Source organism: Lonchura striata, chromosome 1, assembly GCF_050655825.1.
Source record: "Lonchura striata isolate lonStrDom1 chromosome 1, ASM5065582v1, whole genome shotgun sequence".
NCBI classification, from domain to species: domain Eukaryota; kingdom Metazoa; phylum Chordata; class Aves; order Passeriformes; family Estrildidae; genus Lonchura; species Lonchura striata.
Genome location: NC_140703.1, coordinates 83456794 through 84022055, shown reverse-complemented (window position 1 = coordinate 84022055; position 565262 = coordinate 83456794). Strand labels below are relative to the sequence as shown.

Below are 565262 nucleotides of genomic sequence, written 5' to 3'. Positions count from 1 at the left end.
CAGGAGAGGAGTTTAAACAACAGTAATGCTTTCACAAATTGAGCGGTATACCTGTAAATAGAATGCTAGATCTATAGTAATTTTTTTTTTTCCTCCTGGCTTTAAAAAAGAAGGAAATGAAAAGGTCAGAAAGGTCAATACAGAAAGAGCTACAATAAGCCCCCAACAGGAGAGGGTCATTCAAAGGATCTAAACCAAAAACTATAAAGGACTGGAAGTATGACAAAATGAAGTTAAGCCTCTGTAAAATAAAGGAAAGAGAAGCAAAGGCAGAGAATGACAGGAAGATTGCACCAGAGGTTAAGATAAATTATAAGAAATGTTTCAAGTAAATAGAGAACAAAAGGTCAGCAAAGGAGACGACAGGAACTCCAACAGATAAGAATAATTTATTGACATAAGGGTTGACAATGCTGGGAAGAAATAGATGAATCCTCTTTGCAGTGTTCACTGAGAAGGCCAGGGAGCAGAAGCTGGCAGAGATAATAGATGTGCTTCCACCTGTCTCCTGCTGGGAAAGAAGAAGTATGGACAGAAATCAGGATCCCTTCGGAACAAGTCACTGAATTACAGTTGCCAACTCCCTAGTCACTATCTCTTCAGCATTTGTGCAAGGCTTTTCTTTGTATCTCCTGCCATGCAATAGACTCCCCCAAAGCTTTTCTTATCTCTTTGTTGGCACAAGTCAACTCTGGCACACACTACAAATTTGCAAGAGAAGATCAAATCCCTTAAATTTGTAGCTGCAGTAACTGTCTCCATTCGCCTGCATCTTACTTGTGATTTACAAAATAGTGACTACTTTCACAAATTACAATCCTTCTTCATAGTAGCCATACTCTGCTTTCAATGAATTTGGCAGAGTGACTTGAAGGACATTGTTTGAAGAAAGATGCCAAACAGAAAAAAATGTTAAAAACTGGCCAGGATTACAGATAAGATAAGGGCTGTTATTTAGAGCTATTATTTAGAGGGAAGAATGAAGAATAACCCCTGAAGTCAGTGGTGATGATATGTGATGTATTTCAATACGTGTGTAAGGAGTTGTTTGTAATGGATTTTAACTTAGAAAGATGTAAAGAAAATCTCTACATTTCTTTGTTTCTTCTGGCATCAGAAGAATATCAGAATTTTAAATATTTGCAAAACTCTCATGGCAACCTTGCCCAAGTCATAGAGATGCCAGTGAAATAGGTGCAATGTAGTTTCATTAAATGATGTCTTATTTTACTAAGGATTCCTGGGCATATTGTATTCTATTGTTTCAAAAAAAAAATTATAAACTAATGGTTAAAACATCAGGCAAATTTATTACCAGGTCAAGAAAACTTAGAGCAAAATTTTGACATTTTGATATAAGTAAGTATGGTAGGCCAATTTCAAGACTGAAAATCAGATGAATCTAAATACAGTGCATTCAGAATGACAAGAAGTCACTTGTAATTTTTTCTAGTAAATGTGAGATAAAATTTTTTCTGAGTTTTAGGATTTTTTCACTATAATCTTTGAGCTAAATAATTTTTTAAAAAGTCAGCATATATAATTTTCATTTTAAAAATGTTTATTTTTTGCTTACTTTAATGGTTCTGATAAGTCAAATAATTTTCAAACTGAAGAGCTATAAATTATTACACAAGTTAATATTAGGAATTTAATTTTCAATAAATAACAAAATATAGCTCTAGTGAAAAGAGGATACATAAGCTATTCAAGGATTTCAGCACTTGGTACTCTCAGTTTTATAGTTAATATGAAAAAATTTATTTTTCTTATTTTCTGTTAATTTCTAAACTTACTTCTCTCAACTATTATTTATTATCTTACTTATTTATTATGACACCTGTGTTTAAGTATACCATATATATTGCCTATTATATTGCAGAAGTATTTGACTCCCAAGCAAATTTTAACTTTACTGTAAAGTAATTCTCAGACTTTTTGTTGAAAGTTCTGTCTTCTGAACTTTTCTGTTGTCAATTGTGCAGAATTACTGAAAATCCAATATAATTACACAAAATCTGAAATGTAATTCTGATATAGCTGACAAATCTAAAGTATGTTAAAAAAAAAGCAGTCTCTCTAAACTTAAATTATAAAAATATTTTAAAAAATCAGATGCAGGCATATCAACACAATTTTTTTTTTTCTTATTTAGATACCTCCATCAAAAGTGAACCTTGCAGTTGTCTTCAGCATAATCAAGAATTCTAGAAGCTCTGCCTATAGCTTGAGATTTGCATGGTGCCTTATAAATGGAAAATGATGCATGTCTAAGTATCAGTGATCCTAGATTTAGCCTTCCATAGATAGTCCTTGGTGTCTTCAAAGTGATTATGCTTGTAGATTTAGGGCATTCCAAAATTATGTTTACATCTTAAGTTGAGTCAGTGTTTCAGAGGGTAGAAACACTTGGAGAGATTGCTTTCAAAAATTAAAATAAAAACCTACAATGGCTGCTGGGTGTGACTTTATACTAAAAGCCAGTGACTCACAGCGTTGGTGGTTGTCCTCTGTGCTGTGCTTAATCATGCTGCCCTGATGCTTTAGGGAATGACAGAAGAGATTGAAGCCCACCAGAAGGAGGGGTTTAGTAGATTTTGTACTGAATTCCAGGCAAAGGCAGTCAAGCTGTCTCAAAAATGCCTACTTTAACTTGGGATGTACCACCATCTCTTTTAGACTGAACTACCTGCTGTGGTTTTAGGATCCCCATTGCAGGAAGATTGTGGACAAACATAAAAGCTCAGCATAGAGAAGTAGGATTAATCTGATTCTTTGTTTCAAGAAAGGAAACATATGGATTGGAGCTTTTAAGTCTTGAGATGATAAAACTATGGCAAGATCACAGCCACAGTGAGGGGAAATTGTTTCAAATGCTACTTAAGCCACAAAAAGGCTGTGACACTTTTAAGTGACCATAAAGGAAGCCAGGACTCAGCTCCCTGCACGCTTGGAAACTGGTGAAGTTACATGCAGATATAGATACGGATATTGCTGAGGACCATGGGAGCCGGAGCAAGAACTTCACTGGGAGAACCAGTGAGCCACAAGCAAAATCTCTCATATTCTAAAATCCTGCAAAATTTGTAGAAACCCATTAAATATTGCAAGAAAATAAGCTGTTCTCCAAATCCACTATGGATAAGATATAGAAATGAGGTAAGATTGTCAAAGAAGTGTGTTCTGACTGAACATAAACAGGTAGCATTATTTATGTGTAGACTAGCAGATGTCCAGGTAGACAGTAACAAATGTTTTCTAAGCAATAGAATGTACTACTTAGTAGGTGTCATGGAGTATTTTCCAAGAAAGTTTTTTAAAGGATAATTCAGAGAAAACTGTGTTTTGAATAGTGTAGAATTAATAATTGATGTTGCTCTGGGACAGGGAGATAGACTTAATGGTTTATTTTGATTAGAGTAGATATTCTATTGTATATACCCCGGGAATCATTCTATTGCTGCAAGGAAAATGGCAAGAATTGATCTACCATTCTTTCAAAGTATTCTTAATTAAACATATCACTGTATGTTCAAGAAATGACAACCTTTTTATGAAATACTTATATATACTTTTTGTGTTTAGTTACTTTCATGATGCTCAATTTTTTAAATCGGGATAGATAATGCTATATAAAGTGAACCACCTATGGTAAGAGTTTTTAAAAACATCCATCCCAATGGTAAATACCATGAACAATTGGTATTGTGGGGGAACAGTGATGATATCATATCAATCCATAAAAATATTGTTGGGTTACTCATCCTATTGCATTTTATAAGCAATTTATAGATATATGTCAGCACAAAAATTATCACCCCTATATTTTACTAATGCTTTATTTGTGTACTCATATGTAAACAAACCTTTTGAAGCAAATAGTAACACGTTTGCATGTGGTTTCATAGCCCATTCTTTCATTAGCATACTTAGTTTGAAAGCACAACCAACAGAGTTATGCACTCACATGAACTGTATGACCAGATATTGTTTTAGTTGTTCAATAGACATGCACAGTCCATGTCTTTCTGAGGTAAATTTGAGGTACTGTTGCACAAATTGCACACCTGCCTCTATTAATAGTCTACCCAAATTTTAACCACAGAAAATCCATATTTGCTCAAGCAAAAGAAACACAGACCTGGATGTTAGAGAGCTGTTACAGCAAAACTATCTCTCAGGAGACCAGAAGTCTGCTGTGGTTAAAAGATTTGCTGCTATCCTTTTTCTCCCATCCACTTACTCTATGTAGGCACTCTGTCTCTACCAGGATGGAGACAGTGACCTCAGTGCACTTGGGTGCCTGAATCTCCTTTGCACCAGCCTAATTTAGGGGGAAGTTCCAGGAAAGGAAGCTCCGGGAAGTTCTGGGAAGGGAAGGGGAAAGAAAAAAGAAAAAAAAGAAAAAAACAAAAAAGAAAAAAGAAAAAGGAAAATAGAAAAAAAATAAAAAGAAAAAATAAAAGAAAGAAAAAAGGAAAATTAGTTGCACGTTTAAGTGGTTGGATAAGAATAGGAGACAATATAGTAAATGAGTTTTCTGACATGGATGTGCCAGCTCAGGCATGAGTTTTCTACCTAGAAGAAGACCCTGAAGTACCAGGTTTCATACATCAGTTAGCAATTTTCCTGCTCTTTCTCAGTAATTATATTACAACTATCACTGTTCTTCCCATCCAATATTTGCAAGCACTGCCCATATATGAGCAAACAAAAGTTCATCTATGCTGAAAAAAATATGAAAAAATTCCATATTTCACAGATGGAGAAATGGGAAAAAATAAAATACCTCTTAGGATTTTCCATGAAGTTTGCAGCAGAATTGCAAGGGGAATCTGATTTTTCCAGTCTTTAGCCTTGCACAATATTTCCTGGCAAAATTTTTGGTACACTGAGTGAGAAATATTGTCATCATACAAATGGATGGAAATTTCCAAGGAACAAGTTGTTTCTGCCACTATTACATAGGGATAAATAATTACAGAAAATATACAGCCTATACACAATTACTGTCTCATTTTTCTTTATTTTTTTTCTTTACCCCATCATTACTACTCAAATATATTACTAGACCTAAAAGACCAATTCTAATATACAGCGTAAAAAAGGGTGAATAAACATGATGAAAAGTCTTGCTGCTGTGCTGCTGTGCTCTGACAGATATTTAACCTGAGGGGGAAAATTTAAATGGAAAACTAAAAAAAAAATTTCCCAGTTTAAGTAAATCATATAGAGAGGAAATAATTCTTCTTGAAAACATAATCTTGGATGCCAATATTCATAAAGGGAGAAATCCCACAGCAGAATTTTTTCTCAATATTTCCAGGGATGGAGGTCTGACTTCTGTATGTTCCTCCCCAGAAAATCAAAACCTTCATCTATTTGTGGGCCTTTTGCATTACACAAGCAAACTCCATGAGTTTCAATGGAGATTTCATTGCTGTTGTCATTATCTTGAAACACTGAAGCAGTTGAAAGTTTCTCTCTAGAAGCTGAAGATAAATTGAGCTGATAGGATGACTCTGTTTGTACCTGGCAAATGGATCATCCATTTCCTTACTGCAGAATGCTTGATCCCGCAGGCAAAGTTGTCTGTATAAATCAATGTACTCATTTTTACTCCTATTAACTGTATATATTTTGAAGAAATTAACTATTGTAGTAGTTATTTATTACTACCAGTAAAATCTTAAGTTGGAGGTTGTCTTCTAGCATTCCAAAAAACAGCAAGCATTGCAGAAAAAAAACCCAACCAACCAATTATTGCTTGTACAGCCATCTTTTGTTATTTAAGTGCAGTCCATACTGCCCCAAAATTGTGAGTGTACTCATCCCACATGAATGTTAAAAACCAGCAAATAAACATTACCAAATATATCTGAGCCTGCAATGGCAGTATGTATAAAGCACTACTGCAACATTGCTGCACAAGATACCTAGCAGAGTTCCTACCCTAGTATCAAAATAAGTAGAAAGCAAACAGCAATTTCATTTTTTGGAGGAGTACGGTAGGAGTAATGCTTGATAGAAGGTTTATTTTTGAAGTAGAACCACTATGCTTAATTACACTTTTGATTTCAAAATTAAATTCAGATATGAAGTTTGTATTGGAGTATGTTTGAAATGTTTTAGCCTTTCCTTTAGGAAAAGCATTAATAAACTCTTCTACCTTCTTTCCTGTTTCCAAAAACACATAGCATCTTGCCTTTGAGATAATTGATTTAGTATCAATTAGCATGGAAATCAGCCTATAGGTGCAAAAGTTACTGGGTAGAAAGGATGGTTTGAAGATGGGCATCTGCAAGCAGAATGATCATTAGCGTCCTATTTCCATAGCTAAGTGGTCTGAAAGTTGCTTATATTTCAAAGACAGTCTATTTGTTGTAGAGACATACCTGGGAGAAGTGTTGATTTTTTTCTTTACTACGCACTCCTGCCAAGATGTAACTGCTATTGACAGCAATGTAGAAGCAGATCTAAGGATACACTGAGTAAGATGTTAGATCAATATTGGATAGAGCAATGCAGAACTTAGGTATTTGCTGCAACACAGATCCTCAAATTACATAGGGTTTTAAATCCCTAGAAAAATGATGGGAACATTTAATGATGGGAAACCTTAAAATGATGGGAAATTTTAAAGGCTGTATGTATTGCTTGAATTAGGACCTGAAATCTTGTGATTTTCTTCCCATTTATACATCCATGCCATGGTAAATTCAGAATAGTTTACTAGTAGCAAAACACTTGAGTTTTTACACAACGATATTATTTAATTTTTTTTTTTTTCTGAAGACACAATTAATGCTTTCTTTTGTAATGACCTTTTGTCAGATTTCATGAGTCACCATCATTCAAATCTCCACGACAGAGTGATGGATGCAGCTGGTTGATCTCCATTACCTGGAAATTCATGGGCTGAATCTAATAAAAACATAGCTTTCTCAAGCATTTCTGAAAGATTTTGGTCTCCTCAGTATCACACTTTCTGAAATAGTTGATTTTTATTTTAAGATTGCTTACAGGCTAAGGGCATAGGAACAATCTATTTTACCAGCTGATCTTTTCATGTTACTTTAGCACATAAATTGCTCACTATTTAAATTAGCAAGCTACGTTTTCTTTTTGGAGTCATAGTCAATATGCTTACACAGAGCAGCATCAATTATGTCTGTGTTGTGTTGGGAGCACAGTCCGTCTTTAGACACATATATCTATCAGATCTACAATGTGTGATAAAACAAAATGAGTCTCTAAATCATACATCGTTGAGAATCATAAAGGATCCAAAAGCTAGGATTGGGAGCCTATGATCCCTGCAGAATGCCTGAAGAGAGTTGCATGCCTGAGAGGACATTTGTGAGCTGCTGAGGGAGGACACTTCTAGCAACAAGGCAAAGGGGAAACATTAAGCCTGGGGTATTTCTGAAACTCCATCTTTCCTGGAAATGAGATAATAGAAGCAAGGCTGCAGATAGATTTCTGCCTTCCCTCAGGCTTGAAACCTGAATGTACATAGAGCTATTAATTCAGACAACAAACTGGAGTTGACTCTTTAAAATGCAGTTATTGATGTTTACAGCTTTGAAGAGCAAATGGGAGTCCTAGATTTAATATATCCTCAGCCTTATAAGTTGTATCTTCCAGCACTCTATGCTCCACATGGCCTGGGCTGTTGCCAGTTCTTAACAAAGTATTTTAACCAGGCAGCACAGAATAAGAAATTTAGGAGGCTAAGAAAAAGTAACAGGAGAAGTGAACAGAAACTTAATATAACCTTATTTTGGGATCCTGCTATTTGTTGTAATTTTCAACATTCAAAACTAATATTGGCTAAAATAATTGAAACTTTGAGCAAAACTATCAAAACGGATGTAATTAATGTCTGCTCTGTATTTCTGTCCTGCATTTGGCTAGGACAGAGTTCATTTTCTTGCAGTTGCTGTGGGGGGAGGGCAGAGCCTGGAAATGTGTGGGTCTGTCTAGGCTGTTATTATATATCACTCATATCCTCACTGCAGGGGGAGAGTGTGGTGTGACTTCAGTTAGAAATAAAAGGGAACTTCCACCATTTTTGTTCCTTTTTTTCCTGGGGAATCAAGTGGTGAGCTGTGGTAGGGTGGCAGAATGAAGATGGTTCAGCTTGGAGGATTTGTCTGTCATTGGTTTTTGTTGTCTCAGACTCAGGAAAAAGCCACCCAGGGAAAAGCTGTGGTACTTGTCTGTCACTGCTTCCTTTGTCTCTGGAAGTCACATGGCTCTGGCCACAGTAACATCAGGGAGGTCCATAAACATTTTTTGCATGTAATCACCCTTTTTTATACCGTGTTCTCACTAGTATTGTTCCTGTTACTGTTTGTTTTCCTTATCTCATTACTTTTTTACAGTAAATTGTTATTTCCACTGATAATCTTCCTGTTTGTCCCTTTCTCACGGAAAGGAGTTGGGGGAAAGGGAAGAGTCTGCTTGGCCCTTAATTTCCAGATGGTTTTAAGCCACAACAATTTCATATTCATATCTACATGTAGGTGTCTTCATTTATGAACGAAAATATTCTACCATTGTGCTAAAATTGCTCCATGATACTATAGGAGATGGAGTCACTTGTCAATTGATGTTTATACAATTCTCTTTGGTATCCTGAAGTGGTGAATTCTTTTTCTTTATTCCTTCAGCACAGAAAAACTAAGCACTGTAGTGAAGACTTCCAAATAGTTTGACAATTATTACTCTTGATTTTTTCTCTTAACTCTGTATTTTTTCCAGTATATTATCAGTAAATTTATAAAACTGACTTGTGGAATTTGTATTTTCTTGACTACTTATTCCTGTCTAGAATGATTTGGGAAGTGAACACTTAAATGAGACTGTATACTTTCTTTTGAAAAGCATAGGGAGATCCTGAAGTAACTTGGACTCCTTAATTAGAGCAGAAAGAATTTGAAACTTAGAAGAATTTATTTTCAAATTTGTATAGGTATCAAGAGACATAGAGAAGTAAGTAAGATCTCAATGTGACTTTGACAAATTGCTTAGGTAATTTGATTTTATTCACAGGTACATAAATAGCCTGCTGCTTTTCTGATTATATGAACATGTGAGGATTCTATGGTGAAGTAAGACTGGGTTTGGGCAGCATCACCTGTTTTACAGGTCCTGTCTGCATGTGTGTGGCTGTGTGCAGCAATGTGAAGTGTCTAAAGACATTTTTTTAACTGAATATTGTGAGGAAATCTTTAACCCTGATTAGTTTTGATGGTAGCCTTTGTCACCTGAGAGCTTACCTAAGTGGTGCAGTACAGGAAACTGGTTGCTAAGAGGTCTGAGACTTAGAGAGATGAAACAGTCCATTAGTGACATTTGAGACACAGTTTGATGGTCTCTCATCATCCTCATTTCTCTTCAGGATATGCTACCACATAGTGCATTGAAAGAGAGGCTTTACATAAGATCAGATCAGCCTGGAGTATTGAAATGTAACATGCTGAGAGGGAGTGATGAAATCTGTGTACCTCATGCAGCATCAAACAATACAGATGGATATATCTAATGTGATGTGACAGGAAATTTGGAGAAAGAGTATAGGAAAGTCATTAATAACACCTAAAATATACTTGCCTTTGGAAATACATTAAGTATCTCAAGTAGTGATTTCTGGGAAAAAATGAGATAAAAAAGAGGAGGCAGATCAACATTCCTGGAGCAACAATGTATAACCTTGAAGCACAGTAGCATTTAATAGACTTTATTATCCAAACTAGCCACAGAATAATAAACATAGATGGAAGTTAGAGAAGACTGGCAAAACACTATGTCTAGTGTTAGGTCATACAGATGAATGAGTCAGTATTTGTGGCACTTTTTCTTTTCACAGAAATGTATTATTCTTCAATGCAAGCCAAAATAGGTATCATCTGAAACAAAGCTATAGTATAATTAAATTAGAATAACAGGGTTATTTTATCAACATGATGCTTTGCCATGAGAGAAAGTGGTGTTGAATCACAGGTGGCATGCTCCCAAATGTATCGAACCCAGAGATCTTGACAGCAGAACAATGTTGTTTATGAAAACACAAAATCAAGGGAGGTGTGATTAATTATGCCTGTTCTTGGAAGATGTCAGAATTGATTAGCAGATAAATGGCTGAATGATTCATCTCCTGCAGGTCAAAGTGATTGCACAAAGCTGAAATTAACATACTTAATACAGGGGTTGCCTCAGCAGTTATCCCACTGCAGGGGAAAGCATGGGAAAGTGAGATCAACTACCAGCAGCTCCTCTAGCTTGTCTTGTGCCAGCTCTTCATTTCACGGGAGATCAGATTTCAAGGAATATTATACCAATCATCCTTCATGGAAAACAATACAGTTCTTAGGTGACTTCTTTTACATCTTTGCTATTCTTTCTAAACCGAATAAGTCAAAAAGGAAACATTACTTCAGTTAATATGAAAATGTGGAATAAACCCTATTTAAGTGTAAGAAAATGGGATATTTGGGAATTTAAACAGCATTTAGACTAGAAAATCTAATATACGGTATATAGTATATAGTAAATGTATAGGAAATAATACATAAATGTATTGAATACAGTAAGAATTTTGGAAAGACCTTGGAGGTATGAGATGGTCTGTAAGCTTATAGAAAGATCAAGAATTGTACCAATCTTTAAAAAAATTTTCTTTCAGTCTTTAAAATTATTATCAATATACATTAGAACTTCTAGCTTATATATCAGTCATGACATAAAAACATAATTGGAAAAACACTACAGCTATTTCTATTTATTTTGCTAACTTTCTTTTTTGTAGAAATAAATATGAAAATGAGTCAATTTTCCTGATATAATGACACTTTAACACTCCAACCTGTACATGACTCCTAGATTCCTTAGGAAGCGATAAGAAAATGTATTAGAGTAAAAAGGTGAAATAATTTGGTGTTAAACACATTAAGAAAAAACAGAATGGCATATAACAATTCTAGATCGAGTTCAGTGTTTTATGTATAAAATATAAGACCATGCATTTTACTGTGAAGGTTTAGAAACACAACAAGAAGGCTCTCACTGAGATTAGGTTACCCTGCTGTTCTTGATGGAAACCCTCTTAGAGCTTCAGGGCTCCTTTGGGCACCAACTGGAACTATAGTTGAATGAAGAACAACAGAAAAAAATAGGAAATATTTTAATAATCAGAAAAAACAGAACTCCGATATTTCCAGATTTTGAATTATTTGCATTAGCAGCTCAGCAGTGCTCTTCTACTGCAAGAAAGCATCTCTACACACACACACACACACACACACACACACACACACTTCAAAACCTTCACTGAAAACAAGAAAAGAAGAAAAGTATGGCACTGCCATTAACCTGTGCATGGCATTTAGGAGCTTCAACTTCAGAACAATTTAATACTGTGATTTCTAAATAGGGTAGAAATGAAATGGAATTAAAAATAAAACATTTTACAAAAATTCAAATGAGGCAAAATCTGTTTAAAAATTGGTTCTGATTGTAGTCTGCATGAAATCCTCTTTATAGACTGACTAGTGGTAGCTTTGTTGTGAACTGCATTGGTGTAAGTTGTTTTTCTCACAGACAAACATTCCTGTGTCCTGACATTCTCTATGGGACAGTTTTATATTTTGTCATTGATCACAGAAACAGTAACAAGACTATCTAACTGCTTTAATTGGCTCTGGTGAAGAAGATTTAAAGCTATGAAAAAAATATATTACAGGATTTTGTCTCTTTTCTGCGCTTTCATATTCCTGTACATTTTAGTGCTATGGTTTTCTGAGAAGGGTGTAAGAATATGAGCAGGGACATACTTGGTAAGCCTATAACTTTCTGCATTAAAAGCCATGCTGTGAGATCTTTTGCCTGATTTTCCTTCGTCATCAGGATAGTGAGCTAGATGTTTGCACAGCAGAAGTCCAACACATTCATAGCTGTCAGGCACAGAGGCAATAGAAATGTCAGCTGATAGCTAAACATCAAGCCTATACTTTTCAATTCTCTTAAGAGAAAATACTGGCAGAGATTTCAGTGGAACAGACAACATTTAGGGACATCACCGTAAAGACACAGGAGTTCAAACAGCTCATTAAGCAGCTCAGTAGCAATATTTCAAGGGTCTTTAAATTTGGGTTTTTTCTTTTACACTTGGCAGAATTGCTTATTTTGTTGTTTGGTTTTTCTACTCATTTGGCATGTGTAGTTTTTTCTCCAGTTGTCACAGCTTTGCACAGATCCCTTTACATTTAACTTTTTATTTTCAATGAACATTTATCAGAGAAACACTGAAAGCCAAAATATTTGCTGAAGGGACAAATCCTAGAGGTGCTTTCATCAGATTGACAGCCCAGCAGAAATCTGTACTGTAAATTAGTGAATTTCTTCTCAGGACCCACTTAAGCACTGATCCCAAAGACTTAAAATTAAATGAAAAAATAAACCCCAGTCTTGAAGAAATGAAAACAAAATACAGTAGATATCTTCCACCTTATTTTGTCTTGATGCATATGTTATTACTTCCAGTCAGGTCTGCTAGGTACTTGCCACTACATTAAGTGCTTCTGATTCATGGGCACCAGCGTAGGAAACACTCAGAGCTTATTCTACCAGCATAAACCCATTCACAAAAGGGTCTGATGACTCCATTTTTTATGACATCTTGCTACAGGTACAGACTTTTTCTGTAACTTTCCCATCTCACTCTAAGTAATCTGGAGCCATCATTTAGAAATCAAGGTTTCATCTTAGTGTTAATAGCTAAAGTGCATTTCCGCTTCAGTAGCGCTGACATCCTTAGTGGCTCTTAGCTATCATTTAACATCAAGGTGGAAGTCAGGCTTTCCCACAAGTTCTACACGAAGACAAATTCTTTTCCATGGGAAAAATCTGGAAGAAACTTTTTCAGATTGACATTAGAGTTTTGGGAGGTTTTTTTGCTTGTTTGTTTGGGTGTTTTTTAGTGTTTTTGCTTGGTTTTGGTTAGTTGGATTCTTTTGGTGTGATTGTATCCTTTTGCTTCTGAGAACTGCAGCAATTGAATATAATTGAGTATTCACCCTCTCTTTTGCCTCTTAAACCTGGCAGAATACCTACATGATTAATTTTAGGCCTCTTTTGAACCCCAGTTTGAAAATAAACAAGCTATGAAAGCCAGAAGTCTTCTATAGTGAGTTTGCAATATAGCTAAAAGTATAAATATAATTTAATATAATTTATATTAAATATATTTAATTCATATATAATTATTTATAATATGTTTATGTTATTTAAAATATGTGTTATATTAATATTATAATTATTATAATATATAATATAATTAGTATGTAATGTATTAATTATAATGTATTCATTTAACGACATTATTTATAATTTAGTATAATTTATATTTATCCGACTCATTAAATTCAACTTTTAATGAAATATATATGTAGAATATATATTTAAATTGTACTAAGCAATATGAATTAATCTTGCCACATTTTCTTTCCAGGTATGACACCTGCAATGAGATACTATAGAGTTCTACTCAGCACTGAATTACTTATTTTCAAAATTCTTGCTTTTAGAGAAGGTGTTCCCAGAATAAGCAGCTAAAAGCAGTAAAGGACATGGGAGCCTAAATTCCAAATAATATATTTTCTTTACCAGTGAGATAACAGCTAGGCAGAAACTCAAGCACAAAGATGGCCAGGGCAATGATTGTTTGAGAAGTGGGGTTTTATTCATGGTGGTAATTTTTTTTTGTTTGCCTGATATTGTTGGAGTTTTTTCCCTTGAAGTTTTATTGATGGTGCTTCCTGTAAATTGCTTTTTAGCGTGAAAATTTTGTTCTTTTTTGGTCAGATAATTGCAAAGGCTATAGCTATACAGCTCTGTGGAGCCTGTTGGCTGCAATTATACCTTGCCTTGGTTTTACATAACATTTGAGAAAGGGAAGAGACTGCTTGAGAAATTACCTTAAACCTTTGGTCTTCATTTTGTCAGTCTCCAGCAGTGAAGACTGCAGAACAGCAGCAGGTTGCAGAATACAGATAATGCAGAAACCAAATGCACTTTGTCCTATTTTGCTGTAATCCTATTAAGAGCAAACAGCAGGGCAAAAGAACAAGGTAGGTGGCATTATACCAGATGCTTTTGTCCCCTGCTGGAAGACTGTAATTTTATAATGTATCTCTTACAAATTTAGTAAAAGAAATTTGTTTTTTCTCCCCAGATATAAAACAGTTTTAGTGCTCTAAACCAGTATTTAAATATACTTAATATTATCACAATTTTATGGATAGAAGGAAAATCTAAGCCAGCCTTTCAGAACTGTTAATGAAATTCTGTCATTCTATCAAGTGAAAAGGAATCCTCTAAGTCCAGGTGTTAGGTCAGTGCTGGGACTAGCCAGAATGGTACACAAACCCCTTTCTCCTGTGAGCTGACATGTTGTTAATGATTGTTTTTTTCTGTGAATCCAGAAGATGGTGGGTAACTGGGAGTTTAAATTTGCTTTAAGCTCTATGTTTCTGCTGATAAATCACACCATAATGCTACTTGCAATCTGACGTCAAAAGAGGTAAATTTAAAGTTTAACATGGGCAAACTAATTAGTGCGCTGCACTGCTTTTTCACACTGCATCTTTGAAATGCCTGCATCAGATACTAACCGGTGGAGGATGGGAGCCAGCAACACTGAGAGGACAAAGATTTGGAAGCCAATCCGGGTCATGGAACTGGCTGGAAATTCCAGATTCAAAAGAAAACCCTGCCTTTAGATCCATACATATCTGAGGCTTGTTTCACTATTAAATTGAAACTGAGAAGCATTTACAACTACTGGAATAGGGACTTTTGTCCTTTCTGAGCTCCAGAGGAAGAAACCTGCAGCTAATAGGGTGACAGGCTGTTTGCTCTGGGGATCCAGCTGGAAAGGGAAAGGAGGCACTGCTCTTGCACCTGCTGTCTAATGGCCTCCTGTGCAGACAGTGAAGAGAGCAAAGCAGTTTAGTGTGCTGCTAAGAAATGGCTAAAAACCATTGAAACCATTTTGATCTGTCAAAAGCTCAACAGATCTGTGTTGCATCTTGTGTCTGAATTTTAGCTGATAGAAGTGTGCTCTGAAGTCTTTCCATGGCTGGAGCTGGTCTGTCATTTGGAAATTCACTTGTAATTTAGGACTTACAGGGCAGGGAGGCCTCACAAAAGATTTCATGTGAACAGAAGCAGTGAGCACAATGTACCCACTGGTATAATGCAATTATCAGAATTTCAGTGATATTTGAAACAGTGGTTTTAGGCACCGTCTTGTCATACTTAAGGTCTTCTGTCACAGGTATGATCTACTCAAAGAAGCAAGAAAAGTAATTGGAAAAGTCTCATTAACTAAAATTAAAAAAAAAAAAACAAACAAAAAGAAAAAGAAAAAGAAAAAAAAAAGAAAAAAAAAAGAAAGAAAGTTGAAACCACTTTTAGCAGGGTTCTATTATATCATCACAATAATTAGGAGCAGCAGAAAACTGACAGATTAATGTGACAGCACACTGGAAAGGAAGGAGGTAATTCATCTGGATCATTGAATCAGTGCTTAGTGCCTCAAATCCCTTATCATTTAAACTAGTGTGTAGACTATTGGCATTAGAAGGAAATTTCACGGCTACTTCTTTATGACCAACTAAAAGCTGAACCATCACTGGCTCTTAGCAGTAACTCACACAAGAAACCACAAAACAAGTTTGTTCAATGATAATGCTAAGAACACTATGCTAGCACAATAGGAGAATAATTCAAGATCTATTTAGATTTGTTTCAAAAATCTGCTTCACCTTCAAAAATTCTGTTTAAGCTTGATTACCACATTACAGAGCTCTCTTATTAATATAACTATTATTTGTGCTTGTTTTTCTAAAGGATTTTACTAAACTGACAGCTATGGCAAATATTAAGGTTGAATATGAAATTTGGAAATGCATCTTTCATTGCATACATATCATTTACAGAGAAGAATATCAGTCATTCCATTTTACTTCCAATTTTTTCCAGAGCAGAGGGCCATGCCACTGCAGTTCTCAGATAAAAAGTTTTTCCAGGAATAACTTAGCAGGCAGCAAATCCTATCTGGAAGCCTTCAGTTCACTCTTCTTAGAAAAGTTTATTAGAGTGGACAAGGAGTCACAGTTAGATGCCTATTGCTGCCATTGGGAAGATTGAGGCAGGGTTGGAGGAAAAGACCTTGTTTCCTACAGGAAGGAAATGATGTTTTTACCTGCATCTTTTCACATTAGAGAAGCCAAGAAATGAAAACACAAAAAATTTCATAATCTCTCTGTTGCCCATAACATGTGGTATTATCATGCAACCTGTGGTAAGCATTGCCATGCCATTTTCTAAAAATGTGACATGTGAGATAATGCTGTACTCAGACATATTGATCAAGAATTATATAACTGGCATGCCTTTACCAAATCACTTATCAAAAATCGTGAAAACAGTATTGAAAAATTGCCAGTCTCCAGATTCTATTGTATCAGAATGATGTTTTTCTTAAATATCTTGTAATATGAGACCTTTGAGCACCAGAGTAACTTCTTTCCCCTTTAAATTAAATCATGGCAAAATATTTGATTTATTTGCAATCAGTTCTATCAGCTAGTTGAAGGAAATGGATCGTTATCAAAGTGTGCACCATGGAAAAGAAAGAAGGAAAGAAAAGCACTTTCAAAACATTTTTCTGTTTCAAAGAATCCTTCAAGGCAGACATTGATTTGACTGTTGAAAGTTTTCAGTGGCTGTAATGCATTACTTTATTTCCCATTTATGCACACACACCTTGAGGCTCCTCTGGAGGTTCCTATATTGTATGATAGGGCTTTGTTCAGACCTCTGAGTTAAATAAAACTATCTGGTTTTAAGCTCAAATGTGCCAGCTGGGGTCCAGAGACTCTTTGGACCAAATTAAGAAACAACAAAACTTGCTGAGAATGTTAAGAATGGACTTTAACTCAAGCAATCTCACAGAAATTGTCATTCTTGCTTTCTGAGCCCAAAAGTGGAACTGGCTTAGACATGCTGCACTATATACTCCAGAGCTTCCTATGCTGATATCAAAGGTTCTGCAGCCACAGCAAAGGATAAAGTTGGGTTTGCAATGGGCCCCAGGTAAAGACAGAGCCTTAACCTAGATAGAATGGAAGAATCCTTCAATGGACAGTCATATTTGGCACATCTGAACAAGGCTTTAGTCCCCTGTTTTACCTACTAGTTTTCACACCTTGGTTTGGTTTTGAAGGCATTTGTATATGTATTCCTATATCTAAAGCTCCTGTTGAACAAGTAAAATCAACCTAAGGCAAATACTTAATGGAACTTGAAAAAAACCCAAACTTGAGTATTGTTCAGCTTTTGATTCATTGTGACAGCAAGAAGCAAACTGCCATCTACCAAAACATCTAATTTGCATGCACAAAATAATTCAGCAATGTCAATGAGCATGTTCCATGCTGCTTCTCCTCTATATATAAAAAGATTCATGGTATTTGCTAGTTTTCTTCTGCATGCTTTACTGGTTTATGTACAGAACATTAGTTTACACTAATTAAAACAGTATTACTAAAAAGAGTATTGAAGGGTTTATTTTTATTTTAAATCACCTCAGTTAAATTTGATTTCTAGGCAGCTTCTGCTAAACTGAAAGAAGTAAAATTTAAAATTATGAGTTTTCAATTGTTCTAAATCATATGTCAAATTGATAACTACTATTTTTTTTTTACAAAAATAAACACTCAAGCTAAATTTTCCTGTGCCCTGCATCTAGCTTGGATAATTTAGCTTGATACTTGAAGCACTGGCATTGATTCCTGACAGTAATTTACAAGAGGATGTTCACTTTGTGTGGTTGTAAATGCCCACTTAAAGTAGAGCTCTATTCCTTTCACCACCTGTGATCAGATTCACAAATCAGTCTACCCTAGCTTACACCATAGAGATTTCTTCTAAAACAGATAGACAGAGGTCCTAAAGCACAATAAAAATGGTTACAAAAAGCTATAGTCAGATCTACTTTGCTGGTTAGAGTGAAAGAGAGCTGTATATGAGCTAGTATAAGAAATGGTGTTGTTTTGGCAGCACAAGCATTGGAACGGGCTGTCCAGGGAAATGGAGTCACTGTCTCTGGAATTGTTCAGGAAATGACTGTGTGAGGCATTTAGTGTTATGGTTTAGTTGGCTTGGTGATGATCAGTCAAGAGTTAGGCTCAATGATCTTGGCGCTCTTTTCCTGTTTTAAGGATTCTGTGGTTCTAAAACCACTTTATTGTGTCTATTTGAAGCCACTGCTGGAACAAACCTTGTATAAATTAATTGAATGGTTTGTGTGCATTATAAAGGTTTTCTCCATTCTGGTTGTAATACAAAGAAAATAGCAATATTATCACATAGTTATAAATTTATAGTCACATAGATACAGATACAAATTTTTAAGTTGTATGGTACCTCTAGAGATCATGTAGTTCAGCTTTCCTGGTCAAGCAGGATCAGAGAGATCCAGCAGTTCTGGAGCTTGTCCCGCCAGGTTCTGAATATCTTCACAAATTATCTCAATAACCTATTCCAGTGTTTGACTGTCTTCACAGGAAAAATTAAATTTATTGTGTTCAGATGGATTTTTTTATTTTCTCCCTAGTTCTGTCAGTGGGTAACACCAGGAAGAGTCTGGCTCCCTCATCATTCCCTCACATCTGGCATTTGCATGTTTTGAGATCTCTCCTGAGACTTCTCTTTTCCAGACTGAAAAATCCCACCTCTCCAGTTTGTTTAAATGTTTTCTATCCTGTTCCTCCTCCATCAAGGGTAAGTCTTGGTTCAAAAATTCTCTCTGGCCTCAGGGGCACAGCTAGGATCCCTAAAGGCCAGTTTTAATAATAAAGACCTTTTTTAACAAGGAGGGAATTTTTCTCTCTTAGTCTGATTGAGACAGAAATATGTCTGGGGTCTTCCTTCTAGCACTGCCCAGAATTGCTTACATGGGCCAGGAACTAGGATTAGTCTGCTGCTGTTTAACAGGACCTTGCTATAGTCTTAGTGCATCAAGAAAGTGGAAGATTCCTGATGGAGCTTCCACTGTCTGCTATGGACTAGACTGGAACCAGTTTATAATTCTCTTCAGATTTCAGGCAAAGGGCTGATAAAGGCACCCAAAACAGTCTGGGGACCTGATGTTCAGCTGGTGATAGCTACACATATAAATAATTAAGGAAGGAATGATGATCAATGCAGTGTGAATTATTAGTGGGCAGCTTCCAAATGAAGAAAGTTAATAAAAATAGGGTCTAATTAAGTCATGCTCTGCATGTCTTATCTCTACCTGCATGCCTGATGCAATGGCTGTTATTCAGGTAACATGTCTAGAAAGCACAAAAGAAAAGCAAGTAGTTTGTTGCCCCTCTTGGAAGAAATTAGGTAGGAAAATTATTAGACAAATCTTTGTGTAGAATGTGATTTTTTAATGTTTTCTGTGGAAAAAAAATTGAATTTATGTTAAAACTTTCTGAGTATAGAACTGCTGAAGGTATGTAGAACTTTGTATTTGGGTGCCAAAGTATATGAGGCTACAATTTCTACATGTTCCAACTAGTTAAAAATAAAATCACCATCTCAAGAAATGGTTTCAGTAACTTTGTTAGTGCAAACTATTTCCTGAGGGAGTTCACTTGAAGCAGCATTCTCCTGAAGATGACAAGGGAAGTCTCTGGGGATCTTTCCACCACCACTGTCATTCAAATGCAAAAAAAAAATCAAACAGTGGGTACTGCTTATAGATGGAAGTTGGAAATGCTGAAATAAATAAGACTTTTGGTAGGTAGATTCTGGTCTCCTAGTAATTACTGTGAATTTTATATATTACCCACTAGTGAGAATAATTTAATTTATTTATGGCTGTGGGATAAGTTTTCTGATTTTTGACAGTAGTAATATATCTTTAGTTTTTAAATATTTCTGCTAGGAAAAAAAAAATACATGTGCCAAATTTTTCAGAACTTTTTGTTCCTTGGCCATTCAGAAGAAAATAAAATCTGCTGTTTCAACCCTTCTCTTGAATGTAGTCTCTTTACCAGAGTCTCTACTGTAAAAGTTTTTAAGTGGGTTGCAGACATAGGTTTACCAAGCAGGAAGAGGGAACCGAGAAAAATGGGAGCTTGTGGGGAATACTAAAATATTTTATATGTGTTAATAATAAGATCTACATACCTCTCTTTTAATTATTTGGAAGGTATTTGTCTTGCTCTGAGATGAGACAATGAATGATACACAAGAATTTCAGCATTAAGTACCAATGGATTGGCCACATAACTAAAGAAATCATTTGACTATGGAATGTGAAGTTTCTCCCAGATCTTTGCTTTTTGCAAAGAATGCTTAGGAACAGCTGTTACAGAAAATTTTAAGCATCAGATTAGTTTAGAAGAAAAAGGTAGAGAGCTAGTGAGTCTAACAATGTCTTGGAGAGAGTTGAAATCTAGAAGAATCGCTTTGTAGATGGAAAGCAAGATGGCTTATTACTCTGTTATGTGGCTGAGAAAAACTTTCTGTGAATGCCATGATCAAATAAATATCCCATAACAAAATTTAGATTTAATTTATAGTTTCAGGGCTTCCTATGACTATGTATAATTCTAGGGTTTTCTATGAAATAGCTAAATCCATTTCTTTTTTTTTTAAACTGTTCCACTATAAGCTTCTGCCACTGCTCCCACCAGGCTGTAGGAAAATATCTATGAAAATTCCACAAAAAATTTGTGTTTGAAAGATCTTATCTGATGAGAATTTTGGCTTCTGACAATCTTTAGCATGTGACTGTGGGAAACTCTAACACACATTTATCCTAAATGTTTGAGAATTTTTCTGAGTTTGTGTCTCAGTACAAAAAGTGTACTGAACAGACTTTCTGTACTATACCAACATCGAATAGCAGGTTTGGAGACTCTGCTGTTTCATCTTTTATGCCATAATTAAAAAATCCACTTAATAGTGGCTTCTCTCTCTACTTTTCTGTTATGAGTGAACTGTGTCACTCCATCCACAACATCTACCCAGTTTGAGTTCATTTAACTCGAACATAGTCAAGTGGCTTCTGTACAATTATATTAGTACCCCACTGATGCATATAAAAGGATTGAGAATTATACTTTTCAGTTGATTTCTTCCTTGACAAGCATATCTAATTTACCACTTGTCCTGTTTTTAATCAGATTTGAGTTTCTGTCAGGCTGAGATGCATTCTGTGTTTAATGAAGCAAATTGTTGATTAAGGCATTTGATATCTTAAAAATTATGTGGCCCTTATTTTCTATTCTTTTTACCTCTGTTATTAAAGAATTATGCTGAATTTGGAATGATGAGGCTGACAGTGATATTAGTAACAGTCTAACTCTATTGTGTTGATTGTAGAGCCCTTATTACACTAAAAAAATACAGCCTTTCTCACACTAGTGCAATCCTTTCTTCTAAGGCATAACCAGAAGTGATCCATATACTTCCTTTAATGTTCTAACTGTCAAACCTTTCAAACTCAAAATAAATTTAAAAAAAATAAAAAGAAATAAAGAAAAAATGTAGTTTCATTGCAATCAGTGTCCATAAAAATGTATATCTTCCTTTTCCATAGTAATGCAAAAGATAAAATTGTTAATTTGATAAATTTCATCTCAATTAAATGCAGTCTATCTGATTATTTATGAGTGCCATGCTTTTGGTAGAAGTTATTTCCATCCATCCTACCTTTGCTCATCATCTCGATTGTGGGACCTTAAATATAATTGAATGCTATCCTAAATTTAACTAGAAGTGACTTTCTGGTATTCCTACTGCAGTACCATCAATTTTCTAAAATTATCAGAAAAAACTATTGACATTAAAAATTTAAAAATAGAAAAAGCAACTCCCTAAGCCCCCAGTCTACTGCTAGTTTTGCTATTCTACTTGCAGTTGATGTTTTCTAACTTTTTCTTTCAGTGACTTTAAATATTCACTACATATATGGTAAAGTTAGACTTCTTCACTTTTTATTTCATCTTTTTCTGTAGTCAAACAGTTCTTTTTTTGCAGCAGTGATTATTACCTCCTGCTGTATGCACAGAGAGCAACATTGTCCTACTCTTCCCTAGACTATTATAAGGAGATGTTATTTGCACTTGTTGTGATAGTATATCAGTTCCTTTGCTCTGCTTTTTCTGTTTCCTTTAGCATGATCTCCTGTGTTCTGAGACAGGTGATAGGATTTTATTCACCCTCCCACATGAACTTTTTACAATGATATTAATAGTTCTCCAGCTTCACAATGCCAGATCAATTGATACATTCTTGACTTAGTTTTTAGCATTACACTGTTCTGGTGAATCACAGTTATCCGATGATTACCTAATGCCACAGAATACCATTCTTCTTTATCACTTCCAGTGGATCAATTCCACTTCAGAGCAGACATTCTCATTTTAAGTGGGTGACCTTGCATTTAATTCTCTTAAGTATCATTTTTAGTCTATATAGCGTTAAAGACAGAGAGTTTTTTCCTTATTCTGAATCTTCTGATTCTCTGCAATATGAAGGCTATCACTCAGCTTGCCATCTTCACCAGATGTCATCAGGAGATTTCTACTCTTTGTCCTAGATTTCTACATTTAGAAGAATTTTTAAGTGACCTCAGGCTCTACTCAGGAGCTCTTCTGAAAAACTACATACCCAGATGGTATATTTAAACATACCCATTTTTCTCTCTCCCCCCTCCCCACAATGAGTCAATCTCTTCTCCATCTGACAGGATTTTATTAATCCCTACCTTCTTCTGCTGCATTAATAAAATATCTTGTATGACATCCCACCAGATGATTTGTAGTAATCCAGAGAGATTGTATCAATTGCATCTCACCTGTCTGAAAATTCATATAGCTCTTCATGTGAACAATAAATAAAAGTAAGATTTGTTTTAACAAATGTCCAAATGATAACAAAGAATTGCATATTAATACAACTCCTCCAAACCAGAACACACAACTGTTCATGTTTTTTTAAGTCTTCAATGAAAAAAAAAGGCTTTGCTGTGACATGTCTTCATGCGTAGAAAACTGTTCTCAGTCTAGCTTAGATCAAAACCCAGAAATCTGAGTTTTGCTTGGAAATAGTATGGGGTTTTGGCGCTAGGAACATCCACCTGTCTGCCTGTCCTGCTGCTCCTGGAAGACCCAGAGCTAGCTGTTATGGCACCCTGCAGGTGCTTTATTGAGGAACCACAGAGATGAGCTGGCAGGACACCAAGAAAAGTTTCAAAGCTTGTCTGGTGGCAGATTTCCAATGGGATTTCATCACAATTAAACTATTTTAGCACAAAATTTGCATTCTGAGGAAATAAAAAAAATGCAAAAATAAAACATTTTCTCTGGATTTTCTGACCAGCTTTTGTGTTAGTTATTCTTGCTATGGGAAAAAGCAGATAATCTCTGTGTGTGACACAGATTGCAAACTATTTACTGCACTGGGACTTGCTCTGAACACACTCCTGGTGTCTCCTGTTGGGGTTTTGAGGGCACTAAGGACCTTCCTGTCCCTGCCCTGCTTCCCTGTGTCTTCACTCCCACCCTGCCCACAGCCTAGGACCCCATGCCAGCCCCCCAGGACCATCAGTCCCTGTTTCACTGGTGCTGAAGAAGGGCTGGTCTCTTGCTCCCCACAGCCTTGACCAGCCCAGACATGGGGACACATGACAAAAGACCTCCACTGCTTCCAGGTTAAGTTGATGCTACATGGCCTGATTGACGCTTTGATGAGACAGGGTTTTTAACCATCCTGGTTTTCTGGCTGGGTCATAGCCCTTTGTGCTGTCGTGGGTATCCTGAGATCTCAGAGCTGGCAGCAAGCCTGAGATGGTTAGTAAGGTCCATATTCATCAGAACTCTGTAGGTGAGAAGGAAATGGGTTTGGTGAAGCAAAAGTGCCTTGCCCAGGTCACAAACAGCCTCTAGGTGCCCACAGAATTCAAACTTTTCTTACAAATTGCAATCTTAAAACACATTTTGGATTGTATCATGCTCTGGATTTATGTGGTTTGACGTAAATGAATTAATTTGGTTTGGAATTCTGGTCATAAGGCAAAATTGAGGGCATAAAGTACTTACACTGTAGCTCTATGAATATTTTATATTTTGATAAACCTAAAGATTTGGCCCAGAATTTAACCATATAAAAATTATTTCTTATTATTAGCTGGTGTAAAGCAATAGTTGTCACTGAACTAGGATTATTAACTCTATGTAAGTGTCTGGAATTAAGTCTGCATTCAAATTTGAGAAGAACTATAAATATAGTATTCAGTGTTTAGAAAAACTTTATGCTATGGAGTTGACCCATCAAAAGATAGTAACCTTGGCAGCTTTTTAATTTTTTTTTTCCTTCAGTTCACATCACTTTCCCATTTCAATTTAGTATGAACAAATTTATGAGCTGGAACACTAGGAGGAGGAGGAAGACAAAAATTTCAGAGTGTTGAAAACCAGGCCAGAATATAAGACAGAAATATGAATATTTAAGCTGACATTGCCTGCAGAAAGGACATAAACTGATGAATGACTAATTAGGTTAATTATAGCTTTCTTCTTTTTTCTCTCATATTTGCAATGCTTTCTAAATGTTTTACCTATTTCTGTTTGCCTTTAAATTAAGCTGATGGTGACTCAGAAGTATATTTCTAACACAGAAGAAAATCTACTGCCTTTTTGTGGTAGTTCCTTTAGTTGAAACTAAAACATTCATACCCAGCTTGGATCTCCAATGTATTTCTTTGTAGTAACATAAAAATTGCTTTTTCAAGGCTGCAGGAATCAGTTTGAGAATCTAAGTAACCAAGATGAAGAGGGCAATTTCTCAGATGTTTCATGAAATATTACAGTTATTTAGGAAACATGCATTAACGATAATTATAGCCTGGAATGTAAAGTTTCTATACTGAAATTTGCAAGCAAAACAATATTCAGGGCTTAGCCCCAGATTCAAATCCAATTCACATTTTAGAATATTGAAGTTTAATTGTGTCAAAAATTTCAAATGCACACTTGCAAAAATATTTTTTTATCCTACCTAATATATATGTGGTATTTAATGCTTATTCTCCAAGACAAAATCAAGTCATTGGGACAGATGTATGAAGAAATGCCCTATCATCAATTTATCCTGTATTTGTCTATGAACTTCTTTGTCCTTTTAAAATCATCTGATGCTAACCACTGTCAGACAGGATGCTGAGTAAAACAGGCTAATGGTCTGATCCAACCTGGCAGTTTTTGTGAAGCTCAGTCACAAACGGAGGTGGCTTTATCTTATAGATAACAATGGCAATTACATGCTTGTTAGTACATCTTGGCCTAGTTTCCCCTTGATTTATGCAGAAGGTGACAACTAAAGCTAATCTATGACAACTATTGTTAAAGCACAACTATTGTGAAGTTCTAGAGTCATTTAAAAACAAACACTTCTGTTTCTGCTGCCACAAATATCTTTGTAAGCATCTATACATGTGTAAATTTTCTTTTGTCTTTGTATCTCCCAAAGTGTGGCAACTCTAATAGTATTTGGGGTCTGTATTTAACACAGAATATATAGTGACTGTTTATTACCCTGTCTGCCTCTCTAATGTATTTATAAGCTCAAATAACTGCTGTATTGGGAGTTATACCACATCTTGGAATTTGTGACTTCAAATGAACATGGTATTCTTTTTTTCTGCTATTCTTTTTCCTAATACCTGCTCTTCCTGACCTCTGTTTTCCCCCCGCTTCACTCTAGAATATATCCCTTTTACTTCCATTTGGATTTCTTAGCTGAGAAAAAAGTGAATGAAGAATTTAGGAGTTGGCTTCCTGGTATTACTTGCTAACAGGACTGTGAGGTCTGACATATTTCTTGAACCAGTCTTTATGTGCTCTTATTCAGTCTTTTTGATCAGCTAGTGTGACGTGAAGAGATGCTATGTTACTCCAGTGATTTGCTGTCTTTCCACTCCTGAATCATAAAGAAGTCAATAATATTAAATAAACTTCTAGTATTCACCTCCTGTAGATTTCAAGTGCTTCCTGTCTTAATCAATTATGTTTTTCTTAAAATATAAGCTCCCCTAGCTATAAACTGTGATGCTTTATGCCTTAAAATGTCCTGGATACATTTATTTGTCTTTAAGAAAAAACAGCTTGGCAATATGTTAGGTGGCTAACCCTACAGTGCATGGAGAGAGGTGGGCAATGCCAACTGGGATGCAGCAGTGCAGGGCACTGGGTGCAGAGCTGCCTGAGGAGATGCAGAGGTGGAGATGCAGAGGAGGTAACTTGCATTTTGCTCCTCTGTTGAGGTCAGTACCCGACTGGGATTGAATGGAGAGGCTTAGGTTATTCTGCAGTCCTTAGCCTGGTCACTGGAGTTCTCTCTAAGACAAGGAGGGCTAGGGCATGTACTTAGTTCAAAAAGCTACCAGTGAAGGTGATATTTGCATGGGATGAGTTTGCCAGCTTTTGAAGGTGGGAGGCCTGGGTTCAAAGCTTTCTTTTGTTTAAGGAGGTGCATTTCACACTTAACTGAAGTTTCTCTAACCACCAGCTGCTCTGGGTTGACTTTTTTTTGGAATTTCTTTCATTTTGTTATAAACAATACAAGATTCATTGCCTCAGAGACATGGATAAAGGAGGAATGCCTGGATCACAGAGCAGTACCCAGCTAACTCAGGGAAAAGAAAGCACAGTGGAAATGCCAATCAAAGTAATAAAAATCAGAATATTAATGCTCTGTCTACATTAGTATTTTGATTTTGGGCTGCATTGCAATACTGAGAAAAATCCTTTGATTGCTCCTAACAGTCATTTGGTTAAAAAAAAGTTTAGGTACAAAAAAGTGAGACTTCTTTTAGGGATAATGACATCAGAAACTTTGCTTCAGGTGTTCACCAAATGCAGGCTAACCTCTAAGGGGAAAATACTGTTCCCAGGCAAAGACTGTTTCTTCTAACAGATTGAAATCATAACTGGTGGGATGCCAGGTCCAGGAAACGCACTAGCTTGAATTAACCCCCCAAATTGCATTTTTAGAGATGTAGAATTCTCAGCAACTGCTTTGATCTTCTTCTTCTGCTCTTCTTGTGCTGAAGCTTGGATCAGCAGAGAAATAAATTTAAATTATATTGAGCCATAAATAAAAAGTTATATTTTTGAAATGGATGGAAGAAAGAATTCAGCCTTGAAAATGGATGCTGCCTAGACACCCCTAATATTAGACTAATTTTAGAGCAATATGCAGAAAAAAATTGTTGAGATAGAAGCTATTGAACTAAGAGGCAATGGGGAACAAGGAAAGTTTTAAGTATCATTAACTCATTTTAATGTAATTTTCTTTATTTTATTTGGTTATTGAACTAACAGCCCTGAAAGAAGATAACACATAGCTTTTCACTGAAAATATAGAGACTACACATACTCTCTTATGTTCCAGCTATTGAAAGTATTGCTAATAGAATTTCTGAATGCCTTCAGATCGTTCCTTTTGATATGTACAGTGCCATCTGGGGAAACCACACTAATGTATTTTTTAAAATGTCTGAATGGCCACTTGTAAATTGTTTCTGTTGTTAAATTTAGTTCTCTATTCACATGCAAATGAATTATTTAATACGAAATATTTCAGTAAAATTGCTATTTTTCTTTAACAATTCCTGTTTTACCATTTTAGATACTCTCTTAAGAAAAAAAAATCCAGCAAAGTAGATCTTGACCAGTTGTTAAATGAAACTTTTTCAGTTCCATCAGAATGAAAGTCCATGTACTGATAAAAACAGTAGTATTAAAAGTATTGTCCTGTATTTTAGAACACTCTAAATCAGATAGTTTAATCTCAAATTGCATCTGTAATCATCTGCTTTATCTCCTACTTTTAGCATGGTTTCAGCAGTTAATAAGAGAAAAAACATATAAAGTAGAAACAATGCATAGAAATTCATAGTTTCTTGGAAATCTGGATTAATTATAATGACATTCAAACAACTCAAATATCTGATCATCTCAGAGAATAGTTGACATATATAGTTGATAGAGGCTTTGGAAGAGATTTGTTCAGCCACACACTGCAGCAAAAATTCCAGAATGATGAGACTTGACAGAGGCTTGGTTTAACAATTTCAGCCAAAAGCAACCAGTTTAATGCAGTAAGGAGAATTGCATCTCTCTCTCTGAAAATAGTTATTGACTTACTCCCAAAATGACAACCAAAATCTAAAGTTAGATGCATAGGAGGAAGCAACATTTTAAGAAATCCAAAATGCAGTACTGAGCAGGGCAAACCCTGAACCTGCCTGATAAAAAAATTCTGGGAAGTTCCTGAAATTCTGTCATAGGTTGGGAATTAGCTCTTGTCTCAGGTCAACATGCTGACATCCTTGTCTAAGCACAAGGAACATAAAATTCTATTTTCTAATGCATGTGTAACTTGAACTTTTATATTCATGCAGTAGAGTGGGAAGGCATCTTTCAGGCTAGGGCAATAGAGCAGTTCCTCAGGCAGCACTAAATCTGCCTGTGCTGACATGATACAGTTTTGAGGGTGAGCACAATGGGCATGGAAAGGCACAGGATCCTTCTGGCTGTACTAAGGAGCTGAGTGAGCTATGTGCAGCAGGTTGCAAGATCCATACATTGAAACATTACAGTCACAATATATATGGAGAAATCATAAGTGAAACATGCACGAAAATGTGCATGTCTACATTTACAAGCAGGCTTTTACAATTAGTACATTTAATATATCTTGTGATCAACAATGACATTTGGACTAATTACTTTTAGTGAGGAACAACAAATACAGCCTTAGCTCTTTGAGCAACGTAAATTAAATCCTAGGAGAGGAATTGCTACCAGCTAGCCATGTCACTAAATAGGAAATAGAATGAATACTTAGATGTTATTTTAGAAATCTTTCATGTGTGGTTGAATTTGGTCTCAGCTGCTAGCAAGCCACACAGCATTCAGACATGAAGTTTCAGATACTTCAGATCAGAGAATAATATGCCAAAGAGTTCAGATACACATCATATCACCCTATTTCAATCCAAACTTCCATGAGCTTAAAGACTGAAATAGATAGGAAAATTTTCCTTCTGTCACAGCAGGTGAACAGTAAAATAATGGGTTTTTTTTCTGAGTTAATAACAAATTACCTTTTGCATCATGGTGATATATGAAAGCCAAATCTCTCTGTGTTAGATAATAGTCCTACCATTCAGAAAATAATTTCTGTTCTGAAAATCTTACAATGTAAGCATACAAGCAGAGCTGATAGATAAAACAAAAGGTGGGGAAGGACAAGAAAAGAAGAGGCATGGGGAAGTAATATAATACCATTCAGCATCACCCTCTTATAAAGAAATAGAGTGATATTTCTTATCTCTGGCCAAGATAGGACGTAACTGATAAAGAAAGACATTTCCATGTGGCAAGGCTACTGTTGAGATTGCAAGATACTGGCCTGGTTTCAGAATTCAAGATCATCATATTGTCTGTGGGGGTTTTCTTCCTATAGGACTTTCCTTTAAGAAACCTACATTTGACATAGAAATAAAACCTTAGTACATTGTAAAAAGTGACTAGTTAGCTGATTTAGGTTAGTGCTTAGCAGCTTTTCTTTTAGAAAGAACATGTGGTTTCAATAAGTCACAGATAACTTAGCAGAGGAATATGGGGTATTGTTAGTTAGAAATTTGCATTACAAGTGGGCTATTGATAAATGACAGGAGGCAGGAGGTGTTTTCTGTTAAAGATAATGTAATGATTAGTATGCATTGTGAAAATCTGCAAGTTCAATTTTAGGAGCAAAGAGGTCTGGACAATTTTTCTTTATGATTAGATGAATTTAATCTTGGTATAAGAAACTTTAGTAGGTCATCCCTACTTACAAGATTCAATGCATTTTACTTTGTGCTTAGATACTGACACTGTATAATCCAAGCCATTTATACATACATACATACACATACATATAAAGATATTTATAAATTTAAAAGAAATTAATATATATTCCTTCAGATAAAATATTTATTGAAAATTTCTCACAGTTGTTTATACTTTGTAATCTGAAATAAGTCAGGCTGGTTTGATTGCCTGATTCTGTTTGATTCTCCTATGTTAGTTACCCTGACAGCATACTATGCACTGGTTTTCCTGCTTCTGAAGCCCTGCAGCCAGCCACTGGAAAAGAGTAAGCCCAAAATCTGCACTACAATGTGGCATGATTGAATGTTAAATAATAAGCCTATGAATTAAATTGGATATAGTAACATCACATCTATTGTAGCTGCAATAAAAAAACTACCCCAAAAAAAATTATATATATATATATATATATATATATATATATATATATATAACTATATACAAAAACAGAAACTACCAAGATCCCTTTTATCGCTTTTGTCCTGGTCATCAAGAAACTAAGGACTCCTCAGTGGTGAACCCTGATTTTTTTGGGCTTTTAGACTGTTTTGTGCTGGCATCCACATGGGTACATCTTTACAAAGAACCTAACCTGTATTTTCTTAGTGTCACTCTAATAAGAGTGTTTGATCACACCCACATCACCACCTCTCCCTTTATAAATGTCATACTGTCATCTTGCTTTTCTTGGAGTCTAGGCAAAATTAGACTTTTTAGGAGATTAGACCCATGTACAGTTACCATTAATGGCCTAATCTTATTTAAAAGTAAAAAAAAAAAAAAAAGTAATTAAATTCTGTTTTTACACTGCCTTATGTAATTTTTTCTCATGTCTTAGAGATGTACATCTTGAACACCAGGTACAAAGAGGAACATAAATCTTCAGCATATCATAACTATTTCTTAATTTTGGGAATGGATCCTTTTGAATTTAGTTTTCAAAATATTTCAGTGAGGAAAAAGTCCAAATGAACAAGTTCAATACTTGCTTTCTTCCACTTCTTTCTTTCAAAACCTTTTGTTAAGTGTTATATGAGTGCATAAATATTTTTATTCACTCAGAATTTTTTTTTCAGAAGTAACTAGTTTAAAAAGTTGCAGTTCCTTATCCTAGGGAATAAGTGCAAAAATATAAATTAGTGGATTCACACAAGTAGTAGTTATGCTGGTATTTTCTAACTTTTTTTTTTCCTGATATCTTGCCCTAATAGTGTTCTTCTAACACAGATTTTTTTTTTAAGTGTAATATATTTTATTATTTCTTCTTCTTTTCCCTAATATTTATTCAGCTGCAGTCTGAAAACTGGCTTTGTGTGCTTTTGTGTCTTTAAATATTTGCTCTTATAGGAAGACTCCTACATGTACATTTCTGGTGATGATTCTAATGAGGTACCCCAGCCTTCAGGGCACAGGTCTGTCAGCAGGTTCTCCATACAAAGCAATGATCAAGCTTGCAGGTTATTTTCACAATAGTGTAATTTTCTGGAATGATTCCGGTTGCAGTGGGAGAAATACTGGCAAAGGGCCCAGAGAACTTAAGCATCTCTTTTTTTTCAGAACTAATATTTACAAGTTAAATACCACTTGCTTTATAATATAAATAAAATGTTAACATGCCAATACTGTTGGCATTGTACTGACAATATTTTTATAGTGGTCAATTTTCATCATTAAAAAACCCAAAATATCCCAACAACAAAAGCCCAGTCCTCACGCCCAAAAGATCAAGTTATTATTAGACTTGTGATTGCAAAAGCAGAGATGTTTAACATCAATTTTAAGCTTGATAGATTTGCTCGCAGGTCTCTCTTTTCATTTTATTTTTTTTGTTAGAAATCAAAAAATAAACCTTGATTAAATTATTCACTCTTTTGACTTATGTGATGGCTGTGCAGAGTGGCCACCCATTAAACAAAGGTCCCTTTATGCATACTATATAATAACACTGTGTATTGCATACATGCAATAAATTTTTTTTACTGATGATGATAGATTTTTAAAATATTGTAAGAAAAAACCCTTTAGTAATTCATTCAGTATTAAAAATCTTTCATAATTATAATATTGTTTGCAAAATAGAATATTAATTTAAAGCCTATAATTAGAGACTTTGAATTTTAAGCAGAAATTTGAAGAGAATGTTATATATTCTCTTTCCAAACTTCCCTATTACAAATTCATATTTATACTCTGATAGAGTGAAAAATTTTAGTTACAAAAAAAATCAAAGCAATAGCTTGGTTTAAAAAGTCATTACACCAAATACAATTTTAGTTAAAATTAAGCAACCTTTCTTTAATCAATACTTCTTTGGATTTTTGGAATTTTTCTCAAAGAAGAGATATGACCATCTAAGAGATCACAAGCATAAATCATAAATTTTTGTCATCTCTGTATGCTGGTCCTTAGAATAATTGCAGCCCTGAGTCCAAAAATGAATTCCATAAATGATCTTTGTTGGAAAGTGTTTTTAAATGATCTTGCAGCAGTTAAGTGTATCAATCATCAGTCTACTTTTTGACAGTGTTCTTCCTGGTAAAATCAATATTAAGTCACACAGGTAGTACACTGTGAGAGATTTCCATTTTGTATCCACTGCCAGGAGTTACTGCTACCGCAGTTACTGCCAGGGAGCAGCTGCAGCGCTGCCCGCGGGGACAGGGGAGCCAGGACACAGGAGCTGGAGGCAATGCTGGGGAGGCAGACAGGGCCACTGAGGTCATCAGTCAGAGAACACTTCGTCTTGGAAGGGACCTTCAAAGGTCATCTAGTCCAACCCCTGTCCAAAAAGCAGGAACATCTTCAATTAGATAGTTTGCTCAGAGCCCTGTCTAACTTGACCTTGAATATTTTCAAGGATGGGGCATCTATAAACTCTCTGGGCAAACTGTTCCTGTGTTCTACTGTCCTCATTGCAAAAAGGTTTGTCCTTAAATCTACTGTAAGTCAACCTTCTTTTAATTTAACCAATAATCCTTTTCCTATCACAAAAGACCTTACTGTAACATTGTAGGAAAAAGTAGAGTGTGGCCGTACAGCCTATCTTTGCTTTTGGCATCAGCCACGTGGCATTCACCACAGTGACAAGCTGAATTCGAGCTGGCACACCCATAGTGGTGTCAAAGGGAAAATGGTGTCCTGCCAGCAAGTCAGGGGTGTGCAGCTTCAATCTCCACAAACAGCACATGCTCCAGGCAAGGAAGGCCAGAGCTGAGAGTGTCAGTCAAATTGAGGTGTGGGGGCATTCACCCTGTCAAGGGGTTTCTGACCCCTGTCATATAGCTTTGTGAAGCTTATGGTTGAACAAATAATTAAACATACTTCTCTTATAGCTTCAAAATTCCCTTGCACCTAAAAGAGCCAACAGAAGATATGATAATAAAAAAGGAGTGCACGATGAATAAAAAACTAGCAGATGTTCAACTAGATTAAAAATTTGGACCAACAAGGCTAAACATTTGAAAGTATGTGATAAACATCTCCATTGATGAAGTAGAAGTCAATTGGTTACAGTAATTTACTATAAATAGGGTACATTGATGATGTTATCAAAATGGAATGTTTCAGATAAATCTGAATAGGTTACTCTCCATTTAGTAGACAAGATCTTTCACTAGTTCATTTGAAGCGGGTCATTTAAAGTCAGTAAATGTATGTTTTGAAAGACTAGATGAGAACATGATCCATTGTCTTTTTTTTCCATTGTATATATTCAGGAAACTGATTCAGATAAAGATATCTAGACAAAATAGTACATACAATATAGTATATACAATTGCTATTTACTAGTATTATTGTTAGTAAATAGCAGTTGTATCTGTTACAACATTGGAGAGCGTGTGAACTGCAGATTCTTGAATTAATCATGTTTTTTCACATCTTTCATGAGATTTTTAAAATGTTTTTAAAAAATTTTATGTGTTTGCAAAGACCATATAAATATCTACTATTTAGGAAATGCCTTTATAACAACTTATTTAAAAAGCTTTTTCAAGTTCAAAATTTTCTCTGAAACCATATTTTGCATGAAGATCAACCGTGATTAAGAATTCTCTTGGAAGTTGAACATTTGTGGAGAAACAAATGAAACATTTTATGCACTTTTCTCTGTGCTTTCAGCTAGCCAAAAGTAAAGAATTTGCAGATGGTTTTGAAGAAGGTGGGAGGGAAGGAATCATTTATCTCATTTAGAAATAAAAATGTGCCATAACGGTGAGATTTTAATGATGGATTTTGTTTTGAAATACAACAGAAATAAATGAGAACCCCTAGGTTTCAGGAAATTTGATGTAAGGCAGTTTGAAATTAACAGCCAAGATAAAGTGCTGCTGCCTGGGGATGAAATAGGTATTTATTGCAATGCTTGTCCTGGGGGAGATTAAGGTGCTGTAAGCACAGAACATAAGCATACCACTCAGTGGTACTACGTATAATTTGTTGACACAGAATATGGGATAATGACTTCTGTGCTCACATCCCAGGTCTGAGATGTCTACTCCTTGGCACTAGCACAGTAAACAGTCATGCTAACACAAGTCCCCAATTTCTCTTTGGCTTTGGTGCAGCTCAGACACCATAGTGGACCTGAGGAAAGAGGATTCACGCCAACCAAATTCTGTCTGGCAGCCCCAGCCTCTGACTGTAGCTGCACTTAAGCCCAGACTGATACAAGTGTCAGACAGAAAGGTACCAGTGACTCCTGAGAGGTGGCTGTTTCATTCTTTATTGATGTTTAGAAACAGGTAGGCAGAACAAGCTGCAAAAGGCTGTGGTACTTATGTAGCCACGAGTTGATGACTTCAATTTTCCCCATCCCCATCACCAATCACAAATCACTACCTGTGTCACCACCATCTTCTAATCTCCCACCCCAAACCAGTTTGAGATACCAAGCTGCTAATAGCTTGTCTGTGCCCTTATTTCTTTCCTGCATATCCCTAAGCCACTAGAGCAGGACAGATTGGCCCAGCCCATGTCTCATTTAGTAGTGCTCTTGGTTGGACATCCTTATGACCTTTATCTGTGCATCTCTGTTTCTGTGTGCAGACACCAGGACCTCCTAACCAGTGAAGGCTGGCAGCTGTGCTCAAGGTACCACTTCCCTGAGCTGTGTTTTCAGATAGGCTTTATCTTCCAAAGTTAAATATGCCTGTCATCAACACACTGCTTTCTCCTGAAGAAAGAATTCTTTATCAGTTATATGCATAATTTAAAAAGTTATTTAAAGAAAAGAAAAACCCTGGTCCCTTATAAAAAGTGTTACAGTCTAGCAGGCGGTCTAAATCTGCCTAGCAATTCTCCTGGTTCTATTTTTGCATTTCCTTTGAAATTGCTTCAGACAAATAAGATCACATTTAGGTACTTTGTGAATTTTTGTTTTGGGTGATGTATTATGAGAAGAGGATAAATGGCTTTCAAGTTTCAGACATAGGAAGAAACATTCCAATTTGTAGCATAGTAGTCATTATATCTGCTAGATTTCATGAAGGATTTTTGTGAAAATAGTTCCAACTGCAGCCAACCTGATACTTCATAATAAAACAAGAAGATTGATTTTAGTGATCAGAAAACAGAGGGGTAATTATATTCTCATTTTCGTGTTCATGATGTGCACAATTCTCCTATCAGACTATGATGGTTGTTGCAAAAGCAAAAACATATGCAAGAACAGAGAGAAAACACCACAAAGCTGTTAGCTTTGAAACTCATTGTCAGATAGCAAATATTATGGCTATAAATCTTAACTTTCATAGTCAGCTAGAGCTGCAGGCTGTAGGAGAAAAAGACAGGCGTGGAACTGTAGCTGTGCATTAAAAGCAACACACTCTACATTGATGAAATATGTATTGTGATTAAATTAATATTGAACAGTGAATTTTATAGCCTTTTCTGATTTTCTTTTCCCTAGGCAAACTCAACCCTTTTCTAACTGCAGTATCCTTCACAATTCATTTTCTGTAGCGTCAAAAGAGGTGTATTAAACACTCTGGGAAAAAACACACTCTGATATGGTGGCAGCAGGGTGCATATGGTTTCATAACAACATTAAAAGCTCATCTTTCCTGCTCTCTCTTTCCAGGAGTTGTTGTGGGAAGGGTGACACAGAAGTGAGAGTGCAATCCCTGTGGTCTGTTTTCAGAGAGTTGTGAAGAAAGACCATGTGAGGGAGTGCAGGTTATACTAAGTAACATCTGTTCCTAAATGGTTGCAATAACATCCAACCTGCTTAGCACAAACAGAAACATGTCAAGTTAAATAGGGTATCAGCAGGACTCTAGGTACAGCATGTGGAAGTCATGAAAATAAGCAAGCAGATCACTAACATTTGTGACACCAGTCAGTTGCATAAACAGGTTGGTGCATTCCCGTTGACATGCCCATTTATTAAAAACATGGGGAAATGTGGAATAACAGTCATTTGAAAAATTGCAGAAAAGAAGCATGTGAAATTGTGATTTACAGTATGTGTTTGTAAGAAGGCTAAAGGGCAGGTAAAATGTTGTCTCTTAGGTTTTGACCCAATCAAAATTTTAAGGGTAAAGCTGGACAGATAAAAACCACGAAAATAAGAGTGCAAAGTTTACAACCAGAAAGCTAGTCTGGAATTTGAAGGGGTAATCAGAGAGAAACCCTTTGGGCATGCCATTGCCCATATTAGTGCTCCATGTGAAGTCCTCCCTGCAGGAAACCTCTCAAATACATCTTCTGCTTCAGCCTTTAATTGCAAATTTTCATTTCCCCAAACCAAGTCATTCTAGAAGAAAAAAAAATACTTTTGTGTCTTCCTGGAGACACTACAGAGACATGTAACATGTTGGATAATTAAATCCTTTTTACAGTAGAAAAACAGACAGCAAGGACACGAGAAATAAAATTTACCAGTTCTTTTAAGAAAGGATAACACTGCCTTCCATTAGAAATTAGATGAGGGTTTGGAAGCTAGTTTTATACTTCCCTGCAGGGGGAAATAGTTTTATACTGCTTTTCCACCAAGTACATTAAACATAAGTCTGGCAGCTTCATCTAGTTTTTCAGTCATTCTTCACTCAGTGCTACACACTGAGCAAAATTTGATTCAGTCTTACTCTGGTAGTGCTTTTAGTGGGTTGCCATGAAAAACAGCATGGCATTTTGACCGAACAGCATGAAAGCAAATAGGGTCATGCATCTCCAGTGGAAATAATATAAAATAGGAAGTAGATAATATTACCAATGCTATATGCATGGTACTGCCAGCACCCTGGGCCATTAACCAAGTGCATGTAAACATTACAAAATAGAGAATACTGACCCACAGGTTTTGCATTTTTAAGGGTTGATTTTGTGGAGCCCCTGTGCCTGGAAGAAAACTCTACAATGTCCAAATTATTAGATGCCAGCTTCTTTTCATTTGATCTTAGGTTTACAGCTGGGTATTGCTAAGTGGGTGCAGACTATCAGGTTTGTTACTTTGGCTCCTTATTTATTTACTTTGTTTGCTTGCATGCAAAGGAAATAAACAATTCTGTGTTTGGCTGTCAGTACATCTTTGGAATAGAGTGTAAAGTGTGGCAGTCCTTAGTCTGAATTAATTAAGAGACAGGATCTGATCAGAGAGTGACTGTAGAAGAAGGGGAATCAGTTTGCTGTTAAGAAACTGCCTATGAGAGTAAGCTTGTTAATGAGAGATGATTTTCTGTGTATAAGAGGGGTGGAAAGCAGGAAGGAAAAAGCAAACTAGCCAAAGAATGTTTTTGAAAGTTTTTTGTAAAACAAACTCCATGCTTTATTGTGGGGAGGGAAACTGGGAGAAGTATCTTTAAGCATTGAAGTTAGTGCAAAGTGCCTGATCTCATTTTGAAATAATATCTTAATACTTTTAAATTTCTGAAGAACAGTTTTGACATGAAAGTCATCTTGAAACTATTTTTGTTCTGAAAAATACAGGAATTCTTCTGGCTAAATGCAGAGAGTAGCTTTCTTTGGGTTTGAGGATAAAAATAGGAGAGAGAGAAAAAGGAGAAAAAAACATATGGAAGTGGCATATCTTTAAATAAATCCAGAAGGGTCACGGTAAAAATTAACCTATATTTGCAAAGTTCTTCTAAGAGGTAACACACTATCTCACTAATGTAAATTTCCATCTGCCTGGAAGGACTAGATTTATTCTGGGTTGATGGTTGATTAGACAGGAGCACAGGTGGTGCTCTGTTCAATTCCTTCAGTAGCAGGGATGAATGCTGGAAGGAACAGGAAAACACATGTAATAAATAAATGGATTAAGGACTGGTGCTATCAGCACAATATAGCTTTTTTTGTTCATGGGACAATTTTTATGGCAACACACCTGCTAGATTCAGATGGGCTTCATCTGTCTAGCAAGGGCAAAAGGATTCTAGCCTATGAATTGGCAGGGTTGACTTACAGGACTTTAAAGAAGGTTTGAAGGGGATGAAACCAGGCTTTCCAGAGAGGACCCTGAGGGTGGTAGGCCAGAGTTAGGGCTGAAATCAGCAGCCCAGCTGAAGTGCATGTACATGAGTAACAAAACAAGAGGAGCTGGAAGACACTGTCCAGAAGGAAAGCTGTGTCATTTTTGCCAACATGGAAATGAGGTGGGATGACTTGCATGACTGGAGTGCTGAAATGGATGGCTACAAGCTCATCAGAAGAGAGAGGTGGAGGGACACACTCCTCTATGTGTCAGGGAGTCTCATGACACTACAGAACTAGAAGTCAATGATGTAAGGTTGAATGCCTATGGGTAAATGCCAGGAGGAAGGCCATGAAACATCCTGGTGGAAGTCTGTTATAGACCACCCAAGCAGAATGAAGAGGTGAATGAATTATTCTATAAGAAGCTGAAGGATGTTTCAAGATTATCAGTCCTTGGTCTTGTGGGAAACTTTAACCTGCCAGCTATCTGCTGGGAACTGAACACATTGGAGAAGAGGCAGTCTAAGAAGTTCCTTGCTGTATGGAGGACAGCTTCTTGTCAGGGCTGATGAGTGAGATGACCAGGGTTGGGGCTCTGCTAGACCTGCTTTTTACGAATAGAGAAGGACTGGTGGGAGATGTGGTAGTTGGAGGCTGTCTAGAGCACAGTGACCAGGAAGTAATAGAGTTCTCAATATTTGATGAGAAAAGGAGGAACAACAAAAATTTCCACAGTAGGCCTCTGGAGGGAAGACTTTGGCCTCTTCTGGATGATGACTTGCAGAGTACCTATGGAAGCAGCACTTAGAAACAAAGGGATCTGGAAAGGATGGACATACTTCAAAAAAGAATTCTTGAAGGCACAGAAGCAGACTGTCCCTATGAGCCAAAACATGAGCTGGCAGGGAAAATGATTGGCCTGGACTGGCAGGGAGCTTTTGATGGAACTCAGGGGAAAAGAAGGGTGTATCAACTTTGGAAAGAAGGAAAGGCAACACAGGAAAGGTTTAAGGATGTTGTTCGGTCATGCAGAAGGAAAATTAGAGAGACAAAAGCTAAATTAAAACCTAACCTGGCTACTTCTGTGAAGGATAATAAAAAATGTTTTTATAAATGCATTAATAGCAAAAGAAGGGGCAAGGGAAATCTCCAGCCTCCATTTTTTGTTGGACCTGGTGGAGAATATAGTTAACAAAGATGAGGAAAAAGCAAAAATACTCAACACCTTCTTCACCTATGTTTTCAACAATAAGACTGGTTGTCCTAAAGACAGCTGTCCTCCTGGACTGGTAGATCGGGACAGGGAGCAGAATAGCCTCCCTGTAATCCAGATGGAAGCAGTTAAAGACTTTCTGAGCCACTTAGATGCTCACAAACCTATCGGACCAGATGGGATCCACCCTAGGGTGATGAGGGAGCTGACAGATGATCAGTCCTGGCTACCTGTGTAGGTCCCAGACAACTGGAAGCTGGTCAATATAATGCTCATCCATAAGAAGGGCAGAAGGAGGATCTGGGAAACTCCAGGCCTGTCAGCCTGACCTTGGTGCCCAGCAAAATTATGGAACAAATCATCTTGAGTGCCATCACACAGCACCTGCAGGATGGCCAGGGGTTCAGACACAGCCAACATGGATTTAGCAGGGGCCAGCCCTGCCTGACCAACTTGGTCTTTTATGGCCAAATGAACCCACCTGGCTGATGAGGGAAAGGCTCTGGATGTTGTCTATTTGGACTTCAGCAAGGCCTTTGACACTGTCTCCCACAGCACACTCCTGGAAAAGCTGGCAGCCCACTGCTTGGAAAGGAGCCCTCTTTACTGGGTTAAGAATTGGCTGGATGGCTGGGCCCAGAGAGTGGTACCACATCCAGTTGGTGGGGAGCCACTAACAATGTTCATCAGGGTAAGTGTTGGGCCCAGTCTTGTTTAATATCTTTATTGATGATCTGGATGAGGTGATTGAGTCCACCATCAGCAAATTTGCAGATGACACCAAGCTGGGAAAAATGTCAATCTGCCAGAGGGCTCTGCAGAGGAACCTGGACAAGCTAAAATGATGGGCTAGATGCAATGATATGAGGTTTAACAAGATCAAGTTCCAGGTCCTGCATTTAGGCCACAATAACCCCCCGCAGCTCTACAGGTTGGGGACAGTGTGGTTGAACAGTGTCCAGATAGCAAGGGACCTGTGAGTACTGATTGACCACAGCTGAACATGAGCCATCAGTGTGCACAGGTGACCAAGAAGGCCAGTGACATCCCAGCCTGTATCAGGAATACTATGGCCAGCAGGACCAGAGAAGTGATTCTTCTTCTGTGCTTGGCACTGGTGAGGCCACACTTTGGGTGCTGTGACCCTCAATTTAGGAAGGATGCTGAAGTGTGTCCAGAGAAGGGCAACAAAGCTGGTGAAGGGTCTGGAACACAAGTCCTATGAGAAGTATCTGATGGAGCTGGGGTTGTTCAGCCTGGAGAAAAGGAGGCTCAGGGGAGGCCGTATTGATCTCTACAAGCCACTGAAAGGAGGTTGTAGCAGGGGAAGGGTCAGGCTCTTTTCCCATGCAGCCAGAGACAGGACAAGAGGACACAATTTTAAGATGTGGCAGGGAAAGTTTAGTCTGGACATTAAGAAGAATTTCTTCACAGAAAGGGGAATTGGGCATTGGAATGGTCTGCCTAAGGAAGCGGTGGAATCCCTGGAAATGTTTAAGAAAAGACTACATGTGCACTTAGTGCCATGATCTAGGTGATTTGTGGTGTTAGGTCATAAGCTGGACTTGTTGATCTCAAAGGTCTTCTCCAATCTAGTTCATTCTGTGATTCTGTAAATCTTTTAAATTTAATCTGTAAACAATTACTCTTCCACTGCTCATGATATACACAGCAACCTTAGACCTTATTCTGAAAAGAGAACAGAAAGTGGTTTACAGTCAGTGCCAGGCCTTCTCAAATATAGAAGATTAAAATCTGAAGTCTGTTGGCAAGGTTTACTCAAAAAAAAGTGGAGTAGGCTCCATCTTGCATAGTTTTCAACTTCCACAGCATAGATAGATAGCTAGATCTGAATGAGCCAGGTTTCCCTCACCTTACAGATAGTTCAGGGAGAGAATGACAACTCATCTCATCCTGCAATAAGACCATTAGATGATGAGGTGAACTGTTAAAAATAAAAATAATTTCTGCCTTCCCACTACCTTACAGAATTAATGGTCAGGTGTAGACATTTGCATTAGACATATGCATTCTGTTTAATGAATCCTCCTGAGACATTTCTGAATTTTCTCAAAGCACTGTCAGTCTTGTCTGTGTTCTAGCCAGTGTCACGAGTAGCCACAGTCCTTCACTCCTGCGGTGAGGGGCTGCTGAGCCTTTCTGGACAGCAGAGGTGGAAGCACGTTACTGGATTTGGCTGAACACACTGGTATAAATATTACCCAGTTGACCCTGGTAGACCCAGAATATAGTAAATTTTTTTAGGACAGAGTGATACCTCTTTAAATATTTTGTAAATTTGCTACTGATTGTTACCAGAAGTCATGTTTAAGGAGACTCCAAGCTCCAACTGGTTTAGAGGTGATTAGACCTTGCCTTTTGCATATTTTCAATAAGCATTGTCATTCTGATCCCAGCGTGAGTCTCATATTAAGTTTGCTTAAGGAGTAAAAAAAAAATTAACACCTCCAATGTTTGCACTAACCCCCCTTCATCTTCAAGTGATGTGACAGCAGTACATTTCTCAAGTTTAGTCACCAGCCTGGCAACAACACTGTGATATGGATGGCAAATTTTCTTATCTGTATAACAAGAATATTTTTTAATCTATAAATCCTTTGGGTTCAATAGAAGGATAAATTAATTTTTTGATGCTCTTTATAGCTGTATATGATTTGGAAGTGGAAGCTGGTCTCTAGAATTCCTTTGGATTTACCTCCAAAGAGTTTTTACTATTATACTTCTTAACTTTCTTTCCAGCTCTTTTTTTTTTTCCCCTCTGTGTAGAACTATATTAAAGAATGCTGTAAGGAAACCCCACAGGTTAGAAAAAATAACAGAATTCTTTGGAAGGTACAAGGATGGCAAAGATTCTTTAAACTTGCCTGAAGAATGGAGAGTTGGGACACGCTCATCAGAAAACTCTTGGCAGCATGGTCATATGTAGTAGCTGATGGGAAGAGAGCAAAGAAATCTGCTTCTGTAGAAAAGAATGGGCTGAACACAGCAGCAGCACAAAAAATTTGCTTGCTGATAATAATGTAGATTATGTGTTACAATAAAGAGGAATGAAGGACACAAGAGAACAAAAGGCTGACTGACAAATAGCATACAGTCTCTTTATCAGGGACCAGTAAGGTGAAAGCAGAGATCTTTGACTGCAGATTTCAAGAGCATTTTAAAAAAGCTTTTCAAGGCATTATTATTGTGAGAAAGGCAAATGACAGCTTCATTTGTTGTCCTAAATACTAAGATGCCTCTAAATACAAAATGTCTTTTTTTTTTCTACTGGGAAATGAAGCATCTGATTTGTGAGATACATGTCTTCATTTTAAAAATTACTTTGGGAAATTAATCAATTAAAAAAGTCTTAGGAATTCTACATAAATTAATACTGTAAAGAATTTATTTTAATTTACTAGTTAAGCTTTAATTTTTATGATAATACAAACTATATTAAATGCAAGTATGGTTAAATTATGGTGGTGATAATGATGATGATATTAAATATTCCTGTACTGTAACAGCTACTGAGGAGAAATTACCAGTACTCTAACTGAAACTAGGGCACCTATTTTGACAGATGTGATCATTGATCAGGTTTCATAGTTGCATTAACTGTTCCTCTACTGTACTATCTTTATAAGTAGATATTTCATACAATTTTCTAAACTAAATCTCCCTTGCTGCAAATCAGGCACATTACATAATTGAAATACATAATTGAAATACAATAATTATCCACCTCTTTTCACAGTAATACAATATAACTTGAAACTGTAGTAAACTTGTTTTACATTTCAGAATTAGGAAGTTAGAATGAATAGATGTTGATATTGAGAAGTCATTGAAAAATAAAGTCAGAGCACAGCATGTAAGAGTTTTTTCTTTTCTAATTCTGTTTAAAGTGAAAGTGACTATATTTGTAGGATTGTCACAAACAGGAGAGCAGGATGTTATGTGAAAAAGAGGCATGTTATTTTTTCAGTAAAAGGCAAGTTTAACTAGTTGAAGCCAGAAGGTCAGCTTCTGAATAATATTACCAATTCAGCTGCAAAATGATTGTAAACATTTCAGTAACAAATCACAGAATTATCCCACTAAAACTGGGCTTGACAAAGCCCATCCAAGATAATTCACAATCCAATGTGGAAGAAAAAGAATCTTCCAATACTACATACAGATAATAAAAAAAGAATCAGGAAAAAGAATTGACTTGTAACAAACACAATGGTGTGGTAAAATACAGGTGAGTAGGGAGAAAGAGCAATTTTTTAATCCATGCTGATGAACCAGGTATGGTTAGAACACTGATGAGCAATGTTGATCCTTTTTTTGAACATTTCATGGACAGATTTGATCATTGATCAGGTTTCATAGTGGCTTACTGTCCTTACAAACAGATACTGGGTGCAATTTTCTAAATTTTATCTTGATTGTTGAAACTTAGATGGAATACTGAGATATATTAATGGTCCATCTATTTTTACAATAATTTAATAAGTACCTGGGGATGCCTATTACATTTTCTTACATTATTCTCTAAGCAAATTCAATTCACTTTTAAATATTTTTTACTGGGTAATGATTTCAAAAACTTGTTTTTCTATTTCAAGTTGTTGGCATATTTCTTATGGTAAAATGTGGTATCTAAAGTGGAGACTTATTTTCCAGCTTAGGCCTACCTTGCATGCAGCAATGCAAAATAATTGCCTTCCTTAAGAGAACAATGACACATAATTATGGGGTTTTATACTTAGCAAAGTGGCCATTGACCTTTTTTGAGTCATCTATGGTTTGCCTGCTGCCTGTTACAATATACTCTGCCTTCCTTGCCTTTCTGTCTTATTTATAAAAGCTTCCCTAAGTTTGTGTCCATTACTCTTATTTCTTTCTGTCATTTGTGTTTCTGTGTTATATCTCTATATGGGTACAAATTTTCTATGGGTTTGGTCTTAGAGACAGGGACAGGTTGCGTACCAATTTCAGATTCTATAATACTAATGACATTTAATTTTCCCTCTTTTCTCAGTATTGGAATAGTTTGTTCATTTGACTTAATAATAACATTTCTCAAAACAAAACAATTGTGAAAAACTAAAGCTGTTTCTGAACTTTTTCTTTCCCTGCCTGGGGTCTATTCTAGCAATTCTCTGTGCTGAAATTTACATTTGTTTGAACATTTTTATTGTTCCACTGCTCACACTTGTTCCCCACCTTAAAATCACAAACTATTGTTTTGTGATCAGTTTTATCCCTTGTGGTTTTCTACATTGTGAGTTAATGTCTTCTTATTCAAAATGTACTGTAAAACAGCTGCTCTTAATCTTTGCTTCCAACTTTTTCAAACCTATTTTTTTGAAATATCTACTTCTGTGTATTTATTTCAAAAACATGGTGGTCACCTGGCAATTAACAAAAAAGTTCATTTCATCCACAATTTCCGTTATTTTTTTATTAAATTTCTCTATCAAGATTGGTTTATTTTGTTTTATTTTCCACCACATGTTTTCAGCAGATATTTCTCTCAGATCTTTAAAAACATCAAAAAAGCCTAAGATAATAAAGGTTGTTCAAATGCTGAAACAAGGAAAAGGCACATGGTGAAGTCATCTGTGCAGCCCTCTTCATTCTTCTTTGAAGTAAAACTTTATCCCAGGCATTCCCATACAATCCTGGACCTTGTCCCCAGAAGATCCAGAAGTTACAAAAGCAGAAACCCTTCTTTCTCTTAGCTACATTTATCAGTGAAGGGTATGTACCATGTGTATAAAATACTCCAAAGCAAGAAATGTTCTTTCATATTGAAAAGAGTGTAGAACAGATCCAAACCAGTCCAAGTATTCAAAGGTTGTCTCTTTTCAGTAATCATTGCCTGTTGCAGGTCAGGAAAAATGGTCTTTGGAGACAGCAAGAGAGAGTTCAGAAGCTTCAGCTCCTCACCATCTTTCTTTGTTAGCAGAACATCTCAGGAAATGTAATAACATAATTCCCAGATCAGGTCTTTGTGAATGGTGAAGGACTTAAGTTGTTTTGGACTTTTTTGTTGTTGTTTGTTTGGGACTGGTGGTTTTGGTTTTGGGTTTGGTTTTTTTTTTTGAGAAATCTTATGCTCATTTCCAATCCTCTTGCAACACTTTTGGTGAAGGAGCGCATCCCCATTCTCACTGTAGTACTACGTCACCATGAGTGAAGTTTGATGTTTGTGGCAATCATGACACCTACTTCCTGCTTTAATATTATTAATATGAAAATTGACAATCTTTTCATAGGAACATAGGAATCTACTAAATATTCTTCCTTTAAATGCCTTACTGACTTTGGGCAATCACCAGTTTAGGGGTTCCTGTTGACTATTCCTAATTGCATTAGACAGTATAAGTGTATGTGTGCATATATATATATATATATATATATATATATATATATATACAGACATATATCTTTCCTGCCAGACTGTGAATTCCAGTGCAATCATGTGAAATAGTGTGAAAATAGGAGGATCATGCACTGAGGTGCTTTACTGCACATAGTGTGATATCACTTAGTAATAAAGTGTAACCATGTAAATGGCTCTTTTCTTGGTTCCTGTATAATACAAGGCAACTACATAGGCAAGAAAACCTCAGCTACTTCATAACTAGAAAATATTAATCAATGGGTGTGGTGAATAAATAAAAAGAGTATTAAAGATAAAAAAATCACCTTTTTTATGTTTTGTCTGTGTATGTATATATATATAAAAATATAAATTGCTTTATAGTTGACATATACTTTTAGAGTTTCAGCTGAAAAAAATTATTGTAAAAAAGCTAAGAAGTTATTTATAGGATGCATGTAACTATATTTCAGAATCTTCAGAGAGAGATTCCTTGAGGTTCTGAGTGCAGCCTGTGAAGTAAATATTTAAAAAATCATGAAGCACCCTAATACTATAGAGATGTGAGAAGGCAATCACTTTGTTCTTGGTGCACCTTCTCCTGCCAAACTGATTTGGCTTTGCTGATTTAAATTGCAAGCTACAGGTCCTCTGGAAAAAGTTACAAAAAAAAAAAACAAAAACAAAAAAACCCTAAGCAAATGATAAAAAAGAACAACAAATGCAACTGGAATGAATGGAATCTGAGAATTAAAACAGTTACGCCAGATTCTTCAAGAGCTTGTGTATTTTTTAGCTGTTGCTAAGGATTCTTGACTCCCATTACAGTCATGCAGTTCCTAATGAGCTTACTCCCTATTTTAAATACTTTGCTATAGAAGTGTTCATCACTAGATAATCTCATTCTTGTAATGACTGCCAATACAGCCATTATGCTAATGAGACAGCTAGAAATGAAAGGAGATAAAAGGAAAAAGTGATAGCTAAAATACAAAGCAGTTTTAATGCTTCTAGTTTTAGTTTAATTATGTTCTTCCAAAGAATTATGACTGAATTAAGACTAAAGAAGAGTAAATATTGCAGATTAAAGAAGAAAACTCTTTAGTACTCATGTGAATTCTCATTTACATTTTCATACTGAACTTAAGTAGGGCTCCATCCTGAAGTACCTCCCTGAGAGACATATTTTGACTTCAGAGTGCTTTGGTAAACTAGATGCCACTATGATGGTTAGTAGAGAAAATAAAATGCTAAAGCTAAGAGAAATCTTAGGAGTTGAACTGTCAGAATAGCACAAGAAACAGAAAATAATAGAGTAAAATAGAGTTCAAATTATTTGCTTAAAAGATTAAATGATGAAACAGATTAAAATAGTGAAGCATGATTCAACATAGACAAAAGTGAAAAGATTAGGTTGGTTCTAAGATGTGTACCTGTTTTTATAGTTAAATACTTTAGAAAAGATCTTCATTAATCCTTTGGACACTAGTAGAGCACAAAGTCCATTCAACCTTGAAACTAGGTTGGGAGAACCCATAGTGTTTTTTTTTCTTTGACATAAAGAAAAGATTATAGTGACTTTAGAGAATCTCACATTAATTAGAGTTTCTTTGTTATCAGGAATGCACTTATTCAACATAATTAGGATTATCAGATGTTGCTTCACATCCTTCAATAGCTTGCATCATCTCAAGAAGAGTGAGGCAGAGGGAGTTTGAAGCACACTTTGACCTTGTTCTGACAGCTGGTTCTAGATGTCAAATCTGACTTGGGAAGGTCTCCTCCTTTAGGAAAGATTTTGCCCTGAAGAGAGTTCACTCCAGAACCAGATTCTTGCTTGTTAAGTTCCCTTCCAGCCACTTTTCAAGACTCAAAACTGTATGTTGACTTCTAATATTTTTTTAATGACAGCTTTCCAGGTGGTGATGCCTAGTCCTGAGTCATATTCCCATGATGTTTTTCATTCCATGACTTCAACCATTTCCAACATCCTAGCCTGTCACATTCAGAAAAATTGGAGAACTTTAGAATATCTCTCAAGAGTAATTTGTTGTCATGATGACTGCACAGAGCCATAAAAGTAAAATGCTAGTAATATATAAAACTTGCAAACAGCATGAAAATTGATAAAATAAACACAGACAAGTAGGAAGACCTTAAATAATGCAACATTAAATTATACTAGGTGAGCTTAAATGGAAAGTGAGAGGCAGTTGCCATATTACAGAGCTCCCCAGTGAATCCGTTTTGATTTCTCTCTCATGTTACTATCCTGAATGAGGTAAAGGTGGCATCAGGACAGTGATAAATGTGGGGGAAAATAAAAAAAAATAGAAAAAGAAAAAAGGAAAAGAAAATTATCTTGAAAAAGCTTGGCAAAACACCAGAAAACTGTATGTAAAAGATATTCAAACAAGGTAAAATTGAAATGTTTGAAACGAAATGTTAGAAGATGCAATCTTTATTATCATTGTGCATTTCATCAAAATCTGGTTGTTTTTCATAACCAGGTTTAGGTTAATGATATATAGAATATATGTCAATACTATTAAGTAAGTTTTACAGGGGAAAATCCATAATTCTTGTGAGTCTCCCCGGTATGAGAATTAGGGAAGCTAATAAGAGAAAAGGGACAGTATTCTGAAGCATAAAAGCTATTAGCAAGGAAATAATCTGATTTTCTCATCTGTATGTGATAACACAGGAAACAAAACCCTTAAATTGCAACAAGAAACTGTTGTAGACTAGGAGGAGATAAGAAAAATAAAAACAAATTCAAAAACAACTCAGAACTTTTTTAGCAATAAATACATTGAACTGCTGTTCTCAGTGGTAATGCAGACACTCTCCTATTGGAGGTCTTCAAAAATTGGTTAGATAAACATCATCTAAATGTTATGTCATCATTGAGCTTAACTGTGGAAAAATTGCAATTCATAGTTAATGCTGCAGCCCTTTTGGTCCTTAGATTATTTTTAGATATACTTTTAACTAGTGATCTCAGTTGGAAAAAATACATAAAAATATGTATTGTTAATTGAAGCATGTGTTTCAGGTAATAGAATACAGTTTCTGTAGTAAGAAATGTAAAACTAATACCTGAAACAAGGAATAAAATCTTACCCGACAACAGCTGTTGAAACTCAGGAAAGTTCTATCTTCTTGTATTTACACTTTTTTATTCTGACCAGTAGATACAAATCTGAACTAAATATGACCTGAGCAGGATCTGGACAACATTTAATCCAAATTTGAATTCCTACATTTACAGTGGAAAAGATGAAGAGGAATAGTGGGGCAAAAAGATGTGGATTAGAATGTGTAACAGGGGAAATAAATTAGATTTAATGACAGATTATTTCTGTGCAAGCAAGAGAATGCTGGCAAACTAAAGCGGTGAACAGATATGAAATAAGATTGCTCTGATTTGGGCACCAAGCAGAGAGAAGTAAAAGTCTATATTTTCATGCCAAAGAATTTAATTTAATCCAAGCCACAGAACAGTTTTTAACCTTTTTTGCAGAAACAAATTCTTCAGCATGGAAATGCCAGTGAAGACTGAACAAATGTGTCTCCTGATGTTACACAGTCTTCAGCCCCCTCTTAGTCCACCCCCACAATCCTTCATTTGGGAGAAATTTGAGGCAACCCCTCCTACTGTCCTTTCTCTTCCAATCATCAAGAAACAGATTCCCAGAGAGATATTAAGCAGTCTCAAGATACTGAGTTAATTTAGTTTGTTTATTGTTGTGGGTTGGTTTTTTTTCCTACACTGAGAATGCACTTGTTTTCAGTAAAGAAATTCCCTTCCCGCACCACCTCCAGTTTTTTTAAATGAGGCCATTTGTTTTCAGTAATGCTGAATTTCCTTCCCTCCTGTAAACATGTTCAGTTTTTGCAGCTAGAGTACAAACAGCAAATGTTCACCCGAATCGCTCACCTCTACTTTTTCTCTCCTTCCCCCATAGCCTCAGCTCAGCTCCTTCAACAAGCCCAACAACAGCATGCATATGTTATACATTAAAAACAGCCAGAGAAGGTAATATTCATCTGTAGGCTGCCTGCACTGACAGGAATTACAGATTCAGAAAAATATGTTTATTTTCCTCAGCTTGAAATTTTCTGAATTTCTCAACAGATGATAACACTTTGAAAAGTTGCTTGGCTGAACTTATTTGCAGCAGCAGCTCTCTGCCCACAGAGAGCAGGTACAGACTTTCCCAGGCATTTTCCTGGGGAAGGCTGTGAGAAGATCAGAGAAAGAATGAGAAACAATTCTTATCTCCATTTGTTGCACCTGCTGTTGTGCACATGTGGAATGTGTCATGGAGATTTGTTTACCAAAGGGTGATTTCTTAATTGGACACTGGATGGTGTTTGGATTGATTGACCAATTAGGTCAAAGCTGTATCAGACTGGCTGTAAGGGTTACTGAGTTTCTTGATAAATATAGTACAATATAGTATAAGAGGATATAATAAAGCAATTGATCAGCCTTCTGCAATCATAAAGTCAATGCTAATTATTACCCTGCGGTGACACTTTCCAACAATTATTGCAGTGTGCAACTAGGAGAATGCATCTAACTTTTCCTCCAAAAGGAAATAATATTTTCTATGTCTATATGTTCATGTATACTTTATGTTTCCTATTTAACCAAAATTGACATAGTTAACCAATTCTGAACAAGAAACACTCTTCTTCTAGCAACAGATAATGAACAGTGCACCTATTGTCTAATCAAGGTGTCAGAAACCACCACCTCCAGACAGAAATATGTAACCTTTATTTTGTGTTTGAGTGCTATATTTTTGTGGTGCTCAAAAACCTTTGTCTTACAAAAAGACGGCATCTGTGCTCTTTATGCAAAAGCTTTTCTTTGTATTTTTAAAATTGGCAGCAGTGGGAGTTTTGCTTTTGCAGGATCTGCTTTAAGGAATACAATAACTATGCTCTCAGAATGGAGCAAGATAGGAGAAACAAATATGAATATATACAGAGATTCAAAAGTCATCTGCATTGTCCAGATTCTTCCTCTCTAGAAGTGCAATGAGAGTTTTATTGCTCCCTTTAGTGGAACTAATGTCATTCATTTTGCAGTGCTGCTTCTGACTATTTGATGTCTGAAAACATCCATCCACAGCTGAGGGAATATTGAGCAGAAAAAAACAATGAAGATGAGATGTTGGATGTCTTAGCAGCATGGACTATAACTGAACAGCTCTTTGTGCTCAGACTATTCAATATTGCCTTTCTTAAACTACAATGGAAAATTGTTTCTTCTTTGCAAAACTTTCCTGTTTGGTTTTGAATGAGCCAGGAGACAGCCAGTTAAGCAAACATCAGTATCTCCAAGCATCACTTGTCTCCAAGATCAGCTCTGTAATCTGATTTCTCACTGTCTTCTGTGACTGGTACAACAAGCCTTTAGTAAATAATTGCAGGAGCAGAAGTCCAGAGGTCAATTTTCAGAAGCCCAGAGCTCAATTTATTCTGAAAAATATATCTATATTTGATTGAAAATTATATATTTGTCTACATAAGTGATAAAAATTTGCTGTAAATTCACTAAATCCAAGTTAGTGGATTAGTTGTGTTAAATTTAAATCTTTTTTCCCTGAAATATGTTGGTTTTACTTCCAGGATGTTTCCTGTTTTTTTTCTCAAGATACCGAGCCAGGTGAGATCCTGATTATCTGATTTGGTTTTGTCTTCATGTAATAGCTTATGTTCATCTTTGAAACTGTGATCCATCTTCTTGAAAGCCTTCTGGCTGTATGATCACTATACTACAGTTTTTCATATGATTTTGCAGGATGTTACTCTGGTACTCCCCACCTCCACACCCTAAATCTCATCATTCAACCAGTTTCTTTTTACCAGTCTATCATCTGCTGAACTGAACATTCCAGGCTGGGAATGGCAAGTGGGGTGATGTACTCACTGATGCTGGGGAAAGCCTACTTTAAACATCTTAAAACTGGAAAACTATGTCAGCATTTATCACATGCACTTTTAAAGTCCTTTTGAAAGTTAAATCATAGCAGGCAAATTCTTCACCAAGTAGGTTATATTAGAAGTTCAGGACAGAACAGATGATTTGGGGGTGGGGACACTACAGTCCAGACACTGGTTCCCACCATTTCTTTAAAAATAGTTCTTCCTAAGACTTTGAAACTATTCTGTTTCCCTCTTACTGTAACCTAAACTGTTCTGTTATGAAAGAAATTTAACTTAAAATAGAGGGAGTTTATTGTTTCAGCATTCTGTCTCCTCTATCCTCTCAAGTAAATCCTTCAGATGCTCAAATCTCCTAATGACCTCCCTGGCTTATATTACCCTACAGAAATAGCCCCTTGTGAAAACACCAGGTAAATTACTTTTCAGACCACACAAACTTTAGAAGTGTGTTAAAGATGAGAGGATAACATGGGCTGACTGTGAAGAAATTAATTTATTTCACTAAGTATTGTCAATGTTTAGTTACCATATGCTATGACTTATATGCTGATTGAAGAGTCGAGGTTGAGCATGAGGTTGTGTCAAGATGTCAAAAGTTTATCTGAACTAAAAAATCTATGTTGGAGAAAACCTGAAAATTTCTACTGTGTTTCTCAAGTATTTCATGATCCCAAGTTCAGTAATCTTTTAAAATCCTTTAGAAGGGGCAATTTCTCCACTGTTATCATGACATGAGTTATTAAAATTTAATTTCCCAATTAACCTTCTTAAAAAATACAATTCAATCCTGAACTGTATCAAATGAGTGCAAGATATGCAACATATTTTAGCATTCATTCTCCTTTTTTTCTGTATCAGATGTATTTTTCATGAATCAGGAAAACCATTCACTATAAACGACAAATGGATCCTCCCTGATTTTTGTGTGCATGTTTATATTCCACCATTGATATAATATTCCATGTAGTGAAAAAAATAATAGGATGATACCTTTAAAGATCTTCAAGAAATTCCAGAGTAGTGGTCCATTGGGAAGTACAGACAAGCAGCTTCTGAGACGTATGTGATGTCGAGGACTAAAAGTAAGGTTTTTCAGGAGGGAAATATTTCTGAGACCACTTATTAGATCTCTTTGTAGTGGCTCTCCTTTTCTTGAAGGTACTGGGAGCCTGGAGCATTTGAGTGAGGCTGTTGTTATTCTCCAAATCTGCTTATATTTATCCTGAGTTTTTAAATAACCAGTCCTGGAGCTCCTATATTCTAGGCAAAACAGCAGCTTACTTCCCATAGCACTTTAATTTCTGTATGCAGTTGAGTTATACTGCACCTCCCAGAAAATATGATTTTTTTTTTTTTTTAAGATTATTGTGCCCCCATCAACCCCTTGCACATATTTTTTCACTCACTACTAGAGTGCTGGCAGATCCTAAAGAAATAGAGAATTCAAACTTTATTCTGCAAGTTTCAGATACTTAGCTCTTTGCAAAAACAGTCTGTAGGCAACTGTCATCAGTGTTGTTGTCTCCAGATGTTGATCAGACATAGACAGGTCTGTTGCAGATCTTAATGAGCTGCTCAAAACTCAAATATGAGTGGGATTATAGACACTGTCTGCAGCATTTGATTTTGGATTGGCACCTCCCCACTCTCCCTGCAGCAACTTTAAATGCCTTCCTGGGGTACTTAACTGTCTCTGTGTATTATGTGGAGATTACAGATATCTAAATTTGGTCTTTGAGAACACGGTCTTGAATGGTAGTTTTCACAGCAACTGTTTTCTTATATAGCTCAGATTCTCTGTCATTTGCCCTCTCATCAACCCTGTTTGGAGGAGCTGGAAGAGACAGTACGATATGTTTGCATATAAAAATGAAGCATAAAACTCAATGATTTGACATTGTCTTATTCCAAATAAAGGTCTCAATTTTTTTAGTGGCTGAAGTTCTTGTACTCTACTTTTGCAGCATCTATCAAGAGATTGTTTCATTGCTGAACGTAGGGCAGAGGGGACTGTACTTGTAAATTTATTTTGTAAATCAGCTATTTATTTCCTGTCTTTATTATCTGATTTCATGCTATGCAGACTGCTTCTCTTGCTGACACAGTTTTTAATAAAAGTTGGTAACTGATGCCTAGAATTACGTTAATACTGATAAAGCAGCAGCATTTCCTGCTCCTTCAAGAGGATCTTCAAAAAAAGAAGGGGAACAGTGGAGGCTGCCATGATCTTTCATTGTTTTACTTCCTGTAGTAGCTACTTTCAAATAACTAAATATTGCACAGATACTCCAAAACCAAGGAAAACATTCTCTCAGATTAAATATCCTTGTGAAAGTCAGCTGGTGTAGTAGTGCAGCAATTCAGGATAATATTTCCTATGAATAGGGTCCACAGTGATAGACTCCTTGGAAATATGCACAATGGAAAAAAGAATATTTGGCAACTGCGAAAGCACATTTCTGGAATTTGGCATGATCTAGTTAGACTATAGTTATCTCTTTTTTGAATAAAGGCTGGTGCTATTCATCCAATGTTGAGACGAGTCAGAAACCCTGCTGAGAACTTTAATAAGATACCTAACAAGGGAAATTCTCCACATTAGGCAGTCTGGCTAGCTGACAGTCACTGCTGTGCTATTTCAAGGTGCTTTAATATGGCTCAAGTTAATATAATAGACCTCTAGGCTCCAGTTTTGTGTAATCTTTATGGAGATACTGTATGCATATACATATGTGCACATAAACACACATGTACATGCCTGTACTCCACAAGATGAAGTAGTACAGCTGGATGAAGTTATATCACAGGGTGAATTTTTTGAACATAGCAATAATCTTCCATTTCAACCTATAAAAATTAAGATTGTGTTTCAGGCACAGAAATACACCATTTAAATGCTGCTGTTGTATGCTAAGGATTTAATTGAAAATATAACTCGAAGTGAATTTCTGTAGGCCCAAACTCAATCAACTTGAAAATTAACAAAGAAAAAGGGAATGAGTTTGCAATGGTTTTTAAATTTGAATTTCTTATACTGTTTCTACTGTTTCTCACTTTTTAAATATGAATTAACACTTTTAAAATTAGCAGTAGCTTTAGAAAAATAGGGACTCCTGCAGTATAAAAATGTAATGCCTTTTTTTTCAGGCTATTTTCAATTAAATTTGGTTGAATCTAAAGTAGGAACAAGTAGCTTCTATTGAATGACTAAAATTGTTACCTTTTTTTTTTTTTTAAGTTAACTGAAGCATTTCCAACAATTGAAAAGGTAGCTTTTGTTTTGTAAACATACATTTGTTACAAAGTTATATGGAAAGGGTTGGAGTAATTCCTTCCATTCAGCTTGGGATAGAAGTATGAGAGACGTCAGAAGGATTATTATATATGAAGAATTTCTGCTTTAGAGGACTTTGGTAGGAAGGACTGTTCAGTGTAAAAAGTAAAGGAGAACAAATAGAAATAGTTTTTCTCAATATCGAGTTTAAACATGCATGAAACCTTGGAATACATTGCTCAATGAGGGGGAGGTGCTGAAGCAGCTTGGTGACAAGTGTTCAAATAAAAATCTCACCTGATTTTTCTATACTACTCACTTTCTCAGAAGAGATTCATCTGATCTTTGTCTGGCTGGGTGTTTCATATTTCTTTCTACCCATCAAGACTTAACCCTCAGACCTTTGTTGCAGGCTCCATACTTGCCAAGTCCTCCCATAGGATTTGTTTCTGTTAGTTTGCTAGCAAACCTTTGCAGAAAGTTGTTTACCAGATTTTTAAAATAATCATGGGCACAATTGCTTTGGCTGTCACAAAGTACCTTCTGGACTTTCCTTCCTATAATGTCATTGCTTACTTGAAACAGCCCTGAAAATTTTCCTTGTATAAGAGGACTGTTGTTTAAAAACTAATTTCTTTATTCTCTAAGTTTGATTCTTGTAATTTTACCTATTAAATCAGCTCTTGTTATTTAAAACAAAATGCTGCTGGACATGATTATGCTTTTTCTATCTTTAATATAAATAAGGGAAGCAGTTATAAATAGTTGATGAGAATCTGTGCATGCACAGTGATTTTTAATTGCTGAGAAGTTTCTACTACATTCAGCTTGCAGCTGGCTGTATTGTTATTGTGTTGGTCACATTATAGTTGGCTAACTTATTTTTTGCCTTCCCAGCTATATTTTCAGCTTTGGATTATGCTTTAATAAGCCCAGATGGATTTCAGCCTAAGTAATACATTTAAATATAAAATACAGATTAAGCTCATTAAAAATATTGCTTTAGCCCCAGTGTTGGTAGTTACATTTATTGAGTGATTCTGTAAATAGGTAAAATGATCTATGCTGGGTTTGGAAAAATTGTGTTTACATGTAAAATACAACTTTATATAATTACACTGTCAAATTTCATAATAATGGTTTTGTTAATCTCAAAAGAGGTTCTAAGTTTATGCTCACATACCTATACTCAGAAAAATACTTAACTGTGTGCTGACTCTGAAGAACTGCTTAACTTAAAATGTTATTATACAGCAGGCAATGTTCAAAGCAGATTTGTATAATTTGGTGTTTTATTACGGAGCCTTTATTCCAGTTTGAGCATACATCTGAGAATTAATCAGACGGCCTGTATCCAAGCTCTGAAAATTTTGGTAACATAGCAGAGCCTATCCCTACTGAAATCAGCAGGAAGTCAGTTCATGGACTCCCTTTCTGCTTAAAGGAAGAGACAGTACAATATGTTTACGTATAAAAATGAAGCATACAACTCAATTATTTGACATTGTCTTATTGCAAGTTAATAACTGCCTGCCACACCCCGTGCTCACACATCCCACTTGGTGCAGTGCTTGTGTGGCTTCATGAGACTCCAGCCAGGCTGTGATTTCATTCTCTGCTTTGATCAACACGAGACCTACTCTGGCACTCACAGTGAGGATGCTGCTGCCTGCCTGTGGTAATGGGAGCTTGTGTGAAAATTTTGCAGTTAAAAGAGAATTGCAGTGATTAGTCAAAGTCCCTGAGACAGTCAATTTTTTTATTGAATAGGAAAACAAAATTTTACACAATCTTTGTCTCCAAAACACAGAGAAAGGTCAAGTGCTTTAGTCCTAGTAACCGTGGGTGTTTCTCAACAGAAACTGTCAATTTATTGTTATTGTTAGCAGATGGTCCAATACTAACAATTTTTAATAATTATTTTTTTTATTAAATAGTACTATACAGCTGAAAAATAGTACATGTGGTAGATAGTTTAAAGAGGCACAGAACACTAGTAGTCTTACCTCCAGGATGTAACTGTTTCAAAGTTTTCCTTTAAAATGTAAAAATAATCACCTGTGGTAGTAGGGAAGAAACTGAAAAAAGCATATAATTAAACTGAGAGCAGTACATGATACATATGCCAAATCCATCTTGCTGTACCTATATGATATTTTCTTTCATAAGGTATATTAGTTTTTTAATAAAGGTCTTACATTGCTAGTTAAACTAAAGAAGATAATGGAAGAGTCTAAAAAATGTAAGGTGTACAAAAAGATAGTATAATGATTATGATTAACACTGTTTTGGAAGGAATTTAATAATGATAAAATTTAGAAGTTACAGAAACAAATGCTGTTTAATGTTTTAGTTTCTGACCTTTACAGAGAGACTATTTTTTTTGTTGCCATCAAAAAGGTAGAATATATTATCAATATGTGGGTTATGTAAATTTCTCAAAATGACTAAATGAGATTAAATAACCTTGTTAGCAACCACAGTAATATTCAGTTAGGGATCATGTTAATACTACTGGCATAAGTAAGATTTTGGGCTGAATAATGGAGGGGGAGGAAAATCAAAGGGTAGTATTGAGGCATGAAGGACAGTCAGACATCAGCGTAATGTGGCTGCAAAAATCACAATCCTAAGATTTACCAGGTGCAATATTTCTCTAGAAAGAGGAAGATGTAGTGTTATTGCAATCTTCACGTGAAAACACAGGAGTTCAACCAGCCCAGCTCTAAAAATCCCACCAAAGTTTATCTGCAAAAACCTTGGAAAATATTACTCAGATGACCTCAGGCTCAGGAAAAGGAGAGCCTATATTCTATGAATCTAAAGTACCTGGCTTCTTTGGTCAAGCAAAACAAAGGTTGATATCTGAGTTTAAATCCAAGAACCAAGCATCAGGAGGGGAAAATATTTTTTTAGAGGTGACATTGATAGGAGAAAAGTGACTATGAATTGTTAAGGAACTGATTCAGACCTGAAGTGTCAAGTTTCCAACCATGTTTAAAAAAAAAAAAATTGAAGAAAACTTCCTATAAGAATGGCAAGGCAAAGAATTAAACTGGTTTTGAATGGTCCTTCATTAATTCAGGAAATGGTTCATATATGTATCAGATACTGATGGTATCTTTATGACTGACCAATGAAATCAGAGTTGTGAAACATTTTTCTTGTTTTGCTATGAAGAGTTTTAAGTAGTGCAGCCAGGTTATAAATCACAGATGGTTCATATTAGTAAAGCACAAAATTTTTTTAACATTAATAAACCCATAATGATTCTAATGAGGTTTTAATTAGTATTTCCTACAGATTTCAGTGAATCCACATCAAAATTCAGGAGCTCAAGGCTGTATATGACATACATTTTTTTAGGAGTCACTTCCAAGAACTAAAATTTCTCCAAGGTTTCTCTATCAAAACGTTAGACAGATATAGTAAAACAATTATCTTAAAGTGACATAAATTGATTATTCACATTTTGAGCTTATATTTTCAATATTACTGATCAGATTTGAGAATCATTAGTTTCATTAAAATTCAAATTATTAAATATAATTATTTGTCTTTACCTGAGACAAGTAATTTTGCCATCAGTGTCTGCTTGATTCTTTCTTTTTCTGTACAGATTTTCATTCCTCCTTATAGAGAGCAGAGGTTTTTTATCTCCTTTTCCTTTACCCATTTCTCAGCCTCAACAGTTTAAAGAAGTGTTCTTTATATTCTTGCGGCTATGTCTGCTCCATATTGAAACACTCTTCACTTTTTCTTGTGTTTAGAAAAGGATGAATAGCCCAATAATAAAATTATTCCTTCCCAAGTATTTTCTCCTGACAAGGACAATGAATTTTCAAATATGGAAAACAGGAGAAATCTACCTATCACTATATCAATACACATTCATCATCCTTATATTGGAATGAAAATTTCCTCTCAAGATCAATGATTCCTCAAATAAAAATAATTTTATCTTTGGAAAGATGAAAGTTGTCTCTCCTTTTTAAAGAAATATTAAGAAGCTTATTGTTAATCATGATGTACTTTGGTCAGATTCTGAAAACATAAAGATAGAAAATCAAATATAATGAAACATGAGAACAAATACAACAATGAACTACATTAATACAAAGATTTTCATTGTGAACAAGAGGTGCTAACAATCATGCAGGCTTGTCTACTTTGATCCAAATTATGTAAGCACTTAGCCATAGATTGATTTTTAACCACGAGAAAGTGAGATGAATTACAAAGCACCCAAAAATGCCATCCTGAGCATTAGAAAAGGTAAGGATGTTCTGCAGCTCAGTGCCCAAAAGGCATAACATAGCAAATGAACCAGGTGTGACAATTGATATTCCCTCCCTAAGACCTAACCAACACATCTGCAACACTTGAAACCTACACTTGAAAATAAACAAAATGTGAAGTTGATGGGAATTTAATGAAAACAATACCTAACTTCAATTATTTACGGTGGAAGTTCACTAATTTTCACTTGGCTAACTCCCAAACTCCAAAATTTTAAAGGAAATGCTATCTCTCCCTTCATCTCAATCAAGATTTCAAAAACAGAGCCACAGGAGTATTGTTTCAGAAAGAAATTGTTACCTTTCTATAAAATAAAGTATTATACTAAAGAGTGTGTACACAGATCTTGCTGCATCTTCACAAAAGATAGCTGCTAATACATTGGTCATACTCTTTGAGGCACCTTTGACAGTGCTGAAAATTGAACCTATCCCTTTAGTACTTTATTGTGCTCGTAGGAATGAGATGTCTAGTTTGTGTTTCCTAGGTCTTCATTTCTAGCCTGGACAGCAAACTCCTTCAGATAACTGGACTGAAAGTAGCTCATATTTGATTTTTAGTTTTGGTGCATTAGAACTGGATTAATCTTTTAAATTGTTTGTATCAGCTTTCCTAATGTGTCTGACTGTGCTCACTTATAATCATAAACACTTTATACAAATCAGAAGCAATGTCCAGGCCTAAATTAACTCTCAGCTCTTTATTCTCTTCATAAAAATTAATGAAAAAAAAGTGTGAGATCTAAATGAAACTGTTGTCTAGTTCATACAGCAGGACTAAGCAGGTACTAAACAGGTAGTTTGCTCAGATGAAAAGCTGGATCAAGTGGCTTTTTACTGAGAGTAGTCCCTAAGCATAATCTAGAGGTGATTTTAAACACACATATATTAACAAAGAAACAAAGAAAACAAAATCCTTAAGTATAATCTAGATGTAATTTTAAACATGCATAAATTAATAAAGAAAGAAAGAAACAGACAAACAAAACAAAACCGGACAATGGTGGCCTCTTTATATACCTTATGGACCATACTTCTACCTTAACAAGTGTGCTTTTATTACTTACTAGTCCTTTAAAAAATAAACCCAGAAATATCTTTTATTGTAACAAAATATATTTTAAAAATAAAAAGTTCCACTAACAATGACAGAGAAAATCCATGGCAGAAGATTTGCCTAATCATTGATCTTTTTTGAAAATGAAATCAACAGCTCCGCATGAATCACTCAGATTAATTGTCACAAAGGATTTCACTTTTTCGCTATTTTTATGGAAGGTACTGTCTTCAGTTTTATGAAATTAGTTGTTCACTTAGGATAACATGCTGGAATAATCTATGGCTTTTTTATCTTTTTATAGGAATTAGTCTTTAATGTGCAGGAGGTTGATAGCTCATGTAATTTATGCAGCACTTAAATTTTCTTTCTGTTTTCTTTTTTTCCTCCTTCAAATAGATTTAAGACTACTTGCTTTGCACTATCTACATAGTTGAAGACATTCACATTTACTCAGAGGTTGTAAACTATATTCAGTGCTTAATCATATTCTTATGGGCATTGCACAATGGACTTTTTTTAAAATTGGAAAAATCAGACACATCCATATTAGAAAATAACACTTTCTAATTAAAAGTAAAGTCTTTATATTTATTTAGTAGTGGCCAATCCTGAAAATCCTTCTTAATGTAGGAGGTCTTTACTGAAGCTTCCCATTAACTTCACATACATGGAATGGTGATATTTGTTATAGAGAATAATAAGGATATCTGCCTATCAGGATATCTCTATGTCCCTGTTTTTAATATTTACTATTTACCCTAAGCTTTGTGATGTGTGGTTACTTCTTCTGACAGTTTTACAGAGTTGCAAGGGTTAGCAGTCTAAAAACTTGCTGCTCTGAGCAGATTTTTTATGGCATTCCATAGAGAAAGAGACAACAGTCCCCTACACTTGTTCCTTATGAGTCTTTACTTCTATCTGAATCCTCATCTTGTGGTTGCTTTCTCTTTCCTTGCTAGCACATAATACAGGATAGATAATGATTGCCAATTTATGTTATTTTTTCTTATTTGAATTGTGGCAAAGTAAGCCAATGGTGAAGCAAAAATCTTTTCTGTTTTGTTTTGAAGACAAATATAACACCTCACTTAGTGAAATCTCAGCTGACTAACAGATTCTTTGGCAAACATTTTTAGAAGGTTGTAGCTATAGTTACAATTGCCCTGGAATTGGCCTGATGTTCACAATACTTAAAATCTGCATTCTTCCTATTTACTGTAGGCAATCAGAGATCTCAGCTAAGGACACTCCAATACTTTTAGTATTGAAAAATAAATTTCTGAGAGGAAAAATGCCTTTAATTTAGCACAAAATGCTGTAAAAGAGTAAAATGTTTCTGTTTCTGCCTCCTAGGGCAGATCAAGTTTTGCTGATGAATAAATGTATATGAAATAGTTCTCCTGGTGTAGCAGTTACTTTAAACAAAGGGTAGAATCCAGTGCTCACAGATGAAGAATAAGTATACTCCAAGGTACTCAGTAGTTGTTTCAGTTTGCATGGCTTCTTAATTAGAAGTATTTGAATGCCTTAAGACATCCCAGTGCATTCAACATTGGGACATAACTTACAGGAAGTTCAGCAGGAGGCTTTATATGCAGATGAAATACAATCAAAGACATTTTTCTATTTTTAGTCGATCAAAGATAAAGAAAAGGCTCTCTGGTTTGTTGTCTCAATTTCTTTATTATAAAGAACCTGATTATGTTTTCAAGAGACATATAAATCAGTTTTTTTGTAAGTAGTTGTCTCAATTTACACCAAGTGAAAATTTGTTTTTCTTTTTTCCTTAAATAATTTACATTTAATATCTTTTGTATACCTTAAGGCTTTCTGGTTTATCTCAGGCTTACCTGAAATAATTAACAATGATTTAATAAAGAGGCATTATTAATGTTTGTTACTTTTCTTATGTTTACTTATTCCGTGTTGTGTCCGCACTTGTTAGGGTTTGCTTCTCCTTTCTAGTTTGGCATCACTGTTTATATTTTTATCCTCTCTTCCTTTCAATCTTCCCTGACATCAAATCTCTTCTTCTGTCAACCTGAAAATAAATGCTATGGTATATTCAGAGGGTGAGATCAAACCAGGTTCCTGTTTACTCTAAACATAAACTTTACCATGTGCATTTATTTTTTAAAGATGAGTTTAAATAGAAAATTCAACTTTCTGCACTTGAGAAATTTTCTTATAAATTGAGATCTGATTCTAGGCACAAACATTGTTAATCTAGCATTGCTTGAGGTTAGCATTACAGTTTCTCACATGTTGACTTCCTGACAGATTTTTTTCTTATAAACAATGTAATTTTCTTTCAAGCTGGAATTTCATTTGCACTATTTAGAATTTTCTCAATAGATTATAACAAAGTGCTCATTAAAAAGTTCTCTTTTCAGAACTGTTAATTAAAAGGGCTTGCTGGGATAAATAAACCCATATGCTGTTGATTAACCACCTTTTAGGGGTCAACAGTTGGAATCTCCTGCTGTGCTTGTGTTAATTGTTGTCCAAAATTTTACCAGAAATTGCTTTGTCCATATGGCTCTTGCTGAAAATGTAAGACCTATAGAGAAACTCAAAGAAAGAGGTACCTCGGGCTGTGCTGTACGTATGGAAGCTTCACTGTGGCACTTAACATGTTCTCTATCTTACCTTATGTAAAACACAGAAAAATTTTAAAAGCAATAGTGAGTTTATGTGGGTGTATGTGTGCACTCATCATTATCATGTCTATGAATATCTGCCACTATTTATAGAGAGAATATCTTACCTGCATGTAAGGAAATAGAAATGTAGATTTTCCAAATAATGAAAAATATAAGAAGACTGCAATATGTTTTAAAACCCAAAAGGACATAGCAAAGAGCTCATTGTTGATTTTGGACATGTTTTTCAGCTAAAGAGAATGCACTTTTCCTTGTAATACCCAATATATACTGACATTTTTTTTTTAGTTAATTCCCCCCTGAAGATCTTTGTCTTCATGCAAGGCGTATCCCAGAAGTGTCTATAAGACTGGAAGATTTGTGCTTTGATTCTCCTTTTTAAAGTTTAAAAACACATTCACTGAAAATTTTTCAATTTTTAAAAAGTTCTTTTTAAATTCTAGGTATACAAATTTTTCACTCCCATCTTTCAAAATATAAAGAATTTATGAAATTATTTGCAAATGAATTTAAAAAAGCCAAACAAGACCCAGACAATTAATGAAAGGACAACAGGCAGAGATTTAAATAAGACTAGAAGTTTTGCCTAAGGCTGTTAAAATTCAGTACCTATTGTACCAAATCTCTGCTGAAATTATGAAACATTGCTGTCCAAGTTTGAGCTTCAAACAGTGATATCAGCTGGGTCAACTCCAGAAAAAACCATTTTATTGATAATTTCTTTTACTTACTGTGCCTTTTAAAGAGAGAAAATCAATCATTATTGAGAGAGCCTCAAATTTTAAAAACCCCCAAATTTTGCTCCAAGAAAACCAGAGAATAATTGAGGTTTTGATTAATTTAGTTTAGTTAGTCAGTTCAGAAGGAGACTGTGAGTGATATACCTAAATACCTGGATCACAGTACTTACAAATACAGGCGAGGAAAACTGCTATTTTCAGCATGTTATTTGCTCCCAAAAAGTTTCTACAAGGTGACAGCTGACAGCTGGATCTGCATACAATCCTGTCCATCAAGGAATGAGAAAATCCTGTGATAAATCTCCTTTAGTAAAAGAGGATGAATTAGCATCCTTTTGTTTCACAGACCACCAAATTGTGCTAAATATATGGTTGCCTCCACTCACACTGAAATGACTGTGTCTACAGCTCAAGAAAAGCTGGAGAAGGTGATGGACTTGATGATGACCACACAAAGTGCTTGACCAGGTTTAGTGCTCTGTGACACCACAATCTCACAGAAGAAAGCCATTTCTGGTCCAGTCCATGTTCATATTTCACATTGTCTGGCAAACAGCTCTGACTGGAGAGAAAAAGTAATGAGATTTTTGGGATTAGGAAAAAATAGTTATGAACTGTTTAAACAAAATATTGCATTGATGCAGCTATGCTTTATACAGAGGCAGAATTATGCCTCATTCTACTCAGATTTTGCTGTACATAGAAGCAATTGTGTATAAATATTTTTTGTCACACAGCCTTTTCTGGTTCTTCATTGGTCAAAAAAATTAAAACAGATACTCCAAACCTCAGTCTGCTTCTGCAGATTTCTCTTCCACAAGGTTAGTTCTCATCTTTGTTTTATAGGCCTGTGATCTTAAGGAGTATTTTTAGCTTGTAAAATAGTTATTTGATTTAACTGTCCTCTAGGAAGAGCAATTACAAACCACAAACAAGTCTTTCTGGATGAAATGCCTCTGAAGCTATTCAAGCTTGAATCAGTATCAGCAGCAGTACACTAAAAAACTATGGAAACAAAGATGAAAATGGATTTGTTTCTCACTTGTTTACTCTCTTTCTCCTTTCATGCTCCTACTTTATGCCTTGCTTGCAGAATCCCAGCTGTACAGCTAATTTCTTGATATTTCATGGGACCCCTCAGTATACAATTCCTGGTTCTTGTCAGGGAGGATTCAGTGAGAGGCTTGCTTTCTTCTCCCACACAGGTCCAAGGTTGGGGTAATAAGATGTTTCTTGGCCAGAAAAGGTGGAAAGGTCAGTCAAGTCCAAGGTCAGCCTGAGGAGTTCAGTGGGCAAGTCAGGGCTGGCAGGGACAGAGCTGGAGATGGGCACCCCGAGAAAATCCCCAGCGGGGCAGGGAATGTTGGTCTGGGATGGGCTGAAATGGAGTCCTGGGGTCTGGACAGAGAGAAGGAAGACACTGAGGGAGGCTGGGCAGCAAGGGGTAAGCTTGTTGCTACTCTCAGGCAGAGGAGAGGTCGTTACTATTCCTTCTGAGTTTCCTCTTTCACCAAATGTAATTCTAATTAGTTCTAATTTTTGTATTCCATCCAGAGCAAGCTATCACACAGGGATCCCCCCTACTCCCAAATTATTTTCAAATATTTCAGTTGTTAGTGTTTTCCTCTAAATAGAGCTCCACTTCCTCTTCAGTTATGCTAAGTAATAGGATAGCTAAGAATATTCTGCTAGAGCTGCCAGTTTCAGGGTGGTTAGAAAACAATTAGGTGAAAGAAAAGGAAAAAAAGGGAAATTAGTAACATTCAGGAGCTATAAAGAAATGGTTAATTCATATTTCCACTAAATCTCTTTTGTTTTTGCGAGAAAGCTCTTAGGTATCAAGCATATTTTCTAGCAGTCATGATTCCAAAATATCCTTTCAGATTTTCTGGAAATAACTTCATCAGATGCTGCCCATATGTCAGTATCATCTCTAGCTTCTTGAAGTACTCCAGGCCAAAGTTTTTACAGGATATTCACTAAATTTGTTGAACAGTTCCAAAGGTGAGGCATAATCCTGTTCTCAACAATGGCTGATGATTGCTGAGGGTACACTTTTCTGTCATTTCTGGTGTACTGTTAGAGACCTGATGTGCACTATTGCTGGGCTTTTCCAGCTAAAATGTCTTTGTTATGTCCTTGGCTTCTTGGCAGACAAATACTCAACATAGCACAGGATGGATTTATAGCAATAAAATCAAAATATAACGTTTTAAAATACCAACTCCACACTAACATAAAATGCCTTCTGCAAATCCACTTTTGGAAATTCAGGCTATAAGAAGAACTTAAAAAACTTCAAAATAAAGTTTGAACTTTTAAAAATACCTTAATTTGTGGGCAGTGACTATGCATGAGGCACGTCCAAAAAATGTAAAAGTAAAACAATCAGGAGTTCAAATTTGCCTTTTCCTTTCTAAAAGCTTAGAATATTCCTCTTAAATGAAGGAATTTCACATTTAGATTTTGACAAATCTCATGTTTTTTGTTTGGTTTTGTTTTTTTTAAGATGTCAGCTGGTATTGTGATTTTGAAACTAGAACTGCTGCTCTGCTTTTCTTCTGTAAGGAAGGTGCTACCCTGAAATAATCTGTCTTAATGAAATGTGATTTCTCTATGGCACAAAGAAGAGTATTACCAGAGAGTGGATTTAATTAGTCTAAGTACTGGATTTGGGATGAAGGTTTTTAAATATTACATTGTTATGAATGAAACCATTGATTCTCAGCCAGTGCTGTTTCTCAGTGTAGTTGCTCTGATTTATGCCATGGAAGGATTTACTTGCACTCTTTTTTCATTTCTATTGAAGTTGTCTTCTTTTGTGTCATTCATTAAAAAAAATTATTTAACACCTGGAGGAAAAGTGTATCTATAAATCAGGAAACTTGCAGATAGCTCCTTGCTTAATTTAGTACATATGCACACTCGCATACCGAAGCTGTTGATGATAATAGGTGCAGCATAATGCTCAGAAATCTGCTTTCAGATTTCAGAGCCATCTAGCCTTGGGTTAGGTAGCTCTGCATGAGAGAATATAACAAGACAGAGTGACTGTGATGAGTTTTCTCTACAGCTTAATACACTGCTGATCACTTATAAATATTCTACAAAAGTATGTTATTAGATTTAAATTTCTTTATCACTTTTTCTTTTGGTTTCTATTAGTAATTCCTGCCTGAGGCATTTGGAGATGTCATTTTGCATAATGAAAAAGGTAACCCTTTACAGGAATGCAAATTTCCAGCAAATATTTTTCATTCTTTTAGGGGCATATTCTCATGAAATTTTCCCAAATGAAATTCTACTCCTTTGGCGGTTTGGTTCTATGTTTCTATATGCTTTCCCCCACCTCATTTTGAATGCCAAATTCAATCTTGATCCAGAAAATGTAATTAAAAAAAAAAGTGAATTAAAATAGTAAGTTGAAGTGGTTGAAAGTACTTGCAGATGAATGGAAATTAAGGATATAGAATCTTCATATTTCGTATTACTCATCCTAGAATATCAAACCAGAGAGTTTATCCAAAGTTCTTACTGCTACACTGCTGACAAGGATCTAATTATAAGAAATAAAATTATTTCTTCTTGACATAGTACAAATCAGTGCAACTGAATATGAGAACCACATTTCTTAGGTAGCTAATAAGGAAAATAATAACATAAAAGCTCAGTTCTTCCTCAGCAAGTATGCATGCTTAAAACCTTAGTGACACCACTCATTACTCAGCAGTACCTTTGGAAAATAGAAAAGTGCTTCCACTTAAGTGCTTACAAAACTAATTTGAGGAGATGTGCAATCATCTTTCCATGACTACGTTATCTTTAAAAGAAACTGAAAACATTAAGTAAAAGGAAAAGATAGGTTGGACATAAATAAGAGTAAATAACCTGTTTGAAACCTTCGCTCAACCAGGAAAGGATGTTTCATGAATATTTTAGAGCTTTCAATATTATTGATGTTGACATAACCCCCAAGTCCAAATCTTGGCTTCTTGAACACCAATGCAAATGATTACTTTAGTTTTAGTGCTATACACTCTTTAATGTCAGGAGCATGAAGATAATTGCAGAGAGGGATCTACTTACACATTACTCCCCTTCTATTTGCATAAATAAAATTACTTTTATCTTTCAATTTTTATCATGTCTGTCTTTATTCTTGCACTTTTTTATGAGTCCTTTTTCCAGTTCTCCCTTGTTTCTTGGCAAACTTATATTGCCTTTCTGCAGCTGATTTTCTTGCACTATTTATGGAGCATTTCTACATTTTTCCCACTGCTTTAAATGCAAACTCTAGCTAGCTGAATGTTTTTATCTTGGTATTCCAAGCTCATTGTACATCTGAGGACTAGCAAGTACCTTTGGCTCTCAGGACTTCTAATTACAGCAGAATTTGCATGGAGGTATAGGGCATTGTTCTAAAACTGCCTGAAGATAAATTCTAGGTCACTCATTCCCCAAATGGTCTTAATTATTCCATTTAAAAAAACTTTGGTTTTTTTGGCCAATATTTCATAATGCTACCTCATTATTTTCACTATTATCTTTCCTTATCAATACATACCTTTCCATTCCTCTGTTTTAGTCATATTTGACTTTGATTTTCTTCAGCTCTTGCTTCATTTCCTGTAACATTAGATCTGGTTTCTGCATTTTGTTGATCCTGTCCTTCATTCTCCTGCAACCTACATTCAACAAGAGATAATAACTCAGATAATTAAAGAATAAATTGCAACAGAAAAGGAATTAAATGAAAAAACTTATTTTTTCTGAGCACATGCACATTACCATGTGGCTTGTTAAACCTGATAACCTCCTATTCCAGTTTCTGTGCAATAGAAAACCATGATCACCAGGTTTTTAACAACAACTCTCATCTGCACTGTAGACACAGGTGACCGTCTCAGCCCCTAAATTTAATTGCATCTTCTGTCTCTGTCTCTTGTGTGCTGATCTAGAGCTGGACAACCAGCACTTTCCTTCCTCAAGAGGAATGTGTGAAGGCTGTGTTTGGAGGTAAACATGGTATTTCAGTGACTATAGTAGGCACAGAGTTTGTGAGCTTTGGCCTCCACACAGAAGCATTTATGTTTAGAGTTCTCTTTTTATTATACAGAATACTTTGCCTTTAATATATGGTGGAAAATGATATTTTTTCATTATTTTTAAAATTTAGTTTCAAGTAATTTGCAACTGATCACAAATGAGGAGGCTATTTTACCTATTGTCCTTTCATTAAGAAAAAATAGACTTTTAAAGCAGGCTTATGTAAGAATACTTCAAATAAGCTTGTCTACTGCTATTAGATTAATATATGTGAGACTGTTTCCCTTAATCATATGAATCAAATAATTCTCTCGCAGACATCATGAAAACTTTTCATTGATGTTTTTATTAACTAATTTTGATGGGTGCACCTTTCTCTTTAATAAGGTGAGATATTATAATGTTGTTTATTCCTTTCTTATTTCTAATATGTTTTCTTGATTAGAAAATAACAATATAATTTAATATAATTTTAATAATTGTTAATTTTGTGTTTGTGTCCAAGTAATTTTTGAAATGACTTGTTTTAGCAATCTCTGTGAAATTACTCCCATAAATTCATATCCATTGTTTTTTTAGGTAGCTATAACCTCTGAGGCTGATATTCATATATAGCATTTGACTATGCTGTTAGAAAACACTAATGTCTGTTTTCATTCTGACAGTGGTTGAAAGACTTTGCTTCACTCTTTCTGGGTGTTTAGGCATGCCCAAATATTAGCAACTATGTGCATTGCACTAGCTCAGGAAGAGAAGGAAAACTTTTGAAACAAAATTGCTGCAATTTCCATCCAGTACACATGAGTGTCTTCTCTTCCACAGAAAGAACCACTAACATGTCATTGTCACTATCTCATCTTCCCTCAGCAGTCAAAACATGCTTTGGAAATAAGTGCCACCTACCCTTAACATACTCCAGTGTAACATGCAAACAGCCACTCTATTTGCTGCACTCCTCTCATGCTGGGTGATTCCATCTGAAACACAGGTAGACAGCTCTCTTTCTCTTGCAAGTTCATAGTGTGTTGCTGTGAAAACAAAATCAATTTTAGTATCAGGGGATATTTTCAAGTTGTTTTTTTTTTCTTATGTTTTTCCTACCCTGAGTCTACTGCTAGATTCTTTAGTTGCCATGGTGAGCAGGGGTGTAGGCAGTTTCTTCTATCAGAGAAAAAAAATAAAAATCATGAAATGAATGCTAATGTGAGGGAAAGTGGCAATACTTATTTTATAATTATTTAAAATATAACAAGTCTTGTTCATAAATAGAGAGCTTTCCACTTCAGGTTTTCATGGGACAACACAGGAAAATGTCATAAGATTAGGCACTCATCTTGAAAAAATTCCTGGTTGTTTGGGGTGGTTTTTTTGTTGTTGCTTGTTTGTTTGTTTGTTTGTTTGGTTTTGTTTTTTTCAATCAAAAAGACCATGCAGAAGGGAGTACTCCAGTGAATATGTAGGTGAAAGACTGTCCCTGAATGCAGGGCAATCTCTGGCAATCCAGCCTCTGGTCCCCCTTCTCCCTTGTTGACAAGCTCAGCCAACAGTACTTTTTATTAGAAAACCACTAATTTGATAGGTCAGTGTATACTAGACCCTCATAAATGCTAGAACCTCATAAATAGAGTTAACTAGAAAACATGCAAAATTTTATACACGGTTACACTTTTTCATTTTAAAATTTACGTTTATCACAGAATGGCCTATGTCAGAAGGAATCTTCAAGATCATCTTGTTCCAACACCCCTGATGATGTGGGCAGGGACATTTTCCACTAGACCTGGTTGCTCAGAACCCCATCCAATCTGGCCTTAAACACTTCCACAATCTTTTCTGTGCAACCGGTTCCAGTGCCTCATTTCTCTCACAGTAAAGAATTTCTTCCTAATATCTAACCTGAATCTGCAGCCTTCCAGTTTGAAGCCATTTCCCTCGTCCTCTCACCACATGTGAGTAGTACATGTAAATAGTCTCTCCATCTTTCTTGTAGGCTGCCTCAAAGTACTGGAAAGCCAAAAATAGCCAAAGACTTCTTTTTGCCACGATGAACAATCCCAATTCTCCTAGCTTTTCTTCACAGAAGTTGTACTCCATCCCCCTAATAGGGGATTTTGGTGACCCTCCTCTGGACTTGGTCCAACAAATCAATGTCCTTCCTGATCTGGGGATCCCGCAGCTGGATGCAGTACTTACCATCCTTCAAAATACACCACTCTTCAAAATATAACAAGTTACATAAATTGCGTACATTTCTTCATATCTATGTGAAATACTGTTTTCTTTTCTATTTTCTTCTTTCCATTATGACTTTATTTCCTCTATCTCTTCTTTACTTTGTTTTTCTTTCTAATTTTTTAAAATACACATGTGGAAGTAGAAAACCACTAAAGAAAATTCTAATTTCTTTGAAGAAAGCATGATTTGTGGAACATAAAAGCTTTTCACAAGACATTTTTTTTCCTGTTTTTCAGTCTTCTCTCTAGGAATACAGTACCTGAAAAAAAGTAGATGCTGTTTACTTTTACATAGTGAATGTGTTTCATAACTTATTTATAGATACAAGGGTTATTCTGAGGCATAATTAACATCTATAAGGTATCTCAACAGCTTGCGCTATACTAATGCCTAGCATTACTGTCATGCATTGACTTGGAGTCCCTAAAGAGCTTTCAGAAACTAGTCAATCTCTTAGCTTTAATTTAGACATGGTGATCTTATAGATTAGTGATATTAAATCAATATCTCATTAGAAGAACAGCAATATGTTCCCTCCCAACATATTAGTTAATAGTGGAAAATTATTCCCTTGCTTAAGAGCTGGATGAAATTTTGCTCTTATGGAAGCTTGTGGAAAGAGAATTTTAAGTTTTGCTTCTGAAAAATATCAATAATATTTTTTTTTTCAGTTATTGGAAGTCACAAACCTTCACTTAAAACCTGCTGATAAATTATTAGTAAGAGTAAAAAAATTATTTACAGTATGTTTCCAATGGGAATCGATTTATATTTATATAGGGTAAAATTTGGTGGAATTATTTTTTGAATTTTATGTAATATAATTTTTTTTACTAGAAATAACTATTACTTGCTCAGATTTAAGCTTCTTGATAGCTAAAAGTATGAAGATAATTTTTCAAGGAAATAAAATAAATTTGTTTACTTTTTGTGTGTTGATGTGTGAGATTAAAGGATAGCAAAGCACAGCAGTTCCTAGGCAAGTGTAACCTAGGACTCACATAGCCTTAAACTAAGGAATTTTTATATCTTCTTGCCAGGGACAGGGAAATGAGCCACAGAAGGCCATGAAGACACCTTCTGCATGCAAAACTTCTTTAAATCTGAGGCCGAGACACAACAATTGCTCATTGCAGTTATCCCGGTAAATCACTTTACAACTCAATATTGTAGGAACAATGCTCCAGGCAAGGTCTAGATGGCCTGAAAATAAATATTTTACTCTTTCCTAAGTTTTAAAATACATTTCCTAACAGTTTCTTTCATATGCTTAGAGATAAGAGACAGGTTCACTTGACAGATATATCCCATCACAGATAAACTGAACCATCTAGCTGCTAAGCACTATGAATATTCCAGTTTGTTAATAACAATTTCATCCTGAAGGCTTTAAAATAATAATAAAAAAATTAAACCAGAGAATTTCTCACTAATTGGAATCATATCTATACTTAGAGATGTAGGGGTCTGCAGCACCTCTCCTACAAGAACAGGCTGAAAGAGATGGGGTTGTTCAGCCTGGAGAAGAGAAGGTTCTGGTAATAACTGAGAGCAGACTTCCAGTACCTAATGGGGGCTGAAAAGAGAGCTGGAGAGGGGCTTTGTGCCACGGCACATAGACATAGGACAAGGAACAATAGCTTTAAGGGTAGATTTAGACTAGATATTAGGAAGAAATTCCTCATATGAAAGTAGTGAGGAACTGGAACAGATAGCCCAGAGAAGCTGTTTATTCCACATCCCTGGAAGTGTTTAAGGATGAGGCTTTGAGCAAACAGGTCTACTGAAAGGTGTCCCTGCCAGGGAGTCTGGAAGTAGATGGTCTTTAATGTCCCTTCCAACTCAAACCATTCTATATTTCTATGAAAAATAAATCTTGATTTCTTTCACACATAGATAATAAGTTACTTAAATAAGTTTGCTTTATGCATATTTTGTTATTACTATCTTGATAACAATAATCTCATTTTGCTTGAAAAAGAAGTCTAAGGAATCATAATATTCCAGGAAAGCTAATAGAATGCTGTCTGAAGAAATTATTGCTCTTATCTTATTGATTTAAACAGCAATTCTTTGGGATGGTATAGAAGACAAGCAAGTTTCAGCAAGCAACCGGTTAAAGTTAATTCAGGTATAATAATTCTCCTGTATTATTTTCATCAGAGTTATTGGTACTAACATTGCACAGAAAAGATGACTAGTGATAGTATATTCACTGTAGAGCACAGAAAATGTTGAAGTAAAATTATGTGGCTCTAGGCATTTTTAGAGACAAATAGTGATTCACTGCGTCACAGTCCTCATATCCTGCCTTATGCAGCTGCCCATGATCAGTGCATGCCTAAAAAAGAATGAAAAGGTATACAAATATAAGTACTAATTAAAAAGTCACATAAAAATGTGGTAAGGACTGAAAATATAAAATATTCATGCTGTTGAGAATAGGTATTGATATGGAGCTGCCCTGGAGCAGTCTACTTTCCTCTCTCTTTGTCCCAGAATACCTGACATTCTGGGTCATGCTTGCATGGGGCTGGATAGCTCAGCCAGAATTCTCTAAAGCCCTCTTTTTGGCATAAAAAAACCCCATGACTGAAAGGGAGGAAACACTGTTACAGAAGAGTCAGTGACAAATAAGCTTTATGGATTGAGATACAAATTTTAGATAAAGAAGAAAAAATGAAGCCTGATCCATAAGTGGAAAAATGGCTAAGGAGAAGTTCTATTCACATCTCAACAGGTTGTAATGTTACGGAAATTATAGGGTGAAATACAGCTTCTACTCCTTGGATGGAACATGGTTGGCATGGTCCACAATGATTCCCCAGAAAACAGTAAGCACATGCTGAGGAGGACAGAACAGAGGGAGAAGCAGAATGGAGACACCTCAGCCAGGCTCCACTGCAGTCTTTGCAGGGAGGAGAACTCGGTGGTGCTTTGCAGCTAAGGAACCACATAGCACCTGACACTGAAGGGAGATAAATGTCAGGCTGCTGAGCCAACAACTCTGGCAAAATCATTTTCTTCAGATGAACTTGGTTCATTATAATCTAATTGTAATATTAACACACCTCTCCATCCCAAAGTTACCTGCCTCTGAGGTATCTTTGTTTGCTTTTTCTATGTGTACCCACCCTTGGCAGCCCTGAAATATTTTACACTCAATTAATTTGAAAGTTCCATCAAAATTTACCTGATCTCACCTACAAATATTGAATCCATTGGCATTGTCAGAACATGACAGTAAGTGAGGCCTTGTCTAAAGTGCAAGGGGAAGGATTCTAGCATGCTGTTGCCTAGGGTAGAGTAGCTCTGTAACAGACCACAATTAGGAAATGTATATGCCTGTTCTTATGGAAAGGCTCATTCAAAGCAGCATCTTTATATGATAGGAGCCAAAATATTTTGAGGTAAAACCATTTTTTTTTAAACGGTTTAAAAATAATTAATTAAATATACAGTGATCCACAAAAGGCAGCTTTACTATTCTGTGGTAATTGAAATACAGTCTGGTGTATTAACAAGTAAAGGTTGAAGCTATGTTCTTGGCTGTGTGCTATATAAGAGTGGGTTCATGTAACTCTAGGAGAGGATTTGAGGGGCTAGAAATTTCAAATTCTCTACCATCAAGGATCAAAACATAGGACTTTAGAGAGACAGTGAACCTCTAACAGGTAAACTTAGGCAGTTCATGGTTCTTGTAGCTGACTTCTATGAATCTCAGTCTTCAGCCTAATTATTACAGTGTACTGGGGGAGAGTAGCTACATGAATTGAATTTTAAGTTGCACAGGATGCATTCTGAATTATTGACATAAAGTGTCTGATTTGCACTCAATTCAGAGAAGTTGGTTGTTGTTATGCCCTATTCCCCTGTAATGGGCACTAGTTAGCTCACTGAATCCATATTTCAGCACAGTGCACACACTGCTTTCCATGAAAATAAACCCACATGAACTTTCATAGCAGTGTCTAGGAGATGGTAATGGTACTCTGAAGAAGAATCTGCTTTTAGAGGCTTTTGGCATGTCTTCTCATTAAGTATTTATGACAGGAAAAATCTTGCGTGACAAAGAATCTTAGAATAGGTCAAACATTTTTATTTCTCCTCAGTTAGAGATGAGCTTACACTGAAACTACCAAAATGTCATAACTTGGGCCAGTGTCTGTGTTCACAGCTTAAATAGGGATAATCCATATGTCAAATCAGTTTAGACTTGCTGCAAGCAAGATCAGCAGTAATCAGAAAAAAACAGAAAAGCTAGTTTCTGTCCTAGTTTAAGATGAATTCTGTAATTTTGATTTTATCACAAAAGCAAACCCTAGAGTACTCTAATGTCAGTTACTAGATAACTAGACATTAGAGAAGAGATTTTGTATTTCATGACATTAGAGATTTTGTATTGGATGGCAAGGTTTTGGTAATAGGAGGGGGCTACAGGGGTGGCTTCTGCAGAAGCTTCTAGAAGCTTTCCCAATGGCTGATAAAACCAATGCAAGCTGGCTCCAAGATGGATCTGCCACTGGCCAAGGCTGAGCCCGTCAGCAATAGCACCTCTGGGATAACAGATTTGAGAAGTTGCAAAAAACCCCTTTGTAGTTGCAGCAGGAGAGAGGAGGAAGAATATGCGAGGAACAGCCCTGCAGACACCAGGTCAGCCAGGCAGGAGGGAGAGGAGGATCTCCAGGCATCGGAGCAAAGATCTTCAGTCTTTCCCCTGAGGAGACAGAGTTGACATGTGATGAACTGACCACAGCCCCAGCAGGAAACACTGTATTTTGGCAGCCCACGGTTTAAAAATTTTAAGATTCTAAGTGCAATGCACAAAAGTGAAGCATGAAAAATCAATATAATTTCTGCCATAGGGTTTTGCAAGTATCAAGTTATCAGTTTTAATTTGTATAAAATATAACACTTTTAGCCATACACTGCCCTCTAGTACTGTCCTATATATTGATTTAGATTTTCTAAGAGGCTTATATATTCCTTGGAGGTGTCTGCTCCAAGTATTAATCCATCCTGACCCGATCTAGCTTAGAATATCTGATGGGATCCTAGTATAAGGTAGTATGTCTAAAGGCAGGTTTTCTTTAAAATATTAAAATAATAAAAAAAATAGTCAGTGTGTTTCTGCCATGTAAAGAAAACTATGGATAGATTAAAGAAAAATAAAATAAAAATGAAGATCAAAGAAAGAAAAATCATAATAAATAAGAATATTTTTAAGATAAAACAAAAATAAGAATCCGACAGTCATTTAAAATGAAGTTAATTATCTAGACTTCCAAAGAGGGTGACTAGAAAAGATGGGGTTAATAAAAGGAAATTTAAGGTTTCCTCATAAAATTTTCTGCAAAATAACTAATGACTGGAAGACACATTTTATGTGTTTTCTCTGTATGGAAATTCAGCTTTATAAGGTACATGTCAATAAATTATAATATAATACTCAGATTTATACATCCCAGGATTTATGGAAGTGGTCTAAGCACACAAGTCATTTATTCATTTGGTATGTACTGCTATATAAGGAAACTTAATTCCTTTAATCACTTAAATATTTGTAAGTGCCACTAGGTAGCTCTCCTTAGCTTAGGTGCTTGAAGATTTCTGTATGCTTCCTGGTGTTGTGCATATATATTTTAGGACATTTTTATTAGTTGCTTCACCAAATTATTTGAACTGCAGCTAGACTGCCTCTCAGAAATTGTCTCATTATTACTGATAGAGCAAACAAGTCCTGAAGAACTTTCATAAAGTAGGAAACATGAATAGACTAGACTAGACTAGACTAGACTAGACTAGAATAGAATAGAATAGAATAGAATAGAATAGAATAGAATAGAATAGAATAGAATAGAATAGATGTTCTTTAAGTTTCACTTAAGACAGGATGTCTTAGCTGGCTTTTTCAGAAACTACCAATCAAAGTCTCCACTGACAAGTGATAATATGTGCAAAACTCAAGCATAAAGAATCAGGCTGAGATGACAGAGCCAGCTGTGATCTTATTATTAAGAAAGCCATTTTACTTCATGAAATGATTGATGTTGGGGTGCTGTAGTATGGTGTGTTCAAAATTACATATATTATTAGCTGTAGAAGTCCTTCCAAGGAACTGATTTCATCAGACCAAACAAATATGATGGCTGATTTTTCTTCTTTTTCCTTCTACTTTATAATCCATCAAAGTAGGAGTATCTTGAGGTGTTCTCTTCATTCATTTATTGTCAGTAAATGCTTCTATAACTGAATGTTCAATTAGATAAGAGGAGCTCAGAGCAGGGCATCCACTTTGCACTTGACAAAGTACACATCATATCTTCTTCACAAAGAAAATTTTTGATTCTTAGCCTTATCTTTTAGAGTATATGTGATGTAGGAGCTTAGATTTCCTAGAATTACAGTGAAGAAGCAGATGAAACCTTGACACATCTGGCTGTAAAATGTGCTGCCATTTTAGCTGGTTGGCAACAGCAGGATGCATGACAATATGCAACAGATGTTAGAGTATTACTCACCATGTTTTACCTTCTGTGCTGAAGTATTTAGGAGTTATTCGAAAGATAAGCCTTGACAGCTCATGTAAGTTGTTTTCATTGTGCTGAAGCTGGAGTAATAATGGGGCCAAGCTGCTCCAAAGAAAAGAATGTCAGAGTTTTTGTGAGGTCTGCTGTTGAAAAATAAAATAAAAAAAAAGACAAAAATGCCTAGGAGCTCCTTAAAGGTCATTATTTAAAGGCTGCTTGGATAATAATCAGAACTAAAATGGTTAAGACTATGTCCATGAGGAATGGGCTTTCCTCTGAGGAGGGCATTAGGCTTATCACAACTTCTGAGTAGCAGCTAGTGACTCCTGAATTAAGAGACATTTTCTTGGTGAAGATTAAAATAGAAGTCTCAAGCCTGCAAAGAGGTGTCTTGTTGAAAATGTCAGGCCTAGAAGACTTCTAGGATTCAGGAAATTAGTTAATTCTCCTGGGATTTGAAACCACATTTTGGATTCTTACTAGAAATAGGTAAGAACTCTTTCCACTGAGTCGAATTCACAAATCCTAATATTAGAAAAAAATTATTATTCTCAAATTCTTATTGAAATTATTAATTTCCCTGTTTTGATTAGTATTGTTATTCTTCTACTCTGTTTCTATTACATATTTTAGAAATATAATTTTCTGTATAGGTGCAAATAAAGCCATGTGGGACTTTCAAAACCACTAAGACCAGTTCACCATATAGTATGATATCACAGACAGGTTATAAGTCTTTGAAAATCTCCTCTATGACCTATCACCCCATAAAAAAAAGGCCACTGGCTCCTTTCAAAAGCAATTTATACTGAAGAGCATTCTTCCATGAGTGTTAGCCAAGCTTAACAGAGAGTCAGTGTTGAATCATTACAAATACATTCTGAATTCTCATTTCCCAGGGGAATAGTTTTGGAATATAAAATTCAGCTTTGTCTCACCTCCTCTATTTTTTCTCCTTTTCTTTTTCTTTATTTTTTTTTTCTTTTCCCCTATGAATTCCAATTTGATGAGCACTTCCCAAAACCAACATTCATACTAGCCACTCTGAAATACAGGCAGGGTCATGACATACAGGCACCAGAGCCTGAGCAGTTATGTGATGACAAGAGAAAGTTGTGTACCTTCCCATGAAAAGAAGCACTGATCCTATGGAGACTGATGACTGTTCAAGATGCAGTCATTATTTCCCTACCCATGGGTTGAATAATGGATTGTACTTTACTGACAAGTGGGTTTTCAGCCTTCCAGACACCTCAAATCATGCTTATTTATACTCTAAGTTGAAAAGTGAAGGTCTATCAGTAAGACTAGATTTTGCATGAGTTGTTTAATATCTCCAAACTTTCCAAACTTTCATTTGCCTTCAAATCCATTTAATGAATTGTTAAATAATCAAAGAAAAAAGAAATTCCTCTGTATTACTCACATGCCAGACATGGGACTGCTTGTTACAAGAAACAGAGTTCAGTGTTAGGCAGCTGTATTGTTACTTCTCTTACACCATCCTATGCTTCTAATTGACTTTAAACAACTTTGGATAGCACCCGATCACTTAAACTGGATTTTAACATATTATGGAGAAATTTTTGGGTGAATTTTAAGAACTTTTAAAGCTTGCATCTTATCAATACTTTAATAATACAAATATTTGCTGGAATTTTATCTGATGTTGATTCCCTAAAAATAAGAATGAAAATTTCAACTGAGTTTTGTGGGGAAAAAACCCACGATGCAATATTTTGACTAAATATAATTTCACTTTATATCTGTCATATCTTGTCAGACTGTCTTATACTTTTTATCTTTTCCAAGCTTAGTTTCTACATATGTTGAGCAGAATAATGTATAATGTCTAAAAACACAGTACCAGAAATCTGGAATTTACTGGAGACAGGTAACTGCGGAAGCAAAAGGTAACTGAAAATCTGTAGTAATTTCTGCCCCACTTGAAGACAGGAATTTTAGAATATATGACATAAAAGTTCCATGCCTATTCAAACACTGATCCTGAAATTAAATTAGAAAATGAAACTAGGACTCATAATCTACTGAGATATTCTGGAAATTGGTCAGACTCACCGCAAAATTTTATGTGGGATCTGCAGGAATAATCAGTTTGGTCATAAAAGTATTTGATTCACAACTCCCAAGATTAAGACAAAAAGACTATCTATAATCTTGACATTTTTTTAAAACCTGTATATTTAATGTAGTGCAGTCAATCAGAATTACAAATCAGACATCTTACATATTGAGAAAATATACTTGTAGGGATTAAGAATTTGTCTTTTGCGAAGTAAAGCCATTTTAAACAAATGAAAATACACAAGTTAATTTCATTTTCAAAATAATTCTGTGGGATAATGTCCTTCATATCTTTTTGTAAAGATATTCATATTGACCATATTGATTTATGTATAGATTTTCATATCTGAAAATGTTTTATATTAATGGAAAAAACCCCAAACTACAAATAAAGCAACATAGAATTTTTTAGAAACTGCATTGTGTGGTGCAGTGGAGTTAATATACTGTTTATTGCTTTTTAAAAATCATCTTTGGATGCAAGGTTCCTTTAAAATTGCACAAAGGAGAAAATAAACACAGAAAAATTCCCAAATCCTATACACAGTGCATCATGGACAGAACATATATTTTCAGGTGGCATTTTATTTTTTAAAAATGTCTTCTTTTCCCTTGGCTCATTGTGCCTGACATCACTTAAGTCTTAACTTGATCTTTTAGTAATACAATAATTCTAAAGAGTTTAGTTGCACATTCCACTGTTAAAATTTATTTGGACCATACCTGAATGTCTTCTGTATTAAAAACTACAGAAATAAACCTTCAACATGTATGTTCTGCTTTTATTGCTAATATTGGCTAAAATAGGCTATACTTGGAATGTAATTTAACTAGGCAGACTGAAATAAGGTTCAGTTTCATTTGATTGTTTTTCTAGCTTCAGTTTGGAACATTTGCTTTCATAGACATCACTGAGGACTAAGTTACAATCAATGGGGAGAAATAAACTCTGTCAAAGTGTGATTCATTGAAGCTAATGTAGATACCTGCTTCAGGAAAGGATATATTTTACCATCCAGTGCCTATTTCTATTTATTTCTATTATTATTTTCTATTTATTTCTATTTATTATCCTATTTATTATGGAGAAACCCAAAGATTAACATCTCAAATATCAATATGTGCAAGTTGTTTTCCTCATTTTTTCAAATGAATCATAAATCAGGAGTCAGCTTGATCAAATTTAACTGTTAGATATACAGGCAAAAAAATTCTAGCTGTCTGTCTTTTTTGATAGAAAACCAGCAACCATGATGAATTTTTAATAATTTATAATACCAGCTTGATTATTGTATTTGGCATAATTTGCTTCTCATGATGTTACTTTTGGTTTGATTTCTATGTGTATGACTGGGAGAAAAGAAAGATAGGTGCATATCTTCTTTTATAGACTACAAAAGTGAAAGAAGAGCTCAGGTAAGTCTTTATCTGTAATAATTACTGTGTTTAATTGCCACTCAAACACATGAACTTTTGCAAGAATAATCTTATTTAAGCATGTTAAGTATCAACTCATAATTTTAAAACATCCTTAGAAATTGCATCAGAAATTGTCAAACATGATTCTTAGCAAAAGCTAGACAGTCACCTAGTCTCAACAAATGTGCATTATCCATCAAATTCATGAACAGATGTCTCAAACAGTTAAGCTTAACTAACAAAGGTAAATATAGTAATGTCATTCATGACATGATTCTGAATATAACTAATTTTCCCCCATCATATTATATATTGCTATAACCCTTTTCTTGTTAAACCATTCATAAGATCCTAATTTATTATGAAAAACATTTTGCTACTTTCTGAGTCTATTCCTTTCCCTTTTTGCTTTCTTTTCTTTTTTTTTTTTTTTTCCTTCAATATGTATTTCCATTTTTTCTTATAAAACCAATGTGGATTCCCTGCTTGGGATTTTAGCTCTTGCAAGTGCCATAATTCTGAAGAGTTAATCTCCTTTACTATGTTTTCCCCTTTAAAAATCATTCATCTGTAAAAACTGTAGAGATTTTTCACCTATGTAAAATTTTAATTTCAGAGAAAGAACGAGCAAAAATAGAAAGTTTTTGAACATGATTGAAGACATACTTAAAAGTATTATTAGAGGAGTTCCAGAAGTTAAATGAAACTAAAATGAGAGCTAATACTTGACAAGTAGAGATGCTGTACATTCTCCAAATAATTAGATGTTCTGAAAAAGAGATAAATCAATCAGACTGTCTGGTTAGATAAAATGCAAAGGAGTTATAGACTATTTGGGGTAATTGTGCTATAGAAAGTTATGAATTTCAGTGTTTAAAAAAAACATTTTTTGTGATACAGTTGAGCATGACTGAAAAAAATTTAAAAAGATACTTTAAAAATCCTGATGATATATTTTCAGAGCTTAGATAATGAATAAAGAAAATATTTTTTAAAAACTAAAAAAATTAAAAAGTGGGACACTATTTTCAAAGAAATGGTTGAAAACCATCCTTTACTAAGATTATACAGAGCTAAAGCACTTCATGGAAGTAACCTTTCTTCTTTCCTTTCAGGTTTCTAAACTGTGTGTCCATTCCCATCCTTCAAGCATTGCTCAGAAATCAAGAGTTCAGAGAGGAAGCCACTATTCCAATATGTTCATAAAGGAAGAATGTAATTTTGTCTGTTTTGGGTGAAGAGTCACTGAAATAAAATTAAAAAGACTTTGTAAAATAAACTCAGCTGAGTCAGATGCATGCTATTTGAGACAGGGATTATATATTTTCATATATATATATATATATATATATATATATAAATGTGTGTGTGTGTGTGTAAGTTCTGGTGATAGGTACAAGAAAAGCTGCCAGTCCAGTTAGGAGACTGTAGACTAATTGAAAACACTCGAGTGAGTATCAATTTTCTATATCCTACTGAGTGAGATGTTGGCAAGCATGCCAACTCCGGTGTTTTTGTGTCTTCAGTCTTAGATTCCAGGTAGTCATAAGTACTTGTTCAGCTACTCTAAATTGCATGAAGTGACCAATTCTCTTTGTGTGGAAGTACAACCATATAAATTGTTAGACTATCATTGTCTTTACTTTCACCAACACACATTTTCCAGTAAGAGTCACTTCTTTTCATAATTGATGCTGTCCTTAAAGATTTCCTTATGTTTGACAAAAGGGATAAATTTGAACAGGGCAGTCAGGATCAAAAAAACCCCACAATAAACACTGATAATAAATGATCTCCTTGAACACTGTAGAAAATATATATTTTCTTACTAGGAATATTAAATTGCTATTTAATGTATCTCAAATGCAAAACAATGCAACTTTGGATATGAACAAAAATAATCAATTCACAGAAGTGAAAACTCAATTAGATGAGAAATGCACCAGGTTATCACAGGAGAAAACTCAGTGTGCATCTGTGGTCAAAAATTATCAAGATGTTACGCTGCATATGCAAAGAAACAATAAAAAAGATAAAGAATGTTGTAATTCACTGATACAAGTCAATGCTGTGATTTCATCTAGGATATGTAGTCTTGCACTAGTCTGCTCAGTTCCAAAAGAAAAGCAACAAGAGCACTGTTAGAGAAAGGTGAGAATAGCTAAGACCTCCCATTGACTCATATAAACTGCAATACATGAAGCAAATAACCCAGCTAAGCACTCTACCTGGTTAAGGATGTCATAATCTTTCAAAGTAACACTGTGCTTCACATCTAGACACAGCATATTTCTTCCACATGCTTCTAGAAAAAAAGCCATTCCTGAATTCATCTTCACCTGGAGAACTTTTCTGCTGTCACAGCCATTCCTCTGTGTCCACCCTCTCCACTCATACCTGTTGTGTTACCCCATCTCTTGGTTTTAGCACAACCACAGTGCTTCTCTCAAGGCTGGCCTGGATAGGACAGAAATAGTTCTGGAAAGCAGCTCACAGTAAGAGCTGCAGCCCGCATGAAATTGCCTACTGGACATGTCTTAGAATCCTTCTAGATGGTCTTAGAATTGTTAAGGTTGGAAAAGACCTCTAAGGTCTTTGAGTCCAACCATTAACCCAGCACTGCCATGCTCACCACTAAAGCATGTCCTCTCGCGCCACATCCACATGCTTGTCACATTTGCAGGGATGGTGACTCTGCCACTTCCCTTGGCAGCCTGTTTCCATTGCTGACCACACTTTCTATGAAGAAAGCTTTCCTAACATCTGACTTAAACCTTTCCTGGTACAACTTGGTGCCATTTCCTCCTGTCCTGTCTCTTGTTACTTGGAAGAAGAGTCTGACACTCACCTTGCTACAACCTCCTATCAGGTGTTTTTGGATGTGTTCCAGCACTTCTCTTTCTCGTCATGAAAGGCCAAAAACTAAACACAGGGTTTGAGGTGCAGCCCCACCAGTGTCAAGTGCAGGGGTAAAACCACTTTTTCTTTAAGAAGGTGATCATGGCAGGGAGTGGAATGGCTCAAGGCATCAACTAAAGATCAGAGGAAGAAAGGCAGAACCTTCGTGGGATATATGATTCTGCTCCTGACTGAGAATTCTACACCTCAAAGAGAGATTCACCTCATTGGGAAAGTGCCACAGATATATCTTTACTGGCATCAAGCAGGTGCCTACCACAGGGCTGGTGTCATGCCCAGGCCATCTGTCTTAGCTGAGATGAAAGACACCATACATTGCCCCTCACATTACTTTTTATTAATTTCCCAAAATCTGTACGGCGTTCTTGCATGCTTTTTACTCTTCACAAAGATTGATTTTTTTAAAGCAAAGTTTAGTCATAGTCCAGATTTTTGCTAAATCCTTTCTTAAAATAGAAGTTGCTATCTACTGTGATGTGCAGATACCTTGGCAGAGGTGGTCTGAGTACAGATATCAAAGATGTGGGGTTATGGAAAGATCTTGTCTAGCTATGATGGCTCCTGTCACAATGGCTTGTAAGCATTCTCAAGCATAAGACTGAACAAGGGTTGACAACCCAGTTAGCACTGAGGATCATGTCACTTGAATCTCTCCTGTCTGACTGTTCTTCAGTCAGGTGGCTGACTGCACACTTCAAGGCCTATCAGAACTGAAGTGAGCAGAGTCTGTGATGGTCCTGAAGTAATTTCAGAATTCACAACTGTAATGAGTAGGTAACATCGTGATAAAGAATGTAATAAGGGCTGATAATTTTAATCAAGATTTTCCCTTTCACGTCTCTCTGGAGTGCAGAGTATGTTGAGGTATCTAGTGCAACAGGATTCACTGCATAGCACAGTGTTGGTTCTAATGATTTCAAGAAAAGTCTTTGGACAGTTGGAGACAGCAAAGGTTCACAAGGTAATGACAGCTCATTTCTCCACTGGGATGGACATAGATGATGGCCAGAGGTCCCTGCAAAAAATGGCTGTGTGCCATGGATGTTCTGCACCCATCACTGATCATCCTGTGTGCTGCCTCATGTATCTTCCCACTTGCGGGGCACTGTCTCCAGGGTGCCAAATCTCCATTGCAGAGAGAGGCTGTTGTGTGCAGGGTGATAATCTGCACCCACATGATTTGGGCATGTGCTGCATGTGGGCAAAACATCTGCCATGCATGGGCCAAAGAAATAGTATGTAAATCTTGTGAAATGCATTTTGTGAAATTACAGGGCCTGTGCCATCTGACTAGCATCTGAGAAAGGATATTCTACTTTAGGAGACTATGAATATAATAGAAAGGATGAGTAGAGAACAAGCCTTCATATTCTTAGCACAGAATTGTCAGTGAAACCTACATTATGCTGTTAGTACTTGTAGTCCAAGCAGAAACTGTTACAGTTATGGGAACAGCAAATTCTTGGAAGGGATAAGTAGAGGATGTGAATCATTTTGAAGATGTTTTTTATAACAAATAATCTCTTAACAGTGATTCTTGGTTAAGTGAAGAAAGGAGCTGCTAACAGTGACTGCAATTACTCCTGACTAATACAGACTTTGTTCAGTAATTTATACACCTTAAGTTATAGTATTTCAAGGTGTTCTACTCCGAATCCTTACAGAGCATTTTAATGGTTCTGGTCACAAAAAAAGTCAGGCAAACCAACTTGATAAGTGCAAGTGGGAAGTGGAAATGCCTTGTTACTCAAGCAGAATTGATATTATAGTGTGTCTTCAGAAAGAAAAGAGGCAGGGTGTGAAGAGGAGAATGTGAGGGAAATGATGTAAGATATATATTTACATCAGCAAGGTGGAAAGAGGTTCATTTATACAGAAGTAGTGGAAACAAAAAGGATAGATAGAAAATCCATAGCAAAGTGCTAATATATAATTAGGTTTTCATAATCATGCTATTTACCTGATTTGTTTTCCATGTCTAAAATTTTTAACTGATCATGATAGTAAAAGGGTTTTAAAATCATGGGGATTAAGGGTTAAAAGGAAAAATAAGCTTAGTAGGCACTGGAAAAATAAACACTCTAAACACATGGAGAACTCGTACTTGCTAGAACTGTACTGTGTAGCTAGTACATAATAATTGATATAATTGTTAGATGTGATGATTGTTTAGTAATGAAATATAATTACTGTTTAATCATAAGAATAATCATGAGAAACTCTGGTCAGTGACCTAAGAAAGATCACAAGAAACTCATGTCAATGTATACAATAGAACAATGTAAGTTTAATAATTAATATGTGCGTTATGTAACGATAGAATATAAAATACGTTCGGCTCAAAAGCCAGGTTGGATTCAGATTTGGGTCTGTACCCCTGATTCCCAGAGCTCTTAATAAAAGCACCTGCATATAATCATATCCCATGATTATGTGTGTTTCCTAACACTAATAATCATAGGCCCCTGAAATGTGAATTGTCCATAATTATTTAATAAATGCTTTCCCTTTTGATAGCTTTTTCAGAAATTTGGTATTGTCAAAACATGTTTATTCAGACAAGACACAGGATGTTGCTTCTGTTCCTGGGTTGAAAGCCCTTCCAAATAATGTTTCTCTCTATTTTCTATTTAATCTTAAACTGCCTGTGAATGTTTTTGCTGGAAAGTAACTGAATGGTGCATGAACTCATAGAGAAAAGTTTAATTAGCAATTGGCTTTGTTTGGCCATATAAATTACTCAGCTCTGGTGGTCTAGTGGCTACTAGTTATCACCAGGAAAATTGGGGTGATAATAGTAAAGACTATAAGCCAGTAGGGTCCAGTGCAGTGAATTAATCAGGTTAGTTACTGGAATTGTAAACCAAAATATTACTTCTATAAAACAAATAGCTTAAAAAAAACCAAACAAAAACAAACAAAAAAACCAAACCCAAAACCAATAAAACAAAATAGGAAGTTTGACTAACTTGCAAAATCTTCTTCCAATTCTTTCAGGAAATAAAAAGAAAAAACCCAGAATTTAGTTTTCCATCTCATGTCATTATAAGTTCTCCCACTTGAGTACTCTTTCACTTATTCTGCCTTAATTGTGTATTCTCAGATCTTAATTTAAAACAAACATAGCCTTTTTATTACATATTACTATGTGTGAATATTTAGTGCTCTTCATGCATATTTATTAAATGACATTTTAAAAAAATCATGCTTCTATTTTCCACAAGGAAACTCTCTTTCTCAAGGTAAGTTTGAAACTACGATTCCTCAACAGCAAAGCTTTCTGAAAAATGTCCATCAGTACTTTAAGCCTTGAGTCTGATACCTAGAGGATATAAATCTGCGGATAAAACTACAATGGATGTATGGCAACTGTGATTGCCTGGAGGTGCAGGTCATTGTAATATGATGGGAATGTCAGTGTCTATTTTTGATTAATCTCTCCAAATGCATACATTTTCTAGGAGAAAAATAGAGAGTGTCAGGAATACAGTTAATTTATTTAAAGGAATGCAAAACATAGCAGGAAATACAGGCTGTATACAGGCAGAGAAATTAGCTTTTTGTAAACTAATGCAGATCTCTTTAATTAATATCAAAGCTCATACTCTGCCCACCTTGCCAGCTTAGATTTAAGAGAAAGCTTTGAGAAATATTTATCTGAACAGATGTCTCACTAAGATAGTTGTACAGAAATACATCCAAGAATTATGCAGTCTTTTCAAAATTAATGTTCCTGAGTTTATTTCATAATTAAGAACATAATTGAAAATACAAATGTTTGAAATATTAATAATGCCCAGACTGTCTCTGTATTATCCACTCTGAACAACACTTCCAAGTTTAGAATGAGAACAGAAACACTACTTGGAAAATTCTTATAGCTTGACTGGGACAAAAAAACCTAGTAATAGAGTACCCAAGTTTATATCAACAGAACTTTGTTCCTTTTTTTTTTTTTTTAATATTTACATATTAAAACAGTACTGTAAATTTGCTTGCTGTAGCATTACAATAGTGGCAGAACGATATTTGTTACATACAGAATGCTTCTGCTTTTCCTAGGTGCACAAGCATTGATGAATTTAGGAGCTGAAGTACTACTAAATTAGGAACAGCTGAAGATGCTTAAATCCATATGAGAATATCTACTGTGAATCCCATTATGGTTTTATATTCCCTTGCTTTTCTCTCTGCCTAAAATTAAGTATGTTTGGGTATGCTATATGCATAACATCTGCAGAAATGTTTTCTCAAGAAGAAAAGTGTTCATCAAACCCTCAAAAGATTGACAAATCCAAATCCTCTACGTTGAAGATTTCTTGGAATGGTTAAACATGTGGAAAGGAGGGAAATTTCTAAATTCACCTTAGATTCATGATTGTTGCTTTTAAATGGTTCAAATATTTTGTAATTCGTGGTGTGTAGTGGCACAAGTTGTGATATTTGATCATAATCAAAAGAAGATTGCCTTTCCCATCTCTTCCCGAGAATAGATGCCTGTATGTGCTTATGATAAGTATGTATTTATTCTAACAGACATATTTAATATCTTAAAAATAACTTCTCCTAATGTTCCTGTTTGGATTACTCCCTGAGGTAAGGAGGGTTAGGCATGTACAGTTCTTTGCATTAACCTGGGAGCAGCATTCTAAAATGCATCTCTGAAACGAAACACTTTAATTTCCATAATGAAATAATTTTGGCACTAGAAAGCTAAACTTACATGCTCTGAAGCACCCTGAAAGAGCCTTTCTCTTTTTTCTTGGCAAGAGAAGAGTCTTCTTTGGAATACAACTAGCTACTAAAAAGAGTTCCTGTTTCCCCCAAGAATCACCAGTTTATATGGTTCTACTATTCCAGTACCTAAGGAGGGAAAAAGTTGCCTAGGAAATATGTCAAAGCCTTTGAATTGAAGTTATGTAAAGTACACAGACTGGCTCTGTGCCTCTGTAGAAGATCATAAAAAACCATCTTGATAACTTTTACTACGGTAACTTTTTGAAATGACGAATATTAAAAATATGCCAATATTTATTAATCTGTAACTCCATCATCTGATGAGTAGGTAAATTATCATTAAGAATTCAAATTTCTGATAGAAGGCTATGAAAAAATTTGAAATTTTCAAGTCCTAACTTCACATTTCTGGATGGAATTTCTCCATATGAGATGAAGTTCTCCATATCACTCTGTCTGTAAAGCAAAACAGATTTTCCACTTTTCTTGTCCATTCTTTGTGTCACTTCTTAACCTAGCTATGCTAAAGGCTTTGCTTTTAGAATACATTAAGATAAGAGTGTATTCACTCTAGGGGTAAACTTAAAACCAGCAGGTCAAAAAACTCTTTAATTTCGTCTGTCCTGACACCTTTTATGAGCAACACAAGTTTCGCTGTTCTGAACCCCCAGATTTGTCTCTTTATTCAAGCTAGCCACTGCAGAAAATACAGACTGTAAGGAAAGAGGGCAACTTTTACAGCCATTTATAAATAAGGCAGTGATAAACATTTATTTTAATGAAAAAGAAAACAAACTTGGAGAAAGTGAAAGAGTAGTTTTATTTTTCAGAAGGATTTCTCCAAGTGTCAGTAAAGTCAATACAAATTGCAATGTCCCCACTGGTTGCCCCTTAACAGTGAATTTACTGCTATAAAACTCTCATCCTCCCTGATCCTGTATGGCTATCAACCACTTACAACGCCTTCTCATAATTTAAATTTATGTGCCTTGCACATCAGAGGCTCTGGAGAGCAGCCTTAACCCTCACTTTAGGAGCTAAACTAAACCAGCTCCCTGCTGGGCTCAGTGGACAGAGAGGAGAGACAGATGTTCTTCAAGTTGGGGTGGAAAAGGAGTGTAATTCAAATTGTTCCCTGCAAAGGAGCCTACTAAAGCAGCCTCTCTATGTTGACTAAAGGAAGGACTTCAGAAATGAGCTGTCCTCACTGTCAGTGTTAATTCAGGTATCTAAAGTAAAGAGATGACTTCCCCTTCATTTTTGCATTTCTGTTTACTAAAAGGGGTCTGGTCTGTTATTCAGGATTTCAAGGAGCTGTGCCTTTAAGAAATGATAAACTTTTAGAAGAAAAAGTAATGACAGTGAAACTGCAGTATCCTTTTAGAGAACTTCTGGAAAGAAGCTGAAGATCACTGCCCTTGTGAAGTGTTTTCTCTTATTGTTTCATGAAGCCCTTGTGCAGCAGAGCTAGCCAACCTTTTATGAAATGATGGTCCGTGAATTCTGAGAGCATGCAGTCACCTCAGCAACACACAGCGCGCTTCCACTGACCCTGAGCCAGCCCTGTTTGTGGCTCGAAGCAAATTATGCCCATAATGGTGGTACTTAGAGGCAGAATCTCTCTGCCTATCCCTAGCAAGACTGAGAATATGCTAGGTAACAGGCTCAAGCAGTATTTGCTCTGGTGCTGTGGGAAAAGTGAGTGTCACCCAGCCACAGCCAGCCATCAGGGGCTGCCTCCAGAAACAACAAAATGAAACAAAACAAAACAAAAAAAAACCCCAACAAACAAACAAACAAACAAACAAACAAAACCCAAAAGAACCCCAAAAAATCAAGATAAAAGGAAAGAGAAGAAAAATGAACTTCAGCAGAATGCAAGAATTAAATCTAAGACCCTAACTAATTAGGAGACTAAAGCACCCAGTGTAATTACATTTCTTTTCTCTGTCTTCCCCCCACAAGATTAAAGCATGTAAATAAAGCACCTATTTTCCAGCAATCTAATGTGATGAAAATGTAATATATTGCCAAATATCGAGTAATGTATTTTACTGGAAAATTAGAAAAGCAATACTGTTTGTTTACTCTAAGACTGAGAATGATCTGAATGAGATCTCTTATGTAGAAAATCTTTGTGCATTCACAGATGTCTGCACACCACTCAGAAATGGAGAGCAATCTCTTTGAAACAATAACAAATATTCAGTCCTTAGGAACTAAATGAGACAAGGAATAACATTATATATTGACCTATATAGTAACACATAAAGAGTAAATTAATTATTTTTATTTTTTTAAAACAGCACTTTGCAGGCATTACCTAATTCTTCTAGTCTTCTCTTGTTTATAAATAGAGATGCTGAGGAAATGAGAATGTCCAGAATCATACCCATCTAAAGAGTGGAAATAGACCAAAATATCAGGAGCTCTTTTCAGCCTGTGCTCAATTCTCTGAATCTCTTGCAAGGCATATGGAACAGAAGCCAAAGTTTAGAAAATTGCTGGTAATGTTGCAGACAAAAGGAGACATTTGTCTTTGGGTCAGACACATTAAATTGATTGTGGGATGACTCCAAGAAGACCATAAGAGCTTGAGTCATCCTACAACTTGAGTCACATGCCTTCTTCACAGGAATTACCCTGGAAGGCAGAGTGAAAAAAACCACCCTATCTCTCTCTTCCTGGCAGATGGCATTGCAGCCAGTTGGCAGAAGGCAGGATATTACATTTAGATGGAAAAGGATATGACCTGGCTCCAAATAAAATGACTGTCAATGTATAGTTCATTCATGTCTGCTTTACTAGTAACCAAAACTAGAAACAAGAATGTGTCAAATATGTACTTCAATACTCATCTGCAATTTTTTCTATGGAAAGAATCTTTTAGAGGACATCAAGACAGAGCCAGAAATCTTGATGACTTAATTTAAAATATTTGTCTTTCAAATATTACAAGCTGGGTGCGATAGTATCATGTCCAAACCCCACCCAGCAACTCAGGCACATGCAGCTCACTCCTCTCCTGTGGGATGATGGAGAGAATCAGGAGGGTAAAAGTGAGAAAAATTGTGGGCTGAGATAAAGACAATTTAGTAGGTAAAGCAAAAGCCACACAGAGAAGCAAGGCAAAACAAGGAATTCAGCCACCACTTCCCATGGGCAGGCAGGTGTTCAGCCATCCCCAGGAAAGCCAGACCCCATCACACACAATGGTGACTTGGGAAGATAAACACCATCACTCTGAACATTCCTGCTTACCTTCTTCTCCCAGCTTTATATACTGAGAAAGATACTACATATTTTGGGATATTCCTGTTGTCATCTGGAGCCAGCTGTCCTGGTTGTGACCCACCCAGGTCCTTGTGAAGCCCCAGCCTCCTCGTTGGTGGAGCGGGGTGAGAGGCCTTGATGATGTGCAAGAACTTTGCAGGATTAACAAAACCATCCCTGTCTTATCGCCACTGAGTCCAGCACAAATCCAAAACATATCCCTGTGCCAGCTACTCTGAAGAAAATTATTTTCAGCCAAAGCCAGCTTAGGTAAGCAGCAATGTAAGGTTAATCAGGGACATTTCTTCCATATTCAGTATAGAGAGATGACAGAAGATGGCTTGCCATACAAGAGTGCCTGTCTTAGAAACCTATATAAGGATGGAATGAGCTGTGTTCTGCAGGTAATTTTCTTATTAATGACATGGTGAAAGGATAAGCTTTGACTGGATGCTTAAGTCTACATATCTAAAGCTAAATGAGATAAAAAGTGCTGAAATTGTTTCTTTTTCTAGGACATATATATATATATATATATATGTTTTACAATGAGAATTATTCAACCTATATTCAAGCTCTATATCAAATCTACAGACAACTACATATGTTTTAGTAACAGGAATATTTCTTCTGGTCAAACAAGAAACTCTGATATGTGGGAACATCTCCTGCATGCCATACTGTCATGCATTTAAAATTTACATTGTAGCCATGCATGCTAGAAACATAAAGCTATTACCAAACTTTCATATGGCCAACCTGAAAAGTGTTTTCTAGGATGGCATATTTCCAAGGCATGTGGAATAAAATGTGTGGTGTAAAGTAGGGAGAAGTTTACTTGCTAGCATACATTATTTCTAAATTAGCTATTTTTCTTTCCCACATCCTTCTTACCACATATGTGGATGAACATGGGGCTACAAATTCAAGTTAGTCTAAATTCTGGATTAGAAACATATTAGTACATCAGAAAATAAAACCTACCTAACAGAGGCATTGTAACTCAGGCTGATACAAAAACATTCTACAGTAACCTGCTTAAAGAGGAAACCAGGCTGAGAATGAAACAGTGAAGTTATCTCTCAAAGTACTTTTTTCCTTTCCATGAGAGCAAGAGAGAGCAAAGGAAAACTATTTGATTGATTAAAAATCTAAGACTTTCTACACAGTGCACAGGTATTCTTATTTAAGAAAAAGATTATAAGAGTATTTCTAAGAAAAATCAAATATTATCTCTTTTCTATTAGTTGAATTTTGATACAAGGAAGAGCCAGGATACCTACAAGGTAACCAAGGAGAAAAGAGGAAAAATACGTCTTTGATGTCTGAAGCATAATCACATAGTGAAGCTATTACATTTATTAGAAGTCAGCAAATGTATACAATTAGTAAGAGAGGGAAACAAGGAAAAATATTTTAAAAGCCATAATCTACCTTTTGGTGGTGCTTTCAGTCCTTTTCCTTCCATTCCCATATGGGGGAAATCTTTATTCTTCTGCCTGTTTCCTTTCTACATGCTTGGTTAAAAACCCATTGCAATCTTTCCCCTGATCTCAGCATGTTTTGGATCAGACCTTATTCTAACAGGCATAGGCTAATTTGTGTGAGACATTTATATTATTTTCTTCCTGCTGCAGTCATGTGAAAAAGTTATATTTCACTTTTTTGATGGCTTCAGTTAATGAAGAATAGCTTTAGTTCATTTCTTGTCTTGTCCAAATATACCCACTGGATGTAATATTATGGCTGAGCTCTCATTATAATGATGCCATGATAAATATGACCTACAATTTTTGGAGAGACATTATCAGACTCCCTATGCTATCCATTAATTGTTCTATGGCTGAAAATGTCAACAAACAAAAATATGTTCTCATTATCTAACAATAATTAATATAGGATAGCAAGAAAATATCTGCAAGATAATTCAGTCAATGACCTCAGTATCTTTGAAGTTTGTACTGCACAGCCTTTTGAAATAGAGTTGGACAAACTTTTATAACTTTCTGTGTGATAGTTAATTCTCCAATTTGGTAAAAAAAGCTTGAAAAAAATCAAGCCAAAGAGACAAAATTGAAGGTAATGGGGAAAGTGTGAACAAAGGAGACTAGAAGAATCTTAAAATCTGCATTAGTGCTATTCGATCAAGGATTAGAATCTTCTGATAACATTAACATAAATTTCCCATTGCTTTGGAGCAATCAGGCCAGATGACTGAAGCTTTCTCACAAAAATTGAGCTTTCTGAAAAATACTGAGTAGAAAACTAAGACACTAGGAATGTGATGAGAAAAAAATATTCTTCAGTATTTTTAACTTCTTTCTATCTTACAACCATCATGGATATTATTCTTATCAAATGGATTGAGATAATTAAATCTCTGATCCACTTCCCAGGTAATGGGTAATATACTACCCAAATTTTGTTGTAAGATGTTGAAATAAGCCAAAAACTAAACAACACTGAGGATGTTAAACCACATAAATGACATATTTTGCCTACAACAAATGTATATATATTCCTATTGAAGACAAATAATTTAAAAAGTTTAAACTGTTAAAAAGAGTTGCTCCAAAAATAAATGAAATCTAGTCCCTTAAAAATAACCTGTCATTTACAAAAAGAAATGCTCCTTAGCAATTATGAAATAAGTTTTTTCTTATATAAAGAATATACATTAAAAAGACAAGATATGTCTCTCAAACCTGTTAAAATCATCTGAAAGACCCATACACTACTCTTTTGATGTTACAATTTTGTAATCAACAAAGTAAAGCAAGAGAATTATGCATGAAAATATTGTTTCCCTGATTTTAGGCAAAAATATAAGAACATTTATTTGAAACAGCAAAGCCCTCTACTCTGAAAAGTGTTTATTACCATTAACATGTTACATCAATAAATATTTCTGCTTATTAAGCTAAAGTATTTTCACAAAGAAAACACATGGTATGTATGTTAAGCAATAGCTCTAAGTATCTGGAATTTGTGCATACTTATCCTGTTAGACTTTTTCTTTAGTGCTAAATAAATCAGTTGTCTCACATATTATGAGTCAAAGAATTAAAGAACATCAGCTCTGATTGTATTGATTAAAGCACAGTGTGGCAGGGATGACACTGAACCACATTACTTTAAGGAGATCCATCTGTGAAACATCTGGTGAGTCCACCAGCTAGTGAGACAGGATTCCATGAGTTCCTCACAACTGCCAAGCTTTTAAACATGAGTAATAAATATTCCCAGTAAAAAATGTAATTTCAAAGTGAAGTATTTTGCACCACTGGAGTTATTTAGGAAGAATGATGAATATAGGAACATGCTTCTGTAGCAATATTTTTGAGGAAAGTTTTTCACTTTTCTTCCCATTCATATAATTCATTAAACTATTTCAAATAAAATTCTGTTATTTATATCTGATTTATGGTTAAAAAAAAAATTAAGGAACTTCTAGAGAAAGCAGCTACAGTGTATAGTTAAGATTCTTTCCCTCACTGCATACAGCTTCTTGATTTTCAGATAATATTTTATAGCCTTATTTTTTCCCTTGAGCTCCAAGACCTAACACTAAGGGGCACCAGAGAACTGAACTGCATTTGTTCAGATCCATCAGGAACCAGCTACTGAAACTAAGTTGCAAGTTATTCACCGAGCTAGGTGGAGAGTGAATGGAGCTTTGGTTGAAATGCAAGAGGTGAAACAACAGTCCTGCATGACGTGTTCTCTGTTACAGAAAACTGTCACTGGAAAAGCAAGGACATGCTCATTTTGAAAATACTAAATGTCTTATTATAGTTTATTTCTAGGTGTTGAAAAAGAACTCTCATTCTATTTTTCCAGACAAAAGTTGGGAAATGTGTGAAAATATTAAATGACATGAAAATGGATGTTTTGTGAGAAGCCAAGTATATCTAAACCATTTTAGTGTACTGACTTTGACTATATTTGCTTTGATCTTAGACAAGTGTAAACAGAGGAGCAAAGACTTAGGAATTAATTTTTATGTTAAGTTTCAAAGGAGATCTGAATACAAGCATGTTTTCATTACCAATTCTTGAAGTTCCACTATGGAGATAAAGAACTTTTATAATTTCATTGTGGATTGCAAAATTGCTAATTATCCTCTCATTTTCTCAACAGGACAAAAGGGAAACAACATTTTAAAAAATTATATAAATTAAGCCTCTTTGCCAGGTATAAACTCTAAAGCCAACTTTCTTCACCTCATGTTTGTTGCCAAGCACAGAATAATTTTACAGTCACTGCCACATATCTCAGTAGAGCACATTTTGAAAAATCTCATACCTGATGTCAGGAATCTGTTTCTTATCCCAGTTTGTTGTTGTTGTTGTTGTTGTTTTTGTTTGTTTGTTTTGGTTTGGTTTGATTTGGTTTTTTTTTTCTTTTTTCTTTTTTCTTTCTTCTTTTTTCTTTCTTCATGTTCTTTTTTCTTTTTTCTTTTTTCTTTTTTCTTTTTTTCTTTTTTCTTTTTCCTTTTTCCCTGTATTTCTGCTCCAGTCTCTTTATTCTAACAAGAAATATGTAATAAAACTAGCAAAAAGATAATTAAATAAATGATGTTGCATTTTAGAGTACTAAAGTTGTCCTGAATGCTTTTTAAAAGCTTGGTCACAGCCTTGTCCCAAAACAGAAAGCATTACAAAAAGTCAAATTCAGTACAAAAGCCAGTATGTCAAATCATTTCAATCAAAGCTCCAAGACCAAAATTAATAATGTACCATTAGCAGACAGTGTGAGATGATTGACTGAAAATTGCAAAGGCACATTCTGATTTAAGTACTGTAGACCTTTCCTTTCAATATTAACACTTATTTCTGTGTCTTTAAATACCCTATCAAAATGAAATCCACAGATAATTTCTGCTTGCCATAGTATTTGACTCATAGATCCTGTAAGGCCAGATGAGACCATTATGATAATGTGCTTTGACCTCCAGCACAACACAGGGCATAGAACCTCTCTCAGGAATTCATACCTCAGGTCTGCATCTTCTGTTTGAAGTTTAGGATCTCCTTTTGAAAAACATCCAGCCTTGATTTACTGCTCAAAGTGACAGAAATTCCAGCACATTCCTTGGTAAGATCACCCTTCTGTTAATGACAGCTGCAGTCAAATAAGGTGCAAGTCTTGTTTTACTCTGATATGGTTTAGTCTCAGGTCTTTTCCCACTACAGTTTCTGAAGCTGAATTCAAGAACCATCAGCAATCTGTATTAGCTTACAGACCATGTTTGTTTGAAAAACATCTATCTTTAACCAAAAAAATGGGGCAAAGCCACTTTTGTGTTATACTGCACACCTTTTCCAAGGGAAATTATCGGTTCCTCAGGATAGAGAAAGCCTCTGGAAGAAGGAAAAATATTTTTATAATCCTTCTGCCAGTCCAATGGAGAAATTAGAATACACATCTTGGTTATCCTATGGCCAGATAGCATACCTGATGTGTTGAGGTGAACACCAGGTCTTCATCTGTTAGTATTCAACCTCTAGCTGGCACCTTGTCTTGTCTTATGTGTGGGATCCAAGTTGTTTTGCTATTACATTAAGGTGCATAAGTGAGCCAGAAGAAAGGAATTAGAGACACATAGGAGTGTCCAAAGAGCATGTTTGTTTGAGCAAGAGACCTTCATGGTTGGGGAACAGAAGGTGTTTGGATCTCTGACCTGGGTCCAAGTGGAAATCATCACCCCAGGTGATTTCATCATCCTAGAAAGAGGACTTAGCCTGGCCCCTCTGTCTTTCTCTCTAAGAAGTGATTCTAAACAGGGGAACACACAGACAGGCAGCTCATGGGCTGAACCATGGTTTTGCACAACTTCTCTTGAGGAAACAGCTTGGGGTTTATGGTTGTTTTGCTTTACAGCTCTGATTGAGAGACAGGCAACTATGCTCAGACATTTTACTGTGTGGCCAAAACTGGCCAGGATGCAGAGCCCATAGTGTCATATGCCATTTGTGATTTGCTGTGACAAGGACAGACTCGGAGACAGACCTCTCCAGCCACCATCCTGCGGGTACATGGTGTTCCACGGCCACAAAGGGAAGGAGACCCTGAAGGAGAGAGGGCTGGACAGTAGTACTGAGCAGTCCCTTCGGTGAGATGAGTAGAAAGAGTTACATCGAGGAAACCCTTTGGAGGGTCCATGTGGTCCCCAGTGCATCTCCCACCTCCTCCTCCTCAGGCAGGAGGAGGCAGAGTTGCTGCTGCTGCCAATGCGCCAGGATAGAGCGATCTCGGCGCGGGAGGAGATGACGCAAAAGGCAGAGCTCCCCCCAAAAAAGTGTTTCTCCAGGACGAAGATGGCGGCAACTTAGCCCAGGGGCCCAAGATGCCTGTGCCCATCGGGGGCCCCCAGCCAGGCAGTTCCGCCCCGTGCGCCCGGGGACACCGCGCCCGGCGGCAGCAGCGGCGGCAGCCGCAGCCCATTGTCACCAGCAGCGGCGGCGGCCCCGGCAGCCTCCTCCTCCTCCTCTTCCTCTTCCTCCTCCTCCTCTTCAGCATCCTCGGCAGCGCTCCGGGAGCCCTGCAGCAGCGTCTCTCCAGTTAGAGCGGAGCGGGGAGAGAAGAAAGAGACTGAGACAGCGGTGCAGGCATCTGTGCCGCGGCTCGGGGCTGAGGAAGAGGAGCAGCGGCGGCAGGGAGGAAGAGGAGGCGAGGAGCTCTCCCGTAGCCGTCCGTCGGCAGCGGGGGACGCGGCATGCGGTTGTCCGGGCGCAGTGGGCTTTTCTCAGGAGGGAGATGGGGAGCTGCGATCTGACCATGCCTGGGTGAGAGGGGGAAAGGACCAGTCGCGCAGCCCCTCCACCACCAACTATCACCACCACTACCACCACCACCACCTCAACCACCATCTCCACCACCACCACCACCACCACCATCTCCTCTCCCTCCTCCTCCTCCTCTCTCTGCGTTATTGCTCTTATCTTCTCCACGGCACTCCGCGTTGGATGGACTGGGGCTGTTTCGTGTGGTGAGACCAAGGCAGAGCCACCGGCGAAAACCAACAATATCTCGGAGGAAGAAAAGAAAGAGAGAAGAAAGAAAGAAAAAGAGAAAGAAAGAAAGAAAAAAAAAAGAGGAAGAAAGAGAGAAGGGGGAGAGTGGAAGAGAGAGAGAGGGAGAGCAAGCGAGCGAGAGAAGGGAAGGCAGGCAAGAAAATCCCCCCAATCTTTTAAGTCAATGCATATTGTGGTGACACTGGCAAAGGAGCCCTCACGGTGGAGTCGGCCAGGGCTGTGCGTTCCCAAAATATGACCAGGGGTGCTTGGATGTGTAGTCGGCAGTATGATGACGGCTTAAAAATCTGGTTCGCACCCCGGGAGAACGAGAAACCCTTCACGGATTCAGAGAGGGCTCAGAAATGGCGACTGTCCCTGGCATCGCTCTTGTTTTTCACGGTCCTGCTCTCTGATCACTTGTGGTTCTGCGCCGAGGCCAAATTCACGGGGACCGGAGAGAAGGAGCAGCCGCCACCCGAGAAGCCGGAGCCCGCGGAGCCGGAGCTGCTGGCGGGCATGGGGGAGCCGGCGCCCCCCGCGCCCCGGCTCCTCGCCCCCCCCTCGCCCTCCCTCCCGCCCTCCCCCGGCAGCAGCGGCGGCGGCAGCCGCGGCAGCCGCACCAACGGCACCGAGCCCCGGCACGGCAAGGCTGCTTTCCTGGGGAACTCCACCGCCAGGCCCCTGGAGACGTGCCCCCCCCCGGGCTCCTCGTCCGGGCAGTGCTTCAGCGTGGGCGACGCGGAGGCGGTGTGCCAGCGGCGAGGGGGGTCGGGGCGACCGCGGGGCACGGAGCAGAACCCGGCGCCCGGCTGGGACCTGACGGATTTTTACCTTTCTTTTTGTAATTCCTATACACTTTGGGAGTTGTTCGCCGGGTTGTCCAATCCGGACACTTTGAACTGCAGTCTGGATGTGGTGCTGAAGGGGGAAGGCTCCTGCAGCCAGTGCGTCCAGGCTTACCAGCGCTACGACCAGCACGCTCAGGAGAAATACGAAGAGTTTGAGGTTATGCTTCAGAAATATTTACAGTCGGATGAGTACTCGGTGAAATCGTGCCCTGAGGATTGTAAGGTAGGAGCCCCTGCTGTGTTTCCTGTCCCTGGCTGTCGGGCTGGCGTGCCTCCCTCGGCTGTTGTGGCTGCCGTGGACCCTGTTGTGCCTGCTTCGGTCTCTGCCCCTGGCGCCGGCGGCCGCGGTTCTCACGGTGCAGGCGATGCTGCGGAGGGTATCGGCCGGGATGCCCCCCTTAGCGCATTATTAAAAGAGAGTAAGAGAGAGGGGGAAGCTTGAGAAAACGCAAAAAGAAGCGATCCTCGTTCCTCTGGGAGCGTAGCGCTGGATTTCCCCCTCCTCATGAATATGCGATTGGCTCCGACTGGGCTGCCGGCTTCCAGCGGGCTGGGATGCGACTTGGCGGCAGGCAGCGACAGGGTCTGCATGACAATGAGCGGGGCTCGGAGCGGCGGCCGTGGTCGGGGCCGCCCGACGGCGCTGCCCCGGCCGCCGGCCCTCGGGGCGCGCCGGCCGCGGTGCCCGGGCACGGGCGGTGCGTCGCCCCGCGGGGCCGGGGGCGCGCACCGCGGGCTCCGGGTAGGTTCGGTCGGGCGCTCGGCCCGGGGGTGGCGGTGCTGGACGGCGGCGGAGCGGTGCGGCGCCGGGCCTCCTCGGGAGCGGGAGCGGGACAGTACTTGCAGGCGCTCTGCCAAAATCTGTGGAGCTGGGGAAAGCTGGAGGACAAGAGTGTCTGTTGGTGGGCACCGCAGTGGCCCTTCGTTGGGAAGTGATGGTGACAGCGTTTTGATAAGCCGCGGCTGTTTCCTTTGGTGCCACTGGTGACGGCTCAGAGAGATCCAGAGGCTTTTCTTTGCCTTTGTTAGAAGGCAGAGGGTCCCACTTTGGCTCTTGTAGATGTTGCCTTCTCTGTACTTCGCACAAGATTAGTTGGCCTATCTCTCAAGACAGGGCAGAAGAAAGAGTTGTCTTTGGTGCCTAAAATAGCTAAGTGCATGCTTTCTCCCCCTTTTTGAGTATTTGGTACGAGGTGAATATTTCTGCCCTGAACTAGATTATCTCAACTACTGTAGCACTAACCAGTCTGAGCCAAATTCTGCTTTAGCAGTGGAACACAACCATGCACACAAATCGTTGCTCTAAATGGGAGGCCTGGCAGTACCTCTGCACTCTGTAACTTTAGCAGGGCCTTCTGAAATAATTTAATGGTAGCAGCCTCTGCCTAAACAATCCCATTCACCAATAGCTTAGTATAATTTGTGCATATATTTGCCACAAAAATGGATCCAGATTACCTGAAGCTGAAATAACCTGCTATCTAATTGGATAACGGTAGGAAAGTTGCCATATTTATTTTTTCTTTCTAAACCTGACAAAAGTAAGGTAGAATCACCAGAAATGTTGACTCAACTGTTTTTAGATTGCAAACTGTGTGTGTACACCCTCATTGCATGTATGCTAAGTACTCATTTACTGATAATGTAAACATATTTATTTTCAGAGTGAATTGGAAAAGTAAAAAAGTAAAAAATATCAATGTAAATAGATGTCTATTGCTGTGAGGAAATCTCTCATTTCAGTAGCTCTATAATTAGAAATTGACCTACTATTCCATTATGCCAAATGATCAGTATTTACATGCTTTAGGTGATTTTTTGGTATCACAGTTTGACTGAACTTTACCACAAAGTTCTCAGTTGGTCTAGAGAATATCAAGATGTAAAAGGTGTTGAAAATGAACAGAAGAGCAAATTTATGCTGTTCAATGATTTTCCTTTCGCACACCCGAAAAGGAGAAATACATTTTTAATGATAGAGAAAAAGTTGTTGACATTAAAAATGATTGTGTGAAACTTTAATGAACAAGACAGATGCCAGTGACCTACATTTCTGTGGTTCTGAGTGCCAGAAGATATTGCTTTATGTTTTGAGAATTTGGCCAACCAATCTGTGTTAAAAATGAAAGATATTTCAGAAGGGGAAAGGGAAAAAACCCAAACTATGGGTGCAACTTCAACTTAGTCTGTTTTCCCTTTCTCCAAGGGTTCTGATGGGTAGTGCAGATGCCCAGCCAGTGCGGGTAGGAAGCGCAGTGGGGTGAACCGCGGGGCTGGGCTGGGCTGGGCTGGGCTGAGCTGGGCTGTGGCGCACTGAGAGGAGGGCAGGAGGCCGCTGTCCAAGGTTCTGCAAGACAGCGCACGCACAGCCCGAGGTCAGGCAGAGGAGATGCGGCTCTCTGCCCCCGTGCCCTGGTTTGGTGTTTCTGGGTCCCTCTGGAGCCTTTTGATTCGTGCGGGGGGTTGCGAGAGCCAAGTGGATGGCACGTCCAGCGGTCTGACGTGTGTGTTCGTGTGCTGCCCTGGAGAGTGGAGAGGTGAAACTTGAAACTCGAATACTTTGTGGCTGTTGCAATATTTTGCTGGGGTTTCTTGTTCTTTAGACATATTTCAATTATAAAACTCAATCAGGACTTTTTTTTTTTTTTTTTTTTTTTTGTGTGTGTGTGTGTGTGTAAGTAAATAATAATATTTTTGCATGTTGGATATTTAGCTAATTCTTAGGTAAAGCATCAGAATAGAAAATAACTTGAGATATAGCAGTGTGGTTTAGGTTACACATTATTTGGTGGGTGTCATGGCTTATATGGTGACCTGCTTTTTCTTTTAAACAAAGTTCTAAAAATACTGCCTTTACTCTATAACCATGTATGTAACCCTTGGCTCAATACAGTGAAAGGCTTGTTAGCTAGTCTATTTATATTTAAGATGTCTTTTGCACTCTTGGAGGGCAGCTTTGTTCACAGAAAAAGAGATATTTTCATCCAGTTAACCAATTATAGCTGATGATAAACAATAATAAAATTTACTCTGAATAGCAGTCAAGCATGAACTTGCAATTGGGTGTTGCTTCCACTTTCTCCAATTCACCCCAACACCATACACCATCCTCAACTCAGTCAGTTTGCACAGTAAAGTGTGAAGATCATGATGGGTTGCTCACCAATTTCTGCCTTTCCAGAAAGTACTCTTGGTGATAACAATACATATGAGAAATGCCTCTGATGCATGGGCATAAACTTCAGACTTTATGTTTTCATTCTTTTATCTGAAACCAGAAGAAGATGAACTATACTTTGGAAACATTCTGTCTTCTACTACATGTCTCCTGTCTCTGAAGAATATTTTAAATTAATTGCTTTATATTGCAGAACTTTGTAGACAGGAGTTGTTTGATCACATTTAGCTATTCTATGTGGTGAGTTTCAATTCTAATATATAAGCATACTCATTCTTTTTTGTTTGTTTTTTTTTTTAAGTGTACTGTCCTGTAATTAAGGTCTTACCATCAAACTTCTATTGAGTTGCACTGGGGTTTTCAAAAATTTTGTAGACATGCTGACAATATTTAACATTTACAAAACAACTGTTTTTGGTGGTATCAATGAATATGCATATGCCTTTTATATTATTTGCATGTCAGTAGACTTTATGTGTTGTTTAGAAGCCTGGGATATCAGTGTTGTCTCACTATAAATGTCTCCAACTTATTTCTTATAAACTCTTCTTAAAGTCTGATGTCTCTATATATTGTTTCCATGATAGTCACATATTAGTAATGGCTCAACAGTAAGAGAAATATTTGAATTTATTATATATTCAATTAGATGTTGAAACAAATTGCTGTAGCTTTACTGAATCACTAAAGTAACAGAGTAACTAGAAATCTGGATTTACACTTCTGCTTTTCTGTTTGAAATTTAATTCAGGTTTTAAAAAAATGCTTATGAAGTCTTGTTATTGCCTATTATAAATTTGTGGTTATTTTTGCAGGGATTTGTCTTGGAAATATGTATAATTTCTTGGTTTCCAGAAAATAATTTTTATATGCAGTATGTCACAGCACAGTATTCAGACAATTAGCAGAAACTATATTGGCATGACGTTGGAAGACACAATTCCTCATTATGACTTGTCAGCGTTCTATCAGGGGAAATACTCAAGTTTTTATTCTTAAGGCAGCAAGCAATTGCTCTGTGGAATAGAAGAAAATTCTGGCTACTTCTGATTAATAACTGGGTCAAATAACTAGGTGGGACATAAAAATGTAAATTTTTTTTTCCCTTTTTTTTTTTTAAAAGATGGAGCTTACATCTTTGTGATTAAGCATCAGAGGCCAGGGCTTTCCTGGCAAATGTATTTATTAATGTTTGAACAAGATAACAGTCATAATTTTTGACACAGGTTTCCTTAAACTAGTGCAAGGTGAGAGTGTTTAAAATGTGGGCTTTCTTAGCACTAGTTAAAATATTGAAATATATAATTCAAGTAAGTGCATTATAATTAAAATAACATTAAAAGAATTCATTGTTCCTCATAGAAAATCATAGAGGAAAAATAAAAAGATACCAACTCTTCTTATATCAACATTGCTAAAAAGCAAACTTCGGCTGACATCCTAGGTGCTCTACATGTACGCACAGATTTTTGTTTTTCAGAAATTAATTATCATTTGATAACTTCTGATTTGAGGATTATGGTATTGGTATCAAAAATATGTAATAGAATACCCGAGTTGTAATACTACTTAGCTGAAAAATGTGTGCCAATAAAGGCTTTTATCATTAAGCACAGATGGTATCGTTGATAGGAATATAGAGTTGGAATTTCTGTTACTGAAGAATTTTTTTTTTATCAAATAACTGTGCTCAACTACTTTTATTTAAGTAAGAGGGTGATTGGAAGTTATTTAAAACAATTAAAATCACATTTCTTCTTAGATGTTATCTGGAAATATCAAAGCCTATATGAATCATTACTTTCCTAAGAACTTTTTCCTAAACAGCATATGTAGTCTAATTAGGTTTTGATTTAAAATCCCTGTTAAGCTGGCAGAAAAGAGCAGATGAGAGAAACAAACCCAAAAGCCCAACTGATAAAAGAACCCTTCAGTTACAAAAGATCACATAGAGCAGCATCTGCCACAAAGTTAGATATTTCAGTTGCACATCTTAATCACATATTTATACAAGGATAGTTCTATGAAAGAGTAATAGCTAAGCTAATCAGAAGAAACCCATACAAACTAAACTTTAAAGATCTGTACTTGTGGCCTAATATAAAAAAGAAAAATCCCCACGTTAATTACTGAATTAGTGCATTTTCTGAATCTCTTGAAATATAATTATTATTTTAAAGCTCTTTTTAAAAAAATGAATAATATGCTGTACTCCAAAAAATACCTAATACTTAAATTTTTGCACTTTTTAAAACTTTGGTATAAAATGCTGTGAAGCTAATGTGACTGTGTAAATTGATGTTTGCACAGTTTTATGATTTTTGATGCTATTTGTTCTGGTGACTTTTTAAAAAAATAAAGGTTGAATTATTTTTCAAAACTAATTTAAGGCAAATGCATGGATGAATTTAGTATAACTCTTCTTGTAGTATTGGTATAATGCAAGAAGCAACACTGACTTTGTGCTAAGGGATTTGTATTTTGGCCTAGAATCCTGATGCAGCAGTCAGTCTCAGTCTCCTGTTTTGAGCTAGATGAATGGTACTGCACTCAGGGAAGACTATGCACATACTTGTGGTCATTCAATTGCCTAAATGCTTTACTGGATTGGGGTCAGATTTCTTCACTCCTAAAAGAGAAATTTCCCAGGGTGTTCTTTCCAGAAGTGCATTTATCCCACATAACCTTTAAAAGTTTGCATCTAGTTGATCGTTGAGATACTCATCCCATTCATTGTGTCAATAGGTACAGCATTCCTTATTTAGGAAAAAAAAAGGTCTGCAGATTACTAGCACAGCGTAGTTGAAGTTGATACCACTCTAATCCAGTAACCACCATTTAATGTTTCATGGTATTAATGTCACATAGTTTGGGACCTCATGGCTCTGCCCTCAATTTCAGTTTGTTCACTTGTTCTCTTTACATCAAGCAGTGTGCTTCATGTGCACCTTGCAGAAAGTGTGAAAACCTTGCTTCTTCATTTCTTGTTCTTCTGGGAAAGGTAATCAAAATGCAAATTATAGTTATATCACTTATCTTGCCTAAAAGTCATTTGGTCTATACTTAGTAATTTATAACTTCAGTCTTGCACTAAGATCCATAATGTATTTAGAACTCTGAACTGCCTAAAAGGGAAAAATAACTTAGAGGCTGGATTATTAAATATTACTTTTTGATAAATATCAGTCATAACACCCCAGAAGACAGAAAAATAAAATAATCTGTATGACAAAAAGAAAAAAAAAAAAAACTAGATATCCATTATGGATATTCACAAAAAATGTAAAGTTTAAATTTTTTTTGTAGTCAGTGGAGATACATAGGTAATTCTAGAGTCTAAGTCAGTTCACAATGAAGTGGATATCTAAAATAGGATAGATGGATTATGCCCTAAAATACTTATTTTATGTCTGTTGTCTCTAAAGAGGACGTGCTGCCATTTTATATCAGATACAAACACTTCCACCCACTGTTGACTTCAAAAATCATATTAGATGAATTCTAACAAAGTGATTGTAGTATAAAAATTAAGTTTGGATGAAATTATGTTCATATGCAAAATTTAGCTCTGAAAAAGTTTGTAAAGTCCTGCTACTTGTGCTGTCCTACACCAACCTAGTGAAATCACAATTCTATTTCACTGCTAGGTATCTATATTCTGTTGCTGAAGAATCTGTGAGCTGTGTAATCTGCTTCTTAGACATGAGAACAGGAAAGAGCCTTGTATGACATAACTGCCTTTTTATCACTTTTTTTTGAGAGAGAAGACCAGAATCTTCTACATATGAATTTTCCAGTTGTTATTTCTGTTGATAAACTAGAAAATAACAATTGTAAGTCATCTTCATAGTAGACATTTTTGCAGGTAGATCTGCTAGAGATTATTTCTCTTATTGTCCCTTCTCTCTTTACAAGGAGGGTGGATTTTTTGGGGGAGTGGAGTGTCTATGTATGAGAATTTCTTCCCTTAGTCCAAATCAGAGGGAACTCACACAACTACCTAAACCCCTTCAGTCAAGAAACACACTTATGCCACTTTGTTACAGTAAGCATAATGTACTTTTCTAAGTACTTTTCACTGTACTTTTCTCTTGTCAGAACTGTAGAGCAAACATCTCTAAGTGAGAATGTCTGTGAGCTTGATTTCATTTACAACATCAATCAGTTGGATGAATACAAACGTAGTGCGGCACTGGAGACATATTCTGGCTTGTAGAGAGATTTGATTAATTTGGAGATATGTTAAAAAAATAAAGACCAGATTTCTTTATGGATTTGTGAACTGACCTTGTTTGCAAACAGGATAAGTATATGAAATACGTGAATTTCTCCTTTAGAACATGCACACTGAAGAGCTATACCCAACTAGCTCCCAGTCCATAATGACAAAAAGAATAGGTCACGATGTAAGTGGCTCTGAACTGAAGCTGATCAACGCTTGATACTCTCCACCCTTCATCTCATCTTGTCTCCTCTCCTTCAAAAAAACCTATAGACATGTGTTGAAAGCTGTGATATGATTGGCCTAAAGCCTTTATGGAACAATCTGGTATGACCCTTTGAAGCACTGATTGAATTCAATAAAGTTGTTGGGATGAATGGTGATGATTAATGCTGAAGTGACAAAGCTCAGCAGTTATATATGAATATTTTGGTCTTTTGAAGTGTCTTTGAGAGCCCGATGCAAGTGTTCGCCTTTAATATATATTGATTCTGAGAGTTGATTCAGATGCTTTGTCTTTAGAAGAAAACCTCATGATTAAAAACAACAGTAAAGCTCATCTGAAGTTACCAACAAACAATATGTTTCAGTCTAGGTTTTTAGAAGTTCTCAGCAGCTTGGGAGTCATTGTGGATGTTTTAAATTACCTTCGCATAATTAGAGGGAAATGGAGTACCAGACAGATCACAAATTTAAAAAAGGTCCAAATTTTCACTTTTGGTATATGATATTGGCATTTTAATGATTTTTTAAAATGTTGTGATTTAGGTAATTTAATTATTCAGACATTATATTTTTAAATATATCCATTATAAAATATTTTAAAGGGAAAAAAAGGAAATTGTATTAGGTTTGCATTTTGGAATGTGCAATATATTGCAGCTTTTATGAGACATTTTCCACGGAGGAAGTATGATATCTAGAGTGCTTTTTAAATACATGTTTAATTCTTGTTGATCCTCTGCATGTTAGATTAGATGTTGCCTTCAATTTGCCTGAACACTTATGTAAATGGTATCTTGGGCCTGTCAACAGACTTCATCTCTGTTAAGCATAATAATGAAGTATTTTTATTACATTTTAAAGATGCTGGCAATTCAGAATCAGAGGACATTCTTTATTAAGCAGATGGGGAAAAGATGAGATACTTTGAAAAAATATTTTTCTCATTTTATTCAATCTTTTAGGAGAATTTTGCTCTGCATTGGTTGGCTTGCTTTCTGTATTTAAGGTAGGGGGTTACAGTTACAGGTTCTTCTCAAAAAAATTTTTATTAGTCTCATTTCAAGGGAGAACTTGAGCAACTCTTAAATACCTTAAAGTTTATATTAAGTTAATTACATATCTCAGAGACCTCTGTTTGTAGTAATAGAAAACTAAATGTAAGATGATAAATATAAAAATTTATTCATGTAAATTTTTTTTTTCATGATGAACAGTATACCAGATGGAGAAGCTTTTGATAGTGTGGAAAGTGTATTCTTAACTCATATTAGTTGATTTGTTGTGCTCATGCATCAAGAAATTATAATATTTTACTAGTATAACTTCATTTAGAGGGGTATTTTTCCACTGGTAAAGTTACATTTTCAAAGGCATTAAAATCATCTCTGCTGAGATAAATTTTTGTATTTGTATACATACACACTGGGTTAAAAAACCAGATGTTCTTTAAAATAAAACCCAGCTTGTAGAACAGCAACTAAATGGCAAATAAAAGTCCAATTTGTTTTTAGACTATTTATATTGAGAATAAAAAATGCAAGTATATATATTTGAAAATGTACTCACAAAAATTGCATGCAAATTTTGTATGAATACTTTAACATTGCTTTCATATATATTTGTTGAAATTGGATTTCTGTATAGAAGGGCTTTAGGATAACGAAGACATACTTCATAGCTGGAAGTTAAAATTCCTGTGTATTAAACAACTTAGAACTCTGGTGACATCTGGTATAGCACATCACTCTTGAAAAGTAAATTATTTTTAAAATATAAGAGAACTATAAATTCCAGCATATATTATCAAAACAATGGCAATAAAATTATGTATGCCAATTGTAATCTTTATAATTAAAACATCTACAAGAAATCCTAGATCCATGCTTTGGTAAAGATTAAAATCTCTGAAGGGATTGAAGAGAAGTATTATTGTAACATCTATTTAGAATACTGATTGTTAGTAAAGTCCTTCAGCAAGTTTCTGGTGGTTTCTCAGTGTCTATATTGATTCTAGCCCTATTAAAGCCAGGAAATCAGTGTAATCAGTGGAAAAAGATCCATGTCATCAGAACCTTATTTACTGGCCTTTTTTATTATTTAGCATAGTATCCCAAATGCATCTATTTTGGGATATTGCAAATTTTATACCTCTAGAGGTATTAACCTGTCCTTTAATATTTTTCTTTTGTACTATGTTCAAGATGTAAATATCGTGGTACAGTGCTTTAATGAGAGACTGGGTTTATTGCAAGCAAGGTTTTCTTTTTGCAGAAGGGAACAAGCATGGGAAGCTCACAGCATCCTGCATGTGGGGATGGCCCAGCATGTGCTGCCTGCCTAGAACGTAGAAGCTGTGCCCTGGAGCAGGGCCAGGCCTGAGGATATATGAAGATTAGATTCCACTAGCTTGAGGTTCTGCACTTAAAAAGGAAAGTAAGTCAGAAACATAGCCAAGGTCCTCTGGGATGACTTTTAAAATTCTTCATGCATCCAGAGATGAGAGATGTTAATTTCCAGTCCTGTTCTGCTCTGGAGTTAAAGTCTTGATGTAATATTTCTACAGAGAACATGACAGAACTTGGACCAGTATTATGAAGAAGTAGGAGTTTCTGAACAAGGTATATTTGAAGCATTAACCAAATTATATTGAAAACAGAAACAATTTTTGTATTTTTATTTTTTTTAAATTTATCTTTATAATATAACAATCCTTGGGGAAATGACCCCTATTATAAACTGAGTTTAGCTAACAAGATATAGTATAGCGCTGGAGTTCAGGAAATGAGGCTTCCTGTTTTATATTCCAATTCAGTTAGAAGTGCATTATGGTTTCTTTTGTCTCTATTTAAATCTCATAATTGTTATAGCTGAATCTTATAAATGCACATTTTTTTCTTGCAACCTCACTATGAATTTAATGAAATTAAATCATTGATGTAACAACAGCTTTCTAAAATCAAGGTACTGAGATTAATTCCTGGGACCAGAGCAGAGAAAATGTACTGCAAGCCAATTTCTGTATGACAGATATGAATTTAAAATATTATTTTATTTTCATTTGTAAATTTAGGCCAATTTTCTTTAGTCAGCAATCCACAACGACATAAGCCAGGACTAACTCCATTGAAATAAATGGCTTTACTTGAATGTAATGCTGTTTTGAAAGGAGGAACATGATATGTTTAAAACTCAAATATATGAATTCAGAAGGACAGTTTGACTCAGACAGATTTGCTTTACACACCTTGCTACAAAAAACAATATTCAGAGTGCTATAAATGCTCATTTTCCTGTCCTTGACTGATATTACTAATTTGTTGTTGTTATTAGATTGATGTTTTTTTTCCTTTGTTGTTGTACTTGGTCTTGATTGTGTTCTCTTATTCTATTGATTTTTCAGGCAATGCTGTAGAAAAATATTATGAGCTTAAGTTGTTCAGCTATTCAGGGAGAGGAAAACCTTGAAGAAAACAAAGTAAAATTATTTGCCTTTTTCAGCCAAGGGTGTAGGTCATCCATCAGGATTAAAAGGAGAGATGATGATCAGTAGTATTAATAGTTTAAATACAGAGAAGATGCTTTGATTGGTACAAAGACACTCTCTATTTATGCTGGCATATATACAGCTAAAAATTTAAGTGTAAGTTGAAGAATTGATAAGGTAATGGAAGTTTTGCTCTGTGGTACACTTCAACACTCATAAAAAAGTTAGTAATTTTAACAATGACATCTTAAATAAAAATTACATGTTTGATACATACACATATGTGTGTGTGTGTGTGTGTCTTAAAGGAAGTGGAAAAAGGAAATTATTGATGTACGATCAAACATTCTGTAGAGACTAAGACAGTCCTGCAGTAGAGTCCTATGGAAATCTGAAAAGTCATGAAGTATGGAAAATTAAGAAGTACAGGAAAATGTAGAAATTGTTTCTAAATCTTTTTTCAGGGTTTGCTTGTTTTCTGTGTGGAAGTGTAAATTTCTTAGGGTATTTTCTTTCTTTCATCAATACTTCAGAAAGGTTCCACAGTAGAAATAGAATACAAATGCATATATTGTTGGGATGCCCACTAACCCTGTCTTACATTGGTCTTCACAATGCATTTGTAGAGACCCTTTGTGGAATATTTTAGATTATTTTTTTTCTGCTTCTCTATTTGCACATTACAACAAAGTTTATTGTTCTGCATATATGTGGGTTTTTTTTTAAGACCAGCATATTTTGATCACTGTGATTATCTGGGAGATCAGGTTTTTATTACTGCTGTATAATGTGATTTTTATATTTTAAAGGACAGAATGATGTTAGCTCGTGCAATATAAACATGAATAACAGTGACCTCCCAAATATTTTCTTTTAAGTTTTTTGAGTTTCTGGTGTTTTGTTTCTTTCTAATTGTTACAGAAACAGTCCTCTTTAAATTATGATATGAAAGGAAATACTTACAGCATTTTTTTTTGGGTTTTGTGTTCAATAGTTTTTAATATAGGTCTGATTTGAAGACAGCCAATAGAAGTTTGGGATGGAAGAGATCTTTTTCCTCTTTCATAGTTTAGATCTGCAGGAGGAGGAGATATATTTTTCAGCTTGCAGAAAATATTTGCATCTCAGAGTTTCACTAAAATCTTAGCTGGTAGTGAAGATCAGTAGCTCATATGAAGGAATGCGATAGCTGTAAATATCAGTAGGCTGCTTTTTTTTTTTTGTTTTTTAGGGTTCATCTAAAATTATACTCCTGAGTACAGGGTAAAGTATATATGAATACAGAGATGTTTGAAATGATTTTATGACATGTTTGAAAGAGAAGAAAAAGACCTGAGACCCTTTAGAGGTTTTTTCCCCTGCAAGTAAAGCACTACTGGAGAACTCAAGTATTATAGTCATTCAGCAGTGCAGGAGCTCGTAGCAAGCAGGTGCACCATGAGATGCAACTGTGACATTGCTCAAAGGAGATTGCTGGTCCTGCTTCACACTTTGTTTTTGACTTTGTGCCTTAATAGAGTTAAAAGGCAACTATTTATTTCTTACAGAGTCTGTAACAAATCACAAGTGCCTGAGCTGTGTACAGGCAGCTGCTCTCAAGCTGTCTCCATCAGAATTTCAGTTCAGGTCTGAGGTGTACTTTGGAAACTTTCCACTCATTCCTACTGCCACTCTTACTGCCCCTTGATTCACCACACAGGCTGGATTGCTGTCTGCTGAAGGCAAAGGCAGACAGGTGCCCAAGAAGTGCACCTATAATGAGCTGCAAGCACTAAGGGATGTTCAGTCCCTAAAAAGGACTAGGGTTAGCCCAAAGCAAAATCCACGAAACACATGAAATGTGGGTACCAGGCTCTTGGCACAGTTTCAGTTTACAGAGTGTCTCTGCAGAGCCACACTCCCTGTTAATATTCATGTAGTTATAGTTAAAGAGGTTGAAATTCATCCTGGAGTTAATTCCCAAAGTATCTCAGCAATTTCTTTAGGCCTGCATCTCAAGGCCCTGAGCCAAATTGCTGAAATGATTCACTGCACCTAGCTCTAGATGATCATGGCAGTAGTGATCATGTATTATCCCTTTTTATTTTTTTTTCTTTTATCTTCTGTTGGCATGCCTATGAAAGTGATGCAGATTTTTGCTCTGTGCTTTCCCTACATCTGCCAAGCCTCTGTGCAGCAGAGCCACTGCAGCTCTGCTGCATTTTGGGTCTGCCTCTGGCCTCACTGTGGATTTCACAGCACCTTCCCAACACACAGACATAAAGCTGAACAGAACTGTTAGAGCTTCATTATGGCAATTTTATAGTTTTTTTGTTTCAGAACGGTGCAAAAATATCTAAATAATCATGAAAAAGAAAAATTTTTGTGAGGGAAATTGGCAGCAGTGAAACTAGCCTGTCCAGTCTTCATTTAATACTGCCCTCACTATGTTTTAATGTATTTTCTTGTTTCCTGCTAAAATAAAAAAAAATACTATGATGCAGTGTTCAGGCTAGATTTGAGATAGCTATGGAACTGACAGTTATGCAGGAAAGCCTAAGTAGCTGATTTTCTTTTTTAATTATTTCAATTTCTATATACATGTGAAAACTTCATTTTCTTTGGGTTTCTTCAGCATACAAGATGAAGGTGTGTCTATGAGATGGATTGATATTATTTTTCTTCACAGAATAAAGCTTTTTTCTTTGAGTGATTTGAAAGTATTGCACAGTTCATAAGAAAATAGAACACTGGAAGAATATTTCTCTGCTGATAGAATATTTGCTGTTTGTATACAGGGAACTACTACCTTTCCAGTTTGTATTATTTAGGTATTTTTATTGCAATATGCCCAGTTATCACAGCTCATTGCTCTTGAATCCTGACAATTCATGCCATTTATTGAGTTTGTTTTAAGTAAATTTAATGGAATTGTAGAAAGAAAATTAGTTCTTCTAGACGATTCCTGATGATCTGGGGTTTTTAAAATGTTTTTAGCCCTTGGTAACTATCAGGGAGCTTTCTTACCTTTTCCTCAAGCTTGACACCTGAGTAGGGATAAAAGGATGCAAGAAAAGTGATATGCTAAGGTAGCAATAGTGGATAAACAAATAATTGGCTATAATAGTATCAGTGTGCGTGATTGATCAAAACACGAGGAGAATACCTGCTAGATGATCAGCACTTTCTGTACCACCAGATGTTGCTGACTTGACAAGGAGCTGCAAGGGAGACCATGCAGCAGAGACAAGACATTGCCCAGCCAGCAGGAAAAGCAGTCAGAGTGGCAGACAGCCAAAACTGCAGATGGTTAGCTAAGGTCAAAATAAGAGTAGATAGAAAACGTATTCACATAAGACTTCAGTCAAATGTATCTCAGGTTATACTCATGTTGCTTTGCCCTGAAGCCTGAAGGAGCTGATACTGAAGAATGACAAAATTGAAGAGTGTGTTTTTGGCAAGCAGGCTGTAGGAACTGACATACTACAGTGTTCAGTGATCTGCTCTGGGAATAAGCTTGGAAGGTAAAATGATATTTACACCAGACCAGAAGACTGTTTGTTAGTTTGCAAAGTTTCTTCTTAATTCATATTAGGCAGTAGTCAATTTATCATGCTTATAATTCAATAAAATACTTTTCCATATTCTTTTCTATTAGTACATTTTCATACATGAAGGGGTATCTTACTATTAGAGAAAAATTTTAGTTTCAAAGATAGTTAGAGGTAGTTAGAATAGTTTTCAAAATCATGATTTTCTCTAAATGTGTAGCAATTATACCAAAATTTCATCAAAATCTGGTCATTGATGTTGCATGCATTAAATCTGTTGGTTCTTTTTAAAAATTGAGTAAAGATTTCTGTTCCTATTGTTCTTACTGACTTTTTTGTGTAGCTCCTGTAATTTTTTTTTTTTTTTTTTTTTTTATATCTAGGGGCAAACTATTAGATTGAAGTTGAGACTATGGTAGAAGGAGATGATTATATTTCTAAGAATTATATGAAAGAGATATTTCTAAACCAGTAATCAAACCCAGGAAAATATAATTTTGAATATATTGAAATACTAGTGGAGGGATATGTTGCCTATTTGCTCCTTTTACATACTGTTTTTGGGCTGTATTAATGGCTACTGACTGATGAAGGTATTTAAGTGCAGTTTCTTGTTTGACAGATAAGGATTTTATTTGTATATTGTCTATATATATGAGAATGTCTGTACATCTGCAGAAATACAGGAGTTTTCTACATTTCTAACACATTACAATGTGGGTGTTACCTGTGATTCCTGGCGAAAAGGATGCATGCATCAAGTGTTCATTCATTAAGATTCTGCTATTAGCAGCTGCCTCTGGTAGACACTGTTTCACACATTACTGTTGCTTTAATTATCTAAAGGAACACTGGTACAGGCCACATTTCCTGGGTTGATGCAGCCAGGATTGTCCTAAATACATTTCCAGCTTGTGCCCACCAGTGGTAAAGATGACAGCTGAAAATGTCTTTTAGGATTTAGCTATCCTTTTCCCATTATTGTCCATCACTACCCAGCCTTTTCTATTTATTCTTCATCACTACCCAGCTTTTTCTCTTTTTTCTCTTTCTTCCCTCCTTAAGCTATCTGCCAAACCAACCTCTCCTGATAAGTTTGACTGTGGATTTTGATGAGGTAATATTCTGTACTAAGAAGGACAATTTTCTGAAAGGAGGAATAAAATATGAGTATCCATGACTGAAGACCTGCAGCTGAAAAGAGTGGTTTATGATGTATAGAAGTTGGGATAAGTATAAGCTGTGTGCCTATGAAATAGAAGATGATAACTGCAGAGGTAGCTGGATTTTTCATTTATTGTTTGTGTTGGTTTGATTCTGGCTTACTGTACTGAACAGAGTACTGTGATTTATGTATAAATCCACAAAAAAATCAAAGTCCTTCCTTAAAATGGTGTTATATTTCAACTTGGCAACATCAAATGTGGAGTTCTATATCTTTGATTTAAATAATAATGAAAAACACTTCTCAGTTTTAAGTATGCTATTTTCAGTTTTGCTGAATTCTTTATCTTATGAAGAGAGTTAAGTAATAATTTACTTATGTTCTAAATTTACTTATTCATTCTTTTTTACCTCTTAATTTAAAAGTGCCAGGCTTCACCCCTAAAAAAATAAATCTCAGCCTTTGTAGCCTTTTTGCAGTACTCTTCCCTTTTTCTTCTCTTTTTCAACAATATCTTTGTTTTAGATTGTGATTAGTGCCAGAGAATTATTTTTATTGATCTGTACTTATCCAGAGGGTCTTCACCCCCTTCAGTGGTCATACTGGGTTTTTAATTCTAGATGAAGTATTTCATATGGTTCATTCCCCTGTGTTTCTATTAGGCTTGGCAGCTCTGCATTCCATATGCCATTGTTTCCCCTTTCACTAATCTCTTTTAAGCAACCTAAAAGCTCCTTGGCCTGTTTTGGCCTTAATTAATCTAAGACTTGTTGTGTCTGTTGTAAACATTTCCATCTTATTGTTAGTCCCATTTCCGGATGATTAATAAATAGATTAGACACTTTCATCCTTTGTAAAGAACCTGAGGCACCCGCCTGTTAACCTTTAGCCACATGGAGCAGTGGCCACTAATAAATGAATTCTGCTTCTGTGTTCTCCTTTTTGTAGTTGATTTCTAGTCAATGATGATGCTTTACTTCTCATCCTGTGATTACTTGGTTTCTCTAATAGCCTATTGTGGGAAGCTTTCTCAAAGGCTTTTTGGAAGTCCAGAAAACTTGTATCTGCCAGTTCTTTCTTATCTGCTATTTATTAACATGCCAAAAGAATAGTAATAGGTTAAAGACATATACAGAGCATTAAGGCTTCTAACTTTGATCCACATACTTAGCATTTTTGATTTTAACTGGGTCTTCAATTCTTTCTGCAGTAATATATATGTGTGAAGCTGAATTCTTTCTCAGTTTCTCTCAGGAGTTACATGAAGACCACTGTTGTCCTGTGTGCTTCAGTATACTATACTAACTGATTTCAATGTGAAACTGCATCATTGTGGAGTTCTTTGTTTAATCTTAAATTGCTTTGGGAGTCTTGAATAAACAATATCCCATTCTTGAGATGTATCAATCTTTTGTTTATTGATCTGTTCTAACAATTCCTCTTATGATACTTCAATCATCAAATGTTCCTTTTCTTTGTTTGAAACTCTGGCATATCCTTGGCAGTATAAGCCAAAAAGAGATGTAAAAAATAATATGCTTTCTCGCCTATATTCTTATCTTGTTTAGTTTCCCTTTTAACTTATTGGGAGGGGGGTCATGGTCTCTCTTGGTCATATTTTTTGTACCTAGTTACTACATATATTCTCATTTAACCATCCCACTTCCCTCTTCAGATGTACCAGTCATTGTTTATGCATCTTATACACCATAAGCACTTTGTGCCAGGTGCACTGGAAAATCCACAACTCTTGCACTCCCAAAAGTAGCTTGAGGCTTCCATGTTCAAAGATATGATTGGGTTGAAGTGTAATTTATCTATTTTATTTTTATTTTTAGCTCTGTAACCCTTGGAAGGGTGCGTAACCTGTTTTCCTCAAAGATGGGTGCAGAATTGGAGGCATGTGCCCTGGGTCATGAAATAGTGTCGTAGCTGGAAAGGGAATAACAAGTTAAACTTACATTCTGATGAGAAATCTTGGACAAAAAAGAATCCTGGGAATTCTTACTGATATACTGTTTCTAAGCACTTATTTTCCAGATCTCTCTCCCTGTATGTGCTGCAACATCTATGTACACACATGCCTCATTTTCTCAGGTGTTGCTTTATAAAACCATTTTACTATGCATGGGCTCTGTACCCCATTAGTTCAGAGAAACAAGCAGGTTTGGGTTTTTTAAAAACTCTCTCTCCTCCAAAAACCCAGTAGGCTTGGGGATGCCATTCTCCACTATTTGTATAATTGCCTGGTAGCTGGAGAACTCAGTTAAGAGGTAGAGAATTTGATGGTGTTATGTTTGGTGTCCTCCACACCTTGAAGATTTTCAAAGGCACTTGAACATAGTGAAGCAGTGGGAATAACATCAAGTGGTAGCTGAAAGGCTTTAGATGAGAAATATGTAGCAGTAACTTCCTCTGCCTTCAAAACGATTTGGTCTTTTTCTATGTATTTGGAGATTTCCAACTTGATTTTGCTGAGAATTTTTTAATGACTAGTAATGATAATAATTCTAAAAGTATTTTGATAAAAAACTCCAGCCACATCTGCTGAATTATTTTTGTTCATATATGTCTTGACATTGTTTTCACCTCATAAAGAACTCTGATGCTGCACAATCCCCTCCTCCTTTGAGCAACAAAATGTGTTTTTATGTCACAAAAAGTGTGGAGTAACTGTTCAAACTCTCCTACCTACTACATTAATGATTTTGGACTTAGGGACAGAGCAAGAGTGGAACAGCTAGCCTGTTTGAAGCCATTCCCACCTGAGTATACCTACATCAATATATGCCCTCCAGGGAATGTTTTAAGCCATTAAAAACTACAAGGTTTGAAACTTTACCAAAGTTATATATATACACAGTAAAAGACCCAGAGGAACTTTTGCCTCAGTAATAGCTTCTTCTGGGTGTTCCAGCATACACCAGGGCATATTACAACATCAAAATATGCTCAGTGGATACAGGCTACATTTCAGCTCCTCCAGGGATGTTTTACAGTGATGGGAACAGAATCCCTTCTCTGTTCTACTCTCATAAGCATTCAAGTAGGAATTAAGAGGACAGTCTTAGAGAAGAGTGTCTAAGGGATATTAAAAGGAATGACCTGGCTTTTAGAGATGCTAAGCACTCTCACACTGAGTTAGGACATGAATTAGGATCTAATTTCTATCACATGAAAAAAGTTAACTCAGGAAGAAATGTTTTTCAATGAAACTAAGACAGTTTAATGTACTTGGTAGGAAAAAATGTAGGTTTTTGAGTATGAAATATTTTTTTCAGATTTTTTGATGTTTGCCAGTGATCATTCTGGATACTTCTGTAAAATCTTCTTACAGCCATAATAAAGCATTAAAATATTCCATTGCATCATTAAAGTGTATTTTGTTTTGGAAGCAATTTTTTTCCTCCAAGCATACAACAGAAACAGTAAAGACAGTGTATAAGAAAACTATTGTTTTCACTACAAGTGGTTTATCTAGAGATATTGCTGGTGCAGTAGCCAGGTGCAATGCCTATGTCTCTACATGAGAAAGAACATGCTCTCAATAGACTGGCAGGAGGTGAGTTTTTCAGATGGAAAACTCAGAAGAGAAATTCAGACAGTGGTGTGCAAATCCCTTTAACATAAACCTGAGCTGCTTAGCTGACTTAGTACCAGGGATTTTGTAAACAACTCACTTCAAGTTGACATTATGTCAGGTTTTGCATTCTATTTGGATGTGATCAGTTGTACATTCAGGGGCAAAGGATTTTATGATAAAGTATTTCTGCTTTCTGTTTAGCTAGAAAAATACACTTGATGGGCAGCTGAAAAGGTATTATAATAATAAAAAAAAATACTTCATTTGATTTGCTTTCCTGGTTAAGCAGCATAGTAAACAAAGTTCTGCACTCACTATGTAAAATTATGACAATAGAAAACTGGAGAAATCATTCCTTTTCAAAGATTTACTGAACGTCAAAATCTTTATCACACAGTTTGTGAACAGGTTCAATATTGTTTTCTTCCTTTCTGTAATGAAAATAAACAACTACTTACCATTTACCTAGTTAGGCTGTATTAATATGGACCCTTTTACCCAAATGTTTTCCAAAAGACTGTCATAGACAAGGTGATCTCAAATTTTTTAAGTAATATTTCATTCAAGACAAGTCTCCCACAAAGGCTGTTTTTTTCTTCTAATAATCACCTCCCTGAGAATTGATTGCTTGCCAGAACTAGTCTCGTCTTGCAGAAGTTCACCCTTCAAAGAGTGAAAGAGAACACTTACCATCTTTATTGAGTGGAGGCAGTTTCCATACTGCAGCCTTTTGAAACACTAGCTGCTTCCTTGAAGATGACATTCCATGGACATAGCATTTCAGGTGAGGCCCTCTGGAACATGCTCTGGGGCATGTTCATTTAACACTCCATGAAAGGAAAGACTTAAATTCGCTTAAAATAATCCCTTGTGGTTTCCCACCATAAAATTTGATACGTTTTGCTCTGTCTGTCCTGGCTGTAAGATGTTTTCATGTACAAGATGTTCCCATGTGCTGGTAATCACTAGCAGTTGACTCAGTTCCTTTAGATCATCTGCAAGAAAAAGCAACAGTAACTCATGGTTTTGCTTGTGGCTGGCATTAAGATCAAGCTAAAAAAGACATTTTGAATGAGCATTAGTGAAAAGGGTAAACTACCTTTTTGAGCAGTATGTGTTCTCTCTACACAACACCTACATTTCTAATTTTTTTTCCCACTAAATCAATAAAATTAGCATTAAAAGCATAATTAATGAGCTCCCTGTGTCCAAAAGGAAACCAGGGAATAGCTGTTTTGAAAAAATGCCGATCACTTCTTTTTGTTTGTTTGTTTGTTTTTTGGTTTTTGTTTAATAGACAGACAATTCATGCACATTTTAACTTTTAAAATGTAATGCACTTGAGGACATTAAAACTGAGTCTGGATTAAGAATATGCATAAAAGATCAGAATTCAATCAGAATTCATTAAAATAACAATGTTATAAACATCTCAAATACTTCTGAAGTGGAAACTTGACTGACTATTACAGAAAGTTTAGACTGACTACCCTGTGATGCTTTCTGTATGTAATATCTGTAATACTTCATTTATGTAATGGAGTTTGCAAGAAAATCTTATATAAAAAACTGGAGGGATGGCTTTACTCAATAAAAAAATTTGCATGCATGAAACCTGTTTTCTGTTTTGTTAATTCAGGGATCAAGCATGGTATTCCAGAACTTCCTGGATCTAGGAGATCAAATGTGTTTAATTCAGGTTTTATGAGGGTTAGTTAGTGTCTATTAATTTAATCAGTTTCCATTATCCTCCCAGGGTTTTTTTTTCTCAGTTCAGTTTCTTCAAAAAGGCAAAATAATTTGCTTACAGAGAAATATCATCTTTATTTTTGAGGGACCAAGTGCAAATTGACAGGAAAAGTTAAAAGCTCCTTCTCAAAGATTGACTTTTCTACGCTATAATGAAGAGTTTTGCCAGAAGTTTAATGATCTGCATCTTGAATTTGTATTTAAGGTTATGACATGCTTTAGGCTGGTAATTGGCAATTATTGAGTTAATAAAAACATAAAATGACCTATCTTTTCTTGACGTAAAAAAGCAATAGCACAGTGTCACTTTAGAAGGTCTGAATGCTGTAAAATATAGTACAAGTGGAGTCAGTTAAATCACTTTTGAATTCCAGTTATGAACAGAATTTCCAAAGAAATTGTTTCCTTCAGTACTTTGCACTTGAACCTAAAAGATGCTTATCACTCATAGAAGAATTAGATTTGCTAACATGAAAGTGCATTGAAGTAGTGGCCCTGGAACTGAAGTTGCGGAACTGTGTAAGTTACCTTTTTTTCCATACTGATTTTTTTTTATGAAGAGGGAATTTTCCAATGTGACCTTTACAATTGAATTCCATCTATGCATTGATCCAGGGCTGAAGATGACCTAATAGACCTTAGAAGTGATATTTAGCTTGGAGTTGTTTTTCCTTATGTGGAAAAAAAATCCCTGAATTATATTTGTTTCTCTGGCAGAGAGCTAAATCATAACTCTTCTGTAAAGTCTGAATAAACAAGCTTTGTGAGGTGTTTTGCTAGGATTTGAAGGGATCAAAAGAAATCCCCTTTTGGGCTGCAGAGAACTTGGGATGTAATTTGTCTTAGCAACTTTTGCTGTCCGAAAGCTAAGTGTCTGGTTAAGCAAGTTAACTTGGCTCCCTACACAGTTAATGAGGAGAAATGGTTTCCTCTCTATTTTAAATAGGCATTTAAAATAGATGGGTTGAATTACCCTCTGGAGCTTCTGCACTCTCTCCATTAATTAGGGAGAGATTCATCAGTTCTAGCTTTAATGTCTAGAAGTTAGACTTCAAAGTCTTAGTTAAACACTGTGTATCAAAGAGGAAAAAACAGCATTTCCAAAGAATTGTCCATCTTCCTCTAATATAGGCATTTGTGACAGGGCAAATAAATGTATGAAGCAAGCCCACAGTGACAGATATCTAATGAATATGGGAGGTTAGACTAGATAGCTAAAATTAAAAGAGATTAATTTCTCCCTGGTTACTCAGACAGCAAGTTAGCTACAGGAACTGCAGATCAGGTGTTTCTGTGCTCTGAGGAAAGTAGGGTTGTGAATCCATCATGTTATAGATGTGCTGCTGATCTCCCATTGCCTTGTCTCCTGATTTTGTGTTAGGAAAAAGCTATATGGTACTTCAAAATATATTTGAGAAGTGAAGTGCCTCTGCAGGATGTCTCTGCATCAGAGCCTTCTGCACAGTGGAGGCTCTTGATTGCTATGCCTTTGAATGCTTTCCACAGACATTCTGCTGGTTTAGATGTCTAAAAGAGGTGGGGCTGTTGTTTGCAGCAAGACATTTTGAGTGAAAATACTACATTTGCTACATGCCAAGGGATGTCAGTTCAAATTATTTTTCCATGCAAAAGCAAGGATTAGGGAATCTAATGAACTGCATCGCTCAAGATGTACATGGTTTCCCTTCTTAGAAAATGGTGTTATTCTGCATAATATTCTTTGTACTTCTTTACCACTCAGTGATTTCCTTTTAACCCACACTTAAAAACAAGCTTATCTTTAGCAGCAGTCTGGATTTCTGTACAAGGGATTTTTTTGAGAAAAATTTCAACTATTTACTATCAATGAGTCCTTGCTGCCTAGTTTGTCTGCAAACCTATTTCTCTAGGCTTTGGTTTAATGAGTAAATTAGTGCAATGTCAAGTAGAATACAGATGTTGAGGATGCCAGCTACTATTCTCTAATTGCCTGTGTAGATATGCTTGTTCTCTGACAGTGCTGAGAGCAGTTCAACACTACTTATTCTACCTACATTTTCAGTATTATTAAGCAAACACATGGAAATACTGACGGACACAGTAAGAGGTGGTTTTCTTCCCTCTCTTTCCTGTTTCTCCGGACTTCCTTCCTTTCATCCAGGGTCACACGTGGAAAAGTGTGGGGCACAAAAAGAATAAACACCTTGCTAATTGTCTCCAGACAGTTGTTCACAGAAGAGGGACAGTTAGAAGTTGAATAGTAGCAATGGAATGGGGAAAGTCAAACAAAAGTTCAAGCTGCAGTAATGAGCCTGCGGTCTTCCACCTACATACCCTTTCTTACCCAGGCAACTGTAATAAGATTTTCCTAAAGTTCCTTAAGGTTATCCTTAAAAATAATCCTGGTGATCATAAGGCCATTTTTATTGGCTTTATTTTAGCTTTTTGAGTCCTGGACTTGATATTTTTACTTTCATTCTCCATACATCTCTTTCCATGACTGTACCCAGGATTTTATTTGATTGAAATCCAAAACAAGAAAGGAATGGAGACTAGCAGTTTATCTAACCCTCTGAAATAAAAATCAGTGAGTCTCTCAAAAGCTCAAGGTAAGCAAAAATATTTAAAGATTGTGAAAATTTGCTAAAATTATCTTTTTTTTTACTTGATTCTATTTGCTTTGGTAAGGTTTATCTTTAATTGTGTTCCTCAGAAACAAAGAGAGTGAGTACTTGCCTCTTACTTTCTGCTGAGAGAATTATTTCCAAATTGCCGCTAAAGAGCATGACTTAAGGACATGACACCCAGAAAGAAAAATGTAATGCCAAGAGTTAGCCTTAATTCAATGCCCTTGATACTACGAAGCATTAATCTTTTTTTAAGGAACCTTCAATGAACATATCTATATTAGATTTCCTTCCTTTGCTTGTACCCTGGTTGCTAAGGAGAATGAATGATAAGCACAAGAAACATGCCCAATTAGCAGCACAAATGTAAGGATCAGGAAGATCAGGCTGAGAACGGTGCAGAGCTCTCTGAGAGGCAGAAAAATTTGTTCTGTGTTATGCTGAAGTGATAGGATGTTTTAAGTTCTAAACCTCACAGCTGTGGTATTTATAAGTAAGTTTTATCCAAGTGTTTTCTTTATAATTTTTTAAACATTAGATGAGAAATATTTGCTACTTTTATATCTAATCTATTTTTCGAACGTTTGTCTATCTGACTTTAGTGTGAATAAGCATCTGTCACTGACTGAGCCTTACATTACCTTTGTCCCATCAAATGGAAGTTCAGCATATGGTAGAAGAAAGTAGAAGACTTAATTAGGCATAATTGTGACCTAATGGGAAATTACAGTAGAGACCACTGGAAAAGTGGTCACTGCTGCTATATACTTTAACTGAAAAAGAATAAGGAATAAAAAGAGTTGACATGCTAGAAGAGAAAAGGGGGAAGATATTTTTTTAAAAACATAGATTGGGTTGTAGCAAGTAGTGTTTGTTTACAGGGGGTGGTATTGCAGCCCTAAGGCAACAGCTAATGAACCAAGAGAGGGGTCTGTGTCCATGCTGACAGGTTTAAATATGCTTATTCAAGTGGTTTTCCTATTGCACTCACAGCTATACATTTGTCATAGTCAGATGTGGTGGAGAAGGAGGCTAGAGAGAAGGAAAATGAAGAAGAAAATCCAGGAGAAATATAATAAGTCTTTATCTGCTGTTAGGCTGAAAAAAAATGAAAGCAAGTCTTCGCATCTCCAATTTTATATTGGCTGTAGGAATTTTATCAAGATCAAGCAAATTTCACACTAAGCTAGGTGAACCTTTGTCAACGTAGAGCAAAAGACACACTTTAAAAACCATAATGTGGTTATAGGTCTTACAGAAAGTAAAGAAGCAACATAAATACAAAAGTAGCTGAAAAGAAATAGTTTGCATTATGAAACTTTCAGAGCAACACTATAATTCATTGAAATAATTAGTGACAAGAGCATCAAATATTATAATCTACAAATCAAAAGGGATAGACTTCACATTTTAGAGAAGCTAGAGTGAGTCTTGAACAGAAAAATCAAGTGATATCAGGACTGAAGAAAAACTTGAACCTTCTATGCTTAAATTTCAAAACTTGAATGTTATCCTTTTATTTATGAGCTGTAAACAAAAATAGGAACTCTGGTCTGGAGTTCAAAAGAGAAAAATAATTAGCCATGGAAATTTTTTTCTGATTCTGGGAAAGTGTTGCAGAATGCAGATTGTTCAGAAATATTATATTCCAAATAATTTTTTTGTGTAAGAATTAAATAAATAAAATTATTTATTTAATTCTTACTACACATCGTAGTCTGGTTTTGAAGATAAGCTTGAATGTGAACCAACCATGAACAAATACTGTTATTTGAAGTCTATGAACACAGCATATGGAATTATTAACTTGTGTTACAAGAATGTTTATGGCTTCTTGTTCACTAACTCTGAAATCTAACAATGTATGTTCCAACAGTTGAAAACAGGTAATTTGTTGAAGTGCCAGTTTAGTAACTAAGTCAACAACAATATCAAGATCCCCTTAAGATGACTTCTCAGATGCTAACAAGCACCTGGACTCGTTTGCCTTATCTCCAGTTTTCGGTTTTCTCAAATGCAGGAGGTCAGCTCCCGTTGGCTAAACATGATAGGGAAATAAGGCAGAAATTCCTATGCTATTGCTCCTTGTTTTTTAACTCCTGTGGTCCCTTTGCTGTCAGTAATGCTATTTCATGAGACAGGTGGACTGCCATAGGGCAAATTTAAGACCTGCAGGTTTCAATTGACTTCTGAGATATTATTTCCCTACTTTATTTTGATTTGCCTTCTGAGATATTATTTCCCTACTTTATTTTGATTGGCCTTGGCCTTGAGAAGTTGCGTGTATTTTGCAAACAGATTAGAAAAGGATATGCCAGCCCACTATATTGGTTACAATATGAAAAGAGAAAAAAAGAAAAAGAAAAAGAAAAAGAAAAAGAAAAAGAAAAAGAAAAAGAAAAAGGATAAAAGAAAAAAAGATAAAAGAAAAAAATCAGTTACAATATACAAGAAAAAATAATTTAAAAATAAATCAATACACTCTAGAAAGTCAATACTGATTTTTTCTGTCTTTAAAACACAATATTATATGACTGCAGTATAAAAAGACAAAAGGAATGATAGAATTTATAATTCAATTTCAGGGAAACTTCAGATATGCTTCAAAACATATTTGAAGCAATAACAAAAACTGCAGTTAAGGCACACAATCACCACATGATTACTACTTAAGTTCATTGGATTTGTGAAGGAATTTAACTTTTTGTCTATAAAAGTACCTTTTTATAGATTAATAATGCCTTTCAGAAAGACTTAAATATGTTGTCAGTCTAGGAAATATGTGTGTGAACAACTGGATGTATTAGAATCATAGAATCATTAAGGGTGGAAAATACCTCCAAAGATCATCAAGTCTAACCACCAACCCCAACCCAGCATTATCACCATGTTCACCACTGAACCATGCCCTCAGGTTCCATAAACACCTGTTTTTTGAACTCTTCTAGGGATTCTGATTCCACTACTTCCCTTAGCAATCTGTTCCAATGCTTCACAACTCTTTCCATGAAATAATTTCTCTCAATGTGCAATCTAAATCTCCCCAGCTGCAACTTGGGACCATTTCCTCTTGTCCTGTCTCTTCTTACCTGGAAAAAGAGTCTGACCCCACCTCCTCCCCCACCCCTCCCTGTCTGGCTCTAACCTTCTTTCAGGTGGCTGTAGAGAGCAATAATGTCTCCCCTGAGTCTGCTTTTTTTCTGACTAAATAACCACAGCAACTCATCCTATGCTAAAGTTACTGCAAAAGTGGCAGTGGATGATACTGGTCAGGAAAATGTCATGGTTTTATTGCTGGAAAACATTTTCAGAAAATCTGGGGAAATCATATTTGCGAGGGAAACATAAGAAGAGATGGACCTGTGCTAGGGTAGAATATATCAAGCCGATAAATGTTCAGCTGGAGAGATCTACTAGAGCTGTGATATGTGTTTAATTTTATGCAGAGTGAGTACTTCCTGGAAAGACAAACCAAGACAGTGCATATGTCTTTGTGAGACAGAATCCTGAATTTAAAGTATCACTGAGTTGAACTTTGAAAGCATTGCCACCCATCAGATGTCAGTAAAATACTCATCAGCATCTTCTTGATTTGCTTCAAATATATTCACTCTAGACAGGAACTAATGATGGCAATGGATAGAAATAAATAAATCTGACAGAGAAATATGATCATGAAAATGGCCCATCAAAATGATGTAGATTATGATAATCACTTTCACCTGAGAGTGCTGTCAGTTAATAGATCTGTCTGTATGTATCTACGTGGCCCTAATTGTTTTACATTCTTGAGAAAGTGTCTGAAAAAAATGCTTGAAAAAATAGCTGGTGCACAGATGTAGCTTTAGAGAGCAGTGAAGGACAAGTGAGTTTCATGTCTGAATAGTTTAGGTTATTTCTAGAGGGTGAAAATTTAGTTCATACAAGCCAATGAGGCTTTGTTAGCCTGGCTTTCCAACCAGCTATTCACAGGTGGCGTGCTATTGTAACTGCACTCAAAATAGCGCTGGCTTTTTTTTTAAACCATAATGATAATTGAAGGTTTGGCAGTCAAATACTTCAGATAATTCCACTTTCAGCTTGCTTGGTGAAGTTAGTTAACGGAAGTACAATACACTGAATCTCAGGCAACTGCACAGGAGCAGCTTTTGTGGCTTAGGGTAAGCATGAAGAAAGGAAAGCTATACGTAGCATAAGCATGTATCATTTAGAATATCACTTTCCTTGATGCGTAAAACAGTGACATCTGAGATTAGCTGGGGTGCCTGTGCTAGCAGAACATCACTAGCAACATTTCTTAACATAGGTCCAATGGTGCTGCTGAGGAAATACAACACACACTGTTGACTCTAAGAATCAGTCTGACTTCTTTGGATGCTGTCTCATGAAGCTAGGTAAGATGAATCATATCAAGTTGCTTGTGTGAAGCTGTGATATTGAAGTTTGCTTGGTTTTAAAAGCTGCTTGTGTCAAATAGTTCATGGAGTATAATAGTTCATGTCTTTTACTAGCTACTCACATTTTTCCAGAATATTTTTTTTTGTATTTCATTAGATGAACTTTAACTGCATTCAGATAGAACTACATTAGAAAGATAGAATTTAATTTAGAATGGGATTTTCCTCATTTTCAATTGATAGGAATAGTAATGTTTATATATTTGGGAGCAAAACAGGGCTACAGAGATCTCATTTCCCCCCACCCCCCATCCCTCCCCCAGAGCATGCAAGACACCATGTTTTGGCAAGGGTAGCCTTGTCATCCATCTTAGAAAGAATTTTTTTAAAATACCTACGAATCTTTATTTTCAAAAGGTACTTCCAAATCTGACTCTCTACACAGCTGAGCATTGTCTAATAATTTGTTTCAGTTTATAGGTGGATAGGTATTGTTACCAAATTAGATTGTGTTAGTTTTGTGAACTGACTTTGAATTAGTGCAAATGAGCACATAATAATCAGGGCAGTGAGAATTCATGCTGTTGAAAAATGGGTTAGCTAGTGCTACAAATCTGCTTCCCAGGAAAATGGCCAAGTGGAACCTTCAATAGCTCTTATTTTTGCTTGCCTTCTATCAGGAGATGGAATAAACTTAAAGTGTAAATCAAATCATTTGTAGGTTAGTGAAAAATATGAACAAATTTGTAGCTAGGCCAAAGTTAGTGGTTGAAATCTGAAAGATCATTTGAAATGAGATCATTCTGGTTTCATTTCAGGCTTTGTTTTTGGACTATATTTCCCAGAGACAAGCCTTATTAGGAAATATTTACTAGGGCAAAAGGATAGGGTCACACATATTTTGATCAAGAACTACTGAATTAAATTGGAATTAGAAAACATTTGTATAATTTCATTAGGTGAGGGAAAAGCCTAGCTTTGACAGAAGGAAGTGGCACACCTGGTGTGACTTCTTTTAAAAGGTATTGGATTCTTCAATCCTGTACACATGTGTGGTTCAGGTCCAACAGCATTGAAATCACTGATGTTATGTTAGGCTAAAAGTTAAGGGAATAGCAGGAAACTAGAGAATTAAGCTATAATAAAATAGGAATTTGTCTCTATATTCAGAGGGAGCTGTAAAAAACCAAAAATACATATCTCATATTTTTATCAGGAACATGTAAGTATCAGAACAGAGGGGACAGAAAATGAACACCTAAATAAATTTTCCTTACAAACCCTAAAATTATGTTTTCTTCAAATATTATTATTTGCTAAAATGTCCTGCATAATTTGGCATTTCCAAAGCAGTAAGTGTGGCTCTGGAAACCTTTGGGTTTCTTTTTTCTCTGTGTTGTACTGTAAGAAGAAGCCTGTTTTTAAAATGTTGAGCTCATCTTTGATAACCAATATAAAGTACACTTTAAGCATGTGATTTTGTTCAAATAGAGAAAATTCAATGCTTTATTGAAAAACACTTTAGTTTCATTGTAGCTACTCTATAATTAGTCATCAATTTTTTGGTACCTGGAGATGGAGATGGACAGAAAAGATCCCAAGGCAGAAAGTAGGCTGAACTTAGTATTTTCTATAGTCTGCATAGGGGAAAAAAAAAAGTAAAAAAAAAATCTTAATATCATCATTCGCTTTTTATGAGTATTCCTACTAACAGCTTCTCTTGACTACTTAGATTACTCTGAAAAAAAAAAAAATCTAGATGTCTTTTTGGAGTCTTCAGTGATTTTTGCTTCGCTCAGTTTAGCTCTCTAGTAGTCCAAAGGAATGGAAATTGAATTTCAGAATTCAGCCTCAGGCTCTTCCGGATGTATCAGCTTTTTGCTATTCACTCATTCCAGCACCCATGAGTCAGGACACCAAATGTTCCCAGCGAGGCTGCTTCCAGTGCCTTGCTGAAGCTGCAAGCAGTTAGTCACAGATGAAAGCAGCATGGATAAGTATCCATGTGGCATCAGGAAAAATACCATGGAGATATCTTTTTCAGCTGAATAACACCTGGCTGAGATATTTACAGCCATAAGCAGCCTCATTGTATGTGAAAATGGGAAGGAACTTTCCCACCATGAGGCACTGGGCAATGTCAAGATATGACAAGGGTTATCTGTATGCAGAAACTGGGCTGAACTGACTGTAGAGTGGAGAGAAATATTAAACCATTTGTATTCTTTGAAAGTATATTCATTCCACTTTCAAATTACAAGTTGTTAGATTTCCTTAAACCAAAGTGTGATTTATAAAATTACTGTATTATTATTATCTTTATTAAAAGACTCAAAATTTTGTAATGGTTTCTGCAAATAAAAGGGAAACCTTTTATTTGGAAATAAAAGGATAGGATTTTTTTTTTCTTTTAAGGGAACTGCTTCATTCAATATTTAAATGAAGTCACTCATTGTTTGGCATTCTCTGTTCCAAGACTGGAGATTATTCATTCTTATTTTTTTCAATTCCATTGAAACTTCTTGTAAACATGATCTGTAATACAGAATCCATCAAGACCCAAGATGGAAGGACTCATAGACAGAAAAAAAAGCCCAAAAAAATCCAACCCATTCTAATTATTGAGTTAATTGAAATATGCTTGCAGTGATTTTATTTGTTTGTTTGATTGGTTTTCTTCAATTTCTTTCATGGAAACATGGAAAATATTTAGTTTTGTCAGCTTTTAAAAACCCAGTTGCCACATTTATCTTGTTATCTAGGCAAAGTAATTTATCATTTAAAACCATATGTCATAACCATTTGTTAAATCTGTATATGAATGATGTTCAAGCCAACAAAAGAAATTAAACAGAGAAAGAAAGAAAGAAAAGCAATACATTTTTGGACCAGTCAGTAGTAGAGCTAATATCATTATGTATGCATTACTTCTGTACAGGTAGTCCATGTTACAACTGCTTTGGCAGAGAATTAAGAAATGGAGAAATGTTGTTAGGAAGATTAATTGACAATATCATATTTATAACTAATTTTAAAATCAGCTGTATCTCATGAGTAAGTCAGTATTTTACATTTCTGAACTGGTCTGTAAACAAAAGTTTTACTTATTACTGAGAGTGCTCAGGATGCAATTATAATTTTCTCTCTATTTGGCTCAAGAGTGACCTTAGTCAAGATACTTAAGAAGGCTGAAGTCCTCTATTCTGCATAAGTACCACCTAATCCATTATGTGTTTTTTTTCCCTGATTGTGGAAAGCAGTTGCACTTACTGAGCCTATACAAAATGCTTTATTCCTCCATGTACTATTGAATTGAAGGATGTGTCCATTCTGTTCCACATTTTATGTTGAAAGAAACTAAAATGTCAAAGGGTCAGATTCTGCATTGTAATCTACAGTGACAGATGTTTATTTGGTGAAGACCTGGAAAGCAAAGGCAACTGGCAGCTCCTGTCCCGAAAACTGAACAGTTACATGACCATATAATGTACCAGAGAGCTGAAACAAAGGTTGGAGCTAACCATGTTTGCATAGAAGAGAGCTAGCGCCAGGCACAGTCCTGAATCTGGTATGTTAAAGTCAAACAAGAGGAAAGTTTGACTGAGTCATGACCAAAACTCTTTATCTTTGGTGTGTCAGGACAGTCTGTGTTGGTGGAAAGGGAATTCTAAACCCAAAAGTAATGCCCAGAGTTTTATGGCACAAGACCTCTTTTCCTCAGAAATGAGACTACTCTTCATTCAGGAAGCAGAGTCTTATGACTTAATCACCAAGATAAAGATTTTTATAGATGAGTATAGATGAGTCCCTCTGCTAGTTCTAGACTACAATGCAAGCAGAAATTTCTGGACCAGCATGACAATGGGCCAAGAGATACTTTACCCTGACTTTTGCATTTTAAAGTTTTGATTTGGACTTTTTGGCTTTAGTCTAACTGGAAAACAATGACTATAAGCTCAATCTCTTTGAAGTTCCATGAGGTTCGGCACCAGTCTCCATTTTCTCAGTAAGTCCTATCACCAGAAGGCTATCATGTAGTAAAGGGGTAGCAGGATCATAGCTACCCAGAGCTACTGAGCTCTGGGAAATCCAGCAGATTAATTTTGATATGTACTAAACTAGCAAAACAAGTTGTTTAGATTACTTGTGTGGATGACTTCTTTCAGGAAGGTGTAAAATTTATTGAGTTCGTGTAATAGCACAACATGAGACAAGTAGAGAAGTTTAAATTATTTGCAATCCTAACTAGGCATCCTTGAATTAGTTTTCTGAACATATTGCATTAAACTTGTAGCCTGGACTACCCTTTCCACTCAGAGGAGTGTTGAAGGTTGTTAAAGACTATTGTTGTATAAATGACAATAAAGTTCTGTAAAATAGTAATCTGACACCCAGTAATCTTAATCTTAAATCCATTTTAAACCACTCAGTTCTATAAAAGGCAGAGCTAAGTGATTTTGACTAATGAATTATTTTTGTTTACTTAGTTGATATTTACAGTCAAAAAACTAGATTTCTTATTTATATAAAGATTATTTTTGTTATTCATATGGTAATTTAATAAATAATTTGTCTTAATTCTAAATTTAAGGCTGTTTCTTTAGTTTATTGTAGGATGTTTCTAGATGTCACTTAAATGAACATTTTATGAAAATAAATAAGTCAATCTCTTTTCAACAAGTAACATTAAAGAATCTTTCAAGATTTCAATAGATGTTAAACCTCACTGATTTAATAGCCTGACCAAATTTCTCTTATGATTAGAGAGAGAAGACTTGTGAGTTATCTGAAACACATTTTTATTTTCGCCAGACAAGAAGTTAGGAGCAAAGATGATCTTAATTTTCCACTCGTGTTCATCAGATTTTAGAATATGTATAAGTGTGAGAGTGAAAACAAATGTTTTCACAAAAACATGCTCTCTCTAAGCTTCATATTGACTTAAAATAAGAAACATACTTTATTGTGAGAACAGAAATTATCCTGAATACCAATATATTTTTTATTTGTCAAACTGGACAATAAGAAAACTCACTGAGGTCCTCTGGCCAATGTAAACATCTGCTAAATTAATTATTAATCTGAACTTTAAAGGCAGTTGAGGTGAAACAGGAACAGGAAGTTGGGATCTATCAGATCTGTGATAAGTTATTAAATGGGACTTTTCTGTAGGTCTTAGTTTCTCAAAATTATTGTAAAGATAGTCTAAGTGTTTGGCTTAAATGTAGACATCAGCTGTTGACATCTAAAACTATATTAGATTAATCCTTGTGAAAAAGGCTTTTTTTCCCCCTCCAGTTTTCACTTTACTACAATGGACATAGGACTTGGATTTTGGAAATGCTTTAGTATTATAGTTCTGACCCAGGTTGCTCTTTTGCAATGAACCTCTTGATCACTCCTGCTTTTGAGCTTTGGTTCACCTTACACAATGGCCTCAGAGCATGTGAATCAGAAATCTTTGGGCTGAAATTCAATTGAAACCTGTGCTTCACCTACTTATAGGCCTTCAGACTGTACAACCAGGCCTAGACATATTCTGAAATTCTTGTGCCCCAAAACATAAATACAGCATGCATCAGAACATCATGCAAAGGCTTCAGTCCATAAATTCCCATATTAAGTTGCACTGCTTATTACCAGGGAAAGCATCAAACATCACTGTTTGTTAATACAGGCACTTCAAATAGTGCAGATAAATGCTAAAGGCAAAAAGAGGTGATATTAATAGGCTGGTGAAAACAAATAAAATTCAGCAATTTTTATTATGTCTGTGTAATTGAGTGTCAAAAAATTAGTCAGAGCAAGAAGACCCCTTGAGCTGGCAGAACAAATATAAAAACCAAAACCAAAGAACTTTTCATATTTTCATTAAAAAGAAAAACCCAAAACAACTACATATCTAATATTCAGGTTTGATATTTTTGCTGGACATTTTATACAAAATTAAACTAGTTTTAAAATTTAATCTGATACCTAAAAACCTCAACCCTAAAAGTGCTCACTAAATTGTTGCTCATTATGTTAGTTAATTAGGAGTTTTCTTTCCAAACAGTATGAAAATTAGAAATTAAATTTGCTTTATCAGGAATTTCTGAAGAGGCTGATCCTCTTGTTGAAACAGAAGTAGAGAGAGAGCAGTACAAATAGAATTTCAGAGGTTGATTTCCATCAATTATATTTATGAGTAATGTATAATATATATATATTTTAAAGCTGGTGGCACCACATTTTGAACTAAAGTTTTTCTAGTCCTTTTACATAGAGGAGTATTGTGTACTGAGTAAGACATAAAGGAAATTAGATGCAGAAGAGAAAAAACTGCTTAAATTAACAAAATTGCTGAAAACCCGTTTAGGTTTCAAAGCTGTTAAGTAGTCCTGTTAAAAATTGGCTGTCAAGTTTAGGAATTTGGGTAGAGAAATGACAACTATGCTTTTTGTGGGCAGAATTCAGTTGAGAGCACTCTTCACCATTTGGGTCTTGCACCTGTTTTGATTAGAACCCATATCTTGGCCAAGGTTCAGCCTCCTACAGACACCCTCCTTAACCAGACAGACCTAACAGCTTTTGTTACCTGTAAGCTCATTTCCTCTGGAGATCTGTGATGACTCAGGTATACTTTCAATTCCAATCCATTTTTTTTTCCTTCCACCCACAAGCTGCAAAAATGTGAAGCAGACAAGATAAAATTTAATAAGAGACCAAGTTATAAATTTTTTACATTTAACTTAATTTCTTTATTATTTCCTTTGTACTTTAATTTGGAACAGATAGTCTGCATCATGCAGTCTGTGCATGTGATTGCATCTGCTTTGTGGTTTAGTTCAGGTTTGTGCCTGCACAAAAACAAATAATAAAGGAAACACAACATAAACACAAACCCAGCTCACTCCAGTGACTGTATTAGTTTTGAATCAGAAAACAACTGGAAAGCCACAGCTCCTTAGCAGCACAGTTTATAGAATTTATACCCATAAAGAAGTCAAAAGTGGGCAAAACATTGACTGCACATTGATGGGATACTGGTGTTAGAAACCCGTTGGTTACCTTTTCCCTTCAGAGCAGCTGATGGAGGTTTGGAGGCAGCTTCCATTTTCACCCCTACTGTGTTCTTCCCAATAGCAGTCATCTGCTGGAAATATCCCATCAGGTATCTCTCAGCAGCAAGACTAGCTTTTGAGGACACCTGGGATTGACCAGAATGCTTTTTGAATTCTCAGGTTTAATGAGAATTAAACCTGAGCTGACTATGTTTGAAGAGTTTTTTCTCTATTGAGAAGAATATTGATGAAGAAATGAGAAAAGAAGCTTTGAAGGAAAACATGTTCAGTAAAACCTGTCAAATAACATTAATGCAGTAAGGTTTCCTGTATTACATTACTTTTATTTAATATTCTTATATAACTACAAAAGTAAATCCCCTGAAAATTGTATTCCCACTGACAGCTTCCCTGCTATTTTATGGTGCATCCTCTATAGTTAATGGTCTATCACAGCTTCCACTGTAAGTTCCGATTTGTCAAGGCTTTATTGTAGCAACAAAATTGTTAGAAAGGAATTTCATTCTGTGAGAGACTAAAAAATGAATTTTAGTTTAAATTGATTTAGCCATCTCTAAATTAGCATAAAGAGGGCTTGGGTATTTTTTTCATTTTTCAGGTTTTATCTATCTTTTTCTTTAATAGGCCAATTTCTTTTCTATTGCCAACTGGAATAGTTGCTCTGAAGTTGGAAAAAAAAAAACATCTAGAAGTTTGGGTTTTGGCTAGAATGTCTGTCTCCAAAATCAAACAAGAATCTATTTCACTGCTTTCCATGCACTGCAGATCTGAGTCTACAGATATGTACTTGGACAATTTTTCAAAATACATCCAACAGTGGGAGAAATTTATAATATATGAAGGAGGTGTACAGATGCTATGCATGGTAAAGTTCCTTGACCAGTTCCTGAATTACTGATTTTGTGTGATATTTGCATTATTATTTACTCTTTAGTTTACATCTGCAGCACCTAAAAGCTGTTAAAATCTTTATCAAATCTAAGACTTCTTAAGAAAGACTTTTTCAAATCTATAATTTATGAAATTGGTTATTTTCCTACCTGCACAGACTAAAAATACAATAGAAACACCAGATATTGTTCTGAATTCTTCATTCTTGTGCCACAGAAGACGGAGTAGACATAGAACTCTCTCCTGGGCACCCAGATTCAATGTCAGGCTCTAACTTACTTGATACAACTGGAAGTAGTGCTGAGGGAAAATTGTAACACATCATTTCCTAAAATGACACCCATAAGAAAGTAATTTTATGCATAAACAATGCAAAAAAAATGGAATGTGTGACAATATGACTCCTACATAGAGTCAGTATTTATCTGTTCTTCTGGACAGAGAAAGACCATCTGACCAATGCTGTAGTAAGACAAATGCAATTTTTTTCAAAAAACAGATTAGAATATGCCTGACCTGCTTTTTTTGACATGTTATTGCATATATAAACCCGTAATTTAGAAACAAAACAGACATTGAATATATGTTATATATAAATTATTTCCATGTTTCAAAAAGGCAAGATTTTTTTCTACATTAAGGTTAAATAATTGATTTTTCCATGTACAAGACTTGTGCTATATTTTTAAAGAACATCAAATGGATAGGCAGATTCAATGTTCATATTCAGTGCTAGAAATTAAAATAATGGTTTAGTTAAATTGTTTACCAATGTGGAAATATGAGTCTTTGAAATTCATAACTTGCTCGGCTCTTTCTTTACTAACAGAGGAATCTGATGGAGGTCCATTTTCCTTTGAAATCCACCTTCAAATTGTGTGGCACTCTAATAAATAGGGTTCTACAGGATGCAATGACCATTAGCAACTCCTTTTTGCACGTGACTCTGTCCCCCAGGCTGATGGAACTTCTGACAGTGAACTTCTGAATGGTGGAAGGAAAAATATTAGTTGAGCCTGTTCTGTGAACACATTTCAAAGAAGTGAAATTTTTTTTGGTGCTTACCCCAGTTTGTCTTTAACATCAGTGTCAGTCTTATGAAAATGTTCAGCATTGTTTTACAAGCGTATTACAAGAATCCTTTATCTAATAATGTAGAGCAAAATGTCAGAAAAAAATAAAAGCAACCAAAAACACCCCAGTAAGTGAAAATTTACATATACATTTGTCTATGTATAGAATGTAGACAGTTTTCTAAAATATGTATGAACTGTAATTTCATTTTATTTGATAGCAATATTTAATTTCCAAGTGGCATTATTAAACTTTATTGCATATTATAATCTAGAGCATTTCTTATGGTCTAACACTGCTGGAATTTTAGTTTGAAAGTTTGCTTTTTTGATGCAGAAAATGTGTAGTAACCGACAGTTGCAATGAAACTAAGCTACCCAAAATGTTTTCTGACCAGATTCTCTTGAAGTAGCCTTCTTCATTACTATTAGGTTTTTGCCTGTCCTTCCCCTCCTTTTAGGGCAACAGTATGAGGAAAGCAATTACCTGGCTGTGAAACATATTTCTTGAACAGCAGGATCTGGCTCAGTGGCTTGCTCTTTATATCTACAGAACTATTCTACAAATGACAACAAGAAGGGAAAATAGTGACCCTTTAGCATCTGCCTTAGCTAGTTAAACTGTTGATTTTTTTGCCCAAAGGCTGTTTTTTAGTTTATGATTTACATTAATTTCTTCTCTCCTGTGACCATTTGATATCAAATCCCCAGTCTATGTATTAGTTAAATGCCTGACTATATATTAGTTAAATGTCTGTGTGTATATATGCTTGCAACAGAGAGAAAAAAAAATCACTTTCAAAAGCACAAATAAATATTAAAGTGTCTTTATTTAAAGATGTACTTTTTACTTTAAGTTCAGACAAAGATGTGAGGGCTTTATTTGTTGACAAGAAAACAGATAATTAATTTTCTTCTTCAGCTAAATCCAAAAAACATGTCTTCTTCTGCTGATGGGTTGATAAACAGGGATTTTCTGATGGTAAGTTCAGAGAGGAAAATGTGTGCTCTTTGTTTTGTTTTCATTTGTTTACTTTTTTCTAGAATAAAAATGCAAAAGCCACCTTTTCACCACAAGTTTTCAACCCTTGCAGGAAAAAATATATTCTTTTTTCCTACTTTTAATGTGCAGAGATTGATGAAGGATTAATTCTCTGCAAAGTTCAGGTGAAGGGTACATGCCTGATTATAAAAGCACAGTTAACCACCCTGCAGGAGATTGTATCTAAAGCATTTATAGTTTTCCTACCTGTGTAGAGGAATTCCTGGATAAAAGTCTGTGTAGTGCAAGTAAAAATACACTTTTGTTTGTAAAATAATTTTATTTCCAAACCAGTTCCAGAATGAACCTTAAAAATAGTGGGTTTCTAATCAAACACACTACAGGATAGAGAAGTTTAAAAAGCTGTTTATGTGTTCAATACGTGAATATTTTTAGGAGGCTTTGGAAACCAACCTTATTATTTTGTTCCATTTTCATTCATGGTATGCTATAAAATAGTTTATTAATGAAATATTTTGTTCAATATTTTACAATTATGTATTTTTAATAGAGTAATCCAAAGGACATGTATGTGGGTGAAAAGGGAGTTGCTTTTCACTGCCCATGATCTTCTGCCCGGCCCCTAGCCTGGATGTAACTACAGTGGCCTGAGGGAAAGTTTATATTCATTGGAAATGTGACTTTTCCCAACAATATGAGATGATCTAATGGAAGGTATTGATTCTGCCTGAAAGGCTCACATTCATGTCATCACCACCATTTACATCAGATGTTCTCTTATTCATTTTTAATGGATTCTCACTTTGGAGCACAGATCCTCTTTGTTATTTACAGTTAGCACCTGCCAGAGCAGAGCTGTGCACAGTCACCTGCTTGGCTCACAGTTCCCAGCAAGCATGACTGCATTGGCCCCTTCTCCCTGCTTTTATCTAGGGGAAAAACTGATGTGTCATATATCTAGCCTGTTTTGGGCCTTTTTTTTTTTTTTTTTTTTTTTTTTAATTTTGCTCCTGCACACTAAACAGCAGGACACCTTAAATCCTGGTCAGTGCCTGGCACTGCTTAGACCACCTCCCTCCCTCTGGTCCCTCACACATTTAAGAACCAGTTCACCTCTGCTGGGGAAGAAAACAAGGAACATCCTCCACAGAAGAATATATAATTAAAGATATTCAATGCTGTTAGAAGTACTCAGACACCCCTGAAGTTTGAAAAATCAAAAATCCAGACACGCCCTCTCCTCTTTATGAGTCTGGAAATTTGATTTTCAGCAGTATTCAGGCTGGACGTGCTTTGCACATGAAAAGAAGATTCCCATCTAATTTTTTTACATGCAGTTTCGGTCTCCATTGGCCATAATTTTAGCTGACTATAGTCAAGCCACCAAAACGCCTTCCATTACTATGGTGGTAAGATTTCGTCCACTTCTCTCTGCCCATTCTGAAAGTGTTTTCATTATCTACATTTTCCTTTCTCTGCCTTTCTTCATTTACATTTGCATTTTGCCAGTAAGTGATATCCTGCATGTTTCTGTTCATATGCATGCTCCTGTTCATGTGCTGGATACCTCTTTTTGCTTAACCTAGTAATATATCTAGAGTCTGAAGCACAGATTCTCTAACATTGCCAGTGTTCAAACCTAGATTTATCTTCATTCACATTAACAGCATTTTCCCTTGAAAATTCTCTTCCAACTCTCCTTGTGTGATATTCACTGTCATATGAAACCTGATATTAGTTTGGTGTGTTTGCTTGGTTTCCTTAGAAACCTTTCTGAGTTATTTCCTGTAAAGGAAATTATCATCCCACATTGAGGAAGGTACAGTTACAACTGAATAATGTTTTGACAGAACTATCAAAATTAAATTCCATACCTTACTTGAGCACCACATCTGAATTAGCCTAATTTATATTTTCAAATCCTAATTGGCTTCTCTTAATACTGAGCTGTAGATCAATGTCCATCATGTTTAGAAAGGCATACAATAAAAAAAGGTTATATCAAATCTAGACACTGAAGTATTATATGCAATAATTTCATTTTCTAAATCTGATTGTTTTAGAGACTTTTTTAGTGTCAATCCAGACATTTGCATCAGACTCAGGAAATGATATTACACCAACAGTAAATTTTGCTACCAGCTTTTTTTTTTTTGGTAGCATACAATGCGCCAGAATTTAGTCTGTCTCTGGTCTCTAGGACAGTGTGAGGAATAACTTGGGGATGTTAAGGCTTTGATTCATATTCAACAGGTTCATTTGCATTGGCTGACTTTCATTTGAGACTTCAGAGTCCATGGGTCATGCAAAGAATTTAGACATGGAGCAGAACCTATCCTGCTTGTTTGCTTATGCGCATCTGTAGCAGATTTATACACCTTTCTTTACTACTGCTTTTGCACCCCTGTGTACGTGCCTTGTGCTACTGTTTTACTGGCACCATGATGGTACAGGACTTGCAGTAACTGTTTGTTAGTTTGCTTGCTGTAAACAGCATTTTAAAAAGCCTTAGATATACATTTATTATTAAAGAAAATGATACATTATATATATTGAGATAAATACTACTATATAACAATATTTTATATGATAAATTGAATGTCATTTGTTGCAACTGCCCTCAGCCATGAACTCTTCACTTAACCCAATATATTGCAGATCTTTCAAAATTAACAATGTTATCAAAGGCATTACTTTCTAGAAGACTAGAATAGATATTTTTACCCACTTTAATTAAATGTATATTATGAAAAGTAATGTTCCTGGATTTTCTGCTGAAAATTAAATGAGCTGAGCATTTCTGGTTTAAGATAAAATCTGAAACTATTGGTCATATTAATATATGACTGCATCTAATTTTTTTTGTTTGTTTGTTGAGGTTTTTGTTTTGTTTTGTTTTATTTTTTATTCCTCCTTCACATTTTATTTGTAAGGAAAACACTCTAATGATGTGGATTCATGCATATGTAAGCACTGGAGGCTGAAGCTTGCTTTTGTACTGTGTGCCCCTTGTGGCCAAAATATATGAGACTAAAATATTGTAGTTCATTGCTCTCTCCTTCCAAATGTAAGCTATTATTCTTTGCCCGTGATGTCAATTGATTCTTTCCTGTTATTTTGTGAGTATTCTGCTGAAATTCAAGATTCCCATCTCTGCTTAACATAGGATTCTATGATAGATGTTAGTAAACTCATGAATGCAAAAAATACACAGGTCTCTGTAGAAAGCTATGTATCAGAACAATCCTACCCCTACCAAGTTTAACAGTGCATTATAAATAATAAATAACGTGTACATATATATGCTGGGATATATTAAAAACATATACAGGTAGAACCATACATGTTAAAAACTTAACTTCATGGTTAGTAGTAGGCTGATGCAGTTAATTAATTCTGGGCTTTTACATGTAGTATAAAACTCCAAAGATAAATACTAGAGCTGCTAGGCAATGAAACTTATATGGACTTATAGCAACATTTTCCTAGCCACTGATCACTTTGCTGTTGTTAATTTTTAAAATCTACTTAGTGCTTAGATTTGTAATCTGCTGGCTGACAGGGAATTGTATGATAGAATTAAAGAGTCGTGAAATGTTTTGGGTTAGAAGGAGCCTTTAACCACTGGATCAGGTTGCAAAGCTCCTTACAACCTGGCCTTGAACATTTTCAGGAGGAATGAGGCATCAACAATATGTCCAGGCAACCTGTTTCAGTGCATCACTACCTTTAAAGTGAAGAACTTCTTCCTTATACCTATAGTAAATATACTGTCTTTCAGTTTAAAGCCATTCTCCTTTGTCCTATTACTACACGGGTATGTAATATGTCCTTCTCCATATTTCTTGGCTCCCTTTAGATACTGGAAGCGTGCTCTAAGGTCTCCCCAGGACCTTCTCTGGTCCAGGCTGAGCAAATCCAACTCCTCATTCTGTTCTCATAGAAGGCTGTAGCCCTCTGATCATCTTGGTGGTCCAAGAGGAGCAAGCCCTCCTCTGGACTTGCTCCAACATCTCTGTCCTTCTTGTGCTGAGGGCTCCAGAGCTGGATGCAATACTCTGGGTGGGGTCTCACAGCAGCAGATTAGAGGGGCCCTGCTGGCCCTGCTGCCTTCGGTGCAGTCCAGGATATGATTGACTGTGAGTACTCACTGCTGGCTCATGTTGAGTTTCTCATCAATCAACACCCAATAGTCATAGCACTATTACAAAATTACAATATTCTGCCATATCACTCTGATTGGAATTTGTGAACATAAGGTAGATTATGTGGTCAAAATGCTAAGCAGTATCCCCTACAATTCAGATATTTCGAATAGGGATGGGATTTAAACAGATTGTTTTAAAAGCCATTCCAAGAGAAGTGGTTTGAGTTTTGCACACATATAATTAAAGCATTGCTGTACCTGCTTTGCAGATGAAGTTAAAATCCAGGCCACTAGCAGCTTTATCTTCATAAAAATAACTGATCTGGTGTCAAATGGGATTATTGAACCAAAACTGAGTAATTCGGAGTGTTCTTGATATTCCAAAGGGAGATTGTCTCTTGATGGATGATCTAAGTTGAAGAGATACCATGCATAACACCATTTTGATGAATCCCTCTGCTAGTGTACACTTTCATAAATGCTTTTGAACCTAACTCAACAATACCTAATCCATAATATTCCACAAAATCTGCAAACATAAAAATATATTTAGCAGGTTTTATAGATAATTTGGTAAATTTTTAAAAATCTGAAATTTTCTGCTAATGATTTTTTCCTTTCAAAAACCAAAAAGTTTCCTCAGATATTCTTATAAAATACCTTATTTTAAGGCCAGAGATATAGCAATAATAAAATGGTAAGTCTCTAAAGTACAGAATATTTTTATGCTATTTGCAATATAAAATAGGAAATTAATTATTTCAATTTATGGATACAAATCTTTTATTAACATTTTTCAGACACTGTCCAAAAGATTAATCTGTAGCTTGGCTTTTCACTATGAGTAATGGGTAGATTCTTGAGTCCTTTATATAACATATCTGCATTATAGTTTACTGTAAGTTATAGTAAAGTTCTTTCTCACAATAAAATAAGGAAATGCTAAAATTGTTCTGAATAGTTATTAGAATAATCAAATATAAGACTTTTATCCATAAAGAAGATTCCACTTAATCGTTTTCACATCACATTTTTAATAACTGTAACTCTGGCTATCCTCTTTCTGAGATGTTTCAGGCAGTTAATGAAGCTTGAGAATTAGTTCCTTGAGAAAGGTTTCTTAAATGTTTTGGCAAATCTAGAAATTAATTTTATTTTTCTTTTTTTGAGACAGAAGGACTAGTGCTTGCAAAACCTATGTATCTTAAGTAGTATAGTGTATACACAGTAGTTAAACAGTCAAATTCAGTACTCTAAGGAAGAATCTCTGCACAGTTTTGTATCTCTAAAGGAACCATTTTCAGTGTTTTACTTCATTGATCTGCCTCAGGTCCTGCTATACCAGAGTAGGAAGCCAAAAAATTAATTGGATCAGTGGGTCTATTAGCTTTACTGCTGATAACCATTGATAGACTACAATAACCATCTCTATATTCACCCTTTCATTAAGTTCACATTAGCACACCGCAGGTTCTGAAGAAAAACAGTCTATGTAAACACATGTGGAAAAACAGCCATATGCTGTCAGTTTCAAAACTGTTTTCATTTGTTGTGTTTGAACAGTCTAACTAGAGTCCTGTTTTGCCCAGTATAACTCTGGGAGGGAGACCAAGATGTTGGGTTAGCTAGCTAGTCACCCTCATTGCTCATCTCCTAAGTGTTCATCTGGCCCAAGAGCTGATGTCTTCCCAGAAAAGTGTCATGGCAGGCCATGGCAGGCTGCTTCTGCATTGCTGTCCATTTGGTCCAATCCCCTTGCTGAAGGCAGGAAACCTTCCATTAAACCAGATTGCTCTCAAAACCCCCATCCAATCCAGCCTTGAACACTTCCAGGACTGGGGCATCCACAGCTTCTCTGGGCAACCTGTTCCAGATTGCCAGTCTGTCAGATCACTTTTTGTGTCTATTACATCGGGACTTTTTTTGGTTGTTTTTTGTTTGTTTGGGTTTTTTGTTATTGTTTTGGTTTTTTTTTTTTTATTTTGTTTGAGTACTTTTTGCTGCAGGTCTTTGTGGAGTAGAAGAGATGTTTCAAGTACGTGTGAAATCATGCAGATGTACTCATGAAGATTACTGCTCTCATCAAGGCTATAGACAGATACTTGCAATTCAGAATGCAAACTGGGAGAAGACCATGTTAGTTATAATTATTGATAAATAATCTGGAAGGGGAAAGACAGAAAAATATATTTTTAAAGTTCTATCAGCATTTTAAGATTAAATGGAAATTTTCCCTTGTAAGAAATGACATGAAATGGCAATTCAAATACCATTTTTGTTTACTGAGATGCTTTAAGGCCTTTACCACCTTTTGAGTGCCTGGAAGGACGAATAAGCATTGGAGTGACAGGTTTCACACTGCTATGTCATAGATTTGCACAGCAGGACAGAGTGGTTTCCGACACTATTGGCTGATCTATTTTTCAAATAGAAGTCTGTGCTTTAAATTTTGAAAGAAAAATGTTCTTTTTATCTTTGAAGTTCAGAAAATAAATTTTTATATAATCCTTGAAAATGATGAAATTTCTCCAAATACAGAACATTAAAGGAATGATAGACTAGACAATAACCTGAAGAAGGGAATATAATTTAGGAGTGTAAACCCATGAGAAGAATATATGCATTTATATTTGTGAAAATGACCAGAAACCACTATTCTCTTTAAACTCTCTCCTTCAAAACTGTTCTTTTTTAAGACCAATACAGATACCAGCTGGTGGAAAAAAAGGCAAAAGGCACAAAGTAACTCATGTTGTAATTTAATTACACTGGGCCAAGGTAGGGTTCCCATGGTGGCAGCCTGACACATTAAGTGTTGAGACTTTGGAATAATGGAATAATTCCTTTGATTGTGGCCAAGTTGGATTTACAGATTTTTATTTAGGCAGTTAATTCTCAGCCTTGGTGAGAAGCAAGGCTTGCATGCCATTCTTTACCATGACTTGTCTGTGGGTTGTAAAAAAGTTAAATTTATTATGATTCAAATGTTCAATTGCTTTTTGGCAAGCTTCTAAAGAAGTTCATATACAAGAAATAAAGTAAATACACACTTAAGTTGTTGATTAATTTCCAACAATAATCTCACAGTCATTGTTAAGAGACAATTAAGGAAATAAACATTTAAAATAAAAGATAATTTTTAAAAAAATTTGTAGAGCACAAATTTAATTTTAGGAACTCAGAACCCTTTCAGATAATGATTAAGACATGGGTATGCTATTCTAATTGTTTTTGTAGATAAAATTATCAAGAAATTGATTTAAGTTTTTGATCATATACATTATATCTTGAAAGTCATCAGCAGAATTTAACAGTTTGTTCTTTCCTATTTTTTACATATAAGGGCAGCTGTGGAATTAAAAAATAATAGCAAATATTAAGAGTGTGATATTCACCACACCAAGATAACTTAGCAACCAAGATGTTCTCAGTAACAGAATGAAATATAAAACTGCTGTGATGGTGTGCAGAAAAAGCTAAAAATTTTATAAGGGTATACAAAGGTTACCCACCTCTCAGATTTAAAGCTGCCCTTGCTGTCCTCTTCACAACAGAAGAAATAAAGACCCATGAGGATGCATGAAGCAAGGATTTAATTAAAAAAATATTTTGTGCAGGGAAAAAGAAAAGTTACTTCTTAGAATTACTAAAACTATTTAAAAAAAAGTTGCCATGGAACACAGAAGACATAGATTCAATTTCTTGTTTCAATTTGTCCACAAGAAGATCTTGCAGTCTAGTACAACCCAGCCCAAGTGAGTACCTACGGGGTATTTTCTGGACTGAATGTGAATTATTCTATATTTATGTTGCTGATGCTCTTCCAGTTTATGTAAATAAACCGCTGATGGTGTGGAAAATCGAACCTGACTCTTCTTCTTAAGCGAACAAATTAACAACTAAATAGAATCAATATCTCTTATATACTTTCTCAGCTTTTCTTCTTTTTCTTTTTTTTTTTTTTTCTTTTGTGGCAGTTACCACCTACTGAAGTCTATGTCAGCTTTTCTTTACTACTATTGCAGAAGAACATAGTATAAGCTACAATTACACCTTCATTTTGGTAGCCAACATACTATATTGCCTTCAACACTGTAGTTACTTGGTGCCTCCTACTCATAATGTATTTATCCTCACAGTACTCCTATGATGTTGAGCAGATGGTAAAGTGAGTCACTAGGTACAGAGCTTGACTCTTCAAGATCAGACAAGATTGTGGTGAAACCAGTCCTGGGTTTCCTTTATCTTTCTGCCAGACCTCTGGTGTGTTACTGGGAACTGTAAAAGCCTCCCCTCAAGGGACAATGGACATTAATTATAGATAGTAGACAGGTTCTTCTCCTTTACCTACACCCTTGGGGAAAAAAGAAAAGAAGTCATGCTGTGGGCCTAGTCTTATGTAAACATCCAAAAGTGGTGGTTCCAGCTTGGCATAGCTGAACAATACTGTAGAGTTCTCAAATTATGTTGATTAGGAAACTGTTAAAAGACATTTTTGAGACAAACAAGGAGTGCAGCTCTCACATTTCCTCTGACTCCAGCACATGTTGGCTCCTACTGAGTTCAGCCAACAGATGATTAATTTTAGTCTATTGATTCTACTGGCAACTACTACAAGTGTCTCCTCTTGGATAAAGACACGGGAGCCGTGTGTGATGTATTACACTCTTTCCCTGTAGTCATCTGCACAAGGTACCCATCTGGCAGCACTTCTGTGAGATGTGGTTGGTATGACTGAATGAGGCAGATTCTTTTCTTGGAATCTTCTCATCCTCCTAGAGTGAGACACCATTGTTTCCTACTCAACTCTTTTGGAAACTATCTTGTCTCTGACACACACTGGAAAACTTTTTGGCAGTAGAGGTGAAGATACCTCATTTGACACTCTTAAGTGATGTTGAGATTTCACATTATTAAACGTGTATTCTGTTAGCCATCTAGCGCAGTAGTCACATGGTAATTTGTGTAAAACGTAAATGCCTCAGCATGATATGGGACTGCTTCCCAGAAAGTACAAAAAAAACCCCACTTTTAGTATTTAGTGTAACCTGACACAAAGGGAACAGAATACAGTTTATTTAAGCACATCAGATGCTATCTTTTCCCAGAAGTCCCTAGATTCTTATTTCTTTCTCTTGTCTGTCTTCCTTTGTTCCCCCTCTTATTTACCTCTTATATTCACAGGGAAAATGATTTACTTATGGAACTTCATTTTTTACTACAGATAGTAAGAAATTTTTCTGTGGAGTAAGTTTCTTTGGGATTTTAGTTTTATATTGTTCTTATATTTAAAACATTTGAAAGGGAAATGGAGATTTCAGAGAATATGCTGGTTCTGGTACTTTTGTTATAGATGATTCATATGATTTAGCATGACTGTAATGATGAAAATATATTAAATTGACACGCTGATACCTTGCACAAAAAATCTAAAAAAATAATATAAAAAATATAAATTAAGAGAAGAAAAATCTAGAATTTCTGAGTTTGGGTAAATTATTAAGGCATTTTGTCTAACTTGGTTATTTTTTATTTTATTTAGATTAAGGAAAATTTCAAATTTTCATTTATCATGCTATTTTGAGGGGAAGGATAATTAAAGTCTTGAAGTTTTTATGAGGAAAGAATCCCATTTTCTTCTATAATTTATTTCACAATCTATCCAATAAGTTCTTGGTGCAAATTTTGGCACTGAGGCATAATCAATGGAGCTTAATAGGCGATCTCTCCTGAAGAAGGGATATTACAGCTCATAATGTGGTAGGGAAGATGTTTACTGCTTCTGCATGAAAAGCCTGGCAAACTAACATACAGGATGGTACAAGACAGTAAAGAAAAACCCTGGGCTTAAGGCTGAGCTTGAAAGAAAAATATGGTTTTAAAATTAAAAAATAATATTTAATATTTAATTATATAAAATGTATAATTTTGATGTTTTGGAAATAGAGTTTCACTTTTTTTCCATTCAGTTTTCCATTTCTAAACAAATTCACATTAAATAGCAACTTAAAACAATAATTGATGTAGAACATTGCAGAATTCTCAGAATATTTTTGCAGATTTTTTTATTATTTTAAGTGTGTTATTTTATTTTGTGTTTACTTGTGAATTAACTGAGAATTATAATTAAATTATATTCGTTAGTAGGAGAAGGATTTATTAGACATTGTAAAAACTTACATGACCAAGGTTATCTGTAAACTCCTTGCCATCCTTGCAATTTAGCAATTATTTAGGGAGATATACTGAAGGAATAAGAAGAAACTTTACCAAAATCTCTTTTTTAAAAGCAGCTTTACCTGTCCTACTTCATGACATTTCATTTCCTTCTTCTTTTGCAGCATTTACCCTCTACACTGTCCTTTAATGCTAACATAGTCATCTAAGCACATGGAAAACATCAGAAACTGCTATTTTATTTTCAAGTACTAACATTTTTTTGAAGGTTGCAGAATTCTTGTGTGTGAATTAATATGTGTTTAAATGTTATTGCTATGCATGTAAAGCTTGTCAGTCCCCTCTGAAGCTTTTCTTTATTTCTTAAGTGCCAGGGCAATTGTAGGAATAAGTAAAAGTCTGCTTGGGAAGAAGTCATCGCCTACAGTATAGAAAAGGCGTATATTTTAGATGGCACACTGCAGCTTTGGGGCCAAGAGCTGAGAGGCCTACTTCCTGAGTAAGCCAATTTGGGCAAAGTACAGTTCTTTACCCTCCATGAGGGGGAAGTGATCTCCACTGGCAAATTATTTTAAGTTTAGATCAGTAGAGTGGCTGGCAATAAACATAATCCTAGGTTTGAGACCTAAACCTGCAGTTCTGCTAACTGTTCTAGTTGGGTTTCTGACATCTGCCCTAGGGAGTCTGCACTGAAGTATAAAACATATGATGCAATGGTGCAGAACAAATTGCATTTAAAACAAATGAAGGAAAGGACATCAAAATGCTCAGAAATGTCAAGCTTGGTAGAAAAATAATGACAGGAGATGAGCTGAGTTAGCACTAGTAAATTAACAAGAATGGCATTTGGTCTTCAAGCAAGTGAGAGGTTGCAACAGAAAAAAAGTTAATGTCCAGTTCTCCATGGCCTCTGGATGTTAGCCAAGGCATGGGTACATGTACTCCTGCTTTTGGACAGGTCAGTTGATCATAACCCCTTCCACCATCCATTTTGTGAGGGTGAATCTAGATATCATTATCTATAAAGGAAGGAAAATTGACATAATGAGGAGTTTAGTGGTTTAAAGATTTTTGTTGAGACACAAGTCACATTAGACCTAAAAAATAAGAAATAGAAACCAAACATTTGAAGACTGATATTGAGGCAGGTCACCTGCAGGGGACATGAGCTGGGTGGCAGGTGGCAAGCAGCTCTTTAGTGTCCCACCAAGAAAGAGCTGATGATGGTATGTATTATGGTTTCTGATATAATGATGGAGAATGGAACAGATCTCTTGGAGAAAAGATCTTTGAAACTCTTTGTCTTAACTGCTCACTTCAAAATCTGCAATCTCAAAATCAAGGAAATGCTGCATAACATAGAGGATCCAAAGATATCAAAATCATAAAATTTCTTGGGAATACTATATTCCAGGAAACCTAATTCTATCTCTTTCTATAAGAAGAGAACAATGAAAATAAACTTGTATTGATTTCATTATTTTGCATTCAAAGGACATGCTGGAAAGGTTTTTCAGGAGTTTTAGTGAGATGCGTCTTTGTTCCAAGAAATCTTACCCTCTACATTTCAAATATGACAAGATGAATGAGGATGGCACATTATGAGAATGATGCTGGAGTAAAGAGGACCAAGTGCATAGTGATGAAATGTTACAGGGCTCAGGTTAGGCATAAGAATAAATTGCATAAGATAATAAAGAAAAATAGAATGGTGACCATGCTGTTTTGCCTACTCTGGTCAATAAATAATTTCAGTAGTGTCGTGAGTATCATCCATCTTTATATACAACATCAATGGTGGTATATATGACCTAAGACCTGTTGCTTCCTGGCTTCCTTCAGAACCTCTCCTCACCCATGTGCATGGTGGCACCTCTGCTTCCTTTGCCCAGTGCCCTCCTCTCTTAATCAAACTGTCTTGTTCTTCCTCATCACCACTGCAGTGCCAGAAGCTGGTCTCTGCTGAAGGGGATGGGCAACATGTCACAGGTTTCAGCATAGCCAAGATTTTGCTTGAGCTAAGAGTAGAGTTATGCCATGTTTGGCAGGCAAGCCCCACTTGCTCCATCTGCCAGCGTGGCAGCAAGGGAAGCATCTGGAAATAGAGTCAGTGCTTCCGCCTTCCCCTTGCGAGGTGACACTCATTCTGCCAGCCATGGGGTTGTAGTGGGCACAGAAATAGTATGGAGATGGGTTCAGAATGAAAATCTAGGCAGATAAGCAGACAGGTTTTGGCCAGAGGAGTCATGATAATTTCTGGCAATAGAAATTGTCACAATAGTGCCTGCCAAGGGAGGTAAACAGTTATCAGGCACCCAAATTGGTAAAGAGTAAGAGATAAGGCAGAAAGATAAAATGAAAAATTTAAGCATGCACTGTGGATACTCTAGGGTATACTTCATGGTGAAACCAGAAGCATTTAGTTTACTTTTCATACATAATGTGGCAAATCCTGTATGGTCATTCTTGACTGTGATGTTCATTATTTCAGATTCCACGCCATTAATAATAATATAATTTATTTTCTTGAACTATTTACAATTTTATTTTGTATTATTTTTATGAATACAAATGCTCCTTCATGTTTTAGATTAAATTGGCAAGCTTATTAATGATAGATAACCACTATGAGATGATTAATTTTGAAATATTAACATTGTAAACCTTGTCCCAGTAGTTTATAAAGCAAACACTCCACATTGACATTTTGTTGCCAGATTTTGAGTTTTGATTAAGGGAGGCTTATGAGATAGTTTTTTTTTACCACGACAGTAATTCTCCTTTGAATTCAGCTATTCTTCAGACTTAAAATACAAATTAAAAATAAACTAAAAGAGGCTTCCTTTGTTGTAACAGAATATCAAAACTACATGTAATTTATTGATTAATTAAAAATTTAGTTCTCTGAGACTTAAAGAAATAACTTATATTTCAAATTTAAGTAGACTAATTCAGTTCAAAACACTTTGAAATGATCATTTACTCATTTTAGAATAAAAGCTGACCTTTATGCCTTTGCAGTATTGAAGACAAAGAAAAATTAGATAGTAAACTATCTCACCTATCTGATTGTGAAATAATGACTTTTTTGTTCAGAAATACTTTTCCTATGAATCTTCATTTGTAACTACAAAGGGTGCACATGACTAACAAAAATCAAATATCACAAAACATGTCTGTTGCCCTCTAAAAGGAGTTCTTTTATGGAATTCCTTTTACATCCAGGTATCTGTTCAGGTTTTCACATCTAAAAGCAAGACCAACTACTCTATCTAATCCTGATCCCTTTAAAGCCCACTTTTTAGCTTAGGTTAGGAGAACTGAAATTGTGTTTCAGGTTTCAGGTGGAGCAATGAGATCTGCTACAGACACTCCATGGTCTGTTTCAAGCTCAAGTGATTTCAAGCTCCTCATAGTCCAGGGCAAAGTATCAAGTTGCCCTGTATAAACCTTTTTTTTTTTATCTTTGGAAGTCGGATTGTTGGGAAATAGGTCTTGGACAAGACTCTGAGGAACATGGGAGGTGGTGCAAGGGTTATGGGGGGGGGGGACATGGGAGGTGGTGCAAGGGTTATGAAAAAGCTTTGTCTTTTGTCTCCGTAGCACAAAATCGTTTTGGGTAGTTGAGGGTGCCTTTTGATTAATATCTTATTTATGGAAGAGTGGATTACTCCTCCTGCTTGAAATTTTCTCCTCCTTATCTATGAGCAGATCCCTGTTCTCTTCTTCCTACTTCCCCTTCTTTTACTTACCTCTTCACCCCTGCCATGTCATGGCTTCAGATAAGTATTTGTGTGACTGAACTGAGCTTATCTCTGCTGCAAAACTAATATAAAACTTTTGCAATTTTGCAAAATATGCCCTTACAGGGGAGTTTGAAGCAGGTGCCTCCAGGTGCTTTCTTAAATTAGGGCATCAGGCTACAATCCTAGGGATACACTGAGTACTGAAATAGTTGTACAATTAATATCTATCTAATTCTATCTATCTCTCAGTATAAATCTAATAAGTTTATATTAATGCCATAGATTAATGTTGATGGACATGAGACCAATCTGGTCTAATGAATGTTTTTCCCACAAGGAAGTCTGTATGTCAAAACACAAATATTTGCTTAGTTCACCTTTATTTCCCATTTGAGGTGTGTACACCTCTTATGGATACCATAGTGTTGGGTAGAGACAATTTGAATACTGAAAGCAGTGTTTGTGTGCCCCACCTGTTTTGCAGGGCAGGCATGGTTGATACATCGGTTATAGAATATAAACATGACTGTCATTAACCTTCTGCACACTCCAAATGCTATTTTTAAGGAAAACTGCAGCTTGAAAGTTCATATAGAATGGAGAATAAGTTGTACTAATGCCAGCCCAAAATGTTTTAATGTTTACAGAGCAAAAGCAGCAATATGTATATTATAAAGGTCTCAATCTTAGCTCTGATCCCTTATAATTTTTACACAGATATATTTACATAATTAACTCTGTGCTTATTCCAAAGAAAGTAGCCCAGTGGTTATGATGAAATAGGTTTCTGCTGAATTTCTCAGAGAGAAATTCTTGACATGCACATTTTTAATATATCCTGCTAATATTTGGAATGGAACTTTTAAAACAATTGTAATCAGTCAGTTAAGTAGAAGACTGGTTTTTGAATTGACAGAAAACTCGTTCTCTACCAAAATTAAATTGTCTAATTTCTGACAGGATGTTTTAACTAAAATGCTTGAATTCCATTTCCAGCCTGAAAACTTGAACTCAGAATTCCCTATAAAGCTGTACTCATCACTTCCATAAAACCACAGAAATTCTTATTTTCTGTTAGAGAGATACTATTTTATAAGTTAGAAATTCAGAGCTTTCACTTACAACTGTTTGAAAAATTATTCTAATCACATTCTGATACACATTCTTTCTTGACAATTGAAGCTGTATATAATAAAGGCTTACAAAATCCATTTAAACAGACATTTCTTGGAAGTAGGAAATACCTGTGGAGCTATATCAGCTCTGGAAGATAACAGCAATAAAATCCATTCAAAATAGAAGACAGAGAGATAAATCACCTCAGGAAGGACAAGTAAACAAAATTATATTTGAAATTCCCAGTTGCAAAATTACTGTTTTTTACTGCCTAGTCAAAGGAAATAAATAAAAAAAAACAACAACAAAAAACAATAAATGTGAGACACCTGTGCCCACAGAGAGTGATATTTTTTCATCAGTAGGCTAACATTCCCTCCTTTCTTTTGTTCCACCTCCTGTTTAGCTCAAGATGGGATAGGGAGGAAATATTCTGGTGAATAAAACAGAAGGGGAACATTATTTGTAAAATATTTAAAAACATGTGTTCTGGTGAATAAAACAGAAGGGGAACATTATTTGTAAAATATTTAAAAACATGTTACATTTATTTTTCCCTCTGTCTGCATTTTAGATATATATGTTATCACCTTGTAAAAAAAGCCTTCTTGACTCCAGTGAATAAAAGCAGGAAGATGATGGCAGAGTCTTTTTATGGATAGTAAAGAGCTTAGTTTCCTATACTGTGACCTGCAGGCAGAGAAGAAACTACTGTGCTTCTGGGAATGCTGGTCTCTCCTTGTCACTTCAGGATCATTGGTGGACTAAGTTGAACCTCTCTTCTTCTCACCCTGGCTTTTGACTGAAAAGGAATTTTGTGCTATCACAGTCCGCTGCCCATGGGGCCCCCCAGGGAGCCAGCAAGCTCCCCAAGTGTGATAATACTTGGAACTACTACTTTAATTTTACATTTGCTTTAGTTTGCAAGTACCAAAATTCTACAGAAACAGCTTGTACCTTGATAATTTAGGAACAAAGACATGCAGTCATGCACAATATCCTTTCAGATGAGTCTGTTTGAAGTCAAACTGGTGTGGGGCCTTCAAAAAAGCTTATAAAGACCTGTTCAGATTTTTTCACCCCATATAACGAAATTGCAGTCCATGCTGCTGAGAGTGCACCTTTTTCTGCACACTTAAGTGTTTAACATAAGCAGCTTCAACACAGTTTAATGCCTTATTCTGATTGTAATATGCACTTTGAGAAAATGGAGTATATAGACAAATTTAAAATGTCAAGAAAAAAAATTCTGTTTCATAATTTATTTGTATTCAAAAGTTTTTCTAACAAAATATTTTCATATATTGAGACTGATCATATCTGAGCTTGGAAGGAGAGATGAAATGACACTGATATGTTTAGTAGACATGTTTGTTTGGCTAAGCAGTCCTAGAGGGGAAAATTTTTCTCTGTTGGACATTTTTGGTTAAATTTGTTCCTTGTATTCTTTTTTATGCCAGCTTTTACTTAGGATGCAGCAGGAATTTGAAGGAAGTAATTTTCTTTGGCCTGCAGCTGAAGTTTTTAAGCAGATTCCCCTATGGTCAATTTTCAGGGTGTTTTCTTTGACCAAAGTTTCCTGTCAAAAGTCAAAACAGTCAGTTTTAGATATACTCTTGAGTATAAGATCTTTAATAGTTCTTTTAGTTCTGAGGAAGGGAAAGAAAATAACAACTAAAGACAAAGATTTGAGAGAAGGATAATTAAATGAGAAAAAGTGGTAGTTGAATAATTGGAGTTTCTTTCCATGTTTCTCTTCAGAAGCCCATTGGCATCTAGATCTTATTTATATGGTCTGTTACTGTTCAGACTGTTTCTCTCTTTATGTGTCATTAAATATGAGTGGATTTGTATAGCTCAGTCTTCACACACAAACAGGCTGGTGGGTTGTATGCATAAATAGCTTATTTGATGGAGTTATCGAAATGATGAGTGATATTAGAACTATAATTCTGATTTATTTGATTAAAATTTGTTTTAGTTATTTGTTTTCCACTTCTGTGGCTGAAGTGGTTCAAACAAAAAAATACAGTGAAAATAGCAAGCAAAAGTTCAAGGACAGAATCAAGAGTAACTTGGAGACTTGCATTTTTTTTGCTTTCTCTAGGAAGAAAAAAATCAAATTGCCTGAATGTATGTGGGAAAAGTCACTGAAAAGGATTTGGAATATGTGACCCAGTAACCAGAGAAAGTTATTTTCAAAAATACTATCAGAAGTAAGCTAACTGGGAAATTTACCATGCTGTGTATGAGTTGCTGGTACCTATGTTAAGATTTAAATAAAATATGTTAAGGAAAATGTTGGGTAGCATTGGGTGGGAAAGGTTAAAGATGGAAATCAAAATTATGGCAAAATGGTAATGAAAAATTTGCAATTATATTTATTCTTTTCACTTCTGTCTGGGCATATGTTTTGATTTCCCAGGACTGTAACGTGCAGTTTTAAGTTCCACAGAAAATGGTTCTGTCCCAAGGACTGCAGCAAGGTCTGTGCTTCTATTCTGACTCTGATTGGTTTATTGCTTCCCTCCAAGTTGAAATCACTGTCTGTAAGTTGCAAAATGCTCTATTATTGAAAAGGCTTTTAAATGAGGAAAAAAAAACTTTACCCACTTTTAATACTGCAAAATGCATAGTAAGGTATTTTGAAATACTGTTAGTCAGTGAGTACAGTAAACACAACCCATTAAAACAGAACTCATATATATCCTAAAGATTAAAAAAAGACAATGCAACTTCTAAATTGGTTCATTAATGATGTTTGTATGCTGTTTACAGAGATAGGGCTATGAATGTAAATACGTCATAGCATTTGTAATCTTCTGTTGATATTATTTATTCCAAATTTTTCTTTTTATATAAAATATTTTTTTTCCATTCTACTTGATACAATCATTAACTTCTGACAAATTTTCAGTTAAAGCAAGGCACATATATCCATCACTTGGTTAATTTTTACTTGTAAAGCCAGAAACAGGTTGGAGGTGGGTTTCTCTTTGTTACCTTGGAAACAAATGGAGGTTTGACTTCAAGAAGGTCTACACTTGAAATGAAGGGTGGAGCTTTGATGTGGCTCTTGTTATGATGCAGAAAGGGAAGGCAGTTCTTGAAGAGATTCTGGCATCTTGCACTTTCATGGAATCTACTAAAAGTAATAGCAACCAGGTAGTTTCATGTAATAGGATGAAATGGAAATTAGAAAATGGCACTTGCATCAAGTCATTAACTTTCAGCTTCTGATGCTGGGTTGTGTAGCTCTTCCTCCTGCAAAGGTGCCTAGACATAACAGGATAATTGTTGCTGTCAATTTTTTAATCTTCCAAATAAAGATATACTGCTAATAATTTGCAGTAAAACAATTTTGCTTACACTAATAACTTATTTACGATTTTCCAATCAGTTAATAGATTAAGTAAACTTTCTGATGTTTCAGGGAGTGTCTAGTAGGTAATTTTTTGTTCCTGCTGAGGGAAGTTTTGAAATTTAACCAAAAGACTCTCTCTATTAAATCATTTGGATAAGAAGACATTTTGAGTTGCAATTTGGATAACGATGATTTTGAAATGAGGTACATTATTTAGGATTTTGTAGTTGTTTCTACTGTTATCTTTTGCTTATGTAATGTGAACAAAAATATTGATAAATATCATAAAGACAATTTCAAAATAAAAAAAATAAGTTGTGGAATATTACTACTTTGTTGAATTTTACACAATTGAATGAGATAAAGCACCTCTGGGATTTACAGGGATTTGAATTAATTCTCTCTATACTCTTGCTGTGGTGAGAACTATTAATATACTCATTTTATGGTAAATGTAATTAGGCTTTCATTTCAGTATTGTTAATACCTGATCTGTGTGCTACAGTGTGACCCAGGAGTGCTAATTTCATCCAAAAGAAAAATGGACATACAATTTTATTTCTGGAAAATTATCCAGAACACATATACAGAGTTTATATTGACCTCTCACTTTTTTGCTCGCTTTTGCTGGGCAGCAGTGGACAGGCAGTATTTTAGCAGTCTCAGGCTTGCCAGTGTAAAGCTAATTCATCAAAAAACTCTGCTTTGCACTCCTTTGAATCAGCAGCTGGTGTTCCACATGATCAGTGGTTTGCATCCTGAATCCATGATGGTTTTGATCTAACAAGGTATTTCAAAGATGGATTTGCATTAGTATCAAATTTCATAATTAGGCATAGCTTTTGACAGCCAGTTAATATTTTGGGGAATTCTGTAGGAATAGAAATAGGGAAGACTAATACCCTGGTTCAGTTTTGTGTCTCTAAACACTGGCTCAACAAAGCTTGTGAGCATGGGTTCTACTAAGCATGTGAATAGTGCTGAAGCAAAAGTTGCCCTGAGCCAAATAGTACAAATTTACTCACAGCTGTGTGATTGATGAATAGTAATTGATTGGATCATTTTGGATTGATTTTTCTCGTTATCCTCTTTCCTATACTTTCTGATGACCTTGTTTGATTTTATTAAGAGCGATTAAATAAAATTTAGTATGTTCTTGGCATAATGCACATAGATAATTTCCCTAAAAATTGTATTCAATGCAAAAAATGTATATGATCAGGAAAAGCATTGAAAAAGGAAAAGAAAACACAATAAGGTAAACAGCACCAATATTTAAATAAGCACGATCAAGACTGCAGTAATTAGATACACCTTGGATTTCTCTCCTTTATTAATATCTTCTTTCCTATGTGAATATAATAATAAATTATTATCTTTGAAATCTGCTGCTTCGGCAAACCTTTGTTTGGTAAAGTAGATTGTATGTGATTGTTGTTTTTATATTACTAGCAAGCTGTTCACAGGAATTTATAAAATTGGTTCCTAATTTATTTTCACATTTTATTCTTGCTTTTCAATATTCTAGTTTCACTTAGGGTGGGTAATGAAAGCAGCCTGCTGTCTGTTTCAGTTAGTTCAAGCTGTAGTCCCCAGCCAGGGTAATTTTATGTTTTATACGTATTAGCACAGCATTGGCATGCTTGGGTTTCCATTTCAGCAGGAACAAGAAAACCAAGTAAGTAAGCTGTTTCAGTTGATTCATCTGTAAAGAACATCATGACAACATTACCTCTGAGATAAATCTGTGCATTAAATAAAACCAAACACGTTTCCTCCAGCCAAACTTAAACCACCACCAAATAATAGTAGGACTCAATTATGTGAAATAGTTTTATTCTGGTTTGGGATGGGTTTTTATGTTTTGGTTTTTGGTGTTTTTTTTGTGTTGTGCTTGCTTGTTTGTTTTTGTTTTTTTGTGGTTTCAGCTTTATATTCTATTTTAAAGAATAAACTTTGAAGCTTTCTTGTCTTGTTCTGAACTCTATTGCTAATAAATAGGTGGCTGCTAATTTTGGAGTAATTTTGTTCAAGAAACTTACTGCCTGTGAAAGGGGTAAGTTTTCACACAAGGGGTGTGTTTTAGGACAGTGTGCTCCTCAGCCTCATGAGTGGCAGGAACTCGGTGCCTCCTCTCTCACACATCTCAGGCACTAAGGCTCCATCTCCTCTGTGCATGTACTGTGATGGCAGCAGCTCTCCCCCTCTCCTGCCTGAGCCCAGCTGTGAGTAATCCATGTAGCCAGCCACTGCAGAGCCCTCACTGCATTCCTCCCTCTTACCAGCTGGAGCAGATCCAGAAGATGATCACATTTTGGGGATACAGAGAACTGGGGAGACTTTGTTCTGCTCGCTCTTCCAGGGCACATTGAAGCACTGCTGGCTGGGGATTGCTTTTGAGTCCATCCTACCAAATGTGATGTACTTGCAATTGATCTGAATTAGCAGTTCAGGTACTTGTTTCTTGTACTTTCTGGATTGTAAGGAAGAACTACAAAGCAGTGAAATTATCCTACAACTTTTTATGAACCTGCTTCTTTCCCTTTCTGGCACAATATGGCCAGATTAATAGGATGATTCAGGACATGTGGGTCTTTCCTGCTTCAGGGAAGCTGGCAGGATAGTCAGACACATACAGTAGATAGATATACTACCATATGGTCATTTTAAAGAGTGGTGTGGGCTTTTTTTTCTGATTAGATACAAACTTTGACCCTTTAACTACTACTGATTAACTTAACACAGTATGTTCTATTGATCTACTTACATCTGAGCTCATTAAACACATAAAACGAACTATGAGCAGAGTAAAATATGGCATTATCAAAACTAACAGAGAGATCACATTATTATAAGCCTAATAATGCTGTTTAGCTAGTTCACTGGAAGGAGAAGCACTTTGGATGCATTCTAGCACTTATTCTAGCATCTTCTGCACTGCTTTATCTACTGTCCCACACATAGTTCTGATAAACGAAAACAGTTTCTTCTCGGCCAATGACCCTGTTCACAGAAATGCTCAAGTGCTGTACCAGCATTAAATTGCAAAAGCACTTGTGAAAGTGCCCAGAATGTGTGGTGTTATATGCAAAAATGTGCCAGGGCTCTAATGGCAAAACATTCATTTTAAAAAGTGCTTGTACACATGCTTTCCTGTTGGATTAGAATAAAACACAATGGCTTTGTTTATGGTCATAGTCATTAATCCAATTTAAGAGGTGGGAACATCCCACACAAGGGATGGTTTAGTTTAGATAAGTCCTGTACAAAGCTGGATGTATTTTTTCCCATTCATTTTCCTTCATATTTCCAGCTATTTATTGGCTTAGCTACTCCTGGCAAACTATGGGATAATTCCTCTGCGTTAGGTGACGCTATATTATCTCCAACTGTTATGAGGACATTCAGCATTTAGCACAGAAAAGAGATGAATGAGGTAATTTCTTTCTTTTTTTTTTGTTTCTTTTTTCTTGCTTGCTTTCTTTTACTTTTTTCTATTTCTTTCACTCATTCTTTTGTCTCACTTTCTCTTTCTCTCTTTTGTTTCCCTTTCTCTTTTTCTTTCCTGTTTGCTTGCACTTGCTTTCTTACTTTCTTACTTTCTTGTTTTTCTGCTTTTCCGACTTCCTTGCTTTGCTTGCTTTTTTGCTTTCTTCCTTGCTCTCCTTCCTTATTTTAGTGGCAGCCATAACTAAAAGGTATACTAAAAATATTATCAAAAGAAGATAAACAAGATTCTCTCTTCAAATAAGATATCCCTTGGCTATTTTAAATGTAAACTGTGTAGAGTCTATCTTATGTTTTAACATCATCTTAATAAACCTAACAATTCTGAAAGCCTACCTAATGTTTTCCATTTAGTTACATAACTGTCTAAGGACAAGTTGATGCTTCATCTGAAGAGTTCTGTATATGTATAGATATCAGTATCAGCAATATTTCTTTCCCCAATGATTTGTTTCATAGAGATTCAGTATTTTTTTATATTTTAGGTATGTAAATATTTGTATAGTGTATATGTATAGATTTCTTAACATTTATATGTGCCATTATAAACCATCTATTCATATTAGTTTATGAATTCTTCCACAATTAAAATAGCTGGAAACCATAAATTTGTTGTTATGTCTTGACTAAGGTTTAGTAAAAGAGACTAAAGTGACTGCTGACACCAAACATTGTTGACTTCAGAACTCATCTATTGAAACATTTTATATTTTCAGTCATGTTTTCACTGATCATATAAAGTTATAGATGGAGATGAACAAATAATGGAAACTATACTTCCTCTGTGGTGTAGTTATACCTTCAGGAATAATATTATTCCCTTTAGATGGATGTGCTTGGTTTCAAAGCCACAGTTCAACTGTAGTCCTGGTTTTCAGGCTGCAGTGACTGCAAGGGAAAAGTGTTCTGTGTTTGCAGGATAGGAAGATTTTGGGGGAAAAGTTGAATGGGTTCCACAATGTGAGCCAACTAGCCAAATCTTCTCATAGGAATACATAAGCAAGCCAAAACTGGTAGTAAAAGTCTGTAAGAAGCTTACTTGCTTTATGATGTGGAGGGAGGAATTTATATCTGCTACATGCAGATTCTGGGGGCCTGGCACAATGTCCTTTATCCTAAGGTTTTGTGCAGAGTTATGGATATTTCTGAACATATTATTGCAAACACCGAACAAAACAATGATAGTTGCACTGCACATTTAGCTACAATTCTTCAATTTAGAAAAATTTTACCTACTTTCTTAGATTAATTTGTTATTAAAGGAAAATCCTGAGCAAGGATGTGGTTGGGCAAAAATTACAGAACTTGACCATTAGCCCTGTCTGCCTTGCTTTTCCTGTCTCTTCTTGTTGTGTACCCAAATCTTTTGAGTACTGAAAATTTTGATGAATTAGGTCATATTTACAAAGCACTTTGAAGTTGGAAGGCAGTGAACAATTATTCAGCATTATAACTTTACGTTTCATTAGAGTGTGATACTTGCTGTAAAGCAATGAGTGCAATTTAAAGTTTCCATCAAAGACTACAAAGGACATGTGCTCCTTTTTGCTTTGAAAATATAATTATCATGTGTTAATATAGTCTAGGAAGTAGGCTATCTTCTCATGCACAGACTCTTCTGAAAAATGATGGAGGAAGCCAGAAGACCTAATTTCCTGTTTGGATTGCTCTGGGATGTATGTACTATAACAATGGGGAAATGTAAGTGGTTGCTGATGAGATATGAAAGAAAATGTCTATGTAGCACAATAGTCATGGTCTGTCTCTCTTGCACTCCTAGATATCATTATAGTATTAAGAACTGTAGGTTTAATAGTAAGTAATATTACTTGCTCATGCAGCTGGTACCAGTAGCAAAACCAAGTAGCAATAAAGAGCCTAGAAATGTATGTGAGAAATATGTGAGAAAAATCAAAAGGCATACTTGCAGACGGTAATAATGAGGGCAATTTCCATTATGTACAATATATATATGCCAGTAGCACTATGCACCTGATGTTGGAGCTTCTGCACAAAAAAACTTTAAATTTGCTACCCAATGTTTAGATGGTAAAGGTCTATTTGTCATTTTTTACAAGACAGCAGCTGAATGCTGTGTTGGAGTTCTGAAACCTGATGATTGTAGTTTATTATAACTGAGTGGACAGGGATTAGCACTCTTATGAACAGTGATACTGATCAATTACTCCAATTCAATTATCTGTACCTTAGGGGAAAAAATCATAAATAAACATATAATACATTTTAATGGCTTTATTTCATGTTTGTAGATCACTGCAAGCCTGTTAAAAACTCCACAAACCTACAAGACCCTTAAAATCTAAAGTACATTACCAGATTAGGAATGCTAATACCTTCCTTTTCCTGAGTGAGTTATTTAGACAGGAGCACTCTGAAGACAATATATTACTTAGTAGATGTAGAAGTACTGTGCTGAAGTAACAGTTTGTGCTGTTGTGCACCTTTGTTCACACCTTTTTTTTCCCCACAAGGTTTTATAGCAAGTATGTGACTATGTCAGAGAACCACCAAATCACAGAAAGGTCATGGTTGGAAGGGATGTTGTCAGGTCACCTGCACCAGTGCTCCTTCTTGAGCAGAGCTGTCTAGATTCAGTTGCCCAGGAACACGTCCAGATGGCTTTTGGAAATATTAAGGATGGAAACACCACAACCTCCCTGGATAGCCTGTGACCAGTCAATATCACAGTAAGAAGCCTTTCCTAGTGTTCAAAAGGAGCCTCCAATGTTTCAGTTTGAGCCCATTGTTTCTGATTTTTCACCACCAAAAAGGGCCCGACTCTTTGCACCTTTACTCCAGGAATTTATACAGTAACATGGTCTCCCTCTTTGTCCTGACTAAACAGTCCCAGGTGTCTCATCTACGCCTCATAGAAGAGATGCTCCAGTCCTTCAGTCACCTCAGTGACCCTTTGTTGTACTCTTCTTGTACTGAGAAGACCAGAACTGAGCATAGCACAATTTGATGTCAGTGTTTTGTTTCTTGCAGCTTGTAATTTAAGGACATTGTTAAAAAAAAAAAAAAAAAAAAAAAAAAAAAAAAAAAAAAAAAAGAACTTTGGCAGTAGTCAAGATAAAGCTTCTTTATATTTGGAAGTTTGTTGCAGTTATCTATCTTTAATAAAAACATTTGCCATGTTTGTAGCATTTGAATACCATAAGGACAATTATATTGATTCTGCTAGCAAAACATGGGAGCACATTGTATCATTGATTTTGTATGTAATAAGGTTATAATGGATAATTGAAAGGAGAATTTAGCCCATTGCTCCTGAAACTTAATTTTCTTCCTCCCAAGCCTGCCTAGGCAGACCAGCTGGCTCCAGGCAGGACCTATTTAAGTGCAGAAATAGTGTTAAGCCACCTTAATGTGACAAATGGCAAAAAGCACTTTGTAAAAATTTCATTCAGAAACAAAAGAGTGAATTGTTGATTGAGCTTGTGGAATAGATAGCTCACAAGTAAATTTTTATTTCATCTTCAAATAGTTAAAAACCAAGTTGGGGATCTGGGATAAGAAGAGAAAAAAAAAGCGCAAAGATGGTCTAGTAAAAGCTGCTCAAATTACTGTCATTTTGGTGTTAATTAGTGTAAAAAACTAAATTTTGTTTTGATTCAAATAAATCTTATGCCGCCACTGTTGGTGTTAGCTTTCAGCTACTCTCTGCCAAGATGCTTTTTCCTCATCCTTCTTTAGATGTCTTGAAGAATGGACACCACTGAACTAATGCACTTACTTTCTTAGTGACAGCTGCCAAGGTGCTGTCAAAGCCAGCTGTCTCATTATTCCTTTTTCATTACATTTTCTCGTTTTTCCTCGTACATGGGAGAAGAACCATATTAAAGCATTCCCTGTGACTCGGTTATAATTGCACCCTCTGTTAGTAATTGCTCATCCATTCAAAAGCTTTGCTGCAATATTTTGAAACAAATTGACATCATTCTAGTTCTGCAGTTAATCTGCTATTCAGAGAGGCATAGCAGGGGGATGTCTTATTGCTGTACTTTCTATGCATGGGTACTTTGGAAAGAAAATTAGCTTTGGAGACACTGTTTGAACATTTTAATGAAACCATTATACCTAGGAGACTGTAATTTCTAGATTTCATTCTGATACCAACTACCCCTGTTTATAGAATATTGTCATGCTCTGGTTGTGCATGTCTTGATTTTGTGTTACATATTTGTATACATATTTTAGTTCAGTATGCATAGGAAGTTTGACATTTTATTATGTAAAGTGATAGAAATGCATGAAGAGATTTAACTGTCATATTGTCAACTTATATGGAAGCCCTAATGGGGATACATTATGCAAAGCAAAATCTCTGGAATGTTATGGTCAGACATTTGTAGAATGGCTTTCTTTGATGTTGTAGCATGTCATAAAAATAATGTAAATCACTAAATTGAAAGACCAAAATGATATCTACTGTCTCTTTTCTAAAAGAAGATCATGTTCCTCTCCCAAATGTAACCCTTCACAATTATAAAACTCTTCAATTATAAAACTCTAGTCTGAAATACAGTGCAGCAAGGTGCGCAAGCAACATTAAGAAACAGGAAATGTTTGTCTACATATTAGTATTTAGAAGCAATAAATATCATTGACAAAAAACCAAATTTGACATGAATTTTAACATTGCCTGACTGTGAAGAGTGAGAGAAGTACTGACAAATGAATATGAATGAAATTTTTTCCAGACAGCACGTAAGCAGCATTTTGACAGTTAAGGATAACCACTATTTAAAAAAGCATTTTCTGCCAAATCTTGATTTGCAAGTGAATACAGTTTGAAATTTAATATTTCCCTCTTCTTCTTCATACCCTGACAATAAGGGCCTTGTATGACTTGCTTGCAGTTTTTTCTTCTGAGCTAATGGCATATTGTCAAGGCTGTAAAAATTAATTTTTTTTTTCCCAGTGAATTTTTGGTTGCTTTGCTTTGATTTTTTTCTTCATGAAGATTCCCTTTGTGTTTATAACCACTATTTTTGCTTTTGTGAAAAAATTTCTTTCATGGCCTAAGAAAATAGTGAAGGAATGTACTCTATTTCAGGATTATGGCCATTTTCTTCCCTCAGTTCTATCACCTGAGGGCAAAATATCAAAAAACTCAAGGAAATTTTGAAGTGTTTCAAAAGCAAAGTGCTGTATCACATAGTCACAATAAAATCGCATCCCTTTTTTTTTGGTTATACATGAAAACATACAGCTTTCACAATATGTCTTTGCCACTCCGAGAGTTTTGTAACGTAGTATTTAATTTTTGAAAACAAGAATTATCTGTCTACTGTATTTAGCCTTAGACCTGCACAAAAATTAGTAGACTGATGATGGTGCCAAGGTGAATATTTCATCTATTATGCTCAAAACTGAAATGAGAGTTTTGCATCCTGTGTTTTATTCTTCTTCTTAACTCTTCCTTTGTCAGTATGGTTTTGGCAGCCACTGGTCAATATTTACTGCTATCATTTTCAAAATTGCAGGAGATATTAACTAGTATCTCATCACGAGTTTTTTTATGGATAATTTAATAAAAAAGTTTACGTTTGAGGCTGTTCTTCTACAGGACCAAGTAGATAAAGAGCTAATAACTTACATGGAGAACTACATAATGATTTCTGTCCTAAAAAAATTAGGCCAATTTTCATTAATAATAATTGATTTTTAGCCAATTTATTGTAATGTAGCCTATCTTCTAAAAGATGTATCATTTCATTCAATATTATTCAATATATCTGTATTTGCATTTATTTTCTGGGCCATTCTTTGAGAAAACCTGTTCTAGTGATGTTTATGCAGCTCTGGAAGGGTCTGTCTTTTGCAATAAGCAGAATTTCTGGATTTCATTCAATTGTTTGTAAACATAGAATTAATTTTTAACTTTTTCATAATTGCTCCTGAGAAAACAGAACTCAGATCAGGAAACCATCCATTTTTGAAAAACATATCTATAATTTGTATAATTGCCTTATATTTAAAAATCTTGGTTTAGCTATAACACTGTTAAAAGAAGAATGGCACTTCGACATTCCCTTAACTTGTTTTCATTTTTAAAATTTGCAATGAGCACAAATCTTCCTCCAGTGCAGTAAGCATATGCTATAACTGAAAAGTTCACTCAGAGGGCTCTTCCAGTTTTCCAATTTATATCTGAATATCTGAATTTATAATACATTTCTTTAGGTATGACTAATTTGAACTGTAGATCCACTAGAAATTAATTCAGATTAACTATATGTGCCTCAGATAACTTGCTACTCGGAAAAAACATTTTAACTAGTAAACGCATTGAAGGACTAGAGGGATAAGGGGAAAGCCTCCAGCATAGCACTGAAACTTTAATTTGTTCTGTTAAAAAAGACACAATTATTAAGACATAAACCCAAGACTAATCCAAGAATATTGACTATGGAGTCAACTAATTTAACCTTGTTGCGGGCATGTAATTAGTATTGATAGAAACAACTTAGAACCTTACTTATTTCACTCTTTATAGTTTCCAGCAAAATGTTCTGTTTTGGATGTTAGCTTAGTTAAGACAGTATGACTTGAAATTATCATATTTATGGCTCACCACAATGGTCCTCAGATTGACCGTTTAGCTCTGTATTTAAAATATATCTGTTAAAAATGGCTGACAATATTTCACTATTACTAAACATGGCTTTATATTTCCTAAGTATGTCTGAAACAAATGGCTTTAAAATTAGTTGTTAATTTGCTACAAATTTTATGTGTTTTATATTTTGAAGAATTTGATCTTTTCTGTGTTAGTATGCTTTCCCACATCTTAATTACAGAATATGAATTCTGTTTTCTTATTAGTGGAGTATTTATATGAAATATTGAAGAAAAATGTCATAGTTGGAGGGTATACAATATGTTTTTCAGGATTTTAAGAAGAGCATATCCTTAATATATCTTCAATAAAATCATAAAATATTCCTCTAGAAAAATATGCCATAGAATGACTAGAGCAGGTAACTGTAGGGGCTTACTTAGGTGATACATTTTAATTGGCCTTTGCCAAAACAAAGATTTTAATTTGCTTTTCCTAAAATTGGAAGGCAGCTTCAAGCATACTTCTAACTCTCTCCATTGTGGAAGTAAAAGAGATGCTTCCTGAACTCATGCTCATTTATGATTCCTATTAATTCTGGAGCTATGCAGGAACCCTGAAAAGAAAACGCAGTCTTTACCACAATCTTGAAGCAGCTGTATATGTTATATTTCTCCATGCTATCTGTCTTGTGCATCAGGATGCTTTCTGCAAATATAAAAAACCCTTCCCTTTTAACACTCCTCTGAAACAGAGAGGTTTGTATCCATATATACATACATATATATATACACACACACACGTGGTTGTGACAGCCTGATCAGAGAGAGAAAGCCAGATAAACTTTCCCAGGCATTGTTCTGGGAAAAGCTGTGAGAAGCTCAGAGAAAAGAATTAAAATAATTCTTTTTTTAAGGCCTTGCAGCTGGCGTTTGGAACAGTTGTTTTCTCATGAGATGGTTTACCAAAGAGTGGTTTTTTAATTACCCAGTGGTGATGGGGTGTTGATTAAAGGACCAATCAGATCCATCTGTGTCAGTATAGTGTATAAAAAAGGAATGTGTTTCTAATAAATTGGATTATTAGCCTCTGATCACGTATGGAGTATGTGTCGCCTATCTTTTGCATTCCTGACTCAATGGTGACACACACACACTCTAAAATAAAAGCTTCATAACATAAAGTGCTTGTGATTCCAGAAAAGAAATGTACTTGTTTGTGAAAAGAAAGAGCAGAGAGGGAAACACTTTTCTATGTCCTCTGTAAATAGGCGCAGAAAATGACTTTAATTAGTCTAATGATCAGTATGGGCTCCTCACCAACAAGAGAATACCTTGCCTGGCTCATCTTTGCTTATCTTCTGTGAAAATAGTAGCTGTGTGCTGTTCTTTAGCAGGCTAAACTGAGGTGGCCTATAAATCTTATAAATTCTATTTATCATTACCTTCTGGAAAGTAATGTCATAGCCTTACATAGAAGGGCTTTAAGATTAGGTAATTTCATTCCAGAAACAGATGGAACCCACAGGACTGGGTCTAGCACAGTACAAATCAAGTCTTTCCAAAAAAGTGTGTATGCTTCGGGTTATGGTATGTGGCAGTGTAAAATCAAATCTGCAATTCCTTGAGAGTTATATCAAACCTAACTTGAATTCACCCTTTGACACATATAAAAATTTTTTGAGGGATATATATAAATTTTTACATGGGTACATTCTCTATTTTTATAAACAGTATATTCATAACTATCCATACAAATATTTTAGTGGGCAACATATTTCTGATATTCAATCAGATGTAGAAAATCCTTGCTCATTACACCTAAAACCTTTCAAAATATTTTAAAAGCTTCTCAGATCTACAGACACAAAAAATCCATGATATGATTCAAATAAAGTTATGTGCTTTTAGTATGCCTATGAACATTCTGAATGATGAGAACACAATCTTTTCTCTTCTTAATAGGGATTAATTTATTGATGATATTCCTACCTAGTCCTGGACAATTTTTGGCTGATATGAAGGTAAAATATTGCATAGTATTTTATACCATGCCGAATTTTCTTGAGAATACAGCAGGGTTCTCAAATTCTTTCTTGAGAAGATTTTTTCTTCTCGTCCCTACACAATGCTTTTACATTTAAATATTTCACTGTTAGTACTTGTACTGTTTGAACAGCCATAATTCAACAATTAATTACTAATTACTGCACTTAGATTTGCCAGTGAAGTGATTGAACATAAATTACATAATCATATTAATTTGTCTATGAGGAGAAAGCAGGGCTGTGGCCAGATTTACTGGAAAATTTATGAACTAAGATATGACATTATGGGAAAGATGGGAAATGTTATGTGCACTGTCACTATAAAAATTATTTTGAGAATCTTCACACAGAGAGTGTGCAGTAATGAATAGTGAAGGATAGCTGACATCATTTAACAGATAGCGCAACTAAGGGTGCAACACAGCAATAAGGATTTCTGCTGTAATGCCTGCAAGGAGAGCCTTGTGATTGGTATTGAGTAGTGCAATTGATTTGTCATCTGAAGCAAGCTGTCCAGAGTTCATATATTGCTGAAATTAAGGCAAGGCTTCTCTTATTGACTACATTAGGGGGAAAGTAGTTGGGAAGAATAATGAGAATACATGCTATAGCTGAGCATCAGTAACATCATAAATAATGCAATCAATAAATGACAGCATCAGATGAAGATCACTTGAGACACCAGAAGTTAAGATATTAATTTGGTGTTGGAAGGTATGGAGGAACACTCTCAAAGGCAAGAGATAGATCCAAAACTGTCTACAAGTAAAAGTACAAATAATGCCACGCTCCAGCTCAAGTTGAAAAGGTTGCTTCCATGGATATCACATACATGTATATGCGTATCTGGCAGATACAGAGTCTAGAGAAATTAATATACAAATAATATGAGGTAAAAATCTGAAATGAAAAACCTGTTAACAGTCGACGCAGAGTATCTGATAACAATACTGATGGTAGTTAAGGTTCTGTGTGCAATTTATAAAAACAATAGTGTTACTGGTCATCACTGGAATCAGTAGGAGATCTGCCATTGACTATAAACATGAAGTTAACACTTGCAGACTGATTCTGCATTAAATCAGTTACCTTAGGTATGCATTTGGCAGTCAGGCTGCTTATATAAGCAGAAGTAGCAAACTGAACAAATGCAAAACCATAGTTCACTGGTAATCATAGAATCATGTAATGTTTTGAGATGAAGGGACCTTAAAGACCTGCTAGTTCCATACCCTCTTCCATGGGCAGGGACACCTTTCATTAGACCAGGTTGCTCAGAGCCCCATCAAAGCTGGCCTTGAACAATTCCATGAGACCTCTACAGCTTTTCTAGGTAAACTGTTCCAGTGCCTCAAAGTAAAAAATTCTTAGTATCTACTCTAAATCTGCCACTTTCAGTCTGAAAATACGTAAAAAGTCCTGCTCCATCTCTCGTGTAGGCCCCTTCTAAGTACTAAAAGGCTGCTATAAGATCTTCCTGAAGCCTTCTCTTCTCCAAACTGAAGAATCCTAGCTCTCTCTGTATCTGCATAGGAGATGTGCTCCAGACAAGATGCAAAACCAGAAGCAACTTTTCTTGCCTCACACAAAGAAGCAAGCAAACATACTAAAAAAACCAGCATGTTTTAGTGGCAGAATGAATTTGACTTTGCTACTGAGAAAATGTGGTCTCAGATGACAGTGAAGTGCAGGTGTCTAACCATTACCCAGTTAAGAACTTGAACAGCTTTATAGGTATGAGACAAATAAGTGTTTAATTAGACACTAGATGTCATTCCGTTGTGGTTTGGTAAGCCAGATACAGATTCCATCATCACAGCTCAGTGAAAGTAGGACAAAAGGAGATAGGACAAGACCTTCCTTGTTTTCCTGTACGATGAACAGATTCAGAGATGATATGTGACAGCTGTGTGATCTTTCCCATGTGATAGCTGCTCCTGCAGAATTTTCTGCATTGCAGGTTCTTCATTGCCTACACAAGACCCTTGAAATCCCCCACACTTCAGGTCTGTATTACTCCTATATATTGCTATGGGATTGTAATATTGCAGTTCATGGTGGAAATCTTATGCACTGTTCTTAAAAAATTCCAACATTATAGATCTTTAAAAATGCTTGTTTATTAAAAATGTGAATGATTAATATTTTGGAATGAGCAGATGCTGAAATGATTCAGAATGTGTATAAAATGATAATTGACAAGAGAAATGAGGAAGACCACAGGGAAGAAATAGAAGAATAAATGTCAAAAGCAATGATGAGATTGTAGAATGTTAATACAAATGAAAAAAGGAAAATTTTATCAAAAAGATGAAACATTATGTTCTGAAGTACTTAACTGAATGATAGTCCTAATAAAAGGAAAACAAGATTTATTAAAGAACTCCCAGCTTTAAAATTTGGTTATTAATCAAATTAATCATCCTCTCCTATGCAACAAATATGAGAGCACGGCCAGGGCACATATTCCCCTCCTGCTGCATCTTCCTTCGGACTGCAGGTGTGGCTCATGGGATCCGTGCAGCCCCTGTGCACCCTGGCAGTCGGGGAGCAGAGAAAGCCCTGGGTGGGCTCAGCCCCTCTCCATGGAGGGGCAGAGGAGGTGCAGGGCTGCAGCAGGAGGCTTCACTGACATTGGGGTGCTTGGAGCGGCTGGTAGGCAGGGCACCCTTCCTCCTGTGCTGCTCCAGCAACATGTAATCTGCAGAGAAAGCTCAGTCTTGTCTGGTAAGTCATAGATCCACACTTATGCTTAGGATCTCAGCCTCATTTTCAAAGCAAAGGAATTTTGTGAGAAAGGGATTTTCCCAACAATCACATTTTCTACATTGTTCACTTTAAGGAGTAGCTATTAGCCAAGATTGTTGCAAGTAATTTATAAGGGAATGTGATTTTTGAAAAACTGTAATCCTCCATCGGGGAAAATAAAATTATTTTGCAAAATTCTTGCTTTATTCTGTTGTGTTGGGAATGATTTGTTACTAAAAAGGGTCTACACTTTTTTATTCTTTGCTGATGTCCCTGGTTGGAATGCACCCCCCAGCATCATTCTCATCTTTTTTTCTCATACAGCCTGTGAGAGCTGTCTGCAGGAGATATGTCAGAACTGTTAAGAAAACAAGAAGAGAACTAAAGCAGAAGCTAGTACGAAATAATTCAGTAGCTAGGCAGGTATGATACAATATTGAAATGAATGTACAGGAAGTATTCTGCTGAAGAACATTAAAAAACCATTAAAGGTTAAAGACAGAAAACATGGCACATAGGCATGCCATTGCTTATAACATCATTTTTAGGAGCTTTTGTTTGTTTGCTTGTTTGTTGCCTCCTGATGTAGTAGGGGAAGTAGCATCACATTTAATATATAGAAAAATTCTGGTAGAACTAAAAACTAGGATATATAATAAAATTTTTGAGGTGTTCTGAAGAATGGGATTTTGATATTTGCTTCCTTGTTCAGACATGAACATGGACAGAGGCTCACACACACACAATTTTATGCCTCCTAATGGTGTAGCTCTGGGAAAACTGTTATTCAGACTAGACTCTTGGGTAATAGGAAAGAAAATGAGTATATACCACTATAAGTGAAAGTCAATTATCCTGAATTGGGGAATAAGAGAAGAAAAGATTATTTTTTCCCCTAGCCTCCCAAAGTCAATTCTTCCCTCTTAAGCATGCACTAATTTTTGGCTAAGATTTTCATGAGGTCTTTCAGAAAAGAAAATCCTTGTGGCATACTGTTTTAGCCTTCAATTAGATTTGATTTGATTTTCTGTTTGATTTTCCTCTGTCTGGGTTTCTCTCTAAACAAAAGGGTCTGCAAGAAATCTTCCCAGACTACTATACAGGTCCTGATATTTTCAGGGGCTTTGGGTTTTTTGGGTGGTTTTTTTTTTTGTTTTTTTTTTTTTTTTTTTTTTTTTGTTTTTTTTTTTTTTATATTCAGGGTTAATTCAAAATCTAAAAGAAATGCAAAGGTTCATCCACATGGTATTAAAGATTTCCCTATATACATACAGAATAAAAATTATTTTGTTGAAAGATCTGGTAATGAAGCAGCCATGTGGATTCATGTACTGCTACATGATAATGTGCACTGGGCCAATATATAAAAAAATTACAGAAATTATTTATGTACTAGTATGAATTTGAAATAGATATACACTGATATGCAAATAGGAATCTAAGCCAGCTGATTGGCTTGAAGCTAAGGAAAGTAATGTGTTATTCACAGTGCTTTGCCACTATATTTACATGGGCTTAATTTTAAGCACTATGCAAACATTTCAGTCTTTTACAAATACTTCTGCATAGGTTTTTACTGGGATGAAATTGTCTTCATAGTAGCTTGTATGGTGTTATGTTTTGAACTTGTGAGTAAGATGGTGTCAATAACACATTGTAAAGCTTTACTTTATGTATTCAACTGTCTTTATCTCATCCCAGGAGATTTCTCACTTTTACCCACTGATTCCCTTCTCCATCCCACTGCAGGGAGCAGAAAGTGGCTGCACAGGGCTTGGAGACCTACCAGGTTTATGCCATGTAAACTTTGTAAATAGTTTGTGGTATTTACTAGGTTGGTAGAATTAAATAAACTAAATCAGTATTTCAAAATAAGTTCAGTATTACTGAGTTGTAAACAAGGTAGTGAAGACATTCACCTCTGCTGCTAAGAGGCAAATAGAAAAATTATCATTTCTTATTATTTAACAGATAAGTAAAAAAATGTAGAGTTTTTGCTCACACTTACTTTTGTGCTATTAGTTTTAAAAATACATGTGCAAATATTTTAGCAGAATTATCTTTCCTTTTATACCTTAAATTTCACTATCTTGTGATAACTTGGTGATTTGAGTGTGTTGCAGCATTTGTTCATAGAAGTCATTTGTCCTTCTGCCTGAACCATTGTATATATGCTCTGCATTAATTACAGTACCACAAATAACCTGATCTATGGCAAATGAAAAAAAAAAAAAAACCCAGGAAAACACTAAAAGCTTGAAAATATTTTTATTGTAGTTATTTTTTAAAAAGTGTGCTTTTTCAGTGTTATTTTTGGAGTGTCTATGTTTTGTGGTGTGGTGAAAAATCTGCAAATTCAATTAACACAAAGGGAATAAAAGGTGAAAAATTTGAGAATAGAAATCTGTTTAATTTTGGGTTTTTTCAGCCATAACTTAATGGTTAGCATATTGAGTTGATCTTAAAATGGACTACAGACTATTTTTATATCATGCTGGCAGTATTACCAGTAGAGGTCTAGTATGCCTTCTGCAATATTATTCAGTGTTAAAGTGTGAGCAAATACTTGCATAAATGTGATATGAAGTTTGGGGTTTAGGTTTCTAAGCATGCAGCAAATGCTATTGTGGTTAAAATGACAGCTTTTCAATGTTTGCAGATTTTTGCGATTGCTCTGTTCTTCTCATCCATATGTAAATGTTACGAATGCCAGGCAGGATTAACTGAGAAGTGGGCTAGAACTGGATGGAAGCCCAATTACCTGATGCCTCCACGAAGTTAAAACAACAAAATCAGACCAGGAAAAGAGTTTTTCATCTGAAGGGTGGTTGGGAACTGAAGCAGACTCCCCAGGAAAGTGGTCACAGCACCAGCCTGGTGGAGCTCAAGAAGTGTTTGGACAGCACTCTCAGGTACATGGTATGATTCTTGGGGTGTCCAGAGCAGAGCCAGGAGCTGGACTCAATGACTCTGAGGGGTGTCCTCCATCTCAGTGTATTCTGTGATTCTATGAAACCCAGTCAGTAGATAAAATGCTCAACAGAATGTTTCACATTAATTTCATTGGTTAGGCTCTTCCTTTTATATTACTTTTTGGATATATTGTTAGTGATTTTTGGTAAACAGGTGCACAGCATAAACACAGAGATTATTGATCAGGACTAGGTGTGCCAGGAAACTAATACATATAACTGACAGTGAAACTTGGATTATGGGCAGCATGCTGGAACAGAAGAAAAGCACTTCTGTTGAGGTGTTCTTCAGTAGACTTGGCAATGTATAATGTATTGCCTTAAGTAGGTTTTAAATCATTGGGAAAGCATCTAAATTAGTGCCTTGACTACAAGCAGCCTTAGCTATTTCATAGTTTCCACTGAATCACTTGATGCCTTCAACATTTGGGAATATGTCTCCTAATTACATGCCAAACTAGAAAATGTATTAATATGTTTTTAAAGGAGACTGGAGTTGACATTCTCATGTTCTAAAATAATCTGAAGCCCAGATTTTTTACTGATTTAAAATTATACTCATGTCACTGGATAAGACAGTTTAGACATAGCTAGTTTAAGATTTTTGATAATGTACTATTTGATCTCATGGATCTTTCTCTCTCTGTTAGACTCCTAATAAAAATATTTTCTTTTTCTATGATCTGATACCTGTAGCAGTCTCACTTTTGTATCAGGTAGCAAACAGTTTATTTTCAGCTCCAGAACACAGTGTGGGCAGGCATCCACATGCAGAAAATGCTGTGTGCACTCTTAAAGCAGGTACCCACCAGGTAAGAGAGGGCTGTCCAGCTGAAAACTGCAGGAGCCTGATGAAGCTTTTGGTATCCCTGTTACCCCCTGCATTTCTTTCCACTCTTTCCAATGCACTAATCTATTTCTCAGAATTATCTCTCATGTGCCTCCAGCAAGCTGGATTGATTTTGAATGAGCTCATATGTCATCACTTCTCCCATTAACAGTGAGGACACCATTCTCTGAATCAGGCTGTGGCAGATGTAATCTACACAAGCTGTTTGTTCCAAATTTTTCTAGGAAAAATCTTTGTTAAGGAACATGGAAAATGAGGTGAAGCTAGCACTCATGGCTTCACTAAAGGCAAACCATGTCTGACAAATTTGGTAGACTTCTATGAGAGGGTAGCAGTGTTGGTAGATGAAGGAAAAGAAACATATTTCACACACTTGGACTTGCTCTGAGCAGCAGCCTTGTCTCTAAATTTGGGGGACATGGGTTTGATGGCTGGACTAGTTGATATATAAGGAATTGGCTGGGTGGTGGCACTCAAAGAGTTGCAGTAAATACTTCCATGTCCAAGTGGAACCAGGTGTTCCTCAGGGATCAGCACTGGGACCAGTGCAGTTTAACACTGAATTTTTAATACTTTTTTCCATTTCTGTGAGCTCTAGCCCACTTACTACGTTTCTTACTAACCATGTATCTCCCTCAAGGAAAGCAAAATTTTGATACAAAGATTAGGCTATAATGGTAACCAATAAGACATTAGAACTTAAGCTTTCTTTATTCCAGAGATTTAGACTTCTCATCAATAATATATTATTTTTCATTATTTTGCAGATATTCCTTAATGGCCCCCTTCACAGATTTGGAAAGCACGGAGCCATTTGCTTCCATATATTATTTTTCTTATTTTTTCTGTAGAAAATTCAGAGTAGTATTCAAACTTACTCTTTTACCTGGAACACTACCACCATTGCAACCCTGGAGGAAGTAAATTCTTGAAATACTATTAGATTATCAACTGGTAAAATATTGTCAGTTTTTGTGGAGTACCAACCTTGTGTTTTGTAATTGTGCATATTGCCTATCAAACTTTTCTATACAATCAGATAGCAAAAATATTTATAGTACAGGATTGGAATACTTAAAGTTTATTTTGCATGAAACAACATTTTATATTTTATATGTATGAATAATTCTAGAATTTGTAGGTCTCTACATCAGTCTCAAAGTAGAAGGTGATAAATCTGGCTACAGAACTACTATAAAGAAGGATATCAGTAATACAATCCAAAGAATATGGAAAATGAGTGCATTTTTTTAAGCCGAAGTAGTTGGCCCATATGTCTTGTGAAAGAAAATATAAAGAGGAGAAAGGAAGTTGTGGGAGAAACATGGTATTGAAAAAGCTGCTTGATTTATCTGAATTTTATGATGTTTAGATTTTAACAGATTGCTTATGATTGCCCAGAATGGGATCTGTGTCTTTTATGAGACTAGCAACACCATTTCATTTTCAGCACACTAAACAATTCCCACCTTCAAATTTAGATGGGTACATATGTTAATTCATAACCATTTAAGTACACAGCAGTAATGAGTTTCCTGCTAGGTTAATTTGTGTCATATTCAGTGTAAACACTTGATATCTGCTGGTAATCATTGTATAAAAGCCTGAACAACAGCATGATATTTCTCAGGAAAATTCTGTAATTATCTGGGGAAAAGATGGTCATTAACACCTTATTTGGTGTTTCCTTGAAGTAAGCAGCACAAAACGCCTAAAAAAATAAGAAAATAAAAACAGTTTGGGAACATGTCTGTTGCAATATAATTAATCATGTGCCAGAAAGAGTCTTTAATAACATGGTGTGAGATGCCTGAGACAGCTGGCTGAGCATCTAGATTGCATTAGCATTGCTTATTAATTTGACTGTATCATATAGTAAAAATAAGGCAAAAAATATTTGAGTCACTTTTTTAGACTTAAAAATTATTTTGAATAGATGTAAAATCTATCACCTAACACTAGGTGAAAGTGCTTTGTGAAAATGTATTTACAGTTTAAATGGTTCTACATGATTTCTAGATTGTTTGCAGTGGATTGATGATACTCTGCTCAGACTTGGCTTTTCTCCATTGAATGTGGTGAACATTTTCCTATTGATTTTCACTGGAAAATACCAGACTTAGTTTATATCTAAGGGTCCACGACTGCCCCTGTGGAGCACTTGACCAAAATCAACTAAATACTGTGAATTCAGTTAAAAGACTATGTTGAGAACATTGGGGTTTTCTATATTAACACTACTTTAAAACTGGATGGCACATAAAACACATTTGAGAGACTATTTCAATAATGTTGTTATTGATATTTTGTTGTAAAATACTGTTGTTTACAGTGGATTGTTATTGTCTGTGATGCAAGCAGATAGTGAAAGACTACAGTTCTATCATTCTCCATTCAGTTTAAGGTAGAATACCTTAACACAACTGTATTATGCCATTTATAGAGAACACCATAAATCCCTTTAGTAATTCTTAAATAACCTTAAATGCCTGCAGTTGAAGCATTTAGTTTTAAATTTGCTTTTGAAGAATGTTAATGTAATTCTTGGTCGAAGGGCTTTCCCAAAATTTCTCAGCATACCATTCATATTTTGTCATGCAGAAGTGAGAAAACTGTCATCCAGTCCCAGAGCAGAGAGTGAACATTTTTGAAGGAAATGAGAGGAAGGAAATTACTTGCTAGAAGAAAAGAAACATCATGGTAGAACAGACGGTGAATAGAAAAGGGAAGAACAGGAAAAGGAAATTTAAAAAAATATATATTAATTAAAGAACAGTTATTTAAATTTTAACTTTCCCAGCACTTAATCAAAAGTTGTAAATAATTTTATAAAGATGATAGCAAAATTATGATAATGGTCACTTTTAGTATCCAGGAAAGGTCTGGTGCTTTTGATGATTACTTTCTCCATATACAAAGCCAAAAGATATTGGAGCATGCCAAAAATGAAATCATCCTCACCATCTGAAAGAAGAAAAGATAAAATCAGACTGTAGATACTACACTGTACTGTTTTTGTTGACAGTTCCTGACAAAATCTGGCCAGATTTCTCACTGACTGCTCTGCATGCCATGTCATCTATTATGTTCTGCTTGATGTACATTCTGTGACTTCAGAACCAGTGATGTGCATGTCAAGTGTTATTTGGTATCTTGTCAGCAGCAATAAAAAAATGTAGGCAACATGTTGACAAAAACACCCAGCACTGTGGGTAGACCTAGCTAAAGGCATGAAAGTTTTAGAGCCCAAGGGACTTTACTCATGACTTGTACTTTTTTCCTGAAATTGCGTTTCTTTCTAGGGGTTATGTAACAAGGCTGGAAATCACTGAAAAGCTAGTGTAGCTTGTTTTATGAAAGAATGAATATGTTATTTAGGAGAATTGATGCACAGACACCTGTGAAATTGATATCAGCAGCTGGAAGACTGACAGAGTAGGACAAAGCATTTGGAACAGGAGTAGCTAAATCAAATTTCAGCAGCAAGGTGAAGATAACATTCAGTAAAGGCAAAAATATCAAGTGCAGCTGGCAGAAATTCCAATCTCCTTCCATTACCTACATTACCAGTGGAGTGATTCTGAACTCTTTTAGCTTGATGAAGACATTGACAAAAGTTTCTTAGATTATGAAAGAAAATGAGTGTGGCAAAAATAATCATGCATCATTTAAAGAACAGTTGAATGACATTTAGGTGAGTGACTCATATGGAAAGCAAAGAAAATAAAAGTTTGAGTCCTACAAAGCATCTGAGTGTGAGTAGTTTCTTCTAATATAAGACTTCAGTGGAGAAACTCATGGTATCAAGGTATGAGGAATGCTTTCAGAGAAGCAGTGCAAATCCAGGCAGTAGAAAGATAGACAAAAGAATACATGTTACAGCATGGTAGATTCAGATGTATAGTTGCAGGTAATGAGAAAGCACCCATTGAACTTAGAGGCTGTCATTCTCAGAAGGACAAAGAAAACAAACACAGGTCTGCCTGCTGTGTGGCTGTTGTACTTCTCAGCTGATGGTGTTTGTTGCCTAACAAACTTTTTTGAGAATGGCCCACTGCTGGTGGATCCTTTGCAAACACTCCACAGTGACATTGCAGAAGGAGCAGTTACAGCCTAAATTCCAGTATTCCAGCCATATCCCATCAGTATTCCAGTCATGAGCCCTATTGTGAATGACTGGTAGCTTCACACCTGGTAGTGTAGCTGTACTAGCATACGGCCTGCTAAAAATTAGAAGCAATTGCTACCTGGCCTTAGGTGCCTAAGGTGCAAAAAGGAATGTCTTAATAATGAATCAGACAATAAAACAGGGAACAAAGCTTATAAAAAGCCTCCTCCTTCATGGTTTTAGGGGAAAGTGTTCAGCTTCAATCTTGTTTACAGACAATTCTTTCAAGATCAGCCTCAGGAATAGTGAGAACACTGATTTGAATTGTATTGATCTTACATGAGTTTGGGGTGAGGTGTTACTCCTGATTTGTCTGTTTAAACACACACAGTTTCCAAATATTTCTAAATAAACAGACCTTCAACTCTGCCTCACAGCTGATTTAAAGCTATTTATCTTAAGTAAATATACTGCTCACTATTTGGGCAGTGTAATTAAATTTGGTTTAGATATAGGGTATCACTATATCATAATTTTGAAGACTATCATATATTATAATCGCACAATAATTTTTAGTGAGAAGAAATTATGGAACTTGACAATATCTAAACCAATAGAATTACAATAAAGTTTTTTCAGATATATATATATTTATTGAAATTACTGAAGTTGTCTAAGTTTAAGTTAAATGACAATATTTTTCTGGGCTTCTTTTAAACAAGCATACAAGCAAAGAATAATTGGAAGTATATGGATATTTCAAACAATGTTTACAAACTTTTTTTACCTCAAAATCAAGATTAAATTTTGTTGGAGAGTCAGGGTGGTGTTTTCTTATGTCAGTTGAGGCGTCTTGTCTGTCTTCAACAGCACAGTCATATATAGCCGCCAGGGTAGATGGGTACTCTACCCTTTTTGGTTTCAGATTTAAGTCTAGAGGTATGTATATGCTGTTCCACATAAGTATCTATAATTTAAGAGAGGAGCTTTTGCTGTGAACTTTGCATTCTGCACCATCTGTCACTGCCTACTTTTCTGTTGCAGAAGATACAAAACCTTTTTTACTTTCCATGGATTTCCTAGAGATCTCTCACAGTCCTCAACACCTCTTCATCTAAATAGTGCCTGCTAGTAGTTTTCACTGAAATCACAACTAGATGTAAGTCCAATGTAAGCATAATCCCAAGACTTTTCTTTCTAAATTTGACACTGTGTTTTAGGGAAGAATTCAACCTTTCCATTCATATAACCTTGTACAACAAAGTATGAAAACCAGATATTTTTATTGACGTTGGCAGGTAGGGTAGGGTGAAATGCATTATTTTAAATGCTATTGTTGTTGCTCTTTTATACATAGCTCTGAATTATTGCAACCACTGTAAATGTGTAATGGGACAGTAAGTAACATATATATTCCACTTCCTATGACATTCAGGTGGTTTCTAGTCCACAAACAAGCTCTACTTAAAAACTAAAACGCCTACCAATCAACTAACAAACCCCACTTGGGAAATCAGTACTGTCTTGCCAAGTGCTCTTTTCCAGAAGATCCTGCACTCATACAGAGTTCTGTGTGGCATCAGACCTTACAACCACAAAAGGACAAGGCAAGAAATTCACATGTTGCCCACAGAAATGCCAGGGTTTCCTCCTTCCTCTGACTCAAAGGGAGATGGAAGTCTGCAGAAGCAACAGATCCAGGTGACCTGCTCTGGACCTGTGGTGCCTGCTGAGCTGTGGATAATGTGAAGGCAATTATATGGTGTTTTATGTGGATGTCTTATTAATTCTAGTTAGTTTATTTGACTGGGGAAAAGTTCTGGTTCTGGAAACCTTTGCTTGGGGAGTAATCTGCATAGCAGGACTAAACCTTACACTGCATATCTCTCTTCATGATTTGGGAAGAACAACAACTCCTGAGTGTTTCTACAGTGTTAATGGATATCTAAATCTCATATGTCAGAGCAGCATGTTAATTTGATTGTTCCAATATATATAGAAAGGATCTGACCTTTCAAAGCTCAGAGTACTTCCTTCAGCAACTAAGTGGCTGAGAATTCAATGTTTTTAGGATCCCAGTGAAACAAAAACATTCTAATCCGTTCTAATGAAAAGGGTTGTTTACAGGTATGTCCTTGCCGTGTCCCAAATTGTTTTTCTTGTTGTGTTACTACAGAATTAGGGAGAAGTGAGAGAAAAGCCTAGACCATTTATTTTCCCCAAGAATTTTAAGTACTGTGAGTCAGTACTTAAAACTAACCTGAGGACTCTCAAGTCCTTAAGCAATAAAGTAATGCTTATCCCTCTCCCTCTCAGGTTGCAATTTAAACGTTAAACAATCAAAGATAAAATTAAAAATCCTTATTAGCTTAATTATAAGATACCATTTTTTATTTTTTTTGCTTGCCTCCATTAAAAATATTTTTTCATGCAAACTTATTCAGTTTGAAAATAAAAAACAATAGGTTTCCACAATGAAATTGTTTTTTCTCTAATAAGAGAAATTACATCCCTAAAAAGTCTAGTTGTTCTGCATATACTCACAGCCAGTTCAGAAATGAAGTAATATCCAGTTAAATAAAAGAAGTTATATGCTTGAAATTGCCATTTCAAGACTTTTTGTATCTATAGTGATACATGTCTTGGAAAAAAATAAAAGTAAAGGAACTTGATTTTATAATGGCACTTCATGAACTGGCACAACTGTAGCCTTGTCTGTTACCCAGCTCTGCTGAAAGCCCTGCCAATATGCTCTAAACAAGAGTGACACCAGATCGCTGGTTATTCCAGCAGCCCAAAGAAGAGCTTAGCATGATTTCTACATAAAATGCTGTTTGCATATTTTACTTCACAAATCTGGTTATAATCTAGAGTGTCAGCCTGTCTGTGCTGCCTTCAAAAACTCACTTATAAACACTTGCCTTCACAGTGAGGCTGTCTACTATCAGCCTGTCAGTATCTGAAATTGCTGCAGTAAAATTTAGAGAGTAATAAACTTTCTTTTTCAAGGAAAATACGACAGGTGAGTGTTAATTAAGTGTCAGAGAAGAATAACTTCAGCCACACTTGAGCATTGTTCAGTCTACAATGTCTATAACTTCTCTACTCCCATCATTACATTCTGTCTTATCAATCATCTTTGCTGCAGTTTTCTCTGTAGGATTAGTCAGGTGTTGCGCCAGCTGCTGAACACACACATCGTGGGAAAAAAGTCTTGTTCTATGGGAATCCCAGAAGTTATGGAAGCATGTAAATTACCTTCTGAATTAGGACCATTTGTTGAATGTTCGTAGATATGTACATACAATAGTAGTGAAGCTTTCATATTTTTATTTTTTTTTAGCTTTTACAGATGTGTGCACTTAACAGTCTTTAAGAATTGGGTTTTTTTAAACATCAGGGAGATCTTGAACCATCAAATAATCTCTGTGAAACTAAGGCTTTTGGCAATAGCATTTGAAAGCTCGTATTGGCAAGGGAAAAATAATCAGCAAATTGCTTTGAAATTATATAACAGTATTTTTTCAAATTATTCAAAATATTCTAAAAGCAGATCCTTAAAACTAAATTTGAGGGAACAGTTATTCTTACAGGAATCTAGCATACATTTCCAGAGAACAGTACTAAAATTGCTGATTTAGCCTAAGGCTTAATAATTTATTCTATTGATGTATTTTCTATTGCTCTTTCAGATACTAACAGACCTGTGTTTTATTTGGGAAATTGATATTCATAGTACACGCCTCATAGGAATTAATTAGAATAGTGAAACCTCTTCAGACATACTGAGTATTCTCCTAATACAGAGAACTATCTATTTAAAAATTCAAAACAGGCCAAAGTATTAAGCTTGCAGGTCAGACTAATAAGCAATGTATAAATATATTAATAATAGCACTACATGCATGTGCGGTATCACTCAAGAGTTATTGATGCATTTTAAAAACCTTGTTTTTTTCATCAAAATCACTAAAATTTTTGCATGACTACTAAATATGCCAATCCCACCCCCAGTTTAAGTCATCCCCAAACTATTTATGAATCTGTGATGAATTTGTAGGAAGGCATCAAATGGAAATAATAGGAAGAGGTGAGAAAACTGAGCCATGGGAGGTGTGAGATAGCCATGAGATTTAAAACTGACTCCTGTAGGAGAGATCACTGTGCATGTCTTGCAGAATATGCTAGCTATTGAAATAGTTTGAAAAGGGAATCTCCTCTGCTAGGTATTTTTTGAATTTGGTGTTCCATTTTCTTTTTCTCTTTTTTCATTTTCTTTGCTTGTTTATTTGTCTGGTTTTAGTGTTCCAGAAAATATATTTTCTAAGAAACAATTTTGGAGTTGTAGTGGAGGAATAAGAATTCTAAGTGATGTTTTTAGTCTTTTTTTTTTTTTTTTTTGATTGGCAGACAAAAAAATATTCTTGTGTAGTAAATGTGGTGATTTCTAATCCATTATTTTATATAGATGTGCTCCTTCAGAGGCAAACAGGGGATGGAAGCAGACTGTGATTGATTCCATCAGCACCAAGTGTTCAAGAATAAAGCTTGTAGTGCTGACTCTTCTCCAGGTGTGCAGATCACAGAAAAACCATTACTACATTGCCCCATTTTTGTCAGACTGAAGATTGCCATGGCCACAGCATATGAGTGCTTCACAACTGCTAATTAATTTCTTTTCACAGGACTCTTGAGATAGCACAGTTTTCTTGTCCTCATTTTCTAGAAATGGAATTGAAATACAGAAGAATTAGGTGCTTTGTTCAAGGTCACAGAGGAAGTTGGGACAGAACTTGGAATAGAGCCTAGCTCAAAAATTGTGCCTTAACTAATATATCACTTCCCTCCCCCTGAGGTATCTATGCAAAGGTAGTCACAACACAGTTCTTGGTGAATCAAAACTCCACAAATAGCAAGCAAAACTTTAAAGCTTTTCTTCCAGTAGGAGTACCACTACTTCCTAGGTAAAGGAGATATTCTAGAAATGTTCTTTAGGAATTTTTTAAAATTTCTACCAGAAACAAATGAAATCCAAATGAAATCATAGAGGATTTTTTTGTTGGTGGTGTTTTTTTGACGTTTCTTTTAGGATTTTAGAATATTTCTGAATAATTTAGAATATTTCAAATATTTTATCTGCTATATTTTTGTTATCATTCTTATCATAAAAATGGTATGCTCTGTTCAAAGATTTAGCCTCAATTCTTCTTTTGTCGTCCTGAACCAGTTGTTCTATCTTGCTTCAGTGTTTAGATAAAAGCATGCTTAACCCATTGATAATTTACAAGCAGATTTGTAGTTGGTCTCTGAACAGCTAAAAGAACTCAAAGTAGATTATCATAGGAAAATAAAAGTTTTTTATTATCTTTTCTTTAAAACTAGTTATGTTTTGTGCATAACTAGATCCCATAGTTTTACACTGAAGTAAAAGAGATGGGGATACTGTAAAAGTATCAGATTGCTTTTCAACAGTGTCTAATATCTGAAACAATTTCATTATCAGAGAATAACTGGACTGAATGCATGCAAACACTGAGGGTCCATTTGCAGTGGCTGGAAGTCTTCTATGTCGCATTATAACAATAATCTCGTTTCTAAACAGACAATCTGAAATTTGCAATTGAAAATTCTGACTTTCTTGTAAAAATCAAGATTAAATGATGCAAGTATTTTAACGTGTAAAATTATAATAGATGCACTGTAAAACTAGTAGCCTGGTCAGGATAACTTTTTGTGGGCTACATAAAAACGGCATGGAAAGTGATTTTTTTGTCTTGCTCACTCAGTATGTAGTACCTCCTGAAACTACTGCAGTAGTGGGTTTAGAACCTTCTTACCATTCAGCTAACAACCAAGGCTCTAAAAGTTGTGTGTACTGTTATCAGTCATTTGCACCTGTAAATTCCAGAGTCTGTACAATAATTTTTACTAAAATCACTCTATTACTGAGAATTTATCTAACATATCTCAAAAAAACTTCTGTCTGGTTTGTGGCATTACAGATACCTTGTGTCTTGCCCCAGGTCTTCTGAAAAATGAAACAGCCTTCAAAAAATACATTTGTACTGGAACTTTGGGAAAAGATGATGAAGTAAAACTTTATGTTTTTAACCAATGAGTTCTCGTAGGGGCATTTTTGAATTAGTTACCTTAACCTTATAAGATGCAATTATTATGTAACATTTGGCCCCAAACCCTCTCACAGCCTGTTTTCCTATTGATCAAGCATTTCTCCACAGTGGTTTGTACAGTAAATGCTGTGCACTGGAGTCATCTCTGTGTTTTGGAGTAGATTGAAAGAGACAGGGCAGCCGCTGCAGGTCAGATCTGCTGGGAGATCTGTGTTGTCATAATAAGCCAGTTTCTTAGTAACTTGCAGCAATGAAGTTCAGAGGCAGCCAGCTATAGCAGCTGCTGAGCAGACTAAATATTGATTGTAAGGGAAAAATGAGGGAGATGGTGACCTTCTATTCAGAGCCTGACAAAAGTGTGGTCGGAAGATGCTCTTGCTAATGCAGCGCCTTCCTCGTTATCCTGCACAGTAGCGGGAGGCCGCTGTGCTTCCTTCCTGCCTCAGATCTTCCACTGCTGACTTCTGGCATCAAGTAATTAACTCTGTTAGCCTTGCTCCTCCTTTGGAGTTTCCTAAAGGAAAGAAAGAGAAATTATTCTCCACTTGAGCCTCATCAAAGTCATGAGAGTCATTTCCAAGTGTAGTCGAAATGGAACTCCCTCAAGCCTACCTGTATTTTCAGCAATTAATGGGAGAAGTATTTACCATTCAAAAGGCTTTTGCTGTTTGGATTTCCTCCAGCTCAGAATCAGCTCTATCAAATTGGCCAGTGCAATTTATTATCTCCTCAGGGACATTCAGCTGTCCCAGCTGACCTTTCCCAGAATAGATCCAGCTGTGTCCTTTTGGACAAAATCTTTCCACTCCCCTAAAAATGCAGTCACTGTAAGGATGTCCTCGACAGAACTATTAAAGATACCCTTAGGCCCAGCTCTGCATTAATGACCTATAACTCATGACTTCCATTTCAGCTGTATATATTTTGATGTGAGGGTTAAGAAGGATAGCATAGGTTAAAGTATAGCAGCAAGATCCCCAGGGAAACAAAAGTGCAATTATTCTGTAAATGGCAATTCAGAATTAATGGTCCAGGAAAATTACTTTGCAGAGAATTCAGCTCCCATGATTTTATTTGGAATTGACAGCAGTTGTAAGACAGTCCATTACATGACAACAATGCCTTACATTTTTTTTAGCATGTTTAATCTATAGATCCTGAAATTTTTCTATGTCTTGTCACAGTTTTGTATATGCTGGCAGTGAGAAATCTGGAAATGAAGAAATGAGTTTAATCTGCTTGCTCAGAATGATGTGGCCACTAGATGAAATTAGAACAAAGGCATCTCAGTTCCTTGGTGTAATATCAGTTTATTCTGCATGTACTTTAGCGATTGTGCTTTGAGCATCAGTGGTGAAAAAATAAGTGGATGATAGAAGCCAGTGTTTTCAAGAAGTGCATTTTGCTTTAAATAATGTATAATTTCTATATGGAAATATATACAAGAGAGAAAATAACCTAATTGAAAGAATATATGACAGGAAGGGAAATTGATTTACCCAAGGCATAAAAACAATCTTACCTAATAGAAATATTTGTATAATATTTAATGTAATTTTGCACATTGCATGTTGATATGTAATTTTGCACATTGTATGTCCTCATTCATATGAATATCTTAAAGATAAATGAGGGGGAAAAGCTTACCTTAAATTATTACTTTCCTGTTTAAAAAGTCAAAGGATCTCTTATTATTGTGTAATAAAAAAACAAAAACAAAACAGTAAAAAAAGAAAAGAAATAGTCTAACTGGGCTGCTGGAGTGGAGGGTGGGTCTTACATTGATAGATGATGGAGTTGTCACTTCAGGATGTTTAAAAACAGTCTGCTGAGCAGTGTAGCTCCCAATGATTAAGCTATCTCAGGCATATTTTATCAGTTAGGCTACAGCCTAAATTAGGCTTGTTACTTATCAGGCTTTTATTCAGAAACTCATGTAAGGTTGTTTTATGGTCATGATTTTGATGCTACCTTGGTAACTATATTGGTTGAATGAAGATTTAGGCTTTTCTGTTTATTTTTAAAGAACTGAAAAGCAAACATGGGTGTGCTCAGAAGCTCTTACTTCTTTGTCTTTATTCTTTCTTAGAAGAGGAGTATTTTTTCCTTGGGTGTTAATTTTTTGTGATGCCAATTTTCAGTGATCTCCATAATTTTGTGAGGCACTGTAGGTAGCTGTGTTACGGGAGAAGACAGAAAAACTCATGCTAGAAAAATTTATCTTCTTATTGTTCAAATATGAGGTGAGAAATTTGATGTTGGCTTATTTTAGCTACAGTTTTACCAAAGCACCACTGACAAGTGGTTAGAGATACTTTCTGTGAAGGGGCTTAGAGCTCTTTCTTAACAGTAATTTCTTTCTAAATTTCCGTATGAATGTTGGTAGGTATGTAGACTTGTATATAAATTTTTCTTTAAAGCTTTTGTTTCGTTTGATTTTAAAAATCAATTTCAGCCTATAGAGAAGAAAAAAATATAAGAGATAATTTTATAACTTCTTGAGCTATGATCTTCATGATTTATAATTTCAATAATTTTATACTAAAAATGTATTATTTTTTTCCCAGAATGTGTAAAGATATGCCTTCTTTTAGAAGCTGAGGTACCTAAAAGAGGTCTGTGTTTTTTGTTTTGTTTGTTTAACAGTTGGTCTAATAGTTACCCTTAGTGATTATAAAGATGGTGTCTTGCTCCGACTAGGATTTGTATGTGCTTTACTAAGTAAATCATTAATTTTATGGGTGCTAACACCACAGACCACACTTATGTAAATATAAACAAGCTGCACCTACATTTACATCTCTTTTTTGATCTGGATAGCTAGTCCTAGCTAAGTATCCTGTCTTGAACATTACTCATAACCATCTAGAATACAGTAATCATACAGACATGATTTGGGTGAAGGAAAGGAGAATGCTTAAAACACATGTGGTATGATAAAATACTTGGAAATCTCATTCTGGTGGCATTTTATAAAGGGATGACTAAGAATTTTAAAGAACCCTGTAAAGTAAAATTTAAAAGAAAACCATTCTCCTAGGCTAATGTCTTAAATGATGATTGTAACAGTCACGTTAGGGCAAAGGTTTACCTAATTGTATCTTAGAGTAAGCAATTTAATTTTTTGAGTTCCTGACACACATGCACAGTCACCCGTATAAATGAACTGCAAGGCATTAAAGTGGGATGACATTGGGAGAATTTTCTTGCAGAAACATAATTGCAGACCATGGTAAACTTCTAAGTTTGCGTTTTCCAGTCCAAATTTTTTAATTTTAATATAATTTCATCTTTGCTTTGAAATTCCTGGCTTTTTGTCGCTGTCTAATTTTCTTTTTTTTTTTTTTCCTAATGCTTTATTGGATGCTTAGATCCTTTTCAAAACTAAGATAACCTGAGAATACTGTGGGCCTGATCTTAAGTGGAGTGCTCACAATTCAAAATGTTTTTGTGAAGAACTCCAGAGCCTCAGAAGCCCATATGTTGAGTAGTTCATGGATTCTGATTAACTTTTAATAGCTTATGAGCATCTGAGTAATTACCTGGATACAGGAAGAAAAACTTAGGCTTTTTTGGATGCAGTTACAATGCAAATAAAGGTCCAAGATGCATGAAAGAACTCTAAAAGCTCAAAATGTAATGAAAGGCCTCTAGTGATGAGGCATAAATGTAGAAGAGCTGCTTTCCAAAAAATTCTTTACTGTTAGTTGTATACAGAAAATGCAGGGACACCAGTGAGTTGCAGAGAAGGGGGCTGCAGCATTGCAGAAATTCTTAATAATGCTGCCATCAACTTGGAAGCCTGTGAGATGACTTTATGTAGACAGCATTTCAAATGTACTTTAATTCTAACTACAGGAACCTCATCTCAGAGTGGGAAAGCAAAAAGAGTGCAATCATCTCACCTAATCTTACAGTCCCTAGGAACTAGCAGCTGTGCCCCATGCTGCCTGGAGACACTTGCACTATAAATTCTAATAAATCCTCCACAAAGTGCAGTTACCAATATTTCTTTCCAGAAATTAGAAATTATCTTGGAAAATAGTAGAATATATTCAAGTTTATATTTCTAAAATAATAATAGGAGGAGATCAAAGATTTGAATATAGATCCCATTTGTTTCTCTAATAGTGAATAAGATCTCTAAAAAATACTGGAGAAAAAAAAAAGGAAAAGTTTTGATCAATACAAATAGAAATAACAAAGCAAGACTAAATAAAAAGTTTAACTTTAGATTGACAGTGGCTATTTTTAATTTATATTTAAATATAGTACTAATTTTATGATATTGTAAAATGTAGACTTCACATGCTCATTGTACCTTTAATTATAACACTCTTTCTAATATTAATGGTTGAAGATGGAATTTTTAGTGAATAATTCCCCATGAGAATATTACATCTGACTTATGGGATGATTGTATGCAAAATATATTTTATAGTAAAAATATTTTAAGACACAGTAGAAAATTCTAGAGTTTACAATACTAAACCACAAATTCATTACTAAAATAAGACCTAAGGAAAATAATAGACCTTTCAGATCTAAAATACTTTTTATCCTAATTGCATTTTGCTGGATATTATTGTATGGGAAATGGTATCCTGAAGTGACAGCCACTCCACTCAACATATAGGTAACAATTATCTATCTTCTCCAACAATGAATCTCTGAAATTTCATATTTTATATGGGATGCCACTGTAAATATGTCATTTTTAAAATAGATGAAACACATAAGGACCATTGAGAATATAATAATTTTCATAGTGGCACATGGTACATCAGTCTTTATAAAATGACTGTAATTTAATAAGAAAACTGATGAAGCTAAATACATAAGATGTACATGATGGATATATATGGATCTATAGATGGAATACAATTCCCACAATAATTTTAAGCTTTGATTTCAGATTTTTTAGGCAATCTTTGCATGTTCTTGTGTACTATAACTCTTTTAGTTTTGCCAAATAGCCTCTCTTCCTCTCATTTCCCTTTTGAAATCAAAAATATTGATTACTAGTTTGTTTCAATTTATTATGTGATTTAAATACTTTCAAATGGTATTTAAATCATGATAACTCAAACCAGATTTATCTTCTCTCACAAAATCTTTATTAAAGTTGTTGTTACTTAGGAACGCTGAGGACTGTCACAGATGGTACAGTGAAGTGAATGGTGAAGCTATCACCACCTTTCATTATTTGCAGTGCTTCTGAGGCATTTTGCCTGCCATCCTCGACTATTTTTTGTGTATATTTGAGGAAACTCCTTGTTCAATGTGATTTTCAGTATGCACTAGAAATCCTTCTGTGCGGAGGCACAATCAGCCAACAATTTCTAATAGGTCTTCAAAGTCTGTCGGAGCCTTTGCTTTCAAACCATGTAAACCATGAAGCACAGAGAAACTTCATGGAGGGTGGAACATGAGGAAGACCTCATGCCAAGAAGGTTGATGCCAGGTCAGTATAGGTACCTCTAACACACAGTGGCCATCAGAACTTGGAGCCAGCGCAATGTTGTTGTTGTTTTTTTTTTTTAATTTACTGTCTGTATTCTACTTAAATATCATTTTAGACACCAAAAGAGTCTTGAAGAATCAGATGATTCATTGGATATGTATTTACTGTCAGCCCTGGATGATTCTATACATGAAGGCCTGTATATTGTAACTGATGTAATTGGTTGCTGCTGTTCTAGTTGGTATAATTAAATTGTAGAGACAGTTTTATTTTACTTCCTTTTCTTGAGTGCATGAGCACGAGCCAACAGTTTCTTTATGTAGAAATTAAAGGAGGACACAACAAAGAAAGGGTACCACTAGGGCATATATTAATCACAAAGACATTGCAACAGTGTCATATATTGCAAATACAATAAATTGTGGTTTCTGAGTCATGATCATAAACTTACAGAGGACTTATACTGGTTTCTAACCTATACAGGCAGGACAAGAGTGGTTTTACACCACTGGGGAATAATAATATTATATGTTTTTCTGGGAAGTAGTGCGTAAAGAGAGATTAATGTAATTCAAAGAACGGAGAGTGCTGCAATATAAATTGCAGTCCTGTGGCTATTTCTGTAGAAGCAGGTGTGTGGACTTCTGCACACAGGTAGCAACCTTGAACGGCATGACATGGGGAAGAGAATTGAGAGTTTCTTGTGGTCTGTAAAAGTTGCACTGCACAAGCAGTTTGAGGCGATCAGCTATGCCCTGTTAAATCAGCCATTGCCATATGAACATATAGCGTGAGGAAGAATATTAAATAAGAGCTTAGCAGCTCCTGTGTACAACCCACCTGCTGTTGACTGCATTTCACTTTCTCTCACTGTCCATCTGCCTTTTCTATTTTAATCCTAGTTTGTGATGCAGGTCATTGCTCGTTTCTGTGATGTCAAAAGACTTTGTTGTTGATGTAAACAACTGGACTCTTAAAAGGCTGTTCCTTGTGAGTCATGGCATCCTAAGGCATCCATGATTTTATTGGAGTCTTTCATTCTGTATATGGGTATCAAATGTTCCTTTAAGCCTCAGTATAATTGTCAGGGGAGAAATTTAGCATAATTTTGTGCCAGGGAGAGGGTCCTAAAGAAAAAACAGCAATATGATCTGGTAATACACATATCCACCTAGCTAGAGTAGAAAATTAATTATTTCTAGAAAGTAGAATTGTTTTTTGGAAAAAAGGAATACCAAATCAAGAGGAAGAAAATCAAAATCCATCATCATTCTTCAGATGTAAAGCTGTCATAATAGGTCTCTTGGAGACCAGTAAAAACTACAAATCCTTTTTATACCAGCCATGTCACTTTTTGAGACTCGGAGTTTCTGATTGGGAACTCAGTTTTAGACAACTTTTTATGTGCAGAAATATGTGTCTATTTCAAAATATGAGTATGTTTTGAACTGAAGATTCCTATAGTCAGATTGTAGTGCAAGTATTACAGAGACTACAATGATAGTTGGGGTTTTTTTTGTTATTACTTTTGAGAGAATAATTCAGTGTAGTAAGCACAATAGTAGAAAACATAAATGAGAGACTTATGAACCAATAAAGACCAGAAGTGTAAAATCAGCCAAGAGTTGTTTGAATTCAATATCTTTAAGAAATTACGTCATCTTGGAAATAAATCTATATAATAAATTACTTGTAAAAGAAATGTCAATAAGTTTACCATGTTTGAATGTGTACAACAAAATTGCAAATAAATAATAATTTGGATTATAATAAATGAACTAAAAATACACTCAAATTTAAGAACTTAAATCTTGAAAAGACACTGTATGAATTTTGAATGTTATAATATATCAGATACTTATTAATGCTTATTTAAATCTAGAAGAGCAGAGACAAGTGAATCTTGCCTCAAGTATTATTTGTGCTTTCACTTTGGGCATATAGGTAATAAGATTTCAGGCTGAAGAACTGCCACTTCAAAGGACTACATATTTGCATGTGTAAGTTCAAGAAAGCTGTGGATGTGTCCTTTTTTCCCAGTGTTAATATTTGAACTGTAATGACTCTGTGTTAGTCTTATAGTTTTTCATGTAAAGGAACATAATCAAATTTATTTACTCTCTGAAACTGCAACAATTATACATAGGAGAAATATAATCACTTTCTATGTGACATTCAGTACCTAATAAAATTAAGTATGTTTTTGTTTTGTTGCCAGTTCTTGCAATATTTATGTAATGATAGATAATTTGCCTGAAATATAAATGCTTACCAGATGCTAGACTCATGAAAGTTTGTTAAGTATTTTAAATTTTTTTAGAAAAACTTGGTGAATACCACAGGACTCTTCCAAAAAGCAACAATAAGTTGCAATTAAAAGTTGCCATTTTTAGCTTTTTCTCACTGATAAGTGACTTTTTTTCTTTTAAAATACTACAATTGCAAGTTATTCCTTTTTCTTCTTCTCATGAGTGATGTTTAATCTTTGCCACATTGCTAATGACAGCCTGTTCTTTTCCTTATCTAACTTTAGTTCATTATAAATTGGTATTTAAATGTTTCAGCTAGGAGAACTCAAAAGTACTTTCTTAAAAAAATTTATAATTGTTTTTCTTCTTTATAAGTGCTTCTCAGAATGCTTTTGGTTGCTTTCCATGAGTTCTCTATCAGAACAAATATTAGTTTAATGAGTAATGTTCTGGGGTGAAAATTTCCCTTCTTGGATATTAATATTCCAAGAGTGAATTGTATTTTATGAGGAAAACACATTCTAAGAACTATGCTGTTGATTGTACACAGAAAAACAAATCAACCATAATTAAATGTCATGTTAAGTTTCCGTGAAATGTCAGTGGGGAGTCACAAATGCACTTTAAAATACTTTGAAAACAAAAATTGCCTTATATTCTCAGGTTTAAATTATGTTATCATCAGGCAGGTCTTTATCTTCATTTTAATCTGCTTCCTAAGTAATGAATGGAATTTTCTGCAAAGGATGCTGCTAATTGAAAAACACTCTGCATATTTCAATCCAAGATGCAGCCATTCACATTCATTCCTGGAAGCTTGCTTTTGCCATGATTCTTTGTTTTGACCTTCTGTAATAATGTTGTTTTTCACACTCTATTCTGCATTAAAGTGTGTTTTTTCAGGACTGACTGTATGTGTGCTGGAGAGGCAGGGAGCAGTGAATGCTTGGAGAGCCATTGTGGAGGTTCTTGGGGCATACTGGGGTTCCTCAACAGCCACCACAGGAAAGGCTGACTGACTATTATAAAATGTAAGTTTGCATGAGATCAGATTTTGATCTTGCTTTCCCTCCGTAGTGTATTATGTGCCATGGGCATTCTTCCTGTTCCTTTTCTCTAATTGCTGACAAAGAGAAATCTTACAGTTTCTCCTAAAACCAAGCTCTGTTGTGCAGTTTAGGGGTGACCAAAAGGAAAAAGCACCCACATAAACTGTCTCAATTCTCCTCCCTTCAGAAGGAGGCAAAGGTGCTGACCAAGGACATTCTTGTGTCTTAAACTAGACATTTTTGTCAGGGTTGTTTCCACAGCTTATGAACTTTAACTTCACAAGCAGCAATACAAAAATACTTTGATATATGGAAAATAATGGATTTCAATGTATGAAGTATAATTTCATTTATTCTAAAATTCAGGAGAGTAGTCAGATTGTCAAAGTGATTTTCATGCCTAATAAAAAATAGGCAGTGAAAAAAAGTAAGATTTGGTTTGAGTTTTTAATCTCATGCAAAGACTATGAAGCTCAGTAAGACAAGAGCTGTTTCTGTTTGTGTGTTTGTTTCATTTTTTGGTCTGGATTTCTAACACATTTGACTGTCTCTGTTTTTTGTTTGTATCCACATAGCTTACTTATGGTAACAATCGCTGTGGCAAAGGGAGGGCATTATTAGGGAGACCACTGTGAAACTAATGAAATGTGTAAGCGAGGGGAGCAGGGAAGTGGATGGAAAGAATTTTAGACTGTGAGAGAAACTTGAATTTTTAAGTTTGCTTTTTTCTTTTTCGAAATCTCTGTGTGGAGCATATGCCTTTGCCATTTATGTAATAACAGCCAGTCTCATTGCTATATTCTTTGTTTGAACCCACAGCCAAGGCAGATGTTTCACTGACAGCAGTGTATTTGTTGCTACTTATCACACTTGTATTTTGTTTTCTTTTAGATAACAAAAAGTAGAGAAATCTTGCGAGACGAGTGAATGAATGAGCTAAAGAGTTGCATCAAGACAGTATAGAGTTGGTTTGCATTTGGCAAAATCTGAATTCTTGGTTTCTGCTGTTACATTTATGGGAGAACTATTGATCTGTCTGATTATTTTGTTGTTTTTTTTTTTTTTGGATAAGGGAGAAAAAGTAAATGTGGAAATAGCAAGTTCACTGATGTAAATGTGGATATAGCAAGCTTTGTTAACATTTATACTATACTAACTGTACATACTAAAACTGCTGTGGCTTCTATGACACAAAATCTGTATTTTGGAAGGAAATTCTTAATTACAAATAGTCACTCAGAGCTTACATCTGTTGAGGTTTTGCATCTCCTCAGAAGTGTACATGACAGGTTTTTAACTTTGAGCAAATTGCAAACAAGCAATTTGGCATATTTAAGCATCTATAATCTTCCTGTTCTTGTCACAAATGTGCTGTCATTGGTGTGCAGAGCTGTTCAACCTATTTGCATTTTTACAGTTCATGTCTCCATAAGTTTCAGCTGTTGGGACTTCAGTACAATTCAGACATTTCAATGTAACTTCTACTTTTTTTCCTAGTATTTTTTTCCTGGTTCTTTATAAACAGTTTTGGCACCTATTAGCACAATAAAAGTGCCAAAAGGGGTGAGAGGAAAGATGGTCAGAAGAAGTCTTTATAATTTTTATTTTATATATATACATACATATATATAAAATTGTTCTGCACTTGAAGAGCTGTCCTACTAGCTCTTCAAGCTCATAGGCCTTGAGCCTATGAGACATTGCCTGCTAAATGCACAGATCTAATACAGAAAATCCTCCCTCTTGGTCTGACTCAGTTCCTAGGTGTTGGCTAGTTTCAAGTAACCTGAAGAGTTTGGGATGTGCTGACAAACTCAGACTGTGGTTCCTGCTCTCCTGAATTCTGCTGGTGACATTGTGAATCATATTCCTTGCCTGGAACATAAATCAGAGAACTTCACAAAATATAGATGAAAAGCATTGATTGTACATTAAGTCTTACTATATACTAATATCCTTTAAAGTGTCTCTTTGCTTTCATATTTCTTATATAAACTTCTTTGTTAACAATGCACTTTTATCCAAGGATCTTGGGAAAAGGTGACTGAAATTAAATGAGAGAAAACTTGGAAATTATACAGACATTCTAACAGAGTATGTAGTGATATAGAAATTATAGGGTGAAACGTCATTGCTATTCATTTGTTGGGAGGTGATTGGCAGCTCAAAACCTGTTCCACAAAGATTCCCCACACCCACAGCCTGCAACCTTAAGCACATGCTGAGGGGGATGCCATGGAGGGTGGAGCAGAGTGGGGACATGCAACCAGGCTCTGTTGAAATCCCTGGATATCCTCTTGGATATCCAAAGTGAGGGGCACTTATGGTACCTTGTAGCTGGTAAAGCACAAAGCAGCTGTCAGCCGAGCCGAACTGCATCCCCAACCAGCAAGAGCCCTGGGTGGAGTCCCCACAAAGGGACACTGACACACTGGTGGACACAAGGCTCTTGGCTTTCCTGGGGCACTGACAGACAAAACAAGCACTAAAGGTTTGAGGAAATCTCCCCTTTTCACGTGATGGCCTTGAAAGAAAACATTATTTGTAGTTTTATGCACGTTAACTATGTGGACAGGATCTTCCTACAATGTGTTCAAAAGTAGCTCTGTCTGACTTTTTCCTAACCAGCTGTGTAGAGAATCACTTTGGGAAAGCTACTGCATCAGGGATGCAAAATTTAGGAAGTAAAATGCTGCTGTCAAACATACTGTTTCTCTGCTAATTTGCTGATGTAGCAATGCATATATTCACAACTTACACATTGAGCCAGTACTTTCATTGCCTTTTATTAAATTGCATTGTTGAATATTTTAATATTTGTTTCTAACTGGGCATACAATTTTGTATTGACACCCTGCTTGCATTGTAAAAATAAAATCATCAACAGAAAAGCTGGAGTGTTTTCAGCTTCTGTCAGAAATGAATGAGTGGAGCTTTTTCATGCATTTTCATACATACTGTTAAGAAGCAGCTTATTTTATATGGTCTTACATTTGTTCTATGTTTCCACTAAAGATAATGAAAATCTCAGCTGATATTAAATAGCAAAATAGAAAATTCAGTTATTCTGAGCACCAGATAAGATGAATAAAAAAATTCAGAACTTATGTTGTGAAACAGGCCTTGGGTGAGAAATTACTTCTCTCTTTGGAAATCAGTGCAGATACAGAAGACTAGTAGTATCAAATCTATTAAGGTAAAATTCTTAAAAGAAAAAACAAAAAAAATATCCACAGTTAAAACACATATTCTTGTAAACACAGTTTGCTTATATTTTTAAGTGAAATGAGAAGAAAGAAATGTGCAGGTCAGAGCCCCCTTATTGTCTGTAAAAAATGAGATGCAATGTAATGATAATTTTTTGCCACCAGAGAGCTCTTATTGCATTGTACTAACAATGCTATTCAAATATTTATTCATGGTCCCCATAATTAATTCTCATGAAGTGAAAATACCTTCATATTTATGTTCTCTCCTGTTCTTTGTTCCTTGCTCTACTTGCAATTCCCACAGGGCTACTTCCTGTCATCAAACTGCACTAAGGAGAGAAAAAAAAGTCTGCATAACTGACTGCATAGCCAGAAATAGCACTAAAATCACACAAATGAATTGCTTGCAGAAATTAGTTTAGCTTATAATTCTTTTCATGAAATACAGTTTTAAAACCCTTTCAATCTTCCCATTATATATTATCAAATATCCAAAACGGTAAAAATTGAAATATATTTAATATATGAGTTTTCTGTGAAGAGGCAGCCAAACTTGAAAAAACTGATGAAGAAAGAGGTTGCTGAACAAAAGAAAAAAAACCAAACTTCATTATTCCGAGTTTGACTCCATTCAAGTCAATATTAGTGATCCATAGTTAAATTGTTTATGAACAGATACTGTTTCTTCAGCTTCATATATGATTTTCATATATCATAATGCTGAGCAACTAAATTTGTTTTAGTAAATTTGTTTTAGTAACCTACACTTTTAAAAATTAAACCATGCTACCTATATATTTATTTTCCTACTTGTGACATTCCTGGAATCATGATATAAGGTTTTATTAGGTTTAGTTTAGGTTTAGTATGGATGATAAAGTGGTGTTTTTTTTTTTTTTTTTTTTGTTTTGTTTTTGTTTGTTTGTTTGTTTGTTTGTTTGTTTTTTTAATTCAGTGGGCTTTATAGGCCCTATATCCTTTAAAGGATCAACATTAACCTTTTCTTCTGCTGTTAGCATTTAGATTTGTAATTACCCAGTATTTCACTATAAACCTACACACTTTCTCTGCACATTTCTACTTCACCTTTCACTTTATATCTATCATATACAGACTGGGTGGAAAAAATGACAAAATGGGAAAAACATCACTTTACAGCTGGTTTTGTACAAGTGCAGCTATTACCCTAGGTTAAGGAGTTTTAGATCAAGCCTCTTAGGAAAGGCTTTTTAATCTCCCCAAATAACAATTTTTAGAGTATTTTAATACATGCAACTTAAATTATTAAATTTAAATTTATTATATGCAACATAATAACATGCAGTTATAGCTTCCTTTTTTAAGCTATTACTCTGTTTGTCCATGTTTATTTGTGTGCCCTCATGTTCTATGTAATACTGGACTGGTTCATCACACTTTCAAACTACTCCAGACACCTAATGATTAATATGAATTTTGTAGACAGAATTTTCAAATGCAGTTACTGATAAAACCAAATTAATCAGTGGCAGATCTATACTCCTGTATGTGGCTGGCACAGTTTCTGTCAATTATGCTGCAAAGGATATTCAGGATATCCTCCACAAAACACAATGCTTGCTATCAAAACTTGAGCTAAGGAAGGAGTGAGATTTTCAGAAGTTCCTTCCTCCCTCATGGGAACCCTCTTCCCAGAGCTTTCTTTTGAAACCCCTCATGCCCACCAGTCCCTCAAATGTTAACCTTAAATCCTCTAAGTTAACTCATATCCTGGGCATAACTGGACACTTGACAGTTCTAAACTCCATTCCTCATGTCTCCTAACCAAGATTCTAAAACTAGTGGTGTCATTTGTCCAGTCACAGTAAATGCCAAGACATGAGGTCGAATTAGAGTGAGTCAATGAAAAGACAGGTATATAGGAAAGATGAATAATTAATTCAGGCCTCCACATCTACCTTTTGGAGAACAAGACAGAGGTGACATAATCTTGCCCTGCCTCCCACTTTAGTGGACCCTCCTTTCCTGCCTCCTTCCCATGGTTTTCATTCCTTCCCATAGTGTGTTTGCACAGGGAGAGGTGATGCAGAGGATAAATATACCACCCATGGTTGGAAGAAGCTTTCCCCACATCCAAAACTCTGTCTCTGCGTGGGTTGTGACATCCCTCAGAGCTGACAGTGTATTTCCCAGTTGATTGCCATTTTTTTGAAGTCTGCATTAATTGTAGAATAAGATAGCTAAACTATCAAGGAGGCTCCTGAAAAATCTCCATGAATCATGTGGACATATGCTGTAGTTATTTAAGAAACAGGTAGTATATACTTGTCCTTTCTTTTCCCTAATTCTAATGTCTGGCAGGATTTTGCACATGGGACTTGCAGTAACCCACTCATGGATTACTTCACACTTAAGGTGATTTGTCAGTTGTGTTTATCTCCTTTGAATTGAGATGAGCTGCTGGACTTCTACATTTTCACTTCTACTACCAGGAAGAGTTTGGTCAGAGAAGTTGCAGAATTACATTCCATATGCTATGAAATGGTGGTGTTGTGCTGTGTGGTGGTATTGTACATGGTGTTGTTTAATCCCAGAGACTGCAGCTAGAAATACCTCCTCACACTGACAGCATTCCTGGTACTCTGTAAACCATATTTTCTATCAGTAAATAAAAAGTATTTTATATGAGACTTTTCTTCTTTATCATGCTTTCTATCATACCCATCAACTCCATGTATACTGTGTGAGAAAGAACTTCAATGAAATAATTCTGTCACATCTATTTAATTTTGCTCTGCTTGATTCCACAGAGCAAAAAGGACTGTCAGGCAAGGTCTGCTGAACTGATAGCAATTTCATTGTCTTTGTGAGGACTTAACTACTTGACTATCCATAGAAGTGACATGTTGTGTAGTAGCTCTAGCACTGACAGGTTCAAGGCTGTCATCTCTCACCAGGGTTGTGTCTGCTTATGTGGTTGGTGGTGTCCAGAGAATCCTGCAGTTCCCCCAAACCAAAGTCTGAAATAATGATATTTCAACCTATGGCTAAATCAAGAACATCCTCTTTGGCCATCTGCAGTTCAGTTCTTCTTCACTGGCAGTGTGGCTGGAGACACAGGACAGTGCAGGCTGCAGCTCTGGAATGCTGGACTGCCCAGGGTATGTGGAGGTCTGTGGCACAGGCCACAGTGCAGCAGCTGTGCTGCAGGCAATTCCCACATCACCTCCAAGCTGGGAGTAAGAGTCAGTCACACTTCATGCTGCAGCTGAGACTAGTCTTGCAACCACTATTTATATATCATAAATGCAGCGAAAAGTATTTGTGGATGGGTTGCAAATGGCAAAATTAACATCAGTTGTCTGAAAGCTTGGTTTTCAATTGCAACAAATACAAAATGATTTCTCTCTAGTTCAAAAGAGTACAGAAAGTAAAAACAAAAAAAGGGACAGATGAGATGAATTCTGAGCAGGATTTCATAGTCTAAGTAAAAACGATAACTTGCCATTCAGATAATTTTTAAATCCATGATGTAGTTTCCATTCCTGGCTAATTTTTTGCAGTAAGTTAATTCACAACACACGTTTCCAATTGATGGTGTATTTCTGCAAATAAAAGTTAAAAATTTGATTGATATTATAATAATATAAAATTAGTTCTCTAATAAGTTCCTTAATTAGGTGGGAATGTCTAATTCTATTTAATGCATTATACATGGAAATCTTTAATATTTCTTAATTTCAAAAGTATTTCTTCAAGTGGAAGAAATGTTTTAGCAAACATTTGTGCTGACAGTCCAATTCTTGAATCCTTTTACATCTGTTCAGTCAAAGGTTGATCTCAGAGGCTTTTCCAGCATACTTGATTTTGTGATTCTGTATCAGAGATAAATTAGAGATGTAATTGTGACATTTGGGTAGATGCAGAAGTTTGGTTTGGGGTATTGTTCAGACTAATGCTTAATTGATTGTGAGAGGTCCTGGGAAATAAATTCCTCTTATGTGATTTAATTCACATCAATTACATGTATTTCAGAAATTCACTTCTGTTTAAGAAAAGAGCAGTTATGAAGCTAGTTGAAAGGGAACAAAATGTTTTCAAAGGTATTCTATTTTTTACTTCAGATACTGCCCTGCTCTGACACCAGTGTAATGACCTGGGAACACTTTTACATGACTACTATTTTCACATACAAATTGAAATAAGGAAGAATCGAAGAAGTTATGTTATCATCAAGAATGTTTCAGACATTATTGAGATCTGCAAAACTGAGGGAGGAAGTCTCGAAAATCTTTTGAGATAACTCAGTTGTCTTTGCACAGCTCAGCACGTGCCCGCCACGGGCGCGGCTGCTGACTGTGAAAGGACAGCGGGCGCTGGTGGGTGCTGTGCCTTGGGAGGCACTGCCCAGGGCCACAGGGTTACACCAGCTCTGCACTGATGCTCCTGTGAGCTGGCTGGAGGCTTGACCAGCAGCTTCGTGTTGCGATAGTCAAGCAGATCAGGGTCAGCCTTGTTCCCTTAGCCACTAAAACAGCCTCAATAGGTCCCTCTGCTATGTGCAGGCTGCAGAGAGCCTGCTGAAGGGAAGGAAGCCCTCTCACACAGAAGTCTGTTTTGGGATGAGCCTTGGCAATCTGAATTGTTTTATATCTCTTACTCCTTGTTTCTGCCTGGTTGATGTTTTGGTCTGGTAAATCTGCCACTATTTCCTAAATTCCCAATTCATTTCAATGTAATGCCTTATTATGTGAGTGGCTGATCAGGTGTAGACATGTTTTCTAGATTCAAACAAGTTCCAAGCAGCAGCTAAAATGCACAGATGTCAGTTCCTTATTGTGTGTAATGTCACATAGCTGTAAAAACAATTCACAAATACACACAAGGGAAATACATTTTCTAAGGGATGATTGTGAAGAACAAAAAAATTGAAAAATAGCAGTAGTTTTGAGGACTTCATTAACTCAGACATAAATCTGAACATTCAATAAACAAAAAGAAAAGGAACTTAAGACTGTCATATTTCTTGTAATCTATATTGTCATCCAAAAATAAAGTTGTTTAAAACAGTCATTGTAAAATGCCACTATGTCATTTTTCAAGCCTATTGACAGAAAATTGCTCCATAACCTGCAAAATCCCAGACTGTGTGTAAAGTCTCTGAGTGATTTCTAAGTAATAGACCAGGTGCATAAATTTGCATCCATAAACTGGTTTGCTGCAGGATTAATTTTAACCTTTAGAATTTAGAGTTTTAATTAAATTCTACTCTTCAAGATAATAGTCTTCAACATAGAAACTACAGAAAACCAAAATTATTTTCAAATACTGATTGAATGAAAAAGAAATTCTTTTGAAGATTAGGTATACTCAGGATGTGGAGCAAAACTGTGATAGCAATTGATGTGAATATAAGTGAGGCACAAAGGTGAACCCACTAAGAAGTTTCACAAAACATGATATAGTTGTTATATAGCTAAACCAGGAGAAGAAAGATATTAAATATTCAAGTTCATCTGTAATGGTGAATAGGTCTGCAAAGTGAAAACTTGGTTTTTAGTCAGAAATACTCGTTAACTATCACATCTGTCACACAGAATGCCTTAACTGAAGTTTCTTTGGCTTCCTAAACTTAAGCTTTGACTCCACCAAAATGTTCACGACCCTCACGTGTATTTTTTTTAAAGCACCGCTTTACTTTCTTATGCAGTGCTGCACTCCTGCCCCAGCCATGCCAAGATTCAGCCACAGGAAACAGAAGAATATTTAGTCAGGTAAAAAAATTTTGTGGTGTTGAAATCAGCATCATGAAGTCTTTCATGACTGGAGAAGCTACACAACTCTATTACATTCTCACACTATTCATTTTTGTTTTATCAACAAATAACTTTTTATTTGGATGTATGAATCACTGTTACTGATAATAGAAACAAATGAGCTGGATTCCCCAGATCAACTATAATGGATGTTTTTGTTGTTCTTGTTTGTTCTAATCTAATCTAAATTAGATTAGAATTTAAATGTAGTGATTTATCTGGCTACAGAGAGGAACAATGTGCAATAAGTGCATATGAGTTGTACCAGTTGAAGAACTACAATGTACAATTGGTAGCCAGATCAAAATGAATCTGAAAAAAAGAGACAACAAATACCCATGCACATAAATACATACTATACTTATAAACATGTGTGTGTGGGCACTTAGACTGATTTATACATCCCAAATCACACTTGTAATTTTTATGTTTTAGATTATATAGTTAGTCTTCCTATAGTGTCATTGCATCCCCTGGATTACAAAAAAAAAAAAAAAATACTCTAAACCAAATAAATGTTAAATAATTTTGACCACTTTTTTTATCAATATGCAGAAAACACTAGAACATCCATTCATAATTATTTTGTGAAGTAAAACACATAAGACTGAATGATTTTTTATTATTCCTGATTAATTGTATGTGAGATATTTTTTTAAAAAAAACCCTTTTTACTTTATCCTGTTTGGAATACTCTATATTTCTCTCTTTCTCTGTTGCAATCTATAAAATATTGGCTTTACAGACAGCTCATTGGCAGATAGATAAATTCAGGCTTCCAGCCCCTCTCTTTGTTTCTCACATGAATATCAGCAACCACTATGTAAAATCAGCAGCATACAAGTTAAACAGAAGTAGCAGATGGGGGAATTTAACACAGTCTTTTCAAAATTAATATGGTGGGGTGGGGGGAGAGGGAAGCATGGGAAATTACAGTGTTTTGTTGGTATAAAATAATGGAGTTGAAAAATATTAGCCTTCCACAGGTATAGAAAATGTAGAAAATAGGAAAAGATTATGGACAAAATGAAATTATCTGAATATTTGCTTTTACCTACTTCTGCAGATGGGAGGGAGAAATTCTTTGTACTTCTACTATTTTTCACTTTTATCTGTATTAGGAATAAAATAATGGGGAAATTAAATTCAAAAGCTCCTTCAATTTCAGAAAGATATAATAGACAATTGTTGGGATTTAAATATTTTTAACTGCTGATAGAATAAAAATTAAGTGTATTTGGTTGCCATGTATTTGAAAATCTTTTGCTATGTGAACCGGAATTGATATTATACTGTTGATAATAACATCAGCTGTCAGTCTACTAGTCTGGACAGCATAACACACACACACATACCCCAGAAAACAGAATTTTCCTTTATTATTATCTTTAATTACTCTGTGCCCAAAAACCTGAGTTAAATATTACTAAACTGAATCATCATGCATATGGAGACAATAGTCTGCATATATACTCTACATACTATATATACTATACATACTCTAGAAGCTAGCATGGAGGTATTTTGCATTTCTGTTAAGTGTAGCTAATCATTAACTTTAATTAGAATTTAAAGTGCAACAAAGGACAATCCAGAAATAAGTAGCATAATTCATGCCTTGATTTATCTAGAAATAAAAGTAGAAAAAAAAAGTAGAAATCCACAGGAACAGAAATCCTGACAGACAGTTAACACCTGAAATTTTCTGCAGAGATGTAAAGCATGTAAAAATCCTATGAGAAAACCAATACCTTGGTGACTAAAAATAGGTTTTATATCTCATTAGAGTGTCTGTGGTTATTATGTAGATTCCTTAAGCAAATGTATACTTTGCAATTTTTTCTATTTGTATTTGACTTGGAAAATCTATGCAGGTAGTAATTGGCAGAATCAGACTGACAATACATTTAATCTGTTGCAATGATATGCCGAGCCTTAGGATGTGTTATCTATTCTGTTTGGTATTGGGGAATTGCCACACCTATCTGTCAGACGGAAAATTCTGCTCTGAAATTAAGGTTTGGGTGCCTTCACTTCTGTACTGCATATCTATATTTTCCTGCAAAGTCAATAGGAAGTGGCATGAAAAAGCATTGCACTTGTCACACCACTCATAATGGAATATTATTAAGTACAGTTTATCATTCAGTCAAACAGAGATCTTATGAATAAATGGACAGCTATCACACAGAACAAACTTAATGCGTGCACTTAAACGATACCACTGTTATTAATGAGGAATTACATAGACCTGACAAGAGTCAGGTTCACTTAAAAGATAAGTTCTCCTTAGATGCACAGGGTGCTTTCCTCCTCACATTAGAAAGAATCAGAAAGAGGAAAGAAAAAGAAAGAAGGAAGTCAAAATATAATTTAAAAAGTAGAGGAAGCACAAATATAGATGTCAATTAGTCTTTCCTCATTGTAACTGTGGTAGGAGTGGACCACAATGCTCTTGTGACATTTGCCACATGCTGCTGAAGTGGTACGTTGTAAATCCAGTGTTCCTCTCAAGGTTGAAGCTGTGGACAAGAGAATGTGCTTACACTATTTGCTGCAGAGTGCCAAGTATCAGCACTGCTTCAGAGAGCTTGCTAATTTATTTTGTACAGAAGAAATGGACAGAGGACATGTGTTCAGGGCATGTGCCAGAAGGAGGGAAAATAAAAGTCTTCCAATCTGCCAGCATCAGAGGATATTTCAAAGTATTAGATTATAATATATTATATTAAGGACATAAGACAACCTCAATGAATTTTTGGGAGCCAGCTTGAACAGCTTTGCTACAATTACACAGTTATTCTGTTAATTCACCTGCATGCTTTAATCTTGGTGAGAAATGCTTCATTTTTTTCCTTTTCTATTGCAATGCATAGTCATTTTACTTTTTGACCTTAAGGATTCTGATTAATAAGTGGAGGTATTGCTTAGTGGCTTATTATTATGGTGTGGATGAGTGGAACAGCCAAATGAGCCTAGAATAAGGTAGCAAATTTTTCTCAAAGACATGTCCAGCTATGTTTAAAACAGTATGTATATTTTGTTTTATATATATATATATATATACACACACTTGTATATATATATTTTAAGTATATCTATATATATGTATATATACATATACATATATACATATATATATACATATATATATATGTATATATACATATACATATATACATATATATACATATATATATATATATACATACTTAAAAATTATAATTACAGAATACCTCTTTTAAACCAGATGCAATTTTCAGTTTATGCTACCAGACAATGTTAGTTGACCAGTCATTTAACAATGCACATAATTCAGGCATTGCAAGCCCTATGAGGAAAGCACTTTTTCATGTCTAAATGTTTCCTGTATTTGAGGAAGTTTTGTACTGAGTGTACCTGTGCACTGTTTGTAATGTAATTCTAGGGAAGCAGTGGCGATATCAAAATTCAAGAAACCTTGAAACTTATTTATCTTAAGATTTGAAAAGACATTTGAAGTGGCATAAGAAACAACGAAAGAATAACAAGTTCCCAGACAGGATTTAATATAGTATGGAAGTAAGAAAAAAACCCCAAACAAAACTAAAATTAGTTCTGTTGACAAGCTAGTCTTGCAGACAGGAATTGCATCTATTTTTCACCAGGTTTTAAATTAGGACTTTGACCATTGTACTGTCTTTCCAAACTAAAGTTGATCATTGGGTTGAACTGAATGATAACCTATTAAAGAAACCCAGTTTTTGGATGCTGAGAGAAATTCTACTGACCTTAGATAAGATGCCAATGAAAAATCAGCAACATGTAACTAATTTCTTTTAGTTATAAATAACCAGGGCTAATAAATAGAAGAAAATGCTTGTAGTATTCTCATTTATCTTGCATTAGACAACTTCCTTCACAAAATAATAAGAATGACTTTTAGAAGTGACTAATATAAATATTTTGTTGAATGAGACCCAGAATAGTTTCTGACCCCACAGATACTTGCACTTGTGCATATGAGGAATCAGACATTGAAGCAATTTTCAGTTCTTCTATACTTCTAAAATGTTTGTTCTATTGAAATGTAAGGATTGATTTAGCAAAAAAATGATCACCTACTGTTCCTCTCCAGCCAGAAAAAAACAACTTTTTTTTTTTCTAAAAGTAAGATTTTGAGTCTTGAGGATCTGGTCTACAAGTCTTTACACTTTTCTCACTTTAATGTAACACAGAACAATCTACCACAACAAAGGCAGTTGGTTCAGCATTTTAGGTGAAAATCTGTGGATTGGAAATAATTTCCTTTGTTGTTAAAAAGAAGTGCAAATCATTCAGATATTATAAGAGTGAGCACAGGACACTAAGGTAATTAAAACCTCATTGTAAATCCTTGTGCAAGGCCAAATAATAAAAACATTGCTAGAAAACTCTGTGAAGGCTGAGGTCAAGTGGTGAGACACAGTTAGGAGAAGTAATTTCACAGACTTTTTATAAAATTTGAGGGGTTAATGAGTGAGTTTTACTAAATTGACTACAGACCAACAATAAGATGGATTTGTTGTGCTTAGGTCTGCACAACCCCAGAAATTTGGGATCCCAGAATACACAGTTTACAAATTGCAGGTTTGACTCTTCAGCAGCCTCCATAATAATAACCCCTGGAAGGAATTGTTTGCATCTTTTTCCATGCTTAGTTTTTTTGTTGCGTCATTCCTCTTGTACTTCTTCCTTTTTTTTTTTTTTCCATCTACTCTAGATTAATTATTTTTTCAAGTTTAAATATCTTTTACACAGGATGCCACCGTGGGTCATTAATGAAACATAGCTGGCAATGATGTTTTTTTTATGGAGAAGGTTTCTTGTAAAGATGGGTTAGAGACCCAAAGAGCTTAGTAGTTTTCTTCTCAAAACTTCATGCTTTCTGTCATATATAGAATATTCAAGGAAAATTTGACAGAAGTTTTCAGGCTTTAAAGGTTTACTTGAAGTAAAATATTTTGTACAGTGTTCATATATATAAAGATCACAAACAATGAAATAATAAGAAAATTTTAAATTCCTTTTTAATAGTTTGAATATTCATTTTTAAAACATCTCATATGTAACTTTGCATAATATAAAATATATATTTCCCAATATTGAATAGATATTTATATAATGTGGTATCAGAGACTCATCCAATAGTTCATGTTGGAAGTGACTTTTAAAGGTCATCTAGACCTTTAAAATTAACAGGGACATCTACATCTTCAACTAGATCAGGTTGCTCAGAGTCCCATGCATTTTGACCTTATGTGTTTCCACTGATGGGGAATCCACCATCTCCCTGGACAATCTTTTTCTTTGTAAAAAGCTTCTTTAATGTATTTGGTATATTCTGAATGAAGTCACATGTATTTGCTGATAGAAGGTGAAATAAAAACAGATGTTTTCTGCCTTTTGTCAAAAGGCAGAAACTCTGAGTGCATCTTAATTAAAAGAGAACTTCTTCAGTATTTATTCTGAAAATGTAAAGTTCAGCTTTTCAAATAAATTTCCTAGGAGTGCCCAAGTGCTTACAAACAGGAAAGGAACAAAGGCCAGTCTTTAGAGCTGAGCTGAGGATGCTGAAATATCAATACAAATGAGAATGGTCTGATTTGAAGGCTGGGTTTTGCTCCTTGGTTTCTCTTATTCATGCCATTTCCACCAGCCCACATTTTAATTAAATGTTAACACAGAAATTACATGCAAAAACTTGCTGTGGTTTCCATGAGGCCAACTTTTGTTGCCAAGTCTTTTGTGTGGGAGGCTGGCACTTAATGTGATGGTCTGATTTAACATGAATTGTTCTTAACAGGCTACAGTCTGCAAACTGTATAGAGTGCTTGTCAGGAGATGGCTTGCAATGGCAGGCTAGGCAAAGCTGAGCAGCCCAGGAGCTCTTTGTGTTCACACCAAATCAGGCTTAGTGAACTGATGGAAAATGAGTCCAGACAAGCCTCCAGGGTCTTCTGTTTTGTAGTTTGTCTAATAAATAAAAATGGAAAAAAAAATTGCTGGGAATTTTCTGATTTCTGTGGTTTTTTTCTGTCTGTTTGACAAGGAGCTTCTTTCCCAGGCAGGGAATAAGTGTGCATTTTCACTGCTGTGAAAGACTACTTTTTAAAGTCCCCAAGCTGTTTTGATTTGCAGTTCCCTGAGCAAGAGCACAGTCCTCCTAATCAGGACATTACCAGGTTTGCCAGGCATTCTCTGTGTGTATGGTTTCTCCTAGGTTAAATTGCTTTGTTAAGCTCTGAGAATTTCATCATTGAACAAGTACACTCATCATCTTCATCACGAGTGTCCTGCTACTTAAGGCTTCTTTTATTATTAGCACAAACTACGTATTGACTGGCACAGTAACTAGCCAGTTCTCCCTCTGCTGCAATCCTCTACTCAAATATAAACATTTGCTGGAAGAAAACAAATTCCTTGTCAAGTTTTCAGAAGCAATTTATGAATTTAATTTGTATTCAGGATTGTACTGTGCTGCTAAATGAAGCCAACAGCTAGGTCCTTTGTTTTGCCTTAGTACAGGATGCATTCCTAAACATGTGGTCCTGAGCACTGAACCTGCTTATACCTCCTTTCATCCTCCACAATTTCCTTAAACATTGCAATGTTAACTCACAAAATTTTTTTCTACTTATTTGCGATACCTTCAAATTTTGCAAAAGGATTTACTTTTATGATAGTATTGATTCTTAAATATTATCTAATTGTTTTCACCTGAGAAAGAAAACATAGCAGATTCCTTGAAGGTTTAACAGGGCAGTGCCCTTTATATGGAATATATTCACACAGTTTCAGTATAAAGAGGTAGTGCAATACTTTGACAAGGTGTGTTAACTGGACATCCATTAAAAGTGACCTGAACTAGGCTGTAAGAATCTTGCATGCTATACTGAATATATGTCCTTTATGTTGTGCATCTGTTAATAATATATTAGATATTTCAGTTGCTTTTGAGGAAATCTTTAGAAATGTACAGATAATGTGTTTTAAAACTGAAGACAATACTTCATTGTTTTCTAAATCCCAATCCACACTTCTCTGTAACTCCCTGTCATAATTACCTGCATTTTAATAAAATGCATTTCTGTGCTTGTTCAGTTCCTCTACAGTGAAGCTTCTCAAGTACAAAAAGCTTAAGAATAACACTGTTTTCATGAACATAAAGGGCAAAAAACTCTTTATATGTAAAGGTAAAATGTTGTGTTTTAGGCACTTTTGCTCTTTAAGAGAAAGTGAAGCAGGAAAGAAAATAATGGAACAGCTTTTCCTTGACTTGTTGTGGATATATAGCCATATAGTTTTTTATTGTCAGTGATTTACTCAGAAATCACTCCAATCATTTCAGTGTGCACAGCATTAGCTAGATCAGCCCTTCTCTGTCCTCCTTCTAACTGCATTAACTTCTTGTCCTTGACTTTCTCCTTTAAGTTGTGAACAAAGAGCTCTTCAGCTTGGATGGAAGTGGGAAATGTGGTTATTGATTTAGTCATGAATAAATGAATGTGTGCTTGAATGTATGAACTGATAAATGGATAGATGCTATTAGTTTTGTATATTATAAAAAGAACCTCTCTTTGTTTTAAAATAATATGCACAAGAATGCCAAGAGTCAGACACACACATACATTATTTCCAAGTCTTTATAACCTTTTGAGGCTGTGTTTATGTACTGGAGTAGGCTACAGTGCCTTTGAGAGCCAGATACCTCTGAAAGCACACTGCAGTCCTTTCTGGAGGAACAAACACTTGGGAAGAGACACACATGTGAGGATATTTCTCCCTGAGAAAATCAGGATTCACCTCCAGACAGTATCTAAGGAAATCTGTGGGTTGTGTGAGGTAGATACAGACTCAGAAGCCTCTTCCATACCAAGCTTTTAAACACAGCTTTTTGTTTTGTTTTGTTGGGTTTTTTGTTTGTTTTATTTTTTTTAGGTGAAATAAATGACCTATAGTTATTCCATTACATAACAAAGTCTTATTTACGTATGCCTGATTCCCTTTATTAGTACCAGCACATCTTCATTTCTCTGAAATCTGTGCTTTTTAGAGGTTTCTTTACACAATAATTTTAGTTATGCTAGTAGCTATGTATATATCATTAATGTCTTGTAGAGTGTAAAAAGCATTGCAATTAAATTATTAATGCAACACAAAGAAACATAAGCTTATATCAGGACAACTTATTTTGATAATAGATGAAAATATGTTTTGTGTTGTAACAGACAACCCAACACCAGCTTGTCAAAATCAAAATTGAAGGTTTATTTGCTTAATTACTTTGGTAAAAGCAGCCTCCTCATAGGAAAATTAAACTGGTGCAAAAGTTACGTGTAGATTAGCCTCAAGGGTAAAAAAATTGAATTGCACTGTCATACACATAAGATTTTCTGATATTAGCTGTATATAAGTGACGAGGGGAAAATGTTATTGGACAGCCTCTAGGGGATTATTTTCCAAAGAACATATCAGCTAAAATGAAATTAATAGCTATTTTAATGGAAGGATATCTTCCTTTGCTTTAGAAGGCAAATTTTGAATCCAAAGAAAAGGAGAAAGGGGTGTATTTCCTTAGCATAGTTGAGTGAAACTGTGCTGCTAAACAACAGTAGCATCTTTGCTGTGGCAAAGCAGCTTGTTGATGAGCCTTGGCCACTCTAGTATTAATATTACTGAGTCAAGGAGGTACAGGAAATCAGAGATTAAAGTTTATTGTAGTTTTTCACCAGAAATGGACAGAGGCTTCCAATAGATACACTTTACTGTTAAACAATATGTTAGGCAAACATATTTTTTTCTGTTCTTCTTCCATCCTGATGTTTCACCCATTACAGAGGAAAAATACCCTTGCCATCACAGCTGGTAGGACAAGGGATTTGATTTGGTAACTGAGGAGTCAGGGAATGCAATTGTATCATTGCCTTGTCTACTATTTGTCAGGAAAATAAATTAAGCTTTACTTCCCTGAATAAATTTCCAGCAAATGAAGGAAAGGGAATAAGGGAATATGATGAAAGATGGTGTTGCAATCCTTTGGGAAATTAAAATATTGCAAATTGTAATAATACAGAACCTTGATTGTGATCCCTCTTCCATTCTGTTCAAAAAGGAAAAAATACAAATAATGGGAGGGTTTTGTTAGCATCTTGATTATTTTGAAAGTTTTTGGGAGATATTGAGTCTGAAATGAATGAAGGAGAACTGTAAAATTTTTTTCTAGTTTTTCATATTTAGAAGTAATGACATTTCTTAATGTATATATTTTAATAAAGAAACAATAATGTAATTCTTGAAGAAGTATGTATGTGTATATATTTCAAAAGCTTCCTTTTAAAAACTAATATTTTAAAAGCAGTCATTTATTAAGCCAACCAAAGAAAAATATTGTTGTCTTTGAACTGAATTTATGAGTCCTTGTATTTTCCTTACGATAATAGACATAGCTGAAGGACAAAAAGGATGATAGTATTTATACACCACTATTTATAAACAGATAACTGATAATATAAGCAGATAAATTAAAGTACCTTAGACACTTTTCCTTTTCCCTTTTGAGGTTTGATCTATGGATTTGTCTCATTTGTTTTCCTTTTCTGTTTAAGGATATTGCATATATATTGATAATCTCTTACTTCCTAATTTTATAGCAGAAGGCAGAAGAAACTGAAATCATCCATCAGCTCAGTATTCTACACTGTATTTTGCAGGTCAGATCAACTTCCTCTGATACTATTAAGGCTTCTAAATTTTAATCTTTCTGTAGTCTTCCCCTTTTTTCTTCTTCAGAGATGTATCTTTCTTGTCTAAAGGATGACAATGTAAATTTTTTTTCTGAGGAGATTTTAGATTATTTGTTATTAAAGATTTTAGATTAATATTTTAGTTTTGTAGTTATTAAAGATTTGATCATTTGCCACCTAGCACTGACTGATATACTGTCAGTTCCAGAGCATCCCCTATTTATGTTGTATTAGAAAAGTTTGATAGTTTGACACATCCACTTATAAGCAAAATGAATTCTTTGCTATCTGATGCTGTATAGGCACTAGAATTCAATGCAAAATCAATTTCATTGGTAATCTGTGGCAACTTTGACAGCGCTGAAGTAAGGTGGTTTTGTTCCCCCCACTGGATTTCTGCCTCACAACATGCATGTCCTTCTTTTAACCTTCACCCCACGTCTTAGACTAAAATGAAAGATTTAAGTATAATTATAAAAGCCCTGGTTTGTAATTTACCTTTACTAATATATACTCTCAGTAGCTATTCCATTTTAATTTGTTTTTTGTCAGGGAATCATTATGCCTACAGATAATTAACTAATATGTTTCCCAGGCTGTGTAACAGATACAGTTGTCACAGCATCTCAGCTTTTTTTCAGTGTCAGGTGAATTACATTTCTCTCCTAGGCAGTTACCACTAAAGACCTTGAAATGAAGCTTTCATTATTTGCTGACTGCTTTCAGTATTGCAAAACAAAGCAGCAAACATTTTATTTTCATTTTACTTATTCTTTATTGTCCACATATGAAAAATTAAATGACGCGATCTCTTTGCCAGTCTGCCATAATGAAGTTTTAAAGGCAGTTAAAGCAACAATGCTTTCAAATATATTTTAGAATCAGCAGGTGGATAAGATAACCCGAAATTGGATGCATCCATTATTATGTAATGTCCATAAATATAAAATTAATTAGATACTAGCATATCTTGATATTTTGGCTGCCCGAAGAGCTTTGTGTATCCCTGCCTGTCCTCCTTTAGGGACGAGTGTGCTGCTGCTCTCAGAAGGCTGCGTATCTGGCAAATGGAGCCCATAGCAAGTTGAGCCCTTGCCTGAAACTCATCTGAAGCTGTGGTGAAGCTGCCACTCCCACCCAGAACTTCCAGAACTGGGGAACTCTCAGTTGTTTGCACAGCCTTGAGGATGCCTTCCACCATAAATCTGACCTTGCCACTTACAGCTGCCAAGCTGTATAAACCGCATTTTGTAGCTGGATCACTTAGTGACACATGGAAGTTTTATTCAGTAGTGAATGGGAAATAAGTTATGTTAGGGTTCTTATCCTGAGCCCACACTCGATTTCCTGTGGTCTAAAGATCATTCCATGCAGCTTACCAAGACTATTAAGAGATCTTTGTACTGTAAATCCCTTTGCCTGCTTCACTAATAATACTTTAGATATGGACTTAGTTGCTACAGCTGTCTCCTGGGCAACATCAGTTAAAATCCTACTTCTTCTAAGAGGGCCTCTGGGAATTGGTTTCCTGTCAGAGCCTGTTGATTTCTGAGCTCAGCCCTTTTCTTGTCAGTTAATGGGTACAAATTGAGGAAATGGGCAGCATGTTAGAGCAGTGTGAATAAAGGAAGCATTGCTAAATGAGGTGGGTGGTGGAACCATCTGGACATTTGAAAACTTGCCTATTTCTCAGCTAGATAATTATCTAATTTCACTATTATTAGGCATGCAAAGTCTAAATGCCAATAGCTTTGCCCCTGATCTAAAATACAACATCTAAATGCCTGCTGTTTTTTTTTTCTTACATATTAAGATGGCTATTCTTCTCTACTGCATTTTTATTTGTACGTTTTATTGATGTGTCTTGTGTTTTTACTTACTAATAGCATTATGCAAGTTATGATCATTTCCCTTGACTTTAATAACTTTTTTAAAGCCTTTTACATCCACTTAAAAATTAACAATAATTTTGAAAGTTTTCTAGATAGTATGCATTAGTGATTGGTCACTATTTTAAATTTTGAGTAGTATGATAACAATTGTGAAACACTTTTATGATCTCTAAACCCTATCTCATAATCAGGGGAGGCTGCAGGATATATTGGAACAGAGTGAAGGATATATTGGAACAGAGTGATGAAATAGAGCATCTTTAGCCTCTTTGATCCAACACACTGAACATTTTTCCTGGAAGCAGACTAAAAAAAATATATTTGTTACAATTTCTACATAATTTCCTAGGGAGATATATTTTCAAATGGAATAATAAGTTGGGGGCTTTTACTGGCTTGATAGCAGTAAAAACTTGATAACATTTAGAGAGAAGGCCAGTTATAAAAACATTATGTAGATGCACCCTGTATCTTTAAAGCTCTTGAATAATTTCTGGGAAACATGGTATTTAGCTAGGGTTTGTTGTTTATTTATTTACTGAACTTTACTAGAAAGTCTTTACAGTGATAAACAGATTTTCCTTCAAAATACATATATACAAAATTTTATTTTACATTTATAAATGAAGAACATCAAATGGAACATTTTAGAAATCTTTTACAAGAGCAGGAAAGAAGGACAGAGCAAGAAGAAAAACACCAAAGGACCGCCAGAACAAAAACATAGTCTGACTAAAAATTAAAATGAAAGAGAGGAAATCTTTTTATCATTTTTTTTTACCACTTTTCACCTTCAAGTAAATAATTCCTTGTCCTTTCATCTTCCATCATGAAGTTCTTGGTAAAATAAAATGAAAATTAGCAGTAATTATTTCAAATATGATTAATAGCTACGATTATTACATAGATAGGTATTAACATGTGCTCACAATGGCTTATCGTTACAATCCTACCATTAAAAACCTGGTAATACTTCTATTCCATTGTTTCATAGCCCTTGCTTAACCAGACACTGAACAAAGACATCCTTTTTTCTACTACAGAATGTATTTCCTTCCTTTCTGTATTTCATATTTTCCGTATGAAAATGTCTATGCAGATTCCCAAAATACATGATCAATATGGCAGGGTATTCCCTGAAGTTGCAAATTTTTTGTGTGTGAGAAAGAAGGAAAAAAGTTTTAGAATCATGTCTCTAGTAAGATATATCTACCATGCTGTGGAAATTTAATGCTTTGGAAACTTTCCCATTTCAGGTCTCTTGCTCTCTGATTGGTTACTTCCAAACTTGACATTCATTGCTTAATGAAAGACATTGGAAAATGAATTAAGACTCTAGAAGATTATGTCAGTCAGGAGTCTGTGGGGTTTTTCCTTTTTTCTGGTGCTCTCATGTACCATTCAGTCTAGTGCAAAGGGATAACAGCTGCTGGAAGTTTATTGCTGGCTACTAAGGCAGCACAGTAGGGCTGTCTGGCTTATATTGAATTTAAAATATGACAAATTGCACTGGCTTGAGAGGGAAGGAAGATGTTTTTATGTCAGTAATGGTAGTCAGTGATACTCCTTTTTCTTCTTAAGTAAAAATAAACATGAATTTCTGTCTTGTTTGTTTTCCTTCCTTAACGGGTCCAGAGAAGTCAGCATTTTCAGTGGTGCCTTACTCAGAATTTTGCCACCAGTGGTTCCTTGGGATTTCTCTCCTGTCTCAGGGCAGTTCATCTAAAGAGGCGCTTTATGGTCAACTTGTGGATAATTAGTTTAATTAATGCCTCACACTGATGATAGTAAACCACCTGTGGCATAAAGTGACAGAGTCCACCTCTTGAGAATCTAAAGATGAAAATATTGAAATAATTTGGTTTGTTATTGTTGTTATTACTTAGGTTGTCATGCTTTAACCTCAGCAAACACTAAGTTCCACACAGCCATTTACTCACTCTTTCTTTTTGGAATGGGGGAGAGAATTTGGAGGATAAAAGTGAAAAAACCCATGTGTTGAGATTAAAACAGTTTAGTAGGTAAAACAAGAGCTGTGGACACAAAGCAAACCAAGAAATTCATTTGCCCCTTCCCATGAGCAGGCAGGTGTTAGGCCATTGCCAGGAATTCCAGGCTCCATCACATGAAACAGGGACTTGGGAAGACACACACCATCACTCCAAAATCTGTCCCCATATTCCTTCTTTCCCAAGCTTTATATGCTGAGCATGACTCCATAAGACATGGGCTATTCTTGTGGTCATCTGGGGGTCAGCTGTTCTGTCTGTGTCCCCTCCCAGCTCGTCGTGCATCCCTCAGCCTGGTCACTGGTGGGATGAGAGGCTGACTCGGCGCCAGCGCTGCTCAGAGATAGGGAGAACATGCCTGTGTTATCAACTCTGTTACTAGCAAAAATCCAAAACACGGTCCCATATCAGCTACTGTGAGGAAAATTAACTCCATTCCAGCCAAAAACAACATAAATGGGAAAAATAAGAAAGTGAAAGGCCTACTCTCTTTAGAGAGACATTAGGAAAAGCCAGACCATTCTAAAGGAATTAACAATTCAAGAAAATTACACACTGTTATTTATATGCATTCTTTCTAATGAATAACAGAAGAAAACAAGAGGAACTTGTGTTCCTTCATCAGGAGAATTCCCAGAGGTGATAAATCATACAGAATTTTTGGCTTTTTATATTGTCTGCAGTTTAACTTAATTAACAGGGTTATTTGTGAATGAATTTGTCCCAGGAAGAAGACCAGGCAGGCTTTTGGCTATCTGTGCTCATACAGTCTCTGACATCACTGAGCTGAACTTCTGCACCAGCCAGCTGCCCAGAGCAGCTTGAACATTTGCCAGGAAGGGGAAAGCCCAGTTCACCCAGCCCCCACCTCTGCTAAGAGCCCAAATCTCTCTTATCTCCCTCTTATGTTTCCTGTTTCACCCTCAGTGTATTGATTCATTTTCACTGCAAAATGCCCTTCCCGCACACACTCCATAGAGAGCTGCAGCAACAAATTCAAGTCAGTTACTTTTAGAAGATTATCTACACTGGCATAGGATCAGCCCATATTTTACCAGAGATTTCATGTCTCTCAGGTCCCATAGCCCTTCCACTCTTGCCTGCACCTTCAGTCTCATGTCAGGAGGCTGTCCCACAATCTTTGCACATAACCTGACACAAATATCAAGACAGAAATGTACAATTTTCCTAGGTTTCCAGACTGATTAATGAACCTTAATTTCAGTGTATTCTGCAAACAGTGTATTCTAAAAACACTGATGCATTAACAATAATTGTTATTGTGCAAGCCTGGTACACAGCTTAACCCAGGACCTGGTCCCCGTCTTGTACCCATTCAGCAGCCATGTGTATTGCCCTAATTAAACAAAAATAATAACATAAATAACAACAATTATAAGTTATTTACGAAAGATAAGTTATGTGGCATATTCAAAGCGGTGTTATCAAGTAAATACTAATCTGAACACTTATATAGGTAGTGCTAGTAAATTTGGGGAATGACTTTTTATGATTAAGAGGACCTCTCCTTCTATGTGTTTGTGTGTTCTGGTAAATTCAAGTTTTCCTCAAAATATCAGTATTTCCATTGCCACTATATCACTGGTCTTGTTAAACAATACAAAACTGAGAACATAGCCAAAGTTGCATGTTTTCCTTAGTTACTTGAACTTGACTGCCTTATTCTACAGTTGAAAAGGGAAAACCTGATATTGGTTTTTTTTTTTAAATTTTTATTTAGCTTAATACACCATGGTGGTGCTCATGTTAAATGATTTTGGGAAATCTGTTATTTACTGTGCCAGTTCAGAATTGTACTTTTAAAGATACAAGATTATTTTTATAATGAAGTTTCCAGAAACCTGAGTGAATCCAGTGGAGGAAGGAGGAGAGGTCAAGAATGGCAGGAGGAAAATAGCAATCTGTAAAAGAAAGAATGGTGTCAGGGATATTGATAGCCCAGTGAACTGTGGCAGGTGTAGTTATGCTCAGTCTTTATGGGACATTTTTGTATACAGCTGGATGCTCTGGAAGAAAAGGTGGGGAAACTAGTTGTACAGTGAGATTTGCAGAAACTCAAGACAAAACTTGATGATTTTCTTCAAAATTCAGCTGCTGGGCAAGCCAGGGCAAGTTAGAAATTAGAGATAGGTTTCATGTGTAGCAGATATAAATCTATTTCTTATTTGTATGATCTATGAATTTTCCTTTGAACACTTTTGGGTTGAGCTTTTGGGAATTTTAGATATGAGTCTTCCTTAAGCTGTGTCTGTGAAATATGTCTGAGTATATATAAACTCATCTTTGCCTGTGTACAACAGTGAGAAATGGCATCGCTATGAATATTCCAACGCTCTAGTCTAAGTTTTGAACTGACATGAGATCAATATAAATACTACCAGAAGCTGATGTGAGAAATTATCAGATTCTGAGCCCCACCATTTTCTTGATCCAGTTTCTTGGTCCCTGCTCTAACTGCCAATATTCCCAAGAAGTCACAGTTCTCATTTTTAAAGAGGGTTTAATTGGTCATGTCACATTGGACGTGACCTGTCCAATGAAACAAAATATGTTGGTGGAGTCACAAAGATGCCTAAGGTTTTTGGATGCTGTCCTTCTTCCTCTGCTTTCAGACAAATTTTCTTCACACAGAATTTCCCAATTCTTTTGTGCTGAAAGGTATCTTTGGTCTGAAGTCACTGTTGGGAAATGGCTACATGTTGTATGCTGTGTGCAATGACCACAGGCTATGATAGTAAGAAGAATTTAGATTAGAAATAACCAATTTTGAAGGCCATATGTATTATTAATTTATTATTACTATATATACAGACAACATATAGGATTTGTAAATTAGCATCTGGGGACATTTAAGGTTTGTTTAATTAAAAGTCCTTGCTGCCTCTAGGCAAAAGTTGGCTTAATACAAAAAACCTTTAAGTGAGGATGGGACTGGATAAAATACTTTTAGGAGTGCATGCTAATAAGGTCAAAATTTTATTTCTTGAAGGTAATGCAGTTGATTATTTTTGTTCAACAGGAAGCATTTTAAAAAGTCTTGGCTACCTAGGCTTAACTAACAGGGGAACAAACTCTGGTACTCATCCCTGTGAAAACAATTCCACAGCCCAAGCATTAATGTTTCATGTGTAGTGCTGTTTTAACTTCTTCCGAGTGATGGAGGTTATCTATGTGTAGCTTGAAAGCATTGCCCAGGTTTTGCAGGATAGAGGTCCCTCCCTATGGCAGCAATTGGAGACATGCCAGTGTGTTCAAACAGCATCACCCCCTTTGGGTTGACAGCTGCATCCTAGGTTTCTTCTCCTTTCCTCCTGAATCCAGTCAGAGATCAGTCTTTCAAGAAGTAGAAATACTTCTGGTGTCTTCCCTTTCTTTTCAAGAACTTTGTGATTAGGATACTCACTGATGGTTTTGTAGACGCAAGTTTTCTGATTAGGATACTCAGACAAATCTTCAAGAGTCTCTTAATCACACAGCAGTCCTGGAGAGAAGAGGCAGGATTTGGCATGTCAAGCTGTTTCTTTTTTTCTGCAGAAGATAATTCAGGATTCTCCAAGAAAGGAGGAAAAGGAAACCCGTTTCTATGTACAATTGGCTAGAGCACTCTATTGGGGTTACAGAGACTTGGATGCTGGTTTCCACATTTCTTTTTTTGGCCAGTGACTGTTTACAGAGTGAGTGAAGAACAAATAAAAAGGAAATGCTGTACTAAGTGCTATTAGTGCAAAAGCAATGTGAAATGCATTCAAGGACTACTTATGTAGACAAATGATATCACTTGAGTTTTATCTCATTAAAAGATAGTTAGAAGTTTGTTAAAAGAATACCTCTTAATTCAGGCTATGCAATTACTAATGAAAACTAGGCTAAATTTGGCTAAAATAGTTGAACCTTAATTGACAATTCAGACATAGTTCTTCAGCTAGGATTAAGACTGAACAAAAAGTGTTTGCAATTAAACAGAAATTAATAAAAGAGGAAGAAATTTCCCAGTGTCCATTGAAGCCTGCATGTAAATATAGTGGGAAAGTACATGCCTGCCATAATTCAGTGTCTTCCTTGGAGTAATATGAAGAAAAAAGTTGTGTAAACTGCTGATACCAAACATCCTTCATTTAAATGAATGGTAAAACCAGCTTTTAGTAAAAATAGTGCCTATTTTACTGAGAAGCATTTTAAACTGTTAGTGCTAATTCTGATATAATTTCAGTATAATTTCAGCTCACAAAGATTTGTGGTCTTCATATAGTAATATTTCTAGAAATTCCACAGACAGTCATAATTAAGTTATTGACTAATTGCCAGAATTGAATGAATACTAAGTGCAGCCAACTAATTTTAAAATCTTAGATGGTGCAGCAATTTTCAGAGCTCTTACCTGCATTTTGCCTCAGAGCTAGATGCTTGTCTGGGCAAAGCCAGATGCAGGAAACATAGTGTTAAATTTCATCTTGCAGATAGCACAGACACTGGTTTAAGGGGAAGAGGAGGGGAGATCAGAAACAAGACATACCTAAGGAAGCTTGAACTCCCACTGCATCAGTTGGCAGTGTGTGTGTCCTGATAGTAACCTGTCACTTGGGTGTAGTGGTGCAATCCAAGTAGGCTGCTGAAGAATTAGGGAAAGTAATGTCCTGAGTAAAATTTTGACTCTTGTTTTGGAAAAGAGTATCTGCACTTGAATGCAACAAGAAAATGTAATTAAGTGGCTTGATCTCCTTGAAACATACAGAATGAAAATTTGCGAAAGGTTAAGTGAAGAAATGAAGACACGGTGTTTCCTCTAGTTACAACTGCATCAGTAAACTCAGCAGAGCCAGGACTCTGGCTCTGAGCACTGTCACACATTCATCCTTAGCAATTCTCCTCAGAGTTTCATAACACACTCCCCAAGAGAGCTCTTGGCTGTGCCAACATATTTCCAGAGAGTGCTCACTTCAGAGATACTCTGATCAGGACATGTTTCTAATATGTGCATAGACCAGACCACCTGCTTTGGGATACAAAATGTTTAACTGTTGGGACACAAGCTCTGCTTGACCCTTATTTCAAGTATTAGAGACCTTGACCTTCTTATTTAGTAGAACAGTTGCTATTTGTTGACCCAGGAACAGCTGAACCTGCTTGCTGTGATTTCACATTCCTACATTATAGCAATGTAGGGTAGGAATAGCTAACACTAGGTTTTTCATTGCATATGCAGCTTTTATCTTATTTTGTCAACTACAGTTCCATAAACCTTTACTATTTAATATCACAGAGAGATGTTTTAGTGCATGTAGCTGTGTATATCAAAAGAATCCACCACTTTGCTTTCAGCTCTGAACTAGAGGTAATAGCATTTTGATGACTGTTTCTGGTAACTGTGTAATTGTTTGTAGAATCATTCATTTAATTTCAAAAAAATGTTACTTCCAGAAGTACACTCAATAATTTAAAAAATTGACCAAAGTGTTTATTAAAGATTTCAAAATGAGGGATATGAGCATAAGATTCAGACTGATTTTATTCAGAATGTCAATAAATTAAGAAACATTGTATTGTGAGGTCTAATGCATATATGGTCAGGCAAAGCTGATCCTTCTTTTTGTAGGGGTTCTGATATAATATGACACTCAGCTGATTAAGAATGTTCCACCTTGTTTTTCATTTTACTGTAACCTGAAAATCAAGTTATGATTTCTCTTTTGAGAGCTTTCACCAGTCAGATTTGCAGCTTGTATTTCTCTCTCTGCTGTTTCTTTTCTCACATTGGTCTTCACTCTCACTGCTCTGTGTGATTTCTGGCTGATTCTTTTTGCCTCTTTGCCGAGTGATGTGCCTCTTACAGGTAGATTTAAGCAGTTTTTATCAGTAAGTGAGAACTGATAAACTAACTATTGCTCTGCTTTCCAACATTTAATACATGTCACAGACCTACAGATAATCTGCAGTAGGATCACTGAATAATTTGAAGCAATGCCCTGCAAGCAGGAATTGTGGCACCACTTCTTATGCCCTGAAATCAAACCAAATAAAGGAGATCACTTTCATATTTATTTGGAAAATCATTTGTGAGGCTGTATATAATATTATATCTAAAGTATGGGCTACAGCTTGGATAGTGAAACAGAGATCACAGATATAGCTCCTGTGTAGTCCTGTAATTTGTGTGGGGACTGTAAATTTGACCTACTTGATAATATTCACAGTAGTTATTAACATTTTAAAGAGCATGCATCTTACAGGAAGCAGAATCAGTGGGCAGTTAGATTTCCAGGCCAGTAAGTGAAAAGAAAGCCCAGAAAGATGGTAATTTAACTAGAAATAATACATCAGGTAGCCAAGAGTGACAAGGGTCACTTGAAGGACAGGTAGAATAACAAAGTACTAAAAGATAAGGAAACATAATTTGAGGAAATTAAATTGGAGCAGAAACTATAAGCATAAATTAATGTTAGCAGGCTGACAGAAGGAAGGGGTTTGTAAGGACAAGAGATGAAGGATGAGAATTGTAGTGGGCTGTGTGATACACAGAGGATCAGTAACCAAACAGTAGCTTTGTAGCATCAAATCATGTGTGGGAGAAAGAGACAAATCCTGCTGTACAGCTAGGAGTTTAGGGCATAATATTACAGAAGAGCAGATGTAGACACTGAAAGAGATTAAAAAATGGTTAGAGTATAAGAAAAGATGAAAAAGGAGCAGCAACTATGATGTAAATCTTCCTGAAGTACTGAAATTCTGGAAAAAAATACTTTTTGATGGACGAAGGCTTCTTGATACAATTCACACATTGACTTCTCTCACATCCTGTGGAAATGAGTTTCATAATTGGATTACTTGTTAAAAAAAGAGTAGTCCTTATTGTTTGCTTTTTAAGCTTATGTTTTGTAAATTTTCAAGTGCCAGTAGGCCTTGCATGAGAAAAATAAAATAAAATAAAATAAAATAAAATAAAATAAAACTCTTCCTATTCCTCTTTTTTATATAATTTTTTACTTTAAAATAGATTCCTACATTTTGGGATTTCAATGCAAATCTATAGTGGTTTTCATCATTTCTTCATTACTGTCTTAACAACTCTTACCATTCTCTTTGTCTTTCTGATCATTGATGAAAACCATTATATGTTCAGGGGACCATCAACAATATTTGCAGCATCTTTTTTTCTTTGGCAACAGATAATTTAATGCAAATTTGGTTAAATTGTTTTTCTCCATGTATGTTCACAAATTTTTTATCAGTTGTGAAAATGAAAGGGTAAATTCAGCCCCTTAACAACAGGGTTTCCTTCATTAACTCCTTGGTGTCAGTCTTATTCTTGGTTACTGTGAATAATTTTAAAATGGTGAATACCACTCGTATTTTCTCAGTCTCTGAAGCTTCTCTTTGCTTTAGTTGAAAGGCATTTCCAAAAGCTTTTGTGTCCCCATTATTTTTCATCCTTTTCTCTCATATTCCATGCTCATTGAGTTTATTAAAATGTCCTATAATAACTTTGTGAATTCTGATTAAAACCAAAGCTGTTTAAAAAAAAACCCTTCACCCTAGCTACTATGTGTCTACTGACTTTGTGTTACACTACCTTTACGTTGGCTAGAAGTCAAGTATAACAGAGCACTTCAGAAATTGTCATTATTATTATTATTAGCTGTTGTTTTTTGATCCTGAGGCTGGTTTGAATGATAGTTCAGTGCTAATTTAATTCCTAAAGAAACTGAGTGATGAATCCAATTTGTGGTGAATTTTTTACTGTTCTTTTCTCTGAATCCTTCCAAAATATCTTCAATATTTGAATAGAGCAAGATATTCCAGCTGAGCAAGTTTTTCTCAGCTTTCCCCTTTAGGTTAAAATTAGAAGTTTCCTAAGCTGTTTTGCAGTCAAAGCTGATGCAAAAAAGGCAATTTTTTTTTCTTTGACTTTATTATCAGTGAGGATACTTTTTACACCTTGCTTATCTGTCACCCCACTGGATCTTTGCCAGGTTCCCTGCTGATGTTGAATCCATGATGAACATCTGGTACTTGATATGGAAAGATATCAGAAGCTGAAACAGGGTTGTAGACAGACAAGAGCAACAGTTGCAATAAAATTTAAGAGAAGAAATTATTTTGGGATATTGTTGATTAGTACTATGTAGGAATTGCTGAAGAGAGAAAAAATAAGGTTTTGGTAAACATGAAAAAATAAGGTAAGAAAGAGGAGCTGGCAAGGTCCTCTAAAACAAATGAGGCAATATTTAAAAACTTATGGAGAAAAGATGCAGGGAGGGATTTTGAAAATATGTACATTTTATTATTCCAAAAAATAGGATAATTTTTTCCAAAGTGTTCACTTTCCTATCTCTGGACACTGGACCAAGCCAATTGGAGAGATGACTTTTGCTGTTGTAGCAGCTCATCTAATTGATAGATTCATGACACTCAAAATGAAAAACTGATATCTCCCTTAGGGCCATTTCAGTTGACAGTCATGTCAGACCCATGCACAAATGTTTGACTCTGTTGGATAGTATGAAATCAATGAGACTATTTGGAATTTGACATGTTCGGTATTCAAACCCTATGTCTAGCTTCTAAGGATGGATTTTAAGAGACAAAAGCTCTAGGTATTTTAGTTTAGAAGTTCTCAGTCTTCTATGTATCTCAGTTTCTTTGTTTGTAGGTTATGAGTAATATTTACTTCTTCTCAAGGAACTGTCAGTTTCTAGTCAGTTGTTGAGTTGTTGTGTCCAAATGAATCCCTACAGGAATGTTAAAATTCATAAATCTCAAAAAACCAAAAGGTCTATATCAATACTGAATAATTTTCTTTTTGGTTCTTCAAGCACCAAGACAGAATATGTAATTTGGAGGTACCCAGGATTATGTGGGGTTGCTGTTCAGAACATTGTATAATTGCCTGACTTTTCTTGCCCATTGCATTTCACTTGAAGTATGAATATCAGCAAAGATTATAAAGAGCTCATGATAGTACAGAATACTGAATCTTAATGTTGAAAAGGTGAGTATTTGCTGAACATGCAGAAAGAATGGTGGGGGGGCAGATCTAGCTGGCAGTTTTAGTTAGGAATAATCCAGAGGGGTATATAGATAGCATGATGTAAATGAATTCTTCATACATCAGCTTTCTGAGCTGTTTTCAATGCAGCTGCTCTTCTTTTGCCATCCTGCTTTGCTACATATAAATGCTGTCACCCAGGGAAGCCTTTTTTCTGTAGAATTATAATGACAAAAAGACGGGATTTTCTTCATAGCATTGTTCTTTAAAACAGAGGGCTTCAATCATTCTTCAAAATATTCCATGTCATCAGATGTTTTTTCTGAGAACATGGACCTGAATATGAGAACATGGACCTGAATATGAGGTTCTGTGCGTGGAAAACCTGGTAACATTCTAGCAACTTTAAGTAAGACCATACGTCAGTTTGAGAATTTAGTACCAGTCCCCGTGCTGCCACTTGTACAGATACGGAAAGCTGCTGAAATGCTGTGTGTTAGCAGAACTGAGGCAGTACCTTTAGAGGCAAAGTGCACAAATTGTGCCTTGGATATCTCCTCTTGCTTGCTCTACAACTTGGACTAACTCATATGATGGCTTCATGCCTTTGTTACTCCCAAGTTGTAATGTCATTCAAACCCCCATATTCATAATGGGCTAATTTAAAAGCTAGCAAACTTTGTAGCTTTTGCAGAGAGAAGACCACCTAATGGGTGCAGCAAAGCCATGTGCTGTGCTGTCATTTTCTTGACCCTGAAGCTGATGAAGATGACTCTTCCAGAGTTAGATTCAGCCTTCCTTCACTTCAGCTCCCAATAAATTTGTGTGGTGGAAACTTTTGCAACTTGCTCAATTTCTAGAGTATTTCAGCCATCAACAGGTCATTGATTTTAAAGATGAATAAGAATCTTAGGTACTTAGGGAAATCTGAAGAGCAATAGAGGGTAGAATTTGCCTGAATGTTTATTATGCTGTTTTTGGTAGCCTGATACTGTCTTCTATTTTCTGCTAATAGGTGGTCTTCAGCCAGTTCATAGAATCAAAGAATCATTATAGAATCATTAAGGTTGGAAAAGACAATCAAATACGACCAGTTACTTAATAATTTCTGGTCCACCACTCAGTCATGTCCCTAGGTTATTTCATTCAACATAGCATGTAGGCTGCTACCAGTGAAAGTGCTGAAGATAATAATATCTCTGAGAATCAGGTGTTACCATCTATCAATTCATGCAGCTTCTGGATTTTAAATCTGTACTTTATCTTCTCTGTTTTCATCTGATTCCAAAAATACATTATATAATTTTGAGGAAGTCTATGCAGCTGTGACAAATTAAAGAAAACAAATTACTTCCTAGCCTAAGGTGGCAATGGAGAGAGCTCAGAGGACCAAAATGAGTGATGAAGGTCTCATGATGGACCCTAGAGAAATTTGCAAACTGAGTTTGGTCCCAGAGAAGTCTGTGAAAATGGCTTTACAGTGAAATAGCCGTGTCATGCTAAGTTAATTGGCCCTTGGCCCAAATCACACGATGTAAAATTTTAATAGATATCAAAATACTTGAGACAATTTGCAAAGTTGTCTTTCACTGTGTGAAATTAAGGATTTATTTTGTTTTTGGTTCAGTCAGCCCAGCATTAAGTTAAATATAGTGTGGTTGCTACTACAAAATAAAGTTGATAAAAATATTTCAGAAGTTTTCCTTTTGCTGTCGCTTTCTTTCTTGTTTTTCAGTCATCTATAGAATTGACCTTTTTTAATTGAAATTTTGATGGGGAGGTTCTGGAAATCAAAAATCCTTCTGATTCTTTCCTATTAATGTTAACCAGTGTGATAGAAAACCAGATGTGATTGCCAAGCTAACTGTTCCTAGGCAAATAAATTGCATTTACAAAAGCCTTTTTCAAAATTTAATCTGATTTAGGGACTTGTTCTGGAAATGTTTCCTTTTGTTTAGCATAAAGAATTTTGGTTTTAAGTTGTTAATCTATTATTTATTAATCTATTTATTTATTAATCTATTATATTATTAATGGCCAATAGAGTAAAAAAAAACACCCCAGAAAGATAGTGCACTCCTAAGTGCTTATTAAATCTAATACTTAATTAAAGTTTAATACTTTCACAGTATACAACACAGTATTGCAGTCTTCAGAACTGTCACTGATAATCCTGATGATATTTGATTTGCAGAGTTAAGATTTATGGTACTTTTCTGTCAAATCCAGTCATGCTCAGTGTTTATCTTCATTGCATCCCTTTTGTTGTCTGGCACAATAAGGACCTGATATTGTGTGAAGTCTTCTGGGTCATATTGTCAAAAATAAAAGGAGAAATCTGTAATCATATTCAAATATCTAATTCAGCCATAATTATTATGTTACAAACAATTATTGTGCATTTCACCTATGTAAAATATTGCTCAATGGTAATTTTTTTTTGTAGGAATTTTAAATGCAAGGCACAGTAGAAGTAAATAATGGTTGTCATGGTATTGGCCAAATTTTTCCTCCTAGGATTCAGTTCAATAACTCTGACTTTGACTCTTAGATATTAACAAAACACATTTCTCTTACTACCTGAAAGTTATTGTAAGTCTTGAGACTGTACCCACAGATAAAATGGTATAATTGGGATTTTGCCAGCCTCATTAGTGTCATTGATTAGCATGCATTATTCTGCTTTATTTCCACTTCTTCAGAAGTTATGTCTTATGTTAATTTTCCTGTTGCTTCAGTTTTAATATAAATGCAGTTCTGTGTTTTGGGCTGCTTTATTTTCTTGTGAGAGTATTTCTTTGAAATATGTTTAGGTTTAGATTTGTCATGATAAGAAGTCTTTTGAACTTGTGTAATGGAAAGTAAAAGGAAAATAATTTCATAATATGAAACCTGAGGCAACATATAAAAAGTAGCTCCTATAAAGGACAGTGCAGCTCAGCAAGCCTGAAAATGTACAGGTGACTTAAATAGCATGAACCACACAAGCAGTTTTGCTGAAAGACTGGAAGGCTGCCACAGCCACATATAGATGCACCCCAGTTTTAGCTGCAGAAGGTCAGAGACAAAAAAAACTTGAGCTTTGGATTTATGCATACGCAGATGACAGTTGTCTCCTAAAGGAGATACTACAAAAGAGGGGGCAAAGTCAAACTGATAAGAGCTTGTCAGTGCGATCCAAGCTCAGTCAGTCACTTTCTTTTTGAAACTTGTATCAGTGCCACAAGCATGCAGGCCAAATGTAATCCTGGCATACCAAGTAATGAAATAAGGGGTGAAAAATATTCAGGATGCAGACATGGCTGTAGGTTGCACTTGTGTGGTGTGAGAAGTTGAAAGCATCATATCCAAGGATGGAATCATCTCACAGATTAATTTTTTTTAAAAAATTAGGCAGATAGTCTGAGCTAAATGCATAGTTCTCTTTCCGATCAGTGAAAAATGAAATATGAAACTCCAAGATGTAATTAGGCTCTGATACTTGGCCTTAGTGAAAGGAGCCGAATTGTTAGAGAGAATGCAACAAAAAGCAAGCCTCACATCCTGCAGAAGCTGGAAAACAAAAGCTTGCAAGAGAAATACATGTACCTGCATGTATTTCATAATAAAAAAAAAAAAGTAAATTGTTTGGGAAGCAGCTGAAATTTTTACCATGAATTTTAGAGCCAACTTAAATTAGAAGTACATTTACCCTACACGCACATTTTCTTCACATACCTGCTCTACATTGGGCAAAATGTGGTGTGGTCGAGAGAATTTTCTTTAGCACATGTATAAGACACATCTGAATTGAGATTAAAGGTTTTAGAAAAAGTATTTTGGAGGCTGAAAGCAGGAGCTAAAGAGAAAAACAAGCTTGTTTACCCTTTGTAGTTTTATAATTTTAGAACACCTAAATTATTTTTAAAATATTTGTATGCACATAAGTAATAAAAATATTAACTTATTAACTTTCTTGAACATCTCATACATCTGTGTATTAAAAAATTGTATTTTTCTTAAGATTAATTTTCATTGTAGGCAGAAATATACTTATCGTAACCCTTTGTAACTCACAATTTATGAATTAATATAGAATTGAATGGTCAGTAGTGAAGAAGTAAACTCCTACCTAATCCTGGTGAACATTTCACCATCATACTAGCTTTGCCTATTAATTATTTACCCCAGTAAACACACTGCTTTTAGGAGAATCTTCTTACTCATCCAAATGCCATCAAAATTGATGCCAAATTTGTGCTTGAAAAAACTCTCGACTGAAAAGCCATCACACATCAGTTGCCCTGTTTAAGCATTCTGGGGTGCATTTTTGTGCATTTACTCAGCACAGACGCCCTCCTGCAAACTGTGTTTGCCTCTCTGCGCCAGTCGCATTAGCCTGGTGTGCTCTCGAGGCGCTGCGCGACGCCTGCGGAGCATCTTCGGGCCTGGCCGCGGCACGTTGTGAGCAGATGTGCCAGTGTGGGAGTGCCCAGCTGCTGTCCTGTCATCTCCTGCTTCACTCCTGCTGAGCTGCTAGGACTTGCTATGAATTTTATGAAGATGAATGGGAATATGGAGAGGAGTCACTGGGGAAAGATTTCATGACAATATGTGCTCTGAGCAGCTGGATGTCTACAAAGCTACTAGATTAACTCAATTGTCCTGTAAAAGGGAAAATTTTAGTGATGGGTAAAAAGCATTTCCTGAGAATCAGATCTTTCAGTATGAGTGACATTTTCCTTTTATGAGTCAGATGAAGCCTCAAAGTATTTGTTTTTGTATTTCTAATACATGTTTAATGCTTTAAATTGCTTTGTACTCTGTGATATATTGAATGTGTAATTACAGGGTTTAGTAGTCATTCAACAATGAAGCAGAATCATAATCATAACTACTGGAGAGATGATAGATAGGTAGATAGATAGATAGATAGATAGATAGATAGATAGACAGATAGCTAGATAGATAGGTGGATGTACCATAATGGTACAACACTGACTGTGGTTTAATGTCAATTTGCTTTGTTTTGGTTTTCAATCAAATGCACCAAGTGTGAGATGCAGTGCTAGAATATGCTGGCTGTAAGGAGTTTAAGTTTCCCATGAGGTCAATGAAGTCTAGAAAGTAATTCAGCCTATCTATCTGAAGACACATAGTGGTTAGGTATTGAATTGTTTGCTATGTTTCACTAACTGCAATAGGTTACCTCCATACCCTATTACAGATATCTTTTGTAGGTGTTTAAACCTGAAATAAGTCCCACCCACAGTCTTTCTACTTGCAACAATATCTTTAGTGTGAAGAGGAAAATTGCAATTTGCTGCTGGAGCATTTTTTGTTGCAATAAATGTTAGCAAATAACTAGCAGCAATAACTTGAGCCATTACTTTTATGGCTCCTTTGTTTCATGCATCTTCTGGGGATTTTCAAACATTTGGGTTTTTAAACAGCTTCTCTACAGATGTACTATTCTTTTGAGATGTAATTTCAGAGGAATGGGAGAAAAAAACCAAAACATCAGTAAATGAATTAAAATATAAAGGCTATCTCCTGGCCTACTAATTAACATTCTCAACCTTTCTGAAGATTCATGAAGTTCAAGGGTTTTTCATGAAATATCGGATTCTTATTTTTGGTAAAAGAAGCTTATTATTTGGCAATTCTTATTATAGTGTTAAACATAATTAACTAAATATAGACTGGCCTGTGGCATCTGTGTTTTTTTTTCCCACGGATTAGACAAGGCAGAATGTTATCTTCAACTGTTAGATGGAATGTAATTCAGTTTTCAAACAACTTTTATACTGATTGAATTAGTATTTAAGATATGTGCCATATTTTGTGTAGGGCATCATGTATCACAGCTATTATTTATGATGGAGGTGTTTTACTATCTTCTAGGTATTCACAGGTTTGATAAGTCCAGAGAGATATTTGCAATGAATAGTGGAAAGCAGACTTCGATGTTTTGAGATTTTAGATTTATGTTCCGCATGTTCTTTAATGGTTTTTTTTTGGAGAAGAGTGCCTTTAAATCATGCACACAAATTGGCAAAAATCTTTTGTCATCACAAAAACCCTGCAGTTCTCTAGATCAGTTTGGAAATATGGCCTTCTGGAGACTATTGAAAGGGGTAAGGAATGAAGATTCAAACCCAACATTTTGCTGAGAGGAGCAGTAGGTAAATTACTGCTTCATTGTTGCATGAAATTATTAAGAGTTTTGAAATATGTGATATCACATATAGGGAGGGAATAACAGTTAACATAATAGTTTCATTCCATAAAATGAAAACCTCAGATTAACTCTCCCCTCTGCTAAATTTGTTTTTCAGCAGTTCATTAAGAACAATAAAGGAGAATAAATGTTCCTGTCTTGTTTCATGCCCAGAGTGATTTTGGTGAAGGTTTGTGGAAATAACATTTCTCTGTAATTCAAACACCAGCATGTATAGATAGAATCTGTATACTATTCCTGTGTTTTAGACTTTAATTTCATGCCATTTTATGTTTTTCATGGGTTTAGATGTTTATTTATGAAACAGTTAGGCATTATTAATTTATCAGTAGTGTAACCTAGAAATATGATTAAGATTTCAAGTAATAGTCCTTTCTTCAGTGTCTGGCACATCAAAACATTTACACTAACATGACTGCACCAGCCCTGTAAAACAGGAAGTATTTTAGTATGTACCCCAGGAGAGTTCTACTTGACTTAGAAGAGCACAGAGAAATCTTCCTTGCAGCTATCTTAGCTTTGGAAGCGTTTTAAATATTTAAAGACTCTTTATAGCAGTCTTGCCTTTCTCTTGTTATGAAATCCCTACCAGTTTTCTAAAGTCAGTAAGTCTAAATGTAATTGCCTTTTTTCTGTCTTGAGAAACAAAGTTAAATTACATTCTTTACAGAAAGACTAAATGCCTGTATCTGATAGGGCATGCTTGGATTTTTCTGTTGTAAAGCAGGGCACGTGTGAACCTTTGGTTTTCCCATTCTTGAGAGCACCCATGAACTCTGTGACAGAAGTCAACAGAGGCTCAGCAAGGCTATTGCACTTTCTTTTCACTGATAGTTTGACAAGCTGAACTGTATTGATGAAATTTCAAGAGGGTGAGCACAGAGAATGAAAAGCATGCAGTAAGTCATTGCATGAGAGGTCCATTGCTGACTCTGGAAGAGATCAAAACAAGTTTCTTACTTCTTTAATAATATTAATCATGAGGAACACATGCTAGGATGATGAGATGCTTAATTTTTTTTTAAATTTGAAAGAAGACATTAGTGCAAGTCCTAGCAGACAGAGCCTGGTGAAATTGGATGGCAAATAGAGGATCATCAGAAATAAAAGATGTCTGAGAAGCTGGTGGACTTTGAATAGAGATAGAGTCAATATATGAAAATTCCTGGATCCAAACTGACATTTCTGTGGCTTGGAATAAATATGGACAATACCTTGTTAACAGCAGCAAATCTAAGGTTTTGGCATTGTGTTCTAGCACCTAATTACTTACTCTAGAACATAAGTACTGAGTGAATGTTTATTCAACACAGTTGAGATGGGTTTCTTTATCTCTATGGAAGCAGAGAGACTTACTTTACATTTGGTTGTATTTCCAAGAATGTTAGAACATTCCTGCCCTCATGGTAGAGAAATGGAGACCACCATATTAAAGTGTTTCAATCTGCTCGTGCAAAAAAAGTGACTCACTTGATACGAAATTTTTAAAAGTGAGTCATGGTTTTATTTATAAGGAGTAGGTAGGAGGATATGAGAACTCCTCAAGTCCCCTTAGGCTTTAGGAAATCCACAGTGAAAACAACTTTTAGTTTTCTGATCTGGGAAAATATTGTCCAGATACTGAGGTGCCATTTTATCCTGGTACCTCAATAAATTTCCGTTCTTACTTCACAGAGTGTTAATTTTGAGAAAAAGGAGGTAAAGAAAGGACACTATCAAGTAGTAAAAGTGGGAAAAGAAACATTCAACAATCACTCGGTACCCCCTTTTCAGACTGTCTTAGAAACACATTCAGCTCTGATGAGAAGCTGAATTCCAAGCCATCTGTGAATCCTCAAACTTGTACACCCACAGTGGAAAATGGGTATAATTTGTTTCTATAGCTGCTTATGGGATTTGCCAAACTTTTTTTCCTCTTTTGGTTGCTTCTCTTTTCCATCTACATCCGTCTTCATCCTTATTTTCTCTGAATTTCTGACCAGTAAGAAGAGGATAGAAGCACCATCTGTTCTTGAAAAGCTCTAAGTTTGGCTTCTTCTGCTGTTAATCAGCAGCAAATCAGACTAAAGCACAGCAACTGGTATTCCTCAACGATAATGTATGTTACAGAAAACATGAGCAAAAATTAATGGATCAGTGTTTAGTTACTAAACTAAGTATGGCATGGCTACTGTGGGATTTTTGTTTAATTACTTCACAAATATGTCGACCAATCCAGATTTTTCACTCCTGAGGACATTTCTGCCTGTAATGAAATGATATCTGAATATTTTTCATTCTTTTTGGCATTTCATTTGCAGTATTTACTTAGGTATAATCTCTATTCACTTAACTCAATAATCTCTATCAATTAACTTTTCCTCCAACAGTAGCACTGTTATTTTACAGTAAGAAGAAATAATGGGAAAAGCCATGAAGATTCTTTTCTTTCTCTTTGTGTCTATTGGAAAAAATAGTGTAAAGTCAAATATAAGAGAATTCACACTAATTGGAAAAAATATGTTTCACTTCAATACAACATTGCTGTTAAAACTCCACCTGACAATTACACCAATAAATATGTTAATTAGTTTTTCCTTTAAAGAATTGTGAGTTCATAAGTCATTAGTGACCATGAGTCCTTACATGCAAATAAGTCAAAATAATTCAGTAGTGTACACAGTTTCATGAAGAAATGTGGTGAGAATTGATGTTTGAATCTGAGTAGTGTGCTGGGCTTTGTGCTGTGACATTTGAAGACTGAAAATGCATGTATATGGAATACAGTTTCCTACCCTTGTGAAAATGGAGGAGTAAATTCTAGCAGTGTTTTGTCATGACTCAATCTTAACTTTTATCCTCTGCTTTTATCACTACAGCATATTCAATCTTTTTTCAAACCAATACAAATAAAAGCATCACAGTCAATTCCTGGTTTCTGACGTTATGACAAACTGCAGAGAGGACCCATTATTCTGTCTCTTTTCAGTGAGCAGTAGATGAAGGAGGAATTTCACCCTAAGTGTTTTTTTCACTGGAATCTCCAGATGGTCTGGTGTTACTGCGCTGCATCCAATGCACTGACAAATAGGCTGTCAGTGAAGATTTTTCCTGTAATGTACACTGTGAAAGGAAGCCATCTATTTGTTGATATACATTGTTTGAAGTGTGTGCAGTTTGCCATGAGACATCATGGGAAGGTGACACATCTTTGCCTCTGTATGAATGCAGTACTTGATTGAAGTGAAACTGATGTGGTTGTTCTGAGATGTCAAATGAAGTACCATGCCACTGAAGTAGCTATGCAGAACTAAATCAAAAGTATTTTTAATCTTTACAGGGTGTTATTGACTCTGTATAGGCCCTTGATATTTCCTTATGTGAGTGGTCTGACTGGATGGAATTAGCTAAACCTATTAAAGTTTGGTTATCTACCACTAACTAAATTAGTAGGGATCCTCATATTCAGTTCCTTATTGTATTGAAGACTACTGCAACACTGGTGATTTGTAAGTTTAAGTAAACTGGAGAAGTCAGAATCTTAATCTGTTACTTGTTTCCCCTACTTGGCTGTATCCCTTGGTAGAACTTCACTTGAAGTAGTTTGATTTTCCTCATGTTACTACTGCTGTGGATTTTGGCCACAGAATTTTTTATGTTGTTGACTATGCTGCATGTTGATAACGAATTAGTTTCAACAAATCACAAATGTTTTCTTGTCTTTACTGTCTTAAAGTGAGTCCTAGTTCAGTGTGACCAATATGGGTCTGCATTTAATGTCAGAGAGTTAAGTTTCTATTTGTTGGAGGATAATTTGGTCCTCAAACTACTTAACTCATAACCCACATGTATTTCATTTGCTCAACACAGAAGAATATAATCTATCAGGAACATGTGTATACTAGTCTCCCACTACATCCTTCTCTAGATTGGATTTGATGATTGGACTGGTTGGATAAGAAAGTGGTTGGATGGCTGTGTCCAGAGGGTAATGGTCAACAGTTCAGAGTCCTGAACTGTTGACCATCAGTGACAAGTGATGTCCTTCAGGGGTCTGTACTAGTAATACTGTTATTTAATATCTTCATTAATAAAATAGATGAAGGGATCAAATGCATCCTCAGTAAATTTGCAGATAATACCAAGCTGACTGGTGTGGTTGCCACATTGGAAGGACAGGAGGCCATCTAGAGGGACCTCAGAATTTTTGAGAGGTGGGCCCATGGGAATCTGTGAGGTGCAACAAGACCAAGTACAAGGTGCTGCACCTGGGTTGGGTCAATCCCCAATATCAATTATATTGATATCCTTGAACAGGGGGATGAACAGATCAAGAGAAGACTGAGAAGGGCTGGGGGTGCTGGTGGCTGAGAGGCTGGACATGACCCCAGTGTGAACTTGTAGTTCAGAAAGCCAACTGTATCCTGGGCTGCATTCAAGGCAGCAAAACCAACAGGTCAGGAAAAGTGATTCTGGCCCTTTCCTTCCCTCTCATGAGACCCCATCTGTAGTGTTTCATCCAGCTCTGGGATCCTCAACATAGTATGGATGCTGAGCTGCTGGAGTGAGTCCAGGATAGTGTCAACAAGATGTTTACAGGGATGAAACAACTTTTGTGTAAGTAAAGAGATTTGAGTTTGCCCATCCTGGAAAAGAGAAGGCACTAGGGTGACCTAGTTGCAACCTTCTAGTACCAGAAAACAGCCTACAAGAAAGACAGAGGGATTTTTTATAAGACAGTGCAGTGCGAGGACAAGTGGGAAGGGTTTCGAACTGGAAGAGAGTAGGTTTGGATAACATATAAGGAACAAATTTTTGACTATGGGGGTGGTGAGACACAGGTTGGAACAGGTTGCTCAGAGAAGTTGTGAACTCACCAACACTAGAAGTGTTTAAGGCTGGCTTGAATGAAACTCTGAGAACCTGGCCTAATGTAAGATGTATATGCCCATGTTCAGGGCTAGAACTAGATACCTTCAAGGTCCCTTCCAACCCAACCATTTTGTGATTGATTTTACATATTTATTTTATAGTATTCTTCCAGAAATGTGTTCCTTGAAAAGGCAACATAAAGATATTTCTCAAAGCAGTCTGTCACTACATGTAGCCAAAAAGGATCTAAATCCTGCCACTACTAATAAAAGGTTCCCATCAAATAATTCTATTGCTTCATTTCACTCATTATACAAGTGTCAATTCTGATTTCTAGCTGTAATTTTAATTATGCTTGAACCAATTAAGTTGTTCCAGAAGTTGGGAGTTCATTGTCCTAAATAGTTTTGGGAAAAATTTGTAGTTTCTCACTTCAATTTTTAAAGGTGAGAATATATGTATTTATGTGTTTAGATTTAGATTTTAAAAATATTACTGTATTTCTGCCTCAATTCTCCTTTGATTAGTTGTCCAAGAGAATGTAAGTAAATTAATTATATATTATTCTCCTATATTAATGACAGAGTATCCCATACTTATGTTATATTTTTAAAATGTGAGTATCTGAACGACTCATACTTGATCTTGGCCAAGATGGGATCAAAGATTCATTATGGCAATTTCTGGGTTACAGCAAAATGTACGTCAAGGAAAGATGAAAATCACCTTTCCAGGAAAATGATCTGTTTATGTAATATTTTTCCCTCAGATTTAATAAAAAAAGTCTCATGGAAAGTACAGCTTTTTCCAAGCAACAAAATTTCCATAGTTTTTCTTTAAGTGTTTCATACAGGTACCTCTGTTAAAGAAAAAATGTCATTACAAAGTGTAAAAATTCACCTAGGAGCATCAGTCCTGTTTTTGCTAACATTTCATCATCTGAAATGCACTATATACTGCATCTTTAATGCTTGCCTTCTAATCGACTTACAGGTATTTTATACAGGAAATGAAATACTGGAACATTAAGAAATGAGGAAAACACATGATACCAAGGGGGTTTGGAAAAGCAGTAAAAATGAATTCTGGCAAGAAAATAATAATCATATTGTTAAAATAGGTAATTTCTTTTCATCTGTCATTACTCTGAGAAAGAGATAAATATAGTCTTGAGAACATCAGTCAAAGTGTTCACATCCACAGAGGACATGAAAGGAAAATGAATTTATAATTACCTGTATAGGATGTAGGAGCATTATGAATAATGAGTCATAGAAAATGCCTATGGACTGGGAATGTGCATACATCCAGATAAATTTGAACTCATAATCTTAGTACCTGTCTGTCTGGATTACCATAGCTGAAAAATGATGTAAAACATTCTCTCTGGCAAATTATCATCAGAAGGAGTTAATTGTACTTCAGTGTTACCTTCTAGAAACAAAATTATGCCTAAATTGGATAAAGCCCTCTGAAAATTGCTTCAATGGCTTGAAGATAGGGGAAATGGCTTCAATCCGCTAAGGGTAAATTTTATACTGTTATTATGTATTTTTCATGCTAGCCAAGTGGACAGCTATAATTTAGAGTAATTAATAATTTCAGAAATAAAATCTCATATTTGTTTATTGGTTTTGATCCTTGTTTCTTGTTAAACTCTTAGAACAGGAGGAGCCGTCCAACCTCAAATAGTTACTTGTGAGAACTTATCTACTTCAGGCAGTGCAGGTGCCTTGAATTTCTAAGTGCAGTCTCTGAAGAAAGGTGACTTTTTTCAGGGCTGGGGCTCACAACATCACACATGTGTTTCAATTACATCGCCTGCTTTGAGGGCATCTACCACCTTTGGTTGTAGGAGAGCTTGCTATTTTAATAAGGTTACTTAACTATGTGCTTCCATGTAGGTAGGGTGGGATGGATCTAGGTTTGCCCCGTAATAAAATATTCCGTCTTTTCTACACATTTCGGGTTTCAGAGTTCTTGTTGTCCTTTGTTTTTTTGGGTTTTTTGGTTTTTGTGATTTTTTTTTTGAGGGTTTTTTTTTTTTTGTTAGTTTTTGTTTGATTTTTTTTTTTGGCTTGTGTTGTAATTTTGCTCTCTCCCTGCCCTCCTAGCACATAGCATTTCTCTCCCTACAGTCTGGAAGATTACAAGACAGACTAAGTAATCAAGTTGATTCTATAACCAGGTTTTTAAATAGCAATAGCTGGCTGTACTAGGATCTTATTCTCTTAAGTTTATTTTCCCACCATTTATGTTTAGCTGCTCTTGCTTCATGTGCAGTAGTATCAGTCTTCTGAGTATTCCTATAATTTTAAGCTAAAAAGACATTAATAGAAAAGTAAAGGGGCTTATGAATTTGTCCTGCCTGTTCGGAAATTTTAATCTTAGAATATGGCAAGAATCTGTAGTGAAAAACTTATTGTTTAATTTGTCTTCACTAATAATCAAAGCAAAGCTGCCTTCATGGTAGGTTCTTAGAATATACCAGACAAGCATAAATGTCATTTTTTAGTTTGAAAGTTTTAGGTTGTGCTTTTTGAGGAGACCTGGTCATTGAATTTCATAGAAGCAATTATTCAATGTGGCTTTTTGGTAGCTGCTGGATGTGTTTCCCCACATTCTTTGGGGGACCTTTCCTACTTCCAATGTATTGGCACTTGTGCACCAATGCTTTTCTTCTGTACAAATCACTGGCAGTCAGGAGAAATTCATTCAGACCAAATGAGATCTTATTCTCTGAATTTATAGTGCATACTTCAAATGAGAAGATCAACAGTCATATAATGCCCCCTGCCCCACTCCCAAGTCATATCACTTTAGTGTATTTTGGGTCTCTCAAATGATGTTTCATGAATTGGTAGGTAAGAGAATGCATATTAAATTGAGCAAGAATGAATGGATTTAGGGTTGAAGGTGGAAAGGCTGATGGATTTGGCAAGGAATTTACTTAGGTAAAGTCAGGTGGGTTGGCAGCAAGCAGAAACATATTTTATTTTTTGGCAGTAAAGCTGTTATGCTCAGGGAATATCATATGTCTTGTTGACTGAGGTGGAAAATTTTGGAGAGATCCTCTTGTAAAACTTCTGGAATTATATCACAGCCTTTGTCAAGATGTAAATAACTCAGTATTACAAAGTCATCTGGAGAACAATCACGAAAAGAAAGCAGGGAATTTTTGACATTGATGCTTCTCTTATATTCAGGAAAAACTAGTTCCCTGATCCCTTTTATATAAGCACTGGGACTGTGCCAGCTAATGGGATGCTGGTTTTAATCCATAAAACAAAATGTTATGCAAGTTAGAAAGAAGTTTGAGTCTTTAATTCCTATAAAACAAAATAAATAAAACCCCAAGCAAACTAAATAAATTCCCATTATAAAAAGAGAGGAAAAGGGAAGGAGAAAGAGAAAGAGAAAGAGAAAGAGAAAGAGAAAGAGAAAGAGAAAGAGAAAGAGAAAGAGAAAGAGAAAGAGAAAGAGAAAGAGAAAGAGAAAGAGAAAGAGAAAGAGAAAGAGAAAGAGAAAGAGAAAGAGAAAGAGAAAGAAAGAAAAAGAGAGAGAAAAACAAGCATTTGACTTACTGAAGAGGTCTCATATTGTCTTCACCTTTCATTTATCTCTTTAATAATGAACAGTATCATTAAATCATGTCTCTTCATTCTGTTCTTTCCTCGCTTACTTTTGTTTTGAAACAATATTTCAAGGAATTTTTAGAAGATTCATAATTAAAGTAGAAACAGTTTAATCACTCCATCACAACTAATATGATTCAGTTTTGGACAGTTTTTTTGTTTTAACACTATCTAGGCATCATGACTAACTTTTGCAAAGGAATTATTGCATAATAAAGATATGTTTAAATTAGATTTTATTTGGAGTTTCATTTGATATCTCTAATAGAGATATATAAAATACTTCTATCTTTAATTATTTTAACTTTTTTTTTGTAATTATGTAGACATTACTGATTTTTATTGTGATTTTTCTAGAATGCTTATCACTTATTTGGCATTTGCTTAAATGTTAAAACTTTTCTTGTTCAATGCAATTGTATTTAATGTAAGCATGCTGTTTGTGTAGGTATGGGTGATGTAACATGCATGCATTGAGATGTATACTTTCTACTCTGAGCATGAATTTAATGTCCTGTATGTTCAAAACCAGCTGAGATCCTCTGATAAGAATGGCCTAAAGAGCCTCTCTGGGAATATGCAGTTATATGTGCTTATAAACATCTCTACTTCTAAGTAATTGTGGTGTCCTATTCACTAGTGACCTGTGTGTATGTTTCCACCTGTGTGTTTGTGGGTAAGTGTGTGAACAGTGGTATATTTTTATGTGTATTATTTATTTTTCTGAAAAAAGTGTTCATAGCAGCATATAGCTACACCCGCATGAACTAATATACAGGAAAAGTTATGTCCCCATTTTTTAAATGAAAATTCTTATTATTCAGTGGAAATTAAGTTTCAGAATATTATAAGGAGTACTGTTGGTGTTAAATGGGGGATTTTTTAACTTATACATGCAAAGAAATCTCCCTATCAAATCATAACAATTATTTTCAATCTTCTTGTACAGATGCTGTAAAATATTCAGGCTTTGTACTGCATCAACTTTGTGAATAATTCTATTTTTCTATTTTAAAAATAATTTTTATATATATTGGATAATAATTTATATATATATTGGGTCTAGGTTTGAGACATGGTCTTTCAAAGCTTGTTTTCCCCAAGCTGCAGTTAATGATTCAACATAAACAGCATCTTTATGTAAGCCTTAAAAGTGTTTGTTTATACTAACAGTCTGGTAAGAAATATTTTTAAAATATCACTCTATTTCTGCCTCAATTCCCCTTTGATTAGTTGTCCAAGAGAATGTAATGTAGTTTAATTATAAATTATTAATTATATATTATTCCTCTATATCAGGCTATTTTTCATATTACAAAAAGTGTTTTATATGCAAACCTGAAACCTTTAGAATCTTTCATATAATCATGTCTTCTTTTTTTTTAAATTTTCTTTTTTTTTTTAAGAATAGTGAATTTTCATTTTGTAGTTATATCTGACACAGTAAATGAAATGAAATATAATTTGTTTGTGCCTGCTGTGTCGCAGTCATATTTCTTCCTGATTGCAATGATTTCATTCTTGTGAAGCACCAAAATGCTGTCTAGTCAACTTTATTTTCTTCAAAGAGACTACAGTGTTATGAAACCATTAGATACAAAAACTTCAGAAAATTAACTGGGAATTCAGCTTTGCTCAGAGTCTGCTAAGCAAAGATTGTACATGGTGATATTGTTCAACTCCTCTATGAAGAAAAAAGTGTACAGGCTTCCTAAAGAGGTCAAATTTAAATTGTAAGCAAGCAAACAATTTGTTATGATGTAAAATGCACAAACATAACTCTTGTAAATGATAAATGTAGAACTATATTCTTAATAGGCCAACATCAGTAGGTTGGTTTAAAAAAAATTGCTTCTGTTTTAATAACCAAATATATTTATTTTAGTACAAACTAAATAGCTTTTCAGAGCCTCTTCTGTCTTTCTTAATTGCCACGGAAATTCAGTGAAACATTCTTGCAAACAAAAAAAGGAATAACTAAATGAAACGCTCTGAAATTCAAAATGAAAAATCATGATTTTCAGATTTAATTTTTTTTTTTTTCCATCTCTTTCAGTCTCTGGTCAGGGAAATATAACTTCTATGGATTTCTTGGATTGCAAACTCTCAAATCCACAATTTAAAATTAGTGTTTCAATTTAGGGTTATGTTTTCTTTCTCTAGAAAGGAAAAGCCACAAAGCTATAAATATGCTGTTAGTTCTGTTATACCTCTCACAACGAAAGCTTCACCTGAAAATACCTTTATCCTTTCTATGATTCAGTAAAATAATTAAGTATCAATATTTATAGATTGCTACAATCTTTAAACAGTTTTGCTAAATGAGAACTGACATATGTATCAATAGCTTTTCAAAATAAAATATTTGAAAACTATGACTGCATGTCTTATGGTTTTACTGCTATTCTTTATGAGAATTACAGTAACACATGGCTCACCAAGGAGATGCTGAACTGGACTGACAGCTCCTATCCAACACACCTTTACATCCATCTGTTTTCAGATAAATTCTTATTTTCATGTTTGATGTTTAGGAAGTGAATAAAAATGAGGCTGGAAAAAAAAAAAATAGGGTTCTTTTATTTTTTGAACAGCTACTACAAGTGTCAGAATACAGTCTTAGTGCTGCATCTTTTTCTGTATACAAGTGTTGAGTGGAAAGCTGCGAAAACACACAAGGTGCAGTGAAGAGAGATATAAATATTGTTTTAACTCATATACTGAAGAAAGTGAAAATATGACTTAAGTAAAGATTGGTCTTGCTAGGATGTGGTTACTTCATGACACGTTTCTTCTACATCACCTTTCCCTGCTGGATCTGTTTCTGCAAGACCTTGCACACATGAGTGATCTCGCTAAACATGACAGGATGGCTGGAAGAACTTGGCAGACCCGGAGCCAATACATGCCACAAATCCCTGGCACTGCAGTGAAACCAGCTGGGTGTCAGGGGACATCCGTAGTTCAGACCTTAAAGCCTCCTTCCATCTTGCTTTCACAATGTTTTATGTGTTTTAAATTATATTCTGTTACTCTCAAAACCCATGAACATTGCTTTCCTCTATACCTAGTTCTGTTTTCCTAACGTGTCTCCTTCCTTTCTTTGGGGGAAATTGATTACAATATCTGATAATATATATATAACAAATAAGGCAGTAAAGAAACTGCAATTTCTGTGTATTAATTGGAATTAATTGTGCTGGGAAGTCTGAAGGGCTTAATCTCAAACTATTCCCAGCATGGGTATAATATAATTGTTTAGCAGTGCCTGCTCAGTGAGCATGGTCACTGTAATACACACTGTAAGGATTTGTTTGGATGTTGGTAATAAAGATTAAAGATAATAGCACAGTGTAATTCTCACAGAACTTAAAAAATATTATAAATAGAAGTCAATATTAATATAATTTCAACCATTATTAATCTGGATGGGAATAGCCCCTACACAGAGATTGGATGTGTGAGATAGGTCTCTCAAGATTCTCTCCAAGAGTTCCCAGGGAATATAATAGTAAACAAATGGAAAGGAAAAAAAGTCCCAAAAACCTTGAAGAAAGCAGTGATTGTTTTAGGGATAGGATGAATTCAGAAGACTTGAGTTGCACCAGATATAAAATCTTGAATTGTTCTCTGAATTTGCTATCAGATTAGTATTTGATTAATTTCATGCTCAATGACATCTTACATTAATGTCAAAGGGAGAAAGCAATTACCTGTTATAACACAAGACAAGATCTGGGGGCAAGAAATACTTAATTTTCCAAATTGTCCAGTGCAATAAATTGACAAAAAAAAAAAAAAGCATTTTTAGTATGTGTTTCTTTCATTTAATCTTTTCCATATTTTAAGTACTTTGGAAGAGATCAAGTGTGGTGTTTTTTTCTTTCTTCTGTGTCAATCAGAGCATCTGTTTTAAATCTTTCTGTACTCTGTAGGTGATAGTGATTCTGCAGCACCAATACAGGAAGAAATTAACTTGCCCATTCATATTGCCAGATTGCAATTTTATTTTATTCTTTCCTTTTTCATATGTCACGCTGCTGCAACATTAGTAATTTTACAGCAATTTGCTGAGAATGTGTCTAACATCCCATTTACCTAGTTATGAACACACCTTGTTGTGCTGGGGTCAAGTTTTTAGCTAACAAAACATTTAAGAAATAGGAAAAGCAAGTAGCATCACAAAGCATTTTTGTTTAAACAGTTCTGTAATATGAAAATACCCTCTTGCTCTATGAAAAATATTTAGCTTTCAGAGACTTTTCACATTTTTTCATCTCCTGTAGGAGGAGTGGACTTTTGTGGGTCATATTTTCCTCCATGAGATGTTCTACAAATATTTTCAGAATGGGTTTCTTAATGCAGTCAATTTAAGGCATATTGGCAGAAAAATATGTGTATAAAAATAAAACTATTAGAGGCAGACAGTGAAATAAATTCAAACTCTTTTTTTAGAGACAATTATTCAATTTTTACATTGCACAGAACTTTTTTCTGCCATGCTTGCTGAGAAGCATTTTATATTGTGGTTTTATATGGCTATGCATAAACAAACCTAGCATTTACACACCCTTCTGGAAAAAAACATTGATAGACTTTTTGAAGTCAAAGTATCTCTTGTTTTCAGGTGAGAGCCATGGCTGCATGAGTTGTGGAAGGTTTTAGTGAATCTTCTTTACTCTAAAAATGCTGACATTAATTGCATGAATGTGTTTGCATTATTCCTCAAGCACTTTTCCTTCCTGTACTTGGTCAGTAATTCAAAAGACACATATTTTCCAGGAAAAAAAGAATGGTCTTATCTTACATAAAATAATGCAAAAGTGACATCTCAATCACATTATGAAATTTATTGTTTTCATATTTGTTCAGTGTAAAAATTAAAAGCTATGCAAAGGCTAAAATTACTTTTATGTTTTTACCTCAATTCCACTCCCTAAGACAAGGCTGTAGATCATGCTATTTTTGTTAGAACTCCTCTAATATGAACACTGTTGACTAGAAATTGTAACACTAGGGCAACAGCAGCAGTCCAGGGGAAAAATAAAATAAAAATAAAAATATACATATTAAAAAAAAACCCACTCAGAACACAACAAAACTGTGTTAATAAATCATGTATTCACTGTGTTCACTGTTCATTGTATGCAGAATCTGAATTTTAATAATGATGGAATAGTATAGTGGTGAACTTGGTTGAGTCAGTTTTAGGTAGGAGAACTGCAACACTTTTTCTCACTTCACTGACTTCCATCCATAATGTGATCATAAACTCACTACCATTATTGCAAGCTGTCAATTTTTATGGAAGACAGATGAAGTATTTTGTATAAAATTGGTGGTTAAAGTTCTTGTAAGTCTTAACCTCTCTTCACAAAAAGTTGAAACACCTGTCTTCCAGTGCCACTTTTTTTTGGTAGGAATCCCTTTCTGAACATTTTTCTTTCCTGATTGCTGCCATCATTTCAGTCATTTATTTCCATTCTTTTTCTCATGCATCTCTTTCCCTGAACAGAAAATTAGGCTTTTCAAAATTTATTGTGACTAGATAGGATGCATCGGTATATTTTATTTCCCTTTCCATTCCCTTCTCCAGAAAATTATTCTCTGTGCACCTCAATCTTTGCATCTGTTATGGTGAGATAAAGAGTTAGTAACTTACAAGCCAATGGGAAAAATAAAATGTAAGTATATTAGCAAAGAATAAATGTTATCCTTTACTTCCTGCATCACCATTCATGAGACTGTAGGACAATTTAAGGCATCACACCAGTGGCAATTTTATAGATTGTGTAATATTTTGCTCAGTCCATTGTGAATTTTGATGTTACTGAAACATTTTGCTATCCAACTGTGCATGCATGCAGGGAGTGCAAAAGTCAAGAATTGTGTTTTCTTACTACTTCACAAAGTCCCTTTGTAATAATTTGGCCTTTTGCATTAACAATTCTGCAGCATGCAGAATTGCTTTCCTTTTCTTTACACATTGGCCATACCGTTTAAAACAGTGTATATACATAAATGGGGAAAAAAATTACACTTTGGTAAGAGTATGGGAAATCTTTGTTCCATTTATATATGCACTGCATAAACAGCTTTTAAATATGCTATTATAATATGCAAGAGTCTATTTCTGTCTGTGATATTCCTGTGAGAATATCACAGATATTCCTGTGAGAGGGAAAGACGATCGTCTGCAAGGTGCAGTTGAGTGGGAGAAACAGTCTTGCAAATTACTGTGGGTAATGGGGAGGTGAGAACCATGTTCTTGTTGGTTAAGAATAACTCCCAACAAGCACTCTTCAGTGTTTTACCAGCAGTTGAAGCAATTGTCTCAGCTTTCCAGGGATCTGGCAGGGCCAACCATAGAATTATGGATGTCTATGCCCATAGTCAGCTCCTCTCAGTCTGTTGCCCATGTTGTCATGCATAGATCAAACCCGAGTAAGCATTTATTAGCACATTGTATGAAATTATAGAGTGCAGATATCCAAGCTGGACTAGTCTTTTGCACCATGCAACTACTTTTCTGACTCACAACTTTTGCTGAAATTTAATTTGAATCGAGTTAAAATTATCTTTCAATGTTTGGATGTCTTGTTGAACGACTGTATTCCTAGTGAGGTGAGTCCACAACTGTACATTACACAGCCTTTTTTACACAGTGTTTTAATGTGAAAGGCTGGTCCTCCAAGCTTAGCTGCTATGACCACAACTCAAAAGGAATATCAGAGGTTTCTCCAAACTCTCACCTTGGGCCAGTATTTTTTATGAAAGACCACTTGGTCCAGATTCATTCATGATGTTCCAGGGCAAGCAGGCCATCTAGTATGTAGTCCATGTAATTATTGCATTATTTCAACAGTTTGAGGTGTAAATAAATAAATAAACAATGAATAAATTGTTCTTTGCAGCTAGTGTCTATATACCTGTAAAAGGCTGAATATATATTATATACAATAGAGTATATTACTAAAGAATGTTCTGTTTGGGGGGGGTACTGTGTCAGAATTTAGTCAGTTTATGCAGAGAGCAGATTTAAGGTATGATAATGTGAATACAGACCAGCAACAAACTTGTGTAAGAGCTGATACTGGCTTTAACCCTAAAAACATACTGGTTGTACATCACAGTTTGAGATGATTGTAGGAATGGCATTTACAATATACAATGAAAGAATAGCCATACTGCAATATTGCTCAATCTGTGCTGTTTTTACGTCAGTTCTGACTCATGAACCTATTCTAATGCTGCAGTCTTGCCATATTGCATCTTATTATATCAAGTGCCAAGAGCAATAACATAAAACCTTTGTTTTTCCTACATGCTCCATTTAATCTCTAAAAGCAGGACTCAGCTCAGTGGAGTGTGTACATACACCAGCATTACACCAGTCCCTTTTTGGAACCACAGCAGCCTTTGCTCATAAATTTCTAGACCACAGCAATGCACAAGTGAAGCATATAGGTGAAAACTATGAGAAGTTTAGTATCTAGTAAATCTAAGAGTCACTTTCTGTAGCATTTGCAGTAAACCTCTTCTAGGTGGTTGTATTTTAAAGCTACATGCTCTAAAGAGATTTAGCCTTGTCTTGGCAGTAGCTGAAAGAATAGGATATAATGTGTGCAGAACATTATATTGCATTTCTGTAAGCTGATTAATTTCTTATAGGTTCTGGGTGAATGTATGTGGGGGAAGAAGTAAAAGCGAGGGTGAACTTAGTTCTAAGAATATAAATTTTAAAAAAGTCAAACTGTAAACATGGTATTTGAATATAAATATAGACTATCATATTTTCAATGACACTCTTACAGTAATTAGCACTTTTTGAATGTGTATTATTTGCTTCCAGAAGGAGAAAATATGGCTTTAATGGAGCTGCATGTAAACAGCTTCAAGTGCAAGTTGACATGATTTTTCCAAATAAAAAATCTAGAATAGACTGAGCCCCAACAGTGCTTGACATAGAAAAGCTACTGTTGATGCATACATAATACATTTCTAGAAAGCTAAGGCAACCAGTGAAAAGCAATCTAAGACAGGACTGCGGACTGCCTAACTTTAGAAAATTACAGTGCATTGGGCTGGACTCTCTTGAAAATGATCATTTTAGAGAAGCAGACACTTACCAGGGGTAATGGATCACTTCCTAATGTACATGACTACTTTGGAGGTAACTAAAGTAAAATGTACATCATTCCAAATGAACATCATATCTATTTTCCATCCTTTGCTAACATCTTCTGGTAAACCAACTATAATTTTTTTGTTATAGAAGCTCACTTTTTCAACACTTTGTATACCAAACTTATAAAACTAATCTCTTCCAAAGACTTTTCTTCCCATGTCCCAAGTTTTCATTACTACTGGAAGTTTTTAATAATGATCTTCATGCATTAGCAGGAAGGGGCTTGCAAAATGGGGCACAGGAAAATTATCATTCACAACTGAGTAGAATTAAAGGCAATAGTCATGCTTCATGGTACCTGTGGCTGGATTAACATATGGCTGTCAGGAAGATGAACTTAATGTATTTGTTAAATTACTTATATTTAAACTTAGCCTTGTGTCCTGTGTGTAGTTTTTAATTGTTGTACTTGTTTATTTTCTTTTACTTTTACAACAGTAAGCAATAGTTGCCATGGCATATAAGGATCTGTGCGGTTTTCATTTGTGGTCTCTCAAAGTAGTACTTCATCTTCAGTGAGTATTTGCATGTTCAGGTTTCTTCTGAGTGAGTTCCTCTACCAACTTTTCTTGATAAAGAAAATCCATTTTTTGTCTTGGCATCTCCAGTTTTACCGATTGTTGGTTGATATTTTAGTCATGAGGAAGGCTGGAAGAAATGGAATCTGTAAAAATAAAAAAAGTAATAAGCAATAAGAAAAAATAAGTAATAAGAAAAAGCATCATTTTTTCAAATGCCATCAAGTCTGATATAAAATTAAAACTAGACACAGTATAGCTGCCACCCATCATTTTTGTTTTTCAGCCTTATAGAGTCAGTTTCTAGATCCCCATTTGCATGTGCTCCCTGTAATTCAAGCATTATTCAACATTTATGTGCAGTAATAAAATGTGATCCTAGTAACCTCATAGAAAAACTCCCTGCTCTTTCCTAAATCCTATGTTATAAGTCAACATTTCTTTAGTTCATCAGAATGCTGTAGAGTAGCTGTATGACTTGAATCCAAACAAAAAAAAAAAAAACAAAAAAACAAACAAAAAAAACCAACCCAATAGAACAAAAGCCAACAAAACAAAACAAAATAACAAAATAAAACAAAACAAAACAAAAAAAATACTATCCAAAACTGTTAGAGATTTGTATAAGTTTGCCTCCTAAGATAAATTTCCAGGATTTTCTGTGAATCCATTAGTTGCCTTGTAGCTTTACGAGTTAAAAAAATGAGTTGACACTGATTAAGATCTTGTAAAGAATAAAGCAATTGATGTTTAAAAGCAAAAATATATTTGGTTTTGTTCTGGGCGACAATCACTAAAACTATACAAGAAACAAAGATGGGGGTAAAAAATAATAATTTTGTTGAAAGTGTATGGGAAAGAAATAAAATTTCCTTAAGGGAAGAAAAAAATTATTTCTCCAAGAAAGTAGGCAATGTTGGAGGCCTGTTTCTCTCAAAAAGCTTTCACTTATGCTTTTGTAAGTTAGGAAACTTTTCCACTTGAGGACTATATATTCCTCTTTATCATTGTTACTCAAATGGCAGGGGAGTATATTTTTTTTATTTACTCAATATTAAAAAATTTATAAATATAAAAAAATGAAGATAGCTAAATATAATAAAATTTTAGCATGCCATTCAGTAAAAATAATATGCAAGCTTAAAGTAACTTCAGTATTTTATATATTGCATGCTGTGTATCTGGTTACATATATTTTTTAATCCGTAACAAATATAAATACCCTGCCTTTCCAGGCTCAACAATTCATTGCCTCGATTGATGTTGACCACAAGGGTAAAAAATTCAGTGTTTATTGTCAAACCAGAAACTGTGGTGTGAGAAAGATAGCAGGGGAGTTACAGAAAAGCAGTCGAAAAGAGAGCAAAACCAGAAATCTGTTAAAAATATTTGAGACGAAGTGTCTCTGTTCTTGAAGATGATGTACTGTACTTTCTGTTATACAATACAGAGGAAAGTGATTATAGCAAATTGGCTGTAAAAACACAGACCAGTAACATTTTGTTCTTGTTTTCTTGTGGGATAAAATGTATTGTGGGCTCTGGGGACTTGAAACGAAGTACATTGCGGGAGGTCTGCAGGAAGATGTGGTTGAGAGATGAGTTTCCAAGTTGCTCAAGAAGGTATAAAATAGCAAATCTAAAAATAGAAATGTGAAGAAATGAGGAAGATGCACAAAGATGATGCCCAACCAGTTAAGCTTCTTTCTGAATAAAAGAACAAGAAACTGTCAGATTCAAATACACGTCTTTTCTTACATTTTTATTCTTCACATTACTAAGTGTGTTCTTTTTTTTGTAGAAAGTTTTAGGAATAAAATGTATGTTCCATTTTTAGGATCTCTATGTCTGAAGAAACATGAAATGTCAATAGATTCCTTTGTTATAATGAATTGCTGAAAGAAATAAATTTTGAAAGTAACTGAAGAGAGAAAATTAGTTATCATTTCCCCTTTAACTGATGGAAAAAATATGAAATGGATATTGGCTTTCATTTTAGGGCAGAGAGGAGCCTTAAATTAAAAATTATGTTAGAATTTTAGAGAATAATTTTGCCACTAAAGCTACCAAGTGCACAACATCACTCAGAACGCAGTCCCCTAAAGTCCTGGCCTATCTGCATAAAGATACATGATATCAAGTCCTTCAGAATCTGCTTTAAAAAAATACTAAGAAACATTGACAATATTAATCAACCTTTTTATTGTCTTTTGACTTAAAGCCTTTGGTTTTGCAGAAAAGGACGTAGGGGTCCTGTGAGATACCAAATTGTTCATGTGCCAGCAAAATACCTTTTCTTTCAATAAGGCTTGGAAGAAAAGGGTTTAGGCTGCTTTGCACAAAGGATTGCCAGCAAGTCAAGGGAGGTGATCTTTCTCCTCTGGTCAGCCGTGGTGAGGCTGTACCTGCAGTGCTGTGTCCAGCTCTGGGTGCTTGGTACAAGTGACAGACATAAAGGAGAGAATCCAGTAAAGACTCCCTGAGGTGATTGAGGTCTGGATTATCTCTCCAATGAGGAAAGGCTGAGAGAGCTGGCGCTGTCCAGCCTGGGAAGTGAAAGCTCAGGAGGATGTTATTAATGTATATAAATACTTGAAAGGAGGGTGCAAAGAGGACAGACCCAGGCTCACTGAGTGGTGCCCAGTGGCAGGACCAGAGCCCATGGCACAAACTGAAACACAGGAGGTTCCCTCTGAACATCAGAAAATATTTTTTCACTGTAGGTGTGACTGACACTGGTACAGACAGCCCAGAAATGTTGTGGAATCTCTACCCTTGGAGATATCCAAAAGCCATCTGGGCAGCTAACTCTGGGTGGCTGGGCTGGAGTAGGAGGGTCAGACCACATAACTTCTACAGCTCCCTTTCAAACTCAACCATTTGGCAATTCTGTGATTCTTCAGTTAGTTGAATAAGAAAAAGATTGTTTTTAATATTTTGATTCTACTGCAGGTGTCTTTTCCAGGTGCTTGTTAAAATAACTTTTTTGTTTCTCATTCTGTTCAAGGAATTCCTTTCTTCCTTCTTTGTGTCTCAGAATAATGCCTTCTTCCTTTTAATTGTCACAACTCCATTTGTATGCTCCCTGGTACTTTATATTGTTTGGGCAGGTTTACAACAAACTGCTACATATACAAATTCAAAATCTAAATTAAAAAAAAAAGAGCTAGAATAGCAACACAGAAAAACTTCTTGAATTATAAATATGCAAAATGTTTCATATCCGCTAACTTGTTTAAAATCAATAATTTCTAGCTCAAATCAAGTTTATGTCCTGTAGCACAATTAATCAAAGATAAGTTTGCTCTGTCATAACAGAAAAGTGAATAGAGTAAAATACTGCACAAATTCAAAGCTACAGAAACACATGACTGAAATACTATGCACGTTGTGCCAAAGTTGCAAGAACTATTTTTTTCAATTAATTTTCTTGCCAGTTCTCCTGAAATATAGAATGTGCCTTTTTATCTTCAGAGAAATGCAGGCTAAAGCCCATGTTTCTCTTTCTTGAAAAAGTAAAAGCTGACTTTTCCAACTATGGAATTAAGTTTATCATTCAAATTAATAACTCCAAACATATAGCTAAGGCTCTATTAAATTTGAGCCAACAAAGAGGAAACAGAAGTAAAATTATTGCAATATAGAAACAGCAGAAAGATAAATTTAGTATGAATACCGTTTTCAAGCATGTGTCTATTTTAAAAGGAAATTTATCCAATAAGGGACATAGTTTTCTTGTCTTAATAGCTGTAAGTTATTTAGCAAGGGGAAACTATGAACTACTTTCTTACATAATAATAGATAATAAAAAATCACCTCAAGGTTGATGAACTTATATTTATGATAATGAAATCACATTATTTATATCAATTTATATTTCAAATATGCAGTATTCTTTTCCCTTTTGAATGCAATCTGCTGTCAATCTTCTAAAGTAAACATCTGCAGTTTCTTTTGGCTGGCTGATATAAAAAAGAATGATTCATATCAAAGGGTTAATATTTTAATAAATTATATGGAATTAGGAAGAAAAAAAATATTCCTGTTCTTTCAAGCTTGTGGATCTGTATGGATTTTCACATCTTTCCTTGTTCTTTATTGTTTGTGCTTTATTTGGACATTTAAAACCCCCAAACAACCCAGAAGATTATTTCATGGTTTATTTTGTAATGCTAGACACATGTAATGCAGGTCTATCAGTGATGAAGAGAGATGGGAAAGACTTTCAGGTGGTCGAAGGATCCAATTTTATTTTGGGATACAAATGCTTATATACTATTTTAGGGAGACTAGTAATGTTTTACTACAATGATTGAGCTAAAAATCACATAAAGAAACATACATTTTAAACATCTTTTGCTTGCAGAAGTCTGATGTAATTTTCTTTTTCTGGTAAACCCATCTGATTGAATCTTCTTGCAATCTTGATTTAATCCTCAAAGTTCTGTTTGCTCTTGCCAAGGCATTTTGTTTATCAAATCTCTTATGCTAATAAGGTCCAAAGTACTCTCTGTTTTGTCTTCCCCGACAGAGGTCTAGTAATAAACAAATAGAATGAGATTACCTCATATAACTATACAAATGCTGGAGTCCTCCAGTTTCACTGGCCTGTCAAAACAGGTCACTTCCAGACACTACGCCACCTCCTTGTGTATTTTCTTCATCTGAGTCTTAAAAAGATTTAAATGTCACAATGTCTGTTCCAGCTGTACACTACTGTATTTGTGAAAAAGTTCTTTCAAAAATGTGGTTTGACTATTGTGCTTTCTAATACTTCTTGCTTTCTACTATCTCTGCTGCTTAAGTAGGCAGTTGTGACTGTCTCTGGAACTCTTTGTCAGAATAAATGAGCTTTTGATTTCTCCTTTTAGGTCTTCATACTATCTTTCTGACCCTTCCCTTAGAACTTTGGAGAGCCTTTTGGAGCTTTATTGGCTCAGAAATCGACATAGTATTGATATATTGCTCAAATAAGTTGCAATTTTGACTTTTATCACTTAGGCTGACTTGAAGGAGAATATTTTATTCAGAGGCAGCTCATGAAGTTTTAATAAAATGTGTAAGAGATGGAAAAGTCTGAGTTGAAATGAATATTTTCCTCTTACTTTGGAATAGTAATATTTACAGTATTTACAGTAATATTTATAGAAGCCAGATACTTTTTCATGTGAATGATTCAGGTAGACAAATTCAAAACTTATGGGGCCTGTGATGTGCTGTTCCTACGTACTGATAAGTGACTCCATTTGGAATAGCATTGTCATACATATTTTAGCTAAAGTACCTCTGATGTTTCATACAGGGTAATTAAACACTGCATGTCAGAATCTTAAAAGAAAAGTGTTATTATTAGCCTTTTTAGAATTATTTCAAAGCATATTTCATCTTAACTACCTACATTTATAGTCTAGGTAAACATTAGCTTTCTTTTCATCCTTATTTTTAGCTAGTGTATTGCTTCTGTGACCGTGAGAGTGAGCACTTGCTTTGATTTCTCATGAGGCTAATTTCAAGCCATGTTACTAGAATACATTGCTGAAAAGTTCACCCATAGACTGCTAGGATAACGTGGCTTTATCATAAATGTAAGCCATATAAATTGTGGTAGGGGACTTGGGGAAAGCCCCCCCGAATATGCCTTGGGAGGAGGCTGTTGTATAGATTCCCACCTCCAAGCTGCCCATCAAATCTACCACTCCCCTTATGTTATGTAACTGTCAGTTATGCCCATCTTTATGTCAATCATTTTTGTACTTGCCTTTAGTTCCAGAATGTTCCTAAGTTCTCTGTCTGTAATTGGTTCTTCCCCGGTTATCGCCCCCTTCCCTCATCCCCATTTGTTGTACCCCAATTATTCTATCCCAACTCCTCCTCCGAACCCCATTCCTATTGGACCCTTTGTACCCTCCTATTTGCCACCTGTTATAAGCCCCACCCCGCCCCTTATTCGGGGCTCTCGGAGCCTGCTCCCTTGCCGAGCGGACGGGTTGCGGATCCTCCCTGACACCCAGCCCTCAGCGAATAAAGCAGTGCCTGAGAGACGACCTGCCGTGGTGCACGCATTCTTATTTCCACCGTATCGGCGGAGCCTCCGTACCAGAGAGGCACTACAGATACAATAAATTATATTAAAAAGTAAGATGGCGGGAAGAAGAGACCAGAACACACACTTGTGATTTTTTTCAAGATCCATGCATGAAATCCCTGCTGCTCTATGAATATTCTTACTTCAACATATTTCTAAATGCATGCTAAAGAGGTTGAAGAAGTGTTTTTACTGAACTTAACTAGTTAATTCAGAACACGACGCAGTGGTGTAAGGACTTTGCATAGAAAATATGTTCACATTCCTACTTGCTTCAGCTACATTTTACCGATGCAAGTTATACCATGCACTGCTAATTAGGTTCTATATTTGATATCATGCCCACTTTTATTCACGTTATCAAACCAGAGTGTGTGTGCTGAGTCTTAAGCAGTGAGTCATTGCTGCCTTGAACTTAGCTGCCTTATAAGTCCTGAGATTGTCTTAAGGGCTACAGTAGGTAGTCTAAATTGGGTCACACACAATCTCTCTTGATTTGAAGCACTTGGGTAGGGGCCTGAGGTGGTAGTAAGTTTGATTGACTTGACTAGTGCAAAAGGACATGGATAATAGCAAGTTTAGGAAACTTTGATGTTCAAATAAATGTTATGGGGAACTTGTAATAGATTGTTTTATCAAAACAGTTAGTACATAATTTTGGCCCAAGAAGACTTGATGGCAATTTGAACAAGAAAATGATTTTTATAACCTTAAAACCGAGCCCAGGCTGGCCTGGGGCAAAAGAAAAAAATACATATTTTCAGGAAAATTCATGCAGCAGTATGATTTCACTCTTAGTACTAGTGGTATCATCTCTTTTTAATGGGTGATATTATTTTGTTATCTCAAAAATATTTCTTGAGACATATTCGGTCCTTTGGACAAAACCTCTCATTCACTCTCCCTAAAAAGACACAGAGGGAGAGAGAAGTATTATATTTTATGCAAGAAAGCATCAAGAAGAAATAATTTCAGTGACCATCTGCTATATGCATTACAAATGGTAAATATGAATGAAATATATAAATTCAGAGTATATGATAAAAGTCTATGAATAAAATATATAAATTCAGAGTATATTATAAAAGTCTATCTCAAGTTGTAGGCTGTAAATAAATAAGTTCAGAGTTTATTTCTTCTAGCAGAATATTGTAAGGAGCCTTGTTGTCATTTCACCCCCAGACAGCAGCCAAGCCCCAAGCAGCTGCTCCCTTACTCTTCCACCAGCAGGATGAGGGAGAGAATCATAAGAGCAAACACTAGAAAGCTCATGGGTTAAGATAAAAACTGTTGAATAGGGAAAACAAAAGCCATTTGCATAAACAAAGCAAAACAAGGAATCAATTCACTGCTTCCCAAGGGCAGGCAGGGGCTCAGCCATCTCCAGGAAAGCAGGGTCCCATCATGTGCAACAGTGATTTGGAAAGAGAAACAACATCATTGCAAGCATTCTCCCTGTCCCCCTTTTCCTCTCACACTTTATATACTGAGCATGATGTCATTAGGTCTGTAATATCCCTTTGGTCAGTTGGGGTCACCTGTCACAACTGTGTCTTCTCCCAGCCTCATGTACCCAAACTTCTTCACTGGCATGGCACTGCAAAAAGCAGAAAAGGCCTTGGCTCTGTGTAAATCCTGCTCAAAACAGGATAACAAAAACATCTCTCTGTTGTCAACTCTCTGTTCAGCACAAAACCAAACCAAAGTCCAGTACTAGCCACTGTGAAGAAAATTAACTCTACCCCAGATGAAACCAGCACTAGCCTTTACTCCACTTCCCTTTGTGCTGCTTGAAAGTTCTTTAAGGTGTCATTGTTAGTCATCAGCTGCATCTTTAAATCCATTTTCAGCATCTACCTTGGAGATGCTCTTTGCCCTTCTGTGTTGTCTGAAGTAGCCAGGCAGAGCACATGATCCTGGTCCTTACTGGTGAAGACTTCTCCTGGCTTCAGAAGTAAGTTCTGTCTGTATCCAGTGAGCAGCACCTTTTATATAAATTTGTAAATATTAAATATTAAAAAAAAGATTAAAAAGTGAAGAAATGGGATTTTATTGTCTAAAAAAATTGTTATTTGTTTTAATTCACAGGACTCTCCATGTGCTGATTCTGTATCTGCCAACAAACATTCTCCTGTAAGCCACAGTTGCGTGCTGTCATTAGAGAGTCGCTGGACATAAGGCTGCTTGAGCAGTTCGAAAGAAAAAAACATGAGGCACCAACAGTTCTTTGTAAAGCTCAGTAAAACAGAGAAAACCTTGAAGCAGAAACTTCTGTTTCTCAAGTTATTTTCCTTCATCAGCAGCCACTCAGTTTATCTCAAGCAGTGGTGTGTTGCTTCCAATTTTCTGAGACAGCAGGTATTATACATAGATGCTTAGAGGATGTACACAAAGGAGAACATGCCCTGCCTGCTGTAATGGACTTAAGTGATGAGAAAAAGACATCAAAATTCAACTTGCAGAGAAGAAGAAAAGACAGTTCCCAACCCTGGAGCAATTATGTGACTTTCTTCCAATTTATTCTTACATCTTATTAAAATTTATCTCTGCAAGGAATTGCTGAAAGAATATCTGTGAGAATGAAGCTTTCAGAGGAGTATCTCAGGTCAGTGAAGAAACAGCCAAACACAATTAATTATCATTCAAGTTAATGTCATGTTTTTACTTATGGACTTTGTGGGTGAGGGGTTTTAGTTTGTTTTGAAATAATTGAATTTTTTTTTTTTTTTTTTATTAGAGCATCTTGTATATTACAAGGTGAATCATAATTTTTTGGCCAATCTTAGGAGGATTGCTTCAAGTATGTCTCATAGTTGACTCCTTTAAAAAAAAAGGAAATAGTGTGGAACTCATGATCATGATTATGTAATTTTGTACATTTTATTCTGATACTCCTTTTGTAATCTTATTTCAAAAAGCCTAATAAAACTTTTCTTTAATTATGACTTCTGTGAGTTGATGTTTTTCTATTAGGCCCAGCATAAGTAGAAAAAAACATAATCTCCCTTTCTTTCAGTAACTCAAATTTTGTCTTAGCTGTTTCTTTCTCATGTTCCTCTTACAACATCTCCTAAGATATCCCAACAGCAAAATATCTGCATTTAAAGCACAGTTAATATCAAATAGCAGATAAAAATTAGCAATCACAGGCTAAACCCTAATGAGTATATTGGGAGGGCATATGCATAATAGGGGTAATTAATTGTATAGGAAATAAATGTGTGTTTATATATATGTGTGTGCAGAAAGAGAAATTTTGCATGTTGATCTATTGGAATGAAAGAGGTAGTAAAGAAGGAAGATTCAGAAAAATCTCTCAGTGTCATAGATAAACTTCTATGTTCAAACCTATTTTGCTACCCTTCTAATATAAATGTCATGGAAAGTATGAGTGGTGAGAAAAACTGCTTACAGTACACTAATATCCATAAAATTCAAAATGCTTAATTTAATGTTGTTGAAAAAAAAGATTGGTATGAACTTCTGCTTTTTGTACAAAGCCCTTTTTTTATGTCATCTTTAGCTGAAATTTGTGGAAGTTCAAAGTCAGTAAGGTACTGGTTTATTCTGAGGGAATATAAACCCAGGCAAATATTGTCTTTGCAAAGAAACCATTATGATAGAAATAAAAGTGTTTTTTTTTTTTTTTAATTTAGACATGCAAATCCTTATGTTTATTAACTTATTTGGGAAATAGAAAACACTTTATGATGAAAGCTCAGGATAAAAACCAAACTAATATTTTAGATATAAAAATGCTAGGAGAGTATTTAAAGTGCTTAGAGAGTGGTGAATTTCCTCTTAATGGAGCTACTTCAGAGATGAATGCTAACTTGCTTAGAGTCACACAATTATTGCAACAGGGAAGACTGCAAATGTACTTCAAAATTCATGGATCGATAAAGGAATTCCTACCCTGACAAGGTGCAGCTCTGCAAGGAGGCAGAACATCTCTTTTGTACTGCTGAGGCTTAAAGAATGAGGAACCCAGTGATGTAAAACAGTAGATTGTTTTTCTGTTGATAAGAAATTCAAAAATTCAGTAGACAGGATAGCATAGCATGTCACACTGGTAGTGTGGAAGAAATAAAGCAGAGATGCAAAAGGAGGGGAGAGTAACAAAACAACCAGAGCAGAAATGTGAGTTTTGAGACTTAATGAACAGCTAATCAATAACAACAGATGGACTTAGATTTGTCAGAAACATGAAATGTCAGTGAAGTCCAGGGTTGGTGTTCCTTCATATCTGTTGCTGAACCATATATTTTATCTCTATTCACTGAATCAATGTTTAGCATTAAATAAAAACAACTAAACCTTTGGACTTAACTTGTATTTGATTCATAGCTAAAAGTTTGGGTGACATTTTTAACTTAGTTGTTCTTTTTCTGTCCCTTCCACATGTAGGACCTGATCGAAGTCTCAAAAGGCTAGAAAATTTGATGCAAATTAACTTTAAAGGAGAATAAGCCTGTTAGTGTCCTAGAAAAGTGGGACCACATTTCTTTTTGTGGTTCTTGTCAGCCCAGCTTGAAGCCAGCATTTCCTTTGTTTCAACTGTGTGTTCTAGTAAACATTGTTTACCATTTCTGATTTATTTGGGAATTACAGTTGACTGAGTGTGCACTCAGCCAAATAGAGAGAGAGAGAGAGACTTCATTCAGAATAAAACTTTGCTTCATGTTTAATTTGTCATCCTTAACTGATTACTGCATTATTTAGTGGAATGAAAGCACTGACATAATGTACATGCAAAGTGATTTTAGTTCCTCAGTTTTGAGGAAAATGTTGGATTGTTTTTTTGTTTTGTTTTTGGGTTTTGTACTTTTTTGGACAGATTTGGGGTTTGGTTTTGTTTGTTTGTTTGTTTAGTGGCAGAAATCTGAATCTTAGCTGCAAGTTCAAATTAAGTGTGCCTTGACTTGTATAAGGCAATTGTCGTGGTCCAGCACTACATCCTTGTCACTGAACTGGGGAGATATTGATGAAAGGGCTGTTTGATGGGTAGGGTATTGTCTGGATGGCTGCATCCAACAAGTTGCCAATGGCTCAGTACCTTTATCAATGGCACAGATTGAGGCATTGAGTGCACCCTCAGCACTTTTGTGTTTGTGGATAATTCCAAGCTGAGTGGTTCAGTCAACACAATAACAAGAAGGGATGCCTCCAATGGGAACCCTGGACCTTGACAGGATTGAGTTGTAGGCCCATACAGAGCTCCTGCAGTTCAACAAGACCAAGTGCAAGGTCTTGCACCTGAGCTGGGGTAATCCCCACTATTAATACGGGCTGCATGAATAAATTGATCGAGGGCAGCCCTGCAGAGGACTTGATGCAAGGAGTGTATGAGCTGGAAATGTGCACTTGCAGCTCAGAAAGTCCATTGTATCCTGGGCTGCATCAAAAGAGGTGTGACCAGCAGGTCAAGGGAGGGGAGTCTGCCCCTCTCTCAGTTGTGAGACCCCATCTGGACTACTGCCTCCTGCACTTATTTGAAATCAGTGAATCAACAGAACAGCTCGGAGCTGGTGCTGCAGGTCTGTTTTATGTATTCCATGGGAAGGGGAAAAAAGATCCAAAATTTTACACAGTGGAATGCACAGTGGTGTGATGGAAAGCACACCTGTTTCAGCCTGTTTCAAAGTAGCAGGTCAGTTCAATAAACCTGACCAGATTTCCTTGTGAATTTTTTATATTTCAGTATGGTTTCATTTTTGTTTGCACAACAATAGTGCTACTGCTGTGAATGTCATCTCAGGACATAGCATGCTATGAAAGAAAGGAAACTGACTCTAGAAAGAAAGAGTGTTGCAAGGAAACATTGCAGTGAGCATTATATTCAGAGAAGTTGTGACTGTTTTGTTTGTTTATTTGGGAAAATATCTATACCTGGCCTAATACATGTATGAAATCTCCATCTTTTCAACATCCCACATATTTTAAATTGCCTTCTCCATGTGTTAAGAATGTTGAATTTGTGGAAAATAGTCTATAAATAATTATTAATTGATAATAATAGTAAATATAAACATGGAAAAATTCTAAAGTTAAATAGGATGCTAGAGAGGAAATATCTGAACCTCAGGAAAGTAGACATTTATTCACTGTACCTCAGTGCCTCACTACTACTTGGATATTACCTTTTTATTATATTCCTCCATCCCTCCCAAATACTGTTACGCACAGACTTAGTGTTTACTTTTAAAAGTAATACAAAAGCATATTAACAATCACACAGCTTTGTTTTGATTTAAATATTTTTTTAAATGGGAATTTTAAGTTAAATTTTTCCTAACAATTCAGAGGTGAGACGTTTAAACCAAAATATTTCTTAGTTTTTTCCAATGGAGAAATGGAAGAAGTCAAATTTTAAAAATCACACAATTTAAATATAACTTAGACAAGAAGAAAATGGGACAACAATTAAAAGTATAAATTTAAATGCTTAGATAAAATCTACGAGAAAGAACTAATTTGGTTGCAACTTCCCTTTAGAAAATCACTTTATGCATGTAATATATATGAACGGAAAATCTATTTATTACTTGTACAACTTCAATTAATTTCCTGTAAACATCTTTTCATATATACATCAGCTGTCTAAATAATATTTGAATATGGGATTTTTTTAACAGCTCTTTAATATATTTTGCTGGCTTCTGAGGAACAGAGTCAGACAAAAACATAATTCAGGAATTGGGAAAAAGACTTGTAGGCCTTGAGCCAGCAAGCACATATGTTTGCATTTGATTATCTGCATATGGGGAGCTCTGTTATATGGCAAACCTGGTTTAAGTGTAGAAAGATAATCACAGTCCTCTGTGTGTGTGAAGGAATTGGACCTTGTTTTGCCACTCAGGTTAAACTCTACATTTTTCTCTGCTAACTCAGGTTTTATTAGCTTTGAAATATTTTAGATTAAGCTTTGCCTCAGGCATGTGGTAAGCAAGGTGATTTACCTTCCTTTATTTGTCATTGAAGCAGTGGAAAGAAATAATGTATGATCTAGAAGTTATCTTGCTGCTTGATAGCTTGGCAAGGTTATGCAATATGTAAATTACCCACAAGTAGACAAGTTTTTCTAAGCAGCTGCAATATATATATTTATTTAATTTTTTCTTTTTACTTTCCATTCAGGAATTCAAACCTCTAAAAGATCTTTATTCCAAGGTCTACAATGATGAACTTCAAGTAAAATTATTTCCCTAGGTTAGCTGCAGCATCTCTGTTCAGAGCACCACTCTCAACCCTTCTCAGAACTTCTTTGGTCTTGAGAAACCTCTTGTGTATCTTCTTTTCTGACTCTTTCATCCAGGATTTGGCTTTTAAAACAGAAATGAAATAACCTGTATCCAGTGATCATTTCTCAATCTCTGAATTATTTTCCTTAGAGACAAATTCTCCCTATTAGAAAACAAGCTTCTGTCTCCTGACACCTGATAAAAAGAGATTTGATTTTTCATTGCTTCTTTGCAATCTGAGTTTTAATGTGTTAACAAGACAAGGTGCCTGATGGTTTTGGTTTGCCTTTTGGTGTTTTTTTGGGGGTTTTTGGGGGGGAGTGTTTGTTTGGTTTTGGGGTTTTTGTTTGGTTGTTTTTTGTTATTTGTTTTGTTACTTGTTTGTTCGGTTGTTTGTTTGAGCCAAGTAGTCTAGACTTTTTAGGTGAAGTTCATAATCGTGTAGTTTCACCTTGGGACATTGGGAAGGTTTCAGAATCCTGCAATATTTTTCAAGTAAGTAAAGAGAGTTAGGGTACCTCCACCCTATAAGATCAAGTGTAGAAAGTCTTGGTATAAAAATACAGGTTTGATAGAAGCTGTTGGGATGTTTCCATTACTTTCCCACATAACAGCCTCTGCTCTTATTTCCTTCTGACGTCTCAGACAAAGCATACTTAAAGTGGCAGCAAAATGATTCTCTAGTTATTTAAAAATAGACTCTATTCATATTGAAGAATCTTCCTTAGACTTATTTTATCATGAAATGCTTTATTTCTTTTTGTTGCAAAAGCTGTGCCTCAGGCTTGTTTAAGGGAAGTGCTCTCATGAAGGCAGGGCATGTTGCACAGGACATGCAGAAGCTTCTAGAAACACTTGTATGAGCAATATTTTCTGGGAGAGAATGCCATACCTCTGTGATACTCTTTAGCAATTTGTGGGGAAATGTTTCGGTAAGTAAAGACATTTTATCAGTGTTCATCAAAGTTCCACAACCTGGAACTGATTAAATGCTCCATTAATTTTTGCAGTGTCAAAATGAATAGGAATAAAGATTAAAAACCTATGGAAAAGTAACAATTTGGCAAATATGTGAATACTGGTGTTTTTTTCAGCAATAGCCTGGCACAGCGCTAGGTGGGTGGATGGCAAAGAAGAAACCTTTTCTGGCATGGTGTATGTTTGATGCAAAGAGAGCAAAAGGTCTTCAGGAGGAACAGTGCAATTTCTGACTGTTGTAAATAATATGTGGTGAAACTGAACTGGGAGGTGAATAGGCTGCCTTCCAGTCATCCTGCAGGTCCTATCAATCATTTTTCTTCTAATCCCAGCTTTCCTATAAATCTTTTCACTCTCTTATCCATATAAATATCAAATTAATTTCTGACATTACATGAAATTAGCCTCAGCATGGAATCAACCTTGTTAATTTTTGCTTTTTATGCTTATGATTTTGACTCTTAAATACTATTAAGTGATCAAATTATAGCAACTTGAATATTTCATATGTCAGTGTATCCTCTGAGTCTGTCCTGGTGACATTTTAATTAAGAAATTATAATAATTCTTTAGTAGAATAGCCAAAATGTTGCAAGCCGTCCTTTAGAGCCTTTAGAAGTCTCTGTCAACTTGTGGGAGCACAGATATCAGATGAGCTTTCTTTTGTGGAAACCTGGAGGTTAATTACTAAATCTGACCGGAACACTTTCTCCGGAAAATTTTATGTTATTTAAATGTCACTTGTTTTTAGCTGAAAGGTACATCAGGATGCACCCATGCTTCAAGAATAGCCAGTTGTGAGGTCAGACCATGTTGTTTGGGACTTTTCCCAGATGAGCCTCGGAATCCTTCAAGGACTGGAGCCTGGGCAATCTGTCTCTGCCTGCTCCCTGCCTGTCCCCACTGGGAAAGGTTCCAGCACACAGCCTGAATCCCCCTCACTGCCCTTCATGCCTGGTGTACCTTGGCCTGCCACACACAGCTCTTGAAAACCTGTCTGCCCCTCTACATCCCTTTGCACCCCTTTACTAGGCACTAGGCACTTTACTAGGCACTGGGCTGGCTGTGGTGTCTCCCTGAAGCTGTCTTTTCTCCAGTCTGGACAAGTCCCACTGCCTCAGACTCTGGGGCAGAGCTCACAAGGACACTCTCAAGTCCTGAGTGTTGTGGGGATGAACTCACTTCAGGTTATTGGTGTCTTTCCTGTGCTGCAGGGCATTAAACTAGCCACAGCATGCAGATGTGTCTAGCCATGAGTGCTGGGCAGAGGCCACAAGCCCTGCCCCGAGCTCCTGGCAGTGCTCCTGCTGACACAGCCCTGGATGACACTGGACATCTTTGATGCCAAGGTTCACTGCTGACTCCTGCCCAGTTCCCAGGGTCCCAGTGTCAAAAGCCTAACTGAAGGATATAAAACACATTCCTAGTGGTTTCTTTGTCACAGATGTAGTCATTTTAGGACATAAGGCAACCAGGTAAGATTTGCATGATTTATGCCTGGCAAATCCATCCAAAGCATTCGAAATCATCTTGTCTTTCTTGTGTCAAATCAGTAGCTCTGCCAAACCAGAAGAAGGAAGGAGAACAGAGAAAGGAAATTCTAGCTTTAATGACATGGTTAATTTCTGATTTAGAAAAGCGAGATGTAGATGAAAGTTTTGTTCTACTGATATGAAATTAAAAATTTCTGCTGTGGATCAGGCAGCCCATGGACTCAAACTGGAAACTTTTTACAAAGTTACCTCAAATACTCAGGAGGACTTTTTTTCTCTGACAATGCTCTTTTTTCTGGGAAACAGTTCCATGCCAAACACTGTTTTAACTAAAATGCTCAAAATGCCTCTGTTCCACTAAGAAGCAAAGATGATTTTGAAAAGTTCAGAAGTTGCCCAGAAAGGCAATTTCTGCTCTTGTTCTGTTCTCTCTTCAGTTCCTGTGAATGCTAAATGGATTTGGTATAACAGCATCTGGTAAAGGAAATTATGACACAAGGCAGCCATCACATAAAGTAACATTGACCTAAAAGGAACCTGGAGCAGCATTGATTATTAGAAATAGATGTTCTGTTCACATGCTCCAAATAGCTTTCTACTGAAGAGATCACAGGTGCTTTAATATTGGCTTTAGCTGGGGGGACACCATACTTCCTTGTTGGTTTATGTAGTCCTTCTCTCTGCAAGTTTCTCCAAAGAACTCAGGAGCAGAAAGGCATTTGGCCTATGTACACTGAAACTGTAGTAATGGGCAGGAAGGGGAAGAAATGTGGAAAAAAAAAATCTTGTCAAATATATATTTTCAAGAGAGTGGACATTAAAGAGTGATTTCAGTTAAAAAACCCAAATACTTTTCACTAAAACCTCCAAACTAGACTACTGCATTATAGGTCTAAGGGAATTATGAAATGGCTTTGGCTGCCTGAGTTAAATAGCAAAATGTAGAAAAGAATAACTGTATAGTGGTAGTTGACTCAGGAAAAAAGGCAGTGCTCGTCAACACAAATTATAAACATGAAAAAATACTAGTTGCATTGTCATTTAAATTGTGTGGATCAGTGAATATCTTTGAAGACCTGCTGCATATTTCCTGGAAAAGGGTCAATGCTTGTTATTAGACATTTTCTAAAAGGAAAAATACTAAGGAAATAATTTCAGGGGTTTTATATGAAAAAATAATATGCACACCTGTATAGATGCACACAAAAATTTTGAGTATTTTAGTCACTGCTTGGACATCATGCTTTAGAAAATCTTGCCACCTGACAATAGAATTTTGGATAATAGATGTTCTGTAAATACTTTACCTTGATGGGATATTAAAAAATGTTGTTTAAAATAAAATTTGGGATGCCTTTCCATAAAGGATATAAAACACTGCATAAAATCTCACATTTGAAAAGAGCAAATAAAATTAGCTGAATTGTACAGTATTATTACTTTTTGATATGTAAACTAGTTTTGCAGATTTATTTTGGCTCATTATATCTTTGATTTGTCCTATTCTTGAAAGCAGTTTTATTATTACACATTTAATACTGTGAAACATTTTATGGAATGTTACAAGAGTTTAACATTTCACAGTCTTTCCAAACACAAAATAAGTTGGATAAAGGGCCATTCTGTCTAGAGTAAAATTGCTTAACAAATCTTTAGTGGTCTAAGTTTCAAAATAACTTGCTACAGATGTTACTCTGTCCACTTGACATGGTGCTAGTGGAAAAGGGCAAAATCATTCAGACCAGCTTGTCTGCTGCTGCCCTGCCCTGCAGACATGCATGCCTTAGTGAAAGCAGTAGGAAATGCACTGTTAAATACATTTTAGAGTTCAGATTGTCAGAAAATTGAGCTATAGAAGTGCAAATGAAGTGATTTAAAACATCAAATAATGTATTAAGAAATTGACCTGTACATGAAGCCTGGTCTTTTATCTTTTCTGTTCTTTGAAAGGAGACCTTGTGTTGGATAAAAGCAGAAGGGTCCTATCAGACACTTAATAGACTTCCGTCAATATGATTTGCAAAAAGCCAGTCTTTGCTAGCAAAGCAGATTACATAAGTCAGTTTCCCTGTTTTCTTTAAAAAAAAATAAATATAAAGGAAACAAAAAACAAGCAAACCCATAGCCCTCTTTTGCCTATTTTTGGAACACAGTTTTTTCTTTTAGAATGGTTTTTAATGTGCGTAAAGAATCTGGACTGTCTGGCAAATTGTACTCTCTTTTGTTTTAAATCCAGCTTCTTCCACAAAGAGTGACAGCATGAATACCTCCAGCTATACAGGTGTTCTGTAACAGATTTTTATCTACAGAGAAATGTGCCTTGTGTTCAGCTGCCTAGCAAGATGGGAGACTCCATAGTGCTTCATGGCATTAGCTAGAGCTGAGAAATATTGCTCTACAGGAAGAAAAGTAAGCCATGCTTACTTTATATATGTGCACAGTCAATTTCCTCTCCTTTCCCTGTTCTTTCACACCCCTGTCAACTTTGGAAAATCAGGTCAATATAGACTCATGAAATCATGCAGGAGGCCTTGAAGATAATATCTTAACTGTTGCTCTACTTGTTATACCAGAGTATACTGAAATATAATTAATGCTCATGAAGAAAGAGCAAAAGCATCTTGATTACTTTAATAAGTCCTCAGAACATATTGTTGTTTCACTTTTTAACATATGTTCATGCATGTGTATGATTTACTACATTGTGAATTAGCAATTAAAAATATTTGATCTAACTTACTGCTAGGAAATCATGGTTATTGGTGGGAGAGAGGTAATGGGAAATGTGAAGGTGTTTTTTCTTACCCTGAAGAGACAATGGAAACATTAGGAAGAGTAAGGAAGAGCAACTGTCAGGAAGAAACATACTTAGAATCATAAATTCAAAGAGCAATTAAGGTTGGAAAAGAACTCCAAGATCACTGAGTTCAAGCTTTGACCAAACGCCACCAGGCCAACTAAACCCAAGTGCCTAAGTGCACTTGAACGTTTCTAGGAATGGTGACTCCATCACCTCCCTGAGCAGTCTATTCCAATGTTTAACAACCCTTTCAGTGAGGAAATTCTTTCTGATGTTTAAGCCTCCCCTGGCACAGCCTGAGGCTACGCCCCCTTGTCCTGTCCTGGGTTTGCTGGGAGAAGAGGCTGACTCCCAAAGCATTGCCTGTGGCAGTCAAGGAATTAAACAGGTTTTGATGCTCAGTGAGGACCAGAACTTGGCCCTGCATTTCCTTGCATGTGTAAACCAGCACCCAAACTCTCCTATTCCACAGGATGCTTGAGTTGTGGTAGGTGAACACCACTAAATAACTAAAAGTTACCATGAATCTCTACATACTCTGGAGAAATAAGCATAAATACCTCATATTCCTTTCTCCCCTTATGCTCTGAACAAGTTTTTTTTTTTAAATTTTTTTATTTTACTCTGCAGTTTCATGATTTTAACCTCTCACATAAAGTTTTAAGAAAAAGCTTTGCTTTGTACACTAAATTACTTCCAACTTTTTGCAGCAAAAATTGCAGTTTCTACTGGCTAACCAAGTTTGACTTAGGCTAAATTCTAAAAAAAAAAAAGGAAATAATAGTAATTAAATAGTAAATTAGCAAGTCATCACACAAAGTCCAGACCTTCATTATAAGATTTTCTAATAAGTCTCATAGTAAGTATTAAGATAATAAAAAAGAGGCCTGAGTATTCTCTTTCATTTTAATCAGACAGCAGCTGAGAAATTATTGTAATGGACTCAAAACGGTTTCATCCTTGATCTCTCAAGGTCCTCATTTTCTTTCATATCTTCTCAAACTCACTCCTTAAATCCCATATGCCGGAGGAAATATTCATATATTCACTATGTAATTAGAAAATTTCAGACCTCATTTGGTTGTATAAAGCATAGTAATTAGCTCAGTAAAGGATATTTCTTTTCTGCTGTTTGGTTGTTTTCTTTATGTGCTGCCCAAGTTTTACTGAAAAGACCCAATATGTTTTGAAAAATTATAGACCCTTTGATTTCAGAAAATGTTTAGAAATGAGAAAAAAGATGTGTGCATACATCTGTAGAAAAGGAAGTAGTAGTATTATGAATCTTTGAAGGATTGCTAGAAGATTCGTATATTTCAGTTTATTCTCTCTTTTCCTATTTTTGTTATTTTCTTTATCACATATCTTTTTGGTAGCAATGTAATTGAAAAATACTGGAAACTGAGAATATATAGACTGTTAACCTCTGTCTTTTTATCAACTGACTAAATATAAAAAACATATTGTGAATTATTTCATGCTTATTTCTTTAGAAGCCCTTTGATAGAGGGTCAAATGCACAAGTTGTGAGAAGTTTCCATAGCCAACCTTCATCTTACTGTTGATGAATTACTTCAGTGCCGTTCCTCCACAATAAAAAAAGACAAAAGCTAAACAAACAAATACAGATTACCTTAATAAAAGTGTGTGCAGCTTAATAATAGTGCTATCTATCTATCTATCTATCTATCTATCTATCTATCTATCTATCTATATATCTACATATGCAAATACACTTCTTAGTTGTATTTGCATTTATAGTGTAGATAAAAAATAGGCATTTTTTAATTGAGGGAAGACAACTGGTCTTGAGTTACATTGCTGGTAAGCCTACACACTGAATCACTAAAAATCTAAAAATCATCAGCTTGAAAAGAAATTGGAATAAGTAACTCCTAATGTATGTCTGGTGTCTGACTCATAATCCAGTGTTTTCAGAATCTGTCGTAACCAGCTCCTTCGTTTCTAGATAAATGATTCTATTAGTGTCAAATAGTAAAACATACTATTTAATATTTAAATATTGAAACCAAGTTTTCTATGGCTAACTGAGTATTTATGTCCCCAAGGGAGTAAAAAAAATCTAGCAGGTGTTTCTATAAATGACAAGTATACTTACAATGCTACCTCTTAAGAGCTATGGGAGGAAAGGGAAATAGATGCTATTTATGTAGGACATATATAGTGACAATTGTAGATTAACAATAGCTCAGACCTAACTCTACATTTCCTTTATTTTGCAGTGGAAGCTGGCTAAGTTCTCTGCACAGAAAGATAACTTATACATTAAAGCTTGCAATCAATGGTTTAAGATTATGATTTTTTAAAAAATCATATATATAATGAAGAAAGGTGTATTTGTATTCAGTAACTCTTACCAGTGATCCAGGCAAAATTGAACTCTTTTCAAGTACAAAATGTAACTCACTGTTGTTGGTATGGCTTGGGAGACCTAGATATTTGGGAAATGGCCATGTATATTTCTTTGGAAAATATGTTGAAGCTGTGCAGAAGCAAAAGTTGGTCTGTAAGTTGGCAAATACCCCAAACATTAAGTTTTAACTATATTTTGTCATTCTTCACACCAATCCAGTTCTTTACATGGACTATTTTTTGTGTCTATCTAAAATGTGAGCAGTGTTCTTTTTAAAAGGTTTTTACCTCTTGCTAAGTCTCTGACTGATGACTGTTCTATAGATGGTAAATTCCTTATGGTCAGAAGTCTTTTTGCTTTGGTAAGTCTGGTAAGTACAGTCTCGGAATAAATACATCTGTATTGCTGCTTCTGCTACCAGTTGTAGTATTGTTGTTTTATAATTTATAGCACTCTGTCACTAGCTTTCAATTTTCCATATTTTGGTGACTTTTAAGATGTCTGGCTATTTTTGTTTCAGAATAATGTGGGTGCATTGCCAGCTTTTGTTTGAGAACTTAGCTCCTCATCCAACCTAAAAGACGCTTAGACATCTAGGTGGCAACGTTAGAATAAATATCTACTGACTACATTTCAGCTTCCATCCCATGAGAAAGCCTCTGAAATGGGAAACCTGAGCAAGTTGTATTGATTAATGCCTTTAGTTTTGTAGGCAAAATTTTTCAATTCTGTGTTATGTATCAGATGTGCACAAAATTGTGACTGAATAATTTTTTTAATTCCTCTAAACTCCTCTTTGTCTGCTACCATTTTTAAAGGCACAGTGACATCTCTTCTTTCTTAGCATGTACTTAATTGAGTATAAATAAACCACAAATGGCCTCACTCCAGATCTGTAAATGCATACTGAAAACCAAATGCAAGAAATACATTTTGTTAATGCAGGAAACATAAATGCTGTAGAATTAATTTTTGCAGCTAAGTATTCATTTTCAATAACCTCTGTTTCATAATTCTATAGTAATTATTTAAATAATGCCTCTAGTTATTTGGTGATTAGCACATTTTAATGATGAAAAGATTCATTAATTCAAAAGAAATGTGTGGTTTTCCTTGTGGCATGGTTCTTCCTTCCTTGGTTAGAATGGCTAAAAAAATTAGAAAATTTAGACATGTTCAAGCTCTGTGCTGTAGAGACAAGTTATCTATCTGTCTGCTCTCTTCAGCAGAACAGACAAATGGTTCATGGACTCCCATTACCTGCTTCTCTTCTTTCACATCTTTTTTACAGCTGAAGGAAAACCTCTGCTCTAGCTCTGTCTCATGCTAAAATATTGCTTGGCCTTAGCTGTGCTCTCAGTCTATATCTCTGAATTTGAAATGAATGTAGAACCTTTTTATCTCAATGGGTTTTGAGGAAGTTTCATATCAAATAGAGAGTGGAGTATAGGACCTGTACTACTTACTCCATCTCACGTCACTGTGACACAGAGTGAGCTGGAACAGCAGATTACAGCTTAATGAATAAGCTTATAGGTACTGTTTGTATGATTTTTGATCCCAAGCTTTCTTCGTTTAGTTCTGGAGCAAGAAGGTTCAAGTGGATATGAACGTGTGCCCTTGCTAGTTTGAGTTTGTAAAAGTTGGGTGATTTCCAGTGTCTTCCCTGCTTGTTATTTTTGCAATACCATATCAGGATCATTTTCCAGTTCCAGTAGCAGGCTCCAGCAAGCTGCTGCTAAAGAGAGATCTTCTAGTTCAGGTGCTGAAACCAGACACAGCTGGACCTGTTGTCTTGTGGCTCGAGCATAATACAGTGGAGAAGGCTATTAACCTTAAAGAATTAAACACAAATGTATTTGTATTCTAAATTACAGTTTCAGAAGACATGCAAATGGCATGAGTAAATGTAAACCAAAAAAACTAAACTCCTTTGATTTGAAATTAGATTTTTTTGTAGGCAGCTGTACACCAAAATAAATCAAATGAACTATTGAAATCATATTAATTAACAGAAATATCAGTATTCATCATAAGACCAGCCTTAAATCATTAATTCAGTACCATTTTAACTCCCAAATGTGTTAACATATTATATTAACTGTATAGCCATTAACTATTACCTACTTAATTTTACCCAGTCTTCAGCTTCTAAATAATCTCTCTGCTCCTCAAGTATAATATACCTGGGATTTTCATATCATAAATAAAAATGAGGTCACATTTTCCTTAAGCTGCAGCAGAGATTACCCAATTTGTAATAAGAAAAGTTCTCTGCCTCATTATTTAAAAGAAGTCTTAAATTTTATATCCACTTTATGTTATCAAACTCAGAATTTTTTTTTTAAAGTTATTGTAAAAAATATATATGTGTCACTACCTGAATTTTTAAATAAATTCAGGGTTAATACTAAGTAAATGACTGATTTTTAATTGAGTAGCTAAGGCATAACTAAAGAATACAGGGAATTTCCTGCTTGAACTGGAGCTTTTTTTCTCTAGTATTTGATATAAAATTCTACTACATTTTCCACAGAATTGCACTGAGTAACTGCAGAGAAAATATTTAATCTCATTTTATTGACTCTTAAAATATTTTGCAAGACAAAAATATCCAACCCCAAAAGTTTTTCAGAAATTCTTTTAGTTCCTCCTTTTTATGACTGAATCTTCTGCAGTTATTATTGTGAATTAATGCTAAAAATGTTTGATATTTGGCCTAAGATATATAACTTGTTTCTAAAGGACAGAGCTTGTCCTTAAGACACCTGTTCCATTTTTTTTGTATTTTTCCTATCCCAAAGTCACTCCTTCTGCACAGCCCCTTTAGGTTCAGAGAAGTTTTTGTATAACCCAGTCATTTGTTGTGTTTTGGTGTTCAACCAACACCCTGCTTTCACTGACTTGCTTTACAATCTTGCTTTACAATCTTAGAAAGAATGTTATATAGACAAGAAATCTGGAAATCTGGGTTCCAGCTCTGCTAGATGAAGTACATAATACATAATTCTTCTACCTAGAAATCAGATTTAACCTGACACTTACTAATTTGATGTGCTTTTTACAGTACTCCAGTAGCTCCTCAATACATAGGGGAAAGTGTTATTTTATGCTTAGATGTTTCTGAAAATACATTGGGAAGGTAGGATTATTTGCTTATTATACTTAAAACCAAGAGATTACTGCCTTCCCATCCACTAACAGACACACCTCCCTTCCTTCTTTCATGAGAAATGAGAGTAGGCTTTACATGTATCCATGTCAGTAGACTGCATTTACTTGAAATAATTTTGACAATGTATGTAACGGAAAAAATGCGGAAGGAGAGAAGTCAGCATAGTTCATCAAAATACAAGTTGGTGAATTCAGAATTTTTTTATTGTCTTCCTAGTTGCTTTTTGAAATCTCACTACCACCCTGAATATTCCTGGTGCCTCTGGATTTTGGACTGGTTTGTGTGTTCATTTCATGAAGAGAAGATGGAAGAATTGGCAGTGCAATTGCCAGTGCAAATGCTTCTGTCTGTCTCATTCCTCTAAACGGCATGAGCTATCTGGGGTAGGCATAAGCTGCTTGTTATCTGAGTTCAGCAGCAGGTCAGTTCTTTTCTCAATATATTTCACTACAGCCAGAATCAGCTACCATGGTTTTGGTGTTTTTTTGGGCTTTTTTTTTTTTCCTTTTGCAGGAGGAGAAAGCAAAGAAACCTAAGAAATCTAAAAACACAATTGAGGATAAACAAGCGGAGCGGAACCAAGGGACTGGTTCTGAAAAATGGCATACTGCCCAAAGTCTCTACCATAATTGTGGAAATATTTCCACAGAAGTAGAGCTTTTTGATGACAATACTGATTGTATGATTATTCTGAATGATTTCAAATATTCTTGCATGTTCCAGAAGAAGTTCAAACTCACAATATCTTTAAGACTTAAACCATCCTATCTACTACAAGAAACTGTAATTTACCTATGTTTACTATTCTGAGCTATTTTCTCAATGAGCTAGGGTATATTTACTAATTATATATATGTATGAGTGTGTGTATTTATATACATGATATATAGTGTGTTATACAGTAAATATAATATAATGTATATGGGGAGTTTATATACATGCATATAAAAAGATTCATATTTACTTGTGTCCATATTTTTGGATGGAAACTACCATCTCCTGGCATTTTTTGGTGAGTTTGCATCCTGGAACTCTTTTCTACCTTTAATTCATGTTCTTCACTGTGTTTTCTCCCTTCAGTCATAGAAAAGATCAGACAGCACTTCTCAGTGGGTTTTCTCCCTACAGTCACAGAAAATATCATACACTTCTCACAGGATTTTCTCCCTGCAGTCATAGAAAAAATCATGCAACACTCCTTCCATGTCTACTGATGCAAAATCAAACATAACATTCACTCACTTGTTCTCTTCCTGTTATCACTCCTGCTGACCTTTTAGAATGTTGTCTTGATACTCCTCCCCTAACATTTATCCTTCCTTCACTTATTCTGTTTGGACAATGCTTTTGCTTTTAATAATGGCCTACCTTTAAAATTGAGGGAGGGAAAGACTTCACTGCAGTTAATAGGACCCCTAAACTAATTCTATTAATGTTGATTTCCTGGCTGGGTTCAGTATTTCACCTCCTTAAATATTTGGGGTTTTTTCCTTTCATGTTCAGAAATGTATGAGAAGGACCTCTAGATTTCCACTCTTCTTCTAAAGGTTGATAGTTCCATAGATTTCACTGGAAGGAAAATGGGAGCAAGGCCAAAAGTAATTTCCTTACATACAACTACCACCACAAGATTCTATAACCAGTGCAAGCCTTAAACTTTTAAGTAGAAATGTAGCTCATAAGTGTCTGAGTCTTAGGAAAAATAGATTTTTCTGGCCATCATGAAAAAGTAAATAGCATAATGTGGGCATATCTTATTGAATTTCAATAATTGTTTTGAAGGAAGTTTTCAGTATGCATATGTATGTATTATGTATAATATGTATATATTTTAATAATCCAAGATAACTTTAAGATTTTGATATTTTTGGGGTTTGTTTTGTTTTGTTTTCCAGGTTTTTTTTCCCTTTTTGTTTTGTTTGGCTTGGTTTTTGGGGGAGTTTGAGGGATTTTTTTTTTTTTTTTTGGGGGGGGTAATTTTTTATTATTTCCTTAATAGCAGGCCTCAAAAATGGCATAGCATAAAAGAAAAATATTAGCTTCTATACATATGGGATAAGTCCATGTGGTGGTTAATTTTCTTCACAGTAGCTTGCACAGTGACATGTTTTGGTTTTGTGCTGAAAATACAGCACAAATTGCTGTCTTTTAGACATTTTTAAGCAGTGCTTGCACAAATCAAGGCCCTTTCTGCTTTTCACCCTACCCCACCAGCAACTAGGCTGAGGGTACTCAAGAAGTTGGGAGGGTACAGTTAACCCTTTGGATAAACAAAGAATACTTCATTAATATCACACATCTTATGATAAGATTAAACATTTTTTTATTGTATTGAAATGTAACTAGAGTGAGTTAGAAATAGTTCTTAAATTTTATGTGCTCATAATTTATACATTTATAGCTTAGGTATATTTTTATGGCCATTAATTACAGTCAGATCTTGTAACCTTTTTTCATATTGATGGAACCTTTGCCTGAGTGGTGACTACTCAACTGAGAGGTTATTAAACACATATAGTATAATTTTAAATGACCAAAATACTTTTAAAATCTAGAAAAACAAAGCCAATATCTATTTAAAGGAAATTAGGCTGCTTTAGGGAGAATGGTGTGCTAGCTCAATTAATGTCAGAAAGAGTTTTGTCATATCAAAGATACCTGACTGGCTACTCAGGCTTTAGGTCTTCATAGATGCAAAATAGAAGTGGGCGGGGTTTTTTTGTTGTTTGTTAGCTGTAATAACTATGTTGCATTATAATGCACTATAATTATATTGCACAAATACAAAAAGCTTGTTTAGGAATGTGTACTGATGCATAAAATTTTGAGGTTGGCTGCAATATAATCAGTTCCATGAGGTAAAAGAAAAATTAACTTTATGGATATTGCTTGTGTCAATAGAAAAACAAAAACCAGTCTTTCAAATACGTGTTCATGTGTCCTGTTTCTTTCTCTCAAAACATTGTACTTGAGTTATTCTGTGACAGAAGAAAACCATTTGCTATTACTGTACCATTACTTTTTAAAAGGTTCATTTTAAGATATTTTATGAAAACATTTTGATATTAGTCTGGCTAGATGGGATCTGATCATGACCCTTGGAGTGTAAACAGTGTTGAAAAAGTGATTCCCTTGGCCTTTTGTGCTCATTAAAAAGAGACAACACCACAGGGCAATGGAAAATTGGTCCTCAAGTAATGTTACATACTTGAATATGTAGCTTACACAGAATACTGTCAGTTCATCATTAGAATCAACCTATATTCATAGACCAATCTATTCTCTAGAATAAGCCTCTTTGTTTCTTGAGAGAAGGGAAAATATAAAGTTGTCATCATTGGAGCTTTTACCTATCAACTGTCATAAAAAATACAGGAGAGGGGACAATAGTGTCCAGAGCAGATGGTTTTGCCTTTATTTTGATGGTCAGCAATAGCTATTTAATGCTCATGTTGCCATTATAGGAAACTTAATGACTTCCTCCAAAATCATTTTTCTATCCATTCACAAAGACCTTTTACACATGTAAAAACAACATGAAATCTAGTATCTGCTCACATTAAATAAGCTTCTACCAAGAAGCTACATTCAATGCAATAGAAGCATTTTCTGCACCAAATCCAAAACCTAAAAGCAAGAAGTTGTTTGCTGACAAGATGAATAATACTGTTGTCTTTCAGACTGATAGCTACTGCACAACTTTAACTTGACCAAATATATCTCTCACAAAAAAAAAAAAAACAAAAAACAAACCCACAAACAAATAAAAAAACTCAACACAAATGCCTCTTATTTTGCCAGTCCATCAAATTTGATGAGCAGACACTTCAGGCCATGTTCTAGGGGTACCACTGGCATAACAATTGTGGTTAGATACATGGAAGAGAAAAAATATTGTCCTGAAAATTACATCAACTGTTATGTAATAATAAAACTACTTAACAAAGAAAAGCATATTCAAAAGGCTCACTGTCATGATGAATTGGTACTCAGATGTGGAAATAATGGCTGTTGTTTAAAAGCAATTGGTATGTTTTATTAAGGCATGTGAGTGCAGGTATTAGTGGCCGTCATTGCTACCAGTGACCCTCAATGAGATTTACAAATTGGCAACATATCAGTTGGAGGGAATTTAAGGTTAGATTTATCCTTTCTTCTCATTTTAATAACAACCATGGAGATGACACAATACAGAATAAAAAAGGCACAATAAAGAAGGCAGACTACAGCTTGAGCTTTTATTTCTTGGTAGCCAATAGGAAAATGACAAAGTGATCTGGCATGTAGACCATTTATAATTATAAGGGAGTTAAAAGTGGGGAAATTGTCAGTAACTGCAAGCATTTGGACAAAACCCCTGCAATTTGAGTTAATTATCTCTCCAGAGTTCTTGTTCTGAGCAAAACACATGTGTTTGTGTATTACTATTGTATTAGGGCTTTATTTATACTTGGTTTTTACATAGCCTTATTAAAAATAAAAATAGACATCCGGAAACAGTGTTTGAAAAGTTTGTTAAAATAGATCAACTGTCATTAAATAGACATTGGAATGCAAAGCATTTCTAAAAGTCTGTTTTCAAGTAGCAAGGGCAAAATGCAGAATCAAGAAGGGAGAGGGATGAGGTGTGTTTAATAATCCTGACTGCATCCTAAAGCAATGCAAGGGCATGTAGCTCTGGTGAACTCAGCAGACCTGTACCTACCTGCCTTATGTAACTAAGTTTCTGAACAATTTTGATTTAAGTCAGTGCTGCTGTCTCACTTTGTGTTGGTTTTTTTGCCCACTCTTTAAAGAACTATCTTGTTTCTAAAACTGTGGAAAACTCAGGAACTTTGTATCTTTCATTTATGTACTTTTTAAATACAATTAAATGCTATGATTTCAGAAAATTAAATCAAATTTGAGGAAAAATTTGTCTTAATGTAAATATAAGTAAGCAGACCTAAATATTGCATGCAATAGTGATAAAATGCAGAATTGCTAATTACCTGTTTGAGCTAAGGTAGACAAAATTTTAAAGAACTCAGAAAACTTAAAAAATAAAGTTCAGTAAAAACTCTGTTAAGTGAGTGTTTGTGAATCTAGCATCTATCCATGACTGAAAAGATGTCTTCTCTTATGTATGGGAACACTGCTATTTTGATGAACTGTAAACTGTAATTATAATCAATATGCGCCAAGTATAACAGAAAGTATAAAATTAAATCATAAAAACACAACTTTCCAAAAGATTTCTAGCTATTTTTTTATGATCATAAATGATGGTGTCTTAATCGAGAAGCATGCAGAAAATAACAGACTTCTGCTTCACATAACCAGGTAAGTAAAAATCCCTAGGTAGAAGAGCAAAGCAAAGTTTTAGTTTGTGGGTTTTTTTTAACTTATTTTTTTGGTTTTTTATTTTGTTGTTTTTGTTTTTGTAGGGTTTTTCCCTTTGGTTTTGCTTGTTTGCTTGTGTTTTCCCATAAACACAAAAGTAGTGGCAATTACAGAAAAAATGAGCTGAGAGGTATTTTGCTTTTTTAAACTATTATCTTTCAATACTTTTTCAATAAGTGAGGGCTGGACTCAAAAGGAGCACACTGTAGTTGGACCTAACTATTCTTCTGCTAGGCCTGCTGGTGCTCAGTTAATGCTATATTTGGGGATAGTAGTCGCTGATATTTTTATTTTTTTTTTTTACTGTGTGAAGCAGTAAGAGCTCTAGTTTCCAATCTGTAGACCAATGGTTATTAATTTATGTTTTAACATGACTGACAGAGCAACCTGATCTAGTGAAAGGTGTTTCTGCCCAAGGGGCAGGAAGGATCTTTAACATCCCTTTCAACCCAGGTCATGCTGTCTCTGATCCCTCTAGTTCAATGCTTCAACTGATAAAAAAAAAGATAATTCCTTGCTCTCCTGAGACGGAGCCTTTTGCATTTGTTTTCATCTTCTCAGTCTACACACTCCCAGATTGTTCATGGCCTGTTGTAGTGATACTCTGAAGTCTGTCAATAACTAGTATTTTGGTTCAGGTCAAATCTGCACTTCTGAAAGAATCTACCAGTACTTTCTGGTTGGTTTTATGGTCTCACAGTGGACTCCTTTCAAGTTTCAAAAAAAACCCAAAAAACAGCAAGAGACTCCAGAAGCTGTCTTAATGCACTCTGGGTGTTGATGTTTACAAGACCTTACCAGATCTGTTCACCAGTAAATGTCCCCTGAATCATGTTCAGTCTTCAGGGACTCTGCACTAACTCTTCTGCCTTAGGGATCCATTGCTATGGCACCACATTGTTTGCTAATGGAGAAACAGTCTGCAAAGTCAGCATCCAGAAGAAAGGCTTCAGCAAGATGGGTAGGAATGACTTAAGGATAAGGGTGAACCTTTTATTTGATTGAGGCTGTAGCAGCATCTGAACTTCAGGCCAGAGAACTGATGAAAACTCTCTACTCTTCAGGCTATTATTCTAAAGGCACAGGAAAAAAACATTCTTTCCCTAACAAACAGAAAAATCCTTATGTATATGTCAAAAATTGCCAGGTTTTAAACTTACAGTATTTGCACTAAGATGGAAAACATATTTTTTAGACCAAAAAAATTTTAAAATTCTTCCATTATAGAAGTCTTTTGGAATAGGGAATGCTTTTCCTTACTTTTCAATGGGAAATGTCTATCCATGCCGCATAGCAAGGAGGCCAAGCAAATTAGTCCTGCTGCAGAGAAGGCAATGTAGCTGCATGAACGAGCACTGAGAGTCCCAAGCTGATAAATTGCTTTGTGTATTGATGTAACATGCCAAGGAAGGTATTTGGATGGAGGCAATTCTATTTGTGTTTTGCTTTGATCCCTGAAATGCCTATACATATATATATACACATATATGAGTGTGTGTGTGTATCTTTTATAGTTAAATGTTGCTTGACTTTTGCCATCATGGATATTTTTTCCAGCTTGTAGCATCTTGGATTTTCCAATTTGCCCTTGCCTGACTTCTTTCTTTCCTTGCCATCTGCTGAGATCTGCTTAGACTAGTTTGGCCGAACTTTCAATAATCTAGCATTTCATTACCATGGCATTTCTCAAGCAATTAAATCCTCTGTTTCTTTTCCTAAATTAATGTGTTCATACATTAATGTGGGACTCTGCAGTTCTGAATGGATGACTTCTTAATGGAAGTGTTTTCTACAAGGCAAATTGAACCCATGCTTTTGTTGCTCAGATTAGTCTTCCTACCAGGGAGAAAGTGCTGTGCAGGGGTTTCCTCTTATGTTATGAGTGGTCTGGCTTGCCATTATACCTGATTTTATATGCACACCTGGGCTATTTCACCAGGCTTACTATAACTTTGCTTAGAAATTGCAAGCAATGACTTTATGTATCTATTATGTATCTATGTGTCTATTTGGTTCAACCCAGACAACTTCCTTCATTTCTGAGGATTGAACTCTTTAAGTAAAATCAAATAGCAAAAAATAAGTAGACACACTCTCAAAAGCAAAGTAAGGTAGGAAAAGCTGAAGATTTTTTTGTTCAGAACAGTTCAGTCTCAAGTGATAAATTCTATTTGCACAGTTTCTTTGGGATGGGTGAAAGTATTTGTTATGCCCAGAAAAGAGCAGTGCTCTGTTCTGACCTTTGCTGTCATAACTGAAGAGAGCTGAAACTACACTTGAGCTCAAATGGTGAAATCCATATTGATGTAGATTTCCTCCTCAATGTCTACCTGCTACCTTTTGTTCACATGTTCCATCTATAGACCTTGATACCACTGTGTTTTATGACAAACAAAATGTCTACAAAACCAGGTGATGTGCAATTGTAACTGATGAATATTTATAACAAAATTGAGAATGCTTTCAATATGATGTTTTGTCAATTGTTAAGTTTTGGTGTATTACAAAAAGTTGAAACACAACACAAATTGGAGCTACCAGTGGGCATAGATTCAACAAATTTGGAAATAATATTAGGTAACTAGTCACTTTAAATGATAGTTTATCATAAAGAGTAAGATTTTAAAAATATCTTAGAACACGTGGATAATCAGCACTGAATGCTCATTAGGATTGTGGAAGAGCAGGACTTAAATGGTCAGGAGTTGCATCATGAAGATGTGTCTCATATATTTTTAAACCTCAAATTTGTCCTGCAAAGGGTGGATAAGGTGTTTCAGCTAGAGAAGAGGAGAATTTCTGCAACCTATTTCCTTGCACAGGGTAAAAGGGTTTTCCTTGTCAGATAAAATTGGCAGCCTCTCACCAGCAGAAACCAGTTTGTAGCAGTTTTCTAGGACAAAAAACAAACATACAAACAAACAAAGCACCTCCAAAAATAAAATTTTAAAACAATGACAAAGATGAAATTTAGATTAGCACATGTTTTAAACTGCCTATAGGCTTCTATATGGATATTTTTCCCAAATGCATATGATACTGGTATGATTTTACTAAAATTCTTCAGTAACTTGACTCTGTGATAACAGACTGAAGAGAGTCCTGTTTATAACCTAATTTAGGAGCTTCCATAGAAAGAAAAGAGAAGCTTTAAAATACATTATTTTGATATTTTAGTACCAAAAATAAATATTTTTTTTTGCTTTCAAACATAAGCCTTCTGTCTATAAAAATACCAAAATCCAGACTAAAGATAGATTTTTAAGGTTCAAAAGATTTCTTTCTTTCCATTTTGTAAAGAAATTACTGTAAAGGATTTTTTTTCCATTCGACTTGAAATAATATTTTTACCTTCCTGATTTTTTTTTTTCTCTTACCCCTACTCTAGCGAGTGGTTAGTGAACTGAAAAATTAATTATTTGCACAGCCATAGGGGTGGGTGAACAGCAGTGTTCTGGTTGTTCTTCCTCTGGAGTCTATAAAATAGGACTGAGAAGCAGAAGTTTTTGGTGCTTTTTTTTTTTGTTGTTGTTGTTTTTTAATTTGATTAATTTAATGCAATCCCTTAACAAATTTATTCAAGCATGACATACCAAAGAGTTTTCAAACTCTTTACTGATTTCAGTGGTTTACCTTCTCTGAATTACAAAGATGGATTGTTTGAAAATTTTTTTAAATTATTTTCTTCTCTTAAATTACAATTAGATATTCTCTCACTTTTTTATATTGCTTTTAAAAAAATTAATTTCTTAATATAGTGGATCTCAGCCTTGTTTTTCCTACTGCAACTTGTTTCAGATGAACAGATGTTTTCTCAGTTCCAGAATTTACATTGTTGCCATTGATTTTTCAAATTTTTGAGAAAAAGTGTTCCTTTGAATTTACAACATTTACAGTGGAAAAGTTGCTAAAATTTTTTTTACCAAATTCCTTTCAAATTTATTTAATGCAAAGCAAACATTTAAGTGATGGAATAAATATTTCTAATTATTTTCTGGAAACCTACATATGATGTCTGTGACAGATGTTAATAACATCTGTCTCTAACTTTCTTCTTACTAAGATGATTTTAAAAAGCTGAAGTGATTTTTTTTTTCCTCTCCACCATTCAGTTTTGTCTGCTGAGCCCCCATAAGGGTTGGTAGAGTGTTAGAGCATTTCAGTTAGATATTTACAATTATCAGAACTATGAAGGTTGGTGTACTTGCAAAATCTTGGCTCTTTGTAACTGTTTTTTTTTTGCTCTTATTAAATCTGTTATTGGATACCACAACATTCTCTCCAAAAAATGTGCATAGTCATGTAGCTTTATGTTTAGATAAAATTTCGGAGTAAATAATTATTTCAGATTTAAGTAAATATAAATTTTTTTATTAAGAAGTATTTGCATTTCAAAAAATGTCCAAATATCTGTACCTTCCATCACACACTTATTTAAAAAAAAAAACAACCTTGCCTATTTAGAAATATATTCTTACACTTGTTTGAAAGGCTTTGATTTCTAGTAAACTTTCTTTGATATGTCATCTGCTGTTCTGTAAAGCATGTTAAGATTAGTTATTACTTTAGATTCATATAGCATGCTTAATTAATTTCCTTCACACATTTGTTATTTATTTGTAATCTTTTAAGCAAAATTTTGAAACAATACTTTTAGCTATCTTTTGGGTGAATGCTTTTCTAGTGAGTGATAGTCTCCCTATAAGAATTCATCATGATAATGAGGAGAGAAAGCAAAGATATGTTAAAAACCACTGATGTGTGTGTATGGTTTTGAATATCTGGTTTTCATAATGTGGTGTTGTACTTGACTAGGTGGTATAATTCTAGATAAGATCCATCAGTAAATTCCTTTGAGTACTTTTGCACTTTTCTTAGAAGAACCTACATTATGTTTTTTCCTTTTTAATGTGTCCTGGCATGGCAATACTTTCTCTCACACTTTATAAATTTTGCAAAAACCATTGCAGGCCTTTGTGGGTCAGGATGTCATATGATTGAGGTCATATCCCTCCCTGGGCCACAGGTACACTTTGTCACCTTTTAGATGCATTTCACATTTTCTGTGCTGTTCTTTCAGATGCTCCTTTTCCTTTACATTTGGCATAATTTAAATTTTTGCATTTAGGCCAAATGTTCATATATTCACTTAATTTCTCTCCAACAAATTATTTAGGGTGCTTTTAATTTTACAGTCAAGCTTGAGTCACTTTTAGGGACCTTATCTTCTGAAGGAAAAATTCATCACAGAAATGCATTCCATGTTTATTTGCCTTTCTAATTTGCATAAACTTCTATATTATTGCATTGCTACTGCCACGATTCAATTCTTGTAAACCTGTTCTGTCCATCTCTGATCAACTTGTCCTTTCTTATGCCATCTGTTTTTGAGCTTTATAGCCCTTGTTAGTTGGGGGTTTTAATTTTTTTTTCTTTTCTTTCATACTCCAAATACTTCTTTTATTTATTATTATTTATACCTAACTGTTGGATACTGATCACCTGGAATCTAATTTACAGTCACAGAATGTGTTAAATTTAGAGACATTTTCGAGAAATTCATGGTGCCACCTTTTGGTTCAGTTGTAGAAATGCAGCTGCAACTCTAGAGCAAAGCTAGCCGTGGAAATACTTAATTACTCAAATTCTTAGGTGCAGATGAGCTTCTGTCTGACTACATAGAACACACTACTAAGTTGTAGTAATTTTATAAAGTTTTAAAGTACTTTTTTTTCTATTTAAAAGATTCAAGTAAATATCAACATTCCTCCTCATTTGAAAACTTCAAGAAACATTTTGAAAGTGAGATATGGCAGTTACTGATCCTTTCTGTTAATTTCTTCCCAGTTAATTGGACATTTTCAAAGGACTATGTATGATTTTTAAACAAATTTCCCATTACTATCAGAACTTATCAGCAGTTGTCCAGACCAAATTTTTTTTATACAATATAAACTTTATCCTAATCAGTGTTTTGACATAGACTTTTTTTTTTTTTTCATGTGGATATAAGAAAACATACAGCCTTACTCTTTAATATGTATTCTTACTGGAGAGATACAGTGTTGTGCGGGAAGCTTTTAAATTTATGTGGGGAATGCAACTTTGTGTATTTTACCAGGCAGGTCAAAGTAGATAGCAACAAGTGTAGTGCACTTCTGAGCACAGATGGTTTTACTTCACAGTCACTGCAGGAATAGTGAATTCATAGAGGTGCAGATACAATTCTATTGTATTGTACTGTCTGTTGGCCCTGTCATACTTACAAGTTAAGTTGGATTTGTATGACTAAATATGTCTTAATGAGAAAAATTTATGCATAATTGTGGTTGAAAATTGAAGTCCTGGCAAAGATGATAGATGATTAATTACTATTAAGTACCTCTCTTGATATATCTACACTACAAAATCAATTTTGTTTCACAAATATGTAATACTTAATTAAGTGAATTGCCTAATTGTTTCATTCTCATCTACAGTGAAATCTGACTAGATTTCTAATCTTGATTTACCTCATAGAAAAATCTGCATGTCGCTATTACATCTGTCAGATACTGTGCTTCTTTCCAAGAGAAAATATTTTAAAGTTTAGCTGAACAAGTGTTATTGCAAGCCTGAGATAAAGCACTACATAGGTTGTTGCTTGTTCAGAAAAATCTATAAACAGAACAAGTCCAGAAAACCATACCCTTTTATCCCTTTTGATTATTTGATCTATTCTCATGGTTTTCTGTGGATAGGAAATAGCAGCACACTCAGTTGTCCAGTTTATTACAGCAACAGAATATCTAACTGTTGGAACCTCTGTGCTTTACAGATAGGAAAAATACAGCCACTGTATATGTGTTTGCAGTTTCAAAGCCATATAAGCACAGGTTTAGAAAACAGGGTTCCTATTCTGCAATTTTGAACTTGTACATTTTTGAAGGCAGCATCCAGCCCAATGAAAATGCATAGTGAAAACATCTTGTGATAACCTTTACCTGAACAGTATTTCATAACTGTAACTGATGGGATTACAAAAGAATAGTAGTGAGATGAAAGGTCCAGTAGAAATTTTATATTGTCCTGAAACCTACTTTTAACAGATATATATATTGAATTGGGATTACTTATTGTAATAATCATTATGTTGTATGAACATTTGGGTTGCTCTATTTGGATTTCACATTTTACCTCTGCACAATATGTTCTCAGAATCAGTATGGGAGGTGAATAAGATGTTAGTTAAATTCTGGTGCTTATTTTACACACACACAAGAGGGCAGAATTCAATTCTGAAGTCATACGCTAACTTCTCTCACTGAAATGTACTGGGTTTTTTTCCCAAAATGGATTGCAGAAACATATATTTTCCTCACCTAGCAGGAAGAGGGCATGATGGTGCAGGCTGGCCCAGTCACACTGTATCCTCTTCCCTGCCAGAGTAAAAGCCGAGTTCACTGACTTGGCTTTGAAGAGCAATATAATTGAGAAATCTCAAACATAGGCAACCATTGTGCCAGCCTGAGGTTTATGTTTTCCAACCAGAATAATACTTTAACCATTCTCTGTGGGTTAAAGGGGGGTCAGGATAATTGCTTCCTTTCCTCACAGAGGTGTTGTGAGAATTAATTAGTTAACATTTGTATGACTCTTCTAAGATACAAAGTGCTATACATGTGCTAATTAATTCAATTATTATTACCTGTATGTCATTTCCACTGTCAGGAAATCTATACATGGCTAATCCACCCCAATAGTTCAGTTTTAAATTCTTCACCCTAGTCCATAGCTTAGAAACATCTCTCATTAAAAAAAAAAAAACAAACAAAAACAAACCAATAACAAATAGTAGAAGAAGTAAAAGTGTGTATTGTGTAGTTAAAGAGATTTGTCACCCAAGAGTACCATTTTCATCTTGTAAATATTAACAAAATGCTGCTGTAGTGAGTGTTAATTCTCAAAACAACCATGAAAACCTTTTTGCTACATAAGGCATTCTGGACGTCAGATCTACAATTACAGGGAAAATTTAAAGGTGCATAGAAAGATGTCCTTTGGATAGGAGGTAAGGTCCCACCAGCTAAGAATGTGTCTATAACCAGGTTCCTGGATTTGGGTACAATTAAGCAGTTGGCAGAGAATATCCCTGTTAGAATATGTTTCCAGCAGTATCATTCATAAGGCTTGAGGCTAAAGCCTCTTTATGTAGTGACCTTACATACATAAGAAGAGCAAGAGTTCCCTGAATGTATGTCCCAGGGTAGCAGCTCTGTGCTGCAGGAAAAATTATGTATTAAAAGGAAAAGAGCTTTCATGCCAACTATGACACATGAACATTTATTTCCTAGAGATGTGTTTCATCTCAAAGTCACTTATGTATCTTTTTAACAACTAAAGACTAAAGAAATATCATATATATACTAAGTAAGGAAAAAAGAGAAACATCCAATATAAAACACTCTTAAAAGCACATCTGGGAAATGAAATTATTGTAATAGTTGATGTTACCTATAGTGTCCTCTTGCATGACATTTTTGCAATCAGTCGGAAGTGCAACTTATTCCTCTTTCCACCCTCTCTGGGTTTCCCAGAGTCTTATTGATTCCTTCTGCCTAGTCTCATCATCTCTGTGCAACCCTTCAATATTTCTGTTTTATCTTCATCCTGTCTTTATTCATCCTGCTTTTCCTTTTCTTCACTATATTGCCTTTTTTGTACAATTTTCTGCTATTCATGAATCCTTGAAACTGCATTGTAGCTTTTTTCCATTTTTTGTATTATTTTCCCTGTACAGAACCTGAATTTTTTTCTTTCTCCCTTCCCTTCCCTTCCCTTCCCTTCCCTTCCCTTCCCTTCCCTTCCCTTCCCTTCCCTTCCCTTCCCTTCCCTTCCCTTCCCTTCCCTTCCCTTCCCTTCCCTTCCCTTCCCTTCCCTTCCCTTCCCTTCCCTTCCCTTCCCTTCCCTTCCCTTCCCTTCCCTTCCCTTCCCTTCCCTTCCCTTCCCTTCCCTTCCCTTCCCTTCCCTTCCCTTCCCTTCCCTTCCCTTCCCTTCCCTTCCCTTCCCTTCCCTTTCTTTTCCCTCACATCATAAATAAGATGAATCTCTTGTAACAATACTGTATTTCATGCAATATTAATATCACTGTGAGATATGTTTTATGTGTTGAAAGTACTCAGAGTTGTGGGAGGATTAATGTTTTCATAGTCATAAACCCCCTGGAGCTGGGAATATAATTTATCTCTCAGCTCTGTACCAAAGATGCCTCTGACTTCAATCAGCATAACCATATGCTTAAAGGTGATGTACACATTATGCTATTTGCTGATAAGCCCACCTCTGTCTAACATTTTAAATCCCTGGTATATTTGGGTGATTTATGTACAAGGAAAGATTACTAGAATAGCAAGGAAGTTGTTTTGGTTGTGAAGATTTCTTCTCAAATAGTCCAGATGAACCTGTTATTATACAAGTGCTCATCCCCAAAGATATGATCATTTCATGACTTGTGCTAGCAGCCACACTATTGCTCAACTCCAGTTCATGAATAGCCCTTATGAAAAAGAGGAGGAAAGACTGAAAAGGAACTGTGGGCATTGTGAGTAAAGCTGATTTACTACCAGTCATTCAATGCTAAGATGCTTCATCATCTGGCAAGTGATACAGTGTGGTGATCATGGTGGAAATTCATCACCTAGAGGTGGCTGCTGGCATGTGTACTGTAGGGAGCAAATAGCTGTGGAATCTGGGGAACTGGCTGTGTTGGCTCTGTAAGAGGTGTGTGGTTGCAATCTAACTTTTCACTTGTTCCTTACAAGTGTGTTGAACATTTTCTGACATACAGATCAAACATTGTTTCTACTTTCCCTGCTGTTTTGTGTTCCTGCATTTCCACAGAGATGGAAAGAGAAATAATATGAAAGCGCATCCTTTTTCTTCTGATCATGAATGTCTGCATATGTGTGTGTGCGTGTGTGTGTCAGTATATATATGTATTTCAAACATGGTTATATTTCTATATACATGTATAAATTTGGCTGTCAGAATGCAAGATCAGAATCTACCTTAATATTCAGGTATTATTCACAGTACAATGGAGTAATTTTTTATTGTAGTTACTCTTAGAAATACTCAGTCATTATTCTCTCTCACCTTTCTGCTTAGCTTAGGTTTTTGCAATAAATCCTTTTGACTTTTGCCAAAATGGGAGAAGAATGTGATGAAGTAGTTTCTCTCAAAATGAAAAAAAAAGGTGACCTCAGACTTGCTGCAAGTTCGTTTGCGAGTCAGTAAAAATGAAACAAATTATTTTTCCCGTGACCGAGTACTCTGGAAGATTTCTAAGGAACTCTTTTTTCACATGAGAATCACTTTCAGGAAATATTTTTTGCAATGTCACATCCCCAGTTATTGAGATTTATGGAAATTATCTTTGTTTTTAGTTTTTCAGCTGAATTACAGTGTTTGTTGTATTTATTTTTCAGTCTGAACCCAGGATGCTTATACTAAAAGGATAGAATTTTGTTTGTATGAATTCACAGTTGTTTCTCTTGCATGGAAGCCTCTTTTCTTCATACATCAGCAATTTAAATCACATTAAAGCAGCTATGAATGTTAAAGACCTACTCTTTGTGTTCAGTTGCATATCCTTGTTCATGGTTCTATGCCGAAGTAGAAAAATATCTGTCATGTGTTCCCATCTTGTGAAGTAAATCTGAAATATCCCTATAATCAGATGGAGACTTCAGGAAAAAAATGTGAATACTTTGAAAAAAAAGAAATAGTGGTACAAAAGTTGATTAGTAACAGTCACATCTCTAGAAGTCCTGCTCTCTACAATTCCAGGATTAAACACCTACAAGACATGTGAAAATAAATTCTACATGTAGCAAGAAAAGGGCCACCTGAGTAAAGGAATAATTGTGCAAGATCCATGCATCTCATAGAACCATAGAGAGTTTTGGGTTGGATGTGACTTCAAGACCACTTAGTTCCAGTCCACCTGCCACGGGCAGGGATGCCATTCACTAGATCAGGTTTTTCAGGACCCATTCAACCTGGTCTTGAATGTTTTCAGGGATAGGACATCCACAATATCTCCAGGCAACCTGTTTCAAAAGAAACCTTTCCCGGCAACCTGTTTTCAAAGGTAACTTCTTTTGCTGCAAAAACTTACGAGGTTCCTATTGGAAGGTCACCAATTCAAATACCTTTCTAGTGCTTGCATTTTATTATTTTGCTACCTTTATTAAAAGAGATAGATTTGGATTATTTTTCAAAGAACAGTCTTAATAGTATCTTCCCAGGGGAACTGAACAGCAATGAATTACATTTTTCAGTGACAACTGAACAATGGCCAACAAATAAAAAAAAAAAGGAGAAAGAGAGAAATAGAGAGATAAATAAAAACAAAGGAAAAAGGGCAAATCTAAAGAAAATGTTTGAAAATGCTAAAGCCAGACCTTTCCCAGAAATAAACAAATGATACACAAATGATGAAGACATAGGATGGAAAGTCTTCTCGAACTGGAGTTATTATCTCTCTTCTCAAAACTATTTTTACAGAAATCTGATTTCAACTTCAACTCTTTCCTTACAGTAGAAAAAACCTGGAAGCTATTTTAGAGAAAAATAACTATTACAAAGATTCAGAATAGAAGAAGAATTTTAGAAAAACACAAAATAAAAAAAATTACTAAGTAACCCTGAAGAGTGTAGCTTTTATCCCAACTTTTGTGTTTTGTAGGAGTTTTGCCTGATTAAAAGGCGGGCAAGTAAATCAGGATTTACTGTAGAATGAATGCATATAAAAGGCTTATTTTTTTCAAGTGAACTCAGGCAATTAGAACCTGTGGATATTCTATTCTCAGCTGTGGGAAAAGCAGTAATGGTAATTTTGAAGTGTTATACATCACACTTCTTTTGTGAGGGATCAAGTACATTGTCTTGATCATTGCCTTTAAAACCTTCTTTGAAAAAAGCAGGGTAGAATGGTGAACAACTATGTATTGTTTTTTCTTCACTACAATTTCAACGTGAATATGTTGCAGAAAAGAACTACTGTGAAGTTTTTTCTGCTTTACATTTTGTGGCAAAATTACATTTCTCCACATTCTTAGTAGAATTTTTTAAATATTTAGGAGGCTTATTCCAACTGTTCTCTACTTCTGAAAAAGAGTGAGGTAATTTGAAAAAAATACTGCAATTATTCCATGGAGAATTTTTTCAAGAGAAGTTGATTCGTTAGATTTTGCATCAATAGGTTATATCACAAAGCCTGCTGCTATTGTTTCCAGTAAATATAGATATGGAATTTCTTCGAGGTAAAGACAATTTAAAAATAGCAATTAAATGCTTTTAAGCTAGAGCCAGATTCTTTCTTCTAGGTGTTGTTTGCTTCAAGAAGGACTTTTCCACGTATGAAATCAATTATGAGCATTCAATATATCACACAAAGATATCACAAGGCAGTCAAGAGATCTGAGGGTGTTTACACATATTGATCTATAAAGAGGTTTAGAGAACCTTGAGTCAAAGGTGAATATGTCCCATTGAGAGAATACATCTTGGCTTCATAGACACTGGTAGAATTTTTTTTTATTGTCTTCAATAGAAATTAATGCTCCAGCATCATTATTTTGGCTGTGATAGGTTACTGATCATTACGCTATCAGAGTTCCAAGAACTGCTATGCCCAAAGGGATGATACTGCTCCACATCACCACACATTTCTGCTATTTTTTTTCTTCTGTTTAATGTTCACACATGTGGTGAGCTGGACTGAGCATAAAGATTTACAAAATAAAGTTAATATTGTTTAGTTATATCAGGCAATCCCCAGAGATACAGGAGCTTCTTCTTGGGGGCTATTTTGGCTCTGTAGTGGCTGAGATTAACTTTGAGTGCATCACAAAACTCAAAAGAGCCTCAGAGAATGTGTTGGATGCTTTTACATGTATAACTGGCAATTGAGTTGCTGTGCTTCCTTAAACATGGTCTTTGAATATTCAAATTCTACAGCAGCGCTCAGGATATTATTCAAACACACAGTGCAAGGATAGACATTGGCATGTGCTGCAGTGAAAACAAGTCACAGTTTTCATTTCACCTCCCTTAAAAAAAAATCAGAAAAAAATTGACCCATCATGCTCCTTCTCTTCCATGCTAAACTGAAGAATTTTGAGGAATATTTAGGTTTGCACTTAGAAAAGAATGATATTTCAGTTTGACAGAAGAACATCTCTCTAACAATTCACATACCCTCTAAGCTCAATTATTCTTTCACTTAAGGGATATATTTTGGCTGGAATATGCTTCATAAATTGGATTTTAGCTTAACTGCTACACAACATATTGCATAAATTTACAAAAATTTGATACAATTTTTATCTTTACTCTTCTATTTTATTCTTCTACTTTTTTTTCCTAGAAACTAATTAAGTACTACATTCATTATGAAATTAAGACAACAAAATTCTATAGAATTTAGGTTTGATGGATTTTGCTGCAGTTTTACCACTGAAATCCAGTCACACAGTTGATGAATATTAAAATATTTTTTTATTGTTACTATTTTATTTTAGAAAGAATAAGTCAAGCCACTCCCAATTTCCTTTGTATCCCATAATTTTTGGAGCTTGAGGAAGGAATTCTACTCAGTGGCTGAGTAGTTTTTCTCCTTGAGGAAGTTCCTTTGTTTAATAGTTTCCCTTATATCACACTTCTGGAAATTAATATAGTGACTTTCATATGTATCCTTTCTTCACTTTAACCTGTCTCCCTTCCTCACTGAAGTCACATTCTTTAATTAATCACTTTTACTGCATAAAAGATCATGATCAGCTCCTTTTTCCACAGTAGATTCTCTGGTTTATCTCCCCTGAACTTTCTGAACTAGCCTGAGCAAAACCTAGAGGAATAACATAGAACACCTTGTGAGCAGTTTAAGTAAAAACGTAGTGTCTGCAGTGTGACAGCAGCTGTTTTGAAGGACAGGTGGTATGTTTTCATGCCTTACCATCTGATATATTTACATTCCTCAGTATGGGGGTTTGATTGCTCCAAGTGAGAAGTATAGCAATGGAAAGAGTATAGAAAGTAATGAAATAGCTAATAATTGGAAATGCTGGACACAGGAAAGTAAGTTCATATGAAGTGGCAGGGCAGCAAGGAGGGTACACAGCAAACTACCGTGGACTTTTGGAGAGCAGATTTGTGTGCTTTCAGTCCAGGAAGCCAGCAATATCCTGGCTGCATCCAAACCAGCCTGGCCAGCAGATTGAGGGAGGTGATTCTGCCCCTCTACTCTGCTCTGGTGAGGCCCTAGCTGCAGTGCTGTGCCCAGCTCTGGGGACCCCAAGATAAAGAGGACACAGACTTGTCCAAGTGGATACAGAGGAGGCCATGAGGATGATCAGAGGGCTGGAGCACTTCTCTATGAGGACAGGCTGAAGAGTTTGGGTTGTTCAGCCTGGAGAAGAGAAGGCTCCAGGGAGTTCTCCTAGCAACTTCCAGTACCTAAAGGAAGTCTACATGAAAGCTGGAGAGGGACAATTTGAAAGGGCGTGCAGTGACAGGGGAATGGCCTTAAACTGAAAGAAGGTAGGTTTAGATTAGGTATAAGGAAGAAAGTTTTTACTGTGGAGGTTGTCAGGCACTGGAACAGGTTGTCCAGAGTAATGCCTCATCCCTGGAAGTGTTCAAGGCCAAGCTGGATGGAATTCCAAGTATTTTGGTTTAGTGTACACTGTCCCTGCCCAAATTGGATTATGGCTATTCCATGATTCTGTGGCCTTCTATTATGACCTTCTATTAAGTTGAAAGACAATATATTTTTTAAATTAGTAATAGTGATTTATGAAAGGAACTTTGGACTTTTTTCAAGTTATATTGCAAAATTCTCACAGTACTTCAGACTTCATCCCAGTGGTACAATAATGGAAGGAGTAAACCTCAGGCTGTATTTACTTTCTTTGCTTCATATGGGGTTCCTCTGTACCTGAGAGTTTGGCAGACCTGCTTATTTGTGCCCCAGCAGCCTTCACAGGTATTCATAAGCTACACAGGGAAAGTAGTTATCATTCTTACTCCCAAACAAAGAAGATTTGAAGAAATTGAAACAGTATATTTCTACATGAATGGTGTATCCTACTTAAAACAATATTATATTGTCCATAGTTTGATTAGGGTTTTTGTTTTCATTTTTGTTTTTTAATTCTGGTAGAATTAATTTTTACTTTTTTATGTATCTGATGCTTTCATATATAAAAGTTTTGTGTTATTATTCACAGCCTGGGGCCTTTAGTTCTGTCTGCTGTTTTCTCATACTGCTGCAGTTTTCTGAGTTTAACGATTGCTTGCAAACATAACAACACTATAAATAAAGGCCTAGCACCTTACCCCTGAATTTTTGAACCCTTCAAAATTTTAAAAATGCTTTTGTTTATTATCAGGAGAACATTGTCTTTTGAATCATTTAGTCTTTATTGTCTCCAGGAGCTGCCTTAACCCACTGAATTCTTTAAATAAAAGAGTGCTTAGAGTAATTATTTTTCTTTCTATTGCTTTTATCGAATACTACTGATTAAAGAAGTTTAAATGCAAATTATAAGTTTAAGTAATAAATAAATTCAAATTAAAAAAATAAAATCCCTTTGGGGAAGAAAAAAGTGTTTAGAGGTGTTTCCATAAAACAAGAACACCTGAATCATGCTTTGTTCCCTTTTGAACAGGCTCTGACCAAAGGGAAGATGTAAAACAAACACTAATATTTTCTTATTCTCATAAAATCCTTGTGTGTCTGGACTATCTTTCCCCAAGGATGGCAGGGAAGAGTTCCCTTCATAGCGTGTGAAGGGAAAAAGCCAATAACTGTGATGAAACTCATTTGCATCTCCCACTGGAAAACACCAAGAACCAGGACACTGGATGGGTTCTTGCACTGCCTAAGAGACAGTATGGAAGGAGCAGCTGTGTTTGCCACAGGAGTTCCTGCACAATGCTTGACAATCTACTGCAGATTCCTAACAGTGAACAAAACAAGCAGGTATTTAGCCAGATACTACTGCTTACCATAACTCTCTGCTGTACTGATAGCTTTGCTGCCCAATGAGCTGTTGTTTTACCACATTTGTAATAAACACTTAATTCTTGGTATCTCCATAAAGCACTATCTTTAGACATGAACTCCTCCCTGCAAGTCACACACATCTTTGCCCCCCAGAGTACAAGGGATTGTGCCTTAGGCCTTGGAAAATGTGGCATCTCAATTTCAGCAATTCCAGCAGTATTGTATTTCCACAGGGGAACAGTGGGGCTGACTTTTGCAGAGATGAGGTTCATCATCTGCTTTTAGCCCACCCAAAAATCCTCTAAACACAAGGCCCGAGCTTGGCTGTTTGCATATCAGCATATTGTTGCTATGTTGCTGTGCTGCAGTAAGATGTATTATATTTCTTTTTCAAGAAGTGGCAGAAGTGACTTCCCCTCTAACCTCTCCCTCTCTGTTTCCAACAGATGGAACAACAATCCTCCTGTTCTTGGTAGGAGATATGGGAATTAACAGTCATCTAGCTGGTCATGAGGGAATGTGCTGCTGATACTTGAACTAGAGCATCAATATTTTTTGCTGTGCTGTTTGTAGCTAGCAATTCTTTTGCCAGCGGCTGTTTTTGTGTTTGTTCCTGAAATTTTAAATTCCTTCCATCGGCTCAGTTTCCTTTAGCAGCAGTAGAAGCGTTCAGAGGTTCCTGAGAAGCCTGTCAATTCCTTGCAGATCTGATAAAGTTTTCATTGGTGTCTTGGAGATTTCACCTTCTCTGGTGCATGGGCATGTTCTAGAGAATGAAATAATGCAAAATCTCATGATCAAAAATATTAAATTCTACATGCTGTTTATAATTTTTAATACTCAAATAGAATTTGAAAGGAAAACACAGTATTTGCACTTGGCACCTGAAGGGAATCTAATACTTTGAACCTGTGAATACATAAAATAAGTGTTATCCCACTGGATTTCCTTGCTGGTTGAATTAATTCAATTTGTGACAGGCAGGTTTTCATTTGTGCATAATATAGATCCATGACAAAAATTAAGTAATTTTGATGGGTTAATTTTTTTAGCTTTAGGTTTGTGACTTCCAAGCAATTCTGAACATGATGTATTGTTACAGCCATGTCAGTGGAAGTTAAGAGAATTTAATGCCCTCATTTGTTCTCAAAGAATTCAGATTTTATGTGATGTGAGATCTGTAATGGTGCTGTGCATTAAAACAAAAGTGCAAGGAGATTCCTTAGGATGCAATTCCTTTACAGCTCACTGCCTCTCATTGATTTGAAATGCTGCTTCACACATTATAAATGGATTTTGACCATAGCAACATTACATTCTCTACTACTAAAGGCTGGATTGCCTATGTGGTGGCAGCTTTGTGGCTCATCAGAATGACTGACCTTGGGTGTGAATCCATATGTCAACTTATTACAAGATGATAACATGCATACTGAAATAGCAGAAGCTGAGTTTCTTGTCAAGAAATCCTTTGACTGATAAAGGACATTGAAATTAACTCAGCTGTGCTTAATGATCTGTTCTCAGAGGAATAGCAAAAGACAGACAGGACCAACTGACCACTGAGGGGAAGGAGATCAGGGCTATTATTTTGTGTAGGTACTTCTTTCGCTATCAGTGATTTATAATTCACAGTAGGACTCTTATGAAATGCTGTGAAAACACAGATTTTCACCAAATATGTACATCTCAGTTGTCTGCTTTGGTAATAGTATAAACATTGCATGGGGGCAGGAAAAAGCACAGAAACAAACTATTTCATATTCTAAAAAAGAGGTTCAAAATATCTTGGCAGTGACCAGCTTGTCGTTTACTGCCTCTGTTGTCCCTGCCAGCATTTAAATTAAGCTGGACTAGAATCAAATCAGTTCTATCACCACCCTGCTCTAACCTTTGGTTAAACTGATAATTTTCAACTTGTTAAAGTGTTTAATCTGTATCAAAAATTCATCACACTACACTTCCTGGCACATTTTTGTGACTGGTGAATAGGACCCTATTTTCTTGCATGTTTACAGAATATTAATTCTATGGTGTCTTTATGAGACACTTGGTGCTGTCAGTTGCCTAATGCAGAGATGCAAAACATTTTTTCTCCTCCTGAGAAATGTGATTTATTAGAATCTTATCCAAACAGAATGCCTTTTCAATAGTGCCAAACTTGCACCATTCAAGAGAAATGTTTATGAGAGATCTTCAACACTACAGTCCAGCTGGTTTGAGTCTACTCTCTGTGACTCATAATTCATTTCCAACCCCTCCTTTTAGATAGATGAAACAAATGTCTGCATGTGTTTAGTCTTTTTGGTCAGTGTTGTCACTGATGACATATTTTTCAGTACCTGACGGCCACACTGAATAACTGAATAATGGCCAAAGGCCAGGAAAGGTTTTAAGACTTTTCCCAGAGGTATTTGCTATTTTATGTGACATGCTGTAATTTCATCCATGTCTTTAAAAATTTAAAAATGTATGAAAACAATTATTTTTTGTTATTTTTTAAACTTTAGGTGAAAATCAACAGAAAATTTCACTAAACTGGTTTAAAACTAAAGTGAGATTTCAGATATCCAATATATCAGATAGCCAAAACTATAAATTAAGGTATCCAGTGAGTTATTTTTATTAGTGTCATACAGCTCAGACAATCACATAAGAAGTAATATGAAAAAAAATTGGAAAAGAATATTGCATCCTATGCAAATACAGTAAAATGTTAAATAAGTTGCATTTTCTATTTGTTTCAATTTTTTTTATTAGTGAAATTGAGTCACAGAGGAATATGTGATAGTTTTCCTCTTTTGAAATATGCTCTGTCAGCTCATTTTTAACAGAAGAAACTGTCTGGAGAGGAGATTTTTTTTGGCAATTATGTGTCATTCAGTATTGCCTGACCTCTAAACAACTTTTGGAGTGGAAGAAAAAAAAAAAAAAAGAGGCATCATACTTCATACTAGACAAACTTTGAAAAAAAATTAAATCAAGCTTACAAGGGTTAAGAATATGGAACAATTATCAAAGAAAGAGTTACAAAATATAAAATGTCAAAAGCATCTGCCTATTCCTGTGCCTATAACTCCAGCTCTTTCATTTGTTGCTATTTCATCTTGCCTGCAGCTTTCTTCTCAGGAGATAGATTGGAAGCAGATTTCAGCATCTCTTCCTTTTCTCACTTCTTCAGTTCAGGTGTCCTTGTGCTGCTGCTTCACACTTGAAGCTGGATTTGATGTATATTTGCTAGGGGCATCAAGGAACTTCTTGAAAGCATTTACTGAAAATTTTCTAGGGAAAATTACTTCATTAAACTGTGGACATGATTTGAGGATAAACTAGACACCCTTTCATAAGGTTCTGGTGGTGAACTTTATAAAAAAATCCTCACTCTCCTAAGCCATTTAACCATGATGAGAAGAGAAAGCAATGAGGAAGATTCTGCTTCTGCTCTTTAGATTGTATTTTTGCTGTGTGTTGTATCTCTACCCAGCAGAAATATGAATATTTCATCAAATGCCATGATTTTTTTGTTGTAAACATTTCAACGACTATTTGTGAAAGAAAAAATAAATCAAAAGCAAACTTTTCCAATTCATTATAGTGTCATGGCTTCAATTTTATCACTGGGATGGAATATTTTGGTTCTTTTTAAATAAGTTTTCAACTGTATAGCCAGCCTTTTTTTTTTTTTTTTTTTTGCATTTTATTAAACATATATTACATGATGTCTAAAATTCTTGCCAACTTGTTGTACAGAGCTGTTATGAAATTTTAGTTACTAGAATATGCAGGAGACAATAGTGAGTAAAGAGCCATTTGTGGTTCCAGATTTTGTTGGTGTTGTTGTTTTGTTTGTATGGGGTTCTTTTTTGGGTTTCTTTGAGATATTTTGTTTGCTTGTGTGGTTTTTTTTGTCTTTTTGTTTTGTTTTGTTTTGTTTTAATAATACATAAAATTTTCATGTGGCCAATGATAAAGACTGCTTCAAATATTCTGCCAGATAGAACTTCTTTTGAATAGGGATACTTTAAAAGACAACCCTTTCATCACTTTTTAACAGGAAAGTGAGACTTTTGCTTGAAAAATACCTCATCTTAAGTTGGTGTTTTGTATGTCATTTTCTTTCCTCCAGTGCAAATCCTTTTCTGTTTTCATCAATGTTTTATGAGAAGGGATGGGAAAGACATGGAGAATAATTGTATCAACACCTTCATGGCTTGACAAGGAACACATATTAGAGAAAACAGTGAACAACTTGTTAGGTATGAAACAGCAATAAGATATGCAATTCTGTGTTCCACTCCTGTCATTCTTGTCCAAGGATATTAATAGAACCTTTTCACATGTATTATCAAAATTTTTGCTTAAGAAATGAGGTATTCTGTTGAAAACTGTCTTCCTATTTTTTCCCTATAATTCCCTCACTGCTACAGCTCCTCCAAGTGTGAAGTTGTTAAATGCCTTTACTCATATCATGTTTGCATTATGTTGGCTTTTAGATTTAAATTTTAGCAGTATTTCAAATCTAGCTCCATTCTTATTAACTCAGTTTTGCTTAAAATGGTAATATTTGTGCTAAAATTTTCGTAGGCACTTTCTGATTTATTTGCTTGCTCTGGAAACTATGAGCAAAAGCACATGTCTGTTATTAAAATGTGAAGATAATTTTCTGGTTTATACTTATTTCTGGCATATGTTGTTTGTAAGTAAAACAACAGAGCAGCTGGGGGTAGAAAATAAAAATTTGGTCCAGGAAATAGTGGGAAAGATTCTTGCCTATTGTCATGATAATAAAATTTTCTTTTGCTTAATCAAAAATATCTGCATGCATTTGACTTGTGGGTTTTTTGGTTGTATTGTGCTTGTATGACCTCATGTATTGTAAGCTAAACAGGTAAGTAAGTATATACTTATGTGAACCACATAAGGAGGGTCATGTCATGAGGGGAGTGTTTATACTCTCTGATCTTCTTTTTAAGGTACATGATCATGGGCATCAATGCTGTGCTGGGATCACACCTAGTAGTCCCTAGGTGGCATGCTGGGATGCAGGCTGCCCTTCCTCCTGGGTGCCCCCAGACTTCTGCAGCACATGGGAAACAGGGGGAATTCACAGTGTCAGGAGTTCTGAAGAGCCAGCCATGTGTGCTGCCCTGATGATGGTTAGATTATCAGGCAGCATTGAGCAAGGAGGAGGATGGCTGTGAGTGAAGAGTCCACTGAAAATTCTGAAACTTATTTTTAAATCCAAATACGTGCCTTTTGCTGTGCCTTTGGTCAGAAGCTTTAAGTGAAGCTTTAAGCCCACATCGAACTGAGCAGAATGTCACCTAGAAGAAATCTTTACATTTTTCTGAACAGAATAGGTCCCCATAGTGTAAATTTCGGCTTTGCATTTTCTTTTCTTGCCCTCAAATACTCCCCTTAGATTTTTAGGTACACATGCAACATACCAAAGAGATAAGAAACATTGATAGTTTTCAAGCACCTGACAATTTTTCAAACATTCTTGAACTGACTATGGGCATAAGAGTTATGCAACTGTGCCTGTTCTTGGTAAGGAAAAACTAATAAAAAGTAAGACTACTAAAGGTGATATTCTTTGGTAATATTTTGATGATGGGAAAGCTGTCCTTCATGGTTACTGAAGAAGAGATGTCAGGGCCTGACAGTGGGGTTAATAGGGCCCTGAAAGCAAGGAGCAGGCTATGATAAATGATAGTACCTTTCTCACAGTGGAAGGGCAGTCCAGAAGGCTTTGGAAAAGTGAATAGACACTGGAATAGAGTAGAATATAATTTGATCAGTCTTCTGATTTTTTAGGGAAGGTTTGTTACTTTTGTATTATTTTTCTTCAAAGCATGGAATGTACTTAAAATTTTTTTGTTTCCAGCTGTAGCTTGGAAATAGACTTTGCTACTCTCAGTGAAAATAACTACATGAGAATAATTACAGAGTTATTCAGGAAAATAACCTACCATCGTATTCCAAATAATTTCTAATAATTTATTTTTATTTTCATTTTAGAGGGAAGGAAAGAGAAATTTCAGTTTTAATTAAAAATAAAGCAAAACCAGGCACAATCCAGATCTAGATGTATACTAGATCAAGAACAATGAAGTGTTTAGATATTTATGCATAGAACTTTATTTCAGTAACTTTCCCAATAAGAATTAATGGAAAGTTGATCCACAGCTGCTGGTTTTTAGTGTGGTTGACATCTCTGTACTATTGATTCTGAAATGTCGATATTGAAAATTTGTGTGCATAGTGCTGACTTAGTTTACTTTAGTTCATTAAATCAGAGCTCTTTACCATTTTAAATGGCAGAACTGGAATACAGGTATGAACTGCGTTGTCTAGTTTATTGAATGGAATTTATTTAACGTCAATGTCTAGAAATGTAGGTCATACTTGAGAAAAGTTTGCTTTTCTAGGTGTACCCAGAGAAGGTATACCTAGAAAAGCAAACTTTAATATATGTAAACTTATTGAGCAAAGTCAGAAAAATCATAAATATACTGGACACAAAAAGCCAGACAGTGTAGTCAAGATTCCCTACTATTTCAGATGTTTTTATTCTTACATTACATTGAAAAAAAACCCAAAACAATCCTGGCATAAAGCTCTTTTTAATTCAAGACAGCATTTTAAAGAGAAATTTATTGAAATTTTTTATGTATTTTTTTAAATTTAGTTTGCATTTGAAACAAGCTAACAGTCACCACACACAGAGTAACTTAGAAGAGCTGGCTGGGGCTGTCATCCCTACACAGAGTATGTGAAGTAATGAGAAATAAAATTAATAAGAGCAGAATAAATGACTTTGTGTTAGTTTTATCAAGGAAGCATGAATTTGAATAATGACATTCCAGTCACTTTGTGTGCCTTGTTTATGTACAGTTATGCACAAAGCTTCCCCTGAAATAAATGAGGCTTTAATTTTTCTTGCTAGCTACATTAATTATGCTGCTTTTATGCTTTTAACTAATGTGACTGTTCCTGTATCAGGTAATACACATCTGTGTTATAAACTAGCATTCACAAATACCTTCATTAGGTGAGCACTTTGCAATCATTAATAATGAGAACCACCAAGATAATTTATCAGGCGATATCATGCCACAAGGTTCACTAGTCTCCATGGTACAATCAGTAACTTTGAGAGTGTATGTATTGGTTGCTTCCCAGTAAACAGAAGGAAATTGTGGCACATTCAGTTGAAGATGTGGTATGTAGTCAAAGATGGAATATGTAGACATAGATCTACTTTTGCCCATGTATGCAAAGTACCAAATCTCTCCAGAATCTCTGAGAATATGTTACAGATGTGCTCACCCATCTTTTAAGTTGTAAAGATAAACTGGATGTTTTACCTTCTTTGCCACCACTCAAAACACAACTATTCATCTGTATCTCCCCTGTTCCAAGCAGATTGGGATGAAAATTATTATTAGAAATTTTCCTGCCTACAATTGTTAATTTTATTATTCAAATTTTACTAAAAACAAAACAAATCAAATCTAAACAAAACCTTAATTTGCTCTAGAGAACAAATCAGGAGTAGAACTATACAGAAAGTAGTTAGGAAATTACTGAAAATTTGAAATTTTATTTTGGTCTGAAGGTGTTTGAGTGGAGATCTGTAGATCCAGGACTCTCATCCGTAGTTTGAGAAGAGGGTCACCCTACAACAAAGAGCTCCAGTGCCTATCAATCAAGCTGGATCAAAAGGATACTCTCAGATGGGAAATTTCAGGACTTAAGTACTGCAACCAGATGTACCAGATGAGCACCTAGGAATAAGGAAAGCCAAAATCATTGATACCCCAGGCTTAGACAGTTGCCCAAAACACATGGCAGAATTTTGCTTGAAATACTGTTTGGATCTTGTAAAGCTGAATTTTGCCAGCATGATTTCATATAATTTCTAACTAAACCTAGTCCCTAATGGAAAATATAAAGGATTTGGAAGGTTTTTGTTCCTGGAAAGCATTTCAGTTTGACACCTGACTGTAGCAATTAGTGCTCACAGATAGATGCACCATAAACCTGATTGTGGATGCAACATTACTATGAATAGATCTAAATGTTCATGTGTACTGTTAAACAATATTATGTGATTATGAGACAGGAAAACCATCTTTCTTTTACCATAAGTAGAGTTATTATTTAATTCAAATTATATACTTAAGATATAAATGCTGGTTAAAGGAAGCATGATCCTATTGGTTTTGATTTAAAAAACGGTGGTGGCTCAGTCCACCCTAAAAGCTATAACTTGTTTGTTTCTTATGTATTCAGTGAAATATAGCAATTATAACCACTAAAGTGGGTTATGCTTGTTTAAAGAAAAGTAAAGAAGCGTACAGTAAATAGCCTTTGCAAACTTAGATTCAAAATTGATCACAACATAAGTTCTAAAATACTTCTTGCAGACATATTTTGTTTATTGCTGTCTCTGGTGTCATGCCTTAGATACAAGAGAAATTCTGAAGAGTATGGATAGTCTAGGAAGAGTTTTTGCTAAATACCTTCTCAAAATAATTTTATTAAACATGACAAAAATCCTGAATAAAAAGTTATAATCCTGTTAGTTTGATTATTTCAAATAATGAACCTGGGACACAAAGCACAATTTTAAAACAACATCTTTTCAGTTTCTTCATTCCTATGGTTTTTTTTGGGTTTTTTTGGTTTTTTTTTTTTGTTTGTTTGTTTTGTTTTTTTTTTTTGTGGTTACTCATATGAGACTGGTTCTTAACCGCGCTGGAAACCACTCTATATCTCTCTAAAGATCTGCTTTATTGGGAAGCCTATGATCCATTTTGCCTCTTGAAGGAACATTTCCTAAATTAATCGGGATTATAAAGAAATGATGCAAAAATACCTCTGAAATGGAGTAAAAGGTCAGAAATTTTTTAGACTGAATTTAGAAGCATATTATTTTATAGGAGACTTGGTTTCGTTCTCTCATTCTTCATAGAATATCTTAATTATTGCAAAATCTGATTAATGCTACCAAATTTTCTTGCCATATGTACATATATATCCCAAAAGATTCTCTCTTTTTCTCCTTTCACTTTTCTCCTTTTAGATCAGCATTTGTTCTGAAAAAAATTTGGTATCTATGTCCATTTAGGTGATTATGTATTTCATAACTGCATAATTAATACAGGGATTCTTAAATTGGAAATATTCTTTGATCACAAAAAATGTGTCCAGGGAAAATAAGTTTTCTTTCTGATTTGGTTGTTAGGTTTTTCCCATTTTTTTCCCAATTGGTAACATTGTGTTTGCTAAAGTATAATAATCTAGATCTATATCTTCAAATTTAAAAAGGTTATTTTACAAGACAGCACTTAAATTGTATTTCAGAAAACAATCCACAGAAATTATCAGTGAGGGTTTATTTTGTTTTTTTCTTTCCCATAGCTGGCAAGCTGACTACAAATATCCATGCCTGAATTTTTCAAAGGTCTGTTCTAGTAGTGATCACTGGAGTGCTATTCAATAGTAAAGGATTTCAATACCATTTGTGATTCCCTCTCCTTTTCCAACCCTTTACCTGAGTTTATTGGTCTTTAAATCATAGTCAATTGTTTGAATCAAAGTATTTTTTTCATTTTTTCAATACACATAAGCAGTAAACTCCACTCTCAGAAAGAAATTGTCTTACTCTAGCAGTGATTATATCAAATCTCAAGCTCACTGTGCTCAAAATTAAGGATGAAAAAGATTGTCCAATTTCTCCATACAAACTGTTTTCTGAATTCCTAAGTTTCTGGTTAGTGCTATTTGCTCCTGTATTTACAAGGCAACATAATAAAATTACTAGATATTTCATGTCAGGAAATAGGAAATAATTTTCCTCTGGGCAGATGGGAGAAGATCATTAGGGAAGTCACTGCATTCACTTTTGGATAACAAAGTCTGCACTTCAGCAATTCAACACATTATTGGCAACCTTCTTAGCTCCTACTCTTTTGCTGATACCCTGAGGCATATGGTCCTTTGTATAGAAGTGTTAAATGTGTTCTATTTTACAGGTGTCACATATTTATTGTACAGAAGATAATAGCACAGATGTTCTGGAGAATGTTTTTGAGTTCAGTCCCTATTGAATTGTTCCCCACAGTTGCAGGAGACTGGATCTGGTAGCTGATAACAGTCTTTTCAAGCTTTGAGTTTCATGTTTTGAGGTATTAAGGAATTTAGGCATAGAAAATAAGAATACCTGGGTACGCGTTCTGCCTATGCAACATGCATGATTACAAAAATGAATTTTTTACAGACCTTTATATCTTACTGAATGTGAAATTTGATAGCATTTAAAATGGCAAGGATTTTATCCTGCATCCCTTGAGTGCAGTGTTGCAGCATTTTCCTGTTGAGATCTCAAAATATTTTTTTTAAAATAAAACAGCTTTTGTAGGTGTTGGTTGTCCTGCAAACACTTTAGCTGTTGGAACAAAATAACAAACATTTTTAACCTCCAGCAATCTAAACATTTTAAACATAGATGGGAAGATATGAAGTATGTCTGTGATTGTTCTGGACATTCCTTATATACAACAAAATCAGTAAGAGATAAGGCAAAAAGAGAGCCTTAGGGCACTGAATAGTAATGTTTAGATTGGAAGGGCTATTAGAAAGCAGACAATGTCGGAATTCTGTTGTTGTACTTTCTGGCATAACATCGCAGGGATGACACTCTGCTGTAATGCTTACAGGAATTGTCTGATAGTGTTTAAGAGTGTATAAATCTACTGACAATATATAAAAATGAATGTTAATATTTAACAGCTGAGTGAAACATCTGAAATTCCTTTTAACAAAGTCAGTACTGAGTTTTCTCTCCTTTCATTTAACAATGAGATTTCTTCACTGGAATTTAAACAACACAATTTCAGTTTTGTAAGTTTTGCAGAAACTGCTTATGTGCCTAAAAACTATCGAGATTTATTGGAAGAAAAAGAGGGAGAAAGTTGGAATCAGCTGTCTGTTTTGCCAAATGTTAAGAACTAATTAGTGAGAGAAGCCTCTGCCTGAATTAAGGTGCAAATGAGACCACATGCAGAAGTCAACAATACAGATTTTATTTAACAATAAATGTAGATAGAGACATAGAAAGGAATAGAAAAGGGAGATAGAGAGACAGACAGAGAGATCAAGCAGAAGATTGTCATCACCCATGGATCTGGAGGCATCCCACTTCCCTTTCACATTCTTCTTCTTGGTTGTGGATTTACTGAGGTTGTTCAAAACTTTTCATCATTTATACATCTTAGCAAACATAGGAATTAAGGCTCATTGGATACACAGTTCTCTTATTCTGTTGGTTGAATGATTCCCTCACTTCTAATGCCAATTATTCCCCATGTTCACTCTTTTTCCTTTTTGAAGTTGGTTTCTTGAGTTGATGGGCTGCAAGTCCTCATCCTGATCTCCCCCTGACAGAATTACCTTTTACCCATCAGAGCAGATTTCAGCAAAGTTGTTAATTTGACTTTCCTTTTTTTTTTTTGACCAGTGATATGCATATAAGTAGATGTTTCTCTACACTGTTTGCCCCAGTGGGAATTTTTGTCTGGATTCATTAACCAGGATGAGCTAACCAGATCTCACCTCTCCCAGACCGTGAGTTAGCACCATCCTGTTGCTCCATCCTGTGCTTATCTCGTGACAAAACCCACTGAGACAGGCAACTGTGCCCTTTAGCAAACAAATCACAAAGTGTCTCATTAGCGCCGAGCATATGGATTTTCAAATTTTCTTAAAAGAAATACACAAAGGGAAACATTCTTTTAATTTGAAATTATGTCTGAAATTACATAATTCTTGCAGAATTCTAGAACGCGAAGAAATTTTTTTTTGGTTAAAAAATGATTTAGACAAACACACAAGACATTTAATACTGTTATGCAGAGAATCTTCCTATAAAAACCTTGATCTTACTAAAGCGACAGATATGACTTAAAATGTTCTGCTACTATTATCTGCCTCCTTTTCAAAAACACTGAAGAAAATCTCCAAGTATGGTAAACAGGATGCAGACTGGGTGGATCTTACCCCACCTGGGGCAATACTGGTCCACTGAGTCAGTGCCTCTATGATGGAGACCCTCATCATTCCAGTCCTGCTGGCTAAATACATACAGTGGGACACATACTTGGCAAAGCAGTGAAGTTTACCCTTTTTGGCTCTTAATTTTGTGGAAATGAACAAATTCAGTCTGATTTAGTCTATGAATGATTGGTGTCTCTTACATGACCTTCTGAGATGTCTTTATTTAAATATTAATGGAAAAGACCCCTCAAATTTTAATGTAAATAAAAAAATCATCAACTAATAATGGATCTTGGCCATTGTATTACTGAAAATCCCAATGAAAATCAAACCCAGAGGGTAAATATTGTGTATTACAGAGGTTTCTCATTTCTATCTATTTTAAACAGCGGTGAAATGCAATCTGAATGATGCATGTCAAAAGTATATGCTTGATACTTGTATGCTGTGTTGAGGTATTCTGGATCATATTTCAAATCTGATGCAAACATCAGTGAAAAGTTCAAAATAAAAATATCATTATTATAATAAATTAATGCCACTTATTGTCTTGAAACTAAACTGAAACATCTGCTCTATCATGGAAAATACTTAGCTCCAATGTTTTACTTTCAGAAGTTTACTTAAGATTTTCATTGGAATTTCATACCTACTGACTTGTAGGACATAGCTCAAGACAAGATTTCTAAAATAGTGTAGAACATAATGAATGTTAATGGAAAGCAAGTAAAATAAATTGTAAAATGTAAATATTTACTGCAAGAGATGTATTATGTTCTACTCCTTAGCTCTTTGTCTTTCTTTCATTTCATTGGCTGTGTCTCTAGAGTTTTCCTTTTATCCTTTTAGTGTTCTTGACTTATTCTACTTACCCTCCTTTCCTCTAGGTAAAAATGTACAGAAAAAAGTATGCCAAAATATTTTTAGCAATTAATTATTTTCCTTTGATTTCATTATTATTTTCACTTTTATCTTTAAAATTTTAAAGCCTTTCTATTTGTTATTTTTCTATAATTTTCTCTTGCTTTTTTCTCATTAGTATCATGTAAATAATATTATCTGCCACTACCTTTCTCTAATATTCTCCCTTTCCTTCTTTTTTTTCTCTTGTTTTTCTCTTGTCTTTTCCTACTTCTCATCCTCCCTCAGTCTGTCGTGTTTCTGTTGTACTTTTCTTTTGTTTCCTATCATAAACTGATAATTTGTCTGCTTCCAACAAATCATTATCTAAAAGCTGGATTTTAAAATAGTATTCTGAATCTACATCACTAGCAACAAAAGCAGAAGTTGCAATGCCATTGCTTTCATGTTATATTCATGTTGATTGTAGACTGTCATGCAACACTAGAGAATCCTTTCTTTTAAAAGCCAATATTTATATTGTAGTGAAGCACAAACGCCTCATTCTTGGATAAGAAGCCTGGGACAAGCATTTGGATTACTAAATACAGGATGAGAAAAATTTAGAAAATAAGAGGCAATAACATTATTTTCTGCAGGAACTATTTATTTTATTTTGCTCTATAGTGGCTCATGTTAGGGAGTGATTGAAATAAATATTCAGGAAAATAGATTAAATATATTCATATGCAATCACAGATTAAAGTGTGATTCACATTTCAAGTTTCTGTTGTCATTCAAGATGGTACTTAATAAGAGCAATGCACTGAGGTCAAGATGAAGCTTTGTAGTCAACATCACTGATAAGAGCTTTTTGAGTATTAATTTGTGTATAATTGTGTCTGAATAGCAACTTATTTTTTAATGTCCTTTTTTTCCCCCGCCTCTGATTTACTAATAGTACAGACAACTGAATAATGTGAATCTAGTGCTGTGTAGAAAGCAGAAAGACCTGAAAATCACCAGAGCATTGAAGAGAGTTCTTCATTCACTACTTTTTCTTTGCAGAGTCAAAGCTTATTTACTGCTTTTAAAAGTTAATTGAACATATGTAATGAACCCCATTCCACATGTCACATGAGTTTTTGGAAACTCTTTAGAAAAACACATAGATCCATCACTTTAAAATGTAAACAAGTTAATTACAGACAGATAATAAGGAAGAGAGATATGACCATAGATGAAGATCTGGCAGATCATTGCCCAAATAAAAAGACAGCTGTGTGGAATGACTTGTACCTCCACAAGCAGCTGGAGAGCAAGCTGCCCTGTTACAGCAGTTCACGTGGCAGCTGGACCCATGGAGCTCCTCCTTTCCCAGGTCCAGCTCACTGCAAGGCTGAGCACATACTCCCAGCAGAGACATGCACAGTATTAACACGGCCAGATGCACAGACTGACAAAAGTGTGTCTTTTTAGCAGAGCTCTCATCCCAACATGAGCAGCACAGACTGTTCCTCTACTCCAGTTTATCAGGATGGGAGATAATTAGTGCAGCAAGCTACCTGTTGCATAGCTACCTGTACCTGCTCAATCTTCTTCTTAGCAAGTCCCAAAGCTACAACTTCTCTGAATTGCTAACAATGAACACTCAGGACCTACCAATTTGTGGTGTCTCATTCTTGCTTCCCTTGGCCTGCCTGCCATTGTTACTCCTTTTCCTTCATACTTGTTCTCTCACAGCCATGTTGTTCCCTTCCTATCCTTTCCTTTGACTCATCTCCTTAGCATCACCTAAGAAGTTTCTCACATCCTGCAATCCCCTGAAAACATCTTTTCATAAGTTTCATGCACTCTTCCATACCTCTGTTGCTATTAAGTCCCATGCTCATTGAGACAGAAAGCCTCTTCAGTTGTATGCAATTAGAGGGAGAAAGCTCTGGTCAGGGGCAACAGCCTCATTGTCTGGTCTTAGAGATTAACCATTAGATAACTCAACAAAAAATACTCCCACATGTCAAGTAGAATTCGTTATTTATTAATAACAGACATAGATAAGCTGGACAGATAGTTTAAGGTACCCATACCTGAGGAGAAAAGATGCACACCTCTCTTGAGACATCTCATAGGAGAGAGACGTCTCATATATTCATATACACATATTTTTCACCTCTAAAGGCTGTATCACTTCATTCACTATAGATATAATTTGAATGAATGGTTTTAAGCAGATGTCTTTGACATGGTTAAAGAAGATGTTATGGTCCCTACATTATTTAATTACATAGGTATTAAAAAGGTAGATAAATAAGAAGTAAATAGTTTACTGATTGATAGAAGATGATTGGATGAATGTCTAGTCCTATGAGGAGAAAAAATTGTTATTTGAAGTTAGTACTGTTTTGGTTGTTCAGGATATGATTCTACCACCAGTTATTTTGTAATAACATGTCAAAGATCAGTAAAAACATTTAATTCATTTTTTTCTAAACAGGTTATCTCCATGAAATATTCAATATTGTTTAATTTCTTCTTTCTATTTAGGCCAGGAGGAATAAGATAAATGCAATTACAATTATACAAGGAAATGTTATTTCAAACCCTCTAGCAGCAGGAAATAGCTTCATAACAAAATTATGTAACAGCTGCTATCACTAGTGATCAGCTTGATAATGTTTTCTCTCTCTTTTTTCATTTATCAATAAGAGTTATTTCATGGTAGTGTCTTCAACAAGTTGTGTAGTGAGGAAGAGACAAAGCAGATACAGGGTACCCATGTAAATATGTAAATGGTGAAGCAGTATATGGTCTTTGAAACAGAAATATCTTTGGTCTTCTTTGTACAGTAAGCCAGTTGTCATCTATTTGTTTTATTTATGATAACTAGATTGACAAGAGATTGTTCAGGCCCTAAGAAATAAGCCCTTGCTTTACATTGCATCAATATTTGTGAAAGACTGAAAGTTCTGTCTGTAATAAGGTGATTTTGTCACAGTTAAATTTTATGCATAGACTGTATGGTAGCTGCATAGTTAAACCAGCATAATTATGCAGTTAGAATTGCCAAAAAGTCATCTGGGTTTTTTGGGTCAGTTCAGCTATGAACAAAACAGGAAATAAATATTACATAAACAAACAAAACTATTTTCCAAAGAACAAAAGAAAATTGTGTGTACTCAGCAAGACTGCAAATATAATGTGATGCAATGAGGAGGATGTTAATGCATATCTTTAGAGTCCTATCTGCTAGCAAACAGTGATGTAATGTGTGGAGGAAAAGATTTTGCCCAAAACCTTCAGTATGCAATAAATTTCATAAATAAAGATGCTAAAGGAAGTTAAAAGCATAATAATAATGCTAATCCTGTAAGTCCAGGATCAATAGAATTCATTTCAGAAAAGGAGTCAGTTTGATGCTAAGACGTTGTCATTTACCAGGTACAACCAGGTATTTATGACTCTTTGCCACAGTAGTGGTTTATCAGTTCATGGACAGCTCTGACTTGTCTTAGAGAGTCTTTATTTTATAAAACTTATATTTCTCCTTTAAACATGCTGCTCTCAATAACATGTATACTAATCTTGTTGATTTTCCAGCATGATGTTCCTCAGACAACTTTTAAAGAGGTTGGCTCAGCTGGCAAGATACTATTCCAGCTGTGGCTACTAGAGGAATTTTTTTATTTCTAGATGACCCCCTTTACATCTGGGAAAAATGTTCAGTGCTGTGTCTCCCCCTCGAATCCACGGGAACAGAACCCCTGTAGAGCCCGGCCAGCTGGGCAGTGGGGTGAGTTGGGCAGAGGGAAGGAACTTCTCCTTGGATCCCGGGGAGCTTGGAGAAGCTCCCTCGTGAGTCCAAAGACGAGCTGGTCCCACAAGCAAAGGAAAGAGGCGCCCTCCCTCAGGATTAGTTCCAAAGCTTAATGAGGGGCTGGAGAGATCCCTGGCCATACCTGACCTCGAAAGGCATCCGGAGCAAGAGCGAGAGGGCCTCGCCCAGAGCAGCCAGATATAGGGGGGTGGGGAAACCCAGGCAGACAATGGGGAAAGGACATGGGAGCAGCTCTCGGGGGGCAAGGCCTCAGAGTCACCCCTGAGGAGGGGGTCGAGGAGGAGCCCCAGCCAGGATCCAGTTACCTGGTGACCCTGGGAGAAGGATCTGGACAAAGGAGAAGGGTCACCAGGTGATGGACACATCACCTGGGAGGAGACAGGGGGATGGGCTGGGGTTTGATGGACATACAGCTACTGATGGGAAAGCTGGGATGGACCAAACAGGTACAAAGAGGGGATATGGAGGGACAAACCATTATGAGGGAATATACAGTGCAAACACAACTCTACAGAGCAGTAGCATTTTGGCAAAACCAATTATGTTCACATACCTTTCGTTTAGTAATAAACTAAAAACCAATTAATTTTCCATGGCAGCTTCTAGCAAAAGTCAGAAATCTGTTTCATTTTAATTATTTTGTTTCCTATAAAATTCCTGAGTAGCATGTTGCCTTACTTTAGAGAAGCAATATTTGTACACTCTTGCAGCTATTTTCTTACTGGAGATGGAAAGAGATAAAGATTCTATATATACTCTAAGAGCAAGTAACTTGTTTTCCTTTATGTACATTTTCATTCTAGAATAAATAGAATTGAACATAAAGGAAGGAATTTATAATTTTTTATATCCACAGTTACAAGACCTAGACTACTAGGACCTTGCATGATCTAGACTGCATTTCCTAACAGTGCAAAGGCTGGCTTAAGTTAGAGATCAAGAAAAAGCATACATTCTCCTTTGCCAGACCATTTTTTCCCTGGAGCCTTATAAAAAAAAAAACTCCAAAGAACAAATTAACCCACCCTAATAACATTGCATCACAGCTGGTAAGAAAAAAAATTCTATGTTCATTACAAAAAAAACCAACCTTTTATCATTTGCAATTCAGCCAAGCCATATTTCAGTAATTGCTATCACTTGTATTTGATGGTTTAGGGACCTTTCTCTCACCCTCATCTTTCAGTCTCCCCCCGCCCCCCCCACTTTTTTTTTTATATATATTCAGAGGTTCTTGAAATGAAATGAAGAGTTAGAGATGGTAGCATGTCAGGAGAAGGGATATGTAAATAATAAGCCCAAATATTCCTTCAGTCCCTAAGGAGTAGAAGCAAAGACATTGTTTCTGACTCACTCAATTAAAAATATTCTAAGCAAAGGTACCCAGGATAAGAAAGCAGACAGGTTGAGAAGTGATTCAGAATGTTCTAGTTACAAAGTGGCAATACAGAAAATATTTCATTTGGAAATGAAATCAAATATGCAAGCTCATAAAGAACTGGTTCACATATAAAAACAGTAATTTCATTGCCTGTGTCAGAAAAACGCCCTCCAAAATATGAATTCCAGTTCTGACATACAGTCCTGGCTAAAAGTTTAAGGAATGTATCATCCCTGAAGCAAGGTAGGATAACACAGAATTGCAGGAAAATTTAGGTTATCAGACTCCTGATATTCATCAAGCACAGACACCTGCTCAAAGCAGAACTAACTTCAAAGTAAATCAGTTTGCTTAAGACTTCTAGGTCAGTTTTGAAAATCTCCAGAAGCCTCTGGAAAACACAGCCTCATGTATAAACACTTGCAACTGGATCATATATTTTCCTTTTTCTCCAGGCAGGAATTGCCATGCTATTCAGCCTATTTCCTCTCTGTTTTCTAGTGCACCTCAGGGAACAGTCTGATTCTGTCTTTCCTGTTCCCCCACTTTCTGCAGTGGATAAATATGGAGTAATTTATAAAGTCACAGGTTGAGCATGCACATAGGTAAGTTTTATAGACATAACCTGAAGGGCTGTGTGATAGCTATTCTTCAACAGCCCCACCACAGTGAGAAGAGGATTTGTGGTATATTATTTTCCCAAGAAGAAAATTTTAGTCTCCACTCCAATATGCCCTAACATCCTCCTCTCACTCTTTCCCAATTATATTATTTCACTAACCACTGAAAAAGTTAGATTTTTCCTCCCCTTCCTTTCTACTACACAATCATAGAATAGAAAATATTGTTCTTTTTTTTTGTCTCAAGAATTACAAGACCATCATTTTTTGACTTTCATGTGATCATGATTATTTGTACCTGAAATAATTTCAGTACTGCCTTGGAACAAACATTCAGTTGGCATAAGTTTTTCTCACAGCACATTGCACAATAGAGCTGGCTCTGGTGTTCCTGATTTCCCAGCCTGCTTGTTTGACTAATTAGATGTTGGGCTCTGTAGATGTTTTTGAAGTTGTTTATTCCCTATCTAATGACATTACATGTGTCACAGCAACTGGTAATGTGAGGTGCTCAGCTTAGAAAATACACAGGAAACATCTGGGGTTAGACACTGCCAGTCTGCAGAAAGCCTTTTTTTTTTTTATTTACCAAAATAAAACATCCTAGAAAGGAAGGGAAAAAAATAGATAAATAAAAAACATATTAATACTCAGGCAACCATTACATAAATTGCTAATGCATGTTCAATATCTCAGAGAGCGGAAACAAAGGCACTGCCTCTGCTTGTGTACCTCTTCCACTGTTCTGCAATGTTGGCTTGCAGCATTTTATTCAATTTTAGGCAGTATCTACCTTTTAGTTTCTAGAAGATATTCTAGTAGTCTGTAGCTAAAAGTAAAGGTGTATTTGTAATAAAGAAACAATAGCTTTGGGTTTTCCAGTGGATTCTAGATTTATTTCATACTTTTCCCATAAAGTGGTTTTGCATTCCAAATGATCACATCTGGCAGCTGCCCAAGTAAAAGAGTCCTGCCAGCTCAAAGACACACTGCCAGAACATTAATATTCATATTGCAGTTTGGTTTTCTCATTTGTGCACTTAACTCTCTGAGACACAGGAAGGTCCATGGGGAACACTCTTGTGGGAGCTTCAGCCAGTTGTGCATCAGAATTTCATTAAAATACAGAGAAGAACACAAATTTTAAAAACATAGGCCCACTACTGCCCTTAGAGAGGTTTATTTTATGGTAGCTAATTAGCATCAGGTGGGACTATAACCTGGAAGCTGCTGAAGCTGACTATCCTAGCTTTAATCCAGAAGAAGGCTAGGACTGTAGGTTTGTCCTACAGTTTCTGGAAGATGCTTGAGAAAACAAAATCCAGTTCTTACAGACATCTGTAATGAGGAAGGTGAAATCTGTTTCACTTTCTAGTTAAAAGAAACTCACAAGCAAATCTCTTTTTTAACCCATCAGAGGTTATGTTAGATTAATTTATGGCGCATTAGTTTATAAAATCGGATTCCAATACACATATTCTAAATGAAATTAATGGGAAAATATTTATATTGCAAAAACATATTTCAAAATACATTTTTTATAGTATAATAATTTGGGGAAAAAATATTTACATGTAATCTTATTAGCATTCCCAAAATTTATCCTTGTATCGTCTACACCTTTAGGAACACCTTTTTTTTATGTTCTCAGTAAAAGCAAGCCATTATATAGTAGCTAGAGGGTGGTAAGAGGAATTTTTTATGTCTATTATATGAAGAACAGTGGTCCAAACCTTCAAAGTGTTCCTAGAACTCCAGTTAAAACTGAAGTTACTTATGAATGATCCTCTAGTAAAATAACATAGGTATGGAGAAAACTTATAGTTATTCTCTCCTTCATCCTAAATAGATTGTATTCAAACACCTATATAAAAACAAGATAGACCAAATATGCCCTGATCCTTGCTCCTATATTCCTATTAACTCCTTATTGTTTGTCAATTTAACTTCTTATTTGTCTCATTTATATAGAGATAAAATATTTAGATAACTCTTACTTTTATTTCTTAATGTAGTTATAAAAAGGAAAAAATAAAATAAAATAGCTTGTTGTGTAAAGAAAAGTTTGGAAAAAGGTTTTGATGACAACCATGATTCATTTTAACTGAAAGGTGACTAGTAAACAAAAATCTGAGAAATGGGACCTGACATGTCATCAAAAAGAAAAAAATTCCAAAATTTTAAAAAGATTTTGTCAAAATACAAACAGTGGGCTGTAACTAAAATGGCATTTTGAGAGATTAACCTTTTTTTGACTTCAAAATTTTGGAGAGATTTAGCTGTCATTGACAAAGAGAATTATGAAAAGCATTGGACCTTTATTTTAGCAGAGGGCAAAAGGATAGGTCAGGGTACTGATAGCTGCTAGGAGAAGGTAACCCAGCCCCTCTGACTTGACTACCTTTTCTGCCAAAGAGTAAAAAGTAGGGATTTTTATGACAGTTTAACCTTTTTCAATCTTCATGAGGAATGCACAGCAAGTAACCTTCAAATTTTGGAGCTTGTGCATCACAGAAGATCAAGTATTTTATAGGATGAATAAACCTCTGCTAACATTTTTGATGTTTCATCTAAAAATACAGTGGATGAGCAGCTCATAAGGCATACACAAGAGCACAGAATTTGCTCAATATTGCTGTGACAAATCCAGCTTGTGTTACAAAACAAAGCATTAAAGAATCCATTTCAGACCCTCCAACTAATTTGAACAAACATCTTGGTAGTTTCAGACTATTTGCACAGAAAATTTTATTCAATGTAAACTGTAAAGACCCATTTGCCCTTGTGTTATTTTGGTCATTACCAAAGAACCCTTTTCCATTGAACTCTTGCAGTACCAGATTTCTTCTGGATTTTTTAAATCAAGGAAATGTATTTTGTACTTTATTAGTAGCACAACTTTTTACATCAACTGATAGGATAGAGACAGAAAAATCTAAAGAACCTTTTCTCTAAGGGCACATACTCATATGCTTCAGAATTAGCTACAGGAACACAGGAACGATGACTCCTCTCAGACACATAAGCCTATGAAATTATTTATGTACTTTCAGACATTAATGGCATTCTCTAGACCATGATCTCATTTGCTTATCTTGAAATAGGTTTTGATAAGAAATCTGAAACTTGTTTTCCTGTACCAGGTTGTGCTAAATAAATCTTTTCTCTTTGGATATGTAAAATTGAACTCAATCTAGATAGGTGTTATTCTTCTGCTTCTTTGTGGGATACATGGAAGGGTTAATCATTAAATAATTATGCAATGAACAAAGTGATTGAATTTTTCATCTAGTTGGTGGTAAATGAGAAAATTATACCATAGCAAACATATTTTAAAATAGAATGATTTTTCCAATCCATTTCCAAGTTCTGTGTACCTGTATAACAAATCCCTATTGAGAAGACCTATTTATGCATCATAATTTGGTGTCTCTAGTGCTCAAAGCAGATAGTTGCCATTTCTTTTTGTCTCAATAGTATGGCTGTCCTGCTGCTCAGGCAGTCCACAGAAAACTGTATGAGTGAAATTCTGGCCTGCAGCTACCTGATTTTTAGTTGTGAAGGAAGAGGAACCTTTACTTCATTCTAAAAATGATAATATTTTTCATTTTCCTTTAAAATAGCATGAAAGAAGAAGAAAACAACCACAGTGGGGGACAACAACTATGAATGTGGCATAGGTAACAAAGACAGTGCAGCACCAAAACTCCATTTCAGAACCAGTATAGATGTGCTAAAATTGGAAGCAGTTTATATTTACAGAAACTTAATTAACCAAAATATGCCTTTTCCAAAGCATGTCATTGACTTCATTGGTATATTGGTATATTGTGGTATATCATGATATTGCAGGCTACCATCCACCCCATTGCCAAAATCTCCTGTTTTTCCAAAATGGTGGAAATTACTGTAGTAGAAAATACATTAAACCACTTTTTTAAAATGGCTAATGTCTCCTGGGAGAAATTGATTAATTCTCACTGCTCCATGTTTTACAGTAAAATGTGTATCCTTTGGACTCAGTAAATGACATAAAACATGATGCAAGAAGAAATATGGTTGTACATTAAAAAGTCAGAGATAAATACAAAAGGCAGCTGAACTACTGGAGAAAGTTCTCTGGTAAAATTACAACATTTATTTAATTTAGAATTATATAAATTTGTGGTGTATGGTATTTCTTAGGACAAGGAGTACATCAAAATTTTTATTAAACAAATATTTTACAAATTTAAAAAATATTTTGGATTTGGCTACTTTCTTCATTCTTTCATCAAAAGAACCTAAATACAAAAATGCAATACGTAAAATTACTATTTTCTTGTAAATTAAACTGTTCTTGAAAATATTTGCATGACAAGTGAAAAGAAGTGGGTTTTTGGGGTTTTTTTAAGTCTCTTCAGGTTCCTTGGGAAAAGGCAGTTTTGGCTAGGCTTGTTATTTCTGCAGCTCAAATGCCTGCAATTTAAATATTTGTAAAGAGTGAGAAAAATAACTCCATTTTCCATGGCTGATTCTGAAACCTTTGTTCCCTTTCTTTGAATAGGCGTAGGCAAACATATAATTTGTCCTGCCTTTTGTCTAATTGCAACAATAGATTAAGTTCAGCTGAACATGCAAGGGAAAAGATAAAAGCAAACATTGTCAAGCACTTTCCATTAGCTGGATTTTTTTCCCCTGAAAATGCCAGAGTGTGGTGAAGCTTTTCTTCTCTTTGTTTTAAAATCATATCCAGTGGGTATGGCTCTCAAGGAAATTGAAAGGTCAAGACATGCACACACTGAAGGTTGGGATGGTAGCATAGGCCTGTACATCTGCTGGAAGCTTTTGGACCACAGCTGCAAAAAAGTACAAAAATTTAAATTATTTAAGGCATAATCCAAATGGCTTTTGGGATATTATTTCTTCCCAATATATAATCTAAATCTACCATTCTGATTCAGTTTAAAGCCATTTGTCCTTGTCCTATCACTACATGTCCTTGTAAAAACTCCCTTGTTAGCTCTGTTGTAGAATCCCTGGAGCTTTCTGTTCTCCAAGTTGAGAGGTAGACCAAACAGGGAACACTGAAGCCTACAATACCTGTGTGTTAGGTAGTGTGGATAAAACCTTTGCACATTAATTCTAAATGTGTGAAGAAGATTACAGAAAATGTGCCACAGAGTAAATTTCATATGACAGAATCATACCCTGCATCATCCTTTGTTATGTAACTTCTGCTTGTAAAGCATAACTGTTTTTTTCACTGACTCCCCTGAGATATAGATTACACTAGATCTACTTAAAAATTTACTTAAGATATACTTCTCTGACCAATTTCCTTATAGTTTGAGTATGTTTTTTAATAGATATTAGATGTGGTCCATGGCAGTCTGACCTTTTGATCAAAACACAAGTTCTCATACAGACAACTGGAAAATTCATGTGGGGGGAAACAAGCAGCTTAATATTAAAATTCAATTCATTGAGCACTGAAACATCAGAGGAGTGTGATGTCTAGTTTTACTGAAAATCATAAATATATATCTTAATTTGATACCCATACCTTAAGTTTGTCATATTGTTTTGAGGTGGAGTTTCTGACTTGAAAACTGCAGGAAAACCCAAAATTTCATTTAAATAAGGCATAGTAACTTTAATCTTTTATTGAACTTCTGTGTGGTTCTTACAAACTTGAGTAATCACAAAGTTCATGAACAACACAGGAAAGGCCATTTCATTTATATCCTCTGTTCTTTGGAGACAAGCATTCAGCACTCTAGAGACTTAATGAACCTTCTTTTCAGAATTGCTATTTTCTTATAAAAAAGGTTTGTAATAAAACAATAATTTCACAGAAAAGGTATGTCATTTCCTACCCTCTAACTGGCCCCTGCCACACTAGATTTTAGTTTTGTTAAATATTAGCAACAGTAGTCGCTAAAGTAGATTTTCGCCCATTCTATTATATAAGGAAATAATATTAAAAAATCAGGCTTCTTAACCTACCGGTGATTAATAATAAAAAAAAAAAAATAAAACAACAAGATAAATCTAATTTTACTAGCTCTAATTTTAATAGAAAATTTTACTGGTGTGAAAGCAAACAGAAAGAAAATTAAATCAAAATCTGGTTTTAGAAATATTTCTTAGAAAGTTTACATTGGGGCACTGTAAAGCAAGACAGCAAAAATGAAAACTGGCTTTCACAATGATGGTGAAAGGGACATGCCAAGTGAAGGGGTCATTTCTCCTCTCCAAACCTCATTGTATCTGAGCTTTCTTTTCCCGAGAAATGAAATTCTTTGATAATTTCAGTCAAATACATACACAATTTTGTGATGTCCATTACATGCTTTAGAAAAGGCACGCTTTGGTAAATTGCTTGTAAACATAAGCTTCCTCCCACTTTAGTGTATCTCCACACCAGATAAACAACACTCAAATAAATCTTCCCAGCATCTGTAAAGGAATATCTAAAATTCTAACTGTTAAGTGTTATAAAAGTGCTTTTGTTTTCCTTTACCCACTGTAATTTGGAAGAAGAATTTTAAATCTAACTCTGTTTAGTTGGTTTTCATAGTGAAATATGTTGGTATGAAAGAACAGATTTGCTACTGTTTTGCTAAAGCAGAACAGACAATGTGAGAGTGATCATGAGATTAAATGGTGTATTAAAAGCAGATGAGCTTTGGCACAAAAAGTGGCTTTTCTGTGTTCCTGATCACTTTGATTTTGGTGTTCAGCAGAGCATGAAGAAGTAAGGATGGAAATGTGTTTTGTCTTAGAGTGAGCTAAATAGCACTAGATTTTGCATAACCAAATCTCTATCTGAATTAGAAACTATGCTCTGTACAGGGAAATATGAATTCTGCTAATTAATGTATGATTTGGTATAATTTAATTAGAAATGCTTTTAGAAATAGGAGGATGTTTGTCTGATAAAGCTGAGGAACAGAAAATCAGACAGCATGCAAAACTTCAATTCAGGTTGGTGTGGTTTTATTGGTTTTGCACAGCCTGGTTTTTTGGGAACAGGTGGTTTCTGTGAGAAGATACTGGAAGCTGCTTCCACCTCTGGCAGAGCCAATCCCCAGTGGCTCCAAAGATGGACATGCCATTGGCCAAGGCTGGACAATTAGAAATGGTGGTAACGCCTCTGTGATTACATGTTTAAAAAGAAATCAAAGCAAAAGTTATTGCACAGCTATAATTGCAGCTTAAGAATGGAGTGAGGCGATTTGAGGAGAACACTCTGCAGACACCAAGGTCAGTGCAGAAGGCGGGGGAGGATGTTCTCCAGGCATTGGAACCAAGATTCCTCTGCAGACCGTGGTGCAGACCACGGTGAAGCAGCTGTGCCCCTGCAGCACATGGAGGTCCATGGGGATGCAGAGATCCATCTGCAGCCCATGGAGGAGCCCCACAGTGGAGCAGGTGGATGCCTGAGGAGGCTGAAAACCCATGGCAGCCCCAAGGCCAGGGGCCCTGCTCCCATGCTGGAGCAGCCTGTCCTTGGAGCACTGCACCCTGTGGCACAGTGACCCACGCTGCAGCAGTCTGGGGAGGAACGTTTGTCCATGGATGGACTCATCCTGCAGCATTCACAGGGAGCTGCTGCTCGTGAGATTGGAGCCACACTGGGGACGGTCACAGAGAACTGTCTCCCGTGGGAGGGACCCCACGGTGCAGCAGGGGACAGCTCCTCTCCCTGAGCAGCGGGACAAGCCACAGGGATGAGCTGACCCTAACCCCCCTTCCCTCCCTCCTTGCACTGCTGGGGTAGCAGGTAGAGCTAGGAAAGAGGGAAGGGTAGAGGGATGTAAAGAATGTAAAACCAGAATATGGGAAGGTCTTTTTAAGGGTTTCTTTTAGTTCTCATTTTCTTGCTCTGATTTGGCTAGTAATAAATTCTCTTTATATCTCAAAGTTGAACCTGTTTTGCCTTTGATGGTATTTGATGAGTGATCTCTCCTAGTCCTTATCTCATGAACCCTTCATTAAATTTTCTCTCTTTTGTTCTGCTGAAGAGGAGACTGAATGAGCAGCTTTCATGGATGTTTGATATCTGGCCTGGGTCAACCCATGACAGTGTTGGATTTCTATCTGAAGTTGTCACAGTCAAGTCCTGCTTATTTTTGAACATTGAAATAAGGGGAATTTCTTAAAATCTCTGAACAAGATGCAATTTTTTGATGTACCACAAAATCCATTGTGAAACTCATTTGGAAAGACAGGTAGCTTGTGAACTAAAGCATTGAACAAATCATATACTGCATGAATGAGATTTTTCAGGACTGCCTTAGCAACCACCAAGCAACAATCAGATGATTTGGTATCAAGGATAGCTGGCAACATGGAACAGCTTGATAGTTGCTGAGATCTGATGGTTTGTAATGTCTAAGTTGTGATTAGTAATTCAAATTAGAAAGCATTGGCATGTGCTTGTTTAAGATAGGAAAGACACAATGCTAGCCTAGAAACCATTACATTTCATAGGCGTGCACAGCTGCCTAACAAAGTCGACTCATTGCATCAACTGTCGCCTCTACAAGGAAATGAAATCCTACAGGAAATGACTGTGAGTTCTCTAAAGTCAATAAGCATTTCTGTGTCCAAGTATATATGAGTGTTGTGGGTTTTTTTTGTGTTTCCCTCAACTTTAAAGGCAAGAATTTCCTATAACTGTTTTTCTGTAAGACTCTGTTAGAGCCTATCAGATGCTGTTAGTGCCAGGCTTTGTCTCATATAAACTTGTCACACATACCCATCTGCTTTGACTGTTGCCATTCCTAAAAGGTGAGTATGGAAAACAATATGACCCATGAAAATCCTTCTTTATGACTGCACCTGCCAGTGTTGATTCTGATAAAGAAGACCATCAACACCTCACAGCTGTTTCCTGCATCCTCATCTTCATGGATTGTTTCATATCCTAGCTCTTGTGTTTTTATCCTGGGTTTTTGTGTTTGGGGTCTATTGTTGTATAAATGGGCTTATATGTTCTGAAGCTGGACCATGTTAGGATAGGAAGAAGCAGGGGTGAAGAATGAAGTCCCAGCAGTTCTGCCACTTGTGACATTCTCTTCCATCCTTTAATTTCTCCCTTCCTTGGTGAAAATATTTCTCTCTGTGGCAAAAAAAAATAACAGGCAAAAGCTAACAAGAGATGAACAGGGACAGTTGGTTACAGCACAGCCTTGGATGTTCTCCTTGGATGTAGCAGTAGTTGATTCACTGGAACATGGATTTCAAGAAAAGGTCAATCTATCTAAAGCATGGGAATCACCTATCCAGAAATGTTAGAGTTAAGGTGGTATGAGCTTTCTAGCAGTGACAGGATAACCTCAGCTGCAGGCTACTATTCATCAGCTAACCTTCCCCTTTCTGTTGCTTACTTGAAATAATAACATATTCTTCTCTGCTTATAGTAAAAATGAATATTTTTTTTGTACAGGGATGTCAGGTTAAGCCATTCTGAGTTTGGGTTACCAAATAAGGAACTGATCAGACTAAATCAATAGTTCACAGAACTGAAGTTAAAACATCCCTACTAACCCACAAGACTGCATGTTCCCATGTGTGCTGTTTATTTTTTTAACTTTTTAAATTATTAAAAAAGAAAAACATCCATTCAAAGTGAGTAATTTTCCCAATAGATATTACGTCAAATTTTCTGGCCTTAATTCAGTTAGTTAATTATATTCTATTGTCCATAATTGTTATATTAATGATGGACAAAACAATATTTAAAAGTGTATTAAAATATCTTAATATATTCTTTACAACTTAGGTTTAAAGACATTTTTACCATGAGTGTGATTCACTAGTAAGTTGATGACTTGCTTAATTTTCAAACATTTTCTGTTGGTCATTATTGGGTGTGAGTTCTACCATAACTGGCAGCATAATGACAGCATCAATAAGTTGACTAGCACTCTTTAAAATCCATCATACTTTAAAGCAAAACAAAACAAAGAAAAGCAAAACACAACAGAAAAGATGCAAAAAATGCTCAGCAGTATGGTGTTCACTATAGATAATTTTCCAGTCTCTGATGGGTTTGTATAAACTTGACACATTCTTTTGGCATTTGTTTATTAAACTGGAAAGATTAAATTTATTTTAATGCTTCCATAAATGTAGTAAGTACAGTCTATACATAAGGTCATCTACAAGACACTAGACTTGCTGAGGCCTCTCATCTGATCCAGTGAGATATTAGCTTTTGTGTTGTAAACTGCTTTGGGGAAAGAGGACTTGGTTTCTCAGCAACTCTGTCAAGATAAAAATACTGCTTTGAGTAATTTAGGAATTACTGTAGTAAAAGAAAATTAATCTGGGTTGTTTTGTTGTTATAGTAAGTTTTCTCTTGTTAAAATAAAATTTAAATTCTCCCAGACTTTTTGGAATTAAAAGCTATTAAAAGAGGAGTGGCAACCAATATTCCTTCACCTTGACTGGCATCCTTAGTGCAGTCCTCCCAGTCCATTAGTGGAATGTCCGGATAGCCCCTTGCCCCTGATACTGCATGTCTGAGATCACTGCTATCTGCCAGAAGATGCTCTACTGAACTGAAGAATTCCTGAGGGATGCATTCACTCAGACTCCTTACCTCTCACTAAAGAAGGTTCCAAATGCAGCAAAGAGATGAGTCTGTGAAGCAGCAGAGCTGATACACCACTGTAAGGAGGATGTAGTAAGAGCACAAAATCCCGGGAGGGCTGAAGGGGAAGAGTGGTGAGGACGCACTGTGGCTTTATGTCCAAAGTTCTGGGGCAGTACAGCAGATGAGGTGACATTCAGCTGTTGAGAGGTTACACAGCAGCAGTTGCAGATTTGGGGTTTGACAGATCAAATGGACTCTTCACTTATCTAAGACTGATTGGTCAGGTCTAAGCACATGCGCTATGCAAGCAAAGAGATGTATAAATATAAAGCAGAAAATATTAGTTAAAATATTAAAATAAAATTTAATAAATATATTTGTTAAAATAACATTTATGGGTTTATTTATTTGTTAAAATATTATTTGTTAAAATAATATTTATGGTTTTGATAATTAAAGACCAGTTAATGCAATTTAAACATGTAAATAAAATCTCTCTATTCAATTTCAATTCATATTTTTCTTTTTTTTTTAATAAAATAGATTATTTTTAAAGTGTGTAATTATGAGTTTTTTAGCAAAATTTTATTTCATATAAAATATTTATATCCAGAGATGACTGGAAGTTTTAATTAATTTTTCACACTTCAGTCAGTTTTTGCAAATACTTCTTGTGTGTTTTCATTAGTGTCCTAAACCAAGATTTAATTTTCATGTGGCAAGGGAGTTACTGTGTCTGGAATTCCAACATATTGTTTAAAATATTTTTCAAGTTTAATGTCAAATAAATTTATTTGTTTTCTGGGTTGAGCCTCAGTTTATATGCTCCAAGCATCTTCTGAGTTTTAAGCTGTCTACACAGCATGAAATGTGAGATAGAATCGGCATTCCTGGCCTGAGTTGTAGTACCTTACTTTTCAAATCATCTCAGTGAAAGAGAAAGCCTACTTAAAGAATAGGTTTTTGATCCTGAGACATCAAATTGGCTTTGAGCAGGGGAATTCTCACTGAAATGACTTCTGATGTTTTATACATACAACCAATATGTGTATGCGGATTTATGGGATTTAGATTACTCTATGCCTCAGAAGGAAATCCTGATACAGTATCTAGCTAATGGTTCATATTTGGTAGATAACTTAAAAGGTAGTTCATATTTTCAACTTTCATCTTATTAGTTGACTATATAATCAGCTAAAATTTCCATGGTTTAACCATTAAAGATTATGAAATATAGGATACATGAAAACAACAGTGTGTAATATCTGTTTGCAGTTTTTCCAATTGATAGTGCAAATTAATAGTGTAATTGCTGCACTATTAATATTTAATTATATTTATAGTCTCCCTTTCTATTTTGTTACGGGTTTCTATATCACTTGCTAAAAGATGAAATCCATGCATATTTATGAAATGAGCTCTGATATTATACATTGTCTGTGTTGAAGGGTACAAGTCAGTATAGCAGAAGGGTTTGGTGAGGGGATATGTAAGGGAAGATATGTCTTTTCTGTCAGGCCAATACTGTAATGGAGAAGAAAAATTTGTTCTTTAGACTGTGGCAAAAAGATTTGTTTTTTTCTTATCCCTGCCCATCCCATTCTAGCTGCAAATTCAAGTAGAAGATTGAATTTTGATTGGCTTCATCTCTGTTGGACAAATTTGAGAGGTATGGTTTTAAAACTGAGAACAAACTCAGAAAAAAAATAAGGTGTGTCAGAATGACATGACTGGGAAAATATTCCTTCCCATTTACACACATGGGAGCTCAGTAACCTTTCACACACAAAGGATTCAGCAGTTTATCATCAGAACCAGAAAGGCAAGGGGGAGACCAACTTTTGCTGCCTGAAGACATCTGCCTATAGAAGAATTTTAATTAAAATATACCCTCCACTGTATTTTTTCTTGTCAAAGGCCAGCCAGTATTTCAGTTAATACCCCTATAAATTCCTTTGCCAGTGTCTTTAATTTGACACAACAGCCTTGTGAAGCAAGGGGTCCTAAAGTCAAATATCTATGCTTCTTCTCTGGGAATGTGTGAGTGCCCTCAACAGCAGCAGCTGGAAGGAGAGGAGAGAAATGAGACTTATACAGATTATCTCTTGATCTAATACAAATGATCCAAATATTGAGTTACTGTGTTTTGTGTAGGATCATTTTCAAGACATATATTAATCTCTATGAAGAAAATGCATTGTTCACCCTAAAAGGTCTTTTATGTCACCAAGTCTCTGTTTGGGAGACAAAATTCTGGTTTTATCTGATATATATGTATTTGTAGCAATGTTGAATTTTATGTTAAAACAAATTATATATCCCCAGAATTCTATGTTCTCTTTATTGGAGTTAAAACACATTTCAAATGCCAAATGACAGTGTGCCAAAGCTAGGGAGTTTTTTGTGCTCTTGCCTTTGTTGCCAGATCAGCTTACATCTATTGAAATTAATGAAACTTTGGAGTTATGTAATTGAGTTAAGAAGCTGAGGTTTTATATCTCCTCTGCACTTGGACAACTCTCAGATTGTAAAGGAAGGAGGCACTGATGGAAAAAAAAGCAACTGAGTAATGTCCTTAACATGAAGTTCCTATAATTGGGAATAAAATAATTGGAAGTAAATAATACTAGCACCCAAAAAAAAAAAAAAAACAACAACAACAACAACGAAAAAAAAAAAAAAACACAAAAAAACCCCACAAAAAACCCACAAAAAACCACAAAAAAACACAAAAAAAAAAAACCAAACCCCCCCCCCAAAAAAAAAACAAACAAACAAAAAAAAAATAAAAACCCACCCCAACCAGATTTGTCAATGAGGAAAGAATGAGGAAAGAAGCACTTAGAAAGCAAAAGAGCTCAGTCTGTTTGTATGGGTCTGTGCCATACTAGGGAAAGAAAACTTTAGGAAAGGCAGGACATATCTTCTTTGGGTTTCTGCCCCTATTTGTTGATACAGCATTCTTTATTCCTTAGGAAGTCTGTGGAAGAGAGAGGATTTTTAATTAAAGATTGTCGTTGCTTTAAAATTTTGTAAGCATGAGGTACTTTATGTGCTGCTGCAAAATTATTTAACTGCCTTTTACTATTTCACTTGATTTTCCAAAATTTCATGTTGTCTAGCAAACTGTCAGAGCAGTTAATTTTATTTAAGTAACTGAAGAAATAACCTTGATAATCAATCTAATTTCAGAATTTAATTTTACAGAAAAAGATAATTATCTTTTCTCTATCTGTAACATTTAAAGCGTTTTCTTAAATTTACCAAGCAAAATTTATTTTTGAGATGAGAGTAAGGAATAGAAAATCTAGTCTGGAAATAGCAATTCATCAGAAATAAATGAGTAAATAAAATCAACATGGAATTCCTAAAGTGGAGTGAGAAATTTTTGAAAGCTGAGGCTGCAAAAAAAGAGCAAGAGACTTGTTAAAACATAAAAATACTCTTATTTTTTCAAACTCCTGAGTCACATAATTTTGTTAATATTTAAGTTGAAATTTTCCAAGCATTTACGATTGTGTAAAAATCTGATATCAATAAATGCTCATCTGAAGGGTGCAAGGAATTCATAATTAGATGTAGGTAGTAGCAACCATAAAATCAATTTTTTAATGGTCTGATGAGAAAAGAAGTACACAGTTTAACACAGTAACTAGCTAATACAGTAATACTTAGATATTTAAATTATTTACACTAGGTATTATTTATTTCAACATGTCAGTTGTACTGAGACTGTAAGATGATGACTTGTCATTCAATTCTTCCCTCCTTGAGAGAAATCTCATTGTTCAGAGAACCACAACAAAGACAGCTGGCAGCTAGACTAAGAAACAATTGACCCCAAAAGGATTCTTCAGATGATCTCTTTTAGGCAAACTCCTTAAACACATGCTTTAAAGGCCTCTTGACAGAAACAGAACAATATTCTGTAATAAAATGTTTCTCTTGACCTGAATGTAAAGATATAATGAAATTTGGTCCTCAGAAGATACTGAATGTGTATACTAAGTCTTTAGTGAAGACTGTTACCAGTTAACATGAATTATTGTAATGGTTTTTTGTCATTCTTAAATTCAGAAACCCAATAAGTATGTGGTACACAGGTAAAAAAAGGATATTTCATTTAAAAAAAAAATTGTGTGTGTACTTGCCTAGATTACAGCAAACTTGCTAAACTAATTTATGACAGGTATAAATCTACATGCAAATGGGAGCATAAGGAATAAAAACCCTATTGCTCAAGAAGGTATCATATTGTGATGTTATTATAGTACTAGTTCTGTTGCAATTTCTAAAAACTATTTTAAAGACAGTGGTATTAGAGTACTATGGACACAGGACAGAATACTGAATAGCACAATGAAATGTCTTTACAATATTGTTGTTGTAAAGACAATTACTTATGCTGTGTATGAATGACTCTCTGTGATCACATTTCGTCAAATTAATGTAAAGCTATTAATGTAGGTCAGATATATTTTGACTTCTGCACCAAGCACAGGGGAAGACCATGATACCAGTGTGAATATTCTCACTGGCTACTGATCTCAATGCTTTAGCTAATGCATTATCCTGCTTCTGTCTTCTTGACAATCAAATTGAGATATAATGACTATGATTTTAAAAAGACTAAGATAGGGTATATTAGAACCAGCTAATATTACACTGCAGTAACTGGACTGAAAACAATTACTTTTCTTGCAAATTCAGACATTATAACCTATTTTCCTATGAGCACAATGTTCAGAATGAGGATTGGTTCTCACAGAAGATGAAAATATTATTAGACAATAAGATTCAGATTGCTTCTTTAAAAATATTTGTATCACAGGCAGGACAAAAGTAATGCAAATTTGATAGATATTCCCTCTTTGAGTAAATTGACTTATACAAATTATTAAATTCATAGAATCATAGAATGGTTTGGTTTGGAAAGGACTTTATAGATCATCTAGTTCTGACCCCCCCTACACAGTCCAGGAACATTTTCCACTAGACCAGGTTGCTCAGAGTACCATCCAACCCAACCTTAAACTCTTCCAAGGATGGGGAATCCACAGCTTCTCTGGGCAACCTGTCAGTGCCTCACCACCCTCACAATAAATTTATTTTTTATATGAAATCTAAATCTACCATCTTTCTGTTTTAAGATTTCCCCCCTTGTCTTCTGATAACCTTCATGGGTCCCCTCTGGACTCACTTCAACAGGTCCATGTCTTGCTTGTGCTTGTATGCCCCAGAACTGAACACAGTACTCCAGGAGGGTCCATCCATCAAATCCCTATCTCTTCAGTCAACAAGAATGTCGTATTAAATATTGTCAAATGCTTTCCACAAGTCCAGGGAAATGATGTTGGTTGTTGTGTTATTCACCACAGCTCTAAGCCTGTCACAGAAGACCACCAAAATTTTCAGGCATAATTTACCCTTAATGAAGCCAATTTTTCTGTCACCAACCACCTCTTTATGTGTCTTAAAAATTTTTTCAGGAGGATCTGGCCTATGACCTGTCTGGGGACAGAGTTAAGAATGACTGACTTGTAGTGCCTCCACAAATTGGGGAGTTTCCCATTTTTCATCAGCATGAACTTCACTGGACAGTCATCAATTCTCAGATAGTCTGAAATACTCTCTAATGGCTTATCTCCTTCATCTGCAAGTTCCCCCAGGACCTGAGGATGCATCTTGAACCCGATTTTATCCTACAGTGACCAGTAATTCATTCTATCAGTCCCTGCTTCTGCCTTCTTCTTGCATGGTGTGGCTGAAGCACTTGCTGGTGAAGATTGAGGAAAAAATTCATTGAGTTCCTCAGCCTTCTCTGTGTCCTGGGTAACCAAATCTCTGGTTTAAAGACTAAAGAATGGTAAAAACATGAGGTGTTCAAATTTGAGTTTCAGATACATCAGGAGGTTGAAAACTAGGTGACATATTCAAGATACATTTTGTTAAGACATTCCAATATAGAGTTGTGGTTCAGCAATTGCATAGCATGAAGTTTAATGAGTGCTTAGTGGTTAATTTTGGGTTAAATGTAAATAAATAGCATGTTTAAAGAATGCTGTTACAGATTCAGAGTCATATATTAGATTTGTGCTTCAGGTTTAAAAATACTACTGTCAGTCATCCTAATTGTGAATGGGTAGATGGCCAGGAAATCACTCTTCTGATTTCCTTCAGTTGTAAATAGTCTTTCCAGCTTTAGGTTTGTTTTGGGATTGAGGCTGAGTTGGAGTTTTAAAGGAAGAATGAAATGTGGATTTCTGAGAGGATAAGCATTCAAGGTCTCACACTTTTGTCTCAGGTCATGTTGACAATAAAAAAAAAAAAAAGAAATGTGGAAAAAAACTTTGGAGTTATCTCAGTTATGTCAGTACTGTGCCTTCAGTTTGACATAAGAGGTTTGGAGATCCTAATGGATTTCTGAGACATTTCAGGACAGATCCAATTAACTCTTGTAAAAGGCTAGAAAGGGGCTTCTTAACGAAAAAAACCTGCCTTGTGTTAGGCAGGACCCTAGTTCTGCCATGATAGCTTTTAGTTCTCTCTAGGTTGTAGTTAACAACTTTGTTCATGCAATGTCACCAATGGATAGATGGGACACTTTTGGGTTGTCACCTACAACCTGGTGATGTAACACCATAAGTGGTCCAAGCATCCAAGTACAAGTATTCGCTGCTGTTCTTCTGAGCCTTTTTTCCTGAGAGAATGCATCTTGCTCTCTAAGAAGTACACCCTGTGTGTAGCCCTGGAATAATCATTATGAATGACCCATAAATTGTCTTTAAGACTGAGAAAATTCTTGATCTAGAGGCAGTCTTAATTCATACCTTATGTCTTGGGGATTAGTTCAAGGTACTTGTCCAAATGCTGTACAGAACCAGGTTTCAAAGATGGACTCTTTGGAAAATTTAATTTCAATTTAATTGCACAATCACAGAAGCAGGAGGGAGCATATAAGTATCCCTGTAAATTCCTACACAGAGTTAGGTACTGAGAGACCAAAATGTCATTAATCAAATAGTCGTTGTAGAAGTGTTCATTGTATGAAAATACAATGAATGAAAGAATCTTAAGTCAGAAGACAATTTTGTAGAATTGTTTCAATTTCATTATTCTTTTTCCTTTTTTTAATATTGGCTTTCAACATCTGCTAGAGAAATTTGTACAAAGTAGTTATGTATCTAACAATCAATTAAATGGACTTATTTGGACAAATAGCCTAATTTAATGCCACATTGCCATTGGGTTATTATTTCTATTAATCATTTGCAATGCATTGAAAAGCAAATTGATCTGTAAAAACTAGGGAATCATTATTAGTATATTCTATTATTTGTGCTTTGAATATTTCACTTTCAAATCCAGAAAGGAGACTCAGGAAGAAGGAAGTACTTATTACTGTGAAATTCTGTTCTAAAATATGGGTTAAGTAACATTCTAGCAATGAGTACAACAGCTGAATGCCAGAATGATGAGCTTTTATCATATAGAAAAGCTTCTTAATTATGTATTCCATAATGCTCTAAAATTAGTTGGATGGCCTCTTTTCTGACTATGTACCATTTCTGAAAACATGTTCTCTAGTATAATTTTTGGTGTCAGAGTGATCATGGCTACCTTTTTACACAGGATTAGTGTAATAACAGCAGTTGCTGCCCGAACATTTTCTCACAACCAAGATCTCAGCTTTACTTTTACTTTTGCTACAGTGAACAGTGATAGTCAGAAGAGGTACATAGAAATGCTGATTGTTGATAACAGTTGTGTGTGCAACAATTTTACGCTCACTAATATGCAAAATTCTTTCTTTAGCATAGCTGACATATGGAAAAGATACAGTTATAGTCCTTCACCCACTCCTGTTTAATATATAGCTTTAATCTATCTAGCCTATCTACTTCAATATAAGCATGCCAAATTAGAAAGATTTTCAGAGGGAGGGAACTGTCTTTGTATCCAGGCAAGATAGGACAAAGAGTGGTGGCTTAACACTGCATCTTGTCCAGAATGTCAGCAGAGCCCTTCCAGAAAGGTTGTGGCACCACCATCATGACAGGCAGTCTGAAGTATATTAAAGGTACTTCTGATCCTGTTGTTCTAAGGTTCTGTGCCTGTGAATATAGAAACATGGCAGTAGTCCCAAACTCAACTTTTTTTATCAAGTTCAGACCTTTCCTTTTGTGGTCAAGATTCTGAACTGTCACTTCTCTGGGCCAGAATATTTTCTCCAATTTATCCTACATACACAGCAAAATAATTATCTGACAATATTATACTATCTGTTTCTTGTTTAATGTTTAAATCAAACAATAATTAAATTAAAGAAATGTTTAATTTCTGTATTTATTTGTCCATTTTCTTCCAATGTCTAGAGCCTTCTGCCAGTGCCTGGTCACTTTGGGAATATTTACTGTGGTTTTGTTGTGTCAAACATTGACTTTTTATCCTGAGGTTGTCAGGTTTGTCTGCATATTATGCTTCATGGTGTGCCTCACCTGGAAAGATAACCTTGTTTTTTTCCCCCAGGAAACTAACGGTCACATAAGTTAATAACAAATTCTATAACATATATCCATATAGTCCATAGCAAGGTTTTGTTTGTGGCTTTACCTCTGCAAGCACAGGGGAAGTGCTTTACTTCATTTCTACAATCACCAGGGATTCCCTGGCTGCTTGATTACTCCAGAGCGTTTGATTTGATCAGAGGTGTGCCTTTGCTCCCTGAAAACATCCTTAATGAAAAGATTACTTTGGGAACTATGAAGGAACTCCTCAAGAAAAGAGACAGCATGGGGAGGAAGGAAACAATGAGGAGACAGTCTCGCCAAGATAATAAGAAGGAGTGAGAGAGCCCTATTAGAGGAGGAGAGAAATATGATTATGCAGCACCAGAGCTGCAGTAGCCTCTGCAGGAGAGAGAATAGTAGAAGCAACACAAGAAGACAGAATTTTCCCTTTGAAACTATAGATGGGAGACTCCCTATATAGGTCTGCAGATCTTTATCTCTCACAGGTGAATTATCAATTGCTGTGCATTTGAGAAAGATTTCAAAGGAAGGGGCATGAATCCTACTTTTATTTTTATTTATTACAATGAAATGTGCACTAATTTAACCATTACAGTTTTTCAATTAAATAAATTTAAGTCAAACAATCAAAACAATGAATAAATCATTTACAAGTCTGTAATGCTGGTTTAAATGCCTAAATTTTGAAATAGTTTAGTAAAAATTAATTCTTCAGTTTTAATGGACTTGCTTGTCAGACAGTTCCACTATCTACACCAGTTAACATTTTCAGAGTAGCTCTAGGTCTTTAAGCATTAATTCCTTGGCTGATCTATATTCTATTAAATCTGGAAAGCAATACATTTTGTTAATTGTATTATCATCAAAAGTAAGATGATGGCTTGTGATAGCCACTTTTAGAACAACACAAAGTCCCTCATTTATTCAATCAATATAACAATTCTGAACTAATTTTAAGTGTTTTCCCAAAAAATTATTGAAACAAGACATTCAGAGGGATACTTCTGCAATAAAAACAGTATTAAAGAAAAGAGCTGTTGTAGCACATTGGGATGAAGGCTTTGTTGTAGGCAAATGCATAATTCATTAGTATTACAGGCTTGATATTTTGAGTTCCTTTATCCTTTCCTGAAAACTGTTAAAAGAATTATATTTAGAGAGGATGTGTACCTGGAAATAAATAACCAAATGGCAATCTAATATCCTGGCAAAGTGGTATTACACATAAGCTCCAGGACAGATGGTGGTTTGTTGTCTAAGTCTCGCATAAGGACTGGGGCATGAACACTCCTCTGGCAGGAGCTGAAGTGAGATATTTTGCCCCATGGGGATGCAAAAAATCTGTCATAATACAGAGGGTGCACATCCTGTCACTCTCACTGGAGTTGTCCTCTTTCTATTGCAATGTGGTCATACATTCAACTGGAGTTTTTCCATCACCACACCTTTTTCTCACCAGTTCTTAGAGACAGTAACATGATTCAGAAAAGAGTAAGTTTAGTTTTTCTACACTATTTGGTACTTCACAGAAAAGAATAAGAATACTTCTACCTTTCTACCTGTCTCACTAAAACTGTGTTACATACTGAAGCTTTGAAAAGTGGACAGTTTTCACTGGGCTTTTTGCACTAGTTTGCATACATACTAAATCACTTTTAGTGCTTCATATATGAAGCAATAAAGCTAATATGATGAGCTGATCTCTTCATGAAAGGCTGTGTTTATACTAGGTTTATAGCTTGGACCAATTTTGAGTTTCCAAGAAATGGTCACAACCTGGTTTTGTAATAGAGGTATATTTCCTTTCTACTTATATAGTTTGAAAAGGATAGAGCCAATTTTGTTTAAGCATAATTTTAGAGACTTTCTGTACATGTCCTAACATGAAAATTCTAAGTACCTTTTCTCTCCACAAAACATTATGGGAGTTTTATTTTTTTTTTTACCTATAATAAGGTAAACAACACTGAAAGTACCTTTATGATATTCTAGTGTTTTGGTTCATGAATGTTTGGAACTTGAGGGCATATGACTATGCTAATATGAGGACAGAAAACAACAATATTTTTGTACTTACCTCCTGTGATGAACAAGACTGGCTAGTATTTTGAACTTCCAATGTATCTCCTTATTCCAGAAAAGATAGGAAAAAATGCCTATCTTTCCCCTAAATGAGGAAAAAGTCCTACATAGATTGCAGAGAAGATATAGGAGTGAAGAATATTCTTACAAAAATCACAGATGTTCATCACAAGCACTCAGCAAAAACCATAGCCAAGAATGGCTGTAGCACATCCATTGTTGTTATCTATAGCTGGTAGCTTATCTGAACTTTACTCTTGCCCCTATATATTAGGAGTGAAATTTTCAATGCCTAGAAAGAGCCTTGCTTTGCCAAAAAATCTACTATATGCATTTATATATTTCTAAATATAATTATTGTAATTTCTTTCCAAAACACTTAGGAGAAAAACCATAAGCAGTTACCAGTGTGAGGCAAGAAGACATATTTCAGACGCTTTCAATACAAGTTTCAGTGTTGCCATTTAGAAAATGGTCAGGTATGGTTTTGTGACTCCATTTCTCAGAGCAGCTGCTTGATTTTCATTAAGCTGAGTGTGATAAAACATTAGTGGAGACAACTCCTCAGACCTGATTTAAACATCCTTATTCCTCATATTTTCTCCAGTTTCATTATATTTAGTATTTTAATCCTGAAGAACTCCCAATTAAATTAACAAATTATATTCTATTAAAGTCCTGCAGATTGCCCACATAAGAAAGGACTACCTAGTTCAATTAAGAAAGATGGTGTTGGATCCATTTACTTTATGATTTATGGTGTAGGCCAATGCGAATCCTTCCAAAGCAGTCATCTCATCCTCCCCCACCTCTTCCTCTGACTCTCTCCAACTCACACATGGGTGTACCAGCAGAGTTCTGAAAAGGTTACTTAAAACACCAGAAGAATAAGCTTCTTGAATTTGTTTAACTATACTCAACACTGCAGAAGTAAAAAAAAAAAAAAAAAAAAAAAAAAAAAGCCTATGTGTAAACACATACAAAGAGAGGTTTATATCTAAATGAATGTATGTATGTATATATATACATATGTATATGTATGTATATACATATCTACATATCTCATTGCATTAATGTATTTTATCTATATATTTTTGGTCTGCTTTTCTTTGGAGTTGAAATTAAATAATCCTTCACAAATATTTTTAAATTATTATAATTTTTATTATTTTGTAACGTTATCTTGGATATACTTTCACAAAGTGAATTGGTGATGAGTATCAAACATAAAGAAAAATATCTCATTAAGGTTAACTGGAAAATTTTAAGATCTAATAGGGTGTCTACTTCATCTCCATGATGAAAAAAGACCTGTCAAATACTTTTGTTTGTTGTCCATTTCCTCCAGTGGTCCTTGGTCTAGGCTGTTTCTGGGATTCAGGAGGCCAAGGCTCAAATTTTGTCTTGAAACAGACTTTGTAAGAATTGTAATTCTCCTGGGTTTGCCAGGTGAGTACTGATGGATGCTGCTGTTTAAAAACAGCTGCTTCTCAGCCAAGCTTTTCTTGACTTTTCAGGAAATAGTCAATTTCTATGAAAACTGGACTTTAGGCAAATCATTAAACATTTGCAAAGCAGAACAATTTGATAAAGAATTTTGCAGATAATTCAGATCATTTTATGCAGCACAGAAATCAGCATTACAAAACTGCTGCTTTGATGCATAATTTCTTTTTTTTATTTTATTTAGCAAAATAGGATTGTTGAAGGCTTCCAAGAGATGGCAAGTAAAAAAAAAAATAAAAATTCTGAGATATGATATTGGTGATATAAACTGAGTTTTTTAATAACTTAATATTTTTCAAATAATTGAACAGTAGTGCTAGCGTGCTAAGAATACTGTTTTTGCTTTATTTTGACCCTGTTTAGAAGAGCGCATTTGAATAAGTTCATTTCAGTAACCTGTCCTAGATATCAATCTTTAAAAAAATTTTTATCTGGTGAGTCTGTCCTCTGACAAATGTGGAGACTTAGCTTAAAGTTTGATGCCTAACACTTGAATGCCTAATTTAGGACAAATTAAAACCTACTATTCTTTCTATTTCTGGATCCTTTGTGATTCTGATGATCTGGATTGGACAGCACAAGAAAAACATAAAATAGAATAATTCAAAGGAAAAATACTAATACCTTGGTTAAAATAAAGTAGTCCAAATTATGTTTTCATATATTGGTCTATTTCCCAAGCTACTAGATGCTGCAACAGTATCGCACTATTACTGATTCCCAGTCTTCCTGTTTGCATTCCTCACAAACATACTCAAAAAACAATTTAGAGGGTAAAATTTATTTTTCAAGATTTTTTTTCCTTATTAGACTTCAAAAATTATGTTCAAAGTTGATATAAAACTATCAGGATGCACAAGATATCTGACACTAAAGAAATCCATTCACAGGATGAATCTTCAATGCCAAATCTTAGGAAGAAGAAATTTTTCACAGCTGACTTTTAATCCTTGAAAAACTGGATTTACAGTGGAAATTATGACAGACCCTTAAGTAACACAGTACTACTGGGTACCTGTATTTATTGTATAAAGCACAAGAGTACTAGATTTATAGCTGTAAGTGGTTTCATTAAAATGCCAGTTCTTTCTAGATTTTTCCCATTTCACTAGTTCAAAATTGTCAGTATACCCCAACAACACTTAAGGAAAAACACAGTAATTATTATAATGAAATTTAATAATAATATTGATATTAATTATTGCTCCTATTGCTGGAAGTTAAAGTTGCTGTGTGATATGAATTAGCAGGAAAATTTCAGAGAAGTAAAGAGGTAATTTCTGTCCTATTTCTGCCTGTTGTCAATCTCTGAGGACATGAAATGTGGGATCAGTTTTAGTCTTAAAGTAGGTTAGTCAACACTTGTTCTCATTTTCTCCAGGAAATAACTCCCTACCAAGCTGGTCTATAAATCTATCAGAAGAAATTCCTTAAGAAGTATTTCTGACATATAGAAACCTTTATTTATCAATTATTTTCTAGGATTTTCTTCATGAACTCTAAGCCTTTTTATATCTCAAAAATGCTTGTTTCATGCCACAGAAAACTGAATTTCTCATGAAGATTTATGTAACAAAGTGAGCATGAACTGTGAGGATCTGATCCTCTAAGAAAATTTACTTAAGCTGCTGGCAACAAAAAGCAACTGGATCATTCAATTCAAATTAGATTAACTTGTAGATACTGGATACTGGATAAGGTAATACAAAGAAGTCACCAAATGTAAAAGACAATGTTCATAGTCTGTTTCTTGCTTAACCAGCCAATGGGCATCTTAAGTCTACATGCAAAGAATTAAAAAGTACATTATTCTGTTAGTTTTGGCTTCATTTTTCAATTTCAGAATGGTTCAGCCTAGGCTTACCTTAGATGGAATCTATTGATACTGTAATTGTCTAATTGTCTCATTGTCGAAAGCTATAATTTAGATTTTGAGGTAATAGCATAAAACTACTGAAAGGAAAAGGTAGGAACCAAGGATGAGAGAGGGAAGGAATGAGAAAGGGAGGACAGGATGCCTCAAAGAATCTAATAAAACTTGCATTAATTCTAAATTTGTTTTGGAAGCCATAATTTACCTAATGCATAGGTATTATTCAAGAGCTTCTCCTATTCTCATGTTCACCCAACCCTTGGTCAAGTCACACCCTTCAAGAATGAGTAATTGCCTCCCTGATTGTTTTTGTCCTTGACTGATTTCAGTCTTTCAAGAGATTTCCTACTTCTATTGCATATTGACTGTGATTATTTATTCTACTGCCTTGCCATTCACATTTTAGCCAAATATTTTCTTGCTAACTTATCGTTGCAGTGGGCCTCCGGCCAGGTAACAATTAGCTTTGACTCCATTATTCACAGAAGGCTGATCAATCCCTCTTTGCTAAGAAATCCATTGCTTTTTTATAGACAGTTACAATACAAGTAGACCTAATCGGTCCTCCAATCCAAACACCATCGCTATTGGCTAATTAAGAAACCACCCTTTGGTAAACAAATCTCCATAACATATTCCACATGTTCACAACAGGTGCAGCAAGTTAAGAATTATCTCTCATTCTTCTCTCTGATCTTCTCACAGACCTTCTCAGGCAATGCCTGGGAAAGTTGTGTGTTTCTCTCTGCGGCCAGAGAGCTGCTGCCACACTAATGGAACTCTCTCAGCACAGTACAGGCATTGCTTTGGCTTTTATTCTGAAATGCAGTAATGTTAGAGTTGTGCTGCAGTCTGTGTTGTAGTCTTATTGGAGTACATCAGTTCTCTGCCTGTGCCCTTGGAGAAAGCTCCAAGGCTTGGGCACCTGGAGCTTGAGATTCACTTTAGGTGATAGACAGCCAAAAGTTAATAATTTCATCACTTAATTTTACATTGCTATCTGTCATGGCCTGTATGTTTCTTCTTGACTCCTGTTGCAGTGTGTTGCAACAGGGCTCCTTGAATCCAGGGAGGGTGCAGCTGCCAGCGCCTTTATTTGCATGGGAATAAACAAGACAGATCTTTGTTTCAGAAAGCTCCAAAATCCATTTATTACCCTTGGGGAAGAGGGGTGGGATGAAGAGGAAAGACCAGACAAAGGCAGCATCGTGGGGTTTTTATAGGGTATCACAGGGTTAGGGTTAGAGTTCGAGACAAGGGAGGAGTTATTAGTAACACAAAAGAGAAAAGATCAAATTCTTGTCTCAGGAACAGGGGCATTCTACAGACCTCATTGTGGCATAACAAAGACTTGCAAATTAGTTGTATTCCTTTGTGTTAAGATCCTTCCAGGTTGCCTTCTCTTTTTCTGCCATAAGAGCAACTTTTAGATGCCCAGCAAAGTGTCAGTACAGAGAGGAAAACAGCATGTAGTTAAATCACTTAAGATTTTCATTGAATGATTGCTGGGACTGTTGTATTTGATACCTGTGTTTTCCCAGCTGGAAATGTTCTGTCTCTTAGACTTTGATTCAAATATCCTAAGGGTGATCACATTCCTGACCCTTGACAAAAATACTTTTACAACAGCAGATGATAAAAGGAGAAAGTGGGAATAAGCTCTGTTTGTTTGTCTGTAAGAGACTGGGGGCACTCAAAACTGTCCATAAGGGCCTTTTCCCCGCACTGATCATGCTAAAGTGGATGGCAACCATCAGCAAAATTAAACAGCAAGCAGAGAAATTTCTGACAGAGCAGAAAAGACCTTGCTACAAGGGTAGCAACCCCCCCAGGGTGAAGTGCTTTCTCACCAGGACCTGGGTCAGTGGGTGAAGAGTACAACAAAGAGCAACAAGGCATCAGGGCACCCACTTGGCCCACAGAAATGGTGTGCTCAAGCAGGACGCGCTCCTGGGGTGGGAATAAGCTTCTGACCCACACAGCTGGGGGAAACCTCACTGGGGTCAGGTGGGTTGGGTTGCAGCTTCTTGGAATGAAATATAAATGGAATTTAGAAACCTGAAGATATGCATACATGTGTCTAATATTGTGTATTTTATTGTATTTTGGATCCTGAGCATTGTGTTTGCTGATTAAGTGCATGTCACTAGTAAATCAATAAATTGGTTTGATCCTGATTTGATTTAAAGGGTGTGAATGGATCAGTTTCCCCAGGGTCCAAAAAGAATCCATTAAAAACTAGCAGGCTAGGTCAGTGAGAGGGTTTACTAAGTCATCTATAGGAAAAGGAGAGAGAAAATGAGTTGTTGTTCTGATGATGAAACAGGTTATAGTTCCATATAGGTTATCATTCTAATTCATTGCAAAAATTAAATATTTTCATAATTATGTTCCATGAAGGATAATTCATGCAGCAGCAGGTTTGTTTTTTTTCTTTCAAGAAATTGTATATATTTCTCATAAGCAAATGGCAGAAAAAATCTAGACTATTAAAATATTATTATTATTAAATACATAGTTTAAATATTTATTTAATTAATTAATTGTTTTATTTTGTTTTACTATTTTATTTTATTTTATTTTATTTTATTTTATTTTATTTTATTTTTATTTCCAAGTTCTAAGGTAAAAGTGCTTTCCCAGCTTCTGTAGGTAGAGTTTCTTAATCTCTTTTTTTAAAAATGCAAGTTTGGTATGAATCTGCTATTTCTTTCTCTCTGGACCATTTCAATGATTAATCATTAGGAAAAAGGCCACCTTCATTCAGGAAAAAAGTATTGCTCTTTACAAAAGATCTGGAGTACCCTGGAGCTGACTTAATAAAATGTTATAGCTAAGATAGTGTAATAATATATCACAAAAATGAAGTACAGATAACTATTCCTGGTATCCTCCAGAGTAACATTTTTATTGTTTATATTGTTTGCAAATTTATTAAAGTCCCTGAAAAACTTTGCTTTGACATATTATTTGATGTACCATCCTGAAAAAGTCCATGTGAAAAACAGAGATATTTCAGAATTAGTGGGAAGATATTTGTGTAGTTAATTAAAACTGAAAAGTGGAATCTTTTGTGGAACACAAAAATTATGTCGGTCTTGTCCAAAGTATTTAAAAATATGTTTAACTCTGTCTTGTGTGTGTTTGTTACATATATTTCTCTTGTAAGTCAATATTTCTTTTTGGATACCTTTTTTGGTATCTTCAGCACAGCCACACGTACCTCAAATAGCTTTTTCTTTTATTTTTTTCTTCATACTTGTCTCCATAAAGTCTTAAAATTTGGTTCATGGTAGTAGTATCTTTTTTATGGACATTTACTAGACTACAGTTTACCATTTCTGTCCACTGACTGTGTAATATAGCCTATACTACATTATAATCATATATCCATAATAGTTAAATAGTGTATCCTTATGTATCCTTAATAGTTAAATAGTAAAATAGTTATGTGTGCACAGGCACACATAAACAGAGGCACAGCAAGAAAATAATAATTCTCTCAATATATGTGTTTTAAGAAAAGTGTTAGATATTTGCTCATGTCTTCACTAGGGAAAGGTTAGGTTAGATTTTTCTTATTTTCTAAAAGTAAAAGTGGTTCTATTTACCTTTCTGTATAATGAAAAAATTAAAGTCAAAATGTCTCTGTGTATGAGAGATTGCCCAATCAGTCAAAAAACACTTATTTGTAGGAAAGTTTAGCTAAAAATAATTTCCAGTTTTGTTGGTGTTACTCTAGCAGAAAAGGTGAATGAAATAAAATCAGTATTATTTGAAAAAATAGTGAGACATGGGTGCAGATACAAGTGAAAGCTTACTTGTCGTTTTAGAAGTTCTAGACATAAAGCTTCAAAAGTAAATGGTGATTAATTTTTTTTCACTGCTTGTAAACAACACTTATAATGGTTTTTCATACTATGTCTTTCTACAACACATACTCAGTTTGTTATATAAAATGCATATCAGCAGTGCTGCAAATTGACTGGAAAACAGATTCAAAGAAATTGCAAGGGACTGTGTAGGTTCCTGGGCAGGAAATAGAGGAGAATCTTACTTCAAGTAATGCAGTGCTGCATGCTGAGTTTGTGTCACTTGCTGCAGGGTAGTAAGGGTTCATAAAATCAAGCCAGGTACATGGCTATATATCTTCTATAATGTAACATTTATTTTCGTTTGCCATGGGCAATAGATTTTCTATTACTGAATGTGAACTAATGAACTGGCAGGCCTAGTCCAAGTTATCAACACCTATTGAATGTGTTTCTGTGCTGTAACAGACAGGACAGCTTAGTTGGCAGTGTTCTACCTGTGTTCTCTCTGACACAGTGGGAATTTGGCCCCAAGAATGCTCTCTGTGTTTGTGCTGCTCCCTGATGTTGCATCTCTTCTTTTCAAGCACATTGTAAACCTTCCCATCATACAAATCTTAGCCCACGCAGGGATAGTTTCTTAACAAATGCAGTGACATTACTCAGCAATCCAGAAAATAAATTTTCAAGCAAACTTGTTAGATAAATTTATGGACTGCCTTTCCACAAGTAGAAGACTGGTCTGACCACCAAAGTCTGTGGGCACTCCAACACTCTGAACTTTACAGAGACCTTTGTTCCAAGATGAAATGAGTAAAAAAGGGCATAAAATCCCACCCTTCTGATCAGTCAGCACCTGCTACTCAGACTATTCAACAGGGTCTCCCATAGTTGTTAGAGTCACTGCTGCTGGTTGAGTTCTAGTTAGGGGAAAAAAAAAGGGAGGTGTGTACATTGGGATATGGTATAGGGAACATGGAAAAATCTGGGGTAGGGATATATGAAGAAACTACCAACTTTGTGGAGCAAAAGCAAGTGGAAGGGAAAACATGGAGCTGGTATGGTGATGTCACTTACTGGTTCATGGGCATGGAAACACATGCAATAAATTGTCATGGGTTCCACTTATACTAAGAAAGAAACCCCAGTTTGCTTAAATTACATTTGATTAATGTTTTGTTGGCTATGTACAGGCTAATAAAAGTCAACATTGGAAGATGAAATAGCTCAGGAATATAATTGCATCCTGATCACCCTCACGATATTAAGACATTATTAGGTACATTTCAGAGAGTGGTAAGTTTTTTATTATGTTACTTACATATCTGAAGAAATCACAAAACAGGATTAGATAGATTTGTCTCATTCAGTCCTGTTTGCAGACTCAGTCAATAACTATTACAGGTGGGGAGCATGGCTTGCCAAAACTGTTGGTCTGTCATAACCTTAAAATATGAGAAGGAATGCTTTCTATATTTTACTCATCTGAAATAGAACTAAAAACCCTAATGGTCCTCATTTGCTACTGGGCTTTGTTGACCAAAAGCCTTTCAGTTAGTGTTCTACATCCTGCAGCTACTTTCAGTGTCCTTCATGGCACAAACTCCATCTCTATCTATTATGTATGAGCCAAGCCAAACAAAGGAATTCCTGTTGTTCCAAATCTTGCATATGAACTGGCAAAGTTATATGGTAGGTTATATTCGGCTACATGAAATGTTGAAAATGTGGCCCTTCAGGTCTCCTCATTAGCCCAGTATCTTTAATTGTAGAGTATAGGAGAGGAAAGCCCAGTAGGAGGACAAAATAGACCATTTTGTCTTCAAGCATCAAAACAGGCTCTTGTAGTACTGGTTCAGGGTCAGTTAATTCATCTAATTATAGTGATAGTCTTTCATGAGCTAACAATTGCACAATACAAATGAAAAACCATATGTAATTTAAATCACGTTATTCAGATGAGTACATTGCAGTCAGATATCCTGTGATGAAGTGGGGCACTCTAATCATTACCAAAGTCTTAGACACATCCAATTTCTGGACAGAATTGTATGCAATTTCTTTACCCCTTTCAGTATTTTGAGGATGTATTAAATGTCTCTGCAGCAGTTTAGCTGCAGAAATTTACTTTGAAGCATTATGCAAAAGGAATGTAGAAATCTGCAGTATTATATTCTATTGTTATAGATCTCTTTATTTTTTAGTGCTTTGGGAGCATACAGGATTTTAACACATAAACGCTGAGATGGATATTCTCTTTCATGGATGTGTAGTTGTTTGCTGTATAATTTCACTATCAGAAACAATTTATATGTGCCGGTTTCTTTTAGGTGATACAGATGGCAAACCAGGTGAAGTTTGATAATGTTTTTTGCCCTTAGATTTACTTTCCCCTGTTCCAGAGAAATTAAACGTAATGGCCTTGACCTGTGTTTTCATGTCACAATGGGTTTGGTTGGGGTTTTATTTCAAATTCAGAGGATAATATTAATGGAAAGTATTGGGGGAAAGGTTTCAGGGCTTTTTGTTTGTTTATATGTTTCCCAGTTCGGGTTTTTGTTGTATTTGGTTGGTTTCCTTTTTTCAGGAATGGGTTGGTTTGTTTCTGGGGTTTTTTGTTTTGGTTTGGTTTACTTTTTGTTTTGGGTTTTTTTTTTTTTTGTTTTTTGTTTTTTTTTGTTGATTAGTGGTTTGATTTGGTTTAATTTGGTTTATTTCAGGGGGTTTTTGTTTGTTTGGTGTGGTTCGGTTTTTTTGGTTGGTTGGTTGGTTTTGGTTTTTCCCCCAGGTTAGAAAGGTGAATACGTGGCTGGATTTACTTTTTGGTTTTTTTGAGGCAAAATGAAGGCAGATTCTCCTTTTGAGTCTCACGTAGGTGAAATATGGTCAGGTCAAAAACTCTTAGTGTTCTAACAGATACCTGAATCCCAGAAATGAATGTACCAGTTCTTTGAAACAGTCACTGCACTTTTACCCACACTTATGGGAACACTCATCATAAAACCTTGAAAAAGAACATACATTTTTTATTCAAAATGTTTTGTTTTCTATCTGGAAGAAGAAAACAGTTAACTTAGATAAAAAACACAGTATATGAGATTTAAAATTCCATTTACAGGATTCTGTATGCCAATAAAAACAAAAACTATTATGGTGGAATCAGTCCTATTAAAATCTAGATACATGATACTAAAAAATAAAACAGTCTTTCATTCACAAGCAGACAATTGTCGAGTTGTGTTTTCCAATTAACATGTCATTAGTTTTATTAAATACCATGAGATATTGTGCATGGCTTTTTATGTTCTATGCCACAAAGAATATTGAGTTGTGTTATTCGTATTATAAAAACTAAAACAATGTTCTTAAGAAATAAATTTTTCTTCTCTGTCCTAAATTTTTCTCCTTCACATGGTACCTTTCACTCATTTCGTTATGAGAAATAAAAGCTCTTAGTTCATTGGAATGGAAAATAAACAAATATGAAGGCACAATCTTACCTTCATTGTGGCCTTAGGACCTATTAAATATTTGAATAAATATTTCATTTTCTACCAAGACCCTAAAGTAGAGTTACTTGCAGATGTTCTACCAAATGCTCTACCAAGTACCAAAGCTCTTTAAGATCATTTTATCTTGCAGGCTTGTTGTATCCCCAAATTCTGAGTGAGACTATCCTGTTCAAAATAGATTAATCAACTTAAAAACATCCTATAAAAAGTTATCTTTTTTCTTTTCAGGTTTTGGATGCATGATTCAAGCACACACAATTTGATTCTAAATATGAATCAGCTGTTGAATTAGAGGAAATAATGAAATGCCACTATACCAATGAGACAATGGAAAAAGTCAATCAAAATTGGACCTTTAATAACTATGAAATATGACATAAATATGAAATAGATTTAGCTCTTAAATTACTGAGAAAAAAATGCCTGGTTTTCAGTGTGATCATCATTCCAGATTTCCTGGCATGCATATTTGATAAACATACTAAATCTGAGGGTACTGCTACAACAACAAAGTCTAGTTTCAGATTAGGGAAGTGAAAGTATGAAAGAACTTTGGAGACAAATTTAAAATTCATTTGATGAGCATTCCATGAAAATATTGAATCTAGAAAACAAATGGCTATGGCTGTAGAATCATTATGCATTTATTCAGCTACACCTAAAAATAATAAAAAACAAAAGATCAAAGCTCTATATGCAATAACTTTTAATGCTATAAGAGGAACGAACTCTTCATTTCTCTGAAGTGTTTAGCTAGGTCAAAACAGTGATGTTTATTTTTAAATAGCAAAGGAACAGAAAAAAGCACATCTTTAAAATTCAGGGTTCACATTCAGTTAAGTCACTTTTGAAATGATACCTTAAATCTGCTTGCAAATGTGTTAATTAAATTATTTCGTTTCAGATATACTGGTGTTACAGTTTTAGCTCCTTTTAACTGTGAGTTTGGGCTTTGTATAGAAGATACAGCTCCTGTCCAAAAGTACTTGCAGTCAGTGGTTGCAATGAAATATTAATGACAAGTGATTTGTTGTATAGGCTTCAATCCCTGCTTAGCAATTACTCATCCACTAGCAAATATTTGACAAGCATCTCTCCATTGTGGCAGTATAGCAATGGCTCTGCTGTTCCTGTGAAGAAGTGATTTCATCTTCATGATGTCTCAGTGATTCTTCATATTTCAACGACTTCTGAATTAAAATGCAATTGAAAGAAGAATAACACACACATATTTTTTGTTCAGCTGGCATACATAGAAACTCAGATTGTGAATCAAAATTTGTCTTGGTTCTTCTATTTTCCTATGCAAATCCATCAATAATTATCATTCTAACTTCATTATTTTATACCAGAACAGATGATTTTTATGCAGATCTTAGAGGTCAAAATTAAATTGTTGTCTACAGTGATCTGCTTCCCCTATCATTCTTAACTGCTGCTGAAAGAACTGAAACAGTGAAAATATTCCTATACTAATGAGGATGACATTTAATCATGGTGCTGTAAACTAAGTTCAAAAAAGCCATCATTCTTAATTTGCAGGACTTTCCTGACTATGATTGCTAGAATGAGATGTATAATACTGAGAAATTTCAGTGGAGAAATATAGACAAGGACCAAATAAATTCTACTAATGGGTGATTTAAGGAAAATCCTTGCCTCATTTCTTTAAAAATACTACATTGTTACTGAGAGTATTAAAAAGAAAACAAAAATAATAATGATGATTCTTGCTATTATTGTAAGAGAAAGATACAACTCTGAGAGTAAATAAGTATTTTATTTACTTTAGGAATAATTTTTGCAGTCACTTCTTGCTACATCATGTGGGTTCCTTAAATAAAATTTCAATTAAAATTATAGTTTATTATATATATATATAAAAGCTAGCTATATAACTATCAAATTAAAAATTTGTCATTCATTGGAGCTGGTTTGAAGTAAAAATAAATCAAAGATGGAAATAGCCCCCTGAGTAGAATATGTCAAGATACTTAGAGTGTTTGCTATATGAGGATGGTTATACACAGGATACTAGTAAGGATGGGGGTTTTTTTCTGTTATAAAGATAAATAATGGAAACATTAAGAAATATTTGAAATTTTTTAAATTGCCAGTAAAAATCCAAACTTTTTGGGTTTGATTTGGCTTGGGTTAGAGTAAGATACACAACAAACACATATGATTTAGATTAAGATTTTTTCTAAGGGAAAAAGAACACTTACTCTGCTGTTTAAAAAAGCGGATGTTATATATTGTGCCAAATTTCCATACAGTTCTCTGGATCTGAATATCATTGATGTAAAATGAAATTGGGGATTTTGGTATTGCGGAAGCAATGAATGAAGCAAAAGGCTTTTAAAGCTAAATTTGTAAGCTCAGCCTAACTAGGAAGATAAATCAAGCAGAACTGTTGAGCTTCATGAAGAATAATTTTCTCTTCTTCTTCCCATTACTTCTCCATCTAATCCAGCAAGTTATCTATAATTTGTACCTGTAAACTATCAGTTACTTTAAAAAATAAGCTATCCAAATATGATAACTTCTGTGTCAGAAGTTTCAGCCTACTTCAATAGTAAAGTAATGCAAACTATACTTTTTGTTCTCTGGAGTAATACCCATCTTTTGTTCTCTGGAGTAACACCCAACTGTGCCAAAAAATTAGAAGTAAAATAAAAATGAAACATTAAATTTAAATTAAAAATAAATTTTCTGTCCTGAATTCCTTCTGCACCCAAAATCCAGGGACAATCCACAGAAGAAATATGTTTTGATTGTTAAGAAATAGTTGTATTTCTGTATTTCTTACCTGGACCTTATGCATGTCTGACACATTCAGAGGAATGTTGCAAGAATTCTTATGGAGGATTACATGCCTATGACATACATGTCTGTATCTAAGCTAATTCTACAAAATCCCTTCTTAGTCATCATAGAGAAGCACACACTACTTGAGTTCAGCTCACCTGCCTTGTAGGATCAGTTATGATATTATTCCTTAATGACTACATAAAAAAAAGTAAAAACATTTTACTTTTTGTTTGTGTTTTTTTTTAGAATTTGAATTAGGAAAAAAGCATATGTAGAGCAAAAGGCTTGAATTAATAAAACCTTGGACAGAATACTGCTGTTAAAAGACATGCTAATTTCTGATAGTTTTGCTCCTTTCATTTATCTTTTATTTTCACCAAAATAGCATTATGCCTGTGTCTAAGAGATTTTTCAGAGTGTTGCTTGAGTAGTTTATGTGATAAATCATCATCTTAGAAACACACAGGGCACAAAGGAAAATCAGATCAAATTACTTGCTTTGCTAGGATTTCCAGGTTGGGAACTGAAATCAGTAACTGCTCTCATGACTCTGGTTCTTGATGCAGGAAATGAGCTGCACTGTGGAGCAATGCTAAACAGACTGTTAAATTGCATACATAAGGTAAAGCATAGACGTGTCACCTCAGGTTTGTCTGCATGCAGTTATATTAATTTTGCTGAAATTTTGCCTTTAACTAAGGTTCATCTTGTGCTGTCGGAGCCTAAGGCACAGTCTAGAAACTGGGAGGAATTGCTTCTGTCATTGGACCGTGTGGGTGATATTGCTTTACACCTCCTACCTGGCAGCCTGCCAGATGCCTATGTCTCAGCCAAGGGTGTGCTTCTTCTTGGTCCATCTAATGTTCCTGAACAGAGGCTACCATGTCGTGTTAACTTCCCAGTTAATAATGAAACATCTCAGTTTTGCACTGGGCAAAACTTATAAATTATTTATGACATGTTATTTATCACATATATGACATATTTCCTTATTTAACTGATATAAACACAGACAGATATAAATCTGTTAAGTGCAAACCTGTAATTCTACATGCTCTCTGTGTCTCAACATTCAAAAATTATTACCCTGGGTTCAGTGGCCACTAAGCTTTCTAGTTGAGTAAAGGGAAAAGCGGACAGTGAAATTTGATCTGTTTGCTGGCAATAAACTTCTTTCTCTCAATACACTGACTGTTATCTGCTGCTCATGTGAGCACCAGCAGTACAGCCTCGAGCAGACTGAGGAGTGTAAAGAATGATTACAGAGCCCTGGGAGTGGCAGTGAGGGAATTTGGAGCACAGGTTATTTTTTTCCTCAATCCTCCTAAAGAGAAAGGGTTTGAAAAGGCCAATGAAATCTCTGGAATTAACAAACAGTTTGCAGACCTGGAGCCACAACTAGGATTTTTCTACTTAGACCATGCCACTCACTTTGAAAAATATGGTCTACTTGGAGCTGATAGGGTTCATCTGTCAGAGAAAGAGAAACATCTTTGGTCAAAAGCTTGCCCAGATGGTGGAGAAGGTTTTAAGATAAAGTGGTCAGGGAAGGACAATTTGTCCTACTCCTCAATCTACTGGCATCCTACTCCTACTCCCTGGCATCCTGCTCCTAACAGCTGGATGCCAGGGCCAACAATTGATGTCTAGAGGTTGCAGAGACAGGTCACAGGTCAGCATAAAGCACCTGAACAGCAGTATAAAGGAATTACAGCCACTAAGTCAGCTTCACTGGGACCCCAACTTAAATGCCTCTATGCAAATCATGTAGCAAAATCCAGAAATTAGAGATGTGCATGCCTATAGGGCTTTAATCTTATTAATGTCATGGAGAATTGGTGAGATTTTTCCCATGACTAGATTGTTAGAATGGAAGGATACAATGAAGGATAGGCAACAGAGTCAAGGAGCTGGTGTTTCCCTCTGTGTCCATGGAGTGCAAGGAGCTCTCTCTGGATGGAAGAGGAATCAGCCAAAAGTTCATGGGTCAGGATTAAAAGGAGAACAGGATATTATAGTGGGGGTCTGCTACAGGAACACATGGTAAATAATGAGCTGATTTGTGACAGCCAACATGGTTTCACTAGGGGCAAATAGCTCCTGAAATATTTGGCCACCCACTGTGATTGGGTTACAACATTGGTAGATAAGGGAAGTGCAACTGACATAATCTCCCTGGATTTGTGCAAAACATTTGATACTCTCCAGCATGACATCCTTGTCTTTCAACTGTAGAGACATGAATTTGATGGAGGGACTCTACACAGAGTAGTTTAGTTTTGGGGACCCAAATATAGGAAGGACACAGACCTGTTGAAGTGAGTCCAGAGGAGGCCACAAAGATGACCAGAGAGCTGGAGCACCTCTCGTACGAAGACAGGCTGAGAAAGTTGTGTTTATTCACTCTGGAGAAGGGAAAGCTTTGGGATGACCTCACTGCAGACTTCCAGTACCTAAAAGGGCCTACAAGAGTGCTGGGGAGAGAATTTGCAAAGGATCTGTAGCAATAGGCAAGGGGAAATTACTTAAATTGAAAGAGAAGGAGGTTTATATTAGAAATTGTTAGAACAAGTTCTTCATTATGAGTGTGTGGAAGCACTGAAACAGGTTACCCAGAGAAGTTATGGATGCCCCATCCCTGGACTGTTCAAGGCCAGGCTGGATGGGGCTTTGACCAACCTGGTCTAGTGGAAGGTGTCCCTATCCATGACAGGATGGCCGGAATAGCTAATTTATAAGGTCCTATGCTTTTATGACTCTTTAAAGGGAATTATGATAAGTTAAAACAAAAAAGTATCCAAAAATTTTTAGTAAAGGCTTACCTTTGAAAGAACTAGTCTTTGATTAGAACAAGTGATTATCTTTTAAGCATTGAAATATTCCAAGCTGAAGGAGTGCTAGTCTTGTTTATATAATTAATAGTCTTGTTTATATAATTGTTCTTTTCTCTTTGTCATGCAGAAGATTTTCTGTGCTTGTGAACGTGACTGACTTTATCTAAAAATATAGGATGTGAAGAGACTGAGGACAGAATTCTGCAGTTTCTGGAAACAGAACAAAAGATTGAAGGAGCCCACTGAAAGTTGTACAGTGGGAAATAAAGGTCTGATCTGCTTTCCAGAGCTCCACAGCTCTGTAGTTTAAGATCAGGAGGCTCTAGATGATGGCCTCTAGGGGTGCCTTGGACTGAGTCCAGCCTCCTACTACTCACTCTGAAATAGATGATGGTGCTTGATTGCTTTAGAGCTTTGGTGTCTTGGAGAGAGGAATCCTTCAATTTCAGCATTGTACTTTATATCTGTCTTTTCACCAAAGCCAACATGTATACAAAAATAATTGCACAACAGCAGAATCCCTTCTCTCAAAAAAAAAAAAAAAAAAATTAACATGTTCTGTTGATGGCAAATGTTAAAAAGATAGGAAATTACTTCCCCAAATAATGCAGCACATGCAGTTTCTAATTTTGATTGTATTAGGAATATCTATGTATTCCTTAATGAGACCAAAAACAGGAGAAAAATAGATGCAAATAAAATGGATAAATTTTAAATATAAATTTGTGGGTAGATTGGTTTGAGATTTATACATAAAACCTGATTTTACCTTTTGTGGCAATAGAAGAATTTGCAAGTAACCTAGAAATCATTTAACACATTAGTCTAACAAGAAGTGAGACAGATACAGAAAAATAGTTTCAAATAATAAGTCTCTAGATTTCAGAATAAGAATGAAATTTCAAAATCTCTGAGGTTACTTTTGACCAGTAATGTCATCAAGCCCAAGCTTGCCAGTTCTTTCAGATAATTATAACATTCTACAGTTCTCAATTTATAAGACCAATTTCTGTTTGCATATGACAGTTCTTCTTATCCCTGGAAAAAACTGTGCCTGGTAGATGATTTCATCCAGTACTAAATCAGATGGAAGGTTCCCAGTCTTCTTGTGCCTTCAAGTCTATGCTTGATGAAAATAACCTTTGTTATTCTGGAATGCTTCATTTTACTAAAAAAATCTTTATACTTTAGTATTTCAGAGCTGGACCTCTAAATCTGGAAGCTGATGTTCTTACATTATTAAAACTGCTTAATATATGGCTTTTTTTCTTTGCTCTTCATATAAGAGAAACACTTAACTCTCTCTGAAAGCATATTTTGTGTTTTCTTTCAGTAACTGCCAATTGCAGATGTTAACATCCAGATTCCTATACAAAGAGACTGTAATTGCCTTTATTACAATATTATAGACAATTCTTCTAAGTCAGTAAACATAAAAAAACAGCTCTCATTCTCTGGAACTGAATACATCTTAAAATTATTTTTATACATATTTTTATTTGTTAAAAGCAAAAGGCTGCAAGAGACTACTGAGATTCTGCCTAAGGATGTTAGATTAACAGTACAAGCAGTGTAACAAGCATATTCAATTATGAGGTTAGATTAGCTCTCCTTGAGAATGGAAAATCAGTACTAGGCCCAAAGACACTACGATGAGCAATCCAAACTAGGCATATTCTCAAGCAGATCATGCTTGCATATGAAGGGGAACAAAAACTTAAGCCATCAGTTTTCTGTGGTCATAAATGAACCTGCATTTGGAAACAAAACTGAATAATCAAGTTCCCAAGAATTCAAAAATCTCAGTAACCATTTTTAACAGAAAGGTTAAACAACCACTAAAAATTGTACTATAAATTTACCATGACTAAAAAAAAAACATTTTCAATCCTTTGTAAGAATCTACCCAACTTTCACTATCAGCCATTGGGTCTCATCTTCTAAGCTATAAATCAGGGATGATTCATTAACTACTTAATTACAATGTGATAAACTACACAGATTTTGGGGTGAATTTTGCTGAGTGGGTGTTAATGTCATGTTTTACAGTCCATTCATCATTCTGGACCGTTGTTTCTGAACTGCCTCCAATTTTTTTTATTACTCTTTTTAAACCATTTGCAAAATGTTCTTAGTACCACTAAAAATAAATGGAAAAAATAACTGATCTATGCCTAATTAATATTTCCCTTGTTCAGGTATCCAAGGACTGTAACAGTCTTTTTGGTAATGGTACCACAATAGAATCTATATTCCAATAATCGCATTCATGACTATACATTACATATAATTAAAGTGAGCATCTGAAAGGCAAATTTATACACATATGAACTAGGAAAAAAATCCATATATGTTTATGTTTTGTTTTACTAAGTAGTTATATCCCTAATATGAGAAGACTTATGAGTATTATGTTGACCTAATAATTTTTGTTATATCATTGGAAACAAAAAGTAATATCAAAGAATCTGAGCAAGCTATGTTGTCTGGTATAAATGATATTAAACTTTTTCAGAATAATAAACTAACAACATTATCACCCTGGATTAGAAAGTATTACCTTTTCCTTTGAAAATTTTGTTTGATAAATTATGCTTAGTTTATATTTCTAAAATAGTGTATTCTAGCATTAAAACTGGCAGTAAGTAAACATTAAATTCCTTCAACATTTACTCCAGTAAGACAAAATAAGGCTGGGAAAGACTTCTTATTAAGGTAAGTCTCAATTTAATCTAAAACAGTGTTAGCAGTATTTAGCAAATATCTTGGATAGAAACCGAGGAGTGAACAATAGAAAAAGAAAGAAATTCAATAACAGAATCATAGAGCTGGGGACAAAATAATTGGGAGAAAAAAATCCAAACATACTCTGAACATATGTTGATTTTGCTTGTAGCATAGTATATAATCAGAAGGGAACTCTATGTCATAAGGCAACTAGTGATAGTATCTTGTTTAATTGACGTTTTTTCACAAAGATGCCCAAACAAGTTTATACTTTGAGTATGTTATTGCTGCTGTTACTTATGGTTCTATTTCAGACTTTTGGTGTTGTATTTCTGAGACCAATTACTGCAGAGACAAAGACAAATGAAATTCTGTGAAGAGGAATCCCCTGGCACTTTTGCAACTCAAAAGCTCAGAATTTTCTTATGAGAAGATCATTGAATAAAAAGATGTTTATGAAATATCAAGGTGATACACGAAAGTAAGGGAAAAAAGGAGAAAATGCCATAGTGCATTCTTTATTCCTTCTTATTATTATTCAGGTACTTAACACTCAGACTCCTCTGTTGGAAAAATGACAGTGACTTCGGTCAGCCTTCCAGGTCTCTCTCTCTGGAGACCAAAGGAAAGAAAGAAGGAATGTTTTGGCATCCTTACACATTTGTTTATAACTTGCACTTCATTCCAATCCTGTTCATGTGCTTACTTCAAATATGATGAATTCTGATAGTAACTGTGATTGGAAAGGGCATTAGAAATCACTCCTTCTTCAGTATACAGACTTCAGGTGGTGGAGAATATAAAGCACTCTGTATTATTCCTATATAAATTTACCTTTTCTTCATTGATTTTAAGATTCATGTGTGCAATAGATTTGAAAATATTTTAATACTCAATATCAACAATGTTGACTGTTGCACAAAATCATGAATATTTTGATGCTTAAATGTATAGCTAAGACTGACTAAAAAATGAAGGGTTTAAAAAGTATATGAAGGTTTAAGGTTTGTTTTCATGCAAATAAAGAAATCAGATTCTTCAATTGCCAAAATAGACATCCATTAAAATTAATTTTTTTTTGGGAGCCTCCATGTCACCCATTTGAGTTACTATTTTGTAGATTCCTTATTGTCAGTAAAATGAATGACAGATATAGAGGAGTATTCAAAGAATAATTTGTAATGCCCACTTCTGTAACTTTTTTTTTTTTTAACTCCAATGGATTGTAAAAGGGAATAAGACATTTTTGCACACTAAAATAGGTTCCTACATATAAGTGACACAAATATTCTTTCTTCTTCTTCCTTTTATTTTGGTAATTATGGAATAGAGTTTTCATAGGCAGAAAAAAACTGTTCTGAAGCTCCTAATTGATACTGAAGTCCAATAGATCATGTATATGGCTTTCTGCAAGCCTTGACCATATGTTACTTTCCACTGTAGATTTTAAAGTGATTCAAAAAGGATTGCAGTATATTTATTCTTTAATTCTTAACTGAAATAGCTGTTGTAAAACCAGGATTCTAAGCACACACAGTTCCTTGGAAGTTTTACAGTTTCAGAATTTACAGGCTCAAGACAAATATATCTAGGGGTATAAGTGGGCTCCTGGGAAATGGATGACCTGACAGAGATGCAAAGAAAGTGAGATCAAGAAATTTTTTTATGAAAAGAGATCCCTGATTTTAGTGTCTTCAATATATTGAGCTCAAATTTTTAGCAAAGTTTTTTGCAATAGCTTAAAGTTCTTTGCATAGATTACTCGGATAACACCAACAGAACATTTTCTGAAGAAGCAAAAATTTCCCAGAAAATGTGCTGTTGAAAGGGTTTTTGTACCCTAAGAGAAAGATGGCCAGCTGACTAATGAATAGCACCTCCATTAATCAATACACTTGTGCGAGTTTTGGGAAAATTAGGAATTTGTGCAAGTTTCAAATAGAACTCCTCCAGGAAATTTTCACATGATGTGTTGCTACAAAATTTATTCTGCTTTGTAAGGATTCTTGTACAGAAAATTATGAAGGAGTGAAGGTAGGTGTTCTGTGGCATTAGCATTCTGTTCATAAAAACAGTGGTAGACTGTTAAATGCTAATGTGTACTGTAGAATATCCTAAGGAAGATTAAACATGAAATCAATTTATGCCAATAACATATAGCTTCTGACATCTGCTCAATTCTCTTCTTGAGTCCGAACACCAGTGCATGTGAACTTTGTACTGATTTAAACTTGGAGATCAGCCCCAGAAAAGTATAACCTCTTTTTATTTGTTTATTGCCTGGTTTATTTTATAGTCGTTGCTGTCTCAGCATCTTAGATCTTGGCAGCTGTCTTCATGAAGAGATGAGATTGTGTATGCTAGTGATGACATGAGTGTTTAACCAGAGAGAAAGTGAGAGACAGAGGAAAGCACTGGCAGATTTACAATATTACTATTATAGATGTTTTTGAAGTGTGGAGGTGGTTGTTTTTTGGAGTATTTTTTGTTTGTTTGTTTGGGCTTTGTTGTTGTTGTGTTGTTTTGGGATTTTTTGGGTCTTGTAGTAGACTTAGAGTAGGTGGGAAGAACTGTGCAACCAATTCTCTGTAACTGTAGAGTGGGGTTTAGATATGATTTTCTTGACATCCAAATAAAGTGTTCTGGCAGGATAAATAGCAAAGGAATGCGATGACTCACTCAGTTCATAAGATTTTGAGGAGGAATAGTGAAGAACTTCCTTCTTTGTGTGACTTTTCATTTTCCACTTCACACGTTAAAATAAAAATAATCATGCCCTACCTGCCTTCCAGGAGGAAACCCAAAGATATATCCATTACAATGTCAGTCAGAAATAGAACAAAGTAACTGTGAAAATCTGCTGCCTTTATTCCTGCATTTTCTAAGTTGGCCATTGTTTCCTGACACTATACAGTTAAAGGATTCTTTTAAAGATAGCACATAAAAAAGGAGCATGACAATAGATTTGTCATTAGTCCCAGCACTGTAAAATTTAGGAAGATTTAATGTACATATTTCAGAGAATGAACAGAAAGTTTGTTGGGTGACAAGACAACTAGGAGAAATGGAATAGATATTATTGTTGTAGAGACCAATGGAATAATAAGGAGTCTCTGATGAAAATGAGAGCAGTCAATACCTTTGTCATAGCATCCTACTGAACCAGTTTAATAAGGCCTCTACAAGTAGAGCTACACAGCAGATACTACAGAATTGGAGGTGATTGCTTTTTATGAATTCTTGCAAAAATCTTGAGTTGTTTCTAGCAGTTTATGATGGCAAGAATGCTTCAAATAGCAGGATAAATTCAGAAAGAAGGAAAGTGTGAGTCTGAAACCACTGATACTGAATTAATTTGAAATGTCTTTTTGTCTTAATTTTACTCATAGTACTGAAAATTAAAACCGAAAACTGACTTTAGTGTTCTGAATCCCAAGAGAGCTTGTGTGTGTTTCCAAACCAGAACTTATTCTGATAAATAATGCTAGATTCAAAAGACCTCGATTTATAAATCTTTACTTTTTTCCTAAAATATTACGATATTTGCATACATATTTGTTGTCCTTGGACAACATCTAGTCTCATAACAATCCATCACATAAATTCTACAGTTAACAGGTTCAAAAGCAGAGTGACAGTAAGATTTTATTAGCTACAGATGGAAGGATATGATGAATCATTCACAGGTATCAAACTGTTGTAAAGATCACATGCCATTATTTCAGCAATCCAGTTATAATGCATTGACCCTTAATATGCCAGTCTTAACAAATAATTGCTTTCATGAATGATTATTTAGCAGGTTGTTTATAACATTATTTTCAATTGTGACAGCTTGAGGAAACAATGAAATGTTGCTGCATAATCTGTTCTCTGCCTCACAGGTATTTCCTGGTAGAAATGATCATGAGAAATGTGAAGTTTTTGAAATTATGTTATAGGCAGGAAGCAGGAAGGCCCTTTAATTATGCCCTTAAGTACAGAATATTTGCTTAATTGCTTAGTAGCCCTTGTATCCTGAAAATTCAATTAAGTGATGATTAACTATTCATTATAATATTTTTCTGTTATTATTCAGTACAAGCTGCACATTAACTTTTAAAGTCTTTATCATGTTAGGAATTAAGCAACTCCAATTCTCATCAACTGCACAGACTGACTGTGATACTACAATAACTTATCTATTTCCCTTGCTCAATTAATAATACCTGATTCATCAGGCAAATCAGAATTGCCCATGGAAAAAGTCTGGCATTTTAAGCAGTGGCAGTTAATTCTGTTTCCTGCAGCAGACCTCTGTTCCGTTAGGCAACGTGCTCAGTTTCCTTGGCCCAACTAATTCAGTCTGGAAAGCTGTGATATGATACAAGCTGCTCAAGAGGGGCCTCCAGAAGAGGATATGTGCAGTTTAGAGCCCCTTAACCTCCATTGGAATGTGAATGTCTAAGCTCAAATAACTGAGGAAAAGGTGGCTTTTTAAAAATACAATTAATTGTTGGTGTTCCACTAATTGGGACATTGGAATCCCAGCTAGTTACTCACCCCTATCCTGAAGTGATCCCTACTGACTTCTCACTTCTTTGGGGGTCATGAAGAAATGTGCCACTGTCAGGGAAGCCCTCCACATCTCCCTTTGAATTTGTGCTGCTCACTACTGTGAACTGCAGGAAGAACTCAAGGGCAGTGACCAGCAGACCTTTGCCTGGCACAAGGAGATGAGCTGTGCAGATCTGAGATACAAGAAGATTGTGACATTATTTCATCTTTGTAGCAAAGGTTAGCATATTAGGTTCCTTGTTTTTCTTGTTCCCACTAGATAAACTTTGGATCTTGTTTCAGATGCCACTCTTGCTTTCTACCCTGAGTCATAATTGCCTTTTGGGGCACTGAAAGGATTCCCCTCTTGGAATAAAATGTAGCAGAAGTGAGGTAAGTTCTGCCCCATGCACTTCCTAAGCACTGTGTAAAGCATTACTTTGTTTAGCTGATTTGCAGGAATAAGAGGAAGAAAGAGAAAGTAGAACATAGGTGTGCTTGAATGCTCTGCTGCATTAATTTCAGTTATAGTGGTATGTGTCAGCTGTTTCTAGAACTAATCAGCTGAATTTCTGGCAGTCAAAATATTGGAAAGTTGAGGAGTTTATAAGGATAGTCAGTAAGAAAACACATTTTTTAAGTCACCCTTTAAATAACTTTTGTACTATATCTAAACTGTATCTCTACCCATATTTTTAAGTTATTGGGTACTCCTGAAACTTTCTAGTATTAAACAATTTCTGAAGATATGACTTTTCACTTTAGTGCTACTACAATATCATATTCTCAATATAAAAATTTGCATACATGTTGAGCCCAGAAATGCCTTAATCACGGCCCTAAACTTGTGTGTGTGACAAGCAAGTGAAATTAGGATTGAGAAGGAAATAAGATAAAACTCTATAAAGGGGAAGCAGTGGAAACCAGTTCATTCAGAAGCTCTGCCATGAACTGATGAAAGAAGAGATTTTGTTTTCAGAAATCCTTACAAAAGTTCTCATTTTTCATTCTTATTTTTATGTGTATTATTAACATTACCACATGAAGCCACAGGGTTCCTGATCCAAAATTACTGGGTGGCTTCTTTGTGGAAATTTTATATATGTCTCTTAAAATAATTTTGAATGACAACTTATTAGCTAGACACATTATAAAATTATCTTATATATAATTTTATGATTGGTAGTATCAATCATGGAGATTGATACATATATAGTAGACTATGCATATTTCTAGCTGGTACATTAAGTATACTTGGATAATTTTTATTTAATCTTTTAATCTGAATATTTATATTTTAATAATTAAAACCATGAAAGGTTAATATTTTTAGTACATTAAAATTTAATAAAATTAATATCATAAGCATATTCTGACAGAGGGGAAACTAGATACATTTCACACTTTTGGGTCTGCCTCCAGTCAGGACTGCTTAAGGGCAAATCTACATTCATCCTTATTTCTGCATTTTACTGTAACATTTTCTTATAAAGAGGAGTGTCATTATTAGTTTGAGTTTGATTAATACTATATAAAAAAGCCCATAATGTTTTAAGATCAGCATTGGGTTTTAATCTGAGTACTTAACAGTGATGAGACTTATATAAGAGAGAATTTTTAACTTGTTTTTCTAGCAGGGCTTTTTTTCAGAGGTGACCAGTCATGAATATTGTTAGATTTTTTTTTTCTTTTTAGATTTCTACAGCCCACAGTTTTTCTACATGAATGTTTTTAATGTCTCCTTTAAGTGATGGGGACACAATTCTCAAGACAATTACTAGTCATTTGATGATTATATTAATCTCTGTGCCAGTAGCTAAAACACCAGTGGTTTAAATCACAAGATGAGGCAAATTGAGTGTGCATTCGTCCAAAGGAAATCCTCCTAATCCTCCTATCAAAAGTGCTACACCTATTAAAAAATTTCAGTGTTAAGCTCACTGAAATGTAGTTCACCAAAGCTCATGTATATTTTCAAGTGGTATCTAAGTATGAAAATATTTCTAAGGAACTTCACAATAGAGAAATTTCTTGAAGTGCTGCCTGAATTCAGGTCTGGTAGTGGTTAAACCTGTCATGAGGTCTTTCTTAATGATTGCTCCTCTGTTCTGCAAAATGTAATAAGAGCTCTGCACTAAACAAGGCTTTGCTTTGTGTGGGTGTTTGTGTGTGTGTGTTCCATGCAAAACAAAAACTAATAGGAACATATTACCAGGTTTTCTTGATGCTCTAGACAAAGTGATATCAAAGTGTCCAATTACTTTTTACTAGTTTGTGGTCTCTATAGTGCTGAAATGTACTATTTTCAATGCTTTTAGGAATGCAACCAGGCATAACACAATTCATGAAGTTTTAATTTCATATGAATGGCAATTATCCATAAGCCTCTACATAACAAAACTGCTAACATTATAGCTGAACATTTGGTTGAAATGTTCAGCTATAAGTAAAGAGGAAATATTCTGACATGTCCTAAAGCATAATCTGCATTTCCTTATTCTTCAGACTTGTGAGAAAAGAATCAAAACTGAAAATACTTTTATATACTTCCACTGTTTGCCTATAGAAAATCCAAGGTTGCATGTAATTTGCCTTTGTAAGATGCTTTAGCTGGAACTGATCCTAGATTGTAATTCTCAGCCCACTGATTTGTGTTACTGGATAGGAATAAGTTTTCCATATTGTCAGGAGTTCCAAGCTAGAACAGCTTGAGACTTATTTTATGTCTCTTAGGGAACAAACAAGAAAAAAAAAAAACAAAACAAAACAAAACAAAAAAGGTATAGCCTGGTCTTTAAGTCCTTATTAGGGAAAAAAAAAAAAAAAAATAGTGACTGTTATTTTCTATAATCTGAAGTAATAACACCATAATATTTTATCCTAGGAATGGATTACTTTGTATTTGATTTGCTTCCATTTTCCAATGGTCTATGCTCCATTGACTTTGTTATTTAGAGATTTTCTTGTCAGAGCTCTTTCTTGCCTTCTAAGCTTTGAAAGAGATCAGATAATCTTGAACTCAAAGCTGTTTTCCAGTTTCAGTCAGAAAACTGGGCAGATTTTTGACTTTTAAAATTTGTTCTTCAGTTATTGGAAAACATTTTTTCAGAAGTTAATGATCCTTTATATGCCTAGGAGAGATTTGTATCTATGTAGGAAAGGAGGTTAATGTCATGCGTGAAAAGTATTTTAAAATTGTTTTAATCAGTCTACATTTTTGTCTCTCAGAGAAATTAAAAGCCAGAATAAACTGGCCTGAGCATTTCTAAGATTATAAACTCTCAGGCATGTATCATTTTGGTTCAGGTTTCACAAAGCCAACTTTAGTACAGAAAATGTTTTCTTAAAACACCTACTGTGCCCATCAACTAATGAAATGTAACAGGACCATATTTTAAAGTTTTCTCTGTTAGCAAAGTATGTTGATTACATAAAGTTTAATTTGAAAGAGGATAATTTTACTTGAATTAATTAATATGCAGCTGAATTTTAGGCCACTAACAAGTTGAACATTCAAGAAAATGTTTTTGTTTCCACAAGAGACTCCTGACCTACCAGAAGCAAGGAAGCCCACCTTAAAAAACTGAAAAAAGCCAGTTTTTTTCTATCAGTGCTTCTTTTTATAGCTCTGTCTGTAGAATTTTAAGAAATAAATCCAAAGGAAGCTTTCATGTGCTTGATGTATTTTATATTTTTATGATTCTAATGCACATATTTTTGATAATACATTATTTTCATTTTATGTCCTAAAAGTTTCATGTCTAAACTTCATTTACTTACATAATCACCATAGAAGTGTTGCTCAAAATAAACAGAAGAAGCAATATGCTTTCCAAGATTTGAGGGAGTAGGGATTTAAGTTTTCATTTTGCATTATTACCAAAACAAATTTATTTAAAGGGTAAAAGATAGGCATCACTTATTTTGGGTTTTTTGGCCTGTAGTTTTTACTTTCAGCAGTACAGCAAAATGAGTTTGCACTACTACAGTATTTCAAGAGTGACAGCTGAAAAGAGAATAATTACTGATAAACCACTTAAAGTTAAAATTCTATTTAGTAGGAATTCTAGTGTTCAAATATTTCAGTTTTATAAAGGGGACTAAATAATGAAATTAAGTAATTTATATATTAAAAGAACATGTTTTGTTTACAGTGTCCTCTTGATCACACAGATACTAAAATGCAGTTGTACAGTGCAAAAATCTTAATATACTAATTATGCTCATCAGGATTTAAGAAGGTTAATCAGATGGAAATGGGTGTGTCAGCCTAGATTTGAAGTAACTAATAAAACAATAATTGACAGCTTTCCAAATGCTGCTTTAGAAAGGCAAAGGAAAAGCATTGCTTGACCTTGATGACTGCTCAGATTTTCAAGGTGCTGCTTTGGAATAGCACTGGAGGCCCACAGGTTAGGAACTGCAAACGGTTGCAAATGCAGCTACAAAAAGGAGACCATTACTGCAAGGGTGGGTTTACCTATAGAAAGTGATTATTTAGGTGAAACGTTTAGGTGAGCTACTACACTGTGATTTTAGTAAGATTAGTATCCTACTTTGTGTAGTTAGGAAAATGCTGCCTAAGGAAAATGTATGATTATGGGTTTTGATTTTGGTTTTCTTTGTTTAATGTTGACTCAGTTTACCCAGGGAAGGTTTCTGCCGTTCTGAGCTGCTCAACCTAGTGTAACATCACTCCATCTTAATAATAGACACAGATTCACAAGCAAATCAGTGAGTGGGGGTTAAAGAAAAGAAATGCATTTTCATGACTCAGGAATGCATTTTAGAATAGTTGCTTGGATATGTCTTCAGAACAATCTTAGCTTTAAGCATAGGAGTGAGTATACATTGTCCAAAGGATGCTATCATAAGAGCTCAAAGAGAAAAAAAACAACTGTCTGAACTTTACAAGCCTGTGTGAGATTCAATGAAAAATAATTTACCTCAATGATAATGAAGACATTATTAAATATTAATAAGTAATAAATTAATAATTGTATTTCAGTTTGTGTTTAGATCATTGCTAATGATTTAAGTGAGGCTTGTCTCCTCAGTATGCATTGAATTTCTATGTCAAGGTTGATTTGTTCTGGGAATGACTTAGCTGCAAAAAGTTGTTCCTTGCAGCAGTTTTCCAGTTTTCAGAGCCACTCTAGATTATTTTGCTGTATTGACTGTTAGCACAGCTCAGAGATTAGCGTGACAGCTCCTAAACTGTTGCAAATCACATTCTGGTGAATTAAGGAAAACTGAAATTGAGGGTTTGTTTAGGTCAGAGAGTAAACAAATTGGTTTAAGAGTCACTATAAATTGTTTAACATGCACAGAGAAATCTGACTTTCAGTAAGCACCTAGAAGAAAGTAAGTTGAAAGTGGGAAACACTGCAATTACCATAGCAACACTTTACTTACCTGTGATTTCCTCTATAGATTTTCCCTGTAGAACTGTATGAATATAATTACATGCACTCAGTATTCCTGGGATTTTGTAATTCAATTTTTAAAAGAGACTAAAAACCCCAAAATGTTACACATATTTTATGATGGGCAACAATCTCTGTGAGGGCACCGTATTTATTTTCTTCCCTTCTGTTTTGGCTTGTTCATAACTAAAAAGCAAAAAATGAAATATCTCTGATAGAGCTAAATGATAAGAGAAATGTGGGACTTTTGAACATCATTCTTTTAATAAAAATACTACCCTGTAATACCCTGTAATCCTAGCTAAATTATGTTATATATAAACAAAAGAAAACTAAACAGGACAAAACCAACCAAAGAAAGATAAATTCATAGCTTCTTGTTAAGCCAGATCTAAGAGTTCTTAAAAATATAAAATAATTTGTCATTCAAAGAGTTTAGGATTAAGTTGCTGGGTCAAAATGTCATTCACTCTAAGCCATTTGATTTTGGCTTTTGGAATTTTCTGATTTTCTATTTAATTTAATCTTTTTTTCCAAATGAAATGTTTGTTTGGATCAAAGAACTAATTTTTTAAGCCAAATTCATTTGCAAATTTGGCACAAAATTAGGATTTTTTAAATGCTCTGAAGTATCACATTTTTCCACTATTTTTCAAGGGCAAGTTATTTATTCAGATGTAATGATAAATCTGCACTTCTGTACTGAAAATGAAAGATATTCCTACTTGTGGAATTTAATATGATGTCTTTATTGTTTCACTAGCTAGTAATGTAGTTCTGCATCAAGGTCACAGGGAGATTATGCATCCTAATACTTTAAATGTGCAAGGATTTAATGGCCTGAAGAACTTAGTCTTGGAGACTGCTTTTATTTATGTGTAAATTCAAGATCACTTAAGTCCAAAGCCAGCTGTAAATAAAATCTTTATAGCTGGAAAAATCTTTTACAATGTGTTGTAGAAATACCTCTTATTTAAGTAGCTACGAGTTGTCTAAACTCTTAATAGGAAAAGATTTTGTATTTTCTTTCAGGTAAAGAAAAGCTACAAAGCTATTTTAACTAATATATTTTGAGAAAGGAACAGTGAGGTCTATACTTTCTTAAGTGTAAAATGCTGTTAAATTGTGAATGTCAGATAATGCAGGTTGAATATTGTGTAGAAAAAAAAAATGAAAGTGAAGACAATTTCATTCATCATCATAATCTCATGCTTCTGGGAATAAAAAGATCAAGAGGTCTTGGATTAAGAAATAATATTTGTCTCTTCATCTAGATTACACAGTGGGGGGACACTTAAAAATCCTAAAAAGAATTACTGTGAATAGCATGTTGCTACTAGTTAAGAAAGATGCCTGATTACAGTACAGAGCAAGAGGTAACCAACCTCTGTGTATGTGGTTCCAATGGCTCCCACAGAGAATTCAAAGATGAGACAAGCTTAGTTAGGTTCAAAAGAACTCACTGGTGTTTCCATTTGGCTATATCACTCACTGTATATCCATATTTCTACTTTAGATTTTGGAGACTACTCATGTTTCTGACTGGAAACATATATCTGACAGTAGGATCACAGAGACTGCAAAAAGCAGGAGCTGAGCTCTGACATAGGAATTTAAGTCAGGTCCTACAGTGTCAGCAGCACCAAACTCTTGGAAAAGAGTTGCCAGAGCTTTACAGCCTTTGTCATCATCACCAGTCTAACACAAACTAATGGATCTGGGTCAGGGAACAGACTGCATGCTGACTTGAAAAGATTTGGATTTTTTCCAAATATCTGTCAAAAGATTGATGTCTAGGAATATTCTGTAGAAGATGTACAGTATTGCTGCACATAGTAGAGTGTCTCTGGAGGCTGCTAAAAGAGCTCATTATGACCCTGCTATACAGAGACATTTCAAAGCTTGATCAATCTCTCAAAGCATGCCAAAATAGCTTGAAGATGTTCTTTGTTCAACTGTCCTAGAGATATAAGTCAAAATATATTGATAAAATGGAACTGTTAAACAGAAATACTTTGCTTTATTTGGAAAAATGAGTCAGGGGGAGAATGTTACCTCCAATGATGTCAGCAGCAGTAAGACCAGAAAGAATATCTGTATGATTGAGTATATAAATGCTTATTTGATGTTCACTGCATATTTATGCATTCTTTTCTTGGTTCTTGTCTGTTAATGAGGTCTTGCTATGAACATATGAACTCTATGAGTTATTGCTGGGATGGGATCACTTAGTGAAAACAATCTGAGAAGCTACAAAATAGCTATCAGACCACTCTTATAAGTTAATATTATTTTTCCCTTACCAAGAAACTGTAGTGATCATGCAGATTGTTGTGAATTAATGAATTTACAAAGGTTCCTTTCTATATCAGTAACTGCAAAAAATTAAGAGCAAGAAAGGTATCTTTATGGAAATAGCTTACATGGAGTAAACTCCTGACCTTCAAGAAAAGCACGAGATTCAACTGAGTGAAGAAAGCAACAGTGAATGTCAGGAAGAGAATAATCAAAAATGGATTGTCCATTAGCTATAACTTTTAAAGCTCTACGGCACCCAACATGAAGGAAAATTGTTAATAATGAAAAAGAAAAAAAAATAATCAGGGGGTGGTTTTGTCAGTTTTAGTACTAATTGTAACAACCTCTATCTTGAAAGTGATGCTTTGCATGATTGGTTCCATTATGTCTGGTACTGAGAGTCTGAATACTTTCATCTGCATAATGCTGTGATGGAATATAATTAGAAAAATGCTATTTTGAGTCTGAAGAATCTTTCTGTTGCCCTACCCATCTCAAAATTATTGTCTCATGAAGGAGCTGAAAATTCTATTGTGTCATCAGCAGTTCAACTTTTGTTATATTTGACCAAGTGAGCTAAAGCAGAGTGAAATAAAGTAGAATATTGAAACACTTACCTGAACACTCTTTTAATAGAGCCATCCCAAATGTAGCCTCCTAAATAGTTCAGAGAGAGCATTTGCAGTTATAAAATCACTGTTGCTCAAGTCCTTGTATGTGTACATCCTCAAGGATCTTATAAGAATTATTTTTTTGCTGGCATTATCTCCCCTGTAGCTGTTATTAGCCATTATTTAACTATTTCATTAGTTCAGCCCTGGTTATCTGATTTTGCTATGATGAATAAGTGAGTTCCCAGTTAATTCATAACATGAACTGCTACATTCTGCCCTAGGGGTTAGGGAACACTTAGGATGTCACTTCCTTGGCCCCTGTGCCTGAAAGGAGGATATCTGTGCTATAGCTTATTGGATGAATAAAGACACAAGCGGCTGCAAACAGCTGAATTCATATGAGGGTATCACTCTTGAAATATTACATAGATATAATTACAACATCTTTCTAGAGCTAACAATTTTGATAACCTTCTTGGGAAAATAAGGATCAGATGTCCTTAACTGATTACAGTAAATAACCTACAGGCATCCCAGTTAAGCAAATTACCATCCCAATTAAGCTGCAAGTCTTGCTGATAAGTATCATTAGGTTTAATTCCATTCCTAGGGAAATGTCCTGATTAAGGCTATTTCTCAATTTAGTGGTATGCAATCTAATAGTTAAAGGAAAAAAAAAAAAGTGACATTTGAAGCAGAAATGTGAAAGAAAAGCTGACTAGATTGTAATATGAGCATAGGTTTGGATGAAATGCATCACAGCAAGCTCTGAAGAAGTCAGATGAAATATTGCCACAATTGCTTCAGATAGTTTTGATATCTCACAGAAAGAAGAAGAGTGAGTCCTATGACATATGCTTATTTTCTTTTCTTAAAGATAATATCAATTTGTTGTAGAAAAATCAAATATCACATCATAGGGAAAAAATAGAATATATGGAGAAAGAAAGATATCATCTACTTGGAAAAGAAACTTTTCATAGGGGTACATCCTAGGTAAGATTATTTGTATCTGAGGAATAATTTCTTGCTGAAATAAGATTGTTATTGATAAGCTGTGCAGGGAGCATGTTTCACCTGGTGAAAATGTGGAAAGTGGAAGAGCAAGTTCAATGAAATATATTGTGCTACAGCAAAGCTGGATCTCCCATATTCAACTCAACAGTGCCTATTTATTATGATATTATACACTAATATATAATAGGGAAGGATGGGGGAAGAAGACAGCCAAATGCACAGGAACCTCCCTGTAGGGTGTAGTGCTGTCAGGGGCTGACTGGTGATCTCTAACCACTTCGCTAAGCCTTTTTGGGACACTGCTGGAATGTTAAAAGGGAATGCATTCAGTACAGCTAAAATGTTCTACCTCTAAGAATTCTCTGTTTCTGCTGAGAGCATTATAGATGAGCAGCTTGTAATTATTAAAACACCAAGCAAATGTACTAGTAAAAATGCCAGGTTTTTTTTTGTGCTGTGGCAGTAGGGACAGAGATGTTTTCTGAGTTCTGGTCCACTCCCTGTCTCAAGTAAGGATAATGGCAGGCCAGGTTGCTCAGGACTATGCCCTGACAGCAAACAGGAAAAGGAGCTGATGAAAAAAGATCTGTGACAATCTTTAAGAGCTATCAAACTCCAGAATTCTCTTATACTATTAGAGGAAATAAACTCTATGTTCCCTTTAATTTGTGTTCTTATGGAATCTCTGAAATATTTAAACAGACTTTTTACATCAAGGTTTTTTTATTCAAGTGGATATTATTAGTTGGGTAAAGGATTTCCTCAGGTTGAGAAACTCTGGAAATATAAAAGTATTGACATATAAAATAAGCATAGACAGTCATCTGTAATATGAAATCTAGAATTTTCTGCACTCCAAGAAGGATTTCAATACTTTGAAATATTTTCCTCATAAATTGAGGTTTCTGTGTTTAACATTATGTTCTGTCCAAAGCCTTCCTGGAAAACTAGAGCCCCTAGCAAACACACTGTGCCAGATAAAATTAGTGGTAAATGATGGGGGAAAGCCTGTGCTTTTATATATAATAATGGTGCGTGTAATAATCCAGTGTCCAAAAGTGTATCTTGCATAACAGGTGCCAATAGATACACAATCAGCAAAATGCTTGGTAATTCCAGGAACCTACAGAGCAGCACATGAAGTATAAACTCCAATATATATCTGATTATTAGAAATAAAAAATCAAAAGACTGCTTGTAAGCGGGAAACCAATTTCCCAGGCAATCTCAGCAATTGTAAGAAAAGGGCTCCTGCATAGAGTGGTACAATCAGAAAGGAAAATACAATCTAATCTATCACCACTGATACCTTTCTGCAGGATGTGACACGCTAAAAAGGTCACTGCGCCCATCACTACAGCATAACATTTTTTGCAACAGTGTGATTCTCCTTGTTTTTGAAGCATATGCTAAACAGAAAGGGAGTGGGGAGTTGGATGTTATTTAAAGCTGACAGCCAAAATAACCCTCAGTGCTTTGCCTTCAACTTGAGGTGACTGAATGCCCATAGGTATTGCTTGAGGGATATAACTGTATGGTGTGTGAGTAGATACCAAGGCTAATAGTCCCAGGTGCCATCCATCCTTACCCTTTTTCACTCATGATCTTCTCATTTATAGCTGCATTTTTTTAACAGTGGGGTTAAGCAAATATACTTTAAATCCACTCAGTTTACAAAAATAAGACTTATTATTCAAGAAGAAGAAATCTCAAATTTTAGGCAGCCTTGAAACACAATAGGTCCCCCTCAAACTGAATGCCTTATAAATTGTCTACATGTGTGTACTTTCCATAACAAAAACCAAAGTGACTTTCTACCCTTCATAAAATTCCAAATGTTGGTATTACCTCTTTGCTGCAATCAGAAAACATTCATCTAAACAAAGCTCAACTTAATTGCTGTTAACTTCTGAATTCTACATTTATTCATTTATTTATTCATTTTATGAAGATAAATGAAAGCATTTTGGTTTTGTTTTTAGCACTGATGCCAACTGATAGGCAATTTGTCAGTTTAAAATAAAACCATCCCTAAGCAGTGCTGAAAAATTGCTAATGGTTTAAATAATCAAGCACATTCTAAGTCTCTGAGGGCACTAGATGAGAAAGTAGCACAGGATTTAAAGTAGCACAATACTCTATAGATGAGAGGTACACTGAGAAAGTGACGAAGATTTTTTGGTGCAAGCAGTAAAAAATATAATTTTAATTAAATTGAGCAAAAACCCTAAAACATTGTTTTCTAAAGCATGGAAGATACAGCATGCAGATCTGTAATATAATGGGTAAATCAAGTTGTGGTTGCATATCCACCTGAGTATCATTAAATTTTGTACTTGAATAATTGCTTGTCTCTGCTTTTCACAGCTATAGAATATCAATACTATGGCCCTTGAGAACTCCAGCTGAATGCTTAAGGGAAAAGGGGACTGATAATCCCTAACAGAAATCATTAGGCAAATACTTACAGAAATAGATTGTCATTTAGAGTCAGGATAAAATAATGACTTGTTAAATAAGTTATACTAGGGACTGACCTGCACAATTTTTGCATTTGGAAATCATGTTTCTAATGTTAAACAAGTTCTTCTGCTGATATAAGAGAGCTAGGAATGAAAGTAAAAAAAAAAAAAAAAAAAAAAGAAAGAAAGAAAGGGAAACAAACCAAATTTTGAGCTTGGTGTGCTTCGATTTTGCAAAATTAAAACTTTTAGAATATAAAATATATAGAGTTATCTCTACAGTTCTAGTTAAAAGTATAAGTCGTATATATAGATGCAAAATAACCAGTAAGAACTGTTGAAAAGTAAAAAGGCTAGATGATTAAAATGGTAAAAACCCCTATATTTATGGAAGGTCAGTAAAATTGATGTATTAGAATCTGAAGTGCCTGAGGGATGGAGAAACCATTCCAACCTGATCACCACCTTCCCTCATTATGTTTGCCAAAGGAGGTTAGGAGTTAAGTTTGTGTTGTTAAAAGGTTTTAGGGGTCCCTGTGCAGGGAGGACATCAACCTGTTGAAGAGGAATTGTCCTCTTCAGGACAACTTCCTGAGGAGGAGTCCATCAACTCCTCTGTTGAAGTCAGAAGAGGCCACCAAGATGATTGGTGAATGGAATGGAGCACCTCTCCTGTTAGATAAGTCTAATAGAATTGGATTTGTTCAGCCTGGAAAAGAGAAGGATTCAGGGTGCCAAATTGTGTCCATCCAGTACCTGAAGGGACCCCACAAAGGAAGAGAGAGATGGACTTTTTACAAGAGCATGTAGTGACAGGACAAGGGGAGTTATTTCAAACAGGAAGAGATTTAGGTTAGATACTAAGAAGTTATTCACTGTGAAGGTGATGAGGCACCAGAGCAGGCTGTCCGAGAAGTTGTGGAATCCCATCCCTGGAAGTGTTCAATGCCAGGCTGGATGGAGCTCTGATCAACCTGGTCTAGAGGAAGGTGTCCCTGTCCATGGCAGAGGGGATGGAACTAAAACTTTAATGTCCCTTCCAACCCAAACCATTCTCTGATTCTATGATAAAGTTAATCTACTAGAACTCTTGTTCTAATAGGTTAGCTGAGCAGAGGGATTCAGGAAGTTAGTCAACTGAAAAGCATTAACAAGAGGGATGGCACTGAACTCATGTCCTCATCATGCTTCTTGCTATCTGAGAAAATGTTTTTAGGAGGGAAATGCTCCTGAGATCCTTTCCTAAGGTTTACTTTAATTATGTTTAAAAGACAGGGATAGGATTTAATCTTTGAATATAAAGTAGAAATGAGAGATGAAACTATCAGGCTCTGATAAAACTCTTGAGACACTTGTCTAAGAAATAAGAGATCTGGGTTCTATGGTTTTTTTTCTCATTTTGGAGAGTTCATAGCCATGTTTCATTAGAGAAAACAAATAAGTCTGGTGATCAGTCCTCTGAGCACGCTATTGTGAAGTCAAAAATTCAAGTCCCACAGACTGCATCTTACAAAGCAGGGCACATAGAAATATTAGAATTGAGTTTGGTTTCTGTTCCCATCTCTTCTTTAATCCAGATATTATGAAAAAATCCTCTCTACGTGTTTTTATTACACAAAATAAGTAACTTCAAATCCAGAGATCTAAGAAAAAGTAATTTACTTGTTTTGTGCCTCCTCTTATTTAATTGTTAACTTAAAGGTAATGATTTTGTAAAAATGTTCTGAATAATAAATTTTGTTGTTATGAAATGTAGTGAATTCCCTTTTCTCATAAGGCAGCAAAGGATTATTCTCTACTGCCAGAGAATATTAGAGAGTGGAGAATCCTTTCCTCCTGTATCATCTGGCATGTAGAAATTTTTTGGTGCAGGGTTGCTTTCTAGTTCCTCTAGATGAAAATAATATAAAACTTTGTGCAATTCTAATGGTGACATGATCATATTTCATACATATGTAGTTGGTTTTCAGAAGCATTAGCATGGAAACATGTATTGCCAATTTATCCTCCCATAAATGGTTTTGGTCAGCTTTCTCTTTTTCAGAGGCAATATCATTTCAGAGCCCTTGACAGCTAAATAAACATTTAAACAACAGCACTAAAAAACTAATACCTTTGCCACTATCCTCAGAAATTAAAAACTAATTCTTTTGTCACTGCCTTCAAATTTTTTGGAATTTGTCTTAATGTTGAATATAGGAGTAAAATAGGTTTTTCTTTGCTTCTCAGATTCTGATCTGAGCTCAGTTGTCACTTCCCTCCCCTGTCCTCCCTGGCCACCATCACTGAATATTGTGCCTTTCCATCCACTTGACCACCCTAGCAATTCACTTTTACCCTATGTCATCCCAAAAAAAAAAAAATCTTTAATTAAACGATAGATAAGTCTCTTTTTTTGTTTGTTATTTAAATGCATGCTACAAATTATTAATTTATGATTAATGTTTGTAGAGTTTTACACAGCATTATGATAGAATTATCTAAGCTCCTCACACACAAAATTGAAGTTTTTACTGTATTTTATAGGTTCATGATTTCATTTTGCACTACAACAGCTAATAAATTTACACAAAACCCTCTTGACAGGAAAAATTTTTATGTTTTTTTGTCTGTTTTCCTTTATAATGCCAGAATCTTCTCTTAAGCACTACTAGTTTTTTCTAGTCCTTTTATGTAACATAATAAGATGAATTGAAAATAATTATGGACAATCCCCCAAATGGAAAAATGTATTGCAAAGTTTGCCTCACATGTTTTAATGGGAAACTTTACCTGGAAAATCATGAATAAATTATTAGCTTTTTCAAACTAGCTAATGAGAAATTTCTCTCCAGGTATTAAATATTAATTATTCCCCTTTTTCTTTATTATTTAATGTTCATATTCTTTGCATCTTTTAAGGTGCATCTGTTTCACATGATGAGCATAATAAAACAATCTGCAGAACAGCTAAGGATATATTATGGCTAAGTATGTGAGCTGTACTAATGGTTTTACTGCTTGTAAGATTTGAAAAAGCCCTTTCTAGGGGGCACAGGGCTGAACCATATGAACATCCTGAGGTTAATGTTAGCTCAGAAATTTCAATCATATGCAATTTTCCACTTAAGCTTAGGTAATGCTTTTGAAAGAGTACATTACTCAGTATCTGATTCAGCATCTAATAATGTTTGGTTATTTGGTGAATGTGAACCTTTTCTACGCTGGTATTTTACCAATTTTATTATAACTTAAGAGCAAGAGATAAGAATGAAAAATCATTGTATGAATCAGCTAACAAGGAAATATGACAGGTAAAAACATAAAACTGAAAAAGATAACAAAATATGACAAACTTTGAGAACTGACATAGAACCCTTTACCCAAATACTGAGTTAGTTATTTTCTTTCATTAGTTATTTTTAGGTTTTCCCTCTATCTCTTCATTGAATGTGTTTTCACACTCATTCAATGAATACATACTTTATTTTGTTTTGTTGTATTTTTTTTGTTAAAATCAACCTTTACCTACATGTCTTAGTCTAGTCCCACTGGCAACTTTGGCAATTATATTTTTCATGGCCTTCCTAAGTCTGCTACAGTTACATCTACTTGTATATGGTTTACTTTGGTATCTAATATACATAACAAGAGCATGGGTCAGAAGATAAATTGGACTATGCCAAAAGACAGAATATACTCTTTGAATGTAAATTTATGACTATTCAAATACTGATCGTTCAGTAAGTAGGTGCTTGATGAAGCAGTGGAAAGTTAAGACCCCTTCTGAGTGAACTGTTTAACAAGTAACTGTATAATCATGTATTCATGAGTAGTCTGTGGGCAGCTGGTATACCTGCTTCTACCATTAACAACTGATCAATTTTAGCCCTAGCCTTTGTAAAGAAATTCTATTTCCCATTACTCTGGACATGCTAATACAAATTTAGCCACACTGATGTAGAAGGTTTTCCTCTTTTTTGGGACAAATGTGGAGTTCTGATCTAGCTTTCAGTAGACAGGAGGCACAGACAGAAATATGCAGCTGTTATATTTTCCTCATTTTGGGTTTTTCCCTGGGAACAGACACATTAAAAGGGATATCTTCTCCATTTGGCAAAAATTGTCTAGATTGTCAGGAGGATGTATTTAGCTTAGCATTTTTTAAACACGAGTTTGGTTTTACTATGCAGGAACTAAAATGCAGCCTTCAGAGCACAGAACTCTGTGAAAGGGTGGCAATTCGAAAAATGATACAGGCAGTACTATACTTAAAAAACATATTTAAGAGTAGGGCTCTTAAGTAGATAGTATAATTCAGGGGTGGGATGGTGGCAGATGGATAGCAGTGGTGTCATCTAATACTGTCAATAACATTTTAAAAAATTAAATATATCTATCTAGTTTTATTTTCTGAGACCTTCTGTGATTTTACCAAGAAAATCACAATATTTTCTTCTGGTTTTGTTATTTAAGTATTAGCCTTCTTTAAGCCTGTCTTGCTCCTCTAAGAAGAAAAACTATAAAGAATTGGGAAAATTAAATAAATATGTGGAGACTTTTCTTGAATAATACTGAGAAACATTGAAGTCTTAAGTCTCAAAGATCCTAGCAAAAAATCCTGTGGTCAAATGATCAAAAATAAACTAGAGACCTAATACATTATGTTGTTATGGCAACTGAATATTTAGATTTAATTTTATGTAGGCAGAACTTCAAGGATTATCCTGGGCAAATACAGTAAACATATTTGCAAACAATTTAAATATTCCCATCCAGATATTCTATCTCTAGTAATCATCAGTTATATTTACCCTAGAGCTATTTAATATTCTGGATTCTCAATGACTTTATCATTAATCCTGTTCTATACAATTTTATAGTATATTTTTTGCAGCTGAATACTCATCCTTGTTGTCCAATCTGATTTCAGCTTTGGCTGGTTTTAGGTTTTATTTTTCTCTACTGCAGCTCTATGTTCTTTTTCCCCTTCTTTGCCTGGTTCTTTAAACAATAGTAATTTCTCTGACATTAGTAGGCTAAGCTGCCTTTTGTTTTTATGCCATATAATCAGTGTAAAGTTCCTTTATTCCCCCATTTTTTTCTTACACCAATAGCAATCTGTGCTGCCTCTGAACAATTTATGGCAGTATATGTGAACTGAGGATCCATCTCAATGTTGTTGAGATTGGTCTATGCTGATGTATTTATAAACAAGCGTGTCTTTATAAGGAGACTCTGGTTTTCACTTAGGTTCACTTCAGGTTCTCAAAGCAGCTGTTTTTCCTCAACTGATACAAAATATTGAGCAAATGCTGAACATTCTTAGAAAGTGAAGAGCACTGGTCTTTTCAATGAAAGAGGAAATCAGATAAAATATGATTTTTATATGCAGCCTTCAAAATTGATTTTGTTTAATATAATATCTCTAACTGCATTTGCCATTATTGATGTCACATTTCATATGAAAGTGCATTGCAAATGTAAACAATCTCTTATTTTTCACAGAAAAGCTTATTTTTCAAAGAAAATTTGAATTAACTGCTTTCTAATATATTGTTTTGCAGCTAGTAACTTGATATACTAATGCAACTGCATTTTCTAAACAGTGATTGACTCTTTATTAGTGTTTGTCTTAAAAAGAGCAAAATTTAACCACTCTTTACTGTTAATCTCCACTAATGTGTGCAGGATTTTTTATTTAGTTTTACTGTCTCAGCTTCAGTAGTGCTTCTATTTCTCACATAAGAACAATTTTTCCACTTACATAAGAAAAAAAATGGAAAAGAAATTTGGAAGAAAAATCACATTGTTTTCCATGTGCATAGGAAAAGTGATAAACAGAGTCATTGAATATATTTGCAAATTTTCCTCTAGGGCAAAGTATACTTGAGAAGAATACTTTTTTCAATATTTTTTTCTCTGCAGTAGGAAGGAAAAACTATTATACAGTCTACTTTACAGAGCTAGGGAAGTGTGGGTCTGTCAATTAAATTGGTTTACAGGTATGCAGGCAGAACGAAACACCTCGCCAAAACCAAGCAAGAAAAGAACTCATTGCTGAAAAAATAATGATCAGTACCTCCAAGGAAAAGTGGAGTTCATGATGCCTTGTTTAATCCTCAACTAGCTGAAAAAAATAGTTGAAAACCCTATATAAGATTTTCTTATCTGATATAACAATATTCAGTAGTCTTGAAACAGATAGTTTTTAAGTGTAACACTTGTAAATCATAAATATGATTTACACATATTTAGGGTAGCTGCTATAATATGAGCTGTGCTATAGTTTCAGCTATGTTATAATAAAGAGAGCTTAAGCAATCTCAAATTGACTTCTATTTGATAGTCATGACATTTTCAACATAAGAGACAAGTTACTTGCATTATGTGTTTTATACTCTTTCAGTGGCGCATCAATGTTTGGCTGTTGGGGCTTCCAGCATGTTGGAGCTTCCAAAATAAAGCATAGTGCTTAAAATATCTGGGCACTTCATGTTTCTGAAATGTTTATGTTTTCAAGTGTGATTGCCTAATATGCATACTATATAGTAAAAGGCTGGATTAATTGTTATACATTAAGAGATCAGAATTTTTGTGATCAAATATGTATTTTATGTAAAACCCCAAAGTTACACTGGCACAATTATCATAAGGCTAATGAAACACTAAGCATAATTACAGTTCATATGTTATGCTTATAGATGTTTATGACTTAATTTCAAATTATTATGTCCTTATTTCAATATTTTTGGATTCATGATTTTTTATGGTAACTGCATTAGGTGAAATCAATGTACCATTTAATCTATCATCAATAGTAGTCATTGCTAGAAATTCATATTAAATAGAAGAAAAAAATTCTAGTGGGTAATTATGAAATAGCTACTTAATCTACAAAGATTCTTCATATTCTCAACACTTGGTAAGTACCTTAAAAAATGTGAATTTATACTCATTAAAATTTAGCTCATTTTCCATATCAAATTTCTACACATGCATTAGCATCTTTTAGAAAGGAACTACTGAATTGGTAAAAGGCATCAATATTCTGTGTCTTCAATTTAGTCTAACAACCCTGAAACTCGGGGCTTAAGTATAATTTTTGCTAATTTATAAACTGAAGCCATGAATAATGAGAGCTGTCAGTCATACATTCACCAGACAGCCATGATTTCTCATATATGATGGTTAGGGACAGTCCCTTCATCCACCAGTCCTGTGGACTTGCACATCTTCAGCTTCCTAAGATAGACCCAAAACTGATCTTTTCCTACAGTGTGCAGTTCTTTGTTTTTCCTAGACCTTGCCCTTGGTTTTTGTGATTTGCTGGTTCAGGCTGAAGCCAAAAATTGAGTACATTAGCTTTCTCCATGTGCTAGATAAGCAGGTCTCCCATTTCCTTCCAGAGGGCGCCCACATTTTTCCTACTCTTCCTTTTGTCACTGACAGACCGATAAATGCTGTTGTTTCTTCTCTTTTTTCTTTTGATAATTATTAAATTTTTATTGTCATCAATATTGAAAAAAGGCCTGTGTGCAATGGAATAGCTTGCATCCATACATTAATACATTTCTGAGTTGAACAATGTGGTATAGAACAATTAAAGGCAGACTTCCTACAATACCAGTTTGCACTTTAATGAATGATGAGTATTTCTTAAAAATAGCCTCTGCTTCCCTACACACTTCAAGTAGATATCAGGAGTATTCTTAAAAATTGCTCAAAGATTTTTGTGATTAGTAATGTACTTCCCCAAAAGAAGTTCCATTTGAGATGGTATTGGTAAATGGTATGGATTGGTAAATGCTCAAAGATGTGATTGAGTGGTCAAATCAAGATTTGTCCATTTTTTTTTTTTTTTTTAATAATGAGTCTTTCGTCCATATCTTTTGAACACTTAAAGGTAATTTATCTAACTCTTTGTAAACACAGAACTGAAATAGCACAGTAATATACCTAAAATATCTCTTTGGTGAAATCTATTCCAACAGAATATCTGTGCTCTCTGAATATGCTCCAGGAATTGGTTGTACTCATTGAACCAGACTTCTTGGTAGAGTACTAGTTCAGTGAAATAATATTCTGGTCCAAAACTGAAGGACGCTTCATAATTCCAGAAAAATGAATGAATGAATGAATGAATGAATGAATGAATGAATGAATGAATGAATGAAAGGGCGCTTATTGATTGTAGCAGTATTTTTCTCCTTCCATTGCTGATAAATTCACATAATTACAGATGTGCACAGCTGTTGCATAGCTCAGAGCTGATCTCAGATTACAATTTTTGCTGCAGTCACAGTAGAACCTCTGTCACCAATATGATATTCTCCTTTATTATTAATATTAGGTTTTCAACTACACTGATTAATTTTTTTCAATATGCAGTTAAATATTAGAAGAAGGAGTGTGTAAGGATTTTCTGTTTCTGTCATTTGTTAGCAGTAACTCACTCTAAAAACCACTCCAAGTCAGTGTATTGTAATCAGGAGATAAGAGATATTGACTGTGCATGAAATACTGAGTGGGTTACATTCACACTCTAGGCTTTTGGCCAAAACCAGATGCTGCAGCTGCCATTGTTTGGTCCATCTGGAAATTAGCTATAATGTGCTAACTTCATTCCCCCAAATGGCCTGTGGCTGAATTGTCGCACAACTGAGTACAATGTCTTGGGAAAGAAAAGCAAGACAAAAGAACTTAAAGATTTTATTCAAAATTATATAGTCTGTGATAATGACCGCAGTGCTTAAGTCCTTCAGTAGTGTATTGCTTTAACAACATGACTAACACATTCCAAGAAATGGCAGAATTGGGTGTGATAAGGGATGCAAAAAACCCCCAAAAAACTCTGCCACAAAACATTCCTGATGGTCTCAGTTTCCAGCTACAGAACACACTTGAAATGAAGGGTAAACATCTTGAATAAATCTCAGTTATATGGTGATCCTTCTGCTTTGTATATCAGCTTTTGGAAAGCTAAGCATATCAATGAGCTGTGTTGTTTAGAAATAAATCTCTGACATTTCTAGGTCAATTATACATCTTTAGGTTGGTCTTAGTGATAGTTTGACATTATATATAATTTTTTTACTTGAATTATAAGCAGACAAAAGAGGGCCAAAATAAATGAACTATCACTACATTCATTTTACCAACAGGAAGAGGTGATACAGAGCTCCGACCTCTTTTATTTGCCTCCAGTCACATAGCTGTAATATTTTGAAAGACTCTTCTGCCTTCCATGGATTATATACGCCTGTCTCTGTCTCACAGCACTATGTTCAAGTTAGAACTGGGCATCCCCCAGCACCTGATAAAACAAAGCTTTGGTTCTTACAGAGAAAAGCTGATTAACAGATTTAACCCACTGCAAGGCTCTCATGTAATACTCTAGACAGAATCCACCCTGGAAGCCTTGATGACATGTGTTGTCAAACTTAGCTCCCATACATTAAATATGGTCATAGCTTTTCTATATGATGCAAGGGAAAATCAGGTCACTTCAGGATCCATGAATGCCAAGATCTGAAGTAGAAGTAACAATGTTAAATGACAGGCTGAAAATCAAACCCCACCTCTTTTACTGGTCCCTTTAACCACTAAGTTTCAAACACGCTACTTCTTTAATGTCACACTTTCCTTAGTGTCTTTCACTCCTGTTGCTGCATTCATTCTTACAAAGTGACTAAGATTTCTGCCTCTCATGGGCCCTAGCCTGTACAGAGTAATTCAATGTGGCTTCAGTATCCATTCGGGAGTCGTACACATGTAGGCTTCATTTATGTGGAAATGAATCCATAGGTGTTTATAAAAACTATAGGCTCATTTCAAACCTTTATGACTCTTCTTTCAATGAGAGTAACTTCCCTTAAAAAGTCCAGTACTACGTTAAAAAGGATATAAGTTTGAAAAGCTGGTTTATTACCTTGACTTTCAAATACTATTGTTAATTTCACTTTTTAGTCATCTTTATTCTCCTTTTTGGGAGAATACATCAGGGTTGTTCTTTTCACAGAATGCTGTGATTTCCTGTTTCATCCTCTGCTTGGAAGAATGGATTTTGTTCAGAATACAGACTCCTGTACTGTGTATTTTCCCAATTCTCAATATTTGTTTACAATAATCAGGAGCTGCTGGAGACCAGAACTGAATAAAGTTTGCCATCAGACTTGATTTGCTGAATTTATCAGCCTTGGATGTTGAATAATCTGGAATTTCCAAGTGCTTCATAACAAGGTTTTGCACAGCACAGCAAGAGGGTTGTAAAATCTTTCTTTCATGTATTGAAAAGAAAGCATGAAGTGAACAAGTAAATATGACATTCATATTGGAATGCCCTGTTTGCTGAGTTTCTGAACAAATTATATGTGTGCACCTTATAAATGAAATTCTGTCTTTCTTGAAAACAAATAACAGAGAGTTAAGAATTAGAAAGTTTTTGGAGCGTATTACAGAATAATGGCTACAGTTTTTCATATTTAAAATTAATTCATATAATAGGGAGGAACTAAAATAGGGTGGATTTGTTTGTTTTTTGAAGAAGAAATTATTAGTTTTAAGAAATTTACAGGCAAAGTTTGCTATTCCTATAAAGCCAGTCCAACTTTCTAGATTGCTTATATTAGCCTTGGAACTTATCTCTTGGTAAGTCCTGGAATTTTAGCCTCAGCTGCTTTTAATACCATTCAGGAGTGATTTCATAAATTAAATTTTATTTTTGACTCCTAAGAGGCTAAAAAATCATATCTAATGAAGCTAAAACAAGCTGTGTGAAATGCTGATAGGAATGTTGCAGTTATTCTCATTGCATAAGCGGTTGCTTGATAGGATCTCCATAAAATATTTAATTAAGACTGAAAGAGGAAAACGTTTTAGAGATAATTTGAGTCCAATATACCTCATCTATGTGAGAATTCTGACATGTCTCAGTTTTAGAATTTGGAATTGGAAAGAAAGACATGAATTAATTTCTACCCTTCTTGTAGACAAAATGGCATATGAGTGTAGTCATTTAGTAGAGATAAATGCCTTTGTTTCAATCAACCAATGCAGCATGACTATATATAAAGAGGTATAATTTATTTTTAAAATATTAAGTAATCTTATTTTAATTTTAATTAGTCATTATTAGGTACTACAGGTACTTTTAGATAATTGGAAATATATAGAAATGAAAACAGAGCAGTACTGGAAAATTAAAAATAATAAGCATGGAAACTAAATATTGTAAATGTGAATGATATATTACAAAGTAAGCAATAATCCAAAATTCAGACTCTTTACATCTGAAATATAGAATTTTTTTTCTTCTTGTTCTTTATAAGTCAGGAACTTGTTCTAGCAATGATGAACATTTTCTAAGCTAATTAATAAATTCCTGAAATCTAAGGAAGGGGTTGTTTTTTTTTTTATTTTATACTTTTTATTTGTCCAAATTAGACACAAGTGGAAACTTCATAGGAAAAAAAATCTGAAATACTGTCTGAGTCTAATTGTAAATTAGAGATTTTCAAAATAAAAACCTCATTTTTTTTTTTAAAACAACAAATAGATTAGTGCTGGAAATAAGTAGTAAAAAGTTTTTATTCCAAGTGAAAATCAGCCCATGACAGAAATTTATGGTAAGAATGTGGTTTACAAATATTTTGACAAAGTTACTATGTATATCCACATAAAACTGTGGCTCACATATGGTGGTCTGGACTTTTAAGATCATAACAGCTGGTAAAATTTTAAGCCCACGGTAGAATTTGCATATAGCACAATTTTCTCTTTCCTAAGGTTTCCCCCAAAATTCTGGGGTCAGAATTGCCCCGGATGACCATATGAAAATATCTGCAATACCAAGATGTATATTTTCACTGAAAACTTTTATTTCCTCTTAGTCCATAAGATTTAACAAGTCTGAGTGTTTTTTTATTTCATATTACTCCAGACATCTGCACTTGTCAAGGTAAATTATGGACTGAAAAGCTTAATTTATCTTAAATACTTGTGAAGTTAAGGAAAATAATGGTGTTTCAGATGGCACCAAGCTAAGATCAATCCCATTCCTCTCTTTTGTATGACCTCAAGTGTAGAGGCATACAAATGTATAGGCAGAAATAAGGTCATTAGAAAAAAAAAAATCCTCCCTCTTCACCTAAGCATCCTTTTTCTCTTGATGCTTTGGGCAACAGTCCAGACAATAACAAGAAGCACAGTTTTACAAGGCAAATATTATTAAAAATACAAAATACATACTGTGAAAGACAAATATACAGTATGCCAGTTACTGTGATAAGCAACAGTGTGAGCTCATTATAGGAGAGACGTAGAAGATAATCACATAATACAAAGGATCATGTTAATCTGTGCACAAAAAAATTCATATCAACAGGAAAAAAAAAAGGGACATAAAATAGTGTGAAATTTATCATAATCTCCAGCATTCCTAGCCAAAAAACATGCACAAAAAATGTTTCAAAAAGTGTTCTATTTTTAAGGTGTTTCCTTTCTGTCAGCCAAGAAATGCTGAGCATTACGATCAATATCTGTGAATATCCATATCCTCCCTTAGGTTTCAGAGAAGCAAAAGATTTCAATAGCAATCAAGAAATGCTCATGAGGACAAATTTATTGGGTCTTTGGGACCATTCATCAGTATAGTTTAGGGGTCATTCTAAAACTATTCTGAAAAACTCTGATTAACAAATGTCTCAAGAGGCTGACACTGCATGAAGTTCAGGAAAACCCTGCTACTGCCTGCAGAGCCAGCATTTGCAATTGAAATGTTTTTTAATTTTGCTCATTATTTACCTAAAAAGCTGTATTGAATAGTGTATCCCAGTAATGATGCTGCTGCTGCTATTGTGGTTGAAGAAGAAGAAACAGTAAAGAAAAGGAAAATCACTGAGTTGATATACTGGCTTTCTATATCCCTAAAAAGCAATTGTTCTTCTACAGCTCTCTATATGTCTCTTTTTCCCATAACATAACTTCACCACGAGTATTTTCGTCTTTTCGTCTTTTTTTTTTTTTTTTTTTTTTTGCTCCTTCTCCCTGCAACATTTTTTTTCATTCTGCTAGTACCAATTACTTTTTCTCTCAGAGGGCAATTTGTTAGTACATTATTTGTTAAACTCTGCTCTAGAATTGTAGCTGTTTCTCTATTTCAGAACTAAAGAAAGGTCTGTGTGCCTAAAAGCTTGTCTAGTTTTTGAGTTTTTTCCTCCAGCTATACTACTTTGGTCTAATAAAAGATTTATCCTTTATTACAAGTCTTGTTTGCCTGCACAGTGGATGGGGCCTGGAACATGTAATAGTGAAGCCATACATATGGCAGTATAAAGTCAAGGGCAGTCCAGATTATTACTACTTTTTTACCAAGTTTCATTTCAATAATTTTTCTCTAAGTCACCTGTAGTGAATGCAGTTATGTTTTATTTACATCTGTTAAACTTTAGAAAAACTGTGCTTCTGAATTATGTAAGAATGAAATTACAGGTAGCAGATTCTGTTAAAATCATAACTTTTCTGTCTTAAGCATTATTTCGTTTTTGTTCACTTGTGTTCTCTCAAACTCTTAGAAATTAAAAATGTCTTTTGTGTCTCTCTCTCTGTTACTCCCTCCTTGTTCCCCTTTCTGTAGACAATTCTCTCTTCTTCTCTGGCTTGAGGGGAGCTATAAATTCCTGAAATAAAAGGAGAAAGTGCTATAATTACCAGCATAGGTACTTAGCATGGGTGGCAACTAGCTAACTCTGATTGCTAACAGCAGTGTGGCTACTTTAAAGTGGAGTGTAGAGTTCTGTTTGCACTGTATATCCCCTCATAATGGTTTGTCCCTCCGTATCCCCTCTTTGTACCTGTTTGGTCCATCCCAGCTTTCCCATCAGTAGCTGTATGTCCATCCCATCCCCCTGTCTCCTCCCAAGTGATAAGTCCATCACCTGGTGACCCTTCCCCTTTGTCCAGATCCTTCTCCCAGGATCACCAGGTAACTGGATCCTGGCTGGGGCTCCTCCCCGACCCCCTCCTCAGGGGTCACTCTGAGGCCTTGCCCCAGAGAGCCGCTCCCATGTCCTTCCCCATTGCCTGCTTGGGTTTCCCCACCCCCCTATATCTGGCTGCTCTGGGCAGGGAGACTCTCTCTTGCTCTGGATGTCCTTCAGGGTCAGATATGGCCTTGGATTTCTCCAGGCCCTCATTAAACTTCAGAACTAATCCTGAGGGAGAGCACCTCTTTGCTTGTGGGAGCAGCTCGTCTTTGGACTCACGAGGGAGCTTCTCCAAGCCCCCCGGGATCCAAGGAGAAGTTCCTTCCCTCTGCCCAACTCGCCCCACTGCCCAGCTGGCCGGGCTCCACAGGGGATCTACCCCTGTGGATTCAAGGGGGAGACGCAGCAGTGGAGGAGGAAGAACTTTCTATAGCTAATAGCTGAAAGTGTAAGTTCTCATTCTAAGACTAAATGAGCTGAGCCAAAGCTAAAGATAAGGAAAGAAAGGCATTTTCTGCTCTGTGCAAGCAGTTTGTGTCTTTAACAATGGGCAACAGTCAAGAGTGTTGAGGAATACTCCTTTCCATAGGAATTTAGAATGCTAGAATTAGTATGTGGCATTCTTTTATTATTTTTTTTTATTGGTGGGTTTAAGACCAGTTTAACCTTAAAAGTTTATATTTTTATGTAATCTCTTCAACCTCCTGCTTAATTTTATTTGAAATTCTGAATGCATCTTCAGATGGTTGCTTTTGAGCAAATTATATCTGACAAACAGTTTGTTACAGTGGGCATGAGGAAATAAAGGATAATAAATGGCAGTTACCCATGAACATATGAAGAAGACAAAGAAAACCAATTAACTAAATCAGAAAATGTCACCTGTTTGATTCAGATGGAACTACAGTACTGTTGCTGTGTGATGCTCCTTAATAAACACATATACAATTATATATATATGTGTCTCTCTTCTGATTTAAGTAAAGGTGACTTGTCCACCTGACCAGATCAGAATTTAGAGCCCAAATATAGGCTATTGACAGGCTATGAAGGATGAACCCCTCCCACCCATGGACCAATTCCACTGTCCAGCAACCACCGCTGGGAAGGGGCTCGTTTAATTAAGAGGGTAATTATTTAATCGTTTAATCGTTTGGGCTTTACTTACAAAAATATGTACAATTTTGACAGAGGCAACAAGGGCTCTGGATATCAGGGCCCAGGCAATCCTCCCTAGCCTCGCTTTAGAGAGGCCCAAGGCCAAAAGAAATTCAGAGTTCTCACCCAGCCCCAGTGGGAAAGCCTATATATACAATATCTACTTCATTAGTAAGCTCTTTTATCTGTGAATGAAGGCATTGATATTTTCTAGCCTTCTCAGTGGCGGCTTCCCTTAGTGAAGAGGTGTTGTGTTAAGAGATTTTATGCTACTCAAAAGAGAACCTTCCAGCAAATATAATTTCCTTGTCTCACATCAAATAAAAGGAAATAACAATCAGAAAAATGAAAATGTTTTCTGAAGGGGAACCCTGAAAGCCCTGACTATGGCTCTGGGTTTTTGCTCTCTCTTTACTTTTCTGTTCTTCTTCCCTCAGTTTATGAACAGGAAAATAATAAAAGAAAATATTTTTTTACAGATTTACAGCTCAGTTGTTTCTTCCTTTATCTTTCCCTCCAAGAGTTCATAGTGTTAGTCAAAATAACTGCATTCTTCTCTTTGACATTTTCCACCTTGAGAATGAATCATTCCAATAATTGTTCCAATGTACGAACCCAAAATAACCCCAAAACACCCCAAAAAACAAAAAAAAAACCCAAACAAACAAAAAACCCACCACCAGAAAAAAAAAAAACCCTGCAAACCACAAAGCCCCCTCACAAAACAACACCAATTCCACCCCCTCAAAAAAAAAAATAGAACAAACAAACAAACACTTTAAAATAACCAAAAAAATAATTCCAGATGTAACCTACATTTCCTGCTACACTTTTGTCCTTTGCTTTTAAGGAATTTATGTATTTGTCAATCATTCTTTATCCATCTTATCCACATTGTGTTGTTCCTCATATTCGATTACATGAAAGACATGCTTTTTCCAAAGGATATCCAAAATGAAGATGTATCTCACAGATTGAAGCTGCCTGCTGCTGTGCCTGCTGTCATTGCTCCTGTCACCAACACAAATGCAAGCAATCAGAGCAACAGTGAGGCAGACAGAAGTGGTGACAAAAGCAATAGAGCTAGGAAAAGAGGTTGCAGAAATGCCACAGTCACCATCATTTACCTGTATGGGGAGAGTTCAGCTCATGCTCTGCTGTATTTTAAACCCTGGAAACTAAGGTGTTGCTTATCTTTTTAGATTGCTTCTCTTCAGACCTTTTGCAGGTTTCTGTGCATATTAATTTCCAACACTTCTTCAAGGAGAAGCTAACTTCAGAACGACTCTTCACAGAGCATTAAGTTGGAAATCAACATGTGCACAGAATTCCTTCCTTATGCAGAAGAAAATCCTTTTTTAAACACAAACACAATCTGATCAGTCACCCTATATATTAAGTGAACATCCTCCATTTTTAGTGAAAGGCTGACAATTTATTTTTCAAATTTTATAGGCAGAGGGGGAAGACAGAAACATCATCAGAGCTGTCAAAATGGTGTAATAACTTCTTAAATATGCAAATCAAATAAAGAATGAAAACTGGTGCTTAAAGGTTCAAAGTAAGTTCATGAATGCCATTATCTCAGTTTCTCATATTTTTATGTTAAACTCTTCAATTATAATTTCAGTATAATTTTAAAGATAAATTTAAAAGATAAAATAGAAGATAATAGATAAAAGATAAATAGAATTTTTTTGATACAGATTCCACTAAACTTGGCAGCTTACTTGCACACAAAAATTCTGTACTTTGCTAAGACCTGATGAAGAACCTAAAATTAGAAAACTGGACTGAAAACTGATGCAAAAAAGTGAGTATAATAAACTCCCAAGTACCTAACTGGTTTTTTTAAGAGCTTTCATAAGAGTCAGTTTGAATATTGCTCATTAGCTGACCGAAGAAGTTTAAAATCTTACTCAGTTTTATATTCCATACCCTGAACTCTCCTGTATTTCAGCCTAATGATAATGGGGACTTGATTCTTAAACTGTACTGGAATCAAAATGTCTGAGTTCAGATTTTAGACCTCATATAAATGTCCCCATTACTTTTCAGCGAGTCTGAACCTCAATTTTTCATCATTAAAATTGAATATTTTTATTCAGCCTTTTGAAATAAGAAAAGAGGCTGTTTTATAATGTGCTGCATGATATCTAGCCTGAGGATTCACTATCTCCTTTAATAGCTATTGGCTCTGCTACAAAATAGAGAAGTAACCTTTTAATTATGTTTGGGTTCAACTGAACAGTTTTCAAGGAGTCACCCTGGGTGAGATTAATTCCTTTCCTGCTTAGCTAACTTTTCTACCTGCCACAAGTCCCATGTGGGCAAGCAGCCCAGAGGAACAGCTTACACTGAAAATGGGTGGACATAGATGTTGTGAGAGTGTGAGGGGAATGCCCTTTACTTTTCAAATAAGCAAGATCTGCTCAGCTGGTAAAGATGTAACTGATTATACTGTGTAAGACGTTTTCTGTATTTAGACTACACAGTAACAGTTTGGGTTATTTTCATAGTTATACCAACATACAGCTCACTTCCTGCTTACTCAGTCCAGGTCATGTTAATTGAAAACCACTTTTCTGAGTAATGTAACAGCTCATGGTAATAATTTTACTCTATTATTTTAGAAAATTAAAGAAAATAACTCCAGTCATCACTTCAGTAAAGAAGATTGGACTCTAACACTGTTGAGTGTGTAATCATGAAGTATGTTTTGCATTAACCTCACAGTGGGAGAACTATATAGGAAAAACAATACTGCTTTGACAATTAATTAGTCATCTCAGGACACATCTAAGAGTGTGCTCCAGATAACTTAGTCACCTGCAATGACATAAATTCATGTAGATAACATTTAGGAAACTTCCTGAAAGTTACAATTTATGTACATGACATCGTCATCCCAAAACTGAGACAAGTTTATGACCAGGACATGGCCACCCCAGAACTGAGAGAGTATGTTCAATCACAGGTCTTGAAAGCGAAGGGACAGGGGACTGGGCAAAGCAATATTGCCATACATTAAAAAGCTTATAGTATGCATACCTCCAAAACAATGTGTTTCCTTTCACATAAAACTATTCTTAATGATAACTTGTGAAAAACAGGCAAAACCAGGAAAAAACCCATAAAAGATGCACCTTCTGAAAGCCTTTTTTTGACCTACAGTAACAGCAATAAATCTTACAACCTTCATCTCTCTAGCAGGAAAAGTAAATCAAAACCTCAGTTAAATCAGATACATATATTACTGGTATTCTGTTTAGTTTTATGATGAATAAATAATCCATAATACATGCAAACAATATAATATTTTAAGCTGCAGATCCTCTGACTGAATCTAGGTGCTCAAAAGAGAAATAATTTGGCTGCTTTCCACTTCTTCCTCACTTTGAATGTATTTATGGGAAAATTTACCCAACCAGCACCTTTTCAGTATTCTTCATCTAGAAGGAATTCCTGCTTTAGGCAGAACATAGCCAGCAGATCCCTCCCATCTGCTCAGCTCTGGTAAGGCACATTAGGGGTGCTGTGTACATCCATGGGCTCTCAGTTGCAGGAGAGACATGGACTTAATATAGCAAGTCCAGCACAGGGCCACAAAGATAATGAAGGGATCAGAGATTTGTCACACAAGATGAGGGTGGGAAAGATGAAACTGTGCAGCCCAGAGAAAACAAGAGGAGATCTCACCATTGCATGTAAGTCTCTGATGGGGTGAAAAAAGAAGATTGAACATTCTTCTCAGTGATGCTAATGAAAAGAACAAGATGCAACAGGCACAAACTGATATACAATATCATCTGTTTAAACATTAAAAAAATCTTACTTCTGAAGGTGTTAGGAAATAAATTGTCCAGAGATGTGGATTCTACATGCTTGGAGATATTCAAACTCTGCTGGTTAAAACCCTGAGCAACCTGCTGTATGTGACCTTTCCTCTGAGTGACTTCATATTCAATTAGACAGTTTTAATAAAGTCAGACCAATTAACCAACAGGGCATGCATTTACTTGAAACAGAATAGAAGAAGGTTAAATTTGTTAGTGTGTATTTTTATGAATGTGAAATCTGGAAATTGAAATTTGAAGGCCAGAGTATCTGCATGTCTGATTTATTCTATGTGTTTCTTGCTGGCAATTCTATCCTTCTCAAAAGCCTCACCTATACCCTTTTAGCAAACACAGATTTTCTGGGAAAAATATTAGAAGAATTGCAATCAATTTTCTTCTGAAATGTTATATAGAGAGGTCCTTATTGCCATGAAATGCTGTCTCTTCTTTTCCCATCTGACCACTTATTTCTGCCTTTTAGTCTGCTGGGTCCTCTTCCAGCTTTTCATGAAGAATGGATCTATGAGCCTGAAAAAAGTTGTCAAAATGCTCAGTTTATATCTCCCTAAAACTATGCTTCACATCTTCCTGATGTGAAACTGAATCTTCCTGACACTCACTGAGAAAGACCAACAAACAAATAAATTTAGTTAGGACATTAAAGAATTTCCTTGAGATTCTTCTCCTTATCCTTCTCAGTGATATTTCCCAGATTCTTCTTGATATCATCTAATATAGAAATGTGCATGTATATGTGTTGACAATCATACCATTTTGTTATTGCGGAGAAATAGGCAAAAATTTCCTGTTACATGGTAACTCCCCATGGCTTCCACCATTATTTTACTTGACTGTTAGTTAAAGAGCTGACAATTGTTAGGAACAATCTTTGTAAGTCCTTTGGGTGATAACTGACAAAGCTTTTACAGCATGCTTCATATTTATATTCCTTAATATCAGGCTATAAAACACCAATTTGTGAAAGATTATAATTTACTAGGGGATTTAATGTCTTTTATTCTTGTATTTTTGCTTTGAATGTCATAAATAAGACCTGGCATGAGATGAAGAAGCAGCTTATTTTAAGGTGTATGTAGAAAGAGAATTAAAACTCAAGAGTATAAAATTTCAATATATTTATGGGACTATTTTTCTTTGTGCCTTTTTCTTTTTTTTGGCAATGGCTGATTCAAACATAAATGATAAATAGACATCCAGATTTGTGGTTCTTATATTAATGTACATCATTTCTCAATATATAATGTATGGCAAATTTATAAATTTATAAACATAATATCTTCAAAGAGATATCCTAGTGAAAATTTTATCACCATTATGTGCAACAGGCTCTGAAACATTTTTTTTGCAGTCACACAACTTGTTGCTCAATCCAGTTTAATTTTCTGATATACTCTTAGAAACTTAACTCTATGATTGGTATAGGAGCACCAATTTAGTGCAATATGTTCAGATGTGAGCTACAGGCTTGTAAAATACCTGTCTATACATAAAATTTAGTTTCCAAAAATTCTGTAGAATCATTGATCCCCATTCAAGTTAATGAGTACTTTTACTCTGAAAAACAGTTTTAACTAATATTTCTTTATATAGATAAAGCCTTGAATGATGTTTTTAATGTGACTGACTTGTTTTTTTATGATGGTAAAATTTCCTGTGTTGAGATCCCAAGAACAGGATGTAGCACTTCAGAGAGAAATAGAGGGTCAGTGTCACCTTCCCAGACCTCCTGGACATATTTTCTGTGCTGCAAGTGCACATTTATGTCTCAGCACCCCCATGTCCTTCTCAGCAGGGCAGCTCTTGATCTCTTCATCTCCCAGCCTGTGTTGATACTGGAGGTTGCCCCAGCCCAGGTCCATCACCTTGCACTTGGTCTTGTTAAACCTCATGAAGTTCCCGTGCCTCACTTCTTAAGCTCATCTAGTTCCCTCTGGATGACACCCTATCCTTCAGGTGTGTCAACTGCACCACTCAGCTTGGTGTCACTTGCAAATTTGCTAAGGTGAACTCCATCCCTTAGTCTTAGTAAATAAGTAGTAAAGATTTAGTGTAAAAAGTTTCTAGTAGCATCATTAATTTTCTAGATTCACAAAAAAGTCTAAAAATAGAAGAGAGATAATGAGAAAAAAAACCACTCTGAATACAGCAAAAAATGGTAACAGTAACAATGAGGCTATTGGCTTATACACAGTATGAAGTGGCCTGATGAAAAATGCATCTCTATCACTCACGTACAGAATACAAGTGTTCCATGTGATACTCTAAGATTAAGGTCTTCCTCCTGAGTTTTTCCCCAAATTCCTGGTTCTTTCTTCCAGCAGAATGTCAGGAATGGCAACTTCTTCCTTTAAGAGTCACCATTTGCTCCTTTTCCCTGTCCTAAAACCCTTGACCTTTGTAAACTGTGGTTTCTTTGTTATTTGTACGGCATTCATTATGATAATAAGAAGTGTATTAGAGCAAAGTTGCATCCAGAATTCAACAACATGCTGTCTATTCAAGTGTGCTTTCTGTCTGTGACCTTCACTCAGCAGCTACTGTCCCACATATCAATGAGTTCACAGCAGGAGTAGATGAAAAGGGTGTAGATGATAAGGATGGGAAAAGATTCAAAGCCAGAAGATTTTGAAACTGCAAAAAATGCCCATTACTATGGTATATAAGAGTTAGTTAACATCAGAAGACTGTTCACAGAAGACTGCATGCTGAGAAAGAATGATTTTTTGTAAAGGAAAAGAACCTGTACTGGATGATGGTATTTGAAGAAATACCCACAGAATTTACTTTTCAGATGCCATATAAGCTTTCATCAGTTGTGTCACCTCCAAATATTCCGGATTCCGGTTAGTATGTCACATGGAGTACTATGTTTTACATTTACAGAGTAAGACAAGAATAGAGTGAAAATAACCACTTCAGAGATTTTGTTTTGTTTGTTTTGCTTTGGTTTTTTGTTTTGTTTTGTTTTGTTTCTTCCCTGAAGACAAATACATAATTTTGAATTAGAAGTAGGCGGGGGTGGGGGGCAGAGGGGGAAGCAGAACCAACAAATGCATATTTCCAGGTGATGTTTCCTTATTTTTGCTGTGAACTATACAAATTATATTGAGTGTGCAATTTTTCAACTTGCCACTTTTAATTTAGCAATAGGCTCTTGTTAGGAACAAAATATTTTAAGGAAAAGTAATTCTTTCCATGGTACTGAATGAAATTTCTGACCATAACACAGAAAACATCTTCCTCCCTTACTTCTGTTTCTTAAACAGTATGAACAGCAAGTAAGACTAAGAGTCAGGGCTTTTCTTAATGTTCATTCCTATAGAAAAGACAGAAAGGTATTTCTTATACCCCATCTGTATATTCTATTATCATATTCTGTGATAATAAATGTATATCAGCCAGATATATTTTGGATTTTAAGGTCAAGTCAAAAGAATAAGCTAGCTAAGAAAATTTTGTAGAGCTCCTAAGATGTTCTTTTTTTGAACTGTATAATTTGGTGCCATCAGATTTATTAGAAGTGCAAGTATTTTCTCTTCATAAGTACTAACAAAAAGGTATTGAAAATCTGAGTGATATCAGAAGAAGGCAAATCACACCAAATTAGCTGAAATCTTAAACACTAGGCTTTTCAGATGTCCAGTTTATGAGACTCATATTCAGAATATTGTACACAGACCATGGTTGTCTGGAGGAATAGATACAAATGCAAACCGTGCTTCCTTGGTCTGCTCTGTCATGGCCAAATAGGCTGGGGAATAACACCCAATGCATTGTGTCTGAGGAAAAGGATGGATATATGAGATACAGTTAATTCAGAAAAAGCTGGAACATCCTTACAGAACAGTAGAACTGTGGCGGCTAAACCAATTCCTAAAATAATTTCTCCCTAAGTGATGTTCCCTACTTTTTGCAGGAAATACATATAAGAAAAAAATTGCTCAAATTCAGTTCAGAAATTCAGGGTTGGTTTACAGGAAACTTATTGCTTATATACAGAGAGACTAGCAGTTCAATAATTTGACTTGGCCAATCTTCATGTGGGTGGAGTTAAAACTTACACTTGAAAAGGCTGAGGAAACAAATTGATTTTTACATCATTTGACAAATAGTTCTTTTAGCTCATGTTAATTAGAGTGCTAGAGAAAGAACAATAGATTTTTTTCACTTTTCTTACATCATACAGTAGTGTAAAAATAGTGCTTTTTAATGATACATGCATGTAATTTTTAATACAGCAGTAACCATATCTAATACTTTATAGGGAAAGACTTGAAATTGCAGAGTAATGACTTACACAGAAGGGAAAATCAGGACATGTCTAACCTGCTTTCATAGATTCTCTCTTAAATACCTGGCTTTGTACTGTGTTTCATGGTACTGTATAGTGCTTGAAAATCTTCATGGTACTATTTATTATAGCCCTGACTGTTTTTATCATAAAGTTCATACTTGAAGAGAATAACATGTGTTGGTATACTCCAACATTAAATTCTGAATGAATTTTAACTTGTAGCAGGCCTGGAATAAATATTCCAAACATCTATAAGGTACTTCAAACTCTTTACTCCCATTTAATACAATAGCACTGGAGGATATACAACACTTTTCAGTATCAGAAGATGTATTTTATTAAAAATTTGAAATGCTGAAACTGTTGTTAATAATATCACCTAAAGTACAGCTAGCCTTGAGAAAATTTAATTGCTTATACTAAAAACAACATTGTGGCAAGAAAAAAGAGATATTTAAACTCTCCTTTGAAGTGTTTCTTTTCTTAGTAATAATGTGTATTATGGTACAGTGTGCACAGTATTATTTCCTCAAGAACTGAGCTACCAATTCAGATGAAAGTTGTGAATTGTTCAAGTTAGTGGTAGAGACTCCTTAAGAAAAAGGACATACAAGCACATGGAAAACATACTATTTACCATTTAGGCTGTGGAAATATTTTAATTCAAATATTTAAAGTGAATTCAGGGAATAAGAGCGGATGCTTCTTTTTTGCAGTCTAAACTGCACCATAGCAGATGATTCAGTAGCTTGAATTGCAGATTTTTCATTTTCATCTGAACTTTTATGTATAAAAGCTTGGAAGTGTTTCAACTATTCAAGCCAATTACAATTGCCACTGCTAAATTGAATTTGAATATTGCTTGTTTTACAGTCAGTTATTTCCTTCCGATTCTGTTTTTTTTTCTTTTACTTTGGAGTGGGTAATATTTCTGCAGTACTACTAAGATGTTGAAGAAGAAAGTAAATAAATGCACAGAACCTTGCACAGAATTCAGAAATATTCATCACAAATAAAAGGAAAAGGAAAGTAAGAAAACAGTGCAGGGAAAGAAAGAAGAAAACAAATAACCATTTACTGTTTACAGGAATGGTAAGAATATCACAACAATTGCCCTTGAAATTATCAATGTTGGATGAAACAAATGACAAATTGTCAACAGCATGCCAGTAATTATATAAAATAATTGTTTTTCTTTCATGCAAATAAAAATGGAAATCAACATACTTAACAGAGGATTGTATGCAGTTTAAGAGAGGGATAAATCACTTTGAAACAGCTCTGTGTATTTACCCCTAAACTGCAAGTAATTAAACTATAAATGTTTGGATATTTCTGTTGATTCAATCCTTAGGAAAAAAATACTTGAAAAAAAAAAAAAGTCTGTGATCTTGTTTTGACTCCCCATTCAATTTAATTTTTCCACCACTTGGCAAAGAGAGATTCAGTTATTAGCTTTCAAATTATAACCATTTTGTGTTCTGATATTCAGAAATAAAGAGCAAACTATTTGTCTTACCAACAGTTTCAAGGACAGTGCTGTATTCCTCCATGATCCTGTATATTCATGTCAATAGGTCTACTCAAATAAAGAAATATGATTGTATGCAGGTTTAAAGAAGTCCAAGAGTATCATAAACTCCCGATCTCAGTTTTCAATTAATGCAATATTAGCTATGCAAATTGGGAGGAACAAAATAGGCATTTTAAAGAGGAGATGTCTGTGATAAAATAATCTTTCCTACATACTATTTTCCCCCATTGTAGTCTTTTAGGAGTGTTTTTATAGAAGTTACACCCTTTTAATAACCTGTTACATTGATTTATAGCAAATTGACTAAATGTCCATCAATATTCATTCTAACCTATGATGAAAACTACTGTGAGCACATTCTAGAAAATGCAGCATTAGCTTAAGGATGTATGTATAAAGTTATTTCATATATAATATGAACAACAAATAGTGACATGGATTTTTAAGGTATTACAAATGTGTTAGTGCCTTCTCTTATAGGAGTATTTTCTTTCATTTTATAAAAGCAGCTATGACTGCAGCCTCATTTTGTAATGACTGCATAATTTTAAACATTTTCCCAAATAAATTAGCTTTTCAGTGTGTTTTCCACAACCTTTGTATTCCTGCCTTTACCTGCACTATAAAATAGTTTAGCATAATCAGCCTGCTCTTATCTGTCTAGACTTAAATTTTCTTTTCCTCCTTTGATTTCATTGAGTCTGCTACAGCTAATGTTAGTGACTGATTCTCTTTGAGATCTTGAAGCTATGAATATGTGAAAAACAAGGGCAAGAAAAAATTTTTTATATTTTCTTATCTAGTATTCAAACAGATTATGGGCTACCTGAACTTGGATTACATATTCAGAAATTATTTTAAATTGAAATTAATAATTCTCTTATGAGATTATTTGATATCTCCAGCCTTGCTTGAACTGGACAGAAACATTGTACCCATTTTCTGCTTTCCAGATGGAAAGATTTTCTGCTTTCCAAGTGGAAAAATCTTTTGATGATGTTTCTTTTCAAAACTGCATCCAAAAAATCATTGAGTTCTGCTGCTCCCAACTGACTTGAGTAGAAACTGGTCTCCAGACAAAGTGGCAATGATTCCCATGCCCCACATCACATAGTAGTTGGGAAACAAAGGCAGTAAAGCAAAGAGGGGTCCTGCAGCTTCCTCCCAGCCCAAACATGGACAAACAACAGCAATGATGTGGATGGTACAGATTAAGCAATTTGGTCACACCCACACCGTGTTAATCTCTGCCCCCTTCTCTGTAGCTAGGACACCATTTATCAACCCAGATGCCACTTAGAACTTTACATTAACGTTATGGAAAGGATTCCTACTGCTTTCTTTTAAACAGTAAGATGTCTATGGCCAGTCCTACTATAGGCCCCTAAAGTACCTGGTGTTCCTCATTAATGAACAGTCAACAAATCTGAGGCATTCAGTGAAGGTAGTCCAATCAGATTTTTCTGAACTGATTCGGGACTTTGGGAGTGTGAGAGCATTGTTCCAAACAAAATTAGTAAAATGTCTCAACAAGCCAAGCATTTAAAAAAAATTATTCTGCACCATTTGCTCCTTATTACACCAAGTCTTCAGATCTCAGCAGGCTGTCTTTCACAGTTTTTCAGGAAAATCTCAGAACTGCTTTAAACCTAGGACTTAATCTTCCTACTTTCTCATAATATGAGCTTCTGGCTTCATTGTAAATTAATTACAAACTTTTCTAGTGATCCAATTTTGTAGGACTGTCATTTTCCTTGAGTCATTCAGAGATGTCTTGTAATGGAAACAAAAAAGTAAGTATAGGTCCAAGAAAGAAAGCACTTTTTACAGTAGATAACTCAGGAATTTTCCACTAAGGAAACAAAAATATGCTTGTTGAATAATGTGTTGTCTCATTCTTGTTATATTTCTTTACACTTAAAAATATTTTAGTATCCAAAGTCCTCCCTTTTGCTTGGCTAGCTTCATAGATTAAATGTATTTTGTAATTCCTTTATCATATCTGTTATTCTGATTTTTTTCAAAGCATCTTCTTTATTATACTAATACTTCCTTGCATTTTAGCAACCCCTTCTTGAAGGGAAGCTATCAAGAGACAGAGAAATATGACACATCCCTAGAAAAATTACAGACTGATATCTACATAATGTTAAGATGTCCCACAATGGAACCACTTTATAATCTCTACCAAAATTCACGCAAAATTCTCATAGCTATCCCATTTATTGTTCTGTTAAACATTGAATAGTTAAACTTGTTCTAGGGATTTTTTTTTAGTTAAAAAAAAGGATTTAAATAATAAAAACATTTTTCTCTTACAGCACTGACATTTCAAAACTTTTCAGTTACACAGTCTCACTCAAAAATCCATCTGAGATTTGCTTAAAAATATTCCTATAGAGTTAGTTGGCATATCTTTTATTGTACATTCCAAGTGAAAATATTCAGGATAATATCTTTAAAACACTGTCACTTTGATCACTGCAAGAATGAACTATGAGAGCTTGTCAACAAGTGCTCAATTTTGTAGGTATTATGCAAAAACAAAAAGTATTTATTGTCATAGTCCTTCCTTGGACTCATGGCACTGTATATATCATCTTTAGTCTTTCCCAGTCACTGCATGGAACAAGTGAATCGTCTGAGGTTTTGTTCCAAGAAAAGATATTAAATGAGATAATTTTTTCTGCTCACCTATCCAATCCACTTTTAACTGCAAATCCACTTTTAACTGCAAATGTTGGTTGGTTGTATGAACAAAATCAAGTTTCAACTACCTCATGAGTGAAATAATCCCATCTGTGTCAGTATAACAACATGCTTTGAAATGTGCACTGGGAAACCAAGGTTGGAATGTATCTCATTTTCTTTGCATCCTTTCTCAGATGTGGTACCAAAGGATGTCATTCAACCGTGTGTTTTCTCTGATGTAAAAGTCATTTTAAGAACAGCTGGACACTCATTCCTCCATCCATGTAACAAGCTAATGTCTTCTCTGCTTGTATCAACCATTAGTGAAACTCTACAGTAAGCTAAATACCTGAAATAATTCAGATAAAAACTCAAAATAAAATCTTTTTCAGCCTAGTCATATAGTTGTAACAAAAAAAATTACATTTATATAAAAGAGGGAAGAGGTAAGAGAAGGAAAATAGGAAGCAAATTAATTTTTAATTTTTTTTTTAATAAAGGACAAGTATTAATCAAATCTTTTTTGTTCTTACTTAATTGTCATTCTATCCTTATAAAAAAAATGACCAATTAACTCCCTGTTTTCCACAGTACCAGTTTTTAATGAATTGTTCCTTCACTGAAATCAAAAGCAAGTTAATTCTGTACTAAATCTTATTGCACAATATTATGAGGATTTAATGAATGTAGTTGTGTTTGCGAAAAAAACAGCACCAAAAAGGTATGGATCAGATATGTGGATGAGACTTCCCCCCGGCCAACCCCCGAAATCTGTGTTGAGTCTTAGACCTACATTACAAAGCCCCTTCAGGAAAAAAATTAATTATTCAGAACAATATTAGGTAAATTCATGTTTATATTTCTTAGAGATACACTCTTAATAGTAGAAAATTAATAGCAAATAGCCTTCCCCTAGTTTATTCTCTTTATTTATTTTGCTCGGTAACTGGGCAATTCTTTTATTACCAAGAACAAATTAGCATTACATATCTCAAGGAAGGAAGGAGTAGCTTTGAGAGAATATGGTCTAGTCGCATCTGGTTTGTACCACAAAAATACTGAGCTATTAGAGAGTGTGTACATATTTTTATTACTGATGTAACTATATTATAAATGTTCTTGCTCTTCTGTACCACAACAGATTATAATTGTTTTCCTCTTTAAAAACTAAACGTACATTATGTGTGAATCTGTTTCTTCATATTTCTTCAATGTATTTTCAAGGTAAAGATAAATGGTTGCTGTGGTGTTGATGGACATGGTTTTGAGGAAAAAAACCACTTTTTTTTGGAAAGAAAACTGTAGCAGGGTACCTATAAATTCTAGCAAATCTCAATACTCAATTGATTTGCAACTGAATAAAGATTCATTTTCACACTCATAGAACTTCCATATTTATTAAAAAAAAAATCTTATTCTGCGTGATGGCAATAATCAAAGTATGAAAGAACAATGCAGGAGACTTAAATGGGATACAGAATTTCTTCTTCAGGTCCCTCCTCAGAGAGATTGAGAGGAAAGACTTGCGCCTGGATCTTCTGTCATTAGTTGAGCGTGAAAAAGGGTTTGTTGTTAGTGCATAAGAAATCTTTACTATGGTTCTAACAAACATATTCCAATTTTTTTTTTCATTAAAAACAATGAATCTTCACAGAATTTTTTGATTTGCATGAACAGGAGAATTCTTATACAGTTTAAACACTGGTGTAAATGGCATCATTGCCACTTAGCTCTCTTTGATATAGTCATACCTGTATACATTTAGGTGTTAATTACGCAGTGAAGAGCTGTTTTAATCACAGCATTGATACAGCAATGGATATTCCATAAGTTAAAACAAAAATTAGTCATTTCATGCATGAATAATCAAGTTTCATGCCCTAATGTAGTGCAGAAAAGAGTCAGAGAGCTCTAACACATTCAGGTTCATAGAACACAGAGGTAGAACAATGATAAATTATTGTTGTTTCTGTTCCATTTATTTAAGAGAGCTGGCTAAAACACTGTCAACTAAATGGGTCATCTAACTTCTCACTGTAGAATGATTTTTCCTGAGGTTTCCCATCAGTGCTTATTGTGCTTCATCTTTTCACAACCCTGCAGCTGTGGGATTGTTAATGGTATTTCTTAGCTATCTCAGGAAGGTGTTTTCACATAATGCAAGCTCTGCCAGCTCACCTGCATAAGTATATGTCATTTTGCTGATCCTGTGGCCTTCAATTCATAGAACTTCTCAGATTCAACATAGGCTCCCACTTAGTTGTGCATCACAGAGTTGGCTCACACTGTTTGCTATTAAGTCTTTTTGCTCCCCTGCTCCTTTGGTGTTTTCCTAACATCTCTAACTAGCAAAGATAAAATGACTATAGTATTTCATTAAAAGTATTATTTTCACAGTAAATGGTAGCACATGAGTGTGCAAATGTGAAAAATATAATGGCAAAAAATCTTCCATCATCATATATGTTGACTGACTTTGTAAAACAGTATATATTTATCACATTGTAAATCATGAACCATATTATGAAATAGACATTAAAGATCCTTAAGTGAAGATTAACTAGTATAATATGAATCATAATCAGATCCTCCTTTTTCACATCCTTGCATAGCATAACTAATAAAGAAACAAACCCATTAGATATAAATATAAAAACATTTCACTAGAGCAGGTTTCTCAGGCTCCATCCAACCTTGAGCACTACCAGAGACAGGGCATCCACAACTTTGGGCAACCTGTTCCACCACTCTCACAGCAAAGAACTTCCTCTTAACAGCTAACCTAAACCAAATCTAAAACTTCTTTTAGTTTCAAACCATTCCACTTCTCCTGCCACTACATGATCTTCTAAAACATCTCCCTACTTCTTTCATGCAGGCTCCCTTCACATACTGCATATGAAGGCTGCAACTAGGTGGTCCCAAAGCCTTCTTTTGTTCCAGGATGAATAAACCAAATTCTCTCAGCTTTCCCTCGTAGAAGGGGTGTTTCATCCCTCTAATCATGTTGCTGGTCCTCATCTGGGTGCAGTACTTCAGGTGGGGTCTCACCATGGTGGAATAGAGTCAGCATGATCTCACTCAACCTGCTGGCCATGCTGCTTTTGATGCAGCCCAGAGCACGGTTGGCTTTCTGGGCTTCAAGCACACATTGCACAGAAGCTTCTTTCATCTGTGTGCTTAAAGCAAAAACTGATTGAAAATGAGTTAAGTAGTTTTGGTTCCAGTAATAGCTTTCTACAGCTGTCAGCCTGTCCATTAACCACAGTTTCTTTAGGCAGGAAGTAAATCTATGTCTCTCCAAAGGCAATGCCTTTCACAACCAGTCTCTAATCCTAGAGCAGGGCCTGCAGGTGCTTTTAAAATATAAATATTAATTATATCTTTTCAACTAAGAAAATAAAATTGCAATTCTCATTACATGAAATAGCCAATGTGGGGATAAAGAAGAATTCTACCTTTATCACTCTCACCCTACTTTGATGCAATCTCACAATCTTCTCTGAGGTGGATTGAAGTAGGCAAGACTCAGCCATTCTCACACAGCCAGGAGAAGAAAAGGTACTTTATTAATGAAGGATGGAAGTGTCCATTCACCTCCTTTTTCTGCTTCTGACTCCAAAACACTCTCAGACCTTACCACAATCAGAAAACTGACTTAGTCTTTTGTTGCTGTGACCAGTATCTGACCCCTGGGTCTCCCAAGTTTCCAGCATCTGGACATGTCAACCACTGAAGCCCAAAGCCCCTCTGCTGTTGCTGCTAACTCAGGTGTGCACACACAGAGAAAGGTGCACATACAAGGGCACACACTTACAGATCACTACAGTCTCCCAGTCTGTACCTAAATCCTCTCTTCTCCTCACACACATGGACTCACATTTACTAGAGAGTCTTGCCAGGAGCTGGAGCTGACCTATATGCTTACTTGTAGATGACCTCTTATTCCCATTGCCTTCCCATTAGGTGACCTCCTGCCCTCTCCATTAGCCCACTTGCAGGTCCTTTTGTATCTTCAAGGTAAGTCCAGACTCATGATTATTCCACTATGTGGTTCCCAAACCTTTTATCCTACTTGCCAGCTAGTCCAGCTTCATTTCCATCAGCAATCACATGCTGCTGCAAACAGCCCAGCTCATCACGCAGGTTCATTGGCCTCTGCAGTTGCTGGTACCAGAAACAGACAAATGGACAGACAGACAGGTCTGGTCTGATTCCTGTTTCTGGCATGCAGCACACAGATCTATGGAGACGTGCACCCTGAAGAGTCCTCTTAAGAGAAAAAGAGTTGGAAATCAGCTCAATGAGAAGAGAGGACAAATTGTGCTGAGTGGGTGCAGGGAATGACCTGAGCAAGCATTTGATTACCTGGCTGGAGATAGCTAAATTGTTAACTTCAGCAAAGAAGTTAACATATAAAGAAGTTTCATATAAAAGATCTAGCCAATTTAAGAATTAAAATAGATGAAGAATAAAGACTCTCTGCTTTTCCTAGCATGAGTTACCCATGTCTTTCACAAAAAAATTGCTATGCTCTTCATCTACATTCTTCTCTTTTCCCTGAAAAAAAAAAAAAAAAAAAAAATGATGACATTTTGACCTTAATAAATCTATATTAAACTCTGTATCCTCTCTAATCAATACTGGAAGGTTATTGAAATACTTCCAACCAATCTAATATTTTTTTTTCCTAACCCAGACATGCTAATATGACAGTATGTAATTGAAGAAAAAAAGAGTATAAAGTATTACAGTCAAACTTCTAAGAAAATGAGGGGTTCTGTGGGGGGTGTTGTTTGTGCAGAAGTGTTTTCTTGTTGTTTTCTTGTGACTTTTAAAACTGGATAAACTGCTAGCATTCTCTGGCAATCACCTTGAAACTGCCTGGTTTTCCATATTCCCTAAAATTATATTTTCCTTCCAGAATCCATCATACAGAAGAGTAGTTAATATCTTGTACTAGTCTGTAATGAAGGATCTTGAAGCAAATCATCCTTTTTCTTTGTCTTTGACAGTATATTATCAGCAGTTTCAGTGCTTCTAGCATGACTTGATGAAAGTAACTATTTTTAGGGAATATAAAGATTTTTGTTCAGGAAACCAAATTTAATTATCTCATTAATCAGCTAATCACAAAATATTTGGACCTGACACTCAGCAGTGGAAGCTGGGGCATATGAGCAATGGAAATAGTAATGATATTGTTGGTGATGGTGATAATAATAATAGTAATAATAAATAATATTTAAGCATGATGTTTTAATAATCCAATGAGTAATTAATCCGAAAAATTTAGAAACTCTTTGTGTTCCTGAAATATCTGCAAGCAAATAAGATTTCCCTGGAAAAGATATTTTCATTGATATATCTTTAAGCACCTAGAGAGGTTTGAGTTGTGTAATGGGAGCAATTAGTCCTTGGAAGACAAGCCTTATGCTATTCTTTCTCACCTATTGGAAACCTATTAGTGATTAAAAAACAGCAACAAGAACAGGATTAAATATTCTTTGTTTAGAAGAACAATTATTTTCCCATTCACACATGTGAATGCAAGATTTTCAAATTCATGTTCCACAAAGATGCATTGTACAAATATCCATAAGAAGTTGAAAAAAAAAAGAAGTACATACTTTTCTATTAAGAAAAAAGTCAGCATGTGTTTTATTTACATTTAATATTCCCTGAGCAGTCCTTTTAACTTCTACAGCACTTTCATTATTATAGCCTACACAGTAGGATATTTCATGACAAGAATAGTAATGACCCTCATTTCAAAGGTTAGGAAGAGTGACAAAACAAACTGTAAGCAGACTGTGCTGTATGGCCATTGAGGCTTTTAGGGATGCCAGGAGGTTTCTAGTGCATCCCTACATAGATGTGTATGTATATGAGATCAGACCACACTGTTCAGGTCTCTGCTCAGCTGTCCCGAAAACCTGCAAGGATGGAGCCTGCAGAGCTTCCATAAGCTGCCTGAAGAATGCAGTCTTGCAACCTATCTCTAGTGCATATCTCAAAACTGCTTGAAAATAATTTTTTCTCTAATTTTTTTCTCTGAATACCTTATACCATCCTGTCTTCATCACTGAGAAGCATTTATCTTTATTTCAAGCTTGTGATTTTTGTTTCTTTGTTAATATTCCTTCTTGAACAAAACCACATAAGCCACATGCAGCACATGCAATATTTTCTACCTTCTTATTACCAAACCTTTTCAAACCTTCTGAGTTTATGGAGAAGAAAGAGTGCAATAGCTATATTAGTGTGCAATCACCTTTGAGTTATGTGTCCTGAGTCTCTCATTTCTAAACAACATAACCTACTAGCTATTATGTATCTCAAGTTCATTGTTTCACTGTTGTATACTCTATAATGAAAAGAGAGCATCTATATAATGTCACTAAATATACTAGGCTGACAAAGCTATGAATTTTCCCATACTCTGGAACATCACACAGCACAGATTTTGCCATCGAGGCAGAGCTTTCTGTCAAATGCATTCTAAACTTTTTTTTCAAAAAAAGAAAGAAAATCATTTTGGGGGTTTTTCTATTTTATTTTTCCAGTCACCAGCTAAGTTCTCAGTTATGGATGCTCATTGCAGAATAATGGCTGGCCATGGTAGGACTGAATTTTATGGGTTGTACTCTATGAGTGAGGATTTCAAAGTCAAATGGCCTTGTTAGGTGAATTGCTATAGTTTATCCCAGCATTTTTGGGTTCTCTTTTAACCAGCCAAGTGGAAATTGTTCTCTCTCCATAAAGTGTGAGGTGTAATCTTTCTGATTTTCTTCTCTTGTTAATGTTGATGCTGGAGACCATAGTAAGCCTGTACACTGGATGAGTAAAATTTTTCATTGTCTCCTTTAATTTTCAAGTGCTAAAAATACTCTAAGTATTTAAAAGTACTCAGACATTTTTCTGTCTAAGTCCTGCCTAGTGTTACTCTCTGCTGCATGTAGTTTCTTAGCTTAATGGTAAATTCAAAATGAAAAACATTTGTTGAGCTGTAAAATCTATGACTGCAAATGATGTAGCTCTGTACAGCAGTAATAAAAGTAACATTACTTCGAACTACCTTTGAAGTTATTGAATTCCTCATCATTTATTCATAATAGGAGGGCCAAGGCCTGATTTCCAAATCCCTGACTGCTGAAAGCTAGTGTTTCTTAGTAAAATCACTGGAAATTTCTTTTTTTTTTCCAAGTGTACACAAAACATACATATATTGACACAAATATAAGGCATGTTATGACCCAGGCCTAGTCCATCCAACCTTAGTCAATTAAATGAGTGTATAAATTAGAAATCTAACATTTTCTAATGGAAAAGAGACAGCTTACCTTAATCTACCTCTTTTCAATATTAAAATATAGAAAACTCTCATCAATATGATGAGAGTTCCCAGTCTCAAGCACAAGCACTGAAAGATGATGTCTCCATTTAAAACTTGAACTCGACCATCAGAGCTTGACAATATTTGCACTAATCAATGGGAAAAAATTAGATAATGATACTTATTTTGTTACCTGGAAAAAAAGTTGTTTTCCAGTTCAAGAAACCAAAGTGCCAGACAACATAAGTCTCAGTTGTATGTACTTGCCTAAGTCCACTCCAAAGGCCAAAGAAAGGACCTGAAAAGCTTCTATTTCAAGTATTATTGGAAGAGGGTTTAGCCGGGTGTTGTCAGCCTTTTTTCTTTATTCTTCAGCTTGGGGTAAACCTCTGCTCTATTAAAAAACAAAAAAAATTGTGGTAAAAATAAATATGTCTTTTTTTTCCTCCTCATTCTTTTCAATCCTCTTTTGGTACATGGATGTTTATTTTTAATATACTTTTCTTGCTGATGGACCACATCTCCTCTCTATCTTGAGAAAAAATATTTTGAGAGGCCAATATTTAAAAATAGTTAAGAAACTATACTATTATGGCTATGTTTTTCAAACTTCTTTTGAATAGCTAAGTAATCAGAAAGGATAAATTTTAAGGTGGCCACCATGCTGCAAATTAAAGCAAACAGCAATACTTTGTCCAATTTTAATTCATTTTTAAATCAAAAGTTATCTTATCTTTTTGCAATTTCTCTGCCAGGAGTTATTCCTGAGTGTTTAACAAAGCTGAAAGCCAAGCTAGTTCTTCAATTTGATCCTGTGTATTAAAGGGAGATCTGAATAACACCAACAATAGTAGCATATCTTTCTATAAATTATGTAGTATTCCATCATCTTGGTCTCTTTCCTCAGAGTTCAAGGACAATGTTTTAGTTATTTCGCATTTGTTTGGGTTCTCTTTTTTTCCAGACAATCTTGTTTCCCTAATACATCCAAAAATCTCGGTGGAAACAGTGGTGCTGACTAGGGATTCTGATGCATTACAAAGAATTAAATTCTATGACAGCTCTCTCTTGATTACAACATTTATATGCCCAACATTTGTGTATTACAAGGTTTATTTCAAGTTACAAAAGCTGTCTGAAGATCATCAAAATTCTTGAGGTAATCAGAAGGAAATTTGCAATCAGTTGTGGACCTATTTGTCTGTTCTATTGGTTTAATTATTTTGTATGCAAAAACCTTTATTATTTGTATGCCCATTTAGAAGGGATTTTGTGATGCGTGCACAGATAATGTGGCAGTTCAGCATGAGCCAGGCAACACACATCATAAAATGTGACAGAATTCCTGATTTCAATAAGATTTTATAAGTTTAGCAGCAAGCAATTTTAATTAACAATTAATTTAGGTGACTTTAATCACATCCATTATTTTGAAATATCTTGTATTCAATATTTATGGTGGAACCACAACTTTTTGTCATTTAATGTGCACACTACTAAGACAGTCTACCGTTTTTTCAATTTTGGACATTTCTGATGAAAACTCTTACCTGGAATGGCAATGTCTGGATTTATTTGCTTTCACGTGTATGATTGCATACTGGAATACAAAATCTTTGTAATTATTTTTATCTTTATGTGTCATATCAAACTTATCAAGTACAAGTGTATCACTGCTTCACAGCTTGAGGTATAATTCCACCCATTACGAAAATATAAAGTCTAGTTACCTTGGAAGATTATCTGCTGTTTTTGGAACCAGAAGTAGTGGACTAGAGGTTTTCAGTATGAGTGTGAAGCATTTTCTCAAATCTTGTCCTACATCTGAGAGCCTAAGACTTTTATCAGAATTTTGCTACTTCTACTCTCATCGTTTGCTTTTTAGGTGTTTCCTTCCTTTTTGTCATGAGTGTAGCATAGTGCTGGGGGAAAAGGAACAAATGAAATTTTCTGCTACGCCAAAAACAAAAAGCTATTTCCTTTATCTCAGGCGAAAAAATATGTGCTTTGCTTAACCATTCATAATCTGATTTCTTTCTTTGAAAGGGAGGGAGGAAGCTGGGCTAGGCAGGTGTGAGAGAATCGACTGTATTGTCATGTAGTCAACAATACCTTAATTTTGTCCGTGTGTTGAAAGTAGTTGATCACTTAGCTCCTGCTCTAAGACAATAATGTAATCTACATTTCTTATGGCTTATGAGACATAAGAAATTTCTCAAACAAAAAAAGGAAACTAAATATTTGATTAGAAAATATATTTATTATTTTTGCCATTTATCTTGGTAACAGATCAAATTTTCAATTTCTTGTTAAACAGCAAAATCCTTTGTTAATCAGAAAAAGAATTAGGTTGAAATTCACCAGTAGAATAAAACATGGTTTTGGTCTTCTTTTTTGAACATAAAACACAAAGAACTTTTTTTGCTCAGTTCTCTCCTTAGGATCCATTTTTCCTTAAAACCTTCCAGAAAATAGCTACCTAATGTTTTTATTCCTAATGGAAGACAATGTAGTGCTCTTACTGCATCTCATGCCTTGCACTAATCCTGCTGAATAACCATGTACTTTTGTTGAAGTTGGTTTCATCTGTCATTTTTTGTTCTAATATCTTGTTACTCTACTAGTTGGACTGAATGCAAAGTCTCTTTAAAAACTGCTCAAGAAGTCATATTTTGCAGCTATGGAGGAGAATCTTCTTCCCCAGTATGCTTAAATAATCTCCTGATTTTTAGCTTAATTATAAAAAAAAATTACTTTTTTCATGTCATCTTTTCTTCTGTGGAGACTGGAAAGGGGGTAAAATACTTACGCCTAGCATGTGTTTATGCTTTTCTCCCCCCTCCCCCTCTATGTGTAAAAAAGATTTAGATATATGAAATACATATTAAGCCCTCTGCATGAAACATTAGTGTTATGGGACTTCTCCAATAAAATAATGAAAAAGACCACAAAATATTTTGATGTTATGTTACTGTCTCACCTACAAAGAAGAGGGCAGGTTTTTTGTCAGATTTTTTTTCCCCTTTAAGCTCTGTAATTTCTCCAAGTACCACCCAGTACTGCAGGAACTTATTTCCGTAATCACGTGAAAAACATTGAAGGCATAACTTTTCCTTCAGGCATATGTGATCACATGAACACCAAGTACAAATGTATGAAATACAGTCTTAGATGCAGCTGGGATGATCAATTTCTTTTCTTCTCCATTCCAGCTTTTAATATTGATGATCTACTGATGGTTCATCCTATCTCTATTCTTAATATTTCCTCCTGCTCTCAGTACTGTAACTACTTTTGTCGGTCAAGGGGAAATTGGTTCATTTCTCCATTTCTCTTTTTATATTCTACAGTTGCTTTTATTGCTAATGAACCTTCTGGATCTACAAAAGGATCTGTTCTATTACTTTTCCAGTGAAGGAGTTGAGGCTGACTCAACAGTAGTTTCCCAGGTCCTCTTTCTTGTCCTTTGAGTATGGAGCAACACTGGCTTTTTTCCTCTAACTGGACATGTCTCCTGTTCTCCATGGTTTTTCAAAGATAATGGATAGCAACTTAGCAACATCTGCTGCTCCCTCAGCACCCATGGGTACATCCCATCAGGGCCCATGGATTTATGGGTGTTAAGTCTGCCTAGCTGATCTATGACCCAATCCTCTCTGACCAAAGGGAAGTCTCTCTTTCTCGAGCCTTGCTCTCTTAAATCCAAGGTTTAGGATTCCTGAGGGCTTCCAGTCTAAGACAATGAAGACATTCCGTATTTCCACCTTCTTTGTGTCTTCCATAATCCATTTTATTCAGCACCAGCCTCACATTTCCCCCAATCTTCCTTTTGCTGCTGATGTTCTTATAGAAACCCTTCTAGTTGTCCTTGGCAGACTCATTTCCAAGTGGCCTTTGGCCTTCCTCTTGCATTCCTGAAAATGTTCCTATAGTCCTCCCACGTGACCTGTCCCTTCTTCCACATCCCATAAAATATCTTTATACTCTTTGATATTTGATAAAAGCTCCCTTCTCATCCATGCAGGTTTCCTGTTCCCTTTACTTGATTTCTTGCTAACTCATATTTTGTTATTTGTCCACTGGAAGAAATTTCTGCGTCTGTGTGCAATTTCAGTCTCAATTCAGTATCTACCTTTCTCCAGCAGCAATACTTTTTGAGGATTTAGATGACTGCTTTGTGATTTTTTTCATTTATCTCACAACTGATCAAGCTTAATTATCTACATTATGCTTGTAGTGACAAACCTGATATTTAACGTGTTTTCCATCTTCCAACATCTATAATGATATAGTATTTGAAGTCCCCATCCTCTTAAAGTCTCATATCTAGAGATTTTTTTTTTTGTGTTCACTTGGAATGGTCAGAAATTATTGCACAATTGAGTAATCCTCAAAAGCCTAAAAGTAAGCCCTCTGTGGCTTTCTTGTGCATTGGTTTGGCCCTGATCGACAGCCAAACACCCAACCAGTTGTTCACTCCTGCCTACTACAAGATGGAGAAAAAACCAAAAAGATCAGTAGTGGAAAAACTCAGGGATAAAAATAATAATAGGAAGTCACTCACTAGTTACTGTCACGGGCCAAACAGACTCAACTTTGGGAATTTATTGCTAATTAAATAAAAAATTAAATACTGATTGAAATATTCAGAAACTAAGCCAAGCATTTAAGCAATTATAGAAAACAACTCTCCTCCCCATTTCCTAATCTCTATGTACATTTTTACTACTGCAGGCTGCACAGTGAAGCACAAGAAGCTGGTGGCATTTCTCCTCCTACCACTTCTACTTCTTGTACTTTTCTCCCCATTCGCTTTTCTTCATACTCATTTCCATTGCTCCACACATCACACTCCCTTCAGCAACATACCCATTCCAGCATGTGGGCCCTCCAGTTTTACCAGCTTTGCTGTGAAGCACATCCTGCTCACCTGACCCTAATATTCCATCTACCGACCTATCCCCCCCCCCCTCCACTTCAGTGTGATCCTCTTTCTTAGCTGTATTTCCCAGAGTCATCACACACCTGGCTGAAGGGCTCAGCTGTGCCCTGTGATGAGTCCATCAGAGCCAGCTGGAGCTCCTGTACTTAGCACAGGGCAGGCCCTGGTTTCTTCTCACAGAGACCATCCCTCTAGTCCCACCACTGTCCAAACTTACAGGCAACACATCCTGTTACAGTATCCTGTTGAAGACTATTTTAGGTTGTGGGGAAGCTTTGTGCGGTGAAATTTTTTTTTTTTCAACTTATGTTTTTAAAGAAAGGTTTAGTAGTTTTTTTGTTTGATTTTATGGCTGTTTATTGTAAGTTATTTAAAAGATTGTGGTTTTGGGTTGTTGTGGTTTGTTTATAGCTCAGGTAGAGGTATATATATTTTTGATATTTTTTGTCTCCCATCTTCTTCTTTATTTTTGTTTTTTGGGTTGTTGTTATTTTTATATGGTATATTATGTGTTACATGTGTATAGTTTTTTTTAATATTTATTTTCTATATTAAATGGTGCTTTTTTTGCTCTAAATTAATCTGTGAGTGCTAACATTATTAAGAACATGTAGGTAAGGAAGAAGAAAGAGGGAGGACAGGACAGGCTTAGATTTTTCTATCTTAAAACTTTTGATTTCTATGTAAAAATTAAACCCTCCCTGTATAGGACTTAAAACCTTTTTGTATAGAATTTAAACATTCTTTTTTTTATTTTGTGACTACTTTTATTGTAATATCTAAACTTTTGTGGTCTTTTGTTTTTCATGGGAGGTTGGTAAATTATTTTATGGTTTAAACTTAAAATCACAGTTGTTTTTAGCTGCCTGCTAGGATTTTAAATGCTTTTGACTTGGGTCCGGAACTTCCAAAAATGTCTGTGGGACATTTTGAGTTCCGACAGTATCCCATGCAGAAACACCCAAACGTGATAAAAACATGCATTCAAATCTGTATAATTTGTCTTCAAGACAGAGTTACTAAAGAATGAGAGGGCTTTAGCTTTTCTTACTGTTTTTGTGGTGGTGATGGTAATTTTGAGGTTGGTTTGGAATCCTTTTTTGCTTTGAATTGGTTAATGCATATTAAGAGCCACACTAATTTAAGAAGCAAATGAAAAAAAGAAAAAAGCAACTAGTGGATTGTAAAAGATACTAAACAAATGAATAATAATGAAAAATTGTTTTGTTTGCAGTAAATAAATTGTAACCAGTTAGCTGGTTAGATATTTTTTTATTCAGGTACTTTGTGCTTTTTAAATAATGTGTGCCCTAAAAAGCTGGAGATACTTCTATTTCATTTTTCTATTTTACTCAAGCAAAATCAACTAATTCTATCTCTACCAATTACACTTTAAGTTTCTGCATCATGTTATCTTTCTTTGCTGCACAGCAGTTCTTCTCTGTCAGTTCATATAGGAGCTTACAAAGTAATCTTCCACCCACTGGATGATCTCAAATAGAGTGCAAACAAGTGAAAAAAAGGAATTTTTTTTCTCTCCCTGTATTTGTCTCCTTCTTATTATTTGTGGTACAATTAAGGACTATACGACAAATTTTGTATTCATCCTTGTCTAAAGCTCTGATATTGCTTTGCCTTCTTTTCAGATATTGTGTTTTGAATTTATGGAGTCCCAGTAAAATAAAACAAGTAATTGTTTTCTTAGCTATATCATGTTTTATTGAGAAATTAGGATCTGCTACCATGGGAATGGTATATGAATCCAGGTGTTGATTTTATATTGAGCTTTCAATTCCTGTCTATGTATTTTCAGGGTTATTTTTTGTTTGCAAAAGAAAGTTATGTTGCTTACACTGCAGCTGATGAAAATGGCCATGTAAATAAAGAAGTCTTTAACACAAGTGTAAAGCAAATGCCCACTCTCACTGTTTAATAACCTTTTACTTGTTTTTCTGATAAGTTGCATGTAGATACACAATATAATACTCTTCAATTAAAAAAATATTTTGATATGCTCAGAGGTCACTGGATGTTCAAGTTCTTTATCAAAAATCAAGGATTACTTTTTTTAATTGCTTTTGAAATGTTTACCCCATGCAGTTCCAAAATTTCTTATCTAAAAGAACTGGATATTAAGCTCTTCTCCTATGAGCTGGAAGATAAGCTTATTTTATACTTGCTTACGAGGGATTTATGCAGTTAGTGTTTACTGAAGTTTATGAAAACAAAATATCTCTTCAAGAAAACATTATATCCTCAATTCTGAACACGGGATACTGCCATGATGCGTGAAATGCAGTGTGAGTAGGAATCTTTTTTACTCAATGTTTTTTGCAAAAACTAAAAAAAATGCCATGGGTTTTGTAGGGCAACTCACGACTCAGCCTTTCTGTCACTGTACCTGACAAAAAGCTGTAGTTGTGGCTTCATTCAGAAAATTGCAGAAGAATTGCAAGAGGACTGTAACTATAAATGCACAGTAAAAGCATATCCTGGTTCTAATAGAAGACACACAAATGCTCCACCTCCACCTTGGGAGGTGGAGGGGAGCATGAGGGGGCAGAATTAATATCTGAAGGTCTGTTAGTTTCATTGTTCAGACCCCAGATGCAGTTTAAGGTTTTTCTGAGAGGCAGTTACTGGCTTCAAGAACAGCAGATTGATATCTTGCTTTAGAATTAACATGTGTCACTCTCTGGCTTAAAAGCTAAGGAAAACCAGGGTTTTCCAGGAAGAAGTAAGACAGGATGTAATGTACAAAGTACTGCCATTTTGCTCTGGTTTATAGATAGTTTGAAAGCAAATTACGTTCTGCCAGTAAAATCTAAGTGTATAAAGGTTTACATAGATGAGGATGGCTACTGCATTCGCTCCTGATTAGAAAAAGTTTAAAAAACTTTAAAGAAAAGTTTCTCCAATTATTTTCTTCTAAAAGAGCATATGTTATATCATTTATAATCACATGTAAAAAATAACAAAGAGAAGCCTATTAGTGTTTATTTCTAAGCTTGTAAAAAGAGGTTGCCAATCATTTCATAAATTAATCAATACTTTGTTGTGAGTTTAGACACTGGGAGTCAGAATGAATGGCACAGACCATGATCCACAAATGGATTTGGGTACCTCTGTTATGCTTTAAAGATCAAAGTACAAGAGTAGTTTTCACCACTCTTGAAATGGTCAGCTTTCTTTAGGGATCTAAAGTTCTACTGTTAAGTATTTGAACAGACAGAGCTTGATGCAGTTGGCTGATTAACACCCCTCTTCCATCACCTTTCTTTAATCAGGGTCCTTTAGGTTATCTGGTGAATGCTTTCCAAGCCTGTTTAGAGAAACACATGCTTTAATATGTTTTCTTAAGTTGCACTAAGGAAAATATAGGTTGGATATTGGGAAAAAGTTTTTTACAGAAGGGGTGATAAGGTACTGGAATGGTCTGCCTGGGAAGGTGATGGAGTCACCACCCCTCGATGTGTTTAAAAAAACCTGGATGTGGCACTTGGTGCCATTGTTTAATTGAGGTGTTAGGGCTGAGTTGGACTCAATGTTCTTGAAGGTCTCTTCTAACCTAGTGATTCTGTGATTCTTTTTTGGAAAATACAAACAAACAAAGAAAAAAACATATGAATTATAAGAAAATCATTGATTACCTTGCACTAAAAAAAAAAAAAAGAGTAATTAGTCCCAGTTCCTGTTCTGAATGATGTTCAAATAAATTGTCCTAAGACTGTGAAAGAGACCCAAATCCCTAAACCTTGAATGTGCCAAGACAGAATTCTGGGTGGAAATACCTGCATGTAGCTACCTAATGCAAATATCAGAGGAAGGCTGCTTTCAGCCAGGTTTTTCCCACAGAGGTGATGATTTCTCTTAGTGCTGAATTGCTGCATAGAAAGCAGTCAAGGAATCTTTTTTTTAGCTTATTTCACAGTCAGTTTGTCCAGTGCATGCCTGAGGACAAAGAATATAGTCCAAAGTTTAGACTCTTGAATTGAGGTAGACATTTTCTTCCAGATTATAATTAAATTCTCCCTGACAATAAAACATTAGTCGTACTCATTTCCAGTACTCATTGTTAAGTTTAATCCCAGTTTTTTGGCTTCTGTAAATCTTATTTTTAGCATTTGACCTTTCTAAAAGTATCATTAAGATTACATGGATTCCTGATCTTGAAAATGTAGATTTGATTAGTCTGGTAAAGTTGAGTCCAATGTTGACTGTTTGGATGGTAAATGGAAGACACCAGATTCAGAGATTCTCAAGATGACAAAGGGAGAAATTAAACACAACACCATTAATTCCAGAATTGACCTCTTAAATTCAGTGGGGCCATAGAAGAGACACGTAGTTATAGAAAAAAGTGATTAACTTTGAAGAAATGTCTTGTCTATACTAAAAAGAGATTTTTGTAGCCTCAGAAAACTGAGCCCTATGAAAGCTTATTATTTCATTTACAGGATGTGCTGAGGACTGTGTATGTTCCACTTGAGGCTTCCAGCAAAACATGCCATTCACCTACAATGCTCTGATAGCTACAAAAGCCAAAATCAAATCTTTTGTGCTCTTGTAGCATTTTCAATGTAAGTTTTCCCATTAAAGGAAAAAATGTAATAATAGAAATAATAGAAAAATTGATGTATCTTTTAATTTTCTGCAGTGCCTCCTTCCCACAAACCTTTATTCCTTATTGAACTAGAAATATAGTGGACTCACTTATGGAGGTTACTGAAATAACTCTTAATTTTAGACCTCAGTGATGAACACCATGAAAAAGTTGTTTTGAAAATGATCTCTGTATTTTTTATCTGAAAGCAGTGATACTTTTTTATTATTATTTATTTCCAGAGATTTTTTTTATTTCCAGTTATTTTTTATTTCCAATAATTTAATAAAACAGCTGGCTACTCCAAATGATATTGTTTTCAATTCAATATAGAATGAAGATTTTTTGTATATCTATATACATGGGAGAAATTTATGCTGATAATTATAGTCTATTAAGTCATTCCCACGTGGATGCTAGTGCAAATTACAAATTCACACACTGCACTTTTGAAAATGTTGTGAATTATCTGTATTTTCTCTTTCTAGCCCTATTTTATTCCCCAATGCCAACAGAAAAAAAACCAGAACTCTCCAATTTATATCAAGAATGAGAGAACTTCTAATTCATACAGTGCAGTAAGAAGTGTCATTCATCATTAATGTGATGAAGATAAATGCTGCTGGAACCTTATGAAGATGACTGTGGCTTGCAAGAAAAAGAAATATTCATTCGTCTCGAGCGAACATGCTAGTCTGTGAATTCAGGAAGAAATATGACATTGGGTACATTCCTTTAAAGATATCTTTAAGGTCATTTTCACTGTTACTGTTTGCATCCTTTAGGATGCATAAAATCATTTGAAGAAAAGTCTGTAGTTAGTGCCTTTTTTTAATTGTGCATTGAAAGTTTTCCCAGCAGAGCTTTAAAAGTCAGCAAATTGTAAACAGTTGACCACTACTTTGAAACAGGAAAATCATTTTAATTTGGTGCATGGAGGTATGTTTTGAAAATCATGCATAAATTAAAGAGACTGTCCCTATATACAGATGACTTGTAAATTTAGTCCCTTATACATGACATTAGCAGTTCACAGGTTTCTGGGCATTTGTGTTGGTCAAGTCAATGTAGAAGGGATGCAAGATGCATCAGCAGTTTCTCTCTGATATGGTCTGGTTTTTTGGTTACCACCAAGCACAAAAAAAAATGTTAAATTTAATTCACATTCGGTAATGGTCTGTCAACATGAGTTGGAATCCTCTACTTTGTATATGAGAGGTTCTGGATAGCATTGTTATTCTTGTGATACAGAGCAGTCAGACAAACAATGTTATTCTATGGACTATTGGCAGGAAACTGAGAATGCATTTGAATATAAAACTGTAGTGAAATAGAGTTTAGCTCTGCCATTCTTTGAAAATCATTATTTTGATATCCACATTTAATTTTTTTGGTACTGAAAAAAATGAATGCGTTCTTAAAGCAACTCTTTCACTTGTCTGTTAGTGTGGGCTGAGCTGGACTGGGTTGGTTAAATGCAATTGCTGTCACTGCCATTGAATTGCCATGCCAATGACTAAACAGTTAAATCATTCACAAAGGCATTTTTTGTGGTATTTGTCTTTTAAAATTAAAATCATGGGTTTGGGTCTGGAAAGTTAATTATTTTGTTTTTCTTATTTACTATGAATTATTATGAGCCTTTCTCTCAGAAATGACAGAATTGAAGCTGGTTTTATTCTTTTACTATAATTATTTTGAAGCAAAAATTGGCAAGTTGGATCATGAATGTTCCTAAACAATATTCACACTCAGTATACAGTATGTATGGTTGTTGAAAGAAAGGATATTATTTCCAACTTCGTAATGTAATGTATATTTAGTTAGCTAATTTCTTATTATTGGAAACTTGATGTCCCTCAAGAGACAGGAAATAGGCTTGGGTACATTTGTGTACACAAATCTATTATAGAATTCTAAAAGATTTTTGAGTCTCATTAAAAATAAACTTGTTAGAGGCCTAGTTCCACAGTATTTGAGAAATAGTTTACTTTTAAAAAACTCAGTATTGTTTCTTCACATATAGTACTTTAATAAAAAATAGCTATCCTGAAATTAATTTAATAAGTACTTGATTATGAGATGAAATAGCTTAGAAATATATGTTAACATACATTTAAGTCTTGAAAAGCATGCAACAAAATCAGAAATCTTTTAGAAAAAAATTTAAAACCTTATAAGAAAAACAGCCTCAGTGGCTGTTGTTGGCATTTGGCATCATTTTGGCAAAGTATAATTCAAGGTAATATGTATTGGAAGGATATGGCAGGATTCTTAATTTGATGAAGGACAATATTATCTTCCTCTGATACAACAGCAACATTACAAATAAGTTGCAGGAGTAAAAAACTATTTCATGCTCTCTTTATCATCTCTTATTTTTTTCCTCTAAGTTCTTTATATTTCATATTTCTGATGTTTTTCTGAAAACTACTAAATATTGCCAGCCCACAACACTGATAAGAGATACTACTAAATAAAACGTCTTGAAGTGCAGCTACTCACAGAAATAAAATTAGGTTACAGGTGAAAAAGTGAATTGTGAAGGCATGGGTAAAGTATGATGTGTTTTAGATGTTTTTCTTGTGTCTCTTTTTCCTGTTACATTGCTAATCTCAGCACTAAATATTATTGAAGCAATTAACCTATTAATCAGACTCATAGTTCTGGTTGGGCAACAAAACTTTACTTCTGAAGACATGAAACTGTTTCATAAAAAATCACTTCAAATTTGTGACAATAAATCCTTTTATTTCACATTGGGCATTCTGTGTGTAAAATATTCACCCTTAATAAATCCACAAGACATACTGCTGAAAAATAATTTGAAGTTTTAATTGTGAGCTTTAGGGAGCATTTCTCAGCTGTGATTGCCCATACTTACAAAGCACAAAACAAAGTGAACAATACCACCCCTATGTGCCTGAAGCTGTAGACTATGTGAGGCATTGCTGTATCTCCATATGCATCTTCACTTTCAGAAAAATGATGGTGCAATTCTTAGTGCTGTCAATTGTCAAGACTACGACATAGGAGAGATACATTAAAAACCTGTTATTCAGAATGCAGAAATGGTATTTATACTATAATAAAAAAAAATGAAAGAGAAGCCCTAATATTCATGTGTTTCATTTGATTCTGAAATAGACTTTTCTGTTCACTACTAGGAAAATATAATCATATATAAAAGAGATGTGCTGGTTCAAAGGGCACTAAAAGGCCACTCAAATTGCTCTCCTAAAAAGATCCTGTATTTTTTCTTAAAATATTCAAAGCCTTCTTATAATTGTGAAACCATAGATTTTTATTTGTTATATAAATTTCTTTTAAAAATTCATCAATAGTATGTTTGACCACATTCAGGCTCAGAAAATACAATTAAGTTGCTTTTCAAATACTTGATTTTTCCCTGGAATATATTCAAAATTGTTTATTTCTAGTAAAATAGAAGAAAGGTTTCCCCATCTCTATGTAGTATAAAAATAATTAACTAAGAAAAAAAAAGCCATTTGTCTTTTGAACAATTCCCAAATCCATTTATTTCCTCCTGTGCTGTTTGTACCAGAACTGGTATGTGCCAGATACCGTGAAAGAAACAAATTAGAATGTACAGATGTGCTGGACCTCTTCATTTCTCAAGCCTTCCTGATAACGAGTGATAATTTATGCAGCACTGGTCTGCAAAAGGCTCTGAATCCTCTCTGCTCTGTTCAAAGTGCTCCGTACCAGGACTGGCTTAACCCACAGCTGGCAGTGCTGGCTATTGGAGAACAGTAGCCAGGACACTCTTGTCACTCTTAGGTTGTCATGCAGACTCCAAACCCACCAGGATCTCACTGCAAATCCAGTCTAAATTTTGGCAAAGAATGAATATTCAGCAAAGACTCTTTGTGTGAGAATACAGAAGAGCACTTGGTGGGGATTTCAAAAACAAAGCAAAATACGTTGGTTTCTGAATTTGTGACAAATATATGTCTGCTTAGTACCTGCTCCTGAGTATTTACAATAAGGCAGGTAGAAATGTGGTGATATCCTTACACATCCTATAATTTTTAAAATCTTGACTGCATAAATATATTGATGTGTGTGTTCATAAACTGCCATTTACAGAATATTGTTATGATGCTGGGACAATTTATACAGATTATACAATTTACACCCACGGTTTGCAGGCATGGTATGACAACTCTTGCTATACTGACTATGTTACCTGCTGGCCCATCATTCCTATCATTCATTAAAAATGAAGTAATGTGCATTTACATTACAAAATACTGCCTACACTGGTGACCTGATACTCCTTCACACTCCTTATTTCAGACTGTATGAAAACAGAAGAAACGGGCCACTTCACTCCTCCTGGAATCAAATATTTTTACTGGATGTATTTTGTTATCTTCATGGATATAAAGGTTAATACTTAAATTACAACATCAATTGGTGCTATAACTGTTGTGAGGAGGATTGCAAGACTGACAGAAGTTAACTTAAATGTCCATTTTTACTAATTTGGGAAATAAGATTAAGAGGATTGAAAAGCTGCAGAAGACAAAGTCTTGAATAGTCTCAAGGCCAGATTCTATCAGCAATTTCCTGTGTAGAAAGGAAGCAGAGGCCTCCATAATGGAGAGGTATATGGTGAACAATCTTCTGCAGTACTTAGAAGCACAAATCTGTGGGGCAGGATGGAATCCAGGATGGATTCTGAGGGAGCTGCTGGAAATGCTCACCACCCTTTTCATCATTTATCATCAGTCCTGGTTAACTGGGGCAAATTAGGCTTTTGTTGTGGGTTTGTGGTTTTCTTTGTGAATTTTTTTTTTTTTTTGGTTGGTTGGTTGGGTTTTTTGGGGTTTTTTTTGTTTTGTTTTCTTGTTTTGTTTTGTTTTGTTTTTCACTGACAGTAAGATAATATATGGTTTCTCTTTTTAGAAGTAATTTGTATTCTCCATTTCCTACTGTTCTTTAACATTTCTACCAGGGATGCTTCCATGCACAATCCCTGAGGTCAACTTTATAAATTTTAGGGATATGATATAATCTTTTCCAGGAATTTAGTTTTAACAAATCAATAGATATGTTCACAAATATCGAACTGAATTCAAATGATAGAGCTGCTGAAAATTGTGTGACTCACGGGAACATAAGCCAAGTTTGAACTCTCTTGGCAATTACAACAGGCATAAATTGATTTCTAATTAATTATTCTTAATAATCAGGCAAACAGAGAGGTCCTACTAGCCCAGTCATGAACTTATATTGATTTCTGCACCGTAAACATTCATATACTGTGTGGCCACTGAGTGTTTTTTGTCCCATGCATTAAATTTTCATTTTAGGATCAAACAAAAATACACAAAATTAAAATTAATGTTCAAAAGATTTGTCTAGATCTTCCAATGTGAATTCTGTGCCAGGATTTTCTTCATATGAGTTACCTTGAGCAACTTCTGCAGAACAGCACTACTCTTAATTGGAAAATAATATTAGAGTGTTATTAAACTGTATGAATTTATGCTTTCATTTTTGACCTGAAAAAAATATCTGTGAAGGCCATGATAGGTTCATCTCATTACTTCAGACTCTATTTATGTATTTCTTAATAGCTCGACATTGATGCTACTCTTCAAACTTCTCACAACCCCTACAAGACCTTTAGGAAATTACATATACTTATGAGAAAGACTGCAAATCTTCATGTAAGATCCAGCTGTGCTGCCTCATTACAGATTTCCTGAAGAGATCTACATGAATAGTGAAGGTTTAAGGTTTTGTTTGTCGGGTTTAAGAAAAAAAGAAATCAACAAATCAAGCTAGATCTATATTTAAACCTTCAATAAAATTTTCAGAAAATTTTATTTGCTCAAAGAAACTGCATCCCCATTTTCTTCTCAATTTAGTGATGTGAAGCCATTCCTCAGGGACTTAAGTCTGAGAAGCCAAAATTGTGAATTGGTAGAGATGTTTTGAGGTACTCTGAGATAAAGCATTGATGTGAATAATAGTTTATGCCCATGTTTAGCTTTCTTGATGATGCTGGTTGCCTGGTAACCAGTAAAAAGCATATGTCAGAGAGGAGTTCAAATGAAACAGATGACATCAATCTCAGCAGGGTGAGCAAAAGGAACACCACTGATTAGCTCATCCAGACTGGTATATATAGGAATCCTATAATGTTTTCATGTTACTAAATATCTAAGCTGATTTTAAACCTCAGTTTATCACAACACTTGTGGTATTTGTTAACTAGGGATGGTATTTCTGTTTTTTACATATCATTTTAAATGTTTATTTTCAGAATCTGTATAGTGTCCTTGTTCAGCAGCATGTATTGAAAGAATATTGTTTTCTTTGTTCTGCCACTGGCTAGGCAGCAGCTTCTTCTAATTTATCACAAAGTCACACTCTATTTTCCATGTAAAGTCACTGGACCATCAAAGAAGGTCACAGGAACTGCATGGGGAAGTCACAGGGCCAAAGACACATTTTAAAATATGGGTTTTTTCTGTATTCCTCTGATTGAGCCTTTTATTCCACACCAAAAACTACACAATAATTCCAGTAATGTTTTTAACCTTGTTTTTCCAGTTATTTAGAAAACTGTATTTATCTGCATCTAAAAAATACATGAAACAGTCTAATTACAGATGGATATTTATTTTTCCTGTAAGCTCTTAGGATTCATATTTTCTGTGTTTTTCAAGGACAGGTATAAAATTTCCATTTGGATTTTTTTTGCACGCTAGTAATAATTTTAGGCTAGTATCTTACTTGTTTAAAAATTCAAAGTTGTTTATCTTTTAGAGTCTTTTTTAAAGTTATACTTCCTTACACAGAAAATCACATAGCATTATTAAAAAGTGGGTTATAGTAATGACTTTGTTCTAATGATGTTAAAAATTATGAATCACTTTTGAATTACTCTGTCTTATAATATCTACTTACAGTTATATATTTTGCCTAAACTTTTCCTCTCATTGCCCTCTGTTGTGAATGGAGAGGTCAGTGCACCTTCCTTAGATTGTGTCAAATTGGCACCTAAGGGTTATAATTGTTTGCATTAGCAATGAATGAAAACATAGTTATAACTGGCTAAAAACCTATTCTTTAAACATCAGATATCAGAAGGAACAAAACCACCAAATAAGATTTTTTTTCCCTTTTATGGGTAAGTAACTAGTATATGATGGGAATAATAACCACTTTGCATTTCAGTTGCCAATGCTTATTACTAAATCCAGAGTTGCTAATCCAGAAAACAAGAATTAGTAAATATTTCTAAAAATATTTGGTTTAGGTAATTTGCTCATCATCAGGGTATTACTGTCATGAAAAATCCAGCCATATTGAAAAATCCAGCCGTATTGTTCCAACAGTCTCATACATGAAATCAGCTGCACACATTTTTTATTCCTGAAATAATTGCCCCCATACAAAATACTTTTTTCCGAGGCCTGCATTAAGGGTGTCACAATACTGATAGGTTTCTAAAGGGAGACTACTAACCTTTAGTTTCTGCATATGACTTTATCTTTTTGAGTTCTCATCCTCTTCACTGTGAAAACCTCCACAAACTCTGAAAGCATGAGAGTAGGATCTCAGACCTCATATCAGGTAGATTAATTACTGGATGATTATAGAGAAGCTACAATGAGCAATTCTAAGGAAAGACCCAGAACATCTCACATCCTGGAGATGAAATAGGCCTGAAGCATCTGGTATGGAGGCTCTACCTCTTAGCTTGCTGAAGGAATGTTTATTTCAGACTGATTAATGGGTAAATTTAATTAACTTAACACTGTGTAATCTAAGATTGTTTTAAAGATTACTTCAACAAATTTGGAAATATTTCAAGGCAAGATGAGACATAGTAAAAATACAAAAGGCATAATTTTATTACTGTTCATTCAGAAGAGTTCACCAAGTCACACTCCATCATTTACCACCAATTCTGGCAAACCAGGCAAGTTCCAGAGGACTGGAGATTAGCCAGTGTGATGTGCATCTACAAGAAGAGTAAAAATGAGGGTCCAGGTAACTACAAACCTGTCAGCCTGACTTCAGGCCATTATGGAGCAGGTAATCTTGAGTGTCCAGCACATGTAGGAGAACCAGGGGATCAGGCCCAGCTAGCATGGACTTAGGAAAGGCCCAGGGAATGGTGTCTCATGGCAGGTGGTCACTAGTGGTATTCTGCAGCACTCAGTACCGTGGCCAGTACGGATAATAAGGATAAGGGGATTGAGTTCACCCTCAGTTAGTGTCTGACAACACCGAGCTGTATGGAAGTGTTGATCTGCTGGAGGGCAGGAAGGTTCTACAGAGGGATATGGACAGACTGGAGAGATAGGCTGTAACAAAATTTATTAGGTTCAACAAGGTCAAGTACCAGGTTCTACCACTGGGTCACAACAACCCCATGCAATGCTGCACACTGGGGGAAGAGGGTCTGGAAAAAGACCTGTCAAAAAAAAAAACTGAGGGTGCTGAATGATGGCTGCAGAACATGAGACATTGTGTGCCCAGGTGACCAAGAAGACCAATGGCATCAAAAATAGTGTGGCCAGCAGGAATATGGAAGTGATCATTTCCCTGTGCTTAACACTAGTGAAAAGTTGGAGTGAGTCCAGGGAAGGGCAACAAAGCTGGTGAGGTGTGTAGAGGGTGAGTCATGTAAGAGTGGCTGAAGGAATTCGGGTTTAGTCTGAAGAAAAAGAGGCTCAAGAGGGTCCTTATTGCTCTCTACAACTACCAAAAGGGGCGTAACAAAATGGGGCATTGGCCTCTTCTCCCAGGTAAGAAGCATCAGAGCAGGAGGTCTCAAGTTGCCAAGGGGAAGTTTAGGCTGGACATCAGGAAGAAATTTTTTCACTCAAAGGGTGGTTAAGCATTGGAACAGGTTGCCCAGGGACTGGTACAGTCACCATTCCTGGAAGTATCAAGAAACAACTGGACATAGGACTTAATGCTATGATTTAGTTAACACGGTGATGTTCTGTCAAAGGTTGGAGTTAGTGCTCTTAGAGGTCTTTTCCAACCTTAATTCTATGATTCTATTATTCTGTTCTATGATTGTAATGAAGCTGGTCTCTCACAGAAGCACCAAGGTCTTAGATGTCTGCAGTGAACTCAATGATCCATAATGTCATTCTGAAAAAATCAATGAAAAATTTCACTAGAATAAAAACAAAAATCTCACTTCAGTTATAGCTTACAAAGAATATTCTAGCCTGACAAAAAAGAAAGAGTTGAATATAGTTAGAAGCACAGAGGCAGGGGCCTATGGTAGGCTGGGGAGAACATAATATTTTAAGGGCACTTTAAACAGGATATGGAAGCACAGAAAGGACAGGAGAACCTGGGTGACTGAGCCTAATCCTCAGAAAGTGCAGTCAACTATCAAACAGAGGTGTTCCTGAAAAAAGTCAATGAGGTGCTTTTTCCACACATAGAATAAGCCATAAAATGCATCTTTTCACACTTAGATACTGAACCTCAATTAAAACACTTAGAAAAAAAATATTACTAGTTTAGCATATTTTCTTTTAAATTATAACACAACATTGAGGGTGTTTTAAATGGTACCATTTATTAGTGCATTTTAGACATGTTCTTTATTGAATTTACACTTCTCAGTGTAGAAACTAAAATTAAAAAGATTAATTTGATTTTTACTTCAAACCACTGTGCAGTGTTTTTCAAGTCTGTACTTTCAAATGCACAACATGGTAAAATTCTGACTGCAAGCATGCAAGGGGGCAAATTGCTTTTATTTCAGTTTGTTTTGTTTTGTTTTGCTTTTTTCCCAGTTTGGTTCATTTCACACTGCATAAACAATGAAGGTAAACAACATTAACAAAAGCAGTTTATTTGCTTTAAATATGCATTAGGTGCTCATATTCTGAATAATCCCATAGAGATGTGGCCATTCCTTGCAAAACATCAGGATTCAGAATCACTGTTCTAAATTTTAATAACTTGATAAAACTGAAGTCTTAATCCTATTGCATCCAATTCAGTGGTGAAAATTCCACTAGTTTCAGTTAAGTTGGAAACAAACCAGTGCATTTTTCCTCTAAATTTGCCAATAATAATTTATTATTATAGTAATAAATCTCTCTCATATTCTTAATACCACAGGAGACACTGTCGCTAAGAAAAAATAGCTTTTTTTTTTCCTGAGAAATGTTGATAAAAATCATTATTTTAACTTTGAGGAGAATATGTGGTGGAAACAGCCTAAGAACTTATAGTTTTATTTATTTTCAGAATTTCTCTTTATAGATATCTTTTTAAAATACCTCACTATTTTCCTTATTTTCTGAATTAATTTAGACATTGTTGACAATGCCATCTTCCACTAAACTCTCTTTGGAAGCTCTTTGAAAGTGTGAAGGAATTCTTCCTTTCTTTCCATATCCAGACACTTTCTTTTCGGAAGCTACTTGATAGTTGAGAGAACTAAATGTATCACATATATTCACTTTTGTACTTAAAACAAAGGGCACCTTGAACAGAAAAGCACAAATGAAAAATTCTAATTCAAAATTCAGATGACAGATGTAGCTGTTCCAGAGTTTAGTATTAAATACTGACATTAAAACATGGCATCCTATTTCTTCAAGTTAGATTCCTTCACTGAGAGCACAGTAATTTACTTAGGTTCTGGTATTTTCTTGTGTTATTCTCTTTAAAGACTGATAAGTTTACATATATTATCACTGAAATAAAACATTTGCTATGCTGTTCAAGTTTTCTGAAACACTCCTAATATTTATCACTCCTAATCTTTTCACTCACAGAACAAACAAGCAGGGGCCAGCAGCCTGCCTCAGAAACTGCTCCAACTATCCCAACAGTCACCATTGGAACTGCAAAACTATTATTTGGACTTTTGCAGTATAAGAACTTTTCAGCGCGCCTTATAGGAAGTTGTGAAATTAGAAAAGGAAGAAATGCAAAAGTTTTCTTTGATCACCTAACACATCTTTCTGATAAAATGTTTGCTGTCTACCATTGCTCTCTTTAAATTCATGTAAACTAGAACAGCTGGCAATTTACTTTGCCATTTTCATGTTGTAAAAAAATTCTGGGGCTAGGATAGACGATAAATAGTTCTGATGCTGAATTTGAAGCTTCAGGAAGCCTGGGTTTTATTTTCTTCCTCATATGTTTTTTCCCACAAAATCAATTTATTTCCATAGTATTTCAATGGTGTTTGGAAGATTTCTATCAGTGAATTGTCCTTATGAGCAATCAAGAACTTGGTAAGACTGGTAGCTTATTAGAGCTTGCTATTTGTTGTCGCATATCAAAGTCTGGGATTATAAATCTGATTTTTTTCCACAAGGCTATTTAGTCAAAATATACATATGATAAAAAATGGCATTACTTTCTATACAAGTAGCCTAAAGAGAGAATATTTAACCTCTTCTTTAAATTTCCTGCACTCTGATTCGTTGTAAATTAGCAATACTTTGATATCATGGATCACTCAGTATTTGAGAGCAATTTATCATTTTCCAACCAAAGATCTAGTATTTTCCAATTAAAGTAATACTAAACTTTGTGGAAAACAACTATAATAGGTTTGCACACCTACCCTCTGTCTAATGACACCATTAATTTGTCTGTAATTCCAAAATGCTTTCTTATTAAGACCATCTAAATTCCCTGTTTATTAGCTACCAAAAGAATCTCTCCAATATCAAGCATTCACATTTTCTGCTTTTTGATCTTGCCAAAATCCAAACAGATGTCCGTTCCTTTTCCCTACATCACATCCTTAGTTCACATTTCTTCATTACTCTTCCCTGGGTTTGGGGAATCTTGGGGCTTCTGGATGGAGAAAATTAGCGATTCTGTTCTGGTTCCTGGACTGTGCCATGATTTCATATCTGTGATACAATAATAAATTTAACAGTCTCAGAATTTAAAAATTGCTATTGTCCTTTCAGTGGTCCCTCTTCCTCTGTGCTAGGAATAACTGCATATGTTAGGAATTGCCCATGCTGTCCATTTTGAAAGAAATTTCTGTGTGTCCCAGTTAATACACTAATCTTGCTATGTCTTGTTCATACCTGGTGGAAAGAGAATTTTTTTTTTTTTTTTAAAGTGATTCTGAGAAGAATCCTTTATCTTCATTCACTGCATTAAGCCCTGGGTATAAAAGTCTTTTTCTAGGAGATCTGTTGTATCAAAAAAAATGCTTTCTAACTCGCACACCTTCACCTTCTCCTTCTGGAGTGCATATGCTTGATCAGGCTTTGGTTCCTCCTATGCTTTTGTGACATGATGGGTTTCTGGCAGTTTTTTTAAACCAAGGTAGAACTTAATGACTATATTCTGTCTGACTTTTTAAAATTATTACAAAAATTGATTATTGAATTTATTAAGTGTTCAGGTCCTGTAAATATTCTAATGAATTAACTTATCTACAGAATCAGTCATGTACCAGAAATCTCAATAGTAAAGTAATCTTTCAAAACACAGATATTTCCAGTTTGTGAATTTTCTGATGTTTATGTCAAGCAAGAATTAGCCACTACAATGTATATTTGAATCTCCTACTTCAATTCCCTTAAGAAACTACTATGTAAAACATTTTAATAAATATTTGACAGAAATTTAAAACATTTTCAAATAATTCAGCTGAAATTAGACTTTAATTAATATGATATAAGCATATATTATTTAATTTTATAAATAGTCATCTTCTGTTTACTATGCTTATTTATACCTGTATAGGTATATAAAGCTTCCCTTTTTTCTGTAACTTGTATAACTATTTTTGTCTTTAATCTATTCTGGACACAGTCATGTGAGAATCCTCTAAATGCAATACAAAATCACATTACAAAGCAAACAGTTGAAAAGATTGAACCACAATAATGAATAAAGGCAGAAAAATAATGAAAAACCTCTTTTTAAGAGCAGAATTTTGCAATTATATAATCAGAATAGCACATAGGCAAGCATGTGAGTAAAATTCATGCATTTGCACATATATTTTGCGTAATTTCATTCACAAATGCATAAAAACATTGATTGCACTGGCTAGTAGTTTCTCATCTGCATATATATTTTCTTGGTTTAAAGGTTGATTTCTCAGTGTTAAGTCATAGTCACTACCACCTTGATGTTTGTAACATTTTGCTCTTTAGCTTGAACTGCAGTAAGTTTTACCACACCACCATATTTTAGGATTTCATTTTTAGTGGAACTCCATGGACCTTTGTGCTACTGTTCATCCTGGAACATGTATGTCAATGAAGAAATCAGCATCAGAAAGGTAGGCAAAGATACACATTCAGATGATATAGACAATTACTTGGTGAAGTATTAAAGATAATTTACGTGTAAGCTGGAGATTTCGGCACTGCTGAGTAATAAGAAGCATCAGTATTCAGCTTTGCTTGAGGGAGTTGTACACATACTCAAAATATTTATTTTATTCCCTCATCCTGCCAGCCATTAGGTATCCTGACAACTGTAATGTGTGTAGAAGTTTAAATAGCAAAAGGAAACCTGTATTTAATACTTATTTCTTTCATTCTTACAAGACTATCACGTTTGTATACTACTTATTAACCCATAACATTTTTGAGGTGGTTTTCCCATGATAAAAGAGAGTTGTGGATATCTACAGCCACCAATAGGTATTCTGATGTTTGTATTGTATTTGTGAAGTGGATGCCAGTGGGAGATGGTAGCTTATTGCAGAATAAATTGTCAAAAAATAATTTCTCAGATCTTTTTCAGTATCTAGATATTAGGACTTGACAGGAGAGTTCTGAGGCTGGGAACAATTTCTTTTAAGTTAATAGAAAAAAATCCATTTCTTAGAGATTTCCATGAGTTTTGTATCCAGTCTATTTTTTTACTGTTAAGACCATGAATAAAATGCAAGGTGTATTTGCAAGGTTTCTATTACATCAGAACTTCATACTCTTCTTGTTACAACATACAGAAGTTAAAATAATTTCAGAACTGCTCATAGAAATTGAACATGTGGTAAGGCTTGCTTGGAAATATGCAAAGTGCAAGCGCATCCATCCTAACAGATATTGGTATTGTCATCTCACTCTGAGAAACATCTTGTAATGTTATTTCAGGCAGAGTTAAGTTTATTACATTACAAAAAGTTCCACTAGATAGGTACAGTAAGTGTAAGAATTATGCCTTTACTACATTAGACATTGTTCTGATTGACTGTTCTGTTCTGTTCTCAACATAAATTAGTAGCAGCTTTAATAAGTCAGAGAATTAAATATCCAATTTTCATTCTGAAGAAATTTTCAAATTGAGCCTATTTGAAGACATACAAGGTACAGCTGCAATCCATAAAGATATCACAAATAGGTTGAAAATTAGAAAGCACAGGTTAGACTTATTTTATTATATTTTACCAGGTGACAACTGATTTATGGATAATAAAGTTCTTATATATACCCAGGTATACAGATATAAACATTATCATATATACATAAATGTTTAAACATTTTAACATTTCTAAAACTATAACCTCCTTAAAAGATCAAATTAGTTTTCCCTGCTGTTATCAAAAATATGTGCATTTTGTAGTACCACTTTGGTACAAAATGCACCATTAGGATATATTACATCAATACCTAAGTATTAGCTTTTATGTGACCAGATAGTTATGGCATGTAATCTCTCTGATCTCATTATACTCTGTGCCTCTGGGCTTTGACAGCATGTTATAGTCAAAGTGTTCTGAGTTTTAAGATACTTTGAAGTGTTTCAAAGTTTCATGGAAAGGATGATTACAAATTTCCTACATGCAAACATGGAATACAATAATACACCTGACCTTTTCCCTTTCATTTGAAAAATAGAAGTTTAATATTTTTTGCAATGATGAAAGTCAGAGGCTAGAAAAATATGTTTCAATTACTCATAATCTAAGCATATCTGGGTATATTAGACAAACTTTTAATGTCTTTAACGGATAGATTTCTTATTTGATTTGCAAAATATAAACTGAGAGAGAAACTGTGATATCAAAATTATATCTAAAAATGATAGTTTGTATGCAAGTGGAACAACAAAAAGGAGGTAAGCTTATGCTTTTTTCACACTTTCTTCACCTTCGTGTTTAATGCTGTCCCTACAAGAGGATCATAAATATTATATTGCAGTTTGCCTATTCAACCCAGTTTCTTCATTCTCAAATTGTTTAAATCTCATTTCTTGATGATGTTCCCTCATTACCTACACCACTGGCTGTGTTTCTGAAGCTACTTACAAAGAGAAGAATTAAAAATAAATGATACAGACTGTTCTTTTTTTCTTGAACTCACTCTTTCCTTATTAATCTGCAGATAAAACTTCCTGCTATGCAATTGAGTAAAATATATCTGAGGAGCAACTAAGTAGAGGTCATTTATATCAGGAGAGTTCATTGTATTAGGTTGTCCTGTGGAAGTCAATACACTTCAGCCACAATACTAACAGTGGCAACTTCTGATCAAGTACAAAGAGATCTCTTTCTCCTTGGAAGACCTCAGGAGCAAAGGGAAAGCAAATCAATTATATGTTACCAGAGCATCTTTCTGTTGTTTAACCACATTGCAGAATATTTTTATTTCAAGAGTTTCATACAGATCCAGGAACATTTTTGGAGCTATTTCTATACTTTAGGAAAAAAAAATATTTACATATTTTTCAAAAGCACTGAAATGTTTGGACTAGTCACAATTCTTTAACTTCTTTATCTGGTTATTCTCTATAAATATTCATTACAAATATAGTGGATATGATTTGTTTTTCTCACACAAAAAAACTGTCATTGATGGAAGTATTGTAGAAGTAGAGTTAATATGTTCTACTTTCAGGAACACTATAAATAATCCATTTTGAAAAAGCTTATGAGTGGCACTTGAGAATAATTTAGAGACCCAGATAGCAGATATAAATTTGATACCTGCCTATAGTAGCATGAAGGGTCATTTCCAGAAACTGCTGAAAGTCAGCTTAAATTGAGACTTCTTTCATGTTGCAATAATTTAGTTGGAAAAATAGATTTTTTTTTTACTAGGGAGAAAGATCTAACTGTGATAGTCTCATTATATATAATTTTTGGTCTAATTATACAGTCCTGTTTATGACAACCATTTTGTTTTATCATAAGAGCAGTGTTTCTTCAGAATTTTCTCTAGGAAAAAAAACTTCAAATAGAAAGAAATCTAGGGTTTACCTGACAAAAGAACAAAATAACTGTGAAACTGTGCAGCAGCACATGCAGATGTTGTTTTAGGAGATGATTTCTGGATCAAATGCTGCAGTGAGCCAATGCTGCACTGGAGAGTTTACAAGCAAACAGGTTTGTCACCAGAGGTAACCACAGAGAAATCACCTCTTAATGGAAATGCTACTGCACTGCTGCAGATGCTCATTTATAAAGGCACAAAAACCGATAGTTAAGTCAAATTTATTGTTCTAAGTCAAAGACTCTATTCTTAAAAACACACACTTAGATTCTAGCTGCCTAGGATTCTACTGCTAAAATCACTGTGTGTTTAAGGATCATCAGTCCTTGTATGGGAATAGCCATCCTGAAATCACTGAGCAGCTCAATTCCTCTTTTAAGAACTTTAAGATCCTCCAACCACATTTGCATCCTCATCTCTTTTACTTCTAGAGGGATATGGCATAGTAAACTCTGACATGACTGAGTGCTGTACAAGGTACTCAAGGAATGGTCATATGCATTTCACTTATGCTTTTAGATAGAGAACTACTATTGAGATTTGTCCAATATCTCTAATGATTACACTAATCCAACATTTGGGAGAGTTGTGTTCTTTGTTTTCCTACCTGTGACTTGATTCTCATACACTTTTCTTAGAGCTGCTCTATACTCTTTTGTCTTTAGCTGAGCTGGGGTATATCCATGTTTTCTGAATGCTCACCACTCTTTCTGCCACCTTGAGTAATAAATGCTACTAACAGCAACAAGAGTAACACAGATTCAGATGAAAGGGAAATGCTTTTGTAATTTGGTAGTGTAGTTGGTGCACAGTAGGAAGAAGAGGAGTCTAGGTCATGGGATTTCAGTGCAAGCCTTGTTTGCATGTTTCATGGGGCCTAAACAAACCTTAGAGGACAGGTTTGAAACTGCGCAGATGCAAAATAAATTTTTTATCAAAAAGAACACTTGCAAATTACTCTGCATTTCCCTGTACTTCACTGTGCTTCCTTCATTAAACTGTGGTAGTTGGGCAACAGAAGTTGAGTTAATTGCATTTGTGTGTGCGTGGTTGGTTGGTTGGTTGGTTGGTGGTTGATTTATTTTTTAATGTTGTTGAATGTTTTCAATTTCTTTGTATCTTGAAAAGAAGCTGAATAAGTGCATGGATAGGCATATTTAGAAAGAACTATGCCTCTTCAGCATGTAGCACATGTAGCCTCTTGCCTGCAGCACAGCAAATAGGTCTCATAGCAATTTTATCTCCTGATTGTGTGGCAGTTAGAATACAAAGGTTGATATTGAGAAATGTTAAACACATCTCAGCTTCTTTTCCCTCTTAATTTTATGCTTATCAGTTTTATGTAAAACCTGAAATGAGACTTACAACAATTGTCTAATTCATTCATGTTACCTGAACATTAATTTTTGTTGGGCTTCTTTAGAACACTTTTCTTAATTTATTCCCTCCTCTGTTCTTTCTTACTGGCATCTGTTTTTTTAACCCAGGCATTTGAATAAATCACCACTGAAAGTAATAGTTTACAGTTTTGAAGTGCTCTGGTATGGGCCATCTTGTTTTGTTCCTGTTGGGGCTCTGTTATTTTTTTATAAACTCTAGTGTTTATGCAGTAAGAAGAAGATGGTAGCTCAATTAGCAAAGATTGGCTTTGAAAGAGAGCCAAGGATTAATGCATTCCTCTCTCAAGAATAATTTGTACTAGAATATTCTTGTAGAAGATCATAGATATGTTTCAGGCAGAAGAAAGAACTGAGGCTAGGGTTTCCATATCCCATAACTTCTGGGTCTCAGTAAAATGAAATACTATTATACTTTTTTTGGTTGTTTTTTTTTTTCATTAAAAACATCTAAATATTTCTTTCCAGACTAAATATAATGACATCTTTGATACAGACGGAGCCTTTTCAAATTTTTGGGTCTCAAGAAAACAAAAAAAAGCAAAAAACTTTTTAGTGTTCCACCTGAAAAAGTTTTCCTATATTAGATTTTTCTTCTTTTACCTGCCAACATAAAAATCAGCTTGAACAACCCTAGATCAGACTATGGATGTGCTTGTGTTCTAATGATTTTCAGCATCCAGAAATCATTTGCCTTTGACATGCATCAAATCATCTGTTCTTCAAAAAAAAAAAAAAACTCCTAGAAACTTTTCTAATACTAATGTATTTACATTGCATAAAAGCTACTATATGAATGCAAACCACAAAACAACCATCAAGTAATCAATTAAATAATATAAACCTTCTGATACTATTTAAAGCTTAAAACAAGGTTGGGAGACAAAAAGAAAAAAAAAATAATAAATCCAAATACTTCCAAAGCACACAAGATTTTAGATTTGCTTTCTTCTACATCAACTGCAATAAGTAGGACCTCAGGACATAACAGTAGTGAATGTTCTCAGGAAAAGAAGATGAAAATAGTGGGAAAGCATTTAGATGTTTGCAATCAAAATTTTGTGTGGTTCCTACCATGGAAAAATCTCAGTCCTGCAGTCAACTTATGCTTATGCTGTAGGGAGGAGGATATTTAGTGAATACAATCTTTATTTGTCTCTCTACCATTTGTATAGAGGTTAAGCTTGAAAGAAAAAATCAGGCCATGTGTTTTGGCCTCTTCTCTTTTACCTGAATTTAGTGGTAAATATCTTAAGGTGGTTGTGAGCTACCAAGAAATGACTCTGCAGCTTAACTAAGGTTGCATTCTTGTTTTAACTGGAATTTCACATTCAAGACCTTTCAGTAATGGGGTGGGGGGCACAAAGGGATGAAGGCAAGAAATATAATAGTTGATAGTTTAAATTATTTAAATGATTAAAATAAATATGACTAAGAAAGTTCTACAGTTTTTCAGCACTCTTCTGATCTGCTAAGGACATGTCACAATTTGCATCATGTCATCAAATTTAAACGCATCCCCTGCCAGGCTGGGAACAGAAGGAAGGCAGGCTGTTGCAACAGAACACCAGTTTCTTATTACTCCCTTTATGGATTCCTGCAAAGATGGTATTCTGAGAGAGGTAGCATAAATGCAGATGTTTTGGACTACCATATATCTTTGGTTAGTGTTGTTGAAGAGGTAATATAGTAAACCAGATCCATGTATTCTCTAATTTCTACATGCTTTTTGTACTCTTTTCTGATTGTTATTGTCCAGCTGTCTTACTCCTCCTCCTATTAGTGCCTCTGATGAACACTTTGTTTCCATATTCATCTTCCAAGGCACAATTTTGTGTTGGTGCTGAAAAGCTGAATTTGGAAGAAATGCCCACAGAAAAGTTCTAAGCAAGTGAGGACAAAGTCCCTGTAGCTCCAATGAAGGACACTTTCCAAATTCAGAATTTTGTCAATGTAGGCCAAATATCTCACTAGTATAAATAATTACTTCAAATTATCATTCATGCTTTACCACTATTCTTTAACATACACTGGGTATGCTTAAAGAAGTACAGCCAACAAAAGAAAAAACCTCAGACACCGATGCTGTGTTCTTAGATATGTGCCATTTCACCATCAAGATTTAAATTTCAAAAGGAAACAACTTTGCATATTTTACTGTTTTGAATTTCCAAGAATGGCCAAGTTGGCAGATATGCAAACCAGTTTAATTCTGCCTGGCACCACAGTGCTTTTCCTGGTCCTCAAAGACTATTCTTTGAAAGAACTGAACCACAAAAGGAAAGATTACTCACTACTGGACAACACATGTCTTTTCTGGAAACAAATGTGGACTTGCTTGCCAGCTGTTAATCAAAGTATACAGACAAACAAATTATTAAAATGCCAGAGGGACTTAAATTTCAGTATTAGCCTTCTGATCTTAGCAATACAGCCCTCTTCCCAAATATTACTCAATGCTCAGAACATTGTTTCTAGTTTTATTTTCATATTTCAAGAATGCATTTTTATAAATATATTCTTTAATCATATTCATTATAAATGTGAAAGCTCCACTTGATGTTTTCTACTCAGCTAAATCAGTGCAGACAAATTGAAAACCTTTATTATACCCCTCTCCTCTCAAGAGGGCCACTGCGGCAGCAGTTGACATGATTTGAATCACTGAGATGTTACTAGCTGTAAAAACAGAATTTAAGTAAACAGTGTTTGCTGCATGATGTGGAACTACCACTGCCTGAATTCTAAATCTTTGTGAATTCTCTGTGTTACCAAGAACTGACACTGTGTTTGATAAATTTTATTTAAAACTGAGTGAATCAACATTTTATGAATTATAAATTTAAAAAATTAGTTCAAAAATTGCTTCAGAATAGAGATTTTAGATTCCAGTAAAAGTTAATCAATGGCAGAGTTATATTTTGAGAATTGCTATTAGTTGCTATATCTTAGATTTCTGCCAATGACTCTGAATTTAAATAAAAAAGCAGAAAATTTAAGCAAATTTAATAAGAAGAAAGGGTAAGCATTATATGCACACTCAGATTCTGCCACTGTACTGTGCATAAGCTCTATAGTTTGAGATCTAGCTTTTTGTTAACTTCAGTAAAAGTCAAGGTAGAAAAGAAACAATAGAATGATATTATATTTATATGATCAGAATTTAACAAAAACATCTTACAAGGATACTATTGAATTAATAGGAGGGAGGTTCAGAACTCATGTGTATGGAAATTTGCCAATTCTCATCATCACCAGGATGTTAAGAAAGTCTATTTTAGGATAAAGCTAAAGAAGCTAGATTTGTTTTAGCCCTTATTAAAAATGGTGTATAGGAAATGTTTCGGGCTACTTACAGTACCAGTTTGGTGGAGCAGTTAAAAAAGTCATATTTCAGTACCCATTAGTTTTTGCTGACTGTGAATGAGAAGTATGTGCACGTAGGCAACTTCCACCTCCTTAGGTTTTTCTAATTCTTAGCTCTTGGTGAGGCAAGTCCCAAGTTTCTGGGAACTGTGTAGGGCCTGGGAGTTACACTAATTCTTGGCAAAGTTTTAAAGACAAATTCATCTTATTTGGAAAGCACTGGGGGTTGTATTGGTGAAATAACTTAGGCTTCCCATGCTTGTTCTACCTCTTGTGTGGCTATGGAATTGAAGCTCTTTTCTGAACATAGTGATCATGGTAAGTTGTAAATATAATGATAGAGAGGTTAGGTGTTGAAAAAATGCTGGATATAAAAGGATACAATGTTATTCTGACATAAAAGAAGCTGGGGAAAAAGGTACATCTACATTTTGCTATCCAAGTTCTTTCTACTCTAGATATTTCTGCAGAGTTTTTGAGTATAATGTCTCTGCCATTAGGAAAACTATCATTCAGTCAGCACAATAAATTTAGGAAGGTAAAGCTACAGATCTAAATAAGTTTTAGTCCTTCCTCATGAGGAAGAAAAAATATATAAGCACATTGTAAAAGTATTTAGCATGATGTGTAGGAAAATTAATTTCTCCCCTCTCACACTCTAAAGTTGACCTTCAAATTTCTCAATTTCTTTGAGTAACCATGAATTTTCAATAGATGAAAGAAACCAGCAAGTGTTCTATGAAGGGGAAGACAAAGTAAAATTTAATATAATTTCTTTATTTCCACTGAAAATCTGAAAAGTTAAACCTTAAAAGATTCCCAAGAATGGGGACAAATTATATTCCATTTCTTTATTTATAGACATTGAAAAAAATCTCAATGGAAAAAGTGATACCTATAAAATGAAAATGCATGAGGATCATTTAGCAAAATCTCTCAGGCCTGCTGGAATTAACTGATCTCATATTGAAATACACTTTTTTATCTTGTGCAGTTATATCTTCTGACAAAGCAGAATAGCAGCAAAGTAAATCACAGGAAGCAAAATCTGTGCTATAGCTCAGGAAAGTGGAACATGGATGTCACGCCTATTCATTCTATCCATTTTGGCTCTCAGCATAGTAATAATTGCTGTAGGCACACCTCTAAAAGCACATTCCCCTTTGTATGTTCCTACAAACCCTTTGCAAAGTTTCCAAACCAATCTGTATGTAAAAAAAGTTTGTGGTTGTCATCTCAAAATCAATTTTTCCCTTGTGCCCATAGTGAAATGGATAACAGGTTATATAAATGCAAGTTTCATCATGGTAGCAGAGAAGAACTGATACAGCATAATAATTTTTTCATTAAAGTGTAAATGAGGAAATTATAATAAGAGGTAGTTGCATAGTTTGCTCCTGCTACCTTTAGTAAATCTAAACATGTATATTCAAAACTGATGGTTGTCCAAGAAGCATCTTTGCCAATTTCTTCAATTTATTCTTCTCTGCCTTCCTTTCAACACTAGTTACAATATTTTATAAATGAGATATCAGTCTCCTCCAGTCATCGGATGGTGAGAGCTCATTAAAGGCTATTTGAGTGGGAAAGGAATTGGAGGTAGGGGGTTAGAGCAGGAAGAATAAAAGTGCACATCTGGATTACATGTGTTAAAATTCACATCAGACTTAATGATTGCAACTTACATAAATAATTAGGCATATTATTTCTTATCCTGTGTTATTTATTAATAGCCAGCTAAAAACACTATTAAAAATCAAAACTTTTGAAAAGTAATTATGGAAAGAATGTCAAAACAAGAAGTGGCACATACATCAGACTTTGGTTTGGGCTTTAAGATACTTAATATACTTTTCCTCCCGGAGATATAACATGACTATATTTGTTATTATATTTGCTATAACTTGCAAATAAGTTTATATTTTGCTTCAACCTTATTAGATTAACAACTAAAAGGCATTCAACTGATGCTAGCTTAATGATGATTACACCAATTTTGAGGGGTTGAGTTAACAAAATTTTAAATTAACCATGAGATAGATCAGTAATAAAATAGAAAAGCAGCTGACAAAGGCAAGCACTGTTTCTGTTTGCAAAAATGTTACAGAGGTTGTCTGTTGACATTTCATTAGTGTCCCTACCCACCTTTGGCAAGGGGAAGTAACAAGGGGAGTAATTTGTACATTGGTTCTTAAAATGTCCCCTGAGATTTCCTGAGTTACCTGGTGCTGCAGGAGAAGCCTTGTATGGAGTTATAGGCAAGATAACACATTGAGAAATCTAGTATTTTATCACTGCACTTCAAGAGAAACCCCACTTCTTTTCCTGAAAGATAATTCAGGAAAAAAATCAATTTTCCTGAAAGCAAATTCATAATGTTTTTTTTATGTCTCAATTGCAGGTTAAAAAAGAGCAAAAGAAAAAAGAAAAAAGAAAAAAATAACAAACCCCCACCCAAAAAAAGCAAACAAAAATAATGCCAAAACTTATAGATTAATTAATCTTTCATAATCTTTCAAGAGGCATTTGGAACAAGTTGAAACACAGGGTGTCCCATCTGAACATCAGAAAAATGTGATGGTGATCAAGAACTGGCACTATCAAGAAGTTTGCCCAGAGAGGTTGAGGAGTCTCCACCCTTGGAGTTAGTCAAAAGCCACCTGGACGTGGTTCCAGGCAACCAGCTTCAGGTGGCCCTGCTTAAGCAAGGGGGTTGGACCAGATAACCTACAAAGGTCCCTTCTGATCTCAGCTGCTCTCTGATTCTTGATTCTGAGACAATGGGACCAAAGAAAACCTGACTTCTTCTTGTGTGTGTAAAATATAGGTAAAGAAAATTGTTCACATTCATCTAAGAAAGGATTTTTTAAGTACATGAAAAACCTACAGCTTCTATTTAATACTTGGCTTTGAATAAGAGGTGTGGTAGTGAGAGACTCTCAATCTGATTTTGTGTCAGTCAGTACCACAGATTTTTCCCTGGCAAATATTAGGAGGAAAGCATCATGAGTTTTGTAATATTAAATGCAAATGCAAAACCTTCTGTAATGTGTATTCAAGTAGGGATTGAAGCTGCTCTTTAAAATGTCCTTTGGACCAGTACACAAACGTTTTCCTTTTTGGTTTGATGATGATCAAGGACATAATGAAAGTCAGTTAGCATTCTAGTTTATGGATTTGGCTAATGCATGAACAGACTTGATTGTGCCTCAGTGTTGTGGTTCTTCCTGCAGCATGTTACCTTTCATGGACAACAGGTAATTAAGTTTCATCCAGATAAAAACTTAATCAGTGTTTAAGTGCATTTTACATTTGTATTTTTAATGGAGTGATCTTTTTTCTAACTTTTCGTAAAGACAACAGTGAAACTTAAATTTTTTTTGGGCGATGAAGATAAATCTTAACATATAATTACTATATTAAAACAGAGCTGCTAAAAGCCGGACTCTGGCTGGCTTCAGTTATCAGGTTCAGCATGTTTCAGATTGTCTGAAGAGATGGGGAACCCAAGAGAGCCACTACATCACGGTGACAATTTCAGATAGAGGAATCATTCTAAATTTAGAGTCAATCTTCTGGAGAAAAAGATGCAGATAAATCAACCATTAAGTAGATCACTTACATCTTTGATCAAGCAGATTAGGTGAAAAGAACACTTAAACTCATTGAAAATTAAATCAAACCACAGGTAGATCAAGCCAGACTAAGTTTGATTTTGTCTTTGATAAATGATCTTCCAAATAGTCTAATCTATAGATATGATGTTAAAACATTGATGTAGTACCATGTAGGAAACCCCTAATCATGCTGGGAAATAGAGAACAAGAATTACAAAGTAATGATCAATGCATGACCAAACAAAGTTTCAACTATGCAGCTCTGTATTTTCCCATTTTCCAAATCTTGCTCAAAACCACAACTGCCATCTTGGAGCAAACATTGGTGAATTTTGTGAAGACAAGAATTGCAAGACTGGAGAGATTTGACTAGTGGAATTAAAAACCAGAGTTGAGAGGAATGGTTTTGACAGCATGATGACATCAAGCTGTGAGAAGTTAAGCTAGGGTGTGTGTATAGCCAGAAACAGATCAAATACTATGTATGAGGAACAGAGTGTCCTACAGGGGCTCATGTAGACTAGGATGAAATTTTATAATTACAGGCATGCAATTAAAGGCTAGTAATTGCTAAAAACACTTCAGCTTATAAAAGGTAAATTTGATATTAGATAAAGGCAAAATTAACCTAAAGAGTTTGTAAAATATTAATAGTTTTCCATAAAGCACTGAGAAATTGCTGTCTTTGGTGCAGTGCTATCAATGTCCAAGATAGAAATGCTTTGCTGAAAAGATGCTTCCGTTCAGCCTCCCCAAGCACTTCAGACATTGAAATCGTACTGAATAGCTACATGTCCACTGAAGTAATTGGTTTCAGTGGCAAAGTGAGGCCTAAATAAGAGTTAGGCAGACAAATACCTCAGAGGATCCAATCCCAAGTTTTGTACTTTAATGAGAGAAGCCAAGAATGGATACAACTGCTCTTTTTAAATTCTTTAGGGACATAACACTTGTAAGGGAGAAGAAAAATACACAGATAATGTTGGTATAAAAATAAATAAGTACATACAGTTCATTACTAACTTTAGGCTAGAAAAAAGTTTCTAACCACCAGAAAAATTAAGTTGGGGTGGAGGGAAGAAAGGACAATGACCTTAAAAAGGGCTAACATGTTTCAGTTATATTTATGATAGGATTGTGAAATATACCAGCTAATAACAATAGGGCTCTAGTTCAAAACTATTTACAGCCTATTTACTTTGGTCTAAAAACATCTGAAGATCAGTTGATAATGCAACTAGTCCTAAATATTTCATAATATATCACTGTATTAAACCTCAACCTACCTTTGCTTGGAGCTGACAGATATATGAAAAGAAATTTCATTGCCTCTTGGTAATATCTTGAGTCTCTGGGTCTGTATAAACATGAGTTGAGCCCTAAATGGAAAAAGTAAGCTGAGATCATGCTTCCAAAGGGTAGGTATTGATTCTCATTGATACTAGGAATTGCTTTCAATGACAATTGAAAGTATATTAAAGAAATCTGTTGTCACCAAATTAAAATAATGGTGGATCTGGAAACAGGTCTGGATTCAGATGGCAAAAGTTCTTCTGTATGTGTTATTTTCTCTTTTTTGATCAATTGCAGCATAATTAAAATAATTTTATGAACGGTAACTTATCCTTTTAAAAATTTTAAATGGTGTTTAATTCAGTGAAGGAATCCCTAAGCAGATGTTACAACTTCTGTAGGCACTACAGAATTCCTAAGGCCTCACTCCTAGAACAGGTCTTGCTGGGCATCCTAAATGCCTTTAATCTGAAACAATATAATGCTCCCCTGATCCAGATAATTTCTGCTTCTGAGTTGGGTAGTACTCTTGTCCATCTGGTTTATATCTTCGTTTTCTTTCCTCTATGAAGAAAGTAAATTAAGGCTGTAACTTTTTGTCCTACACTGGCTCGGTCTATAAGGTACAAGGTCTATAAGGTACAAGCCATATATAAAAAATGTGCAGCTTGGGATCCTTAAAATGTGGTTTCTCTTTCTGTGGAAAGCCACTGCAGGGAGAGGGAGAGAGACACAGAGAGTTGAAGAGGGACAAAAAGAGGCATAAAAAAAGAGAGACAGAGACCCTCGTGACTGATATATTTCTGCTTTGGTTGATGTCAATGCCTTTTGTGTTTCAAGAGCCAGCCCATGCAAGCACACTATCACAAAACCAATTCCAAACACTTGCTGCTTTGTAGCAAAATGTCGCTGTGGGTATCATGCAAAGTTTGCGGATTGTTAGAAAATAACTTAAAAGTGAGTCTGAGGTGTTAGAAACATACTGATTCAGACTGAGATTTGGATGAGTAATAACTCATCCTTTTCTGCTAAAATTTATTATGCATTGTACTCGGGAAATTCCTTGACTAAATGGAAGTCCAGTCTCTCAGTTTGATTGTTGAAATGTTTTGATGAATAAAATGAATGTGCTTGTCTTTGGACCATGTAGTGTCATTTCAAGAAAAGTTGGAGTTTTTTTGTGAATGAATCCATTAGTTATAGCTCAATAGAATTTTGTAAAAATATATCAGAGGTATGATAATAAGATGAAGTTAACAGCTGACTTTGATCAAATTTCCTTTATATGTTTGACTTTATAGAACCAGATTAAAATACAATTTTTGATCAAAGTGTGCTGCTGCCTCCAGTATAAATACATGTAGGTCCTTTTGCCACCAAGGTAAAGGTAGTAGGACCTTCTTAACTAATATGATTGCAACATAGTATTGTAGCTGTCACTAACTCTGTTTTGGATTCTGATACATTTTATCTGATATTTGAATTACTCTATGCTATTTAAGGACAGACAAATAACAATATACTTCAAACAGTATCTTTTTACTGTTCTCTGAAAATAAATATCCCTTTCATTACTATGCATTTTGCAGGTTTGACTTAGTAATTCATGAAGCAAAAATTATAGGGTGAATTACACAAACTCCAAATTATTTTAAGCTTTTTATATTATTTCACTTATATTTGCCTTTCTTTTTAGCTATTAATATTTGGAATTGGAGATATAGTATTTTAATTAATCAAACCAGAGCATTAGTTTTCAATTAACATAGAATCTAACAACACTTAAACTGAATGATAGGACCGGCCCATTTACAGATGCATTGCTTCACAAGAAAAACAGGAATGAAATTAATATAAATTTCTAACAGTCAACATTGCACTTAAAGCATATTTACTCAGATAAATGGACAGCATTTTATCCAAGTGATTAGAATGATTTGAAAATTTTCCCCACTGACTGAATATAGTTGTGGAAAACAAAACATCATTGCTTTGAAAAAAAGCTTAGCTCCAGATACTCTCTCCATATGCAATAGATAAGCAGTTCAGCTGCCCTACATGACCCTGATTTAGAGGAATTTGTTTCAGTCTGAAAGTCAGTTTGAAGCATTTGTTCTCAGTAAATGCTGGTGATTTTTCCGAGGTGATTTTACTTTACCCACAGTATGCACAACCCTCATCATTACAGAAGCCATTGAAGTCTGCAAAATATAGTTTTAAATATGCTGAAAAGATTTTTTTTTTTAAAGTTTAAATTATTAAATTATTAAATTTTAAAAAGTTTAAATTAAACAGCATCTAAATATAGATCTATTAACTTTAGACATTTTGGAGTGTTGTGTGGTCAAGAAACATTCTAATAAGACAAGAATTACTATATCTGATTGTATGACAATAGGATATCCCTCTGCTTCTTTGTTATATTTAGGAACTTTCTGGACAGGAAGTAAGGCTCCCTCATTTCGGAGGCATGCAATCAAGTTCACAAGGAATGAGCATATTGCCCAAAGCATTATCATGTTTCCCAATAAATTTGCTTTACTAAATGTGCCTTTCAAAAGATTTCAATTGAAATTTCTGAGGCTGTCCCAGGGATGTGGCATCTGAGCCAAGAGCTGATGACTCCACAGAAAATCAACATATTTGGGAATCTGCACTTGAGATGTACTTGAAAACTGGCAAACACACACTCAACAGTAATGAGGTATCTACTTCCAGAGATGGTTGTTTTCCTATTAACATTTGCAGAAGTGAAAAAAACCTTTTAAGGATTGGGTGTGTTAGTACTTCAGGCTGAGGCAGCAATGCCCATCATTAACATTAGGTGTAAGAATAATGTAGGTAGTCGTGAATGGAGTCATACTGCACTCACCAGACTGAAACATTGGGTGGGGCAGCCAGGGCCACTGTTGCCATAAAACCAACACAACTCATTACTGGAGCAGCAGCAGGAGCTCTGAACCTCTTTGCAAGCACCCTTCCAAGGAAAGTGGTTCCTGTTATAGAACAATTCATCCACAAAATTACTCCAGTTCATTTTCAGTCTAGCTTTTATTACGAAACTACCTCGAGTCCAGACATATAGACATTTTTTTCAGTTTTCTGAGTAAATCTAGATGTATTCTAAGCATGCTGTGAGCAGGGGCAGAGGGGCAAGACATGCTGCAGACTGCTCTGCCCACTTTCTTAATTGACATAGCTTCAGGGGAATATACCAAGCTTGCAGAATGTTGTATATAAAATACAGGATGCTTCTGATAAGGAAAACAGGGATATACTGAGAACCTAGTTGTGTTCTGAAACCTTTTAAATGCAAAGGTGACAAATGTTCACGACCCACGTGTCACATTTCAAAACCCTCTGTGAAGGCACAATCCTCAGCGAGGAGAATGTAGACTGTGGGAGTTTTTGATTAGTGGGAGATAAAGAGCCAAATATTCAAATTACCTGTGTACTAGCTCAGCTCTGGTACCAGGAGCAGCCCAAGGGACCTATAAGCAAGCTACTTGTGAGCTGCTTAAAAACTCTCAAGTTGATGGCTTCTGCTGTAGAGAATCTGACATTCTCTGATCTGATGGAGAATGATGTGATTTGAAAGAAAAACTCCCTGACAGCTTGTTTGTACCTCCATGTCCATAAATGCTCTTAAAAGTCTGCTGCTTGGCTAGCTCTTTTCATGAGGGTTTCAGTAAAACAACTATTTCTTTAAACATATTTAAGTGGCATATCTGCTATATTAATGAATTTCAGAAGAAGGTGAATCTTCTGCTGTTGTAAGTTTGATGTAGCATAAATTAATATTAGTTATTGCTATCTAACAGAAAGTCTCCTCAAATTTTATTAGCAGTTACACTGTAGTGGTAGGTGAGTTGCTGAACAAGAAGAAAGTGCTTTTTACATCTTTGTATGTGCTAAGAGTTAAAGATAATTCCAAATTTTTAATAAAATCAATAGAAAGAAAATAGCCTGAAAATATGCTGCTTAATCTTATGTATGGAAAAAATCTGTGTGTATAAGTGCTGAATATTATCTTCTACAAAGACAACTACATAGTCCTTTTGCCAATATTATTTTTTTCTCCTTAGCATTATGCATACTGTTTAATGACATAAGCTCCCATAGAGATTTGATGTAACATCACCCTCCAACAGGCCCTGCAGCAACAAGACAGACAGGGGCTATCTCCGACAGCTGTAATTTATGTTGCTGTCAGTCTGCTTCTTTAATGCAAAGCATTAGTATATCTATCCTTAAATGCAAAGCATTTAAACCATTAGTATATCTATCTTTTATTTGCATGGCCTTTTCAATCATGACACCTCTTCCACCTGTTTTTAGGTTCTGGAAAATCCCTGGATCTTAATAAATCCCACTCATTCCTTCATTAGGTATTTTTCCTAGACTTTTTAAGAAGTCAATATGTTTTAAAGACAGTAATTTATGAAAAGTGAATGCTTTGTCTGCAAGACTTCGTCTTCTAACTTCTTTCTTGCATAGTTTTTAAGCACTTTTTTTTTTTTTTTTGTGATTTGAGAATTTGGACCACTCATTAAAAACTTTCTAACATGCCCTTTAAGATACTAGTAGCTCAATAGTAAAGACTTTGAATAGCACAGAATCTACCCGTGCTTTGGTAAATGGTCCAAGTAATAAACTAGTTCCTCAGTTAAAATATTACACTCATTATAACTGCATTTTTTCTATTATTTTGATTGTTGTAGATTTCTATTGAGTGTATTGTGAACTTTTATGGATATAAATTTTTGTATAATTGTTCATGGTTAATATTTAATTTGCAGTGGATGTGAAAACATGGGATTAACACTTTTGCTTCTTCGATCATCTATCTAGAAATTAAAATTTGACAACTAAACTATGTCTTTACATCTCTAGATGAGTCAGCTATTGGAGAAAATATATTTTTGGTAGAGATCTGGAGTTGAAAATATGGCAGAGGAGAAGCATAAAACAAATGCAAAAATAATAAAATATAAAAGAAAAGTATAATGGCAAATAAAACCCCCAGATGTTTCTATGGGGACGCTTGATGACTGGTTAATGGAGGAATAGTGCTAGCAAGTAAAGACCAAAAAAGGTATCAAATAAAGAAGATGAAGCAACAAAGAAAGAAAACAGATTCATTAATGAAAATCTAAATGAAAATCTATTGCTTTTAAAAAAAACATGCTTGGATTTGCATTCTATTCCATACACTTCACCATTTACATAGCACATGCTAAAGGAAAAAGTTTTGGAAACTTTATGCTGAGAGGATAAATATTACTAGTATATAGGTTTCATACAAATTAGTCTGAGTGACTTTTTATTTCCTACTTTTAATACAGATTAGTTTGAGCTTGCTGTTATTTCCTGTGTGTCTCACACAGTTACCTGTTGTCATATTTATCATAGACATTGTGGGAAGGATACAGAATCATGATCTCTTTTATAAAGTAGTTATGAAAATATCTGAATCAAAAGTGTTTAGAAATCTTGCAAGTTTGCAGTCTTTTTTAGTGTAGCTAGACTAATTTAGTAGGAAACAAAAGATGTAGTTTTTAAGAGGAACTTTTACTCCTTCATAATTCAGTGAGATGCTAGTGCATACAGTTAACTGAAGCATGTTAGTCTGGGCCAGGCTGTTTTCTCTATTTTTTTCTAATTTTCTCTCTTTTCTCTAAGTTTTCTATTTTTTTACCAGGGCACTCTCATAACTTTAAATAAGGTCCTTCCTCCAGAAGCAGCTTCTGGCTCTACTCAGGCCCTGTGTGCTAACATGACAGCAAATTAATCCTAGGATTAGGAGATGATACTAAACTAGAAATACATGTCACCTCTTTACAGGTCTGAGCAAAATTGATGCAAGGCTTTGACAAGGATTTGGTCCTTCATTTGGTGGGGCTGAGATGTATGAATGGAAAATTATCTGCTCTAGATTGTGGTAGTATTTGACATTCACACTGAGCATCTGAACTACATAAAACCATCAAAACAAAAATGGTTTAGACTCAAGAAGCTGAACATAATGTTCAGAAAAAACTTGCCTACCTTCTCTTTCCCACCGGTCTCCCACCCTATTCCTGCAAATATTGCTTCAATTGCCTGGTTTCAATCCAAACCAGAGAATCATAAATTTGTTAAATAATTGGGTTTGATGTCAGCTAAATTTAGTGATGCTTCCTGGTTTTTGCCGTGTTTTTCCATGGAAATATTTTTGCATCCTAGGCTTTAGACTGTTGTGTTCTGAGCTCCAGGGCTGCATCTGTTTAGGAAGTTGTACTTAAAAAGATAATTCTATTGATCTTGTAATCAAGGGACAAATCACAGTTAACCAACAGAAGTAATCTGAAATTAGTTAGAAGATATTTGTCCAGTTATACTGACTAGTTTATATTGGCACATATCTTTACATTGCTTTTAATTTACTGAAGAAAAATAGTAGGAAGTAGGCAAACCTTGCAAAGTTTCCCTGACATATTCAACCCTGAGAACCTGCAAGTGGGGTTTTCTTGGTAGTTCATGAAGAACAACAGCAATTTGTTTTGTAAAAGTTTAAATGAAGGTGATATTTGCACTGCATTTGTGGCTGACTTCTCTACTCCTAATATTATATTAAATTTTGGTAAGCATAAAGGGGTCTTCAGCTGCTCTGAGTTTAGCAAAATTTCATAACACAATTAAATACATTTGCAGGGTTCTAGGTAGTCTTGCATGTCTTCTGCAGAAGCAGTTCAGTTATATTCTTTTGAGCAAATATGATAACCAGATTAAAGCTAATTCAAATACCCTGAACGTGTGATTGCATTTCATAATTACAGCATGCACAAGTCTAAGTGATACTTTGGTTTCATCCTGCCTGGCTTGTTTGTTGGAGTAGTTGGAATTCATCTGCTGGTGGCTTTAAATAGTAGCATGATAGTGATATAGCATTCTAGATTGTAGCATGGGAAAAAGCCAGCATTTTACTGATTTAATGACTAACTCCATTGTAATCTGAACATGGGATAATGCCAAGCAGCATATTATTTCTAGCAAATAGTGCTGTGGCTGCCTTAGCATCCACATAAACATAAAGAACTATTGGTTCTTTATGTTTGGTGGCAGTCACTAACCACTGCTGCTGATGTAGGAGAAAAATTCTCCATTTCCACTCCATAGGATGTGAGTCTACAATGTGAATGAACCAATCTATCAACCAAAGGTAGATTGGCTTGCACCAAAGGGAACAGTTGTTTTTTGAACACTTATAGGCACAATTTTCTTTCCTTCTTTTGGCCACCTACACGTGGTACCCATTCCTGTTTTAATGTCAGCCTTCTGTTGGCTGAGCAAGTTGAACTGCCTCATTTTCTGGTTAGATGAGTGCCAAAGTCAGCATCTAGGAGGAGAGAACACAGGAGAAAGGGGCAGCCAATTTTGCTGGAAGTGAGCCATTAGGTTGGTTCAGCTTTATCATAAACTCTCACCCTTAGAGATGCAAATGTAAAGGTGGAAGTCTCAGTTTAGGCTGCCAGCAAAGGGCTTTGTGCAGAGGCAGCAGGCAAGCTGGCCCACATTATCTCTGCTGACTCTGCTGTTGACCCCTGTCAGAAGGGCAGAGTCGCCAGCTGGGGGCTGTCACAAGATTTGTCATCGTTTGCCAGTCAGTGTCCTCGCTCTGTGATCCCTCCTGCTGAGTTAGGGACTCTCTATAGTGCATTCATTTGGCCTTTTTGTTGCACTGAAGCAAAGGTATTTGGCAGAATTCTACAGGATCGCAAAGTTACTTCTGTATAGGGGAAAGTTTAGCAGAGTGGCTGTTGGTATTACCACTTTGTTTACTTTTTGGAAAGTAAGACCAAGGTTTTACTTGTTTTCTGTCCCCAGGATAAACCAACATATAGAGAAGGAGGAAAATTATTATTCCCTTTTTATTTTTTTTTTTCACTCAACCTCTGTGTAAAATGGAGCACGAGATCTAGTTCTAGTTCACTGACGTGTTATTTTCCAACTAAAATTCATTCTGCAGTCCCTATGACACTGGTGAGTTTCAAGGGCAAAAGAGTATGAAACTTGAAGCCTTAATGACTCTGTGAAGGTTTGATCACAGAGTAACTTGTCTGCATTAGCTCCTGTTAATGGCTGCTGTGAAAGCTAACCTTCAGTGGGTTAGAACTTGCTTTACTAAAATTAGATTGGAAACCTTCAGCTATGCTTCATCCATCTTTACATGGATGGTTTTGCGTGTTCTGGTTGGCATTAAGATAAACGTGTTTAGATTAATATATGTAAACATGGTGGTCCACCCAACTTCCTGCTGGTAAATCTCTTGTAGCAATGATGAGATATGCTGACAAAATGTATATCTATAAACTACTAAATTTCAGTAGTATTGTATGACAAATAATGACTATTCACAGCCCTTTCCTTAATGACTGAAAATGCACAGCATTATTTTAATTCTTCCTACTACTATCTGGGACAGAAGATGAGTGAAGGATGAAAATCCATGAGTGCTTTTTTAGCCTGGTATGCCACAGTCATTTTGGCTCATTGCGTAAAAGTAACTTAGAGAGATGAAAGTGCCAGGAGGTTTTTTCAAAGAGACTATCTGTATCTCATATTATTTTCTGTCTCAGGAGTACTACCCTGCTAGTGAACTCAATAGTTCTATAGTTTCTCCACTGGGAGAAAAATGCATCAAGTCCAAATGAGTTAATTGGCTCTGATGATTTGAATAATTGCATTTACACAATTTACAGACTTTGTTTCATGAGGTGAAAGTATTACAAAATTCATATGTTTTTCTTTTTTTTTTTTTAATAATTCTTTTATACTAAAGTCAATGCAGTATTGCTGGCAAATTCTGTGTCCCTCCAGACCACAGACAGTAGTCAAAAGCAAGTTGGGAGGATGGGTTAGCAGAAACCCAGGAGAGCCAGTGTTCTTTTCTTTGCCTGTGGGAAAGAGTTTATTTTGAAACAATGGAAAGTTACCTGAAGCAGAACAGAAAAGTCTATGATCCACTGGGTGTTGTATGCTGGTGGAAGCCTCAGCAAGAAAGGGCAGGTAGGGAGGAAAAACAAATAAGAATCTTTAGGAGACACTATTCAGAACACAGAGAGCTTAGGCCAGGATCAGAAATAGCCTGACATAACTAGAAAGCTGAAATCATAAAAAAAATTGAATGTGACAGAAAGGTTCTGCAAATCAGGAAAGAAACCACAAGTTTCAAAAGCTTGCTCCTGCTGCAGGCTGGTGACTTCTCAGAGAGTAGGAAATTGAGACAGAACGATAAATACAGAAATAATTTTCTGCTTATTTCTTACCCTGCAAAATGTTTTATATTTTACTATGCAATGAGCAATGCTGATGGCAAATCTTGTACTGATGTGTGTGTTGGATTATACGTATTCTGTTAATGTACTTTAGCCTAGAACACCCTTCTGGTGGGGTTTTGGACATTTGTTTTTCTAAGGACACACCTAGGACTTTGAGAGGGAAGCCTGCAGTCCTTACAAAGGCTGAACACATTTAGCCTTGAAATATTTGTACATACTCTTCACCCAGGGGAGGGACATGCTCTAGTAGCAAACTAGAGGCTGGCAGCACTTTGTAAACTGACTCCATGTAATGCCATGGAAACAGCAAGCTCCCAATTACACCTATAGGTATGCTCCTTCTGTTGGAAAAATTTGACTTCAGGTTCATAACAGATGACACAAACAAGACAGCTAGTGGCTCTCATAACAACTGCATCATTTTTTGTTCTTAGTTTCTCTTGTCATGAAGGCAGCAATGCAGAATTTGACTATTTAATTGTTTCAAATTTAAAAATTCTTATCCAATAAAATTATAGCTTTATAAGGATGCAGATGCTCTCCTTAGTTCAGTAAGTACTAATGCAGTAGCATTTCAGTGGCCTTTGAAGTATAATGTAACAATTTATGTTAACCTAAGGATAACAGTAAAAATAGTCCCAGTGAAGATTACATCTGTATGAAGCCCACATACTGCTGTTTTCAAAATCTTCTCTCTGTCAACGTATACCAATAATTTTGTTTAATTTCTTTTTAGTATTTGTGGAAAACAGTGTTGTGAATATCAGAACTGAGTTTAAATAAGCAAACTAATATTACAGAATTGTTATGCTTTCCCCTTTCTTTTCTAACCAAAATCTCCTATTCTTCCATATAAACCAAAAATAATACACCTTTATTCTCTGCATATATTTCAATTGCCTTACATGCATTCATACACAGTTTCTTGTGGATTAAATAGTCACTTTCCTTTTACCTGCAGAAAAATTAAAAGAGAAATGTAATTTTTTATACTTTTAAAAAATCTCTGTCTCTGAAAAGGGACTCGGGAGCGCAACATAAAAACAAAATAATTTAATTCAGAAAGTATTTTTGAGGAAAGTTATGACAGCTCCAGGTGCTAAAGGTACTGTGGCCACCAGTTCTATGAGAGTACATAAGTTTGTCCTTGTAAAAAGACCTGCATACCCCTAATATTCTTGATGCTGTTGTCCATCTGTACATCAGCATAGTTCTTGAGATTCTACTCACTGCAGTGCTCAATATTTTAAAATCAACTCACAAAGCAAAAGATTAAAAAAATGCTGCATGATGAGTATTTTTAATTTATACTTCAGTTGCAAACTTCCTAGAGAAATTATAATTTACCCTTTAGTCTTGTCACTGGTGTGATTACCATGAACATCAGCATTATAATCTACTAATGCAGATTAACAACAACATTAATATTCCAGAAAGACAAACTAAATACCCTCCAGTGATAGAAAAGGCCTTTTTTCCCCCCCATAACCCTGTGTTGCAAGGTAGGCCAAAGCAGGTTAAAGGACAGTGATGGAAGGAATAAAGAAAAATTAAGAGTAGATTATGACAGAAAAAACAATGACATAGTTTTATTGGTTTTAAGTTAGATAATAATAACAAGATAAATATATTTAACTGTTATAGAGTGGAAAAAATAACAACTGCTAATGACTTTGTAAAGAACCTTGTAACTTTTTCCTGTGCTTCTGTTCCTATTCAGCCCCAGCTGCTACATGCTCATCCCTGCAAGCCTGAGTAGTCAGAGAAATCACCTCTGACTGGAAAGGGGCATTTTCATGTACTTTGAAAAGACAAGCTTGTAGGTGGACAGGCTGACCAAGACCTGTTCCCAATATACATTCTTTTCAGCTCACTTTTGCACCAATTTGACATGACAAACCATAGGGGAGAAACGAAAATACACATGGTCAAACCTTCAGCATCAGTTTCATGAAAAAGGGCATATAGGACAAGATTAAAATGTCCTTTGAAAAGTGATGTCCATTTTTTCTTTTTTTGCCTTAAAGCTCTTGAACATTTTGGGTCTATTTATATTACCTTGGATATTAATACCCTACACAGGGGTTTTTATCTTTTCCTCTCTGACTAATAGCCTTGATTAGAAATTACTTAACCATCTCAGTTCTGAGACTGAAAGATTCAATAGGATGTACGATTGAAGAAAATAACTAGAAATGTGGGAATAGTTTTAGAGGTAGCAAAATTATTTTTGCACTCAGGCTTTGAGCAATTATCATTGCCCATGGAGAATTGGAAAAATATGAAGGTATTATGACCTTTTGACATGCAAAGGTAGATTTAGTTTAAAACTTTTCTGACTTAAAAGAAACTAAAGGAAGCCAGTTTTTTTCTTCTTGAGCATAATGAGATACAACTCCATTTTGTTCATCAAAATTGCACAGATCTGCTTTCTGCACATGGTCTATTCTACTGGTTTCCAATTTCACTCTGTTCTCAGCTATTTGAAAGATGGCTACTGAAGCATGTTGACACCATCTGTGCTTTCGGAAAATAAACTCTTTGATAATAAAAGCAGTTTTTATTTTGGAGACAATTGGTGCAGCATTTTTCATTCCGCAGATAACCTTCTCTTAGAAGTCGTCTCACAGACACCTCAAAAATACCTAGAAAAAAAAGCTCTTCACCTCAGACTCATCATGCTTAAATGTCTTGTTTTAGAACTGCTACTGACAGTGGCAGTTTAGAACTACCAGTTTTAGAACTGCCACTGACTTGATATATGGAATTGTTATAGTTCTGGTTTATATTTAATTTTGGAGTTAGCAACTTTTTCCAAAGCTGAATGAATAGAACTTCAAGACAAAGCACTGCGCTATTTAGTCTTTGCACTGAAGTATTGTAGTAGCTCTACAGGATTATTAGTTCATGCATTACAGTACTATGAGCCCAGTCATATCATAGAAGCAGTGAGTGTGAAATAATTTTTTATGGATTGTGTTGCAAAACAGAGGCTTAAGAACATTTGCTTAACTTCAGGTATCTTATATATGTATCTAGGTAGATTCAGTTATCTGTATCTCTGACATAGGAAAGATTAGAGTGCCTTAGTAAACATCTCTGCAGGACCTTGAAATATTGTGCTTAAAATACTAACAGAATTAAGCAAACAGCTCTGGCATTTTCTATCATCTAACAAAAATTAGCAAAGGTTTCAATTTAAATATCATTAGCTTTCCCCAGTATTAGCCAAATTTTCTAGAAAAATCATTTGCAAATGATTTGATCTTACCAGCTTATTTCTCAGTTCTGTTGCTGTCATTAATTTTAAAGTTTCTAGCAGAAGTTACATAGTTGATAAACTATTTCACAATATCATTGCTCAATAGATTAAGTAATTATGTTATAGGTGTTATATTAGGCATCATCTCTTGCAAATCATCAAAGTTCTTATTCTACGTAGGCTTTTCTCTCTTCATAATCAATATAGCATTTTATTTGCCCTATGGAATCAGAATACTTATTGAAATAAAAATCATAGTTGCAACCACCTTCAATGGAGAGGCAGAATAATGAACAGAAAGTATAAAAGAACAAGCTTTTGGTAGAAATTTCTTTGTATTTGGGAGAATTATGTTAAGGTTTTTCTTCTTATATTAAGAATTATGTTTTGTCCATTGTCATAGCATTTAAATTCAGAACAGTGTCATATTCAGTTTGAAAGGTAAGGATCAGCAGTTTGTATACAAATATACAGAAATTATTCATAAAGCAAATGCATTCTCAAATAATAGTGTTACTATAGCTACTGTTGTGAAAATATGAAGAATTGCCCCGATAATGAGAATTTCCCTCAGGTTTGTATGACTAGCCAATACATTGTTAGATAATTTTGAGTGGGTGATGAAGCTTAATAGATTTTAAAATCATCAATACTTTTTTAAATTTTCTAATTCAATTGAGGCTTTCTTTTGTGATTTCTGATGGTCAGCAGATTTTCCAGACACTTTTTGCTTTCACATGACTTCATGTGCAATATAAATACTCCTCCAATATAAAACCCTTTTTCAGTACAGTTGCAATGAATAGAAAATAAAGGTGCTCAGTTATTTTTTCTAAACTCATAATTTTCTATTCTCTAAGCCATTAATATAACCTCTAACTTGTCTCAGTGTTAAGAAATACTGTGTATAATTCTTTTTTAACAGTATTATCACTGCAACACCAATTCCTGTTATCTACCACAAATCTTTCTGCTTTAATATAAAAGTCCTACTCACACATGTGTAGTAAAGTTAAGATGTAAAGTGGTAGAAAAACTAGAACCACAATGTAGATAAACTATAAAAGCATAATTGCAGGGGAAAAAAATGTATTTTGGACATTCCTAGATGTCCTTTCCTATTCTGACTTCCAGTACTGAAGACATGAACAGAGCAATATTCTAGTTTAATGCTTAGGTAATTAAATCAGCTTTGATTAACGTAGTGATGGGCATTTGTTCGGTAAGAAGAAAGAATTATTTTTATGTCTATATAACCCATGCAAATATTTTCTAGGATACATTAAGAAAAGACCATATTTTTCTGAGATACTTTTTTTTTTTGAGAGAGAGATTTACAGAACATGAATATGTAGCTATTACTTTTAGCAAAATCCTAATTTCACAAGATTTATTTCAATTTGATGCTTTGAGTATTTATTACCTGTGTTGTAATGGGGGAATAAAAGTAAGAGCTGAGTCTTCTAGGAAGCAAAGGATGCAGTGTTGATCTGAGATGTTGCAATGTTGATTCTAAGTTTCATGTCTATTTTCCAATTGCTTCAACAATACTGTAAGACTGGATGAATTTTTCTTAGTTCAGAAAAGTTTATACATTTCTGTGCTGTGTTTCTTGATCTTTAATCTATGGAGAGATCTAAGCCTGCACAAATTCTAATGTGGAAGTTCACAACTATACATATAATTTTTGCTATTGTCTTAAGTCATAAATCAATGCCTTTAAGCTATAAAAATTGGCAAAATTATCTGATTAATTTAAAACTTAAAATAGGTTACCAAGGTAGAGTTTATTGGCAAGTTATTCTTTCAAAATTTACAATATCTAAAAATTTTGAAGTTTCATATTTATTCAATTTTCAGCCTCTAGGCTCATTGCAAGACAAAATACTACTTTCGTTTTCACATATTTCCTGAGTTGAAGCAACAGAAGAAAGTATGTTAGCTTACAACATTTTCTTTGTAGGATCAAAAAGAATGAAAATTTCCTACTTTCAGTGACCAGCAACTTTAACATAACTTGAAACCCTTGTTTATTAAAGGAATCTTAAGAGGAAGAGCAAATATTTTTTAAGAGAGCTAAATCCATCATCCTTTTGTATTAAACCTTCAGTTTCTTGCTCTGCAAACTATTTTCTAGGCAGCAAAGGTACCTGTTTGAATGGGCACCATAACAACCTTCACTTTATAACAATATTAATACTGTATTTTGTCATGTTTTATTTGCTGGTTTTGGAGACAGAGTGAGCTCAATTCAGAAAAAGAGAAAGAAAAGTATGCTTTTCCGTTTCTTATGCTCCCCCTAATCAATGTTTTTTTTTGTGCCTGTGAAAGAGGGAAAGCAAATAAATAATATTTTTCACGTAGTCAATTTAATTTTCATTAAGAGCAGATCGGTTGAACAGTTCTGCTTCTCATAAATTTACTGCTGCTGCTATCAGTGATGCAAATCCTGCAGATATTACTCTTATGACTCTCATTTTTACTTGGTCAATGACACATTAAATTCAAAGGATGTGTAATTGAGGAAAATTGACTATAAATAGGGTAAGATGTCAGGATTTGGCCAATATTAATGGACTTCATGTAATAACTACTATATTGTGATTTAAGGACTTTTTTAGCTCTAGGTACTTAGGCACGAATACATACAATCCAGCTTCAAATCCATCCATACCTTAAGTGGGCTGAACCAATTTCTTTCTCAATTTCTTTCTCTTCATCTAAGGACTATCATGTAGATGTGTCATTTAAATTCCCAGTTTAAATGAATCCTAGGATTTTGAGAATCTAGTAATAAAATCCCTTTTGTACTAATCCAGTTCTGACAATGACAGAATGGCCGTGAAGGTCATAATATCCTTAAGATAATGAGCAGTTGATCACAGAGTCATAGACTGGTTTGGGTTAGAAGGGACCTAAAAGATAACTAGTTCCAACCCCCAGACAGTGTGGATAGGGACACCATTCTCTAGATCAGGTTGCTCAAACCTTCATCCCATCTGTTCTTGAATACTTTCAGAGATGTGGCATCCACTTTCCTGGGAAACCGTTCCAGTGTCTTACCACCTTCACAGTAAAGAATTTCTTCCTAATATCTAATCTAAACCTACTATGTTTCAGTTTGAAACCATTGCCCCTTGTCCTGTCACTACATGCTCCTGTCACAGACAAAATAATCAGAAGATATCTGTAAAATTAATCTTGTAGATTTTCCTGTGTTTCAATCTATTCCCAAGATATAATGTTTCCCCAGGAGGTAGGAAAAAGCAAGTACAAATTCTGAGATTCACAGAACAAAATACAGAGCCAAAGTTGCTGTATATGTTACAATACTCCACTGAGCAGCATTCATTTACAATATTTAGCCATTTCTTCAATTGTGCTACTGTTTGGAAAGAGCACATCTCAGATATGTTCAAAACCAGGTCATGTGCTACATATTGAATGTGACCAGTAACTAGGCTGTGCCTGCTGCCCTTTGGATTATTTATCCACCAACTTTCATCTGATAATGCTATTGGTATGGATTTTCATAAACCATAACATGCAAAGTTTAAAACAGAAAAACATGAATGTTACTTACCTATGCTTTCAGAAATAGTACCGTATAACTTGTAGGGTCAGAAAACCAAATATGGAAAACATCATTATTATGATTATGATTATACTGTTACTATTACTACTACTGTTATTCAGTGGAAAGCAAAGTATTTACTTCAATACAATACTTGAAATAATTAATTTATCTGATAACAAGTGTTCATATTAGAACTATATATCATAAAATATTTTAAAGCTGAATCCTGATCCTTTCAATAGTATTCTTTGAAGGAAAGTTGGAGGCTTCAAGGACCTAGAGATTTGTTGTGCTCTGATGCACATTGACAGAATAGAGACCTAATGAGCTTTCAGTGGAGATCTTGAGGAGCTGAGAAGAAGAAATTGAGGATCCTTGTTTACTAACAGAAGTTGTTTGACATTAATTGAATATAGCACAATTGTGTCATGACACTACTTGCTATCCACAAATATTTCTTCAGGGGGTTGAGATTATTTTTTCTTTTTATTTTCCCTAAAGAAGGAGTCAAATGAAAGCTAATAGGAGAATAATTTGATACAGCACTTTGTGCTTGTCTTGTAGCTTAGGGTTACTTTGCATATATGGTTATTTGTTTCCATTACAGTTCTTAACATCTGCTTGGGATATTACAGGGGTAGTTTAAAGTAGATATATGTTATTGTGGCCTCTTTCATGTAACTCTTCTATGATGTTTTACTTTCAAATCCAACTAACGCTTCACAAGAAACCTTTGTAATTATGCATGAACAGGAAAGGTAGAGGTAGCTTTGTCAAATACTCCCTTTATGGTAGCTGCCTCTTTGTTTGTATCCTACTGTAAAAAATACCTTTAGAGAAGTTTAGCATTCAGTCAAAAAAAAAAAAGTAAGTTTCATCCCTTTACTGTATCTCACAATTACTTTTGCTGCTGCTTATTGGTATCATTTAAAACAGAGGCATTTGGTGACCACATTTTCCCATACTATATATGTATATTTTTACTTTCTTCTCTATATTCTTCTTTATATTGTTCTAAGATTTTTGTAATCCTTCTTTTTGATTTCTAATGATTTCCATCAGTTTGGAGATAAAATTAATGGTACAATTGCATGCATTTCTGAGCTATGTTTTCCTGTTGTTACCTGTGGGCTTGCTTGTTTGGAGTTTTTTTTACTCCTGTACAGCAGTTAGATTTATTTGAGTAAGGTTTTTTGGCCTTCAGAATGTTTAAAATTTTTTTCTATATTTTAAAAATTAAAGTAAGCATGGAGCTTTATACATTTACCTTCTCTTTATTACTCTGTCTCATTCTTGTTTCCAAATTACAAGTACAAAACACAGATTAATATGGTGTAAGTGCCTCTTTATTCTCCTATGAATTATATTATTCTAATGTTAACAAGTGACTTTTGAAATATATTTAATGGATGTAGAACTACAGGCATGAAGAAATAATGGATTTTCATTAAGCTGAACAGCACATGCTCTGAAGCTTTTTTAAATTAAACTGGTTTTTTAAAGTAGTATTCAGAACATCATACAAATTTTAGATTTCTGTAGTCTTACAAAAAATATTACCATTTAAAGAAAGAAGAGAATGGATTTCAGATAATAGGAGGCTACGCAATGCAGTAACTGATTTTTTTTCTTCGTCTTTGATAATATCAGAAGGTCTTTTCTGCATATACAGAGAGACAGAATGAGGACATATGACAAATAACAAAATAGAGCTGTTTCCTACACTTCATTAAGAAAATTATTATAAAACCACTTTTTCTCTTCATAAACAACAATTCATAGAATGTATTATCTCCTCTTTCAAACTGTTTTTCTATATTCGGTTTGGAAGTATTTTCACTGATTTATGTAGTGAAAAATTAAATATGTTACAGGGCTTTCAGATTACTGCCTTCATAATTCAAGAGGATTTATTACTAAGAATATTTCTGTGAGGAAAATAACTCAGCTAATAAAGAAAAATGATTGCTGAAATCTCCAAAGTACATAAATATCAATGAAGCTGTATTGATCAGTTCATGATATAACAAAATCTGAACTGGAAAGAAGAGTACACATGGCATTCAGTAAAGAGCTATTCTTATTGGCTGTATTGTAGAAAATTCTATCTAGAAAAAAATCTGGTACATCAACAGCAAATAAATCTGGGAAAAATAATAAAAAGCAAGATACTCTTGAAATTATTTAAGTAGATATATTTCAAGAACATGATATATAAATCTTTCTACACACAAATGAATGTTTTCAACAATTGTTCTCCTAACATCATAGAGGTAGGTCCCAGTAATAAGAGTCTGTTCATACAGAGATTAGAATTTATTGGCATTCTGAATGAAGAAACAACTTAATGTAGCCAGATTTTAATGCTGAGATGTCTTATGCCTGTAAGGAGAGCAAGAAGAAAAAGTACTTTTGAGATTCTATCAACAAAGATCGGCACCTGATAACCCTCAGAAAACTCTGTGATGAAAGGGATGTGCCTGTTTAACTCTCAACATCAGCTGGATGCAGATATTCCTGACACTGTGAGGAACTGTAAAATGCACTTTGAAAGAAGTTTTTTGGGTTGCCTGTTCTAGGAAAAAAAAAAATCAAATCAGAAGAACTTACTTTTAGAAGAATATTCATGAAAAATTAAATTCATGTTACTCAAAGCTGGTGAAGACTTAGTTACTTGTCACGCAACAGAAAATAAAACACACTTTTAAAACTCATAAAAGTTTTTAAAGTTTTGTTGTTTTGCTAGCTCATGAGATACCAAATTGGTGCAATTAAGATGGCAAATTCTTCTCGGGGACAGCAGAAATATTGAAAATAATACTGAAGTATGGATGATAGGTTTTTCATAAAATTCCTTTGAAAATTTCTTACTGTTGCTTTTTGTTTAAAGAGAAAAGTTTTGGAATTCAGGCAAATGCAGAACTAAACCAAATGCAATGTGCCTTACAAAGTGCTGTGTTTTGTAGACTTGAATTTTTACTTGTGTGATACTACTAGTTGACTTCATCAGACAAGGGAATAAACTGTCTATGAGTTTATCAATAAAAGTTGTAATGAGGTAGGTTTTTTTATCCGGTACACAGTGAGTGACTAGTGACTTTGCCTTTTGGCTCTTATCACGTTAGTTTACTTCCAAAGGAGACATGAATGTTTCAAAGTACGTAATTGCCTGGAAGAAACACTGAGAAGTTTCAGAAAGCCGATTCAATGTTTCAAGAAAATAATACTGAAGCCTTAGCTAATCTAGTTAACACATTTTGCATGGGCACTAAAAACTTTGTAATGTTTTATACTGAGCCACATTTTTCACAACCTCCCATGCAACAGATTTATCTAATATTTATCTGAATAAGTGTAGCACTTTACAGATGACTTAGCATGCCTATTAGAATGTTGAACCTCTGTGATGCAGTGTTTACTTCGTATAAAGTTATGCTAACTGAATAAGGAGTGTGTCATTGGGTAACTGCATGCCTGACCAGCTTGTGAAATTCTTATTTTTCTAGGTGTGCACTGGTTTAATAGCTGATCTGAAGTTGAACTGATCACTAGTAGAACTGTAATAATTAAAGTCCAAGCATTATTTTTAATTCTATGGACCTGCTCCTATGGTCTTTCAGTTCATTGCATTTTCCAACAGGTTTTATACTTGAGTAAATCTTTATACAAACAGTCATCATATTGTAAACTGAATCAGGATAGTGAGAAGTTTATTCTGTTTTATATAAGTTTCCCAAAAAGCTGCATACCATTATGCTCATTGAAAAGTAGAAGAAAGTACAAAGCAGACAAGTTAATAAACTCTTTGAATTCTACAAAGGGAATTGTGGACCCACATAATGTAATAAAAATTGGGATTTTTTTTACTGCAGTCACATGCTTAGACTTGCATACTGCAGTTTAGACTGTCACAATAATATTAGCACTGCCTGAAAGAGAATGCTGTTAATATGAATGAAATTAGTACTGCTTTATGATTATATTTGGACAGACAATATCTATATTTTATCTTCATCTAGTTATTCAGAGTGCTGTGATTGCCGTTATTCTGTATGTGAAGCAATCATGGTTACAGGAGCCATTAACAGTGAGAAGTTATGAGCAGTTTCTCTCACTGCTCATAGAAAGGCTGACCTAGAGCAAGAAGTTGCTCTAGCTTTGGATAAATAAAGAATGTGGAGTCAAATATTCTCTTTGCAACAGTAAACTGTGAAAGTCCACAGAAGAACCTAGGAAAAAGGCAAGTTCCCAGGAGTATTTATCCAGAAAACACCTGTACCTTCCAGCAATTTGTTTTATGGGTTTCTGAAACTAGAGAACATATCTTTGTATTTAACAAACTTTTGTATTTATTCCTACATAAATTTGCCCTTGAAAAACTTTACTTATTGCTTTTCCATATAAGAATACTGATTATGCAAATGTGACTTTTTCACAATAATAACTTTTAAATTACCTATTGGTCAGCTAGGAATAAATTCTTCAGAGCAGCATATTATTAACTGTTCCTTCTTTATCATATAAGGCAGGAATTAAAATATACAGCTTAGGCAGGTTATGCACAAACATATTTTTGCCAAGCTGGCCAGAGTGATATAGAGCATTACTGTCTCCATCTGTCCAATTACTACTTCTGCATTCTGAACACCATATTATTAAAAAATCTCTCCTTATTCATAAAACAAATTAACTTAAATCACCCTCTCTAGTGATTAGTCTGAACTTTTTTATTACACAAGATAATATATTGTGCTCACACTATCATTTATGGCATATCAACTGTGTTATCTAAAGTCTCTAGCACAGAAGAGCCTGTAAAGACTTTGACTAAAACTGAAAAAGCAACTATCTGGAAGTGCAATTTTCTTTGGTTTTGATTATATTTTTTTTTTAATTAAAAATTTTAAAAACTCTTCAACACTTTTAAGTAATAAAAGACAGCAATAATTGCATTTGGAAGTGTGGCCAAGATGTGAAATATAGAGTATTAATGTAGGAAACAGGATTACTCTCTGAAAATTTTACCTTTTTTCTATTTAAACAATAAAGAAATATAGGTGTCCTTTTATCACTAATTCAAGTACACCAATAGCCCAAGGAAAAGGCAAGATAGCTCACAATTTTTTATGAAATCATCCTGACTTTTTCTTTGCCTTCATAGTGATTTCAAAGAAATTAAGTTTAGGGTTTTAGAATCCATTTAAATGGATTTTCACTGGAAAGAAAAAAAAAATGTGAAGTTTTTAATGATTTTCATGAAATTTCAGGTTTTTGTTAGCTCAAACATTTTCCGAGTCAGTGATAGCTCTGAGGGTGAATGTTTGCTGTTAGAATGGATTAACAAGAAAAAAAAGTTCCTCATTTGTAAATTTGACTTCACAATAGCCATCAATACTTGGTACAGCTAAAGACAGGACACTATTTCACATTCTGTTATTTTAGAATTTGTTTTTATTTTTGAAGCCAATTAGCATTAAGCATATCTCAAAATACACAGGAATGCAATTTCTCTTGTTTGACCAATATAATTACTCTATTATTGATTACACTAACAGTTGGATTTTTAAAATTATTTCCTGTAAAATGTCTGTTCATTTTTGTATAAAAATAAATGTTCATATATACTCACACACACACACATGCAGATTTATTGCCATTTTCAGGTAGTTTTTAAAACTTTTGTGGTTTTGTTTAGCCATTTTCCCTAGATGATAACCTTAAAAATATATTAAAAACAAAGTAAAGAAACATTTCCATACTAATACATTGATATATGTTAAATATATGTTAAATAATTTAAATTATTTTGTTAGTGCTTTGTAGACTTGTGCTGCAGCATGTTTCTTAATAATTTCTGTCCCTGACTAACCTAATTTTTACTGATCTCCACAGTTAAGCAGTTTTTGGGTAATTAATTTCTATTCTACATTGGTTTACATCAGCTTTTTTCTTCCTCTGTACAAATTTTTACTCTATAAAAGCTGTATTATGTAAAAGTCTGAAAATTTCAGCGTATTTTCCATTTAAAAAGATCTGCCAATTCCTGGGTTAAATTTTTCATTCCCTTTTTATTAAGATGCATTAAAAAAATAAAAGTGGTTTCAATTACAATAGAAATTTGTCTTGTAAATTTGCTCTCTCTAAAGGAATGGTGTTAGAGGAAATTTATAATGGTAATTCTTAAGGTATCATTTCTCTTCTTGTATTCCTTTTTTTTTTTTGTTGTTGCACAATTTTAGAAAGTCAAAGACAAATTTCCCCAACTAAGAACATACAAAATAAATTGAATTGAAAAAAGTTAATGTCACTTTTCTCTACAACTTTTCCATGTAATGAATATAATTTTAATATTTATTTGTTTTCTAATGCTGATTAATTGGAAGGTGCTCTGACCTGAGTAAGAGAGGGTGAAAGATTGCTCACAGGTATTTGTGTGAATCTGTCTTGGTCTGTCATTGTCTGTATCTAGGAGTGTACAGTCATCTTGAATAATAATAGAAAAGTGATAAGTTTGGTGGACATATATAAACATTCCTCCCACATTAAGCCTCCAGCTATTTTATAAAAAGGCAGCTCACACAACCAAATGAAGAAATACAATTCTTTACTATTTCAGAGTAAAAAGAAATCCATATAAATCACAAATTTATTTTATCAGTAACAGAACACTCTCAGAGGAGCAGACTTAGAAATTAAGCATTTATTTCCTGTTTATCTTTCCTAAACTTTTCCAGCCATTGATTACTGTTGTAGTACAGTTCACCTAAATCAGTAATTAAAATAGTTCAAGCATGCTTTTCTTTTTCTGAGGACAAATATCATAGCTTAGATAATGGTTTTGTGTATACTGCACCCTGTAAACAGCTCTTTATCACCCTATAACCCCAAAAACTTCCTAGGCATTGTCCAAAAGACTTAAAGTTGGCATAAATCAAATGCACATTAGGGAGTGTACTGGCAGCTAGCATAAAAAGATCATCTTGCCTCTGGCACTGTTTTATTTAGCCCACCAGTACAGATGGTGCCATAACAGAGCTGCTCTAGATGGAGTTCTTGGGATCTGTTTTATTCTGTAAACACCTCCTATACTGACCAAAAGAAGAAAGCCTCACTCTGGATTTTTGGTGTTGCTTTTTAGGAGAGGAGTCTTTGTTTGCTTATTTGTTGATTAATTAATACCAAACTGTAAGAAAGAAAATTCTTCATTTTACCTGCTGCATTCAATACGTTCAGACTGTAGCTTCAAAGCAAGCAGTAACTTATTAGATCTGACAGTGTGACTTTAAAAGGGCACTATAACCACAGATTAGCTTGATGTGGAGGTCAACATCCTGTTTTGCTTCACTAGCTCGTGAGCCAATGATCTTTGGTCTCAATAAAAGTAATTGTTTTGGGTAGCATCTGATAGAGGGCTCTAGTCCCAAGGTCAGAGAAACAAAAAGCATATAAAACTGAATCCATCATTATATCATTATGCCATATATAGATTAAGTTTAAAAAATGTCAACCACCTTAAATAAAACAATCAGGAGGACAACTCCTGTTCTCCCATTCATTTTTCTATTAATAAAGGAAAATAAAGGGGACAATGTAGGTGTCTTTAAAAGAAGGAAATTATATTAATTTTTATCTAAACATGCAAGTAAACCTTGAAAGCTGAAGATTTCAATTATATGGTCATTTGGCTTCTCTGAAAGGGATGGTTTTCACCCTGCCCAAATTGCCATTCCCTCATTTGAGAGCAGCTATTACAATTTCAGATAGAAAGCTTTAACAAAGCTTTCTATCCCAACCTCTCTTTCGCAGAGAGAGAAAAAAATGCTCAGTCCATCTCTCAGTCAGCGACATATTAATTACAATTATAACATGTACAGGGAATGAAAGCTGCTCGCTAAATTCATAATCTGCTTCAGATGTACGTGTATTAAGATTCATCTAAGAATAATTTTTTGCCCTTCTCTGATGGAACATTGAGTTCCTTCACTTACTCAAATGTGAGCTGCCTCATTTTAACACAGAATGATCAACCACAGCATGGATATGTGCTTTCTATATATATCTTTGATGTCATTCATCTGTTGATCAGAATAAAAGCCATCAGCCATAAAGTTTATCTTTTCGTTTTATCAGATACTCTTGCATTTGAAAATAAGATGGATTGTATCTTACTTTATCAACCAAAGAAAAAGAAACAACATATCAAGTTAGATTTTTCTATTAGTCATTCTCAATATGGTGTAATAAAACCAAACTCTATTTTCATGAAAGTACATTTTTGATTTTGATTACAATGAACAGAGTGATACTGCCATCCAAGCAATCTTTTACATTCAAAGAACCACACAAATGACAGACCATTTTTCAAGCAGTGGTAATGCCCATAATATAGTTGTAAATATAAAGTAAGAAACTGGAAAGGCATTCCATACCAGTAACTGCATGTATTCAGTTAGATTAGTTGGTTAGTAGTACTCTGAGAAGCAGCTGTAGAGAAAAAATAAATGCCAGTAAAATCTAATAAAAGCTCACAAACAGGAACAGTTTAGAGGGAGCCTGTTCAGCAACTTAGAGTTACACTCAGTCTCATTTATACACCAAATACAAATCATCTGTTTTTACGGAGGATGTTCTTGCCACACTGTTCTCATTAATAATTTCTTCAATCTTGGAGCAGCCACTTCAGCCTCAAGAGCTGTGAAGGGACCTCATCAATGTGCATAAATTTATGAAAGGAAGTTATCAAGGAGATAAAGCCAGGCACTTCCCTGTGGTGCCAGGCAATAGAACAAGAGGCAAAGGGCAGAAACAGACACACAGGAAGTTCCACCTGAATATGATGAAGAATTTATTTATTGTGTGGGTGACCACACACACTGGAACAGATTGCCCTGAGAGGTTGTGGAGTCTATTTCACCGGAGATATTCAAGAGCCATCTAGACAAAATCCTGTGCCAGGTGCTCTGGGATGGCCCTGTGAGCAGGGAGGTAACACCAGATGACCCATTCTGACCCACACTTCCAGCCTTACCCATTCTGTGATTCTATGATTTCTATGCATCTCCTAGAAGATATTCACTGAGTTTGATTCACTTCCTATGCAATTATTAACTAGTTCTACTAGTAGTAAAGCAACAGAACTGTCATTTCTGCATCCTATCGTGGATGTTATTCTTAATATCTGTATAGGTGCTTAATTATGTTGACTTGGGCAGCTGGAAAATACCTGTTTATTTGCTTGTAGTTATAATGCTTCTTTGATGTACAAAACTAGAAATTCAGATAGTCTGAATTTCTTAACATGAGACAAAGGACTGGCCCCTAAGAGCTGGTAGTAGTATATATTAATATAGTAGTAATATATATATATATATATATATATATATATATATATATATATATGTGCAAGTATATATTTTGTTTCAGAAGAGTGAATAGTATAGAACATGCTAGCTTTTCATAAGAACACAGTATCTGGCACATCAATATGTTTCAAATAAACTACCCACAACTTCCTCTCTGACATACATGACAGTGAAACTCAGGGGTCTTGCTTCTACATCTGGTAGAGGACTTCCTGGCAAAATGTCTTTTTGCTGAATGTAGTGTATCAGAATTGAACTTCTCATGGAATCCTATCTATTCTGGTAAAGCTTTCAGCAGGTCTGGTAAAATTCAGTTTAAAAGGACATTAATTAGAGAATGAATTCTGTTTAGAGAAAATGAAGTTTGGTTCCTTTAGTATTTATAGATTTGGATTTAAATTATCTTTGCTTTTGGTCCACAGATCTTGTTAGTACCATATATTGAGTTCCTATTCTGACAAAAACCCAAACAAAAAAAAAGAATCCCACACCAGCATCACAAATCATCCAGTCTAAACAATCTATCTATATATTTTGAGAAAAGAAAATCAAAACAGCAGACAACAGTGCCAGACCCACAATATGACTTTGAAATAACATATGCAGTATCTCAGAAGGCAGTTTGAAACTAGGCCTTCAGAACAAGCAATTCCAGCCATTAGTTGATCATTTGCAATTTTTTTCTTTGTTAAGCAGAAGTTGTTAAGGGTGTGAAAGAACTTTACAATTGCATTTTCTACTCCCACTCTATTTCCTGCGAATATGCTGATAGGAACATAAAAGGAATCTGTATCTTTAAAACTGAACTTGCTCTTTTTTGAGGAAACTATTTCGAGAAATGCCACTATAACTGCCAGTTCCTCAAACATATGCTCAAAGACTACCGGAAGACTGTCTTCAGAGTTAGGCTAACAATCATAAAATGATTCTGCAAAGTACCCACTTGTGTTTAAACATGCAAACAGTCATTATACATACTTTCTGACTGTGCTTCATAATATCTGTTGGTTTCTGAGCAAAATTGTAGACAGTTAATAACACATTCATTCTTTATAATATGAAAACCCAGATGGGAGAAGGTTTCTCTCAGTGATGATTGCCATTGTGTGCTTATTAAGTATAGCAGAAAAAAATTCATTAATCAAAACATAATTTGACAAATTCTTGATTATACCAATATGACTAATTGGAAAATAACAGTCATTCAGGAAAAAAGGTACAAATTTAGAATATGACTTTGCATATTTGATTGTGGTTAATAACAAGCTCAATATAAAATCAAAATACAGGCTTTGGAAAGCTAGATAATTTGTGTTAGACTGCATCAAAAGCAAAGGTATGTTATGGTAAACAGTGATAATCTATTAGTCAACAATGAATAATCAGAATTTTATCTCTTCAGAGATTTGTGTCATAACTTCAAGTGCTTGAGCAAAAGACTTTGCAAGTGTTGTGAGTTTATCCGCTCTAGATTCCAGATGCCCACCACAAAGGTCTGTCACTCATCTGGACCGAGGAGAGAACATATACAGATATTAAAAGGTTTGTGGGTCAGGATAAGGACAGGGAGGGATCACTCACCAGTTACTGTCATGGGCAAGACTCAAGCTGGGGAAATTAATTTAACAACAAATCAGACTAGGAAATGAGAAATAAAATGAAACCTTATCACACCTTCTCCCTATTCTCCCTTCGCCCCAGATTCAACCTCATTCCTTATTTTCCCTAATTCATCCTACCAGCAACACAGGGGAGTGGGAAATGAAGACTGTGGTCGGTTGATCACACCTTGTCTGTCACTCCTTTCTCCTTAGAGGGAGGACTCCTCACACTGTTCCCATGCTCCTTCTCCAGCGTGAGTCCTTTCCATGGGCTGCAGTTCTTCACAAACTGCTCCAGTATGGGTGCCTAGTACAGGACGCAGTCTTTCAGGAGCAGGTTGCTCCAGGGTGAATCCCACCATGGGATCACAGCTTGTGCCATTAAGCCTGCTCCACTGCAGGCTCCTCTCTCCGTGAGGCCACAGGTCCTGCCAGGAGCCTGCTCTATCATGGTTTTCCCAAGGGTTCACAGCCTTCTTTGGGCACTGACCTGAAACAGTGTGGGATTCTCCATGGGCTGCAGGTGGATCTCTACATCCCCATGATCCTCCATGAGCTTCAGAGAGAAAACCTGCTGCACTGCAGTCTGTACCATGGGCTGTAGTGAATCTCTACCTCAGCACCTGGAGTACTTCTTCCTTCTTCTTCTTTACTGTCCTTGGTATCAGCAGAAATGTTCCACTCACATGTTCTCATGCCTCTATCCAGGCTTCTCTTGCACAGAAGTTTTTTACCCCTTGGTAAATCTGTTATCCCAGAGGTGCTGCTACCATTGATGAGTTCAGCCTTGGCCAGCAACAGATCTATCCTGGAATCAGCTAGGATTGTCTCTTTTGAAAATGGGAGAAGCTTCTAGAAGCTTCTCACAGAAGCCGCTCTGTAACTCCCACACTACCAAAACCCTGTCACATAAACGCAATACAGCAAGATATTGCTTCAAAGGTTAATTGTTTTCTGAGAGTTATTCACAGTGACATTACTTCTGCATGTCCCTACTGATACATGCTGTTAAAGTAATTTTATTTCTTCATTAAATTTGTAGAGATAAAATTGTCTATTTTCAATTGAAGTGTTTTCTGTCTGCAGATTTGAGAGCGTGTTCCTTTGGTGTATTTAAAAGTAATAGGCAAGGGATTCAGTAACACACATTGCTACTTCTGCTCCTAGAGTACTTTGATTCCAGTGATAAAACATAGTTTATTTGGAGGCTATGGTAAGTAGCAATTTAAAACATCCTAAAAGAGAAAATTAATTGAACAGTGTAAGAAGTTTATCAGCAAAATTGTCTCAGTGTTATTGGAAGAGTAATTGCACATTCTGCCATTTGAAATGGTGATATTTTCATAGAATAGAATATCCTGACTTGGAAGGGATCTTCAAGGATCATCAAGTCCATCTCCTGGCCCTGTGCAGGACAGTCCCAAGGTGTGCCTGGAGCAGTGTCCAAACACTTCTTGAACTCTGTCAGGCTGGTGCTGTGACCACTTCCCTGAGGAGCTGTTCCAGTGCCAAAACACCCTCTGGATGAAGAACCTTATCCTAATACGCAACCTAAACCTTCCTGAGACAACTTCAGACCATTCCCTTGGGCCCTGTCATTGATTGTCAGAGAGAAGAGATCATCACCTTCCCTTCCACTTCCTCTCACAAGGAAGCTGGAGATGAGGTCTTTTCTCAGCCTCCTCTTCCCTGGGCTGAACAAGCCAACTGACTTCAGCCTCTCCTTGTATGGCTTTCTATGTAAGCCCTTAACCATCTTCATAGTCCTCTTTTGGAAACTTTCTAGTATAAGGAAAATCTTTCTAGGTCCTAGAGAAAAGAAAATACAGATGCATTCTCACATCTGTATCTACCAGGCATTTAAGTCTATTGTGTAATGTGATAATAAAACATTTCTGGGAAAATTAGTTAAGCAGAAAGACATGGGAAGAAAGTTCACAATATTCTGCTTCCTTTCACTTTTTTATCATGAAGCGTGTTGTCACAAACATGATCTCGCCTAGTAGTTACAAGAGAAATATTGATTATTTCTAGTAATAGATTATGAAATTCATTGAATTAACAGATGTCCTACTTTATGTAGACTTTATGTTTGCTTTTGGAGTATGTAATACATAAAAATTTTTCATTCTCCAGTGCTGTTTGTGATCAATGAGAAAAATTGCCACTTAATTTCTTTACATCTTTCTGTGTTTTGCAAAGCACTCCCAGTGTTAAAACAGTAGAAAACTCTTGGAAGGATTTAAATTCTGTTTCAAATGCATATGATTAATATTTTCTAGTTTACAATTTTTTGGTATTTTTAGGAATATTATATGAGGCTATGGAGCCAAATTGACCTGTCTTTTCACCAAAAAAGCCCCCACAGAAGCCTAAAATCAAAATAGAATCAGATTTATGGCAATAGGGCCCAGCCAATGTCATCACGGTTTTGTTGGTTCACTGAAAAACCAATATAATTTTCCATACTTTTTACTGTAATGCTTGACTTTCTTCACCTTTTTTTCCTTCTTTTTTACTCTTTTTATTTGTTCAGTATATTTCTAATTACTATCACATACCACACAGAAGAATGTTTCATGCAGAATTAAATTTAATTTTTAGTTAAATGTATAATCTATCTCAATATGATGCACTCTGTGGTGGTTGACCTATCTTAAAATTACTTCATTTTAAAAAAAAGTCAGAAACCAGAAGGTTTGATTTGGTAAATTCTTAAGAAACTAAAAAATGATTAAAATATTCCATGGGGCAACCTGAAAAGAGTTAGAGCTGTATTTCATAAGGCCTTGCTCCGTCTCAGTTTTTTGATTAATTATAGGATCCACAAATACTCTTCAGAAATCTGATTTATTTTAAATGTTCATTGTGAACTTGATTTTAAACAAAATGCAGCCTAACAAAATTTGTTGTAGCAAAAATCAGCTTGAAGCATATACACAACAAATTCAGTGTTCTATGAAAAATCTGTTACTTGCATTAATAAATTGGATTAATGTGAAGATATAGGGCCTGTATGATTGTATGTCCACGTAATGCATATACATTTTATAACAAATACGCGCAAAAAATGTGATATGGCTGAACCATGAGATAGGACAGCACATATAGTTGAACTATTTGTGTGACCAGAACCAGTTGTCTGTACAAGTGCCTAGTTTTGGGGGTTTGGGATTTTTTGTATTTATATTTATATTAACTTCTGATGCCTGTAACTATGAACAGACTTCATTCTAGATATTAAGAAACCTCCATCCTTTACTGTTGAACAGTACTTCTACGTCTAAAATAAATGCTAGCCTTGTATAAATTATTTTATCATGAAAAGTTCTCTGGAGAAGCTTTTCAGTTGAACATTCAGTGTCAGAAAAATCACAGTATTTATGCTTATAAAAATAATTTGGTCTTGGTATTTTCTCTATACAATGTTTAGATTGTGTACTTTTTCCTTGGCTTGCCACAGAAGTTTGAGACAGGCTTGGCCTTCCTATGTATCAAATTAATTGCTTGGATGACTACACAAAACATATTAAAAAGTGTAAAGAAAGAGTGTGCCATTAATTATAAGGATTAAAGTTTCAGAGTAATTGAGTGCATTACTGTGGATTATCAAAGGCTTTCTTTTACTTTGAAATGGATTTTCATTTGCCACTGGAAAACAGAACTTGTAATACTTCTCCAGTTCTTATAATAATATCTAAATTAAAAAAAACCCAAAAAGGATTGTAGGTTACATGAGGTTTAGATACTATATATTGAAGTTTTTGGAGGTACATAAAATTTGAATAATTAAACAAGAATATTTCATTTTAGGTGCAAACCTAAAATATATTAGAATTTTCTCATGCAACTTTGCAAATAATTAAAAAACCATAATTTTGTTAATTCTTTGATAAATTCATGCTAATGGATGGAAAAGGTTTTGAAGCATATTTCTGAATCTTTAGACCTAGACTGACCAGATATTGCAGCTATAATACTGCCAAAATTGCCTTTGTGAATGCAAAGTATTTCCATCAAGAATTTGCTGTATTTATTTTTTTTTAATTTTGACTAAAACCAGAGAACATGAATTACTTTAGCAAAAATATTTAACATTTTTTTTTAAACTTCAAACAACTTAGTTTTCAGTAAATGAGAATAAGCGTTTCTTTTTAATGTTTTAAAGTTTAAATATGTTTCTATAAAATCCTGAAAATAAATATTTTAGGTCAGATATTTGTGACAGAATCTTTTGCCTCTGATTTTTCTCTTTTTTTCCCTAAGATTTTTTTTTTGTCAAAAGAAGTTGTCCTTCACTTACCACATAGGTCCTTCAATTAATCAGAACATTGAAAACCAAAGCTCACTTTTCCAGGAATTAGAGCAAAGTAAGTTGCCTGTGGCTGTGGAATACATTTGCCTGGTTCTGAAGAGTCAACTGAAGGCACACAGAAAGATGAATGAAATATTTTTGCTACTCATTTCACTACTACAGGAGAGGGAAAAATGATTTGGTTTTGTTTGGGTTTCTTTGTAGCTAGGAAAAGAGTTTAGTTGTCACCTCTTTCTTAATTTCTGAAGATCTACAGATGCAAAATAATTAATATCTAATAAAGACTCTCTTATGATGGCTACGTTATTATTGTTAAATCAGCTACTTATTAAAACTGTGAAATTTTAATTATTCAACAGGTAATCTGATTTACAGAATGGGATTTTTTTTCTGAGTAAATCGAGTAAATCTTTGATCACTCTTATGTCTCCAGTAATTCTGTGCAAAATTATGTAGTTTTAAAAAATCCTATCTCTTAGAAGAAATATATTAAAGAAATCATTACAAACCAACCAAATTTAATTCAGAGAGGAAGTGGAAAAAAAATGTTTTGAGGAAGGAAGCAGAACACAGAGAACCAACTAGCCGAGACCCAATAATAACACATAATCTTGGAAAAATATTTCAGTTCTATTCTGTTCTCCAGTGAGGAAAGGGAACATCTTTCCACTTTTACATATGAAACTAGGCAAGAATTTTTTTCCAAACAAATGTTATAGTTTTCATGGTAAAACATGAGTAGAGTAATAGATGTGCCTGACACATTTAATATATTCTGGTAACCCATTACATAGCCAGTCAGTATGAAAGAACAATAAAGCTAAGGAAAATTAGGTCCTAAAGTAGGTCCCCTGGGCTTGTTCTGTATGTAACCATTTGACCAAAAATAACAGAATAAGAAACTAATTTAATTGTTATCTTACCAGTCTGAGCTTAAATATTACAATTAATAATTAGAATTTTTTTGTGAGTTTGTTACCAACTTCAGTAACTTTTAATTTAATACCATTAATTTCCATTGTCAGCCCTAGTATTGGAGTGTTGACATTTTGCTTTGCATAGGAAAGAGTTATCTTTGGGTAAAACTCTGCCTAGATGCTGCTTGAAATAACTGTCTCTTACTGCACTATCTTCCACGGTGGCCCATGATGCATTTGCCTAGAATAAAATCTTATCCCGCAGGAAACCATCCTCCAATGACACATCCTTTGACCTTTTGCCTGGTTTAGCTTTGCTCTGATCCATTCCCTTTCTTGACAGTTTTAATAAATATTTTTAACTGCTGTCTTTCAAATTTTCTAGTTGTTGTCTGGAGTACCCTGTGGTCTAAGAGATTATCTGAAATGCTCTTGACCTGCAGCCAAAGAAAACACTTTATCTGTGAGAATTAAAGTTCATACTTTGCTCCTGTATGAACCCATAAATGACAAGCACCAGCATGAGCATGTAATATAGTTACTAATGTTGTCATATCACCCAAAGATTTTGAATTTCCAGATCTTTTTCATCTCTTATTTTTTTATTTTTTTCTGTCATAAAATATCAATCATTTCCCTGTCAAAATGCATGTCCATTGATGAGGTTTTAATGAAAATATGTTCATTCAGCCATACCATGAGTTAATTTTCTCTGGAAGACTTTCAGTAACATAGATCTTGTAATTAATTACAATGAGAACTTTTCAACAAGGGCATAGCAAGTGAGAGAACAAAAAAATAGATCCTCTTTGATGCAACTGGGAAAGTGAGCTATAGTCCAGATACTTCTAGAAGCGAGTAAACATTACCTCTAATGTTCTAAATTTGCATTCTGCTATATACACTTTCTTTCTTTAACAAACACTGTTGTAGGAGAACTTTGGAAGTGTTCATTTAAATTGGAGAGACCATAACTGCCTTCGGCTGAATTTTAGGTGAACTTCAGAGAAATAATTAGTTTGAGATTATGGAGAGATTCCCTTGATATCTTATGACAGAGATTTAAGCAGTCCTGAAAATGTGCTCATCTTTATCTATGTCCTTTCTTTGGTGAGATCACAGCAAGCATCCTCTTTTCTGTCTGTTATCTGTTATGCAAAAACTTGCTGAAGTGTCAGCATTTTTTGCCCACACAACTGTGTGCAGAAGCACACTGCTTGTGTGATCACTTCAGGTTAAAACAGATTAATATACAGAAGGAATTTAATCAATTCTTGTTGGCAAACCTGACTAGCTTTGACTAAAGAAGAGTTGAAATACACAGGTAGCAGTAGCTCAAAGGAAGCTGGTTGCTCTATGTCACCTTCTGAAGTACAGCTATGTCTGCATGCTACTTCATGGAGGTAAATAAAGCCTTCAGTTTCTACTTCTAAAATCCAGATTGTCTCTCATTTCCTGTGCATCAAAATATAGGAGCAGGGAACAGGCATCTGCTGTCCCCGAAGTGAATCAATTCCACTGATGCTAACTGGGGTACCTGTTTTACTGGTAGGTGTCTGTCTTTTGAAGGCATTATCAATAGAATTCTGATGGGAACCAAGCAATAGAAATACAGGTTTAGATGATGACAATAGCTCCTCAAGACCCTGAAAGCCATAGAAATAGCAGGTCCTGTGCCCTGCAGCACAGGACCTGCAGGCAGCTCGGTTACTTATATCATTTTCAAAAGATGTTTTACAGACCAATTTCAAAGGTATATTTTGTCACTGTTCCAGAACAAAGAAGCAAGGAGGAGAGTTCCTGCCTTGTCACCTGTATTATTACCTATAATCTTCTTTAGTTGACTATTAGATAACAAATACTCTGCTACATACCAGCTTGTTCCTATATTGTGCTGCTAGGCTGCAACATGTTGGGATACTTGATGTTCACATTTTGATTATGGCAGATGCAAATTAATCTAGGCTGACTTAATTGGAAATTCATACACTTTCCCAGGCAAAGTCTCAGACAGGTAATATAAATGAAGCTGTTTGAGGATTTTCTGGCTGTAAAATTGAAAGGGAAAAAAAAGACAGTAATTTTAGTAAGTTACATAATGTTATGAAATAATAGAAAATGAACTGTCATCACCTCAGTCTTGTTATATTTTAATTCACAGCTGAAATGAGCCCAAACTTCCTCATTTATACCAACTAACCTCCTCCACTTCATTCCTGAGCTGAGTTCCTGGTTCAGGAAAGCAAGACCAAAGTCTAAACAATGCAGAGAAAAGAAAGTGTTTTCAAACTTTTGTCTCTAGAGGACTCCTTAGCTTTCAGGACAGCCAGCCTAAGGATGCTTGAAAAAATGTAGTTCCATCCAATACAGTGCAGAATACTTAGGAAAGCTTTTTTTGAGCCTCTATTTGCCAAGAGTACATGCTTCAGGAATTTTAAATCTGATTAATTCATTAATGACCTATTCCATGTTGCATAGTGCCATCCTGATTCTCTTTTTTAATGTAAATGTATAATTTCCTGTTGTCAGGGTAAGACAATAGACTTGCCAAATAAATGTTTAGGAAAGTAAAGAATGGTAGGATTAAATTTGCATTTAGGTTAATATTCAAAAGTGGCCATTAGCACATGCCCAGAAAAAAGCTAGAAACAGGCAAGAACAACAATACTTGCTAATACTAGAAAGAAACTTTCCTGCTATTTTTAGCTCAGGAACTTCCTGAAGAGGAATGGCAAACCTGGGAGAGGATCGATGACCACAATTCTTGTGGCTTTCTTTTTAGATTACACAGGAAAGGTATCTCATGACAGCAGTGGGAGATGATAAAAACATAAGTGTCATTTAACACTTGAAAAATATGTTTTTATCACATCCAGAGGCTGTTGGTTGTGTGAAATAAATGAGATGAAAGACAGTGAGATATTAAAGCAAAATAAAATACGACTTTTCTGTGAAATAAGGTATGAACAAAAAAATCTGGATTTATTTGAATGGGAAAGGTTTTAATTTGGAATCTGCCTCAAAACTGCTTTAAAAACCAATAAAAAAAAAAACCACTACAATAGATATATTAAACTTTCACTAGTCTTCTATCTTTCATACCATCAAAACTGCAATATAAGTAGCATGAACAAAAGGATTGTAATGTTAAGCTTCAATAATTACTTCAAATTTGTGGCATTCAGATGTTTAAGTAGGATTTTAAAAAGAAAAATAAATTTTAAATGTGTCTTTTCTCCTAAATCTAAAATAACTTTTTTTTTACATATTTTTTTCTTTCTTTTCCACATCTTTTTTTTTCTTTCTTTTTTTCTTGTAAACATTGCTTTTGGTATATCAAGTACTTATTTGTTATATTATAAATCCAAATACTTTTGTAGAAATACTGGCAAGGCTTAATCAATGACCATGTAATTTTAAATTAAATATGTATTTTATGGGAAATAAAAACAGGCTGTACTAAAAGGAACTGTGTTTTCTCTTATGTTGGGAGTGATTTAAAATAATTAACAGCTCTTTGAAATAAATAATTCTTGTTATTTTTAACATAGTAAAATTGTGAAAACAATTAGATAAAAGTGTATATGGAGAAAAGTAAATGGGTAAGAGTAATTCAAAGGGACATGGAAGCAAAAGTTTTACCTAATAAAATTATATTTTTTCCATTCTGCATCCTCCCCTGTTCAAGAGTAGATGCTATAGAAAGTAGCCAAGAGGATATTTGACATGTTTCTAAACTTTAAAAAATATATATTTACAAATAAATTGAAAATAGTCTGGAAGATTATTGGACCACTGCTTAAATTTATGTGACACAGGATGGAAAACAACAAGCAGTTAACCAAATTTAATTTCATCTGAACTTCATTACTTGCACCGGTTTTACATAATTTTGTTTTACTTGAAGTTATCTGAGACAAGTATTTCAAATGACAAATTTTCTGAACTTTGAATTTTTCTTTAAAATTATTGCTTCTATATCTGTTATTTTATAAGTTCATTTGTTTTCAGCAGGGCGAAGTTCCTTTTCTTTCCAGCAAGCTTGTTTTCTAATTAGCAGAGAAAACATAAGTGAAAATTCCCTGTAATAGAGAAAAAACTGAATAAAAAAGTTCTAAGACATCCACATTTAAAATCAGATTGAATAACTAAAAATTTTAAATGACTTTTCATATTATAAGAAGAGTGTCAGCATTTTCTTTCTCATATAATTTTGCTTAAGGATTTTAGTATTGCCCTTGGCCATACAAGAGTCTGCAGGAGCTAAACAAAACCATTTAATTCCTTCTAGTCTTTTTAATGCCGAAAGAACTAAACTGGACAAACAAAACCATTTCGATTTTATTAATCTGTTTTATGTTAGAAGCCTGTATATATACTTTCTATATTAGTTTTTAAAAAATAATGTAGCATCTAAATTTATTGAAAGGTAATGAACCTTTGCCCCAGACAACTTTTTATGACTGTGGCTCTTCTATAGCTCAGTGAGAGGGCCAGGAATAAAAAATAGGATATCGTTCCAAATAACTAATAGGTATCTGCCACGAAAGGGATTAATTTTTCTTGGAAAGTATTTCTCTGTTGACTTCAAAGAGAGACTGGGTGACTAGGTTATCTTAGAAATCTCTGCCAATCACTGTTTTAACAGTTTTGGGATGGATTATCTAAATAATTATTGTATCTATACATATCAAAAGAAAATTAAACAGAGAGTGTTTTCATTAAATCTTGCAAATGATGAAAGATCCTTTGAATGGGCAGCAAGAAATCCTCTAGTTCATCTGCCTGCTGCAGCTCCTGCACATTAACCTGTCTTGGTGCAAAGTGTCACAGTTACTGACTGTGTGTATATCCTCTCTGTAAGTGTCGTGAATCCAGTGTTGGCTGGGACTCTGCCTGGACCTTATAATAACCTCTGTGCCTGGACTTTGGCCAAGAATCTGTAGAACATTTCAACAGGTCTTTCTCCCCATCTGGTGTGTTAATTAACCTTTGTTCTATCATGGGCTGCTTCTATTGCTTAGCATTATCATAAGTCTAAGGAGAATATAAATGCTAGCAGTGAAGAGAGGCCAGGGACTGCCAAAGATACATTTAAGATCCATAAAAGCATGATGAAGGACACTCACAATAAAAGCTCTGTCAGTGTAGTTTTATCACCACAATCTGTCACTACTCCTGGTGTACAATAATGTTCATCTTTTGCAAAGAAAAAGAACAAGTTGAAAAGAAAAAGCAGTTTCCCTTCCATTTGAAAATTATTTTATTTTGTCACTAGGCAAGCTTGGATGAACTTAAAAATCATCAGGCTTTCACAGGAGCAGCTGATATTTCTGAAAAGTGCACGCAGAAAGCCAAAGATGCTGCAGCATTTAACTCTTTCTTTAATTTGTCAGAAATTTTTCAAATAATTTTCTAGGTCAGTAGTAGAGGCAAGCTGAATAAGGACCCAAGAGGTTTTACATGCATAAGGGATTGCAACAGGAAACAGACTAATGGTTTTGGAAAATGGATATGGTATTCTGGTAAGATATTCCCATAAGATATTCTGGTAGCTAGAAACAAAATAACATATCCTTTGTGTTTTAACCCTAAATATTTTAAGAAAAAAAAAAACCATTAATTTTAAGGAAATACATAATCAGGCACTGTTCCATACCTAGGTTTGGTGCAGTATCTAGGCTAGAAAGAGCTGAAAACAGACATTTACAGTAATATTCAGAACATCTAACTTTAGGTAATTAAATAAATCCTAGATTCAGAATCTGGTCACCTATGGTGCATATCCCAAAGTAAAGAGATACTGCAGAGGAAAATCCTAACTTAGTTTTGTAATGCCATCTGGCACATTCTCTCATTCTCTCTTTCTTTCAGTTGAGTATAATGGGAAAATAAAGATTGAACTGCTAATTTTTGTCACTTCAGTAATTAAAATTATATAGAAGAGAGAAAATACTTGAGGTTCAAAAGTGTCTCCAAAACACCATTGAAGAGCTCTTGTTTTCATTCTTCTGCAAAACAGAATTTTTTTTCATATAACATTTAATCTAATTAATAAATATGATAATGTTTTTTCCACTTGTCTCCATTCAAAAAGGAAAATTCTAAATAAAGCAAGTAGTGTTTTTTAATATCACAGTGGATATTTTTGGCTGTAATATGGAAGTAGATTCTTCAAGAAAAAATGTATCCTGCATATTCACAGAACAGAAAGGTTAAAATATTCTTACCAATGACACATGAGACTCCAGCAGAATTTGAACAGTGAGCAAAGTAAATTAATACTGAAGACTCAAAGACATATATGTCATTGCTGAGGCCCAAAAAAGAAGTATTTTATATTTATATTTATATATATATATATATATATATATATATATATATATATATATATGATCTCAGGAAAAAAAATGGTAAATATTATATGCTTTCTTAGGAGTGAGGGAAATAAACACTAGAGTGTATTTAAGTTCCAGAAAAAAATTCTAAATTTATGGTGTTTTCTGCAAGGACATATTATGACATAAGAGTCCTTTGCTATGCAGAGAGGAAGCAAGGGATCTAGTCATTGCATGTTTTAGTGGGGATGCAATTGCATAGGCAGTGCCATGGTGCTTAGGAAATGAGGTAGACTGTGGCATGTACAATAAGTATAATATTTCTACTCAAGAATTTTTACTGTTCCTTTCTGCTCATTTCTTACCTGTAAAATGTCAATTTTTTCTCTGCACTCATCAGCATAAATAAGGACAAGTATATGACAGTGAATTATTTTTAAATCTATCTTCTTCTTATCCCTGAAGTGATTGATACTTAAAATAGAAAAAAAATCACACATCGACTTGTAAAATTTTCCATAATATGTAACAAGTTTAGTGTTACTGAAAGACAAGAGAGTAGATCACCATTCCTTTAGTTTCTAAATTTTTTGTTTAATTACCCTGGCACATACAGACATTTACCTACTAGTGAAGCTGGCAGCTACCTTGTCTGGTTTGGGTGAAAATGTTCATGTCTCTGCAATAAGGACTCACAGGCATTTTGAGACCCTTGAACTATCCTCTTTCCTGAGCAGTTTAAATTCTGTGTAGCTGATATTGAGCTCCTTAAGCTCAGTTTGACAAGAATCAACACAAATTTCATGAATGTGCTTTATTTTCCAAAGCAATGGAGAAATTTTGGTTTGTGAATTTTCAGGAACCTGAAGGCAGAGATTCTCTTTGTGTGTATTATTTACATTGCACAGAATAAAGTAATAAAGGCCAGTATCTCAAAACTATTCTACAGTTCTTCATATACATATATAAAACAATAGCCTTCTCCATCACTTTTGAAATAAATATATGAAAAAAAAATATATTTTTGATCTGATTCTATTTCTTGTCTTTTAGTTTTTAAAAAAGAACTGATTCATATAACATTAAAGAGGAATTTAGTTTATGAACACATGTGTAAACAGATGTTCTTTATGTCATACTATAAAAGAAAGATGATTAGAGCTTATCAGATTCTGAGGGCAGCATAGTATAGAGATAAGTGTCTTTCAACACCTTTACAAGACATTTTGACCCATTATCATAACTCTCCATCTTGTTTTGCAATTACAGAGTTGCTTGCTTTCTTACGGGTATAAATTTTTTCACTTTGAGGTAATTTTAAATATTTTATGCTTTTGCTTGGCAGAAGAATATTTCACTATATTTTAAAGAATAGAGAATTAAATTAAAAGCTATTAACCATTTCCATTAGTCTCAATCATTGTGAAAATAAGTCTTTTATTTCCAGACTTTGTGCATGGTTCTAGGAAATATGAGACTATTTTGCATCTAGAATTCCCTACATGAATTTCCCTTAGCACACTGAAAATATTCATAAATAATATTAGGCCAACATTTTGAGAACCAAATGTTTTCCCATTACATTTTATGTCTTATGGAAGAAATCACTCAAATCATCCTCCTTTCTATTTGGAACTTTTCATTTGTTCTCAGGAAATTACATACCAGCTATCTTTAGTTTTACAGAGTTTGTATTAATGATTAAATAAGAATTTGATCAGGATTTATCTTTAGCATACCAATAGAATGTCCTATTTATTTTCTGAATACATTTTTCCTTTAGAGAAGTCTGCAGCTCATCTAGTGATTAATGACATAAGAGAAATGGAATTAACGTAAAGAACAAATTTGATAAAATGCATATAGACAGCTGCTAAGATGGTAAGAACGAGAATGCAGGATAGGAGCTCTGCTTGCTGCTCTAAATTGCTTAATTTACCACCACTGCCTTAGTATTTATTAAGACATTGTATTTACCGCAGTACTTGGCCCAATGAGTCTCCAAGCATTCAGTCTCCAAACCACAGTTGTTACTGTAAATAAGGAGTAAATTCAAACTTCTCAGCAGAATATACAGCACTGATTTACAAATTACATCATCTACCCCCTTTTCCTGGAGTGAGGACAGGTGAATAAAGTTAATACAGAATAAAGAAACTGGAGAACTGGTTGAATTTGGAACTCCTGTTTTGTTTCAGGGAAGTGAAAAGTTGGAGGTTGTGATTGCAGCTTCCTGGGTAGGTCTTGCTCCTAAGCAGTGGTTGCCCTCCCTCTGCAGAAATTTTCTCCCTGGCAGTTGAGTTGTCAATCTGTCATTTCATGTCTCTGGTTTGTCTGAGTAGACAAGGGGATGTGAACACTTTATTTCACAAGTTTGTTACTTTTAGATTGTTAAAACTCTTGTATAATCTCAGCAATAAAGGGTAGAAAGCATTTATATCTCACTTCTAAAGAGCTTGACAATTACACAAGAAACTCAATTTGGGATTTTTAAAATAACTGTGAAAAGGAGAAAAACTAGGAAGTAGTGTTGAGCTGGTATACTGAGTCTCCTTTAACAAATTGCATTAAGAAAAGGAGTAAGGCAGCAGGAGGCTTACAGAAAGGATTGTGTTTCTGATTTTTTTTTCAGTTTCCTTGTTGTTGTGTTCCCTTCTGTTATGATGACAATTTATTTTGTAAAGGAAGTTCCCAGTATTTACAAAGTCTGAAATAAGCTTTTTCATGTAATAGAAGATTGTAAAAACAATTAACAATACAGAAATAATGTCTGCTGTACAGCAAGCACAATATATTCTATCTACATTTCAAGATAATGCATTTTATGATGATAATTACTATTACTTAGTATGCAGATTTTTTTCCCTGTGGTTACCTAATCTGTTTCATACAAGGAATTAACTTGACCTATACCTTATGTTCTGTTTTATCATATTAATTTGCAGATAGGCTTACTGGCTTACTGGGAAACTTGTCCTTTCTTGTTTTATAACAAATACATAAATAGATTGATGAAGTATAAAGAAAAAAAAATGTTAAAATAAAATTAAGCTTAATGGCATAATTCTTTTCTTCAGTTGTGAGGCATAAAGCTTGCAGAACAATATATAGATGAATAATCATAATAAAACAAAAATTGTTTTTAAGAAGTGTATCTAATTAATCTACATTACTTTCTCATTTTTATGGAACATCATAGTTGACATTTACATCCCCAGGTCAAGAAGTAATTAGTAATTTATGAAATGAAATCTGAATTTGGATTTCTTTTTTCATTGTGGAAAAAAAAATCAAGTTACTTCTTAATTAATAATTCTACATGTATCTTAATATTTTATCTAATTTATACCTAATTTATATATTTTAGGCATGAATACTGACCTAAATTACTGATTATTAGATTCAGCATGTTCTTAACATTTTATATTGTGAAACTTAAATTTGGAAAAGGTAGCCTTAAGGCCTCAGAGTTTAAAACATATATTGGATCTATACGTGTACATAGACCTATGCAAAGTTAAATTATGTAAAATTAAATAATACATTTTTAGATACATATAATTTTTATTTGTAGATATAGAGCATATTAATATATGTGTTTTCTGTATTTCTCATACATCTGAACTATTTAGAATAAAAAATTGCTAATTTCATGTTATCATCAATTGAAAATCCTTCATTATACACACACACATATATATGTATATATCTTTTGTTCAAAGGTAGAAGATGTCACTACGAGTAAATAACAGTGAGTCTTAGTAGGGCTTTTTGTACACATACCCATACATGGACATGCCATACCTGCATGGGACTACTTAAATTGCACTGAAGAGCAACTTAACTGCCTGCAAAATTCAGGGCTTCCCTGTGTTTTTGTTCTTATTCACAGTTCTTCTATTCTCTTGTGAATGTGAGCCTGACTTAAGAAAATGTTAAGTGTACTGAAGTGTAAGTTATTCACAGAATTTAATTATGCACCTATTTAAACATGCTTCTACTTTGGTCCTAAATTATTATCATGCACATTGTTAAACTGAAAGGTGAGTGTTTTTATGTTTTATGTGCTTTTCCAAAGGAATTCAGATTTCTAGCAGGTAAATTTTACAAGGTGTTTCAGATAAATATGGTAAAAATATCAGTCCTATGCCTAAACCTTACACGGGTGAAGACATAAGCTGCAAATTGCCATACAAATTATTGAAATCAAGACCCAGTGACAGGAGTAATATCTTGACATCCAGTAGTATAAAGGTGTAAAAACTATTTATTTTGTTTGTTTGTTTGTTTTTAATCATAGAATATTAGTCAAATTGCAATTTTAATTTTCCTCTGTCTTATACCAACTAGAAATAGAATTCTTCTAAAACTTAACTTCATGTAAGGTGCTAAACTTAGTTCACATTTCAGAGATAGTATCTTCCTATATTCTTGTCCTATGTTTAATAAATTGAATAGACCTCCAATAAAAAGTGTTCCTGACACTGAATCAGAATATTGGAAAGAGGAAGGGAAAGGGAAAGGGAAAGGGAAAGGGAAAGGGAAAGGGAAAGGGAAAGGGAAAGGGAAAGGGAAAGGGAAAGGGAAAGGGGAAGGGGAAGGGAAAGGGAAAGGGAAAGGGAAAGGGAAAGGGAAAGGGAAAGGGAAAGGGGAAGGGGAAGGGGAAGGGAAAGGGAAAGGGAAAGGGAAAGGGAAAGGGAAAGGGGAAAGGGAAGGGGAAGGGGAAGGGGAAGGGGAAGGGAAGCTATATTTTTTTAACTTAGAACTGTTCAGGAAAATATGGCATGAGAATTTTATGACCTTTAAGAATCAGTATGGCATATTCTTGTTGCATATTCTTTTCTTAAAAATTATTGTTAATCAAAGTATTTAACAGTATTGGTAACAGAATATGGAATATACCACTACAACTTGATTAAGCTGTAAATAATAGAGTAAATTTTCACCTGAATTGCTCTGGTAACAAATAAACCCTCAAATTTATCATGCAATTTGATGGTAAAGCTGTGCAATCTGTAGGCTAGCTGTTGCAGAAGAGGAAAAAGTACACTTTTCATGATGACCACATGTTTCCTCCTCTCCCTTTTATTTGGTGGCAGAACAGAATCTTGCCTAAATGGTTGGTGAACCATTCAGAAAGTTAAATGGCATTAATGGGTTTCTTATATTTTTTGTGCCATAGTAATTTTGTATGACTAGTCCCTAAATGGGCTCACTGAAGATTCAAACCAGAGAAGGATTAGGGATTAAGGGACATGAGGGCAGAAGGGTTCTTTTTGATAGTAGGAACAGAGGAGGAAAATGGTTTGAAGAGATCATCAACCATGGTCTAGCCCAGCGTCTTGCCCACAGGAACATCCAACAGCAGATTGGCTTAACTGTAACATCAGACAACATATTTTCTTGACTTACCTCAATGGCAGATAGCCCAACATTAAATCATGAGGCCACCAGTCCTGCTTATGCAGCAGTTCTGTGTCACACACAGCCTTGCAGCAACTCTATGGCTACAATTATGCATTAAACTCTTCTGTGCATTAGTGCATCTAGATGCTAAATGAAAAGTAATCTATGCCGAGGAAACAATCAACACTAAGGAAATAATCAACAACACTGAGAAAATACAAAATCTTTTGAAAAAGAGATTGCAAATCTAAACAAATGGCCTTACAATGAGTTATAACCCATCCATCTGTACCATTCAGCCCTGATGCTTTTTTGCATCCCAAGGAAGCTTTTGCAGGAGTAGGAAGGGTACATCTCTCTTTAGCTTGCCTTCTTGCTTCAGGGCATTTTTATGAAAGCTATATTATGGGAGGGGAAAACATAGCCATTATACTGTACTGCTATTATATATTTAAGATTATTGTCTGGAAAAGTTTCTTTTTTTCATTACTTCATTCCAGTTATGAAATCTTAGCTCTACATGAGCCTTCTTGTGATAATTTTGGTGCTAATTATTGTATCTGATCCTCCTTTTCTTCTGTGTTTAGACAGGCAATTTATATATACACTAGTAATTTTCTATCTCCCGCTCTGAAGAAATACACATATATATGTAAAGATAAATTGTATAAAAATATTTTGTAGCAGATGGACTATATGGAAATATTTTCTAGAGGCAATTAATCTTTGTGCTATTATGCTGGTACAGTATATGGACTCTGTGAATTATACATAATGTATCTTTTGGGCATAGATCATTGCTTCATTTTATTTATGTTTCTCTCAGACTGGCTACATATAACAAGCATTCTGTCTTGCTAATTAAATCCAGTGATCCCTTTAAGTCCTGATTAAGTTCTATTATTAAATTATTAAGAATTTTCCCTAGCATTCTAGAGAATTTTCTCTCTATTTTTGAATGACTTCTTGAAGCAATAAATAACCTTATGAAATAATTTTTCTCTTTTTTCCTGTGCACAAATTTCAAGACTGTCAGGCTGTCAAGGTATTAGAGTCAGAGGTTATAAAACAAGGGATTTCACTTGGAATAACTCTGAAGGGTGTTTACAGTGATATATTCATACTCTAAATTATCTATCATTATCCAGTGGACTGCAGCAATGTTACTTACTAGATAGAGAAGCAAAACCAAAACTTTATAAAACTCACAAGGAACTTTCTTTCAAATACATGGAACACTTTATGATGTAAAATTATTTGATGCAAAAGAAATACATTTTTGAAAGAGAGGAACATATTACACTGTGATTTATCCTAATTTTTCATGCTTTGATTATCCAATGTCTTTCTAGAAAGCAAGAGTTTACATGTATACTTACAAAGGAGGAATAAAAGACACAAGTGCAGCATGACAGGATACTCAGAGACAAGTTTATGTACACATACACACACACTTATTGCCATTCACCTATGCTGTAACCTATATACACCTCTGATTTCTCTGTTGACATAAAAAGATAATATTATTAGGTAACAAATAGGCCACAAAATTGTAAGATTATTTAGTGCTGAGGAGGGAAATCAGAGATATTTAAGAAAAAGTTTTAAAATTCAAGAGAGTAATATCATTTAGTGCAAAGTAGCTATATTATGTAAAAATAAATGTTTTATTTTCTATTTTCATAGACCTCTGCCAAAAACTAATATTCTGATTGACTGCATCAAAAACTGGGAGAAAACTACTCAAAATATGAGGATTAAAAACCATATGAATCATAGTTTTTGTTTGTTTTTTTTTTTTAACCTTCATTTTAGTATCTCTGTAATGTTACTTTTTTTTAAACAAGCCCAGTAATTATAAATGGTAAACAATTTCAAGTTTTTTGCAATTAAATGAATTTTAAATTTATATACTAGGTTTTATATCCATGTCAATAATACTAAGCAGTGTTTTTTAAGAATAGTTACTTTTCTGGTTGTTCTATCTTAAAATTTTTGTTTTATCTGCCTTAAGTGACCTGCTGTAAACTTTGGCTTTTGAAATTCAAGATTGCCTTTGTGAAGCAAGCACAACTGAAACCCCACATAGACATTTAAAACGGTAATAGGATGTGACAGCACAACATGATTCAATCATGTCAGAAGATGAGAGTTGTGCAGGGAAGATCAGTGGTGCATTTTTTCATCTTTCCAAATGGCTGTTGCTTTTAGCAGTTTTCATTGAAGCAGATGACCTCTTTAGCTTCCTACAAATGTAGAAAAAGCAGATTCTGGTCTATTGGAGTAGCTGGGTCTTAGAGAAAGCTAAATATGTGTAGTGTTACAAAGTATAAATCCTATTGTAAAGAATAACTTTCTAGCTATGTAAATGACGAAATCTCTCACACTGAAACATTCAAATAATTATTTCTATCTCTCCCTTGCTACATTTTTGGCTCTCTCTCGCTTTTGATTTTATTTTTATTATTATTTTTTGCTTTGGCCCAACAGCCACAACATACATTTGATCAGGTCTAACAGCCATGCATTATAATTTTTAATTCACATTGAGAGTTCAAGTGACCAAGGCTATAAAAACTGAAATACACTTCAAATAACCACAGGAGACATTTCATTCCCTCCATAAGAGCTTCCATGTTTACACCATGGTGGTATTTTTCTGCTGCTCTACACTGCCAGGTGATAACACATCTTGCTGTTTAGTAGTAAACTGTAGATATGGGAACCAAAGTTTAATTTGCACACCTTTTATCTGTTTCAAAAAAGAAGGATTAAGCAAATAATAGTTGATTCAGTATCCTATCATTATTACCCCTCCCAGTCCAGGAAAATCCATAAACCGATTTGCATCTCAGACATTTTTTTTTATGGTACAGTCATGAATTGATTGTGTTTGATCGAGGGTCATCTTCATCACATGAAGTTGATGAAGAATGAATAAATACATGTTGAAAAATACAACACATCAGCTTCAGATATCACTGAATATCAAAATAATATATTATGCTTAACTTAAATAAGATATTTTTTTTATTTTCATAGAATGGTAGAATCACAAAATCATAGAATGGTTTGGGTTGGGAAGGACCATAAAGATCATCTAGGTCCAACTCCCCTGTCATGGGCAGGAATGCTTTCCACTGGACCTAGTTGCTCAAAGCCTAGATACTTTCCTAGATACTCACGAAAAAAGCAGTGTTTTCCTTTAAATATGCTGAGCTGCTAGAAAACCAGACAGAAAACAGTTTATAATTGCAGAAACCAAAAGCTTTATGTAATTGTCTTGCAAAGTGCTTTGCAGAGATTTAAAATTTACTCATAAAAATCTGTTATTACAAAATAACAACAAAAAATGTTAAGTAATCAAATGACAGGAAATTAAATCAAAGAATGGGTGGAAAGCACCCATATATTTTGAGGAGATTTTAGAAGAAGAACTGGAAATGTAAACAACAAAAAATGTGTGTGACTTATTACCTAGGAAACAATCTATTCAACTTATTTGACTGCTTTACAAATGTAGAATGTGGCTTCTAGAAAGCAATATTACTATTTTTTTTCAATTTTTAACACATAAAACCAATGAAGTGAACTACTCCAGATAGATTGTACTGACTTCAGTGTTGTTCTGCTGGGAGTAGATTGCCTTGTAATATTGCAGAATGAATGAACCTCCCTGGATCTATAGTTGCTCACATACTTCTCTGTAAATCCCTCTTTTGGGCTTTTGGGTTTAGTTTAACCTTAAAATTGTTTTGTCTTTTGTAAAAGTTAAAACTGTGGTGAATTTTCTTCTGGACCTTGAAGAACATGGATTTATTTTTTCATTTTCTGATTATATGTTTAAATGTAGTCTTTTGAAACATTTTCCTGTGTTAAAATCCATTCATATTCATTCATATATCCTATAGCAGACAGATAGTTCATTACTATCTTTTCAAAAGGGCAACAGTTAAATCTGCTTTTCAAAAAGAATACCAACTGTATTTAAAATTAACAGTTAATAATTATGGAAACAGTTTTCATTTAGTATAGTTTTCTGTACTTCCATCTCCACAGTACTTTGGTTAGGAGCAAGAGAAACTACATTTGATCAGTTGAAGAAGATATTTTCAGCTGGTTTTGATAGAGACAAAAATGGGAGACCACACGTGTGAAGACATACTGCACTCTATTGGCAGACTGTATTCTACAGGTGTCAACTAGACCATTTTTTAAGTTCATATATTTTATTCAATAAAAGTAAAAATTCAAGTTCTGGAGCTCAGTTGAAGAATTCTTAAGAGGGAAAAAAAATATCTATAGATAAGACTTCTTAACAGAACATTTGAAACTATCTATTTTGCAAAATTCTTTGGTTTCAAATATGCAAAAGTTCATTTTACGCTTCAGCTTATTTTATTAAATCATATAATGCCTCCATATTTGAAACATGTTTCAATTTAGGCCTGGATTCATGGGAGAAAATCTTCTAAAAAATAGGTGTTTCAGAAATTTTCTACCAAACTGGAGTGCTTAAAATATTTACAGCAGGATTTTAGCCCATAAAATAACTGAAGTAACTGAACTGTCTTCTTAGCAGTATACCTGTCTCTGCCAATCCTAAAAATTCTAGTCCTATACCAGGCAGTTATACTAGAAAGACAAACTTTGGGGTTTGCTGTGGAAATGGATGTTTTGGCATATCCAATCATAAACTATGAGTGCAAAATTTTGTGGAGACTTTAGGGATTGCTTAAGATGAGAGGTTTGATAATAAATATGTTAATTACTTGCTCTATAATGAAAACCTTATCTTTTACAGAAAATTATAGCAATAATGTTGTATATTGTGCTGATAAAGAAAATCTTTTATGTTCTAGAGTGTTTTATTCCAGCTCTAGGATAAAGCTATAAAACAAAGCAGAATTATTCTATCTTGCCCAAACTGTGAACAGGGCACTGAGTTACATGAAAAGTACCCCCAAGGCAGCATATAAATTTATTCCAAATCAAAATGCATCAGTTTTACTGAATTTAGAATTAATAGAGAGCATCTGTTTTTCCACAGCTGAATGGTAGCACATGCTGGTTCAGCATAATCATGAAGCAAAATCCTGTTAAGACATCTACAGCAAAATCACAGATTGCTTTAAATTTATGCATGCAAGTAGTCTCAGAGTCTGGACATGGCTAAGTGGTTTACTGTCTCTTTTTAATAATTCATGTAATCCAATACCTTAAATTTTGCTTGTGAAAATTATGAAATTGCAAGTCTGACTTTAAGAAATGCAGAATCTAATGGAGAAAATAATCAAATCACATAATTCATAACCACAACAGACTTGGGGATGCTTAATAATCTCTTCTTATTACTCTTTAATTATAATTGATTTTAGCAGCAGAGATATTCTGGCATAATAATTTCTCAGTCATCGAACTTTTATGGCTATGAGAATCTGTGGCTTGAAAGTTTCTCTTTCAGGAAATATAGCTTATTTTTAGTACATCTTTGAGAAAAAAAATAATACCAGTATTTGCAATTACTTCTTGATTTTTGATATGTTTTCTATGAAATTACTTTCAGTCTTGCTGCTTAATAAGCCATAATAATATATGCTCTGTAGGTGTCCATAGTTCTAAGGATAAGAAGGATGAGGATACTGCTAAGAAAGGGGATATAAAGAATTTTTTTTTGTTGGCATAATAGTTTGCTTGAAATTTCCTTATGAGCAAAAGCCTCAGCTTTCCTTCAACCTCCTGCATTATATGCTCAAGTTCTGAAAGATTTCAGAAGATCAAATTGAAATTTCCTTCCAGGTTTATCTCCTCAGGATTACAACATTCATACTGAGATTAGGGACCAGGAGGAGCAGACTCTAACATACCCTATTGTGTAGAAGGGTCTTTGAGGGGAAACCAGAATGTCTTGGAAGAGAAAATGGGGATTTCTCTTTCAGCATGTCTACATCCTACTATAGTATATCCAGGACATAATTTCAGTGTGTATGAAATACTGAATTGAGAAACGTTTCTGACTTTGGGGGTTTTTAGATATGGTTTTCAATTGAAGGTATGCTATTTGAAATAGCTCTTATCTGGACAAGAAAGGAGATTACCATACTGTAAACCCCTTTTTTAAAAGACTCTGCAGACCGAAGAAGAGTTTTGTGCAAAGACATAAAGTAATATGTATATTATTAATAATCACAGAATCACAGAATTATTTTAGGTTGGAAAAGACCACTAAAATAATAGAGTCCAGCCTTTGACCAACAACCCACCACCTTGTCAACCAGAGAATGGCACTAAGTGCCAAAGTCACAACCACATGTTCATTACTTTCACTACAATGGAACATCTTTTCAGTGCATGTAGCTCCAGCTCCAGGTCATGTTGCAACTCATCCCTCAAATGCAAGAGGTCAAAAGTTCTGTTTGGCTGACCTGAATCTCCACTCTTATATCGCCAAACTTCAGGTTCATTCAGCTGGATGTACACATCAGCTGATACAATTATTGTGAATTTAAGGAACTCACCTAGAAAAATTCTTGGCCAAAGGCATATACATTTTCCATCTTCCATAGTTATATAATAGCAGATAAATCAAATTTCATGAACATCTATTTCATTTCTTTGGGTGTAACTGGAAGATGAGAATGATCTGCTTATATATTTGTGTTTGGACTGACAGGAATTTTAGTTTAGTATGTAGGCAAAATTAGCCACTACACTTTAGGTGGTGTTCATCCAAACTACTTTTTTCCCTATTAAAGAAAAAAATAATTTGTTTGCCTTTTCCTAGAATTTTGATCAGTATCAATTTGCTGAGATTTCCTGGTTAAATTTAATTTCTGTCTTAATTTTGTTATAGCATCATATCAATGTCTTCTGAAATTTTTAATAAATAAATTATTTGAATTGTTTTTTTTTTAGTTATGTGATGTTATACAATGAGCAGAGCTTCTGTTGTTGTATTTTTCAAATTTCAGAGAATATAAAATATTTTTGTTTTATTTTCATTGGAGGAGTTTCCTCATATTTGGCTTATTTAGGATAACACACCGTTGGGATAATGTTTCAATAATTATATGAGTTGAAATTTCTACAGGTGCATTTTCCTTCAGTGACTCTTCTATATAAGTCAGTTTGAAGATCAAATGTGAAATTCCTAGGCTTCTTTGATATTTTTTACTGCATACTTTAATGTTTTATAATTCATGCAAGAACGATATTTTTTCATAGCAGCTTCCTCTTTTTCTTTTCTTACAAATCACATATGAAATGAAATAAACTGATTCTCAACTGATTCTAAGTGTTGCCTATTGACAGACCGACAGCCTATTTATAAGCTATTTAAAATTAAATTAATGCAGCCTGTATTGTGAAGCTCACTATTGCTTTGTACTATTAATTTCGGTTAACTATGTCTCACTCACCAAGGTGAGCAAAGATTCTTCAACTTTTAAATTTTAAAAGACAATAATGACATATGAAAATTAAAAAAAAAATCAAAGTATGATGGCATGATGTAAATTATTTCATCAGATGAAATTCTTGTTAAAATATATATTTCAAATATTTTAAAACCAATATCCAGGTCTTCTGGTTGTTCAGAGTAGTAAGTAATCTGCTAATTATGTCAGTGCTAAGTCAACAGAAACAAGAAAACAAACAAAAAAATTAAGGCAAAAAACATGTGAACAAGTTATTTTCTTGCTGCTTCTAGAAGCCTCAGTGTAGGCTAAATGATCTGTGGCTTCATTATTCAGCAGGAATATGGATCTGAATCTGGACCTGGATCAGTTTGTGGTAGACCCATCACTGATGTAACATCTTTCTGAAACATCAGTGTTTATGGATTCATTAGTGTTCCAATTCTGTAATGTCTTTCCTGGTCTGAATTCTAGATCCTTTTGAATGCCAGGTTCACAGAATATCAACAAGCCTTTTGTTCTTAAGATGCCTAGACATATTATAATTCCAGAGCCTTAGCTGTTAGATAGTCTTACTACTTCTACTGATGAGCAAATCCAAATCAGTGGGTGTTGCAGTGTGCACAGAAACAGTTGAAATAATTAAAAAGCAATTTCCACATGATTCTCCTCCTCTCCATGGAGCTTTCAGTGGAATTTCCTTAAAGCATGAATTTGGAAAAGAGAGTATTGGTCTGCTAGGATTATAAAAATTGCTCGCTTTCACAAAACTCTAGAAATCTATTTTCCATCTACATTTGATTTCAATAACCTCAGTCATAGAGAGTGTTTTTCTTTTCCATCTTCATTTCCCCCTACACATATAATTTCCACAAAACTGTAATTCACTGAGAAGCTTACTTACAAAATAGACAAGAATAGTTTGAAAAGTATTGCCGTTTTCCTATATTTTTATCTTTCTCAAAGCTGTGGATTGTTTCAGGAGGAAATACCAGCCATTTCCATGACTAAACTGTTTTAGAGATACCTTTGGACTTGAGGAGAATAGTCAATTGTCCCAGGTTCCCTTTCAGTTTGACTCAAGGCTCTGTGAGGTAAAATGTGACCAAACACGCAAGCAGAGAGGAGGGAAGGTAGAAGACCTTCCCTCTTAAATCTCCACAATTCTATTGTGGATTCTGGTCATTGTGTTCCATTTAGTTAAAATGGATATGGAAAATAAATGCTTTTGAAAAGATAGGAAAATGGCAGAAGTTAAGGAATAGCAAGGAATCACTCTTTTATTGTCAGGAAAACAGACTCAGTACAAGAACTGTGTGTCCTACTGTCATTGTCCTTGCCCTTGTAGAACTTGGTTATTTGTTTAGTTTTTTAGTTCTGATTTTGAAATGGCTTTTCCTTCACATCACGAAACAATGATGTGGTAAAAAGTACTTGCATGAATTCTTTGCTGACATGGTAATAGGCTTTGCTTGCATTCATGACCTCAAGAAGTGACTGTCCCACAAATGTCCCTGAATTGGTAACAGCTTTTTTTTCTCTTTTCCTATTGTAACATTTTTATTGGCTGTTTATTAAAGTACTTTTCTAAATACATATATAGCTTTAGAGTGCTTGTTTTCACTGCATTCAAGTGCTCTGCTGTTTATTGTCCTGAGCTTCTTCAGTAATAAAATGAAGATAACCTTGGCTTTTTGGTTTTTTCCCCAAGTCTCACATATTTTAACTCACTGAGCTCTACAGAAGCCAAGGACTACTGTGTTTTACTCTAGAAGTGAACTTAGCATGCAAGAGAATTTCAGCAAGCTATATGAAATGTCTTATATATGGACTATGTTCATGCTACTAATTTATACTCGGACATAAAATGTAACAGAAAAATCATAAGGGTCATCACTGTTTCCTAAAGGTCAAAAAAGTATGCAGAATATATTTTACACAAAATACTTACAAAAGAAATCCAGAGAAGAAAATGAGCAAGAGAGAAATCTCTGGATCCTAATTATCATACAATTTAACTCTTGTCTCCTCAGCTCTGGTTTTGAATTGCGACAAGTACTACGTCTACCACAAGGGCTAAAAGCTCTGAGCATCATGCGAACTAATTGGTGCCATTTGGTCTTCACTTTTTACTTAGCAGAGCAGAGACTATATTTTGTAATATTATTGTTTATATTGTTATCAGGCTTGCATTCTTGCTTTACAGTTTTTTAGACAGTGTGTGAATGAAGAAAAAAGATTAATCTAAAAACTGACAGGGAATACAACAAGCATGAGTAAAGTGGTGTGAGTCAGTATTCCACTCACAACTTGTGCTTCAGTCTTGATTTGGAAAAGCCCTTAGGCACATGCTTAACCTGAATCCCTCTGAAGTCAATATATTTACATGTGCATCATTTGTGTGGTCATTGTTTCACAAAGTGTTTTTTCAGTGCATCTGAAGGATGTATGCTAAGAAAAAAGAGAGTATCTACAGAAACATTACCAGTCACATCTGCCTCTGCCCAATGACAGCAGCACAGCAGAGAATGTATTTGGGGATGGCACATGAAGGGTTGTGGCTTACAGACACAATGGCCCTGTTCTTTCCCAGAGACTGGTGTGTGCATGAGTGGCATGTCCCAGGAGCAGTTCAAGCTGTGGCAAAATTGTCTCCCTATTCCTACGCTCCAGAGCTTAGTGCCATGTAAGGAGGGGGATGAAACAGCACTGCTCCTACACTTCAAGGAGCTCTGTCAGGCATGTCATGCTGCAGCCTCAGCATTCCCCTAGGTAAGTCTCTGTGTCAAAAGCTAGATATTTTTCCCAAAGGGTTTTAGTTTAGAGGTGTTCTAATCAAATCACATCCAGTGTTTAAATTACATTATACCTATTACAATTCAAGCCAGATACCTGAATTTTACCATGCCTTTCCACATGCCTGGTGCTTGCCTCAGACATGTTAGTGTGAGTAAACAGTAAAGGCTCCAGAGCTTCCTGTCGCTTTGTCTTCCTTCATGATAAACAAACTGTTCTTATTAAAAACAGGAGGAAATTACATCTGGTGAATCTCTCTTAGTGGCATTATTGAGTAGTTAGTTTGGCATGGTAATTTTCACTGGGTACCTGTTGAAATCTGCATAGAAGGAAGTCCTGGTTTTAGTCCTGCTTTGAATGTCTTTCCTGAAGAATTAAGGCAAAGTCCTTCCTTTGCACCATGATTTGTTTTTTCTTCAGAAGGAGAAGGGGCAATTATTGTGATCTATGAAGATTACTGCTCTAGAAAGCTAAGAACATTTCATCTGAAAAAACAAATATACTCATAGAAACAACAGTGAAATTTGATAACCTTTTAATGTATTTATCAAAGGACCTACAGTTCCATTTCAAGGCAGATGAAGGAATACTTACTGAACCCAGAAAATGAATCTACCTTCACAGAACTAAGATAACTAAAAAGGAAGAAAGAAACAGGCACAAAAACGTTAGCACCTGCCAACTCTTATTAAGAGATTAGAATGCTTAAAAAGACAGCAAGCAGCTCAATATTTTCTTTTAAGTTTCTCGTGCCTGATTTCTCATGCATGCTGCTGTGCATCACAGTGAAACAAACAGGTCACATTTCAGCTCCTCAGAGCTTCAAAAGCACTTTATAGCTTAAGAGCAAGTAGCTTCTCTACAGACTTGGTAAGATTTTTTTACAAAATGTATAATTTTAAGAAATGTATCTGTGCCCAGGTGATTGACTTAGGAAACAGAGTGAGGCTAAGCATTGGCAAGAAACTTAGTTCCCAATGTGAACCTAGAGTTACTTTACACATGAATGCTCAGTGATTTAGGAATTGTTCTGAGATGCACTGAAATATCCTACAATTTCAACAAGTTTCCTCTTTAATCAGTGGAAAACAGTTTACAAATAGGCTTCTTGTGACACAGTGATGAAAGCAGCGCTGCTAGTCATGCAGATCAGAGAGCATAAACCTCAGTGAAGATGACAGGAATACAGACAAATGTTTTAAAATGGAAAGAGCTATTTCTGGCAGAAACAAGGTGTTTGGTCCCCCTGTGAAATGCTAAAACTTGCAGGGGAAAAGGCCTGCAGCTGCCATAGTGTGAGCCACATGCCTCCTGAGAAGGGTCTGGGTCAGGTGACCCATTGCATTTGCTGCTTTATTACCCTTTATTTTAACCAGGAATTGGACAAAACAAAGGCTGAGGGAAAACTGTTCAGTTGCAGAAAGAAGGGGGTTAGTGCACCAAGCTGCCTGTAGAGATGTAGTCTAACCCTGGATGGCAGTAGGAAAAGGGCAGGGTTAAGGGGAGCAGTGCAACCAAATAACAGAGAAGTGGGGTCTTCACTGTTCTCATAACACCCATGGCTGGGGCAGGACCAGGCAAACCTGCAAGGCTGTTATCTTCAGATGGACAGGGAGATATGAACCTCAGCTGTCTTCCCCCAACTGAAGACAGGCACCCAGGCAGATATGGGTGGATATGACTGGTCCTATTACTGATTGGGATGATATGACTGGTCCTAACTTCTATTGCATTTGGCACATTAAAAAAAAAAAAAAAAAAAACCACAAAAAAACCCTAAAACAGAACAAAAAACAAAACAAACAAAAAAACTCAAAACGACCCAGAAAAATGAAACCAAACCAATCCAAAAAAAAAAAAAAAAAAGAAAAAGAAAAACAAACCAACCTAAAAAAAAACCAAAAAAACCCCAGTACTACCGACCTCTGCCTTTGTAAGACACCACTTGGAGTACTGCACCCAAGGGTCCTCTGCATAAGAAATGGACTTGTTAGAGGGGGGCAGAGGAGACACAAAGGTAAACAGAGGGATGGAATGCGTCTCTCACAAAGACAGGCTGAGAGATCTGGGGCTGTTCAGACTAGAGAAGACTTTGTGAGATATTTCATTACCTTAAGGGGGCTTATAAAAAGGAGGCAGAGTTTTTATATGGGAAGATAGTGACAGGGGAAGGAACAAAGTTTTTAAACTGAAAGAGGGCAGATTTAGATTAGAAAATAGGACAAAATCCTGTTGGAGAGGATGGTGAGGCACTGGAACTGGTTGCTGAGAGAAGCTGAAGATGCCCCATCCCTGGAAGGCCAGGATGGATGGAGCCCTGAGCAACCTGATCAGGGGAAAGGTATTTCTGCCTGTGGAAGGGGGGTCAGAACTAGACGGTCTTTAAGGTCCCTTGCAACCCTAACCATTCTATGGTTCTATAACCCTAGGTGACTAATGTTATCCTTGAACAGGTTTTCACTTACTGATATTGTTACAGTGTTTTAATTCTTCTTTTTAGCTCTGCAACTATGTGACTTGTCTGGTTTTGCTTGAAAATGCAGATAATAGATACAGAATCCATAAGACACTGACTGACCAGAGATCACACCCAGGTATAAAATGCACTTGTGCAGAAAATGACATTGGAAGAAAAGTAAAAGACCTTTGTGCAAACAGAACTCTGCAGAGAAATACTGAAGTTAAAAAGATTGCATTTTATGAAGCATACTAACAATATTGGGAGTTGAAATTAATCTATTGTGTTTGAATGAAGAAGTCAAGGTGAAAGCAGTTTTGGTATGCACAGCATTTTAACTTCAGTTGCTTTCCCCAGTTCCTGTTCTATACTTTTGAAGCTGTACTACAAAAGAAGGCTTAATTCTCAACTTTTTCACTGATCCTATAGGGCTGAGATAAACCAAAGTACAGATCTTGTTAGAAGAAAATGTGAACTTAACCTTCTTCAGAATGGAGACAGCAAATGGGACAAAGCAAAACATTTTACAACTTCATTAAGGCTCCTGGATGTATTTTGCACACGTCCCTTTTCACGTTCTAATTTTTTTAAATATATTGCATAATGATACTGTATATTCTTTGTAGGAATACTTCTCTACAGACCCTTTAGTTCAGGCCTATTCAATGACAAAACATCAATCATCCCCTGGATATATGTTTCAGTCCCATAGTTGCATAATAGCTTAAGCACAGTGTAGTCCTGAAAGACAAACAATGCTATTTCATAGGATGTCTCATTTTTTATTTAAAGCAAACCAATATTTTGCAACAAGAATAATTTACAATTAAGTTTTAATTTAACAGACATTATTGATCTAAGCTCCAAAATAATTTAGTGATCTTTTTTCTAAATTTGCTTTTAATCACCTTGTGTTCAATTTAATTAATTACATTGTGTGCCCTCAGCACTTTTGTGTTTAATTAGTATACAGCAGAGAAAGATTTTGCTTTAAAATCTTGGGTTATCTCATATATGCTTACTTATGGAAAAGCTTTTGTAAGTGGATGTAGAGCAGCTCAGTCGCTGTGAAGGAAGTAGAAATAGGACCCTTTGTGTGTATATTCATTATTTTAATGGATTAATATTAGACTCTCATATTCACATTTTTTTGACCTTTTACTCTCTACTACTGCTTGCATACTTGTCAAACACTTTTCATGTCTTCCTGTAGGTGGCAATGCCTTTGAAAACTTGAATTTAAAAGTATAAAGTACATGGAGCTGCACAACACTGGAAATTATTAACATCCAAGAGTTATAAATAATTTCCATGATGGAATTATGTTTTAAAGTAACAGCATGATCTAACACATAATTGTTCAGAGCAAACCCTTTATCCTGGCTTGTCTTTTGCCAGTCCTGGTTTCTCTGTTCTTTGGAAACTTTCCCTACTTGCAAATTTTTTTTATCATCTTTTTTACAGAATAGAGAAACAACTTTTAGGAACAACTAGATTTTACAATTTCTATCAGAACCCATAAAATATAGAGTTTTCTTTGAAATTTGCAATTATACTGTTTTAAGAATAATCAAATGGTTTGACTATACAAACAAATTCATTTTTTCCTTAAAAAGGGTCTATTTGTAAGTTGTGAAAGAGTTAGCAAATATGTTTCAATTTGCTCTCCATCATCTCAAACTCTTTGGACAGTAGCTTTACATGAATTCACACCTCTTCTATCACTACATAAGGCAACAGCCTTTTTTGCCCCTAATTTTCTGAAAAAAAAGAAAAAGAAAAAGAAAACTGATGGATCAGGCTAAAAAGGTAGTAAAATACTTTCTCTGAACATGACTTCTAACTATATATAAGCAAGAAGAAAAATCAAGTGTTAGTCTCTAAAGTTTAGAGGGTCTAATAGCAATCCAATGATATCTAAGTGGAAGTCATTAAGAAGGCAAATACAAGCTCTTTACAGCAAAAAGATAACAGACATAACTTAAAAGAGATTCCAAAATAGAATCAGAAAATATTTTTTACAAACAAGGACTATCAGGAGTGGCACAGGGAGCCTCTGCAGGCTCCATCTTTGGTGAGGAGGTTCAAAAAATTCCCTAACTTACTTTCATCTCACAAGTGGCTTTGCTTTGAGTAGGGGGGTGCTCTAGAAATCTCCTGAGGCCCTTCCTGCCTGGATTATTCAATGAATCAATTTCATGATTCTCCAGACCATATCATATAACTTTCAGGAACCATTTTTGTAGTGAGAGCATCTTGTTCATTCAGTATATGCCTGTTGCTCACAAATGTTGTTGAAATCAGATCCTCTGTTTGATTCTCTGTTTTGTAAAAGTAAATCTTCAACATAAAACACATCAGTGTTTTATAATAGTACATGATAATTAATCTAACTTCGTGATTTTCTCACTCTCAGTCTTGGGTATTCAAATGTTTGGAATAGGTAATTTTAAAACATGACTTTGCATATGCTTAAAAAGACACCAGTCCATGATACACTGTCTTTTGTTAGACAACGGAAATACAGATTATTCAGTCAGTCAGTCACTCAGTCATGTAAGTCAGTGATTTGTTCTGCGGTTCAGTAAACAAACGATTTAAGTAATAATGCCTGTAGAACTTTTGAGAACTGTAAAACAATTTGGAATTAACACAAAATTGATGAATACAGGTAAAGCAGTTAATCATAATATAAATCAATTAATCACAGGTACTAGAGTGTATAAAAAGAAAAAAAACTGCTCTTGGCTTTTCACCAATATTTCCTAGCAATTTTTCTAAAGTGATGAATTCTGATCTCTCCTTTGTTGTATCTTTTGCTTATAAACTATTTCAACATAAATAAGACCAGGATGAATGAATCAGTTTCCCAATAAAGTAATAAGAGATGTTCATTATTGCATTGAAATGAGTCCTTGTCTTTCCCTGTCCTTCAGGAAAAAAAAAGATAATCAACTGTCTTCATTATAAGATTTGTCAGCATGATAGAGCTAATATTAATGCATTTTAAATTGAAAATAAATAACAGGCCTGACATTTATCTACAATGCTAGAATGTGACAGGATATTGTATGTGCTGATGTGTGTCATTGGCTGATGCAGACTGAACACATTATCCCCACTGCTCTCTCTGTGCATAAATCAATGTAATTATTTAATCTTTAATTTTAAACAACTACTACTTTGGTCTAGCTCTGACATTTCTTTTTTACAGAAGCAAGATAGACACTGGATTTTTTTTTTTTTTTTTTATCTCATAAGGAGGACTTTCTGATGGGAGAAATTATATAGCAAATTTTGAAATGAAACTATTTTACACAATTTGTCACAAAGTCCTTGGCATGTCTTTTAACTGGTCATGTTCAATTCAAAAGCAGAATAGTCTGCCAAAAGAGTTGTTCCTGATTTTGTGGCTACAACACTTTTTGGAATGAGAGTTTACCAATAATACTCTTAGTGGCCAAATTCTAACATATTTTTGAGCTACTTAAAAGAGGTTAAATTTTCAGACAAAGAGTACCTAAATCCACAGAACACAAAGTATGTCCTTTAATGGTACAATCATATTCTAAAAATCAAAAGCAGAATTAATTTCACAATGGATAATTTTTTTCTATAATAATGTTCTTTTTTAGGGAAAATGCCACATTTCCTAAATACAGACACCTCATTGCATTCTGTTATTTGCTTTTGCCATGATATGTGGATGTAAGGCAAGACTAAGGCAAGACTACTCAGTAAAATAAATGCTGATAAACTTCCTTTACTATTTGGATCTATTTCATACCCTTAGAATTAGTAGCAGTTTATCAATAGAATGTTAATAAATATATCCCCTAAAATAAGAGTTTATTGTAGGGGAGGCTAATCTCTGTAAATCTCTGCATCCCTAGGGTAGCTAGGCTCTTTCAACAGGTGAGTCATAGCTGGAGCTAGTGTGTCTCCATTGATTACACAGAAAACATAAGAAAAGGATGACCCTGGCACCTGAAGTGCCCAGTTAGTAATGATTCATCAATAATTTAACTGATATAATCTCCACCTCTGCTTTACAAGTACAGCCTTGCTTGAGCTAAGAATAAAACTTCCTTTTAGATACTGGAGGCATGAATTCTACCTGCACTTCCCTTTCCAACAGTTAAACCATGGCCTAAGATACTTGGTGTTTGAGACAGCTGCAATTTTACAAAGTGTATCAAGAGGAATTCACAAAAATAACCCTAAACCCATATTTGAAAAAAACAGATCCAAAATGAGAGAGTAGAGTTTAAAGACTTAAATAACTACATATTATATTATACCCAAAAAGAACAAAGTCTGTTTTGTAGTTCCTTATTTCTGGTAGGAGCATTGTACACAACAGAAGGAGGTGACATCAAACTGGGTAGAATGGAGATAGCGAGATATATCTCTACATTTTGAAGTTATACCTGCAAGGAATTGAAAGAATTTAAAGAGAGAGGGGCCATCATGTATGTGCTGTATTTTTCAAGACACCTTAACCATTTCTTTCTCCTTTTGTGCCACTCTGCCTAATTGTGTTAACAGAACATGCCTTTAAAAAAGATATTAAAAATTAACTCTTGTCTTGATAATTACATTTTGAATTAAGTTCTTCAAAGACTCTCCACAAACAGGACTGGGAAATCCTACTTATTATTCAATTTGCAATAGCGTATACAAACTCCTAGCACTAGACATTGTAAAGATTCAGAACAGCAGCGGGTTCAGAACACATAGCAATTATTCTTTCTGAAGTGTATCCTGGGATTCTATACATGCATCTGCATGGCTGGTCTGATGTACTGGTGACAGACTTCAGAATTTTCCAACTTGTATTTCCAACTACACTGGTTGGTAGAGTGTTTCATTATTCACATCAGACAGAAGGTCATATGGAAGGCTATAGAGAGTCTCTGGCTTTGACTGATCCTCTGGCCAGGTCCTATGACCCATCTCTCTCTTGAAGAGTTGGAATCTCTCACAAACAGATGTGCCAGTGGAGGTTTACATTGGATGTTACAATAAGTGTCTTCCTTGAAAGGGTACTCCTGCACTGGAATAGACCATCTGTCTGGAAACTGGAAGTCTTCAAAAAACATGTAGATAGAGTTTTAGGGACATGGTTTAGTCGTGGCCTTGGCATTGTTATGTTGATGATCGAACTTGATGGCCTTAGAGCTCTTTTCTATTCTTAATTATTCTGTGAATCAGTTCTACATGTTGGTTTAAATCATTACTCTTTCCCTCCATTCTACTCATGTTCTCAGCTTTCCTCTCCCTAAAACTCAGATGGATCTTCTGGCCTCTTGCCATCCTTTGGTATTCCAACCCACAATTTCCTACAAACAGGATTTTCATGAAGGTTGATTGGTGCAGACACTCTTTCATTAAATATTTTCCCCGTTATTGCTGGTCCACAGAGCATAAAGATACAACATGGGACCAATTAGGTCTATAAGAAAATAGTGCCTAAATGCCTTTAATCTGCATAAAACAGGAGCAGCTGTGAAGAGTGAAGTTCCTGTTCTGGTAACCTCCAAGAAAATAGTTTACTGAGAAATCTCAGTAAGTTAGATTGTCACTATTCTCCAAAATAAGGCTGTCTCACAATGCTTAAAATTGACTCCAATTACAACACAATGTAATATCCCAAATTGCCACCTGTTTATTTGAGACTAACAGTTCTGGAAACAAATACAGTGAAAAGAATTCTTTTATTACAATGTTGAGACTACAACAGTACAAACCAAACAGGTTTTATCTACTTTGACAAACTTCTGTAAATTCAGCATGTCCTGGATTTCTGACTTTGTGACCAGTTTTCTTGTATCGTTTTAAATATATAAGAGTTGCAGGAATCATCAATTCTGTTAAACTCAATGGGATTTTTGGTGTTTTAGCATCCACACAGATGACAAAAAACAGATTAAAAAAAAAACTTAAATTTTTTTAAATTTACATTAAAATTTTAAAAATAAAAATGTAATTCCAAAAAATAGTTTAGCTTTAGACTTGTCATTAGTCTGCTTCAGTGTTGGATTCTGTCCATTGCACTTTATTTAAGTAGTGTAACTGGGCCCTGATTCTAACCAGGAATTATGGCTCCTACACAAGTCTGTGAACAAATAGTAATTAAATATGACTACATTTAGTGCTAGTGAACAAGGAATATAACTGAAAGCAAAATATAAAGTAAAAAAATATATATATCAGCTAACATACCATGGTTGGGAACTAATTTAGTATAGATAAGTCACTAAGAAGGAAAAAAGTAGACAGGGGAGATTTGCTAAGTTTCCAAGCAGCTTGTTAGTATTCATGAGAGTGAATCTTTAGTAATTATCATGACACACAGAGAGCTCATAGCCTAGATGAAGGATTCTGTGTGTCAATCAGTGAAAATATAATCACCCAAAAAAAGAGATGTCTGAGGCTGGTCTCAGATTAACCAACTTTGAAGGAATTTGGAACTTGAGAATTTTTAGAACTTTAATGGGAAAGGAGCATAGGAGCTTAATGTATTATTTTCTCTTTCTGCTGAAGAGGACAATTTTGTCACTCTACTATGCAGTTGTCAGGCCATGTCTGAAACACTGGGTTTGATTTTGCTTCCTGTTATACAAAAAAGTTTGGACAGGCTAGAGAATGTTCAGAGAAACGCACAAAAATGATCAATAGGGAACCTGGCATAGGAGGAAAGGCTAAAAGTCAGCCTTGAGATGAAAAGATTTAATGGAGACCTCATTATTATGTTCCAGTATTTAAAGTGTGTTACACTTTTTAAAGAAGATGGAGACTACCTGTCATGGCTTAAGCTCAGCTGGAAATAAGGTAGCATGAAGCTGCTCACTCAACCTCCCTCTCTGTCCCTCATACTATTGGAATGGGGAGGAGAACCAAAATAAAACTTTTAGGTTGGGACAACAGCTAGATTATTAAAAGTAAATTAAAATACACTGGTAATGGTAAATTATAATGAGAATGATAATAAATAGGAAAAAATATGTTGGTGCACAATGCAATTCTTCACCACCCACTGACGGATGCCAAAACCCCCTTCCCAAACCCAGATCAGCCCCCACTTCAGGGTAATTTCACCCATTTTATATTCCAGGCATGATGTTCTGGCATTGGTTTGGATCACCTGTCTTGTCTATGCTTCTTCCCAGTTTCTTTTGCACACCTCCTCACTGGCAGAGCATGACAGGATAAACACAACTTAGCAAAAGACCAAAACATCAGTGTGTTATTGACACCATTCCCATTCAAAATCCAAAACATAGCACTGTAACAGCTCCTGAGAAGAAATTAGTTCTACCCTAGCTAAAATCAGGACATTTCCATTTTACAAGGAGTCACTTGGGGAAGACAAGGGGTAATGGATACAAGTTACTTCTGGGGAGATTCCAGTTAAACACAGAAGGAAAATTTTTCACAATAAGGAAATCAGCCTTTGGAATAATATCACCAGGGAAGTGGGGAACACTAAAGATTCATCTGTTCAAGGTGCTGGGCCATGTTGTCTATTTTGTTGCTAGGAAAAGCTGGACTAGCTGACTACTGACCTATTAACATTTTAAGATAATTGCAAGTTTGCCATTGTGCAGATTGGTATTAGCAAGAGTGAGATTCCTGGGATGAAGAAAAGCAGATGATTGAAGAAAAAAATTATTTGGTTCTCCGTTTTCATCCCATTTCGTATTCCACAAAATACCATTATGTGTACAGCACAGGATGACAGACTATTGCTGTCAGTGCTGAGTTCCCAAAATGTCTTTGATATTTATAAACACAGCATCTGAATTTCAAAAAAAAAAAGAGAATAAAACCTGTCAATATGAGATGAAATGCAACTTAATCAAAAGGAAAATTAGCTAGGTCACAGGCTAGCAGAGAAAGATCTGCAATTATTGTATTGAGTGCATTCAGGAAAGAGGTATTTTGGAGTAGTCAAAGGAAAGCTACCAGACATAATGGGTTTTGATTAAGGAAAAAAAAGCATAAAAAAATGTCAGAGAAAACTTAAAAATAGGTATGTTTTCAAAACTTTTAAAGTGTCTAAATTCCAAAGTTCAAAAATAACTTCTGGCCTAATTTTAAATAAAGATCTTTTAATGATTAAATAAATAATAAGTAGTGTTTGTTGCTGTTAAACCACTTTGTTTGCATTTTCTATGTTTTTCTACTTTTCTTTTTTCTCAGTCATTTCTGGGGAATGTCACACAAGAAACCTGGTGTGTGCCTCTGATGTTCCAACTGGCCAGAAGCCATCTAAATGTGCAGGTTTAAGCTACACAGTAACTTTATGTCTATAAATTAACAGTACTGCACAAAAAGACATAAGCCTTCTTTACTTCTCATTCCCAATTACTCTCTTCTCCCATGCTTGCAATTCACAAGGTTGGATCACAGGTCTAATTCAGCTGAGAATGAAGTCAGTGAAAAAGATTCAGTCTTGCAAGAACTTGTATTATAAAAAAGTTAAACTGTTTTCCTTTGTAATTTATCCTTCAGAATTTTTTACATTTTCTTATAATAAGCATTTAAGTTCTTCTTTTAGTATATTAGACACATATCTTTTTACCTTAACCTATTAAAGAAAGTGGACAAATCAGGCCAAGCATTTCCAATGGCTCCTTATGTAGGTTTCCCATTGACTTTGACAACAAATATGAGTGTTCAGACAACAAAGAGTAGAAGCTTACAAAATCTTCAGAACTTGTAATTGTGCTTTGGACACACATCAATAAGCTAACACATGATTATTCACAATTGTCTCCCACTGAAATTTGGAGTAATTCCCTAGATGGCAACAGTCCACAGGGCAACAGTCACTCACAGGGCTTTATCAATTAGCCATTCCATCCACAATCTTATTCCCGTGGTAGTCAGCAATAGCCTCTGCAGAGGAAGAAGCCAGAAATTTCAGAATAAGGCACTGTAAGGCATCCAAGCCACCTTTTGTGCATCTGCATTTTAAGTATCTAATGCTGTAACTCTTCAGAAGTCATGTAAGTTTGTTTACATAAGCAAAGCATAAAAGTTTTTCAAAAAGAGACCAAATACACCTCTGCAAAGTATCTAAGGTGAACCAAGTTTTGCACTCTGAAGGTCTCCAAAAATATTTTCCTCTAGAAAGTATACTCTGTCCTTGCCGTGGACAGATCATTTTCTGTATCTTAGTTTCTTGTTCTCAAGAAAATATTACTGTCTGACTGCCAATCCCACACATTACATGGAAAAGCATTTCCATCTATTATTTCAAAAGCTATATTTTCCAATTTCATTAGTCTTTTGACCTCCATTTCTGGACTATAAAACACGAAGATCAGAAAATTGTCCCTCCTCTCTACAAGACCTATAGATCATTTTCTGTCACCATTTTTTTTTCTGAAATTTCATAGCTTAATCTTTCAGTCTTTCTTCAGAGGTCCCAATGACAGAAATGCTGTCATCTGTAATTCTCTGCCTCCCTTTTGATGTGGGGTTATCTGTTTCTGGGTTATCTGGGGGGAGTATTTGGGGTAGGCCTGTGGCACTGGCTGTGCAGGAGACTTTTCCTATCTCATTTCTCAGGTGTCGGAAATCCACTTGTCCTTTCCACCTGCAACTGCACAGAGCACACTGAAGAGCAAGACCCAGATAATTTTCCAGGACTGACACATTAAACATAAAATCCCTTATGGTATACAGGATACAATTTTCTTCACAACATTTTAAATTCTTCAACAGTGAACTTCAGCAATTTTTCAGTTTAGCTGAAGTTTAATTTCTTATTTTCAAACTTCATTAACTTTTTTCTTTCAGTACACTTGTTTTCTTCCTGTTTAGCTTTCTTTCTAATATGTTAATACGTTAATATGCAAAACACTGAATATATACGAAAGTCTGAGACATCCTACTTTTAACCTTTTGTACTGATGAAAACTGATTATTTTTTTTCCATTTTGTTTACCACTACCCATTTTGTGTACATGACTGTGTACTACCCTCAAAAAATAATAAATTCATTTGTTCATTGCCTTTCTTTAGAGACCTGGTTAATGGGTTTTTGAAAAACTAAATAAATTGTCATCAGGATCGCATTTTTATTTTTGTGCTTTGGAAGACTTTGAATTCATTTGGGAGAGAACTTACCTTTGTAGAGATGAGGTTATTTAGCCTTTCTCATATCACCATCTACATTTAATTTTATTATTCCAATTTTAAATATTAAGCAAACCTATTGGCTTCCAGACATGTCTGTGGCTTACTTGTCAGAGAGTTTCTTAATGACAGGGAATCATTCTGAGGTGCACAGTAAAATATTTTCTACTGTCAACCCTTCTAATCTATTAACTTTTTTTAATGACAGACTGTACAATTTCTGGTAGCAGGTCTGATGTTTTACTCTCTGACTCCTTGGTAGTTTTCCAACATTGTCTTCTATTTGCTGAACAAGCTGTAGCAACAACAAATAAAAGTAAATTTGAAGGGCAAAGTATTTTCTCTGATGCTACTGACCTATGCAAATTATTTGATGTGTCAGCAAATAGTTACATTTCGACTTGACCCAATGTACCACAGGAAATCATCTAAGAAAAACTGCAATGGAGTAAATATTTGAAAATCAGAGAGCAAACAACACTTGTTCAGAGGGAAAAAGTTCCCTTTACAGCAGCTTGCATAAATATCAGTTTTGTATAGCTCAGGCAAACCCCTAAGCAAAGAGGGGACAAATGTTACAGTAATGGCAAAGTCAAACACATATAATGCCATAAAAACAGTGTGGCAGTGATGCAATGTATTCATTACAAGTTCATTCTGTATCATTTGTGTGTAACTCTTCCACAGTATCTCTGTGGAATACACAGTGTCTTTTTGGGTATTATTACATACCAATCAGTGAAGGAATACAAATGATTTATGAAAAACACTGAGCTCCAAATCCTCTTATTCTCTCTAAGATGGCATCACATTTAACAGAGAGCCTCTAAAGCCTGCAAATAAATTGATACTGATATCTAAAAAATAAAAAGAATATAGAATTTTCATAATAATGTCTAAAATTGAGATTGCATCATATAATCCAACAGGATTGAAGAGAAAGATTTTTGTAGCAAACACTGCACATTATGATACTGTGTTTTATTCAGTTTCCCACAAAAGTACTTCATCAAGTAGTGGAAGGATTTTGGTATTTCAGATAAAAACATATATTTGGATTTAATGCTATTGAAGATGATGGAAATCTGGCAGAGGAAAAACAGGGATATTTCTTTTTATGGAGAAAGCTGCTACTACAGCCATTCACAGAGCAGTAACACACTCATCATACAATTAGATATGATGAGGGGTTTTGTTAGCTGAAAATAGTACCTAATATGACCTGTCTTGAAATTTCCAATTTTCAGTCTAGCATAAAAAAAAAACAACCTTTTTTTTTTTTTTTTTTCCTGGAAGAGGCATGCAGAATTGATCCAAATATCAGGCCCTTTGAAAGTACAATGAAATTTGAAGGAATAGACATTTTTTTCCTTCCAAAAACTTTCAGGCACTAAGACTTGAGGACAGGTTAGACTTCTGCTAACACAGAAAATAACTGGGCAAAAATAAACAAGCAGTTGCATTTTTGAAACACAGGATAAGAAAGGAGGAAAACAAGAAAAAAATAGACAAGAAGAGAAAAGAACTGTAGCACACATATTGTCTTGACAACTGAGTGAAGCAAACATACTCCACCTATGCAAAAGAGAAGCTTTTATCAATCAGAAAGGCTAGTGATATCACTTGTTTCAGAGTTACTAAATGTGGGTTTATTTGTCTGCTTGCTTAATAGCTTTGAATTCTGCATCCATGATTAACTTGTGGTCTCACTCTTGAACATCCAGTGAAAAACTGTGTACTCTATGAGCTCTTTAAGACTGCAGACTATGGCTAGCAGTACCTGTTGACTGTGTACCAATCCCAACATCAGAAAGTTCTTGAGATTTTTTTCTTTACTATCAAGTCTCAAATCTTATGCTCTAATCTAAACCTTTCTCAAAGTAACACCTATCTCACTTTATCCTAGACAAAACCTGATGGAGCCCCTCTTCCACTGTGTATAAGACATGACCACTGGTCTGGCACTCAGAATTATGTAGAAGTCACAGACCTGTTTTTATTCAATGGAATCATAATTCCATACCTTACTTTTTAGTTTGTTTTTTCTGATTGACCAATAACCAAGATTTAGTGGCTTAAACTGATGAAGAACCATTATAAGTTTAGGACATATTATATATGTATTAGATTTTGAACAGCAAAACCTGACAGATTTAAATTTTGAATAGGAATTTCTAGTGTCAATAGCACTTGAAAAGTTACACTTTAATCTCTGAATGTCAAGAAGAATATCCAGTAATAATCTCTGATTTTAATATGGCTCTTAATGGTGGAGAATTTACCTGACAAAGACTTAATTTTGTGTTTAACAGCATCAGCCATCTCTGTCTACATGTTACATTATATAAGTGCAGTGCTTGAATTGGATAGGGTATTAGCTATCTTAAATTTATTTTACTTATTTTTATATATGAGCAAATATAGCAGAAAGAATCAATTATATGGCTCAAATTCTCCCCAAGGTAAATCGAGTTAAAAAAATGTTAAAAGACAACCAATGAATTAAGACCCTGTTGGTGAAGTAGAAACTTCAAAGGCATATGGTTAGATTATGGAGAAAAAGCAAAATTTTTTTAAAAAATAATATGAGTTTCCTAAGGTAGTTATAAGTTTGAAGTTGTTCTGCATTCAGAATTGTCTAAAGAAAAAATAAGGACAATCTGCTTATCAGTTCAATTAACTATGATTAAAATAAACTTGATATAGTGCAATATATCAAGTGAAAATCTACTTGATAGTTGTGATACAAATGACATTAATAGAAAGTGCACCATAACAAGCTCCTTCCTTAGTTTTACATTTGGGGGGGGTCTTTTTTTCTTTTTTAATATATTTCAGACTCAAAAGCATTTGTCTTATGTCTGGTGCCTAAGAAATTTTCTTTAAAAAAAGAAAATTTCTGTATTCATTAGCTTCTTGTCTTTAGATTTTGTCATCTTATTTACTGAATTTTCATAGAATCAAGAATCAAGAATTAGCACATATAACGTGCTGATGTCAAAAACTCCCATTCAGGTTATTGAGTCTGACCCCTGACCCTGCACAGGACAGCCCAAGAATTACATCATAGAGCATTGTTATTGAACTCTGTCAGGCTGGTGCTTGGCCACTTCCCTGGGGAGCCTGTTCAGTGCTCAGCTACCCTCTCGATGAAGAACCTTTTCCTGATATCCAACCTATGCCCTGACACAGCTTCATGCTCTTTCCTCAAGACCTGTCACTGGTCACCTCAGAGAAGAGGCCAGCACCTGCCCCTCTACTCCGTGCATGATCAAGATGAAAATTCAGTATTCAAATTGAATAAGTCTTATGCTTAAACTAGTTATAATTCCAAGTGGAAAGATGCATAGGACACTTTTTCTCTGTGTATGTTTATATCAGCTTATGGCAAGTCCCCTCATCTGCCAGAGTGTGCAGTGGCTGTTGCATGTTGATTGGAAACCCCCATAATCCATAAGGGATTTTCTCTTCTGAGTGATGATGGAGATTAGTAGGCATTAAAATCAGGTCCTTAATTTGAGAAAGAAAAGGATATAAAGACTCTCCTTGTCTTCTGCATACACTGTTAATCAGTGGTATCAATCTACTGAATACTGTCATGGTGAACTGATTTATACAGACTACCATCAATTCAGAAATTATGTAGAGCAGAGTTGAACAAAAATACTTTTTAGTCTTAACAGATCACTTGGATCATGAATTCAGATGTAGTTTTAGAAGCTATAAAACTTTAAAAGAGTCTCCTGACTATTGTGTGCTGACTTGAAATCAGTAGATCTTAAATTTTCTGGGAAAGTTGACCAGACAGTTTAAACATTATTAATTTGTTTTATTCTTTATAATTTGAACATTCTAATATACTTTATGATTAGATGGAATACTATTAAGTTCATAAAATCAAGTGTCTCCTTTTTTTTAACAGACTACTTATTTCCATAATGAGTTATTTAATCTTCAATTTTCTTTAAGCTCATCCGAAGGGATGTTTATGATTTTAAAAAGAAAGTTTCCTTGCTATATTAAGTAACAGCTAAAACTGAATTGTGATACAGAGGATGAGTTCAGGTTTTAGGGCATTATAAAACAACAGTGAAGTTAATAATCATGATGACCTCAGATAACTGGATTGCTAATCACCAGAAAGATAAGACTGGTGGATCAGATTTTTTGCACATTTTTTCCTTGCAGAAGCTTGATTTATTCTGGCAGGTAGAAACATTGTAGGTCTCTCCTATATATGTATATACTTTTGCTTTAAGGTTACCAAAGTGAGACATTGATACCATCTCCTCTGCAGTAATGTCTCCTCAAAGAGGGGAGACATCAAATCAAAGAAACATTTCTATTAGGAGACAACACATTTGCATCTTTCAGTTTATCATTTCCAAGATAAACAACAAAAATATGAGCAGAGCAGCTTGCTATTCCACATCTCTACTCCATTAAAAGTAACCTTGTTACATAGCATATAAACTAAAGCTGAGATTAACGATTTCTGGCAAAAAAGTTTCAACCTTGTTTTGCTTTTTCTCTATTTTCAAATGAAATAGCATGTGTGTCTTTCACATGAAATTATTAATATAAAATTATTTCTATTTATTCATATAAAATAGGGAAAGAAACATATTTGTCTATTTAATTTAGGAAACAATAAAAGCTTTTTTTTTAAACACAATAGTTTGCATTCTGTGTCATCAAGACCTTCTGAATAAATATTAAAATATTTATCTTATGCTATTCCATCCATGCAGATACAGATAAACTACAAACAAAATCAAAGGTTTAAATAACCAAAAAACAGATGTGTTTGTTCCCAAATTACTGTAAATTTCAGGCATAGGTATGCATAATATGAAACAGATATTCAGACTGGTACAGTCTTATAACACAAGGAATTTTAAAATACACATAGAATGGAATAACTAGAAAACATAATGTCTGTTGTACAGGAAATTTAGATTGATATGTTTTATTCATTCTGGATCAGATTTTTAAAAAATCAAAATTGAAATTCTTCATAAAAAAAGGTAGGGATAGGAGTAACGGTGTGTGTGAATGCATATGCAAAACAACTTCTCCAAAAAGCAGAACACTTATGAATCACTAAAATACATTAATGTGACATGTATTTAAATTAATGGTTTATGAGGAATGTTTGGGTGTACTAACAGAATTCAAATAGTTTATTTGAAAAGAAATATTTGAAACCAAATGAAAAATAATTTGCCAGTCAAAATTATTTGATTTGAATAGTGCTGAAACAAAATGAAAATTGTAACTTAAGAAAAACAAAATCTCCTTTCAGAGACTGTTCCAATAAAATACCTTATTTTCAGCAAACCACATATTTGAAGCCACTTGTTATACCTTTCCTACTTCATGTAGTGAAGAATGTTTAGTCACTGATGGTACCACTGATATTCATTGGTAAAAATATGTTATGGAGGGTATTGTTCCCTCCTATCTGGTCACTGTTGCTGCATTATTTGTGTGCTTTGCCAGCCCTATCATGAGGCTGCCCAAAGTCTCAGAATGGGACTGGGAACGCAGCCCAGCAAAAGGGAAATGCCAACAGCAGTCCTGCAACTCTCATAGGTAGAAAGCTCTCTGTAAAAGCTGACTTTTATCCCATAGTACACATGCAAAATGCAACCTTCCTGAAGTCAAACTGCCCTTAATGCTTTAAAATTACAAAGTTCCTTGGGGAGTCCACATTTATAACACTACTGTTGTCCAACTTAATCAGGTTTTGTACCAGTTAGCCTTCTATAGTTTGGTTACACAGTCTATATAAAATGCACTTGTAAGGTATCTAACAGGCATCTCTGCTTGTAAAACGTGACATCTCAGGTCCTAATACACAAAGCAGGCACTGAGACTGACCCAAGTATTTCCTAAGGAAGATGTACTGTCTATCAAACCAACACATAATACCCTGGTGATACCGGTGATCCGAGTATAAAAAGCTTTTTAGAGGTTGCACTTCACAAATGTGGCCTTGCTTTGCTCTGTAAAACACTCATAATATTTGAAGTGACTTTTACAGGAAAATTTTCATCGCTGGGAGAAATAGGTGTGCTCTTCTGAGGTTCCTCATTGCTATATAAAATTTATAATTGCAATCTCATCCCCTTATTTCCTATATATAGTGTTTAATAAATTCATCTTTTGCCTGGTCAGTGTTCAAGTGCAGTTCTAAGTGAATGAGTGAGTATCTTTATTTCTGGAAGTAAGGATTTGAAAGGTGTTTTAGCCTTTGCCAATAGCTTTTCTCCAACTCTGTTATTGACAACACATGAAGTATTATTACTGTTCTCAATGTCTACACTTTGTGAAATACTAAAAAAAAAATTAAAAAGCTAAAAGGAAGCAAAGGAAAGCAAAGGAAATTGGGCTGAAGCAGATACTTTAATAATATTCCACAGAAATATTGAAATGAGGACCCTACAAGACACAAAATTATTGGCTGTGATAATGTCACAGAATACTGCAGAGACAACAATTCACCCAGGCTCAACAGCAACAACAACAAAAAAATTAACCATGGTATTTAAACATATGGCTTAACTTTAAATGCACATATAATACCTTTAAATAGTTCAAACATCCCAAACTCTATGAGTCAGGCAAGGATTTAGACATGTGAAATAGACATCACCCTTGCCATATGATACCTTCTGTACTAGAATCTTTAGGGTTACCGAAAATCATATGCTCAGCTGAGGCTGACAGGAAACAGATCTCACTGTCCATACACAGCTGATTCATGGTCAATGAGTAAACATGAACAGGCAGCACTAAGTTAAAATTTATCAAAACCTGAAGGCCACATCACTATTCATTTTTAATGAATGATGCTTCTCCATCCATCTCTTCTGAAAAAGCTCAGCTTACATAACAGGTTATTTTGTGAATTTTATTGGAAAAAATAATTAATTAGTCAGTCACAACCTGAGGTACTCCTGAGTATACATAAGAACTGCAGAATTTATCTCAAAATACCCACAAACTTTGGGAGAAGTTGAGCTGGAATTATATCACACTTTCTGAAAGCAATTCCTTTATTCCAATAAGGTACAATTTCCTGGCATCATTGAAAGTGTCACTGATCAAAACATTTCTCAAGGTCATAAGAGGCCTCTTGCTTTCCAACTGGTATGTGAAATAATTCAGTTGTGATCTATTTGAAGACTTCATTTTTATAGTGAGTAATGGATATGGTTACAAAGTATCAGTTAAAAGCAGTTAAAATCTATTTTGATTCAGAAAAAAATTACATTTTGAGAGAGAGAATTTCTGTTGTGACTTCTCTCTTCCTACTTTCTTTACCTCCCACTATCCTCCACATCTACACAGTAAGAGCTATTTGATAATTTTTAGGTTCCCTTTTGTGTAATTATTATGTTAGCCCAGCCAAAACATCAAACATTTTCTCAGTAAGGAAAAAAAAATGCTTCTATAGAAAATGGTTAAAGTACTTCCTGGAAATGGCAGTCAGAAATAAGAGGGGAGGGGGCAGAAGCGAGCTCTTGAAAGCCAGGCAGAAATGGCTTTCACAGAGAATGAAACTAATTGAGCTTTTCCATTCTGTTTTACTGACACTTCTGCAGAGTGACTCAGATGATTAAGGCTACGTGCTCAATCTGTTTTGACAGAACCTAAGTTATCTGGAATCACATGTATTATGTGTGTATGGGTGAGAATGAGATAGGGAGGAAGGGAAACTGTGGGCATATACACATGGTGCTTTATCTTCCCGTTGGTGTTTCAGTCTTAGTAAACTGAATCTTAGAATCATGGAATTATAGAGTGGCCTGGGCTGGAGGGGTCCTTAAAAGTCGTCTTATCAAAATTAGTTATGTGCAGTTTCACAGCCAGTTGGAAGTCTGCTAGTGTATTGACCAGGGCTGTGGGCAGCCCTGTGGTCAGCACAGCTCCCTCCCACAGGGTGGGAGGCATTAATCTGAGAAAAAAATCTCAGGAACAGGTATACTCAGGCACTCTTTAGAAATATGGACAATTCAAAAGTCATTTTGAGACAAAGCTGAGGACTTGTGAATCAGAGCAGGAAGATGGTGTGTATGAACGGAGATTGGATACACAAAAATCTTCATAGAAGCCCACGATTGCATTATTTAGTTCTGCTCCTGAATAAACATTTTCTATCTTGCTTCAGTAGACACATGGTTTTGCTCATTTTCTTGTTAACATGTATAGTAGACTGTTCAATATACTTCCTAAAAACTGATTTACACTTCCAAATATGAGTCATAAACCAGCTTGCTTCTATTATATCTGTTTTATGAAGAGAACATGTCATACTAAACAGGGCTAAGACCAGGAAAGAACCTCTTTGAATGTTATCAGACCCAGCATTCCTGTCTCCAAGCAATTGACTATGATTACTAATTAAAAGTAGAAAAACTATTGCTTTATTTCACCTAATGAATTTGAATCCTGAATGCAGTTTTGGTTACAACAACATAAGATATAAAGTTATTATATAGCATCCAAAGGAGGGCAACAAAGATGGTGAAGGGCCTTGAGGAGAAGCTGTATGAGGAGCAGCTGACACCACTTGGTCTGTTCAGCCTGGAGGAGACTGAGGGCAGACCTCATTGCAGTCACAACTTGTGTGGGGAAGAGGAGGGGCAGGCACTGATCTCTTCTCTGTGGTAACCAGCGACAGGAGCCATGGAGATGGCCTGAAGCTGTGTCAGAGGAGGTTTAGGTAGCAAAAGGTTTGTCACCCAGAGGATTGCTGAGAAACTGGAACAGGCTCCCCAGGGAAGTAGTCACAGTGCCAACCTCACAGAGTTCAGGAAGTGTGTGGACAATGCACATGGTGTGGCTTTTGGGGATGGTCCTGAGCAGGGCCAAGAGTTGAACTCGGTGATCTTTTATCTTTTCCAACTCAGTATATTCTGTGATTTTATGATTTTTGTTTTGCAAATGTCAGTTAAGCAACTGAAACATGGTGGGTGATTGAAATGACAGCAGGAAAAACACTTTCTGGTTAAAAATTTATTTAAGAACAAAAGACACACATCTCCTTGTCTTTCTTCTCATTAATCATTTACTGTGGATAAGAAAACTTTCTAAGCAATTGAAATTGAATTTTTAATGAATAAAAAAAAAAAATATTCTCCAGAATGCAGTAGGTAAAAACCATTATAAAGAGATAATCACAAACCATAGATTAGTAATAAAGGCTTCATTGTATCACCTATCAATTTAATACTTGCCACTGTTGCAAACTATCTAAAATAGAAGTTTGATGATTCTGGGGCTACTATATTGATATTAATGCAATTTAGGTTGCTATTGACATTCATAAAATTACAACCAGTGAGATGAAACATACTGAGATCAAACCAAATTCTCAGCTAGACTGGTCATTTCAGGTGTTGGTTTTGTATCTTCCTCGGCTTAAAAATTTCATCTGTAGTTTTATTTTTTATTACATCATTCCTAGAAAGAATAGAAATTATGAGATGACTATATTGGTTTTCAGTCTATGTTTAATGAAAGGTAGTTACTAGGATTTTCAGATAAATGAAAAATGCAAAAAAGGATTTTTTTTTTTGTTATGTAACAACCTAGGGAGCGAGTATCAGGCAATGAATAAATTATTTGTTTTGGAGTACATTATAAAATGTATAAATAAAATGGGGAACAAGGAAATCTCTCTGTACTTAGTTATGCTATATAGTATAAGCTTAGTTATACTACCTTTGTAGCCTGGTGTCCAACCTAATTTTACATTAAATGTTTCTGTGTCCACAAGAGTTTAATACTAAAGACATACATCATTCTTTGGAAGACAAAAGGTAGTAAAAATTAAAATCAGCACATGTATTTTACTTTTCTGTTTAAATAGTGACAATAATTGCAATAATCACAAGTTCTGCAACCATAGCCATGCAGCATCCAATGACAGCATCTTTAAAGTGTTCCTTTAGTACCCAAATGTAGACATAGGTTTTCACTAATGCTGTGGACTGAGTAAGATTTTATTTTAAGGGAAGCAGCACCATCTATTGCAACCTGATAGCTCAGCTCTAGATGATATAAAGACAGACTTGGCCTGAGCCCAGCTTTCAACTCTTTCTTGCAGGCACTTTTATAAATTTGTCCTTGTCAAGCTTCAAATGAGATTACAATCTCACTTGGTGAGATATGGTGGTACAGGGACAGGGCTGTGTTCCATGCATGCACATGTCCTAATAAAAAGTCACATCTAAGAGACATAACTGTTTACAAAACAAGATAATATAATAGCATAAGCCTAGTCCTGAATAACTGTTGCTTTTAAATTACTTCACTGGATTTTTCATTTCTGAAGTGGGAGGATAGTCAAAAGTTAAGAGCATATTTTACCCAGGTGATATTCTCTCAAAATTTTCTTCCAAAAGCAGCCTTAATGTAGGTGTGCAGTACAGTATGTTCTTCTAATAATGACAGTGCTATTGTCATCCATCTATATTTCTGGTTCTTCTCTTTTTTCCAGACCGTCTACAAAGCCTGGCTCTGTTCCCAGTATTTTGAAGTCACACAGTTTCACTGCAGCAACAGAATTCCTTGCAAGCAATACTGTTTGGAGGTTCAAACGAGGTGTCCCTTTATATTACCAGACAATGATGATGTCATCTATGGAGGACTATCAAGTTTCATCTGTACAGGTATACTACAGAAAAAACAATTTAATTTGTTTTCATAAGTCTAAATGTCATGGATTTAGCTCTAACTCTGAGAGCCTGAAGGCATTCCACATCAGAAAGATTTCTTAGAGGTGCTATGATTTGACCTTGGATCTAGTAATGCATGGTTATGATACAGCCTGCCAGTCATCAGCTTTACAAAACAAAATTTCTAGAAAAAAAAATTATTCTGGTTATTTTTTACACTTCATTATTTCGTGGAGGATTTATTTTACTTCATGTCATGTAATACTCAGAATAAAAGGGTTGCATGTCATGCAATATTCAGAAAAAAAAAAAAAAGAGAAAAGGTGGGTCCAATTTTTAGTATATTCACCTTTGTTTGCCTGCATCTTTATGCCAGATGAATCAAGAATCTGAAGCACAGCATTCAAAATTGTGCAGCAGCTTCTCAAAAAGTGTTTAAGAAAATATCTTTCAATAGTAAAGTCATTTAAGAATCAGTTGTTCACCTGTGAAAAACTTTGTTTGATTTTTATTTGTTTCCAATTGAAACTGGTTACATTTTATGAATATTTTTTAATTTTAGAAAGTATTGTTAATATATATCTCAGGTACCACAGATACATTTTCAGGAATAGATGGAAGTCATCCACACAAAATTTCAGCTTATACCAATTTTATCTTCAGACTTACGGTGCCTAGGCCATCATCTGAGAATCCTGAAGATATTCAGGCAACTTATTCCCAGTAAATTGATAAAAAAGAGTTTCAACACTTAGATCATTTGACACACTCATCCAAATATCAGAAATTAAACTATCTTCACCTCTAAATTAGGGCTCCACTAGAAATCTTGATAGTAAATAAGTTATCTAAGGTAAGTTACTTGAAAGCAGAGTCAATTATAAAAATCCATAAATTCTGTATACCATCTTAGATGCAGGCATAATGATCATGCCAACTCACCTCTAAATTAGGGCTCCACTGGAAATCTTGATAGTAAATAAGTTATCTAGGGTAAGCTACTTAAAAGCAGAGTCAATTACAAAAATCCATAAATGCTATATACCATCTTAGATGCAGGCATAAGGATCGTGCCAAGTCACTTCACCTTATACCCTGTGTTTAGATTTAAGGTGATTCTAGTAGCAAGGAATTTATTGGATTTTAATTTATTGGATTTTTTTCTTGGAAATTAAACTATTGCACACAATCAAGCTATATCCATCCATATGCAAAAGGAAATATAACAAAAAATATGCTTAGTTACAATTTTGAATCATCAATAAGGTGCTTAACACTTCAATGTATTTTTTTAATTAATAGCTTTCCAATATGCATATGCAGTAAGCAAATGAGCATTATTTTCCAGTTTAAAATAGTATAGTAGAAATGAGAGACTTAGGAAAAATTTTATTTACTGCAAGTACACAATCTATATGTACGTTCATGTATATGCATGCATACACACACACATACACAATGGCAAGAAACCAAACCAACAGCAAACAAAATTATCTTGGCATGTATTTCAGAAAATCTGTTAGGAAATACATATCCATCTCTTCATTTTCCTAGTATAATTTATAATCCAAATTCCTTCCTAAAACACACAGAATAGATGATTTTGAAAAGATTGCTGACATCTCTCAGTCTGGGATGAAAAAGAAGCTTTAGGGGAGGATCAAACTCATTTTGTTGCAGGTATTTTTAATGTGGGTATCTACAAATAAACTCTGTGACTAAGTTCTCCCTAGAATCATTGGTGTAGTCAGTAGAGCTGAGAGCCATTTAACTCACCCTGAGTAGGCACCTGCACCTGACAAGAGGACTTGCTGACATTGCTGGCTGTACTCTATTTGCTGTAGCTGCTGGTAGACACCAGGGTCTTACTGCAGACACTTAAAATCTGAGTGACCTTAATCTCATTTCAGATGTCCACTAACAAATATTTGATTAAACTTTTTGTCCTCTCAAGCCCAAACCCAGCAGCAGCAGAGTAGAGCTTGTATCCACAGCCATATGGGAGTCAGTATGCTGACCCTAGAGGGTTGCGTGCAAGGGAAAATATTGAGGACAGGTATGAGGCAGCAATTCAAACTCTGTCTGGAATACAGACCCATTTTCACCCTTATTAAGCAGCAGCTCACTGTAAGAGTGCTTCCTGTCACTAAACAATGAGAAATTAGACTATAATCTGCTGCAGGAATGAAGAATTATACCTCTCTGCAGCATAATGAAAACAGATTTATTTCATTCAAATACAGTGAGCTCAACAGCAGATAAAACACTCTATCCCAGCATAGCTTGTGATAGATAACTTGAAATACTTTTGAAGACAAAAACAGCTGAAAGAAGGTCACCCATGTCTTGAGGGACATCTCCTACTGCACTTTTTTTATGTTTCTGTCTGGCATAAACATGAAATTTCTAGTTATTGATCTGTCTCTTCATGAGAAAAACACGAAAGAGTAAGGTGAAAAGGTATTGTTATTTAATATTTAGATATCAAGTAACAAAAAAAAAGTGTACAAGGGATAGCTGATTTTATTTGGTGTTGACTACAGCCCAGAGCTCGGGACGAACACAAAAACATTACCTGTAATTTCCCAATAGCAGACAGATAGAGGTTAGTGTGGCTCCATACTCCACGCTGGGAGGTTCCCTGGCAGTAGGAGCTGTCACCTCCCCTTTCAATCCTGTCCTATCACAGCAGTAAGTCAGGACACAGAGATCTGCTGGAGATGAGGATGTGGCAGCACTGGTGGACAACAGGGAACACACAAATTAGTTTTTTTTCTTTCAGGCCAGGATTTTTCTGGTGTTAGAGTCTGAAAATAAACCCTGGAGGCTGTAAAATGATATAATAACAAGGGCTTTACCCTTCCTTAGAAGGTTCTCATTATGAGAAAACAGCATAGAACTGGCTATTTTCCCCACTAAATACTTCAGTCATAGTTATATTTGTAATTAAATTTAAAAGAAAATAAATTGTGGTTTATAATATGGATTAATAACAAGTTCTTGGAAATTGATAAAGACTTCCTATAGTAAGTAACAAGTATTCTAACCTGAGAATGTCTAACTTGATCACCTCCAAAGAAAGCCTATAATAGGAAAAGGAGAAAGCATGCTACCCTCATTTTGTATCACCAGAACTTGTCTTTCATAGAAATGCATATGAGGGTGTGGAACAACTGCAGTGCAAAAGAAAGTACTCAAGAGATTAATCAAAACAATCAGAATCACAGTGTGGTTCTGATTATGGAAATATGCAGTTAGGTAGAAAGAATTTAGTGTTCCCTTCTTGCCCACTTTCTTCCAGGACATAGAAGGAAAAAAGCTGATCCTTCTATCAGGTGCTGTGCTGTAACCTGCTGGTTTTCAGATTGATTAAAACTGAGTGATTACTTTCAGTTTAGACCTTTGGAGTTTATATCCATATGACTAAAGTTTCCAGTGGTTTTATCCAATATTCCTTTTTACTGCTCAGCTGTCTAGAACTGCCCATGCAAACCAGAATCTCATCTGAGGGAGATAACGATAGTTTTCAGGTGTACATACACACGCATGTAAAATAACAGTGAATTAGTCCCACGTGAAGTTTCAGGTCAAGGTTTTTAACTGTAACTTCTAAGAAAACAGTGTTCATACCAGCAGGATTGTTTTCTGTTGTAAATGTAGTAATCTCTTCCTTAACTAAATGGGCTACAGTGCCATACTACCCTATGCCAACCATTAATGTACATTTGATCTACAAAATTGCACTAGAGCTAGAGTGAGGAAAAACCCCTTCAGAGGCATTTAGGGTTGACATGACATGGATACTCAGTATCAGCCGCTTCATTGTACAGATCTTCTCATATTCCCAAAACTACTTGTTAATACAGCCTGTTCTGACTTTTTGGAGAAACTGCTGTCCACGTGCCAAGTCTGGACCAGTTTAGAGTCCAGACTTAGGGCTAATTGTGTCCTCGGGGCTTTCTTTGAAATGACCATGACTTATGGTCCCTTTGTGCCCTGCAGCATAACAGGGCCATCACTCAGCCTCAAGTCTCAGACCAGAAATCCCAGCCACATACTCACACTCTTTATCTGTACAATAGATGTCATGGCATTTAATGGAGAAGGAGAGTTCCTCTTCAAAGGAATGGAAGAGAATGTAGTGAGCAGCAATAAGCCAGAGATGTGTTGCATTAACTTCTTCCAAAAGTAGCATGACACTCTTTAATACTTCCTAAGAGCAGTTCCATCAGAATGAGTCTTCTGCCATCAAGAGGAGAATCAAATTTGTCTATTATCTTGTGTTAAACAGACTTCTGACACTTTTGAATCAGAAGGAGAGAGTAAATGGACAGAAGAGGTAAGTAGACAGGTGACTCAGGTGCTTTAAATCACTAATGTCTTTCAGTTCATATTAATTTAGACCCCTAATTTTATTTTTCTGATTAACATCTGAGTTTTTTGGAACACAGTGTGAATCAATTTTTTGGCAAACAACAGTAACATATGTTTATGTGATCCATGCAATGTAACACTTCCATGGAAACTCCACCTCCTTTAGAGTAAAGAATTTACTGGAAATAATACTGTCAGCCATGCTTCATAGCACACAATAATGTTTCTAGAGACATAGTAAGAATTATTACCGAGAATTCTCATCAATCTGTAGAAGTTTGATGACTAGCAAAGCTCAGGAAAAGTATTAGGAGAAATTCTGTAAACTGCAGCTTCCTCTCATGGGGCAGATGTGTGACTGGGTTTCACCAACAGGTTTAGCTATAGTGTGTCTCTTTCAAAACAGATGCCCGGATTTCAGTGCAATTTGAAAAGCAATATCCTTGAGAAAATTTTATATATAAGAAGGAATACAATCTATTTTGTAGAACAATTCAAGAAGAGAAAATCCCTCTGAATTCAATCTGCTTTATGTTGTTCTTGGCAAATTCATAAAACCCATATATTTGATCCAAATTCTTCCTCTAAAAATATCTTATAATAATGTGTCATTTGCCTCTTGTCTGCACCTCTTAATAGGCCCTAAAATATCCAAATGTTAAGATAACGCAAATCTCTTTTATGTTTGATAAGAATGTTTTAAATCATTACAAGCCATAGACCTGCTTACAGGGAAAATTTGACATGGTTTTTGCAGCAAAATCTGTCAACTAAATATCTCATGTGTTTGAGTCTAGTGTTGTTCTAGTCTTGAGTATTGGGACTTTCTCATGAATGAGGTCCCATATCATAACAGGTTTATTAGCTGTAAATATTCTTCTCCTATAATAATGACCCAGACAATTTGCTTATTGATATCCTTAAACTTTATATGGTGACACAGTACTTAGATATGTATAATCCTTTCCCATCGTATCACAGTAGTACATACTTTTGGTCAAAGATTCTACATATAGAAGCAAAATTGGAGAGAGACTGGAGAAAAACAAATGCTTTCTGGAAGCAAGTTTTCATGTTTCTCAAAAGTGTAGAGGTAAAAATCTTCATTGTATAGTTTTGAGAGTCAGCTATTTACTCATCTGTCTGACTTGCAGCAGCTCAGTTTTAGAGGGGTAACACTGATTTACACCAGCAGCAGGAAATTAACCCTATGCATAATTTAGGAATTTATAATAAGAAATATATAATGAAGAAACATTATGAATTCTTATTGGATGTGGGCACATACACATAAGAAAATGTTCATGGGATGACTATCTGAAATAATAACCAACATATAGTGATAAAAATATCTTAAAAGACAACACAGATCTCCAACCCAGATTTCCTTCAACAATTGGAATTGAGTAATAGAAGTTAGTCTTTTCAAAAGAACTGAGTCTTATTCAGCAGTTTAAGAATAATCTGTTTGAATAAAGAATAATTTATTTATCTTCAATACTCTTCTACATATAATTTTGTTTCTTTTTTTTTATGTGAAAGGTATAAAATACATGTCTAATCGTCATGATGTGTCACAGACACAGCAATTTAGAAATTGAGAAGACCATCTGGCTAAGATCAAAAAGTTCTGGCTTCCAGATCAGTTGTACAAAAGCAGTGAAATCTAGTCAAATAATATCTAATGTGTTCTCTTGACTTCCGTAGCTGGAAAATGTTAATACTGAAATCTCAGAAATAGTTCCTCATAAACAGAAATGCCATGCAGAGTGCTGGCATTCACTGATACAATGATGTCAATGCTGGATGGATCACTCTTGGCAGACACTATTTACTTTGGGCTTCACAATAAAATAGAGTATTCAAAACTTCTGGTATACTACATCCACTTATCTTGTTTCAAGGTCTTTTCTTCAATCACAAGAAACTTCATACACCTCTGAAAAATAATCAGAAATCTATGTGAAAAATGAACACAGGTTAGGGTTCTACAGAAAGCAAAAGAGGAAAAAGCATAACATATCATAAGATCTGTTTTGTTTCTGTGGCTTCCCAAATACTTATCCAGCAATGACAACACATATATCAACCAGACCAGTTTCCCATAATGCAGAATATTATGGCTCCATAACTCTTTTTCTACAAATAAATCAAGAAGCCAAGTCAGACCAACTGCTGCAGATTCAGATTCAGCCACAAGTGTCACACATCCTGACAGTGCTGAGAAGAGTCATAGGAATGCAACCACTGCTTTTACAGGCTTCTTCTTGCAACTACTCAGGCAGAAACCGCAGCAGTCTCTGAGTTAGATGGTGTTCTAGCTGATCAGCAGACCATGCATGCATCAACAGTCTTTGTGATTTCAATTTTTGTGTAAGAACTGTTTTTGGCTTTGCTACTTGTCCCCCAAGGCACATTCTATAAAGTGAATATGATATTCATGCTGTCACTCCTTTTTCTTTCAGTCTGATTCAGCTGAGCAGGCCATACAGGATTTCTCATTTCATGTCTCCATTAACAATCTCAGTGGAACCATTAGCCTTAATACTTGCATCAGCATTAGTAACACACGGTCCCTACAGTTGTAACTTCTGTGCTGATCACCAAAATATTATCTTCATGTTTAAAAAACCTATCTGATTACAAAAAAAAGAGAGAGCTTTTGCATGACCTTTGTGAGTTATACTGTATCTGTCTGGAGAATGGTTTGAAATTGAAAAGTTTCTTAGCAATTTTGAGATCTTTGATTATAATAAAGGTCCTAGTACTTCCATATGGACTAAGATTTCCGTTGATGAAATATGACTGAGTGCTGGGAAAAGTTGGGAAATGGAGACACAGAATTGAGAATTTTAAGTGAAAAGCAATGTACATGTCAAGCCAGTAACAGATGACTGGTCAGCCTCAGAAATACAATTACCAAACATCCAATTAATATAAAATAATGTTTTCTACAAACTGAACTATAAAGACAAGAGAGGAAGGGGGAAGACTTCATAGGTTGGTGGGTACAAATATTTTTTTTATTTCTTACACCCATTTATTTAATATTTAAACAAAAATACCAGTCAAACAAAAGGGAGAGAAGCAAATGCACAGGCAGTAGAAGCAAAGACAGGTAACCTTGGTAAATCATAGAGATGAAATCAGGTTATGTAGGGATGGGTCAAAGAAAGTCAAGAAGAAGCTGGAACTGAACTTGTAAAGGCATGCAAAGAATAAAAAAATGGGCTTTTATACATATATTAACAAGGAAAGGAAGGCCAAAGAAGGTGTATCTCTATAAACAATGTTGGAAAACTGATAACAATGGATGAGGAGGAAGCTGAGGTACTCAACAGTTTTGCCTCAATCTTTAATGGCAACCTCTCTTCCTATATCTTTTAACTGGACAGACAGCAGGATGTGGACTGGAGCTAAAGCCCCTCCCACTGTAAGTAAAGATCAGGTTCACAATCTCCTGAAGAACATGAATGTACACAAGTCTATGAGACCCAGTGAGTTACATCCCCAGATATCCAAGGGACTTGGCTGATGTAGTTGCCAAGCCACGCTCTATGATATTTGAAAAGTCATGGCAATCAAGTTAAGTCCCAGGTGACTGGAAATAGGACAGCATTGAACCCACCCTTTAAAAGGTTAAGAGTTGATAGGTCAAGGAAGAGGCTGGGAGCTACAAACCTGTCAGACTCACCTCTGTGGCTGGGAAGATCACGGAACACATCCTGTGCTAGAAGCTATGCTAAGGCACATGGAGAATAGGGACATGGTTTGAGACAGTCAACATGGCTTCAACAAGGGCCAGCCCTGCCTGTCAAACCAAGTGGTCTTCTACAATGAAGTGTTATTTAATATCTTTCTCAATAAAGAGATCAAGTTCCCCCTTAGTAAATTTGCAGATGATACCAAGATAAGTGGAGTGGTTGACATATATGAAGGATGGGATCCAGAAGGACCTAGGCAAGCTGAAGAAGTGGGCCCATGGGAATCCCATGAGGTTTAACAAGACCAAGTACAAGGTGCTTGGATCAAGGCAACCCACGATGTAAAAACTGGCTGGGAATGAACAGATGAAGAGCAGCCCTGCCCAGAAGGACTTAGGGGTTCTGGCGGATGAGAGGCTGGACATGATCCAGCAATGTGTACTCACAGCCCAGAAAGTCAAACGTGCATCAAAAGCAGCATGGCCAGCAGGGCAAAGGAAGTGACACTGCCCTGCTACTTTGCTCTAATGAGATCTCACCTAGAATACTGCATCCAGCTCTGGGGTCCTCAGCACAGAAAAGACATCAACCTCTTGGAACAAGTCCAGAGGAGGGGCACCAAGATGATCAAAGGAATGGAACACTTTTCCTGTGAGGAAAGACTAAGAGAAATGTGATTTTTCACCCTGGAAAAGAAAAGGCTTTGGGTGCCCTAATTGTGGCTTTCCAGTATTTGAAATGAGACTGCAAGAAAGGTGGAGAAAGACTTTTTTAAAATACTGAATGATGATAGGACAAGGGGAATTGTTTCAAACTGAAAGAGCAGGTTTAGATTAGATATTAGGAAGGAATTTTTAGGAAGAAATTCTTTACTGTGAGGGTGGTGAGGAACTGGAACAGGTTACCCAGCAAAGCCATGGACTCCATATCCCTGGAAGTGTTCAAGGCCAAGTTGGATGTGGCTTTGAGCAACCTGGTCTAGGGGAAGATATCCCTGCACAGAGCAGGGAGGTTGAAACTAGATGATTTTTAAGGTCCTATCCAACCCAAGCCATTCTATGATTCTATGACTATTTTGATAAAAGAACAAACTGTTTTTTTCTCCTTTATTTTCCAAGGAGATGTAGCCAGCTTACCTGGATTTCTAGATAAATCACACATTTGTAAACCTCTGACTTAATAGATGGACTAATTAGATACAAGGGACAAAAGCTTATATTTATGGCTACAAACAAGTATGTGGTGAAGAACATGTGTTCAATACAAAGGTCTTACTGAATTCATCTTAATCTTCTACACTATCATATTAATAGTGGCTCTGTAGTTAATTGTTTATTTAATATGTAACTGCAAATTCAAAACTTAAATTCAATTGCTGAATTGAAATAAAGAAGAAATGTGATTTTACATTAAGGAAAAAGTTCAATTCATCTTTGAATGTAGAGTCATTAATTTATTATAATTCAGTAAGTGCATATGAACTATTTAAATACCTTTTGATTGCCCACTTATATACATAACTTTGATTTCAAAGAACGTCTGGGTTTTCCAATAACAAGAAATGCAGAAAATATGGTTTAAAAAGTAAAGAAGCCTCAGTGGGATCAAAGCATTAACCGTTCTCTGTCTCTCTTCAATCACTACTAATCGTTTGAGATGCTGCAGTTCACAGAACAAATCATAATTCCCTGCTCTGGGAAGCATTGCCTGTATGTTGCAAAGTTTAAAAACAAGTCTCAGAAAATAAGACTGTTTTATTACACCTTCAGTGAATAATTGCCCAGAAGGTCCAAAACACAGTAAATTTTTTTAAATAAAAATGTGATTCTTTCAGCTATGATCCAGAGTGAGAAGAAATAATTTTCAATCTTTGGAGTGCTGCATTAAGTTTCTGACTGCAAAAGTGGAAAAATTGGTCAGGCTTAGCATAGGATAAACTCTGAATTTGCAGAACATGAAACAAATTGCTTTCATTGCTGTATCTTTAAAAATTTGGTTAAATCCAGAAAAAAAATAGAACTTTGTTTGGGCTCAGATACAGCATAGCAGAAAATTGTGTCAGCTATGTAAAAATCTGTCAACCTGGGCATCTTAACATACCTAACACATTTTTAATTTATGGAAGTAGGAACCAAAGCATTCAGGTTTATCATGTCATAAGGTGTACTGCTTTTCTTTACAGATTATTCACAAAGTGCAAGAAATCTGATGCCCAGACCTCAGAATGTTACACCTAAATTGCTGTTCCAAAGTAATATTGTTATTGTGATATTTTGGAGAAAATGTAATCCTTGTTCCAAAAAATAAAGCTGCTTTCAAAATACACTATCCTAATATTTCATCACAGATATTTTTTTTTCCTAGAAAAACCTAGTTTTACCACAGAGTATATTATTTACTGCAGAATTTAATCTAAGATCAGTTTAAAAGGAGAAAAGGTGTTTGTCCATTATGTTAGCTATTCATGCGTTTGAACACTAGTTAAATAGCCAGATTCACTTATTTTAAGTTACCAGAGGAAAAGGTATGTGGGAAGCAAACAGAACACTCTGGTTATGTTAATCTTCTATATAGTAATGCAGAGAACACTGACAATTTCCAAAAAGATACAGTTCCTCTTAGTGTTCAAAAAGTCATAATCAGATCATTTGAACTCAGTAAAGTTCAAAGGTAAAAAATGGCATGTCTGTATAATCACAAACATCAAGAAATCAAATAATTGTGTGGCAAGGACAGATTGTTTTCACCTCTGGGATGTGTTGAAGGCAATATCCAGCTGGAAGAACTCAGATGAGGTAGGATAAACAAACAGCTTCTGAACAGCTCTGTTTGGAATCTGTTCCTGTGATGCAGTTTAATTTACATAGGTTTGAAAATCAAAATAGCCAATATCATCAGTACATCATTATTTGTTATTTAATGCCTGTCTTTATGTGCTCACATACTTAAAGAAGAATTTCGAGGTCCAAACTTTGTGGAAACATCCTGGTTGATTAGTTCTTACTTCATCAATGGTTGTTTCTTCCCAAAAAGGAAGAACATCCTTATCATTCAAATATCAATTGCTTTTTAATGTTGCTTCTTTACACAATCATGCTCAGTGTCATACTTCTGCTGAATGATCTTTTGACGCTGCTTCCTGTTCAACATCTCTAGTTAGACAGAATGACAGAACTTCTGAGGGCCTCAGTCTCACCCAAAGATATGGATTCAGCTGCTTAGACCAAATGTCAACTGTTGCTTCAAGCTACTATTTCTGCCAATCCTTGTGCCTGGTATTTATTTTTCTTTTGTGTTTACCCTACAGGGCTCTATGAAAACTATCCAACCAATGCAGAACCAGAATGCTGTGATGTCAGATGGGGACTATTATCAGATCATCAACCCAAAGGGACTATAAAAACAAGCGGCTCAACAATGTGTCACAGGACATCGCTCACAGTTTCATCAGCATCAAGACTGTGTAACAGCAGACTTAAACTGTGTGTTCTTGTATTAATTCTCTTACATACAGTACTTACAGTCTCAGCAGCACAGAACTCAACAGGACTGGGCTTTGGAAGCATAACAACTTTGGAAGATAATTCAACCAATGAAGAATAAAAGAAAGGATTCATCTTACATGACAGAAACACAACAGGCCCAAATTACTACAGTCAAAAATAGCAAGGACTGAGTGCTTTACCCTCAGAGCTCTTCTTGAATGACCTTTTGGGTAAAATGAAAAGAATGGGCCTCTACCCAAACAACAAGGACACACAAATACAGCTTTTTATTGACTAAAAGGCTGTTTGGTGACTTAACTTTCTCACACCATTTTATACACTGTGTTTTAATGTTTGGAGTTTCTTTTTTTTGTTTGTTTGGTTTTTTGCACTTGTTAATACAGGATTTTATTTTTGGGACAGTTTCTCAAAGCTAAATTAAGTCTTTTCTCTGTCGATATATTTCTAGTCATTGTGTGTGTTCATCTGATAGTTCTGTCTTTTATGTCCTGTCAGTTTCTATTAGAGGAATGACTGCTATGGTTTCATGACATAGCAAAAAAAAAAAAAAAAAAAAATAGAAAAAAAAAAAGGAAAAAAACAGGAAAAAAAGAAAAAAAAAACAGAAAAAAAAACCCAGAAAAGCCCACAAAAAACCCAATGAAAACCCACAAAAATAACAACAAAACAAAATTTAACCAAAAAAGAGAAAATAATAAGAAAAAGTAAAGAAAAAATATAAAGCAACCACAAGAAGAACCCCAAACAAACCTTACTGTCCTCTTATCCATGGGAACCATTCATCTCCTTTCCCTTTCCCATCTACCGTCACAGACAACACACATTTGCTTTTGTCTGTGTAATCACAATGAATGGGTACACAATTCCAGTGTGCCTCTGCCACTGTTGCACAAAACAGTTGACTGAGCAAACCCAAAAGGAGCATGAAGGGGGTTCCTTTTAGCTGAACAAACAAGTGCTCTCCTTACAAGGTGGGATCGGACAGTTAAAAAGTATGAAGAAATATATAACAAACTGTTGCTCTAATACCCGTTTTGAAGAAGTCCAGTCCTTTCTCACTGGTCAGTTGAACAGGAGCAGCCTTTTCTAGATATGTTAAGTAAAACCAGTTATGCTCAGCAAGTTGAATAGTTGGGAAGCCTTCATATTGGAGGTGAAGGATTGACATTCATTGTGAATCATATTTTGAGTTCTCCTGCTGTCACACAACCAGCAGCTTTCCTTAAAAAATGGGAGCCAAGAACTTCCAAAATTCAACTATTTTTTTGCAACTGAATTACACTAGAAGTCTTTTAACATCTACAATACAAATTATCTCCTTGGTTTGATTCCATTGTTTTTCTATTACCTACATATTGTTGAAAGTAACTAGTTTATTAAGAATGCACAAGAATGTGTTAGCACAGATAAAGAAACTATTTTTTTTTTAATATATAGGACAACCGTTTTCATAAATGTGCAATAAAAACAGTAAATATATACTAGGATATGAGTAGTCAAGAGAAAAGATTGTAATATGCTGGTTTTTCATTGTTTGGGGTGTTTTTGAATTTGTTTACTTTTATTTTTTGTGGGAACATTTCACCTGCTGAGTGTATGAGAATTTGCTTTTTAAAAAGGCTTTTTAGAGTTTACAGTAGAATCAATGGAAGGAAAAGTTAATAAGGGCTGTTTTTAAAAACTTTACATTCCTTCCTATTCTCTAACTACACTTGGGAAGTGCACTTTAGAGATGTTTGCTGTGTAGCTGGGAAATGAAGGAAAACTATAGAAAATGTTCTCTTAGAAAATAAAATATAGTTACCTACTTTCTAGCTATGAAATACCCCTTGATAAATATTAATGTTGTAAGAACATTTAATCACTGGTGCATAATGCGTTTTTGTATACAATTTACGGTCTGTTAAATTCTGGAGAAAAACAAAAAGAAGATAACCATGCTGCTTAAGCGGTTCAAGATGCAAATGTTAAGCTGCGAAGCTCAAATATTTTGCAAGAGTATTTGTTTTGATAGTGTTTTGCTACAACCTGGACTGAGGAGCCTAAAATGATCTGTGCAAATACGACAACAAAAAGCACCAGCTAATGCAAAATTCTTCAGCACTGGTTTGTTTCAATAATTCCTCCCTTCCCTTCCTTGCACATGCTATATTTTGTTCAATAAAACATGGTGCTTTTTTATTTATTTTCTTTTCTTTTAGAGGCACATGTATTAATTACAGTGAATTGATGCAAAATTGGGGGAAAATGTAGAAATGCAAAAGAAAAAGCCTTAACTAATGGTAGAATGTAGACTTTTGAAGGATAGAAATGTTACTGAAAAGTGATGGAGCAATAACTGGGCAGTGCTCTGGTACTGTACAACAGCTGACAAGTCACACTACTGAGAAAGCTCTTACTAGGTGAGCTCTTGTTCAACTGACCTCTTAATTCTAGTAAGTGTATATGGTCAGTAAACAGTTTGTTATAACCTTTATCTACCTCTGCTGTGCAAAGGCCATCCAACATCAATTTTTGTGATGTTCCTCATGGTTTTTTGTTCACACCATTACTCACTGTCATCTATTTTTACACAGTACCAATACAGTACCTAGTCTGATTCATCTTGATTAAATCGGCATCTGAAGAAAAGTTTTTATTATTTCTCTTTTGCTTCATGGTGAATTAATGTAGAGATCTATCTTTAAGGTATTTTATTTCTTCTTTTTTGCTCTTCTTCATTATTCATCCCTCATTTTTCTATAAAAATGTTTTCAAGTGGTGTCAGTGAAAAATTACTCCTCCACTGCTTGGCTACACTCAGTCATGTGTCATACAATATGAGAGAGACAGGAGGAAAAGCAGTGACAACAACATCACATACATAATGTAGCCTAATTAAACTTGGGGAAGATGAAGCAGAAAACAATTATAGACTTTCAATTCCAAATACAAGATGTAATAAATTCATCCCCCTCTCCCTACCCGGAGTTAGTGCCTGCAGTTCAATGGTCTGTGAATTTTCTCTGTCATCTTTTTGAGGTCTGTTTCTTTAATTTCTGAAACCAAGAGTCACATCGCAGTGGAATACTGCTGGGGTATCTGTTGCCATTTTCACCCTAGCAGTGTGGTAAGCAGCTTCTCTTGGTGGCACCTGGGACATCAGGAGTAGACAAAGACTCTTCTATGAAGTTAAGCAACATGTAATCATGTATGATGCAGAATTCCATCCCATCCATTCTTCATTCGTAATAGTTTTCCTGGCACAAACTTAAGCATGCTTGATATTGTGCACATATTACTTTTTTTCAGAATAAATTTGCATCTTGCCACTGCTGTAACTGCCATCTTGTTCCATTTCTCCTTGTACTGTATGCCTAATACATACATGATAAAGAGCTGGCTTAACAAAGAAGTAACACTAAACTCTTTCTGCAAATGACTGATGAGAAGAAAAAGAAAAAAATATTTATTTTATGATCATATGGAAGAAATTAATTTCCCATGTCTTTTATCGTCTTATTTTCTACAATAGAGAAAATGCAGATTTTGTGCAATATGTTAATACTGCTAAGCCAAATGTCATATAACATAACCAGAGCTATATGTTATTCCTTATTGCACTTGCATTTAGTAATACAGTATATTGTTGCTTTTCTTTCATTAAAGAGACAGTATCTTTTTTCTTTTTTCTTTTTTTTTTTTTAATATAGCAGGTGAAGGCTATCCTTCTGTCCACCATAATTTAAAGACAAAAAACCAACAAAATGTTGGGATTAAGTTTTAGTTCTATAAATTACGAAACCAAGCCATCAGCTGCCAAAGACTCTGTGGAACAATAGTTACAAACAAAACAAAGATATTTCTTCTTGAGAGATAAAAACAATTTTATTCTGCATGCTTAAAGAAGAAAGAATAAAAGAATGAGAGGTGTATTTCAAACAGCAGAAATAGCAGGTGTCATCTGGTACACATTGTGACTCTCATCTTATATAGTTATACTCTTCTATTAAAGAGTGAGGGACAAAGAATTGTCTTCTGCTCTCTCTGCATTTATGATAATGAATGTCCTTTTTGCAAGCTTTGCCTCTCTGCACAGAAGACACCTGCCTACCATGAGAGCTGAAGATAGTTCATGCACACAAATTTACACAGTGAAACCTGTCTTGAGGGATTATTCAAAGCACAAGCAAAACTAATTTGTGGAGTAGACCTAGTTTTTAGGAAAATTCAAGATATATGTGAAGAGTCACCTAAACAAGGAGTCTGTGAAGGTGCCTGGTCCTTACTTCAGCTTTCACAATATGTCCCATCAGTGGCACAGCCCCATGATAAGCCCTGTCCAGGCAGGCTTCCAGCTGGGCTCAGAGTCATGCTGACTACAGTGAGCCTTGGTACAGGTAAAGGCATGCACCCACAAAAAAACCATGGTAGCACATACGTCTCAATTTGCTATCCCACAATCTTTACTCAGGAATTGCTCATGGGCATAGGGCATAAATAGAAGATCTCTGGGTTCAGCCCTAGCCAAGTCTTGACAAGAAATTGGCAAAAGCATATTAATGGCGAATGGTCCTTTTTTTTTATTATTGTCTACTCATATTAGTTTGGTGAAGGAGTGGTTTCAAAATTTAGCTATAAGCACGGAGGACAAACTACCAGAAACTTTGTCATTGTGGAGAAGAAATTAAATAGTTTTGTGAGGTAAAAAGAGACTGTCATCTTTCAGCAGCTGTCAGCAGTCTTTTAGAAAAGCTTGGGAAAATAATATGTCTAGTTCAGAGTATGATAATTCTCATTACAGCTAGATGATTTTGTGAGAAATAGGACTGGAGAACAAACTATCTCAACTGAGGGATATAATTTGCCAATATTTCCTACAGCAACCGTGAGACATTACATTACTGAACACCTCTAGGTGTCCAATACTTAACAGCATTTTTTCAAATGGTAACAAGCTTGATGTCTCCCTGGAGGGAAAAGGAGGGAGAGAGAACTACTGTCGTTCTGGAGAAACAAAAAAAATAAGAAAAAAAGGCTTAGCCAACTTAGAAAATCCATCCAAGAAACAGCTATAATTCTTCAAAACACAATTGAGATTAACAAAAAAAAAAAAAAGAAAAAAAAAGAAAAAAAAAGAAAAAAATATGCATATGTAGGCATAGAACTATATAAAAATAGACCTATTTCAAAAAAGAGAGACAAAAGTATATGTTCTCTACAATTATTAAAAATACAGCATACTGTAGAACAAAAATTCCAAAGGATAAGACCTATAAAAGATTGAGCAAAATTGCTGTATTTATATTCCTTACTATGGAGTGTGAAATTCCAGGTAGAATTTCAGCTATAGAAATAGATTTTATAATAAAAAAATTAAATAATTTGGGTAAAAGGGACATGTTTAGTTATTCTTTCCACATACTGTCTCCTATGAGTTTAGTTATTTTTTTGAACTTCTCCTTGAAATCGTTTTGTTACACAGGAAGATCCCAGCACAGACCTCATCCCAGCAATTCCACTGGCTGTTGGTGACACAGGACGTCTCAGTCATGGGCCCTAAAGGACAGTCTGCACTCAAAGTGCTGCCTCTGCTGCAGCATTTCAGTCCAAACTCTAGGCTTTCCCTCTCTCCTCACACTGTGATCATCTCTTGGATGCACATGAAGTGACTCAGTTTCCTCTTCTGAGGGGCATGTGGTTACACCTTCTGCATGGCCTCCTTACCTCTCCAGCCTCAGTCACAGAGTCATTTCACAAGTCAGAGGAAACACTACTGTGATTTAGATGCTGTATGTCCAGAGGACATCCCAAACAGCTGAAATAGGATAAACATAATAAGCATGCTTTGGAGCAACCCCTCTGAGCAAGCCAGCTGCAGACCCTTTTGCTATTTTCACACTGAGATCTATCTCAGCAGAAGGGATTTATCAACCAGTCTTTGTCAAATCTCTCTGCAACAGTTAAGACACTCCTCCCAGCTGCCCCTGTGCATGATTTTGCCAGGACTTATTGTCCCTGGTAGGACAAGATAAAAGAAGATGTGGTGTCCCATGCCAGAAGGACAGATGGATGAAGATTAGAATGCCAGCTGGGACAACTGTAACAAAGACATAGAAACCTTTCCATGGATTCTTTAGCAGTGAAGGAAATTGAAGACAGAAGAAGGGATAAATCAGTCAGCAGGGGGTTTTATTTTCATAGATCACTACAAGTATTTGAATGTATTTTTAGTCACGACAACACTAAGCATTGCAGCACCAAAATTTTATGTGTCTTATAAGTGGCAGATATATAACTCTGAATTAAGGTGGATAAAGCATAATACACAGTAGGAACTGGTGATACAAACCAAGAACCTCCTGAGGAAGGTACTACCTAAGCCAGTGTTCTTCATAGAATGGGATAGCCCTGTTTTACTCCTGCTTTCTTGGGCTCATTCTCAGAGCATCCAGGAAGTTCCTACATCTACCTGGAATTCACATTTCGGAAAGTTTTTTTACTAGACAGGCTACTCCACCAGCTTTTTTGTATGAAATGCAGTGTAGGATGAAGTGGCAACATGATACCATCTAGAATGCAGTGAATGAGTTTTCTGTGACTGCCAATCAGTCCTTCTCTAATCAGCAGACTACTATTATTGAATGAGACAAAGAAATTAATTTTGTTTCTTTTCTAGTGTTTCTCCAGTGGACACAAATAAATGAACTAATAATTGGTCTAGTACAAATGTACAAATTCTGGTTACTACACACGTATAGGAGAGAGATGCTCTTTTCCTCCTCTGAGGAATGTTGACAGAATATCTGGTAGCATTATGTAATTTTGACAGCCTTCATTATAATTTCCACAGGGAATTCAAGTGTGCTCAGTTCTCCTTGTTTCATTTGATGATGAAGGGCACCTAGCACTTTACAAGACCAAGTTCCAATGTGGCAGTGGCACTTAACTATCGTAAGCTACTATTCAGTTTTCTAGGCAAACTCTGCAAAAAGGCAGAGCAGCTACATAAGTTGGAAGATATCATACCTGTAATAAATAAGAAAAATAGTCACTAGTTATTGATAGTTTTGTAGAAAAACAGTAAAAACAAGGGCAAAAAAAAAAAAAAAGAATTGTCTTTCTCCTTCTGTCCCTCCACATTTCCCTTTCTCTGACAGTGTCACCAGTCTGAACTAGGACATAATTTTGCCTTGGTAGCCCTCTGAAAAATTAAATACATTTGGTAAGAGGTAAAATTCTCCTATTTCACATTTCCTATACACGTAGAATAAGAAACAGAACAAAATAATGAAAAATCACAAAACAAATAATAATTTTTTTTTTCATCCACAGAGAGATGTTCTCACATCATTTCCTATTCACCATTAGTCCATAGGTTCACTGAATTCAATGGGACTCATGCTTTTTATTTAGATGGAACTAGTATTAATGCCATGGATCAAAATCTGCCAGTTTCAGAGCAAGTCCTCTCACAGACTTCAGGGAGGATTTGAAAAGCCCAAGGTCCCTTTGAGCACAGATAAACTCACATGGATAAGATAAATAAACATGTGATCAGCTGAAAGATTGAAATGTTCCCAAGGTTTGTCCAAGGGTTTGGTCAAATTAGCTGCAGCTCTATGCAAAAGTCATGTTGAGCCAAAGCTTTGAGCTTTGATTTGATAGACCTTTCTTTTTCTGAACTCTAACAAGTTTCATTCAGGGTTTGAATATGCAAAAACTTACACAGGATTATAAATACAAGGAGAAAGACTGAAAAAAAATTATAATATTTTCACTCCCATGGGTGAAAATAAAATTTAAAAATTCTGATATTTTTTTTTTCATTAACCCTTAATGACAATTTATTTATATAGCTCTTCAGAAGCTGCTTGGTTTCACTTGTTTCCCTTTGTTTTGTCCAAAAACAGATTTTTGGCCTTTTAAAGATTCAGATTGAACTATGCAGCTACAAATTATATGTTTCTGTTAAAAGATTTGCAATTAAAATTATTCTACTCTTCTGTTCCTTCCAAATTGTATGACAGAAAACTCATGTTAAAAATAGATGTATTTAACTGTGTTTAATCTTGTTTCTTTTTTCTTTTCTTTGTTATTTGTTTTTATTTTCTTTCTTCAGAGTTAAGGACTGGATTTTATTTGAAATGGGCTAAACTGGCATCAGTGTTTTTTAACAATATGGAATGTCCTATGATTCTTAGCATTGAAAAGAGGGCTATGTGGTCCTGTCAGAAAAAAAAAAAAAAAAAAAAAAGAAAAAAAGCTGTAAATTGTAATAATATATTAAATATTGTATTATTATAGCAACTTTAGTTAAGCAACTACTATCTTTAATTTTTTACAGAGAACTTTGATGAAATAATTTATTACAATGACTCACAGAAAAAACTTGTTTTCAAAATGACAGGAAAAACTGTTGAACATTGTGAAAAAAAGACTAACAATAATGCTCTACTAAGAATAAATTTAAAGATGCAAACAGTGAGTCTGACTTTTTGGGTCAGGGTTTTGTGACTTAAATCCAAGGTGTTGGGGGGAACAATAACTTTAAATAATGCTTTAATTTAAACAAATTTCTTTTCAAAACAAGAAGAAAATAGATAAAAAAGCCCAAACACTTATGTTCTGGCCTGGACTGCAGTTACCTATTTCATAAATTGCCATAGATAAAACTATAATGATTGAGGTAATTTCCGTACATACAACTGGTTTTCCAGACTGTGCTGTATAACACAGCAATAGTACTTTACAGCTGTCTAGCTTAGATCCCTTACAAAGGGGATACAATTAGAAGAAATGAAAAATAATGTCCACAAAAGAGCATTTAATTTTTAGAAGATGTACGTCAAATTTCAATGGCGCAACATCTACAAAAATACACGTTCATTTACTACTTATGGGATATCAATGAGTGTGTGAATTGGTGGTAGGTACATGCTCATCTGGTTGCACAAGGATCAGTTCTTCTCAAAAAGGATTGGCAACCAAACCACAGTTCAAAGAGGTGAGTGCAGAGATGTTTACAAGTCCGATTTCAAATGTTTTAGGAACTATTTTGGATAACTAAATGAAACAACCCGTCTGCATAAATCAATGCTGACCCTCCTGATAACCTGAATAAAAATTCAATTAATCCAATTTAAGGTACTGCAGCAAATCAAAGATGAAAATACAAAGTCATTTGTAGCAATCTGATCTGTAAATATGGTGAGGAAATAAAACAGAAGTCTCACAGTTTCCTCACAGATGTGTAATCTAAGATTGCTACTCACACCTTCACAGCCACCTACTTTTTGTCCTACCCACCTGTACACACAGGTAGGTACCTACAGTGGGTGAAGTCCTCTACAACTGTTCTGCTTCAACATATAGAGTACAAACATGTCTGTACTACAAACTCCTGCATGTCATAATGTCTGTGTTGAAACCAGATTTCCTTGTGATGAATAGCATCCAATGTGAAGGAGATCAATTTCTCTGATTCAGTAGCTTAAAATCTGAGGTCCAGCAATGCCAGTATTTCATTAGGCTTCCAAGATGGAGATATGAAGACCACATATTGTTTCAAACCTATGGTCAAGGTCCCCTCTACTGCAAGGGTATTGAGGTTTCATTTTATATGTGCAACATCATCAGGCATAAAGTGAATGCCTGACGAGTGTGATTCCTATTTTCATAATGGGGCACAGAATGAAATATTTTTTTCTGGCTGGCCATTTTCACATGAGGACGAGAAAAAGGAAACAGAGCATGTGTAAACCAAAGTAAAACTCATTAAGCATTTGATATATGTAATGTTATTTCAAGAACCTGGTTGGTTTTTTGGGGTTTTTTTTCTTTATATTTTCCATATTTTTTAGCTTATGGTGGGATTGCTCCACTTTTCTTAGTAAAACTTCACAAGATTACATTAGTCTATGCACTATACTGAAAGTAATACATAATGTTCTTCAAAAGTAAATGTATTCACCAGACCAAGCAAGCAAAGATTTTTTGCAAGCCTTCACTCCTACCACTTAGCTTATCCAGTCCTCTTCCATGCCCAGTTGTTTACTATGGCCTTCTGCTTAATGATCCTGACATGAGCAGGGATAGCTTACTCTAGACCAAGTTTCTCAGAGTTCTGTCCACCCTGGACTTGAACACTTCCACAGATGGAATATCCATAACTTCTTCGGGCAACCTGTTCCCATGCCTTACCACCCTCATAATAAAAATAATCTTTCTTTGGTCCAATATATACCTACCCTTTTTCAGTTTAAAACTATTCCCCTTGTGGTGTGAAATCTCTTACCTCAAGCATATTTGACCACTCAGCTTGGTATCAGCCACAAACTTGCTGAGGATGCACTGAACCCCACTGCATCTAAATAGATTACAGGCCCCAGAGGGACAACACATGACACTTCTTTCCACTTGGGCATTTGTTTACTGACCATAAGACTTTGGACATGGCCATCCAGCTAACTCATCCATTCAACAGCTCATCCACCAAACACGTATCTCTCCAATGTAGCATCAAGGATGCTGTGTGGGACCATTCCAAAGGCCTTACAGAAGTTCAGGTAGATGGGATTTGTAACTCTTGTGTTGTCCACTGATGCAGACACTCCATCACAAAACGTTGCTAGATTAATAAGGCATGATCTGTATTGGTTAAGCCACGTTGGCTGTCTCAAATCATCTCCCTGTCTTCCACATGCCTTGAAATAACTTCCAAGAGGATGAGTGCCATCATTTTACCAGGTGCAAAAGGGATAATGATTGCTTAGTGGTTCACAGGGTCCTTCTTTTTTACCCTGCTTAAAATTGGGTATGCTCTTTCCCTTTTTCCAGGCACTGGGACTTTGCCTGATGCCCATGACTTTTCAAATTTCATGGACAGTGGCAACTACCTCAGTTAATTCCCTCAGGACCCTAGGAGGCATCTGTTTGTGTCAGGTTCCTCAAGTACTTCTGAATCTGATCTTAACTTACAATGGGTAGGACTTTGTATCCCTTGTCCTTGCCTTGAGTTTCAATGACTTGAGAGATTTACACTCTTAGAAATCTGTAGTTTTCCAGAAACAGAAAACATCTCTTCTTATCAAGTGAATAGACTACTCCACCTTATTTTAATCTGACAGTGATTTAACAAAGGTTATGAGGAATTATTTTTCCCCAAACACAATTAAAACAGAGAAATATGGAAAATTAAGCATTATACTTTACTTATGCTTTTCTTCAGTTACTTCACAGAAGCTTTGGCTTCCTCAAAATATTTTAGGAAGCTACCAGGAGAAAAGCTTGAATGAAAGAAAGCTTGAATTAAGAAGAGCATAAAGGTAGCAGAAATAGCTAAAACTGCATGTACAGATGAATGTATTACAGGTATATCTAGTCAGAAACTAGGAGAGCTAGTAGGCATAGGTACACAGTCCTGTATGAAATTTAATAACATAGAGTATGTAACAATAAAAACAAATAAATGTGGAAACCTGTGTCTAGCACTCTAACAAGTGAGAATCTAAAAGTTAAGAACAAAATTAAAAGTGACAGCCAAATTTTTCAAACAAACTACAAGTTGGGTCAAGAATTTAGAATTTTTTGTTATATAAAAATGATTTCTAATTTTGAGGGGTATGTAATTTCAGGATTGTGTTCAAGGGGTTTTTCCACCATTTTAAGGACAACCTCTTTTACTATTGAAACAAATTTTTCAGGCTACTCTGGAAATTTTTTTTCTTAAGGTGACCAGTCCTATTGTCCTTGATAATATGTTGCTCTGAGATTATGCTCCCATAATTTTTTTCTTAAAAAAAGAGCTGCTTATTAACTTTTAAAATATCTTTCCCACATGAATGTATTAACCCTTTTTTCTGAGGAGGCAAAAATTTCATATTTGGAAAAAAAGAAAATGAACAACCTATTATAGGATTCAGCAAATCTATTGCAATGGTATAATAACTGTTTATCCAACAGTGAAGTATCTCAATAAACTTACTTTAAATGATCCAAATTATATGGCATAAGACATACACATTTCTAGTCAATATTAATTTTATTATGCCTACTGTTATATCCAGTATCAGCTCCAAATCAAATATATCTTTTATCTCTATCACTCGATATATGGTAGGAATATGGTGTATTCCTACTTTGTCAAAATAATATGTAATTACACATTTACTTTAAGGTGTCTCATGATTGTAACAACATTGTAAAAGTTCAGGTCTTCCACACCGAGCTATAAAAATCAGCCTTTAAAAAAAAAAAAAAGTGAATTAAGAACTGAATCCAAACCCCAAACGTTTTGAAATATCAAAGGATACATGGAAACCATGTCAAAATCAGTTTAGACTCATGTGAATTACAAAACTTGGCGGTTTAGGTAAATGGATGGAAACTGGGACTGTGGTTGTTTTGGTACTGAGTCAACCATACAGCTCAAACCCTCTAGGTCCTAAATCCAGTTGCACAGTTATTCCCACTCTATTTCATGGAACACCGTAGGCTCAAAGGGACTGACTGTGACTTATTACTGCCTGCAACAAGTAATTCTCTAAGTTTTAGCCCTCACCATACCAGTATGTGGTTCTTGGCTTCATTAATATGGTGAATTTCTACACACAGATGTACACAATATTTTGGTTACCCAAGGGACTGGTTTGTGCAGCAGGAAGAATCCTACTACAGTCAAGAAGTACTTCCAGAGCTGCTCTGTGGAGGCTTTCAAGATTGTATTAGATCCATGGGGTTTGGGGTGAGTTTTTTTCTGTACCATTATTACATGAGGTGCCATGGATGTTGATATTGTACTTTCCAGTAGAACATAATTTTGGGAAAAAAGTACCCACAGGAAACCAGTTATGATTTTTTCATCTTTAGCCAGAGCACTAAGTTCAGCAATAACACCAATCTATCCTGCCTTTGAACTTGTACAGTATTTTATTAAAGCAAAGATGGATATGAAACAAATGTTCCATACGGTCTGAAAAGTCTCTTTCTTTCTAATGCTTAGTATTTAAGAACTTGAAATTTAATTTCTCTGCCATGTACTGTATTGTATGAAATTGATTCAAAGACCTAGAGCTAAACAACCTCTACTCTTGTTTTCTGGAAATCAAAATCCCCATTTAGGTGTTCACATTCTGTCTCCTTTATAATTCAATCCTTATTTCACTTCTTAAGAGATGCCCCTGAAGTATCAGATTTTAAAGCAGAGTAATAAATTTCTAGTCTAAGTAGAATGCATTAATGTATCCATTATAAGTACAATGAATTAAATAAACAAATAAATATAATACAAATTCCGGCTTGCACTGCCTGGCTGACACCTACTATCATCTCTGGGACAGATAAACATGATCTGTAGAATATGATGAAAAAAGAATGTTCTTCATTTATTATAAACATACCCAGAAAACTGTTTGAGTTGTCAGAAGAAATGCAAACATCCCCCATTCTCCAATATTTGTAAAAATTCCATATTTTTGCAATAATTTATCCCCCAGGATTTTGACACTGTATTCAACACTGAAGGGAAAATATATGTAAGAATATTAAATGTAATTTCTCTCTTTATGTGAGGTATCCTTTCTCCAATGCCCAAGGATATAATTGAAATGAAGATGACACTAAACAATATTTCTGATATTGGGAGTGGTAGTGGTGGTGAGCTAATTCCTTTCTATTTCTCATCTTATTTTCTCTTGCCCTGCTTGTATAATAGCACACTCTCATACTTTTTTTCCACAAAGCAATTTAAATGCAGCACATGTGATGGTGGTTTAATTTCTTTCTGTGGCTGAGATCTGCTTCCTTCCTGCAAGTGCCTTTTCAGGCTGGTAGGCACAGTCCCATTTCCCTTCATCTTCTTTTGCCACCATGTATGACATATTTCCACTTTCAATTTTTCTCCAGAAAAGGAGAGCCTGGGAACAAGAATGAAATAGTCAAGAGGGCGGATAAATTTTCTTTCTTCATATCCTTTTTCTTCTCCAAGTCTCTGTTGTAATACATTTCACCTCATCCATCACATCCAGGGACTTCATGACTCATTACCTCCTTTTTCCAAATGGTGATTCTCCAGGGATATGGCTGCTCAGGACACCTGGCCCAGAGAAAAGAAAGGCAGAGTCAGATGTTCCATCCATCATGAGGCACAGGATTTCCAAATCCCAATATTTTGCTTTGCACTCACAACCTTTCTTTAATTTTTTTAAAGAATGCTTTTTTAATCATTGGAGAAAAAAAAATGTAGCCATTTCTATTTATTTTTGAATGGCATAGTGGTCCCAGGATCATGAATTTAATTTTCTTTTACTACCATTAGCCTGTTTCTTGAAATAGCTGGGTATTTGCTTCATTACAGTAAGCCTGAATAGTCATTGCTACTGAGTTCATCAAAAGCCAGAAGGGAGATTTGTAAGCCAATGTTTCAAATCTTGACAGCATATTCTCTTTTCTTGCCCTGATTTTTATTTCCATAGCAGAAATTCCTCTAGAATAAAATAGTAAATGTAAGACAAACAACAAATGCAGGAAAATAACTTTGCAGAGGTTTGTTGTTGATATTGATTGTTTATAAAAAGTGTTGCTTTTTATAAATAAGTTTCACTCCAAAAAAACACAATTTATTAAGAAAAATCTACCCATGTATGATGACAGAAGGCAGTTCAGGGACCCCCTCATGAATGACATATTGACTGCTCAAAGGTCAGGTCAGGAGTTCAATTTATTGGTTTCTTTTTTCCCATCTAAATATTCTTTAAAACAATAAAATGTGAGGAAAAGAATGAATTAATATTCTGCACGCATTTCTCTAATTTCATCTGGCTTTTCCTTAGGATATTACCTGCATCAAGCAGCTTCAATATTATTTCTTAATAACCTTAGATCTTCCAAAAACTAATTGATTTTCTTTACTAGCCACCAGGTGGCAATCATAAACTTCCATGGACTCAGCCTGCTCCATCAGCTCTTCTGAAGCAGCTACTGCAGACAGAGAATATGCTGCAAACAGAAAGCAGAAACAGGTATCTATCTCCATGGTGACAATGATACTATGCTTGTTTTTTGTCATGGATGAAACTAGATGAAACCACATTTGTGCTTCTAAATTACGTATTTCTTCTCATTAAGCCCTGAGCAGATAACCTTGAAAAAAAATGTGTTCTGCTGAAAGATGTACTTTATCTCTCAAACAGCCTGTTGATAGCTTTTTATCCATGTGGAATTTTCAGCCTTCTGGACAGTGACTATTATGAATATAACTGAAGAAAATTTATATGGAGTTTTAGGTTGCCTTTTCTACCCAAGTAAAATGTAATAATAATTTGGCTTAAGTACTTGTTTTTCTCCCTCTCTTATATCAGGGCTTTGAGTGAGATATGCAAAGCTATGGCAGGCAGAGAAAGAGAAACTGAATTTTCCCTCTCTATATGATTAATCTTTTAAAGGACAGAGAGCTATTTAACAGATTCTTGATTTTCTACATCATTGTCATACTCTGAAAACTGAAAATGGAAAGCTCTGGTCTGCATGTGTGTTTTATTTTGAACATTCCTGTTGAGAGAGATATAGCTAGACATCAGCAGATTTTTTTCCAAAGTGTTTTAAGATCTTGAACCCCATTGACATTTGATTTTCGTTTTGTTTTTCTTCCAAGTCTCTTGCTCCTAGATATTTTCCTGTAGGTCTTAGCTCCTATATCTTTAGATTCACTTGAAACTGTTTTCTACTTAGTTGCATTACAGCTAAGTGAACAACAAAACAGCAAAACAAAGATGGAAAGAACACATTGATTCTCAATAATCTAATAGGAATCATGTATTTTGATTAGGCTACACTTTGTTTTCTCTTAAAAAAAACATGGCATAAAGTAAAAAAGAAAAAAGTTATGAAAATAACTTTTATGTTATGAAAAAATCCACCATCCAATAGGCTTGAAGGACATCAGATTAAGAGCAAGTAAAAGACTTTTTTACTTAGTCTCCTGCTTTCTGGTGATAGTTACTTTCAGAAACAGCAGTGTTAAGAAGACATGAAAAACAATAATAATTAGATCATCTCAATCAACTTGAGGTAGCATAAAGATATGAGAGAACCTTACAGATTGATACTGTCTTTACCTTAATTATTTACCATTTTCTATTTTAAGTGTTCTTCAACATTTTCCTGGGACATTTGTTAGGTATAAGGTAGGAAACTGGTAGTCTAGGTGTGTGATTTGATGAAGAAATTCCTGTGGTGATGCAGTCTTTTGCTGTCTTGGGCTTTTTACTACCTTCCAACACACAGGCTGTTTTGTGTGTTTTTCTCATTCCTGAGCAACCCCAAATTTCCAAAGTCAAGTACATTTCCATTACAGTTTTAAATCTCCCTCTATCATTCAAAGACAAGCCAAATTTAAATTCATATATTCAAATCAAGAAGAAAAGCCAAAGTTTAATATTACTACTTGTAAAGAAAAATCAGATAAATTCTTATTTTAAAAAGAGAGAGACTATCTCCATGCAGTCACCATAAAAAATACAAGGACTCTCTGATTCATGGACCTGAGGTATTTTTCCCTGTTGATAACTTGTGGTTCTCTGTAGGAGCAGTTAGATGGCAGTGCTGTTACACTATTCAAAGCAACCACTTATTTATGGTTTTGTCAGAAACCATCACTTCAATCCAACATTACAAAGTCAAAGCATAATTACCACTAATGCTCCCCCTCTCTTGAGCAATGCCATCAGGGTATATCTTGCAAATGAATGGAAACTGTTAATTATAATTATATTAGACATCCATATTGTACGTTTCAGCAGTGCCGGTGTCGTCTTTGGATCTTTGTTTATCATTACACAGGAGATGTTAAAGTAAAAGGATGGAGACCACAGTGACAACACTCCTTTATAGTATGAAAATTATACATCCTATTTCATTAACAGCTCAGCCCGATAATTTGAAAGTGCTTGTAATTGGATTATTCTGTGCCCATATTTTACACATATGTCACTAAAAAAGAAGTAAATGTTTAATTAATCTTTTTTTTTTTTTTTAGGTTATTTGCAATCTAATTAAGACGTTTGCTTTCATTGACAAAGCAATATTTCATATTTATTTTGCCTTGAAACACATATCTTCATTTTCAAACCAACCTCCAGGGAACTATTTCAAGTAGAGCTATAATATGTGTACAGTACAAAATCCTGTCTGTGAGGAAACTGGGGAATAGCATGTGCCTTCTTAGCTCTTCATCCTTTCTTTTTCACACCAATTTTCCCAACTCTGTTTTCCTTTTCACAGAAACCCTAGTTTGTTCTTAGTTTCCTGACCTTTCCAGAAAAGACCTGTCATCTTTCTCTTAGCATTTTATTTAGCCAATTTCCACAATCTGTCTGGTGCACCTCCCTGACATTTTTCAGCTATGCTGAATTCTGACTGCTGCACTGATTCTGCAGGTGTGTTACATTCTTTGAACTTCGGCTGTGTCTTCCTAGAACTTGCCTGAAATCAGGAAAGTATCCCTTTAAGCACCCACAAGCACATTCATTTGTACTACTTTAAGTTTGACTAAATTACTGCAATGCCACTCTCTGCAGTGGTGATGCAACTGTACTGCTGTAGAAGACCTCCTGCTGGCTGTAAATGTACACCTTTTCCAGCTATAGCAGGGCTGAGTAAGCTGTTAAAGCCTGCAGATCCTTTCTTAGGTCTTAGCAAACATCTCTACCAGTGTTTGCTTCCTCTGAAAGTCAGCTTCCACAGTTCTAAAAAGTTCCATTCAAAATGAGCCAAATCTGCAATGAATTGCTCATCATTTTGAACTGATTAAACCATTAAGCATGTAACTTTCCCCTAATCAGACCAGGATAATAAACAGGAAAAGAGCTATCTCACAAAACTGCAAATTACAGGTGCCAGGACACTGTAACCAACAGAAGGTTGCTCAAATAGCCTTTTACTGTCCTAAATCATACTGATAAAAACTTGGCTGCTTGTACCTATTGCAGCAGACCATTTAGGCACCACACAGATATTTCTCCTTGAAAGGAAATTCTTTGCTATCTTTCTTTTAGACAAAACAGTTTACTTTTCTTTTTTCTTTTTTCTTTTTTTCCTAGAATGACTTTCCAATCTCCCTCAAACCAAAGCTGTTCTTCTAGCAGGATTTCTGCCATGTGGCAGTGGCCTGGGAGCTCCAGGAGCTTCAAGGCAAGCTGATGTACTCAGGGCTGCTGGGGACTGCATGTACAGCAGAGGACCACTGAAGGCAGAGTTCCTTGGACTCCCCCAAGTTACCAGCATTGCAGGAGCTTGCTATGGGGAGTGCCCATGGAGGAAGGAATCAGGAAGCTGGCTGTTAATGAAACAGACTTTTCCTAAGAAAACTTCCCGGATCCAGCTGGGAAATTAGAAGAATTTGACATGGTGGAACATTTGAAATGTTGTTAAATGTGCATTTCCCAGTGGAAGGTTCCCAGACAGCTATCATAATTTCAGTACAAAAGAGATAAATACACAACCAAAGACATCATATACACTCTTTTCTCTTTACATTAATGGCTCATAAATTAATTTGCAATAAAATCCTTTGAGTTTATTCATTTTATCTGAACTCAGAGAGATAGTTCTGTTTATATTTTTCCAGTCTTCAGATAGAAGTCATCTTCAGGAAGAAGTGATAGAGATTCTGCACAAATACATGGTGAATATATTTTCATTCATCTGCAACACCCAGGCAGAGTGTCTGTTGTATATCTATTCTCCATATAAACAATTACTCATAAGCAATTATTAGATCAATGCTGACATTGCTAGATATTCTGAGTCAGCTCCCATGTCCTTGCTATGTCTCAGTGAGATTTATATGCATATATGAAGATATGAAACTCTTGAGAAAACAAATTATTAAATGGAAATGACAATGCCATATTTATGACTGATGATTATGGAAGATCTTACTCCAGCATCTTTGAGGTTGGTATTGTGGCCTGACATTGTCATCCAAAGTTTCTTAGGGAGAGGACTAAACACTTTTTGAGCGACACATCACCCTGAAGTTCTCATGGTAGGAGCATCTAAGAGAGTAAAGCAAACTAAGCCTAAGAATGCTTCCTACTCTTTGATGACTATAAACAAATCTTAAGCAAATAGGTCAAACCTGCATGTAAAAGTTTGGGAGACTTAAAGTTAGTTGAATTATACCCAAGTCTGTAATCCCCATATAGACAATCAAGATCCCTTTCTCACACAAAAATATTTCCTTCAATTTACTAAGGCCATGCTGGCTACATATGAATCTATCAAATATAATATTTATACTGATATCTTTGATCTCAATGTAACCTCTTTATCCAAAGCTGGTAATATAATGTCCCATGAACATATTATGATGTAATGCTATTTCACATTTCTCATTTAAAGTCAAGTTACCATTCAAAGTTTTTGCTCTCTTATTTAAAGCTCTTCAGGGAAGAGTGACCTAAAACATTTACTTTTATTTAGGGCAAACATTCTTCACTTGAACATGAAAATCTGTCAATAGGGAGACAATTGAAAATAGAAAAAAAAAATCAAACTGAATTCTCCATATGAAAGATATCACATATGTACAGTAACTTGGTGGCCAGTTAAGAAGGTTGTTGGAGCTCCCAGTCAATCCCATAGGACTTCAGGATAGCTTTGCTATCATTTTGTCTCACTCTCTGTGGTATGTATGCATATACCACAAATCTGTATTTGAAAGTCAAGGCAAGTAGGTCTAGCTAGTTGTAATTCATTTCAGTACACACAAGTCTCAGGTTTTTATTAGTCTCAGTAACATCATACATTGAAAAATATACACTCAGAATTTTTATTTATTTTCACACAAAAAATATTTTAAAATAACCTATATTTCTCTTCAAGTGTATAGGAACTAGAGAGACAATAATTAATGATATGTCTGTTAAAATCTTGTGAACTTTTCCAACTGTGTTGTTCTTGAAGCTGGATAAACAGAAAGAGAAACAAAGAAACAGAGAGAGAGAAAGAACAAGCATACACTATTATAATTTTGTTAAAAGAAAGTGTAAAATAATGGACAAACACCACTCCAAGGTGCTGGTGAATGTCCATTCACCATGGTGCTTCCTGTCCTCAAAGCACAGGAAGCCATATACAGACACACTGCAAACAAAAAAAAAAAAAAGTAAGAATTTGTTTAGATTAGCTCTGTATTCAAGTAAAATTATTTTTCTAACTCAATCAACAGAAAAAAAAGGATTCCATTTAAAGATATATGGTAAGCAGATGCAAGGCCATTAGAGATCTGAGGAGATGCCCATGGGAGATGAATTTGGAGTGATTATTAGATATTTTGAATTTATGATTTTCCTTACCACATTAATTTGTTGCATGCAAGTCACTCATAATTTTTGTATGGGAAAATATAGATTTTAATGATTTTTTTTTCATTTAGCCATTCATGTTTGAAAGCCAGAATAATAAAGCAAAAAAGCACATTTTATTTTCTTTATTCAAAATTTTCTCAATATTTCCTCATTTTACTTTAGGCCCTAGTTTTTCCTGTGTAAGGCTACTGCAAGTCTATTGCAGAGAGATATTTCACTCTGTCAAAATAACAGCATAAACTCAAAGAGGGCATAGTTTTAAGATACACCAGAGTTCACAATTGGGAAGCTAATACTGGGGGGTCCTACTATGGAAGCCATATGTGAATCCCATTGTGATGCATGTAAGGATGCAAATCTACTAGAGGTGGACCAGAATGCCTTGGTCCTACTTTAGCTCTCATCCAGCCTACTGATCCCAATATTACAGAGGTGATCCAATGAAAAACACACTGAAATACCCCCCTTTCTCCCACAAATTATACCTTTTTTTCATCATATCATTTAGTCAGGGCTGTGCAACCCAGCTTTACATGAATGACAAAACTCTTCTAAGTCAAATGTTTTTTCTAGTCAGGCTAGTAAAAGGCAGGACCCCAGCTTAGGATAATGCAACTACTACATTTTCTGAGTGGATCCTGTCTTGTATATTTAATGAGCAAAACAAGTCTTACAGACAAGAAAGCCAAACAAATTTGCTTATGAAAGATTTCAAATACCCTTGGAGATTGGTTGTGATTAGGCAACTCAAGGGTTCATGTGTGTATCTGTGTTTAATTAGCAGGCTACGCCACAGTTTAAAAGTCCCCTGCAAGTAGATCCTGTCATGACTGTAAACAAGGGCAAGAATGCATATGCCTAACACTTTTAATAAAGCTGCTGTCTCTCCTCATTTCAGACTTTGTCTTTTAACGTGGGAGTCTCCCATTCATCTCAGTTTCTAATTCACCCATAGCTGCTACTGTTGATCAGCCTCTAGTCTAGATTACCTCTGCTGCTACAAGACTTCTCAAGAAACCCTTTTCTCTACTGCCTAGTGTGTTTGTATTAAACAATATAATGAGGCATATTGTAGTAAACAATATAACCAGAATAACAGAGTAATTGGGGATGGAGAAGGGAGAAAACCTTGCTTTAGAGTTCCTACACTTAAACAGATAAAGCTTTTTATATTTTTATATTTTTTTCTTTTTTTTAATCACTTCACTGAATTTCTAGAGCTTTCCTCCCTTCATCTGACCAGCTGGGTAATTTAATTTAGTGGTGATGAAAAAAAAGTCCAATTGGGTGCTGCTTTGTTTATTTGATTGTCTTTTTCAATGCAAAATGAAACTAACTCACTGAAGAGCTCTGGGAGAGAGTGTAGGGCAAGCAGAATGCAGAACTTTAAAAGCTGCCTTTATTTTGTTCATTCTTCCACTTCAGACATTAAGTAGCTCTCAGTTGTCTGTCTCAGTTTATCTGTCAAGATAAAATAAAACTGACAAGGTGGCAGAGTGAGAGAAATAAGGCTGTACATATGTGAAGAAGACAGAGTAACCAAAAAGCTAATTCAGAATTGCCAAAAAAGTGATCATGGAATAAGAAAATACTTCTTCCCTTATAACATAAACTAAAAATAAAAATAAAAAAGCACCTCACAAATGCATTGCACTTTTCAGGATTCTGTTTAATAAAACTCTTTCATTACATTCAAGATTGAAAGATTCTACAAAATCTTTTTTATTGCTAGTAGTAACTGATTTCAGGATTTGAACTGCAGATCTTTATGGAATCTACAATAATGAAAAAAAAAAAAGAAAAGGTCTAAAGTAAAAGGTCAAATACAATTCTCAAAATATAATTTTATTAAACTATCAGACAAAAAACATGGACCATCTAGTAAAATAAGGGTAAGGCCATGTCCATTTCAGCACCAAGGTATAGGCAGAGACAGCAGATCACAGTACAAGCAACAGCCACTCTATGTTAACTTGATTTGGTGCCCAAGACAGGGACAGATGTTTGTGACCAACTAAAAGCAGCTGATGTCAGACAGTGAGGAGTAGTGAAGACTGACGACCAAACCTAGCCTCTTTCTTAAATTGTAAAGGCAGCCAATTCATCCTGCCAAACTCTGAGCCAAGAGGCTCTCAGGAAGGAGGGTTGAAGCCTCTGCACTATAAGGTGCCTGGCAGTTAAAGTGGAACAGACTAACTCCTTATGAAAATGTAATGCCTAATAGAAATATACTTGGTCATGCAACAGAGGAATCAAGAAAGCAAGGGTGTGTGTTAACCAGTGTTGTAGCAAAGGCTGCTGAGGAAAATACCACTCTCCAGCACGGTGTGGATGAATAGAGGCAGAGATCTCTGAAGTTTGCTCCTGGGGAAAGAGGTTTACTGGGGGTGCAGGAGGGTCCTGCCTCGTGCTCCCAGACGCAGCACGTGGCTGGCCTGAGAGGGTGGGAGAGGGGAGAGACAAAAGGAGGGTTTAGGAGAGGGGAAGCTCCAAGGGAGGGGAAGAGGTTCCAAGAGAGCGCGTGGCCCCTCGAAGCCTCCTTATCAGGGGGGCTTCGAGGTGGGTTGGGATGAGGCATATCCAATGGGGTTACAGACACTGATGTTTTAGGGGAGGGTACAGAGGTGTGGGGTGAACCATACATCTTTTGGGGGGTGGGATGGAACAGTCCATTTCACCCCAGGACCCATCCAAAGGCAGGGGTGTCATCCGGCTAGCTGGGAGAACTGTTCTCATCCTGATGTATTATTTATGAACAATCATATTTATCTATCATCTGCAACAGGCTGCTTAAACTAAACCCTACAGCACAGACCTTCTTAGATAGAATAGGATGACAAGGAGGAAATGTGACAAAAGACTGGCATCACAAATGTGTAGGAAAGGATATTTTTCCTTTGCTTGATTACCATGCATCAAACATTTTCACTGCTCTTAGGCAAGGAAAGTTTTCATTTGCTTCCTAACTTCCCTAGGCTTGTGTCTACTCTTCTGAGATCAAGCAGCTGGAAGTGACTTTGTCCCATCTTGCAAAATGAGCTCAAAAAGCAAGGCAGTAACATTGATTTCTGGAAGGAATGTCAGGCCTAATTCTCCATCTGTCTTGAAAATTCCTTTAGCAATAAATTGCTAGAAATGGACAAGACATACAGAAGGAACATCACTACATAATTACCTTGTTATTTTCTGCTGTTGGCAACAGCCAGAGACTGGATTCTGACTTTCCTGAAGTTTTGGTCTAATTCAAGACGTCCATCCATGTACATTTATATGATAGCTCAAGTCTCAAGATAATATGGCACTTTAAGCCTAAGAATCTTCCCAATAACTTCAGAGACATTTGTACTACTGCATTAATATAGTGCTTTTTAACTGCTCTGTTTGAGTCAGGCAGTTAAATGTTCCAGCTCTAGAGTTATTGTGTATGGGAATATGAAATTTTAAAACTCTATTCCTTGAAAACTGGAAAGATAGTTCCTGTCCAAACAGTCGGAGATTTGGTTAGGAAAGCTAAATCACTGACAAAAGTAAATATGACCAAGAACATCAAGGGTAACAAAAAAAATGGGTTTTTATGCATTAATCTGCATCAGAAATAAAAGAAAGAATAGGAAAAATGTGGGTCCTCTCTGGAAGATTATGGGAGATCTGTTTTCCCAGGACATGGATAAGGCTGAGGTACTCAATGACTTTTTTTTTCCATTCTTCACCAGCAATTACTTCAGTCACACTACCCAAATTGTAAAAGGTAAAAGCAGGAACGGGGAGAATGAAGAACTGCCTGCTATAGAAGATGGTGTTCAAGGACATCTAAGGAACCTGAAGGTGCACAAGTCCATGGGACCTGACAAGATATACCCAGGGGTCCTGAGGGAAATGGCCACTATCCATCATATTTCAGAAGTCATGGCAGTCTAGTGAGGTTCAAACTCTCTGGAAAATTGGAAATATAACTCCCATATTTAAACAGGGAAATAAAGGGCAGTTAGTCTCACCTTAGTTCCTGTCAGGATCATGGAGCAAATCCTCCTGGAAATTATGATAAGGCACATAGAAAATAATGAGGTGATTGGTGACAACACAAATGGCTTCATTAAGGGTAAATCATTCCTCACAAAGTTGCTGGCCTTATACAGTGGGTTTATATCAGTGGTGGACAAGGGGCATCTACCTGGATTTGTACCAAGTGCTTCATACTGTCCCACACAACATCCTTTTCTCTGTACTGGAGAGACAAGGATTTGATGGATTCAATGGCTGGACCAGTTGGTGGGCAAAAAATTGGCTGGATGGTCAAGCTTAAAGTGTTGCAGCCAAGAGTTTAATATTCAAGCGTAAAGTAATGATGACCAGGGTCAATACTGGAAGCAGCACTTTTTAACAACTTTGTTGATGATACAGACCATGTGATTGAGTGCACCCTCAGCAAGTTTGCTCATGGCACTAAGCTATTCCATGAGGTTGTCACACTGGAGGGAAGGAATGCCTTCCAGAGGGACCTTGAGAGGCTTGAGATGTGTCTATGCAAACCTCATGAAGTTCAACAAGGCTGAATACAAGGTCCTGCACCTGGGTTGGGACAATCCCAAGCACCAAGAGAGGCTGGGAGGAGAATTATCAAGAGGAACCCTAGGAATAAAGACTGGGGAGTGTTTATGGATGAAAAGCTCAATGTGACTCATCAATGTGCACTTGCAGCCTGGCTACATCAAAATGAGATGATTAGTGGAGATGATTCTGTACCTCTACTCTGTCCTTGTGAAATCCCACCTGGAATACTTCATCCAGCTCTGGGGGCCCCCAAAGAAGAAAGACATGGACCTATTGGAATGAGTCCAAAGGAGTCCCACTAAGTTAATCAGAGTATTGGAACACCTCTCATCTCCCAGTAAGACAGGCTGAGGGGTAGAGCTTGTTCAGCCTGCAGAAGAGAAAGCTCCATGGAGCCCTATAACACCTTCTAGTACCTAAAAGGATCTTACAAGAAGGCTGGAGAGGAACCTTTTACAATGGCATGTAGTGAAAAGACAACAGGAAAATGGCCTTAAGCTGAAGGAGGATGGGTTTAGATTAGGTGTAAAGAAGAAATTTTTTACTGTGAGTGTGCTGAGGCACAGGAACAAGTGTCCAGAGAAGCTGTGCACTTTTCATCCCTGCAGGTATTCAGGACCAGATTGGATGGAGCTCTGAATGAGCTGGTCTAGTGAAAGGTGTCCCTTGCCCATTGCAAGTGATTCTGAGCTAGATGATTTATAAGGTCCCTTCTGGCCAAACCAGTCTATGAGTCTGTGATTCTATAATATCACATGTATTTTTAATATCACATGTATTTATAACAATTTTTTTTTTAATATTAAGCAGTTGTTCTTAGTTGTTTGTTTGTTTGTTTGTCTCATATCAATCCCTTTATAGTGGAGAAATGTTGTTGCTTACCAGTTAGGTTCTGTTATCTTAAAAGGTGCTAATATTGCTGATCCACACTGGGGATTATTTAGTCACTGTTTGCCTGGAAAGGCATGTTTTATTTCTCTGCTGCATATACAGGAGGGATTTCTTCCAGAAGAAGAAAGAAGGAGCGTAAATACAAATTTTACAGTACTAAAATTTGTATAAAAGATCTCCAGAAAGAACCTCCAGAATTTACATCATGTAAAGTATATGGATAATGGGAAAGCAATAAAGCAATACAAAAGATTAGTATTTCTTATGAACAGATACAAATACTGACTAACACATACTACCTGTTACATCCCTGAATAATGTACAATATCTAATTGAGCATTGTTTCTCATTTCACATGGATGCTGCGATGTCCTTAGTTAGATTCATCAAGTTATGAGAAATTAAACACTTGAAAATAAATGCAGCAGATTCCCATGCTCATTTCTTAACCTCTCATAAAATTCATTTAGATTCCAGATGAAGAATTCTCCATTAGTCATAAGAACTAATAGGCTTGTAAATTCATTAATTTTGGAGAAGCTTTTTTTTTTCCTAGCAAGTTAATAAACACAGTTTTCAGTTAGCTTTCTGTCTTTCTTTAAGCATATAGGAAAGAGTTGGTTCTATTATATTGTGTCTCAATTTAATCCCTCACTGTTACAAGAAGTGGAAAATGCAATTAAATGCAATTCTGAAACCTTTCCCTGGAGAGCTGTTTACAATATTGCCTGCATTATGGAGTCCATGTGAGATGATGTATCTGCTCTTCCATATTCATGACAGCCTTAAGAAACTTAAAAAAATATGCATTTATTTTTAAAACAACAACAACAAAAAATCCAAACCCAATAAAAACAGCTTTTAGTATAAAAGATGCTTATGAAAAGATTGTAATGTGGATTTCTCACAGTTTTACAAGCAGACCATCGTCAAATGTGCCTAAATTTTTGTTCTCATGCTGTTTTCTCTCTTCCACAAACTAAAGTCTCTAAATGTCCAGATTACTTCAGCTGACTCCATACAAATTTCATACGCATGTAATTTTCCTATCTGTTTGTTGATTCTAAGAAACAAAAAGAAAGCTGATAGCTTTGACAATAGATATGCCCTAAAACTGTTCTCCTCATACCAACTGTCCCTAGATAATCATGGTGGGATGTAGCTGTATCCCCCTATATCTGCAGGCTTTTACATCCAAGGTGATCATATAAGCCCTTTTCTTAGTGGGGGGAACTAACCAGGGGTTTTAATGATTGACCCGTCTGACTTGTTCAAGACTTCCATCTTAGGGTGGGATGAGTTACAGTTATGTGTTTAAGTGGTACTTTCCTAAGCTGTCCAATGTTTGCATTGATGCAATTAACCTCCAAAATCAGTAGCTTTTTTTTTTTTTTAATCTTGGCCTTCTAATTGAAAACTGTCAGAAAACACGGGTTTTGAATTCTAATGAGTTAAATATAAGTTTCTCAAAAAACTTTTGAAGCACAGAGGAAGTGAGAATGGTCACAATAATAAAAGATTGCATGCATGTAATAAGGTAAAAAAAGAAAAAAAAAAAACCACTCAACATGAAATCATCACAAATGGTCTAATATACTGCTGTTAATTTTCTAGGAGAATCTTCAACCAAGGCTCTTAAAGAAGGAAAATCTCACGATTTTTTTTTTTTTTTTCTAGGATAAGAAGTGCTCTTACAGACAAGCAAGCAATCTATTAACAGGATACAAAGGACAGGAATGCACATTCAATATCCAGAACAATGGCATGTATAAGCAGCTTTAGTCCAAACCTGGCCTGGCATTCCTACAACCTGAAATAATCTTAAATACCCTGGGGGAAAAAAAAGAGTATAAAAGCTGCAGATGACAAAAAATAAATTCAAAACTTGGTTATGAAATTTAAAGTGAGAATTTCAAGAAGACTTCATAATATATGGTGAAATAGGTAGCAAAATGACAGCTGAAACTCAGCATCAGTGAGCAGAAAGTGCCCTATGTGGCAAAATATGACTATAAAAACATCTGTGTAATGGCAAGCTCTAAATTTGATATGACTTACACAGAAAAGCATAACAGTGTCCCAGTATATCACTCCCAAAAATATTAACCTGATAGTCAGGAGAAGGGACAAAATTATAGAACACAAAGAATTATGAAGGAAGGAATTGGAAAAAAAGTACAAGTTTTACTGTCATTATGCTATTGTATAAATCTATTTTAAGTCCCCATCTATAAATACTGGAAAAAATTCTTGTTGCTGTCTCTAAGAGATTTAGAGGGAAATTGGAAAAGGTACAAATAATGAAGACAACACATTGTTAGGAAGAGCATGGTTCTGGAAGTATGGAAGTCTTCTGGTTAGAAAAATAACTGCGGTCTTAGGGTAGATACCAGTTAAATCAAGCATGAAAGGAAAAACTGCTAAGAAATGACTATATACTGTTCCTCACCACACAAAACTGAAGAGTACCTACTAATGTCACTATGCAGATATCTCAAAAGAGAAACAACCTTCCACCGAGAGGACAGTTAAGCTGAAGAAGATGGTGGAAGCTGTTCAAGAGCTTACCAAATAGGATTTAGAATATTGGAAGGGAGCCAAATCAATGATCAAAATTGAATTTTTGTCTTAGTTTCTGGTTTTAGCTGGAAAGTATAAAAATACACAAAGGAAAATAATTTGCTTATTTCTTACACTTTTCCCAAATATCTAATACTGGCCATCATTGGAGACAAGATGCTGAGTTTCCCAGACTCAGGTCCCAGTGAGTATAAACCTTCTTGTGTTCTTAAAAAGAAATGTTTAGAAAGGTATGTCTAACAATAGTTAAGTCTAACAGTTAAGAACTGATGCATTATTTAACAATTATCCTCTCAATCTCCTCACCCAAATGAAATGTCTACCTCATTATGGTTGGCTGGCTATGGAAAATTCACTTCCAAAAATGAATTCTCATAAGGTATGAATCAAAAATTTAATTCTCTACTTGAAGAGGATGTGTTTCTTGAAAAAGATATATTTACTCTGAAATGTTGGAGTTATATTTTCCACAAGATTTCTTTTTTGTAGACTCTAAGTTGTTATGGCTGATATGTTTCTTTGATGGAAAAAAATTTAAAATTTTAAATTGTTTGTGTCTTGCAGAGCAGGATTCTAGTTTTGGCAACAAAATCTGTAAGTTGAATAGTTTAACATATAGTGAGAGCTTAATTTTTTTGGAGGTGTGTTTATAAAACACAACCAAAGGGTGTAAAGCAGTGTGATCCACTCCCTTTGACATAAGTTGAAATTAAATAATATGCATTTTTGAATTTGAATTAGTTCAAGTTGTAATCATGTGAGATCTTATCCTGGCTTCCAGGAAGAGAATTAGAGGTAGTGGTCATTCATTAATTTTTTTTTTCCTCTGCAATATGGGAATACACATTCCTGTTCTCCCTGACATTTTTTATCTGCTCTTACTTAGCCTTGATAGTTTTTTAGGTTAAGTTGCCAAGCAACTTGTATAGTCTACCTAATAGACATCTATATGTTCAAGGTAATAAAAAGATATTTAATTCCTGATTCTTACAAGAACTTGATAAAAGCTATTAAATTTATCTGAGTTCTTTCATATAATTTTGGAAGAATATGAGAGATTTTTTAAACAGTCTGAGAAAGTGAAATTTCTGATCTAGTAACAGGTAAATATGAAATAAAGGAAAAATCATACTGTACATATTTTTTTCCCTGAAGGGGCCCATATGCACAAAATTTCTGCCTTGTAATGGCTGTGTACAGTGCATTTTTCTTCTCTTTTCTGGCATATCATGTCCTTTGATCCATGAAATGTAACAGAGAATTAAGAAGACTGTTCACTAGGAGAGTTTCTGTGAACCCTTAAGTGTGTTCTCAGGTTTTTCTGCTTTTCAGGCCAGACTTCCTATATTTTGAGTCTGTTCTATTAAGAGAGAATAAAAAAAAATCCTCAAACAATAAATTTAAACTAATTTTGTCTTCTCTTAAATTTAAAATGTGTTTCTGTGTTACAAATCGTTGTAATATTTTGAAAGATGTTGGAACATAAGCCTTCTCAATTGAAGTTAGTACTGTATCATAAATTGGATGGGAAATGGTACCTCAGAAACACCCCCACAAGGAAAAGAAAATGTACAATTTTAAGCTATTGCACACATAAGATCAGTAGGAGATTTTCCAGAAAAATAATTTTGGGTGCGTTGAAAATGAAAGCACAGCAGGGCCATCTATCCTCCTGGCACTTGAGAAATACCCTGCAATACACAGTTCAATTCCCTTCCAATTGTTCAGCTGTTTATATCATTAACCCTGCAGCCAAGAAAGTAAACAGACCAGCAGTTCTAAGACTGCCGTTAAATGCCACGAGGAATTCAGACTCATGTCCATACAATTATCTCCACTGCTAACGATCTGGAAGAGGAGTGTTTTTACAAGTTTGGGTTGCTAATACTTGAAGACAGCATGATTGGTAATCTTTTGATTTTTGAATTCAACTGAACTCAGTTTTCTCCCATTGCACTAGCCACTTTTGCACATATATTTGATGGGTTTGATTTTAGTTTTAATTTTTAGCAGACTACTGTTTTGTATCTTTTCTTTGGCTCTTTGGTTTCTCAGTTTTTGTCACAAAGTAAAACAGTAAACAAAGTAAAACAGAATGGGCTGACTGCTGTACAGAAAGAGGAAGCTTGTAAAAGAGCTTTTCTACAGGAAACTTTGAATAAGACTTAATTGACTCAATCAGTCAACATTTTGCAAGTGGAAAAAAAAGACTAAATAATACCTTATCATTCCTATACAATAAGAGACCAGAGAGACTTGTTTGTTAGGGATCAAGAGATCCTGGTTGCAGATATTTACTCTGCAGTTTGCAGCTCTCCATTGAACAAAAAATTGTACACCAATTGTCTCACATCCTATTTTGGAATTATTCCTACAAATAAGGTAAAATACATTCTTGGGATCTTTATCCCATCAACACTTTGTCACTATGCACAATTTATTATAGCTGTTGTTAATGAATGAATTCTTTGTACAGCTAATGGGGAATCAGGAAAGATTAGGGAGGAGGAAAGAAAAACCAAACCCCAGCTTACTTTCTTGCTGTGTAAACACATATCTTTCTTGGTCTGTGGATGTTTCCTCTTCCCTCTGCCTGCACTAACCTGCAACCTGACTGCTGAGGCAGTCTCTTGACGCATGAAAGTGTCCGGCTTGTGACCATCTCTTACCCCATTCCCATGGGACTACTGTAACCTCTTGGTAGTTAAACTGAGGATAAGTCAACATTTTCTGGTGATGTTTTTAAAAAACTGTGGCAACTACAAACAGATTGTGTGCAGAACCCATTCCCACAAGCCGTAGAGTAGTCATTCCCAGAAAAGCCTCACAGGGCGCTCAGGCAGAACGGTATCTTGTTTCTTAATTCCTGTGTGAGGCAGGCGTTACGAATGCAGACATAGAATCATATAGCTTCCTTAAGTATTTTAACGGAAAACATAAGGTTCCTCCTTAATAGTCAAGAGCTGAGACAGATTTTGCAAGATTGTCAGTCTGTATGTTAGCGTATGAGTTCTTTGACTGAGTCAAAGTTTAGATTCACTGCAACTGGCATTGGCTGGCTAAATTGTTGATGCTTTTAGTTTCCACAGTACGTGGTGAAAGGTAGGGGAAGCCACTCCAGGAAAGTAATTAGTTTTATCCTAAATTAAGCTGTCGTGCTTGTTTTCTGGAATTTCACTCCACTAGCTAGAGAGAAAGACAATATGTCTCAGGTTGGAGTGTGGGAGGTGGCCCTGGGGAGGATTCTCCAGGAATGCCATGGGAAACCACAGTGGTATAAGGAAAAGTATTGCCCCTGGATTCCTGCCTTCCCCATGCAGATGAATGTATGTCTGTCATACACTGTACACTCCCCCAGCTCATATCTGTCATCGGCTGTACTATCCCCCTGTTCTAGAAAGTTCTACATTCTCTGTTTTCCCCATTAGTTCTCTCGAGTTAACTACTCCTTCCCCTTGTTCTCATTGGTCCAGTTTATGCCACTCCGTCCCTGCTCCCCCCTTACACCCCCTTCCCATTGGACTGTTTGCACCCCAACCACCCCTTGCCTTTCCCAGTTATATAGTCTGGCCCTTCCTTCCCCACTCTCCCTGCATGCAGGTGTCTCCCCGTTCCCTCTCCTGTCTCCTTCGTCCTCGTTCTCCTCAATAAACCCACGTGAATTACAGCAGCTCAAGAGTCCTCCTGGCTTTTGGTGGAGACTTTATTACGCTATCCAGGCACCTGTGCTCTAGCCAGCAGCGGGCTGCCCTGCAGGACAAGGCTCAGGTCGCCCGCATTGGAGTCCTTGATCCTGGAAGACTGAAATCTAGAGAGATGAGACCAGGAAATGATTCAGATTTTACTTGAGCCCATAAAATGTGTATTTTATGCTTCATTTTATTAAAGATATAAAATTTATAAGAGCAAAGAAACAGTCACCATCTCAAAATTTTGTGGTTTTGAGGATTTCTTGCAGGCTGAGTTCATTCTAGTCTGTGAACATCTAACAAACAAAACAAGCAAAAGTTTAAATCCACATATATAATCACAGTGAAACTTTCCATGGAATTTTCAGTCTAACTAGAAAAAAAGACATTCTCACAATCTATTGAGAATTCAGTTCTTTTGATATTTGTATTTCTGTTTTACAGGTGTGTCAGTCCTGAAGCTTTTGTCATGACAACTTTGCATAGTTATTGAATCTAATTTCTGAATGTGAAGGCTTTCTTAAAAGTGGAGTTTTGCACTCAGTTAATGGGGAAACAAGGGTTGTGCTTTTGAGTGATATGTGTTGTGGTACATCTGGAGGGTCTACGTGTTGTGGGCTAAAGCTCCTTTCCTACCTTAACACTTCTTTGGCACAAATAGGTCACATGGATGTTGTTGGAGAGAAGAATGCTCACAAAATATTTCATCCCAAAAGGCAAAATATATTGCACAAAGGGATTTGCATGCACACATGTGAATTTGGAAGTTCAGACACAGCTATTAAATATCACAATATGGTACTTAATGAGGAAAATTCCCTTCTTCCAATTTTAAATACTTGTATCACTTCCAATTTTCATATCTCTTTCTTTTTCTTTTGATTTTCTTAAAACAATCTCCTTCCTATTTTACCACCTTTCTTTCTTTACTCTTTGTACAGACCATCTTTTATACTTCTTTCTTTTTTTGCTTTCAGTTTTCATCTGACTCAAGCATTTTTACAAACTGCTGCCTTCCATAGAGGCTGCTAAATGGATAGCATTATTGCCAGGTGGCAGAAAATTGAGAAATGATATGAAAAGCACAGAATCCATTATTTTATACTGCCCATGATTTTCCACTGATCTTAACTACAGCTTCAGCTATCAAAAATGCAGTGATTACCCTTGCTGCTTTTTTACAGAGAAAGATTTCTGGGGCTCTGTAACATGTTCTTTAGAATAAATTATAAAACACTTTTAAAAATACAAGAAATGCCCCATCTGCATAATATCTGTGGGCATTGTGAGTACATAATTTCATCATAGATCAGTTAATTTTCACTGTCATTCTGAATTGCCCAGTGTGGACTGCAAGACTGGATTGCAAGAACTGACTTCCACTCTGATATCCCTTTGAAATAAGCTGGTTTTGCAAGTAACTGTTCCATATTCATATTCTTGATAGAGAAATTATCTAACAGTGTAGCACAACTCACACAATAAAGCAAATTTGGGATGGGGGAAGAAGAAAAGAGCTCTTCTCAAAAAATTTCCTCAAAATGAATGAGCATGAAAGTATAAATATTCCCCATTTGGAAGTAGTACCTGAGTTTTAGGTGCACTTATGAAATCAAATTTCATCTCTCACATTGAATTTCATTCAGTTAGTGAAAGTCTGTAAGGAGGATGCAGTTTCACAGTTGATTTAAATCAGCTTAAGAGAAGTAGTCTCACCTTCCTGCCCTTGGTTATATCTTCCCACCTCTTTTCTTATACTGTTGCTAGCACTATAGCACTTCTGAAACTACACTGTTAGCTGAATGGGGGTCTGATTCAGTGGCAAATTTCACACACACACGTACACACACACAGAGAAAGAAGTGGACACATAGCTTTCATAGGGATAAATTTCAGCTGGATCAGTTGACTAATCTAGCTGACCACACAAGTATTAGAGCTCACGCAAGAGAAAGATCAAGAATGATGAAGAAAATAACCCTTGATTGTCACAGGAAAGATGTGAACATTGCACACTCATTCCATACATATGCAGCAATAATAATTATCAGTGGTAGATACTTTAAGAATAACTCCTGCATAATCCTCTAGTACTGAGTCGTGTGTGTAGAGTATATAATTTAGATAGTTAAAATGGCAAACTAGGGAGACTGCCATAAAACCAAGCTCTTTCTTCTTTGTTACATTCAGTAAAGTTCTTTGTTACTACTAATATCATAATTTTTGAGAAATACTGGGCAGTTTGCCATTAACGAATGCAAAAAAAAATGTGACAGCAAGGTAGATTTTGTCATAAACATCACTCAGTTCAGTGAAAGAACTATTAGTAATTTGGTATATATTTAAGAAAATAAAGTCATCTTAATATATACCACTATTTATTTCTGTGAATGTGCAGTATGCCATGTTTCAATATTAAAACAAAATTCAGCACATCATCAGCAATAGAAGCTCTTTTGTAGCACAAAATCACCAGACTAGTTAGATTGGAATCAATCTCTGTATTACCTGTGTTCAACCATTAACCCAGCACTGCTGAGTCCAGCACTAAACCCTGTTCCTACGTGCCACATCTGCACACCTTCTGAATAGCTCCAAGGGTGGTCACGCAACCACTTCCCTGGGCAGTCTGTTCCAGTGCATGACAACCCTTTCAGTGAAGAGTTTTTTCCCTAATATCTAGATGTCCCCTGCTGTAACTTGAGACCATTTCCTCTCATTCTGCTGTCTTTAATTTAAGAGAAGAGATCAGCTCCACCTTGATACAGCCCCCTGTCAGGTAGCCATGCAGAGCAATATGGGTTCCTTTCAGTCTCCTTTTCTCCAAGCTTAACAGCCCCAGCTCTCTCAGCTACTCTTCAGCAGACTTGAGCTCCAGACCCTTCACCAGTTCCATTTCTCTTCTCTGGACTCTCTATAGCACCTTAATGTCTTTCTTGCATGAGGAGCATGGAACCAGACACAGGATTTGAGATGAAACCTCACAAGTGCTGAACACAGAGGGACTGGTCACCGGCCTGGTACTGCTGGCCACACTTGCTGGTACAGGCCAGGATGTCATTGGACTTCTTGGCTACCTGGGCATACTGCTGGCTCTTATTTAGCAGCTGTCAACAGCCTGAGGTCTTTTTCTGCTGGACA

At 35.3% G+C, this 565262-nt stretch overlaps 1 protein-coding gene and 1 long non-coding RNA gene across 3 annotated transcripts; both read left to right on the top strand.

Annotated features, from left to right (window-relative positions):
- The first annotated feature begins 98477 nt into the window (after window positions 1-98477).
- Window positions 98478-543001, top strand: NALF1 (NALCN channel auxiliary factor 1). The gene is made up of 3 exons (XM_031504229.3): window positions 98478-100348; window positions 518301-518472; window positions 529864-543001. Exons 1-3 carry the CDS (start codon window positions 99530-99532, stop codon window positions 530157-530159), a joined length of 1287 nt encoding a protein of 428 aa, XP_031360089.1. The 5' UTR covers window positions 98478-99529; the 3' UTR covers window positions 530160-543001.
- Window positions 288221-478877, top strand: LOC146768742 (uncharacterized). 2 transcript variants are annotated; one of them, XR_014949405.1, is made up of 2 exons: window positions 288221-410627; window positions 414824-478877. It is a non-coding gene; the product is annotated as an uncharacterized LOC146768742 (long non-coding RNA). The 2 variants fall into 2 exon arrangements; XR_014949404.1 differs by having other exon boundaries at window positions 288221-412666.
- Window positions 543002-565262: the final 22261 nt, after the last annotated feature.

What these genes read in the sequence shown, in the direction of transcription:
- NALF1 (XM_031504229.3), top strand. Translation starts at nt 99,530, where the DNA reads ATGACCAGGGGTGCTTGGATGTGTAGTCGGCAGTATGATGACGGCTTA. An exon ending in CGTGCCCTGAGGATTGTAAG is followed by an intron (nt 100,349 to 518,300) that starts GTAGGAGCCCCT and finishes TCTTTTTTCCAG; the next exon opens with ACCGTCTACAAAGCCTGGCT. An exon ending in ATCAAGTTTCATCTGTACAG is followed by an intron (nt 518,473 to 529,863) that starts GTATACTACAGA and finishes TTTACCCTACAG; the next exon opens with GGCTCTATGAAAACTATCCA.